The 487587-nt window shown below is 37.3% G+C and overlaps 9 protein-coding genes across 45 annotated transcripts; 4 read left to right on the plus strand and 5 right to left on the minus strand.

Annotated features, from left to right (window-relative positions):
• Window positions 1–8982: 8982 nt before the first annotated feature.
• Window positions 8983–16388, minus strand: LOC127433681 (zona pellucida-like domain-containing protein 1). The gene is made up of 11 exons (XM_051685774.1): window positions 16088–16388; window positions 15841–15963; window positions 15357–15577; window positions 13825–14009; window positions 12934–13006; window positions 12634–12731; window positions 12465–12545; window positions 11909–12077; window positions 10486–10603; window positions 10235–10255; window positions 8983–10115 (listed from the first exon to the last, which is right to left on the minus strand). Exons 1-11 carry the CDS (start codon window positions 16164–16166, stop codon window positions 9955–9957), a joined length of 1329 nt encoding a protein of 442 aa, XP_051541734.1. The 5' UTR covers window positions 16167–16388; the 3' UTR covers window positions 8983–9954.
• A 6779-nt stretch (window positions 16389–23167) lies between these two features.
• LOC127433625 (zona pellucida-like domain-containing protein 1) lies at window positions 23168–35472 on the minus strand. Its single transcript, XM_051685669.1, has 11 exons — window positions 35107–35472; window positions 34604–34931; window positions 33764–33984; window positions 31256–31437; window positions 30553–30625; window positions 30062–30159; window positions 29507–29587; window positions 29075–29246; window positions 26560–26656; window positions 26340–26369; window positions 23168–24572 (listed from the first exon to the last, which is right to left on the minus strand). The coding sequence occupies exons 2-11, from the start codon at window positions 34707–34709 to the stop codon at window positions 24397–24399; spliced, it is 1236 nt and encodes a 411-aa protein (XP_051541629.1). The 5' UTR covers window positions 34710–34931; window positions 35107–35472; the 3' UTR covers window positions 23168–24396.
• Window positions 35473–54745: 19273 nt separating this feature from the next.
• On the plus strand, window positions 54746–113364 carry LOC127433921 (phosphatidylinositol-binding clathrin assembly protein-like). 19 transcript variants are annotated; one of them, XM_051686276.1, is made up of 25 exons: window positions 54746–54972; window positions 55101–55353; window positions 72416–72558; window positions 77842–77917; window positions 80543–80645; window positions 81011–81104; window positions 81232–81343; window positions 82253–82359; window positions 82466–82507; window positions 87817–87902; window positions 88253–88376; window positions 88798–88928; window positions 89845–89942; window positions 91198–91338; window positions 92677–92760; window positions 93603–93683; window positions 96175–96282; window positions 97283–97399; window positions 98392–98422; window positions 98521–98620; window positions 99371–99394; window positions 103372–103431; window positions 107670–107774; window positions 108366–108469; window positions 112007–113364. In XM_051686276.1, exons 2-24 carry the CDS (start codon window positions 55224–55226, stop codon window positions 108456–108458), a joined length of 2190 nt encoding a protein of 729 aa, XP_051542236.1. In that variant the 5' UTR covers window positions 54746–54972; window positions 55101–55223; the 3' UTR covers window positions 108459–108469; window positions 112007–113364. The 19 variants fall into 19 exon arrangements, with proteins under 19 accessions (XP_051542236.1, XP_051542235.1, XP_051542238.1 ...); XM_051686275.1 differs by having other exon boundaries at window positions 54747–54972; window positions 97271–97399; XM_051686278.1 differs by having other exon boundaries at window positions 54747–54972; window positions 97304–97399.
• Window positions 113365–113513: 149 nt separating this feature from the next.
• LOC127433925 (coiled-coil domain-containing protein 83-like) lies at window positions 113514–127947 on the minus strand. 2 transcript variants are annotated; one of them, XM_051686300.1, is made up of 10 exons: window positions 127589–127947; window positions 123400–123484; window positions 123117–123285; window positions 122783–122950; window positions 120270–120361; window positions 119909–119977; window positions 119702–119811; window positions 119489–119589; window positions 117463–117614; window positions 113514–114757 (listed from the first exon to the last, which is right to left on the minus strand). In XM_051686300.1, exons 2-10 carry the CDS (start codon window positions 123406–123408, stop codon window positions 114548–114550), a joined length of 1080 nt encoding a protein of 359 aa, XP_051542260.1. In that variant the 5' UTR covers window positions 123409–123484; window positions 127589–127947; the 3' UTR covers window positions 113514–114547. The 2 variants fall into 2 exon arrangements, with proteins under 2 accessions (XP_051542260.1, XP_051542259.1); XM_051686299.1 differs by lacking the exon at window positions 127589–127947 and adding an exon at window positions 123561–123821.
• Window positions 126098–152828, plus strand: LOC127433916 (synaptotagmin-like protein 2). 9 transcript variants are annotated; one of them, XM_051686266.1, is made up of 18 exons: window positions 126098–126240; window positions 131619–131840; window positions 134909–135060; window positions 135823–135946; window positions 138325–138379; window positions 138492–138585; window positions 142457–142957; window positions 144168–146474; window positions 147662–147766; window positions 149101–149195; window positions 149458–149562; window positions 149710–149879; window positions 150031–150133; window positions 150535–150696; window positions 150807–150903; window positions 151364–151463; window positions 151992–152194; window positions 152347–152828. In XM_051686266.1, exons 2-18 carry the CDS (start codon window positions 131740–131742, stop codon window positions 152490–152492), a joined length of 4620 nt encoding a protein of 1539 aa, XP_051542226.1. In that variant the 5' UTR covers window positions 126098–126240; window positions 131619–131739; the 3' UTR covers window positions 152493–152828. The 9 variants fall into 9 exon arrangements, with proteins under 9 accessions (XP_051542226.1, XP_051542217.1, XP_051542220.1 ...); XM_051686257.1 differs by having other exon boundaries at window positions 144168–145604; XM_051686260.1 differs by having other exon boundaries at window positions 144168–144239.
• Window positions 152829–153416: 588 nt separating this feature from the next.
• LOC127433929 (CREB/ATF bZIP transcription factor-like) lies at window positions 153417–159483 on the plus strand. Of its 5 annotated transcripts, none has more exons than XR_007895955.1 (6): window positions 153417–153579; window positions 154460–155280; window positions 155468–155540; window positions 156048–156121; window positions 156511–156821; window positions 156971–158319. XR_007895955.1 is itself a non-coding variant. In XM_051686306.1 (4 exons), the coding sequence occupies exons 2-3, from the start codon at window positions 154517–154519 to the stop codon at window positions 155523–155525; spliced, it is 822 nt and encodes a 273-aa protein (XP_051542266.1). In that variant the 5' UTR covers window positions 153417–153579; window positions 154460–154516; the 3' UTR covers window positions 155526–155540; window positions 156048–156452. The 5 variants fall into 5 exon arrangements, 1 of the variants encoding a protein (XP_051542266.1); XR_007895957.1 differs by having other exon boundaries at window positions 156511–156574; XR_007895956.1 differs by lacking the exons at window positions 156511–156821; window positions 156971–158319 and adding an exon at window positions 158739–159483.
• Window positions 159484–160911: 1428 nt separating this feature from the next.
• Window positions 160912–464796, plus strand: LOC127433917 (disks large homolog 2-like). Of its 4 annotated transcripts, XM_051686267.1 has the most exons (30): window positions 160912–161072; window positions 162915–163020; window positions 166882–167013; window positions 190940–191097; window positions 196225–196290; window positions 276376–276459; window positions 277962–278123; window positions 280996–281055; window positions 349717–349770; window positions 359630–359680; window positions 362756–362880; window positions 368671–368840; window positions 371648–371784; window positions 375165–375309; window positions 375525–375690; window positions 382639–382698; window positions 385094–385252; window positions 398029–398185; window positions 402931–403033; window positions 404600–404644; window positions 427725–427839; window positions 440880–441056; window positions 444936–445011; window positions 448999–449098; window positions 453876–453926; window positions 454274–454375; window positions 456123–456295; window positions 456730–456839; window positions 456956–457047; window positions 460605–464796. In XM_051686267.1, the coding sequence occupies exons 1-30, from the start codon at window positions 161016–161018 to the stop codon at window positions 460709–460711; spliced, it is 3300 nt and encodes a 1099-aa protein (XP_051542227.1). In that variant the 5' UTR covers window positions 160912–161015; the 3' UTR covers window positions 460712–464796. The 4 variants fall into 4 exon arrangements, with proteins under 4 accessions (XP_051542227.1, XP_051542230.1, XP_051542228.1 ...); XM_051686270.1 differs by lacking the exons at window positions 160912–161072; window positions 162915–163020; window positions 166882–167013; window positions 190940–191097; window positions 196225–196290 and adding an exon at window positions 204073–204224 and having other exon boundaries at window positions 456956–464796; XM_051686268.1 differs by lacking the exons at window positions 160912–161072; window positions 162915–163020; window positions 166882–167013; window positions 190940–191097; window positions 196225–196290 and adding an exon at window positions 236176–236261 and having other exon boundaries at window positions 456956–464796.
• LOC127433927 (uncharacterized) lies at window positions 460607–476027 on the minus strand. Of its 3 annotated transcripts, XM_051686302.1 has the most exons (9): window positions 475802–476027; window positions 475195–475554; window positions 474828–475085; window positions 474459–474605; window positions 474250–474297; window positions 474031–474066; window positions 473912–473943; window positions 465324–465543; window positions 460607–460746 (listed from the first exon to the last, which is right to left on the minus strand). In XM_051686302.1, the coding sequence occupies exons 1-8, from the start codon at window positions 475848–475850 to the stop codon at window positions 465361–465363; spliced, it is 1113 nt and encodes a 370-aa protein (XP_051542262.1). In that variant the 5' UTR covers window positions 475851–476027; the 3' UTR covers window positions 460607–460746; window positions 465324–465360. The 3 variants fall into 3 exon arrangements, with proteins under 3 accessions (XP_051542262.1, XP_051542261.1, XP_051542263.1); XM_051686301.1 differs by lacking the exon at window positions 460607–460746 and having other exon boundaries at window positions 464308–465543; window positions 475802–476026; XM_051686303.1 differs by lacking the exon at window positions 460607–460746 and having other exon boundaries at window positions 464308–465543; window positions 475195–475524; window positions 475802–476024.
• An 887-nt stretch (window positions 476028–476914) lies between these two features.
• Window positions 476915–481527, minus strand: LOC127433928 (intraflagellar transport protein 46 homolog). Its single transcript, XM_051686305.1, has 12 exons — window positions 481456–481527; window positions 480906–480999; window positions 480750–480826; window positions 480523–480674; window positions 480037–480111; window positions 479492–479585; window positions 479282–479410; window positions 478608–478726; window positions 478448–478514; window positions 478289–478349; window positions 478118–478203; window positions 476915–477245 (listed from the first exon to the last, which is right to left on the minus strand). Exons 1-12 carry the CDS (start codon window positions 481477–481479, stop codon window positions 477156–477158), a joined length of 1068 nt encoding a protein of 355 aa, XP_051542265.1. The 5' UTR covers window positions 481480–481527; the 3' UTR covers window positions 476915–477155.
• Between the last annotated feature and the right edge of the window lie 6060 nt (window positions 481528–487587).

Genomic DNA, 487587 nt, shown 5'->3' on the forward strand with positions numbered 1-487587 from the left:
TGCTTATAGTATCTGACAAATAATATATATATATATATATATATATATATATATATATATATATATATATATATATATATTCATCAAACTCCATTGCAGAGAAGGGCTGCCACCGAAAAGTTGCCTGCCCACTACTTCACTGTCCACAGCTGCTGGTCTACAGGTGTGACCGAGACCTGAGGATCTTTCTCTGCAGGTGGTCTTTAGACAGGATGAATATCCTGTTTATGTAAGAGGTTTTTCAGAGAGGCATACAGGATTACTGAGCCGGTTTGAGCTCACAGCTCTGTATAGCCCTTATATGTGTTCAGTCTGCAGGTCTCCTTTAAGGCACAGAGCTTTGAAGCTTTTACAGAGCTCCTGCAGTGATGTTCAAAGCACAGTCCTCTCTCTAACTCTCTCCTGTTCCTTCATCCCTCTATCACCCACTCATTCTATCATTAATAACCAGCTATGACTCTGGTGATGCAGAAAGGGCCTTTGAATAATAAATAAGCTTTCTTCAACAGGAAATTCCATCCTATTGTCTTGAGCACTTGAAAAAAAGGTGCAGAGGTGGAGAGATGAAGGCATGGTGTTTTTGAACGGGGATAAATCTGAACTGGGATAAGGTTGCCAAAAGAGATACACATACTGCTAGAAACATACTGATAGAAATCTGACATTAGCAGAGGCAGATTGGAAGAGCTTAATACTACTAACTAAAGCAAATGGGGGGAAAAAATACAGTATTTAGTATAGTTCTAAAGTATCTCTGAAATTTGAAACACAGTATTGCATTGAAAAAGAAAGTGTGCATCTGTCTCACTCAACCTCACCAGTGTCACAGTATGCATGGCTTCTGTCTTCTTTTAAAGGGTTAGTTCACCCCAAAAATGAAAATGTTCTCATCATTTACTCTCATGCCATCCCAGATGTGAATAACTCTCTTTCTTTTGCAGAACACAAATGAAGATTTTTAGAAGAATATCTCTGTAGCTCTGTAGGTCCATACAATGCAAGTGAATGGTGTCCAAAAATCCAAAAGCTCCAAAAAGGAGATAAAGTCCACATGAAAGTAATCCATAAGACTCCAGTGGTTTAATCAATGTCTTCTGAAACAATCCAGATGGTTTTGGGTGAGAAGAGACCAAAATTTAACTGAACATCTTGTCATTGCAGTCTCTAAGCACGATCGTGATTTTAAGCTCGATTACACTTCCTAGTGCTTGATGCATGCACAGAGCACTAGATGGAACTATAGGAAGTGTAATCAAGTCTCAAATCGTGATCGCCAAGGAGACTGCTGTCAAGATTTACAGTTTGTTTTATGTTTTTCATTGTTTGTGTCTGCTTTTTTCTATGGCTAGGCTGTTGATCACGAGTCTGTATTTGGTAAAGATTAATCTCTTCCGTGTAAGGCCTGATAATAGAGTTGGGGTACTCGAGTTTGGTCTCGTACTCGAGTCCGAGTCACGAGTTAATTTTAATGGACTTGTACTTGTCACAGACTCTGATGCATTTTTGTTCGGACTTGGCTCGGACTCGAGCCTTGTTATAAATATATAACCAAATAGAAATTAATAAACACATTTCTGTCTGCATGCAGCCTGATGTCGTAGACGTAGCCAAAGTTGTTTCACTATGTTTAAGCAAACACATACACACACACACATATGCACGTGCACAGGCACACTCATCAGTCAACCAATACGCTTGAATGTTAGAGACTACTGTATAACATTGACTACCGAAGTGGCTGGCATGACGAAAACATAAAGACGGGTATGTATCCAATATAACAGAAACTAAACAAGGCAGTTTCACACGACACAGGACCTGACAACTGGTAAAATTGCATGTGCCGTTTGTGCAGCCAAGACGGTGCTCCCATTGCGGTTTCATCGTGGTTAAAAACTTAAAATCAAGAACTTCACTGAGTCAAGTCACCCACATCATCAGTTTACTAAAAACAGCATATCGAAATAAAAATACATAAAAATAGAATTAATATTGGATATTAAGTCTTTTTAGGTGTAATGTATCTACACATGTAGGCTTCAGTTGTCTCTTGTGGTCCACGCAATGTTGTCAGCTTGAACTGGTCCATAATAGCTTGATGAAAAGCGTTATTGCGAAAGCAGACAGCAACTCTAAACAGATAAACAGCACCTATTAATTTTTGATTGACTATATTAAAAGCATTGATGAGCTGCTTAAAATACATTCTTTTACAGCATTTGTCCACCATTCACATCATTCAACCATGCACAATAAAATATTAGGATATTTTGGGCAGTGAAATGTTTTGTTTATAATTTAATTATAGACTATAAAATAAATGTAATATTCGATGACAGAGTTTGTGTATGTAGCTAAACTTCATGTTACAAGATTAAGTTAGTTGGTTATGAAGTTTTTATTTTAAATGTTTATTTTATTTTATTTTTACTGTAAACCACTGGGTAACTTATGCGCGTCTTTTTTTAGCATATATCTCTGACACTTTTAAAGGACAGTTTATTGACTAAAATTATTATTCTCCATGTTTTTGCAGTTAAAGAAGAGCTCAATGAAATTTTCTTTGGTTGGTATTTAAAGATTTCAGACTGATTGCAGACCAACGCGGCTGCCACTCAAGCAAATATCAATTATTATTATTTTGTTTTATCTACTGCGGCAGCAGCTGCGAGACACTCCGGTAAAGCCAGCAGCGATTAAAATAGGGTGATTTGCGGGAGGAAAGGAAAGACGTGTTTTCTGACTCCTGTTTACTGGACAGGATAGCGAATCTTACTATAATAATAAAAAAAATAAAAGTTTATTAGGTGTTTGTGAGGTGTTGGTGTTCATTAATATATTTTATTTAGCCTATGTGAAAGGTGTATGCTTTATAACCACAGTTTACTGCATTAACATTAGATAATATTATAAATTAAACATTTTTACCAAGGATCTCTCATTGTAAATGTCATTAATACCTTGTAATAAACTTTTAATTATAGAGTCCTGTAGAAAAATCAAATCATCTTTATATGAAAAATGAAGGCCCATTTCTTGCAAGGGACCTCCCACACTGTCTGAAACCTCAGTATGAAGCATATTTACAGTGTCATTTTGGAGTAAAATGCATGCAAAATCACCAAAACGCACAAATACATTGTGATTTTTCCTGAATTTTCTTGATAAAAAAATATGAATCATGCCTGGGAACATGTGCATGTAAAATGGCTAGAAATAGCATTTTAGCTTAGCGTAAAGCTGACAATTTACACAAGGTTTATTTCTATTTCTTCTGCTCCAAACTTACTTCAAACTTACTTCTCTGTCTGCTCGTATGAATGTAACACATCATAAGAAAGTGTTTCACCGCTGTTCAAATGCACTTTGGATCGCATCATTCATATGTATAAATGTTTTCCATCTGAAAGGACTAAATATTAAATGAAACAAATGACAATAAAATGCAAAGTAATCTCTTCAGTAATCAAAATACTTTTTGAATGTAACTGTATTCTAATTACCAGTGATTTAAATTGTAACTGTAGTGGAATACAGTTACTTATATTTTGTATTTTAAATACGTAATCCCGTTACATGTATTCCGTTACTCCCCAACCTTGTGCGTTACAAACACAATTTCCTCTATGCAATTTAATGAACAATATCAAACAGAGCATAGTGTGTCCTTGCTTTAGAACAGCTTGGTGGTGTTTAGCGTGTTTACCCTTGCACAATCAAGATGAATATTAAGGTAATTCTCACAAACATACAATAAGACACATTCTTACATACAACTAGACATATTCTTAAACAGTCATAAAAATAGACACATTCTGACATATAACCCCCATATAACAGCCATACATGTAGAAAAATTATTTCAGAAAACAATACAACTATGCTCTTATATCCAACTAGATCCATACTTAAATACAAACAAACAACTGAACACATTTTTATATACAATCATCATTACAGCAAGCTCAGACATCTTATGCATTTCAAGCTGCAAGTTTGTAGAACAATGGGCATGCATTTTTTCTACTTACTAAATTAAACTGAATTCAACTTTCTACATGTCACTTAATTTGAGAAACGGCAATGCATTTGTGCCTTCTTTTGGTTTTGGACACATTTTACTTCAAACTGACACAGTACATATGCCTCATGATATAGTCTGGAAGGTCCCCTAAGGAAATGGTCAATATTTTTTTTTTACTGATTAGAATTAGTCTCTACAGGTCTCTAAATATATGTGCACATTTCTACAAATTGAAACAGTAATAAAGCTTCATAGAACGGTACATGTAGTCTGGAAGGTCCACATTAAGAACTGTTCATTTTTTCTGCTTATTTGAACATAACGTTTTTTAGGTCTTTCACTGTACGATAAATGGAAGTGTCTTTGCACAACTTTGGACGCATTATACTACAAACTGATACAATACATATGCTTGCATAAATATGCAAGAAATGGGCACTTATATTTCCTACTTATTTGAATTCACTTTTCTATAGGTCTCTGAGTGAGGAAAAATCACAACGTCTTTGCACGTTTTGCTGACTTTGGACGCATTTTACTCCAAAAAGACAGTAAATATGCTTCATATTAAGGGTTCAGACAGTGTGGGAGGTCTTTCATAAGAAATGGGCCTTAATTTGTTCTACTTATTTGAATTCACCTTTCTATAGGGCTCTGAATTTGAGAAAAATCACAATGTATTTGTGTGTTTTGGTGAATTTGAACGCATTCTACTCCAAAATGATACTGTAAATGTGCTTCATATTGAGGGTTCAGACAGTGTGGGAGGTCCCATGCAAGAAATGGGCCTTAATGTTTTCTACTTATTTGATTTTACCATTCTACATGTCTCTAAATTTGAGAAAAATACAGATTTCTTTGAGCCTTGTATTGAATTTGTATGCATTTTAGCCCAAAATAACACAGTAAATATGCTTCATATTGATGGTTCAGACAGTGTGGGAGGTCTCTTGCAAGAAATGGGCCTTCATTTTTTTCTACTTATTTGAATTCACTTTTCTACAGGCTTTGGAATTTGAGAAAAATCGCAATGTCTGAGCATTTTGGTGATTTTGGACACCTTTTACCCCAAAATACCAGTAAATATGCTTCATATTGAGGTTTTAGACAATTTTTGTTGACTACATCCATCTTAGTCCAAACTAATCAAGTAAATAGGTTTTTATTAAGGCTGTTGATAGTGTGGGAGGTCCTTTGCGAGAAGTGTTCGTCTTATATATCTCTATATCTATCTATCTGTCTGTCTATCTATCTATCTATCTATCTATCTTTCATTTAAAGATGATCTGATTTTTCTACAGGACTCTATAATTCAAAGTTTATTACAAGGTAAATATTAATGACATTTACAATGAGAGATCCTTGGTAAAAAAAAAAATAATTTATAATATTATCTAATGTTAATGCAATAAAATGCGGTTATATAGCATACACCTGCCCTATTCAAAAGTCTTCAAAACCATACACCTTTCACATAGGCTAAATAAAATATATTAATGAACACCAACACCTCACAAACACCTAATAAAGATTATTATTATTATTATTATTATTATTATAGTAAAATTCACTATCCTATCGCGTGAAATTGTGAGACGTAACCTCTCAGCGTGTGCTAACTGCTGCTGTGTTGACTCATTTGTATGTATTTTACCAAATCAGTCAACAGATAGAGAAAAAAGATTCAGAAAGAAATCTCAGTATATACTATGGTTTCTTTAGATAGGGATAATTTTAAATAAAACTAAATTAAATTGAATTGACAAATTGAAAATTAAGTAGAAATAAAAACTAAATTAAAATTCAAAACATAATAACCTTGGTTGTAATGACTATTGCAGCTTTCACTTTCTTTAGTGTATGTTTGAGTGGAGGGGAAAAAGCAATAAATAACTGAAATGTCAACAGAACACAATAAGAATTGTGTTGAAGGACAGTTTCATCTTCATACACCTAAAGCATATGCTTTCATTCTGAAACCACATTGAAGTTTCTTCAGCAGGAAACTAATCATAAAATACAGAGGTGTTTTTGTTTCATTTATATTGACAATAGTTTTTTTCTTAGTTGTGAAGTTAAAAATAAGCTTAAAATATTGATGTTGAGTTTACGGTTACAATTTTAGTTCAGATTCATGAACAGATTCATTCAGACTCAGCCTGTTATGAACTTGGTCTTGAGTCCGACTTGGCCCCTTTTGGACTCGGACCCAACTCGGACTTGATTGTTTAAAGACTCGGACTTACAAGCTATTATAGTTTGATTTACTGTTTCAACAAGTTAATTACTGCACATTGTAATGAGTAAAATAATAATTCCTACACTGTTATATTATATTATATTATATTATATTATATTATATTATATTATATTATATTGTATTATATTAGCCAACATTTTTTAGGTTTGACGAGACATTTTTACAGTGTATGTAGGGCAATGCAGATAATAACCAAATTAATAAGTCTTTTGATTAACAAATATTTTGATGCTACATTTGGAAAACCACTGCATCATTTGCCGGAAGATGGTATCTAGGGCACTTTATAATATTCAGAGCAGTGCTTGCAAAACAAAGTCAAAGAGAAACAAAGAGACTTCAAGGGAGTCACAAAATGATGGCCTAGTTCAAAATCTGACGCTGAATGAATCATTTTGTGGCCTAGATTTGCATTGACACTCAGTGGGTCTGTCTGGGTTTCCATGTCCTTTTTCCTCAGGGCAACTTTTCCTGTACACTAAAGACAAGGTTTCTGTCCCAAACCATGGCCCCATTGTAGTGTATCCACTAATAAAAAACAAAAATGTGTGATTGGACAAAATTCGGAATGAGTTCTTGCATTTAAAAAAAAAAGCTAGATGCTGCACAGCAAATGAAACAGAATGCAGGTGTCTCAAGGCATGCTATTAAGTTTCTTTAAAAGGCCGATAGACAATCTGTGTCGCTTTTTAGTTGTTTTTGACGCACAGCAAAGATGTTCATCTAGCACATTTGTAAACAGAAGAACTATTAAAAAACAGTCTAGATGAACACCAAAACGCATTCTGTGTGAAAGGCTAAGAATATATTGCGCCCGCTGAAAGTGTGCATTTATTTGCAAACTTTGTCTTCTCTGTTTTAGCACCTGATTCACTTAAGGAATTATGCATCAGGCAACGGTGCAAACACGGCCACAAAATCTGTGCTGAATGTAATTTGCACACTGAGCCGCAACTATTTACTAAATTGGAAATGGTGACATTTATGTGTTTGTTCTATTTATAGTTAGTGCAATGGGAGTTAATGTTGTAAGATCACGTTTTTTTTTCCTCTTTGCAACTAGAACAGTCTCATGTATCAATGTATGAAAGCATGTGACCCTATTATACTACTTAAACAATGATAACAATGCAATTAGGTTAATCACGGCTGCAGCTATAATGGTACTTTACAATATAAAGGTCAGGCTTTAGTGGATTTGACAGGTTATTGTAACTGTGATCAAGTTGCATTTCACATTTCAATAGTAACATTGCTGTAGTGCCACCCAGAAATCCCTTTTACTGAATCAGTTTACAAGGCCCACTTTAGTTGGCCTGCTATTTCCAGCATGTAGGGTCAAAAAGGTCATAAATCTTATCGTGTATCTAATATCATATCCTAATGGACCACTTTGATACAGTTAAAAGTTGACCTGTGTGTCCCAGATATGAAATGAAAATGTTTAAGTCTTCAGTTTACACAAAAATGAAAATTCTGTCATTTTATGCACTTTCAGACTTGAGTACGAGTATCATTCTTATGTGTAGGAGATGTTAGGCAGAATGTTAGGGACTGATAGATCAACACACTCTCACAGCATAATCATCAGGATTCCAAATTTGGCTAATTTGTGTGATATCGTGCGACTGCACTTGTTTGAATTCCTACGACTTTCACTACAGCCAATGACGTCGCTGGACACCGTTTCCCTCTAATACGCGACAATTATTTGCTTCTGTCACATACAACAGCTTCCTATCATGTTTACACACCCTACTGACTGGTTAAGTTTAGATAAGGGGTTTGGCCACCCCTGGAGTCGTGAGTTCGAATCCAGGGTGTGCTGAGTGACTCCAGCCAGGTCTCCTATGCAACCAAACTGGTCACATGGGGTAACCTCCTCATGGTCGCGATTAGTGGTACTCACTCTCAGTGGGGCGCGTGGTAAGTTGTGCGTGGATCGTGGAGTTGCATGAGCCTCCACATGCTGAGAGTCTCCGCGGTGTCATGCACAACGAGCCACATGATAAGATGCATGGAGGCAACTGAGACATGTCCTACACCACCCGGATTGAGGTGAGTAACCACACCACCACGAGGACCTAGTAAGTAGTGGAATTGGGCATGCCAAATTGGGGAGAAAAGGGGTAAGGGGTTTGGGTAAGGGCATAATATTAATAAGTCGCGCTTACTTCTGCATTAGACATCCAGGAATTTGCACGTGATGAAGAGTTTATGCGAACAACATCATGCAAGACCATACGAAATAGCCAACTCGTAAATTATGTACGAATTCTTATGGGATTGGGTTGGATAGACTGAGTTGCAATTCCCTTTTATAGTATGGGAAAAAAAAGCTGCATCAACATTAATTAAAATGTATCTTGGGTTCAATGAAAGAAAGATAGTCATACCAATTTAGAATGACATGAGGTTGAGTAAATGATGGCAGAATTTTCATTTTTGGGTGAACTACACCTTTAAAATGTTATTGTAGTTTGCTCTGACACAATAAATAATTAATTAATAATAAATAATTCTTTATTAATAAAGTTTTATTAAAATGCAATGGGCTCTATTTCAAATGCTATTTTCAGGCACAGTGCCAGTAACACAGAATCAAATGTTCTCCACAGTTTCCATTGCAGATATTACAATTTATGCTTTAAGTAAAAAGCCACTCAAGGACACAGTAATTAGTTCTTGTACCTGCAGACTTTATTCATAATGAAGCATGCATTAATGGATGAATCACAAATATACATCTATTGTTAAAAGGTCAGTCTGCCATTGGAATTACAATGATAGAAAGTTCAGAACCAAGAACATAACTTCAGACATAAAAATGTATGAATAACTGCAATCTCCTTCAATCCTCTCCTGTTTAAAATTGCTTTCATTTCCATTTCTTAATTATTTATGATGTTCAGCAAGTAAAAATAATCTTTAATACTCCTCTATGCCTTCAAAGTGTGGACTTTAGTTTATTGGAAAGTTATAAATCTCATTGTAAATGCTGTGACATTTTGGAGTGTGCATGAATATTCTTTGTGGTTTAAGTGTAGATTTGGGGGTGTCAATATTTAATGAGGGTTAAGCAGAAAAATGAGTCCTTATTAAATAACACAAATAACATTTTAAAAAGTATAGTGATTTTTTTTCTTCCGGAGAACTTTCTAACTTCACACACATTCAAATTGACTTCCTTTTTGTCTATTTTTTTTTTTTTTTTTTTTTTTTACATATACCAGCACAACACATTCACTTGGATTATTCTGATGGGCCAGTCAATTCAGTATTTGATGCAAATACAATTGCAAACACAAAGTTGGGAATTCATATTTCCCTATCTATAAACTAAGGATTAAAGCCTTATTTGTTTTTTATGTATAAAATTTCACCCGCTCCTCGCTGTTCATGTCAATCCCTATAAATGAAACTAAATTCAATGCTTTACCCGTTAGATGCATAGAGCTGATGTAGTGCATTTTTGCTCTTCTAAACCTCATTTATAAACCTCGTAATCTTCTGTCTGCTATGATTATTCACCAGAAATCACTATAAAGAAAAGATTTTGTACAACAATGGTTCTACACTAAGCCCTGTTCTGAAGGCGAGAGCGGCCCGGGATGAGGTAGGCTACCGGCTGTCCTCTCTCTCGGAGCGGGAGCAGGGCAGACCGGGCACTTTACCCCCTGTGTGGCATTTTTGAGGGGCCAGTGTGCCAGTATCTCTTGTAGAAAACTGTTCCCATTCCCACGATCATAATGCATGCTAATGCCATGATGCCCACTGCCACGCCAAGACCCACAGAAGTATCTGTAGGTTTACTCGTGGTGATCGACACACCTGAGATGCAATGACAACAATACCACCTCAGTGTCATCAAAACAATCTGATCACACATGTTCTGGATGACAATATGCACAGAATTGTAACGTTTGGCATTTTGAACAGTTATAGCTTACCTTCTTCTTTTGATGCCACCACTGAAATTAAATACAAACACAATAAAGTCAGTATCTCAAATCAACTCAGCTAACTTGAAACTCAGTAGCTTAAATGTTTGCTTTAGAATTTATCAGTGACATAAAGTATGTGGCCTATAGGCTGTTTTGAAATCCCTTTTAAGTTTTAAGGATGTTTATATATAATGGAAAACAAAACAATATATTTTTGCAGTGAAGGGGCACATCCTAAAATAAATTAAGGAACATACCGCCATCTGCGCGTATAATGATGGCCGGTGACGTGATGGTAGTGGTATCTGTGACTCCATTGGGAGCAGGAGTGGTAATCAAGGGCACCACTTCTCTTCTTCTTCTTGTGGAACATTGCTGTGGAAAGAGGCATTGAGCTACATGAGTCTAGAGACTGAGCTGGAATATCTTGGTAAATAGATCTCTGTTTGTGTGTTCTGCTATCTTTGTGGGGACACAAATTCCTAAAATATACCAAAAAACATAGTAAAACCTGACAAAAAAAAAAAAAAAAAAAAAAAAAAAAGCCTTGTGTGGACATCCCCACAAAGAAAAAAGGTTAATGAAGCTTCATGTAGCTTAAATGGGTAGTTCACCAAATTTAATCCAAGTGTATTTTATACATTTTTATGTTGTTCCAACCCCTTACTTTCTTCCTTGGAAGTTGTTAAAGGAATATTCCGGTTTCAATACAAGTTAAGCTCAATCGACAGCATTTGTAGCATAATGTTGATAATCACAGAAAATTATTTAGACTCGTCCCTCCTTTTCTTTAAAAAAGCAAAAATCAAAGTTACACTGAGGCACTTACAATGGAAGTGAATGGGGCCAAGTTTTGGAGAAATGTGAAGCTTATAATTTTATAAAAGCACTTACATTAATTCCTCTGTTAAATCTCATGTATTATTTGAGCTGTAAAGCTGTTTAAAGTGTCAGTTTTTACAGCTGTTTTAGGGTTTGTTGACATTACATCGTCATGGCAATGAAGTTGTAATATTGGCTATAATTTTACACTGAAAAGGTTAGTAAGCGATTTTAGCACACTAAAGTCATGTTAACATGCACATTGTTTATGTCTTGTGGCTATATTTTTGAAACAGTGAGTATTTTAATGTTTATGGACAGGCCCCATTGACTTCCATTTTAAGTGCCTTACTGGAACCCAGATTTGTGCTTTTTTTAAAGAAAAGGAGGCGCAATTCAAAATAAATGTTTGGAGTAATCAATATTATGCCACAAATGTTGTTGATTGAGCTTAACTTGTATTGAACCCAGAACATTCCTTCAAGCAAAATGTTAGGGAATGACAGCCTCAGTCACTATTCACTTTCATTGTATGGAAAAATATACAATGAAAGTGAAAGGTGACTGAGGCTAACATTCTTCCTAACATCTTCTTTTGTGTTCCACAGAAGAAAGAACGTTTGGAACAGCATTTGGAGTCAATGATGAAAGAATTTTAGGCATTAGCAACAACAAAGTTTTTCTGGGTTAATTCATATCTAAAAATGCCAAAAGTTATATTTTAGGGTTGCAGTTTAAAGAAAAAGTCAATAGAAATTACAACTGATTTATTTTAAGAACAATTGGTGTAAATGGGAATTCCCAACCTAAATATACAAGTTTGTGTGTGTGTACATATGTGTGTAGTAGTGTGTTTACCGTAAATGCGCTGCAGGAAGTTTTTTCACACAGTCTGGTGATACAGTGAAGAAAGTATGTTGACATTGTCTGATTCTGCTGCTCTGTAAAACGGAAAGCTGGAAACGAAAACTGGGCATGCTGCATCTCTCCATTCACAAGCATTTTAGTGAAACGATCTCTGGTACATCTGTTAAAAATCAAAACCAGAACGGGTTTAGTCCAAATCATCCTCTCTCAGTCCCTCTTGAACTTGTGAATTTTTCCTAACAGACATGGTTTTTGAACATGGTAACATGATAATACCATGTTTTTTGGATATGTACTGTACCATGGTTGTACCATGGTATAATTTAAGTACCTTGGAACACCATGTAAATACCATGGTAATATGGTAATCATTCAGTACCATGGTACCATGGGCATCTGGTACCATCATTGTGCCATGATACAGCCACAATTCATTTCTGTGAGGGTTAATATCAGGGGCAGAAATTAAATATGGCTTGGGGCAAAAATGCTTCTGAAAGTGACTAAAATACCCCAAATATTAATAATGTGGGCCCAAAAAACTTACGGCAGAAAAAGGTTGAAGAAGCTGGTGGTAGTGGGCGTACGGGAAATGGAAGCGTAGCATCTGTCCAGCAGTACATAGTATCTGTGAAAGACAAAACGATTGTTAGCATCAAATGCAGCACCACCTCATTTACAGGGGCCGCAATGAAACTCAATGGAAGGGGTCTTACTGGGAGGTTAAGTTGATGGCCTCCACCTGCACAAACACATTTGTCCTCAGCTCAATCCCGAGGGAAGGCATGACGAGAGGCTGGGTGTAGTTTATGTCCTGAGAAATTAATTCAGATAAATAAATATCTGATATTAGTGTTTGACTCTAAGCTGATCTATCAATGGATGGCCCTGCTGGGAAAAAACCAACAACTTAAAAGAGCCTAAGATGGTTTGCTGATCAGAGACCAATTAAGACCAACAAACCAGCTTAGACTGGCTGTTATTCAAGAAGGACAAGGTTCAATGGATTGTCTTACGGTGAAGAGTTGGAGATTCAAAGTGCTGATAAAACTACCATTGTTGTCTTTCACTGCAATCGAAGAGCCTGACCTATGGGTAGACACAACACGGTTAAACTTTACTTGACACAATTTGTCTCCAGTGATCCACAAATTTAGATAACAGTTCTAGTAATCTGCACACTAATTTAAAAACTTGTCAATGATTATTCCAACTGTAGCACACAAGGTCATGCTCTTTAGCTTTGCAGTAGTTCTCAATCCTGTTAAGTTTAAGTCATGCCAGGGATATTAAAATCCAGTCCTGGAGGACCATTGTACTGCTGAATTTAGTTCCTACCCTGTTCTTACACATCTGCCTGTAATTTTTAAGTAAAGCACCTTGATAAGCTTGTTCAGGTGAGTTTGACTAGGGTTGGCACTAAACTCTGTAGGATGGGTCCCTCCAGGACCAAAGTTGAATAGCTTTGACCCTACTTTATTCCCTTCACCACCACCTCACTAGCTGCCCAAAGACCCAGTTTCCCCATAATAATAATAAAAAAAAAATTAAAAAAAATAAAAAAAAAACAAGAATCCATGAATCATATAATAATAATAACAACTTTATTTTTATATAACCTTTGAGCAATTTAGCACAAAGTGCTTCACAAACATAAAATCAAAACACACTCATATGAACATCCCTTTTTTGTGTCACTCTTTTGTGAAAGTACAAAACCAAACAATTGATATTGACAAACCATTGATATTGTCTCCTTGTCCCCTTAAGGACAGCAATAAAGGATGGACCAGTTGAATTCAATTTGTTGTTAGTGATTCTACATCAAAACGCTTAGTCCCAAGTCATCTAGTCAATGGATTGCATACTTTGATATTCTGTGAGATAAAGTGGCGTGACAAGCTTACACATCAATCTGGGTGTTGTTGATCAGGTACTCCAGAGGATAGGCACATGAGTAGTAGTACTTCAGCTCAGCATTGTATGTCACTGTGCCTGTTGTGATGTCATTTGATCGTACAACTCCGCTGATATTGACTGTCTCGATGTTGGAGAAGTCTGAGAATGCGCCTGTTCCTATACTTCTGATCGTCTGTGGAAAAGTTATAAAAATAGTCTTCCATAATGTCTTACAGCAATAAAAACTACTAAATAATGACTCTTTAGTATTGATAATGCACAGTGCATACAGCATGTCAGAGCTTTTTTGACATACTTAAAAATAGTGTACAGTATGCCAAATAATTAATGCAAATGGAAGTGGGGGTTGGGGGTAAGGGTTAGGGTGACTCAACCAAAGTTGTGTGAGGTGCTTCAGACAAAAGTTGAGAAAAGTCAAAAATCTCTTGAAAAGCATTCTAACGTGCAGTACATATATGTATGGCATTTTGTTTTCTCCTGTTTCACTTGGCAGTTCTGTTAAGAATGGCGGGCAGTTAAATATGGTTTTAAACTAGTTTAATCACTGGGACATTTGGGGTTTTCATGGGGGTTTCGCAACAGAGAATTCTGTATCAAATACAAACAGGTTCTCTTTGATCAATATTTTAACCAATATTTGCTCATTTCCACTTAATCAGTTATAGGTTTTTTTATTTATTTATTTATTTTATATCGGGTTTACCGATAAAGTTAGACATAGTCTAAAAGATGAACTGTTATAGTGGAAGACAAATTGGGCAAAAGTCTTAGGCCACAGTAATCCGTTTTCAATTTCCTAACATCAAAGTAGGAGTTCCAGTGTAAATTAGAGGTATAAACACAGCAAAATCATTATGTTTTCAATTGTAAAGGAGTTAGTGTGGATGTTGCCTTAGTTTTCAAAAGAATATTCCAAAATGTTAAGTCTATACTAGACATTATAAGATAAACAATTTGCAAAATTGTATCTTTAGTGGCACAACAGCTCTCAGTGGGGCAGTACCCTCAAAAGTGCAACCACTTTACCTTATTTACATCTGAAGGTACTAATATGTACCCTTTTGGGACAGACAAGGTACAAATACATTCTGACTGACATGTTAAGGGTACAGTGGGTATACCTTTGAGGGTACTGTTGCAGTGACAAGCTATTGTACCTCTAAAGGTCCCATTTTTTTCTTTCAGTGTATTGATTGGTGCAGTGCTGATATTATTTCTGTATTCTGTATTTTTTTTAGAGATTGACCGATATTGTTTTGGTGCCCGATAACCAATATGAATAATTGATTTTTTTAATTATTAAATTATTTAATTATTGCTTTATTTCTGCTTTTTAGCACAATAATAACTAAATCAGACATCACTAACCTCCAAAAGCATGCTTTATAATACTAAATTTGTGCACAATCAACAAATAATTAATTTAAACCCATTTTACTGGCGATGTACACTTGTCCTTGACTCATTACTAAAGTAACATAACAACTGTTCAGTGCCATGATTCTAAGCTGTGACTCACTACGAAGTTGCTGCCACAGGCATTGGTCGCGTTGAGCGGGAACCTAAATCGGGCCACAGGAGGTGAGACGGTGGCGTCAAGAGTAGCCTGGCAGGCTGGATTATTCATGATTTTGTTGAGGATGAGCAGTGTTTCGTTGTAGCCACTGTACATGACAGGACAGAATTTAATGGCCAGCCCGATGTATTCCGTTCCACATTCCACAGAGATATCAGTGTATTCTGTAGTGAGAAGAATGATTGGTTTATTTGCTGGAAAAACTGTAGGAAGGTTACTTACTAATACATGAAGCAAAACCAATCAATCAAACCAAAGTTTGCTAATCAAATTGTAAAGAATTACTGCGCATAACACCATCTTTACTGCTGCGTAAATCAAAGTGTCAAACTCTAACTAAACTAAAACTAAATAATTGTCACAGATTAGTATAAAAAACAGACAAACAATTTCTGTGTTTCATTAGAGGAACAAATGACAAGTATACCTGGGTGTCTGTATTCTAATCCACAATCACTCATCGTTAACTGAATGCTGTTTTCGAGTTTTGTTGCAAAGATGATGAGAAAAAGGTTGAGGAGAGTCATTTTCTTGTTCGAAGAATTCGTACCTGTTGATGGAAAAACAACACCAAATCAAAACCAGTTAGTCACCATTGATACATCTGGGAACTCAGCATTGCTTGAAGAGGATTTATTCCATAGTTACGGGTCTTAGGTAAAAATCGTACGCACCTTTTATCAGACACTCCATATTTGCAGTTGGTTTGGATATCCTCTGCCTTTGCAATCTTTTAGTGAAATGAGATGTCATTTTATAGAGCAGTTTCTTTTGTGGAAGAGTCAAGAAACAAGGTCACAGTAGTTTGGTGTGTCCACTGTTTCGAGAACAGCCCTTTTGTGGAGAAAGTCCCGTAGTCCACCGCCGGAGGGCTCTTGCTGAAACTCTACACACCATTGGCCTTTAGAGACATGCAGTTCACAATGGCCTGGTTTCTTTGTTTACTTACTTAAACATAGAATGCCTTATCATATTAATACAAGACCTCATGGAGTAAGTGTCGAACCCTTAGGGTCTGGAGACAATACTATTATGGCTCTTTTCACCTTAGTTTAACACGGTACAAAATGTCAGGGCTCTTTATATTGATCCAAAGGTAATCTTAGGTACACTCTGAATAAGCCTGATATTACAAACACACATGATGAGAGGGTACCGAAGGCAGGCTACGCAGGTAGATGGTTTTGAAGAAAAACAGTTATTCTTTGTATATTTCTGTTTTTCGGTGATTGTCTGTTTCCAAGGCAACAACGTTTTCTTAGGTCGAGGTGTTCCCCAAAAGTAATATGATGGTTTTTAGCTATTGTAAATTGATTTCATTGCAACAGTCAAGGAAACTGTATTCTTGACATATAAGCTGAAACACCCTTGAATGTTATGTTAAGTTTCCTTGAAAACTATTGTGATTCCTATGAGGAAATATGACTAAATATGTCTTATACTTGTCTTAACATCACAAGTATATGCATCATGTTATATAAGAAATGAATGTTTATTAAGAAATATAATGAAAACACTTTCCTTTTTTCCCCTTTAACAGTCTCCCATTATAACAGAAGAACTCATATGTGCTTTTGAAGTTATATTTTAAAGAACTAAAGTTGATGAATTATGTGGCAATTTGTTACATATAGAATTTGGCAGACATGGTTTATCCAAAGCAGCTTATGGTGCATTCAAGGTATACATTTGATCTTATGTGTGTTGAATCAAACCCATGACCCTTGTATTTCTAGCACCATGCTCTACCAGTTGAGCCACAGAAACAGTGTTTTCTACAGCTCAACACTTTCCAAAAGTTTGCTTATTCCAATTTGTTATAGTACATTAATGAAGCGTTACTGGAAAACCAGTTGAATACATCAGAAATAAGACATCTGAACTGACATGATTTTCAAGGTTAAAACATCTATTTACCACAAAACAACACACTCCTGGTCATTCCTAGCCATTGAATTCTCCTTTGGTTTGGTGTTTGGCTTGACATTTAAAACCTGAATAATGATAGGAAATACAAACAGTGTCAGATGTTCCAGATTAGCACTTAAAGGCTAATGGCATCAGACACAAATAGCCTACAATTTATTCACATTCCATCAACAACATGGCCATAAAAATTAGATTCAAATCTCTGATCAAATAACATATGCCTCATCAATTTGTTCCTTGAATACTTTTCCTGAGTAGGCTAACTGAGGTTCCTTTAGAAAACTACAGTGCAACATCATGCTTCCAAGAAGATATAATGACACAGATTGAGCTATAAGACACAATAAAGCCCTATTTGGACAGGGTTTGTTTTTTCTGACATACATGTCTGTAAAGTAATTGTTATTGTGGACATCTGTAATGTTTACAATTAACTGCACATGATAAGCAATAAGATGGTTGTGTCTTTGTCATTTAAGCGTTTTGACACCGTTTTCTTATGGCAAGACAGCATGTCGAAATATATTCTGAAATCTTACAGTTTGAAGGAGGTCCAGTATTTATGATTTATAACTTTACAGAAGTGACAATTACTGTAAAAACTATGGTATTTTGGTAGAAACAATGGTTACCATGATAAAATATTTTATGGGCTAATTGAGGGTTAAACTTCACCATTAAATCTAAACAGATCACAGTATATATTTAAATGATTACTTTTGTTGCAATTAGGTTATTAAATATTACCATTATGGGCCATTTATGTATTGGGAGATGCATATGCTAGCTAGGCTAGCTAATCCATAATTAATTTTACCTAAAATTGCCACAAGCCTTAATCCTCTGATAAATTGTTTGCTCTTTCTTGATATCTTCATATTGCATATTCAGGCTCTGCATCTCCACATGATACTACCATATGATGAACTTCTGAAACAAGGTTAAACATAAAAAAAAATAAATTAAAAAAAAAAAAACAAAAAAAAAAACAGCATCCAGGAGAGCCTCTAAACTTTACATTTTTTTGAAAATACCAGGAAAACTCCTTTCTGACTGGAGATTGGGTAATATTTACACTGATTTCAATTTGCATGGGATTAGTATAACCTGTGGTTATTTTTACTACCCATTTTATAGAAAATGCTGAAATCTTACCACGCAGAAATGCATAATCTATAAAAAGTCTGGAAAAATTACAGATATGACCAATTTGCATAGGATTAAAATTACGCATAAACTATGGTAATTGTTACATTACCCCAAGTCCCCATATAAAACGAGTCCTAACAGAAGAGGGTTTAAAACAGTGGATATAGATATATAATGAGTTATAACATATGAGTTATCATAACATTACATCACCTATTTAATATTCATGAGGAGCCAATATGATAAGATTTATAATGTGTTCCCCCTAAATTTCAGATTGTTCCTACACTCCTGACCTCATGTTTCAAAAGGTCCAATAGAATTTTTTGATTGAAGGTGAACCATTGAGTGTAAATACTGCTAAATGGTGTGAAAAGGTCAGTGGATTATTCTGTAATGAGAGGGCTCTGCTTTAAGCCCCAAACTAATCACTTTGTTTCAACGTTTTCTCTCTCTTTCTGAGCCCTAGATCCAGATAAATCTCAGGTAAATCTGTGGAGAATCACAGATGGGTTTAATAAAGCTTAAGCGTGACCTATGCCTGTGTCTGATCCCTGCAGTGTGATTTTTTATTTTTTTTTTCTCTCTCTCTTCAATCCAGTTCAAACAGATTTCTTGTCGGCCTCTATCGCTAAACATGATGCTATATAGAGACATGACAACTTTCACAGCCAATAGGAGGATCAGATCACAGGCTGATTAACATAAATATCCTCAGATCATAATCCTTATTACTGCCATAAGGGTTTAGGACCTTTAATATTTATGCTATTGCTATTATATTATTGGATTTTGGATAATTACTGTGCTTATAGTGGCACCAAACGAAATTGCAAGAATGTCTGTTTCTTGAACACTCCCATCTGCCATTGGTTGGAAAAAAGACTGTCCCGCCCCAAACTCCCCCATTGGTTGAGCCCCATTGGTTGAGTCAGTGTTGCCGTGTCGGGTTGGTTAGGATGCTCATGCAAACATGTTGTTTTGAAAGCGCCACCAAAGTCTTTCTAGCAAGTCAGTCCACTGGTGGCCATCTTTGGAACATTCTCAGGCTAGTTCCAGTCATGTCAGTGCAGCTCCTATCTACTTGAACGGAGAAAGTTCTCAAAAACGCTGGTTAAGTTTATGATCAAAGAACATATTTCAAATCAGCAATAAAATCTGACAATAATGGTATCATAAACTGTGATTCTTTACATTATATTACACTAAAAAACACAATTGTCCCGGCTTGTATAGCTAATGTGCATGCGCGTTCTAGAGTTGATTGACAGGTGATGTCTGTATCTAAAAGGTGATTGGCTCTTTTAACTGTAAGGCGGGACTTCCTTTCTACATCCGTTGACCGTTGGGCGCTCAGAGCTCCTTGGTTGAGCGTTCCAGTTTCTCCCATTCATTTTAATAGAAGTGGCCCATCTCTGCTAAACAATCTCTGGCACCACAGATCCACAATGATATACTATTCAGTGTAATCAATCAACGAAAGTCTTAATTTTGTCTCTGCATATTAGACTGTGATAGGATACAGTATTTTAGCATTAAATAAATAACACCCTTTACCTTTCATATATATAATTTTTTATTTGAATCCTTTTAGCTTGAGTCTTTGAAGAGATTGTGATTCTGTTATTTGTATTTGTTTTTAATTAGCGTGCTAGATTCATTTTCCATCTAAGTGACACTCATTGTAACACCATCTATCTGTCAGTAGGATTCAGAATGGAACTTTCTGTGCCAACGGCTGGGCTTGTATGATTTGGGGTTTTTGCTCTTAGGTCACTTACAAATCAAAAGCACTTATCCTTAAATTCTATGCAGACTGACACTCAATCCTTCTTTAGGGCAGATGACCAGGAAATGGTCATCTGAAATGGTCAAGAGGCTTTAGACCAGGAAATTCATGTAAGGAACAAAAGTGTTGGATCTCTCTGTAAAAAAGGCACACTTACATATCACCAAGGAAACCAGCTAACATTGATATTAATACTATAATAGCACACTTACAAAGAAGTACAGTGGCAGTACCATGTCACAATGATGATATCAAGATATCACCATTTTATGTGACAATCAACCCATGCTTTAATGTAAACATTAATCGTCACCACCGCAATCGCTTCAATAGCCCTGCCAAAAAGCATTGTATTGCCATGGTAAATGCCCAAATCTCCAAATCTCCAAATCTCCAATAAAACCCATGGTTATATGATGGTCCTTTTTGGTCCTTTTTTAAATTTTTTTTATTGTGTTAAAAACAACATAATCTCATGCAAATTTGACATGTTACTACTGAATGTTCCTTTAACCTGGCATCGACCCCATTCTGCCAATTTGCTGTCAAGTGCCTTCTTCCATCAGACATTTTTGCATCAATTCAAATGTGTTTACCTTTTCCTTTGGCACACTGATGGCATGTTGCGTGAGCAGCCTCAGAGACACGGGTTCTGTATTTCTGTCTAAAATTAAATTTTTACTCCACTGATGTTTTGGTTTAATGTTGGAGTTTGGGTTAGGGCATATGGTTAATGAAGTAGCTGAAGAACTTTCAACCTAATGTCACCGAATTCACAGTAAGATCAGCCTTTAATAATCCTATGCGGTTCCATGGAGTGTGGAATATGGTCTTAAAATAAAGCCTTTATGTCAATCTGATGTCTGATCTTATCAGATTTATGTCAAGAACAAGGAAAAATGTTTGTTGAGAGTTTACATGCACAGCTATTTCTTATCACAACTCCAGCAGCTAATGAGAAGAGTGATTATCCTCAGATAGATTGTTTTTCATATCCAGAGAGGAAAGCACAGGACATGTTGGTTGGACCCCCCTCAGATTAAACTGTGCTATTCTTCCATTATTCCAAGATCCCATTCATTTGCGCCACTGATGTCAGTGACTACAGGCCTGGAAGTCTTCAAAGGTCTCTGTTATGGACACGACCTCAGTTTCGCTAGCATCATGGCGATTATAATCCTTGTGAAGAGTTTTAAAAGCGTGCATTGGTTTGTGGTTGTTTGAAATTACAGGAAATTACAAAATGTTCAGACGCATCTGAATGTACTTTATTGTTAAAAATTAGGAAAGAAAAACTACACAATAATAAAAATGGAACAGTCATACATGTTTGGGGGATAATACACAGGGGGTTAAAGTTTAAGTAATTTGTCTTGCTTTTAGACATAATTTGAATTCAAATGTTTGATCTGAAGAATATAAAAAATCAAAATAAGAGTATGTGATACTAACTGACAGTGGCGGATTTAGGTATGGCCGACATGAGCAGCTGCCACGGACGGGCACGGACCCCCAGGGGTGGGGGGTGCTGAAGGGGGGTTTCGGCTAGTGTGCCATACAAGCAAGAACCGCCACTGCTAACTGCTAATACTCATTATTGTTCAGCGGGTATCACCAAGACATATGAATAATAATGAGTAAAAACAAATACAATTAATTAAGACTAAAAATATCTTAAATAGAGTTCTCATCCAGCACAATCAAATAGCATACTGATCTAGGTTGCTGTTAGACTTAATTAACTTCATTCCCTATGGTCTCTCTCTCTCTCTCTCTCTCTCTCTTTGTAACTCAAACTAATTATTATAGAGAGCAATGCACTCTGAATCACTGGTGTCCTGTGATCCTTTCTACTCTTGATGAGTAGACTGCTCACATTCCATCCTGTAGCCTCTAATATTCTCACTGAACTAGAAATATGTGTTAGGCTGGTCTATTAGATACCTCTGCCTATGTGCTTCATGTACGTAAATTATCTTAAACCCTGCAATAATACAGTGAAGGGCTGAGGTATTCATTTTAAGTTAAACTGCACCCGAAATTCTGGATCAATTGACATTTCAAATTAAATACATGTATTAAACAGCCCACTGGTCTGTTGATCAGTTCATTTACAAGTGCAATTAAATAGTGTGAAAACAAAAATCAGTTTTATTCTCTATTTAAGTATGCATTGCATAGTGTAACTAAGATCACTTTCAATATTAACTGGATAGTTCACTTCCTAGAGTTTGCTTTCTAGATAGAAACAAACTGTGTTGCTGTTGTGTTGTGCTGTGTTAATGTTGTGTAACCAAAAACAGGCAATTTTGTGCTGCTTAAAGGGATAGACCCAAAACTAAAAATTCTTTCATCATTTACTCAGCCTCATGCCATCCCAGATGTGTATGATTTTCTTTCTTCTGCTTAACACAAACGAAGATTGTAGAGAATATCTCAGCTCTGTAGGTCCTCATAATGTAAGTGAATGGTGACCAGACCTTTGAAGCTCTAAAAAGCACATAAAGGCCACAAAAAAGTAATCCATAGCATTCCAGTGGTTAAATCCATATCTTCATAAGTGATATGATAGGTGTGGCTGAGAAACAGATCAATATTAAAGTCATTTTTTACTATAAATCTCCATTTTCTCTTTGAAAATGTGAAAGAATGTGAAAGTGAAAGTGGAGATTTATAGTAAAAAATGACTTAAATATTGATCTGTTTCTCAGCCACATCTATCATTTTGCTTATGAAGATATGGATTTTACCACTGGGGTCGTATGGATTACTTTTATGTGGCCTTTATGTGACTTTTGAAGCTTGAAAGATCTGGTCACCATTCACTTGCATTGTATGGACCTACAAAGCTGAGATATTCTTCTTAAAATCTTAATTTGAGGGATGCCTGGGTAGCTCAGTGGTAAAAGACATTGGCTACCACCCCTGGAGTTCGCTAGTTCGAATCCCAGGGCGTGCTGAGTGACTCCAGCCAGGTCTCCTAAGCAACCAAATTGGCCCGGTTGCTAGGGAGGGTAGAGTCACATGGGGTAACCTCCTTGTGGTCGCCTAATGTGGTTCGTTCTCAGTGGGGTGCATGGTGAGTTGAGCACGGATGCCGCGGTGGATGGCGTGAAGCCTCCACACGCGCTATGTCTGCGTGGCAACGCGCTCAACAAGCCACGTGATAAGATGCGCGGGTTGTTTGTCTCAGACACGGAGGCAACTGGGATTCATCCTCTGCCACCCGGATTGAGGCGAATCACTACGCGACCACAAGGACTTAAAAGCGCACTGGGAATTGGGCATTCCAAATTGGGTGAAAAAGGGGAAAAATCCCCCTCCCCCAAAAAATCTTAATTTGTGTTCAGCAGAAGAAAAAAAGTCCTACACATCTGCGATGGCGTGAGGGTGAGTAAATGATGATAGAATATTCCTTTTGGGTGAACTAATCCCTTTAAGGTAGAAAAGCTCCAAAAAATGAATAAAGCATATATGAAATAGATACTAAAAGGAAATCAATGGAAATTCCTGAAATTGTTCATGAAATATTTATTTAGCTTAAGCTATTTATTCCAAATGATATAAAGAAATAATATCACTGTATTGTCTGCTAAGTTGCCCTTGGGTGCACGACCCCCACTGATGCCCCGCTATAGACCTGTAATTTCCCTGTATTACATTATCGTGTGTAACTGAAGAGCTCTGCACACATTCTGTATAGTTTTATTGTATAGCTGAGTGAACAGCTGTGTGTGTGTGTGTGTGTGTGTGTGTGTGTGTGTGTGTGTGTGTGTGTGGGCATGTTTATGTGGTTTACGAGGACAATTTTTAGGTTACAAACTGGTAATTACAAGGGTATTATGCTATAAATGTGGTTTATGAGGACATTTCTAGTGTCCTCATAATTTAAATCGCATAAAAAACATATTAATCGATGTTTTATTGAAAATGTAAAAATGCAGAAAGTTTTTTGTGAGGTTTAGGGGTAGGGTTAGGGTTAGGGGATAGAATCTATAGTTTGTACAGTATAAAAATGACTATGGAAAGTCCTCATAATGTTAGGTAGACCAACATGTGTGTGTGTGTGTGTGTGTGTGTGTGTGTGTGTGTGTGTGTGTGTGTGTTTGTGTGTGTTTAGCTGAAAGCTGGGTTGGGGGCTCCAGACAGAGATGTTGGTGGTGTCCGTTTCCCCCTCAGCAGTGTAAGACACAGGATGAAGAAACACATGCTCATAATGGCGAGGATTGTGATGGCAGAAATCAGAGCGCTCGTCACTGAATTAATTTTGAATTGAGGGCCATTTAACTGTGCTGAAACACACACAGTCATATCAGAGTTGTTTTTGTTCATAAAAAATTAAACAAAAACTTAAAGGTGCATTCAGTAACTTTAATCTTTGTGTCATCTTGGACTTACATTGACACCTAGTGGCTTGGATGCAGCATCATTTAAAATCAATAGTTTTCAGTTTCAGATGTCATTGTAGAAATGTAATATTCACAGTCAGACATGATTACTTTAATCAATGAGTGAAAGTGTCAAATAACAGGACGGTTACTGAGATTAAGTGAGTAGTATTCGGCTGGTCATGTGATTCTAACATGGCAGCTCCCATGTGTGGAACCTCTCCATGTAGAATAAAACAGCTTTTATAAGATTACTGATATGACTGGAGTCTTCATTTTAATGTGAGTGCTCATGATTTCCTACATATATTGCAAAATTACAATTCATGTCTTTAGGAGTTAAACATCATTAATAAGGAAAAAATACTGAGTGCACCTTTAATACAAACATTTCTGTAAACTGAAATAAAAATACATTTCCGTGCCTCCAAAACTAACTAAAATAATTTTTGGTTTCGTTTTTGATACACAGTATATTACAAAATTTAAAACCTTTGAAATCCGCTTTCATTAAACATCAAAATCGCACTACATAGCAATAATACTAGACGTTGTGATAGAAAATATTCAAACATATTAGTTGTAATCTTGATGTCCGTTGTGTGTTCATGAGCGGTACGAGAGAAGCTCGTACACAGTGGCTCACGTGAACTTTAGTGAACGAGCTTTTCTCAGTGCTAATGAACACGCAACGGAGCTCAGGATTTTCCCTGAAAAATTACTTCAAATTTGGGTTGCTTAGCGCTAAACAACACACATTCTCGTGTGAATACTCAAGCCAATGTGAACGAGCTTCTATTATAGTGCTAGAACGCACAAAGCAGCTCAAGATTTTCACTGAAACATTACTTAAATTTGAGTTGTTTAGCACTTAACAACGCACATTCTCGCATGAATACAAAAGCCAGTGTGAATGCACTTCTCTCATAGCACTCATTTTTAGCTCAAGATTTTACAAAAAAAAAAAATAATTATACATTTTGGGTTTTTTCTCAACAAAACCTATCATATGCCTTCAGGAGATTTGGAATATGGCAAGTCGCATGGACTACTGTTATGATAGTTTTGGCTCTTTTTTTTAAGCTATAAAGTGAGTCCCTATCAACTGCTATTGTACTGAAAATCGACTGAAATATTCTTTCAAATTTTTTCTTTAGTATTTCGCATAAGAAAAAAGTCATATACTGTAAGTTTGGAATGACATGAGTAAATTATGACAGATTTTTCCTGTTTGAATTAAAACTAAACTAAAACTATCTAAATTAAAAGGACAAATTGAAAAGGAAATAAGAATATTTTTTATATATATAATAACCCCTAGTACACACAGAGACAAATAGACACAGTGTTAGGAAGACTTCATATGTAACCCACAGTTCCAGTGCTATTCTCACTCTCTCTCTCTTGCAGTCATGTTCTTCCTTTCTTGATAACACAGCCTTCCTGTACCCTCTATTAACTTCTCACTGTTGGAAACCTACCGACTCATTGGTATTTTGGTCACAGGTTTAAGCCGCTACATCCTCTAGGGGGAAAAAATCATTCATATTTTCCAGGAGAGTAAAGCGTGGTTTTATCCTCTATCAGAAATTGTACAGCTCTGAGATAGAAGGATTTAGCTCCATTTAGAAGGGCTAAGTAGGGAAAGAAGAGGAGAAAAATGGGGCTTACCTAGCTGAGAATTATTGGTGGGAGTTTCGTCTGTAGACAGGGGAGAAAATTTGTTTTTATAAAAATGAGAGTGAAGAGGATTGGACAAAAGCAGATCCAGAACACTTAACCATATCTCATATACATAACTGGCTTACTGAACACTATTTACAATGAAGTAAGAATTAATTTTGATATGCTGGGTTTTTATTACAGAGAACTGCAGGCTAGGCTATCATACCACTTCTGGTGATGATGGGTCCGGCGGTTATGACTGCATTGTCAGAGGCCGTACCGGTTCTTTCCGACACATCCCTTTTCTTCCTCTTACCGCAGATCTGTCAGAATCACAGTATTTCTGAGTAACAAATAAAAACAGCGCCAGCTATTCTATTAATAAAGTTTCCCTGCCTTTCATGTGTAAGTCTGCTACTGTATCATTGTTTTTTCTTAGTAGTCACTGTAAGTTGGTGGGAAGGTCTCACAAAAACATGTCAAAGTCACATATCACCCCAAAATTACAAAATAAATAAATATTAGAATATTTTGTTGCATAAAGAAAATTAATTGTTTTCATGACAATTAAAGAAATGTTCTGTGTTCAGTACAAGTTAAGCTATATAGACAGCATTTGTGACAAATTGTTGATTGCCAAAAAATAATTTAGACTCTTTCCTCATTTAAGTGAATTGGACCAGTCTATAAACATTATTATACACACTGTTTCAAAAGTAGTCACAAGACGTAAACATATACGCAACATGATTTTATTGTGACATAATCAGGGATTTGCCAGTATTACTGGGTTTACCAACATTACATCTTCATGACTCCAAAGTTGTAATAATGGATAAAATATTTCACAGATAAGGCTAGAATGCAAATGTATCACTATCAAATCATGTAAACAAGTATAATGTGTGTGTCTTGTGGCTATACTTTTGAAACACAGTATATTATAATGATGGTATTAATGGATTGGCCCCATACACTTCCACTGTAAGTGCCTTACTGTAACCGCAATTTTTCTGTTAAATAATTTTTTTTAAATAAATGAAGGACAACTCTTAATTATTTTTGTGGTAATCAACATTGTCACAAATGCTGTAGACTGAATTTAACTTGTATGGAACCCAGAAAATTCCTTTAAGTAAATTTCTTCCCCAAAATCTTTATTTATTATTATCCCTTAAGCTCTGAAGGTGTTTTTCAAAATTTCCTGTTTCAGTGGCATACCCAAAATTAAAGGCTAAAAAAAAAAGAAAAAAAAAAAAAGAAAAAGAAAAAACAAGGAGGGTCAGATGTTTGGTGTCATTGTAAAGAACTTTTCAATTTTTTTTAATTAAATCTATTTTGATCAATTCTGGAACTCTCAGCCTAAGAAACTGCTGAAAAAGCACAAAACAAACTTGAGCCAAAAATTTACTTTTTTCTTATTTTTCTGATATGAGATTATATATCTCAGGGTGTAAATATGGCAGCTCCAAAAAACTGCTTTTGTTTTGTTCCCAATCTTGTCACCATTACGTGAATATTTTTAATTTTGTGTTGATACTACATAGCAATCAAAGATATAGCATTACAAACATAATTTATTCTAGTGTCCAAAAATGGCTCCAAACAAATAAAACATAATAATTGTACATGAGAACTAATTACACATGCAAATACAACAATGACAAAAGGTATGCTGTCTCTCCAAAGCATGTAGGCATGAGTAACAAGATCTCATTCAGTTCCATTCCGTGTCATTTGAGCCATCATTGAGTCTGTCTCACGTACTTGGCGCCATCTAGTGGTGGCAATATGTAATTACAGCGAACAATCCTCTCTTCCCATATTTGGATGACTTCCACCTCTGGTTGAGCGATCTGAATTCTTATACGATTGGTTTAGCATTCCATGACACAGGACAACATACTACATAATTTCCGATGAAGTCATCTGATCCAGGAAAGCTAACGTGTTTTTAGCCAGATAGCACATTGTGCTGTGTGCACATTGTGCTTTGTGTAGATTATCTAACCTTCTATGCATCCAACTATGTTGTGTGTGGGCTTGTTTTAAAGATAATCACCTCCTCTAAGTAATGGTATGTGATATTTTATGTTCTTTTTATTTGTTGTGAAGTTATAAGTGAAAACGCGTCAAATAAGCAACACTTGTTTACATGTAACGTATGTCAAAGCCATATACATAGCTATTACTTGCTATATTTTTGTCTGTGTGTAAAAAATAGGCTGGTTGTACTCTTTGAGAGCTTTCCGACGACATTTGAAACATGGCTATTTTATCAGTTTGATGTTTTTACCGATTACAATAATATGTGCAGTGCTAAGTTTTTTTATAAATTATCAAAACGGAAAACTTCTGATTTGTCTGCAAATTTTGAAGCACTTGTTCAGTTTGGGCATAATGTCTATATTTATGTTGGCCAAGACAGTAGTTATTTAGTAGTAGCAGTAGTTAGTATTTAGCAGTAGTTCGATTTTGAAAATTATTTTCATCTTGCGGGCACGCCGGTTGGCCCGTACAGGCTTAAAGGGTTAAATGAACAAATATCGGGCAATACAACAAATAATACCATATAATAATTGTAATAATATATATTTATTTTTTGTGTTACAATAACGATAATTAAATTTTTTGAATTACCGTAATGAAAATTGGGAGGGGGTTCCTAAAATTCCTAAAAGTTCTAAATTCAGGCTTAATTTTCTTTAAGCACATAAAATATGTTTGAGCAGCTCACTTACAGGCAAAAGCATGGGGCAGTCGTCAGCACGACACAGTTTGGTCACACAGTGCAGAAAGACGGTGGACATTTTCTGGTTCTTGTGCTTGACAAAGCGGAACACCTCGAAGGAGAAGCGGCCCATCTGGCTCTTCCCGTTCTCAAACACTGTCGTCTGCGGGTCCTTATCACATCTGCTGAACCAGAGACAAAATACAAGAGGCACTTTAGCATTGCACACATACATACAGTACAGTACACTGCACCCAAGAAGTATTTGAACACCTAAAAAATGTATGAATGTCTTTGTATTATATAACATAATGTCAAACTAAGTGGCATTTATTTTAAAGAAAGAAACCAAAAGCACACTTTTCAAGCAAATACATCCACTGTTCCATTATCATCCCTTGAGAAATGGTAAGCAGAGTAGCTGCAGAAAACATGAAATTACCCAAAGAAAAGGTCATATCGGAGCTCATCATTAGGATTCCCAGAGGGAGTCGTGTAACAGTAGTCCATCAGAACATTCCACCTGTGGAGAGTGACATGCGTGATTCAGAGTCACTAAAACATGGATGCTTGAATAGGAAACGGACCTACAGGACAAAACCACTGTTGTTTCATATAGAACTCATATGTCTTATCTCCATACAGGACTTATAGCAATCTTTTCCATTCATTTATGTGGTGCCCCTTGCCTTCCCTAAACAAGGACAGTATTGAGTCACTCTGTATTCTTCCTTTTATGGAAAACCCAGTCTTGCATGTATCATACGTATATAAGAGAGTAGGTAATTTAGTGAAGTGCTCTAACAACAGGTGACACAGGTAGTCCAGATAACATGTATCTGTCTCAGTTTACACTTCAGCTCCATCAGTTTCAAGGTTATATAGCCATTTAGACTGTTTCAGCATTCAGTATTTTCTATCATAGCTTCAGTATGTTTGCATTTGGGCCTCCTTGCAAGAATTAATTACAAGAACTGTTTGTGTAATCATAGTTTACCTCCTGTCTAGGTTGGTGGCTTTTACTGCTGCAAACACTCGTGTCTTCAAAGTGAGTCCGGCCATTGGGATTGCCAGGTTTTGGACATATGTGGAGTCCTTGAAAATGGAACAACACGAATTTGGATCATTTCACAGGTTTTTAAAATTCTTTAAAATTCACACAAAACTGTTTGAAGTCACACCTAAAAGACCCTCTAATTTGGATATTTTCTACTGATTTTTATCAAAGTTTGAGGGGAAAAATCATTGAGATTTATCTGAATGTATTACACAGCTTTATGGAATACTTGATTCTGTTGGTCAATTTATCATTATTGCAAAATAAACCTTTTGCTTATGACAAACCAACGTATTGTGTTTCTGCACTGAAAACTTGGAAGTCACTGTGCAAAAAGGAACAGAGAACATAATAGATATAATACATAAATTGTTAGATATAGAGAACTAAATGAATAATTAATTAGAATAGAATGATCCACATGTACTCACGTTGTAAAGGAGTAAGCTCAATGTGCTCACAAAAGTACCATTGCTGTCCTTCACTGATATTGCTGCGGCTGACCTGCGAACAAAAGAAGCCATTAAAAACATTATAAATATCTTTTGCACACTAATTCATGTCTAAAAGGAAAACTTGTGCAATAGTTTCCCTGATTTACTGTCTGATGTCCTTGTAATTTTCTGTGCATTTGGTTTTATAACATATTCATTATGCATACTAATTTAATTATGTCTCACAGTTAACCCTGTTAAATATTAACAATAAGTGCTAAATATTTTACAACATGCAATTTGTGACCGTTTTACCTCCCCTAAAAATATTCGGAATAATTTAGCATAACTTAAAAATAGACACAATAATGCGCTATTATCATCATTTACTCACCCTCTTGTTGTTCTAAACTCATATGGTTTTCTCTTTCTTCTGTGGACTTCAAAAGGAGATTTCAGGCAGAATGTGAGCCTCAGTCAGCATTTACTTTCATTGTATGGACAACCGATGCAATGAAAGTGAATAGTGACTGAGGCTAGCATTCTACCTAACATCTTCTTTTATATTATACAGGTTTGTAACAATGTGAGAGTGAGTGAATTATGACAGATTTATTTTAAAGGGATTTATCCCTTTAAGTGAAAGCATTAGCACAATGCATTGACAAAATAACATCGTAAAGTGACAAAGAAGACTTACGAAGCAAGCTGTGAATTGTTGACCAGGTACTCCAGCGGGTAACTACAGCTAAACTTGTAAAGCAGTCCCGGCAGGTAGCTGATAACCGTTGGGGGATCTGGAGTGTCAATGTACCCTGCTATGTTACCAATCTGGACCAGGGAGAGATTCCCATAAGCATTTGGCCCCTGAGCCGTTGACACCTAAAAACACACAAGAGCAAGACATTAAATTGTGAATGCTCTCCTGTTGGCAGCCAGCTTTGTCCATGATAACATCACTTGTGCTGTGAAACTAATGTACTTTCAATTCCCTAATCCTCAATCCAATCCTTTTATCAATGCCAAGTCTCTGCCGTCAACCAACCAAATCCGATAAATCCACTTTACCCCAGATGTTCTTCATGTATTACACCCAAATTCTCATAAAGACAATCTACTTTTCAAACACAAGCTGTATTTTAGTATTTGAGTCAATGACAAATAATGTGAGATGATAAGGATTGTGCCAAGTTCTTATAAATGTTACATATAATATTTGTATTTATGTTTGTATCATACTTTGATAAATGTTTATTCCATTTTATACAAAAATGTGATTTAATTATTCTAAAAATGTAAAGTGCTGTAACTTTCAAGTAAAAGGTACCTATTAAAATATTTAGTTGCACCTTGAACACATTAATGTACGCTTCTTAAAAAGTAACCAAAAAATTGCGTACAAAAAGGTTTCAAACATTATTATAACAAATATACCGTACAGTGCAAAAGTTTTAGACATTTGTGAAAAATGTTGCATAGTGAGGATGTCTTCAAAAATAATGCTATAAATAGTTTTCATTTATCACTTAATGTCATACAAATTCTAAAACATAAAAAAGCTAAATCAATATTTGGTGTGACCACCTTTGCCTTTAAAACAGCCCCAATTCCCCTAGGTATACCTAGACACAGTTTTTCTTGGTTGTTGGCAGATTGGATGTTCCAAGTTTCTTGGAGAATTTGCCACAGTTCTTCTATCTATTTAGGCTGTCTCAGTTGTTTCTGTCTCTTCATGTAATCTCAGAGTGACTTGATGTTCAGTGGGGGTCTCTGTGGGGGTCATGCCATCTGTTGCAGGGCTCCCTGTTCTTCTAATCTTTCTATTTGCAAGAGGAATGTTTGGGAGTCTAAAATGTATATTTCCTATTGACACAAAAGTTGAAGATATAAATAACCACCTTAAGACAAATGTTTTATGTGCCTAAGACTTTTGCACAGTACTGTATATATTTTACATTTTCTGAACAATATGTGCCTTTATTATAAGGTAAATATTTTTGACATTTATTTAAAACAATTCACCATTTATTTTTGTAAATAAATAATAATAAAAGATTATGCCAAACATTACTTGTTTCAAGATTTTCAGCCTTTAAATGAGATTTACTTATTCATTTATTTACTTAAAATGTCTCCGGACCGGTAGCTGGGTTCCCATCAATGTATTTTTATAAAAAACGTATACGCTCACTTGAGATGGATACATTTTTTATTCGATACGAAGAAATGAGCATAAACTGTGATGGAAACACATTTACCGAATCAACTCCTATCATTTAGATAGGAATACAAGATGTGCATAAAAAATTTAAAAAATGTGACTGAATAATTCATTCATAACTGGACTAACCAGTGGACCAAAATCATTGCATCTCAAATGTTGCTCTGGTCTGCATAGGTTTTGCAGAGAATATAAGCTGAATACAAACTTGAACTGTGTGGAAGAACAGGTTAGATGACACTTTGAAAAATAACTTATAGACCCGCACGGCAAAAGAAGGAGGAACTCACACACATAGTGCTCCCAGAACTGTGTGACACGCAGTTATTTCAAGACGTGAGATAAGTTCTTTAGAGTGTTTTGTCTGCTTGTTCTAAACTGCAGGTATTTTATTAAAATAGTCTAAGTGGCTCCAATTTCCCCAGAAGTGACGATTTTGTTCTTTTTAACTCATGGGATGGAAACGCAGCTTTATTCGCAAACTGTTTTTGCAATTTTCAAATTTGTCTGCATAAATTAAATTCGTAACTTGGATGCAAACATAGCTAGACATTTCTGACTCCATTTTTGACTCATGAAAATTACGTTTCATAATAGATGCATTTGATTCTTTTTTATTTATGAATTGCATTTTCAGTGTAGTTTTGAATAACTTCATAGACCTGCACAAATATTTGCATCACGTCATTGACCCAGAGAACCTTCTCTCCAAACACAAGCTGTATTTGAGCATTTCCTATAACAAATGTGTTTTTCTTACTAACGACTAGACCTGAAATTGAAGTTCTGGTCCATTTAAGGTCTAATGTGGACACTAAATTCTGATACTGCATTGAAGAAGTGTCAGAGAATATCTATCTGCTTGTGTGGCAGATATGGGTCAACTCATGCTGCAGGCCTTCCGTACGCTTTATCTTCATAAGTGTTTCATCTCAACAAAGAGCCCATAAAACTGGTGAAAACAGCAACACAAAGTCAGTGTCTTACCACCAGTGAGTTCCCACAGGCCTCTAGCGTGCTGAGACTGATGCTGAACAGCACGACTGTAGGGAAAGTGTTGTTGTTAATGAACCCTCGGCAGTGAGCATCCCCGTGACGGCCATTCAGTGCCAGGTCAATGTCAGTGTAGCCGGAGTAGAGCACTGGGCAAAAATTAATCTTCAGTGTTATGGTCTGCACTCCACAATATACACTGATGTCCCGCTCAGCTACGGAGAGAAAATAAAACATTATTAATTGATATTAATTCAATTAATGACCAGACAATAATCACTAATATTGCTTCTTTGGTTTTCCCATAGGAAAGAAAAATCACAAATAATATCTCTTTAATTTCTCAATTGTTTCTCCTAGACAGCAATGAGAGCAAATGTAGACTTTCCTGCTTCTCAGATTTTTATTCTGCGAAAAAGACCCTAGTAATTTCAAATGTGTCTAGAGTTTCAGAAGAGATCTGTGCTCAGACTTGCCAAGATGCCAAAGGCTGCAATCAAATCTCAAAGATTTCTCAATGTGAACTCAAACATTTCTCATCAAATTCTTCCTAGACCAAATTAAAGTTAAATCGAGCTATGCAAACCACATTACTTTTATAGCTCTATACTCTTACTGCCAATAATTGATTCAATTGTGTCTATTTTGTTCTACTAAAAATCTTAGGTGAAACATATCCCAAGTTGATACTTAAATGAGTTCTCAGTAAAGTCTCCTGTGATATGAAACAGCAAACTTTGAGCAACAACGTTTTCCTTTGGGATGAGTCATTGGTTAAGTTCTTACACCAAAATGTTTGATGACACAACAAAAGCTTTTCCTTGCTTCACTCACCAGGAAAGCGGCTGTGGAAGTTGCCATCACAGTTGAATCCATTGAATTGTGCCTTCACTATTAAAGTTTTACTTATAAGCATAAGAATTACACATAAATGTTCCATTTCAATGCCTGAGCAAGACAATCTGTTAGCGATTTCTTTGGATTCATCAGAAAATGTTATTCTTTTTCTGAAATAAAAAGAATGAATACATAATTAGACACGTATCACATCTTCAAAAGGTCATTTGATTGCAATTTTCTGTAATTATGCTATTAAATTAGCATGAAGGAAAAATGAAAGTAAATGAGAAATGTGATACTTCTGTTGCCGCTTCTGCCAAATCTGTCAAAATAAATAAATAAATAAAATAAATCCAGATCCTTTGTCATGCAAAATTCATAAACTTCTTACACTAAATTAGTAATCAGCTCAACACCCAAATCAATTCTCTCTGGTTAATTAGGTATTGTAAAATATTCTAGTGTTCTAAAAGTGTAATTGAAACAGATTTACTTACAGTATGCATCTAATATGATGTTTCTACCACAGTGTTCTCTGAGTTTCACACTGACCCTCGCCCACTTTCGCCCTCTGCCAGTTCTAGCATCCCTCTCTCTGTTTTGGGAGACTCACCCGTTTCCGTGGCAGCTGTAGAATCAGCGGTACTCCATCTGTTCCCAGCTGCTGCGTGAGACTGAGTAGATTACCCAGCATCCTGGCAAAACCACTAGAAGCATGGGCTCACTCTCAGGGAAAAAAAGTTAACATAAGAGATTCATTATTTGAACACGTCAAGAGAAAAAGAGCTGTCTGGGGGAACATGGGAAAGTCCATCAAAAGTGAATGTGTTATACAAATCCTTTCACGGGCCCAGAAACATGAGCAGGTTTTGAAGTTTCCCACTCATATCCTTTCTGCTTGATCTTGCTCTGTCAGCGCTCACAAGCGGCCCCACGCCGCATGTGGTCTACAAGGGGGGAATTATCTTTTCATCAGCTCCAAGACTGGGATCATCGCTGACTGAGTTGGCCTATCTGTGTGCCAGCACAGTCTGGGTCGGGACTAGGGTCGTCTGGGCACTTTAGATGCTTTGTTTGGCCCGGCTCAGTCAGCACTTCCCCAGCCGCCTCCCATGATGACTGCCGGGGCTGGTATTCCACCTGTCTATTCCTGACCTCTTGCTCTTGTTGTGCCCTTCCGATTGCAGGTCCTGGCCTTGCTATGCCTCCTTGGGATTATCAATCCAGCAAATACACTCTTAAAGCTAATTCACGGTGTCCAAAATAGATCACAAATGATATCTCTAACATACACCAGTTGTTTCTTCTAGAAAGCAATTAGATTAAATGGAGAGCAAATAGAGACTTTCGTTCTGAGAAAAAGACCCCATGTTTTCTCATATGTCTCCTCTCTCAAACTGCTTAGCTCAGCCAAGATGCCAAAGTCAGCAATCAAAAGTCAAAGATTTCAATATGAACTCCAACATCTCTCATTAAATTCTTCCAAGACCAAATTCTGAGCTATATGATCCACATTAATTGTATAGCTCTATACTCTTACTGAATGCCAACAATTGACTGATTTGTGTCAACAAACTCCAATAAATATTCTAATTGTTGGTGTTTGTTGGGAAGAAGCATGGTTGTTGGGTTTTGCTTGCTCATTGTTCACCCTGTCGGTGTTTGTTGGGGCAGTGTGAAAATAAGTTTTGTTTCTCAGAATTATAAATTCAACTGCCAACTTTAGAATGTTTGAAATACAGTACTGGAGTTTGTTTAAGCAGTGTGATCCAGCTTTGAAAATCAAAGTTCCAAACAGAATGAAAATAGGTTTTATAGGACACATCCTCCCTAATGCAAAAACTTAGTTTTCAGTTTCCTAACGTCAACATTTACGAAAGTATGTGGTAATGGAGAGCGTTTTCCAAATGCCTAATTTTCGGTGGAGGAAAACGCCATTCCAGGGTGAATGAGAGGAAAAAATTTAGCAAAAGCAATACATTTTTAAAAGAAAACCAATTAGTGTGGTCAAGGTCTAAAATGTTTTCAGCTGAAACACATTGATTTTGCTACATTTACGTCACTAATTCACACTGGGATAGTGTTTTCCTCCACTAAAAACAGAGACTTTCGAAAACACTCTCTTGTACACTTCCTAATATCTCTGCATACTTTGGAAAAAGATGAAGTTAGGAAATGGATGATGGACCTTTCAACCAAAAAAGTACAGTATTTATCTGGAAGTGGCCACAGGTGATACCACAAGACAACCCTTTAAGTTCCACAAATAACTTTTTATTATATATTTCCTTAGAAAACGTTATGGCTGAAACCAACAGGCTGATATGAAGATCCTATAATGTAACATTAAGAGCTTTTGTAAGCTCCAAAGAACAGTAGCCAATTCAAAAACCTTACGAAAAATGGTTCTTGGTAAGAAGAGAGTTCTTTGCTGACCCTAAGATGTGGCAAAGAACCTTTCTTTTCAATAATGTACTATTAGAATCTCTTAAAATGACTACCACACAAAGGGCAGACTTGGGCTCTTCTATGTATTAACACCAGTTTTTAGTCTCATATTCTCATGATCTACATACTTCCAGTGAAAGACACTTGTTCTAAAACCAAGATTTCCCATTTATACAGTATTATCACTGCTGAAGAATAATATGCCATGCTGGTTAAGGCTGGCTTATGCTGGTTTGGTGCTGGTCTAACTGGTAAACCAGTACAGCCATAGCAAAAAGTGCTGGCAACCAGTAAGATCTTTCTTGTGAAGCTTGTTGACCAATGAGGTATTGCTAGTTAAAGGAATATTCCGGGTTCAATACAAATTAAGCTCAATCGACAGCATTTGTAGCATAATGCTGATAACCACAAATATTTACAATGGAAGTGAATGGGGCCAATCCGTAAACATTAAAATACTCACAGTTTCAAATGTTTAGCCACAAGATGTAAACAATATGCGTGTTAACATGATTTTAGTGTGATAAAACAGTTTACTAACCTTTTCTTTGTAAAGTTATAGCCAATTAAACAACTTTGTTGACACGTAATAACATGACACCATAAACCCCTTAAATGACTGTAAAAATTGTGACATTACAGCTCAAATACAAAAGTTAATAAAAGATTTAATGTAAGTGCTTTTAAAAAATTATAAGCCTCACATTTCTGCCTTTAAACCCTCAAAAAATTGGCCCAATTCACTTCCATTGTAAGTGCCTCACTGTGTGATTTTTGCTATTTTTAAAAAACAAGGGATGATCATAATAAATATTTGTGTTAATCAACATTATGCCACAAATGCTGTCGATTGAGCTTAACTTGTATTGAACACAGAAAATTTCTTTAAGGTAGTTAAGGACCAGAGGTTAAGACAGTTTGGGGTTACCAGCACACCAAATTCCTAAACTGGGATGCAATCAGCATGCAAAACACAACACATGCCAGTGACCAGCAAGTCTTTTCAACAGGGATAGAAAACTAATATGTCATTAAAATAGTTTTCATTTTAAAAAGAACTCATATAATTTTATTGCTGTATATCATCATGTTTAAAACAAATGATTTTCTTCCTGTGAAATGTATCTATGGTCTATCCTTGCTGTGAAAATAGGGGAAAAATGTAAAGAATCAATGTCTGTTCTTACCAGAGTAATCAAAGCCCAATATGTCTGAGCTGCAGGCCAGCTCAAAACTCCAAAGCATCATCCAAAAGTTATTTGTCAATCTGTGCAAAATATAGAAATCCAAAGGATAAAGATTTCCATAAGTGTGCAGTGCCATCCCGAAATCTTCAACTCTTGAAGCCAGCTAGGTTATTACAGAGACACACATCAGATCCGACTTTGAGCTACTTCGTCAGATCTTGGCTTGTCTGACGAAGTTGTCTCACGTTTTATACTTTCTTAAAGGGATTGTGGGTGAAATGGACTTGGGGAAAGGAGCTTTTGGCCTATATAGTGGAGTAATTCAGTATTTGCGATAACTATCTCTATTTATGCAGTTCCAGCAAATGTAATTCTTTCATTCTTCACACTTGAATCGCTCTTTATGGCAAGCCATAGTGCTGTTTATCAGTGTGACAATCTCATTCACCTTGGCAAGATATCAGCGCAAGATAAACTGTTACTGTAAGGATTTCCACACTTATTAATGTATGGTGGAAGTATCTGTTTGAGTTTGAGGAGAAAAAATAGGCTATCATTTAAGAAAATGGAAAATAATTTTGCCATGTTTTGACACCAGCTTCAGGAATGAATTCAATTTATTTTTAAGTTCCCTTTTTCATTATTAAATTCTTCAGTTTTGAGCCATGCAAGCGACCATAGGAATGAGAAATCACAAATGTGATCTCTTTAACATCTCAGTTATTTATCGTAGAAAGCAATGAGTTTAAAAAGGAGAGCAAATGCAGACTTTTGCTAAAACTAACCCAATTATCTCACATGTGTCACCTCTAGAGTTTCAGATGACATCTCAAAAATGTCTCAAAATTACTTTGTCAAGCCAACAAAGTCTGCAATCAGAAGTCAGTATGAATGCAAACATTTCTCATCAAATTCTTCCAAAACCAGATTATCTGAGCTTTGTGATCCACATTAATTGTATATAATTCTATACTCTAACTGTACGTCTACAATTGTCTCATTTGTATCCATTTTATTTCTCCTAAGGAATTTGAAAATTTCTTGAGCAATGAAAGAGCAACCTCTGGAGGACTGGTGGCATATAAAAGATCTTTTTAGGAAAACTATGTCTTTTGATAATTTAGGCCTTTTAAAACCTAGTAAACATTCATTCAACCAGACAATTTAAAGTGTTAATATTTTAAGAGTTTGATTATTAAATCACTTGCAAAAAGAATTGGCTTCAATGAAGGATTAACAGTTTGTGGATTTGGTTTAAACTAATTTTAATCACTGAACAGAATGATAAAATGGTATCGGCTTACATCTGACCTTGACTGAATTCAAAACCACCAGCACCGACAATCATGCTTACAAATACATTAAAGGGGTCATAACAAATGTTTTTTTTTTCAATATTATTTTAATTTGTTGCTGGGGGGGGGGGGGCTGGGTAGCTCAGTGAGTATTGATGCTGACTATTACCCCTGGAGTCGTGATTTCGAATCCAGGGCGTGCTGAGTGACTCCAGCCAGGTCTCCTAAGCAACCAAATTGGCCCGGTTGTTAGGGTGGTAGAGTCACATGGGGTAACCTCCTCGTGGTCACTATAATGTGTGATTCTCGCTCTCGGTGGGGCACATGGTGAGTTGTGCCTGGATGCCGCGGAGAATAGCGTGAAGCCTGCATGTGCGCTATGTCTCCGCGGTAACGTGCTCAACAAGCCACGTGATAAGATGCACGGATTGACGGTCTCAGAGGCGGAGGCAACTGAGATTCGTCCTCCGCCACCCTGATTGAGGCGAATCACTACACCACCACGAGGACTTAGAGCACATTGTGAATTGGGCATTCCAAATTGGGGAGAAAAGGGGAGAAAATCACAAAAAAAGATATTTATATGTTGCTCGAGGTTCATTTGTAATATTAGTAAAGTTTTTACTAATATGATCATTTCCCACCTCATTCTGACCCTCTGTCAGAAACACTTGGTTTTGATGCTGCTTCTCCTTTAAGACTTGACAGTAAAAGTCCGCTGTTATGATTGGCTCTCTGCTCTTTACCGGCTTGCTGCTTTCTACTTCCTATCTCACTGCTCACCACTACTGGGCGGGTTACGGAAGTGATAAGGTAAAGAAGGCATATCTAACCTTTCTTGCTCTTTAGTTTAACCAAAAATAATATTTGATCATCCTCTCTTAGTGGAATAATATCTGAATATCTTGTATCACAGGCCAAAATCAGTCTATAGTTCCAAGAAAATGTGTTTGAATGTTTTTTAACAGGGTACTCATAATTACTGTTTTTCTCCTAGCTGTGTGAAATGCCTTCAGATGGCTGGCAAGCAGGTGTCAGGCCCAGTCCATCAATCACAGCGCTCCCTAAGGAATTTTTAACTATGAGCAAATTTTCTCTGTTTGGTTGTCATGGCTATCCATCTAGCCAAACAAAAAAGATATAAAAGAGAAACTGCAAAACGAATGAACAAGTGAACACACTTTAGATGCCTTTTTGAAGCACCACAAGGCATTTCAAGTCTCCAGTTTGACTAATTGTCTCTGGCTCTCTCAAAGCATCTGCTTGCTTTGTTGCTTAATTGTGCAATGTTTATTCATTAGGGTTTTTAACTGGAGTCATTCAACTTGTTATGATGTAAATTTGATTTGAAATCTAACTGAACTTATTTTAGGGCACAAATTGGCTTTCAATGTTCCAATTCAATGGAGATTAGATAGATGTTTGCTTGGATGGACTCAAAGTCTAGTTCTACAGAAACATTATGAGCAGACATAAAATTCATTATAATAGGAGGAATCTGAAATGCAGAGACAGAGAGACTGGGATAGATAACACAGCTGAAATGTTTCATATTGTGTGAATACTTTGTAAATATACTTCTAATATGGAAATAAGACAACTGTGAGTAGATAGGGAGATGGAGTGTGAAAGGAAGAGAGATAGAGAATGGGAAAGTTGTTTGTCTGTGGGTATCTCTCCAGTGACAGCTTTCTGGCCCCTATGTCAGGTAGCACAGATGAAAATGCCTTTTCTCCTCTTGGTAGATTGTATTGTCTGTCACAGGAGCCAACTTTGTTACTACCAAACTGTTTTCCTGTCAACAAAAGAACATTCAAAATGTCGCCATGCCACATCACTCTTTTCTAATTGTTTTTTTTTTTAAGTAAAACATAACAATGTCAAGCTTCACATTTGACATCTAGTCTTCATCCATTATAAAAATAAAAAAAAACTTGTGAACGGGGTCATATGGCTCATGCTATAGAGAAAAACTGTATCCATGTCAACAAAGCATCTGACATTTATATCACTTTTCTCCACACACCCTTTAAACGACCCATTTTGGAACCCCTATTTGGTAAGTTGGTTAAATATTTTGTTAAATGTTCAGTTTCACAATGCAGACATTTCCAGCAATTTTTTTTTTTTTTTTTTAAAGATATGAGAATAAAGTTTGTGAAATTAAATAATGTGTAAAGGTCAGTTCAAGAGTACTGGAAACACTCCACAATATGTACGTTGTATGTTAAAATGTTAACGCAGTAGCTAACATGGACTAACAATTAATAATACTTTTACAGCATTTATTAATATTTAATGCTCATTAACATATAGATCTTAATACATTTTTAAAATTCAAAGTAATAGTGTGTATGTTAACATTAGTTAATGCATTATTAACTAACAATGAACTAACAAGGTAACACTTTACAATAAGGTTATTGTAAAGTGTTAAATGAATTAACATTGTTAAATGAATTAGGTATAATAAACTAGTAAAGAACAATGTTTTTACAGCATTAATTAATATTGGTTAATATTTGTAACAGAAATTAATCCTATATACTAAGTAATGTGTAATCATAATCATACATTTAGTCTTAAGTGAATATGTTCAAATACTGTGTGTTTTCTGTGTTTCCTCTGTGTGTATGACTGAACTCACACTCCCTGCATTTCTGAAGACAAAAGTGCCTTGCACCCCTTCCTCCTGTTGTGTATCTAACAAGTAACTCAAACAGACAGTGTTGAGGAGGTTAGAGCTGTCACAAAGGTGGGGGCAGCAAACCCCAGAGAGAAACAAATTATACTGTGTGCGTCAGCATGTCAGAGTTGCAGAATGATTGAGCCCAGCTGATTTTGGGGCCCATATAGGCTGAGGAGTATGAGGGCTCATTGCTCATTACCTGAGAGAATTCTCTGTAGGTTTTTGAGTCCACTTGCAAGTGTGTTCATTAAATACTTATTAGAAAGGCACCGCAGACTTTGAGTCATTTATTACAGAATTTCCACCACAATATTAATTTAAGAAAATGCTGTACAATTGTTCATTGTTAGCTCATGTTAGTTCATAGTGCAGTAACTAAGTAAACTAACTAACTTTAGTTTTAAAAATGTATTAGTATAAATTGAAGTGAACATCAACCAATATTAATAAATGCTGTAAAAGTATTGTTTATTGTTAGACAAAAGACAATTTTTATATGTTGTGAGCCAGTTGAGTTGACGACGTTCATTTGAGTCAGTGCTGCCAGTCAGCGACCGGTTTCTTTGAAGTCATCAACACTGTCTCTCGCTCCATGATCGCTCTAATTACTACTACACTACAGCTGGAAAATAGAGTTAAACTAACAGCTTCAGCATTAAGGCTTATCACAGCTGAGAGACACAATACAGAGTAATCACACATACTTAAGGTGCTTACCTAACGAAGTTTCCGCATTGGGAGCAGATGTAAACAGTCAACATGGCGGAGGAGAGAAACGAACTGGCTACTGGGAAATACTCAGGGAGGACCCTGCTGGGATAGCTATTTTTTACATAGAGAAAATAGGATGTCTTTGACCAAAATTCCATTATCCTCAGCAAGCTGATCACTAACACACAAGGCTGAATCCAGCTTCTTATTTGCCAGCTTCTTAATCAAGCTACAGCTATACCTTTACTGTTCATCTCTGCTTGGGAGTCACAACAGACGCAGGTAATCGCACACTCAATTTCTCTCTCTCTCTCTCTCTCTCTCTCTCTCACACACACACACACAAACACACATCCTTGTTTCTCCAATAAATTGTTAGAAACAGCCGAAGCCATCATTACTAGCTCTAAAGTGATGTTTTTTAATTAGTAATGAAGTTTTGGGCACATCTTTTGGACTAGCAACGGCAGATCCTAATCCATGACGTAAGAAAGTAGTTAAATGCACAAGTGCATTTTTTTGTGACACTCCTTAGTTTTTCCTAATTTTTTTATTTACTTTTTTGTTGAACTGTTGTATAAAAGCAATATCACACTCGCAATCATGCTGTATGGCCCGAAATCAGCACTGCTGTGATTCGACTGCAGGTAATGCTGATTTATACAGCACGATTGCGAGTGTGATATTGCTTTATTTACAAATACATCCTTATTGTAAAGTGTTACCACTAACAATGCATTTTTAGAAAATAACTTTTACAAGATAAAGTAGGTAAACAATAAAAGTAAAGTGTTAACAGAATACTTGAAGTAATCATTTTAATTGTACATTTACATTACCAGTCAAAAATTTTGAAACACTGGACTGAAATGTTTCTCATGATCTTAAAAATCTTTTGATCTGAAGGTGTATGCTTAAATGTTTGAAATTAGTTTTGTAGACAAAAATATCATTGTGCCACCATATTAATTTATTTCATTATAAAACTAAAATTTTATAAAAAAAAGTTTTTGAAATTGATGACTTGGACCAAATAATAAAGAAAAGCAGCCAATAAGTGCCCAACATAGATGGGAACTCCTTCAATACTGTTTAAAAAGCATCCCAGGGTGATACCTCAAGAAGTTGGTTGAGAAAATGTCAAGAGTACATTTCTGCAAATTCTATGCAAAGGGTGACTACTTTGAAGATGCTAAAATATAACACAGTTTTGATTTATTTTGGATTTTGTTTAGTCACAACATAATTCCCATAGTTCCATTTATGTTATTGCATAGTTGTGATGACTTTACTATTATTCTAAAATGTGAAAAAAATTATAATAAAGAATGAGTAAGTGTTTCAAAACTTTTGACCGGTAGTGTGTGTGTGTGTATATATATATATATATATATATATATATATACAGGGTTGGGGAGTAACGGAATACATGTAATTGGATTACGTATTTAATATAAGTAACTGTATTCCACTACAGTTACAATTTAAATCATTGGTAATTAGAGTACAGTTACATTCAAAAAGTATTTTGATTACTGAAGAGATTACTTTGCATTTTATTGTCATTTGTTTCATTTAATATTTAGTCCTTTCAGATGAAAAACATTTATACGAATAAATGATGCGATCCAAAGTGCATTTGAACAGCATTGAAACACTTTCTTCTGATGTGTTACATTCATACGAGCAGACAGAGAAGTAAGTTTGAAGTAAGTTTGGAGCAGAATAAATAGAAATAAACCTTGTGTAAATTGTCAGCTTTACGCTAAGCTAAAATGCTATTTTCTATTTTACATGCACGTTACCAGGCACCATCGTATTTTTTTATCAAGAAAATTCACGTTGGATCATAATACATTTTTTTCTAGTAAGACCTTTGTTATTAGGGCAAAAATCATATTCATGTTTTCCTGTAAAAAATATTTTACAAAATCCTTGTTTTAGAAACAACACTGCATTAGATATTTAGGTTTTTCAGAGAATGTATTTTTAACATGTGTATTTTGTCTTACTGTACTGGCAGAGTTTTTATAGTCAGAACAAGAAAAAAAATCCACCAGTGCTGAAGAAGTAATCCAAAGTATTTAGAATATGTTACTGACCTTGAGTAATCTAACGAAATACGTTACAAATTACATTTTACAGCATCTGTAAACTGTAGTGGAATACATTTCAAAAGTAACCCTCCCAACCCTGTATATATATATATATATACACACTCTATATACAGCTCTGGAACAAATTAAGAGACCACTGCAAAATTATCGGTTTCTCTGGATTTACTACTTATAGGTATATGTTTGAGTGAAATGAAAATTTTAGTTTTATTCTATTAAGTACTGACAACATTTCTCCCAAATTCCAAATAAAATATTGTCATTTAGAGCATTAATTTGCACAAAATGACAAACGGTCAAAATAACAAAAAAAGATGCAGTGTTTTCAGGCCTCGAATAATGCAAAGAAAACAAGCTCATATTACACAATACTAATGTTTTAACTTTTCATGCATCTTGGCATGCTCTCGACCAGTCTTTCACATTGCTGTTGGGTGACATTATGCCACCCCTGATGCAAAAATTCAAGCAGCTCAGCTTTGTTTGATGGCTTGTGGCCATCCATCTTTCTCTTGATCACATTCCAGAAGTTTTCAATGGGGTTCAGGTCTTGAGATTGGGCTTGCCATGACAGGGTCTTGATCTGGTGGTCCTCCATCCACACCTTGACTGACCTGGCTGTGTGGCATCGAACATTGTCCTGCTGGATAAACCAATCCTCAGAGTTGAGGAACATCAGAGCAGAAGGAAGCAAGTTTTCTTCCAGGATAACCTTGTGAGTGGCTTAATTCATGCATCCTTCACAAAGAAGAATCTGCCCGATTCCAGCCTTGCTGAAGCAACCCAGATCATCACGATACTCCACTAGGTCGTCTAATGTTAAGACGGATACCTGGAGAGGCCTTCAAGCCAGTGTCTCGGACCAACTGTGAAATTTAGTGGAGGATTTGTGATGATCTGGGGGTGCTTCAAAAAGGCTGGAATAGGGCAGATTTGTCTTTGTGAAGGATGCATAAATCAAGCCATGTACAAGGTTGTCCTGGAAGAATACTTGCTTCCTTCTGCTCTGTCAATGTTCCCCAACTCTGAGGATTGGTTTATCCAGCAGGACAATGCTCCATGTCACACAACCATGCCAATCAAGGTGTGGATGGAGGACCACCAGATCAAGACCCTGTCATGTCCAGCCCAATCTCCAGACCTGAACCCCATTGAGAACCTCTGGAATGTGATCAAGAGGAAGATGGATGGCCACAATCCATCAAACAAAGCCGAGCTGCTTGAAGTTTTGCATCAGTGGTGGCATAATGTCACCCAACAGCAATGTGAAAGACTGGTAAAGAACATGCCAAGATGCATGAAAGCTGTGATTGAAAATCAGGGTTATTCCACCAAATACTGATTTCTGAACTGTTCCTAAGTTAAAACATTAGTATTGTGTTGTTAATAATGAATATGAACTTGTTTTCTTTGCATTATTCGAGGTCTGTAAACACTGCATATTTTTTTTTATTTTGACCAGCTGTCATTTTCTGCAAATAAATGCTCTAAATGACAATATTTTTATTTGGAATTTGGGACAAATGTTGTCAGTACTTTACAGAATAAAACTAAAATGTTCATTTTAATCAAACACATACCTATAAATAGTAAATCTAGAGAAACTGATAATTTTGCAGTGGTATCTTAATTGTTTCTAGAGCTGCATATATACTGTATATATATATATATATATATATATATATATATATATATATATATATATATATATATATATATACGCTACCAGTCAAAAGTTTTGAAACACTTACTCATTCTTTATTTTATTTTATTTATTTATTTAATTTGATTTTTTTTTTTACACATTTTAGGGTAATAGTAAAGTCATCAAAACTATGGAATAACATAAATGGAACTATGAGAATTATGTTGTGACTAAAAAACATCCAAAATAAATCAAAACTGTGTTACATTTTAGCATCTTCAAAGTAGTCACCCTTTGCCTAGAATTTGCAGAAATGTACTCTTGACATTTTCTCAACCAACTTCTTGAGGTATCACCCTGGGATACATTTAAACAGTATTGAAGGAGTTCCCATCTATGTTGGGCACTTATTGGCTGCTTTTCTTTATTATTTGGTCCAAGTCATCAATTTCAAAAACATTTTTTTTTTAATTTTTTTTAAATTTTTTTTTTTTATTAAAGTTTAGTTTTTTAATGAAATACATTAATATGCTGGCACAATTATATTTTTGTCTACAAAACTAATTTCAAACATTTAAGCATACGCCTTCAGATCAAAAGATTTTTAAGATCATGAGAAACATTTCAGTCAAGTGTTTCAAAACTTTTGACCGGTAGTGTGTATATATAATATCAATCATGTAATTTGTCAGTTATTCATTTTTTATATTGAATTGATCATATTAAAGGTGATCAACCATAATAAACATGATATTTACTATTGTTTTATGAGCTAGGGTTTATACTTTAAGGACTATTGTGTAAAAAGCATTCTGAACCATGAGTTTATACAGTTGAAATGATGCAGGACAGTATTTGAGGTAACTTTTGTGCATGTAAGTGAGTTTTCTACGGGACTGAACAGACAGAAAAGCTGTGTCTCTGGTCCCAGGTGGCAGAAATCACAGGATGCCTTATTGTTAGTGTGTGAAACACAAGCCATGTGGTATTCAGACCTGAGGGACACACCCTCTCATTATGAGCCATATCTATAACCAGCTCACTCTTCACAGACAGAAACCTGGACAGAGATATTAAACAGAATACAAAACAGAAAGAATCCCCCCCATCTTTTTCTCCCAATTTGGAATGGCCAATTCCCACTACTTAGTAGGTCCTCGTGGTGGCGCGGTTACTCACCTCAATCCGGGTGGCGGAGGACAAGTCTCAGTTGCTTCTGAGACCATCAATCTGCGCATCTTATCATGTGGCTCGCTGTGCATGACACCGCAGAGACTCACAGCATGTGGAGGCTCATGCTACTCTCCGCGATCCACACACAACTTACCACGCACCCCATTGAGAGCAAGAACCACTAATCACAACCACGAGGAGGATACCCCATGTGATTCTACCCTCCCTAGCAACCGGGCCAGTTTGGTTGCTTAGGAGACCTGGCTGGAGTCACTCAGCACACAAATAGAAAGAATGTCTAAGACAAAAAGTGTTTCAAAACTGCAGTTTTCTTTCTAATAATAATAATAATCCTCATGAGAATTTAATATTATCAGTCAAATTAAAATAATATTTTTTTATCAATATTATTGTTTTTATTATAATATATAACTATTATAGTAATAGTAATCTGTTGTATAACTGTTTGTATTTTTTAATCAAATGTATTTACAACTTTGTGTTATTGTTATTATTGTAAAATCATTTTGTGTTGGTTATATGTGAAAGAATCCTGAAGGTTATGTGTAATAGAAACACTAAATATTGTTATGTTCTTCAGTATTCTGGTGTAGTATTTGCTGTCAATGAGAAAAAACTGACCTGCACCTGCAGCCTCCCAAATGGATGTTTGCAAGATGTTCTTAAACGCTTAGTAAGGACATGCAAACCAGTGTGTGCATATCGCCCCCTGCTGGAAAAGCTGCAACATACTGCGCACTGATGCCACCTGTGTAATACAGACAAACGTTTTCCTGAAATTGATCAGTGCTTTGGCATTGTGCTCTGGTAGCTCATCTCCCAGGCATTCAATCTCTGATACCCGCTTCCTCTCTGAAATCTTCATGATAGTATAAATATATATATATATACACACACAGGTGCATCTCAATAAATTAGAATGTCGTGGAAAAGTTCATTTATTTCAGTAAATCAACTCAAATTGTGAAACTCGTGTATTAAATAAATTCAGTGCATACAGACTGAAGTAGTTTAAGTCTTTGGTTCTTTTAATTGTGATGATTTTGGCTCACATTTAACAAAAACCCACCAATTCACTATCTCAACAAATTAGAATACATCATAAGACCAATAAAAAAAAACATTTTCAGTGAATTGTTGGCCTTCTGGAAAGTATGTTCATTTACTGTATATGTACTCAATACTTGGTAGGGGCTCCTTTTGCTTTAGTTACTGCCTCAATTCGGCGTGGCATGGAGGTGATCAGTTTGTGGCACTGCTGAGGTGGTATGGAAGCCCAGGTTTCTTTGACAGTGGCCTTCAGCTCATCTGCATTTTTTGGTCTCTTGTTTCTCATTTTCCTCTTGACAATACCCCATAGATTCTCTATGGGGTTCAGGTCTGGTGAGTTTGCTGGCCAGTCAAGCACACCAACACCATGGTCATTTAACCAACTTTTGGTGCTTTTGGCAGTGTGGGCAGGTGCCAAATCCTGCTGGGAAATGAAATCAGCATCTTTAAAAAGCTGGTCAGCAGAAGGAAGCATGAAGTGCTCCAAAATGTCTTGGTAAACGGGTGCAGTGACTTTGGTTTTCAAAAAACACAATGGACCAAAACCAGCAGATGACATTGCACCCCAAATCATCACAGACTGTGGAAACTTAACACTGGACTTCAAGCAACTTGGGCTATGAGCTTCTCCACCCTTCCTCCAGACTCTAGGACCTTGGATTCCAAATGAAATACAAAACTTGCTCTCATCTGAAAAAGAGGACTTTGGACCACTGGGCAACAGTCCAGTTCTTCTTCTCCTTAGCCCAGGTAAGACGCCTCTGACGTTGTCTGTGGTTCAGGAGTGGCTTAACAAGAGGAATACGACAACTGTAGCCAAATTCCTTGACATGTCTGTGTGTGGTTGATGCCTTGACCCCAGCCTCAGTCCATTCCTTGTGAAGTTCACCCAAATTCTTGAATCTATTATGCTTGACAATCCTCATAAGGCTGTGGTTCTCTCGGTTGGTTGTGCATCTTTTTCTTCCACACTTTTTCCTTCAACTCAACTTTCTGTTTAAATGCGTGGATACAGCACTCTGTGAACAGCCAGCTTCTTTGGCAATGAATGTTTGTGGCTTACCCTCCTTGTGAAGGGTGTCAATGATTGTCTTCTGGACAACTGTCAGATCAGCAGTCTTCCCCATGATTGTGTAGCCTAGTGAACCAAACTGAGAGACCATTTTGAAGGCTCAGGAAACCTTTGCAGGTGTTTTGAGTTGATTAGCTGATTGGCATGTCACCATATTCTAGTTTTTTGAGATAGTGAATTGGTGGGTTTTTGTTAAATGTGAGCCAAAATCATCACAATTAAAAGAACCAAAGACTTAAACTACTTCAGTCTGTGTGCATTGAATTTATTTAATACACGAGTTTCACAATTTGAGTTGAATTACTGAAATAAATGAACTTTTCCACGACATTCTAATTTATTGAGATGCACCTGTATATATATATATATATATATATATATATATATATATATATATATATATATATATATAGTGCCACCCCTCAGCTTGGGTTCCATCTAATTGAACCACTGAGCTAAATATAGTGATGATTCAGACCATGGACATATCAAATATGCTTCAATTGAATGACTGTGGGTGTCTTAAACATTATAATGACATGAATAGGATTAGTAACAGGAAGATCTCTTTGTAAGAGATGATGATCTCTTACACAAAAGTAAGGGAGACTGGGGTTGGTTGGCACAGTGTTAAAACACTATAGTTTTAAGAGAGAAGCAACACACAGAAAAACAAATAACAGTTTATTTTTAACCAGGAAAACAGAACAACACGTTTGTCTTCTATCATTAATATGATTAATGATTATGTATTAACTATGATTTTATTAATATGATTATTATTAAAATATAGAAATGTACAGTTTATAATTAATATGAAACATTTTTACTTAAATAAAATTATATAAATACTTTACTTAAACTTTTTATATAAATGTAAAACATTTGTAATTGTATCATTGGCTTGGCTTGAACCGTGTGTGTGTGTGTGTGTGTGTGTGTGTGATAGGACTAATAATAATAATAATAATAATAATAATAATAGTAATGCATATTATTTTATGTTATATATGTGTATATTCAGAGGTGTTAAGTTGGTAAATAGTATGAAGGTTATGAATACATTTTTTATACCCAATGTGATAACTAACCCCAAAATCAGTGTGCCAACCCCACTCACACACTTTTGATAAATTATGCTAGCCAGCTAGTATTGCTTATCAGAGGCTTACAAATCTTATATCAAAATATAGCTGATATCCATCACTATTAACAAAAATGTATATATTTAAAAAAAGATTTCTCTGTATTATTTCAATAACATTATTAGCGGTGAGTTTAATTTTTGTTTTGACATAGGTAAAATGAAAAGTGTTTGTGCTTGTGTGTGCGTGCATGAGCGAAAGCGAGTTTGCGGCTCTCGTCAGAAGAAACATCGCTTAAAATTGCCAAGATGTAAAACTAAATATTCATTAAATGTTTGTGGTCATGTATGTAATTGTATACTATCAATATTGGAATGTATCAGTAGCATATCAAGGTTGAACTGGACATTGAACATTTTAAATGCTCAGACTACCTGCAGGCTAGAACTGTCCTTTTGTGCTTTACTAATTACAAGTTACAAATTGAGAACTTGGTCAACATGAATATGATCAACTACTATAATGTGTCAGTTATTTAAGCTTTAATGATACAGCTCAAGATTATCAACTGCTCCACAACTAGAGTGGCAACCTACTTTTCTTATATATTATTTGAATGCTTTCTGTAATTGCATCTTTTTTTCACTAGGTGTCTTCCTTTCCAGTCATTTTGTAAGGAAATATGAAGAAAACAATATCCATTTGAAAAGTTACTGCTCCCCCTTTCCTCCTTTGTTCTTCTCCTTGGAGACACATCTGAGTTAAAAAATAGCAAGCCACCTCAAACAATTAATATCTGTATCTATTACAATTGCAAAGAAGACTTCATGACTTAATTTGAAAGACAGAACTAAATTATCTACTTTCTGACAGAACATTCTAATTATGAACAATTTACAGCAAGCTTAAAGGAATGTTCCGGGTTCAATACAAGTTAAGCTCAATCGACAGCATTTGTGGCATTATGTTTATTACCAGAAGAATTTATTTTGACCTTTTCTTTGAAAAAAAATAAATAAATAAAACAAAGCAAAAATCTGGGTTCCAGTGAGGCACTTACAATAAAAGTGAATGGGGCCAATCCATAAACGTTAAAATACTCACAGTTTCAAAAGTATAGCCACAAGACATAAACAATATTCATTTTAACATGATTTTAGTCTGATAAAATCACTTACAGTACTAGTCTTTTCTGTGTAAAGTTATAGCCAAATTTACAACTTCGTTGCCATGATGATGTAATGTCAACAAACCCTAAAATGGGGGGCCTGGGAAGCTCAGTGGTAAAAGACGCTGGCTACCACCCCTGGAGTTCGCTAGTTTGAATCCCAGGGCGTGCTGAGTGAATCCAGCCAGGTCTCCTAAGCAACCAAATTGGCCTGGTTGCTAGGGAGGGTAGAGTCACATGGGGTAACCTCCTCGTGATCCCCATAATGTGGTTCGTTCTTGGTGGGGCGCGTGGTGAGTTGAGCATGGTTGCCGCAGTGGATGGCATGAAGCCTCCACACACGCTATATCTCCGTGGCAATGCGCTCAACAAGTCACGTGATAAGATGCGCGGGTTGATGATCTCAGATGCGGAGGCAGCTGGGATTCGTCCTCCACCACCCGGACTGAGGCGAATCACTACGAGCTCAAATACTTCACGAGTTTTAACAGAAGAATTCATGTAAGAGCTTTTATAAAATTGTAAGATTCACATTTCTGCCTTTAAACCCTCCAAAATTGGCCCCATTCACTTTCAATGTAAGTGCTTCACTGTAACTTTGATTTTTATTTTTATTTTAAAGAAAAGGACAGAATTTTTTTTTCAGATGTAAAAGTGAAAGTGGAGATTTAGAGTAAAAAATGACTTACATTTTAATCTGTTTCTCACCCACACCTATCATAGCGCTTCTGAAGAGATGGATTTAACAACTGGAGTCATATGGATTACTTTTATGTTTCCTTTATGTGATTTTTAGAGCTACAAAGGTCTGATCACCATTCACTTGCATTGTATGGACACACAGAGCTGAAATATTCTTCTAAAAATCTTCTAAAAAGTTTGTGTTCCGCAGGAGAAAGAAAGTCATACACACCTGAGATGGTATGAGCGTGAATAAACCCTTTAATGTATATGCATATTGAGTGATGTGAGCACCCCAGCATTTCCATACTGGTGAATCTCATGACATGGAAGAGTTGTACAAGAATTTCAAAGAACTTCTTTATTTATCACTTTCGTTATGATATGATTATAGTGCAGTTAAAGGTGCTGTAAGTGATTTTAGCCATTCTGTAACCTCCACGATACTGAGCCGTGGAATTGGACATTCATTCCAAAACCCAGCCCTCCAAAGATAGCGTTGAGACCATGACTGTCAACCAACAATAGAGCACCATTTGCCTTTCTCAATGTTGTGAAACACAAAAGTTGTTTAATAGCACCCTCAGATAACAACTGTTATGAATCTGAATATGGCATTAAACCTGAGTGATCCACTTTATAGGTGCACTCAGTAATTTTTTTAATATGTCATCTTGGACTTAAATGGACACCTAGTGGCTTGGATGCAGCATTGTTCAAATGCAATAGTTTTCAGTTATCGATGACATTGTAGAAATTCGCAATTCACAGTCAACCCAGGCCCGGCTCCACAGGGGGGGCCTGGCCCACCCAATCATGAACTTGGCCCACCTTGAGAACTACACCTACACCCACCCCTCCAACTGTTCGGCCCACCCAGTGGGTCCTATGGCCCACCTTACATTAAAGCTGGAACCAGGCCAGAGTCAACCTGGATTAATTTAATCCCTGAGTGAAAGTCTATAACAGGGTGGTTACTGAAATTACGCGAGTAGTGTTTGATTCTAAAATGGCAGCCCCAATGATGAGACCCTCTCCATGTAGATTAAAACAGCATTTATGAGGTGACTGGGGTCTTCATTTCATGTGAGTGCTTATGATTTTATACGTGTTTCAAAATTACAGTTCATTTATTTTGAAGTAAAACTTTTTAAATGAGGAAAAAATAACTGAGTGCACCTTTAACTACTTCCCTATGAGAACATGGAAAATGACTGACAGGCAGAAAGCACATTAAAGTCTTCTTGTTGGCTGATCAAAGAATGTGTCTGCAGCACGCGGTCAGATTTTTGTTTGTTGTTTACACAGTCTAGTGCTGTAAGAGAGACTTGTGAGATATCTCACGACACTTATTTCAGTAATATCGTTTATGGAGAAGGAACATTTTCTGCATACCATTCTATAAAAAAAAAACTGCTTACAGCACCTTTAAACTTCCTTGTACTTCATTTCATATTGTATGTATAAGTATTATTTGTTGCATCTAAAAACTACAAAAGAACTACAAATTTGATTCCATGTGTCCTGTACTGCTTAACGACGCATATCTGATTACGGTTGTAAAAATAATTTCACACGGTGTGAAACATGTCAAACCATGAATGTTATTGGACCAATTTTGTCACGTGAATTGTCACCCGCCTCAATAGCGGAACTAGTAGCTCTGAAGACGCCATTTTGGATCAGAAGCCAAATCAAACGTTCGCTTTCTGCATAATAGAAAGTTCCGTGCTTGCGGATTTGAGCCAAAATGGCGTCGCTTTATACCGACCGTACAGCATCCATAAAATAAACCTTGGGAGGATCCTCTGAATAGAGGAAACAGACCCGCCATTTTCTTACGAGCCTCCTGTCCTTTTAAACCCAGCAGGGGGAGGCGAGATCCGAGAGGAGAGCCACTAAGAAGGAAAAAGGGGCGAGTTAGAAGAGAGAGAGAGAGAGAGAGAGAGAGAGAGAAAGCGTGTGACAGAGGGGCTGAGCGAGAGAGAGAGGACGTTTTTGAATAGAAGAGGAAACGTTTGGTATGTATATGCATGAATATACACAGCAAACTTCATGTGGAGTCTTTAAAGCGGTGGATGCCACCAATATCTAATCGCGTCTTCCCTGTCATCTCATTTCTTTTCTCTCTGTCCCTTTCTTTCCACAGTCAGCTGGCGAAACTGCACATCTCAGGGACTACCAGCATTGCTGTTGGATTTAACATCCCGATTCGACTTTCCCCCCTTATTTTTTGTTTTCCCCCTTTTTATATTTGTTCAAACCTGCGACGATGTCTGGACAGAGCATAACGGACAGGATAACGGCAGCGCAACACAGTGTTACCGGTTCCGCGGTGTCCAAAACGGTGTGCAAGGCGACCACGCACGAGATCATGGGGCCAAAGAAGAAACATTTGGATTGTAAGTGTCACGGGATTTGTTACAATAATGTCGCGATCAGAAAGTAATGTCAGTCACCCTGGGAACGAGAGGTTCGGGGCTCGAGGCCTGCAAAAGAAGCTTCACTTTAAATTCCTGCTTGTGTTATTTAACCAGCCCAAAGCTTACTTACTGTTTCCTCCAGCGACCTTTACATTTAATGTTGAACCTGTGACTAATGATCATTTGTGTCTTCTTGGCATGAGTTTTGAGATAGCAGCACGTTGGATTACAGTGCAGTTACTCATAATTATCAAATGAGCCCATCTTCTGTCTAATTAGGACACGTGTGGTTAGAGGGTGCACGTTGAGTGTATCCTATCAGAAATCTTATAGAATTCTAGATGAATAAATTGATCAGTTCTGATCAATTCTGTCATCGTTTACTCACAATCATGTTGTTCCAAACCTGTGACTTTCTGTTGTCTGTGTAACACACAAGGGGAAATTTTAAAGAATGTTCATGTTGCTATATTTTCCTTAAAATGAAAGTGAATGGTGACTGAGGCTACGTCCACAATAATCCGGCTAAATTTGAAAGTGGCGTTTATGTTTTCGAAACGCTCTCTGTCGACACTGCCGTTTTAAAACTTTTTATTTCTGACATTGCTTGTCCACATTGAAATGGCTAAAAACGCTTAAACCCCCTTACTGCGCATGCTAAATAAATCTTAACATTATTATTATCATGTCATGAGTTTTTATTTTATTGTATTTTTTTATCCCCAGTTTGGAATGCCCAATTCCCACTACTTAGTAGGTCCTCGTGGTGGCGCGGTTACTCACCTCAATCCAGGTGGTGTGGGACAAGTCTTAGTTGCCTCCGCTTCTGAGACCGTCAATCCACGCATCTTGTCACGTGGCTCATTGTGCATGACACCGCGGAGACTCTCAGCATGTGGAGGCTCATGCTACTCTCCGCGATCCATGCACAACTTACCACGCGCCCCATTGAGAGCAAGAACCACTCATCGCGACCACGAGGAGGTTACCCCATGTGACTCTACCCACCCTAACAATGGGCCAATTTGGTTGCTTAAGAGATGTGGATGGAGTCACTCAGCACACCCTGGATTCTAACTCGTGACTCCAGGGGTGCTAGTCAGCATCAATACTCGCTGAGTTACCCAGGCCCCATGCAAAATAAATCTTAAGAAGCGTGGCCCTGCGTCATTTGCATGTACGGTCTGAAACGCAATTGCACTCGTGTTTTGCCGCTGGACAGCAGTTCCAGTAAACTTCTCGTCACCTTTTCAGGAATGCAATGTGCAGGTGGTACAAAGTAACATTTGTCTTTAACAACTCTACCAAAGTGGATAGCAAGCACAACAATGCTGCTACAACATGGCCATGAGTGTGTCACATGACAACAAATCTGTCAGCGTTTTTTGAATATCTCCATTTTCCCAACCACACTACAGCGCCAAGACAGCATTTTCAAATGTATCCACTTTGGAGAGCGTTTTTGGAAAAGCTTAGTTTTCGCTAGACAAAAACGCTGTCTCAGTGTGGACAGAAGGCCAAAATGTAGCGATATTAATGCATTTTTTTTAAACGAAAACGTGAGTGTGGACATGGCCTGAGGCTGTCAGTCCCAACGTTCTGCCTAATGTCTCCTTTTGTTTAACACGGAAGAAGTCGTACAGGTTTGGAGCAACTGGAGGGTGAGTAAATAATTATATAAATTTCATTTTTGGTTCAACTATCTCTGTAAGGGATGAAACTAAAGATGGCTAGAACTTAGTAATGTAAGTTTCATATATTGTGGCAGGTGTGTATAGAGGAGGACAGTGTTGTGATTGACTCCATCCTAGCATTAACTGAACTTTTGAGACTAAGCTGTCCAGTTAACTTTTAACTTTATGATTTCATCTTAAAAAGACTTGTTATAAATATGGGGAAATCCGGTGGTCAGTTGTCAGGTTGTCTTCTGCAAGTGAGATGTTGTCAGTGTCCCACAGGTATTGGTGCTGACAGTTCTCACAGAACCTGATGCCTTTCTTACACTTCTCAGGAAGAACACTGGCCTCTTTTAGAACCCATCTTGACCTTATTAGGCCTCAAAGAATAACAAGTGTGAATGTTTGTGTCTGTGTTAGCGAGATAATGGAGTCTTTATCTCGATTTGCATGACAACCAGTATCTGGCAATGAATCAACTTAATTTGATATTTGGTTGTCAGGTTTGTAAAATAATTTTTCTAGTAAAATATTTTTTGGTATCTTTATTTCTTTGTAAATGTGTTGCATTCACATTTAGATTAATTTGTGTGTGTGTCAGCACAGTAGATGTGGCACCATCGTTTGAGTCAAATCAAGAAGGCTCTACCACATCAAGACCCTTTCACCCCATTGTGCTTGTTTGCATATAGCCTTTTGCATTAGCTCCCACCCTACTATACTAATAACCTTTGGAGAAGCTATTTTTAGCTGGGTCTTGACAATACAGAATGGCATGTGTGCTGACAGACAGTTTTAAAGGACTGGAGACAAGTTCTGAAGACCTAATTGCCTTCCTCTCTCAAAAGTATCTTCTCGTGAGTTTGTGAGAATAAGAAGTCTAAAAGCAAAAAGAATATGTGTTAACTGTAGTATAGAGTTTTTAGTGCCCATCTGAGCATTCTAGACTTTAATTCAGTTTAGTCTGGGACCCTCAGGTCTTTCTATAAGGTGTTACAAGGTCTTGTAAGTATTTCAGCACAGAGGTGCGTTCTGTGCCTGGAGTTTCCTTCGGGACAGAAATAGCAGCGTGTCTCACTCTCCTTCTGTTCGATTTGAACATTAGATATGCCCCTTTGATTTGGGCCGGGTTTCCAGGGAAGGGAGAACATTCTTCTTGAACTACCCTTATTCTTGAAACAACCAGCTGTGTGAAAAAATGTCCAGCAATTGTTTTCATTTTTCTTTGTTTTAGGTTTGGATAGCATTTTTTAGTAAAAAAAACAAGAACATTGCTGATAATGTCATTTAATCCTTTGTACTTGAACACTGATCTGAAAGTAGCTAAGGAGAGACTATGTTTTGCTATTTATTGATTAAAACGTGTAGTTCACCCAAAATGAGAAGTATGTCATCATTTACCTATCCTCATGTTGTTCAAACCCATCTTCTGGAGAATGTAAGCCTCAGTTACATCTTTTTTTTTTTACAGTATACAATGAAAGTGAAACGGTACCGAGGCTAACATTTTGCTTTACATCTCATTTCGTGTTCAACGGAATAAAAAAAGTCATATGGGTTTGAGACAACATGAGGGGTGAGTAAACGATGAATTTTGTTTTGGGGGGAATGAACCCTTAAACAGAATTTTTTTTTTTAAACAAACTGTTTAAGGGTTCATTCCCCCCAAAACAAGATTCATCGTTTACTCACCCCTCATGTTGTCTCAAACCCATATGACTTTTTTTATTCCGTTGAACACGAAATGAGATGTAAAGAAAAATGTTAGCCTCGGTACCGTTTCACTTTCATTGTATACTGTAAAAAACAAAGATGTATTTCCACCTCATTTTCTTTTTGCTTTGAAGTCTTCAGAAGCAAGAAGCAATCACACCATTCTAAGCCTTGTAATCGACTCTGCAGCTTATTTATGGATACTGACCAAACCGATTTAAGAATATGTTGTAATCTAGAGGGTTAGATCAGAGACTATTTAGCAGAGACGGGACACAGCTATTAAAATGAATGGGAGAAATTGGAACGCCCAACGGTCATCGGATGTAGAAAGGAAGTCCCGCCTTTCAGGTAAATGAGCCAATCACCTTTTAGATACAGACATTGCCTGTCAATCAACTCGAGAACGTGTATTAGATGTACAAACTGGGAAAATAGCATTTCTTTTAGCATAATCTGCTGTAATCAGATTTTACTGCTGATTTGAAATATGTTCTTTGATTGTAATCTCGACCAACCATTTTTGAGATTTCGGTGTTCCCCCATTCATGTAGATTGGAGCTGCATTTTCTTGACTGGAAATAGCTTCCCAAGAGCATTCCAAAGATGGCCGCCAGTGGACTGACTTTGGTTAGATCACCCATTGTGGATCGACAGGTGCCTTATACATCGTTATATTTCCATATATGGGTATCTGATTCTGATCAACTGACACTGACATCTATAATTCTGTCAGGCTTAAGTTTAAATTGCATGTTAAAAAAGTAACAAGGAAGGAAACACCGAGCAATGTACTTCTCAAGTTTACTAAATGAAATAAAGATGATTATGTTATTGTTTACATACAAAAAAATGGACCTAGATATAAAATGGGACCTTCTAGGTTCTGCAGTTGGCGTAATTGGGATTTTCTAGGTGTGTACAATCTGTGAATGTTGTTAGTTTGGATTTAAGATTTTACAGACTCTGTTGTTGTGTCTAAGTCCTAAATCATGGCTCTTGGATATAAATATGGGGAGTACACATCATGTCATTTGAGAATGTTTTTTGTAAGTTATCTTGTTATCTTTGCATAACACCAGTGGATTTAGCATAACAGAGTGGAACTACTGATTAGCTGTCTGGTCTAATGAAAGGTTATCACAGTACAAATATCAACACCAGACCTTCCATTGTTGTATTTCCATGACTTGTTGGCAGGCCTTCCGTTCCCCCTGTGCTATGTAAGCATGTTCTGTGAGATCAAAGCTTATTCTGGACGCTTATTCATATAAGTCAGTTCTGCAATATGGTAGACACTTCCTAGAATCTGCCAAGACCAAATGGCACACACACTTTATCTTTATGGTTATGAGACATACAGCCCCTCCTAGTTACTAAGCAAACTTTGCGGTGGCTTAATTGATTTAAAAGTAATTATGCATCTTGCATTGGGTAGCTGTATATCAAACATCTCAACTCCATGCTTTTGTGCCCTGCTTAGATAATGTGTTCATACATCACTTGGGGTGTCTGAAGTTAATACCCATTAATATTGGAAAAGACTGGAACTAGGAATGGGTCAGGATGGTTAACTAGTTTAGCGGTTTTAGATGGTGAATAGCGCAGTTAGACAATTTGCACAGTATAGCCCTTTCTAAGAAGTTGTGTCTTTAAATTGATCTCTCTAAAAGCTCCACCACAACAGCCAATCACTTGTATAAACACCCCTTAACAAATATGTTCAATAGGGATCAGTTAAACCCAAAACACCTTGTACAGGGCTTTCTTCAGACCGATTAGTCATTTGTTGAAATTGTTGATTAAAATGCTCTCCTCTTCATTGCTGTTCCTGCTGTAGTATATGTACACGCTCAAGTCCCAGTTTGTAGGTTGCAGGCACAAAAATAACAGTCTGAACCAGCCCAGCGCCTCTGTGTTGTGTCTGTGTGCAAATGTAGGTTATTGGGTGGGAAAGCAGGTGGAGCATGTCATCATGTGGAGTGTTGAGCATATTGGGTACCTTCGAGCTTTCTCTTCCCATCAGCCTGTCCAATACTTCTGTGTATTGTGGTTACAACACCCATAAAATGTCATATGCTGCAACAAAGTGACCCCTCTGCACTGTTTTATGGCATCGGATCACTTTGGCAGAGATCTGGTGCAAGTAAAGCGAGTGGCTGTTGAGTTGTGTGTGCATCTGTACCTGGGTAGGAATGCAGTATTTTAGCATGTGACCTGAAAGGCATCAAATGACAGTAACCCAGAAAGTGTGCTGACTGTCTCGCTGCATCAGAATACCCATACATATAGTATGCCAATAGAGTAGTATGTCTGAATCCTCAGTATTCATAAAACAGTTTGCGAGAAATACCCTGATGACCTACTATTTCTGGCACGATTCTGAAGTGCAGCTCGACAGGACAGGTTATGATCCCTTAATCCTTTGGGAGCTGAGGAGATGTCATGTTTAAAATGCTGGATTTTAAAAAACGGTGGAGAACCACAAGACGGACGGCTCTTTTCAACGGTAAGTGATATATACTAACTGAGAACTTTATTAGGAATACCTGTACACCTACTTATTTATGCGATTATCTAATCAGACAATTGTGTGGCAGCAGTGCATAAAATCAGGCAGATATGGGTCAGGAGCTTCAGTTAATGTTCACATCAACCATCAGAATGGGGAAAAATGTGATCTCCATGATTTCAACTATGTCATGATTATTGGTGCCAGATGGGCTGGTTTGAGTATTTCTGTAACTGCTGATCTCCTGGGATTTTCATGCACAACAGTCTATAGAGTTTACTCAGAATGGTGTCAAAAACTAAAAACATTCAGTGAGTGGCAGTTCTGCAGATGGAAACACCTTGTTGATGAGAGCAGTCAAAGGAGAATGGCCAGACTGGTTCGAACTGACAGAAAGGCTACAGTAACTCAGAAGACCACTCTGTACAATTGTGTTGAGCAGAAAAGCATCTCAGAATGCACATGTCGAACCTTGAAGGGGATGGGCTACAACAGCAGAAGACCACGTCGGGCATTTTATTAGGACCATAGTATTCTTAATAAAGTGCTCAGTGAGTGTATATACCAAGAAAGTTGTTCCTTGTGTTTATATAGTACTCGTTTAACAAAACCAGATACGATTATTTTTGCGGTTGTTGTTGTTATTAGGTCTTATATTTGGGTCACAAGTCAATACGCACGTCCCTGGGTGAAGTTTTTCTGGAATCTATGCATACTACTCGCATGCATACCTAAAGAGCGTGTGTCCTTCATCAAATGAGAAGTGCGTCCTTTTTCAAAAAGAGTGCATACTCTGACATTACTTCGGGCATGCTGTGTGTGAATGGAGATCAGTAGAGCTTTTAATTTATGTGGGTCTTATTCACTGTGTTAGGCTTGTGCCATGTGCTCTCTTTTTTCACTAAAGGGTTTTACTTGACTTTCGTCGCTTTCCGTTTCCTAAATTATTGACCGTATACCATTAGTTAAGTGCCTCTTTACCTCACAGATTTTAGGTGATCAAATATTACGCAACCCATCGCACCAACCCAAAAATGCAGGGAGGGGGAGGTTAGGATGGCCTTCTTGCAGCTTTTTGAGTGATGATACAGAAATTTAGGGCATAAACCAGAGGGGTGCATTCAGTAAGGGCCTAAACTCACCAGGCATCTCAAAGCTGTTGTAGGATCTGTTTTGCATTTTGCAGTTTTTTTTTGCACTGTTCTAACTTATCTAACTGCGGAGTTGTCCAGTTCTAAATCAGCATTCCTTCTCCCAGACACCTCCCAAACTTAGCGGGCGAGACTGCAAATTGTCTTTGTGTCCTGGATGAACCCAGTGGACCAGCTGAAGAAGCTTCCTGCATTCTTGTAGATCGCCAACTATTCGTAATGTAAACGGCCAACAGGAAGTTATTCCGTAAATCAGAGAAATGTCGGGAACTGATTAAATGGGAGATTCTTACAGATAGCAGAGCACAGTTGCTCTTCCATCAAGAGCAGTCCAGATCAGGGGAAATTCATGAGTCAAAAGTCCTCAAGTCTAATCAAGTTTGTTCTCACAACAAACATGCTACATAATTTCAAACGTCACTGTGTCTAAATTTGGAAAAGTCCAGTGGAGAATCAGTCCAAGTGATTCAGATTTTCTGTTTATTGTCCTGGTAGCTAGTTGGCTGGTACAGATTGTAATAGTGCATTGAAATAGAGATCATAAAATGATGTCGACATTGCTTGTTATCAGATGTTTTGTGTTCTCTTCTCTATTGTCATTTTACCTATTAAGTCATCTTGTGACCTTAACCATTCACAAAAAAATAAATAATAAAAAATAAAATCTTGTTGCACTTTAATCTGTCTTCAGTACTACTATTCTGATGCTAGTGAAACTTTGTAATACAGCACTTTTCGTACCACTGTCTCCTTAAGATGATTTGCTTATAATGTATTCCTCTTTTGTAAGTCGCTTTGGATAAAAGCATCTGCCAAATGAATAAATGTAAAAGATATGTGTTTGCTTCAGCATAACTCCTTTAAAGTTATTTTCTTACAATGTCCTAATCAGGCTCTACAAAGCAATAGCCTAAGTGATGAAACCCATTTCTTCCATTTCGATTTTTTTGTCCTGACCAAATACACAATGTCCTGAGCTACATTATATTATCATATACATTAATTATCATTGGTCTAAAATCCTGCTGTTATTAACTGTTAACAACTAATTGTCTGTTTCACGTTCATCATTGACAGAAAAAAAACTGCTTGTGGCATCATGTCTGGTTATGACACTGCTAAGGGTCATAGGCATATAGTTTTTTTGTTTTTGTCTGGTTAATGACAACCGTTGAAACTATTGATAAGTGTGTGTCCATCAACAGTATTTAAAATTTGCCATGTTTGGTCTAGCATTTTTTATCAACTGTAGTCAAGGCCCTGTGTGCCTTCAGCAGCTGTTGTACTTTACATTTTTGTGAATATTTTCTGTTTTTTTTATGGTAGTTCACAGCAGAGCATGTGAGCGGAGCATAGTGGGAGTGGAGCGATTGCGTTTCATGAGACTGCGCTCAGCCCCACTCGGGCCACTCACAAGGCGCTCACTTTCCGTTCCAAACAGAATGCGCAACATTTCGTGTGTGGCCACATTAATGTGTATGTGCTTCTACACTGACAAATATTTGGTGTTGGCAGCTGTATTAGGTCCAAGATTTTAAACAGAGTGGATTATCAGAGACGAGGAAGCGTTTAAACTCAGTGTGATTCGCAAGCTGATGGTGAATGGGGCCGATTTCAACAACAGACTACTGTGAGGTGAGAGCACAGAGGCGGTTTAAAACACAGATTAGTTTCCCGGAAATACAGCTGTAAAGTTAAATACATTTTTCATCCTTTCATTCTCAATCACCTTTTTGCCTATGTATTTTTAATCACTTTCTACTCTTAATTAATCTACAAACAAATGGAGAAAAACGAAAAGTTTATCCAGTCAGAATTTATTCCTTTATGCTTACAAGCGAAGCGTAACAACTGTTTCGCAAATCACATACCCGAAGCAGCACGTGAGTCTGAGCTCCACCCCCTCAGGCCTTCAGAATTTCCACAGAATCCCTCAACAGAGCAAATGAATGGGCAACTAAAGTCAGACTGTCAGATTCATCAGCCAATCAGATTGATTTATTTGTTGTTGGTGGGTGTAATCTTTAGGATATGTCCCAGTCGAGGCCTTCTAGCTGGCCTTGAGTGATGCAATCACGCTTTAAGTGATGTCATTTGAAAGCGGAGAGCGTGAGATCTTGCTGACGAGTCGTCTGTCATTACTGCCGCTATCGTGGGTTTAAAAACATGAGATGTTCTGCATGGCCGTGTGACTGCTTAATTTATTAATCAGGAAAGAAGGGCTGATTTTCACTTCAAGTAAATTGGTAAGTGCTTTTTGCATTGTTATAGCAACATCAGGAGTTTTCTAAGTGTAAATTAGGCTGCTTGAGCATTCAGTGTCGGATCAAGTTTTGAAAAGTAGTGCTGCGTCCATTCAACTTGGAAAGTCGGATTTTACAACTTCCTACTAGGAAAAGTGCAATGGAATGCATCTTTAAGTCAGAATTACAACTTGTAGGCTTGTGCAGAAATTCTCAACTCCGATTTCGCCAAGGTGCAGGGGCATGATGCCACACAAGCATGTCGACACTCAGGGAGATTTACAAAGTAAGTGATAAACATTCACTTTATTAAGTAATATTGATAAATGAGTTTGTTTCCATATTACATTATATTAAAGCTTGTTTAACAAATGCCTGCAGAAACAGGTGTATAAAACATTATAATCTCTTTTGATAATCATACACCTGAAGCACAAATGCTAGCGCTGCATCATTGTTTATCAGTCAAACCCCTGCTAAGCAAACAGGAGCATTGCAGTTTTGTTTCCTTAAACGTCATCTTCCGAATATCAGGGAATGGAATGCATTCAGAAATATCAAGTAGGAATATCCCACATCCAACTTAAATGGAACGCAGCATAACCGTGTACCCTGACGCAACAAAATTTATTGCAAGCAACATTTAATTCGCAAATATTATTAGATAGATTTTTCCAGGTATTATAGACCTTCTAGGTAGATTCATATGAGAAATTATGATTTTTGAATGTCTGTTCGGGAGATGTTCATTTCACAAAACAGTCATGCTGCAGTTAAAATTAGGCTTGCTTGAGCATTAAGTGTCGTTTCAAGTTCTGGCTTTCGTGCGTGGATGTGTTTTTAAAATGTCAATTGGTATTATTAGTTAGCTGTGACATAATGTATGACATAATGTCTTATTCATTGTGAAACTGTGTTTTCTTAATGGCATGAATCACACTGAAGGCCTGGACTTTTAATGCACGGCACGTCACTGCTCGGCATGGGAACTCATAGTCAGCAAAAAGTCCCATGATTAGCATGGGATTAAAATAAATGAGAAGCTCTGGTAATTAGGCTGTTACATTACCCCACGTCCCCATATAAAATAACCACGTCCAAATAGGGCAGAGAGAACAAGGCTATTTGTTACGCTAAGTAGCCTACATTTAAGGTATTGTTTGTGTAGTTGTTATTTGCGCCATGAAATATTAGGTCGTATGCCAATATGAAGAGGGATTTTTTTTTTTTTGTACCTGATGCAAAAAAAATAAACAATGTTGACTGATTATGCCTAATTTCTTGTAGGGATGCACCGTTACCACTTTTTCTCTTCCGATTCCGATATCGGAAATCTCAGTATCGGCCAATACCGATCTCGATCCGATATCGGCTCACTTTTCATTCACACAGTTATTTTTTTGGAACCCATTCAACATAAATATTACTATAATTTGTAAACAAATAATAATAATAATAATAATATATTATTATAATAGTAATATATAGTAATATCTCAATCATGCACCTTTAACTTTTAAACCCTCACGCTTTTATTTTGACATTCTGAACTCTCCAGGAAGTCCTGTAGGTGTCTGTTTGTAGGCAAGTTCACAGTAGTTTAATTAGCTTCTTATTCAAATTCTGGTAAAAGAGCACCTCCAGTGCAATTCTAAATGCATATTATAAGTGAACCGAACTATTGAGTATCTATATCTGAGATGTTGTTCGTGAGTAGAGCTCAAATATTGTGCACCGCGTGAAGGCTAAAAATAGCTGCGAGTGTGTGTGTAAACAGAGCAGCGGCATTCACTGACACGCTGGAGCTGCGCATGCATTTTATATATTTACTTATTAAACAGCCTTTTGTGATTCACAGAGCTATTGGACATCTTCAAGTGGCTTTGAATAAAATGTACGAGTCATATGAACTGCTTTAATGGTGGTGTTATGGTTCTTTTATGTCATTTTTTTGAGCTTGACAGTAACAAACATGACTAACACACTGTATCGGATTTGGATTGGGCTCGTCGGACCGATACCCGATCCGTCTAAAAGCTGCAGTATCGGAGCCGATACTGATCCAGGTATCGGATCAGTGCATCCCTAATTTCTTTCTCGTTTCATGCCACTCCACTCCAACATCGCTCTCGGTCATGAGCGCTCCTGACTTTTGAACTTGAGCGTTGGAGTTGAGCGATCACACACGAGCGAATATTTAAGCAGAGCGACAACTCTCTCCACTCCGCTCACATGCTCACAGCAATTGTAATTTTTCTGGCAACTCCAGGTTTCCCTGATTTCTATGCAGCTGTCTCCTTCACTCTCCCTCCTTCTCTCTCTCTCGCTCTCTCTCTCTCTCACTTCCTCTGCATTCTCTGGATTGTAGAATGTTGTGAAGTCAGCCTGCATTCCAGCTCAGATATGTTCTCCTTCCTCTGGCTAGTGATCTTTGTGAATGCACTCTGTTGATGTGGCATTTTTTTGCTATGGTTGTTGCTTTTGGACACATGTTAACCACATGTTTCTGTAGGGGGAGTCTTTCAGGAAGTCATTAAAATTTCTGCCTATAATATTTGAAAGCAAAAAGTGATTATTATTAGTGTTTTTTGCATTGCATTTGAGCCATATCACTGGTCTTTCACTATCCATTCAGATTAGGCTGCAGGTACACTCGACTCTTTGATGAATGTGTTTAAGTGACGCAGAGCAGGCTGCTGTCTTCTATGTTTCGGCGAGTTAAAGCCTCAGAATCAGGGGAGCAATCATTCACTTTATAGTTTCCTGTCCTCAGCCCTTACAAATGGCTCTGCCTGAAGCAGAACGGAGCCATGATGGAGAAAAATGCTCCTGTCTGCCTCACTCTCCTCCGTCAGTGTTTGTTTCTACCTGTTTTTCGATCTGTTTTTCTACCTGTTTCTTGGTCTGTGTCTCTTGCGTACTGCCCCCTAAATTCGGGGGTCAGAGAGTCTAAATATCTCAGTCATCAGCCTGTTTTGTTATTGAGTGTTTTAAGTGATTTGTGTCAATTCAGTTTCCTGTCGTGGAGTCTAGGCAGTTAGTAGCATCCTGTTGCTGAGTTCTCCTGTCCTTCTCCAAGAGAATAGATTTAAAAGGCTAGGGACATGTTATTCCATATTGATTCCTGAAAAATAAATCAGTTTAAAGGAATAGTTCACCCAAAAATGAAAATTCTCTCATTATTTACTCACCCTCATGCCATCCCAGATGTATATGACTTTCTTTCTTCAGCAGAACACAAATGAAGATTTTTAGAAGAACATCTCTGCTCTTTTGTTCCATACAATGCAAGTGAATGGGTGCCAACGTTGTGAAGCTCCAAAAATTACGTAAATCAGCATAAAAGTAATCCATATGACTCCAGTAGTTAGGTCAGTTTCTTCAAAAGTGATATGATAGGTGTGGGTGAGAAACAGATCAATATTTAATTTTTTTACAATAAATTCTCCTCTCTGCTCAGTCAATCTCCACTTTAATTTTCACTTTCACATTCTTCTTCTTGTGTTTTTGGTGATTCACATTCTTCATGCATACGCCCCCTACTGGGCAGGGAGAAGAATTTCTAGCAAAAATGGACTTAAATATTGATGTTTCTCACCCAAAACTGTCATATCACTTCTAAAGATATGGATCTAACCACTGGAGTCATATGGATTACTTTTATGCTGCCTTTATGTGCTTTTTGGAGCATCAAAATGTTGGCACCCATTCACTTGCATTGTATTGACCAAGAAAGCTGAGATATTTTTTTATAAAAATCTTCATTTGTGTTCTGCAGAAGAAAGTCACATATCTGGGATGTCATGAGGGTGAGTAAATAATGAGAGAATTTTCATTTTTGGGTGAACTATCCCTTTAAGGTTGTTGGCAGGGCTCCTAGCCTGGCCAAACTGGTTAGCTTGGTCTGTTGTGATGATTTTAGAGGGATTTCCTATGAATGCTGGGCACTTGTTGGTCGTTTTTGCTTCCTCATTTTTGTAAAGAAATTTGTAGGGAGGCACAGCATATATTTGTTTTGAAAATTAATTCCAAGCATTGAAGCATAAGCATTTAGATCAAAAGCTTTTTAAGATCATGAGAAACATAAATTCAGTCAGGTCTGTCTAAATCTTTGGTAGTGTGTGTATGCCAGTATGCAGCCCCATCCGATCGCTTACATTGAGATCATTGTCCTTCTGAAATCAACAGTTCATTGACAACCAACAGTTTTCCTGGTTAATTATTGATGTTAGTCATGCTCTCCTGGTAATGGCAGTTCATATGGTTTGCAAATACATTATGTAACCACAAGAAAACAGAAATTTTGTGGTGTTGTTTTGCATGTTTCAAAAGCCAACATCAATGGATGGATCAGTATTTAATATAGTCATCAACAATTGTAGGCTTACTTTATATTTGTTGTTCTGTATCGATCTGTTATTCTTATGTTTAGAAGCAAAAACATCAAGTTTTAATTTGAGTTGTTCCCTTCAACATATTTCATGAATGTAAACAAAGTTAGTGTAATATTATTCTAGGAAAACACTGCCAGTGCACATTTTGGCTTGTGACGACTTTATTTACTCTGCAGCCATTTCAGATAATGCACATCAATGTCAGTGCAACAACATGGATATTTTATTGCATAATTAGTTTAAGATTTTAAATGTTTTGCCTCCAAGTTGGCCTAAATGTTTGGCTTATCAGAAATGGGCATCTGTGCAGCTATCTTAAAGTTTAGTCTAGGGCTGTCACAATTACACAAAATTCCTCGATTACAAAATTGGCTAATCGACAAATCAAAAAAATAAGGCAGAAGTGACGTAGTCCATGGACGAGGGTCTGAACACATAATGAAATTAAGGCCTTCGAAAAATGTCCTTTTTTGTGTTAAACCATCAACGTTATTACGAACTTCTTATAGGCTAATTTATTCTAAGAACTTTAAAAAAAAAAAAAAAAAAAAACTTTTTTAGATTTTTGTGGATCCAGCCACAGATTCCCATGTCCCATCTTAAAGAAGAGAAGGTCACACAACTTGAGGATTTTGTTGCTGGTCATCATGTGACCATCACACTTTTGCATATTTTACCATTAAAGCCCCATCACGTCTATCTACACTCCAGAAAGATAGAGGTACAGACAGAATGGGCCGAGACCAACAAGGTGGGTCTTGACTGGGAAAGAGTCTTAAGATCTTTCATTCCTCTTTTTTTTTTTTTTCATTCAAGTGTGCTTGTTAGCTTCAAGTTTGTTAGTTTACAGTAAACCTAACAGTGTCCAGTTACCCTACTTAGGGTGCTAACAGCATCCAACATTGATTCCATACCATCTCCTGTCTGCTTGGTTTGATCTTTGGTTGTGGACATGTGCGTTCGTGGAGCCGTCATGCTCTGCGCAGGCGTTGTGTGTTGGCTCTGAAAAGTCTTTTGTTGTCACGTGGCCAGGCCTTTGTGCAGGTTTAAATGGTGAATGTTATCTGTAAAAGAGAGGGTATTCTGTAGACCACCCGTGCTTGCTGCTTTAATGAACGCAGCATGTTTTCACATCCCCACTTCAAAAGACTGCGTACGCACTAATATTGGGTGGCAATTTGCTGGGGAGTGTGTAATTACTCTTGTTTCTTTTGAAATGGTTTGTAGTGAGGAGTGGAAGTGTTTTTTGTCTTCTTTCATTAAATGAAGTTTACTCTTAATTGAATATTCTCTCATCTTTTACTCATCCTCATGTCATTTCAAACCTTATGACTTGCTTCCTTTTCTATGCAGTTACAAAAAGAACAACGGACATCTCTACTTCTCTCAGTAACTTTTATGAACGTGACAAGGAGAGTTACTAGGGTGGATGTCAAGAATCTCCTTTTAATTCTAGAAATCATAAGCCGACTTTGAAGATAATGCTATATCAGATCTAATTCCTAGGAGACAGGCGGTGGTGTCCTCCCTCGGTGGTGGGCTCCAGTGTGTGGGAGGCTTAATGAATGGCATGATAAGCCGCAACCATGAATGAGTCTCGCAGTGTCTGTGGTGTAGAGAGAGCCTTGAGGGATCCCTCGCTTTCTGTCTCTCAGAGCGCAGATGGCTGTGGAGTTCAGCCAAAAACCTAATAAAGCACAGGATATCATTCAGTGCATTTCTCTCACTCACACCGTGTCAGCATTGATTGAATGCTAACTCACTGACACCTTAGCACCACACACCAATCGCACCGCCAACCAGTGGTTCTCTGGAATTTATGTATAATCTTTCCATAAATGGGTTAGTCAGCTTTTAGTATGTTGCTAAATTGGAAACTGTGGCAATAAGTATGAACGTTAATTCGATTTTATTTTTTTTAATTTTTTTAATTTTTTATTTTTTTAACCAGGCATAACATTAGCGTCAAATAAACTCAATGAATGCAAAAGGCTTCCACAAAGAGACAAAATCCAAGCCAATCAGAACATTTTTATGTTTAGTCTGTACATTGATATATGTTGAACAAATGAGTGGTTAATTCAAAAGCTCAGATAAAGTCAAATGGTGTTCGCAAATTGTTATACTTCCGTAATGTGACACTTTACTGGGGGAACAGGATATTCAATGAGAAAACAAATGTAGGTCTATACTTTATCCATTCTGAATTGATTGATTGTGGAAAGTGGTCTCTATGTGATAGGTGGGAGGTTGGAGAGGACGGGTTGAAAAATAAAAGGGCTTGGTGACATCAGCTGACAAGGAAATTCTTTTCAGAGGCAGAGCAGATTTTTACATTTTTAAGAAATTGTTTAGAATAACATGCACTGATGAAATGTTCACAATAATAATTCAAATAAAGTAGTCCGTTTTAATTTAATGTAAACTTTAACATGGAGGAGTTGTGATTGATCATTTGTCGTGTTTCGCTTTATTGTGTTGTGTCAGGTTAGGACATGGTGTAAGTTGTTTTTTTTTTTTTTTTTTTTTTTTTTTTTGGGTGGGGGGAAACCTGGAAGAGTTAAAGTAGTTGTTCACCAAAAAATATTTCATAATTAACTAACACTTATGCCATTGCGGATGTGTATGACTTTATTTCTTCTGCTGAACACAAATGAAGATTTTCAGATGAATATTTCAGCTCTGTAGGTCCAAACAATGTAAGTGAATGGTGGCCAAAATTTTGAAGCTCCAAAAATCACATAAGTCAGCATAAAAGTAATCCATATGACTCCAGTGGTTAAATCAATATCTTCAGAAGCTATATGATAGGTGTGGGTGAGAAACGGATACATATTTTTTAATATAAATTCTTCTCCTGCTCAGTCAATCTCCACTTTAACTTTAACATTCTTCTTGCATACGCCCCTGCTGGGCAGGGAGAAGAATTTCTAGCAAAAATTGACTTAAATATTGATCTGTTTCTCACCCACACCTACTGTATCATATCACTTCTGAAGATATGGATTTAACCACTGGAGTCATATTGATTACTTATATGCTGCTTTTATGTGCTTTTTGGAGTGGCAAAATTTTGGCACCCATTCACTTGCATTGTGAGGACCTACAGAGCTGAGATATTCTTAAAATCTTAATTTGTGTTCTGCAGAAGAAATAATGTCATACACATCTGGGATGGCATGAGGGTAAGTAAAAGATGAGAGAATTTTCATTTTTGGGTGAAATATCCCTTTAAAACAAATGGTAACAAATGAAACAATTTCTGGTTGTTTAGTGCAAATACAAATGTACTGCCATGCTGACAGTTTGAATCATTAACATGCTGACATTTATAAACTCCCTTTCTCACCAGATCTGATCCAGTGCACCAATGAGATGAATGTGAACATCCCTCAGTTGGCTGACACGCTGTTCGAGCGAGCCACCAGCACTAGCTGGGTGGTCGTTTTCAAATCTCTCATCACCACACACCACGTAATGGTCTACGGCAATGAGGTCAGGCCCCAAACATACACTCACACTCTTGTACGCATTTCATCTTTAGCCTAGGCTATTAACAGAGCTTACCTACAAAAACTTTTTTCTGGTGGCCGAGTAGGTACAGTAATTCAGGTTTGTACTTGCCAACAATTTATATATATATATATATATATATATATAATTAAAAATTATATAATCAAAATTAAGTCATTAACGCATGCGATTAATAATTTTTTTTTACCACATTAATTTTTCATTAAAGTGATTCAGATTGGTAAATGTGATACATTAGACTCTGACATCAGCTTCTTCATGCGAGTTCTGAACACTGGTTGGAGTGGGGCAGAACATTTGCGATGTGTCCGGGGCACTGATCTATAATATAGAACTGGATAGCTGATGACATCATAACATTGAATTCACTTTGCTGCCATATTTGTATGCCCAAACATTCCAGTGTGCCTTTTGACTTAATAGAAAAACATCTCATTTCAAAGAGGAAACATTAGTTATTCAACCACCAGTTGTATATCTTAAATCTGCTTGTAAAGTCTTACAAAGCAAACTTCCTCCGCATGTAATTGTTTATTATTTATTTAGAGTCTGGAAATGTTCCTCCTTCTTAAAAGCCTGAGCGAGTATATCTATATCATAAAGTAGCTCACTAACTACAGTAGCGAACAGATCAACTTGTTGACAGATTTGTCACATCCCTTGGTTAACGTTGTGCTGCACACTGGGGCAGGTGGATGCTCTGACATTGCATTCTATGGATATCTCTTCCCTTGCAGCGAGTATTATCCATAATTATCAAATTAAAAGTCAATCACGATTGTCACTAGGGGTGAAATGTGACTTAAATGTGACTTTTTGTAGTCGGAGGTCGGAGACGGTGAAATGGCGGCGGCATCGGCTATCAGTCATTGAGGCTCTTTGGCAGTTGGGAAATACCAATATGGCTCCTCGAACACTTCTGGTGGCTTCACCTCCTGCTAGCAGTTTACAATTGTGTCACCAATCCAGTTCTAAATACTGTATATATCAGTGGTCCGGGGACATTATTACACTGACACAAACGGCACAAACAAACACGCACACTGACGCTTATGTATGAGAGATGAAATGATGGGAAAATTACCCCTTAACCCAATCCCAATCCTGAGACCCAAACGTGACCGCTGTGTGCGGTTTCTATTCCCCTTTTTTCCAGCTTTTGGATGTATCTGTTGATTCTCCGTGTGAAAGTGCACAGTGAATATAGGATATTTTAAGGAAAATTAGCCTTTAGTCCACATACGTGGCCATTGTGTTTAACAGCGTGCCGTTTCACGATAAATCAATTAATTGTTTAAAATAGCCAAAACGTAATATCCACGCATGTGGTCACGGGGTCTAAGGAGGTTAACACTTTAATGCACATTACAGTTTAACACATTTTATGGTAACTAGTTCTTTTAGTTAGTCACCTTTGACTTTGAAAATGTTTAATGTTACTTGAAGTGGTGCTATTTTAGTGCATTTCTATCTTTATACTGTGGATTGCTTTGTTTTGAACATGTTTATAAAGCATTATTGTTAAATATTGTTTTCTTTCCTATGAAGTAAATGCATTTTGACAGGAAAAGAAGTTTATAGAGTCAGATTTAAGCACTTTCATATATATATATATATATATATATATATATAGTGACAATAGTGTTGAAAAAATATCATTATAAATCATTTAAATTATATTTTTATATAATAAATATTTAATATTTATCATTAAACATTGATTTCTTGAAACAAATACAATTTTAAACAAAAAAATGTATTATGTTTGCATTCATAGCTGAAAACTGTACTGTAACTTGCGGATATAAACTTCAGAAACACCTTTCAGGGCTCAACGCTAAGGATTTTTTCTACTGGCCCGGTTGGGCCAGTGCTTCAGATTTTACTGGCCCTGCCAAAATTTTCACTGGCCCCAACACAAAAATGATAAATAGCTATTTTTACCATCATGGCTTTAAAAATGTGTCCGAAGATAAATAATTTTTACATATATTATGTTTTTAAGACAATGTCCCACAAAATTGAATCACATTTATAATTTGCAAGATATGATTTATGCCTTATGTAATCCCATATAAGCACTTTACAGATATAAATACATCATATTAACCTCAGCCATACTGCCATTCACACATGAGTTTTTAAGTGAAGAGTTCTGTGGAGGAGATGGTGTGTTTTCGGTCACCCGTTTAATCATGCTGTCATGCAACTTTTGGCCATGTGTAGTGTATTCGCGCACAGGATCAAAGATTTAATCACTGAGTTAAAGATGTGATTATTGTCTGAATGTAATAAACATATGAATCCCTGAGAAGAGACTTGCTACTAAATCGGTTGTGGCGTGTAATATACATTAGGGAGATATTAGGCCTAATCTGTGAATTAACAGTGTGTACTGTATATAACATGAAATCAGACAACCTAAAGACCAACACAGACTAATGCACAAAGCACAAATACAAAAATACCTGTACGGTCCAGAAATGAGAAATGTAACTGGTGTTTCATGAGGATGATATGAAGTAGACTGTTTTGAATATTCATCTACATCCTGCAGCTGAACAGCTCTGATAATAGTAGCCTAATAGCCATAGTGATTTTGCTTCTTTTCATATCAAACGCTATTATTATGTCGAATTAATGTTTACGTTTTGAAACAAACCTAATTAAATCTATACTTGCATTTTGGATATTGAGCAGCTTGTGATTTCCAGACACGTGTATAACTGGGGTTTAACAAAGTTTATTACGTCTCATTCGGCGCTTCATCTCTAAAGGCGAATTAATGAGAGAAAATGTGTTTGTTTTTTTACTGTGGGATTAAAACTAGCGCTCTGTCCCTTTACGAGAGCGCATGCATGTTAAACATTCTACGCTGCACGGAGAGAGTTGATGATGATGATGATGATGAGACATATGCACAGAGAGACATGGATTTTCAGTCCTATAGAAAGAAACTGTTGATGTCTTGTGTTGCAATGTGTGAATTACTGCTTTTCACCAACATGTAAAAACAAAAAATGTGGGGATTTCACGCACGGTGAACACGGAATGTGCGGGGATACCTAAAATGTTGCGCAAGACGTGCAATCCCGCTACGAAATTCATTAAGTGGGGTTTTTCCCCATCTATTTTCTACACATTGGTAATAGCTGCTGCTATGACACTTGGAAAAGAGTGAGGACAGTATTAGGAGAGTGCACTCGGTGTCTGCACACGACTGTGCCTTGGCGCATCCAGTATATTATGCGCTTGCGCATCTTTGCGAGCTAAATATAATCATGCTTGCTCATCGGTTAGAATACTTTGTTTGCTTAGTGTAATTTTTGTGCTCTCTCACTTTTTGTTTTCTTGCACTAGTGTTATAAATGCAGCACTGGCCCGATTGGGCAAGTGACCGTTCTAGCAACTGGCCCGAATCTCTCTCTCACTGGCCCCGGGCCATCGGGCAGTCCTTATTGTCAAGCCCTGCCTTTAGTGGAAAATTATGTCCAACCCATTTTAACTGATGCTTCCAAGACTATCACATGTCACTCCAGTAATTTAAACAAAACCTTGTCATTGTCAGCCGGCTAGATAACACTACCTTGGTGACATTTCAAGTGATAGTTCACCCAAAAATAAAAATTCTCTCATCATTTACTTACTCATGCCATCTAAGATGTGTATGACTTTCTATCTTCTGCTGATCACAAACAGATATTGTGGCCCTGTAGATCCAAAACCAACTGGATCACTTCAGAAGACATTGTTTAAACCACTGGAGTCTGATGGATTACCTTTATGCTGCCTTTATTCACCTTTTTCCTGGGGGTCTTACTGGGGAAACTAATGTGAGTGGGACTTCCGCCGGAAGTCGTTCTATAGTATTCCCTAGCTCTGGCTGCAATCATTTTAGACCCTGTTTACAGCTGGTAATATGACGAGTTTCGGATGATCCGATCTCAAATGGTCAGTGCTAAACATAGTTGTAAACGGGTTGCAAAGTGTATTGTGATTGTCTCACAAAAACACATACAGAGGTAGTCAAAAACCACATCGCATTTGAGGTTTAAAACGCTGGCCTGCTGTGTCCCGAACAGCAGCGAAGCACCACCTCTCTCCAGAAAATCACCTGCCGAACAAAGTTTAAACTTATTTGCGGATTTAAAAGGAAATAACCTTCCAATCGGAAAAATTGAAAAAGCGATTACATACCCAAGGATGAGAACTTCACGGCTCTTCCTCAGTGTGTCTGTCTGATTTGAACATGCAGAGTGACGAGATGACAAGCATACACATCTGAAGCTGAACTAACACAGGTGCTCCACTGAAACAATGATAATTTTGCTTGAAATCTTGCGTTTGTGCTTAGATTAAATCTCAAATTTTATCTGGGAGAAACAGCATGCCGGTTTTGTTTGCGCTTTCTTTGTCTTTCTGACTTTTTTGCAGTTTATTATCGTTGAGTAACACACTGATGTAGTGATTGATATATGTCGTCACAAAACCATACACGCTTTCCTCAAAATCCAAACACCACAATGAAAGAATGAATAGACGTACACCACAACAACAGCAGTGTTAACTTAACAATGGAAGTAATGCCCATATTTCTCGCTAGCATCACGGGACGTAGAAAAAAGGTGGATATGCTTTTTGGCGCTTCAAAGGCCTGATTACCATTCACTTGCATTGTATGGAACTACAGAGCTAAGATATTCTTCTAAAAATCTTCGTTTGTGTTGTGCAGAAGAAAAAGTCATACACATCTGGGATAGCATGAGGGTAAATGATGAGAATTTTCATTTTGGGGTGAACTAACCCTTTAAAATCCGCAGAATACCACAGAATTCCCTAAACAACAATGTTCAAAACATTACAGAAAACCAAATATTTAAGTATGCAAGGCATACTAATACAATACAGCAAATCACTGAGACGAAAGAATGTAAGCATTGGCCCAATACGGTAAGTGACTGTTTCGTCAACTGGCCAAAAACAATCACACTGGCCCCATGACATCCTTATTGTTGAGCTCTGTGTAGCCTGACTAAACAAATCCAGGCTCAACTCTGACTTACTGTTGGCATTTTCAGCAGTTTTGTTTTAGGACTCAAGCTTAAGAAGTTAAATCTGCACATCTGCCCAAGTCAATCAGTTAAACCCTTGTGGCTTTGACAGTGCTGTTTATTTATTTGCATGGTGACTAACTTAAGAATAAATTCACTGAAACCCAAACTCTTTGTCCTTTTATGTTTACAGAGATTTGTACAATATCTGGCCTCCAGAAACACATTATTCAACCTCAGTAATTTTTTGGACAAAAGTGGGTTACAAGGTAGGTTCCGACACTTCATTAGTCATTTTGTTCTTTCAAACACATCCCAGCTGTGTCAATCATTTTCATCAGCGTCTAAACGCAAGACAAATACAGACATGATGAATATTTGAGGAGCTTTCAGAGTATACAGAGTACAGATCTTAGAACGCTTTAAATTTTCACACTTTTATCATTTTAATGTTAATCATGGCGAGATGCGGTATTAGAAGGATTGGGCAGTGGACACATTAGGATCTCTCTCTCTCTCTCTCGCTCCCTCCTCTCTCTCCCTCCCTAAACTCCCCTTTGGAACCTGTTCAGCAATATGGCCAACTTTCAGCTTAAAGCACTAGTGGGCTTATTTACCGAAGGCTTTTCCCATGTTAACAAGCTGCCTGGCAGCCAACACTCACAGGAAGAAGCTGGGGAATCAGTACAGAAATATTCCCTTCTTAGGAGAGTGTCTTTCAAGAAGGGCTCTGGAGATATTTTCTGAAAGTGACTTGACTTGATTAATGTTCTGATTCGACTGTTCCCTTATTCTATACTTTAACCTTTACCCAGATGCTGACACTTTTACTTTTATAGGAATTCATCAATAGCTTTTAGTATTTGTAATACAACATAAATGGTTAATTTTATTTTCTATGCAGCAAACATCACTAAGACTATTGTTTATTCAAGGGGTTAGGGTTTCTTTTAAAATCACAACATTAGCACTTTTGACTTGCTAGTAAGCAATAGGGATGGGTAAAAATATAGATTTTCCGATGCATCGCGATCTTCATTTGAACGATCTCGATATCGATTCTTAAATCCCAAGATTGATCTTTTACTCTACGTGCAGCCCTTCACTACAATGAGAGAAAATCACTCACATTTGCAACTATGCGACTAAAAATGTATATAATTGGCAACTGTCTGGTAAATGTTTACATTACACTTACCAGAGAATGAATTGTGTAGTATAGTGGTGGAGTATTCAGCAGCAAGATCCTTTCACTGCGTTAAGAGTAAAAGTTGTTCCGTTTTATGTGTTTCCAAAGACGAGATGCACGTGACCCATTTGTCACTGAATAATGTCTCTTTTAATACCCTTTCTATTCTTTACAGTCAGTTGTTGATCATAAACAACAACAAAAAAGAAACATTTAATTCTAATCATGCATAGCACAGATGAGTTAAAGCCATTCGAGTCTCTCGTTAACATGCGCTTATTTAAAGAGGCTGTTTACAGAAATGCAGGATTCCCTTAAAGAGACAGTACCGACCGGTTTTTAGCACGTGTTCAACAAATCAATGTAAATACCTCTAAATAGTACAAATTATGCAATTAAATGTTTACATTATACATAGATTTATTCATTTTTAAAAAGCTAAAATGTGACCAAAATGATGAAAAACTTATAAAATATCATTAGTAAAATTAATATTTTCATATTGTACTTAGTTAGAAGGTCCCATGTACACTACCGTTCAAAAGTTTAGGGTCACTAACTCATTCTTTATTTATTTATTTTTTTTAATTCACATTTTAGAATAATAGTAAAGTCATCAAAACTATGGAATAACATAAATGGAACTATGGGAATTATGTTGTGACTAAAAAAATCCAAAATAAATCAAAACTGTGTTATATTTTAGCATCTTCAAAGTAGTCACCCTTTGTCTAGAATTTGCAGAAATGTACTCTCGACATTTTCTCAACCAACTTCTTGAGGTATCACCCTGGGATGCTTTTTAAATGGTATTGAAGGAGTTCCCATCTATATGCTGGGCACTTAGTGGCTGCTTTTCTTAATTAATCGGTCCAAGTCATCCATTTCAATAATTTTTTATTTATTTATTTATTTTTTTTTAAATAAAATTGTAGTTTTGTAATTAAATAAATTAATATGTTGGCACAATTATATTTTTGTCTACAAAACTAATTTCAAACATTTAAGCATACGCTTTCAGATCAAAAGATTTTTAAGATCATGAGAAACATTTCAGGCAAGTGACCCCAAACTTTTGAACAGTAGTGTATAATAGTATTTGTTTCATATGTAAGCAAAAGGGACATAACTGAAATATATCCATATTAATGGATATCGAATCGAAATTGGGAAATCTGTATTGATATCCAGCCCTAGTAAGCAACCACCCAAAAACCCCTAGCAACCACCCTGGAAACCACATTGAAATGCCCTAACACCCACTCACAATACCTCAGCAATTGCATAGCCTTGCAACAATTCCGAACACACAAGCTTCGTGCCAGGAATTTTTTCATGGGCAAGATACAGTCATGTTTTTTTCAGAAAATTAAAAAAATCTTGTTTATTATGCATTATGTTTAGCAGGCATATGACTAGCAGCATAGGCTAGTACATGTCCGAGGAATCTGTCATGTTTAGTGCAGTATGATGTAGCTCTGGGGTTCTGGTGCCTCATGTGTTGTACCAAGTACCCTATGTAAAGTTGAATGTTTGTTCCTCTCAGCCATGGAATGAGTCAGGAGGATCATGTTGAACTGTCGTGTTCAAAATTTCACTAAAACATTAGAGACTCACATTTACTAATATTTACAATCAGAACATAAGGTCATGCAAGTATTCAATCCATGACTGCAACAGACAACATGTTCTCTTCTGTTTGTAGGATATGACATGTCCACCTTTATCCGGAGGTACAGCCGCTACCTGAACGAGAAGGCCGTCTCATACAGACAAGTGGCTTTTGACTTCACGAAAGTGAAAAGAGGGTATGTCTTTTTTTAGTGCTTAAAGGTGAAGTGTCATTTTTATTTCTAAATTCTTTCTCTTATCCAAGTTTAATGTGCTATTCGTAGGCTGATTCCCCCAAAAGTGTAAACACTGACTTTGTAGTGCCATTAAAACATTGCTGTTTCTTTGAGCTTCCCAACCAGCCTGACACGGCAACATTGGGTCAACCAATGAAGTGAGTTTAGGGTGGAACTATTCATTTGCCAACCAATGGAAAATGGGGGGAGTTTTTGGGGAAGCCTGTTTGAGTAAAAGGCATTCTTTTTTGCATATTTCGCAATTACACACTTCACCATGTTAGCCAATAGAAAAATGTATTGTGTTTACTTATTTGTCGTCAAAGGGCGGATGGTGTAATGAGAACCATGAACACAGAGAAGCTACTAAAGACCATGCCCATCATCCAAAACCAGATGGATGCACTCCTCGACTTCAATGTGAGTTTATTGTAACAAAATGCTACGCTTATTTTCACAAACAAATGGCTTTTGAGCTTTTGTGCTTTTGTTCTTGAATCATACTCATCTCAGGACAAATTGAATTTTGTGTGTTTTGTTTCTGCAGGTAAATGCCAACGAGCTCACGAATGGGATCATTAACGCTGCGTTCATGCTGCTGTTTAAAGACGCCATCCGCCTGTTTGCGGCCTACAATGAAGGGATCATCAACTTGCTCGGTGAGCTGTTATCCTACATGAGCTTTCTTGGCTGTTCTGTGTATTTGTTTATACCAGTTATCTCTGCTGTTTGTTCCTGTTAATGAAACCTTTGAACCTATCATAGTTCTGCTTTGATAATATCAGTCGACCCATCAATAGATGAACAGGACTCTGACCCGACTCGTCACTTACATTTATGATGTCTCGTTTACTACCTGGGAGTTGTTGCATGTAAAATAAACCCTTCATTGGATTATGTACATTTCAATAGACTTAAAGCTGAAGTGTGTAGTTTTTCAATGTTAATATACTTTCTCCTATCCCAGCTTAATATGCAAGACCACTATAAGTAAGTCATTTGTATATTTATTTCCCTGAATCGTGTAAACACTGTGGCGCTATCAAAACATTGATCCAGTTGTTGTGCATCCCGACCAACCCAAAACAGCAACATGGGCTTAACCAATGGTGTTAGTTTGGGCGGGACTGTCTATTTTTGAAAACAGTGGCGCAGAAATTACGCACGTCAGTTTTTAAGTTTTTGTTTGGCAAAATATCTCCAACTTCACTGTATCTAATAGTAAAAAAATGTACACTTGTATTGATGATAAGCTAGAGAGCAAGATGAAACTAGGTTATTCAGAACATTGTGACATCACCTTATCACAGGTGGTTAATTTGTTGCTCAGTATCAAGAGATGCCTGTGTTTGTATTAGATGACTCTAGAAATGAGGCCGAACTGGATTCATTGACTTTGTTGGGTGTGTGCGTAATGTATGAGAGTTCCTATGAGAGAGTGACATAGTAGCTCAGGTCATGTTGTGATGACAGATGCCAGCCATAATTCACTTGTGTGAAATCACAGAGCAACCTCAGAAAAGCAGGCTATCTAAAAATCTTGACTTCATACCTTGTTACATTTGCAGAGAAGTACTTTGACATGAAGAAAGCCCAGTGTAAAGAGGGCCTGGACATCTACAAAAAATTCCTCACTCGAATGACGAGAATTTCAGAATTTCTCAAAGTGGCAGAGGTAAGATGGGGTAGCCTGTACGGTGGAAGTCATGGCTTATGTAATGAGCTGATACACATGGGACATGCATTAATGATTGCACTCTTTCCGTTCTCGCTCATTACAGCAAGTGGGCATCGACCGAGGGGACATACCAGACCTTTCACAGGTGAGGACACCAATATATTGGCCTTGGTTTAGAGAAACTCACATTGACCTAGCTCTCTGCCACTCTGGACTGACTCTGTTCTAGAACTGCAGCTTATTTGCTTGTGCGGCTGCAGAATGCAGACCTGCTGTGCTAAGCGCATGCGGGCATCTCTGCATGACATGGGGGAGCTGTTCTAACTCTTCTTAATTACTGATTTATACAGCAAATTAAGGTTTGACACTCTAGATGGAGTACAGGGCAGGCTCGACACTTTCAGAATCACCAAAATGTTTAGTTTTCATTTTTATTTATTTGAAGACAGCCTGCTTTGTATGTCTTCAAAGACTAATATCAATAAGGACACGGTTTGTTTAGTAAATGCAGTAAGTGTTGAGGATTAAGGATTCTTGCATTAATTTGCTGTAAATTATAACACAAACTGACTTTGATTATACACAAACTGAATAATTGCTGTAAATTATAACACAAACTGACTTTAATTGTACACAAACTGAATAATTGCTATAAATTATAACAAACTGACTTTAATTGTACACAAACTGAATAATTGCTGTAAATTATAACACAAACTGATTTTAATTGTGCACAAACTGAATAATATCTGTAAATTATAACACAAACTGACTAATTGTACACAAACTGAATAATTGCTGTAAATTATAACACAAACTGACTAATTGTACACAAACTGAATAATTGCTGTAAATTATAACACAAACTGACTTTAATTGTGCACAAACTGATTAATTGCTGTAAATTATAACACAAACTGACTTTAATTGTGCACAAACTGATTAATTGCTGTAAATTATAACACAAACTGACTAATTATACTCAAACTGAATAATTGCTGTAAATTATAACACAAACTGACTTTAATTGTGCACAAACTGAATCATTTCTGTAAATTATAACACAAACTGACTAATTGTACACAAACTGAATAATTGCTGTAAATTATAACACAAACTGACTTTAATTGTGCACAAACTGATTAATTGCTGTAAATTATAACACAAACTGACTAATTGTACACAAACTGACTAATTATACTCAAACTGAATAATTTCTGTAAATTATAACACAAACTGACTAATTGTACACAAACTGACTAATTGTACACAAACTGACTAATTATACTCAAACTGAATAATTGCTGTAAATTATAACACAAACTGACTAATTGTACACAAACTGACTAATTATACTCAAACTGAATAATTTCTGTAAATTATAACACAAACTGACTAATTGTACACAAACTGAATAATTGCTGTAAATTATAACACAAACTGACTTTAATTGTGCACAAACTGAATAATTGCTGTAAATTATAACACAAACTGACTTTAATTGTGCACAAACTGAATAATTGCTGTAAATTATAACACAAACTGACTTTAATTGTACACAAACTGACTAATTATACTCAAACTGAATAATTGCTGTAAATTATAACACAAACTGACTTTAATTGTGCACAAACTGAATCATTTCTGTAAATTATAACACAAACTGACTAATTGTACACAAACTGAATAATTGCTGTAAATTATAACACAAACTGACTTTAATTGTGCACAAACTGATTAATTGCTGTAAATTATAACACAAACTGACTAATTGTACACAAACTGACTAATTATACTCAAACTGAATAATTTCTGTAAATTATAACACAAACTGACTAATTGTACACAAACTGACTAATTATACTCAAACTGAATAATTTATGTAAATTATAACACAAACTGACTAATTGTACACAAACTGAATAATTGCTGTAAATTATAACACAAACTGACTTTAATTGTGCACAAACTGAATAATTGCTGTAAATTATAACACAAACTGACTTTAATTGTGCACAAACTGAATAATTGCTGTAAATTATAACACAAACTGACTTTAATTGTACACAAACTGAATAATTGCTGTAAATTATAACACAAACTGACTAATTGTACACAAACTGACTAATTATACTCAAACTGAATAATTGCTGTAAATTATAACACAAACTGACTTTAATTGTGCACAAACTGAATCATTTCTGTAAATTATAACACAAACTGACTAATTGTACACAAACTGAATAATTGCTGTAAATTATAACACAAACTGACTTTAATTGTGCACAAACTGATTAATTGCTGTAAATTATAACACAAACTGACTAATTGTACACAAACTGACTAATTATACTCAAACTGAATAATTTCTGTAAATTATAACACAAACTGACTAATTGTACACAAACTGACTAATTATACTCAAACTGAATAATTGCTGTAAATTATAACACAAACTGACTAATTGTACACAAACTGAATAATTGCTGTAAATTATAACACAAACTGACTAATTATACTCAAACTGAATAATTTCTGTAAATTATGACACAAACTGACTAATTATACACAAACTGAATAATTGCTGTAAATTATAACACAAACTGACTAATTGTACACAAACTGAATAATTGCTGTAAATTATAACACAAACTGACTTTAATTGTGCACAAACTGAATAATTGCTGTAAATTATAACACAAACTGACTTTAATTGTGCACAAACTGAATAATTGCTGTAAATTATAACACAAACTGACTTTAATTGTACACAAACTGAATAATTGCTGTAAATTATAACACAAACTGACTAATTATACACAAACTGAATAATTGCTGTAAATTATAACACAAACTGACTTTAATTGTAAACAAACTGAATAATTGCTGTAAATTATAACACAAACTGACTTTAATTGTGCACAAACTGAATAATTGCTGTAAATTATAACACAAACTGACTAATTGTACACAAACTGAATAATTGCTGTAAATTATAACACAAACTGACTTTAATTGTACACAAACTGAATAATTGCTGTAAATTATAACACAAACTGACTTTAATTGTACACAAACTGAATAATTGCTGTAAATTATAACACAAACTGACTTTAATTGTACACAAACTGAATAATTGCTGTAAATTATAACACAAACTGACTAATTGTACACAAACTGAATAATTGCTGTAAATTATAACACAAACTGACTTTAATTGTGCACAAACTGAATAATTGCTGTAAATTATAACACAAACTGACTTTAATTGTGCACAAACTGAATAATTGCTGTAAATTATAACACAAACTGACTTTAATTGTACACAAACTGAATAATTGCTGTAAATTATAACACAAACTGACTAATTGTACACAAACTGAATAATTGCTGTAAATTATAACACAAACTGACTAATTGTACACAAACTGAATAATTGCTGTAAATTATAACACAAACTGACTTTAATTGTGACACAAACTGAATAATTGCTGTAAATTATAACACAAACTGACTTTAATTGTACACAAACTGAATAATTGCTGTAAATTATAACACAAACTGACTAATTGTACACAAACTGAATAATTGCTGTAAATTATAACACAAACTGACTTTAATTGTGACACAAACTGAATAATTGCTGTAAATTATAACACAAACTGACTTTAATTGTACACAAACTGAATAATTGCTGTAAATTATAACACAAACTGACTAATTGTACACAAACTGAATAATTGCTGTAAATTATAACACAAACTGACTAATTATACACAAACTGAATAATTGCTGTAAATTATAACACAAACTGACTAATTGTACACAAACTGAATAATTGCTGTAAATTATAACACAAACTGACTAATTGTACACAAACTGAATAATTGCTGTAAATTATAACACAAACTGACTTTAATTGTGAACAAACTGAATAATTGCTGTAAATTATAACACAAACTGACTTTAATTGTGAACAAACTGAATAATTGCTGTAAATTATAACACAAACTGACTTTAATTGTGAACAAACTGAATAATTGCTGTAAATTATAACACAAACTGACTAATTGTATACAAACTGAATAATTGCTGTAAATTATAACACAAACTGACTAATTGTACACAAACTGAATAATATCTGTAAAATATAATGGAAACTGACTTTAATTGTAAACAAACTGAATAAAAGCTGTAAATTATAACACAAACTGACTTTAATTGAGCACAAATTGAATAAAAGCTGTAAATTCTAACACAAACTGACTTTAATTGTGCACAAACTGAATAATTTCTGTAAATTATAACACAAACTGACTAATTATACACAAACTGAATAATTGCTGTAAATTATAACACAAACTGACTTTAATTGTGCACAAACTGATTAATTGCTGTAAATTATAACACAAACTGACTAATTATACACAAACTGAATAATTGCTGTAAATTATAACACAAACTGACTTTAATTGTAAACAAACTGAATAATTGCTGTAAATTATAACACAAACTGACTAATTATACACAAACTGAATAATTGCTGTAAATTATAACACAAACTGACTTTAATTGTAAACAAACTGAATAATTGCTGTAAATTATAACACAAACTGACTAATTGTGCACAAACTGAATAATATCTGTGAATTATAACAAACTGACTTTAATTGTACACAAACTGAATAATATCTGTAAAATATAATGGAAACTGACTTTAATTGAGCACAAATTGAATAAAAGCTGTAAATTCTAACACAAACTGACTTTAATTGTACACAAATTGAAAAGTAGCTATAAAATATAATGCAAATTTACATTTTTCAAAGTGCAAAGTATATGTATAATAAAATAATGCAAAATGCAAAAAGTGTCTAGAACTGTAAAAAAAAATAAAAAAATGATTATATGGCAAATAGCACTGTCCCTATTGGGCTTGTGGCCATTCCAATCCTCTCTCACAATGGCCCCTGTCTTTAATGCCAGTCCTTTAATGCCAGTCCTTTGTTTTGTTTTTTAAACATATTTTACCCAGATTTCCTATGTATTTTTGGCAAATTTTGTTAAGCTTACAAACGTTTCCATTCAGGGTTTGTGTACTCTGCTTTACTACTTTGTACTTTCTATTTCAAAGTACTCTTAAAATACCTCTTGTTAAACTACCACCTTTATATTCTGTATCTTTCCTTATCTTTCCCGTTTTCAGTTTACAGTTTGTGTAAGTACCTGCATTACACTCTTTTCTTTTTTTTTTTTCTTTTTTTATGTGTTCAGAGCCAGCTTGGCCTCGATTATTTTAACGTACCTTTTGCATGTGCGTAGTGTTTGTGTGCATCTGTCTTTGTAAGTGTAAGTATACTGTATTTGTGTGTGTGTGTGTGTCTGTGTGTTTTTGTTTTGTGGTCAGTAGTGTGTGATTGCCTGTAAGCTAATGTTATGTCTCCATTCCTCCAGGCCCCCAGTAGCCTTCTAGATGCCTTGGAGCAGCACTTGGCCTCATTAGAGGGGAAAAAGGTTAAAGACTCCACGGCTGCCAGCAGGTACAGTGATTTCCAAATGGTAATTTTTTTTTTTTTTTTTCCTTGAGCAAGGGGGTTGATTTGCTAACATTCTGCAAGTGTATGTGTCTTTCGGATGTGCCAAGCATGTGTGGGTGTGGGAGAGAGGTGTTTCAGGGAGTTTTGTGCCAGGTTTAAAGTTCCCAAAGCAGTTTTTAAGAATGAAATGCGATGATTTTTATGCAGAAAACAGAATTCACTCTAATTGTCATGCTTATAATTTGGAATGGAAAATGAAAATTGCAAAATAGAACCATTTGGCAGTCAAGCATTTTCACACTGGCATGTTTACCGTATCAGTTCCTCTGTCTGAACAACTCTCCCTCTCACAGAGCCAGTACCCTCTCCAACGCGGTGTCCTCCTTGGCCAACACGGGTATCTCTTTCACCAAAGCTGATGAGAGGGAAAAGCAGGCTGCTCTGGAAGAAGAGCAGGCTCGATTAAGAGCACTTAAAGTATGTGACAGCCCTCTATGAAAGAATCGTTTTCATTTTTGGGATAGTTTCCCCAAAAATTAAATTTCTGTCATCATTTGCTCACCCTTATGTTATTCCAAACCTGTATGATTTTTGTTTCTTATGTGCGACACAAAAGGAGTTTTTAAGCAGAATGTTGGCTGCAGTCACTATTCACTTTCATTACATCTTTTATCAGTACAATTAAAGTGAATAATGACTGAGTCTGTCCGTTCCTAATATTATACCTAGTATGTCCTTTTGTGTTCCATGAAGAAAGTCATACGGGTTTGGAACAACTTGAGGGCAAGTTAATGATGACAGAATTTTCATTTTTGGGTGAACTGCCCCTTTAAGAAGCTAATTACATTTAAGCATATACAATCAACATGGTGCACTCTTTGGTACTCTCATCACCCAGGAGCAGCGTCTGAAGGAACTCTGCAAGAAACCCTCCATGACCGCTGCCTCACCGGTTTCCACAGCGACTGGCACCATCAGCACCGCCCCAGCTATTGACCTGTTCTCCACACCTAGTAGCTTCACTAACAAGTAAGAGACCTCCATGTATGCCACTTAAAGGAATAGTTCACCAAATAATGAAAATTCTGTCATTATTTACTCAACCTCATGTCATTCCGAACCTGGATAGCACTTTATTTTACAGTACTGTTCAACATTTACATACTATATAATTACAACAACTATAGTTATTACTAGGTACTAACCCTAAACCTAACCTTAACCCATATTGAGTACATGTAGTTACCCAAATATTACTCAGTACTTTCTTGGGTAAGTACACTGTAAGTATACTGAAAGTACACGTACTGTAAAATAAAGTGCAACCCAAACCTGTATGACTTTCTTCTGTGGAACCCAAAAGATGAACATTTCAGGATAATCCCAGTCCACTCTATTCCATTTAATAAAAGTGAAATATGACCGAGGCTGTCAAGCTCCAAAATGGTCCGGATGTCTTGTGCGCTATATTCCAAGAATTCTGAAGGCATATGAAAGTAATTGTGTGAGGAACAGACTGAAATTTAGGTCATTATTAAAAACTAAGGTACTCCAAAAATCTATTAAAAATACATTATGGTGTCCAGGTGCACAGTCTAGATTTGAAAAATTACATCAGTCTAAGTTGTCCTTGTACTGTACAATTTAATAGTTTAGCTTAAAAAAAACAAACAAGTTTTTTTAAAATCCGTTTCTGTTCTCTTGTTTGCACTGTGTGTGAATTCCTGCCCAGATAGGATTTGGCTGTGAAGGAGGGTTTTGACTGCATGCGAATTTCCTCCAACTCTTAAGTCTCCTTTCTAAGCACTTCAAATCAACGTGCCAAGTTTGTCTTTGCTATATTACTGTGAAATGGTTGGCTCTTAGTCTGCTGTTTTATGGAAGACATTAATGCTGTGTGTGTGTGTGTGTGTGTGTGTTTGTCTTGGTGCTTGTCTGGCTCCAGTACTCCAAAGGTTCCAAACGATCTGTTGGACTTGCAGCCAGCGTTTCAGTCCTCCCAGCCTCTCTCCACCGGCTTGCCTTTAACCAACACATGGGGAGGTGAGCGGGTCACACCACAGGAACTCACAGATCTGCATTAATATGCATCCGAGTGTAATCAAGCTTATTTCAATATTTTTGTTTTCTCCTCTATAATCAAAGCTGGAATTATGAATGTTCCCTCTGAACTTTAAATGGATAGTTCACTCAAATTTAAATTCTGATTTTATTTACTCACCCTCAAGTTGTTCCAAACCAGTATGACATTCATTCTTCCATGAAACATGAAGGAAACGTTAGGCAAAATGTTTGGAGGTGAATATGGTATATAATGTGATTTTTAACATGGTGGAACTGATATGATATTGACATCCATTATACGCCAGCCAGAACCAGAAAAAAAGCTTGCAGCGTTCACTGTATATTGGATTATAGTGCATAAAACACACTCGGCAACTTTTACAAAATGTATTACTGAGATGTGAATTGAAGCTCTTTTTTTAGCACCGAGTGCTGTCAAGTTTTTTTTTTTTTTTTGCTTAATATTAGGACAACAGAGGTACACAGAGATGTTCAGACTTCTTTTTGAATTTAACATTAACTTGAAATCAAAATGAACCCCCTTTATCTTCATAAATGTCCCTGGTCTTTTTGTGCATGATCCATCAGTGCATTTCTTTCTAAAGAAAGTTTGTTTGCATAATCTTTTATTAAAATGTACTTATTTCCTCCTCCTCTGAAACAACTATTTTGATGATGTCACCAAGGTGGAACGGGCGGGGAAAAGTAATGTTAACCAATTATATCATAGTCTTAACAATCCTGATCCAATCAAATCTTGATGGACAAAATCATACAACAAACATCCATACAGTATTTCCAGCTAAAACATTTTTACCCAGAAATATGTCACATTAGAGAAGTGAAATGCGTTGCAACTGACTTTGGTCTTTGCCTTGTTTTATTACATAATAACAACTTAAAAGTTTTAAATATCAGATTAGTGACAGCCAGTCAAATGAGTTATTTTGGATTCTTTTATTTATAATGTATCAAAGAACCCATCATTCTTTTCCATTTATGTGTTACATGTTAATTACAACCCATGTCAGGTGTCTCATTCAGTTTGCTGCAGCGGTGGTTTATTAAAATGTTAAAGTCTGAAAACATCTATATGTGAATGCATTCTAGACTAAGTCTGGACTAAAAGGACTCCACCCCATGTGTCTCTGTTTGCATGCTTTCTCTCTGTGTCTTTTTGTATCTCTAACCTCTTCCTGTTATTTTCTGTTTTATGTCTTATTTGGCCATGTAGATCCATTCACATCTACAGAAGCTGTTGAGGACTCCATTCCAAACTTAAATCCTTTCCTTACAAAACCTGTTGTCGATGCTGTTGTGTCTTCAGATGCTGTTAGTTTTTCTTCTAGGACACCAAGTCATGAATTGTTTTGTGGTAAACGGCTGTTCTTTTCTTTCATGTGCATATAGTGCTCTGTTTGTTTAGTTGTCACCTGCTGCGCACTGGTCTGTTTTCCCTCCACTCTCTTTTTCGTCCTGAATGCTCAACGGCACCAAGTGTGCAAAGACACACCGGGCAGAACAAAAGCTGTGACCTTAGTTAGCCCTTACAGTATCTGAATCCTGAGTCATAAGCTGACACGGGCTGAGTTTCAACCTAGTGAATTGCCTACCAAGACAGCACCTGAATCAATTGTTTGAATGCACCTGATGCCCAAAACGCTTATGTAGGCAGCTCACTAGGGCTATGTTTGGAACATAACTGGTAGTGTACTGCTTACTGCATACAGTGCAGTATACACTGAATTCTCTATGATTTTTAATAGTATGTCAAAAGGTATGCATTATGCAACATTAAATACTGTATTTGAAAAAGTAATATGGTACGTTATTTTCACTTGACTTAATTACGTCCATGTTTAATTCCATGAGTGCCGTCAAGTTATTAATTTTGAATAAAAATTAATATTTTGTAGTCCTATTTTATGTAAAAATGTCTCTATTCTTAGTAATCCAATCAGTTAATGACTCAAGAAAAAGATTTTACAAATTGTTACTTTCAGGTTAATTTGTCACACTTGAAATTGGAAAAGTCGAGTGCATTGCATTTTTGGAATGAAAATATTCCTTGCAGTGTGCTTGTGCTTTATACTGCACATTTTGGCAAATTTCTATGTATTCAGGTATTCTGTGCAAAGATAATATACACAATGTACTATGTACAGTATACTACATACGGCAGAAATAATAAGGTTTTGAAACACGGCCTGTGTGTGTGTCTATATATTTGTGATTGTGTAAAGCAGTAAAGGATGTTTAGTTTCTGTAAGTTTGTTCTATGCTGGGGGCATTATTTATTATTCTCCCAGAGTGAACAATAATGTTTTAGTGACACAGATGGTTTGTTGCTACTGTAAAGCTTGTTTGTGTTTGTACAGCTGTAATTTAGTGAGCTGGCTTTATTATGGTCTGATATAATATGAATACATAAGTTTCAGTAGGACTTAGAATGGCTGCGATTAGACACAATAAACTGCTTACATTTCATGTACCCTCCTTGAGTTTGGTGATCCTTTTTCCCCTTACAAAATTTTTACATAATAATTGGATTTTAGATGGACCACCTAACTCAAAAGCAAGTACTACTTTTGCTTTTCGCTTGAGTGCTTTGCAGCATTTCTTGTTTTTCTTTTTTAGCATTTTTGTTCCTCCCTCCTTAGTTTTAAGTTTCAAACTTTTTTCCAAATGTCAATTTCATTTCTTGGTTCTCCAGATAATTACAATCCCTTTATTGATTCGAGCTCTTCCCTTGCGTCACCTGTCGAGCCCACTGCTCGGATGGGCTGCTTCCTCACAGGTACAGACGCCCCAGTGTAACGTATGTTTTCTGACCTCAGGAAACATAATGCTGTTGTGCCCTGCAGGGGCCTTTGTTACCCTGCGGTGCCTTTTACCCCAAATTACACAACTTTTTTTTTTTAATAATAAATAATAAAAAATTGCTTAAACCAACCTAAGATAGTTTGCAGATCTTGACTGATTTAAGAATATCTAGCTGGTCTCTCTGAATGGCCTAGCCAGTCTTCAGCAGTCTTTCTGGTCTCCCAGCCTGCCCAAGTTTGTCTAGCTGGTCTTCCAGCCTGGCCAAGCTGGTTTAAGCTGGTCTAGCTGGTCTCCCAGCCTGGCCATGCTGGTCTTCAACTGGTCTAGCTGGTCTCCCATTCTGGCCAAGCTGGTCTAAACTGGTGTAGCTGGTCTCACAGCCTGGCCAATATGGTATTCAGCTGGTCTACCTGGTCTCCTAGTCTGGCCAAGCTGGTCTAAATGGCCAAGCTGGTCTAAACTGGTGTAGCTGTTCTCCAAGCCTGGCCAGGTTGGTGTTCAGCTGGTTTCTAGCTGATTGGACCAGCTAGAAAGTGCCCAAAAACCCCTGTAAAACCAGCAAACAGACCAGTCTGACCAGGCTCTAAGACCAGCAAACCAGCTAAGACTGGTAAAAGCTGGGTTTTTTGACAGTGTTGTCATAGTTCAACCTTCTAAACCTGAATATAGAGTATTCAAGGCTTTATACCTTTTTTTTCTTCGTGCTATTTATTTAATTATTTATTTATTTTGGTTTTTATTACAAATGGTTTTCTGTCTCACTTCACTTATTTCCTCATCTCTGGCTCTGCTTTGCTCTGTTTCTGGACCTGTCAGACTCATTCTGCTCTCCGGCTGCCTACCCTAACACTCCTCTCTTCCACTCTGAGCCCTCCGCTGTAGCTGGACTATTCGGAGGTAGGTGCTGCACCTCCAGCCTTTCTCTCTATGTTGTTTAGCTGTCTGTTGTCATTTCTTTTCTTTTGCAGGGGCCCCTTTTGTCCTTTTTGAGCTAGTAGGAACAGGTTTGCGATTAATTCAGACACTCGGCTTGTAGTTTAACAGGGCCCTACAGTGCAAGCATTTTCGTGTGAAAATTACTGCATGCAAATGTGGAAAATTATTTGAGCGCACTGGTGCGAGTGACGGCTGATCTATCTCTCAAACTTGTGAACTTATGCGTCAGCCTACCATCAGAATAAAAACTCCCTAATGCATCTAACCTCATATGCAAAGTACTTTTAAAAGTGGCACAATAGTTATTTTTGCATTAAGAATTTCTAACTCTCATCACATGGCTGCGAGCACTCTCTCTTTCAAGTGCACGCGGAGACCGGAGAGAGTGAGGCCACATGGGCAGATATGCCACTTAAAGGTGGTTTAAGCTGAGTTTTTGCTTTTTATACTGGTGGCCAAATGTTTGGAATAATGTACAGATTTTGCTCTTATGGAAATAATTGGTACTTTTATTCATCAATGTGGCATTCAACTGATCACAATGTATAGTCAGGACATTAATAACGTGAAAAATTACTATTACAATTTGAAATAAAATTCAGAATTTCTTAAACTACTTCAAAGAATTCTCATCAAAAAAATCCTCCACGTGCAGCAATGACAGCTTTGCAGATCCTTGTCATTCTAGCTGTCAGTTTGAGGTGTCAGGTGACATTTCACCCCACACTTCCTGTAGCACTTGCCATAGATGTGGCTGTCTTGTTAGACACTTCTCACGCACCTTACAGTCTAGCTGATTCCACAAAAGCTCAGTGGGGTTAAGATCCATAACACTCTTTTCCAATTATCTGTTGTCCAATGTCTGTGTTTCTTTGCACTCTCTAATTTTTCTTTTTGTTTTTCTGTTTCAAATGTGGCTTTATCTTTGCAATTCTTCCCATAAGGCCTGAACCCCTGAGTCTTCTCTTTACAGTTGTACATGAAACGTGATTGTATGTGATTTTCTAGTACCAAATTAGCAATTTAGCACAATTACTCAAGGATAAGGTGTTGGAGTGATGGCTGCTGGAAATGGGGCCTGTCTAGATTTGATCAAAAATTACTTTTTTCAAATAGTGATGGTGCTGTTTTTTTACATCAGTAATGTCCTGACTATACTTTGTGATCAGTTGAATGCCACTTTGTTGAATTAAAGTACCAATTTCTTTCCGAAACAGCAAAATATGTACATTATTCCAAACTTTTGACCGCCATTGTATGTCAAAATGATGGACAGCCTTTTGAATTATGACAGATTGTCTTAAAAACATGGCGCTCATTAGATGCTCATAAAGTGATCATACAGGATTGATGTTGTTTGATGCTGCCTGTAAGGTAGCTGTAACTTAAAAATAAAAAAACTTGGAAAAAGGTTTATCAGAGAATGTGTCCTTTATGTATCAAGCATCTTTTTTTTGTCTGAATTCTGTAGTAATTCTTTAACAGTAACATGTAACTGTTTTTATAAAACTGACCTCTGACAGTGCCCCTAAATTTGCTTGAGTGTGCCCCTAAAAATGTTCAGTTAGGGGCACGAGCGCTCCTAACCGAAAATGTTAGCGTAGAGCCCTGGCTTAAATTTGTCACGTGTTTCCAAGCATTTTTTGTCAATCATTAACTAAAGGTGAAGTGTGTACTTTCTGCACCACTATGACTGTTAACTGTTTTCAGAAAGGTTTCCTGGCCACTCTCCCTGTCTAACATTAGTCATCAAACATATAGTCACACCCCAGGCTCATGCCATTGGTTGAGCCAATGAAGAGTAGGTTGGGGTACTGAGAGAGCAATGGAGCAAATGTTTGATAGCGCCACCGTATTTACACTTCAGTGAAATCAACCTACGAGTGGTTTAATTATAGTTGTGTCTGCATGTTAATCTGGGAAATCTTGCATTATCTACCTTGCATTATAGACCCATTATGATAGCTTTTTTTACACACTAGAATTACACACTTTTAATGCGACTTTAAATTAGTTCCTTTACATAAATTGGCCTATACTAGTTTAGAATACTGGTTGAAAAGGGATAGTGAAGTAGGTTTATGAAAACGAGGAGCATTCATTTGACAAGATAAGTTGACATGATGTAGAGATGGTGAACAGAGACAGTTCTCTGTGGTTTCAGTTGCAGGAGTTAAATAGCTGCTTTCTTTTGTGTGTACAAACATGTTTATTATGGTTCCAGGAACTAGGAGTCCGTTGCCCTGGGCTAGCTCTGTCAAAACTAAAACGTAATCGTTCCATTTAAATTAATGATGCCAATGATGCATTGCACATGAACTGAAAGAAAACATTAACCAGTGTTTCAAAGTTACTCTGTTTTCTGGCTTTTCTCCAATACTCAAACGTATTAAGTAGGTAGCTCGTTTTCTTGTTTTTTTTTCTTTTTTCTGACCTTGTTTCTCTAACACAGGGTTCTCTGCACCTCCCGCTGCCCAGCCTCCCAGCTCTACAGGCCTTAACGTTGACTTTGAATCAGTGTTCGGCAATAAGTCGGCCGCCAACAGCACAGACTCGGCTGGTAAGAGATAAGTTAGCCTACTTTTCCTGACTTACTCACAGCTTTTCTCCTCACATGATGCTTCACATACATCTCACCATTAAGTGCCATTGTGTTTGAGTGGCCCGGGGTCTTTGTGGAATCAGTCATTGTTTTCTACCATACTTCGAGCTGACCGGGTGAAGCTAGCATGTGAAAACCGTTAAAGTAAATAAGGCTGTATAATGTTTATACAACTGTTGCCATGCTAAATCATACCCCCCTTGGATCCCAAATCGATTCCATTGGCTGATAGATCTTCTTTCCGGTACTCGATTTAGTACCTGATTAGAAAACTTACAATATTGCTTGTTAATGTGTCGCCTTGACCATCAAAGTATATCAATTGATGTCTTTCATATCACTTGATATAACTTAAGGTACGACTGGTCAAATTAAGCATTTTGGGGGAGGGGGGTTTCAGTTAGCCTGTGGTTAACAGGCTATCCGATTAGCCTGCTAACCTATCATACTCTATGCAATTTTTCATGATATGATACATATGTTACAATTCAGTGCATTGAGATATACATATTGGGTCATGATTGAAACTGCCGCTGAGTTCGAATCCACCTCCTGATCCCGTTCCCCCCTCTCTTTGAAGTAAAATAAAATGCCTTTCTTTAATCTGTCTTTTTGCATTTCTTAAATGTGTGCCCATGTGTCATTTAAGATGAGACCACCATAAGTGCACAGTGATGTTTTGAGATGTTGCTCATTCTGTCCCCTTTCTCTCCTCTCACTGTGTGATATGATCTGTTTGGGCCCACTGGCTTTGCATGGCACTGCATGTCTGGGTGAGTTGACTTCACACAAGATTTTACCCACGTTCTTGCACTTTCAGTTCTGCATCATTTGCTCTGAGGGCAGCTGCCTCTCTCTCGCCACCCAACTTAAACAAGATCTTTGTTTATATGTGTTGTCTGTGTCTTTTATCCCTCTCCCACTCCCTCTCGTCTATTTCTTTAAGACGATATTTTAGGTGGCATCCTGAAACCCACAGTGACCTCTCCCAACCAGAGCCAGATGCCCAGCACCCAACAGCCAGGCAAACTTGTTTCCGATGACTTGGATTCCTCCCTGGCCAACCTTGTGGGCAGTAAGTGTTTTGTTCTTGTTGCATAAAACCCCTGTTTTCTGTTAGTAATTATCAGGAAATGGTAAGTTTCATATTGTGATTCACCGATATATCGGCCAGTCCGATTTATTCAATTTATTTTGAAATTATTAGCCAAGACAGTCATGATTAATTTGTTCAATGAGTGAAAGCGTCTAATTACAGGGGATTATTGAGATAAATCGAATCATATACAGCTGGTCATGTGATCTCAACATAGTAGCACTTATGAATGTGCGCCCCACGTGCAGGTTTCTGAATTATAGGATGGCATGAGAAGAGTCCTCTATATTTACGAGTAAAGCACTACCTGATTTGTTAGAGTTAGGGTTGGCTTATTGTTTCTCCGACCAATCAGGTAGCACTTTCCTCATGAATATTACTAAATCATCCAATCGGGTTCCGCTTTTCTCATTAATATGATAAATTTTAATATGAAAAATCTTTTTTTTTTTTTTTTTTCTGCCATCCTACATTTTGAAAATTCACGCCCAGCACCATATGTAGATTAAAGCTGGTTTTTCTCCAAGACTGATATAACAAGATTTTTCATTTTATTTAAGAGTACGTAATTTTATTGTATTTTTTTTAAAATATAAAAATACAAATTTGTTTAAAATGTTAAATGTATTCAATTTTCTGTTATCAAAATGTTAAATACAATTTTAATGTATGTTGTGGTATGTTAATTTAATTTCAGTGATTTTGTCTTTCATTTGCAATCTCAATTTGCAATTTGGTGTTGATTTATCTATATCGGCATTATATCAGCCATCAGCCACCTTGCTCTTAAGATATCGGTGAAAGATGAAACTACTTTGCATGTGCTTGTGTTTCTGCTCTCCCACGTATGCATGTTTGCAAATGAAAGTAAATGAAGTGCAAAGTCTAGTGTGATCGCAACTTTCTAAAGTAAATTTAGCATTATGCAATGGCTGGCGTAGTCATCAGTTTGTGTGTTCTTTCTCTTACAGATCTCGGTATTGGAAATGGAACAACGAAAAAGTATGAACCTTTACAGCAGGACTGGTCTCAATCATAATTCATAATAATTGTATAAACACTCAGTGATTTTTATCATGATTGCTGCTTCTGTTCCTCAGTGACATCCACTGGAGTCAGCCAGGAGAGAAGAAGTTGACTGGAGGAAACAACTGGCAACCAAAGATGGCTCCGACCACAACATGGAACCCTGCCACCATGGTGAGGACAACAATGTGTGCTTTCTCTAACCCAAATCACTGAAACAGCTGTCTTAAACCAATACATGGACAATAGCTGGAGATCCTCCACTGACTCTGAAACATAAGCTCTGTTTCAAACTCTAGTAAGTTGCCTTGCCGCCTACTGTCTACATAGGCAGATGCCTTCTAAGGCAGAATCCTGATCCTGATTGAAATGGAACCTCATACTGTAAGTGATTGAATTTAAATATAGGCTCTATATAGGAAAAACTCCATTAGTGCTCACTCACATGCCTGACGCTCTGTAAATCACACAAGAGATGCGACTAATGCTGCGATCCATTCAAAGTCAGATGTGGGATACTCCTAATTGATATCTCCAGATTTCGACCAAATAGCATTCTGTTTTCTGAGGCTTAGAATATGAAAGAAACAGTGTTTCTAGTGTTGCCTTATAAGTGAAGGGTATATACAATGCTGCCTCAAATTTTGACTTAAAAATTCTTATAAGGCAGCATAATTTTGCTGCCTAATGTTTGGAACAGCCTTCATGTTGGGATTGCACCTATGATGCTAAATATGTTGGTAGGTAGCTCACAAGGTTTTGGAACAGAGCTGTAGTCCGTTTAGTTCTCAAAAGTGTTTGTCTTATCTGTGTTCAAAATGTGTTTATGTGTGCTTACAATGTGAGTTGTGTCTTGTGTTTTAAATTCCTTTTTAATTGTGTCTGTTGCGTTGTGTAACTGTCCTCATCTGGGGTGATAAACAGAATGGCATGCTTTTCCCACAATACGTAAGTCAAAACGTTGAGTTGAACTATTCTCTAAAACGCATGAGATTATTAACCACACCGCCTGTGCTTTGGTCACAGACTATGACGTGTGTGTTTGTGTGTGTGTGTGTGTGTGTTTGAGTGACAAGAATCGCACTGAAACTCATGAGCTGATCTAACCAGACGTCACTTCAGCATGGCAGACAGTTTTGTTTCTCCTCTGCCCTTTCCTCTGATCAATTTTGTTTGTTTACCAGCATCAGCAAATAACTCAAGTCACTTGGTATGAAGAAATGGGATTGTTTCCAATAGAGGGTTTATGGGACAATATGCACAATCTTGATTTTTAAAAAAAAAAAATTTTATTCCCTTTTTCCTCCCCAATTTGGCATGCCCAATTCCCAATGCGCTCTTAAGTTCTCGTGGTGGCGTAGTGACTCGCCACAATCCAGGTGGCGGAGGACGAATCTCAGTTGCCTCCGCGTCTGAGATCGTCAATCCGCATATCTTATCACGTGGCTTGTTGAGCGCATTACCATGGAGACGTAGCACATGTGGAGACTTCACTCTATTCTCCATGGCATCCACGCACAACTCACCATGAGCGAGAACCACATTATTGCGACCACAAGGAGGTTACCCCATGTGACTCTACCCTCCTTAGCAACCGGGCCAATTTGGTTGCTTAGGAGACATGGCTCGAGTCACTCAGCACGCCCTGGATTTGAACTCACGACTTCAGGGGTGGTAGTCAGCGTCTTTACTCGTTGAGCTACACAGGCCCCCCAAATCTTGATGTTTTTAAGACTAACCAATACATACAGCTTGTAGGTGGTTTGACAGTTTGATTTGGATATATAATGTACCTTGGTAGATGTCCTGATGGAAACACTTCCACCGGAGAGTTATTTTTTACTTCAGACTATCTGATGAGCTGGATTTATCAGTACATACACTGCCCAATTATTAGGCAAATTGTATTCCTCAGGATTAGTTTTATTGTTGAACAAACACAATGCTCTCAGTCAATCCAAAATGTTATTGAACCTCAAACCTGAATGTTTAACAAAGAAAAGGTGAGTTTTGTTTTTCTCAGGGGGATATATAAGTGTGCACAATTATTAGGCAACTATTAGTGTGTACAATTATTAGGCAAATAGATTACAAAAAGAATTTCTCCCAACTCAATTGTTTATTCTCAATTTTTAGAGTAGGTGCAACAAATAAGTAACACAAAATGACAATTAAATAACATTTTTGGCATTTCAAAAATATTCAGTGACCAATATAGCCACCCTTCTTTTCAATAACTGCCATGAGCCTTCCATCCATGGAGAGTGTCAGTTTCTTGATCTGTTCACGATCAACTTTCACTGAAGCAGCAACCACAGCCTCCCAAATGCTGTTCAAAGAGGTGTATTGTCTTCCCTCACTGTAAATCTCACATTTGAGAAGGGCCCATAAGTTCTCAGTAGGATTTAAGTCAGGTGAGGAAGGGGGCCAAGTCATTATATCTGGGCATCTTTGAGGCCGTTGCTGGCTAGCCAAGCAGTGGAGTACTTGGATGCATGTGATGGAGCATTGTCCTGCATAAAGATCATGGCCTTCTTGAATGCTGAGGACTTCTTCCTGTACCACTGCTTGAAGAAAGTACTTTCCAGAAACTGGCAGTAGGTTTGAGAGTTGAGTTTTGGTCCATCTTCAACTCAAAGGTCCAACTACCTCATCCTTAATGATAGCAGCCCATACCAGTACCCAGTAGAAATTGGAGTCTACAAACTCTACCAACATGTAGATCTTTTACAGCAATTTGTTCTGATTTTGCGTGATACACACTAAATGTTTAGCTACATGCTTTGGAAAGATCACTACTGTGCTGTAATTCAAAATGTAATTGTCATTTAATAAAAATGCTTCTGAATATAACTGATTAAATGAGCCATGTTCGAAGATGTTGTAAATTGCTGATAAATGCTGTAAACTAAAGCGAAAACTAAAGTTTTTTTCATAAAAATTAGAAAAATAAATAAATGAACAAAAATGAAAAGAAACTAAAATATATTCTCATTGTTTCAAAACTGAAAATAAAAATAATCATTAGTTATTTTTGGTTTCCATTTTTAATATACAGTATAATATACATTTGATGAAAATGGAGTCTGCAGAGAACATCTCGTTTTGTTTTTAGTGCTGGCACTGCTCATGTAATAATGCTACATCCAAATTGTCCTCTAAGACGGAAGCGCAATGCGGTGCCAGAGAAACGCTAATGCTTCACTCTAGCGTGTCATGTTAATGCACCTTTAGTTTGTTGTGCGAGTCGACAGACCTTCCACAGGAGAACTCCAACAAGCTAGCCTGCCGCTGCGGCCTCTCATCAATGCCTTGTATCGTGTGTTTGAATTTTAGGTTATACAGTAGTTGACTTGAAATGATTCTGTTGTAATTAAATTCCGTCTTACAAAGACCACAAAGTACTTCATACCTGTCACAAGTCTCATCTGAGTTTGTTTTGTACAAGCATTGTTTAAAAGGTCATTTCTCCATCACTTGATCACTGACACGGAATCGCTGTTGTGTGTGTGTGTTTATAGTGAGTACGTCAGTGTAATGGCATCGTACACATTGTAAAGGTACTGCCCTATTAAAAACAGTGTTTAAAACTCACACACAGAGCTGAATAAAATGTCAGAATCTAATGTCAAATTGGTAAAGGCATTAATCATGTTAAAAATGAATGCGTTAAACATTTTAAATTGCATGCGTTAATTTTAACTGCTCTAAAATATACTTTATACACTCATCAAGCACTTTATTAGGAACACCTGTACAACTAATTATTCATGCGATTATCTAATCAGCCAATCATGTGGCAGCAGTGCAATGCATAAAATCATGCAGATATGGGTCAGGACCTTCAGTTAATGTTCAAATCAACTATCAGAATGGGGAAAAAAGTAGGAAAATTCGACCGTTTCGATAGAGTTTACTCAGAATTTTGTCAAAAATAAAAAAACAACCAGGGAGCAGCAGTTCTGCGGATGGAAACTCTTTGTTGATGAGAGAGGTCAACAGAATAACCAGACTGGTTCAAACTGACAGAAAGGCTACGGTAACTCAGATAACCACTCTGTACAATTGTAGTGAGCAGAATAGCATCTCGGAATACACAACACGTTGAACCTTGAGGCGGATGGGCTACAACAGCAGAAGACCACGTCAGCCACACGACCATAGTGTTTCTAATACAGTGCTAAGTGAGTGTATATTATAAATGATACATTTTAGGACTTCATTAGTTGGTGACCAGTACATCTGTTGATTGTGAAGGTAATAAATGGAGTTTACTCGGTACTGCATTTTGATGCATTTCATGTCATCATATTACATAGGGAAATGATCTCGGCCCGTTTGTTTTACTATTTTTCTGTGATTTTCCACCGTCATCTCTTGTCAGTCAACATTAAGATTCCGTGCAATTGGAAATAAAAGTAGGTCTGTGACTACTGAAGACCTTAGAATCTCACAGCTCCTTCACAAAGAGCTTCTCTCTTCCAGCAGCAGAGCCCTGCACCTGCAACTAATCACTCTGCCTTCAAAGAGAACGCACACACACACTGTTTCTCTCCCTTGCTCTCTTCCTCTTTATCTCCTTGCCTATATTCCTGTTTTGATGCTTTGGTTGGAGTGTGTAAAGATATCTGTAATGTTTCCCAGATGTGAGTAGCTCTCCATGATGAGAGAAAGCAAAGCATTTTTTTGCTAAATAATTAAAGTGTTCTGTTAGTCTACTCACACAAAGTTGCTTTTGTTCACCCAGCTGTATTTAAACATGGAAACTGAGATGCCGTGTCTGGGGCAGTTGTGATGTCATGGCTGCACAAGTGGAATTTTCTCACTTCTCACTGTGTTTAGAAGAATCATTCTTTCAATGTAACAGAGTGATGTCATGTTATACCTGTGCTATTTCTGTTCTAACACCAAATCTGTCTTTTTAGGCTCCCTCTGTAATGGCCTTTCCTGCCACAACACCCACAGGCATGATGGGATATGGAATGGTGAGTGGAAAATGGGGATTTGTACATTTACTCTCTCCATCAGTAGCACCCTTCCAAAACCAATAGAGCTGCCTCACTGCCTACTGTCTGCATTCACAGCTGCCTTCTATGCTGCCCTACAGCAAAACACTGTAACTACACCAATACTGAAACTGACAAAAATGTGTTCAGTGTCTTAATAATTTACACTTGGTTGTAGTGTTATGTAGTAACTGCAATTTTCACATTCCGTTTCTTTTCTGAGCATAGTTTAGCCAAACCCGTCTGTCACAGGACAGATCATAGTCTAAGAATCCTGTTTTCAGTCAGTTTTGACCAGATTTTTTTAACTCAGCTTTTCACTAAAAGTTTAGTTACTGCATTTACTGCCTTTGGATGACAGTAAGGCAGCAGCATAACTGGAATAGAATCTCATAAGTGACTGATTTTAGAACATTCTACATAGGCAGGATCTCTGCATCATACAAATAGCGTTCCACACGCAGAGCGCACAAGACATTCAGCTCATTGATTTTAAAACAGAGAACACAAAAGAACAAAACAAAACTTTTACACACAACTCATTTCAAACAATTTTTTTTTTTTTTTTGACAATTTGTAAGCAACTTTTGTTTAAAAAAAAAAAAAAAAAGTTTAAAAGTTCCTGTTTGAGGAATGTCTGCATGTAATTTGTTGTTAAACAAAATGTGAAAGACTCTTCCAGTCATTTTAAACACAGACCTTATTTTACTCATATATCGAAACCCACTGCAAATACCCAAGGGAACCAATGGTGAATTGTGATGCATTACAGACGAAGATGGAGGTTAGGAATACTTCAGAAATTTCCCACTTCCGTCATCAAAGTGTTCCAATCAATCATGCATGTACATACCATGAGATGGCACCATGACTCAATAAGAAAATTGCATGTTCTTATACCAATAATGCCATAAATGTAAAATTCATGAGCAGGAAAGGCTTGTGCTCACTTTAAAAACAGCTGGCATAAAAATAAGGTGTCGTATAATATTATCTTAAACTTGCATTCTCAGAATTACATCAAACAATGCTTCTCACTGAGGTTGGGGTTGATTAATCTGACTCGACAGATGTTCAATTTTCAGCTCCTTTGCAGGGGTTATTTTCAAGTAGGATGAACACAAGTTCAAGTACCAAATTGTCTGGAACAAACCTTTAGCCTTCTTGGTTGGCCTACAAATTGACATCAAGACGGTACAGCTCTAATTATTATCGACATCTTTTGCCATCTTAGATTTTTCACTGAGCTCGTCGAAGTACATTCTGGGATTGGCCAAGAATTTGGCCAAGACAAGAAATCTTAAAAGGCAACATATAAGTTATCTTTTGGAACAGCTTTCATGTTGGGAGCACACATTAAAATGCTGCTTATGAAGACGGCTCACTAGGTTTTGGAACAGAGCGAGTGTTGTAAATTTGAGTTGGTTTTCCAGCTCCTGTATATTCTGAGAGACTGCAGCGATGTTGTCAGTTCCCACCGGTGCAGTGTGGGTGTATAGAGCACTATGAAGTGCTCTCTGGAGATGAAGTACCTCTTCATTGAGCATAGGTCAATGTTACAGAGACTCTGTTTCTCCCTCTGTGACAGTGTGTTTATCACTTTAGAAGGGTTAGTTGCATTGCTTACTCTTCCATGTGGGTCCTTCAAAGATGTGCATCAGCATGTTCTTGATTAACATTTAAGGGAAAGCATGTGGTCTACAATTAAAGTCGAGGCTGAGTATCACTCATCTGACCAGTAAATAGTTGTCTTATGCCCATTATAAAACTTGCTTTAGTCTACTACAGATCTTGAATACTACTCAAACACTTTACTCTAGCTGAGAAGTGAATAGTCTAGGCTGAGGAGACTATCAAGGAACAGCAGGAAAGGTTCTGGTTAATGGTTAAAAGTGAGGAAGCCTTTTAGTAAATGCCGCTTTTTAGTAACCACATCAGCACTTATGTAACTGCTGCTGTGACTCATCCTTTTTGGATCCTCCAACCCTTTTACCTACCTCAAAGTCTCTTTCCCTCTTGAGTTGCAACTAATGTAGAAGTTGTGAGTCTGAATCTCTCCAAATGCTTTTGTGTGTTCTCAGCTAAGAAGAGAAACTCAAAGGGAGGGTTTTGTGTGTATCATAATGTCAGCTGCGTGTCATGAGGCTGAATCCGTGTGAATTCAAATCTTGAGAACACTGAATTCAAATCATGAGAACACTGGGTTAAGACTGGCTCACATTCCTCTTCTATGCTGAGTTTCAGTACTTTCAAACACAATAAAAATGTCAACAGAGGAACTGCGTAAGCCATTGGCATTTAAATTTGCCCAAAACGCCAGATACTAACAGTGTCCTCAACAGCTAGGTCCGCAACAAGACATATTGTCAGTCGCTTGGTTTTTAGTTCAACGAGATAGACCCAACCCACAGTAAAATGTCATTGGTCCAAAATCTCACTCCACATATCTGTATATTTTGGGTTATAAATAAGCTTCCTGGGTTTTGGCACCAATGTAACTGGGTTCAAGGAATGCATGGGAAGGACGAAGCTGGGACCGGCTTGACAAAACACCTAGACATTTATAGTACAACTTAAAAGACAATACAAAATGCACTGCTTCCCCGCAGTCACATTGCACATGCACACACACACACACACACACAGACTCGTGCATCTCTCTCTTCCAGTCTGCCACTGTCTCATCTCCTTAAATACTCCCACCGCCCCTCACTGGAACGCGAGACCGGTGTGGTGCACAGGTGGAACTTGTTCACCACTTATCTTCCCAGCCTCGCTCTGCCCAGACGCCGTTTGGCCCCACCCTGCTCACCACACAGTTAATATGTTTCAGCTGGCAACAATTATTTTTATCTCTAACTGATGCAGTGTGTAGCTTCTCATTTCTTAAACAACCATGTCGGAAGTCGTATCCTGTGGTCATGGAAAGAACGACAGTGTCAAGATTCATCTGGCTCAAATTGTGAAGGAGTGGTTCAGGGAGCATGAGGAATCATTTTCACACATGAATTGGCCACCACAGAGTTCTGACCTTTACCCCATTGAATGCCTTTGGGATGTGCTGGAGAAGACTTTATGGAGTGGTTCAACTCTCTCATCATCAATACAAGATCTCGGCCAAAAATTAAAGAAACTCTGGATGGAAATATATGTTGTGACATTGCATAAGGTTGTCAAACAATGCCACAATGAATGCGCTCCGTAATCAAAGCTTAAGGAGGTCCAACGAAATAGAGTATGTGACTTTTTTTTGGCCATGCAAAACATGCAAAAAACTAAAAAACATGTTTATAGTTAGTTCATGTTAACTAATGCATTAAATAATGTTACCATATGCAACCTTATTGTAAAGTGTTGCAGCTTAAATTCATATTTTTGTAATTTCATTTAGTGATGCTGGTGGCACAGAAATTACTTGCTTCAACTTTAAGTTTCAGATATGGTCTGATATGGTCTGATTCTGTCACTAAAAGCACAATACTGTGTAAATTACTTAAACTTGAAAATTGTACCTCGACTTGTTGAGGTGTAATGACTGCCTATAGTTTGACTAAGTTCAAACTAAGGCTGTTGATTTAACGTTAATTCAGTGTAGCTGGATGGAGAACAACAGAATGGGTCTTGAGATGCATTTTTCGAAGTTTCAAACTACATTTAACTACATAGCACCCTAAAAATGCATGTTTATGATCAGAGACATTGAAAACCAGTGAAACGCAATGCAACCATGTTGAGACTCTTCAAAAGTGTCCATCTGACGCATGTGTAAATAAGCAAAAATAATGCAGGAATGAATTTTGTGAAAACAGCTTTGAACTTGTAAAATGGATTTTGTGGACAGTATGCCAGTTATAGTCTTATAAAAAAAAACAATATATTGACTTCTATATACTTTTTATATTGTCTAATCAAGGCTTTACACATCTGCCACAATAATGTTATGTCTTTGTTATCTTTTACTTTATTATCTGATTTATAATTATTTAGATTATTATGTATTGCATTATCTTTATTTGGGGGCCTATCTTAGCAAATATTTAATGCGATTAATTGCTTTTAATTTGAATAATTAATCGGCATATCATGTAATTAATTCGAGTATACATTTTAATCGATTGATAACCCTAGTTTAAAAACTAGCTATTTCCTTTGTGAACTTTAAGTTTTGTTTCTCTTAAGTATTTATTTGAACTTTGAAATTAAATTTTTCTTACTAGCCTCCTCAAATGGGCTCCATGACGATGATGACCCAGCCCACCATGATGTACACGCAGCCTGTGATGCGGCCAGCCAACCCATTCGGCCCGATCTCAGGGGCACAGGTATGACCTTCTACACAATGGGCTTACAAACACCTCTCTACTATCAATAGACCCTTGACCACAACCCAAATACCTTATCCAATCAGATTTATCAATTTTAGACCACTAGCACAGTCGTATCCATAGACTTCAGTGGAATGCCTTTTCATGCTATCCAGCCCCATGATCCTCCTTGGAATGGCGTCATCAGTCAAACTCTGATTGATCACACTCCATACCAAGTGCTCTAGAAGCAGCTCTAGAACATCAGCTTCTATTCAGAATGCACACTAGTTCACCCGTATGTGCCATTGCAGTGCTGTTCTGAATATGAAAGCTTGCATACACCTGCACCAAATTTGCAGCTTGAAATACATACCGTGCCCCCGTCACCCCTGCTTTATTTCTGTAGGAATGCTAGCACAGGAAATAGGTAACATCCCACAACCCTACAAAGTTAGAACACGGGTCTCAGTGGGGTTTAGTGGTTAGCAAAGATCCCCTCTTTTTCTCTCTTAACCTCTCTTCCATTCTCTAGCCTATCTGGCTGTGAATTTTCCTCTTGTGTGTGTCGCTGGACCCCTTCATTCTCTCTCGTTCTCTCTGAACTAGCTCCCTACTGCCTCTAGTCCTTCCAGTTCAAGTCCTCTCAGAGCTCCAGGACAAGACCCTTTTGCACAGCTCTCTCTGAAGGATTTCCTTTAGAGCGTCTTTAGGTACAGCATGTCTGCTGTGTGTGTGGGTGTGATGGGCAGGCTTCTTGCCTGTTTAAGTGTTTGAGTATGTTTCTTCTGTCAAAACTCTGACCTCTGTTTTACCCTTACCCGTTTTTCTCCATGTGCAAGCAGTAATACTAATCTTTTCAATTAATATCACTATGGCTGCATTTACACTGAAAGGCCTAATGCACAGATCCAATATCTTGACATTTTTTCTTGGCCTCTCTGCGAGCACTTTAGACCAGCGTTTCCCAAAGAGAGGGCTTTATTTTGGAGGGACTTCAAGCTCATTGAAAAATGCAGGGTACACTTATTTTCAATAAGTTTAAACCAATATTTTCAAGTTAATAATTGCAGGGAATTACCCCTATTTTAAGGGTGCTGAGAGGGACTTTAAAAAAAGAAAAGAAATGGTCATTGACAAGTCCAAGATGTCAAAGATGATAAAAATTAAAAATCTTTTAAAAATGGAGTTTAAAATATGTGGAATTCACAGAAATTTAGTCTTTGTGTCCATGTTGGTTTCATAAATGTTTTGAAAAATATTTTGTACAAAAAATGTAATTACTTAAAAAAATGTCAAGTGGTGTAGCCATCATGTAAAAGGTATTAAAATATTTCCTTGCTTCTTAAATAAACGTGAGTGTACACATATTTTTCAAGATTTTTTTTTTTACATTTACAAATACATTTTTGAGGCATGAATATCAATTTTCTTCGTTACTTCATTGTACTTGGATGTCAATCAGACTTTTTACATGTAGGTTATGCCACATGACTTTGATTTGCTAGACAATTTTTTTTTTGTTATTAATCATATTCATAAAATTTCACTGCTTATTTTTTAAGAAATAATAATAAAACATTACTCTCCACTACTCATACCAAAATCTCTTTTTCAAAGAATTTTTGCTTTTAAAGAGACTTTGACTCAGACATACAACTTAAGTCAGAAGTTTAAATACACCATAGCCAAATACATTTAAACTCAGTTTTTTACAATTCCTGTCATTTAATAGTAGAAAATATTCCCTGTCTAAGGTCAGTTAGGATCACTATTTTAAGAATCTAAAATGTCAGAATAATAGTAGAGATTTATTTCGGCTTTTATTTCTTTCATCATTCCCAGTGGGTCAGAATTTACATACACTTTGTTAGTATTTGGTAGCATTGCCTTTAAATTGTTTATCTTGGGTCAAACATTTTGGGTAGCCTTCCACAAGTTTCTCACAATAAGTTGCTGGAATTCTGGCCCATTCCTCCGGACAGAACTGGTGTAACTGAGACAAGTTTGTAGGCCTCCTTGCTCCCATGTGCTTTTTCAGTTCTGACCACAAATTTTTTTTATCAGATTGAGGTCAGGGCTTTGTGATGGCCACTCAGATACCTTGACTTTGTTGTCCTTAAGCCATTTTGCCACAACTTTGGTGGTATGCTTGGGGTCATTGTCCATTTGGAAGACCCATTTGCGACCAAGCTTTAACTTCCTGGCTGATGTCTTGAGATGTTGCTTCAATATATCCACATAATTTTCCTTCCTCATGATGCCATCTATTTTGTGAAGTGCACCAGTCCCTCCAGCAGCAAAGCACTCCCACAACATGATGCTGCCACCCCCATGCTTCACGGGTGGGATGGTGTTCTTTGGCTTGTAAGCCTCACTCTTTTTCCTCCAAACATAACAATGGTCATAATGGCCAAACAGTTCAATTTTGATTTCATCAGACCAGAGGACATTTCTCCAAAAAGTAAGATCTTTGTCCCCATGTGCACTTGCAAACTGTAGTCTGGCTTTTTTATGGTGGTTTTGGAGCAGTGGCTTCTTTGCTGAGAAGCCTTTCAGGTTATGTCAATATAGGACTCGTTTTACTGTGGATATAGATACTTGTCTACCTGTTTCTTCCAGCATCTTCACAAGGTCCTTTGCTGTTGTTCTGGGATTAATCTGCACTTTTCGCATCAAACTACGCTCATCTCTAGGACACAGAATGCGTCTCCTCCCTGAGCGGTATGATGGCTGTGTGATCCCATGGTGTTTATACTTGCGTACTATTGTTTGTACAGATGAACATGGTACCTTCAGGCATTTGGAAATTGCTCCCAAGGATGAACCAGACTTGTGGAGGTCCACAGTTTCTTTTCTGAGGTCTTGGTTAATTTCTTTTGATTTTCCCATGATGTCAAGCAAAGAAGCACTGAGTTTGAAGGTAGGCCTTAAAATACATTCACAGGTAAACCTCCAATTCAGTGCACCTCCTACCAGAAGCTAATTGGCTAAAGGCTTGACATCATTTTCAGGAATTTTCCAAGCTGCTTAAAGGCACAGTTAACTTAGTGTATGTAAACTTCTGACCCACTGGAATTGTGATACAGGCAATTAAAAGTGAAACATTCTGTCTGTAAACAATTGTTGGAAAAATTACTAATGTCATGCACAAAGTAGATGTCCTAAACTACTTGCCAAAACTTCAGTTTGCCAATATGAAATCTGTGGAGTGGTTAAAAAAAATGAGTATTAATGACGTCAACCTAAGTGTATGTAAACTTCTGATTTCAAATATATATATATATATATATATATATATATATATATATATATATATATATATATATAATTTTATAGATATGGACACAAAATGAGCATCATGTCATTTACCCTTAGATTGTTTTGAAGTCCAAGAAAAAAAATATTGAAAAAAGGAGCATCAAGTTGTTTGCCCAAATACATATTAATCGCTTTTGCTCTTATGTGAAAACTACCATGATTTACATGTAGGAATTCTTGTGCATTCAGTAACTTTATCTAAGCCTGTGTCTCCTGGAACAGTGACAAAAAATCCCGAATAAGAGAGAGAATTGGAAACAAGTGTATGGATTGAGGTTAGAGAGGACGACATTTAAAAAGTGGCTCAATTTGGATGCCAAAAATCTGATATCATAATTGTTTTAGTTTATTTACAGGCATGCAGTCTGTTAAAAAATCAGAATTGGTTGACGGTGTAAATGCAGCTTGGTATGATGATTTGTAACAGTTCAGCATCTGTAGAATCTTTCCCCTAAAACGTAGGTGTTTTATTACATTATATAGCTCCAAACCCTTGATGTTTCCTCGTTTTGAAGTCAATTTACAGATCTTGCATGAAAGTTTCTGTTTAGGAAGCTTTTTTCTGTTTTTTCAGTTAAATTATTTTTATAGCCGTTTATCCCGTTTTGAGTTGCAAATTCATGAACTCCCATTATCTCATCAGTCATTGGCGGCTTTACTGAATGCATTTCCATATTTAGTTCATCTTGTGGCATTTTGAAATCAGAAAGTTCAGTCATTCAATTAACATCAAACTTAAAAAACAAAAATAAAAAAAAAAAACACCTCTCCAATATCAACACCACTGTGATGTCACTGTGTACATTCATCATGATATCAAGGATAAATATATGGTCACAAACATCAGTCAAGGCTAATGCTGAAGTAAGCCAGCAACATCCTAAAATGACACTTGACAACATTAGTAATGTGCTTTTCTCTGCTTTCAGATGCAGTTCATGTAGGCGAAGGAGGGTCAACGCTTCCCAATGATGATTACATTGCAAATCTCAAACCTTTAATCTCTCTCCATTTGGATATTGGACTCTTGAGAGAGTTCTGCCTCAGTACAAATCTGTACAGGAATTAGAGGGCAGGGTGGGAGGGGCATTGTGGAATATGACGGGTGGGGTTGGGGGGCTGAGATGTCAGATGGAAGACAGCGCTCATTTTGTAATTTGTCTAATGCAGAAACCGTCTGTTATTTTACTGATTGGCATCTGTAATCAAACACAATGGTGTTGAGAGAGCGTGAGAGAATCAGAATGTCGTGGGTTATCACAAACACATCTTCACTTTATTTTCCAGAAACAAGAGATTTGGGTGGGAATGGGTGGAGTTCTTTCTGTATTTGATGACCCAGTCAAGCATTACATAATTTAACCACCACCAATTAGAAATTCTAACATCAGTTTCTGCTATGATTTCAACTTTATTTTTATTGTTTATGTTATGGCATTTGCAGTAGACATTCCATGTGTATTGTCTGTATTTATTTATGATTTACCCACTGAGGACATTGTTTTTCTTTTGCGCTCTTCCTTATGGGAGGTATTGGAGTATGTGTTCATATGGGTATGATTGGTTGTATAATTCGGATTTTGAGAGTGACCTGAAATATGAAAATATATAATATAAAATGGGGGGAAAATGGACACCTATAATTCTCAAATGCAGTTGTATATCTAATGCAATGTCTTTGTAGCTCAGATGCACTCACCACCATGCATTCGTAAAAGACATATAGGATAAAATATATGAATCATTACGCCACAGTCAGTTCTGTGCCCCAGGGTTTCGGGTTGGGACGGGGTGAGAGCATTTATCGGATTAGCAAAGCACTACATTTGTGATTCTGCGGCATTGCATTGGGGAAGATCTGTATTGCTTTCTGCTTGGCATGTCATTAATTTACATGGACAGTTACATGGCTGCCTTTTCATCCTGAATGTGCAGAGTCGCCTTCATTTTCGGCCCATCTTTCCCCATGCCGAAGAAGGAGAAAGGTTGTGTATGTTTGAGTGTGCGTATGTGTTTGTGAATGTGAGGATCGCAGGTTGTCATCGGATGGGGTTGGTGTGTCTCTGAACATTAGCTGTAGGTCCAGTAGAGGAATAAAGGGGGCGCTGTTGATCAGTGCTCAGTGTACATACCACAGCACATGAAGGATGGTCCGAATATGAGGGCGATTCTATCCATTGATTTAGCATATTTACTGCCATCATCCCTGCAGATTCTATTTTTGTTTATATGACAAAACATAAGCAGAATTTGGGTGATTTTCAAATAAAGTGCAGCTTCCACAGAATTGAGTCTCTTATTCTTCACTTTTAAATGATGATAAACGAATAAAGATCCCCTTAACACCTGAATGGTTATACACAGTCAGAAACTAGAAAAGGGCCTACACAATTTTATAGCTTGGAAAGAATACTTTTGTGACGAGGAGGATGGCGTGGCTGGGCTGTTAGGGTGCACGGCCGGCGCTGAATCAGTTGATCAGCGGGAGAGCGAGATAAAGGGGAGCCGGAGACACCAGTTCGAGAGAGAGAGAGACGCACGCGGCCACGTTGTGTGTGTCTGTGTTTAAGTTGTTTTACATTAAACTTTATGTTGACTGTTCAGCTGGTAGTTCGCTCAAAAATGAAAATTCTGTCGTCATTTACTCATCCTCTGGCGTTTGTTCAAACCCATACGACTGACTTCTGTGGAACACAAATAGGGATGTTTGGGGTCATTCACAACGAATGTGTTTTTGTGCCCATCTGCGCTTTTTCAATAATTTTTCTATACATGTATGCAATAGATGACGTCTTTGACAATTGCACGTGTCTCACATAGAAGCGTCTCATGTTTAAGTAAAAAAAAAGTCAACTAGGACTGTTAATCTTACATTTTTACATGATATGCCGATCGAGTAATCATAAATATTCGTATAATTGTTGCTGGTTTTGTAGCCCATCTGCCTGAAGGTTTGAAGTGTTGTGCATTCTGAGTTGCTATTCTGCACACTACAATTGTAGAGTGGTTATCTGAGTTACTGTAGCCTTTCTGTCAGCTCAAACCAATCTGGCCATTCTCCGTTGACCAGCTGCGTGTTGCCTGCACAGCTGGATTGTGCTGTGACTGGAAGAAGTCATTCGGCCTGAACAGCCCCTTAGGCATAATGTTAGTCTCAGTCTTCATTCATTTTCATTGCATTTATTTTTCTTTACAATAAAATGACTGAGGCAATCAGTCTGCCTAACATCTTTTGTTTTTAATGGAACGAAGAAAGTCATATGGTTGAAACATGATAGTGAGTAAATAATGACAGAATTATTCTTTTCGATTAACTATGCTTTTAAGACCTTTGTTTGGCCTCTCTTTTTAACATTGAGTGTTAATAAGGTTAAAGTATTCTTGATAGGAGGAAAAAAAGACAAGCCTGCTTTAAAATTCCCTGTATTTTAATTGTTTTATCCAAAGTATGATTTTCAAGCTTTGAACAACTAAATCTGTGACAAACAGGTGTCATTTGTGTCTGTTTTTCCACACTGTGTTGATGTTTGTGGCTTTTGAAACTCCTGGATGATCTGTGAGGTAACAGGCCACTTCTCAGTTTGGGACATCTGGAGATCCGATGGTAGTGGGTGTAGGGTAGCAGCCTTACCTACCACACACAGGAACCTCTGCTCCAATGGGCCCAGATGCATCAGCCCCTTCACACAAACACAAATGCAAATGCACACTCAAAGCAGGTTCCTGTTTGGCTTCTTCAACAAGAGCAGCGACTGTTCCCCAGCCCTACTCATGTCATCTATATTCTAGCCCATGATGGCTGGAACTAGCAGTGGGAAAATTACAGACACTGTGTTTCCACAGGCCTTATCTCACTAATGTGCCACTGAAAGGGCCGATTTAAGATTAAGTGTGCCTTTGGCGCAGCCATTCCTGCATATTTTGCCTGATAACATCTCTTATAAACAGAAGCATAAAAGGCCCTTCTGAGATGGTGTGTTATTGCTCATAAATTCATTGCTAATCAAAAATAGGTGTGACAAAAACTATTTACATTACTTTGATTAAAGCACAATTTATTGGTGAAATGTGAACATGGAGGTCATATCGAGCTTTAAAGGGATAGTTGACACAATTTCAAGCACTTTCAGCAGTATCCTGGGGTGTGACATGCTATTATTAATCTAAAACTATTTCAAACTATTTTCCAATTATTATAAATGTAGTTTTTATAACCTCATATTAAAGGAATATTCTAGGTTCAGTACAAGTTAAGCTCAATCGACAGCCAAAATCGATATTATAGTAAGGCACTTACAATGGAATTGAATGGAGACTACATGGAATATTTGTACTTGAAAAATGAATTTGTCCTTTTAAAATTAACTTGTAAAGGAAAAAAGGTGAAAAACTTTCATTAAACAAAAATTAAATAACCAGTCCCTAAAATGCACACTTTCCCTTTCATACTGTACCTATAACTCCAGTAACGAGCTACTTTTACATTTATTCATTTAGCAGACGCTTTTATCCAAAGCAAATACTTTTAACCAGTAACAGTGTAGCGTTTAGTCATTGAATTGTGCATGCAGCAATACAGCCGAGAAAGCAATCATCATGATCCGTCCAAATCATTTATGTGAATCTGTTCGTTCGGGCTGTTCATGTCAATTAACTGGTTAAAATAAATGATTCACTGATATGGAGCATTGGGAAGTCCATTTCATTTCAGTGAATGGGTTCCCTTGGAATAAATGATTCACTTGAACCCCTGTGCAATGGTCACTTCACTTCAGTTTGTGAAATATTTAGTTAATTGCTGTTTATCACCATATTAGACTCTTTGATTTTCTGAATCAGAACAGAATCAGTATTTACTGTAGGTGGTACAAAAGCAGTAAGGATCCTGTATAATATATAACTAAAGGTATAAATATCTGTATTTATATGGACTAAAATATATAGGCTAAATACGTTTATAAAATATATTAAGATGACATTATTTAATATGTTTAATATTTAATTTTAAAGGGGTCATGAAGTGCTCAAATCTTCCCTGAGGTCAAATGATAATTTTATTAAAGTTTTTTTTTTTTTTTTTGCACCAAAACACAGTCACAGTTTAGTAATATATGATCATTTTCCACCCAGTTTGTGTCCCTCTGTCTGAAACGCTCAGTTTTGGCCTAAGTGCCTCCTTAAAACTTCAACGTAAACACCCACTGTTATGATTGGCTAACATCACGTAGCCCCTCAAATTCAGCAAACTCAATCGGAAGAGAATTTACAAGTTCCACAACATTATAAAACAAAATTTGCAGTGTTTACACATAACATACATCCATCACATTGCATCTGAATATATTGAACTGTTCATCTCAAGCACAACTGTTAACACTCAGCACCATATACTATCAAACAGTCATGACATTTGAAATATTCATGAATGAAGAAACGTTTTACAAATGAGTAATGTTTAATGACGTCACGAACAGACAGACTTCAAAATGAGACATTTCAGCAGGGTGGTGACTATAAATACTCTTTTTAGACTGGGGAGGAAGTTTTGAGTTTTGACATCTGATATATCTAAATATCAAGGAAAATGTAATTCTCCATTTCATAACTCTTTTAAAAGATTTTCTTCCTTAAATAGCTTCAATGTAGTTAGCTACTTTTTGTTAGTAGCTTGTAGTGTTGCTGCTAACTACCTTTTTAAAAGAGTAGCTTGACTGTTAGCTACTTAGTCAAGTACCCAACGGCATTTTCCAGAACTGAACCAGCCGACACTGAGTCAAATATTTAGCAGAGGAGGTATTTTTAATGCCATATCAAAAGACAGTAGCATTATAAGACTAATAAAGAGCAAAACAGAGTATCTTGTATAACAGCTCTCAGTACAAATACTGTATGATTTGCATAATTACTCTATAAACAGACAGTTTTCCAGATAGAAAGTTCATGATACATAGTCATCGTATGTAGTATTTATACTGTTTTTGAGTTGTAATGTGTTGCTTGCCAGTAGCCCCTGGCCCAAAGTGATTTACAGTACACAAATTACAATGAGCACCCAGAGGTTAATTGCCTTGCTCAGAAATTTAAAGATTATTCATACATTAAGTCTCCTGTTTGTGGGCTGCTTTTAATTGGGATCTTACTAGATTTGATCCTCAACCATTAGCCTAACTCCATCCCAGCATTGTTGGTTACAAGTATGTAATTTATTGTTAATGTAAATACATTGTTACTTATTTATTCATCTTTTAGCAGTGAATAAATATAATCATCTTTCCATTAATTTATTATCTGACTATACTACAAAGGACAGCCATCCTAAGTCCAAATAAAAAGAGCTGTTTCACTGTCTTACAGTTTCCTACTGTAAAAATCTTTAATGGCTTACCATGAAATCAGTCTCACTGCTGTAGAATATTTTGCTGAGGTCAAGTGCGATGGAAGGGGTTATGCTGCCAGAATCAGTCACATCTCTTTTATGTTGAGCCCCCTCGGCTTCCGCTAGGGGCTGGAGGGTATATGGGGGTCTGCCGACCAACTCTGCAGAAACGCAGGCATTATGAGTGACAAATGTCAGGTAGCTAATATCCAAAATTAAGTTAATGTCAATATAAGTCTAATGTTGGGAGTAGGTGTATACTGTAACTATTGTAAGGCTTGCACTCAAATACCATTTACTTTAAACTGCTGAGAACATGAAGTTTAAAGAGGAAATGAAAACACTGAGCTGCCCAGTAATGCACTGTGGATATAACAACACGACTTCCTAGACTTTGGGAGCCATTAGGCAATTCCGTACAGTGCCAATGGCAGCATTCAGACTTAATGCTACAAAAACCACCCAACTAGACAATAAACCAGGCCTCCATAAGAAAACTGCTAACAGTAGGCTGTGGAACTTTGTTGTGGCGTAATAGCGATCTAAGTTTCAACTTATGCACTACAAAATACTTCTCTAGTTTCATAAACAGAATTTAATGGTCATCATATTTTCCCGAGCAAGTCAAATTTGTGCCATTTTGGAAAAAAATTATCTTAAGGGAGAAAAAACCCTTTGGAAATCACTTGGCACTATTCATAACTGTACAGAAGGTAACAATATAATTAGAAAACTGAGTAATCATGGTAACTTAGTTGACACAGGTAACACAGTTGACCAGACATGTGCAGGTTATAATCATGTCAATGATTATTTTTATTTTAAATCTCATCAACACACTAAAAGTTATTGAACTGAACATGAGTTCAAAATGTTCTAAATGGCTGTTCAGCTAGTGTTTAGTGACACCTTTAAATTTTTATTTTCCAAGTTACATATTTTAAATTGAATTTTTTTCAACAACTCATTATTTGTAGAACATGTCAACTATGTTACCTAAAGTCCACTATTTTAACTTTGCCAGGTAACATGATTGACTTGTATAATTTGAAGCGATAATATTTGAGTAACACTGTTGAGAGTCAATTAATTCACTCTTGACATAGGCTTACATTTGGGGAGAAAAGAGAGAACATAAATGTAAGTCCTTACACCAAATGACACCATTTTGTGCAATTAATGAGATATTGTGGCAAACTATACCTTTTTTAAAATGGGGTTTTCCAATGGGTAACTTAGTTGACAATACTTTTTTGGACAAATATAAAAGTAGGTATATCACAATAAACACTTATTATGTTTATAGTACATAACCAAGTGTCTTGATTTAATCTATCTTAAGTATATTTTTTATGTCATTTTCATACGTATTTGCAAAGTAGAATGACCAACAAAATCAAATCGGACAGCTGAATATCAAGGTTTTATGTGATATACGCCTTCTTTTGGAACAGAAAATATTGATTTTCCCATATATAATGATGTGATTTGTAAAAATATTATGATATACTAAGAAATTAAGCATTGGTACTGTACATTGATGATAATTTATTAAAGAGATTTCCTACAGACATTAAATGTATCCGCAATTATAGAATAGCCCAGCTAAGTCTGAACAAATGGTGCAACCAAATTAGGTACAGAGTTAGTCACAGACTATAAGCCCGAGTTTTACATCCCAGTTTAAGTTTTACCTAATCAATGACTGGTGTTACCCTACCCAATACATATGACAACATAAATGTTCTATGATCACCACTGACCTAAACTTTAGATTTTTTTATCGGAAGGCTATTGGTTTTGCATGTGTTTATTTGCTGAGAAGAGCTAATTAAAGCTAAATAAATAGACTCTCCTTTGCTGTTTCAGTATGTCTACTGATGGGGTGCCATCTATTGGTCATAAAATGCCAATGCTTAAAAATAAACCCAATAATATAAGCACCAGTTGCTCAGTGGAGGACAAAAAACAGTCTTTTCATATTCTTAGACATGCCATTACTGTTATTAGGAACACACAAAACAATTTGAATTACCTGGTGTTTCCTCAGGGCTTATTTTCATTATGGTAACGTCCAGATGGGTGTCGTCATAGGACCCAAGCCTTGCATTATGGGCATGAAATGCATTCCCGAGGCTAGGAGGAACAACAGAACACTTTAAATCTTTAGATTTTTCAGCAGTCTGGTTGAAGCTTAAGACCTGCAATAGTCCAGAGCAGTATCACAGCTTTAGTATCAACCCCATACCTAAGATCATCTAGGTCTTTTAAAAGCTTATTCACAAGTTCCAAGTTCTCCTTTTCTAATTGCTGGACAGTGGATTCAAATACTGAGACCTCCTTAATGTAGACGGCAACCTGGTGTAGGAAAATACATAGCTTATATTGTATTATCTTAAAAACAGCCATTGAAAGTACAAAAAGATGCATGTATACTGGAATATATTGACCACACCTCTTTTTTCAGGCAATCATATAGTTTGATGCTCCGTTTAATGTGATTGTCCAGGTTTTCAAATGCTCTCTGAAACATAAAAACAGCATCAGTAGCACAGAACAGCTTGTGAGCCGTTCACACCAAAAGTGTTCAAAAAGCTAGACACAGCGCAACTAATGAAACAAAATGCAAGTGTCTCTAGACACTTTTTGAAGCTGAAGTTCTTTTATACTGACTTAGCGTTTTAAAACTCATGTGCTCATGGCACAAGATGCTGAAAAAGCAGCGAGACACACCGCAACAGTCAAAGATAAAAACCCATCCTGAGTGAACGACCCTTTAGTCTGCATTCAGCCACCCAGCAGCATGTTTGCTGTACCTCAACAGCCTGTTGCATAGTCTCATCATGAAGCTGTGCTGTCTTTTTGTCAATTTCTTCAACAGCATCTGTCAGAGATCTCTGAAGGTATTCTGAAAAAGGCACATATTATTAACTCAGTCCTAAGTTGAGCCTACTTTACATGGGTAGTTGATGTTTAACATGTCGATGAACTTATTTTTGATCAACCTCAAGATTTTAGGTAAGAAGTTATAACAATGTATAACTGACCTCTAGTACACAATTTGAGCAAGTCTAATTTGTGCCGTTTTGGAAGAAAATTATCTTAGGGTGGAAATCACTTGACACTATTCAGGAGGCAACAAAGTATAAATAGGAAACTGAGTAATCACGGTAACATAGTTGACACAGCTAACACAGTTGGCCGGACATGTGCAGGTTATTATTGAGATCAATAATTTTTTTTAATTTAAAATTTCATCATAACACTGTTTTAAAATTAAACAACTTAACATAATTTCAAAATGTTCTATATGGCTGCTAGTGTTGGGTGACACCTTTACATTTTATTTTACAAATTACACGTTTTTAAATCGAAATATTTTCAACGACTCTCATTATGTGTATATGTGCTTAAATGTCACCTATGTTACCTAAAGTCCACCATTTTACCTTCATTAGGTAACATAGTTGACATTTTTTAACATTTTGGGTCTTTAGTTAACACGGAGGCCTAGAACTTCCAAGCGCATGGAATCTTTGGAAATGCATTTTCATAAATAATGCATAATGTTTAGTCATTCTTTCCTGTATAAGTTTAAAGTGATAATATTTGAGTAACACTGTTGACAGTCAATTTATTCACTCTTGACCCAGACTTGGCTTTTTAACAAACATTTGGGGAAAAAAGAGAGAACATAACTTACATAATGACCAGTAGTTTAAAAAAAAAAGTTCTTAAGCTGTGTCCCAAACGACACACTATACATTATGCACTTATAAAATGTACTATGCACTCAGCCATGTAGTGTATGAATTTTCAAAGTGAAGTATCGTCCGAAATGGAACACTTAACGTTTTTTTACCACATGGAAGTGTTCGCCATTTAACAGCTGATGGAAGTGACGTTTCAAACCCAAGCGTTGTGTTGCCGCTAGCTTTAGCGCGCTATCCACCCTCAGTTCAACACTAATATATCTCAATAATATACATATTCACACAGCATGGTATGATGGTAAAATGTTTAACTCACTTTTGTAAGGTGCTGTCTTCACAGAAGTTTCGCTAGTTGGCATATTCTCCATTATTTACGATTTCCAGATTGCCACCGCTGCCGGTAACTCCACCCCTTCCACTATGTTCAGCAAGCCGCGTGCGCTGAGTGCACGAAGTGACTGTTCAAAAAGTGCATCATCCGGGTACTCGTAGTACACTTCTTTTTGTTGCATTTTCAGTGTAAACATACTACTCGCACTACTTACACTTGAAAATGACGTAAAATAGTGCAGAAGTGTGCGGTTTGGGACACACCTTTTGTCTTTTCATACTGTGATAGATTTAAGTATTTGCCAAATTAAGCATTTTATAGCCTATATATTTTACCAGATGAAGTTTGATAAGGAATAAGGTTTATTATTATTCACAAGATATGAAACTGGGAGATACATTGAATGTGCTGACGGGGCATATTTTGATTTTGTCAATTTAGAAAGCTTGAAAAAAGCTTTTTTTTTTTTTACTAATTAGCAACTATTGGCATAGATTTTTATTTATTTATTATTTTTAATTAAATGTAGATTTTTTGCCAATAACCGATAGTTCCAAAAAGCAAGTATCTGCACCGATTAATTGGTAAAACCAATATATCGGTCTTCCTCTAGTATGTACTATTGAGCTCCTGAATGACTGTACACATTGAATATATTAAAAAAGTTGGGAATATAATTCTCTGCTGAGCTAAAAATGTTTCTGTGATAACTTGTAAAGTAATAACTTCATAATCAGCATTGGCTAAATTACTTTAAAAAAAAATTATCCACAACAAATTACTAATGACTTCTTTCAATTTGTAATCAGATTACTTATTACTTCATGGTAAATGTAATCACATTACTAATCACATTACTTTTTAAAACAATTTTCTGCTCAACAAATTCAAAATAATGTCTATATATCTTCCATATTCATTTACTTGTTAGGGGACACGCCCTTCAGCTGTCACAGAAACACAAACAGATGAACATACATAAATAATATTATTTTAGAAATACGTAACCCTAGTAAAGCAATTAATTGAAAGTCAGTAACTGTAATCTGATTACAATATATAAAATGTAATGTATTACACTGCTTTTCCTCTTCAAAAGTACTTTGATTACCATAATGAATTACTTTATCAGTTATCGTATTACATCTTACACTATTCATAATACAATTATATTACAATTTAAAACATTTAAAGAAATGTAGAGCTATCTCAAATTCTGTGATCTCTCTGTGCAACTCATTTTATGCTTCCTGGAAAAAGACTTAATTTTAAGAATGACACACACCTGACATCTCCTGGAATATCGTTTGTGTTGAAGCAATATCTTTTCCCAGTTTTTGGATCTTTTGCTGGTTTTCCATGCTGCCCTCATTCTTATACTGCAGCCATTCCTGTCTCTCTGCCTGCACTTCCTCCAGCTGCACCTGCAGCCTCTCAAGCTTACAGCACAGTTCTCTCTCACACAAACACACGCATAACAAATATTAATACACATTCCTATCACACAAACAACTAGTTCACAGAATTCTGGTCATAGCACCCAAAAAGTTTCAAATTCAAAATTCTGTTCTATTCTCTATTCATCCATGCTTGAAACTTTATTGATGTCACTCTAGTACCTTCTAGTTCTTTCTCTTGCTTACATTTCAGCTCTAGGTTGCTTTGGACAGCGCTCTCCACCTGGTCTTTATATGCCAGCTCGCTCTGCTCCAGGTTCCTCTCTTGCTCCTTCAACTGATTATGCAGTTCATTCACCTGACCCGCATGCTCCTCTCTCAGATGCTCCTGCTGTTGATACATGTGTTTATTTTACTCAACATCATATAATGTGAACATGTGGACTGTCTCGCAAATTGATAGATGAAGTTTGGCTGACCGATTGTGACTGAGCATCATTCTTACCAGCTTCATCAGTCTTTGCTTCTTGTCTTCTAGTTGGAAAAGTTCTTCCTTAAACTCTTGGATCTCTTTTCTTTTAACCTGAATTCTTTTTGAGTGAAAGTTAAGATGCAGTGAAAAGCAATGCAGATTGAAATTATAATGTGTAATATCTCTGTACCTACTGGAACTGTATAAAAGACTCTGCTAGAGAGGTTTTATCTAATGCCTTGTTCATTTTCCCTTGTGTCAAGAAGTTATTCTGGTATCCTTAATAACAGTACATTGCATTACATTTTCTGGGTTTGTTTACACGTTGCCATGGAAGCAAAATGGCGCTTCGAACTCACATAAACCGGTCAACAGGGGGCGAAAAAGCGAAAAAAAAAAGAAAAAAAAAGGGCTAAATATAAATTATTCAAATCTTGATTTGCATTTCTTAGGGGAATATCAGGGGGGGTTTTTTTAAGTCAGCAATAGAACAGAATTTTAGGTAGTGGACACTTTTAGGTACAATTTAATTCAGAAAGTTTGCAAACTCAAAGTGAGATAGAGATAAATAGTATTATTTTTATTTTTATTTTTTATTTATTTATTTTTACTTGTTGAATGTTCAGTTAATTTTATTCTATTCCATTTTATTGTATTTAATTGTATATTGTATGTCTATATTGTTATTACAGCAAAAAATGTTTTTGTTTCTCACCTTATTTCTTCTGAAATTGTACAAAATTATGTAACAAATTTAATACAGAATATTATATTTTTAAATATAATAAATATTAATATTAATACCGAAACTTTTTCTTTTTTTCTCAACTTATTTTTTTCCGAAATTGAAAAAAATATAAGAATATAATAAAAAAGAATACAGAATATTATATATTTTTAAATTTAATAAATCTAAATATACATACTGAAAATTTTTTCTTTCACAACTTATTTTTTCTGAAATTGAAAAAAGTAATACAAGAAATATAACAAAAAATACAGAATATATTTTTTAAATATAATAAATGTTAATATTAATACTGAAATTTTTTTCTTTCTCTCTCACCTTATTTTTTCTGAAATTGTTAAAAAATAATATAAGTAAAATAATATAATAAAAAATAAAATAGAATGTTATATTTTTAAAAATAATAAATATTAATATTAATAAAACTGATGTACAATCTATAATATATATATATATATATATATATATATATATATATATATATATATATATATATATATATATATTATAGATAGATAGATAGATAGATAGATAGATAGATAGATAGATAGATAGATATAATGCCAATCACAATTCAGTATGCAAATATTGTAATGACATCAGCGCTGTTAGAAAACCTCTTGAAGATAAAAACCCTTTTCACACAATTTAGGGCGTTTACTAGCTAAAGGTTTAAAAATTACAGTAGGCCTAATTAAACTACTTACAAATTCCATTAATTAAAACATTCACTGTGAGTAATAAAACAGAAAATGGTTGTGGTGACTTTCCATTTGATGTTTAATTTTCACACACACGCTTAATGCGTATGATGTATTGCACTGTCATCGCGAGGACATTTAATTAGATAATGATGCATATGGGATATGTGTTTGACATAATTAAAAGTTTACTGTGGTGAAAGTGGGGTCACGCCTATATAAGCGTCCACAGGGGCTGTGTGACTAAACCTAGCGCGTGTCCTACCTAGACAACAGTTGTGTGCATCCAGGTGTTACACATCAGCTGGGGATCGTGTTAACTGGGGATGTGCGCGTGCACGTGCACGTGAATAATTTTACTTGCCTATTCAGCAGATTCGTTTAATGCGAATTGTCAAAGAGCAAAGAAAAGACGTTTTGCACATTATAAAAAATGTTGGTATCATAATTAAACCGAGTTTGTTTCATCGATGTCTGTTCTAATTAACTTTGACACGGTTTTGAAACTAGGTCTGTATGCATGGTTAGCAAACACACTACTCCTAGACCAACAGACCTTCTATGTGATCAGTAATTGTTTTATCAACTTTACCAAGCTATTGTTTTTAAATATAAATAAAAGTAATTTAAGAGGATAGGCATTTATCGACACATATAAGCCTATGCTTTAGTGTTGCAAATAAAAGACTCCCACATGCCATTTACTGCTCTGGCAAGTGCAATCACCAGTTCCCATTCAAACCAATGTCCCATGTTAACATAGGCAACCAAATGTTACCCTGTGAAACCATGTTAAAGGGGTCATGAAATGCATTTTCAAATCTTTCTATTATGTTTTTCAAGGTTAGTTTATGAAGTTAGCAAAGTTTTTTTGCACCAATAAAGTTGAAATATTTGTAAAAATTTATCTTTTTCCATCCTCATTTTCACTCTCTGTCAAAAACGCTCCGTTTCAAGGGGCGTTACCTTTTAAACTGTATCAAATTCAATTTAATAATGACACCAACATTTTTTGTATGGTGTATAACGCCTTTTCTTGGCTCCTTGGCAATTCACATAGAACGAATCTGTTGAAAATGCAAATAAAATTATTCACGTGCACGCACTCACAGCAGCAACATGATCCCAAGCTGATCCATAACAACGGACGCCATAAACAACAGTGAACTGCCTATCTAGACAGTATTTCTATGGTGGAACGCAAGGTTATGAGACACAGCCCGCTTGTCAGTGGAGTGGAGGAGGAGATCACACACACAGACACACACACACACACACACACACACACACACACACACACACACACTTCAAAGCTGGAGTTGCCTATTAAACACGCTTCATATCTTCAAGTGTATGGCCAGTGGAGTATTGCTCTCCTCCGATGTTTCTCATGTAGGCTCTACTCTCTTGTTTTGCAAGTTTCAGGTAAACTTTCTCTTGTCAACTTTTAAAACTACTTTTTGTCAACTTCTTAATGTTACCCATTTATATTTTGACTCGGTTTAATCGTTTCCTTGCAGTGAGTTTAAAGCTTTGCATGCTGTGACAGGAGTTTTGAGTTGTGTTTCAACAGGCAACATTTCACAGCATTTCACAACTCACAGAACATTTTTTTTTTTTTTTTTTTTTCCTGTGTAAATGTTTTTTTTTTTTTTTTTTTTCTCTCTGGCACTATTGTGAATGTTTTCTCGTTTCCTAATCTGTTAATGTAAAGCTATTTAGTAAAGAATGTTGAGTATTTATTTAGAGATCAAACAGTGATTAGTTATTTAAGAACTTCCAAAAGAGCTCTTGTGATTACAGTATGATCATACCTGTGAGAAAAGCATAATTTGTATTAAAATTATTATTATTGGTGAAAAAATTACTGATAACACAAATCTTACATTTTGAAAAATAGCTACATAACTGAATAATTTCCTAAAAAAAAAAAAAAAAAATGTATTCCCCAAACCAACAAGCAATCAGCTTCAGTAAAATTGAAAATGTGCAGTTGTTATATAGAGAAGTGATTTCTACCTGATATGCCCTGAAATCTTTCCTTTACAGTGTGCAATTTATGTAAATTCATACCATGTTCAGAGGCAAATTTTGTCTTATGTGTCATCTATAATTTAATAATCCAATGAAATAAGACCACACCTGGCCTATATCTGTATCTAGTTTTAAAACATACTTTCCTACAATATTGCCTGGATAAAATGGTTACAGTCAAAAAAGCAGATGCTTATTCCTGAGCAGTGTCAAAATAGTGTCTAACATGCTGCAAAACTGCTGACAGCACACCTGTAATAAACCCAAACCTGATGGCAACGCTTTGTTACGGTAATGCCTCAAGACTGACAAGATGACTAGGTTTTTTTACATTAAAAAGTAGTATGATTTAGATATCCCAGACATTTTGGCAAACTCAGATTCTTCTCATCCCAAAGTTGTCATGACATGCCTTTCTCAGAACAAATAAATACAAGTGCTTTGTTTTGCCTTGTTGAGCTCAGATGTGTATTGTGAGTAATCATTTAGGGATGCTTTGTTAGGCACACCTAAAGATTAGTCCTAGATTATTATTATTGTACATATTTCATTAAAACTATGCTTAATCAATATGCATATTGCAGTTTAATCTGACTAATTATTAATTAAACTGATCTAATTATCTATCCAATGAAAGAAAGAAAAGGGAACATGCTTTGAACTAGAAAAAGGAAAGTCTTTTTCTGATATGATACATTTTGTCAAAATCATTTAGAGATGGAAATGTTACAATTAATACCTCAGGGACAAATTTCCAAAATAGGGAAGTATCAAGACTTCCTTCTTGGCTGGAATTGGCTGTATCTAGCAAACTATGAAAAGGAAACATTAGAAACATTAAAGTAAGCCAACTTTACACTCTTAACAATTTCACAGAGATGCCATAGAATAAACTTTTTTGGTTCCCCAAAGAACCTTTCAGTGAAGGTACTTTAAACCCATTTTTTTAAGAACATTTTTATAGTTAAAGGATTAGTTCACCCAAAAATGAAAATTCAGTCATTGTTTACTCACACCTGTGTTTTTGTAACCCTATATGACTTTCTTTCTTTTTCTTAACACCAAGGGAGAAATTGTGAAAAAATGTTGTGCTCAGTGATGTCATACAATGGCAGTTTATGGTGACCACCTCTTCAAGCTTCAAAAGAACACAGAAGTATAATTCAGAAGTCTAATAAATTATTCCACACTGTAAAAAAAAAAAAAAAAAAAAACACACAATCCTGTTGTTTTTACAAAAAAATAAATAAATAAATAAATAATAATAAAAAAAAAACTGGTAGCTGTGGTTGCCAGAATAATTATGTAAAAAAATACAACCTGTAAATTTTTGTTTAAAACTGTTATAATTTACAAAACAAATTACATTTTAAACCATTAAATCCAACAGCCCTTTTCTGCTGAATTAGCATGATTGGCATTGTAAAAAAAAAACAACAAAAAAAAAAACAATCTGTTAAATTTACGTAAAAAAAAAAAAAAAAAAATCCTGTTAAATTTACAGTAAAAAACTGGCAGCTGTGTTTGCCAGAATTTCACTGTAAAAAAAAATGGTTACCATGTTACAGGCTTTACAGGATGTAATTTTGATACCTGTATATTTTACGGTGCAGTACCATTGTTTATATTATTAAATGATAAACTTAATATATTAACTTTCTGAAACTGTAAAAATCTGCTTTTCACTTTATTAGGAATTGTTAATCACCGTAGTAATTACAGAAGGGCACATGATGACATGAAGTTCATCAATAGTGGCCCTCCAGGAGCAGTGATCAATAAACATGTAGAGACAGTGCTTAGTGTCACTCACACAAACACTAAACACCATCAGGGTAACACAGGTGAAATTAAAATAATGCAATAAACATGAACTAAACTATATCAAATATAAAACAGAACACCCTAAAGTACATAACTGATATTAAAAATAAGAAGAAATATAACTATTCCCATTAAATATAATGAAATGTAATTGATCACGCAGGGAATTCTGGGATGAGCAATTATTGTTTTTACCGTAATTTTAACAATAATTTACCGTAAAAAGTACATGTACTCTCTTGTTAAATATCATAAAAATTTTTACCGTTAATTATACAGGAAAATCATACTTTTTATATCTAAAAAAATATATTTTTTTTACAGCATTTTACCGTAAAACTACATTGTTTTTTTAAATATATATAAAATACATACCATATTATTTAAGGTAACTACTTGTTAACCAATTTACGTTTTTTACTGTAGCATTTTTACAGTTTTTTCTGTTAAAATGACGGACATTTTTTACAGTACACGAGACTCATGATTGTTATGAAAGCATACGATAAGGTTCGGTGAGAAACAAATCGAAATCTAATGTATTCAGTGAAGTAAAAATGTTCACTGACCGTTGATCTCCTGTGCGTGTTCATGATAGGGCACGAGAACAACAGTTCACGCAGTCCTTTCTTAACATTGGGGAGTTCTCATTTTGTTTATCTAAAAACAGGACCTCCACAGTGATAGCGACAACAGGACACAACACAGCTGCACACAAAAAAGAGAACAGAACTTGTTAAACATGTCTGAAGAGTTTGTAGTCAAAGAATTGATGCATTTCTATGCCCAGCCTTATTTTATTTTTTTTATACGTTTTTGGACCGCTGCAAGTTCACAGTGGAAGGAGTTACCCGAGCGGTGCTGAAAATAGAAATATTGCTCCTCACTGCTGTTTAGGACAAAGACTTGGAAGACCTTTTATTGTGTGTCATTTGCTGTCAGGTTAGGACATGGTGTGACTGGGGCTTCCTGTAGCCTCCTCTATGTTTCTGTTTGATTTCCAAGTACTCCAAAAAGACAGTATAGAAATGCAGAAATTCTTCAACTACAAACTCTTCAGACATATTTTGTAAGTTCTTTTAACTGTTTTGTGTGCAGCTGTGTTGTGTTATGATGTCGCTATCACTGTGGATGACCTGTTTTTAGATAAACAAAACAAGTTTCGATTGAACGGCCCAATGTCGCGAGAGGGCTGCGTGAACCTTTGCTCTCGTGCCCTATCATGAACATGCACAGGAGGTCAATGGTCTGTGAAAATTCTCACTAATTAATACATTAGATTTCGGCTTGTTTCGTACCAAAACTTATCATATCCTTTCATAACAATCATGAGTCTCATGGAATCATTTATTAGACTTCTGAATTATACTTTTGCGTTCTTTTGAAGCTTGAAGAGGTGGTCACCATAAACTGCATTGTATGACATCACTGAACACAGCATTTTTTCACAATTTCTCCCTTGGTGTTAAGAAAAACGAAGAAAGTCATATAGGGTTATGACAACACAAGGGTGTTAAATTTTTTGGTGTACTAATCTTTTAAGGTTCTACATGAAACCATGGAAAACACTCTTCATAACTGCATAGTTTGGAAAACGATGACGTTGGGAAACTGGAAACAAATGAGTGTGGACGTGGCCTTAAGTGACAGAAATCAGACTGAAATCTAATTATAGACAGTCATGTTAAAACATATTAAGAAATATGTATAAATATATATATATTTATATATTATATTATATAAATATTTCAGAATATTTCAAGCTTATTAATGAGAGAGCTGCCTGCAAGGAGACTGAGAGGTTTGTTTTGTTTCAGCATTTTAAAGAACTTTAAACAAGCCACATTTTTATTTTTACACACAATTATTTGACACTTGAAAAATGCAAGTTTATTTAGTAATAGTAATAATTTTCAATGAATACAACTTGTTGCACTTGCACTGTGTTTTATTAAGATCTTTTGGTGTTTCAAAATAATTTTTAAACATTACATTGTATTTTAGTCACTGCTTTTACCTTAATAAGACATATGGACTTCTGCCAACTGGGCATTCCTTCCAAAAATATCATTATTATCCTAGTTCCTTGAATGGTTTAGATATATTCTTGTTTTTTCCATGGCTCATTTAAACTGTTTTCCAGAAAAGACAGACTGTTGAAATTGATATCATTTGTGGGCCGCCGCCTAATTTGAGTTAAGTGTAATTTGATTTTGGAATAAAAGAGCCTTTCACTCTCGGCTCCCCTGGTTTAGAAGCAGCCAGTACCCATATCCTCTGATAGTCATCTGACAATGCCATGTCACATGTCCAGTATTGAGCACGTACTGTATGGACCATTGCTCGTATGGAGAAACAACATGTTTGTTTCTAATGCATAGATGAAGCATAGATGAAGCATAGATGAAGCATAGATGAAGCATAGATGATATCTTTTAATCCCTTGCTGAAGAATTCATTAGAACAATTAGGATCATGTGATGGTCAGAAGAATTCAAAGGGAGGACAGAGTTCTTTGTAAGCCAAGCTCTGACTGTTCAACTGTGCTAAATGTTTTTGGTTCTTGTTGAATTAAAGGAATGGTTCATGCAAAAAATGAAAATTATGACATCATTTACTCACCCTAATGTTGTTTTTAATCTGTATGACTTAATTTTTCATGTGGAGCACCGAAGATGTTAGGCAGAATGACAGTCTCAGTAACCGTTCACTTTCATTGCATATTTTTGTCCATGCAATCAAAGCAAATGGTGACCGAGGCTCCTTTTGTGTTCCACAGAAGAAAGAAAGTCATACAGGTTTGGAACAACATGAGGGTGAATAAATAATATTATATTTATATAATAAATAATATTATAACATATATATTTATAATATTGTACAATTATATTTTGGGGTGAACTATCCCTTTAACTGAGACTTTAAACTTTGTATATTTGATGCAGGTGACATAATGAGTTTTAGTGTTTGAACAAGCATCAGTCCTCAAGATCACACACAGTGATGCTGCTGACATTTTGATTGATCTGAGATCTGTAAGCATCACTCACCTTGAAGACATTCACCATGATTGACCTGAGCTACCTGACAGAAGAAGAGCAGGAGATGATTTTGGCAGTGCTAAAGAGAGATACAGAGCTAAAGAAGTTAGAAGAACAGAGGACCAGGTGAGTTTGAGAGGTTGTTACCAGGTGGATTAAAGGGATAGTTCACCCAAAAAGTTCACCCATTTTATTGGAACTTGTCCATTCAAAGAAAGTAAATGGTGACTGAGGCTGTCATTCTGTCTAACATCTCCTTTTGTGTTTTACGGAAGATAGAAAGCAATATGGGTTTGAAACAACATGAGAATTAGTAAAGGATGACAAAATTTTGGGGTGAATTTTTCCTTTAAAGGATTAGTTGGACCAAAAATGAAAATTCCCTCATCATTTATTCACCCTCATGCCATCCCAGATGTGTATGACTTTCTTTCTTCTGCTGAACACAAATGAAGATTTTTAGAAGAATATCTCAGCTCTGCAGGTCCTAACAATGCAAGTGAATGGGAACTAAAATTGTGAAGCTCCAAAAAGCACATAAAGGCAGCATAAAAGTAATCCATAAGACTTCAGTGGTTAAATCCATATCTTCAGAAGCAAAAAGATAAGTGTGGGTTGAAAACAGATCAATATTTAAGTCCTTTTTTACAATCAATCTCTACTTTCACTTTCACATTCTTCTTCTTTTATTTTTGCCGATTCGCATTCTTTGAGTGAGGAGGAGAATTTATAGTAAAACAGGATGCTTTTATGTGCTTTTTGGAGTTTCAAAGTTCTGTCCAACATTCATTTTGAATTGTAAGGACCTACAGAGCTGACATATTCTTCTAAAAATCTCTGTTTGTGTTCAGATGAAGAAAAAAAGTAATGTACAACTGGGATGGCGTTAGGACGGAAAAACTATGAAAGAATTTTCATTTTTGGGTGAACTATCCCTATAATGCCTCTGATTTAATCAAGTGCAATCATAATTTACTAGTTATTAAACTAATGCAATTGCCTGTTAATTATTTAAATAATTGTACTTCCATTTTTATCTTCCCATTGTTGATTTTGCTTATTGAAGTGCTGAGGCCATAAATTCTCACTTTATGCCATTGTTGGTTAGTGTTTTTCGATTGTGGTTCTGTTTATGAATTCATTGTTTCCGTGATGTTCTCACACTTAAACTGTCTAGAGTAATTGGTTTACACTTCTGCAAAGAATGTCTGGAATTTGTCCACACTGATGTCACAGCAAAAGCTTACTGTAAAGTTAGACCGTAATCTCAAGGTCTAATACTTAGGTTCTTAAGGGTTGCTGTGAAGTTTTATTCTTTATTTCTACACCTATTTTTATGGGATTAACTCACCCGCTTATATCGCAAAATCATAAAAAAGCATCAGGGTCAGAAATTACCCAGGGCTCAGAGTTAAAATGCTTCAGGTCATATTTTTGTATCGGTTATCTAACATTTGATATATTTCATATTCTGTTATTTTAGGCCTATCTAGTCATGGATTTGGTGCCTCTGCTGTTAGTGGTTTTATATATATATATATATATATATATATATATATATATATATATATATATATATATACACACACACACACACACACACACTGCAGCCAAAAGTTTGGAATAATGTACAGATTTTGCTCTTATGGAAAAAAATTGGTACTTTTATTCACCAAAGTGGCATTCAACTGATCACAATGTAAAATCAGAACATTAATAACGTGAAAAATTACTATTACAATTTGAAAAAAAAATTTCAGAACTTCTTAAACTACTTCAAAGAGTTCTCATCAAAAAAAAAAATCCTCCATGTGCAGCAATGACAGCTTTGCATATCCTTGTCATTCTAGCTGTCAGTTTGTCCAGATACTCAGGTGACATTTCACCCCACGCTTCCTGTAGCACTTGCCATAGATGTGGCTGTCTTGTTAGACACTTCTCACGCACCTTACAGTCTAGCTGATCCCACAAAAGCTCAATGGGGTTAAGATCCATAACACTCTTTTCCAATTATCTGTTGTCCATTGTCTGTGTTTCTTTGCCCACTCTAACCTTTTCTTTTTGTTTTTCTGTTTCAAAAGTGGCTTTTTTCTTTGCAATTCTTCCCATAAGGCCTGCACCCCTGAGTCTTCTCTTTACTGTTGAACATGAAACTGGTGTTGATCGGGTAGAATTCAATGAAGCTGTCAGCTGAGGATATGTGAGGTGTCTATTTCTCAAACTAGAGACTCTGATGTACTTATCCTCTTGTTTAGTTGTACATCTGGCCTTCCACATCTCTCTCTGTCCTTGTTAGAGCCAGTTGTCCTTTGTCTATGAAGACTGTAGTGCACACCTTTGTATGAAATCTTCAGTTTTTTGGCAATTTCAAGCATTGTATATTCCTCAAAACAATGATTGACTGACGAGTTTCTAGAGAAAGCTGTTTCTTTTTTGCCATTTTTGACCTAATATTGACCTTAAGACATGCTAGTCTATTGCATACTGTGGCAACTCAAAAACAAACACAAAGATAATGTTAAGCTTCATTTAACGAACCAACTAGCTTTCAGAAGTGTTTGATATATTGGCAAGTGATTTTCTAGTATCAAATTAGCAATTTAGCATGATTACTCAAGGATAAGGTGTTGGAGTGATGATCGCTGGAAATGGGGCCTGTCTAGATTTAAACAAAAATGACTTTTTTCAAATAGTGACGGTGCTGTTTTTTACATCAGTAATGTCCTGACTATACTTTGTGATCAGTTGAATGCCACTTTGGTCAATTAAAGTACCAATTTCCTTCCAAAACAGCAAAATCTGTACATTATTCCAAACTGTTGGCTGCCAGTGTTTTTGTGTGTGTGTGTGTGTGTGTGTATATACATATATATATTATATATATACTTCAGAAGTGAAAAAAGGGATTACAACAAAATATGCAGTAACAGTATATCTAACATAGGGACTAATTTATGTAAAATGTATTCTAGAAGAATGTTTATTGTGTTATGTTATCTTGTGAATTTTTAAGGTAACTGCTCATACTGAGAATTTATTTGGACATATTTCACATACATGGATGGCATGTTGTGTATTTTATATGTTTAGAAAAAGTTCTTTATAAAGGTAAAATAAAATGCCCCTGAAAATCAAGGTAATTCCTGAGAATGATTTGCAAATAAAAGAATGACTTATTACTCTCTTCCCCTCAGGCAGCTTTATAAGACTGAGAAAGACAGGAGCAGGCTGAAGTATTTGACTGGAGAGTGGTTTTACGAGACAAAGTATCACAGACACAGAGAGAAGATTCATGGCTCTGACATCATCAGAGCATCCATGAGACAAAGGAAACCCGTGACGATATGTAAGTGGTGCCAGCAAACAGAATGACCAGCCTGTAGCCGGATATCAGATAGGACCGTTGCTGTTTACCAAGCAGTCTCTCATTATTTTCATTGCATTTACTTTGTCCCTGATTATCTGCAGTTATTCACCTGTATTCAGTCATGTGCTTGCTTCAAAAAGCAGCAATACTGGGTTACAGTGTTCAGTGGAAGTGAATGGGGCCAATCCGTAAACTTTAAAATACTATAAAAAGTATAGCCACAGGACGTGAACAATATGCATGTTAATATGATTTTAGTGTGATAAAATCGCTTACTAAACTTTTTTTGTGTAAAGTTATATCCAATTTTACACCTTGGCTGCCATGATGGTGAAATGCTGTAAACCCTATGATCCTGCAAAAAAGACAATTTGAACAACTTTAGATCTTAAATAATGTATTTTAAATCCTTAAAAAATTGGCCCCATTCACTTCCATTGTAAGTGCCTCACTGTAACTTTAAAACTGTAAAATTATTTTTTGTGGTAATCAACATTATGCCACAAATACTGTCAGTTGAGCTTAACTTGTATTGAACCCAGAATATTTCTTTAAATATTTCTTATTCTTTTTACGTCATAATGTTTCTGTTTTAAACCCCCACTGTAAATCAAAACATTTATCAAATCGTATAACTCCATTATAGATCCATTAGACTTTTCAAGATGCAGTTGTGTGTGTCCAAGTGTTTGTGTGTATGCATGTTTATGTGTATTGACAAGTCTCTTATTGTTATTCCAGTGGAGCTCTCTCAAAGATGGGATGAGAGACCCAGTTTTCTGAATAGTCAGAAAAAGGATGTGTTTATCCCTCCAGAGCTTTCAGGAATTATTGAGGAGCCATCCACACAGTCACAGAATGAGAGGTGAGTGTTTGCTAATATGGAATAAATTTACAAGTAGAACATTTCATCTAAATTAAACGTGCTGTGCCATGTGCTTTAATATTGTCAGTTTTTTGTTTTGTTTTAGTCATACCCTTGATATTAAAGCTTGGAGAATGTGGCGTTATTTCATTTTTAAATAGTGAATTATATTGATTATAATACCAGTTAAAAATGGGTAATAACAAGTAGTAAGAAATTGCAACATAATACTAGTAACTACAAAACAATTTAGCTCATAAATTATTTTCTGTTATCAGTAACAAGCACATGCTGTTGTTCTACTTGATTAACGGATTTCACAGGGCCTCTGCCTTTTAAAAAACTAACTCTACTTCCGCCCATTAGCCTGGTTAGAGATGCTGTCAACAAGAGCCTCATATCTACATACAACAGCTTTAGGAGCTCTCATAGCAGCTCTCATATCACAGTTCATAATGAACTGAAAAATATTTAGGGTAGGGCTGTGAATTGATTAAAATGTTTTAACTAATTAATCCCGATTAATCATGGTACATTAAAACAACCAGTAAAATATAATAATAAATATATTAACTTTATACTTTGTCTCAAAGAACTTACAATAAATTGGTTAGTCGTCATTTATTTAAATTTTTTAAATATGTACATATTAAAATGTTCTTTTTTGGGGGGGGATAGAGTTTATTAGACACATTTTAACAGGTGTAAATATTTGATACAAGTGTATATATATATATGAATGCAATAAAATCAGTGGAAATTTTGTGTTAAAAGTTGGGCAAATCTTCTGCCCTTTTACAATAGACTTTTTAAAAAATAGGATCAAATGGGCAGATTCAATTTATATAAAGATATATTGGCAAGAGAAACTTAAGTGTACACTGCCAATGCATATATATATATATTTTCTCTGGCTGCCTTTAAGTTTCTATCGCACACACGTTGGGTCTTTCTCGCGTGGTTTTGCATTTGACAATGGCTCAGATGACATTGAGTGAGCATTTTCGGGTGATGCGAAGAGATACGGCAGCTTGCCCATATCTCTCCCACACCTGACTCACCACTTGTGAGTGAAGTCTCCATTCTCCATACAGTAAATCTGTTCCTGTGTTTATTATGCCTGGGATGTGCGTAATGCGTAATGAAGAGTAATAATTAACAGTGCACTGCTCCACACAATCAGTTCCTCTTGTAAATTTATATATGCCAATTTTAGCCACAAGAAGTAAGAAAAAAGCATGAGTGAAGTTTCAGGAAGTGAAAAAAACCGGATACTGCATTAATTGCGTTAAACAGTGCTTGAAACAGTCAAATATTAATCACAGAAATATTAACCTCTTGAGACCCGAGCATGACTGCTGTGTGTATTTTCCATTTACCTTTTTGATTTGTAACTAGTAACACCTAATAAACATGCAAAAAAAAAAAAAAAAAAAATCTAGTGCAAATAGTTTTCCTAAAAATTGATGGCAACATGTGTAGAGCGGAAGTAAATTGTGAAATTTTAAATAATACCAAGCTAAAGAAAGTTTGATAGGAAGTTTGTATTGAATGCACTAAGCTGCATAGAGAGCTATAGGATGCTCCCTTACTCCGTGTTTAGTGAATGTCTTAACCTCCAGTGTGCTGTCATTCTGCACTGGTCTCAGAACAGTTCGAAATGCACCTTAATTTCATCTTAACTCCATATAAAGCCTCTAAAAGCAACAGTAAGCAGCTTCAGGGGTCAGATCTTACATGCTACTGTTTTTCTCTCTGTCTGACACTATGTACTTGCATTATAGTGTCACAATGCAGCATGGAATCAAATATGTTTTTCCCCACTTATTGCTCTCTGAATCTTGTGACTTTCAAGTGGTTCCAGGATGTATACCACAAAGATAGAACTTAAATCTCCATTGAATATTAGAACTATGAATAGCAGAATGGCAAAAATAAAGACCTTTCTAAAAGGTTTCCCGAACACTCCCCCCATCCTGCATTGTTCGGTCATAAATTTAGACCCACCCCAAACTCATGCCATTGGATGAGCCAGTGTTATGTTGGTTAGTTAAAAAAAAAAACAAAAAAAAAAAAAAAACAATGTTGAAAGCCTGTGGCTTAGCAGCAACTAAAACTTAGCAGTTTTACACTTTTTGGTGAAATTAACCTATGAATGGCTTTGTTGTCTGTTTGCATTAAGATGGGACAAGATAAAATATTTTAACATTGAAAAATTTACCCAAAGCAGCTTTTTAATGTAACTTTCATGGTACAGTATAATGTTCTGATTGAAAGCTCACAATGGCCATTTAGATCTTGTTTTTGAATCATGCATCTAATGCATTATTTCATTAAATGCATCAAAACCCTGTTTATATGATATTACCTCCAAACAGGGTTGAACATCAGATGCCAGAAGGCCAACAAGAAAGACAGAGACCTCAAATCAAGGTAAGCTACACACAATTCAGTCTCTAAGTTTTAATATTTTAATGAATTTTCAATTGATGTTCTTCAGATGAATTATTGTATTTTTGGACCCTCTTTTATTTTCCCTATATAGCCCAGGCTGAATCCATTCAATATTGTGTGCTCGCAGAGAGAGACATCCAGAATTAGCAATAGTGTGAATGAGGCCAACCAGACACCTGCTGAGGGTGAGAATATCTTCACTATCAGAACACTGAATTAATTTACTGTTTAATACTATGATCCTCAAATTGTTTTTAAAGTGATAGTTCATCCAAAAATGGAATGTCTGTCATCATTTTATCTCCTCCTGTTTCAAGCCAGTGTGACTTTCTTTCTTCCGTGGAACACAAAAGGAGATGTTAGGCAGAATGTTAACCTCAGTCACCATTCACTTTCACTGGATTTTTTTATTGCTTTCATTGCATTTATTTTTTTTTTTTATATAGTGAAAGTGAATGAGGACTGAGGCTGTCGGTTTCTAGTATTCTACCTTACATCTTTTGTTTTCCATAGAGAAAAGAAAGTCATAGGGGTTTTGAACAACATGAGGATAAGTAAATGATTGCAGTATTTTCATTTTTGGGTGAACCATCCCTTTAATATCCCAAAACATTTCAAAGAGTAAATACCAGCTGTCAGCTTTCAACAGATTGTCTCTTTGAACACTCTTTGTTGTGTTTTTGATGGAGTAAATGTTCTGGAGAGAAAGGGCCAGAACATATTTCTTGCCAGAATAGTAAGTTTGTTGAATTGATCCCCATTGAGAACAGCATGTGTGCCTCTTCTGAGCTATGGTGTTGGCTTAGCATGATTTGTTCTAATGGTCTTGCATGCATAACTGTTAAACATGCAGTATTTGGTTGCAAAAGTTCTATAATGTAAACTGTAATGTGTGGCATTGAGCAATATTAGAATACATGCTAAAAAGTGACATTCCTTGAAGTGGTATGGTCAAAAGATTTCTGCAGAAAGTTGAACTAGAAAGTAGTGGTCTGGGCTATAGCGAGCTGCCAAACTTTAAGGAGATTATACAAAAAGTATGTTGTCCTAAGTAGCTAAGCTGCCATGCATGACCAGTCTGTACTTCAAACATAGATGGTACATTTTTGGTCTGCAGTTATGTTTTTCAAAGGGTCAGACTAGTGTTATTGTCATAATTGCAAAGTGCAATATAAATACACTTAAAAAAAATAAATAATAAAAAAAATAAACTTCTATATGGAGCTATTTCTACCTGACATGGTCCTTAAATTAACTCATTGGTTGTGGTCAAGTTGATTCGGTCATATGAATAAACATTAATAAATGTTACCACATGAAGCACATTTTTAGTTTTTTCTACAGTATAGAAACTACAGATATAATGTGATATTTTTGGCTGTTTAACAGTGTTTCCCCTAGGAAGCAGCGGTGCAGTTGTGCACCACAAGCCTGCAACGTCGAACCCGTATTTACACGTGTCAGTGGAAGAATAGCTTAAGGTTATTCATGTGTGTTTATTGACTGGGAGCTTTTGACACTTGAAGGGCTAACTGTTTAATAATAAAATGTCTCAACGCAGAAAATTACTCGCACTAATTTTATTAAACATAAATACAAATAGTATTATAAAACAGGGGCGATTTCTAGGATTTTAATCTTAATGGGGCTCAGTCCCCAATGACATTATAAAATGTGCGCATTTAATGTATTCCACTCTGTTCCATTGATGGGTGTTTTGTTTTTACATCATTCAAGCTAGACAGCTGATATTCATTCAGAATATTGTTATTTCCTCCAATAAACATTTATTAAGTTATAAAAATAATGGGAATTGCTTGAAGAATATGACAAATCATATATTATTGTAACTCTATTTATTGACAATACATTTCATCTGTCCTAATCATTCCTTTTTGTTCTTCACTTATTAACAAAAATTATAGAACATGAATCAATCATTTCACAACATCACCACAAAAACCTATAACTACAATAAATGTTATTTATTTAGTGGAGTGAATTAACTCTAGATGATGTTTATCTGTCTGTCATTCAGATTTGTTCGCTGATTCGTTCACTGACAATTTTTGTAAATCATACCTTAACCAGTAGGTGGCAATAAATGAACATTGTTTATGTGTTTTGAGTGAGTAATTAAACCATTGATAAAGCAGTCATTCACAAACGAATCAAGTCTAATTACACTTTATTAAAATTTGCGAATCTACAAATTGAGTGTGTTTAAGCATCAATAAGTGTTTTCCCAGCAAATGAAAACAAAGCATAGCTATCATTTTGTGAATTGCTGTGCATGACTATACAAAAAGGCAACATTAGCCTAAAAATAATTATAAGTGATTCATTTACTTCCTGATGTCATTGTAATGTCATCAGTCGCTTTTACTCATGATTCATACAACCAATTTCTCTCCTTGTTGAACGAGATTACTGAAGTAAATGAACGACATACCTCTTCCTCTCCTTCAGTTGGTCAACAGATCCTGATCTTTGCTCGTTCAATGAGGAGCGTATTTGTTCAATGGGTCAAACCAATGATATGCTCTTTCACAACCCACATTCAAATGCTTTGAAACGCACTATAGTCAGTCTTAACAGGCATTAAAAGCTACTAAAGCAGTCTCATGCTTGAAACTAGAGCTCATTGGCTTCAAAAGGAAGAGACGTCAGTAAACAAGAAATAAGAGTCAGTCCCTGCATCTGAAATCACGTTCTGTTAGAGGATGTACTGTATTTGATGAAGGACACACTTCTCTGCCGGTAAAACAGTATGTTCTTTTGGTATGCATGCGAGTAGAATAAATAGATTCCAGACATACTTCATCCAGGGACGTGGGTATTGACCTGTGGCCCGAATATATGATTTAATAACAACAACCGTAAAAATAATCTACTCTGGTTTTGTTAAACAAGCATCATTTAAGCACAAGGAACAACTTTCTTGGTATATATAGCACTTCAAGTTGAAAAAAGACGTCCTACATGGGGTCCACCGCCATTCTTTTAAATCAAGGGTTTTGAACATGAAGTCTCCTCTGCTCCCAAGGGATTATGGGACCGTAAAATGTCCAGTCGATCCGCACTTCAAAATATCGCCGGAAATAGTAGGTCATCCTGGTGTTTCTCGCTTACTGTTTTATGAATACTGTGGAATCGAACATACTACTCTATTGGCATACTGTTTTTTGCATACTATATTGTAGGGAAGAATGGACATTCGGACACAGCGAGTAAATGAAGGTGAACTAGAATTAATTAAAAATGACCGATTCGTTCACGAATGAAACGTCACTACTGTGCAGTGTAGAAAGTGCGCAGCTGACTGGGGCTAGCAAGCGTTACGTTGCCTCAAGAATATGAATAAACCATGTGAAATTTCAGCAGCGGCACTCATAGAATGTATATAGGGGAAGCACTCTCTTTAAGTTTTTGCTATGTTAATAGCTTACCAAACTCTGAAAGACCTCATACTGCTGTCATATTCTTTGGTTGCTTGCAAGCTTTTAACCAATGCATTTCATCTCAATGCTTTACTTTGAAATATCTGTTTAGTTACAATAACAGCAGTGTTAAAGAAATGGGTCACCCAAAATTTCTGAATAATTTACTCAACCTCATGTCGTCCTAAACCCATATGACTTTATTTCTTATCCGGAACACAAAAGGATGAATTTAAATGAATATCTCGGTCTGTCTTTTCAATACAATGGCAGTGGATGGTGCCCACTTTAAAGCTTAAAAAATGACCCACAAAAATCATAAAAGCAGTCCATGCGACTTGTGTTTCATATTCATTTTATTCTTATTTATGATACGTTTGAGTCATTTTTGAAGCTTCATTGTGAGCTACTATCCATTGCCATTGTATTGAAAAGACGAAAATCTCATCTCATTAAAACATCAGCTTTTGCGTTCCACCTAAAAAAGAAAGTAAAACAAATTTTTCATTTTTGGGTGAACTATTTCTTTAATTGAATTGCAAAATGAATTCATCATAAAAATGAATTCAGAATTTGTGTGTGTCTGTTTCTTGTTGTATTGGCTTGTATTTTCCAGAACCTCTCCCTTCAAATGAGAGCTACACACCCCTTCACAGTATCCTAAACACAGACAACACTGACACCCATATAGCCACTCAATGCGCAGACAAACCTGTGCCCAAAAAGAGACTTCTGCTGTTCTCCTGTCAGAACTCCCTCCTGGACTTCGCCAGCAGTGACACTACTGTTAAACAGGCCATGACGCCTAGCCCCAGAGGCATCTTGAAGCACAGCAGCTCCAGTTGTAGCTACATTGAATCTCTGCGACTACACATACCCAACAACAATGACAGCAACAGCAGCCAGTCTTCTGCACCAGTCAGCCCCATCAGCCCTCCTCTGTCCCCATGCTCAGAGCACTCTGCCTCAAGTTGGTTAGACAGAAAACAGGTCCGCTTCTCTTCCATCATTCGTGCCAAAGAAAGAGAGCAAGGAGAGAACAGTGTGTTGGATGAAGACTGCAGTGCTCTGTCTGACCAGGATAGGGAGCTGGATAGAAGCGATATAGTAAAAAATGGTAACGCAGTTGCCTTTGGTTGCAGCAGCGAGCAGTACTTAAAGACCCCATGAAATCAAAATAGGAGTTTTGTGGTTGTTAGTCAATGTCTATTAGCTTTGAAACCCACTATATGCTAGTTTACTCCTAAAAGTTTACAAAACTTTTAGCAGACCCTAACCCTTACCAAAAAGTGTGATGTCTCTGCACCACACAGATTTTGGTGCAATCAAATGCTTTTTGAATGAGAGTGTCCCTAACTATTCAACCACGATTTGCAAGTAGCAAATCATAGCTCATGACTGTGATGTAACTTAAGTCTATTGGCTATTTAAAAAAGAAATGGCACAAGCCCATTTTGTTCCTTCCAAGCTTCCTGTTCAATAAGAAGTATGTCAACACAGGACTGAAAACTGCACTGAAGTGATTCCATGGGGTCTTTAAAGGAGGGAACTAGCATAACGGTCTCAGAGACCCTAAATTTGGCTTATTTACTTCCTATTGTCTGAGGGTACATGTTGTAATCTGAAGTCATCTAATAATCACGAACATCCCAATGTGATGACCAGTGAGCCTATAGAAAAGTGGGAGGACTTACAGGTAGAAGGGTCATCCAGAAAGAGACCTTAAAATTGTCTGAGTGACAGTGACAAAATCATAATCTAAATCCTTCTGGTAAGATAATGTGGACCTGTCAATCTAATCAAACCCAAGAAATGTATAGGAATCAGTTAACAAATCTATAAGGCACAAATTATCAACTAATCATTGCATAAATAGCCATTGCACTTACATTTTAAAATTAAAACTCTTAATTTTAGCTGTGATTTTAAGATTTTTTTTTATTTGTTACTGAAAACACATAGCTTGGCAACATTGTATCATCTCTGTGATTTAACAGTTTGCATGCTAACCATTAATCAACCCTCATACTAACTGCATTTGTGTGCATGCTTCATAGAGTACATGGCTTCTGATGAACGCTCATGTATGTATGTTGTCTGCAATAATCTGCATAATCTGCAAAAGGTGATTAGTAAATAAGCACTGCAAGAAATGTACTACCCTCTGGGTTTTACTGAAATTCTAATGTGCATTGTCAGTATTTGATGACAAAATGATGTCCAGACTCGCACAATTTTATATCTTTTTGAAGCGTTCAAAGTAAAATTCCATGTCTCTTTCATGTAAAAAAATTTGACATTTAAACTTGTTATTGTCTCCACTGCAGATCGCCATGAGCTTTATGCTGAGCCTCAGTCCTCACAGGTGTCCAACTTCCACTGCTCTGCTGCGGTTAAAGGTAAGGTCAATCCATTGTGCACAGAGAGTCAGACTCATACGGTAACAGAGGAAGAGGGTCGCTCAATTTCTAAGGTGCTTGAGTGGTTTGTCCGAGGTTCTCAAGATGCAAAGCAGAGAAAGCTGAAAGAATTGCCAGCACAGAGCAAGAAGAACAAAGAGGAACCAGAGGATCATGGAACTTCAGATGACAAATCAGAAGAATTGGCTTCTCCGGTTATACAGCAAAAGACCAAGCCATCTCCAAAGCCACGGCAGGTTTTTTTTGCATTGTTTACAAGAGCAGAGAAAAAAGACAAGAGTCCTGAAGTTCTAGTATCTGACAAAGAAGTAATAATTGAAGATAAAACTGGAATCTCAACTTCGGAATGCAAAACACTTTGCACAATGAGACCTCAAGCAGATGACAGTATAGCTTTGCAGGACTCTGTTCCTGCATTAAGCAAGACAACAGAAATAATACAGGTTACCTCAAAAACAGAGGATGACAATAAAACAGCTAGACATGTATGTGCAGATATTCTTAAGAGAGAGATGCTTGACCAAGGCGAGATATCACCAGGAAGACTGGCCGACCTGAAGTCATTCTGGGAAAGGGGGAACAGAGGACCAAGAATATTGAGCATCAAAACAGGAGCTGGAATAGAAGAAAACGAAACCTATCTGCTTAATGAAAATGATCATGACACTTTGGACAGAAGGTTACCAGATTCAAACATCAGCCCATCAAAGTTCAAACCCATTTTAAAGACCACTGAATATCCAATTGATGGAGAATCAACAACACATGAGTTTTCTCTGGTATCACGATATGGTGTCGACATGTCTGCCATATCCTTAAATAAAGATGTAAAACCTTCTAATTTGGACAGCAGTAAGGAGTCAGAAGGCTTAAGTAGTGGACTACACACACTCATGGTCAAGAGTGATGTCAGACTGATGTCATCCAGTTTACAACTAAGAGATAATTCTCTTCAAAACAAGGGGCAAGAAGAGCCTCTCCCTGAGTCACTGTTGAGGAATATATCTGACCTGAAGAAGGAAATCTCCACTCTCAAAATGTCCCCCAGTCAACAGGATAATAAAGTCTCAATCAATGATCTCAAGTCATTTTGGGAAAAAGAAAAAAGTGGCCTTCGAGTTATTGTAGGTTCACCAACATGTACACCTGATGTTGAAGACCCATTTACGACGTTGTCTCCTAAACGTTCTTCCATAGGGTCAACTAGTCCAGTTTTAACAAGCTGCCTAGACAAAATGAGTTTGTCTTTAAACAAAGAGGTTAGTTTGATTGTGCAAAAAGAGAAGATGGAAAAAAGTCAGGGTCCAACAAAAGAGCCAATACAAGACCATCAAGGTATCAGAGGTAGGATAACTAACATTGCCCAGAACACTTCTAATTGCAAACCACAGTTGATTTCAGATAAACATTTGAAGCCAAGTCCACCATCATCTTCCCTCAGAAGTCTCCCAGAAAAAGGTCAACATGATACAAAACAGTCCACTAATATTTACCAGCCAAAAGATCAAGATCAGACCAGAACACCCAGCCCCTTACGACAGCCTAAAATACCTCCCAAGGACTCTTATCCAAACAAAGAGTCCAGGAAGGAGGATTCTCCCTTAAGAACCTTTGTTATAGATATTAGTCCTCCCGGCAGGAGTCCATACAATGATAAGGTTAAAACTCATGAAGAAATGCCTTCATATTCGTTAAATATTGTCACTGAGAAAATGGGTAACATTAATTGTTCTGAAGGGTATCACATGCCCCTTTCCCAAGACAGTTCAAAGCAATGTGTCATCCCAAAAGACGGCAGTACATTCTACTCCAAAACTGGTCACTCACAGGTATCAGCCTCAGAACTGAATTATACATCTCCTGAACACCTTGGGAAGACCTTGGATGGAGACATTGATATAAGACCCATCATGCCCAAAGAACGAAAGTTCTCAGCAGAATCTCTGACAAATTCTCGTCTAGCCAGGTCTTATATTCCCCTGAGTTTACACCATTACCTGAGCGTACCCGAGCAGGCCGTCTTAGATGAAAGAGAAAGGCTGGGTCAGGTTGAGGTGCAGATAGGTGAGGTTTTTGAACAGGGGAACCAAGGCAGTGTAAGCAATCAGAGCTCCCCCTCTCGGCGCTCCCAGTCTGAATCAGAGGAGATCACCTTTGACTCCTCGGGGAGCTCCACACTTGAAGCTTGGTCATTCTCACGCACCAGTTCAGCCTGTGAGCTTACCTTTTCTACTTTGGTCTAGTAGAAAGTCTAGTCTAGTCCAGTCCAGTCTAGTATGAGTAGAAAAAAAAGGTGATGATTAATTCTGTGATTTTGGTGGATGCAGGGTTTATGCAGTTTCAAAACTGCTCATTGTGACCCAAGAAATGATTCCTACCTGATAGTTTAAAGAGGCTCAAACTTTGTAGACATGATAAAATTGCATTTTTAGTCCCACTTTTAGTGGAACTTAGTATTGCTTTACTTCATATGCTATATTGTCCCCACACTATTCATGCCCTGTTAAGTTTTCTTGACCACCTCAGTCCATACAAGTTTACAACACTTTTAAACCCTGCCTCTACATATTGAGTGCTTTTTTAATTACTGAGCACGCTAACATGTACACCAATGCGCTGATAACTACCTAAAATCATCTTATTAAAAAAATCAGACAATGCAAGAAAACAGTGTTTACATGTGATTTGAAATCATTGATGTCAAAACATGAACAGTCATGCACACTGCACTAGGGTACATTGGATTAGCTGCTAAAAATGCCCGTAAATGTGTTTACATGCAATGCAAAATCGGTGTAATTTGCAAAAATCTATGTGTGCTGATCAGTTTATGCTTAAGCCATTTATGACCTTATCCCGATAAAGGAAAATTGTTTAATGCGTTAACATGGCAACATGCGTTGTCAGCTTAAGCATAATTGTGTAAGATTGTGCATGTAAATGCGCTCATTTTCACAAATGCAGTAAAATTTAAAATGTATAGATCAAAATGATCACATGTCTGTTTGCGTTTGCATTTATCAGAATGACTGGTAAGTTTTCATCCATAACATGGTGTGTGATGAAGTATACTGTATATTGTTTACAGTTATAAAAGGACCAAGAGCATACAGTATTTTGACACTGATCATAAATCAGCTAGAACATTTTTTTTTATTTATTCATGGTGAAAAATCACAGGAAACTGCAGCAAATCTTTAGTACTTTTGCTAGCTTTTAACTTGCTTTTGATTGCAGCTTGTGGCATGTGGTTTACTTTCTCAGAGTTTTTACCACCTTGAATTTTAGTGTTTCAAATTAGATTTTAGTACTAACAGTCTTCCACAATCATAGCAGTAGAATTATTTTTTTGTATGGTGTAGCCCAAGGTGATAGATCTAATGTGAATTTGGCTATGACAGGTGACAGTGAGGAAGCCAGCCCTGTCAGAACTGCTCTGGAGCATGCCAATGCCAGACCTCTTTCTATTTCAAAGAGTCTAGAGGACCTGGCATCTCCACCTTCACGTAAGTACCACTCTCTTTTCTGCAGTATGTTTTGTTGACTTTAAAGTGGTTTGGTCTGTGGGGGACATGAGGGGAGTTGTTTAATCAATGGTTTGTTGAACATATCTATTTAGGAGGGACAGACTCTTTTGTCCCCTGCTGGATGGGAGAGGACATTTCTTAAGCCCTTTAAATCTCTCTAACCTTAACAAATTATAGTATACGCAAGCTTCGATAGTTAGAATGTTTTGAATGCAACATTTAGCTACATAATATTTCTTGATTTATTTAACAACAATTTGCCATTCAAACCAAGGAGAGAGAAGGAAGACTGACACAAGGAGTGATGTTGGGCTGAGTTTGGAAGATGATAAATGTAACCCTTTTCCTTATTTTTTGTTTCTAATGCAGTTCTTTTCATGTTGTGCCCTTTTAATGCTTTTCAATATCTTTAATGTCTTTCTCCACTCTGCATATGTTACTTTGTTAGATCGTATGACCGTATAATGTACTCTACACTTGAATTATATCATCAAAAGCACAGGCCAAGCCTCTGACATTAAATTAGCATTCAGGACATTAAACATCCTTTTTCTAATTGAACCTCAGTCTTTTATGTATATTTTACTGTTTGAAATGGCTAAGGGAATGCATGAAAGAATTATGAAAATTTAATGAGAGCATGGGTAAATGGCAATGATTAAAGGCAGTTTACATCCAGTACCATCTGAATCATACATACACTCACTGAGCACTTTATTAGGAACACCTGTGCACCTACTTATTCATGCGGTTGTCTAATCATCCAATCTTGTGGCAGCAGTGCAATGCATAAAATCAGGCAGACACAGGTCAGGAGCTGCAGTTAATGTTTACATCAACAATCAGAATGGGGTAAAAATTTGATCTCAGTGATTTAGACTGTGGCATGATTGTTGGTGCAAGACGGTCTGGTTTGAGTATTTCTGTAACTGCTGATATCCTGGGATTTTCATGCACAACGGTCTCTAGAGTTTACTCGGAATGGTGCCAAAAAAAACAAAACAAACGAATGGCCAGACTTGTTCGAGCTGACAGAAAGGCTATGGTAACTCAGATAACCACTGTACAATTGTAGTGAGCAGAATAGTATCTCAGAATGCACAACACGCCGAAACTTGGGGCGGATGTGCTACAACAGTAGAAGGCCACGTCGGGCCTAAAAGTAAACTTGTTAATTTTAACATTTTCAAAGCCTGTGCTCTGAACCAATCTGGACAGAACAATTGATAACTTGATTAAGTCTCCTGAACAAAGAGCAACCTCTGAGCAATAAAATTTTCCTCCAAGTTTCCATGTCTTTTTTTCTGTCTCAGTGTCTGCAGTCACTACCAACACCAAAACATCGTTCTCAGACCCTGAGCAGGTGAAGATTATGAGTATGTCTGTGCCTGCATTTATGCAACAAGAGGTAAAATACCCACTGTCACCCAATATCCACGAGCTTCGGCAATTGGCATTTATTGTTTAGTTTCTAAAACATATTGAACTACAGCTCTCACACTGCTTACACAATGCTCTGGATTAGCACTAAAATGTCATAGTTTATATGTGTGCATTAGCTTTATCACTGGCTGTAGTGACTGAATAAAGCTAACACCAACATTCACACCTGTATGATTCACTTCCATAAATGTTAAACATCTCCTGTTATTTGTGCATGTGACGTATAGATGGATTGGAGAAACGGTGAGAGAAGCTTCCACTATGACACACTGAGAGCATGCAACACTCCGTCTAATTTTAGCATGTGCTCTGAAGTGGCCTCCATGTCCTCTGTATGTGACCCCTGTCTTCAACACCCATAAAATGCTGAATACAACTTATATTATTATTATTAATATTTTTGTCCATTTGATATTGATAACATAAAATTATGAGTTAATCTCCATACAGATCTGTCTCTCTATGTGTGATGTTTATAGGTCACTGGCAGTATATTGAGTATCTGCAGTAGTGAGTTTGGCAGTGTGGAGGTCAAAGGCACCATCCAGTTCACCATTCACTATTCGCAAAAACTGGGAGAGTTCCACATCTTCATTGTGCAGTGCAAAGACCTTGCAGTGGCAGATCCTAAGAGGAAGCGGTCTGACCCGTAAGTGTAGCAGTGGGAAAAATAAATTTAGATAATACTTTTTACCAGGAAAATGTGACTACTGTAAAAATAAGCAATAAAATACAGCTAAGTAAGGAAAATATGGTCTGATAAAAAAGTAATATCAATGCATTGTGTGTTCGAAATTCAGGTATGTTAAATGTTACTTGTTACCAGACAAAGCAAAATACGGAAAGAGAAAAACATGTGTGAGGAAGAAGACTCAGAATCCAACTTACAATGAAATCCTAAGGGTATGAAAATGATAAATGTTCTGAGATACATTTTACAGGGTTCCCACGGTCATGGAAAACCTGGAAATATCAGCAAATTTTAAAATTGTGAAAAGTCATGGAATTTAAAGAGGGTCGTGCCCAGTTCAACAGCTCAGTTTCGTGGAAGTTCCAGAGCAACTAAAATCACTTTCAAAGCACCATTAATAAAATCTTAAAAAGTCATGGAAATTTCTCAGCTGTATTTAATTTGCTAGAAATTTTTTAAATGCTTATCCAGTAATCAAGAACAACAACTTAAAGTCTTGGAGATGTCATGGAAAAGTATTGGAAATTAATTGGTCAAAAGGTGTGGGAACCCTGGTTTTGTAATTATTGTACAAATAAAATTAGATGACCAAAGTTGTCATTTTCCTGTGCAGTTTAAGATTCCAATGGAGTCTTTGAAAACACAGAAGCTGAACCTCTCTGTGTGGCACAATGACACTTTTGGCCGTAACAGCTTTCTTGGAGAGGCAGAGATCGATCTGGTGGAATGGGACTTTAATAACATGCAGATGAATGAATATCAGCTGAAAGGAAGGGTGAGACAACAAGAATGTTATAGTCTTTAGATAAACTATTAGTATGGTGTGCCACATAAAGTATAGTTATATATTGCACTGCCATTTAAGTATGTATGACTTAAACCCAGGTTCAGGTTCCTTCCAGCCCTAAACATTCTGCTGGTGGCGAAGAGATGAGAGCAGAGATGAGAATCGCTCTACGTTTTCTTCCACAGACTTCACACAGTAAGCTAGAGTGAACCTTTATCAGTTTTCAAATGCTGAAACTCTGTATTTGACTGAATATGTCTTTATAGGAATATGAGATATTTTACTCGCCCCCATGTCTTTCCAAACCTGTATGAATTACTCTCTTCTTGGGAACACTAAAGTAAATGTTAGGCAGAATTATAAGGACTGGCAGCTTCAGTAATCATTCACTTTTAGTGCATCTTTTTTCCATACAATGAAAGTGAATGGTGGTGACTCAAGCCCAAAGTATACTTCGGTTTTGATGCAAACGCTTAGCATCTGCATTCAGTCGAAATTTGCATCACACTTTACATCAACTTTTTGAATAACATCTCCTATTGTGTTTCACAGAAGAAAGTCATATGGGTTTAGGATGAACTGTGGGTAAATACAGTTTAAATACAGGTAAAAAATCATTTTTGGGTGAAATTACACTTTATTTCTGGTCTTGCAGGTCACAAGAACAAGGCGAATGGTGAGGTACAAATCTGGGTGAAAGAGTGCAAGAATCTACCCATTTCCAGAGGTGTTTCCATTGACCCTTTTGTCAAATGGTATTTATACATATAATTTGATACGTTTATATTCATGATGTAGGTTTTTATGGTATTTTTTTAAGCAAATAATTTGTGTTAGCACATTCAAGCCTTTACAATATATACTGCTAACCGATAGTCAGTTTTACTCTGGTACAGTAAGTGGCACACCACACCTTTTAGCTGGTCTGCCCGCCAAGAAGAACTACTTGACAAATTTGAAAAACAACCAGAAAACCTCACATAGTTGCATGTGAATGTCTGCTTTCGTTTAGAGAAGCTCTACAGAAATCCATTGTTTTTATTTAAAATCTTAATTGCAACGAGAAATTGTGGTGAAAATTTGTATTTGGTGTGAACAGGTCTTTAGACTTGCAGTATGTTCAAATAACTAATCCGTTTGTCAAAGAAAGCCTATCATCACTGCCCTTGACTAGTGGTCATCTTATGCAAATTATTATAAAGATTGCACATTGTGGATTTTACATTGATGGGGACGTTCCATCAGAGGTGAGATGTTCATGTGTGTGTATCCTACCATTTCAGCGCTGTCCTCCCAGATAATAGCCGAAAAAGCCAACAGAAGACCAGAGTGTTGAAGAGGGCTTCTAACCCAGTGTTTAATCACACCATGGTATATGATGGCTTCAGGCCAGAGGACCTCAAAGAGGCCTGTGTGGAGCTCACTGTGTGGGATCACGACCGATTTAACCACTTCATTGGGGGTGTTAGGCTTGGTCCTGGGACAGGTAAAAAATAAAGTCCACCTGCTGTAACCACTGCATCTTTCAGTTGACAGCAAGAAATATCCAGCCATAATTAAGAAAATGAAAGCACCCAACAGATGCAATGTATTATATAACTGTTGCATGGAATTTAGTATTATCTGATTTTCTTGCAGGTAAAAGTTACGGTGCTGATGTGGACTGGATGGACTCTAACAGTGCTGAAGCAGCTCTGTGGGACAGAATGATGCAATCTCAGAATGAATGGGTGGAAGACATATTACCTTTGAGAATGCTGGTCATGGCAAGAATGTCTAGATAGAAACTGAGGCACTGCAAGACCAAAATGTATATGAACTGAAGAATATGCAAGATGAATGAACTGGATCAATAACTTGTGTTGTGATTATGTAATATTCAATGTATTCAACTAACTGGACGGGCTTTTGACATTTTGGAGAACGAGAACAAAGAGAATGCAAAACATTTTATGCCTTTTAAGTATGTTGGTTTCTTGTCTTCCATAAAACTACATAAAATCTGTTAATATGCTGAAAATATGAATGTAATAATTTGATTATCAGTGAATTATCTTGAAGGATTATCCTAAGACACTGTGTAAAATGCATACTATTAATAAACTTTCAACTGTCCAGTTGCCCTCGTAAAAGTAAAATGACAAATGCTGAAAGAGTAGTGCATTTTGGCGTTCTGAGGGAAAATTCGATGAAACTACCAGGTAATAAACCGACCTCTAAATCATACCAGAGATGTTTAGCAGAGACGGACCACTGGTATTAAAATTAATGTGAGAATTTGGTACGGTCAACGGATGTAACAAAGGAAGTCTCGCCTTACAGGTAAAAGAGCCAATCAACTTTAAGATACAGAAGTCGCCTGTCAATCAACTCGACAACGCGCATGCGCATTAGCTAAACCAGCGTGAAAAAATATTTTTTTTTAGCGTGGTCTGAGTTAAATAATCAAAATGTACAATACTGTTGTTGTTGTTGTTTTATCGTAATCTTGACCAAGCGTGTTGGAAATATAGACCTTTCCCCGTTCAATTGATAGGAGGTTTATTCTTATGCCGCTTGTTTACATAGAAAATATCTTCCCAGCCTGCCCGGTAGCGTTCCAAAGATGGCTGCCGAGTGGACAGACCTGCCTTGAAAGACTTTGATCATACCCAGATTTGCTCCTCCTCCACGTAAAGTTTCGAGATAACACAATGTGCGCCATTTTAGTTCGTCGCAGTGTCGTCGTTGGGCCCGCGCTGGTGCTCTTAAGGAGGCCCTACTTCCAAGCTCAAACCTTTTTTTTTTTTTTTGCCCGTTATCTGAATTTTCCACGTCATTCTTTACCACCTACAAGACTATCCGTCTCACGCACGCAGTCTGCACTTTAAGGTACGTTGCTTTGGTTAGAAACAAAAAAATATTTGTAGTTTTCGTTGTTGAAGAAAACTGCCGTGTCACGCGGATTAGGCGCGATACTGCGGCCTGCTCAACAAAACACATTTGACATTTTAAATATATCGCTGTAATTGAAATTAAGTAGTGATGGATAGCGCTCAATAAGATAAACGCCACTGGGAATTAGTATTGCTAGCCTTGACTTAAAAATGGCAATATATCGATGCTTCGCTTCAATAGTTTAGTATTGTTTGCTTAAATCTGCGTCTGCCTCAATTTAATTGACTCAATTTTACAACTTAAAATTTTAAAACTTTAAACAACTTAATTTTGTTCTGCAGCATTTAAGCTTTATGCTAACATTTAAGTGTCTTTTTTTTTTTTTTTTTTAACTAACAAAGAGTTCAGATTAAAATGTATACAGATGTATAAGGGAAAGAGTATGCTATTCTTGAAGTCCCCTAACTGCTAACCATTTCTTTAAAGTTTATAAGCATTTACAATTTTGTATTGCCTTCTGGTTCATTATGAATGGTCCGAACGTTTTTTTAAGTACACACTTTCCATATAGTCTTTTAATTAACAAAAGGTCATAAAAGGATTAAGAGAATCGGCTAAATGCTGTTTAAAAGAGTTTAAGATGGCGCATAACACGTAATCCCGCAGGACATGTGACGTCAACTTTCCAAAAGTATTTCATGATAACTACCAATGTGTTAAAATTAAGCAATATTCTTAAACAAGGCTTAGTCTAATGCGTAGTATGTAGCAAATTGTGATTGTTACAGCCAGAGTTGCTTAATCTATTGAAATGTTTAGTATTTGTGTAGTTGTGTTTTCAGCTCGCTCATAATCAGTTTTGTTTGTTTTACAGACTCTTTTAAGATATACAGATTTAAGGCGGGTACTAACCAGAACCACGGCGGTGGCCATGATCACCAGAAAAAGAGGAAGAACCAGCCTCAATGCCAATGTCACATGTACAAGTGCCTCCCAGGAGAGTGATGTTGCTTTAAAAACCGGTAATGTGAGTGATGCAAGCACGCACACTTCTCCAGAAAGTGACACCAATGATTGGGGCCTGGATGAGCTGTTTGGCTCTGATTTCAACTGGGACCTGGACAACAATGTGCTTGATTCTTTCAGCAACTTTGAAACCCACACATCGACCAATGACGAGATGGATCAGAATCTGGTGGCAGATGTTTCCTCATCCCGCCACAGAGGTGTGGTCCACAGTTCAAAACTGCAAGGTGTCTCCGATCGAATCATCAACAAGAATGCCATGGCGGCAAGGATGAATCGTTTGAAGAAGAAAGAGTACGTCAGTGGCCTGGAGCAAAGAGTTGGCTCGTTGACGTCAGAGAACCGGATTCTCAAACAGGAAAATGGGAGCCTCAGTGAGAGAGTGGAAGAACTGGAGAATGAAACTAGGTACTTGAGAGCCGTGTTGGCTAATGAGAGCATGCTGGCACAGCTGTTGTCTAGATTGAGCGGTGTGAACGGCATGAAATTTTCTAACTCGCTTTTCCAGGAGTCCAACAAGAACGACCATGATTATGCCATGCCGAGGAAGAGGGTGAAGGTGGAAGACAAAGATACTGCAGGTGGCATCTGCCTGCATGTGGACAAAGACCACGTCTCGGTGGAATTCTGCACCAAGTGTGCAGAGAGTTCAAGCTTGTCGCACAAAATGTAGGGTCAAGTATTTTACCTTTTCAGCGTTTCACGAGACTGAGCTTTGCACGATTAATGACTATTGAGGGGACATGATGACAGTAGTTGTCAAATGTAGAGTTAACTGTTTAAATGTGTGCAGGTCTTGAATGGCATGACTGTTGAAGCTGCTTTCAATACAAGTTACTGCTAAACTTGTTGACAGTTTTCTTCTAGGTGCTTGGTCCGCCATGCTGGATGAGTGCATCACAGAACATCATTGACTGCCGAAAACCATGGTAAGGATCAAGATATTGAAGACTGCACATGGTTAACTCCCTAGAAGACAGTGCTTTTTGCCAGTTCAAGGCACAATATGAACTGAAAATTATTTTTTGTTTTTTGTTTCTTTGGTATAAGTTTAAAAAGAATATGAAAAACAAAGTAAGCATTGTTTCAAATAGTTTTGAGTTGCATACTTTGGATTGTTTACTGGATTATACAATGAATCATGGTATGTCATTTCAGTTAAAAAAGACTTCTAGGGAAGTAGTAAGTGGGGGGGGGGGGGGAGTTTAATAGAAAAATGTAAATGAGTGATGTTTCACAAAGGGCTTGAGATTTTTTTTTTTTTATGTAACCTGTTAATAATTAATGCGCCTGTTATCAAGTCTTTGGAGCATCAGTTTCAACAAGTTTGTTATGCAAGCTTGTATTTTGTTGAAAGAATTAGCCCTTTCTGAAATATCGCTTTTTTTCTGAAGAATGTTTTTCATGTAGAACCCTTATTTTTCTTTATGCTAAAGTGGATTTTGCTGTGGGGGAAAGCAGAAGAGTCGGGACCAGCACCTTGCATCATGGCCCTGGTAAATTTAAAAAGGTAGTACATGAGTGTAAGTTACCGCTTTTCTGGCTCTCTATCACACCCCAAGACATCAGATGTTGTCTGGCTAATTTAGCCTCTAAGTGAGTGTTGGGGTTGCTTACACAACATCTGTGTCGTTGTGATTCTTCGTGATATGGAAAGCACTTGGGCTTTATTTTACAGTAGCCCACATAAAGAGAGAAATGGTATGTTCTCGGTATGGTTATGATTTCTGAAAAGTGGTAATCTATATGTAAAATGGAATGGAAATCCAAAGACTGTGGAGGCACATGGCTACAGCTGTTTTGAAATAAATTGTAATAAATTTTGATTGTTTGAACACTCATTTGAGTAATGTACATTGTGTCCCAAAGGTATTAACTGTGCTTTCCTTCTCTTTTTAGACAGCACTTTCTTCGCTCTCTACAAGAGCCTTATCTTACCTCTCCTCAAAGTGGATAAAGAGTGGTGATGGTTTCTCCCCATTAAATACAATCTATATGGCAGAATTTCTTTAAGAGATGGTTCAGCCATAAATTACTATTGTCATTTACTCATCTTTATGTTGTTCTAAACCCGAATGACTGACTGTCTTCCGTGGAACAAAAAGGAAGGAGATGTTAGGCAGTATTTTAGGAGCTGGCAGCCACCTTTCAAAAAGGTCCCATTCCATTGAGAGTCCTATTCTGTCTTGTGGGTTTGGAACAATATGAAGGTGAGTAAATGAGGGCAGAATTAACATTTTTGGATGAACAATGCATTTAAGGGCTCCATTAGTGACATGACATGATAGCCACTAAACAAATGAACAGCTATTTTGTCTGCTAAAGGTCTTTTATTGGTAACTTTTCTCTGATGTTGCAGATCAACCCAAGCAGTTCTGAAATGTGTATCTAGCTGGGTTTCCATCAAAATGTTGCACATTTCTGAAAATTCAACTAAAGAATATGAGTCGTTGTATGTATCCATCCACTACGTCACTCGCATTGAGGGAGCCCACCTTGTCATAATGTAGCAGTTGAACGACCACTTGCCTCTGGGATAGTTCTATTTGCAGGATTGAAGCAATTGTACCTTGATTTATTAAATGCTGCCAGGAGACGGCACAGAAAAAGTGAAATATCTGATATAATGAGGGCTGAAATGGCTGTGACGCCCACGCCGTCAGTCCGCATACTTGGAGTGCCCCTGCTCCAACTGTTCTGGTGGATTGTGAGGACCCATTGTAACGACCAGCTGTGGGTTAAACACTTCCGATGGCTGTGTTTGAAGAAATGTGTGCCAAGGTCTGACTTTTCATTGAGACTGTCACATCAAGCTATTGCACACTCGTGCACAAATGGTCAAAACACGTCATTGTTTTGCGAATTGCACCTTAATGTGCATTTTAACTAATGTGAAAATCTATAAAATCCACCTTCTCCTAGCGCGTTACATTTTTAAGCTGATTTTGAGAGTTTATTCATGTATCAAGCGGTTCCATTCAGGATTTCTTATGCACAATTTCAAAATGCACAAAAAAATTGTTGGATGAAAACCCAGCTACTGTTGTTGATGCATTGTTTTGTTTCAGGGATTCCATATTGCAGTCCATGTGAATACCACAATTATCTTATTGAATCCTTAGGCCAACAATGGAATTTCAGTTTTTTTATTTTTATCTATTGTTAAATCTTTTCCCCCCTCAGATAAGACACAGGAGTACTCAAAGTAGTCTCCAAACAAAAGTCAGATGTCAAAGTAATTTGCTTATTTCTACCCTTACATTTCAGAATTGTCTTGGTTGATAATTGTTGTTGGGGATTGGAGTGTGCACAAATGCACTTTAGAAAGTCTTTCTGTAGCAATATTGGAAAAGTGCACTTGTAGCCCAGTTGCTAACAGTATCTAATCAATGTAAATGTTCTCCATACGATAATTTGGTAAGTTGTACACTGACAAAAGGGCATTGGCATTTAACACCACTGTTTATCCACTCTCTCTCTCATGGGCATATTGTACCTCTATTTAAGGTTTTGTTTTATCTTGGTAACATCTATAATGTTGCTGCTCTTTACACTACCATTCAAAAGTTTGTAATTGCCGTGGTATTTTTGTCATTGAAAGAAAATGATAATTTTCTACACCAATGATGCTTTTACAATTTTTGAAGGATTGCAGTAAAGACAATTGTTACAAATGACTTTCTATTTAATTAAATGCTGTATTCAGACTTGGTTCATCCGAGAATCTTTCATGTGCACCAATGACAGGCATTGTAGTAGTCAGTGTATTCTATTCTACAGGTGCGGTTTCATCCTATGCTATATGTAGCACTTCCCAAATATGTAATTGGTTTGTAGGATACGTTTCTCAGACCTTATGATCGAACTGTTCTTGCGACCTCAAACTTGGACTCATCCGCCTGTATTACTAATTTCTAAACATTTACCATTCAATCTTTGAATTAAGTGTAGCCCATTCTACCCTTATTTGCTAGTGTCAGACATAGCTTTTTCTTTGAAACTGTCTAAAAGGTCAGCATCCCAGAGTCTTACTGTTGTACATGAAGCTGGTGTTTGGCATGTACTGTTAATTGACGCTGCTAGTTTAAATCTAGTTTGAGAAATGTTTCTTTTTTTTTTTTGGCCAGTTTTCAGACCATAATGTGACTCGGAAGGGTAAAGTGACTTTCAGGAAATCTAAAACCTCAGCAACTGAAAATGGACACTGTATTGTGAGTTCTACACTTCATAAAGCAGCTAAATGTTTTCAACAAAAACAAAAAAGATACTAAATTAGCACATTAAAATAATTTCTGAAGGATTAGGTGACTATTTTCCTAGTAGAATGGAGTACTAACTGCTGAAAATTGGGCTTTGCTATCATTGTCAAAAAAATAAAATAAATGACTGTACCAAACAAAGAATTTTTAACATTGCTAATGTTTGTTGGCGTATCTTTGATCAATCTTTATAATGCATACTTGGTGAACAGAAGCATCAATTTCTTTTAGGAACAAACATTTTTTGGTGATTCAAACACTCTAAAAAGTTATGTCCTAAGAAGAATGTTACATTGTTGCAGGGAACAGCATTAAATATTTGATTCAGGTAGTTATCTTTTAATGTTAGTAAATCTGAGTAAATTTGGCAATGAGTACAAAGGTGAAGTGGACAAGTGCATAATTTATTGATCATCATGACAAATGTTGTTTACCATTCCCAACAATTCTTGGGGGAAAAAACTTAAATGCAAGAACGTGACTATAAAACAGGGTAAGCAGTGGATAGGGATGTTTCACTTAACACAGTTATTACAATGTATAACAGAATAATCTTCTAATCTTGAACTTCCTCACCATCAGAATTGGGTATTTTCAACATTTTCAGGTAGATGTCAAATTATTTATAACTCAAATAGGTTCCAAATAAAGCCTGCAGCAGTAGAACTGCATACATTTTCTGTACAATGTGTTTGCTCAGGTTCATCCAGATTCGCAAAACATTCCCTTTCTTTGGTATTGGTGCGCTGTTGTACCTGTAAGACAAGTGGATGAAAGCCATGTAAGATGAGTGTACATTTGTAATGAAAATAAATAAATAATAATCAAGATCATTGAGGACATACCTGGCTGCAAGACCAACATTCACAGGTAAGGCCAACAAAATAGGATATATGCCACCACCACCACCCATTCCCCTCTAAGAAGGGTACATGTTGGCACTTAAGGTCACCTAAAATTAAAATAAAGACCCTTAATACTTAAATATGATTAACTAATGTTACTCTTCATAAAATCTTGCAACCATACCTGACATTGTGGATTTGTGACAGTCGCAGTGTACAATGCTGCAGTTGTAAGAAACTGAAGAAGAGCCATGGGAAGACTGGAAGTAAATCACCCTTGGGTGACAGTGAGTGCACGTCGGTACAAGCTATTGGCAACCAGACCAGTAAACCCAGCGTTGCCAACCAAATATATGGGGCCATATGAAAATAGCTTTCTGTCGGGATTACAAACAGAAAACGTTAACTCTGCAGAGGGTGGGAAAAGTGAGTTGTAACAGGTTATATATTTACTTTACCCGTCAATATCAGGTAGCTTTTCAAACTTCCTTGTCAACATTTCTATAACCGGGGCCCTCGACACTTTTTGGCCTTGGTCTGGGGCGTCCACAGACATCCCGTGCGACATATTGATCTAAGTGAGATTTAAATGTGAACAACTGGTCTGCATTGAAGTGACAACATTGTTACGTACATGTCTGAAACGCGAAACCGTAGAGGCGATGTACTGATACAGCACGACAGACAAAATAGTACTTCATCTAAATAAATGTAAACATAATGAAAGATGGTTTGTTTTCACCTCGGTTGATGCCTTATAGCTTAATAACAAACCCGGTTGCCTCACTTTCATTTAAAACTGCCATTAAACAGTCAAAACGTTTTATGCAATGTATACGTACGGATGAGCCTTACAATTAAACGCTAAACAACTTCCATCCCCTGTTCGCCAGTCACGGTTCTCTATGCCAACAGGACGCAGCCATGTCTAACCACATGTTCCAGTCAACTCTCACCCCGAGATTCAGAAACAATACGACGATTCCCATTGGTCTGTCCGTGCGCCAACCGCCAGAATGTACGCACGCCATTGGTGGACGTGCCTTGTCAATCCCAGTGGGTCAACCTTCTCGTCGCTAAAGCGAAACTGGTGGTGATGATGATGCTGCTGCTGTTGGTGATACTGCACCCACCGTAGAGAGAGTATGAAAACCAGCTTTGGCAAAAATATGCCGTGAGGCTCCGGGAAAAAGGGGATGGGGAAGGAAGTAGTGTTATTGTTTACTATAAATGTGGATATCTGGAAGAAGACATTTGGGATATATTTTGTCAGTTTGGTAATTGTGGAGCGGAAAGCTGGATGAAAATTGCAGGTGTTTTCCGACAGGTGTCGCGCCGACAGGCTGCTGTTTCATTAGTGGGTAAAATACATCTTGGATAACCGCCTGCCTTGTCAGTCAAAACGATCCTAATTTTAAATACCGAATTGTCTGTTTAATGATAGTTTTGCTTGGGTCTCGAGGCTCAGTTATTAAGTGACGTGAAACTGGATTGCTCTGCTTAAACAGCAACGACAAAAACTCGGTCTATTGTAAAATAATGATCTCATTCAAGAAAAATCTAACGTGTAGATATTGTACAGGCTATTCAGATTAAAAACCATAAAACACACGAACTTTATTCACAGTAAAATCTAATTAGCTGACCTTAGATTTTTCAAGGCAATCAGTTTACATGCTTTTTCTAAGTAAACTTACTTATTTGGCTCAAGTACACTGAAGTAATGTTAACCAGTTACAAATACATAACTAATCTGTAATTAAAGTATTGTTGTTTTGATTTAATTATTTAAATTGGGTTATAACCTGGGAATTATGACTGGACTCTAGGTTACCCATATGGCACATTACTAAGTACTTCTTAGTGCACATAAATCTGCACTTTTGTAAAATACAACTGAGTAAAAAAACAATGACTTAAACTTAACAGGCTCCAAGTTCACCAGAGGTAACACTAATCACCCTCATGGTGACTTCACAAAAATCTCAATTATCAGCCAGCTACAACAAAACAACAACAATAGTCATAAGAATTATATCTATATGCTTTTTTAATTAATAAAAAAAAAAAAGATTATTTTTCTTCATATGTTCCCTTGTTTTGACAAAACATACATCATTTATTCAAGCGCAAAGGCTTATGGGTATTCCACACAGTCACAGTTTTGTACTTGATCATTTTGAGTTTGAAGTACTCGAAGCCAAAGTTTAAAGAACGAATAAATTTGAGTTATGATTCCAAAATGTGATATTTCAAGTTCTGTTTAATTAGGACCACTTAAATGTTTTTATTAATGACAACTTTGGGATTTAGAGAGTAATAGTAACTTAATTAAATCTAGTAAGAATAGTAAAAATTTAAGCTTATGTTGAGTAGACTATTTTTTTCACAATTTGAGATTACTATTAGTATTTTCAGTGTTCGATCACTACTGATACAACACAAGTTGTTGTGCATCTTGAGGAACTGTTTACAAGCATGCACCAACAAACTTACATAAAATCATATGAGTAATTAGAGATGCTTACTCATCAAGCAGTTGCTAGATGTCCATTTTTAGTTGTTACATTGGCTGTCGAATCGGATGTAGCCTACAATAATGCTTGATCAGAACATACTGACTGAATTTGATCCAAGACAAACCATGTATTGGAGACTTGGGGCAAAACTAGTGAATAGATTTAGTTGAGAATAAATGTGTATACATTCTTATAATATCTCTGTCAGGGCCGCTTTTGCTTTTCTATTTAAATTATTCTTATGAATAGGATGTGTTACGGATGGAGTATATTGTAGAGTTCATAAAAACACTAAAGGCCTTTAAGGAGTCGGTGTTTGTGTGAATATTCCAGCAACAATAACTGTTACATACCTCAATACTGAAAATAAAACCAAGCCTGACCATTTTGAAACATTGGAAACCAAGTCTGACATTCTCATAGGCTCATCCACACCAAGGTGCACTTGATAACTATCCACTCTTACTATTGGATTATGGATTTATTTCTCATACCGCTGACCATCGGCGACAGTTATGCACTCAACGCGTGCCGTTATGTTTTCTGCAAGATGTTTCAACGTGTGTGTTTCTCCGTTTCACTTGAGAATTACAAAACATGACCTGAGAGATGCCATTCTGTTTGCTTTTACATCTACATCAATGAACTGAGCTGTAATCTATCGCTTTAACTGTTGACAGTTTCTCTCAGACACAGCGAACGAGGGCGAAAGTTTTGTTCAGGTCTTTTCACGTGTGACAATCCCACAAGGACATGCAGGAGTAATTATGCACTTAAGAAAAAGAGGTGAGAATTATATAATATATTTAACAAAGGTAATGAGTTTTATATATATATATATATATATATATATACAGTGGAAGTCAAAGTTTACATACACTTAGGTTGAAGTCATTAAAACTCATTTTTTAACCACTTCACACATTTCATATTAGCAAAATATAGTTTTGGCAAATCGTTTAGGACATCTACTTTGTGCATGACACAAATAATTTGTCCAACAATTGTTTACAGACAGATTGTTTCACTTTTAATTGACTATGTCCAGTGGGTCAGAAGTTTACATTTACTAAGTTAACTGTGCCTTTAAGCAGCTTGGAAAATTCCATATAATGATGTCAAGCCTTTAGGCAATTAGGCAATTAGCTTCTGATAGGAGATGTACTGAATTGGAGGTGTACCTGTGAATGTTTTTTAAGGCCTACCTTCAAACTCAGTGCCTCTTTGCTTGACATCATGGGAAAATCAAAAGAAATTAGCCAAGACCTCAGAAAAAAAAATGTGGACCTCCACAAGTCTGGTTCATCCTTGGGAGCAATTTCCAAATGCCTGAAGGTACCACATTCATCTGTACAAACAATTGTATGCAAGTATTAACACCATGGGACCACACAGCCATCATACCGCTCAGGAAGGAGACACATTCTGTCTCCTAGAGATGAACGTAGTTTTGTGCGAAAAGTGCAAATCAATCCCAGAACAACAGCAAAGGACCTTGTGAAGATGCTGGAGGAAACAGGTAGACAAGTATCTATATCCACAGTAAAAAGAGTCCTGTATCGACATAACCTGAAAGGCTGCTCAGCAAGGAAGAAGCCACTGCTCCAAAACTGCCAAAAAAAAAAAAAAAAAGCCAGAATACAGTTTGCAAGTGCACATGGGGACAAAGATCTTACTTTTTGGAGAAATTTCCTCTGGTCTGAAAAATTTTCATATTATTGAAGAACTATTCCGAATATGCCTTTTTTGTAGCCTTAATTGTTATCCTTTATTTAATTTTAACTTTTAATTTAAAGTCTGTGCCTTAAATATGCAGTAGGGAGATCAAAATGTGTAATTATATATGACTAATAGTGTAATAACACTCTGCAGTAAGTTTGTAGTCTGCAAAAATAGACTTAAGTATGACCAACTCGCCTTTGACCTTGGATGATCTCAGATGCTGGTTTGTATTTCTATTTCAGGTTGTTATGCTGTCTAGTTTTCAGTATCTTAGGGATATTGAATATTCACTCATCATTTACTCACCCTCATGCTGTCCCAAACTCGTATGACTTCCTTTCTTCAGCGGAAGACAAACAAAGATATTTTGAAGAATGTGTTAGGTCTTTTTGTCCATACAGTGTAAGTCAATGGGGTCCAAAACTTTCAAGATCCATAAAAAGGACATAAAGGCTACATAAAAGTAAACCATATGACTTGAGTGATTTAATCCATTTCTTCTGAAGCTGTATGATCGCTTTTAGTGAGAAACAGACCAAAAGTCTTTAAAAGGTGTGACGAGGAGGAGAGCATTGCTGGGCTGTGATGATGCACGGCCGGCGCTGAATCAGCTGATCAGAGGGAGAGTGAGATAAAGGGGAGCTGGAGGCGCCAGTTCGAAAGAGAGAGAGAGACGCTCGCGGCTGCGCACACTCCTCCATCCTTTTCCCGGCATGATGCATTCCTCTTCCTTACTGGAGGGGGGGGCGTTGCGACCCCTCCGTCCCCAGGCAGATGGCCACGGCTGCTCCTTTGGCGGACGGCAGTGGTGAGGACTCCGCAACAGCGCATCCCTCCTCCCTCCCGGGTTTGGCACCACTGTAACAGTATAAGGACGGGCAAGGAGGAGGCAGGAACCAGCTGAACAGTCAATGTAAAATGTAATGATATAAATGAACTTAAAACAACATAAAACATGAACGAACAGACACACATGCAGCGCAGCCGTGTGCATCTCTCTCTCTCTCTCTCTCTCTCTCTCTCTCTCTCTCTCTCTCTCTCGAACTGGTGCCTCCGGCTCGTCTTTATCCCCCTCCCGGCTGATTAGCCCAATTCAGCCCTCCTCGTGCCCTCCTCCTCGTCACAAAGGGATAGTTCACCCAAAAATGAAAATTCTCTCATAATTTACTCACCCTCATGCAATCCCAGATATGAATGACTTTCTTTCTTCTGCAGAACACAAAGATTTTTAGAAAAAACGTTATGCTCTTTAGGTCCGTACAATGACTCCATCAGACTCCAGTGGTTTAATCAATGTCTTCTGAAGCAATATGATCGCCTTATAGTGAGAAACAGACGAAAATATAACTCCTATTTCACTGTACATCTTGTCATTGCAGTCTCTAGGCACGATCATGATTTCAAGTTCGATTACACTTCTTAGTGCTTGACGCATGCGTAAATCACTAGATGGCGCTATAGGAAGTGTAAACGAGCTTGAAATCATGATCGCCAAGGAGACTGCTGTCAAGATGTACAGTGAAAAAGGAATTATACTTTGGTCTGTTCTCACCCAAAAACAACTGGATTACTTCAGAAGACATTGATTAAACCTCTGGTGTCTTATGGATTACTTTTATGCTGCCTTAATATAATTTATTTCCTTTTTGGAGCTTTTGGAGTTCTGGTCACCAATCTACAGAGCTGAGATATTCTTCTAAAAATCTTAGTGTTAGAAAGAAAGTCATACACATCTGGGATGGCATGAAGGTGAGTTAATGATGAGAGAATTTTCATTTTGAGTGAACTATTCCTTTAAATCCTTACGTTTGACCTTGTCTTGCTACAGGTCTGATTCTGTGATCTATACTTAAACACTTTAATTATTCTAATGGCTTACTTAGATATTTCTTTGAATGCTTTATCCACAATTTTCTGTTCTATAGACTTATTGGTTTGATTTTGTGGTGCACACTCTAATTTCTGCATGCTCAATAATCCTTCTCATGCATATTGATAGTTATAATGCATTTTTGAGTGTGTTAAAGTGGCAACATTTGTCTTCCAGTTTTTGCTGCAGTGTAAATCCCGTTCCTTAAAGGACTCTATCAATGACAGGAATTAACCCCTGTCCGGTCCTTAGTGTCTGTTTTCTGTGGTACTAAGTGACTGAGTCATGCTCACTCATGCTAATGATCTGTTGCAGTAGTAAAGGGCACATCAGAGTCTGTGTGTAATGTTATGTTATGAAAGTGTGAAGTGACTCTGCAAGACCATCTATGACTCAGGAGACCCCCAGGATTTATTCAACATGGATATTTGCATTTATATTCTTAGCAAATGCTTTCCAGCCAAAATTTTCCAGCAGTTTGTAAATATTGAGTTGATATTTTGTTTTGAAGTTATGTTGATGTAGTGTAGTTAAAAGGATAGATAGGTAGTTCACTCAAAAATAAAAATGCTGTCATTCATTACTACCACCATGTTGTGCCAAACCCGTATGACTTTCAGTACTTTCTTCTGTGGAATGAGAAAAGGTTAGGCAGTATTTTAGTCTCAGTCACCATTCACTTACATTGCATCTTTTTTTCCATACAATGAAAGTGAATATTGTTGGATGCAATTAAAGTATTTATATAGTGTCGAAGTATATTTAGTTAACTAGTTTATTTCGATTCAAGGGATGCCTCTTTGAAAGTAAAACTTTATACATTTCAGGCAATCTCAAGTCATTAAGTATTGCATCAAATTATTTATCTGCCAAATAGCTAGATCTTTTTTTTTTTTTCCTTTTAATATAAACAATATGGTGTGACTCCATCCTGCTTATAACACAGTGTGAGACAGCAGCCTAATAAATATTTCATATAGTTCCAAATTGTTACATGTTAAATTTAAAAATGTATGCCAAGAGAATAACTTTATTCTTTCTGTTGTGACTTGCAGACACAGCCAGGGCAATAAGCCTCCTAGAGGACTACTGCTCCATGCTGAAGAAACCAGAGGAACAACAGCTCAGAACTGCCATCTTAAGAGTCATGGGCATCTTCAAAAGCAGCCTGTTCCAAGCTCTCATAGGTAAGCTTGTAGGAACATTAGGTTTCTGTTTGAACTGTATTCAAAAAGAAAATTTTGTATGAAATATGCTTTGTATTTTCTATCTGTAGGAAAATAGGTCAAAGAAAGCACAAGAGATGCAAAATGAAGCTCAAAATGATTTGTTGAGCAGCATACAAATGTTTCTCAAATTTATTGCAGGATATTTAATGTTTAAGGGTTAATGTTTTAATTTTTAGCATTTGTTTCATTTAGATTGCATGTGTTTGGTCTGCTGATGTGACAGTTGCTAATTCCATAGTTCATTCTTAAGCAAGTGGGCACATTCTGCTGCTTTATTTTTAACCTTGCTGATGTGGCAAGAGATGCATTCCTGTGCCTTTGGTATTTTAGATGTGTTCCTCATAAGCTCATCCAAACAAGCCTTTGTCTTTTATAAGAAAATCAGACCGGCTTAATGGATATCCAGAAATCTCTCACTATTTTATTTATACTCAAGGTCAAATAAAGCTTAAGGATATATGCACCCATGTGGTATTATTATGCAACAGTTAGCTTTAGAGAATTCTTGAGATTCTGTAGTTCTTCTGAGCATGCAATTTAAACATTCCCTTAGTTGGAAATATAGGGTGTAGAATGTATGACTGATTATAAAATATAACAGCGTCCCATTGTAAATGCAAGGAATAGGATGTAGGCTAATTGCAGTGATTCGAGAATCCCATCAATTCTTTAATGTGCTGTCAGATTCTGTTTAAGTTTGTGAAAGAATATGGATCTTTATTTTGGTCTAAAGTCAGGATTCATTCAAACAATTAGCAAGGAAGTCCATAAATTAGCAGTACTGAGGTTACAAACAGTCACATCAACTGACCATCTTTTCTAACTAGGTTTGACCTTGTAGCTGCATGACTTTGCTTCAGTCTTTTAGAAGTATGACACTATGAATTATCATCTGATTGCTTTAAACACTTTTAATGCTGTAGATTTGCTTTACGTGAATATTCCATTACTTTTCTCGAAACTGCGCATTGATGCCATTTGTTATTGAAAGCAAGCTTTGAAATTACCAGAACCCTGATTAAAAGCTTAAAAAAATGTGTTTTATAGAAATGAAGGTAGTGGCAAAATTCATCTTGCATTGGGGTGTTTCATGTTGAACAGGCTTGGTTAGAATTTCTGAATTGTTGTAATTATGAATAAGCTTTCTTATATTTTGTTGCTTGCTCTTGGAATCAGCTAACCTGCATTTCCCTGCATTTATATTAAATTAAATCAAGACATCGCTCTAGGCAGAGCAAGGTCCATTCGTGCAACCTGATCTTTGAATTAGGCCCTATGCTTGTAATTTAGTTCTAGGTTTTAATACTCCAAAAAGCCTTTAGTGAGTTGGATGAGAAATGGTCATGCTGGAAAAATGCATAATTAACAAACAATGTTTTTAGATGCAATATTCATAATCTGCTAAATCGTAGTTGCGTGTATAATTGCTTAAGAGGTGGAATTATGATTCAGGGTCAGAGATTTAACCTTTAATAGTGTAATATTTGTGAAAGCAGATTACCCTTTGTCCCCTGTCCATTACCAGTAATATCTGTAATGTCTTTTTTCCCTCTGACTTTCATGGCAGAATGCTTTCTATTAACTGGAAAAGGTGACATAATCCTGACAGGTCTTCATGTACTTTGCTGCCCCCTTAAACGTATTAACAGCTGATAACAGAATTACCAAACACATCAGAAGCCAACTGTATTATTAGCTCATCTTTGAAACTATTAACAAATTTAAACAATCGTGCAGATCTTTCAAGCTTACCCCCCCCCCCCCCCTTTTTTTTTTAATTGATTTTCATAAAACACCATTATAGGTTTGGGTCACTAATGCTTCCTGAAATAGCAGTAATCATCTTACAAGTGAGTGTAATCTGGTCAGTGTGCCATCATGGCAGAGAAGTGTAGCATTTTTAACAGTTTAACCTGTTCTCTCTTTCACCAGGAAACACTATGTGGACTACCACTCATATGTTCTGCTGTGGTGCAGTCATTTACTCCTGACAACATAAATTGAACTCTCCCATGCAACCAAACTGTGTTGTAGTAGTCTTGCATAAGCAGACTTTTGACTTGCAGCATACAGTCTAGTTCTCATTGCACCTTATTCTCACAAGGAATTATCAACTTACACAAAAAAATACTGTTTGTTTTGGTTTTACATGCCATTTAGGGGCATGTATAATGGTGCAGCAGTCTCCATAAACAGTTGCCTATAAAACACAGAATAAATCACTATCAAAGTGTTTCATAAAGAATTGTTTTAATGATTGAGTGATATACCCTGTCCTGCTTGATAAACCTTGGTGCATGTTTTTGTTACATGTAGGTGCTGGACAGAATGACCCATGAGCAGAGGTAACAGTTCCAAAAATATTTTTTAATAAAGTCAGCAATGTGCCACCGCACAGAATAGAGAGTAGTGTGTTCATCAGTGGAGTGTGTGTGTCGTGTAAGTCAGGAGGAGCTTGGCAGAATCCTCTGTAGAAGCTTGACGATGAGAGAGATGTCCAGCGGACAATGCGAACAACAGCATAAGTGTAGATCCCCAGCACGCGGGCATAGTGGAAATCTTTGTGGATTTACAGGCTGAGCTCAGCAAAGACTGGAAGGCAAACCACAACCCAGGCAAACCAACAGAGTGACAAGACAGGACCAGCTAGGCAAGGAGAGCAAGGTTAGTACTCAATTTAGCATAATAATCTGGCAAAGTAACAGAAAAACATGAGGGCATATGTAGGGAGTGCAATCAGGCTGGAACATGTGTTGCTTGACAAGCAATCAGTGGCATGATTGGCGCCACCCTAAGAACAGTGAACATTCCCATGGAAACGCCGATCATGCCAGTCGAGCGCACCTGCAAAACACGAGGGAGAGAAAATTACAAAAAACAAAACAAACCTGCGGGCTTACCAGAACCGTGACAGTTTTAGTAAAATGGAAATGGTAGGTTAGCAGTTTAAGATAATAGTTTGTACAATGCACAAACCAAGCGGCCATAAAAAAAAAGTACTGTGCTATCAATGACAGGGAAGCTCTCATATACCTTTATTATTGCTAAGGTTATTACTACTGTAAGGTGGTATCACACTGGGAACACAGGGATCAGATCATCTGGTACCAAGACTGAAACGTTTGGATCAAAAATTAATTTCTTTAAAACAGCTGTCTTTATTTAGAGTCTGTCCTTACTGATGAGATTTCCTTGGCTAAATATTCTCTATCACAGCTGTTTATCGGAATCCTCTGAATACTGAGCCTAATCGGGAAACCAACCACAGTCTGCCAATTTGTTCCATAGAGGTTTTTAATGGGCCCCATTTGTCAGTGTCAGCCGAACAAGGTTGGACACTGCCCTCTTAATAGAAGAGCCCTGATGGCGCACTCCTGTTTCACAGAGAGACAGTCCCATTAGAAGCGTTTTTATGTATTTTTTGCTCCTGCGGCTAAACTGTAATCAGATCTGTTATTCTTGCGGGAGGGGAGTTCCTTATACCAGGGGACGTGCAGGTAAACTGCCACAACAACTCCATTTGGCTTGAGTTCCACAGTTACAACAATACTAGTCAGCTCCACTTGAGTACTAGAGTTTCTGGAGCTCTAGAACATTGAGATCAGCTAAGGTTCTAGAATAATGAGTTAGCTCCACCAGAATTTGAGTCTCTAGAGTTCTAGAACAACACAAGTCAGCTCCAGTAGAGTTTGAGTTCTGGAAATATATATATATATTTTTATATATTATATACACGAGTCAGCTCTGTGGGAGTTCCACATTGCAAAAAATAATTTTCTTAATTAGCATTTGTGTTTTCTAGTAAAAATATCTAAACATTCTTAAAACAAGATAAATTTACTTGACAAGCAAAATGGCATAAGATAGGTTGTCTTGTTTTCAGAGAAATCTAAAAAAAAAAAAAAAAAAACTGTTTGCCAATGGGGTAAGAAAAATAAACTTAATTCAAAGGGGAAAAAAAGTTCTTACCCCATTGGCAGATTTATTTTTGTTTTTAGCATAAAGTTTAAAAAAAATGTGGTCAGATTTCTCTAAAAACAGCACTTAATATCTTATGCCATTTTGCTTGTCAAGAAAATATATCGTAATATTTAGATTTGTTTTTTTTCTTTCTTCAGTAAAAATAAAAACAAACTCTAAATTACATTTTTTGCAGAGTTTTGAGTTCTACAACAAAAAGTCAGCTCTGCTAGAGTTCTAGAACAATTAGTCAGCTCTGCCAGGGTTCTAGTTTCTAGAGTTTTAGAATAATCCCACTCAGTTTTTCCTAGAGGTATAGGACAATACCAGTCAGCTCCGCTAGAGTTCTCGAATGAGTCAGCACTTCGAGTTTCTAGAGCTTAGAGTTCCAGAACAATACAAGCCAGCTCTGCTTGCGTTCTAGAACTATACGTGTCAGCTCTGTTAGAATTCTAGAATACGTGTGAGCCCAGCTAGTTTCTAGAGTTCTACAACAATACGTGTCAGCTCTGCTAGAGTTCCAGAATAATTCCACTCAGCTTTGCTAGAGTTATAGAACAATGACTCAGCTCCGCTAAAGTTTTAGAGTTCCTGTATTTGTAGAAGTTGAGTCAGCTCCACTACATTTCTAGAATGAAGTCAGCACTGCTAGAGTTCTTGCACAATAGGAGTATGAGGGGGCAGGCGAGGAATGAACTAAAATGCAGATTTTATATGGAAACCAAACATAAACCAAAGTACTAAGAATAAAACACCGGAAACCAGGCACAGAACGTGACAACACATGAAGACTAACAAAGAAACCAGGGCTTAAATACAAATGGGCAAACAAGGAACACCTGGGGAAAACAATCAGGGGAAAACCCAATCATGAAAAGAAACTACAAAATTAACAGGAAACAGGAACGGGGAACTAAACAAGAATTTCAAAATAAGTCCAAGCAAAAACACAGGGAATACGTCACAGAGCCCCCCTTTTAAGGAGCGGAATCCAGACGCTCAAATTGTCCATGGGGTGTGGGGGGGAAAACAGGTAGTTCAGAGGGGCACAAGGGGAGCAGAGGAACAAGGCAAAGTCAGGGAGGCTTGGAGAGCCAGGGTGACGCTGCTGGCTCAGAGGACCGAGTAGACCAGGGAGACCAGAGCAGATCAGGCGGGCAGCCAGGGAAACCAGAGCAGGAGGAATAGTCTCTGGGGGAGCGGGCGGAGCCGCAGGAGGAATAGTCTCTGGGGGAGCGGGCGGAGCCATGGCAGGCTCTGGGGGCAGAGCCGTGGCAGGCTCGAGACAAAGAGTCCTGGATGAATGGGGAAATGACCTCCGTGGTCATGAGCATGGGATGAGACTTGGGAACGATCTCCGTGGTCGAGAGCATGGGCAGAAACTGGGAAACGACCTCTGTGGTCGTGGGCATGAGCGGAGACTCGGCTACGACCTGTAGTCATGGGCGGAGACTCGGGAACGACCTCCGTGGTAGTGTACACGGGAAGAGACTTGGGAACAGAAACTTCTCTTCTCTTCCTCCGGATGGCCGAAGTTGACAACGCTGGCTCTGGGACGGACGAGGCTGGCAATGCAAGCTCTGAGACGGACGAAGCTTCTAGCTCATTGGCCGTGGCAGGCATGGGCGCAGACAATTTTTGAGGTAGGGTCTTCATGGACCTACGCACTGACATCAGTGGCAGATCATACAACTTCGTGACAGGGGCCGTGGAAGGCTTCGAGACAGGGAGCCGTGGAAGGCTTTGAGACAGGGAGCCGAAGACTAAGGTTTTGGCCTGGGTTTCCCGCCATAATCCACTGTATAATGGGAACCGCAAAGTTCCAGAGCCTCCTCCACATATTCGCCGAGCGTCCAGTGAGGATCAGCCGGAGGCATCAGTTCTCTCGGTCCACTATTCAGACCGGCCCAGAAGAAAGCCACCAGAGAGTGGTCTGGATAGTGCACTTCATTTGCCAGCTCTAAAAACTCACAGACATGATCCACAACTGGAAGGTCCCCTTGTTGAAGGAGTAGAATTCTGACAGCCGCTAGATCCATTCCTTGGTCAGTCTTTCTGTGAGGAGGCAGGCGAGGAATGAGGATCCAAATGCAGCTTTTAATGAAAGCCAAAGATAAACAAAGTACTCAGAACAGAACAAAACAAAACAAAACAAAACAAAACAAAACAAAACAAAACAAAACAAAACAAAACAAAACAAAACAAAACAAAACAAAACAAAACAGAACATGACAACACATGTGAAGACTGACAAAGAAACTAGGGGAAACAAGTGCTTAAATACAAATGGGCAAACAAGGAAACGAGGAACACCTGGGGAAAACAATCAGGGGAAAACCAATCATGAAAAGAAACTACAAAGGACTACAAAATTAACAGGAAACAGGAACGAGGAACTAAACAAGAATTTCAAAATAAAAGTCTAAGCAAAAACACAGGGAATACATGACAATGTGTCAGCTCTGTTAGAGTTCTAGAATAATTCCACTCAGCTTTGCTAGAGTTATAGAACAATACGTGTCAACTCATTTATAGTTCTCAAGTTTCTAGAGTTCTAGAACAATATGAGTCAGCACTTCTAGAGTTTCTAGAGTTCTAGAACAATACAAGTGATCTCTGCTAGAGTTCTAGAGTTTATAGAGTTCTACAACAAAACAAGTCAGCTCTGCTAGAGTTCTAGAACAATAACAGCGAGCTCTGTTAGAATTCTAGAGTTTCTAGTGTTCTAGAATGATATGTGTGAGCCCAGCTAGAGTTTGTAGAGTTCTAGAACAATACGAGTCAGCTCTGATGGAGGTCTAGTTTCTAGAGTGCTAGAATAATTCTCAGGTTCCAAAATTAACTTTATAGCCCACCAGCCAAGGTGGCTGGTAGATGAAAACATTTACCAGCCAGTTAGATTTCTTACCGGCCATTTTCATTATTATTTTTTATTTATTATTATTTATTGCATTTTACAAGTGGATTTTACAGACATGAGAGACAAATAAACAATACTGTAAGCATGTTTAAAAGTGAACTGCTTTTTTAAAGAATTGTATTGTAATTTATGAAATATTTAATTGCCAGGTAGTCCATTTAGAATTATTTTTCAGATTGTTCACTTATTGCAACAAGAATAAATTTGTATTTTAAACTCCATGTTGTCATATGAATGACCAGTAAGTAACTCAGTAACACAGTAACAGTTCTTGGTTGATTTGGAGTGAGTCAGTTAATTCAGTCAGATCCAACTGATTCATAAGTCTTTTTGATTCACTAAAAAGAGCTGGCTCATATATTTACTGCTAACTAGGGATGTTCTCATAACATTTTATTGGACAACGAGTACCGATACTTCCTTTTCAGTGCTCGCCGTTACTGATACATGTTTTTTTTTTTTTTTTTTCTGAAATCCATAGCAACAATTTATTTCAATTTTATCATCAAAATTGTGTCTAAATAAATTTATATAATTAAAACTTTAATCAAATGAAAATAGAACAATTCATTTTAAACATAATATTGTATTATTTTTATCAAATGAGTTGGTTTTATTCAGAACCTCATAGCACAATCCAAAATACAGCACTGGAATTATTTTTGTCAAATAAAGTGCTGCATAACAGAGCATCATAAGGGTGAGATATTGCTTAAATATTATACAATTACTATTGATTTATTATTATTATTAGTAGTAGTAGTAGTATTACAGTGAATATTACTTAACTCTACAGTAGTGATATATTTCTTTGGTACTTTTTCCATTTAAATCAAGGTTTTATTTTAAAGGCCTTTCCGTTTTTGTGTGTTTTAAAGGAGGTTTTCACCTCCAGAAAAGCTGGTCGCTACATGACTCAAAGTGATTATTAAACTGCAAATGGCTGCTATTTAATTAAATGAATATGTAGTCTGTATGAAGTGAATTAGTGCTTTGCTCATGGTCATCTGCTACAAACAGAGCGCGCGAGTGTGAGCAAGAAGCTCGTAAGAGCAGCTGGCATCAGCACAACACTTGCTCCACACATACATGAGTGTGGTATCTCTACTGTCAACTGAGAATTTCGATGAGCAGCAGGTCTAAAGAGAGCCGTTCCATGTAAAGACCTGCACCTTACTGATTTAAAACCTACAGAACCTATTGAACATGTTACATTATTTTAAAAGATGACACAAACTGACAAAAAAAGCACCCGCCAAAGTGGTGTATGACACCGCGAAATTCACCAGCCAAATAGAAAATGTACCGGCATTTGGTGCTTGGAGGGTGTTAATTTCGGACCCTGATAATTCTATTCAGCTTTGTTAAAGTTCTAGAACAATATTTGTCCAGTCTGCCAGAGTTTCTGAAGTTTTGAAACAATATGAATCAGCTCTGCTAGAGTTTCAAGAGTTTTAGAACAATACATGTCAGCCAAGCTAGAGTTCTAGAGTTTCTAGCATAGTAAAACACTTTCAAAAGTTGAGTTGACCCTACTGTTATGTAGATTTGTGCCACAGACGACTGGATCCAATCAGGATTACAAAGCCCTGAGTGGATCAATGATTGTGTGTGTATGTGTACTGCTATCTCAACTATCTTAACATGAACCAGTATTCATTGCCTGTTTGACTGTGTGAGGTATTTCCAAGTGAAATAGAATGTTCAATGAGAAAAAAATAAATAAATAATAATTATGATGGGGCTTGATTTTATCCATTGTGAACTGGTTGTGAAAAGTACCATACCAGAATTAAGACAGGTTGTTAGAGGGTAGGGGTTACAGTAATAGCTGGTAAGAGCAATTTGTGACATCAGCAAAAAGGGAAAGTTGTTTCAGAGGCGGAGCAATTTATTAAATTTTGATGAAAGATTATGAACAAAAACTTATTTTTCTTCAGAATAACATGCACCGATGAATCATGCACATTGTGTTATTGAGAACGTAAGTAGGGTCTGTTTTGATTTCATGTTGAATTTAGTGTATTATTATAAGGGTTTAGAAAAGTGGACGTAAAGATTTTAAATAACATTAAAATCACCTGCCTAATATTGTGTAGGTCCCCCTCATGCCGACAAAACAGCACCAACCCGCATCTCAGAATAGCAGTTCTGCTCACTACAATTGTACAGAGTAGTTATCTGAGTTACTGTAGACTTTGTCAGTTCGAACCAGTCTGGCCATTCTCTGTTGACCTCTCTCATCAACAAGGCGTTTCCATCTGCAGAACTGCCGCTCACTGGATGTTTTTTGTTTTTGGCACCATTCAGAGTAAATTCTAGAGACTGTTGTGCATGAAAATCCCAGGAGATCAGCAGTTACAGAAATACTCAAACCAGCCCGTCTGGCACCATCAATCATCCATGCGATTATCTAATCAGCCAATCGTGTGGCAGCAGTGCAGTGCATAAAATCGTTCAGATACGGGTCAGGAGCATCAGTTAATATTCACATCAACCATCAGAATGGGGAAAAATGTGCATGATTGTTTGTGCCAGAAAGGCTGGTTTGAGTATTTCTGTAACTGCTGATTTCCTGGGATTTTCACACACAACAGTCTCTAGAATTTGCTCTGAATGGTGCCAAAAATAAAAAACATCCAGTGAGCGGCAGTTCTGAGGACGGAAAGGTCTTGTTAATGAGAGAGGTCAACAGAGAATGGCCAGACTGGTTTGAACTGACAAAGTTTACAGTAACTCAGATAACCACTCTGTACAATTGTGTTGAGAAGAATAGCATCTCAGAATGCTATTCTGAGATGCGGGTTGTCGCTGTTTTGGCGGCACGAGGGAGACCTACACAATTTTAGGCAGGTGGTTTTAATGTTGTGGCTGATCGGTGTATTTCAGGGCATGTACATTAATATGTGTGATGATATTAAAAGTCTGCAGGTAGATGAGATTAAGCAGTGTTTTTCTTTTCATGCCCCAGAATAATCTGGTCTTTCTGTAGTTGTTCTCTGCTGTTAATCCTGCTGCTTTGTGACAGCAGAACACCAGACCGCTCTCACTCTCTTTCTCTCTCTCGCTCTCTCGCTCTCTCTCGCTCTCCACTCTTTCATCTGTTCCTGTTTTGTCATTCCCCTGAACAAGTTGACATGAGTTGATGTGCCTCACATGATGGTGAAAGCTGTGCCTCAAATTGGAGATGGATTCTGGGTGAAGACTTTTGAGTTTGGCCCTGATTACAGGCCAGTAATGGGTAAAACCCTTCGTCAGTGGTTGTCAGAGATAAATGCATGACCCAAATCTGAGATCAGTGCCTCTTAGTGCACTTTGTGGCCAAATTTTCAAGGAACTGTATTGTGAACTTGTTGCCAAGTTAGTGTTTGGAGTGAGTGTCTAGAGTGAGCATGAATGATGTTATAGCTTGATCTTTGGTCAGTCTGTTCTGATATTACATGTTGTATGATTGGGGGCATGAAATGCACTGCCGCAGTCTTCATGTCAGGTCAGCGGCATGAAAGGTTTTGCTGTAAAGCTCTTCCAGACAGTATCCAGTGAGTCACAGAGACCACTGTCTGCACCTGTTGCTACAAGTTTTGTACACATTGAGGTTGTTAGATTGCAAATTTTAATGTACCCGCATGTTGTTAAACCGTTAATGTTACAGTACTATTTGAAAAGCCTCAAATGAACTCGCTAGATTTTGTGTTCCATTCACAGTTGTTCCACGCAAACACAGTAGAGCAAAAATATATGGATATAATTTTCAGTTTTTGCTATGTAAAGTTCTAGTTTAGTGAACAATGACCTGATCATTTGTATAGCAAATAGACGTGTGACCAACTGGGGATCTAAATGTCACTGATTAACATTTTGGCTGAGAATAATACATGGAAAAGAAAAGAAAAAACTCTCAAACTCTCAGTTTTGTATCACTACAAGTTCAATGGGATAGTTCATCCAAAAATGAAAATCATGTTGTCATTTAATCGCCTTTTAAACCCCTCGCCATTTAAGACTTTTTTCTTCTGTGGAACACAAACATAGATAGGAGAGTTGTTGGAACTGACAGCCTGTCAAAAATAAGGTGCAATGATAGTAAATGGTGACTAACATACTGCCAAACATTTCATTTTGTGTTTTCCACTGAATAAAGTCTTATGGGTGTGGGACGACATGAGGGTGAGTAAATGATGACAGAACATTTTTAACTATTCCTTTTAAAGAATCTAAAGATTTCTAAAGTCAATTGTCTAAAGAAAAAGAAGAGATGCTGCATGATTAGCAGTGTTGCAGGAAACTGAAGTCGTATGGTATATTTTAGAATTTAGAATTTATTACTATTAGTACTTTGTTGTCATTTATTTAAAACAGAAGTCCTGCCACTACATCATATCCTTTTGCCCATATTTGTTTTGTAGTCCAAAATAATTTTGCATGCCTTAACTCTAGTGTGAAAGGCTAGTGTGCTCCGGCAGAATTTGAATGCTGTGTGAAAAATAGTCAACCTAAATGTTTATTTAATCATATAATTTGAGTTTATAATAAGCCAATGTTTACTGAAACATGATGCCACATGCATTTGGGTTGGATAACAGGCTTGGCCCCACCTCTGAAACAGATGTCTGTAAATTATTAAATGCCCTCAAGGACAATGGAGCTTCTAGGAAGATATTAATGCTGGCCTAAAGATGCAAATGCATTGTGAATATTTCCCTTACCAAGCCTTGATCTCCAGAATATGACCACACAGAAACTGCTGAGCCCACCTCTGCTTCTCTCCTTAATTATGACAGTGGGGTTCAAATCTTGCTTTTATTCAGAGAGAATTATGTTGCCATCTTGTGGGATTTTGTGGGAATTTTGTATGAAATCAGGGTGTATTGATTCAAATGTCATGTAACTTATGCTCTGTCAGGTCCCCTATAACTGGTTATGTTGTAAACCTTCCACTTAACAAGTATTTAATATTTTATATGGAAGTTTTAAGTAGTAGTAATAAAATAAAATATACATTTCCTTTTGGACTTTTGTGTATATAACACATTTATTTTAAACACAAATTTAGACACATTGTCTGTTAACTATCTGTTTTACAAACACACATATACTATATATATATATATATATATATATATATATATATATATATATATATATATATATATATACACACTGGCAGCCAAAAGTTTGGAATGGCAAAAGTAGCATTCAACTGATCACAAAGTATAGTCAGGATATTATTTATGTAAAAAACAGCACCATCACTATTTGAAAAAAGTCATCTTTGATCAAATCTAGTCAGGCCCCATTTCCAGCAGTCATCACTCCAACACCTTATCCTTGAGTAATCGTGCTAAATTGCTAATTTGATACTAGAAAATCTCTTGCCTTTATATCAAACACAGCTGAAAGCTATTTGGTTCATTAAATGAAGCTTAACATTGTGTTTGTTTTTGAGTTGTTATGGTTTGCAAAATACTGGCATGTCTTAAGTTCAATATTAGGTCAACAATGGCAAAAAAGAAACAGCTTTCTCTAGAAACTCGTCAGTCAATCATTGTTTTGAGAAATTAAGGTTATACAATGCTTGAAATTGCCAAAAAACTGAAGATTTCATACAAAGGTGTACACTACAGTCTTCAAAGACAAAGGACAACTGGCTCTATCAAGGACAGAAAGAGATGTGGAAGGCCAGATGTACAACTAAACAAGAGGATAAGTACATCAGAGTCTCTAGTTTGAGAAATAGACGCCTCACATGCCCTCAGCTGACAGCTTCATTGAATTCTACCTGCTCAACACCAGTTTCATGTTCAACAGTAAAGAGAAGGCTCAGGGGTGCAGGCCTTATGGGAAGAACTGCAAAGAAAAAGCCACTTTTGAAACAGAAAAACAAAAAGAAAAGGTTAGAGTGGGCAAAGAAACACAGACTTTGGACAACAGATAATTGGAAAAGAGTGTTATGGATCTTAACCCCATTGAGCTTTTGTGGGATCAGCTAAACTGTAAGGTGCATGAGAAGTGCCCGAAAAGACAGCCACATCTATGGCAAGTGCTACAGGAAGCGTGGGGTGAAATGTCACCTGAGTATCTGGACAAACTGACAGCTAGAATGACAAGGATCTGCAAAGCTGTCATTGCTGCACGTGGAGGATTTTTTGATGAGAAATCTTTGAAGTAGGTTAAGAAGTTCTGAAAATTTTTCTGAAATTGTAATAGTAATTTTTCATGTTATTAATGTCCTGACTATACATTGTGATCTGTTGAATGCCACTTTAGTGAATAAAAGTACCAATTTCTTTCCAAAAGAGCAAAATCTGTACATTATTCCAAACGTTTGGCCACCAGTGTGTGTGTGTGTGTATATATATATATATATATATATATATATATATATATATATATATATATATATATATATATATATATAAAAATTAGAGAGAGAGAGAGAGAGAGATGTTTTCTGGCTGTTGTTGTAGCTCTATTTTTCCAGCAGATGGAGCACTTTAGTTCTGTGTGGTCAGAGAATAGCTGGTTTAAAGTGATAGTTCACCCAAAAATAAAAATTCTGTCATCATTTACTCACCCTCATGTTGTTCTAAACTATATGACTTGAAGTTAGGCAGAATTTTAGGTATTGACAGCCTCAGTCCCCATTCACGCAATTGCATCTTTTTGTCATACAGTGACAGTGAATGGTGTCTCTCTGCCTAAGATCTCATTTTGTATTCCACGGAACAGAAAAGGTCATACAGGTTTGGAACTTTCAAAAGCATGAGGATGAGTGAATGACAGAAATTTCATTTGTGTTCATTGTGTTGATGAAAAATTCACTAATGTTTGAAACTTTATTTCCGAGCTCTGTGATGAATAATTTAATCTTACTGAGAGAACTTTCAAAGACAATGCCTTTCTGATATCATCAGTATGTCAATGGGGGACTTTTTCAAAGACCACAGTTTGCATAGAGAATGAAATGATTCTTTTGAAACCATTTTCTCTATGACTTTAAAATCCCCCCTTTTAACTTTGCTTGAGTGTTAGTCTAGGACGTAATTATGAAGGACAGTAATTGTGACTCTGACTGAGGCAGCTCTGTGAGTCAGATGTACACCTGCCATAGTCCTTTAAGTATCATAAGAGATGTGCAGTCACTGCCTGTCTCCATGGTAACGCAGGCCTTCAGCCAAAAGGGTTCCAGTGTCATAGTGAGCAGCCTGCAAGAAAAACTTATTTCTAGAAGACAAAATTAGAAAAGGTAGTGATGTAATTCAGCATTTTACTCTCAGTGCTAAATTTAGCTGAGCACTAGGCAGCACTGTAGCAAATGAGTTCATATCTGCTTATGGCAGAGTATAGAATATATGTTGTTCTATCAGCTGTTATGAAGCTCCATATGTGGCAATCCAGGTAGGGTGAAACTTTTATCAGGGCTTATTTTTATCAGTGTAGAGAGTACATTAAAAGATTTGCATGCACAGTTTTATTAACCCAAATATTCTATTGAGATTAAAGGCCGATACTGATAACTAAGGTGGTGGGAAAGGCTGATAACTGATTAATCGGACGATAGTTTTTAAAATCAATATATCAAATGTAAAAAAATTAAATAAAAATAATTTCTTGACTATGCCGAGTCCAAAATGAAATAACATCCCTGATGCAGTTTTTTGTTCAACCAAAATCCTAATAATTTTGTGCATAACGCGGGACTTTTAAGTATAAACAATCCCGAAACACACTAGGGATTTTAATGATATAAAAACTATTGGCAACTATCGACATAGATTTTTGCAGATAAGTGATAATCCCAAAAAGCAACTATTGGCACAAATTAATCAATAAAACCGATATATCGGTCTACCTCTATTTGTAATTGACTTCAATGTTTTTGTTATTTTACTAATTGGGTCCCAGGGACCCAATTACATTACATCTAAAATAAAATACAATATGGACATTTTTTGGAAATTATTAATTTGGTAATTAATTTGGTCAATTTGACCCTAGCCAAAACACATTGTAGAAAAATACAAAATAAAAAAATTATTTAATTAAAAGTCAACAACTGATAGGGTTTATCACTACATTGTGTACAACAGTCAGAAAATTTTAGCATGTGAAAATTCATAGCATTTATTTGTGTTTTATATCTGTCTTTTATGATCACAAACAGGCTGGAGGATAGTTAAAACATGTTATGAAGTTTTGTTTATGATAATTTTTCATAAGATTAGGAAAAGTCATTAAGGATCAACCTGATACTTGCTGATAAATGTTAAGTATATTCTTCAAGCTTTTAAAATGGCCTTGGGTCTTTCTGAATATGAATGTGAGCAAATCATTCAAACATTCTCTTTGACTATTTTATTAATTTTTTTATTTTTTTCACGACCAAACATGTTATACACATTCCAATAATGTGAAATCAGGCCTTCAGCTGGTCTTAAATGTAATTATTTGTTCCATAATGAACAAATCTCATTTTGTCAGATTATTTTGTGAGTCCGTTGGTGGAGTGGAGAAATGCAGAATTATGAAAGCCTGCCAAGAGCGTGAGGCAAGCTGCTCTTCCTGTCATATCATCAGTATCTGGAGTAAAGAGTGGGAGCAATTTAGTGGTGTGTTTTGGAACAGCAACTTTTTCAGTTTTCTAAATGTGAGATGCTAATGATAATTATGGACCATCTGATGTGTGGCAGTCCTATGATTTTATCTTCCATTCACCAAATGAAATGAGCTATTTCTAGCGGAAATTATGTCATTACAAACCTGTGTGATTTTTCACTTCTGTGGAACACAAAATGAAAAGTTTAGCACTTATCCATAAGTATCCAGGTTTTTTTTTTTTTTTTTTTTCATTCAATGAAAGTGGATGGTGATTCAGAGTGTTTTCACACTTGGTTCAATTGCTTGGTCCGAACCCGAGTTTGTTTTCTCCCCTCTTACCCTGCCCCTGCTGGTCCCTGTTCACATCATACAATTTGGGTTCGAACCGTGGTCATGTACAACATGAATACAAGCAACAGCTGTTTACCACTGGAACTAGGTAACAACTCAAGAATAGTGTTATTGAATTATTAGGATTCTTTGGATTTACCACCAAAACTTTACATGCACAGAACGACACTTATGTTTGCGCTTGGGAGCCTGCAAAGACGCGAATTATACATCATCAATAGCTGTTCACTTCCACAATTTAGGATGATTGCGTTCATCAGCAGCGAACCGTACCAGAGTTCACATGAACCGTACCCCAGACCACCTTTTCAAGCGGACTCGGTTGCGCTTTGTGGGCGCACACCTGAGTTTGGAAAACAGCATTCACATCATTCATACAGCCGAATTTTGACGTCAAACGAACCTGGATGCTCACCAAAAGTGCTAGTGTGAAGGCACCCTCAGACTGTCAAGTTCCAAAAAGGATAAAAAAAGAACCATAAAAGCACCATATACACTCACGGAGCACTTCATTAGGTACACCTGTACACCTACTTATTCATGCGGTTATCTAATCAACCAATAGTGTGGCACCAGTGCAATGCATAAAATCATGCAGATACGGGTCAGGAGCTTCAGTTAATGTTCACATCAACTATCAGAATGGGGAAAAATGTGATCTCAATAATTTCGAGCGTTGCATGATTGTTGATGCCAGACGGGCTGGTTTGAGTATTTCTGTAACTGTTGATCTCCTGGGATTTTCACGCACAACAGTCTCACAACAGTCTCTAGAGTTTGCCAAAAACAAAAACATTCAGTGAGTGGCAGTTCTGCGGATGGAAATGCCTTGTTGATTAGAGAGGTCAACGGAGAATGGCCAGACTGGTTCGAGCTGACAGAAAGGCTACGATAACTCAGATAACAACTCTGTGCAATTGTAGTGAACAGAACAGCATCTCAGAATGCACATCACGTCGAACCTTGAGACGGATGGGCTACAACTGCAGAAGACCAAGTCTTTTGAAGTCATATGATAGCTTTGTTTGAGGAACAGAAATTTGAATTGTTATGCACTGAAAATCGTACCTTCCAACCCATTAAAATCATATGGGAGAACATCAACTTAATGCCAACTTTTAGTTGCTTCTCGTGTGTACCATGATGCGCCAGGTTGTGCCATGTCTAGGTTTATTAATTCAAATGTTTATATTTCTTATTGACAACTAGTTTTTTTTTCTTCTTGTTTTAAGCGTAAACCTAAAAAAATATATCTAATTCTCTGAAAAAAAAAAGCCTTAATAACTTACAGAATTTTATAAATATATATATTTTTTTTAAGGATGTGTAGATATTTTTGCTGGAAAACAAAACAAAAAATACTGAGTAAGAAAAAAAAAAGGTTTCTAATTTTTTGTTAATATTGATTTCTGTGGTCCATAGAAGAAGCAAAATTAAATGAGTTTTGAACAAGGTGAGTAAATGATCACAGAATTCTTTACTTTTGGGTGAACTAATCCTTCAAAATGGTAAATAAATTAAGGTAGTTATAAATGGATAAAATGTGAACGTTTGCCCAGAGTATTCTTGTTTTACAATGACTGAAGTGGTTGTAGCGTATTTAGATGGAAGGCCAAGAGTGATTTTATGAATCATGGAGAATCACAGAGGCGGGAGTCTGCGTCAGGAGATAAGTAGGTGTGTGAGTGTGTGTCTGTTGCAGTGGTGGGTAGTATAAGGAGCTGGAATAATCACTCCCTGGAGAGGAGTGAGATTACAGCCCAGAGCCCACTCCATCCATCCATCCATTACATAAGAGTGAAGCAGCTGCCGATTGGCAGTGTGTGCATACTTCTGTCTGTATGTCTACGGGTTGGTCTGTGAAGAAAAGAGAGAAAAAAAAAGAGTTCATGCATTGACTAATGTGATTATGAATATGAATCTTTCTAGTTCTTCTTTCTGGTTGCCTTGGAAACAAAGTGGATAAGTTATTTCCCCCAGCCCACAAGAGCTGAACCACATATCAGTAATATTCTGTAATTAGAACCAAAGCTAAGTTTCTGCATACAATGATACAAAATTAGAAAAATAAAATAAATCTGTTTTTGAAGAAAATTATATATATCTTTTTATACTTTTAACCACCCTGTACATCTAGATATCATTATTGACAACAGTCATTGAAAAACCCATATCAATCAACCACCACTCATTAACATTATTAGTTATCACATTGATATCAGTGTCACTGAGGGTAAACCTTTTCTGAAACAATTATTTTACAAAAAAAAAATATTATTTTGTACCTCACACAACTGGTCATATTTCAAGACAATGACTAGAAAACAAAAGAAAAAAGCAAAAGAGAACTCTCATATTAATTAGATTTCAATCTTAAAGATTAATCCTAATTAATCCCATTGCTAAATGAGTTATTTAATCAAGTGTTCATTGATTAACAGACTTTCTGAAATCTATGGTAGGCAAAGCTGGCTTGTTGTTGGATGAGTTTGGCTGGGACATGAGCTAAAGTGCACCTGGTGCTTGCTCTTAGTAACATGTTGCCTGTTGCAGCCCCAACATATTACACACTTGGTTGATCCGACAACAGTGCAGGACCGGAAACATAGCTCAGTTAATTGGAACACTTATGACCTATAATGCACCACTCCCTGTGTGTGTACATCTATTGTGGCTATATTAAGTGCCAACATCAAAGATAACCTCAAATGCTGCTGCAGTGTTTAACACTGATGTTCAATAACATAGATCAACCTGGATGTCCTGACTGTTTACTATAAATGCCAGTGACATAATAAAGAGTAATGAGTGATCTCAAATAACCATTCTGGCCAAACTGTTGTCAAAGTCATATTGGTTCTTTTGTTAGGGACCCAAGAAGTGAAACTTCTGTAACTCTAGTCTTGCATAGTCAGAATTTTGGCTATTGTCATAAATAGACTGACAAGAAGTAAGCATCCACAGTTAATTTTTATGTGACTTTTAAGGGCATGGGAATCTGATTTAATAAGAACAGAGTGGAGTATACTTGAATGCTCAAGGATATCTTATTTACAGCTGCGCTTCAGTGCCGCGGCCTCGCGGATGTGAAGTGCAGTCCGATCTACAGTTTGCATAGATTTTATTTAATTTAGTAATTTAGGATTACTTTACGCAGTGTTTCCCCCAGTCCACTCGATTAACTGTCATTTCTTGACATTGCTTCCTGCTTTGATTTAAACCAATGAGGTTCTACGTGGTTTTATTGTTGGCCCGCCTCTGACTTGGGGAAACTACCAATCATATTTTAGAATTTGGGGTGGCACCTGGGGTTGCCACGTATCTGTACACACCCCTGCTGCTCATTGCTGCTTGTGGCTAAATATATAAGTACAGTGTATTGGAAAATATTGTCTGATTGGCCATGTCTAATTATAATGGCTAAGTAACAGCAACTGTTCCACACCTTATTACACCACAATGCAAGAAATGCAGCAGAGCTCTAGCAGAGCATTAGCAAGTATCAATATCATGTTTGAACCATTCTAGATTTAAAAACAGAATTTTTCTGATGACTGTCATTTTCATTTTTGAATTAACTAACCCTTTAAAGTGATCTGAGCAGAAATTCTGTCCTTATGGGTTCAGCTCTGCGGCCTGAGTTCAACTGTTTTAAACTCTCTGCCAGCTGCCCCAGTCCATCCTACAGCCACACACACACACACACACACACACACACAAATGCAGGGACATCATCAGCCGCCACCTGCTCTAATACAAGTATAAGTAGAGACAGCAAGAGCAGTCATATTGTCTCTGTTAGGGGCTCTCAGAGGTAAACAGAGGACATGTTTTAGAGTGCTAAACAGCTTTAAAGGCAACAGAAAACAAAGCTTTTGAAGTAATGATCAGAAATTTCTGTGTGTGTGTGAGGTCATTGTTGGAATTGAAGTGAACAGGAGGCCTTTGCAAGGATTAAGCTGGCTAAGCATGTTGCTAGATCAGGCATCTGGCACTAAACACACACACACACACACAATACTTCCTGCTGTTAAATAATGACACTTTGTGCAACATGTCAGTGGAGAACAGGTGAGTTTTACAGCTCTGTAAGTTTATTTAAACTTAATGCTTTAAAAAAAACTGTTTGATGTTAGTAAGTTGTGCTGGTAGAATGGGTTACATTAACAGTTTGTTTTGTAATGGTACTCAAATTTCTGTCTTTTATCAGTTTGCGTCACTGTTTCTCAAATTGTCACCCACGTCTCGGAGATGCGGATTTGCATACATTTAAGTCTTTGATAGTCTCACTCTCGATTTATTCTTCCACTTCAGAGGCAGAATCACATTTTAAGTACATGCATTAGTGTTTGCTTGAAAAAAACAATATTTGTCATGTTTACTTAGTGTTGCTGATATGTGTTGAACTTGCTGGACCAGCCAGGCATATGTAGGAGGAGTAACAAACAGTCTTGTGATTAGGGTTTTATTTAAATGTAAATGAACGCTCTTTCTTTTTAAGATGGAATGGGCTGCTGGCACCTGCTTGAAAGATGCTTCTATTGTTAGGATGAAAATAGCTGTTTTGTTGTACAGCTTTGGGAACATTGTCTTCAGAACAGCTTTGCATTCATTATCACATGCAAAGTGCTTTTGTGGTTCTGTTGACCAATGCAGACAATCTTCATTGTGAAATATGTTTAGCTGTGTGCATGCTTTTACACACATACATTTTTCTGTTTTGTTTTGTTGACAAATAACATGGGCATGAACTTTTCATTTTAATTCAACATCATGTTCTAAGGTTAAATTTATATGAATTTATAAAGGAAAGTAAAAAATTTAGGTGCTGTAACTGGTCACCAAGTTTTCCCCACTTTTAATCTTTTTTTTTTTTCTCATTTCTGTTCACTTAAATAGTCCTGTGGTGTGACTTTTTAAAAGTACAATTATTCCATATAGTCTCTCAAATAAGGTCATAAAAACCGCCCCTGGCAGACAGTAGTGGTGAGGGCCTCACGACAGCGCATCCCTCCTCCCTCCCCGGTTTCAGCACCAATGTAATGGGTAAAGTGGGCAAGGAGGAGGCAGGAACCGACAGAACAGTCAATGTAACTTTAATGACAGAAATTCAACTTAAAACAACATAAAGCAAAGACCCACACACATACAGCGGCCACGTGTGTCTCTCTCTCTCTTGAACTGGCATCTCTGGCTCCCCTTTATCTTGCTCTCCAGATGATCAGCTGACTCAGCGCCGACCATGCACCCTCACGGCCCGGCCACGCCCTCCTCCTTGTCACAATGGTATTTTGGGTGCTGTAACTGGTCACCAAGTTTTTCCCACATTTAATCTTTTTTTTTTTTCCCCCATTCACTTAAATAGTCCTGTGGTTTGAGTTTTATTCCATATAGTCTCTCAATTAAGGTCGTAAAAACTGCATCTGTAATAATAATGCAGGAATTAGAATTTTTTTTAAAAATAGTTTCAGAAGGAGCATAGCATGTCCCACTGCGATCACTGCTTGACATTTCATGTCAGCTACCTTAGTATAACAGTTCAGGACCTCAAATCTGATTGGCCAAGCGGTGTTCCAAGAGTGCGGCATTGATAGGGATGCTTCACTATTTGTATCACTTTACTTTCACTTTGGCATTCCAAACGGTGGTGCGGATTTGGACTTTTTCTGTGACTCTAGCTATTTGAATTTTGCTAAACAAAGTGATTCGCTCACTGACAATTTCTGCAGATATTTATGCCTGCAAGTGGCGACACTTGACCGTCTTTTATGTTATTAAGGAGTCAATGAATCAACTGATTCGTTCACAACCAAAATAATGGAAGTGAATGAGAATGATTCGCATACTTGAAAGATTCATTCAGAAACACAGATTTGTTCTCGTACGAAACACCACTAGTTTGAAAAAAGAGAATAAGAACAGTGCAGAGAGCAAGTTGTTCTTGATGCTTTGGCTTCTTTTGGAACTATTTTCACTAGTGGAGAAGAAATGTTCAAACTAACTAGCCAGTTTTTGTCTGAACGGAATTTATTCACAGTGCTGTTTGATTCCAGACATTTTAGAATTAACTAATTTTCTCCATTCTTAAGAAAAAATGGGAGGAAAAGTGAAATCTTTTCATTAACAGTGCAATACCAAAATGCAAACAGTGCAATACCAAAATCAAAGACACCATACAGCTGATGTCTTTGCCGTTATCCGAAGGCTGTGGTATCAACATGTACTCGCTCTGGACGTAGGCCGTGTTATCTGGATTGTCCTTTTTCACCAGTGTGAAAACGGCTTGTTCGCATGAATGATGACGTGTTATGACCATTTGTAAAGTGCAATGGCAATGCACGCGTCGGACGGTATAGGTGTGCGAGAGCTTGAACGAAATGCCAAACCATAGCACACAATTCTTCAAACATAGCCCTGGTTAGTTGAAAGTGCTTCACCCGCAGATCGTCATTAAAGTCCTCACAAGTCCTCACAAGTCCTAACAATCCACCAGAACTGTTTTAAGTGCGGGCGCTCTAAAGTTTATGGAGGCTGTCGGCAAATGGGAATAGCCATTTCAGCCCTCATTATGTGAGCTATTGCACTTATTCTGTGATGTCTCCTGGCAGCATTTAATAAGATAATGTACAATTGCTTTATTACAGCAAATAAAACTCTCCCCGAAGCAAAGAGGTAGTTTAGCTGCTCCATGACAAAAATGGCGGGCTCCATCAAGATAATGTTAATTGTTCATGGAAACGCACAATGTTTCGCATTTTCTTTAGTCGAATTTTCAGAAATGGCCATTAAAAATTAGCAACATTTTGATGGAAACCCATATTAATTTATTATGTAGCATGGTATTTTGGCAGAAGCTATGGTGAACATAGCACATTTTTGTATGGGTTCCGTAATATCGTCAGTTTGAGCACCTGATTAAAGGATCTTTATTTTCTATTTCTATTTTTTCCGGTGCTTTCTGTATACTGACAAAATGTCTCGTCAAATACAGTAATTCTCTGAACATTTTATCCCTGCATTCCATATGGGAACTCACAGAATGTTCTTTCCTTTATCTCATCTCTCAAAGCATGCGCTTAGCTCATTTCTAGGCTTGACATGTGCGTTAACCATAGCATATGGTTCACCATTCATTGTGGCTTAATGTAACTGTCGCTTTTAAATCTGTGTTCAGACAGAGAACAGAGCCTTTCAGATGGTCCCTGCAAGTGCATGCAATCTAGTTTCAATATTGGGCCATTTCCACAGTCTCTTTTGTGCATCCCTCGAGGCAGGACAGAAGAAAGTTGACCCACAATATCAACACTGCTCACAGAGCCTCTGACCTCATTTAACACCACTTAACATAATGGCTTTTGTGACTTCTCTTAAAATAACATGTGTACATAGAAATAGGAGTAATATCTCCTTTTGTGTTCCATGGAAGAAACAGTCATACAGAAGTCATACAGGTTTGGAACAGCGGTTCAAGGGTGAACCATCTCAAGCTGACCAAACTGATAGAAAAACTTGAACAATGAAACATTACACATTTCAGCCTTAAACACCTTTCTCATGTTCTTTATTTACAGTAGTTGTTATGGAAATAACTGTAAAGCTCTACATATTTTCTCATGATACTGATTTGACCCAGAATGTGTTCGGCTAAGATAGCTAGAAATGTGTCTCTAATCACACTTTTTGACCCAGAAACACAAATTAATCTGTACCGTGACTGCCACTCAGATTTCTAGCCTTCTGTGTTCACCTGTTTTTTCTGTCTCTCTGTCTCTGTCTGTATCTCTCTTGCACTCTTTTTTTCCTCATACTGTACAGGATTCATTTAGATGCCAATGAATCAATCTAATAAATTGCCTGCATTTAATTTGATCTGCCGCCAGTGAGAGATTATGTTGGTTTTTAATCCAAAAACCCATTTAGACAGTGTGGAAACTACAGCGGCATTCCAGTGGGTATTAAAAGACACTTCCGTGCTTTCAGTGTTTCTCTCTCTCTCTCTCTCTCTCTCTCTCTCTCTCTCTCTCTCTCTCTCTCTCTCACTGTGTGTGTGTGTAGATATCCAGGAGTTTTATGAAGTGACCCTGTTGAACTCTCAAAAGAGCTGTGAACAGAAGATGGCAGAGGTTAATCACATGGCTGAGCACTGGGAACACAAAGCCGCTGGCTCGAAGTCCCCAAACGAGAGTCTGCAGCCGGCCGCAACACCACAAGAGGTAAGACATTAATACAAATTTCTACACATAAGACAAACAATCTACCTTACTGTCTTCTACCTACATAGGCAGCTGCTTTCTAAAACCCCGTTCACACTGCCAGGGAATTTGTCGCTTGATTTCGTTGTTTTTTTATAACCTGCACCAGTGCTTAATGCATTAAATTATTAACATGGTGAACAATCTATCAATGTATTAATCAAACTCAATCAAAATGCTGACAATTTCTGGCATGTCATTCTAATTTTATATGGAATAAATATTTTTGCCTTTAAAAATTAGCATCGGGAGGGGAAAGTGTTTTTATATAAACTGCAGCAGTGCCGAATGCATCATATCATTGACAAGATGAACAATCTATCAATGTATGGATCAAACTCACATGATCTTCCACACATAATGTTTTTATTATATCCATGTATGTGGTTACAGACAAATAATCTAGAACAGTAAAATGACTTCACATTTGCATAAAGTTAAACTTTTTCAACTTTTGGTGTCCCTCGACACGCCCACATCTTGTTGCCAATAATTGGAAAGTGGACATTACTAGCTCTCATCAAAAATATATGAGATCATTGTGACAAGGAGGAGGCGGGGCTGGGCCATGAGTGTGCACGGCCGGCCCCTAATCGGGCTAATCAGCCATGGAGAGGGATAAGGCTGATCCGGATGCGGCAGTTCAAGAGAGAGTGAGCTACACGCAGCTGCCATGTGTGTGTGTGTTTATGTTTGTGTTTTTTGTTTAAGTTTTCATTAAAATATTACTTTGATGCTTTGTCCGGTTCCTGCCTCTTCCTTGCCCATTTTAACTGTGTTACAATCATGTCTACATGTCACTGCGGTTTACTGGCAGTGTGAATGCCCCTTACATATGTACGGCCATTACATAGGCCAGAAACATACTTTACACAAGTATGGGTAAGGAAATGCGAGCACACATACTACACAACAGATCGGTCTGTGACAGCTTAGACCGCATTGCTGAACTGCTCATACTTAATGAGCATCGGCGACCGTAGTGAGTGATTTGGCTACAATTGTGTGCCTAGAAAAGCACTTTATAAATGTGAGGAATTATTATTATTACGATACAGGAGTTTGGTCATAGACCTCAGAAATCTGTCTGCGAAGCAAAATCCAACCAAAAATCGAGTAGTGAGACCTAACCTAACCTAACCTAACCTAACCTAACCCTTAAAGAAACATTTTTGTTGGCTGGTCCACACAATGTAGGTGATTTCAGGTTTAATTATCCTTGTGGGGACATTTTCCCTCTGTTCTGGTGGCTCTATGATAACTTGGTGATTTATTTTGGTTCTATCTTTCTGTACTCTATAACTTGTTGTATAGGCCAGTTGAAGAGAGGACAGTTCCCTTAGGGGAGGTTTTATTTTTCAGCACAGTCAGTGGACAAAAAAAGGTCTGCAGCCTCTGATAACTCCAGCATCTGCTGTTCCCTTTGCCTTATTGCTGTTTTTTAGAGACCGTTAAATCTCCACAGTAATCGTTCTGTTTTACAGCATTTCAGATGCTGATGTTAGTGAGGCAAAGCTATCCCAAAGGAGAATTTTATCGCTCAAAGTCTAATCTTTCATAGCTCCTGGAAATTTAAAGGGATGGTTCACCCAAAAATGAAAATTCTGACTCATGTTGGTTCAAATCCATATGACTTTCTTTCGTCTATGGAACACTAAATGAGATTCAAAAGGTTTCTATATAAATAGCACCGTAAAAGCACCATAAACGTAGTCTCAAGTACTCATTTTTGAGTCTTAGTGGGTGGTTTCAAGATGAATGTTAACTTCTGGAGTCTCTGGTTTAGGAGAAACATCTGTGAAGCAGGAGACTTGCAGAAGTCTCTATTTGCTTTCCATTATCTCACTGGTAAGTGTGTGTGTGTGTGTGTGTGTGTGTGTGTGTGTGTGTGTTTGAGGCTGTGTTCTGGCCTCTGCTGTGATAAGTTGAGTGGAATAGCCGGTGACAGTATAATTAAAGGCAATAAATGAAGTTGTAGATATGTGAAGAATACAAATGACTCTACAGTGCAGTTTTGAGTATGCAGGCAGCTCTCTTTGTCCTCTCAGATGCTGGTGAGTTCCGCAGTGCTGCACAGGACTGCTGACACATCAATGCTCACAAAAGGCATAAAACATGTCAATCAAACACCTACTGATAAAATTGTACAAGTGTACTAGAGATTTTCTGTGATTAATGACTGCAAACCAAGTAAGTACAATTTTCATATAAAAAAATAAACAAAACTCCATGCACTTTCTATATAACAGATTGTCAATGCAAAATATTTGGTGTGCTGTAGTTTTACTGTTATCAAAGTTTAAATATGTTCAGTAAAACAAGACTTACATAATTATATATATATATATATATATATATATATATATATATATATATATATATATATATATATTATATATATATATATATATATATATATATAATACATTTTAGATCAGATCAGAATTGCTTATTCAATTTAGAATTAATAATACTACTTTATTGAGGAATACAGTAGAATTGGTATTGGCAGGCAGCCTAGGAACAACACAACAATGACACAATGCAAATGTACTTCTTCAGCTCTGCATACCTGCCGGCGGGTCCAAAAGGGGGTGCTATGTCATGAAAAAAGTTTATGATTAAAATGTTCAAGTCTCTGGGTATGTCAGGCATATGGGGTATCGTTTGAAAGCTTAGAATCTGATGAATTCATATATAAACATCTCTTCTGCATTCTCATGAATGCGACTCTACAGTTTATTTTGTTGCAGTAATACCACAATTCCAAAAAATTCCTAAAGAATCACAAAGTGAAATATGATTTCTGTAAGACATCAAATACAAACATCTCTGTTATGTGGCAATCACTGCTGCTGTTAGCCCCAAATTGCTAAAAACTGCTCTTACTTTAGGGATTTTTCTACAAAATGATCTATTGTTTACTTGTCTGTAAGCTTGCTTGTGTGAATAATCCAATGTTATATCAGAGATATGTTATTGACGCAAATGGGAGGATCTCAGCTTTCTAATGACACCAAGATTGAGCTTCTAGTCCACTCGGAGGCCAAGATATTAGATGAAACAATGGGGGTGGTACATGAACTGACAATTTGTGAGGGCTAAAATTTATTAGAGTGCCACCTTTGAAAAATGAGTGCAATTTTTGGCAATATGTCCACAGTTTGTGTGAATGATGAGCTTTTAAATTTGAGTGTGAATAACTGCAGGCGGCAGCCCAAAAATGCCCCAGAGTTGAAAACACAATTAAACTGGCTATTTGATGGCAAAGCTAAAAAGCAGAGCTAAAAAGCATGTTTTCAAGATCACACTGTAACCTGATTGTGTTTAATTTGAATACTGTTCTATGAGTGTTTGTGCAAAGTGTGATCCAGGTCAAGCGTGTCCTCATGTGAATAAATATATCTCAGTTGGTGTAGAGGCAGACAGATTACTTCAGTAGTCAGAGATTAGCCATGACTGAGTCACCACCAAAACTAATTGGTGGGCCACAATGAGATCACCTGGTTAGTTCCACTCCATTCATGTTTCTTTATGGAAACATCAACAGGTTTCTCAGATGCAAGTTTTAGATCTTAATAGACCCTTTTTTACAGATTGTGATGACGCATTTCCACCTTAATTTAGCAGTGTAATTCTAGTAAATCTTTTTTTACAATAATTTTAAAACTACGTATTTAATTTAAATCTATAATATATTCTTTGTGTTGTTATGTTATATTACTTTGCCATTAATAAATACATAAATAAATAAAACAGTCAGCACTGTCAACACTGCAATGGTGTCAGTCAACGCTGCAATGGTGTTTCAAATACAGCTGTAAATTTGGCATCTTTCTCTCTTCTGACTGCCGTAGTCCACCACTCTTTATTTTTTATTCGTCTTCAAAAAGTCATGGAAACATAACAGTGAAAAAAATAATAAAGTCAAAAATAATATTTGCTGTGGTCTCCTTTTTAACGCTGCAAAAGTTTACCCTGCTATAGTTTACTAATGGGAAATGTGAAAAGGGTCCATTATTAAAGTGGCCATATTCTACACTTTTGTAGCATGTTATTTTTGCTTGAGGTACACTTTTAATGTTAGTAAGATTTTTTTTTTTGCAGCAAAAATAGTCAGAATTTAGTTTTTCATGACCATTTTCCACCCTCTCTCTAACCCTTAAAATCAAACAGACTGCTTTTGATACTTTACATAAAGCACTTCTATACGTAAATGACCTCTATTTCAATTGGCTGATAACAATCATAACCATGAAGCTTTATAAAGAACTTGAACTTGCAACTTAATTTTATAAATAGTCTAGGAGGACTGGGTAGGGAGTTTTGCCTTTGAGCATTATGCATGTATACATAGAACAGCAAACTCTTATTTCAAAAGAGCAAGGACAGTCCTGTTTTCTATTATACTACTGGATATCCCCATCAAAATAACACAGCAATAAATCTTGAGAGAATAAACACACATTGTTACAAAGACTCTGCATCAATGGAGCCTCTAAAGTGTGTAATCAATTTCTGGGTGTGTGAGTATGTGTAAGTGAGTGTCTGTGCTGGTACGGTTGGCTGTTATTGCGCTCTGTTATATAATTTTTTTTTTATTATTATTTTTTTTTTTTATGAATTTCAGAGAGAAGTGTCTGGCCTTGTGGCCTCATACATTATTTGTGGACTTTCAAAAGCAGAATTTTAACTTAATTCCATGACTTCAAACGTTAAATGCTCTCTACATAAATACCAAGTAATATCAAATGAATATTAGTATGTGCACACTGTAAACAAGCTCTAAAACTGGTACTTACGATTATGGAACATTGTTACTCATTATTAACTTCTTGTTTATAGAACTGTTGTATAAAAGTTTTATCTCACTCACAATCATGCTGTTGTACTGAATATTAGCACGGCTATGATTACCTGCAACCTAGTGCCTATGAATGAATCACAGTCATGCTGATATTCTGTATAACGGCGCTCTGCTTAACTGATAATCAGTTGGAGGTTTTTGTCTGTTTGAAAAACTGGGGTTGTACCAGGCATTTGAGATCTTGACAACTGCTGAATGTGTGTGTCTCATTCTGTCTACAGTTGGGAGAAGAGAGCCACATGGAGCTGACAGTGGAGGAGCCAGCTGAAGAAAACACTAATACAGAGGTGAAAAACACACACTGCTTCTCACCTTCTGTATAGTTTTGAGACTGTGTAAATATTGCCATATGACAATCTGCATCTACACACTCTCATTGGCGGTTTTCCCATCCCTGTTCTGGATGTTTAATATGCATTGTGAGGGATGCATTAGACTGTTGATAAATGCCGCTGAATCATCACAAGTGCAAGAAGTGTGTGCTGCTAAAAGAATAAGAGGTTTTGAGATGGGTTAGCAGCCTCAACACATGCATGGACATCTGACTCTCAGTTCAAGTGCTGATTCATGTTAAATAACATCACACTGTTATAAATAAACTAATTAACTTTGTTAGTATTGCAGGGAAGTCTTAAAGAAAACATGAACTCATGTAGATATGGGTCAGGAGGTGATCTCATTGATTTCGACCATATCATGATTGTTGCTGTCAGATGGTCTGGTTTGAGTATTTCTGTAACTGCTGATTTCCTAGGATTTTCACGAACAACAGTCTCTAGAGTTTACTCAGAATGGTGCCAAAAACAAACAAAAAAACATCAAGTGAGTGGCAGTTCTGCAGATGGAAACACCTTGATGATGAGAGAGGTCAACGGAGAATGGCTAGACTGGTTCGAGCTGACAGAAAGGCAGCAGCAACTCAGATAACCACTCTGTACAATTGTTGTGAGCAGAATAGCATCTCAGAATGCACAACACGTCAAACCTTGAGGCGGATGGGCTACAACAGCAGAAGACCACGTCGGGAACTTTTTTTAAGGACCATAGTGTTCCTAATAAAGTGCCCAGTGAGTGTATGATCCTTGAATAAAGTCTGTCCAGCTTATTTAGATTTAAATTGGTTTATTCAGAGTTTTCTTAGAGAGAGAGAGAGAGAGAGAGAGAGAGAGAGAGAGAGAGAGAGAGAGAGAGAGAGAGAGAGAGAGAGAGAGCTTGCTTGCTACAGTGTTGAACTGCAGTATTGAAGTTATCTGTACAGTAGAGCTCATCGGTGACAGCGGTGTCAGGGAGAGACTCTTGCTCTCCTAGAGAAAGGTTTCTTAATTACCTCACACTAATTGGCACGGGAACGTCAGGCTCTACCAAGACTTTAAATATGACAAACGGAAATAGGACCTCCAAATTAAGATAAGCTGTCACCTCATTTAAACATTTGCTTGGCAAAAAACTGTTCATTTCAGTCATAACACTGAAGGTGGATCATATTTGTTTAGTCTCTAACCTTAAAAACACGTTCTCTCCATTTGCTATAAAGACATGCACACTGTTTGTTTGGATATTTGGAAAGCAATATTCAAGCATCTGTAACTGAATAATGCACCACTCATAAATTAAATTTCACTACTCAAACGAGTTTTGTGCACCTGTGAAGTCTGCTGCATTAGAACAGAGCTTTAAAATGAGACTGTTGTCTTAAGTCTGGATGCTTTTGTCTGTATTTTGTCTACATGTACTATTAGTGGGAGGCTAGGATTGAAGATTGGGCTCTTTTTGTGTACGAGTGTGTGTGTGGAGTTTTATACTGCCTTGTACAGCTCCCTTCTTGGAGGCGTGTTGATCTCCAATAATTGCTGTCTAAGTCAACCAGCTCCAATGCTCTCAGCATTTAGGCCTACACAGCAGTGAATAGCACACATGCATACAAGAACACACACTTATATTCATGAAATAGAGTGCATTGCAAAGTGATACCTGTTTCAGCCAATTGACATGCTTTCATGTACTTGATACGCTTGACTGCAGCATGTTGCATAGTACAATGTACAGTGGGGTCCAAAAGTCTGAGGAATATGCTTCTAGTTTGAATTTTTAATAGTTTAAACATTTTCAAATTCCAATTCCTTTTATTTACAGCTTTAAATTAGATTTTGAATCCCAGGTTGTCAGTGTGGACTTTTGGACCCCACTGTAAAGGCACTGACCTTGGGTCAGTTTGAGTTAAGTCATGTTTTGTAACAATACAAGCCCTTCTTTGGAAAATATGTGTTATGATTGACCCAAATTTATTCAAGGCCAAACCAAGGACTCTGAGTTTGAGACATCTGTGGCTTTTATTTGTTTGAAAAGAGGGCAGAGCCAATTATAGGCAGACACAAAGACAAACCCAAATATAGATGGAATAATAGAGAAAGACTAGATCTGTGAAAAAGTCCTGACTGCGAGAGACGGCCTAACAGAGGATGAAATAAGAACTAATGAATCTGCAACCTCTCTCTCTTCTTTTGTTTCTCGAGTGGGGAACACAGGCGTCTTCATGAGCTCATTTGCAACATCCTGCACAGGTCATCTCACTCTTACATATGCACTTGTTTGCTCAGAGTACCTGTGGCTCTTCCAGATGCTGTCTTTCTGCACCGTTAACATGAGAAAGCAGTACTGCACACACAGGTGTGCCGCCGGCTGACTATGCCTCAGGTGTTTTACACACACACACACACACACACACACACGTTTGAGAGTTGGTATGTCCTACTTAAACAGAGTCAAAATAAAGGCTTAATATTGATTATCTAAGAGGTTTGTCTTTAAGTAAACTGGTGTCCTCATATAAAAAGCATGTAGCATGGATAGCGGGTTAGTCCTCACTACTTGGACAAAGGTGCTCTGAGGCTAAATGGAGCTTACTCCACCTTCAGAAGAAACATTAGGGGTAGACAGTAAGGGGCCATTCAGATCGAACACATTGTTGCTCTTAAAAAGCTAGATGTAGCAAAATGTATATAATTGAATGTAGGTCTCTCTGTGTTTTTTTTTTTTTTTTTTTTTTTTTTTTTTAATTGAGAAGTTCTTTTTAACTTGACATGGTGTTTCAAAAATACGACACTCCTTCATGTGATGCTGTAAAAACAGCAAGATGCAACCCAATGGTCAAAGATGTCCTTTTGGCGTTTACATAGAAAAATAATTGAAAAACAGCGCAGACTTGCAAAAGCATGTTCTTGTGCTAAAAAAAAAAGCTAGCAATGGATAGAACAGAGAATAGTTGTCTCGAGGCGAGGAGTTCTAAAAAACGTGGCGCTTCTGTGTGAGACGCTTGGGGTAAAAAAAAATCATAAAAAAAGATACAGCAAGATGCAGCGTGACAGTCAGAGACGTCCGTATGTTTGCATAGAAAATGTTTTTTTTTTTTTTTTTTTTTTAATGGATGCAAAAAGGCATTCGGTGTGAACGGCCCCTTAAACTGGTGAAATTATGTAATTAAGTGCATATACCATCATTGCAGTCCCAGACTAGTGATAGATCATAGCTTTTTATGGATGTAAGGAGCCTTGTTTTGTGGAAACAGGCTTTACATGGTCAGCATAGTCCATTACAAAACAGAACTTGCCACTAAACAATGGCTCACCAGCCAAGTTCACGTTTGTGTGTAAGAGCCTCTGTCTCAATGTCCTGTCGACCCCGTTCCTTAATTATTCCCCTGCTTCTGTGGAAAAGTGTTGCGGAGAGGAAATTAAAGCACTCAGGCTTCATAATGTGATCACTCAAAGCGGCTTTGAGACCCATCAGCTGAAGAGCTTAGAGACTGTGAGTGTCTGTGACAGAGAGAGAGAGCCATAGTGTGTGCAGTGGCCATTGTGTTGCTGGATGCAGAATGAAAGCTGTGATAAGGGTGCTGTTTTGCAAGGAGTTGGAGCTGGAGGGGAAGGCAGTGTGTAGACAGCAGGTAAGAATGAGAGAACAAGAGAAAAGTTGAGAGAAAGAGCTGGTCTGGGTAGACAAATGCGTTTAAATTTGGAAAGGGAGACGGAGGCATTGGTCAGTTGGTCAGTGAATGTCTGTGGCCACTTAAGAACTGCTGCTCTGTGCTTGACTTTCTGCAGGTCATCACTTGGATATCCATATGTAATTTCAATGTGTGGAAAAAGTTTTTCTGTGTTTGTACAGATAGACAGGGTTCCCACAGTTATGAGAAGCTGTAAATATTATGGAATGTTAAAATTGTGATTTCTAGGCCTGGAAAAGACATAGAAATGAATAAAATCTTAAAAAGCTGCGGAAAGGTCATGGAAATATCTGTAGTGAGTATAACTTTTTCTAGTTGAAAATATTTTATTTGCTTGAAATTGCTCTTTGTGAGTGTAATCTATAAAATTATTTGTATACATCCTTATCCAGTGATGATGAACAACTGAAAAAATTGTCTATAGTGATTATACTTTATTTTCTAATTATGCTCAGCTGTAAAATATTTCATTGGCTAGAAATTGTTCTTTTTGAGTGCAATCTCTATAAAATGTTTTTTAAATTATATATATATATAAAAATCCTTATAAGGTAATCACAAACGACTGGAAGAGTCATGAAAATTAGTTGGTGAAAAAGTTTTGGAAGCCTGGACAGAGTATGAACAACAAAACTTTAATATTTAAAGCATTTGTGGATATTTGGCCAAACTGAAAATAAACCTTTAGTTGCTGGCTCACTATTGAATGGGCTCTCCATTTGTTTAAATCATGTTAGCGGTTTACACCTTGTTTACAATTTAACACTTTTTTTTTTTTATATATACGGCATACTTGCTTCTCATCAAAAATCTTTGTTAAACTCTGTTAGCATCCAAATCTGGGATCGTCTCAGCAACCTTAAAAAATATAGGATTATGTGATCTCTCTTCTTGTTTACTGAAAACAGTGGCTGCAGTAAGTATGTAAGGTTATTTCACTCTGAATCCTCCCCTTACCAGTCATTACAAATCTTTAAAGTCCATTGCATAAGTATTATCTTTCCTTCTAATCAGTGGCAAACACTGGGACACTGGGGCACTGTTATTTAAGGACGCACAGGACCAGAGACAGTATAAGGAGAAGGATACTGGCCACTGGTAGAACAATTCATGTTAGAAAATGCACCACTAAATACTGAGGCTGTAGGAATGGAATTCACATTTTACAGTTAAAGGGATAGGTCACCCAAAAAGGGAAATTTTCTCATAATTTACTTTAATGCTCCAGTGGTTAAATCTATATCTTCAGGAACTATATGATAGGTGTGGTTGAGAAACAGATCTATGTTTAATGTTTAAGCATACTTGGCAATAATGCTCACTATAATTCTGATTCTGATTCTGAAATATCTCACCCACACCTATTATATTGCTATAGATTTAGATTTAACCACTGGAGTCAACAATAAATATATATACTGCAAATATACTGTATACTAGTTAGTAATTGAAAAAAACATTTTCAGTTTTAATTGGTTTGTAAAAATAAATTCAGTTGAGCAATTTTGACCACAACATCTCATTGTCTAATAGGGTGCTGCTGAGCCCCCTAAGGTTAAAATCGCTCCTACTACTTTCTTCTCATGACTGTTTTATTTATTTGACAACAGCACACACATATTTCATGGTAGTTATTATATGACCACAGTAGACAGCCCTCTCCTCCTATCTGTTTATTCATTTAAATGATCAGGGAAAGTATTGATATAAAGAACAGATTTTGTATGATGATGCATTTGGCCTGATGTGCCAATCTCTGCTCCAGCACTGCTGCTATTTTCTCTCTGTGACCTGAGTAGGAGAGAATAAATATTCATATCCCTCCTTATATATTCCTCCTTCTTTTAATCTGTTTTAGGGGCGGACAAAGGTTGAGATGTAATATAAGTCCTTATCAGTTATTGCACATCATTTTCTTTCTTTCTCTTTCTCACAATCCTTTAGTTGGCATAGAGACGTGACTATAGTAAAAAATGCATTATTGACTCTTTCTTTCTAGCCATATTGGATTGTCTGGCACTTTAGCTTCATTTAGCTAAGGTGATTTCCCTTTTCAAAGGCTTTCGATAAGAAAGGACTGATATACATTATTCTGTGATATTAGCAGCAGACATAAACAGAGAGATGGAGTGAGAGTGTGTGTATTTGTCTGGGTGTGTTGCGGGGCTGCTTTAACCAGCAACTGCACTCAGTAAATCAATAGTATACTTTTTTTTTTTTTTTAACGGCCATTAATTTGGCAAGAAGCACTTGTTCCTGGAGCAACATACTTATTCATCATTCTATCAGTCAGATTTTAGGGCTAGATTTAGGGTTAATGTTGGGTAAGGTAAGGGGTAGGGTAATAGGCTTGTACACCATTCTCATCAACCTATTCCTTTCCCTACAGTTTTAGGGGTAGGTTATGGTTAGGGGTTGGATTAGGGTTAGAGCTGTGTTTCTTTGACATAAATGTTGTTCCAGGAACAATAAAAGATGGTGATCCAGGAACAGTTCATACATGGCAAAATTTTGGTAAGCTTACCATCAGTGCTGCATTTATGACTGTACTATAATCTAATTTAACAACGACTTCTTTAAAAATAAAAATTAAGGAGTACGCATTTTTAACGTTAACAAGTTATGGCTTTCAAAACACATTTTACTTCCATAATGTGACACATTTCTGAGTAAAACAGTATATTCAGTGAGAAAAAAAAGTAGGATGGGGCTTGATTTTATCTATTGGTAATTGATTGGATCATGAAAAATGTTACATACCGGAATGTAGCCGGTTAGTTCAAAAGGAGGGGTTGAAAAATAAGAAGTATCCGTTATGTTAGATGAAAAGGAAATTTGTTTCAGAAGCAGAGCAAGTTATTACATTTTGAAGAAAGATTATTAAGCTTGATTTGACAGTTATGTTGCAGGTTTTTTTCTACTTTGCCAACAAAATATCAATGTTCTGTCTTTGCACTGTCAAACAAACAAGTGATAGCCAGTGCTAATGCATTTTACCAATTGGAAATTAGCATAATTAATTCTGATACAAGTATCAGAATTATAAGGCTGGCCAGTATGAGTAAGGAAGCGCGTCATGGTTTACAAGAGAAACTTGTGCCATTCACAAACCAAAACAGTCCAAAACAATTTCAAAACAATATAAAATAAAAAAAACATTTAAATAAAAAAAAACAAAAAACTATGTAAACAATGACGCGCTTCCTGACTCCTCCACGTGACGCGTGATCTTACCAATGAGCTTACGTCATCCCTCTCATGAGCACACGTCACAGAGATGTATGGAACTGAACATTTGTAGTTAAAAAGTATATAAGTATTGTTTTGTTTCTAAAAATAATCAATCGTTTGCGTTCAGAAGAACTTTATTTGTGGATTATTTTGATGCACCCTAAATATGCATTTTGGACCGTCAGAAAATGGAGTACATTCACTTGCATTGTTTAGAGGAGGAGGCCTGAAATGAAATCCTAAAAGTCTTAAATTCTGTCTTGACATGGCCTGAGGATGAGTAAATTATCAGCAAATTTTCATTTTTGGGTGAACTATTCCTTTAAGCTCACTCGAGGTTCATTGGTTTTCCAAGACACCCCAAAATAAACCCTGATTGATGTTTTCAATGTCATGAACTTGCTTACTCCTTTGTAAAACCTTCAAAATGCCCAGAAAAGCCTGAGATTCACTCCTACACTTCATTTCCTTGCATAACTGGCTTAGAATTTGTTTAGCTTTGCCACAGATAGCCAAATGCAAAAACTCAAAAGAAAGCAAAAATCAACAGAGACTGTTTTCTTATGCCTTAGTGTAGACACTCTGTGCTTGAAGGGAATCTTCAGCATTGGCTCCCATCTGCGAAAGGAGTATGTGTGTGTGTGTGCGTGGCGAGCTCCAGAGGAGGAGGGATGCTCTGTGATCTCAGCAGCAACAGAGGCAGCAGTCTGAGCCCCAACCATGCGGCTGAGATGCGGATAGCGCTAACAGGCACCGGGTTGTAGGACTACGGCAAGACCATGCGTGCACACAGAGAGGACTTGCACATCTGTCAACGCTAGCTCCAGCCGTGCCTTTCATCTGCCGTGGCTTAGTCTTTCTCTCTTTTTCAGTCTCTCTCTCTCTTTCTTTTATCTCTCTGTCTTTGTTAATGTGTTGCTGATGAATGGGAAAGTAGCTTGAGCTTTTTGGCTCAATATGGATTGTCTGTGTATTGTCACAACTAAGGTAAGAAGCACGAGAATGCCGATGAGAATTGCAAGAGTATGACAGGGAAGAAGCTTTTTTGTTATTCCGGATTTGTGCGTGTTTGTGTATATGTATTAGCTATAGAGGTTTATTCTTGTATTGTCTTTCTGTTTCTTTCAAACAGTACGTTCAGTGCGGAATGTCCTTGTGTTGCATCGCACACTGAACAGACTCTATCTCGACTCTGTTGAGCCGTCAATGCGTAAACTTGTCTCAAACTTCAATGGAGGCTCACACACAGATAATGAGTCTCTCTGTAGGTAACAAGGCTTTTAGCTCCCTGGAGCTGTATTGGATCAGATACGGCAGTGCTAGTGGAATATATTATTGATGGTCAGTCCATCAACAAATGGTTCATGGTTTTATCAGATTTTCCCGCCTTGGGAACTGTATCCGGATGAGAACCCCTTTGAGGGGCATTAGAGGGTTAGGAGTGCAAGTCTGCCAGTCCTACTTGGGCAAAAGGAGTTTATATGACCGGAACAGAGCTGCTCTGCTTACAAGCTTCTAAATATACAGAATAAGTGATTTGATCTCTGGGTTTCTGTTCAGTTTAATGTTCTCTGTGGGCTTTCTAAGCTCGCTCATTCTAGTCTGAATGAATGAGAGGGAGCGAGAGGGTGGGTTTGTATCTGTTATCTAGACAGCTACTTGTATCTCTCTCTCTGATCAGTATTGCATCTGCGATTCAGCATCCTAAACAGCTGAAATATTAATGTTTGTATTTGCATGCTTTGTTAACCGTATGCTGGAAGTGCCCTTGATGGTAATGTGGGCAGCTTGGCTCTGTGCAGTGAATTCCAAATGTGGAGCTGCTACAGCTGAATGAGATGTGTCTAAATGCTGACATTGAGTTTCATGTGTATTCTGTCTCTATAAAAACCTCAAAAAAGGCTAATTTACAATGTAAAATTCTTTCTTTTATCCCTCAATATGCTCACAAAACAATAAGAAAGCTTGTTTATTTGATCATCGCAAGATCAGCCCAACATACCAGACTGGCTCAACCAATGATGTGAGTTTAGGACAGATCTATCTGATTGTCCAACCAATGGAAGGCAGGGGAGAAACCTGTTGTTATTTTGGCAATTCCATTTAGTGAGCCTTTAAGTATTCCTCTCTATACTTCTTCAAAAAAGTACTCTTGCACTACCAGGGTACAGTGATGGAAGCAGATGGTAAGACCATGGTACTAAATGATTGCCATTTTTATATACTGTACCATGGAACATGTCCAAGAAAACATGGTATTACCATGGTACTTTTTGGTAGATTTTGTGTTAGTGAGCCTTCTGTGTGAATGCGAGCCGGTGCCGGAATGCCCGAAAATTTGATCCTGGTATCAGACAATAGTAACATTGCCAGAGTCAATCTCTGGACGTGTCTGTGTAAACAGATGCAGAGGTGTTACCGTGAAGGGTTTGTGTCGTAGTGTTGTCATATTTATCATGTGAAGGAGAGAGTTTTTGTGCAAAATAGAGATTCAACAATTTCACTGTGTACTGCGGTTTAAAAAACATATGTCATAAACTGCTGCCATTTGTTTTTCATTCACGGCATTGTTCGACTCAGGATTTCTTTCAGAATCTTTTTTTAAATATACAAGAAAATAAATTAACGTTTCTATTGTAAATATTAGTTAAATAAAAAACAAAAACAAAAAAACAATAGGCTCCATTTACAGCTTCACCAACCTGACGTGATCAAATAAATTCATTTTCATTCAGAGTGCAGCACACCGAATGTCGGAACTTTATTTCCCCCTCATATATGGTGCGGTTTAAGTCCGCGATGTAGGAATACTTTTGAGTATTTAAAAATAATAATGATGGTTACCCAATTTGTAAATTGTGATGAAAAAAGGTGCTGTCTCATGCAGGGAATACTCCAAAACTGAAGTAAGGGAGAGCTGTGACTTAGTTGTGTATTCACTGTCAAGCGTCAAATTTACTACAATATTATACATGACAAAGTTAATAAGGGACTTTTATTGACATAATATTTTTGTTTATCTTCTATTTATTTTAATTAGATCAGACACAGTTGTTAGAGGGGGATTTTACACTGTAATATGTTCATGTTACAATGTGCCCCGCACCTGGGGCACGTTGTAACATTTCACTTTCTTTTTTTCCAGGTAGATGGCTGTGACAAGGAGGAGGGTGGGGCCGGGCCGTGAGTCTGCACGGCCGGCCCCCAATCGGGCTAATCAGCCGAGGAGAGGGATAAGGCCGAGCCGGATGTGGCAGTTCAGGAGAGAGAGAGCCACACGCAGCTGCCGCATCCGGCTCGGCCTTATCCCTCTCCTCGGCTGATTAGCCCGATTGGGGGCCGGCCGTGCAGACTCACGGCCCGGCCCCACCCTCCTCCTCGTCACAACAGCGAAAAAAAATCACGCTGTATTCATAAAACAAGAGAAACATATTTGTACCAGACACTTTTACCAGTTTTGAAATGACTCGATAGACAGAAAATATTTTACAAAAATGGCAGCGCTAGTCAAAAAAAAAAAAAAAAAAAACAGCAACAAATAAATAATCATTATTGTAATAAATGCTAATGTCTGATGAACAATTTATAGTTTTACCTTGTCGGTGTAGTTCGTTTTCTTTATTTTTAGGAAGGTAGGTCCGTTGACAATCAAACTAAATTACAAACGCAATTACTGTATGCACAACTTAAATGTTGCAGGGCAGTATCAATTAAAATTATTATTTATTTTTTTAAATATAATTTTTCTATTATATAATATTAATAATATTGCAATGCACCTTAATACCTTGAATATTTTTATGAATTTTTTTTGACAGTTATCACTTTCACTTTCAATCTTTATTGTCCTTAGGAGGCATTTCAGTTGGTAGACTGCAGGCAATAACACAAAAACAATTAACATCGAACAAAGCAGAAATGATCTTATGAGCTATTTATAAAAGTAGGCCTAACTGCCGGAATAAAACCAATAAAATTGCCTATCATGCAAATCGCATACAGTAACCTGGGAGATACTCGCCATCCGCACAGATGATTAAATTAACCGTCAGTTTAGTTTTACTATCCACAATTTATTTGTTTACAAGATGAAGAAAGAGCAGGCTTCTCGAGAGAAAAGATGCGGTCATCAGTAAACTCAAGATGCTTTACATTAGACGTCACATCGTGATGTCACTTTGGTCTTTATGGTTGTGCTGGAATGTGTGTGAATGCGAACACAGATTACAGGAAAGCTCTTGCAGTGTGAATAAACACATTTTTTCAGTCCCAGAACAGTTGCCAGAATGACTTTTCCAAGGATTAATACTGGGATCTCTGTGTGAAAGGGGCTTTATAGTAAAATATTTCATGTTGTTTATAATGCACATAGTCTATTTTCATTATGTTGTTGCTTTCTGTAGATATTTAGTATGAACTCACCTGAATCACAGATAACATGTATAATTTATATATTTTCAGATACAATCAGTGCTTTGATTATGCAGACTAGCTTTTGGTCCCAGCTGTGCCTGTGGTATTTTTGTTCTGAACTGTGGAAATACGGTCACCCACATAGTCATTATTTTAAGTTGGACTTTAAATCATGATTCATGCCTCATGAAAGAAGGTGTTTATTTATTTTATTTTTTTGCTCCAAGTGGCTAGATCAGAGTTTTCTTTAGAAAATGTCCTCCACCTAATTAATTTGAATACTGAGCACTAGTGGTTGACCATTTTTTGCTTGTATATCTAAATATCTAAAGAGCAAGGTCTTTTATAATACAATACAATACAATATAATTATTTAAACAATTGCTATATAAAAAACGCTTTTTTGCTATTCAGCTAATAGATAAAGCATCATTACACAGTTTCATATCATATCTGACCACAGTGTTTTCCAAAAACAAAAGCCCCGAAAGCAAATAAGTCATTTTTACTGTTGATCCAAATTGCACTGAACAAACAAAAAGTATATAGATGAGGTCAGCAGCTCAAGCAAACAGCCAACTCTGTAGGGAAACTCTATGCTTTACGGTAAAAACGAGCACCATCAGGCTTTGTAGCAATTTTGCAGTGTAATGATGCTGTTGACAGAGATCTGGCTGATCTGTGGTACCATGGGAGGTATTGTTCAGTCTCCACAGGGTGAACCCCTCTGTGTAGAGGAAGAAATGGATAGTATTTATCTTGGAGAGAAAGAAAAAGTGAAAGACGAGTGGAAAGATTAGATGCAAAGAACAAATATACCTCTGGACTGCAGAGAGGAGTCTTTCTCTCCAACCCATTGGTGCTGACTTAAAGGGGACATATTATGCCCCTTTTTACACAATGTAATATAAGTCTCAAGTGTCCCCAGAGTGTGTCTGTTATGTTTCAGCTCAAAATACCTCACAGATCATTTATTCTACCATGCCTTTATACCCATGTTTTGTAGCGCTGTTCCAAAAGGGCTGTTTTAGTGTCTGTAGCTTTAAATGCAAAGGAGCTGGAAGTGGGCTGTGCCTTTACTGCTGGTGCCATGGATACCCTGGCGACAACAATGCAGGAGAAATTAAACAGTTAAAAAATTATAAACAACACGGAGAACACACTAAGTCAATCATCTTAATGTATTGTGCATAACATAGGTCGAGTTATGAAATACGAAAAACAGCTATAGTTGTCGAAAATCCCACTATCGTTTCATAATCGTTTTTGAAATAATGACCGGTTTTATTACACAGAAAATCTTCATTGCATGACCAGTCAAGCGGGACTGTGGAGGACGCCAATCAGTTTATATCGTAACCGAAACAGAGCAACAGCTTCATTGTAATGGAATAAGGTAGTTAGGGACTAGTTGCTACATTACACAAAGCACAACGTTTTCACAATAAAAATTTTTGGTGCAAATTCAGAAAGCTAAATTGCAAACATTAAAAAAGTATATAGTGCGAAACTTACGACTTGCAAATCTGAAGTTGGGTCACAGAGAGTTTGTATCATTCCATCCTTGATCCTTAGCTTTGAAGCAAATCCAGCCTTGTGTTGACTATTGTTGATGAAGCAGTCTGAGTTAGCACAAGCGGTTCTAGCGTGAGATAAATATGGCAGACTGTGCGCTGCTCGCTCAGGTTTTAATGAGGGCGGATCTAAGCTACTCAGGCGGATCTCTTCCCCAGCTGTGGGTGGTACCTTTCCCTTTTTGACGCCATAAGGGGCTGCAAACCTGAACGGCTCGTTCGGAGACACTGTTTTTTTTATTGATGGGGAAAGGAAAGAAACGAGGGGATGGTCTTTTACCATATTTTGTGGTTGTCTACACACACTGGGGACACATAATTATGTTAAAAAAAAAATTAAAAAGTGGATTTTGCATAATATATCCCTTTTAAGCCAAGATTCACAGACTACCTGCGGAAAGTTGGTCCAATTTTTGCAAGCCCCCAATTTGTGAGATATAACATAAGATTGGTCTGCAGTGGATTAAACATTCAACAAAGTTCAGGACAGAGGCATACATATTTAAGACACATTGTTCTCAGACATTCATCCTACCGTAAAATGTAATTATGATCTAACGTGTCATTGTAGCCAAGCTGGAATATGGGGAATAAACATTGTACTGTAGTACAAACAATGGTGTATGTCATTTAGGAGTAAGTCAACTGGGGGAATTTCTCTTTTTGTGAAGGGTCTGCATTTTGAAAATATCTTAAAGAAATGGATAAATGCATCATATTTAAACCTAAGGTCAAAAGAGCAAAAAAATAAATTAGATTTCATGCAAAGAATATACAGTATATCTATATCTATATATACTGAATCTATCCATATATCTGTCTGTCTGTCTGTCTGTCTGTCTGTCTGTCTGTCTATCTATCTATCTGGATGGATGGATTACACATCCCAATTTCCACCCGGCCAACAGGATTTATTTATTTTCAGCTTCTTTTCTCCACTTTTATTATAAAACAAGGAGAGAGGACAGTTAATGATGGGGAGGAGATGAATGAACGAGATTGGGAAATGTTGTGAGCCAGATTCGAACTTGTATTGCCCACATGAGTGCCACAACTCAGCATGTCCAACAAGAGACCTCTTTTTTTCACAGATAGCATGGATATTTAGAATTGGATGAAGGCATAATCCAATGCAAATTCAAAAGGCCTTAAATGTGTCATCATATCACCAGGAAAGTGACAGTCACTGAGAGAAAATGATCCTCTGGAGGGAATATCCTCCCTCACAAGATACAATTATATTGTACACGCTGAGAGATATTGTACTCAGTATCATCACAGAAAACATTTCAATTTGTTTTTTTAGTTTTTTTGCACTCTGGCTGTAAAGATTTTGTGTGAGTTCTTTCTATTTTAAGTCACTGTGAAGTATACAAGCACATCCAATGCCCTCCTCCCCCTCCCTCTACTGCAAATGCACGCAACTATTTACAGTATCTGCCCCTCTCTTTCTCTCTCTCTCTCTCTCTCTCTCTCTCTCTCTCTCTCTCTCTGCGTGTGTGTGACTGCCTCCACTCTTTCTGGGTAGTTAATGTTACGTAATAGTTTGCGGGATGCACTCAGTAGGTTACGGCTGAGAGAACAACATCCCACACACATGCTGAAAGCTGACGCTGCCTTGAATGCATGTGTGTGTTTTAAGTCCCCCACCGCTGCTGTTTTTAGTGGTGTTGTCAAAGGTGATATAATGACAATCTCTGCCTCCACTCCAGCAGAGCAAACCCTTCCTCACCCTCCTCTCCTCCACTGGACAGTGTGGGATCCAGGGTTCACCTACGTAGGAAACGCTCATTTATTTTTTTCTGGCCCACAAGGCCACTCGACTTTGTCTTACATTATCTTTAGATGGAGCAGAATAAATCTGCAGTTTTTCTGTTCATTCATTCAGGCGGAGGTGTAACATTTTAAATGTACGTTGCCCACATGTTTTGATGGGTTTTAGCACTTTATCACCAGGTTTCTGTGCAGGATTGTAGCTGACTTTCTGAATGATGAAATATTGAAGAGAAACATCTGTCAAAACTTGGGTGGGGAATCAAGAACCTGTTCTTACTCAGAACCATTTCAATTTTTAAAAAATCTGAGTCAGAATCAGAATGAGATTTATTGCCAAGTATGCTTACACATACAAGGAATTTGTCTTGGTGACAGGAGCTTCCAGTGCACAAAAATACAAAACAGCAACAAGACATAGATAATAATAAAAAATAATAAAAAATTGAATAAAAAAATAAACAAAGTATATAAAAAGAAAATAAAGCATATATAGAATACACAGTAAGACAATATGTGTGTGTGTGTGTGTGTGTGTGTGTGTGTATATATATATATATATATATATATATATATATATATATATATATATATATATATATATGCACATATATACATACACACATACATAGTAAATCTAAATCACATAAATCTAAATACAAATCTGTTATATACAGTGCAAGGGAATGTAAAGAGGTTGGATGTGTTGGATAAATGTAAAAAGAATAGACTGTGAATTGCACATAATTATTGCTCAATGGGGCAGTTTTAAATGTTCATGAGATGGATAGCCTGAGGGACAAAACTGTTCCTGTGCCTGACAGTTCTGGTGCTCAGAGCTCTGAAGTGTCGGCCAGAAGGCAACAGTTCAAAAAGGTAGTGGGCAGGGTGAGTGGGGTCCAGAGTGATTTTTCCAGCCTTTTTCCTCACTCTGGAAGTGTATAGTTCTTGAAGGGAGAGCAGGGGGCAACCAATAATCCTCTCAGCAGTCCGAACTTTCCTTCTGATATCTGATTTCATAGCTGAACCAAACCAGACAGTTATTGAAGTGCAGAGGACAGACTCAATGACTGCTGAATAGAACTGTATCAGCAGCGCCTGTGGCAGGTTGAACTTCCTCAACTGGCAAAGGAAGTACAACCTCTGCTGGGCCTTTTTCACAATGGAGTCAATTTGGGTCTCCCACTTCAGGTTCTGTGAGATGGTAGTGCCCAGGATCCTGATTGACTCCACTGCTGCCACAGTGCTGTTTAGAATGGTGAGGGGGGTCAGTGTTAGGGTGTTCCTCCTAAAGTCCACAATCATCTCCACCTTTTTGAGCGTGTTCAGCTCAAGGTTGTTTTGACTGCACCAGACAGCCAGCTGTTTAACCACCCTTCTGTATGCAGACTCATCGTCATCTCAGATGAGGCCGATGACAGTGGTGTCATCTGCAAACTTCAGGAGCTTGACAGAGGGGTCCTTGGTGATGCAGTCATTGGTGTAGAGGGAGAAGAGTAGTGGGGAGAGCACACATCCCTGGGGACAAATATTGAAACTGAAAGATTTTTATAATGTTTGGTTTGGTTCTTTACTCCCTGCTGAAAAAAAAAAAAAAAACCCAGCTTAGACCCAAATAGATTTCCAGACTGGTTTATGCTGATTACTGCTGGTTGGGGCTGGTTTAACTGGTGGACCAGCAAAATCAAGTCGTTTATCAGCAAAAATGCTGGCCAGGCAGCATGGTCTTTCTGGTGATTCTGGTTGACCAAGGAAGTCTTGCTAGTTGAGTTGGTTCAGAAGCCTTGTTAAGTTAGTTTAGAGCCAGAATTGTCCAGAAATTCCTTTCTCAATCCTAATCCAAACCCAAACCGTGGTTATTCGATAAAGCCGGCTCATGCTAATGTTGCATAGACCTATTATTTACTGACTCTTGTTTGGAGCAAAGGGTTAGCTCTGTTCCTAGAAGGTCATAAAAGGTAATAACATAATGGATTTATTGTAAGTCTTTAGTAAAATATGTCCTCTAGATAGACATTATGACTTTATGTTTTTCCCTCTCAAAATTTTTGCCGTCAACCTTTGTATTGTGCAACATTTGGAGTTACTGCATTAACACATAACGTTAATAGTCCTGGTGTTAATGTGTGATGGCTTCATGGTCTGAGGAGCATTGCAGGACTGTTGAGTTTAGGATTGTAGAAAAGCCTTCCTGATTCTCTGAGCATCCAACATAATCCTGTCCTTGCATTTGACGATGTACCGTTGCTAAAGATGAGCAGTGAGTGCTGGACAGCAGATATTCCCAGGGATATTCCCAGGGAGTAGGTCAGTCCGGATGGCGCCCTGGCCTGAATCAGGCGGGGGAGGAGGGCGTGGCGGGGCCGTGAGGGTGCACGGTCGGCGCTGAGTCAGCTGATCAGCGGGAGAGCAAGATAAAGGGGAGCCAGAGATGCCAGTTAGAGAGAGAGAGACATGTGGCTGCTGTTTGTGTGTGCATCTTTGTTTTATGTTGTTTTAAATTGAATTTCTGTCATTGAAGTTACGCTCCTCCTTGCCCATCATTTACCCATTACACTTGTCTTTTTAATCTTTCATCAAAATTTAAAAACTTGCTCCACCTCTGAGGTGACTTTCCTTTTAGCCTGACATCACCTCCAGACTGACCTCGCTGTGAATTTGGCGACACTAGGTAGAAAGTTCTTCAGCTGACTTCAGTCCGTGCTTACCGTATTTTGAACCACTGCCCCAAGTGGCCAAAGCTGGAAGTGTTGTTAAACGTGTGGGCATGTGTGAGCTCCAGTTTCTGAGTTAAATGTCCACAGAGTGGCGCCAAAAGCGAGTTATAAAGCAAGTTGTAATTTAAGTTGTAAATTATGTATTACAATCAACAGGAATACATATTTTATTACCCATCTGCCCTAACCCAAACCCCAACCCTAAACCTAACCGTCAGTGGAGTAAAAATGTGAAGGCGCAACTTCAGGTTTAGCTGTGCATTCGCTTCATTGTCTGTGCAGATACGCACAACGTAGTACAAGCTTAGTTATGCATTCCCTTCATTGTCTGTGCAGAAGTGGTAATATAATATTTATGTTGTCGATATAGCTGAGTAATGTCATATATATAGGAATGCAAAGAAAAAATTAAGCGCCTCAGTTTACCGGTGTTCAGCTCTTACAGTTCTCGCAGCTCAGATGGGGCAATCCTCAATTCTTTAACTGGATCATTTAACAAGGTTTTATTCAACAAAGTTTTTTTTCTTCTAAAACATTGTTTGTGCATTGGTCATATCTTGGAGTGTTATTTATTTCTCACATTTTTTTTTGTTTTTTTTTTTTTTTTTTTAGAAATGTCTACCTATCCTCATGATGCTTATTTCCATCTCGAATCAAAAAACACCTGGTACATTTTTGTCAGTAATTTAGTTGACAAGATTAACACTGCTTCTAAACGTGTATTCACTGTGGCTGAAAACATCATAACCCCAGTGAGGTCCTCTCTAAAACAGTACAGTGTTTTTTTAATGTAAAAAATCTGATAATTGAAAAGCTTTCAGCCAAGGTAGGACTGAAGCATTTAATTGTGCACTTGTTTAGTGACATTAAGTCGCGTTTAATATTCAAGTTTAGCCATATTAACAGATTTTGACATTCTGAAAAAATTGCAACCGCTACAGCCCTCATTGCCTGCAAACTTGCATTCAGGTCTGACTCCATTCTGGTGTGGAGCGCCTAATTTACATGATTTCATTTTCGATGGATAAAGTCAAGTCATTTGTTTCATGTTGAATATCCTGTTTTGCTTGGAAATCTGTCACATTATGGATGTAAAATAGGTTGCAAGTTTCTTTTTGTGTAGACTTCAATATGGTTACTTAAAAAACAAGGCCCACTCACGGCAGTCCTACAGGACACGTAATCCATGCTATGGCATAGGATATCCAAGAAAGTTGCTTCCCCATAGTTTTATGGGAAATAACTCCTGCAGTCTGGCAGCAGCTCAGTGAAGCGGATGTGCTTTGTTGCATCGTTGTGTGGGTGAAACTGCTCCAGTTCTCCCACTGACACCTCACATAAAGTGCTATGATTACCCAACCCTGAGGAGTTTTTGAAGAGATGTGTTTGCAAGAGGCCTAATGAGGTAATAATGGGGATCTACTGAACATACAGTGGCAGTAGCAGACTTTGGGGCCCCTCGGATGGGGCTCTGCTGTGTATACAGTGATTTTGAGCACTTAGATAGAGTTTTGTGCTCTGAAGTGTGTGATGTATGTTAATGAATGTGTCTGTTCTGCAACTGTGCTCCAGGCGCTTTAGAGTCATGCAACATCGCACACGCTGTGAGTTAATGTCACTGGGTTGCATGTCTAGTCTGGCACATGTCCATCAGGATTAGAACAGCACTGTCAGAATTGCAGCTGTCTGGAAGTATCCTGTGAAGACTTAGAGAAAACCAACAAGCTCTACACAGCTGTTTTTATTTTATTTTATTTTATTTTATTATAAAACGGAAAGTTACGATTGGAGGATCCACTTTGTAACTATGGTAAAAAAAGACACTTTACTCCCCCTCCTGCCTTCCAAACCTGAATGATTTTTTTTTTCTCCATTGAAGTCAAAAGAAAATATTTTGAATGATGTACTGGTTGCTCTTTTCCATGAAAATACAGTGAATTGGGACTGAAGCTTAAAAATATCATAAAAATAGTTCATACAGCTTTAGAAGGCTTGAAATGTTGCTCACAAGTTATATGGACTACTTTAATAACACTTTTATGGTGCTTTTAAGTCCTTCAGAAGCTGGAAAGCTCCTGTCCCCATTTATTGCAATTGTATGGAAAAGGACAACCAGTATATTATTTAAAATTTCTCCTTTCATTATTCTGCAGAAGACAGAAAGTCATATGGGTTTGGAACAACATAAGGGAGAGTAAAAACAGAGAAAGTGAACTTCTCCTTTGATGTACCAAATTGTTACGTAGCTTGGCAACCAAATATACCTTACAGTTAGGCTATTGAAATATATTGCAGTAAGAAGAATTTTTTATTTTTTATATTATTATACTATTGTACTAATTAATACATTTTTTGAACAGTTTTAAACAGTAATTAATACATTTTTTTAACCATTCACTGTCATTGCATCTTTTTTTTTTTTTCATAAAATGAATGACGACTATAAATGATGACAGAGTTTTCTTTTTTAGGTTAACAATCCCTTTAATGCTTAAAAACACATTTGCAACAAAGCCCTGCTTTTATAAATATATATATATATATATATATATATATATATATAAACAGATTCGATGCATTATGGGGTGATGATTCTATAATTTACTGTTGTCTTAGCAGAATCCAGTGTTAAAAGTATAAAGTATCCATTTGTCATACTTGAGTAAAAGTAAAGATACCTTCATGGAAATTGACTCAAGTTAAAGTAGCTCATGAGAAAATGACTCAAGTAAAAGTATTAAAGTAACTGATTTTAAATGTACTTAAGTATCAAAAGTACAATTGCATAAATTATGGAACAGTTCATTAAACCCATGCAACTTATTTGATTGGTTGTGCTCATAATTTACTCACCCTCATGCTATCCCAGATGTGTATGACTTTCTTTCATCTGCAGAACACTAACAAAGATTTTAGAACAACATTTTCACTGTATATCTTGCCATTGCAATCTCTAAGCATGATCATAATTTCAAGCTCGATTTCACTTTCTAGTGCTTGACGCATACGCAGAGCCCTAGATGGCGCTATAGGAAGTGTCGAGCTTGAAATCCTGATCGACAAGGAGACTGCTAATGTCAAGATTTATAGTCGAAAAATGAGTTATATTTTGGTCTATTCTTACCCAAAACCAATTGGATCCATTCAGAAGACATTGATGAAACCACTGGAGTCTTATGGATTACTCTTATGCTGCATTTATGTGCTTTTTGGAGCTTTAAAGGTCTGGCCACTACTCACATACAATGAATCGACGTACATAACAGTGATATTCTTCTGAAAATCTTTTTTTGTTTGTGTTCTGCAGAAAAAATAAATAAAGTCATACACATCTAGGATTGAATGAGGGTGAGAAAATTATGAGAGAATTTTCATTTTTAAACGAACTATCCCTTTAATGGTGCATTCAAGTCACATCAGAATGATCATATTTATGGGATGAGTATAAATGAACACCACAGTCCATTAAAATTGGAACACTGAAGGAGGGAGTTGAGTCATATTAGTGACCAGAACAGAGACTTGTGGGGGTTGGCTCTTTTAATTTGGGCCAATAAGCAACCACCCAGAACACCCTGGCAACTGCAGAGCAATGTGCCAAAAACACAGAAAACAACTTAGCAACAGCATAGTAACAAATTGGCAACTTGGCATACTGTAGCAATACGCTAAAACACACAGCAGATCACCTTGACAACTGCATAGCATGCCCTAGCAACCATCCAGAAAACCGTAGTTACCACATACTGTAGCATAAATGTGCTCCAAAGCAAATATAACACTTTAGCAACCACCAAAAAACGAGTTTTGCTTAGGCAAAGACCATACAGCCATCTTCATAAAATATAAAAATAAATATTGTTGGACATTTTCATGAGCGCTGGTACAGTAATTATTCATACACATCACACCTTGTTTAGATGTAAAATGTGAATGCATGTGATTGACTTTTATATGAACATGTCTTCTGGAAAGGCGGCAGACTGATCGCACATAACTTAATCATTTCACAGCTTTCATAATGTTTAAGCCTAAACTTATCAAATTAATTAGTCAAAAAACACATTTAAATTTACATGAGCAGTTTCTTGTCTTCCCCGGTGGAGACAGATGACGGAACACGTAATCTGGCATGCGCTTCGCTTGTGATTTTGATTCAGATTCACGATTCGCAAAATGAATCATTCAGACCGCTTTTTGAATCTTTTTGTTCAGTTCAAAGGAATCAAATGTAAAAGATTCGCCTCAAATTATTCTTTCAACGAATCACACATCACTATCGCCGATCTGCACGAGGGGTGTAAATCGCAAGTTTCATCACGATACGATCTTGTATCGATTCTCTTTGTCAGCGATCCGATGTTTGCGGATACCTCAAAGTCTGCCACGATACAATTCGATTCAGGGGCCTGCAATCGATATTACGATATTATGTGCCTGTTTTATACAATTACATTGATTATGTCAAAAATGCAACCAAAATGTGAATTGAATATTTTAATGAGTTCTTTGAAAAGTGCAAATCCAGTATTCACATTGGGACATCCACAAAAAAATAAGGTACTTCAGTTAATACAGAAAATAATAATAATAATAATAATAATATAAAAAATAAAGTCATACAATCACATACAAGTGATCATCAATCGTTTAATGACAGCTCTTTGCCTTGTGAAATGAGGTAAACACTACAGTGACAATTTGTCATCGCTACAACAGTCAAGCGAGTCTTTCAATCCAAAATACTTACATACACATGACAGGAGAGTATGTGCTATAATCAGGGTTGGGAGGGTTACTTTTGAATTGTATTCCACTACAGATTACAGAATACATGCTGTAAAATGTAATTTGTAATGTATTCTGTTAGATTACTCAAGGTCAGTAATGTATTCTAAATACTTTGGATTACTTCTTCAGCACTGGTGGATTTTTTTCACTTGTTTTGACTATAAAAACTCTGCCAGTACAGTAAGACAAAATACACATGTTAAAAATATATTCTCTGAAAAACCTAAATATTTTATGCAGTGTTGTTTCTAAAACAAGATAAATCAAACTGATCTTATTTTAAGGATTTTTAGATATTTTTACAGGAAAACAATACAAAAATGATCAAAAATAAGATTTTTGCCCTAATATCAAAGGTCTTACTAGAAAAAAGTAATTATGACCCAACGTGAATTGTTTTGATAAAAAAAAATAAAATCATGCCTGGTAACGTGCATGTAAAATGGCTAGAAATAGCATTTTAGCTTAGCGTAAAGCTGACAATTTACACAAGGTTTATTTCTATTTCTTCTGCTCCAAACTTACTTCAAACTTACTTCTCTGTCTGCTCGTATGAATGTAACACATCATAAGAAAGTGTTTCACCGCTGTTCAAATGCACTTTGGATCGCATCATTTATATGTATAAATGTTTTCCATCTGAAAGGACTAAATATTAAATGAAACAAATGACAATAAAATGCAAAGTAATTTCTTCAGTAATCAAAATACTTTTTGAATGTAACTTTATTCTAATTACCAATGATTTCAATTGTAACTGTAGTGGAATACAGTTACTTATATTTTGTATTTTAAATACATAATCCTGTTACATGTATTTCGTTACTCCCCAAACCTGGCTGTAACTGTATTTTCTTGGCTACATCTTCTATGGATGTATTAAAAAAATCTGTTACAATTTACAGTGATAAAGTTAGTAATGGTGCTGATGTAAAGATGTGAAAAGTCTTGTAATTGATGTCGGTGCAGCAGGACAGGTGTTTTTTTCTTTCCCTTGTCAGCACTGTTCACCATATCGGGGCTCTTTAGCCATTTGTCTTGGTTGAATTGCTCCAACACACATTAAAAGCGAAAATTCTCATGCAGAATTCAAATGTATTGCGTGCACAACCATACTGAGGTAAGTCCGATTTAATTACACGTGAGCCGCTACACGCTCTGCTCAGAGCGCAACTTCAATCACTTAAATCACTCCGCACACATCCGTGTCCCACATCATGAGATGCATATTTAGTGCTTATAAAGCAAGATGAATATCATAAGGTTGCTGCACTGCATGACGGAAATTTGTACGGAAGTGGCTGGCATTAGAGCGTTAAAACAAAGGTGCATCTTAAAATAAAAAGAAACATCGATCTTTACACATTGTATCGATGACATTGCATCATTTTTTTTTTTTTGGTGTTATGTTGCAAAAGTAACGAAAGGGTCTGGAGAAATTTATTGGAGTAAAAGTATCAGTTTTCGCTTCAAAATGTAGTGAAGTGAAAGTAAAAGTCCAAAGAAATATTTATACTCAAGTAAAGTACAAATATGAATGAACTGTACTTAAGTACAGTAACGAAGTATTTGTACTTCGTTACTGTACACCTCTGGCAGAATACCCTCAAGAGGTGTTCAGTGCGGTTGTTGTCAGATGAGATAAGGTGACATGAGAAAAGCCTTTCAGGCCATGTCTGATCTCTTGTACCAGTCAGGACACATGCTTAGATCAGTCACTCTAATGTGCTCTTAGAAAAGTATTGTCACTGTCAGAGCAAGAGACGTGACAGCAATGACAGACCTTTTTTTAAGTGTCTTTGAATTTAACTGTGCTGTTGTATTTAGAACTGAGTGCAAAGTGGTTGTTCAGTGTTATTAAGTCAAGTTCTTCAATGGGGCAAAATTAGATTTTCATATACAGGGAAAATTGAAAAACATATGCGCATAGCGGAGGAAATAGTTTAGTACTATTGCTTTTATAACAGTGTTGGGGAACCTATTTTGAACTGTAGCTTGACAAGTTAAAAGCTGCTCAAATTTTAAAGTAGGGTTAAGCCTGATTTATACAATGGAATTGTCCTGAACAAAGTAAAGCAACCTAGGTAAACAAAACCTGTTTATACTAGTTTAAGGAAAATAAATAAAGAACGTCTCATCCAATCCACACCCACGATTATTTTTAACCAATCATCAACATTCAAAAACAACAACAACAACAACATTCAACAACAAAATTATAAATTATAATTATAAACATTCTTCAACTAGCGGCATTCTCCTAGGTCAAGAATTTCAGGAATTTGCAAACAGGAGAAATATCACCAAATGATTACCTTAGTGAAAAAAAAAAAAAAAAACATCAGTTCATATGTCATAATTCTTAGGTGAACTACAAGAAGCCTGTTCGCCCAGTAAGTATAAATTAGCCATATGAATTAGGGTCAAGCTTTAAAATGAATAAGTTCAGGCATGAAACTCTGAAATGCACAAGCTGATAAGTTCTTTGAACTTACTTTGTCAAGCCAATCGGCCCACATGGTATAAGTTGATAGGTAGTTTGACATGTAATCATGTAATTACCAGTCAGTACTCTCTCTTTGCCTAACATTTAAATTAGCTCAGTTTGCAATTAAGCCGGTTTCTCTGCAGCACGCTATGAGAGTTTTCTCTGAAACCCTCCACCTCCCCAGCTACACTTGTTTAGATCTGCTACATGGTGATTGTATTTATGTTTAATTGTGCAGCAGCTGCACGTCCACAAGCTGTACTCAGTATTTCTGTGTGTGTTTTAGCAGTAGCAAGTCTCTGTACTTGCTCTGCAGCAGCAGCAGCAGCAGCATAGCAGATCTAGTTCACCAAGACCTATAACCTATCAATATGTCATACCCACATTAACATGCTAAATCTTTCAGAGAGTTGACATGACTGAGAGTCAAGCTACCTTTTCAAAAGTGTCAGCTGAATAAAACAATAAAAGTAGGTAACTACATAAATGTACATTTACAAATAAAATAGTAAGACAAAACTGATGTGGCATTTTCCGTGCAACATCGCTAATTGTTGTAAAAAGTCACTCTTTATTGGAAAAGTTAATGTTCTTTTTTTTTCAGTCATGCTAGTTAGCAGTCACGACTTTTATCGACTCTACTAACGCTACTTTTAGCGACTCTACTAACACTGCCTCGCTACACGTTAAAAAAAGTAGCTCTTTACTGAAAAAGCTATTGTTTTTTAAAACATCTGATTTACAGTCATGCTAGTTAGTAGAGTCACAACTTTTAGTGATTCTACTAATGCTACATCACTACTCTGAAAAAGTCGCTTTTTACTGGAAAGGCTACTGTTTTTTAAAACAGCTGAGCTACAGTCATGCTAGCTAGTAGTGTCACTACCTTAAGTAACTCTACAAATGCTACTTTCAGAGACTTTAGTAACACTACATCAATACTTGTTAGAGAAAGTTGCGATTTACTGGAAAAGCTTCTGTTTTTTAAAACAGCTGTTACAGTCATGCTAGCTAGTAATGTTGCTACTTTTATTTGGTTACTCCCCAACACTTGTTTGTAATGTATTATATGACACTGAAGTTCTAGCTATTCTTGGAAAGCGCCTTACAGTTTGTGTGATGCAATGTTAAAATGTACATACAGTATTTTCATAAGTTTTGTTTCTGTAGCTAACTGTAAAAGAGCTGTCAGTCATTTTTTTTTTTTTTTATCAGTTCCAGGCAGTCACAGGAGGGGGGGTGGCTCCTAGGGGTGCGGTGACAGAGAATAAGACACCCTGACATGCTTTAATGTATCAGAGGGATCAGTTTTGACAGGCTGTGAATAGAAACATTTAGTGAAGTAATTTACACAGGCCTCTTAGCTACACAGGGGTTGGACGCATGTCCTTTTAAAGAAACGAAAGACTCCTAACTGAGTAATTGGCAAGTTTCACTAAAGTGAAGAATGTGAAATAGCATTTTACTACAATTACTCTTCATTCACACCTGCATTGGATCCAGTGAGACACTTTGTGCCCACCTGACCATGTAAATGGCCATCAAAAAGCATTTGAACTTCTAGACTGTTTCTATTTTCACTTTTCTGGACTTTTAACAGAGATATGTCACATTCATTTTCACTTGGCATCTCTTATTTTGGTTAAGTCTGACTGAAATTTGGTTTTGCAAAATTCTGTGTTACATTGTCTTTTATTTAGGCCTTTATCCGGAGCTAGGGTTGCCAACTTTCTACCAGCCAAATACGGGACATTCCAGCTCTAAATACGGGACAATTTTTTTCAGCGGGGCTCCTGCATGATCACTGCGTAACGGTTAAATAGGTCCACCTTGAGCTTGTTTACATAGGAAAACAATGGAAAAACAGCAGGGATAGATGCAAAAACCCGTCGGTGTAAATGGCCCCTAATACACTTAAAATTAAAATACAAAGAGCAGGAAGAACCCAACTTCTATCAATCTTCATTTTTAATAAACACTACTTTTTGCCTAAATAACGAAGCTGCAGTCAATAATGTAAGACAATTGTTTTTTTCTGTCAAGCATTTTCTTCCCCATAATTAAGCTAAGCTTAAGCCTTTTATGTTTTTTAAAGCTCAACGAACCAGCTTTCCATTTAAAATATATATATACTGTATATCACATAAAATTGATTTGGCCTTCCAGGGCCAATGTCTTAGTTGTAGTCTTAGTACTGTTTTAGGAACTATGCATTATAATAGATTTGTATGGGAAAGAAAATGCTTAACATGAAAAAAAGTTTATTTCTCCTTGGATTACAATGTTGTTGTTTTGACAGTAAATAGTGTTTATCACTATAAGTGAAATTTAAGAAAATCACATTAAGATTTTAACGAAACCTGTACTGTACTTTTGCTAAAGATTTTTTTCTCACCGTCATTTCTCACAGTCTCTCTTCCAGAATGAGCACTTACATATGCAATGTAATGTCATGTCATGAATGGGTGTGTTTACTGGTGTTTTAAAACTACAATGGTGAAAAACAGTTATCTTGCTCTATGAATGCTATATGTTTGACAGTATTCTCCTGCTTCTGACAGAAAACACAACAGAAAACAGTTTCTGTCAAGTGTGGCATCCGTGTAATGTTTACCAGCCTATATCTTACATAACTCACGTGTCTGTGTTTCAGGTCAGTTTCTCTCAGTTTGTGAAACATTTTCAGATGTTTGGGTGTGTGATGCTAAATACGGAATGGAATTTTGTTCCATTAAATACGGAATGATACCTTATTATACAGAGCTGTTAAACCTTTGGAGAAAAAAAATTCTACAGGGAAATGCTGCGTATGTAATTATCAGAGCATAAAGAAGAGCAATCAGTGTTGTGTTGGCTTTCATGTAGCCCTACTACAAAGTGACTTGTGTTTATATCTTGGACCAGTGTTGGATATAATTGGATCTCATGGTGTTCACCCCAAACAGTTAGTTTTCTTCAGAGACACCTTAGATATTGCTAACAATCTTTTGTTTTCCCAGTTCTTTTATTTGTTCTGTTTTGTTTTGTAAAAATTTTTCTTCTGTCATTGCATTATGTTGATAGGGTTGATAAGTGTGAAGATTTTCCTATGTTATAAAAAAAGTTCCAACTCTAAATTCTAATTGGAAAAGCCATGTTTGAAGCCATTATAAAATAGCTGCTGTTCGCACTCTTTCGAACATCATTTGTCACATTGTTTAGCAAACATAAACAGTCTACAGATACTAACTCTAATGGACTATATAACTTATATACAGGAAACTTGCTTGTATATATAAAAAAGTTGCTGTATGTCCTATTGAAGAACAAAGGGATAGACAGATTATTATTGAGTGCTAATATTATTATATTATACAGTCTCTCTGACACCAACTCAGCTACCAGTTTTATTGCCACAAATAAAGCATTAATAAAACAATGCCCTTTTAAAACAATACTTTGTTGTTGACGTGTCACAGAATATACTTCATTTGCAGAGGAAAGATAATTTTTTATAGCATTTTTCAGTGTGCTAGCTGTGGAAGCGTACATCTGTGAAGGCCAAAATGGAGGGGTTGAGGGTCTGTAAACAGAAAATTCCCTCAACCACATAACGAATTGGAATGGACTTCAAAAATGGCGGCGGGGATTCCCCTGAGGGGAAGTGCTTAGGGAAGTCAGCGAGTGGATGTTTAAGGTGAAGTGGAATGCAGCCAGTGTTGGAGCGTTTCTCTATAAATTAACATTATGTTTTCATACACCGTGATAGTGTAATAAAGTACAACATGAAAACAGGAACAGTTGATCTACTGGTCTCCTTATTTCATCCCAACCAACAATTAAGTCAGTGATAGCTGGGAAAGCACGAAGGCACGTTCAGCTGACAGCTCACTAGCACCAGAGAAACTGTATGTTATGTAGGCTACTTGTTTATGCAGTGTGTTATGATTTGGCTTAATTTAAAATAAAATAAAAATAAATCCAAATGTCAGAAATATCCCACAATCCACAACATGTAGTTTTAATGAACTCAAATACAAGTTATTATTAACAGTAATCCATTAACAGTAATTAAACCATTTACAAATTTGTACTAAACATAGCCTAAATGTATTAAAATACACTGAACTAAGAATATTTTAAGGGGAAATAAAATTTTAATTTCCAGGTACACTATCACTTTTACTATGGTAAAAACACACATCCTCTCATGGCTTCTTGCCATAGCAGCTTCACAAGAACAGGGGGTTAAAACAGTAAGTACCACACAGTATTATTAGATAGAGATGTTAATATGGTGCTTAAATTAGCACTGCTTAAATCCATGAGCTACTTTAATCAACATGAACAATTATGCTGCTAACTTGTTTTCAGCCCCTCACACCCGAAGGTAAGACGACTCACAGAATAAAACAGCGCAGAATAAACCCAATTCTAAATTGACTCGGTCGAGTAGTGAAGCTTGGACTGCTCTTCTTCTTCCCTGCAGGTTCCTCACTGTCAGCATTTTGAAGATGAGTGCGGCTGTCAAGGGTTTAGCGTTATTTGTATATCAGACTTTACTTAAGCCCAAGGATTAATGTTGTCACTTCGCAGGAAGTGGAAGAAGAAAGCATTCTGGATTTAACATGCAACATGCTTATGAAAAGAGTGAATCTCATGCATAATCTGCACCCTCACAGCTAGCTGCAGCGGCTTTGTTGGCTTAGAAAGCATTAGATAATAACGAGGGACATCGTTGTTTAGATATGATGGGACATGTATGCAAAAGCAAAGATAACTTGAAGTTGAATAAATATTGTTGATTTTGGTTGCAATTTTGGTGATAATTGTTCACTGTTATGCCCCATTCATATATGACATTGTTGGTCGGTAGTAGGTGTTAATGCAGCTGGATGCCCTTATGTTAACGTTATTGGTTAGCTGCGTAACTGGACATAGCTTTTGAAAATCCGAACGCAAACGGGAGGTATAGCCAATAAAAATTAAATTTTACAAGGAATTTTTTTATTTTTTTATTTTTTTTGCTTCTGAAAAATTTACATTCTGGAGGGGAAAAATATGAATTGTATTTTCATATAAAGTGCAGCAGTGCATTATTTATACTCACTGAGCACTTTATTAGGAACACCTGAACACCTACTTATTCACGCGATTATCTAATCAGCCAATCATTTGGCAAAAGTGCAATGCATAAAATCAGGCAGATACGGGTCAGGAGCTTCAGTTAATGTTCACATCAACCACCCAAACGGGGAAAAAAATTTGATCTCAGTGATTTTGACCATGGCATGATTGTTGATGCCAGAAGGGCTGGTTTGAGTATTTCTGTTACTGCTGATCTCCTGGGATTTTCATGCACAACAGTCTCTAGAGTTTTCTCAGAATGGTGTCAAAAACAATAAACATCCAGTGAGCGGCAGTTCTGTGGACAGAAACACCTTGATGAGATAGGTCAACGGAGAATGGTCAGACTGGTTCGAGCTGACAGAAAGGCTACAGTAACTCAGATAATCACTCTGTACAATTGTAGTGAGCAGAATAGCATCCCAGAATGCACAACACATCTAACCTTGAGGCAGATGGGCTACAACAGCAGAAGACCATGTCTGGCACTTTATTAGGACCATAATGTTCCTAATAAATTTCTAAGTGAGTGTATAATCATAATTCATCATATCATGAATAAGATAAAACTGATTGTGTTGTTGTATTCCTGCATGTGGGAAGAGACAATTAATATAGAACAGTGAAACTGCTCATAGTAACATGAACTTCTCTTTTGCCTTACCTGCTGATTTGCATGAAGTTAAACTTTTCTCAACTCAGTTGCATGGCTGGAAACGCCCACATTGCATTGTTAGTGCTCGCTGTCACTTGTGTTGCCGGAAATTGTCAATTGTCACTGAAAACAATGACTTTTAGTCACTTTGTTGTTCTAGATCTCTGTATGTGTGAACACCCCTTCACTCTGCGTGCCCCTCACCATGATGTTGATGCTAATGTTTGCCAGGGGCCACTTATCATGTTGTGTTTGTGTATGTGTATATGTATATGTATGCACAGGCAGGAGATCCTTTACCTTTTGGACTTTCACTCTCTGTTCTTCTTTGCAAAAAGCTTCAGGTATGGTATCAGCTCAAGTATGCAGAGACACAAGGCATGACAAATTTCGCCCTCTCACCCTGTAACCGGCTACAATATGGCCATCACATGTCCTTAACACTCTTCTCTGCCCCCAGGCACACACAGCCGTCACTATCAGACCATCTTTGCTAAAGCTTGGTTCAACTAAATGAATTGTGAGCTGTGACTAATTCATGTGTTAGACAGATTGCCTGGAAACATGGCACAACCATGCTGTTTACTGAATTAGCACTACTGCATTGATAATAACCAGAATAGCCACAAAGCCTGTGAGATAGAGAAGATTTTATTTTTACTTTCTGAAGTGTGAACCATCAGACAGCTATTGTGAGTGTATGTACACTGATGCAAGGTGTTTGAAAGCTATAAGAAGATTATTTAGACTATTTCAGGGTGTTTGGGGTCACTTAAAGGGAAAGTTCACCCTAAAATGATTTACTTAAGCCCTTGTAGTTCCAAATCTGCATGACTTACTTTTGTAGAACACAAATGAGAGGTTAGGCAGAATGTTAGGGACTGTCTCAGTTACCATACACTTTCATTGTATAGAAGAAAAAAAAAAAAGATTCAATGAAAGAGAATGTTTGGCAGAATGTTGACCTTAGTCACCATTCACTTTACTGTTACACATAAGAAATAAAGTCAAACAACAAGAGGGTGAGAAGATTATGACAGAAATCCATATTAGTTGCTTGTCCATGGTGCAAACCATCTTCAAACAGCTTGTATGAGTATATGTCAACGATGAAGAGGGACTTGGGTGCCATAAGAAGTTTATTTAGGCTATTTGAGAGTTTATGTGTACCTATGGAATTACTTAAAATGCACAAAAGCTGTTTAGAGCTTAGATATGTGTGTATATATATATATATATATATATATATATATATATATTATATATTATATATATATATATATATATATATATATATATATATATATATATATATATATATATATATATATATATATATATATATACACCGATCAGCCACAACACTAAAACCACCTGCCCCTCGTGCTGCCAAAACAGTGCCCAGAACAGGATTCTGAGATGATATTCTTCTAACCACAATTGTACAGAGTGGTTATCTGAGTTACCATACACTTTGTCAGTTCGGACCAGTCTGGCCATTCTCTGTTGACCTCTCTCATCAACAAGGTGTTTCCATCTGCAGAACTGCCGCTCACTGGATATTTTTTTGTTTTTGGCACCTTTCTGAGTAAATTCTAGAGACTGTTGTGCGTGATAATCCCAGGAAATCAGCAGTTACAGAAATACTCAAACCAGCCCGTCTGGCACCAACAATCATGCCACAGTCCAAATCACTGAGATCATATTTTTTCCACATGGTTGATGGCTGATGGTTGATGTGAACGTCAACTGAAGCTCCTGACTCGTATCTGCATGATTTTATGCACTGCACTGCTGCCACACAATTGGCTGATTAGATAATCGCATGGATGATTGTTGGTGCCAGATGGGCTGGTATGAGTATTTCTGTTACTGCTGATCTCCTGGGATTTTCACGCATAACAGTCTCTAGAATTTACTCAGAATGGTGCCAAAAACAAAAAACATCCAGTGAGTGGCGGTTCAGTGGATGGAAACACCTTTTAATGTTGTGGCTGATCGGTGTGTGTGTGTGTATATATATATATATATATATATATATATATATATATATATATATATATATATATATATATATATATATACAGTATGTGTAAATATGTTTTCCTTTTTTTATATCGTAAAAAAAAAAAAAAAATTAAGAATCCTGATACGTCAGAGCCCTCTATGTGGATAGCACACGTGCTCTAACACCTTGAGCTGAGGTGCTCACATAGGGAAATTGATTTTTTTTTTTTTTTTTTCTCCACATCCTTTCTTATACTATCAATAAAAAAAATAGCTAAAAAAAGAATGGTGGTCCAGAGCCATTTGGACTCACAGCTAGCCTTAAACGTGACCTTTGTGTCACCCAATTATATGGTTGTATCTGTTTTACAGGAGCAGAATGAAAAAGCTTGTGTTTATTCATTTGTGTGTGCATGCATGAGCAAGAGTGTATGACTCATTCTTTCAGCAGGAGCTGCCTCTGGGAGGAGATATATTTGTGCTTGTTAAAGTGTTTTGGCTTCAGTGCAGCTTTGCCTGCTCATCTCTCGTCCTGTTCACGGTTCAAGCTTATCCATATTTTTCCAGTGCGTCTTTCTGTGATTATTTCGGTCCAAGGCTGAACGTTAGTTCACAGCAAGGATGGAGAAGTTTTCATTGGTGAAAAGTCCTCTTCAAAAACTCTATCTGGTATTCTATCTAACACAAAAGCTATTTTGGTTTCTAAAGCTGCATTTCCCAGTGGCTAATTTGTGAGTTCAGTCACCTCCGCTCTCTCTCTCACACCTCCTCTCTTTCTCCGCCCCCTCAGTCTTCTGCCTTGGTACTCCCTTTCTCTTGTCACCCCCTCATTCTCAATCTCTCTCCCTCTCTCTTTCCATCTCCCTCTCATTTTCTTGTAATCTCATCTATACTGTAAATCTGCTAACCACAGAACAACTAGTTTCCCTGGTAACAGGGAGGCTGGCACCAAAAATATATTCTCTAAAGTGTCTCAGATACCTCCTACTATATGCTGGCACTCGCCCGCGCTTCACAATGCCATCCAGCTCTGAACTGGCGCTTTGATTTACACACATATTCACATACACACACCAGTTCCCCTCAGCTGGATATCAGAACATACTTTGCTTTTCAATACAGTATAGGACATTCTGAATGTTTGTAACAACACAATGAATACAGTAACAAAAGTTCCCCCCAATATATACTGTACTCTCTCTCTCTCTCTCTCTCTCTCTCTCTCTCTCTATATATATATATATATATATTAGGGGTGTAAATCGGACATTTCATCTCGATCTTATATCGATTCTCTTGGCCTGCGATCCGATATTTGCCGATACTACAAAGTCTGCCGCGATACGATTATGATTTGATTCGATTCAGGGCCCTGCGATCGATATTCCGATATTATGTGCCTATTTTACACAATCAATTAAATCTGAAAAGTGCGAATTTAGTATCATTATTGGTACATCCACAACAAAATAAGGTACTTCAGATGTTGAAAAAAATTATACAGATAATAATTATACAGATAATAATATAAAAATAATATCACACATAAGTGATCATCAATCGTTTGATAACAGCTTATTTTTCAGTTTAATCCAATTCAAAGTACTTACATACCCATGACTTGTTTCCAACTATCCGTTTTATCCGCGGATATAAAATCCATTTTCTTAGCTACAACTTCCACAGTTGTAATGAAAAATTCTGTTACAGTTAACTGGGATAAATGTTAGTAAAGGTGTTGATGTGTAGATGTGTAAAGTCTTATAACTGGTGCTAGTGCTGAGCAGGTTATTACTCTTTTCCTTGTTAGTGCTGTTCAGAATGTCGGCGTTGTCAAGATGTTTCACATGGTTGAACTTCTCCATGGTACTTTAAAATAGCAAATTCTCATGTAAAATTCAAATGGGTCACATGCGCAATGATATCGATGGAAGCCCGAATTAATCGCGCATGTGAGCCACACTGCGTTTGACACGAGAGCTCACATTATAAGGAGCGCACAGTTGATGTGCTCGCACGGATCCTGTCAACGGAGCTTGCGTTTCGCAGGAAGTCCGGTAGATGCATGCGCACACCACATGGATAGCAGAGCACAATTTGGCTTCAAAGTCCCCACGCACGTCCGTGTCCCACATGAAAAGCGTATTTACCTCTCATCAAGTGAAATTAATGTAATAAGTTTGCTTCATTGCTTGACGGAAATTCGTACGGATGTGGCTGACATGAGAGTATTAAAATAAAGGTACATCGTAAAAAAATGTCTATATCGATATTTATGCATTGTATCGATAACATTGGATCGTTGGTTATTGGACCCCCCCTCATTTTAGTAAAATTCACCCCGTCTTCCACGTATCTAAAATTAAGCCTGTTGTCCGCTCCCCAACAACTCTGTGGACAACTTACCTCATCGCCATTATCATCCTCACTGCCTTTCCTCACCCGGGTGTCTCAGCTCATCACAGCCATCACTGATCTGTGGATTACTCACCTCATTGCTGTTATCATCCTCACCACCGTTCCTCGTCCAGGTGTCCCATTATATATATATATATATATATATATATATATATATATATATATATATATATATATATATATATATATATATATACTGTATATACACTGGCGGCCAAAAGTTTGGAATAATGTATACATTTTCCTATTTCAGAAGGAAACTGGTACTTTAATTCACCAAAGTGGCATTCAACTGATCACAAAGTATAGTCAGGACATTACTGATGTAAAAACAACACCACACCATCTTAAGGTCAATATTAGGTCAAAAATGGCAAAAAAGAAACAGGCTCTCTAGAAACTCATCAGTCAATCATTGTTTGAGTAATTAAAGCTATACAATGCTTGAAATTGCCAAAAAAAACCTGAAGATTTCATTCAAAGGTGTACACTACAGTCTTCAAAGACAAAGGACAACTGGTTCTTAACAAGGACAGAAAGAGATGTGGAAGGCCCAGATACAACTAAACAAGAGGAAAGTACATCAGAGTCTCTAATTTGAGAAATAGACGCCTCACATGTCCTCAGCTGACAGCTTCATTGAATTCTACCTGCTCAACACCAGATTCATGTACAACAGTAAAGAGAAAACTCAGGGGTGCAGGCCTTATGGAAAGAATTGCAAAGAAAAATCCACTTTTGAAACAAAAAACAAAAAAAAAACAAAAAGAAAAGGTTAGAGTAGGCAAAGAAACACAGACAATGGACAACAGGTAATTGGAAAAGAGTGTTATGGATCTTAACCCCATTGAGCTTTTGTGGGATCAGCTAGACTGTAAGGTGCGTGAGAAGTGCCCGACAAGACAGCCACATCTATGGCAAGTGCTACAGGAAGTGTGGGGTGAAATGTCACCTGAGTATCTGGACAAACTGACAGCTGGAATGCCAAGGATCTGCAAAGCTGTCATTGCTGCACGTGGTGGATTTTTTGATAAGAACTCTTTGAAGTAGTTTAAGAAGTTCTAAAATTTATTTTTATTTTTTTCAAATTGTAATAGTAATTTTTCACGTTATTAATGTCCTGACTATACATTGTGATCAGTTGAATGCCACTTTGGTGAATAAAAGTACCAATTTCTTTCCATAAGATCAAAACCTCTACATTATTCCAAACCTTTAGCCACCAGTGTGTGAATCTATCTATCTATCTATCTATCTATCTATCTATCTATCTGTCTGTATACAGTTGAAGTCAGTAGTTTAGGTTGAAGTCATTAAAACACATTAAAACACATTTTTTAACCACTCCACAGATTTTAATATTAGCAAACTCTAGTTTTGGCAAGTCGTTTAGGACATCTACTTTGTGACAAGTCTGGTTCATCCTTGGGAGCAATTTCCAAATACCTGAAGGTACCACGTTCATCTGTACAAACAGTAGTACGCAAGTATAAACACCATGGGACCACACAGCAATCATACCGCTCAGGAAGGAGATGATTCTGTGTCCTAGAGATTAACATAGTTTGGTGCAAAAAGAACAAATCAATCCCAGAACAACAGCAAAGGTCCTTGTGAAGATGCTGGAGGAAACAGGTAGACAAGTATCTATATCCACAGTAAAACGAGTCCTACGTATATCGACATAACCTGAAAGACTGCTCAGCAAGGAAGAAGCCACTGCTCCAAAACTGCCATAAAAAAGACAGACTACAGTTTGCAAGTGCACATGAGGACAAAGATCTTACTTTCTGGAGAAATGTCCTCTGGTCTAATGAAACAAAAATGTAACTGTTTGGCCATAATGACCATCATTATGTTTGGAGGAAAAAGGGTGAGGCTTAAAAAGCATCTGTAGATGAGCTCATGAATTTGGTTGCTAATGCAAGCGATTTTCTCGTTGTAGAAGAGGGTTGCACATAGAGTAAAAGATTGATCTTGGGATTTAAGAATCGATTATTGAGATCGTTCGAACGAAGATTGCAATGCATCTGAAAATCAATATTTGTACCCACCCCTAATTAAAATCGGTGTGATTTAAAGGGATGGCTCTGGTAACAATTGTAGTAACTATGGTACTATGATATAGTTACCATGGTATTTTGTTTATTTTTTATTTTTTATATAGTCACCATGGTATTAAGGGTTTTTAGGGACAGAAGTGAACTAAAGCTTTCAAATGAAATGCACACCGAACAGATGAGCAATCCACTTTTATGATGAAGGATGACCTTCTATTTTTTAACCAGTGTTTTATTCTTGGGGTTTTGAGAAGTGTAATTCAGATTTTGAAGCACACTCACTCTTTTCAAGGACTCTTACTGACTAAGTTATGAGCATGTGTCTGATCATTTCATTTTACTATAGTGGCACTCCTCCTCTGAACTGAACTGAATTAACACATTCACCCTGAAGTGATTTAGACACTTGCATATTTAATGTTTAATTTTAATCCTGGTCTGTGCACTGTCTCACACAATGATAGTTAGTGATAATGTAACAAACTGCCCACATCACTAATGTATTCTTGTAACTTGTGTCCCACCACTAATGCAGAGAGAGAATGAAAAAATGAATTGAATAATAATGAGTTAGACTTCTGCCCTCTTGTGGTAGTTATATGCTGGGACAGTGGTCAGTTGTGATGTCTGGTACAGGGGGAAATGGCTTGCACATACAGTATAAGGAGTAAGTAATTAGAGATTGATATTGTTTTTTATGATACTGACTATTTTTATTTTTGAACCTCAGAGGCACAGCGTAGCAGAATTGCCATGTTTGTTCAAAGCAGTTAAACAATGCAGAAAAGAACATCATTAATATCAGTGCTTTAGTTTCTGCAGGTTAAGTGTCCGATAACCACTATGCATAACCAATTTTTAATCATTTATTTTCTTCTCCTGCTTTTATTCACTGTAATATTGCAGTCAAAAAACAAACACATACAGTACACTTATCCAATACTATTCACTGAATTAATAGTAAATACACTCACTGAGCACTTTATTATAAACACTACGGTCCTAAAAAAGTTCCCGACATGGTCTTCTGCTGTTGTAGCCCATCTGCCTCAAGGTTCGCCATGTTGTGAATTCTGAGATGCTATTCTGCTCACTACAATTGTACAGAGTGGTTATCTGAGTTACCATAGCCTTTCTGTCAGCTCGAACCAGTCTGACCATTCTCTGTTGACCTCTCTCATCAACAAGGCTTTTCTGTCCGCATTACTGCCGCTCACTGGATGTCTTCTGTTTTTGGCACCATTCTGAGTAAACTCTACAGAATGTTGTGCATGAAAATCCCAGGAGATCAGCAGTTACAGAAAAACTCAAACCAGCCCGTCTTGCACCAACAATCATGCCACAGTCGAAATTATTGAGATTTTGACAAATTTTTTCCCCATTCTAATGGTTAATGTAAACATTAACTGAAGCTCCTGACCTGTATATGCATGATTTTATGCATTGCACTGCTGCCACACGATTGGGTGATTAGATAACTGCATGAAATGTAGGTGTGCAGGTGTACCTAATAAAGTGCGCAGTGAGTGTATTCATTAAATATTCATATTAAACACTGAATTAACTTAAAAATATAGCTGAAAGCAGCAATTACGGGACCAAGCACACCAATGTATGGCATGTACTGAAGTGTCACTGGACTTCACTGATTATGACTTTCAGAAAAGCAGAATAAAAAACACAGGTAGAATTGCTAAAATTAAAATACAACAAATTATAAAATGTTGACCAATAGGTGGTGCAATCACCATATTTACATATTGAGGTCAAGGTGTGGTCATTATGACACACACAAAATTTCATGAAAATACGGCAAAGTGTTGCAGTGATACATCCTCAGATGCTTTTTGGCGACTTGCCATCAAATTCGTTGGTGCGCTATTCGAGATCTGTTTTGTCTATTGAAAAGTTTTTGATAACTTTTTGTCATGAATGTCCCTAGATAATACACAGTCCCTAGATAATACACAATACAAATTTCGTGCAAATCGGACTTACAACCTAGGAGGAGTTCGAAAAAGTAGGTTTTCAATGAAATTCAAAATGGCAGACAGGAAGTATTATATCGGTCTCTCTCTAAAATTTATACACATTGACCTTAGTAGTAGTAATCAAGAATAGAAAAAAGTTTTGAAATGACATATTTTATCTTGTTTGATTGTGTTCAACACAACAAAAGTTCAGTTGCAGGTGTGACTTTTCGTGTGAGAAACGTGATGCAGATGTTTTTTAAGGTCCCGCCATTAAAGTTCATTCCTGATTTGCAATACCTGCACATAAATTATGCATTGTTCATCACCCAGTGTTTACCCCCATTGGACACAGTATGTTTTGACATACAGTATTCATATAAAGGATCAAACACTCACATAAAGACCCCCTAAAGCATATTGCTTTTTAAAATCGTGGTTGAAATGACAGGCACGCTGCTTAGAGCTCTGTCTTTTTTTAGCCTAATGAATGCATCTTTTCCACCTTAGAGAAAGATTCTTGGGTTTATAAACCACAAATGTGGAAATTATGTTTTATTTGCATGTCAAGGTTTACGTAGTACCAAGAAACCACCAATATCTTAAAGGGACAGTTCACCTAATTTGGGTGAACTATCCCTTTTACCATTTCATCTGTTTAAAGAGAGAGAGGGAGAGAAAGTGAAAGAGAATGAGATGGAGAGAGAGAGAGAGAATCCACTGTTCGGCAGTATGCACTTCTTTCTGCTGTAAGCTGAAATGCCTTATCCAGCAGCAAACCGTAGTGTATTTCTCCCTGTATGCCTGTCGACCATGTGTCTGTACGAGTCCCAAGTGTAGACTGGTACAGTAACTTATAACCTTAAACGAGCAATGCTGTACTGGGATCGGCCATCGAAGGATGTGATCCTCCTCTCATTGGCATCTCTCTCTTTTCTTCCTCTTCTTGATTTCCTTTTCCTTAAGAAGCTTTGCTGCCACATTGATCCTAATGCCACATAAGACCTGCAATGTTTTTTGCATGTTATTGTGCACTGAGGAGCAATTTGAAGGTAAGAGACTTGCAGCGAGCATGTGTAAGTGTGCGTGTGTGAGTCACATGGGGATGTACGATTATGCCATGTGGCCACACAGGTGGTTGTGACATCTGTGAACTGCCACAGTGGCATATATTTCTATTGCAATTGACTAAGACTGTTTTCACATAAATTTTTTCATGCTGTGATTTTCTGAAAGTAACACAGGAGGTTTATCCAATAGCACTTAAGTGTAGCTAAGGAAAAGTATTTTGACAGCCTAACCAAAAGTGTAAATATGCATGAAATTTTGTCAAATGTGTGAAAAAGAAATAGTTTTATACAATAGTTGTAATGATTAGTAAATTTAATAGTTTGTCTTTGGGTGATTCTCATGCAAACTGTCAAGAAAATGCCCCCCCCCCCCCCCCCCCAATTCTCATTACTGCAATGCAAAACAAATTCTATATCATTGAAATGTTAAGTATTTAAGTATTTACAGAGCACGTTATAATTCCCTTGGTATTGCCTTTCATTTTTGTTGATTTAAATTAATATAATCATTGTTATTGTAATGTACCATAATGCATTAAAAATGACTTTGTTACGGTAATGAGTATCATCATTGAAAACAATAGGAATAGTAAAAGTTAAACATCCAGACACGTTGCGGTAATGAGAATTGGGGAGTAAAATGTGCCTAAGTGGCCTGAAAATAATGTCACAATGCAAAAACCTTAATGGTCCTAAATGTACACTTAATTTTCTTTGTGCAAAATATAATTTTATATTTTAGTTGTATTGATTTGGAGTTAAATATGATAAGGACATTTTCTTCACCGGTTTCGTGCAAATCACCCAGATAGTAATTTTACTCCATTGCCTCAGATTAAAATAATAGTTTTACAAAAATTATTTAATATGAAGAGAAGTTAGACGAGTTTATCAGTGTATTGTGAGTTTGAGGTGAAGTCAGGCTTTCTTACCTCATTGTAACTATCTCTCTAGCTCTCTCTATCTCACTGCCCTCTATAAAAACTTGTAACATTGCAGCTACTGTATATGCCTTAGGGGCCGTTCACACCGAATTAGTTTTTGCATCTGTCCATGCTGTTTTCCATGTAAACATGTGCTAAATGGATGTCTTTGACCGTTGCGCCTCTTCTCGCTGTTTTTTCAGCATCTCGTGCAGGGTGCTGCATTTTTTAGATGCCATGTCAGGTTAAAAATAATGTCAACTTTTAAACAAGCATCTCAAGACACCTCCAATTTGTTCCACTGTATTTTTTGTGCAAGAACGCGTTCAGTCTGAACGATCCCTTACACATGACCAGCTCCAGGAGTATTTATTTCCTGTAATGCTTTGGGAATTTTTCAGTCATTTACCCAGCTGCGTGTCATATTTCATTTTTATTTATTTTTTAGCTCTGGCTTCATTTTGTCTTTTGTACTTGAGGCAAGTAAATTGTGGTTAATATCTCTATACCTTTCTCTCGTCGACATCCATCCTCTCTTTGATGCAGTTTTGTGTTGTCGCTTTGGAGTGAGAGGTGTTTAATATGCAAGAAACTGTTACTGCACCTGTCATTCTCTCTCTCTCTCTTTCTCTCTCTGCTCTAATAATGCAGGGTGGGGAGGTGGAGCCTTTGACCGTAGTCTCCTCTCTACACCCAAACTTTGTTGAAAAGTACAGAGAGCAAGCAGAAACTCTTATAAAACCGCATCTAGAGACACCTGTGCTCTGTTCTTGTTGCGGCACTTCATTTAGCTTTTCAGCGCAATAACACGTTCGGTATGAACAGCCTCTTAGAAGATTTGAAACAATGGTGTGAATTGACATTAATCAAATAAGATTTGGGCTGCATGCAGCTATTCTCAACTGCCATTTATAGAGAAGGCTTTGTGGGGGCTTGTCCGGGTTTTCTGATGTCGTGAAATTGCTGCTTAGTGTGGAGGAGGTGTCGCTCTTCTTCCCTCTGCAGCTTTAAATGGATTTATCTGTGTTCTCATGCATCAGGCTGGCAGTAAACATGATGCTGAGGATGCAGGGGTGGACACTGGCTTGGAATAGAGAGGAAGTGAAATAATATGGATGATTTGGTCCCTGAGCAATCATAGTAATATTTTGCAGTGGGTCTGATGCTGCAAACTGTTTTTTTTTTAAAAAAAAAATGTTTTTTTTTTTTTTTTTTTATGTGTGTGTGAATGCACGTGTGGGAGTGTGAGGGGGTGCGAATGTGTGGTTGTGTGTGTGGGAAGAGATTGATGCCAGTGTGTGTAGAAGCCAGTGTGTGAGAGTGTGTATGTGGGTGGATATGTGTGTAACTAGAAACTGAGCTCTGGCTTGCCTTTCCTCTCTCTTTTTCTATCTTGTATTAGTGGGCTGTGTAAAAACACACTTGATCTGTCTGTACTAGTAGGGATCTAAGAGCTACAGGCCAACAGTCTTCTGTAAAATTACCCAACACTCTCTCCTCCATCAGCATTCCTGCACACAACTGACCTGCTCCTCGTGAAGCATCATGAATCAGTAAAATCTGAATTGGAGTCAGAATAAGAGAGAGATTTATAGACGAAGTGTGCATACAAACACAAGGACTTAAAAAAAAAAAAAATTCTAAAAGTCATGAAAATTTCCGCTACAGTGTCATTTCCACCGCATCAAAAATTATTTTTTTTGTATTTAATATATTTCCATGGTGGAAATGAAGGTAATGGAAATTACATTTTGAAGTTTTTTATTTTTTTTAAAAATTTTTTTTTTAATAGCCAACTCCTTTGTCTAGCTAAGGCTAATTTTATAGCTAACCTTTTATGTATCCTAAATACACAAAATTAAATAATATTTTCACACTTTTTTGCATAATTTGGCAAAATGACAGTTGGATTGGTTGCTTGATGATGCACAATAAAAATACTTCACAAATTATCTTTCAATCTTATCCAAGGATCACTTGTCTCATATTTCACCTCAAGCATGATCTTCATTGACACTTCTGTCAACTTGGTTAATAAGTAAACATACTTTTGAAAAAAAAAAAAAAAAAGTTTTCTACATTAAAGGGGTCATGTCATGAGGAATCAAACTGTCCTTAATATTTTGACATATAAGAGGTTATTCTACTATAAAAATATACTGTATATTTCAGAACTCAAAACTTAATGCCCAATGTAATAAAAGCATTCAGTGAATCCAAGCTGCAAAAACACCTCATTCTCTACTTGTGCGACTTCCCTATGTCACTAGGGGGCTCATTAATTCATGACAGCCTCTACAGCGAAAAATATCAATGCCTACATTATATCATCACACCCTTGCATGCTGGCACTCTGTTCATACTCAGAGGGAGAGAAAGAGCAGGACAAATAGGCCTAATGTGGCCTAACTATTCCTAAACACCAAAGGGGACACATCTGGACTATTTTGAATTATTTTTGTTTATAAAAATGCACTAGACAGACGTCTCTGAATGTTGTAATGTATTTCGCACCATTTTTTAAAGATGCGGTGTCAAGTTAAACTCTGAAGAGGAGGTGCCATTCTCTTTCAGGCAGCTGCTCTGGGTCTTGCTGTTTTTAGCACAAACTGCTCAACAAACTGTTCTTTTGCCCATCTGCACTTTTTGTAATTGTTGGTGTATGTAAACATGCACTAGATGGATGTCTTTGACCATTTTGATGCATTTCCGGTGATGTGCACAATGATACTGTATGTGTGTGCATCTTCATTGTGTTTTGGGACCATGTATGTGTGGTTTTTCGGCTCATATCAGCGTGGATTGCTGGTGAATCATAATACGATTCAAGGTTTGCACAGGAATTGTTATTGAAGGATGGGGCAGTTAAAAACACTATTTGACCAGATTGCAAAACCACGAGTAAACTGTTTCATTCATGAATATTTCAATAATAGTTCATGTGACTGCTGTGCTTACAGTAAAGGAACAGTTCAATATATTTGGATGCAATGTGTTGGATGTGCATTTTGTGTAAGCCCTGAAATGTGGTTTTATAATGTTGTTGAGCTTGCTCATTCTCTTATGATTGAGTTTCAAATATGGCTGTATCATAACAGGGTCCATTTACACTGAAGTTTAAAGATGGCACTTTATAGGCCAAAACTGAGCGTTTCAGACAGAGGCCCAGAGACAGGGTGGAAAATGATCATATATTACTAAATTATGACTGTTTTTGTGCTAAAAAAAACTTTATCATTATCAGTGGACCTCAAGGAATAAAATAAAATTACCCCTTTAAATTGTTTGGTGTGGTTGATATGAAGCCACAACTGTGGGAGAGTCGTCATTTTTGAAAAAAATAATGAATTAATAAAATGATAGAATAGATATCTCAAGATACTGAATTGATATTCTTGTGTAAGTAACACACTAAACAAAGAATCACAATATTATTTTTGTGACCCAGCCATGATTTTCTGATTCCCACTCTTAAGTGGCTACAGAGAAAGTGTGCTATTCACTACAAAATCTACTTTTAGGCAGTAAGACTACAAGTGAAAGTAATGTCAGCTCAATTATTCACAGTATTAGAATTTACTATATGTGGCTTGAAGTGCCAGCTGATGGCAGTTAACATGTTGCATATCCTATCTTGCAAGAATATGATAGTGTGAGCCAGAAATAAAGTTAGATTTACAGTAGTTCTTTACCCTTTCACATAAAGGAAACACTCTAACTGAACAGAAACAGACATTGTGCACAGTCATGCTCTAGATTTTGGTTTTCAACTAATGTGTGTGCAGCCAGGGATCAGAGGCAGGGCATTTTTCCATGTGAATTCAGACTGAGAGAGAGAGAGAGAGAGAGAGAGAGAGAGAGAGAGAGGTACCCAAACAGTCCTGACCCATCAGCTAAAAATGTAGAGCAAGCTTTGAGTCATGTAGCCATGAATTTTTCACACAGAAGTCTCATACAGTTCTAGTTATGAATGCAGCAATGCTTACAGAGAGTTAGCTTCAGCAGGGTGGCACAGTTTGGGTGGTGCACAATGCCATCTTCTCCATCCTGGACCTGCAGTGTGTGCTAGAAGATGACTACTGGCCAACTGTTTAACAAATATTTATCTTTGTTTTGTCTTTAATTTTTCAGTATATTTAGGTTTGGACTGCCAAAATCAACGTGTTAACTGATATCATTTAAATATATTTAACACTATTACATTTCTCATGGCTAGTGTTATCAATAGTGGCATTTTCATGTTCAATAATGGTGACTGCAAAAGTTTTAAAATTGTATAATTTAGTGTGTATCAAAAACTGAAACTACAAATGTAGTTAATTTGTGGTTATATTTTATCTCAATTTGTTTTTGAGTCATGAACATGTATTTTTGTTTAGTTTCTGTTTTATAATTATGTCAGTTTTTTGTTTTATTTCAGTTAATGAATATGTTTTCATTCAGTTTTAATTTAAGCAGAAGTGTGTAATTTCTGCGACACTAGCGTCACCAAGCGGAATAAAAATAAAAATAAAAAAAAAAACATTTTCAAGCAAATTTCTGAATACACCCCGGTCTGCCATTAGTCGAAAAAAGATAGTCCCGCCCCAAACTCTCGCTACTGGTTGAGCCAATGTTGCTGTGTCAAGCTGACTGGGCTACTCAAAAAAACAGAACAATTTTGGAAAGCGCTCCAGAGCCAAAATGTTTACACTTTTCGAGGAAATCAACCTACTAATAGCTTACTTATAGTTATTCCTACATTTTAAGATTGAATAGTAAAGTATTTTAACATCAGCTTTAACTGGTTCCAGCCACTAGTAACTTTGCATTTCTTCATGTTTGGATGGATTTAGTGTTTTGGATTTAGGATTTTGCTCATGGTGTCTTTGCTCAGGGTTTCATCTGCTTTTAACAAGCAGTCAGGAAGTGGTGTTGATATTTGATGTCTTTGTTGTGTACTGTGAAAGTCTTTCCGATTTTCCCTGGAGCTTTCTTAAAAGAATACATGCTTGTGTTTCCTTATGCTTGTGTCTGTTCATTGTGTGTGTGCGTGCGTGCCTGTATGTGTGAGTGGGTTTGTGTGGTTTCCTGTGTGTTCTCATTAGTTAGTGCTAGCAGGTTTAGAGTCACCACCACCCAATACAGCTTTATTAAAACTGCTGCAGTTATCATACACAAACTCACTTGCTGTCTGTCACTTTAATGCATACACATTAATTGCGTAAGCACAGCTTGTTCCTGTCAGGCTCTATTAGCAAACACACACACACACACACACACATACACATCCCATAACAGTTAACCAATTGACCAGTCCCATAGTTTTTCAAATATTGCATGTTAAAATGCACAGTAAGTGGTGGCAGAAAGCTGGCTTTCAACTGTTGTGTTAGATTTAACAGATTAGAAAGCTAGCACTAGCTATCTCCCCTAAATAAATCACTAAAAGATCATTTAGAATAAAATTATCCTTCGGGTTCAGAGCTAGGTTTGGATACACTATTGCTTGTAAAAATGCTACTTATAATCATCGATTAAATGAAAGTATGACAAAGCCATCATAAATACAAAAATATTCTTAGCTATACTATTATAATGATATGAGTAAATAACATGCCTGTAATAAAATGTTGGATTGGTTGCTTGATGATGCACAATAAAAATACTCTGCTCACAAATTCTTTCAGTTTTATCCAAATATCACTCATTTCACCTCAAGCATGCTCTTCATTGACACTTTGTCAGCTTGTTTAACCTGTTGATGTGCATGCCCCCCCCCCCCAGAACTGATGTCACTTTGCTTAAATTAGTTCACATACCATATAGTCTAGTCAAAAAAAAAAAAAAAAAATTTAATAATGTTGACATATTATAAAGATATATAATGTGACAAGGCAGATGAGGAATGAGGATCTAAATGCGGCTTTAATGAAAAACAAAAGATGAACAAAGTAACTCAGAATAAAATGAAACAAAAACACAGGATACCAAGCACAGAACATGACAACACATGTGAAGACTGACAAATAAACCAGGGGAAAACAAGGGCTTAAATACATAGGGGCAAACAAGGGAACGAGGAACACTTGTGAAAACAATCAGGGGAAAACCAATCATAAAATTAAACTACAAAAAGGACTACAAACTAACAGGAAACAGGAACTAAACAAGAAAACATAAGTCAACAAAACCAGGGAATGTGACAGAGCCCCCCTTTTAAGGAGCGGATTCCAGACGCTCCCAAAAAAAAAAATTTGTCCATGGAGTGTGGGGGAAAACAAGTAGTTCAGGGGGGCACAAGGGGTAAACAGGCAGTTCAAGGGGGCACAAGGGGCAAGGGGAGCAGAGGAACAAGGCAAAGTCAGGGAGGCTTGAAACCAAGGTGGAGCTGGAGGGATGGAGAGCCAGGGCGACGCTGCAGGCTCGGAGGACCAAGTAGACCAGAGCAGATCAGGTGGGCGGCCAGGAGGCCAGGGAGCCCAGGGCAGATCAGGCGGACGGCCAGGAGGCCAGGGAGCCCAGGGCAGATCAGGCGGACGGCCAGGAGGCCAGGGAGCCCAGGGCAGATCAGGCGGACGGCCAGGAGGCCAGAGCAGATCAGGCGGACGGCCAGGAGGCCAGAGCAGATCAGGCGGACGGCCAGGAGACCAAGGAGATGACCTCAAGGTGGGGACTGGGTCAGGAGGCCTGGGAGGCAGCTGCAGGGCCGAGACAGGGTCAGGAGGCCTGGGAGGCAGCCCCAGGACAGGGACTGGGTCAGGCGGGAGGAGTCTCTGGGGGAGCAGGCGGAGCCGCTGGGGAAATAGTCTCTGGGGTGGAGCCGCTGGGGAAATAGTCTCTGGGGGCGGAGCCGCTGGAAGACAGAGCTGTGGAAGGCTCAAGACAAAGAGTCCTGGATGAATCGGAAGCAACCACCATGGCTGCAAACATGGGCGGAGACTCGGGAACGACCTCCGTGGGCGGAGACTCGGGAACGACCTCCGTGGGCGGAGACTCGGGAACACAAACTTTTCTTCTCCTCCTCCGGATGGCCGAAGTTCCGACAACGCCGGCTCTCAGATGGACGAGACTGGCAACGCTGGCTCTAGGATGGACGAGACTGGCAACGCTGGCTCTAGGATGGACGAGACTGGCAACGCTGGATCTGGGACGGACGAAGCTTCCAGCTCGTTGGCCGTGGCAGGCGTGGGCATTAGTAATTTGCGAGGTAGTGTCTTCATGACCCTATGCACTGACATCAGTGGCAGATCATACAACTTCGAGACAGGGGCCGTGGAAGGCTTCGAGACAGGGGCCGTGGAAGGCTTCAACAAGGGAGCCGAAGACGCGGGTTTTGGCTCGGGTTCCCGCCATAATCCACTGTATAAAGGGAACCGCAAAGTTCCAGAGCCTTCTCCACATATTCGGCGAGCATCCAGTGAGGGTCAGCCGGAGGTATCAGTTCCCTCAGTGCACTATTCAGACCGGCCCGGAAGAAAACCTCCAGAGAGCGGTCTGGATAGTGCACTAAATTTGCCAGCTCTAGAAACTCACGGACACGATCCTCAACTGGACGGTCCCCTTGCTGAAGGAGCAGAATTCTTACGGCCGCTAGATCCATTTTTAGGTCAGGCTTTCTGTGACGAGGCAGATGAGGAATGAGGATCTAAATGCGGCTTTAATGAAAAACAAAAGATGAACAAGGTAACTCAGAATAAAATGAAACAAAAACACAAGAAACCAAGCACAGAAAATTACAACACATGTAAAGACTGACAAAGAAACCAGGGGAAAACAAGGGCTTAAATACATAGGGGCAAACAAGGGAACGAGGAACACCTGTGGAAACAATCAGGGGAAAACCAATTATAAAATGAAACTACAGAAGGACTACAAACTAACAGGAAACAGGAACTAAACAAGAATTTCAACATAAAAGTCAACACAAAAACAGGGAATATGTGACATATAATTTGTCAACATTATGAACAATTTTGAACAGCACACTATATGGTAAATGTGAACTAATTTAAGCAAAGTAAAGTCAAACACATGGGTGGGGTCAATGAGCATCAACAGGTTAATAAGTAAACATACTTAAAAAAAAAATTACTTTAAAGGGGTCACGTCATGATGAATCAAACTGCCCTTGATATTTTGACATATAAGAGGTTATTCTACTATAAAAATATACTGTAAATTTCAGAACTCAAAACTTAATGCCCAATGCAATAAAAGCATTTAATGAAACCAAGCTGCAAAAACGCCTTGTTTTATACTTCTGTGACTTCCCTATGTCACTAGGGGGCTCATTAATTCATGACCACCTCTACAGCGAAAAACATCAACGCCTACATTTCATCATCACACCCTTGCACACTGGCGCACTGTTCATACTCAGAGGGAGAGAGAGAGCAGGACAAATAGGCCTAGTGTGGCCAAACTATTCCTAAACACAAAAGGGGACACATCTGGACTATTTTGAATTATTTCTGTATATAAATATGCACTAGACAGACATCTCTGAACGTTGTTACGTATTTCGCACCATTTTTTAAAGATGCGGTGTCAAGTTAAACTCTGAAGAGGAGGTGCCATTCTCTTTCAGGCAGCTGCTCTGGGTCTTGCTGTTTTTAGCACAAACTGCTCAACAAACTGTTCTTTTGCCCATCTGCACTATTTTTAATTGTTGGTGTATGTAAACATGCACTAGATGGACATCTTTGACCATTTTGTTGCATTTCCAGCGATGTGCAAAATGACACTGTATGTGTGTGCGTCTTCATTGTGATTTGGACTATCTATATATGTGTGGTTTTTCAGCTCATACCAGAGTGAATTGCTTGTGAACCAATCGAAATACGATTCAAGCTTTGCACAGGAACTGTTATTGAAGGATGTATGATATGAGTAAATAACATACCTGTAATAAAATGTTCGGTGAAAAGCCGTGAATTGGAAATGATCTCCTCAGTCCAGTCAGCTCTGTTAACGGAATCCGATAAAAGTGAAGCCCTCGGTTTTTGCCATTGCGATTTTTACAGCCAACAGCACAGCACAACATTTAATTTATCTTAACCAGACAATTTAAAGGTAACAGCTATCTTTTTGAGGACTGTTTGGTCAGCCAACTACAGGTTTGGTTTACTGTTTGCGCCGGCCTTTTTGCCACCACTTCCAACTGTGACGTAGGTGGTGACGATGCCAAAGTATTGGTCTATGGAGTAATATACAGTAACTAGATATAAACTATTTTTTACATTTTCTGAAGAAAATGTGTGTGATCCTTGCTCGGGGAAAAGTTACCACCACTGTGCTTGGGTGTTGCCAGGATGTTGCTATGTGCTTGCCAAGGTGTTCTGTGTGGTTTTTAGTAGGACTGGGTAAACATTTAGATTTTACGATTAATCGAGACCTTCATTTGAATGATCCCAATATAGATTCTTCACAAATACCCAAAATCAATCTTTTAATCTATGCGCAACCCTCTACAATGCAAGTAAAACACTCGCATATGTGACCACATTTAATTATATATGATTAAAAATGCCTGTGATTAGCCACTGCTGGTAATATTTCAGATTTCACTCACCAGTGATTAAGTAGTACAGAGGCAAAGAAGTTCAGCACCGAGATCCTTTCACTAAAGGTTGAGAGTAAACGTTTGGTTTGACTTGTTCCGTGTAATGTGTGTCCTAAGATGAGATCCATGCAATTCATTTTTCATTGAATTGTGTATTTTTAATACCCTTTCTGTTCTTTACAGTCAGTTGATGATCAAAAACAACAAAAACAGAAACATTTAATTCTAAACACAAATAGCATGGATGGATTAAACAATTTACAGTCTCTAGTCTCATTAATATGTGCTCAACCAAAACACTTCTTTGAAACTGTAATGTTTAATGTGTGTGTTCATGTATTTCATGTCTTTTATTTTGAACGTTTATTTCCTGTTTCATGTCATGTCACAGCCATGCCTAAGCCTGCTCCATGCCATGTCACAGCAACTCCTCAGCCTGCTCCCTGCCATGTCACAGCCACGCCTGAGCCTGCTCCATGCCATGTCACAGCCACGCCTGAGCCTGCTCCATGCCATGTCACAGCAACACCTCAGCCTGCTCCATGCCATGTCACAGCCATGCCTGAGCCTGCTCCATGCCACGTCACAGCCACACCTGAGCCTGGAGATGGTTCCCGCCCTTGTATCCACCCTTAGTTCTCCTGATCAGGCAAAGGGAACTTTCAACCCACCGACCCCGCCTGGACCCTCCGAGCCCTGGACACTGCCTTGGCCTGTCGGTCCCTCGACATTGCCTCGGCTCTGCGTTCCCTCAGCTCCACTGCGGTCCTTCAGCCTATTGGCTTTGCTGGGGTCCCTCGTCCCTCCGGCTCCTTCCTGGTCTGTTGGTCACCTGGCTCCGCCTTGGCTCTCTGATCCTCTGGTTGTGCCTCGTCCCTCCGATCTGTCAGCTCTGCCTTGCTCCTCCGAGCCTCCAGTGCCACCTTGGTCCTCTCCGCCATCGGCTCCACCCTGGCCCTTCGAGTCTTCGGCTACTCTCTGGGTACCAAGATCCTTGGTGTCACCCTTCAAGTCTCTCACGGATCCGCCTTCCATGGCTCCACCCCTCAAGTCTCTCACAACCCCACCTTCCACGGCTCCGCCCCTCGAGCCTCTCAGGGCCCCACATTCCATTGACTCTGCCCTGGTCCCATGCCCCATGCCCTGTCTCGCCAGGCCATGCCCCACGCCTCAAGACCCCCCAGATCCCTACAGAACTTTGGAACTTTGTCATGTTTAATGTGTGTGTTCATGTATTTCATGTCTTTTATTTTGAAAGTTTATTTCCTGTTTCATGTCATGTGTCCCTAGTCATGTGATTCCTGTTTCCCTCCATGTTTATGTGTCTTGTTTTCATTGGTTTATTGGTTATTATCTTGTTATCTGTTCTGTCTATTTATTGGTTATATTTGTCATGTGTTCTCCCATGTCCATGTATTTAAACCCTCATGTTTTCCATTGTCCTTTTTTAGGTATTATATGTTTGGTAATGTTGTTCATGTCAGGTCAAGTTTATGTCAGTTCAAGTTAATGTTAAGTTTATATTCAAGTTCATGTTCATGTTTATGTTTTTTTCACATTTATAGTTAGGGTTATTGGATCTCACTTATGTAAATTAAACTGCACTTGGGTTCATCTTTATCATCATCGTCTCCATTGTCATTGCTAGCACCAGTGCATCGTTACAGAAACACTTACTGAACTGCCTTAAGAGACAGTAATGTTTTAGCACTTGCAATACAAATACTTGTAACAAAACATGTAACGAAATATATATATATATATATATATATATATATATATATATATATATATATATATATATATATATATATATGCAATATAATATATGCAATTTCAAGACATATTTATTGATGAAATACAAATAATTTAAAAAAAGCTAAAATGTCACCAAAATTATGAAAAACGAATGCCAAAAGAAATTTCTTACAATTATTTTTTCGTAATGTACCAAGTTAAAAGATTCCCTGTATAATTAAAAGCATTATCTGAGAGAGAATTTCTTTCATATGTTTGCAGTATGGACATAACTGAAATATATATCCAGATGAATCCAAATCAAATCATATTGAAATGGGAAATCTGAATCAATACCTAGCCGTGGTTTTTAGTGCAATGCTATGCAGTTGCTAGGGTGTTCTGGGTGGTTGTCAGGTAAATTAATGGCCTAAGTCTAAAGAGCCACCCCCCCCCCCCCCCCACACACACACACACACACACACAAACACATTGTGTCCATCCCTCCATCAATTTCTATGGGAAAAGTTTGATTGCTTAGAAATGTAATAGCACATCTCTCCTCAACAAGCCACATGATTTGAGGTATCACATCTGTAGCACAAATAATTCAAGACGGGTTCTGTGACAATGTATTATATTTAGGGTTAGGGGTTCGTTGAAATCCCTAACTCTAAGTAGCCTATGAGCAGTAGTAAAAGTAATGCTTGCCTTGTCACAGCTTACTATGTAAATACAGTTAACACTCAGAGCTTGACACTTCACTTCACTGAGTCATATAAGCCATAAAAGCTTTTGTTCTTATACCTGTCAACTGCCGTTTTCCTGAGTGGAAACCATGTTGCATTGCAATTTGTCCGTGTGTGTTCTGTGGCTCCTCCTCTCTTGGTTCCTGCTTGGCTGCACTCCCTACAGTACACTAGCTGAGTGCCGCAGAGTGCTGGATGCAGCGGTGGGGAAGTGATTCAGGGCCTCCCCACATTATTGGCATGCACACACACACACACACACACACACTCACAAACACACACACACACACACACTCACAAACACACATACATACACACACACACACAAACACACAAACACACACACAGAAAAACGATGAACAAAGTCTCTGAGGCTGCCCAGAGAAAAGGAAGCCACTCCACAGTATGCAAGCCTCTCTTCTGTCTGACTGAACACTCAGTCAAACACACTTTTACACACACATACACACACATTCGCACACACACTCTTAAAGAGAAGCATGCAGAAAAAGAGTGAGAGGAGCACAGAGGTAAGAAAATACTTTATAGATTAAGTGTGTGTGTGTAGGGAGAGGACTATAAGACTAGTGTGATTAAATGTAGTTTCGATAATCAAGTTGCTGAATGTCGTAAACATTTTAAGGCTTGTCATACTAAGTTGGAAATAACTGCAGCAACGTGACTCGCCCTGCAAGCTTGTGTCGTCTCTTTCTTTCCAGTTCTTTCTTTGTTATGTTATTTTTCAACTCTCTTTCTCTCTATTTCGCTCTTTTACTTTGTCTTACTATGTTTCTCTGTGACCTCCCACTTAGTGTTCCATCTTCCTCACATGTGCACTTGATATCATTCCTCTTTTTTACTCTCTTTCTCTTTCTGTCTATCATCGTTCAGATGTTCTCGCTCTGTTTTTCCTGTGTTGTATACTCTCATACTTGTTCTGCATTATACACAAATAGCATCGTCTTAGCATCCTGCTTGATTTAAAGTGACCCACACATGTAAATTATGTCATCATTAACATAATGATTTTCTTTCTTCCATGGAACACAAAAAGTGTTTTTCTCAGAATTGTCATTTTTGGATGCAATATCTTGTGTATGTGCACTTGTGCTGCAGTTCACTACTGAAAGGGCAAACATCCTGGTAAACATGTGGCTTTATCCTAAGCCTGTAAAAGGGCATGTTTATGTGGTTTATGAGGACAATTTGTTAGGTTACAAACTGGTAATTACAAGGGTATTATGCTATAAATGTGGTCTATGATGACATTTCTAGTGTCCCCATAATTCAAATCACTTAAAAAACATACTAAACGATGTTTATTGAAAATGTAAAAATGCAGAATGTTTTTTGTGAGGGTTAGGTTTAGGGGTGTGTGTGTGTTTTTGTGTTTGTTTGAAGCTGATGTGCAAAGACCAGCATTTGTGGTCAGGTCTGATGCCCCGGTGCTTGATGGTTTCTTTCATGTTTGCTTTAGCTGGGGATGACGACACTTCCACTCAAGGTTCTGTATGCTCTCTATAATTTATGCTATGTCAGAGAATGCTAGAAATTGATGGCAAAGGGGATGATGCATCATTACGATGTAGAGAGAAAATGCATTTAGAATTTGGCCACATTGGCTAAGTTCACACAGTCAGTTTTTGGGATTGTCAACCGCATTAACTTACAGGTGTGAGTCTTGAAATGTGCTGTTCATTCAACAGCTTACATAGCAACTTGAATACTGTCTTTATGAATGAACAACTGAAGTCAAGCCTGTATTCTAACATCTGTAACTGTAGTGAGAGTAACTAAAGTAAATATCAAAGATGGCGATATCCATAACACCGACATGTCTTATCACAATTGGCGCTGCGTTATTAAATACATGAGTCGAACTGAGGCACAAGTTCATCCATCAGGTCATAATGAACTGACAACGGTTTTGAGTGCATTTTAACCGAGTGCAGAGCGCAGCATTTGTGTCACGCGGGTCGCACCCGCGAGCAGCTCTGGTGGAAGACAGCGGCTGGATCTTCAGATGACATGCAGCTCATAATGTATCTTCATCTCTGTGAGTTAACAAAACCCCTTATGATTTACACAAACATGCATATGTACAGTGCAGTTTGGCTCTCACATTATATAACTAGTTGTCCAGCACAGTTCCGTTCACACAGCAACGGGTTTGCCGAAAACGTGGTTGTGAGTCCTGAAGATTTGTGGGTTTCAGTTCGGTTGTAGAATGTGGTTGTCACCCTCCTAATAAACCTGTCTGTGAATGTAACCGTATTAAGCCCTCAAATACAGGACTGAAAACAGCGTGAATGTGGCCATCAACCAATGAAAATTTCAGACAGCTGGTTCCAGTTGCTTTTTGGAATCCAATTTAATGTACTCCTACTTGATTTCAAACTGGCACAGCTCCTTCAACGTCTTTGAATAGGGCTCCAGACAAAAAATAAATAAAATGCCTACAGATACATTGAAACATTCAGCCACTTCAAGACTAGGAGCCAAATGGCTGTTTTTAATTGCCAAATGTACAAAATTGCTTGATTTAGATGGTTGTTCAGAACCAAGATAATGTATTAAAAAAAAAATTCTTAGTCTCTCCTTACTCTGACAGAGCAGCCCAGACACAGAGACTACAAGAGTCCAAATTAAATGGAATCCCAGATGCAGTTTATTTTGCTACCAAAATACCAGTACTAAGCAGATTTTTTTTTTTTTTTTTTTTAAACAAGGCCGAAATACTACGAGAACTCTTATTTGAAATGTCTGTGCTCCCAGGTGCTCTAACAAACAGTTAAGAGAAACAAAATATGCACTTTTACAATAATTTACAGTGTATTACAATATAAACACTACAAAGTTAACATTTTCTTATAACAAAGTGAGCAATAATTCATCAACAGTAGATCATCGGCAATTGCATGTTTTAAATGTCTTGTAATCCTGTAGTCAGCTGTGAACTTATTGACGGCTGATTCACTGTATGATTCACTGAGAAAGTGACTCTGATCCAGACAGCTAACCTGAGCTCCTGAGTTTAAACCTTTTCCGGGAATCTTTTTGGCTGATTCATTAAAAAGACCCAGTTAAAAAGAGTAATTTTTCCTCGAATCGGACAGTATGGCTTGGGGTGTGCTTCTGGTTGCGTGAACGCACACAAACTTTTGCCAATGGCAACTAGATTTTTAATTATTGTTGCAATTATTTATTTTTTGTCTTATTTGCAACTATTTTAGTCGCAGTCTGGAGCCCTGTTAAAACACATTCATATACATTGAATGCTCCATTGGAACTTTCTCTAGTGTGTAGGCGCCCTTATAATGTTGTGTATACAGAGAATATGAGCGAGCCCAGCACCGAACCTTGAGGTACAACGTTGCTAAATGAACACCCCCACAGGCTTTCACTGGGATAGAGTGAGCAGTACCTTTTGATGATAATACAAACAAGACAGAAAGGACAGGAAATACAGATAAAAAAAAAAAAAAAGCAGAAGGAGCGAGAACAACATGAAATGGATTGAGATTATGTGAGTTGAACATGTTCCCAGTCTGTGTTCACACGGTCTCTGTTGATCAGCTCCAATCAGGATCTCTGAGTACGTCCTTCATCCGTCTGCCATCTCTGCCTCTTAGAATAACGGCATTGTTCACTTGGGCTCTCGTGTTTCGGCTTGGCTACACTGCTGCTTGGACCCAGACTGTCTCTGTGTGTGAGGTGTGTGAGTGTGTATGTGTCTGAGAGAGAGTGCTCATGTTACCTCCTTACTGTGCCTTGTTAGAGTGGTAAACATGAGCAGCTAACAGATGCAGGGTCTGTTCCTGTCTCTCAGTGTGTATCTCAGACACACACACACACACACACACACACACACACACACACACATGTTGGTGCGGCTATCCTTATGAGGACTCTCCATAGACATAATGATTTTTATACTGTACAAACTATAGATTGTATCCCCTAACCGTACCCCTACATTTTAAAAAAAACATTGTTTAGTGTTTTGTAAGTGATTTGAATTATGGGGACACTAGAAATGTCCTCATAAACCACATTTATAGCATAAAACCCTTGTTACCAGTTTGTAACCAAAAAAAAAAAAAAATTCCTCGTAAACTTCCCAAACCCGCCCACACACACACACACACACACACACACACACTCAAGTGTTATATATTGCACACCTTCAAAAAAAAAATCACTAAGGTCTACTAACTGGATCAAAAAAGATAGCCACAATTACAAATGTATGAATAACACCATGCCTGCCACCAAATATGTATACTTCCCTAATATATAGTATGCTAAAAGCAGTATGTCAGTTGAGTAGTATTTCTGAATCCAAATCCTTCGTAGTAATAAAACAGTAGACAAGAAATATCTAGATGACCTACTACATCTGCCTTAATTCTGAAGTGCGCATCCACTGGACACTTTACTATCCCAAAATCCCACGGGAGCTGAAAATACGTCATATTCAAAATGCTGAATAAAAAAAAGAACAGCGGAGAACCGCAAATCGGGTGAATCTTTTCAACTGTAAGTGCTATATATAACAAGAAAGTTGTTCCTTGTGGTTAAATTGTTCTTGTTTAACAAAACTGAAAAAAACTTTTGTGGTTTTTGTTATTATGCCACATATTCAGGTCATGGGACAATGCACACATTCCCGTATGAAGTATGTCCAGCAATGAATTCACACTGCATATGCTACATAAAGAACAAACTTTATTAATTGCCAAGAAGTAGTAGGTTCTTTATCAAATGCAGTACATAATCTAACAGTATGCAAATTTGAACAGCTAATCTCTTTGAGAATGGTTAATGAGCTTTATTAATAAGCCAGTATCACTTTTAGGGAAAATACAAACACAAATATACATTTAATTTTTTAATATTTAGGAATTGTGACACATTATGTATGGACACACTTAATTTGCAATCACGTTTGAATTTTGACCGCAATTAATGTGAGCTCTTTCAGACAAGATATCATCATCAACCATCATTTGCTGGGTTTCTATCAAACCTTTTTTAATGCAAATTTAAAATTTGCTCCTGAGAAAACCTGAATGGAAACGCTTGAGTCTGCATAAATGCTCAAAATTCACTTAAAAGTTTATGTGCAAGGCAGAGGTGGATTTTCTAAAGTTTCTCATAAGTCAAAATGTGCACTATGTGATTGATTTGCAAAACGATGATGTGTTTTGACCATTTTTGCTCATGTTATGGGTGTGCGATAGCTAGTTGTGACTGGCTGAACGAAAGGTCCAAACTTCGCACACAATTCTCCGAACCTAGTCCTTGACATTTGGAATTGTATAACCCAAAGCTGGTTGTTACAGTGGGTCTTCACAATGTGTCAAAACAGTTTTGAACGCGGGCACTTCCAGGTATACAGGCTGGCGGCGTATGGGCATAGCAGCCGTTTCAGCCCTTTTTTAGGAGATATTACACAATCATGACAAGACAGGCTCCCTAAAGATAATGCGCATGACGTAGTGGATGGAAACTCACAATGATTCACATTTACTTTAGCCAACCCAGTATAAACCCAGTTTGTGTTACATATTGACATATTGACGGCTGATTCACTGACTCGGATTCAAACTGCTAACCTGAGCTCCTGAGTTTAAACCTTTTCCGGGAATCTTTTCGGCTGATTCATTACCGGCTTACTATTCATTCCCTTGTTACAGCTATCCAAAAGTGTTGGATGCTGACTGTAATATTTGTTCAATAGATATGCAGTTAATGAAGTCATTATATTTATCCATTATGGAAACCCAATTAAACCTGAATAATTTGCTTTTTCTCCATGTCAAATTTTCAGTTATTATATCTGCAAAAGTAGTTTTCGATTCATATTTCCAGCCAAGATTTCAGCCTATTTTCTTTTTCAGGCTAAAACCCAAAAATGCAGTTTTCTGCATTTTGGCTGTTTAACCCGAAATTTTCAGTGGCTGAAATTTCAGCCCATCCCTAGAATGCGGTGTGACATCATTAGGGTCAATAAATAATGTAAAATTAAACATTTATTTAATCGACACGCCATGAAACTGTAAGCTGTGAGGTCTGTCATTCCTCAGGAGTCACTGTTCCCTTATTCACAATATCTAATGATTAAATTATTGACATTTCAATGTCAGGACTAATTGATGGAGATGCTGAATATGGGGGTTCATGACCCCCACACTGAAACATGCAGTAAGCACTTTAGTTCGGTTTTTCGCTGATTGTGCTCTACACTCAGCCCTGGAGGCCCTCAAACAGGGTGAAAGGAAATGAGGAGGATGTTTTGGGGCAAAAATGTTCCTTTTCTCACCATGTTCTCACAACTTTGGTCATAGAGCTTACGTGTTGTTTGTTCATTAATTTTTGTGAAATCATGGTTCTATTTTTAAATCGCAGGCACAGAGAGACAGTGGGAGAGATGCTGGGCTCCTGTTGTGTGTCCTTTAGCTACCGTTGGCCTCCATTGCTTATTATGGTTAGTGTGCAACCTGGACTCTGCCACAAGGCAGGACAAAATTACACTCAACTCAACTGGAGTTTTGGAGCTCTCCACCCAGTAACCCAGCTTTTTTTTCTGCTGGCACACAGCATGGCTATGCTGGTTCACCAGCTAAACCAACACTAGAAGTGCAGTGGAAATTTATTCTGGCCTAAGCAAGTATTTTAGCAGTGTAAGACTAACTCCAAATAAACTTCAATCTGTCTCATCCCAGCTCTGACTCCTCTGTCAAAATGAGCTCTCTGCTGCTTCGAGACTAATTTTGTCCAGGTGTGAGGTGTCCCTACACAGTTCTGTTTTTTTGGAGATTTGCTGGGTGTGATTATGAACAGTGTTGCCATGATTAATAGAGTGATTAGCCCAGTGCTACTGGTTGTTTTTTAGAGAGAAAGAGATTTTACGTAGGGATCTTAATTAGGTTTTCCGTGTGAGTAAACCCACGCTGCAGGCTTATATAACCCAAAGCCATGCTTACAGTTTGTAAACCAGCAAGAGTATTTTTAGCATTACTTTTTGGTGAGATCCATATCTGGACTCTAATCCATTACGTGTAAATTTGGTTGCTCCATTTACTGAGTTACTATTCATTCCCTTGTTACAGATATCTAAAATTGCTGGATGCTGACTGTAAGATTTGTTCATTTATACACAATCTGTAATATTTGTTCAATAGATATGCAGATAATGAAGTCATTGTATTTATCCATTACGCAATTAACTGAAAGGCAATGTGGTAAACAGTAATTTTTGTTGCAAAGGAAGAGAACCGAAGAGATTTCTTTGCTCCCTGCTAAAAAAAAAAAAAAAAAAAAGTAGCTTAAACCATTTAAAAGTAGTTTGCTGGTCTTGACTGCTTTAAGCTGATCTAGCTGGTTTCCCAGCCTGGCCAAGCTGGCTGTAAGATGGCCTGTCTGGGGTAACTGGTCAGCCAGATGTTTTCCAAACATGACCAGCTGAAAAGTGCCCAAAAGTCAGGCCAGCCTAGCCTGCTTGGACAGGCTGGTAGACCATCTGAGGTGGATCTAACCACCTTAGCCCTGACAAAAACAGCTGAAACCAGCCGGTCACACTCAGAGTGGAAAGTGGCTTTATTTTCCTTCCATGAAAAAATACCAGAGGATATTCAATTAAATAAAGTCAAACTTAGGACACACAAGTATGAGTATGAGTTTTCGTAGGTGAATCATTATCATTGGGCCCAGCTTAAAGAAGTCATCTTAATTCTTCTTTTATGTTACTCCGAAGGAGATGTCTCAAAGCTCAAATCTAATTGGCCTTTACCAGTGTAATTAAACAGCCTGTAAAAAGCAATTAAACTTTTAATTAATTTCTAGTCTGCTCCGATTCTTAAGTTCACTGGCAGCTCATGCTCAAACTCCACTGAGGCTGTCTGCTGTGACTGTATGCACTGTCAACTGCAACATATGGACCCTGTCCTCAGAGAGCCAGGAATGCCTCTCCAGACCCTTCAAAGTAAAAAAACTACTCATCATCCAAACCTTGCAGCTGCAGTTTGACCATCAGGATTATCTGAACAGTGCAGGAAATGTCTTTGACTGGTGCTCAAGTCATTGCAGCCCATCTTCATACTGTTTGAATGAACGGACAACATTTACAGATTATATATTGCATGTGTACATTCTTTACCATAATGTATTTTTTTACATTAATGCAAAAACCAAAAAAAAATAAAATAAAATAATGTAGACCAGTTTTTTTTAATTATTTTTTTTAATTTTTTTTTTATTGATGTCCACATATGTGGACAGCGGGACTAAGTTGTGAAATTTTAAATAATACCAAGCTTTAGAATTTTTTTTTTTTTTTTTTATATATATATTTTTTAATTATATTTCCAGGAGTGTTGGTTATTCATGTTTTTGAGATGTTACAGACATTACATAAGAAATTAGCATAAATTACTATAATTCAAAGTAATGGCCAGCATCATCCAATCACTGCCTGCACTGCCAAATTCTGAATCTATGTACTGATTACCATTGTCCCATGTCTGTCAAACATGTTGAGTGGTCCAAACATCATCTGCAGCCTGAAACTGAACTTTTGACCAGATGTTAGGAGTGAATGCACTTGGCTGCATAGGAAAGCTATAGGATGCTCCCTTGCTCCCTAATTAGGGAATGACTTAACCTCCAGTGTGCTGTCTGTTTGCACTGGTCTCAGAACAGTTTTAAATGCACCATCCTAAGAAAAGCATATCAGATGAAACTAGAGACTCAAATCTTTTGACTCAAACAGGTTTAAATGTAAAAACTCAATTTAATGAGGTTTCTTACCTGATGTTGTTTTGTTGCCATTTGTCTCAAATACAAACTCAACTGAGATCGGTGGCATGTTGTTTTGTCGCATGACTGGGTGTGTCGAAAGTTTAACCATTTAATGACAGCCTATAGTCTCCTGAACTGAGATGTGGACGTGAGGTCTCATGAGGTTAATCGTTTTTCTTGGCAGAGTAACTGGGAAAATGATATACAGAGGCCCCAAAAAAGTATTTAGACCCTTAAACCACACTTGAAAATGTATGAATATCTTTAAAATATCTTTTTTATTTTTTTTTAAAGATAAAGATATTTAATAAAATTAGGCTGGACATAGAAATGCATAAATTCTTCGACTACAAACTCTTCAGATATGTTTAGTAAGTTCTGTTCTCTGTTTTGTGTGCAGCTGTGTTGTGTTCTTTTGTCACTATCGCTGTGGCAGACCTGTTTTTAGATAAACAAATGAGTTTTCGCTTGAACGCCCCAATGTCACGAGAGGGCTGCGTGAACTGTTGCTCTTGTTGTCATGGAATGCAGAGGCTGGGGCAGAGGGTAACAGGACCGACCGGACCGACAGAATGAGGAAAGGTAATTAACACCGACTGGAACAAGACACAAGACCGACTGGAAAACAAGATGAACTGGCACTGGACAGCACACACGAGGAGACTAAAATAGGGAGAGAAATTAACAGGTTAACAAGACAGGGCAGGTGTGACTAATAAACTAATAATGGGCAAACAAGGAGGCTGGGTATGACGTAAGACAGAGAAACACATGGCGATACAGAAACAAAACAAAGCCACGTGCTCTCACAAGACAACAAAACACCGAATGGCATAAGCGCACATCACCAAGGCAATATACGCTCATGCCAACCGACAAATAAGACGAGAGAATGCGTAGCAACGCCAAACAAAACGATGTCACGCACTCTCACACTAAACGAAATCTGAGCGTACAGATGCACGCAGCAGTCGACAAAAACAAGACAGGACACCTGTGCGAGGTTCGGCCACACACAAACCCGAAATCTCAGACCAAAGTGACCTAACCTCAGCACAACGCAAAGACAGCTCACAACCCGGGCGAGCAGCGCATGAGAGCGCAACGCGCACCCGCGTTCGTGAGAGACAGACATAAACTATTGACGCAAGTGCTTGCTGCCAAGATGACATAAGCGCGTTGCACCCACGTCAATAACAAACAGAACATGGAGCATGAGTGTGTGGATCCAGACTGACCGAAACCGAACCAGACAGGAAGTCAGGATCCAGACACCACGCTCTGGACATGAAACAAGACAGCAGGGAATACAACCAAAACCGTGTGCTCACAAAAAGACAGACAACAAAACACAAGACAGACATGGGACGATGATGCCATGGTCCTGTCAGACAAAAACCCAGACTGACAGAGTGAAAGGACCGTGACACTCGTGCCCTATCATGAACACGCACAGGAGATCAACGGTCAGTGAACAATTTTACTAAATAATACATTGGATTTCGGTTTGTTTCTCACCAAACCTTATCAAATGCTTTCATAACAATCATGAGACTTGTGGAATAATTTATTAGACTTCTGAATTATACTTTTGCATTCTTTCGAAGATTTAAGAGGTTGTCACTATAAACTGCCATTGTATGACATCACTGACATTTTTCACAATTTCTCCCTCTGTGCTGAGAAAAAGAAAGTAAGTCATTTAGGGTTATAACAACACAGGATTAAGTAAATAATGACTGAATTTTCATTTTTGGGTGAACTATCCCTTTAATTATGTATGCCATAATTTTATCCCGGAAGCATCGATATTGTACAGAACATTCCAGTACATTACTTATTAAGTCCCAAGTGCTAAACAGTATTTATAATTACAGTTAATTGAGACCTCACTTCCTGTGCAGTTTGGTGCTTGACATCCATACAGTAATGCATGTTGAGCTGAATCAGGTGCTTGTTATAGAAGAAAAAGAAAAGATCAGCATATGGATGGATTGGTTTTAAACGGTAAGTAATATTTTGCTGACCAAAGCCAGATTTAATTTACTTGTGCTAACCATGTGGATGACAATTCGCTTTCTGGCCATTAACCGAGCCGTCAGTTCACATCAAGGCTGGTCCAATCTAGGAATGTCATGCATAGTTGAGTAAATTCCGAAAATAGAATGAACTTATAATACATCCAGGATATGTTGTGTGTAATGACTGCTCTGTAGAATTTTTATGCAGTCTTTTAATGTTTTGATTTATTTATTTATTTGGTAATGATTATTCAAGCAAGGAAAATCCTGATTTTATGTTGTTTTATTTAATTTTTTTAGATAAGAGAGATAGTAGCTTTAGTACTGGATCAAGGCTCTGTGTGTGCATTTAGGCTCCTTCCTGGGGCGTCATTGCCCATCACATACAGCAATTTGCACATGGCCACACAACACACTCTGTACGCATACACACATAGGCTAGTGTGTACTCTGTACCTCCCAAAGGCCCAGGGCTTTTGTGAGGATCCACTCACTGTGTACTTTGTGTGTCTGGCTATGGATTCATGTTAATTAGATTCAGTCTTCATTTAAACAGAATGAAAAGCACAGAGCTGCTTCCCTCTTATAGTAGCTGTGATCACAGGTTTGAGGTGGATTTTTCACACTGGTATTTGTAGAAGTGTCTCTTCTGTTTCGTTTGTCAGATAGGTGAAGTGGCACATGCCAAGACCTAATGCTTCCCACAAAAACAGCATATTAAAGATATAGTTCACCCAAAAATAAAAATACTGTCATTATTCACCCACCCTCATGTCATTTCAAACCCGATTGACTTTCTTTCTTCTGTGGAACACAAAAGGAGTTGTTTTAAAGGATGTTCAGTCCTTTGATTTCAATATAAACAACAGTAGATAATAACTTATTTGAAAGCTTAAAGGACCCACATGTGTCATAAAATTAGTCTGTGCAACTTGTGCATCACATTCCAAGTCTTCTGAAGACATACAATCACTTTGCGTGGACTACATTTTTGGTGCTATTTTGTCCTTTTTGGAGCTTGATAGCCCAAAAAGAGCAGCAGGAATAACAAGTCATACGGGTTTGTAACAACAAAATTTAGATTTTTGTGTTATTCTTTTTTTTTTTTACCTGGTATTTTGCATGGATCACTGTTTGCTGCATAAGTTCAACTACTGAGAATCTAACATGTAATTGTTCACCTGCAGTGCGATTTCTACCAGCCTAGCACACCTCACTTTAGTTTTCCTGCTGGAGCAAGCACACACACATGGACACAATGCCAGCCTGCACTCAGTCTGGGTTTGGCAGTTTGTTGTGCAGGCTTGTAAACAGTCTTCCTCATCTCCGATTCATCTCTTTCAGTTGTTGTGGTAATTTGTCGGTGAACACAGCTGCTGTCGTTTAAGTTAATATACTGAACACCATCTGCTTGGCTTAGCCAAGATGAGCTGACTAGCTCAGTTTTGCTGGTAAACAGTTTGACTATGCTGGTCAACCAGCTACATTAGCACCATATCAGCAATAACTAGTACGAAAATTGGTCCATTTTAACAGGGAAAAGAATATAAATATTTTAGATATTGATACTGAATGTGTGTTGTAATCTGGGAGGTTAATAGATGTTCGGGCTGAGATTTTTGAAGGGGCAAGTGAAAGAGAATTTTACTTGCCCGACTGGACAAACAGACTGATTAAAACGTCAATAATGAAAAAAACCAGCTATATTTGTGATAGCCTAGGCCTGTGTCACTTATTAGAAAGTTAATATTCTTATTCTCCTGTTGAAAGTAATTTTATAATTCACTAGTGATCTAGTAACAGCCGCACCCTGTTTGATTGACAGGCGGCGTATGTGTGTGTGCTGAACATGCACGTGTGTTCCGAAAATGCTTGTGCTAATGCGCACCTGAACGGTCAAATACATTTAAAAATTCTGCCAAAATGCCCGTCTTGGTGAGGTATTCATGTAAACACAGAGAGTAATGTTTAAAGTGAATGTAAACAGTTGAGAAAAAAGCGGATTTGTATTAAAATGTCAGACTTGTAAGTATAACTAATAGACCTGCTGCTGTCTAGTGTGTCATCATAATAATCAAACAACCATAACAAGAAAACAAGAAAACACTCAGTGCTCTTGACTGGGTAACTTAAGTAGCTTTAAAAAGTATTATGTATTATATGTATTATAATCATACAGTGAAGAGCAGTAGTAGTTTTATGTTGCATTTTATTCTGAATGTTTACTTGAATACTTGATAGTCTACTGCTGTTAAAAACTTTTAAAGCTGTTAAAAAAGCACTGACTTTTCTTAATTTGTATTTTTTGTTCTATTACTTTTAATCTAGTTCTATTAATTGCTGTTTTTATTGTTGTTTTATTACTGACTGTTTACTAGTCTTGATAATAATGAACATATTAGTTAGTGTTATTATTTGTTGTGGTTTTGAAGCTGGTACTGAAAATCGTCAAATTTCACTACGACTACTGAAAATGTGGTATTGTGATAATGTATAGCCTTTATTGTACATGGTAGATCTTGCTGCAATAACATGATGAAAATGTAGATCTCATTCCATAGAACTATGGGCATCCTGCTGTAAATTATGGTGATGGAGGCTTTCCTTTATTTGACTACCATACGTGACATAAAATAATTACCATATGACAATAGCCTCCTCCCCTACCCAATGCAGTTTACATTTCAATTTCAAGGAAATCCACTGTTAAAAATGACAAGTAAAAAAAAAAAAAAAAAAAGTTCAATAAACGCATGATGTTTCCAAAGTCAACAAGTAATCATGATCTCAATATTGACCAAAATAATCGTATTTTTTATATTAAGCATTTTTGTGGAGAAATCACATCATCGCTAATTACAGCTGTCTTCGAATGTAAATTCAAATCAATTTAGTCAATTTGCTCATTTTGAAGAGAAGTGCATCAAGATGCTACAATGATTATGAGCATTCAGACCTATTTTGGTGACTCTACTGTAATCCTAGGTCTCACTGAATATTATACTGCATTTTAAATATGAGTCTGACAAATCACACCTGGCCTTGCAAATAAAGCCAATTGGCATTAATTATGGCATATTGTTATTTTCTCATGACATTGTTCTTGGTTAATCTCACTAAACAGGCTATTTATAGGCTATTTCACACTGAAATCAAAAGAAAATTATAGAAAAATATAGAAATTATATGTATAAACAAGTAAAATATATATATATATATATTAAAACCAGCAGAAATTAAAGGCAGCACAGCAAATATTGCTGCAGTGTATAAATAATTTTATATATACTGTATATAATTTAAATAATGTATCATTAATTTAGTAATAGTGTACAGTTAATAAGATTTTTTCTCATTAATGATAAGAAAGGTCACAAAAATAAGTTTAATTTTCTTTACAGTTTTTTTTACAATCATTTTCACACATTTCTCAGTACTTAGAGCACATTTTCAAAACTCTTCATACAATCAGCACAACATCAGTCTATGTGGACTAAACTGTGGATCAATTTTCCTTGCTTTAATGCAAAATCCATTCAGTGACCAATCATGAATCTTGCTGGCCTAAGATTGCAGCCAAATCTCCCATGCTCAACAGTGGCATCCATTGTGTGAATATTTCAGCAAACAAATAGGTAAGATATGGATTCTGAGAAATGTGCGAAAATGATTTAAAAAAAACTTTAAGCAAAATATATTTTCTTACAGTTTTTCTTAGTCGATTTTATAAATTTCTCCAAACTATAATCAGTGCTCTCAAAACAATTCACACAGCGGATGAAACCGACACTCAGTTTTGCAAAACAATTCAATTTCAACATTTTCTTTCCTGATAATGCATTTATTAAAACTAAATACTAACATCAAAACTATAGATGTGTTCTCTATTGAATTCATAACATTTTCAGCTTGAAATAACACATTTATCATAAAAATCCGCAATAAAGACCTTTTCCATCTGTTTTCATAAAATGCCTCTAAATTTCTAGTTGTTCCTGCTCTTCCTCTGGAAGGATGATGAAGAAGTTTACTGTAAAAAAAAAAAAAATAAAAAAAAATAAAATAGTAGTCTTGCTCAATTGTATGGACCAAAGGCCCATAATTGTGGACATTGATTGACTGTCATGCAGAGGAATAGCATTTCTCCCTCTTCTTTTTTGTCGAGATTGAAGTCACTGTATATCTGCTCACATTAGGGAGGAACTATCAGATCATTTGAGCCTTTTCTGTGTCTTCTTTACTCTTCCACCCTGCTGACTCTTTCTCTCTGCTCACCATCATTACACCATCTCCATTTGGTCTTTCCTCAACTCTTTCAATGCAGTGCTCACCCCTGAAAGAGTTGAGAAAACCTTCCCCTTTTCTTAGCTCTTCTTCCTCCTATTTTCTCTTCCTTTACCCACTCTACCTCTTCTCATTTTGCATCTCTTCTTCGTGTTGTTCTTCCTCTTCTTCTTCTTCCTCATTGTTTGTTTGCTCTGAATTTTCATATTTTACCCCTTTTATAAATAGCAAAGTCATGACAGTTGTGTGAAAAATTAAGTAAATTGCATTTGAAGGCATTTGACAACCTGACATGTGCATTTGAGAGTATGACTTTAATTTAGTTGTTTGTGTTAACTGTTTTAAAAGCAGGAATTTTAGATCAGAGAAATCTGTATGTAGTGTTTCAAGAAAATGAGGAAAATCAAGAAAAATACACAATCTGTTTAGGACAATTACACAGTATTCTGATGGCTGTGTTAATTGTATTGAGAGCAGTGACCTGAGATGAAATGCGTAAAATCGATTGAGAAAAACTAATGGGTTTTTTTGGGGTGGGGGGAATTATATGTTCTTGACAGGTTTTGTGATTTTTTTACATTTTTTTTTTGTTTTTTTGTTTTTTGCGTTATAACAACATTTTTGTTACATTTTGTTTGTCACAATCTTTTCTGTCATTTTTGTTTTCAGTTTTCAGGTCGATTTTTTTAATCTCCAATTAATTTCAAAATAGTCGTGCAATGAACTTATCAATGCAGTTGTAACTTTGGCACCACTTTAATTTAATAAAAAATACCAAGGCAGCAATATAAAGTTTTTGATTTAACTGTGTTAACTTGACATTTTTACAGTGTTCCAGAACAAATAATCCCTGTCAACAACAATCACCAACAATTATTTTGCTGCAGTTTGTATTCAGTATGACCAACAAATCTTCATAAAACAGTGCAGCAACTGCTTCTGGACAGTTTGTTTTTCTGCTGAATTATTGGTGACTGAGTGTTTGCTTAGTTTGAAATCATGATGCAAATGTGAAGTCCTTAAACTCGGAATGGAAATTGTATATTCAGTAAACAGTGATGGCATAGAATAAGAGGTTTAAGCATGCATGGTTGTGAAATACTCTCTGACTCACACCAGAGTAGAAAGAGAGAGAGTTGAGATCTAAACACTGGCTGCATCCTTGTCATGCTTATGTGTGTTTGGTGAGCATGTATAAGTGTGTGTGTGTGTGTTTATACATTAGGCGAACTCTTGCTCAGTCAGGAGTGAAGAGTCTCTTGCAGGCAGCCAGTGCTTTCTCTCTTTCTACGTCAGTGCTCGTGGCACGAGTGCAGCACTCCTGCTGCGAGAGGAATGTCTCCTATAGTGAGGAACCCCGACTGTTTCAACCCAATGCTCTGCCACTGTAAGGCTGCGTGCCATGACAACACCTTGTCGCTGATGTTCGGGTGTAAGGTAGGCTTCAGCGTTAAAGTAATATTTTTTATTATTATTATTATTATTATTATTATTATTAAGCATCAGCACTTTAACGAGCTATAGGAATGCTGTCGCTATGCAGGTAGTTCAGTTCAGGTAGTTAAGTATTTGAGGACAGTGTGAACAGTGTGATAGATAGACAGACAGACAGCAGACAGACAGACAGACAGACAGATAGATAGATAGATAGATAGATAGATAGATAGATAGATAGATAGATAGATAGATTCAACAACTGACTTCACTTTGTAAAAGCAGCTTGTAAGTTTTGAATGTGTATAATGAAACTTCTCAGCATCCCTGTAATGTCAATATGTGTCAAGAGATATTAAAAGGGCACTGTTACTGCATCACTTACACTCAGGCACACAATCCCAGGGAGAAGATTTAGTTGGTGTGCCGTGTTTGTTTGTTTGCTCTCTTCACTCGTGTACGGTCCTTCATTCAGAGCCAATTAGTCCAGCCGGCAGAGGCTGCACAGCATACTAATAAGGTGATTCAGATATGTAAGTGAAAAGAATTGCAGCTGCAGAGGGAATTCTGTCACTTGTGCCTGGCATTATGATGTCACTCGTTTGTGTTTATTTATAAATGGAAACATGCAGACTGGTGCTGTTTATTTGAAGTGCAGTGTTACATTAAAGGAATATTCCATGTTCAGTACAAGTTAAGTTCAATTGGCAGAATTTTGACTTGCTGCTCCTTTTCTTAAAAAAAAAAGAAGCAAAAATCAAGGTTACAGTGAGGCATTTTCAATGGAAGTGAATGGGGCTCTCAGCATTCTGAGTTGTTTGGTGTGTGTTGTTTCCTGCAAATACCATCATGTGATATATGTTCCGTTCATCTCAATATCACATACTTATTTCCCATCATCACCCAGCTGTTCTCCCGCTTGAACATACTCAGGGGCCATTTTGATTGGCTCGCAATCAAACCACCCAACTGTGGTTTCATAATGAAAGGAGATTGGACATAGCTGTAAACATGACCATTTAAATGCATGTTCTTGAGTCTCATATTCATTTTAAAACACTGCAAAACATCTTTTTCTTACTGAGTGTTTTTGTCTTGTTTTCTTGTAAAAATATCGAATCATTTTTAAAAACAAGATAAATATATTTGTAAAGCAAAATGACATAAGATATTTTATCTTGTTTTCAGAGAAATCTAACAAAATTTTGTGGGGTTTATGCTATATATATATATATATATATATATATATATATATATATATATATATATATATATATATATATATATATATATATATATATATGTGTGTGTGTGTGTGTGTGTGTGTGTGTGTGTGTGTGTGTGTGTGTGTGTGTATATATATATACACACACACACTTTTTATTAAAAATTATTATTATTATTTTTATTTATTTTTTTGCAGTGTTTTTTACAATTATTATGCAGAGTCAACTATAAGTAAGCCATTTGTTGGTAGGTTTAACCTAAAAATTAGGGCTGCCAATCATTTAAAATTTTAAATTGAACTACTTACATCATGTGCCAATTAATTAATGTAATCAAATGAATCGTAATTAATCGTATCTAAAATATTTGCTGAGAAAGGCCGCCAAATAAAGTTTATTTAGTATATAATAATTAAAGTATTTATTCATATAAAATAAATATAATTCAGATTCAGTACATCACAAATTGTGGCAGCAGTCAAGTTAAGCATTTAGACAATACAAAATGTGGCTTTAAAGCCAAAATATTGTTTGTTTTATTTCCATATCTTTGAATATAACATTATTATTGACCTACTTCCATCTGCTCTATTTTGAATTGTTGGTCTGTCTACGCTTTTGGAGTGTCACACTTTGGTTGTGTCGCATCTCACTAATTTTCAGCGTCTCTAGTCATAAACATACACTCACTGAGCACATTATGGTCCTAATAAAGTTCCTGATGTGGTCTTCTGCTGTTGTAGCCCATCTGACTCAAGGTTCGACATGTTGTGCATGATGATATGCTATTTTGCTCACTACAATTGTACAGAGTGGTTATCTGAGATGCCTGCTCGTTGGTTTGATGAGCCGTGTTGCCCGTACCCTCTACTGCTACAGCTTTGCAAAAACATCAAGGCTGAACTTTTCAGATGGAAGAAACATTCCTAATTACAGAATTTACATAGAGGTCGGGGGCATGATTAATTAGGTAATATTTTTCACGCCTTATTTTTCATATAATTAATCACACTAGATTAACATTTTAAATCGACATCCCTACTAAAAATATAACACTGTAGCTCTCTGGCACTATCAAAACTTAATTAGAGGCAGGGACAAATGGAAGATGGCGGAGTTTTCTGAAATCTGTTTGAAAGATTTTTTTTAATGCAGGTGACACTAGAGGCACATAAATTACACATTTAAGCTTCAATAATGTTGTAAAAGTCTATTGTGAAGTATCCAGGCCCCTGCCTTCATTTATCTTTGCTGTCAAGTTGATCTTTTGAATATCTAACAATACATTAATTCTAGACTCCTCTGGAACTTTAAAGCAATCAAAAAGCTTTCAAACTTGATTAAAAAAGAAATCTCCAAAACAAGTATGTAAGTATGTAATTAAACGGTTGTGTGAATGTCACAATTAAATACAGTGTGTTACTTTTGATCCAGACCTTGAAGCCTTTTCTCAGTAGCTGAGATGGGAGAAGTGGGAGGGATCTTGCCAACTGTTCTTAACCCTTACTTCCTCTGCAGGCTGAATGAACCCGTGAGCTGACGGTGATGAGCTCTGGGTTTATTAGGCCGCAGAAAAGGGGTCATTGCACACAATTGCGTGGAGATTCCATACAATCCAGCGCAGAGCCTCCAGCAATGCCAGCTCATATTCCTGTCTCCTCTCATCTAAGAGAGAGAGAGAGTGAGAGGGTGAGGGAAGTGGGGATGGAGCCTTCAGCATAATGGCACGTGAAAAACCACTATCGTGTTGGAAAAACCCACTGCCTTTTCATGAAAATTTCTCCTCATTCAAATATATCAGCAAGCTTTTGAAGATTTTGAACTTCCTCTGCTGTAGACCACGCTAGCAGCCTTCTATCACATTGTTACGTGAGCGTATGTCAGATTAAAAGTGATATATTTCGGTAAATCAGGTACTGGAGTGTGGTATGATGTTTGACACTTGCGAGGGGTGTGAGACAGCTTATCACCACATTTTACACATCAAATTTACTACATATCACAGGCTGTAGCAGTTATGCTAGCCTGAAGTGTCTGTATGGTGTAATAGAGGCTAAGACTAACTACATGGTTAAATATTGTGACCGACAGACCAGCAAGTGTGGGATTAATGAGGTCACCTAAGGTGGACTGTCTCTACTGATCATCTAACTGAAGGTTGCTTTGTTTTAAAGCAAATATGAAAACAGTTATTTTAGTTTATTTGGCTGGTGCTTTTGTTATAAAGGTACTGTCTGAAATGATTTCTCTGAAAAAAATTAAAAAAACATTCTCGTCACAGTTTAATGTTCAGAGACAACTATAAGTAAGTCATTTGTAGGTTAATTTTCTGAAACATGTATACAGTTTATGCATTCATTGTTCAGTTTGAGTGGTCTGACTTTTTGGAGTTTGGAGGCGGGACTACCTGTTTGACCAATAAATGGTAGATGGGGGTGGGGTGTAAGGGAAACCTGTTTAAGAAACAATGGCCATTGCCCAAATGGCACACGTTATTTTGGGGTGTCCCATTTATCACATTATGATTCGTATTTGGGGAATAGGGGCACTCCCTTTGCAGGATACAAGGGTACCTTTAAAATATTTCTGCTCTTGATGGACAGTTTGCATTTTTCATGCTCCTGAAATAAAGATCTGCAGATGCAAGCTCTGCATGAGTTCTTTCACAACTAGGTTACAGTTAATAGCCTCAGCAAATCAGCAATGGTCCATTTGTCGAGTTTGAGACCAGTGAGCTGGCTTTTATGTCTTAGTAGAATATAGTACTAAAGCATCATTAATGAACTGTAGTGGCCCTGTCAGAGACATGTACATACACAATGTGGCTCTCTTCACTGCCATTACTATCTGATGTTTCTAGCATAACTACATGGCATGGTCAAGATATCGTGGCTACAATACCATTTCCTTCTCTTACTCTCTCCTTCTTTCCTCTTCTTTTTACTTGAATTTAGTCACTGTCACTGTCTCTGCTACATAAACACTTTAGTGTATCCTCCAACTTGCCTCTTGAGAGCGGATTTGCATCTTTATTTTGAGATTTGTTTATTTCATCCTCCTTGTACAGTTCCCATCGTTACGTCTGCAACAATAAGCAGATTAGCTGTGGCTGACAAATACTCTTCCAGCTTTTAGATACATTGCAGCAGTTTTGTCTGTAATATTCAAACACCATGATGACTGTCCTCAAATGTCTGGGGTGGGGAAGAGGAAGAAGTGCAGGGGAAAGAGGGTTGAAAGCTGGAAAAAAAAAAAAAAAAAAAAAAAAAAAATATATATATATATATATATATATATATATATATATATATATATATATATAGGCAACGTGCAGCTTATACAGAGAACAAACCACAATTACCGTGGGCAGACAACACAACATGAGGGTGCGTTCTTGCATTCAAACACAGCTATATGGAACACAAATCCGAACGCATGAATCTCAAGACGTGTTTTTTAAGTTTCAAATTACGTTTAACTTGACACAGCATCCTAAAAATGGTATGATAATGATGCTACGCAATGTTTTTTGTCTTATCAATGCTTTACCCATCTGCCACAATAATGTAATGCATTTTAATTATCTGAATTATTGTTTTTTTAATAATATATATTTAATTTATAACTTTAAATATAACTATATATAATTGTTTAATCATTATTGAATTGCTGTTATTTGAGATGATTTCTCAGCAAATATTTATATATGCAGTTAATTGCGATTAATTCAATTAATTCATCTGTATACCATATAATTAATTTGATTACAATTTTTAATCAATTGACAGCCCTAGTTAATATATTAAATAACCATATTGCAATGTCTATTTTTGGAAAATCCAGTCAGTGAATTAAATACTTTATAAATTAAACTACTTTATCTTATATAAGAATTATGTAAATTATATAAGAATTATATAAATTCATATATAATTTTCTCTTTTTATTTATTTATTTATTTATTTATTTATTTGGAATTTGACAAACGGTTGAAGTAAAATAAAATAAAAAATAAGAAAACGCATTTGGTTTTAAATCAGCCTCACCATAATGCTCAATTTCACATTATGCCACATTTCAGTCAGATATTTTGTTGGCCATTATCATTATTAGGGGCCAAGCACCGAAGGCTATATAGCGCTCAGAACTGGCCCGCAAGATGGGAATTTCACATGCAAATTGCGTTTGGCAAGGGGTTTGTGGGTGCGTTTGCACCGTTGCCTGATCCGCATAATTCCTTTAGTGAATTGTGCGTTAACCTCCTGAGACCCGATCGTGACTGCTGTGTGCATTTTCCATTTCCCTTTTTGATTTGTAACTAGTAGCACCTAATAAAAAATAAAAAAAATCTAGAGCAAATAGTTTTCCTAAAAAATAATGTCCACATATGTGGACAGCAAGACTACGTTGTGAAATATTAAATAACACTAAGCTATAGAAAGTCAGCTTTTTTTCATCAAATTGTTTATTATGTTTCCAGGAGTGTTGGTTATTCCTGAGACGTTATAGACATTACAGCTGATTTTCTGTAAAGCTGAATAAATAATTCTTATTCAAAGTAATGTCCAGCATCATCCAATCACTGCCAACCATTTTTAAATAAAATGTAGCATTATAACATTCTCAATCTATGTACTGATTACCATTGTCCCATGTCTGCCAAACATGTTGAGTGGTTCAAATATCATCTGCATCCTGAAAATGAACTTTTGGTTGAATTTTAGGATTGAATGCACTTAGCTGCATAGAAAGCCACAGGATGTTCCCTTGCTCACTAGTTAGTGAATGACTTAACCTCCAGTGTGCTATCTGTCTGTACTGGTCTCAGAACAGTTCAAAATACACCTTATTTTCATCCTAACTCCATATAAAGCCTCTGAAAGCAAAATTGTTCAGCTTTTGGATGAACCCATTTTTTCTCAATGTGAAAATGCATAGTAAATACTGTATATAGGAATGCATTTACTAATGTTAATTAATAGAATCATATTGCACAGAGATAACAAAATTAAACATAAAATGTATATTAAAATGAAGCTAAATGACCCACAGATGTGTTAAAGTTGAAAGTTATTCAAAATAACTATCATGTTTTTTCTACTTTTGAGGAAATGCAGTGACAGTTTCCACATATATGGACATCTTGTTTATCAGGGCGCTGACACGCAAAAATTGAACAGATTTTTTAAAGCAGCATATCAATAGAAAATAGAGATGCTACTCTTTACAACAGGTTTCAATGAAAAAACGTTAAAATATTTCTTACCAGAGGAACTTTTGTTGGTGCTGCATCCATACGAGCGCTTCAAGGAAATCAACGGCATGCTGTTGTGTCACGTGACTCGGTGCGGAAGAAGTTAACCCTTTAAATGACCGTCTAGAGTCTTGTGAACAGTATTCAGTTGGTTTTTAATCATTTATATTATGTGTTGCATATAGCGAAGCCAAAATACACCTTCTACGCATGTGGACGCGGGGTCGCATGAGGTTATACCAGTGCAGACAGCACGTGCCAGTCGTTCACGTCTCAAGTGAAGCCCTGTACACTCACGCCACGCATTGGATATTTGCATATCACTATATATACGAAATAGCAAAATCTCTAATGACTTTGACTTTATATCGTCGCCACAGTATATATATCGTCATATCGCCCAGCACTAGCTTGAATGTTGACAGTTGATTCTTATGCAGAGTGGACAGAAAACAAGATGCTCACTGTTTGCCATGACATAGTCTAAAGACGTTCACACCGAACAAAAGCTTGCACTAAAAAAACGCATCCATCTTGGCCCCATCTCATGGTTAACTGGGGAGCTCCATTTATTTGCAGTCTTAGTGTGGCTGATGGTTTGAGAGTGACGCTGTGATTTTGCATTTTATACAGAAGATATTTCCCCACAATTCACAGTCAAGGACAATGAGACCTGCTATTAGTCTGGGCTGGGTAATTACAGGTAATAACAGTGCAGAATGAAAAAGTCAGGGACAGAAGAAATGCTTTCGACATTCAAGAGAGGGAGACAATAGCAGCTTTTAAATCAAGGTGAGCCATTTGCACAACCTGCTGCCGTGTGGAAACCCTGGGGAGAACCTTTTTCTCAACCGCCAGTCATTACTATACATTAACTGCATTTATAGCTGCCTACCCATACAATAACAGAAGCTCAATACACTGTTCATGTGTGCAGATTTTAATTCAGTGGCGATGAAAATAGTAAGTGTCCTTAAAATCAGTGGCGACTAATTGCATTATAAAAGTAATGTACATTTAAACTAATCCAAAACCTTGGGACTTGATCTACTGTTACTCTTAAAAATGGCTTTTATTTGGTTTAACCTTATTAAAGGAACACTTCTCTCAAAAGTGAATTTTCTGTCATAATTTACTCACCCTTATGATGCTCCAAGAAAGGCATATGGGTAAATTATGACAGAATTTTCATTTTTGAATGAACTATCCCTTAAATCAGATTGATTCAGTAATACAAAACTATATCTTCTAACTGAAATGTTAGGATGCTCTCAAGTAATTTGCAAGCATTTTGTTTGAAGACAGACTATGTGTTAAAAGTGCATCTATAAAATTATCGCCTTGATGGGCTGCTCACTAGGTTTTGGAACAGAGGACACCTCTATGTTGTAACGGCCTGAAACTTATTTTCGATTGGAACGGGACGTAAATTGTATTGCCTGAATTCCTTCATTGGAATTATAGCGGATAATGGTGTGTGTGTGTGTGTGAGTGTGTGTGTGTGTGTGTGTGTGTGTGTGTATTCTCAGCTCAACTTTCATTCTGTGGTTCAGGTCTCTTGCAACCTTTTCCCTCAAATAATCTGTCAGACATATGTCAGCAAAAAGACAGCCAGCTGACTATATGCATGGCAGTCCACACCTCAAAACCTAAACTCACATTAGAGTTGGACATCTAACGTCTGTCTCTTGACTGCCCACATCCGACAGAAGATTTTAGAATTCCTCATTGTGGCTCTTTACCTCAGAATCAATAGAACAGTTCAGACAAAAATGAAGATTCTGTCATTATTTATTCACCCTCATTTCGTTCCAAATCTGTATGCTGCAGATATTTCCATGGAACACAATTGGAGATTTTTTGAAAAATCTTCAAGCATCTAGGGACCTTGGCTGTCAAGCTCCACAAAAGGACCAAAAACTAGGAATGCACCGATGTATTGGATGCTGCCGATATTTATCGGCCTATTATAGACCAAATTAAAACAGTCTGCAAATCGGTTTTAAGCATGAAAACACCAATATGAAAAACTGATGGTTCATTCATTATTAATTATCATCACACTTTGTAAAAACTCTTTGAATTCAAATGCACAATCCAGAAATAATGATAGCCACAGAATGAAAAATGGTTGGCACTCCTAAGAACATGTAAGATTTAATTTGTATTATTTCTCATTCTTACATCATGAGAATTTATTTTTTACAGATGTGACAGTTGTGAAAGCGGCACTTACCTATACATGATGAGTTAAAACCATCCAAAAAGCTTTGAAACCAGCAAACTTTGACTTCTGAGACGATGGTATGGTATCCATTAAGGATGATTAATTGAGTTAAGATTGAAATCGCAATATGATCTTTAATATGGTCGCAATTACATAAGCTTGAAAGGCTGCATTTGAAAATAGACTGTAATCAGCGCTTAAGTCAGCACTTCAGTCAGCATTGTGTAAGTAAGCGGCACCCTCTAGTGGTCTGGATGGATTTTCCATTATCCATTACACCACCATAGAACTTAAAAGGCCATTTTTTTTCCTTTGGTAACTTCGTATTTTTCCATGATGTGGTTGACATTTCCGTCGAATTTCCCAGCATCTGCATAATATGAAATTGTGATGTTCTAATATATATAGTACAAACATGTAAATCGTGAGTTCTGTTGTTTTAAACTGCAAATACAGTTGTGCAAAAAAAATTTAAAGTACAAAATAACCTTTTTTCAAGTCAGTCATCATGCTATGATATTTAGTTATTTTTCAATATGTTTTTTTAGCTTTCATTGCGGCTTTCATTGCAGCTGTCTTTCCATCCATGTTCAATGTAAATTGTTTATTGTAAGAAAAAAAGCTTTTGTACCTCTTTGTACATCAGTATCGGCATCAGTATCGGCCAATAGTTTTTTGTTAAAATCAGTATCGGCCAAAAATATTCATATCGGTGCATCCCTACCAAAAACAGAACTGAAAACAACCATAAAATTAATCAAAGAGCAATATTGTATGACTTCAGAAAAATGCTACTATATTAAAGCATATGAGTCATATAGACTAATTTTATGGTGCTTTTATGGTGTTTTTATGTTCTTTTTGGTGCTAAAGCAGCTGTGGTCACTACTGTTGTATATTCAAACAAAACCTGCATAAATATCCTTCATAATTTCTCCTTCTGTGTTCCACTGAAAAAATAATAGTATACTTTGGTATGACATGAGGATGAGTAAATAATGACAGAATTTTCCTATTTGGTTAAACTATTCCTTTAAGATAAGGAGAATTAAATCAAGGTGATATTAGAGAGCGCTTCCACCTCGGCATAATGTTAGTCAGTAAGGTGTAGGATAATTACTCTGTGCTCTGTGTGGAATCATATCATCAGAGAAAGAATTAAAGCCCAGATGTTGTTTGCATGTGGGCTCATGAAGCCTGGGCTTCTGAAATATGATTAAGCTCCACATTGAGGAGTCTTAGCTTCAGGGTTGTGATGATGTATGCTCTGACATGCTGAGACTTAGGCCTTTATTCCTGAAGATATCCTGAATTCAAACTGAACTGGGAGACAGACAGATTCCCTATTTTCACGACTGTACAGTTGCTCAGCAAATTTTCCTGGTTGATCTTTTTTTTATTTTTATTTTTTTATTACTGTTTTTGAGCTATTTTGCAACCACTAGCTTGCTGTTTTACAGAGCTGTTACACTGTAAGGGTTAAGCAACTAAAGAGTTTTTTTTTTTTTTTTTTAACTTTGCAAGGATGAAACTTATTCTGTTTTATTTTTGTGTTCCCTCTGTAGAACATTTAGAAAACAAAAAATGTAATGTTTTACCTTGGAGAGTCTCCCATTTTCCATTTCACACCAGGGTGATGGACACTGATGCCTCCAAATTAAGTTCGAGAACAAGATTGTTCTCTTTCAACCAATCTGTGTATTTATGTGTGTGTATGTTTGTACATGTCTTGTGCCTTTTTTGTTGGTCATATAACGAGGCTTCTTCCCTTGTGATTGTGATGTTGAATCAGTGTGTGGCTGGTGAATGACTTGTGTACAGTTATTTTAATTATTCAGCTTAACTGACTGGGATTGGTCGGTTACATTTGGACTCCTGTATGTGTGTGTTCACAGAACAGGCCTCCGGCTGTACAGGGCCCCCAGCAACAAAGCCACTCTCCAGCATGTATGAACCCAGCCCTGATGAGCTCCCCCTGGGTGAGACAGAAAGACAGGGGCCCTGCCGTACCAAATCATCTCTGTTCATCCACTGTGATGCATTGCACCATGCTGCGTTTTATGCATTTTCACGGTTGTGTACTGACCCATCACATACTCGGCTGAAACAGATGACCATGAAGCATCACCGTTACCTGCTGTCATTAATTAGTTATATTATTATAATTGGCACAATTTATTAGTCATGCCCAGATCACATGCATGCATCGATACCTGAGGTGCCATGCGTTTGTTGCATTTAAAATAAGTTGTCTCTAGACCAGAGCATGTCAGCACCAGCGCTTTGCTTTATGTTGTTTTTGCATATGCATGAGTGTTTTTGGCTGGGGTCACTCTGCTCAGAGATGTCACTAGCTACTAACAGATAAAGTAGAAATTTCTCTAAATATATTCATTATGTGTCATGCATCCTGCTTTCAATCATTCTTAATTCCATTCTCTGCCCTAAATAAGGAATTATGGAAGTTTACTGTCATTTGCTTGTTTACCTCACCGGGCACAATCTCATAGGCTGAAAGTCATATTTGAGTTATTTCCCTGTAGAAAAGACCAGCATTGCTGGTCACCAGCATATTTTGTGTTTTGGATGTTGGTCCCTGTTGGATGCTGGTAAACTGCTCCCCTTACCAATCTTATTAATGGAATGTTCTGGGTTGAATTTAAGTTAAGCTCAATCAACAGCTTTTTTTCATATAATTTTGATTAACACACACAAAAAGAAAATAAAAAAAAAAAAAAATATATATATATATATATATATATATATATATATATATATATATATATATATATATATATATATATATTCCAACTCGACCCTCTTTTATTAAAAATAACAGTAAGTAACAGTTACAGTAAAGCGCTTACAATGGAAGTGAATTGGGCCAGTTAAAATTAAAATACACTATTTCAAAAGTATAGCCATAAGACAAAAAGCATGATTTTAGAACATTGTGTGTGATCAAACTGTGTAAAGTTAAATCCAATACCAGGATTTCAGGGTTTGCCGGCATTACGTTGTCATGACAACCAAGTTTTATTATTGGATATAACTTTACACAGATTAAGTTAGTAAGCTATTTTATCATGCTAAAATCATATTAACACATAACATGTTTAAGTCTTATGGCTATACTTTTGAAACAGTGTGTATTTTAATGTTTATGGACCTGTTCACTTACATTGTAAAAACCTTACTGTGATTTTTGCCCTTTTACATAAACGAGGGAAGGGTTGAAATAACTTTTTGTGGTAATCACCACAGCTTAATAAGTAAAACCATGCTGGTTGGCCAGCATTTTTTGTTGGTAAACAAAATTGCTATGCTGATCCACCAGCTAAACCAGCTTGGATCAGCATGTAAAATTTCACACTGGTCTGAGCTGGTCTTTTCATCATGTTTGTTCTACATTTTGACGTTGTGCTCTCTTTCTCATTTACTTTCCTCTGCTTTCCTCTCTCTTTCCTCTTTCTGGAAATAGTACCGGTATCAGGATGAAGATTCCCCTCCTCCCGAACACAGTTTCCCACGGCTTACCAATGAGGTTCGGGCACCGGAGCTGGTACATGTGTCAGAGAAGAACCTGTCAGAGATCGAGAATGTGCACGGCTATGTTTCCCACTCTCACATTTCACCACTTAAGGTAAGTCGCCCTTTTTCAGATCCTCCAATGAATGCCTGCTGCCACAGTGGCCCATCACAACTCTCTCTCTCTCCTCCTCCTCATCTCTCCTGCCGTCTGTCTGTGTCTTTGTCTGGTTGCCCTATTATGACTGTCTGTTTTTCCATTTCACTTATTTCCTCATTCGCTCTCACTCATTTAAAAAAGATCTAAAGAGAATAATGTTTGGAAAGAGTTTAGAGACAAATAGAGTGCTGTGGTGTACTGGGTTACCCTTATCTGGCCTTTATCTCTCTTTACAGTGAGACAATCACTTACATCTTATGATCAGATGATGTTTATACACCTAATAAGATTTACTTATATCCTTACATTAAAACAGGTCATACTTATGTCTTTGGAGTCAATATTTGGCTTAATTAGATTGACTGTAGAGTTGAAGTACTATTGTATACCATTAAAGTATCATTGTGTAGATGCAAGATTTATCAGAAATATGATGTTGTAAAATTACTTTCCAACACTAGATGGAGCTCATTTGTTAGGTTTGAAGCAGGCTAACTCTTGAGAATGAGGGTTAAATGCTCTGATCAGTTTTGAATTATATTAAAAAAACTGAATTACTTTCTTAGTTTAATAATAAAGTTGACCAAATAAATGAATCCATAATAATAATTGTATATATGTATATATAACATATATACAATGTTGGAAATTAATCTAAGTTATGGAATAAGACTTTAGAGATTTGTTTTATTATAATTCGATCATAGAATGACAAGAAGACATTTTTGAAAGTGTGTGAAGGCTTTTATATGGTAATAATTCAAGCTTTCAAAAATTTTTTTTTTTTTAGAATTGTTGCTGTTTTTCTCTGATCATATATGGTTCTGCTGGAGCCACGCTTCCAGCCGAGACACATTAACAGCCTGCGCCTCATCATTTGATTGTCTGCAGATGATTCAAAAGCTCTGTGCTTTTATTTAATCTTACGGATAAGAGTATATGTTTTATTCCAGAGTGTATAGAACTGTCTAAAGTGTTGGCTAATCAGAATTCTGCATGGTCATCTCTTGGGCAGACAGCTTCTTAAGACCTAAATCTTTTTGTTATGCCAACAGGCATACCTTTTATTTGTATAACTGTTCAGGAACAGCCTTTGTCCTAGAGATGTGAGTTCTGAAAACAAACTCTTTGAGCAAAGTTTTATCTGACTGCACTGTAGGACTAAAGAAATCTTCACATGTAAAATTGTTGCCTACTGGAGCTGTATTGAAAAATTAAATCAGTCAGTCAGAACACTGATCTATTCCTCAGACTTTCTGTTTAGGTGTCTCACTTCCTGTTCTGGTGAGCCCTCCGGTCATTTTAGTGCACTTTGTTTCTTTATCAGTATTTTTTGTCTAGTTTTCCAGTAACAATTTCCGGTAACACTTTCTATGAAGCCTATATTTATAATGCATTGTAAAGACATTATGATGCATTAGTAATGTCTCATAATGCACCTTATAATACAGTATGTTATAACTTCTCATAAATAATTGTATCCACAATTATAATACATTATAATACTTACCTATGCATAATTATACCATAGAGTATAATGCATTGTATCACCAGCAACATCCAATTTTATCTGCAGAAGTTATAATGTATTATATATATTTGTAATATAATATATATATATACTACAAGAGGTATGCTTTAAGTAAAGTGTCAAAACAATTACTTGGTTATTATAAACATCCATAAGATATTTGTAAGTGGTTACATTACAAGTAATGCTGGAAGTTATAAACATTACACATGCACAAAATACAAAATAACACACATTCAATGTACATTTTGAGAAATTATGAAAAACACTTGTAAAGCTACGAGGTTAAAATATATCAGAAACTAGAAAAAAATATGTGTTGATGACACATGTAGCCAATCTTCTTGGGTGTAGACATATGTTTAATGTTTGTTCATCTTATTTGGAGACTTATTTTATAGATAACTTCCATATATGTTTGACGTTTATGGTATGGCTGTTTATAAGAAGATATTGCTTTTGTAACTTTACTTAAAGCAGGCAAAGACCACTTATAATATGATCATGTCATAAAGCCTATTGACTGTTTACACTATGCTGCGGTTTTTGCATGACAGCACTTAATATGATCAAATTTGCTTCTTGTTTTATAATGCATTATACTCTAAAGTATAACTATGAATAGGGTAAGTCGTATAATGTATTATAACTGTAGTTATAATTATTTATGAGAAGTTATAACTTATTATAAGGTGTATTTTGAGAAATTATGAATTCAGATATAATGCATTTATAATGCCTTTACAAAGCATTATAAATATAGGCTTCGTAGAAAGTGTTACCCAACTTCCTTAATACAAAGGAACTTTTACAAAAGGATTTTTACTAAAATCAAGACAAATATACTGATGATTTTTTTAAAAAATACAACAGGTGAAAACACTGTTATGGGGCATTCACATGCGTCACATGCTTGCATTCTGTCTGCACTAACTCTTAAGTCAAAGTTCATATGAGTCAGATGGACACTTTTGGCTGTTATGTCTCCATTTTTTCCAGCATCTTGTGGCATTAGCGTTACAATGTCAAGGAGTGTCAAGTCAAAAGTAATTCAGCTTTTTAAAAACGTGAGTGCCAGTAGTGTCTAGCGAGGTCGGAAGGTCGCCATAGAGAGCTGGAGATAAAATAACCTTAAAATAACAGTCCCATACCTGCATATTTATCAAACCACCTCTCTTTCTTTCCTTCTCTCTTCATTTCATGGCTCTTTATCCTCCTCTCTCACCCTGTCTCTCTCCTCCCTCCCAAGTGTAGCTGACTTGCTGTTGACACTGTTTTGTATTTTCTCACCTGCAGCCTGCGCTGGTTACCCGGTATGATCTAACATACCCGGGTGTGACTGCTGCAAACTACCTGGCAAGTTTGTGACTTTTATTTTGAATGTATCATTTTCCCCCTGTTGTTTTGATGTTGTCGTTGTCATTGTGGTGGTTCATCTGCACTGAGGACCATTACACGCTGTGTTTGTGCTAATGTTCCAACATTGTTGTGACAGAAGAAAGCCATTTGTGAAGTGAAATCACATTTACTTTCAAAATATGTTTGACGCTAATATTATCAATTTGTGTCGCTCTTCCTTTTGATTATTTTAGCTGTGATGTTTGTTTTTGGGTGATTGATTCGGATATTTTAATGATCTGTTTATTGCATTTGACATATAGTGTGTCCAGTGATGTCCTCTGATGAGAAAAATATACAGTATAATATTCAAAGAAAGTACAGTAAAATATGAATAAAATAGGTTTATATTTTAATATATACAGTATAAAATACATTTATATGCAGTACTGTACAAAAGTAACATAAGTAAAATGTTGCATAGTGAACATTTCTTCCGAAATAATGCCATAAATAGATTTAATTTATCAATTAACATTATACAAAGTCCAGTAAACATAAATAATAATAATAATAATAATAATAATAATAATAGGTGTGACCACCTTTGCCTTCAAAACCAATTCTCTTAGGTGCACCTGGAAAGTTTTTCTTGGTTGTTAGCAGATTGGATGTTCTAGAGCCCTCCACTGAATACTGAGTTAGTCTGGGATTACATAAAGTGACAGAAGCAATTGAGACAGCCTAAATAAAAAGAAGAACTGTGGCAAATTCTCCAAGAAGCTTGGTACATCCTATCTGCCAACAACCAAGAAAAACGGTGTCCAGGAGTACCTAGGAGAACTGGTGATGTTTTGAAGGCAAATGCGGTCACACCAAATATTGATTTAGATATATATATATAAAATTGTTAAATATATTTTATATATATCAATTATATATTAAAAATATATTATTTATATATATATATATATACTGTATAATATACATAAATATTGATAAAAAGTAAATAAAAAAGTAAGCAATAAAAGTTTTTGTTATGATTTCATTTAGACTGCTACACTGCAAAAAAAAAAAAAGAAAAAAGAAAATTCAAATCCAGTAAAATATCTAAACATACTTAAGCAAGACTTACTTGATAAGCAAAATGACATAAAATATTAAGTCTTGTTTTCAGAGATATATTACTACGATTTTATGTTTAAAACAAGAAAAACAAATAAAAAATGCCAATGGGGTAAGAATAGTAAACTTAATTCAAAGGAAAAACATGTTTATTTATCTTACTCCACTGGCAATTATTTTTTAAGGCTTAATATCCTATTCCTTAATATAAGTTATTAAGACTTATTGTCTTATTTCATCTTGCTTTTTAAAGTAAACACGTCTTGTTCAAGGATGTTGAGATATATTTTTACTGTATTTTGTTTTTTACTGATTTCGAAAATTATTTTATTTTTTGCAGTGTATGTAAATGTACGTGTGTGTATTTGTGCGTATGTGCAGTGTTCTCGCATTAGCAGTCAGAGGCAGTACACAGTCTGTATGACAGGTACAGTTTATGTAACACTTCTGGTATCACCCTGCCTTATCAGGCCTTCCAGGTCCTCTCAAGTGCACCCACACACAAGTAAACATTCACACACTTAAGCACACTTCACTCATTCTCTCCTCCTCTTCAGTCTGTCAGTTGTGCTAATACATCAGCCTCAGTAGACCGTCATCATGACAGCCTGTCCTCTCCAAGTCTCCACCCTCATGCAAGGGACACCCTACTGAAAATTAGCTAACAGCTTCTACGTGGAGATCTTTTACACCTCAGGATTGACTGAGATATAAGTAAATCCATAGAACAGCAACAAACATGCAGTAAATTAGATAACCTTTAGCACACCTAAATATTAGTTTTCCACTCAGGGTTACATTCGATTTCAGATCTTGTATAGAAGCAAAGTGCGGTTGGTCTTTATACAGAACACCCCTTCCTGTCAAAGTGAGCAGATTTTGGCCAGAATAATCTGTGACGTTGATCAGATTTAATGCCGATCATCAAAAGTCTGGCTATGCAAGATGAGCAGGAGCTCTCAGTCTTGATTCACTCTATTCAACAGCCAAACTTGATTTAATCACTATTGACTTTCCCTGCGTGTAGTTTCCAGCCTTGCCATCCCCTCATGGCTCGGGAGAGTGAGTGTTAGTCTTTATGCCAAGAGGTGAGAGAAAAATGTAACTCCATTATTCTCTTGCTGAGTCACTGCAGGGCTAAACATTGTGAATCAGCTTGTGCAGCTTGTCTGTCTTCAGCCCCAGTTCCTTCTACTGAAAAGCAGCTTTCACGCAATGCACTAATTGTACGGCTGCAGAAGATCATCTCAGAGGTTTGACAGTCGGATGGCATGATATTGATCCTCAGGTTGCATTATTGAGTTTCGTAAAAGCCGAGAAAGGACACGCACCTTTTACTTCAGATATGAGCCATCCACCAGTGGAGTCTGCAAGCAAACATCTGTGCTTTTAATGAGCACAGCTCAGCATGGGGGAGGCATGATATTTATTAGCAGAATCAGTGTGATTTGAGAGCCCTTTTCGTCCAGAGAAAGCACATCTCAAAAAAAGGAGTGAGAGACTCCAAAGGCTGAGGGTTAATTGTGATTGTTTGGTTATCTGTGCTCCCTGGTGAAATGATTACTTCAGAGTCAGGGCTGTTTCTGTGCCCAGGTCGGAGTGAAGGACTGATTGTCTGGGAGACGAGCCTTGGGTGGAATTAGAGATCAGGCAATTACCTTGAAAAAGAAATAAAAGAGGAGGTGAGGAGGTGGAACGGGAAGACAGCTAAAACAAAGGGAAGGAGAGGTGCAGAAAGACCTAAATACATTAATTAATCATTTATTACAGTTACATCCATTTAATTTATACAGTTGTCAACATGAGGAAATATCCAAAATTAATTTGAGTGGTGCTTGTGCAAGCAGCACTATTGCAAATATGCATACATTAGGGTTAGGGATTTTGCCTGATGAGCGAGAGTTTTCTTTCCTGTGTTGCCGTATTTACCATTAAAAAAGGGAGTTTGTGTTTGAAAAGTACATTTCTTTAACAGTCAAAAGAGCGCAACAGTGCCCGTCTACTTTTTCAGCTGTCTTGGTTCCAATACATTTTTTCCTATTCATTTCTACCATAGGGATTTTGTACAATACTTCATAAAAGCATTCTAAGCCATGCACCAAACTACCCAGCTCTGAAGTCAATCACAACATTACAAACTTTAATTTGAAAGTTTGATTTGATTGAAAATCGGAGAAAAAGACAAAGGTGTACTTAAAAAATGGAAATGGAAGATGGAAACAATGTTCTTTGATTTGTATTTTTAAATATTCAGATAGTTGCAAGTATACAAGTAGTTTGAGCGTAGGAATACCGAATTGATTGCATCATTAACAGTGCATCATAGAAGTGGGCAGTCACTGCTGAGCTCTTTTTTTGTTTGCCGCAATTCTCTGATTGGTGGATCTTTCTCTGCTGGGTCATGGATAGTGTAGTTCTTAACCAGGAAGTTTTTTTTTTATATAAAGTTGAATAACGCAGACTGATGGCTTCAGTAGAAGCATATATCATCGATTATTACACGGGTCTCTGGAATACACTATTCTGATTGGTCAATGGTGCTATCTAGCAGTCTGATATTTCTGAGTAACAACCACACATCTGGGGTATGTATCTTATTTTTTGCACTATTACTCACACCCTGCTATGTTATTATATCAAAACACTTACTCTAATGCATCATTTGAAAAACAATACATTTTAACAATTGTATAACAGACTCACCTACATTTACACATGTATTCTAACATGATTAGCTTCCGCACCTGCTCACCTAATAGATTGTGGGACTTTGGACTCAGAGACCGAGGCTCAAGCCCAGCCATGGACGCTCGAAACGAAAGTGAATGTGAAGCGAAACTTGCCATAGAAGCGACAAAATGACGTGGTTGCTTCAGTAAATGTGCTTTTCATGTAAAATTTGCTTTTAAAACACTATCAGTTATGTTTAGTTGTTGGTTAAGGGTAAAAAAAATTTAAGATACTATTGGTTAGGTGTAGGCTACAGTTTTAGGTTAGGGAGGTATGTTTTACTCATTAAAACATCCACCTAATATTCACCCTTAAAACCTCATCTGATTATAACATAATTTCACTCACTTTTGGCACCCCCCGCTGGTCTATTCACTGGGAAACTGCAGCCAAATGTGTAATGAAGCACGTACTTACCACTTAGCAACCACCCATGACACCCTAGCAACTGCATAGCAACTTACTGAAAATGACTCAGAACACCTTAGTAGACAATGAAAATGTATAAATTGTTACTAACCTGCTTCTCACAACTGTCGTGTCTTAGTCCACATTCAGTATGCGTGGTGCTATTTTGCCATGGTTGCACCTCAACAAGGACAGAATATCTACCACAAACAGGCATTATTTTCTCTGAGTGTGTAACGTGAAGTCAGGGAGTTTGAATTTGTTCCATTAGCATACTAATTGTTTTCAGGTCTTCTCATTTTTGTCACATCACTTTAACTAAAGTGCTTATGTCTGGCCTGAGGCATGAGCTTAATGAAATTGGCCCCAGGGTTTATTTAAAAAAAAAAAAAAAAAAAATGGAGATGAACTCATTACTCTGTTCAAAGACTCTGTATTTTGAAGGGGTTTTAGGAGTCACGACTCATGAGGTTTCCAATAGCATACACACCTAGGCAAACACATTCAAGAGATGAACGATTTTGCTTTAGTCACATCAAATGAAGAGTTTTACGGGAGGCAGGTGTGGTGTTTATGTAGTGTGGACAGAAAACAGCAGCTGTTTGGCCAATAAACATGTTTTATTTTTAATTTAATGTTCAATTTTTGCTTATTGTGTGTCATTTTTGCACCACTATGGAATTGCAGAAATAACTTATTTTTCTTTTTTTTGTACATTTTCTGATGAAAAATCGTAGGGTTAGAGGTTTGTTCAAATTCCTAACCGTAAGTATGAGCAATAATCATTGTAGTGCTTGCTTTGAAACAGCCCAAAGTTGGTACCATCCACAGGTAAACAATGACCCCCATTAAGACTTTCTTTGCTATCATCCACATCATATTCAGTGGAAACTGATTCACAGAGTTAGAATGGTGACACGGATCCTTAAAGAGGTCATGACATTAGAAATACACATTTTACTTGATTTTTTGACATATAAGAGGTCTTTCTACTATAAAAACATACTGTAAATTTCAGAACTCAAAACTTAATCCCCAATACAATTAAAGCATTTGTTGAAACCAAGCTGCAAAAAATGACTCGTTTTCTATTTCCATGACTTTCCTACATCATTAGGGGTACATTAAGTCATGACCACATCTACAGCGAAAAAACATCAACACCTACTTTTAAATCAACGCACCCTTGGCCCCACCAACTGGTGCTCAGTTCGTACTCGGAGAGAGAGAGCAGAACATTGTGGCCTCACTTTTTCTGAACACCAAAAGGGACCCATCTGGACTATTTTGGATTATTTTTGTATATATTCATACACTAGACAGACATCTTTGACCGCTTGATGTATATCTTGCACCACTTTTAAAAGATGTGGTGTCAAGTTACAACTCTGAAGAAGAGACTCAATTTGGTTTCATTCAGCTGCTGCCTCTTGTTGTTTTGAGCACAAACGCATCATGGACACGTTCTTTCACCCATTTGTGCTATTTTTATTTTTTGGTGTATGAAAACATGCACTAGATGTATATCTTTGACCATTTTTGATACGTTTTCCGGCGATATGATGCTTTATATGTGTGTGTCTAGTTCACACCGTGCTTTGGACTATGTGTGTGCATCATGTGGATGTATCTTCACCGTATTTCAGCATGGATTGTGTGTTTTTTTTCGGCTGATGTCAGCGTTGATTGCTTGTGAACCAGTCATAATACGATTCAAGCTTTGCAAAGCAACTATTATTGAAGGATGGGGCAATTAAAATCATAACAGTGGGTGTTCACGTTGAAGTTTTAAGGAGGCACTTAGGCCAAAACCGAGCGTTTCAGACAGTGGGCCAGAGACAGAGTGGAAAATGATCATATATTACTAAATTATGACTGTTTTGGTGCAAAAAAAACAAAACAAACAAAAAAAAACATTATCAGTGGATATCAGGTAAGACAATAAAGCTATAAAAAAAGAGCATGTCATGACCCCTTTAAAAGGTCAATTTTACAGATGGATATTTGTTGTGTATTAGTCATCTAAACAGCGTCATCCTTTGAATTGGAAACCCATGAGTTAATAAAGATAGTACTTCCAGAGGTTTAGAGAACAACATGTTAAGAGAGTCACACCTGTTAGCCATCTGTCTCTCTCTTTTTATTTTTTTATTTTTTTTATCATATCCACAAGCCTTCATGAAATATATTACCTGTTGTTGTTTTCAAATACTTTTTGGGTAAATTTGAGGGTTGTGTCAGTAGCTGGACAGTAGCTAACCTAACAAATTATATATATATTATATATATATATATATATATATATATATATATATATATATATATATATATATATATATATACAGTATATTATTTTTTAGGTTGTTGTAGCTACTGTCTCTGTTATCAGTCAAACAAAGTAAAATATGTAAGCAAGCAAAGACCTCGTGTTGTCCTTGTTTAGCTCCCCGTCACTCTCTCTCTCTCTGTATGACTTCCTCACACAGATGCTGGCGAAGGTCATTCTTAAACAAAGCAAACACAGTGATGAATACTAAACTGTCTCCTTAATGGCAGATTAAGGAGACTGGGTATTATAAAAGATAAAATATATACCCGTTCTGATCAGCCCTCACAGTTTGAAATGCACCTTTTTCCCCTGTTATACAAGCAAACCAAAAAAGGATTCCAGAAAAATAGTTTTGAAAGTACGAGTTCTTTGAGTATAAGTGTGTGTAAATGATGATAGAATTTCTGAGGTCAGATATCCATTTTATAGTTGTGAATTATAAGGGTTTTGATAATGTTTTGAAGGTGGCCCTTTGATTATAGATACGTTTGACTGACTTTTCACACTATTTGTTACTTTCGCCATGAAGCCACTCCTATACTCTATTGATTAGGATTTGTCACAGAGGTTGAATCCCAGCATTGATGTTTATAGACAAAGGACACTTGTTATTGTCTCTTCCCATCTTAAAGTCTGTTTTCTTTTTTAGAACCCATGAATGCAGTCAGATACTGACAGTTGCCTGGTAACAGATGTGCCCGACTGAAATGTTTTTAATAATCAGTCCCACGCTTGTCTCCGACCTTGTTATTGTGTGTGTTTGTGTATGTAGGCTATGTGTGACCTTCACCCTGTATCTTTAATGAGTGTTAGTAGCTCTAACAGGGTTGTGCTACTCTGCAAGTGCTAAACGACAGAGAGATTGCGAAGTAGGTTGAACTCACAGGGTTTTGGAGACCTCCAGGACCTGGTGGAGACCGCATGTTTGTGTTGGTTCTGCTCAGCTCATTAAATGACAGTCTGCACAACGTTTTGTCCATATAGAAATAACAATCAGAGAAATCCAGATATCGTAGCTTTTAAAAGTTAAAGGCACTCCGTCAATATTTTGGGCCACTATGCTGATTACATTCAGGGTCGTAGAAAACATTATAATTTTAAGAAATGATTACATTTTCCCCCTCTCTTTGTCATGTTTTTATTTTTATTTTTTTTGGCAGTACAAAAAAAGTTTAAAAAAGAAATTACTATTTTAAAGGAATAGCTCAACCAAAAACAAATAACACCAAATAATACAATAAATAGGATAGATAAAACATAATATTTGCACATTAAAACAGTAAAGATTTCCTAAAATAGCTAAAATTGACACTTCCACACTAGGTGCGCACTTCCCTGATGGTTATGATCACATGCTAAAATCAGCAACTATAAGTCCTTTGAACACAGTTAAGATCTCAGGATAGGAGACTGACCCATAGACTCACCATCACAGACTATATATTCTGGTACCCGAAACTCCACTTCCCCTAAAAAAGTAACATTTTATAATGTAATACAAAAAAGGTCATAATAAATGTAACCTAAATTTTTCAAACTTTCACTCAAATGATGATATTGATAATGTAATTTGTAATTGAAATATTTGTATTAAAAATTCTAATAGTGTCAAATAGAACCATTTTCACTAGTGTATCCCACTGTATATTTGCTAATTAAAAAAAAAAAAAAAAAAATTTCCAAAAAAAAAAAAAAAAAAACTAAAATAAATGCTCAATCAAAAATGGAGTACACACATACACTCTCAGAAAAAAATGCTACTTTTTAAGGTACAAGGACCATCACTGGGCATGGTACCTCAAGTTAAAATGGACATCTCTTTTTGGGTACATAATTGTACCCTAAGGAACTATTATGTACCTTTAAAGACACATTTATTTGTTTTGTTCCTCTTGGAACAAAAGTGTACGAGCACAGTACCTTAATGTCTCTTTAAGAGTTGAACCTTAAAACATACAGTTTAGTACCTTTATGTCTGAGAGTACTCCAAAAATGCCATGGAATGGGTTGGCAAACAAACAGGCCATTTTGTCTTTTCTTGTTTTTTTTTTTTTGTTTTTTTTAATTGAAGGTGCCGGAACACCATTTCCAGACCATTCCGGCCCAATTCAACCCCTATCTATAGCTGTATCATCACATTATACTGGGACAACAAGAAGTATTTTAATATCGTAAAATCATTTACACCAAAGTTTACTTTTTTGGAAAGTAAAAGAAAATAAAGAAAAAAGAAAAAAAAAAGGTATCCATGGTAACTAAGTATTTAATACCGTGTCTTTTCTCATCTGTTCTGGTGGGGAAAAATGGTGGACTTGGTCTGCTAGGGTCCTAATCTCTCCCTGTCTTCAACCTCCTGTATACAGTATATCTAACACCAGAACACTTATCAGCCTCATTCTCTGCTGCTGTGTATGACTCTGCTCTCACGGTCCCTGATTTTTGTCGGAGAGTTCATGTACCGGCCACCTTTAATCTCTAGGAGTGCACCTGGAGACTCAAACCTCGGCTACATCAGTACACACTTCACAGCTTTGTAAACAAGAGAAAATGTATGCCTGCAACCTTAAAATGAGTACAATTTACTCAAAACTATTTTTAAGCGTTTTTTACACCGAGCCAACTATTTTACCACTTTTACCAGTGAGTCATTGGTAGTTTAAATAGAGCATATGAGTCTCTCCTACTGTTCAGCTGATTGCTGGGGAAAGGCTGGTGCATTTATAAAATACAGTATAACTCAGTTTTAGTGCAGTTTAAAGTGGCAAGTCACTGACCAAGAGAGAGAGAGAGAGAGAGAGAGAGAGAGAGAGAGAGAGAGAGCGAGAGAGAGCGCGCTAACGGGTCCCCTTGAGACATATAATTTTTGTGAAGTACAATATAGCGTTTCAGCACCATGGATAGCTCCGTGTGTGTATACATGTTGGCGTCTTGACTTCCCAGTGCTTCCTTTCAAACCTGACAAGGCACAATAATGCACTGCAATTAACATCCCAAATTACCCACCACAGGCACAAAACCAAGGGAGAAAGGCAGTTGGAAGAGAGAGGAAAAACTGAAAGGGGGGTGGCAAAGGAGGTTACGTTTCAAGCAGAATCCATTACACAATAAGGCCCCCAGAGAAATTGATTTGCTTTTAGAGGGTAAATGCAAATGGCATACAGTGGGAGCTTTCCAGGAAAGAGCAGATTGCCGAGGTCTCTTCCCGTGATTCAGTCCTTGATGGAACTGCTATCCACAAAATTGTGTCTGATTTGATGTTGATATTTCAGCGTGCAAAGAAAGTATACCTTTTATACATCCATTTCAGAGGATCAAAGGCAATTTAAGGAGAAGCGTCTCGTTTAAAGGCTTTTAGCTTCACACTTTCCATCTGTTTTCTGTTAACAGTTGGAAAGTGAGGCAGAATAAAGGTCTCTTACATGGTTCGAGTCCACATTCCACAATGCATTGATCTCTATAGAGTGAAGCATGAAGGTACAACTTTACCCCTTTAACTTGATGCCGTGTTGCGCACAGGTCAAGTGTTTTAACGCATCACTCAAAGTTGAAACTGTTTTAAATTTGACCCCATTTTCCATTTACTTTTTGAAGCCAGTGATAATCAGACAATTTGCATGACGCATCATTATGTGGGCAGTGCCAGCATGAAAAGCAAAACAAAATGAACGAGAGACTGAACTTGTGCATACCTAGATTAGGGCTGTCAATCGAGGAAAATTTTGAATCGGTCATTACATGACCTGACTATAAATTAATCGAATTGGTCGCAATTAAACATGTATATATATAAATCTTTGCAGAGAAAAAAATTCTATATATTTAATACATAATAATTCAAATATTTAATATAATCAGATAAATATATTGCATTATTGTGGCAGATGAGTAAAGCATTGATTTGGCAATACAAAAAGTGGCTTTAGAAGTCAATAAACATTAGTTAGGTAGTCAACCAAAATGATCCTCACTGCCACGTGCAGTACTGCTGCATTAACACTGTGAATTCTCACACATCAGTTTGCAACAGTTTAATGTGAGGAAAGTGAGAGTACATTAATCGCTTTTCCACCATTGTCATGAAACCATGCCGTTCTAGACAGTTTCTTTTTCCACTTTGCTTCTTGAATGTACGTAACAAATATGTCAGTTGGCGATGACGTGAGAGGTAAACACTGGAGCGTGTACGCTATGGAGGATGATCGCATATTCCAGTTTTTAGGATTGCTTTTACCCTAAATTTTGCACTGCTAAAGCACTGGAAATACATGTCCCTTGTTGCAAAAAGGAAAGCAAAGTGAAAAAAGCGAGAGGATTAAAAAGGTAAATCAGTAGCAAAACTCAAGAGCATGCATATTTGGATTTGAGAACTTGTACAATGAATATTTGTACTCGTAAGTTGAAATTTACTCTCACAGCACTGATGTGAAAACTTGTCAAATAAAAATTTGAAGTTGAATGTTGCAATCTGCACTCACAGACAATAATTCAAACTTGTGTTCTGAATTCACAATTGCAGATTAGTCACAAATGTGTAAAATGACATTCACATAAATACAACTACAGACACAATCTTGTATTGCATATTAACTTTTGTACTTTAATTCATTTTCACAGTACAACCACAAATCGGCACTTACAACCTCTCAAATCTGGCACTGCAACTTTAAATCTTCATGCCTTGACTTTTGCAACTACTTTTGCGAAAATCCTGTAGCAAAACTCACTTGTGCACGTGTAAATACTGATGCGAGAGAGCAAGACCAGTGTTTGGAGGGGAGGGGAAGGGGGCAATGAATTGGTTGATGCCTAGCCAGTGAAATGGGACATTTTTGTATGCGATGATGTCACACTACAGCACCAACCCATGCCTTTATGTTAAGGCAAAGCTGAGCCGGTCATCGCAATGGAGGGATCTAACAATCTTAAAATAAACCTCATTCAGTGTGATAATAAAAGACCGCTTCACGTTGGGGCCCTGATCACCTTGTCGTGGTTTATTTTAAGATAATGCTGACTGTACATTTTCCTTTAATTATTGATCATCATTAGCGAACTTGCTTCAGCTAAAATAATAATGAATGTTGGTTATTTAGACATCATACTAATGGACAACTAACTGTACAGTACTTGGATACCTGGTAAAACTTTACATTGTTGAGTGGAAAGTGGTCTTCATCTATAATATACATTAATATATCAGTGAAGGAAAATGTATTGATAAGTGTGGGAGTTTTACAAAACTTTTCTAATACTTTTTAATTAATTATTAAAAAACGTACCCTCGGATTGTTAGATCCCTCCATCGCGATGACTGGCTCTGCTTTGCCCTTACAAAAAAAAAAAAAAAATGTTTCTTTCTTTCTTTTTTTTATTGAAGAAAACAAAAATATTACAATGAAAAGTGCAGTTGAGGAGTATCAATGCAGACTTGTATATTTGTACACTTGTATCACTTGTACACAAAAAGTAAAGTAAAAAAGGAAATAAAAAGGAGAAGAAAAGAAAAAAAATTAAATTCACATCACTCAGGAAGCAGGAAAGATCTCATCATAACAAGCAAGAAAAGAAATAAAAAAAATTGTATCACTAATATATCTCACTAATATATCTCTTAACATTTATTAAGCACTTGATTTCCAGCATGAACTCTGCAAATATAGATAATTTTTTTTAAAGAAATTTCTGTTTGTGTATATAAAATTTCGCAACCAGAATAAAAAAATTGACAGTGTTTTCCAGAGATCTGTTTTATTTTTCAAAATAAAATATTATGTCTTTGACACAAAAATCATATTTTAACTTTAACTTGGAAAAACAATGGAGACTCAGATCATGCAAAAAGCAGATACAAGATCACAAAAGAAAAACATATGATCAGGACTTTCACTACTGTTCCCACAAAAGGTACATGAGTTATTCACATCAGAATACTTCGATACAAGTAGGTTACAAGGGTATATTTTGTGCAAGATTTTAAAATACACTTATTTGATCTTATTAGGCATGCAATATTTATAAGGTAACAACCATACTTTCATCCAATGTATGTTATTAATGATAGAGTTCCAAAATAATTTTCCTCTAAATTTCGTGAGTGTAGTAGTTGACAAATACATTTTTATTAAAGGTTTTACTCAGTAAAGAAATTCATTCATTTTGCCATTACAAACAGGTGCGGGCTGGCACTGTGGCATGATGTCATCGCAAACAAAAACGTCCTAGTCATCAACCAACAAATCGACTTCATTGCCCCCTCCCCCGCCAAACACCGGTCTTGCTCTCTCGCATCAGAATTTACAAGTGCACAAATGAGTTTTGCTACAGGTTTTTCGCAAAAGTAGTAAACGTCTAGGCGTGAAGATTTAAAGTTGCAGTGCCAGATTTGAGAGGTTGTAAGTACCAATTTGTGGTTACTGTGAAAATGAATTCAAGTACAAAAGTTGATGTGTAATACAAGTTTGTGTCTGTAGTTGTATTTATGTGAATGTCATTTTACACATTTGTGACTACTTATCTGCAATTGTGAATTCAGAACACAAGTTTGAATTATTGTCTGTAAGTGCAGATTGAAAAATTCAACAAGTTTTCACATTGAGGCTATGAGAGTAAATTTCAGCTTACGAGTACAAATATTTATTATACAAGTTCTCAAATCCAAATATGCAAGCTCTCGAATTTTGCTACTTTTGCGTGAAAAAAAAAACAATGTGCAATACAGTTCTAATTAAACCATCATCATACAATCATGAAGATACACCAAACATACACTATTTTATTATTACATTTTATTAACCTCACCATAGCAAACTTTGCCTGCTACCTAGAAACAAACGAGTTATCTTGGCATTGTCAAATTGACAATCTTGAATCGCCAAGTACTAAAGCTATTTCACCAGCAAACCGTGCAGAGAAATCTGGGCCGAGAATGCTTTGTAATCTTGCCGTGCCAAACCTGCTCGGCCCTATGGTAGAAAGGCTATTGTTAATATTATTATTTGTTACTGTATTCCTTACATTTTAATGTGTAAAAGGAGATCTAACAATGCAAGTTATAGCTTAGTTATCTCATGAATTTACCACTGGCATATAGAAGAAAATTCAAGATTGTCAGCCTTTCTCAATAAATAGAAACCATTGCTTCATAGATACTGATTAATCGCACCATCTTCCTGAAATTAAAATTAAAATACATTGTGAAGTTTCATAATTTGATTTGTTAGCCCTACTGAAAAAAACAACAATGTATTTTATTAATGGTGGCGCTAACCCGTTTTACAATTGGCTAGTCAGCAGTGGTTCAACCAAAACCCTGCTCATAAGTGTTATAAAATGTAAATGTGTATTTTGTTGTTATTATATGTGATGTGTGTTTCATATCTTTTTTTTTTTACCATAAATCTCCACTTTCACTTTCAAAATGTGAAAAAAGGTGAAAGTGAAGGTGAAAGTGGAGATTTACAGTAAATGATTTTTATTTATATTTTATTTTGTACATATAATTAATCACAGTAAATGAACGTGTTATTCGACAGCTCTAATCTGGATATATTGAGTTGTACTGTTTAACGCAATGTCTAAGGTGTATCCTGACATTAAAGGGATATTTACAACAAAGAACATGTCCAATGAGTCTGATATCTGATTTGCTATTAACAAATATTGTTTAATAGCAGGAAATAAGGAAAGACAAATTCTGTGGTGGTTGGGACTAAAGGCAATTCAGGGAGATTATGATGGTGTTGCAGTACCATTAATTATTTTTTATGAATATTTTTTTGTAATAAAAAATTATTATATCAAATAAGTCATTAAAAAATGTATTGTAGAAATTGTAGCAAAATTGTAGTAGTTGTAGTAGTAAATAATACATTTTTTAATAACTAATAAAAAAAAAAAAAAACATAAAATAATTTAAAAGTTTCGACTGTACTCTTCTGTGTGCTAATACATTTTAATTTGTGATAATGCATTTTTAGTGCACTAGCACCAGTGCTAACACCTAAAAAAGTATACGTACAACCCTGTTCCAAACCTATATGTCTTTCTTTCTTCTGCAGAACACAAAAGGAGATATTTGGCAAAAGATTAGCCTCAGTCACCAATCAATTTCAATGCATTTTTTTTTCATAAAATAAAAGTGAATGGTGACTGAGGCTAACATTCTGCCCTAACACCTCCTAAAAGGGACTTTATGGATTAAATTAAGCTCTTACGACAAGCTCTATAAGCTTGTCTTTAACGAATAACACTGTTGTTTTTCTCCTTACTGATAGGTTTTCAGAACATCAATAAGGAAGTATCAGGCCATGAAGGACTCATAAAAGCCTCAGTCCCCCCCTCCTTTTAAATGATGTCCTTGTTGATGCCTTTTTGTGCTATTTGGTCACTTTGTTAAATGTAAATGGAGAGGGTGCTATAGGCAGGACAGTCAGGGGTAAAAGGAACCTGCTGGAGCTCGAGCTACAGATTACTTTCTTGTGGACCCTTGTCAGAGCCTCTGCTCTTTGTACGTGCTCATAATAGTTACACAGCCCGTAGGTCACATGTTCATCCTAGCCTGTGTTTGTTTGTTTGTTTGGTTGGTTTGTTGGGTTTGTGTTTGAAGCTACTCTCTGTGACATAACTGTGCTGGGGGGGGGGGGGGGGCGCATGTAGTCAAGGTCATGATGCGGGTCAGTAATTTAACTGGGATTGTAAGGCTGTGTATGAGAGACTGTGCTCTACTCTGATAATACTGAAGTAATTGTGTGTGTGAGTTCTGCTAACACTGTTGTGCAATGCACATGTAGGCTGTTTTAATCTCACCGTTACAACCTGTCGAATACTCTTTAATATGCCTGATCTGCCAACAGTAATAAATTCAGGATTACCTAATGTTCGGAAATCAGTTCTTTTTTCTTTCATTCTTTCTCTTTCTTTCTTTCTTTCTTTCTTTCTTTCTTTCTTTCTTCTGTAACATCTGCATTTTGCAGCTCCTGGGTTCAACATTGTATCAAAAGCTCTGTCTTATAATGGTGTACAGACACATTTTCTGCCTCCATTTCCTGATGCTCAGCAGCTATCACATTCAGATGATATATGATTGATTTTAGCATTTCACCCATGAGTGACATATCAGAGCGAGAAATGATTTTAGCCTTTCAGATAGGGAAAAACTGTTTTCTGAATGCATGACTTAAATCTTAATGTGTACACATGGACTGTGTTTAGTGAGTGCTTTGCAGAATGTAAATTCAGGAGGAACTGCAATTGATGAGCAAAGATTCTGAAATGAGTTGTGTCTTTGTGTATGCTTGTGTTTCCATTAGGGCTGCCACTTTTTTAACGTCAAGTCCGTTCTTTCATCTGCCAGAGTAATGTCTTCATTTGGGGCTTTTCTCAGCAAATACTAATATTTGCAAAGAATTGTGAATAATTTGATTAATGAATCGGCGTATCACGTAATTAATTTAATTAAAATCTTATAGCGGCTGTAAGAATGGTCCCACCTTACAGTTAAGAGCCAAGCAGCTTTTTGATAGAGACATCGGCTGGTTGTTTACTGTGTATGAGCATTAAGCCAAGTATAAACTACACGACTTTCAGTCAGCGTCCTGCGACTCACAGTCCGGTTTTTTGTTGTACATCAACTACATAACCATTCATCCCCGACTGAAACCATGTGTACACATGATATACCTCCAATCACAAATGTACAAGCGAGACATCACTGTAACATCTGGTCGTCACTTTTGACCAAACTGTGTTCGGATTTCGAGGAGAGAGTCTTTGATTTCATTAGGACATACATAAATCACTACGTTTGTGTTTTACTGAAGGATAATAAAGTGTAAAAAAGTAAAAGACGAGAAAGAAAGTGCTGAAAACTGGAGCACAGTTTCTCTTAATATTTCCAAAAATGACATTTAAAGCAGAATTCTGAGTTATTTTAGTGCAGCCCCTGTAACTGAGCCTGCTGCTCATATATGTGTCCCTACTGTGCATGTTCATGCATTCGCTTTTTTTCAATTTCCGATTGTGCGCTTATTCCCTTGAAATCCGCACGGAACCGGCGAAAAACCATCGTGTCAGCTGCCCTTAGTGCCGTCCCATTTCAAATGGATCACCAAAAATGCATCTTAAAATTAAGATAACGAAATTCATTCACAAAATTTTATACTAGATACATGTAAAAAAAAACATGAAAGAGTGGCTCTCGCCCGTTTTCTTGCTTTATTGGCACCATTTGCAAAGGTAAAAAATTATAATAAACAGCTGATAATAATAAAACCAGCGGGTAGGGTGATGTGGGTGAGGTTTTATTTATTTTTTTAATTTTTTTCTCCTTCTACCCAATACCTTGCTCTCCTCTTTCAATAAACATGAAAGAATGGCTCGTGCCCATTTTGCTATTTGAAAAGGAAACATTTAAGAAAAAACTGATTAAAATAATAAAGACAGAGGGTATAGGGAGATGTGGGTGAAGTTTCATCTTAATACATTTTAATAATGTTTTGTCTTTTGCTTCCTAATACCTTGCCCTCCTCTTGCGCTATCTCTATATTTAATTGGCTGTGGCTCACTGTTCGTCTTTTACTTGTCGGGACAGTGTGCACACATTACGACAAGACGCCTACACCGATCAGCCACAACATTAAAACCACCTGCCTAGTATTGTGGCACCAACCACCATTCTGAGATGCTATTTTTCTCACCACAATTACACAGAGCGGTTATCTGAGTTACTGTAGACTTTGTCAGCTCGAACCAGTCTGGCCATTCTCTGATGACCTCTTTCATCAACAAGGCATTTCCATCCACAGAACTGCTGCTCACTGGATGTTTTTTGTTTTTGGCACCATTCTGGGTAAATTCTAGCGACTGTCAATGCCACAGTCCAAATCACTGAAATTTTTTCTCCATTCTGATGGTTGATGTGAACATTTACTAAAGATCCTGACCCGTATCTGCATGATTTTATACATTGCACTGCCGCCACATGATTGTCTGATTAGATAATCGCATGGATGATTGTTGGTGCCAGACGGGCTGGTTTGAGTATTTCTGTAACTGTTGATCTCCTGGGATTTTCACGCTTTACAGTCTCTAGAATTTACTTAGAATGGCGCCAAAAACAAAAAACATCCAGTGAGCAGCAGTTCTGTGGATGGAAATGTCTTGTTGATGAGAGAGGTCAACAGAGAATGGCCAGATGGTTTGAACTAATAAAGTTTAAGGTAACTCAGATAACCACTCAGTACAATGAGCGGCATGAGGGGGAGCTACACAATAATAGGCAGGTGGTTTTAATGTTGTGGCTGATCGGTGTAGATATCAAGCAGTTTTGAAAACTGTCACAGTGTCTGGGACTCGTCTCGGCCTGTCGCAGGAGTGCGCACACAACAAGACCTATCGTCGTGAGATCTGAGACTTCTCGTCACAGATCAGTCGCTGACTGAAAACATCAAAGGAGACGGGCTTGAGTCATGTAGTGTCCGTAAGCCATTAGCTAGACCAGCCTGAAAAAATAAAATTATATATATATATATATATATATATATATATATATATATATATATATATATATATATATATATATATATATATATATATATATATATATATATATATATTGTGATTTGGGCTACAGAAGCATAATTTATGATACCATTGTTGTCAGATTTTATTACTGATGTTATCTGAACGTAATCTTCACCAACGGTTTTGGAGACATCGGGTTTTTTTTCTAATTCAAGTGCTGTAGACAGAAGCTGTAATGAATATTGCCGTTGAGTGACCTAACTTACCTTAACATGACTTTGTATGAGCTCTGCCTGTTTCCCCTTCTATTAGAGCAGAAGATTTTACTAACCCTTCTTTAACCCTTTCAACTCAGATTGGCCAACTGTACATATTATTGTAATAGGACAACATCAAACTGATCAAATAGCCATGTGTCATATGTTGATGTTAAGCCCTCAAAGAGTAGAATACAACCAGCCTATTTGTTTTAGAGACAAAAATATAGCTAAGAGTAATAGCTAAGTACATGTCTTTGACATACATTTGACATGTAAACAGGTGTTGCTTATAAGCCAAGTTTTCACCTATAAAGTTAAACATTAATGTAAAAACAAGCTCACAACATAATCAGATTTATAGATAATTAGTTAATCTTCACAAAGTACAATGTGGACACAGCAGATAATGTGCTATCTGGCTAAAAACATGTTAGCTTTCCTGGATCAGATGAATACACTGGAAATAATTTAGAATGTTGTCCAGCATCATGGAATGCTAAACCAATCGTATTAGGATTTAGATCGCTGCAAACAGAGGTGGAAGTCATCCAAATATGGGCAGAGAGGATTGTTCACTCTAATTACATATGGCCACCAGGGGATCCTGCATGCTTTGGAAAGAGAGCATACCTTTTGTCATTGCTGTATTTGCATGTGTAATTAGTTCTCAGGACCTGCTAACTTGCTTAGAAAGAGTCAACAATGGTGTACTGCTGCTTTCTTACGCACCTTCCTTTGGGGTAGACCTATTATTTAAAGAATGCTTGCCCTCCTGCCCATTCATTTTCTAGACATAAACAAGCAGTGTAAGAAAATGTTCTTGTGTAAACAGAGCTCCCCAGCATGTAAAAATCAATAGTACTGCATGCAGCTTGAAAAACTTACCACCGTAGCCCATCTATTAAAGATGCACCGCATAATAATCAAAGGCAGACCTGATAATGAAGGATCTTTGCTAAGACAAGCAACTTTTTTCCCAGATAACAGTTCTTAGAAATGAAAACTAATATGCAGCACCAGCTGAAATAATATTAAGATCCTCCAGTGAACTGTAATTTGTGTTTTGAATTTGCTGTCATTCCAAAGGTGTGACTTGCCTACGGCAAGATTGGGGTTAGGACGGGTTTTAATTAAACATGTTCCATGTTCCACACACAGAGTTTGATTTGTATTACAAAAAATTCCATTCTGTGGTCGACACAAATTTACACACTCTCATATTTTTTTCAAAACCATATGACTTTCTTCTGTTGAACACAAAAGTAGAAGTTTAGCAAAATATTCAATCTGGTCTTTTCCATACACTATATATATATATATATATATATATTTTTATTTTTTATTTTTTTGCCTCAAATTAAGTTTATTTTTAGTTATTTTTCCTAGTGAAACATTACAGTGTATTCTCTAGCTATAGAGGCTCACATTTTGATTGAATTCAATATCTGCTTTTTTTGTTTTTTTTTTTTGTTTTGTTTTTTGGTAAATGTCCGTATTTGAGATGGGAATTTTGCAATTTTCAAAGATGGCTTTACTTTGTGTAAATATTTAACTGTATTAAAAATTAATACATTAACTTGGAGCTATACATGTCACTTTGCTAACATTGTCATGTATTTATTATCTTAACACAAGAAAAGAAAATGGAAACTGAAAAATATATATTTTTCCCATGCACTTGTAAAATTGTGTTCCATGGGTTATTAACTCAGCCTAGCCCAGAACATTTATTCTTGGCACGAATCAATGACCTGCTCTATTGTGCACCTTATTATAGTTCATTAGAGCTTTCTACGATATTTTTTAGATGCCTGTGGCTTTTTTGGCATAATGCTGCTTATGTTGGCCATTTACTCTGTGTTTTTGAGTCTATCTCTGTCTCACCTCTCTCAATAAAGCTTTTACTTCAGTGTTTTGAACAATACCATGTGGTACGAGAACATTAGTGAGTAATGTTATGAGTCAAGGCTTCCGTAACTCCATAACGCCTCCACTCTCCCCCACTGGAGCGAGTCATATTGTTTATACCCTTGTGTTAACATTCAGTTAATTCACTAAACCATTGGGCCACTTTTTTGCGCAGTATTTCAGTGCAAAAACGTGCATCAGTTCACACCTGGCTCATTTGGAGTATTTGTTCCGGAACCTGGTGCGTTTTCTCCCTTAGTTTGGTTCATTTAGCCATACTTGAATACAGCTATCGCACTCGAATCCGCACCAAAACAACCAGTCTGAGACCACCTCATCAAAGTAACATTTTCGGTTGAAATTCATCAAAGAAATATTCTGGGTTTAAAACAAGTTAAGCTAAATCGACAGCATATGTGGCATAATGTTGATTACCAAATTATTTTTTATTTCTACTTAATTTCTTGAAAAGAAACAAAAATCTGGGTTACAGTGTGGCACTTAGAATGGACGTAAATGGGGTCCATCTGTAACATTAAAATACTCACTGTTTCAAAATTATAGCCACAAGATGTAAACAATATGTGTTAACATTATTTTTATCTTATTTTTTTGATAAGCTAAGTGGAGTTGCTCTCTATTTGTACTGTCTGGATTTAATACGCAGGCTCTGGATAGCTCTTATCAGTGTGGCCAGGATGAGTAGTGTGAAATGTTCTGGGAACAGTTTAAAGAGGCTAGAAGATTGCAGTGTACTAGTAATGTTCTTTCACTTTGCTGATGAGTGCGTTTCCATGTGACGTGTTGGCGAAGGCCTTTGGTGATGTTCAAATGAAGCTCATTTGCAGTGTGTGAAAATGCTTGTTGGGCTATGATGGCGAGCAGAATGAGAAATAGTGAAATCTCTCCTCCCGCTGTACGTACACACACACATACCCACTTAGCAGATCAGTGTGAAAAATGAGTTTGTGAGAAGTACTCAGAAGTTTGAGGGCTGCCCATTGATCCGGGTGTCAACTGACTGTTAAAAATGATGGCTCTTGAAAATGCAGAGCATTCTTATTATAGCTAAGCAGTATAAAAGCGATACCAAATGACTGTTAATCACTGTAGGCATGTACAAATGTTGATGGCTTCAGGAACCATGGCTTATTTTAAAGGGATAGTTCATCTAAAAAAGAAAATTCTATAACCATGTACTCACCCTCATGTTGTTCAGAACCATGACATGACATTCTTCAGCTGAGCACAAAAGATGTTAGGCAGAATGTTATGGACTGAGGCAACGTATCAATGCAAAACCTATTTTTCCTGTGTAACTGTATCATTCAATGCCATAATAAGCAGTTAAGGTATAAGACAGCATGTTGGAAAGAAAAATAATGAAATAACAGGTTTTAGAAATAAAGTTTATTTTTATCTTTTTGATCACCAACTGACTGTAAATAACAGAAAAAGATTTTAAAAGAGACATGAAATGAAAATGGGGTGCCTGGGTCTCATCTTTGAACACATAATACATGGAACGCAACAAAAGGAAACTTTTACTTGCATAATGTGTATCAACTTATGTGAACAAATATTTATTCTACAAGTTCTCAAATTCAAATCTACAACCTCTCATGTTTTACAACACTTTTACATTCTAACTGACTTCCAACAGGCATGTTACTGGTTAACAGACGTCGTTAAATCCAATGTCAATGCCATGGTTGAACTAAAGCGATGGTGACAGTGTGATCAGTACAGATCTGGATTCACTGCCGCCAAATAAGGTCAATTTCCTTCAGGGCGTGTGCTCAAGAGACACAACACGTTGTAAAAGACGAGGCTGAATCCAGCTTCTTATTCAGTAAAAGGATTGCAGCACTCAAGTTCTTCTTCGCCATTACACAACTCAATCTCTGGTGAGAAAAATCTGATATTTACTCACCAGTGGCTAATAAAATACATATTTTAGTCGCATAGTTCGTAATTTGGTCGCATATGCGAATGATTTACTTATTATGTAGAGGGCTGTTTTTACTGGTACTTTGCTTATTTAAAAAAAAAAACATTTGGATACCGTGAGGCACTTACAATGGAAGTGAATGGGACCAGTCCATTACGTTAAAATAAACACTGTTTCAAAAGTATGGCCACAAGTTGTGGCTATATTTTTTAAACAGTGTGTATTTTAATGTTTATGTACTGGCTCCATTCACTTCCATTGTAGGTGCCTCACTGTAACATTTATATATATGTATATATATATATATATATATATATATATATATATATATATATATGGGGTTACTTTTGAAATGTATTCCACTACAGATTACAGATGCTGAAAAATTTAATTCATAACGTATTCCATTAGATTACTCAAGGTCAGTAACATATTCTAAATAATTTGGATTACTTCTTCAGCACTGGTAGATTTTTTTCACTTGTTTTGACTATAAACACTCTGCCAGTAAAGTAAGACAAAATACACATGTTAAAAATACATTTTCTGAACCTAAATATCTTCTGCAGTGTTGTTTCTAAAACAGGATAAATCAAATTGATCTTGTTTTAAGGAGTTTTAGATATTTTTACAGGAAAACAATACAAAAATAATTATCAAGAATACGATTTTTGCCCTAATATCAAAGATCTTACTAGAAAAAAATTAATTATGATCCAACGTGAATTTTCTTGACAAACAAATATGATGGTGCCTGGTAACGTGCATGTAAAATGGCTAGAAATAGCATTTTAGCTTAGCGTAAAGCTGACAATTTACACAAGGTTTATTTCTATTTCTTCTGCTCCAAACTTACTTCAAACATACTTCTCTGTCTGCTATATATATATATATATATGAGGGACGAGTAGAATTTATTTATTTATTTATTTATTTATTTTTGTGGTAATCAACACAAAAAGTAGTTGTAGTCCCCACATGCTTTAAAACATCCACCATTGTGCCTGTACCAAAACAATCAAAAATAACTTGTTTAAATGACTGGCGTCCTGTTGCTCTGACCCCCATCATCAGCAAATGTTTTGAGAGACTAATCAGAGATTACATCTGCTCTGTATTGCCACTCTCTCTTGACCCGCTGCAGTTTGCTTACCGCAACAACCGCTCCACTGATGATGCCATTGCATCTACAATACACACTGCTCTCTCCCACCTGGAAAAAAAGAACACTTATGTGAGAATGCTGTTTGTAGACTACAGCTCAGCATTCAACACCATAGTGCCCTCCAAGCTAGATGAGAAACTCCGGGCTCTGGGCATAAACAGCTCGCTGTGCAGCTGGATCCTGGACTTCCTGTCAAGCAGACGCCAGGTGGTTAGAATAGGCAGCAACATCTCCTCATCACTAACCCTCAACACTGGAGCCCCACAGGGCTGTGTTCTCAGCCCACTACTGTATTCCTTGTACACACATGACTGTGTGGCAACACATAGCTCCAATGCCATCATTAAGTTTGCTGATGACACGACGGTGGTAGGTCTGATCACTGACAATGATGAAACAGCCTACAGAGAGGAGGTGCACACCCTGACACACTGGTGTCAGGAGCATAACCTCTCCCTCAACGTCAGTAAGACAAAGGAGCTTGTGGTGGACTTCAGAAGAAAAGACATAGAACACAGTCCCATCACCATCAATGGGGCACCAGTGGAGAGAGTCAGCAGCTTCAAGTTCCTGGGTGTCCACATCACTGAGGAACTCACATGGTCCGTCCACACTGAAGTCATTGTGAAGAAGGCTCATCAGCGCCTCTTCTTCCTGAGACGGCTGAGGAAGTTTGGAATGAACCGCCACATCCTCACACGGTTCTACACCTGCACTGTGGAGAGCATCCTGACTGGCTGTATCTCCGCCTGGTACGGCAATAGCACCGCCCACAACCGCAAAGCACTGCAAAGGGTGGTGCGAACTGCCAGACACATCATCGGAGGTGAGCTTCCCTCCCTCCAGGAAATATATACAAGGCGGTGTGTGAAAAAAGCTCGGAGGATCATCAGAGACTCCAGCCACCCGAGCCATGGGCTGCTCTCACTGCTACCATCAGGTAGGCGGTATCGCAGCATCAGGACCCGCACCAGCCGACTCCATGATAGCTTCTTCCCCCAAGCAATCAGACTTCTGAACTCTTGATCTCCCACGATCAAAATACATCAGCACTACCCTTTTTTACCCTTACTCTTATATCTCACACCGGACTGTCATAAATTATATTATTATTATTATATTATGTTCTCTCTTAACAACTGACTATCAACCGACAGCCTGAATGTCAATACAGTACAATACTGTACATTCTATACATATATATATATATATATACTTTTTTATATATTTTTATTTTTAATTTTTATTGAATAATGTGTATCTATATAGTCCGTATTGTATACTGTACAGTGTATGTTATTATTTGTATATTGTTGAGTGTAATTATGTGTATAACAGATGTTTAAATTGTGTTGTGTTAATTTGATGTTATTGTAAATTGGTATATGTCTCATCACTGTCACGACTGCTATGTTGATCAGAACTGCACCCAAGAATTTCACACACCATTGCACTTGTGTATATGGCTGTGTGACAATAAAGTGATTTGATTTGATTTGATTTGATTTATGCAACAAAAGCTGAACGAGCTTAACTTGTATTAAATCCGAAACATTCCTTTAAAGAGATCTCATTTGTGAGTTTTCTTTCTAACATGTTGTTTTACACTTTTACAACTTATTATGACATTTCATAATACAGTTATAAGTAGGTTTTAGCATTGTTATGTTGCCGGCAACAGTAGCAGTCTCACCCTAATGTGAATTTGACAATGATCCAAAGCGTTTCAGAGGTGTGAGGGATACAGCTCTTGTTTACCCTCAGCGATGGCAGACAGATTGTGTGTTTTGTCCCAAAGGAACCACAGGAGTGTTAGATGATTTAGCTCTCTAGCCTAGGGAACTGCATCCATCTCTTACACTGTCAGACAAGCCCTCAAAATGGGTGAGATAGACACAGGCACTGCCCCTTGCAGCCACCCACATGAGTTGAGAGAGGGTCTGAAATGGCCTTGGGTCTCCCACTCTCTTAGCGTGGGAGACAGGAAACAGAATTCAAATACTGGGGACAAACACGCACATGATACTGGCAAGGAAGGAACACATTGCTTAGACACAATCCCTTAAAGGGATGGTTCACCCAAAAATGAACATTCTATCATCATTTGCTCAACCTGATGCACTTCCAAACCAGAATTACTTATTTTATGCAGTGGAACACACACACACCAAAAAAAGATGTTTTAAAGAATGTTCACACTGCTCTGTTCCGTACAATAGAAGTGGATGGGGACCAGGGGCTGTCAAGCTCCTAAAGCACCATAAAAGCATCATAAACGTAGCCCAAACAACTTTTGCACTATATTCCAAGTCTTCTGAAGCCAGATGATAGCTTTGTACGGAAACTGACTGAAAAGCTCGTTTTGTGTTTCGCAGAAGAATGAAAGGCATACAGGTTTTGGTGAGTAAATGATGACAGAGTTTTCACTTTGGGGTAAAATTTTCCTTTAACCTCCTGTCGGCAATATGTAAATAAACCAGTAGATAATAAGGATGGATAAATCAGTGAGATTGAGAAAGAGAGAGAATGTATGTGAGATGAGCACAGTGTGTCTCCTTTCTCTCTCACCTGCTCTAGGCTGAATATGTGTGTGTGTGTGTGTGTGTGTGTGTGTGTAGATTATTACTGAGGAGAGAGTGTGAAGAGTATCTCTCTCTCCCCCACTCTCTCTCTCTCTCTCTGATGCTGAGGCTGGTGACTCCACAGTGTTTACTCATAATTCATACAGAGAGATTCCGCTCAGCCACACTATGTTTGCCTCAATTTGGTACGCCAAGAAGCTGGGACACAGGCTGCTCCAGAATGCTAGGAAAGCAAAAATGCAGAAGGTAGGTATGGAAAATTTATGTTTGCTCTGCGTGGAGTTCCTTGAAAAGAATATGACCTTGTTTGTAGTGATTTTAAATCCAATTAATGTGTTTGAAATCTCGTAAGTCGAGTGTGGAAGGAAAGATACATTGCAGATGGTTTTGTTATGTGTATTTCTGTTAAAGTTATTTTTTGTAGTGTGGTTAAAGTATGTAAATCATACAGGAGTTTCAGGTCTGGGAAATTGAGTTCTTCTCTTTTTCAAATCTAATGTTCAGCGTCTTATAGTGGGAGTCATGATAACATTTTATCCCAATCTTGGGACCTTTACAAAGCTTTAATAAGGATCTGTAGCAATCTCATTAACTGCAGAAGATCCTCGTAATCTGCTGTCATCCTAGTATCATCATGTTTAACACGCCGTACCATCTGTGAAGTTAACCAGTCTGCCTCTCTCTTTCGCTCTCCTTTTTTTCTCTCTTGCTAAGTCTTGAGATGTTCAGCACTGTATCAGATTTAGCTTGAATTTTAACTAGTCCTGCTGCAGACCAGTTCAGTTTGATTCTTATTTGTATTTTTTGTTTCAGCGATCACCATTGTGGGTGTCTCTTGTTGATGATCACTGTTCTGTACTCTTAAAATATGAAATTGGAAATGTTTATGCTCTCTTACTAAGCAAATCCTTGAATGTACCTGCAGTTGTCAGAGCTGTTCTGCTGAATCACTAGTACAGACACACAACCTCTAGAAACATAATACTTGACAAAAAAGATGTACTGGATTCAAAAGCAACAGGTTTTACACTCTTACCAGCATAATGTACTAGTGTTGTTGGAAAGCTATTCTTGGGTGAAGCCTGTTCATCACACATTAAGGTCATATTTCACCCCAAATTCAAGAAAATAATAAGAAACTTTATTTTGCATTAAAATTATGAAGCCAAATTTAAGGTCCGTTAAGACTTTTTTTTTCCTTTGTGACGTTGTTTTTATAACAATATATCATTATTATTAATTTTATAATTTATTCTGATTGTAATTAAAAAAATTAAAAAAAATGCTTTACAGTAATTGAGAATATAGTACGAATCATCACAAGAATAATCAAATCTCAAAGATAAAGTGTTTGGATGCATTACCGTAATGAAAATTCGGGGAGAAAATGTCCTTAATTGCCATTAAAATAATATTGCAATAAAACAAAAAACAATAAATTAAAAAAAACTCTTAATACTCCTAAAAGTAGACTTAATTGTATCTATATAAAATGTGCTATATCTTTCTTTTGATTCTATGGTGAAACATGACCAGACATGTTTTTGTTAAATGCATTCTCTTCAGATAAGTAATTTTAATTATAATGTGTATTTATGTGTTTGTGTGTGTGCTTCGGTTTTAATGAGAACATCCGGCAAGTTGCTGCCTAGCAACCCACAATCTAGTGTTTAGGTGCAGGAATCCACTATCTCTTTTTCACAGTCACACACACACACACACACACACACACACACACACACACACACACACACACACACACACACACACACACACACAAACTTGTTTTTATATAATTGTGGGGACTCTCCATAGACTTCCATGCATTTTATGGATTTTATACAGATCTAATGATAATTTCTATCCCCTACCCCTAAACCTAACCCTCACAGAAACCTTTTTGCATTTTTACATTTAAAAAACAAAAAGGTAGGAGATCTGAGGGGGCCCCACAAGGTAGGAGATCTGAGGTTTTACTATCCTTGTGGGGACATTTGGTCCCCACAATGTGGTATAAACATGTATACACACACACACACACACACACACACACACACACACACATACTCATATACAATACATGCATATGCTGAAGCCTAGAAGCCTGGAGGTGAGGAGGAAGATGACGAAGAGGTAGAGTAAAACAATTAATGCTGACAAACAGGTGGAGTCCCAAGGACACAGAAGAGCAGAACGTGGGCGAGCGCAGGTGGAATTGGGCCACATCAGGACACTGAAGAACTACCTAGAAAATACCCAGAAACCATCTGCATAGTTATGAATGATTAACAGGGCTGATAGACTTTAATGTCATAGTTAATAATACAAATCAGATAAATGATGAAAGTAAACATCAAGCAAGTATATAAGAAAGACAAACTTCAAACAGGGCAGACAGATATGACTACAGGGAAAAATCTGAACTATCTAACAAAAATATGATAGGTCACATTTCACTCTAAAATGTAAAGAAAACAATACAAAAATAAATGTTGCATAAATAAGCTAATTTTAGGACCCTTATGATTTTCGCATTGTTCCCCCAAAATGTACATTACCACAGTGAGTCTGGACATTTTACTTTTGAGTTACCACTATTCTGAAAGGGGATTCTTAATTTCTCATTACTGTAATACAGTTTTTTTGTCTACTTCTTCTTTTTTTCTGTATAACAGTTAAAAAATACTGTAGTAATTTGTTTTAAATTTGTGATGTTTTTAATATTTTTTAATATAGATTTGTTTTAAATTTTTGTTTAATGCAGCATAAATTAAGGTTGTAACACTTATAAAGTTCTATTTGTTAACGTTAGTAAATGCATTATTTATCATGAACTAACCATTTATTTTTTACAGCATTTTAATATATTTTTACAGCATTAATTAACCATTGTTAATGTTAATTAATATAATACATTTGTTCATTGTTAGTTCATGTTACTTCATAATGCCTTAACTAATGTTAAAATATACAACTTTGTAGTTAAAAATGTATTTGTATATGTTGATATTAGCATTAACCAAGATTAATAAGTGATGTAAGAGTATTGTTCATTCATGTTAACTAATACAACTTTATTGTATTAAGGTAGTATGACAAAGACCATTTAAATAGTATATCATTGTTTTTTTGTTTTGCATTACAGTAACAAATATGAGATTTTGCATTAAGATAATTAGAGAGGGATATACTGTATGCTTAATTGTCATGAAAATAATGTTGCAATGAAAAAAACAAACCATAATGGTTCTAAAAAAGCTTGAATTTCTTTCAGCAAAATATTACTTATTTATTTATTTATTTTTGGTGTGAAATATGACCTAGATAAGTTCTCGACACATTCTGAGATCCTCTCACTTATGTCTTTTGTGTGCGTGTGTGTGTGTGTGTGTGTGTGTGTGTTGTTCTGGGATCTCATAGGACTGTTTTTGCTTACTCCACCAAAGGCTTGGTGACTGAATGATTTTTGTCTTTTGGCAAGAGGGTTTACATCCTGCACAGCCTGTGTGCCAAGAGTTAAGATCAGACTCTCACTCTTTCCGGAAACTTCTGGAACATCACTGAAGTTACTTTGAAGTTTCTCATTTGTCCACAGTTCTTGAGAGGAACCGTGCTGTGAATTTCTTGCAAACATCTGGCCTGTTCTGTGTGAGATTTAATGCCATCTGATCTGTGTCTCCGTGGGCAGTTCTATCAATGAGAGCAAACAGATTGGTAGTAATTGAATTCCTTTGATTTGGCAAACTGTTGGCTTGCTTGGGAGAGTGTCTTTGTGTTGTTTAAAGCTGAGGGTAAGCCAGAAGAAGCAAAAGTTTGAATTTTGGAGATCGGTTTGGTTAAACAACACTGGATGACCAAAAGTTTTATAGATACTCCCCCTTCTAATAAACAGGTTTGTCTATTTCAGCTACACCTATTACTAACAGGTACATAAAATCAAGCATACAGCCATACTAACAGTTACTTTCATACACAGGTTAACATCTCTGCATATTTCAGCATACTCTTGTCTCCCATCTTTGGAAGTTCAATCAGTTCATAATGCTCAACCTGGATTAGGAGAGTGTTTCACGCTTATTCGTAGCCCCTTAGCTAACCCGCTATTACGGAGGAACCACTGGAGCGATACAATCAAATTGAAATAGACTCTTTTCATTATTTGATCAACAGAAAATGCCTCCTCAGCAAATTTTTCCAAATGTGAATAACCTCAGAGCAAAAGTAATTTATTTAAATGATTTGAAGATGTGCACTCCACTGTGTAAGTGGTCTTTATTGTACCTTTACCTTCTTTACAGCTTCTTAAAGGGGTATTTCACCCAAAAATGAACATTCTGTGTTCATTTACTCACCCTCATTTTGTTCCAAACCAGAATCGCATATTTCATACAATGAAACACAAAAAACGAAGTTCTGAAGAATGTTCACGGTGCTCTGTTCCATACAATGGAAGTGGATGGGGACCAGGGGCTGTCAAGCTCCGGAATGCACCATAAAAAGCATAATAAAATTAGCCCATATTACTCTTGCACTATATTCTATGTCTTCTGAAGCCATAATATAGTGTTGTATGGATATGTAAGGCAGAATGTTAGGGACTGAAAGCCTCAGTCACCATTCACCTTTTATCGTATGGGTAACTTCCCCTTTAACATGATATAGTGGAATTTTATTTCCATTCTAGTGACGGTTGTTTCAAGCAGAATGCATTGTTTGTTAAGCAGAGAGGGTCTTTGTCCTTGGCTCCATGGTTTCAATTGCCCTTCATATAAAAGATGTGTCTGTGTCAAACGCAGACAGCATGCGCTCTCATGTCATGTTGCCCGCTTGCGTTCAGACCCATTACACTTGAGGAACAGGTGAAGGTAGACAGTCTTTCTCCTCTCTTTGACCTGCCCACCCAGCAGCTGCTCTGCAAATGTACCCACTCTTCCAAGAAGTCCTTAAGTTATTCCTTGAATGTCTACCTTTTGTTTTTTTCATGTTTGTGGGCAAATAAGTGAAAGTACATGGTTACAAATCTTTTTGGGGCAGTCCAAGGGCAGTCTTTGTTTGAAAAAAACTGCTTGTGGATAAATGGACAAACAGCACAAAAATATTGCGCACTTGAACCTTGATGTACCTAATAGCAAGTAGACAGAATGTCAGAATGTATTAAACAGATAGGTTGGACTTTACAAAAGTATGTTGCAAAATGAGAGCTATTTTTAGTGTGGTGTTTTAGTGCGGCTTTATGTACCTATGGAATCAAGGACTCTCTATCACCATGGTATCAGTTCTCATAGAAAAGCCACCTTTTAAGAGCACTCAATTAACATACTGTAGATGTTTGTTCTGCATCAATCCTAAAACATGATGTCAACAATTTATGCAAACCATACTGAAAGACTGCACAACCTGTGCTATTTGTGGTTTAGAAGCTCTTTATGTTTCTGTGCTATATACTGTAAATACCAATATCAGTCATCCAAACCATATTATATTCTTTCTTGTGTGACCAACAAAATGAGATGTTTTAATAAGAATCGCAGCTTTTAATACAATGGCTGTGAATAGTGCCACCCATTAAAGTTTAAAAAATTATCCAAAAGTATCATCAGAGTGGTCCGTGCAATTTTTGCACCCTATTCCAAGTCTTTTGAAGTAATGTGATTCTTCAAAACATCTCTTTTTTTGTTCTGATTAAGAAAGAAAGTCATAAGAATTTGGAAAGACATGAGGGTGAGTAAATCGTGACCTGTTCTTAATAATTTATTCCTTTAAAGCACGATTAAATTCCTTGTATTGTGATAAGTACTGAACGAATTAACTTGACTTTACTTTGCTGGTAACCAACATTTTGTGCTAGACTAACACCAAACCAGCATGGAACAGCATATAAATTCATGCTGGTCTTTTCAGCAGAAAAATGCAGTTCCACCAATGACGAGCAAAGAATTGTTAACAAACCCTGCACTCTATCCTTTTCCTAATAGTTTAGATGGCAATGAAGTACCGCTGAAATTCTCTCTGTAAGAACAGTGTGGTCACACATACTGGTCACTGAGCCCCTTATAAAAAAGAACTGCAAGGTTCAACACATTGTGTCTCGTGTGTGGCCCAAAATGTTATTAGAGTCTATTCTGGCTGGAGCCTCCCCCATTTGTCTCCCTCATTTGCCTCTGTAAGGTTTTATCATGCGGCGATGACTTTTTAAAATTGGTTTTCGTGCAGAAGGATTCTGTCGGCCTGATTTATTTAACACAACTTTGCCATGTGTATTGTTCTCTGTATTCATATTGCAATGCATCTTTCCCCTTTTATGCCTGTAAAATGAGCCCCTGCATTAGAAAAATGATGAGAATTTTTTTGATTAATGTCACTGTTTAGCGATTCAGCAGCATGTATAGCGTTATGGGATGTGTGCGGGCTGGCGCCGGCCCAGCACGTTTTACAGACATTACAGCAGGGGAAAAATGCATAGGGTTCTTTTTAGATATGCAAAGTAATACATTGATTTTCTTAACAGAATAGGAGCAGTGAGGTGGTGTCAGGTTTTATCACTATTGAGACATATGCTGACATTTGTGTTATATGAATAATGTATAGGCTGTTGTGAGAGACAGGTGGTTGTGTATAGGGTAAACAGTAATTAAAAGGTGTTGTGTGAAGGTGATTTGCTCAAGCTGATATTTTTTTGTACCACGCTTATGCAATGTTACCCGGATTTATAGCAAAATCGTTTGGAGTTTGGCATTCTCAAATGTGGTCTGTTTGTTCCAAAATATCGTTTCCATTGCATATGTCACAAGAACTGTAGAGACTGAGGCAGTACATGGTGTAACTGGCTTGTGCTATTGTTAGACACTGTCACCCTTTCTCTACCTGTTCTTGTCTCCAACAAATTGAGGTGTCTCTCTGCCTCACTCTTGGAACTGCAAATCCAAGAATAATTTCAAGTGTTGCTGATTCAGACTCCAGCATTTACATTATTGATCAGCCTGCCAGAATAGAGTTGAAAGTCTTTTGCTCTCCAGGTAGTTTGAACAAACTCTGAATTTACTTCCCTGCTGGAAATTCCAGCTGATTTGGTCCAATCTGATCCAAGCTAGTAGACCATCTGGGACTAGCAACAAACCAGCTACCAGCTGGTTATGCCAGCTTAGGGTTGTCAAGCTGGTTTACCATAATAAGCAGTTTGGACCAGCTTGGACAAGCTAATAACCAGCTTGGACCATCTAATAACCAATTTGGACTAGCTAATGACCAGCTTGGACCAGCTAATAACAAATTTAGACAAGCAAATGACCAGCATGGACCAGCTAATAACCAATTTGGACAAGCTGATGACCAACTTGGGTTAGCTAATAACCAGCTTGGACCATCTAATAACCAGTTTGGACCATCTAATTACCAACTTGGACTAGCTAATGACCAGTTTGGACCATCAAATAACAAACTTATACCAGCTAATGACTAGCTTGGACCAGCAAATGACCAGACTGGACCAGCTAATAACCTGCTTGGACCATCTAATATTTGTAATAGCTAATGACCAGCCTGGACCAGCTAATGACCAGCCTGGACCAGCTAATGACCAGCCTGGACCAGCTAATAACCAGCTTGGACCAGCTTGGACCATCTAATAACCAGCTTGGACCATCTAATAACCAACTTGGACTAGCTAATGACCAGCTTGAACCAGCTAATGCCCAACTTGGACCATCTAAAAACAAATAAGACCAGTTTATGACCAGCTTGGACTAGCTAATGACAAGATTGGACCATCTAACAACCAACTTGGACAATCTGATAACCAATGTGGACTAGAAAATGGCCAGCTTGGACTGGTAAGTGATCATCTTGGTCCAGCTAATGACAAGATTGGACCATCTAACAACCAAGTTGGACAATCTGATAACCAATGTGGACTAAAAAATGAACAGCTTGGACTGGTAAGTGATCAGCTTGGACCGGCTAATGACCAGCTTGGACCAGTTAATAACTAGCTTGGACCAGCTAATGAACAGCTTGAAGCAGCTAATAACTAACTTGGACGAGCTAATGACCAGCTTGAACCCGTTAATGACCAGATTGCAGCTAGGAACAGGCTGCCATGTTCCACAACACATCTACCAGGTTTAACTAGTTTTCCAGCATGGTTACCTCAGTCTTGTTTGACTAGTATGATTGTAGACTACATTTGTATTTGTCAGCATTTTAGAGCCTGCTTAAAGCAATCCTTGAGCTGGACTGCATCCCAAATAGGGGATTTTTGCAGTTCCACTGTGACTGGTGTTTTCCTAGCCGGTGCTGGTGGAGGGATGTATGATAGATGTGGCTTAGTGCTACCACTAAGTGATAAGTTTAATCACAGGAAGTTAGAGATGTCACTTGGTTGAAAAGAAGCATAACTATGCTGCCTATCTTTTGGAACAACTTTTGTGTCAGGAGCATGCCTATGATGCCTCAAAGGATGTTTTGGGGTAATATTTGTTGGGTAATTTTTAAGGTTTATTTATTTATTTATTTATTTATTGGACAGTTGCCCACTCTTTCTCTCCATCCCTCTCTCAACCAGTTTTTAAATTGATATTTAAAAAAAAGAGTCTTCTTTAAGAGGAGTGTGTTCTCCAGAGCTGCAGAGTTATAAGAATTTAATTAGCACTGCCTTAATGAACACCACAAGAACCTCACAATGGCATTAATCAGAAAGAATAGCCAAATCACTAATAACAACCCCTCCTTCTCTCTCTTAAAGCTGATAAGATTCTACACACATTCAGAAATTCTGAATTTCTGAATGTGTAATAACATTCAGAAATTCTGAATGTGGGATTATTATGGGGTATATCTCAGCTTTGCTAGTCCACAAATATTCAGCTATTGTTTTAACATCAGCAGCCTCAAAATATAGGCAAAGAGTTTTTCTTTATCTTAAAGATAGCATAAAAAGACATTTGCAACACAATTAATGTTTAGCAGGAACTAATGTAGGGCGGGGCTTGATTTAGTCCATGGGGATTTGATTGGATTGTGAAAAGCAGGCTATGGTATTATTGGTCAATATAATTTTTTTCCCCACCACTCAGCCTTTATTACAGTACATCAGCAGAATGTTAATTCATTTTGTTATTAAATATTTAATATTTGTAATAAAATTACTTAGGACAAATTTTGATTTCACATTTTAACCGTTTATTTTTTATTTACTATATAAATTATATTCTAGACAGCTAAGATTCATTACTCCACATCGGGCTGAATGTTCCAATTTAACTCTAAATCAGAGAAACAAATTGTCTGACATTTTCTGATTCAGGACAGGGAATTGCTGACCGTGGCATGAGACATATTTGACAGGTGAATTCAGCTGCTCTTCACTCTGAAATAAGAATGATGGCTTTAACTAATACAGACCATTTCCCCTGGGCTCAGGGCCAGATCATGTCCCTGTCGGCCAGCAGACAAGCTGTCATAGACTTGGTCTTTTCCCACAGTAAGAATGCTTGAAGAGACCAACTGGCAGAAGATGTAACACAGCCTAAAAGATCCGACACAAGTACCAACAATGTTTGCTCAAAGCTGAGCTTAAAGGAAAGTAATGACCTTAAAAATCTATGTAGTTATATCATGATACAGTGATGGTATGAGATGGTAATTCCATCACCATGTACCATGCTAATACCATGGTACTTTGTATATACCTTGATACAGATTAATTACAGATGCTTATGATATTAATATACCATTGTATTAACATGGTGTTTAAAGTTATTTCAATGTATTTACAAATACTTTAACTGCTCCCAGTAAATTGCAGACTTGTGCAGTAGCTGTTTAGTTCATTTTCAGGGTCGAACAATGACTTTGACCTGTTGTCTACCAGCTTAAGTAACTGTCAAAAACACAATATGTGCCAGGAAGAATTAGCAAATACTTGTAAATACAAACACTTTTGCATTATTGACATTTAATAATTTACCCAAAAATTAAAATCAGCATTAACACCCTCATGTCAATCCGAATTTCTTGTGTGCAACAGAAGTGAGTTATTTTTCTGAATGTCCTTGCTGCTTTTTTCCATGTAATGAAATTGAATGGGCATAGGGGCTGTAAAGCTCCAAAAATGCAATAACGCAGCATAAAAGTAGTCCATACGACTTGTGTACTAAATTCCAAGTCTTCTAAAATCTTCTTCAATATCTTTGTGAGACGAATAGTGTTAAAAATTTGACCAAGTGTGACCGAAAAGTAATTCTTTTGCTGAAAATGTTCCCCTTCACCATATAGTTCTCAAATGGCAAGTCATATGTCATGCATCACACCAGGTTTAACTTCTTTAAGAGCTTGATTCACTTTAATTGAATGGAAAAGAGCAACCAGAACATTCAGAAAAATAATTATTTTTGTGTTCCACAAACAAAGAAAGTCATATGGGTCTGGAGTGACATGAGGGTCAGTAAATGATAAAATAATTTTACATTTTGGGTGAACTATCCCTTTATAGAAAATGATACATCATTTTGCATTGGATTTTGAAATTAGCACTGTGTTTCTTCAGTTGTGTTTATAAAGTATCAGTTTGTCCACTCAAATGATTGTCCAAAATAGTTTTAATCAAACGACTAGCACCTCTTGTGATGTTCAAAGATTTTTGATTGCCTTAGATGTATTCCGAGTAGGTACCTTGATCATTGCGCAGCTCTCTGAGTTCTCTATTTTGATTAATTACCCTGGAAAATGTGTAATGCACATGGATCATTAGTTTCACCAGGCAACAATAACATCATATTTTATATGAGCTGATGTACATCTGTGCTTAGACAGCATGCTTTAGTAGTATCTCATACACAATATTTTTATTGTTTATTATCTTTTCCTCCACCAAGTCATGCCCTTTCTACCTTCTCTCTCTTTGGTAAGCCTTAAAAGATATGCTGGTTAAACCCCATGTATATAATTGATGTAGCTCTGAGTTATGGATTTCTATATGTCATAGAGCTGTGCTGGGTAGATATAAACATGAGTGGAGAGAAAGATGGGTAAGGATGGGTTCTTGAGATAAGCTTAGACACAGTAGAGTGCCTTATTAGAGAGGTCTTTTTTTCTTTCTTTGCCTTTGTATGGTAGTCACGAGGCAACTCGACTCATGTCCCTCATCTTTGTCTCAACTATTTCCACCCACCCCATGGGAGAGAGAAAGAGCAACAGAGAGAAAAAGAAGAGAGAGAGAGAGAAGGTTGTTTAATCTGTTGCTGACCAGGGGTTGGATAATCCCATGTCACACAATGAAAGTGAGCAGGATTTATTTGACCGAATAAAACCCTGGTTATGTCTCCAAGCTAAATATTTTCTCGTTCATACAACAACTTACAGAGCAATCAGCAATTTTAACACTGCAATACTGGCAACACAACATGCACGCAGCTACAAAGGCTACACAGACATCAAAACATTACCACAGCTGCACGGCAAATAAAACATTTATATAATGAAACAGACATATTACTAGATTTATACATTTTGCAAAGGCAATGTGAGTGGAGCTAGCCCATGCAAAATTCACATCTTGATTTTTAACAGATTGCAATGCAGATGCTAGGATGCTCTGGATGGTTGCTAGGGTGTTCTGAGTGGTTGTTGTGGTTGTTTACTAGCCAAGTCAAAAGAGCCCAACAACAAGGGGGTATTCATTAATGGTTGTGCCACTTGTGCGTGGTATTTCAAAACCTGCGTCTTCTTCATTAACCAACCGCAATCTAGATTTAGAAGGCATAATTAGTGCTGAAATAGTGTTATGTCTTAAGTATTTCAGTTAAGTCATTGTTATTCTTTTCTACTCAAACACGCCCCTTTCTATATAAGTCAGGCTTATTATGGATTGCATTTTATTCACAAAACTCTGTGCTGTTTGTCCAGCGTTTAATACTTGAATCAAACCGTTTACCCTTAGAATGAGCAAGAATAATAGTGATACTTGCCTTAGCAAGCACCACTTATAATTATACACATTTGTATCTTAATTTTCTATATGTATAGTATTTAGACACATTCATTTCTTTACTGCAAATTGAGCAAGATCAGGCTGCAACTCCTATAATGATCTAGCAGCCATCAGAACATTTCCTCTGTGAACCTGATTAGCCGCTTGTTGTCATTTAGCGATGTTTAGTGCTGTAATCAGAGAGATAACACATTTAGCCTGTCTATTTTGGGCTTTGCCATCATGCCTCTTTGTCTGATTCTGCACAGTGGAGCCCAGGACATGGTAAATTGCTGTTTTTGTGGTCACACACTTAATTTTCTTTTCACACTTCCTGTACGTACATCCTGTAACTGCATTTACGCCTGCTGTGGCAAATTTAGGCATGAGACAAATTTAGGTTTGGCTCACATCTGATAACTATTGCTGTATTTGGATGTGTGCGCAAGTGTGCCCTAGTGTGTTTATGTGTTTGTCGGCTCCAGTATTGATTGGCTGTAATCTGGCGGTGGCCACTAACTGGAGTAACGTTCCCTTAGGCTTTAATTACATCCCCATTTGATTTGCATCTCGCTGCTGCCACTCCCTAATCTCATTTCATCTACCTCCCCTCTGTCGTCCCTTCACCCCCCTGATTTATTGAGTTTGTGTCACTCTTGGTGTACTTTTTCTCCCTACCACACCCTGTAAATTCCAGCCGAGCCAAGCGAAGCCTAGCCTAGTGTAGCATACAAGCACAGGCTAGTAGAAAGTAGCACTTTGAACAGGACAGAAAGATGCAGCTCAGTTATTCTGCTCACAAACACCGTTCCCTGATGGAAGAAGACACTTATGCAAGGATGAAGCGATTGAGAACCACTGCTCACATCCTGTGCGACTCAATGATTGGTTCTGGAGTTACCGCCCATCAGAGCTTGGAGTTTTAACCATCCTTTATACATCCAAAAGCCCCTAGATTTTTGATTTGGCTTCTAATATTTGACCAAGTTTGGATTTTCTAAATAATCCATGGATTTGTTTATATATTTACATCTTTAGTTGAATCCATTTTAGTCATCAAAGTTGAAAGTCAGTTGTTTTGTGGTTTTGCCCCACTGGGTGGTGGATTTGTACATTGTATCTGTGTTGGGGTGACCTTGTTGTAAAGTCATCCATTGATTGGGTGCTTTCGAAGGGCTTCGACCAAGGCTTTTGTGAAAGTTTGAGCATTGTCCAGCTTTACTGGGCGAACTGCCATCAACCATGAGCTACATGCTGGTTAATAATGGACCTTATGGAGAGAAATTCCACCGAGGAAGCATGCCCACCCTTCTCGTGCCTCCTCTGGTTGAATCTTTACGACCGCTGCGCAAAAGGCTAAGCATGGAGGCCCTGAAGAGCAAAGTTCCTGACCTGGGACATCTTAACTGGCCATCACTGGTCACCATCTGTAAATGGAAGCAAAGCTTGACGGAAAGGCTTCTCAAGAGACACCGAAGGAGTTGCATTCAGGTTAGCAAAAATATGCCTGAGTTTATCTGTGTTTATCCAGTTAAAGGAATGGCTCACCCAAAAATTTATATTCTGTCAACATGTATTCCCCATCATGTTGTTCCAAACCAGTTTGATTTTCTTTGTTCTGTAGAACACAAATGGAGATGTTAGACTCATTGTTAGCCTCAGTCACCATAAAGGCTGCCAAATTTTCAGCACGCAAAAGTATTTTTCTTCTTCAATACGGGACATTTCACCTCCCACTGAAATAGGTGTCCCATATAGGACGACTTCTTTTTTTTTCTTTTTTTTTTTGTACAATGAAAGTGAATGATATCTGAGAATTTGGCGGGTTTGGAATGACATGAGGGCAAGTAAATTATGACAGAATTTTAATTTCTGGATGAACTTATCCTGTAAGTTTAGCTGCATTTACTTGAGAGATGACTAGATTGTTAATTGGACCAGCATGCTATCCCAAAACTGTGTCTTGCAGACAGACTTTCACAGAAAATAAAAGACAATGCTTTTTGCTTCAAAATCAGACCACTTAAGAGGAATAATTGTTTGCAATTACCTGTAGGACCTTTTAACTGCCTCTGTATCTTTTGTTAGATAATACAATTTTAAGTTCTCTCTGTCCAGTGGATTTTGCAACGCTCTCAGTTTTTTATTGAACCTTTGAACTGGTTTCGTAATTTCTGAAGTTGATTACACAGGCCTGGCTCTCAACCAGTATCATTTGGTGCATTAGCCTTTGAAACATCACTCACTGAGGCGGCGAACACTCAGAGTCATATTCCAGTGGAAAAAGACTAATGAAACTAATCAATGTAAGAGCTGTCTTCTGACTTAATAAGCACACCAGGGGTGTTAAAACAATTTAAGGTGGATGTGCACTTGGAGCCATAATTTAGATGTAAGATACTGAATAAAAATTTTAATAAATGCTATGCAGAGTAGATGTTGAGAGTGGTATACAGGATATTAGGCTGGATGTATGACACTGAGGTAATTAATTAAGGTAAAAGTTGACATGGGAAAGAATGAGAGGACATTAAAGGGTTAATTCATCCAAAAATGAAATTTTTTTAATGCCATATGATAGCTTTGTATAGGAACAGACCAAAATTTAAAGGAACAGTTCACACAAAAATGATTGTTTAGTCATTAGCCGTGTTTCCACTATCGGATCAAATGAGGTAGTGTGTGCCAGGGCCAGGGTCACTTCTAGGACTTCATCGTGCCTCCTCGGGGCTTTCGCGTGGTCAATGGCCAATGGCTTTTGGCCCGTCGATTACCCTTGGGCCAAACAAGGCCAACTGGGGAATAAGGCAGGGTCAGTGTCAAAGGTGGAGTTTCGCCAAACTTGCCAGTTTGTGTATCCAGTGCACCATTGTACAGGTTCGGGAAAAATAAAACATTGTGGGTACAGTAGAAATCAGTTACAATGCAAAATGGGAAAAGCTGTGCCCAAAGAAAGAACTTTCCATGGTTCGAGATCAAGGATGGTGTGCTGAGACACCATGGCAGTTACGGTCAGTGAGTTGTCATCGTTAACTTATCTTGCTAGCTAGCTAATGTTTACATATGATAGAAACTCGATATTTTAGATAACTATATAACATGATACCTCATCTTGAGCTTCCCTATTGCTTATGAAATGGGTGGAGTGTGTGACGTTTGCACCACTGCATCGTGTTAAGGGTGGGTTTTAGAGCAACACTGCTGGGGCTATTGCCCCGATGGTGGGAACGCAGATCAATTTTGGTCTCGCAGGATGAGGTCCAAGGCTATTAGCCCCGGCTGGCCAGATGATAGCCCTGGCTCGTACTGGCCCGATAGTGGAAAAGTGGCTATTGTTTACTTATCTGCATTTGTTCCAAACCTGTATTATTTATTTTAAGGAAAAGAGCAGTATTAACATTCCTCCTTTTTTGTGAGGAGAAAATTACATGAGGGTGAGTAAATGATGACAGAAATGAGGACTATTCCTTTAAGAACCTGTGGCAAAGGAACAAGCAATGGAGGGATGACAGTCCCCAAAGAGTTGAAACTGTCTCTTAGTGATCATTAACGAAGATGATAATCTTGTTGGTGGTGCTTTAATGCAATGGCCATGAGCTGTGTTTAGGGATTCTCATCTTGATTTCAGCATTACACTATTCCTTCAATGGAAGTCTTTGCACATCTGCTGTATCTGCAGAGCTCACCTCTGCCCCTTGCATTAAATAATAATCTCTCCCCTGTTTGACTTTCTGCTCTTTAATATCTTCCTTGGATGCTGAGTTCCATGCACTCCTGCATAATCCAGTTAACAAAACCCAGGAGGAAGTCTTCATAATTTTCAGCACTCCTTAATCCATAATTTGGAGTACTGGTGCGGTTGTTAAATCTAGGGCCAGGTCACAACTCTAATGGGCACATCCAGTCACTTATTTTTCCACACTTTATCCAACATGATCACACTAGTTGGCATGTTGTTTCCGAGAGTTCCAGTACCCTAGGATCGGCCACGTTTTACTGACTTACTGACAAGCGGCATCTCCCATCAGAGATTTTTCATCAGCTCCAGCATGTTTACCTTACCTTGTGGCACGACTGGAAGCGTGTTTGTTCCGATCCTGTGTTAAAACCAAGAATTAATGACGTTCGCATAATAATTGATGAGCACAATTCCGAGGTTGCATTTTTCCCCCTAAGATTACTTTTTTTTTTTTTTTTTACATTTTATTTAGGATGCTTCCATGTCCACACTAATCAGTTTTACGTTTGAAATCTCCATGTTCAGTTGATGGAGGAAAACACCATTCTAGTGTGAATGAGAGGTGTAGACGTAGTGCAATCAATGCACTTTAAAACAGAATCGTGGTTCAATTATTGTTGATATAGCATTAAATGGTGTTCAGATCAAATGCATTTTTGCGCTAAAAAAGCTAGATTCAATGCAACGAATACAGCGGAACGTAGGGCAGTGTTGTGCTCCAAATGAACATAACAGGTTAACAACATGAAGACTGATATAAAATACACTGTTAATATTTCCAGTATGACTGGACAATATGATTGTAGCTCAGCTTCGTAAATCATGCATGTATACACTGGTTTAAGCTCGTAACTGGCCTTTGCGTTGTGAGCATGTGGATGAATGGTCTCCTTTCTTTCCTTTAAATACCCATAATAAAACGTTAGCTGTGTGAAAGTTACGGACACTTCATATCAAATCATATGGAAAGGCTGTAAATGGGAGAGTCAAACATCCACTGCTCCTTCTTTTACCATGATGATTTTGATAGATAGCTAATTATTGCCTTGTTCTGTGACATTTCAAGTGTTCTGCATCTATAGCCAACATCTGGCAACATTCGAATTGCGAATTGCGAATTGAATTGTAATGACAAATCATGTCATATTGCTGTGCTGCTCAGCTTGTACCACTAGAGGGTGCCACATGCCCTGGACTCTATCGCCAGCGGTTGATGATTTTACATACAAATTGTTTGATATACAATGAGTACTTTTTAGATAAACTTGATCATTTCTAGATCTTTGATTTCTCTAACCAGGTTGCCTTTCATGTTCATTTGAATCATGTTGGAGTTACTTTTTAGTTGAGTACATTTAAAAGTTGAAAAATGGAATCGTGAATCGTTAAGTTGAAAAAAATCAAGATTGAGCTCTAGCGGAATGCAGGTGTTTTAAAAAGTTAAAAGTTTAACCTAACTCTGCATCTAAAAAATACAGCTCTATTGCACAAGATGCTGAAAACACAGCAAAGCGCGGTGCCGTGTACAAATGCTTCCATCTAGAAAAAGTAACTTTGAAAAACATTTGAAAAAAAGCGCAGACGTACACAAAAATGCATTTGCTGTTGACGGCCCCATAGAGGGTAGGCAATATGCAGCTCACTTGCTTTTGGAACAGTGAGAAAGCATCTAGAATTACTTATATGTAAAGTTCTTTAACTTTGAATGGGAGTACTGTATGATTTTTAGTGATATTTTTAGAATGTGTTAAACACAGAATAGAGTTTGTTACTTCAGTTGAGGACTCTGTCCCAGATATTAAACTTTACAATGACTGCTGAGCTAAGGTAAAGCCCATACTATAAACACCCACTCGCTGCAGCTCTTTCCTCATTTCCTTTAATGGGCACAGTTGGAGTATGTGCTCAGTTGACAAATGACTGTAGGGTACAGTGGGGCTACAGGCACACCTTAAGGAAAATGTGATTTTTTCTCATCGCAAAGTATATAAAGTAAATTTTAATTGAATATTGATGGAGCAACGTAATTAGTGTTAAAAGAAATAATAATGAGAGGTTGTTTTAAGAAAAGGTGGCGAGGGGGCCTTCTACCCCATAACATGGGGTAAATGGTCCCCAGGGGGGTTATAGTGATATCGTTTAGATATCGGGGTTATAGGTTATAGGGCAAAATGTGTAAACTTATGCAAATACTTTTGAGACAGCAAGATGTTTTTTTTGGGCAACAAATTAATATCATGCTTATTCAAACATTTTGTCATTTAGCAGATGCTTTTATCCAAAGCAACTTGGAATAAGGAACATAGCAAGAAATTTGTCACACAAAGTTCAATAACATCAACGTGTTGTAATGCCAAGCTCTCGAGTTGGCTGGAGTAGTATAGTTGCTAGCACAGAAGAAAGAGTCAGAGAGGTTTTTGTGTGTGTGTGTGTGTGTGTGTGTGTGTGTGTGTGTGTGTGTATACAGTAACTGCAAGTTATGTTCAATAGTAAGTGCAATTAGTGTGGATTGGTTAAGTGCTCATGGAACAGATGCGTTTTTAGCTGGTTCTTGAATGTTGAGATGGTATCAGCAGATCGTGTGATGGTTGGAAGCTTATTCCAACACAGAGGAACAGAGAAAGTGAACAATCATGAAATAGACTTTGAGCCTTTTTGTGATGGGACCCAGGCACCGCTCATTCATAGACCGCAGAGAGCGAGTTGGAGCATAGACCTGGAGAAGTGAATTGAAGTACAGTGCATCTGGAAAGTATTCACAGCGCTTCAATTTTTCCACATTATGTTATGTTACAGCCTTATTCCAAAATGGATTAAATTCATTATTTTCTTCAAAATTCTACAAACAATAACCCATAATGACAACATGAAAGAAGTTTGTTTGAAATCTTTGCAAATTTATTAAAAATAAAAAACAGGAAAAAAATCACATGTACATAAGTATTCACAGCCTTTGCCATGACACTCAAAATTGAGCTCAGGTGCATCCTGTTTCCACTGATCATCCTTGAGATGTTTCTACAACTTGATTGGAGTCCATCCTGTGGTAAATTCAGTTGATTGGACATGATTTGGAAAGGCACACACCTGTCTATATAAGGTCCCACAGTTAACAGTGCATGTCAGAGCACAAACCAAGCCATGAAGTCCAAGGAATTGTCTGTAGACCTCCGAGACAGGATTGTATCGAGGCACAGATCTGGGGAAGGGTACAGAAAAATTTCTGCAGCATTGAAGGTCCCAGTGAGCACAGAAGCCTCCATCATCCTTAAATGGAAGAAGTTTGGAACCACCAGGACTCTTCCTAGAGCTGGCCACCTGGCCAAACTGAGCGATCGGGGGAGAAGGGCCTTAGTCGGGGAGGTGACCAAGAACCCGATGGTCACTCTGACAGAGCTCCAGCGTTTCTCTGTGGAGAGAGGAGAACCTTCCAGAAGAACAACCATCTCTGCAGCACTCCACCAATCAGGCCTGTATGGTAGAGTGGCCAGACGGAAACCACTCCTCAGTAAAAGGCACATGACAGCCTGCCTGGAGTTTGCCAAAAGGCACCTGAAGGACTCTCAGACCATGAGAAACAAAATTCTCTGGTCTGATGAAACAAAGATTGAACTCTTTGGCCTGAATGGCAAGTGTCATGTCTGGAGAAAACCAGGCACCGCTCATCACCTGGCCAATACCATCCCTACAGTGAAGCATGGTGGTGGCAGCATCATGCTGTGGGGATGTTTTTCAGTGGCAGGAACTGGGAGACTAGTCAGGATGGAAGGAATGATGAATGCAGCAATGTACAGAGATATCCTTGATGAAAAACTGCTCCAGAGCGCTCTGGACCTCAGACTGGGGTGAAGGTTCATCTTACAACAGGACAACGACCCTAAGCACACAGCCAAGATAACAAAGGAGTGGCTATGGGACAACTCTGTGAATGTTTTTATATATATATATATATATATATATATATATATATATATATATATATATATATATATATATATATATATATATATATATATATTTGCAAAGATTTCAAACAAACTTCTTTCATGTTGTCATTATGGGGTATTGTTTGTAGAATTTTGAGGAAAATAATGAATTTAATCCATTTTGGAATAAGGCTGTAACATAACAAAATGTGGAAAAAGTGAAGCGCTGTGAATACTTTCCAGATGCACTGTAAGAGGGTACGGTCCCATTGGCTGTCCTGAAGGTCAGAGTCAAAGCCTTGAATTTGATGTGGGCAGCTACAGGTAGCCAGTGAAGTGAAATCAAGAGTGGGGTGACATGTGTCCTTTTTGGCTGATTGACACGCTGCTGCATTCTGGACAATCTGCAGTGACTTAATTGTGTTAGCTGGGAGGCCAGCCAACAAAGCACTACAGTAGTCCAGTCTTGAAATGACCAAAGCTTGGACCAGGAGCTGTGCAGCATATTCAGAAGAAAAGGTCTGATCTCCCTGATGTTGTAGAGTGCGACTCTGCTAGACCGGGTGGTAAAATTAAGCTGGTCATCTACCACCACTCCCAGGTTCCAAGCTGTTCTTGTTGGTGTTAGTGTAGTTGAACCAAGATGAATAACGAGGCTGTGGTCAACAGATGTGTTAGCTGGGATCACGGGGAGTTCTGTCTTGGCAAGGTTGAGCTGAAGGTGACGTTCCTTCATCCAGGCCGAAATGTCAGAGAGGAAGGCAGAGATACAAACTGAGACAGTAGGCTGGTAGAGCTGCGTGTCATCTGCATAGCTGTGGTAGGAAAAGACATGTGCCTCAATGATCGGTCCGAGTGATGTTGTGTATATCAAAAAGAGGAGGGGTCCAAGCACTGATCCTTGAGGAACACCAGTGGTCAGCTGGTGTGAATTGGACACCTCTCCAGGAGTCCTTGAAAGATCTGGCAATGAGGTTTGACTCGCACAGTTCCTGTGATGCCCAGGTCAGAGAAGGTGGACAGGAGAATCTTGTGGTTCACTGTGTCAAAAGCAAAATAACCACTTTAGAAAAGGGTGCACCATTTTGTGTAGGTTTCAAACACATTTGGCATTTCCTAACATTTCAAGTATTCCATACACAAATGAATCTCAATTGTGATTATATCAGTCACTGTGAGCCCAATTTGAACATTCTTCATATCACATTTATTCTCCCCTCTTAAGAAAAACAGTGTATTTTATGGGGGCTTTTTACCCCAAATACTATCCTTTCACTTACTGGACATGTATTTAAAAAAAAATATATTGAATCACCTTGAACAAAACTAAAGTATTTTGTCTTAAAATAAATGTGTGGTTGTCAGGAATTCTCTTTAGCTTCATATATTTGCAACATTTTAAAAATGATTAAATATGAGATATTTGGGGCCTGGGTAGCTCAGTGGTAAAGACGCTGGCTACCACCCCTGGAGTTCGCTAGTTCGAATCCCAGGGCGTGCTGAATGACTCCAGCCAGGTCTCCTAAGCAACCAAATTGACCTGGTTGCTAGGGAGGGTAGAGTCACATGGGGTAACCTCCTCGTGGTTGCTATAATGTGGTTCATTTTCGGTGGGGCACGTGGTGAGTTGAGCATGGTTGCCGCGGTGAATGGCGTGAAGCCTCCACACGCGCTGTGTCCGTGGCAACGCGCTCAACGAGCCACGTGATAAGATGTGCGGGTTGACGGTCTCAGACGTGGAGGCAACTGGGATTCATCCTCCGTGAATCACTACGCAACCACAAGGACTTAAAAAAAAAAAAACAAACAAAAAAAAAACACATTGGGAATTGGGCATTCCAAATTGGGAGAAAAAGGGGAAAAATCCCCCAAAAAAAAAAAAAACATATTAGATATTTTACCTCATAACATTGCACTCATGGATACATAATTTTCCAGGTCATATAGTGACAAACAGGCATTTAGGAAAGTGTTATGGTAGTTTTTGTTGCCATTTAGTGTTTTAGGAGAAGATAAAATCAAAAGTGCCTTTTTTCCAGGTGCCTTTAGCCCCGTTGTACCCTAACATCAGTCCTTAGAGTTCTTAGAGACTGCAGAAATCTTTTGCACAGAAGTTTCAGTTGCCTCTTCTACCATATTATTTTGCCAGTGTGTAAAGTCATTCACTTTCTGTCTGAAGTAGACACTCAGAGAAAAAGCTGTCAGTACAGCTACTTGCTTGATCCATCACATAGCGGCTGGAGAGAGAATAGGATTTTTTTTTTTTCTTTTTTCTTTTTTTTTTTTTTTTGCAAGAGAAAATCACTGTCTTCATTTCTTTTAAAGTGTCAGTATCAGTCTGAGGGCTGAGAGACTGGCTTTGCAGCCACTTGTCCACTCTCAATTTGTAACTGCAAACACCATCTAGTGGTAAATAATGTGAAGTACAGCAACAGCATACCATCTGGCACACTTTTCTTAGATGTTGCCTCAAGTAAAGTTCATTATAAAACAGTAAAATCCATAGATCATAAAAGTACCTCATTTGTTCATCATTTGCTCACCATTATGTTGTTGCAAAATAGTATGACATTCTTTCTTTCATGGAATAAAAAGAGAGATGTTAGGCAGAATGGAAGTTACTGACAGCCTTGGTCACCATTCACTTTCCTTGTATGGACTGAGACTAACATTCTGCTTAATATCTCCTTTTGTGTTCCATGGAACAAAGCATGTTATACTGGTATGAAACAACACGAGGGTGAGTGAATTATTACAGAATAATTTTCTGGTAAACTATGCCTTTAAATATGAATGAAAGTTCTCATGTGGTGTATGAAGGTCTTTGCTCTTTTAAAAAATGGATTTGTGACTCTTTCAGTGGTCATTTCAAATAATACCTCAAATTTTTTTTTTTTTTTTTTGTTTTTGACAAAGCCTATTTATAATGGCTACTTCCTTTCTTTATAAGATCCAGCACGTGTCTGTCAGATCTTTTGCTTTCTCGGCATATGGTCGCTCTCTCTTTCTGAGGTAAAGGAGAAAAGGGCTCTGGACTATTGAATATAAAAATAATTATATAAAATAAATGTTAAAAATATAAATTATTTTTTATATTTATAAATAAATATTTATTATTAATTATTCATATATGTATAAATACCTATTTATATATACCTATATACAGTATATATGTGTATATTTATTTATTTATATATTGATAACTAATAATACTTATATTATAAGTAAATTATTAATAATAAGCAAATTATTAATAATAATTAATCATTTTATATAAAATGTATATTTTATTTTTAAACAAATTTCTTTATTTAATGATTATTTATTATTAATGTATTTTATCCCATTTAAAAATATATATTATTTAGCTTTTTCTGCTTGCATATTTGTGACAAATAGCACAGGTCATTGTCTTGCAACATATATGAGATGAGCCAATCTCTGTCTCTCAGTGAACCTGTCACAAAAACGTAATTATGCATCAGGATTTTGTTTTTCATATTTTTATTTTTTTGGCTTAATTCAGTGAATACAATATTTCACTCTGTTCTGGAGAATTTCACTCAGTTCTGGAGAAAAAAATAAAAACCTTTAGGCATCCTAGATAACATGATTCATTTTCCATGCTCAATTCGTGACAGATGTTTGAATCGTTCACTTACATCAGGAAAGGTCAGACTTTTACTCTCCAAATGTTCAGTGTTCATTTTGGACCCTGAACAACAGCACCAGCCCTTTAACTCAAGCACAAAAAGCCAGCCTTTTAGAAATCACCCATTCAGAGTCTAATTGTAGACATTGAAATTTCATTTGCACTTTGTCTGATCGTGTAGATTGTGGAAAGAAATGTATAGGTTAAGATGGCTTGTCATGTGCTGTAGGTTGTGTTATGTGTGTATGACACATTATCTGCAATGTGTGCAATAAAATTAATTCACATAGGCAGCATGTTCCCTCGCTCATGTGAGTGTAGCTGCCCGAGTGGGCGCTGCAATGTGTGTGAATGTCAGGCCTGACCACCTGTCACTCGATAGTCTCTCTATTGAAAGGTGGGAAAATGTAATTTGTCAGTATCTTATGACATTTCAGAAGTATTATACAAGGGTTTATCTTGGTGACATGGTATCACAGCTTGCTGGTATCCTTGACTAGCATTTGGCATTGACACATGGCGTGCTACAAACTCACATACAGCCCGAGGCTGTCTTCCATCTTCAGGCATTGCCAGTGATAAGTGTTGTTTGTCATCATGTTAAAAGTGTGATAGAGGACATTTTTTTCCCAGAACACTTTCATTTGGGGAATTAGAAATGGCTGACACTTTCTCACTGGTCTTTCTGGAGATTTCAGCATAATGCTAATGTTTTAGTTCATTTTTATCTTGCTCAGCTAGTGCATATATAATCTTTTTATGTTGCGATAATAAGAAAATATCATAATGAACATCTTTTTGACTAGGACATTTTCTTGACAGTTTTTGTAAAAGTCACCCACATTCACCACTCTGTTTAGTACAGCTTGGTGGCATGTGTTTGCCTTGCAGGTGAGATACTAGCATGAAATGTCACAAAAATGTAATATGAATGTGGGCAGAGAGAAAAAGATTCATCATAGGCTCAGATGAATTCAAAACACTCCATAGGGATTGCTAATTGTCTGAAACACAGTACGATTATCTGGCACCTAAACACTTAGAATGCCTGCTCAACAATCAACACACACAAACAAGGTATGCTATCACACATGAAAAAATCACAAAAGCCTCATCTCACAGCCTACAGTGTGTTTTATTAATTTTCAACCAAGCTCTTCCCGAGATATATGAGGCAAGATTACGAAATGACAATGAAGAACCAAGCAAATAAAAAATAAATGAATCCAAAACCAACATTAAACAATGTGGTAATGTTTTTGTCAGCATCACTGACACTAGTAGAGTAAACTTCTATTTAACACATCATTCAAAAAACACCATTTAAGACAGGAAAAGCCTCTGCATTTTGGCAGGGCTGTATTGTGGGCTGGTTTCCAGTAGGTGGGGCTACTGTACCCTGGTTGAGAGAACCGTCAGTACGGCTCTCTGGGGTTGATTCTGATGTAGCTGGATGGTTTAACTTAAGCAGTTAAGCATCATTTGCTGAAAGTAAAGCCTCTTGTTTTGATTAAATGTAACTAGGTTGGTTGTAATAGACATCTTATTGAATTAATGAGCGTTAGTGATCCACAAGCTAGAAGCTATTACTCTGCATTTTCTGTTTATGTAGTAATATATTGGTCTTCCTTCTTTCAAATGGCCAATTATTGCATGTAAGATTGTTATGAATTAAATGAATAAGTCACAAAAGGTTGTGCTTTATAGTGATTTTACTACGGGGTAATTTTGGCCCAACATGAAGCTCTAACGGTATGATGAACACTGTGAAAAAAGGTAAAAGACACCAATGTTCAAATAACAGTTACACTGATTTTTAATAATTATCGGAATGAATAATTCTTCCAACAAGCAATGTAGTTCATTATCCTAACTAAATAGTAAAACAGACCATCAGATAGATCTGTAGGGTAACTGAGAGCATTTTGTGTACTTGTTTGAGCTTGCTGACAGAGACCATTTGAATGATTCTATCATGTTGATAAAAGTGCTGTTGTCAGTTAGACATCCGTCCCTCTGATTGGGGGGTTTGGGGTGGAGCAGCTAACTCAGTCCCCAGCTGTTCAGGGTTTGATTGCTTCTGCCTTGAGCAGAGGATGCTGTCATGTCCCACTGCTGGGTTAAATACACACACACACACACACACACACACACACACACACACACACACATGTTGGTGCAGCTATCATTATGAGGACTCTCCATAGACATAATGATTTTTATACTGTACAAACTATAGATTCTATCCCCTAACCCTAACCCTACCCCTAAACCTAACCCTCACAGAAAACTTTCTGCATTTTTACATTTTCAATAAAACATTGTTTAGTATGTTTATTAAGCGATTTGAATTATGGGGACACTAGAAAAGTCCTCATAAACCACATTTATAGCATAATACCCTTGCAATTACCAGTTTGTAACCTAAAAAAAAAGTCCCCATAAACCACTTAAACCTGCCCACACACACACACACACACTCTCTCTCTCTCTCTCTCTCTCTCTCTCTCTCTATTTAGACACACTCTCCTCTCCATGGATTTTAAATTACTTAATTGGCATGATTGACAACAATATACAATTTACAAAACAATATAATGCAATAGATTATAATTAAATAAAATACTAAGACTACTAAAATATTAAGACTCTGTCTCTTCCCTGCTGCTGCTCCTGTTGCCTAACTAAACATAAATCATGCCAATGTCTACAAGTAGCCATCTCTCTCTCTCTCTCTCTCTCTCTCTCTCTCTCTCTCTCTCTCTCTCTCTCTCTCTCTCTCTCTCTCTCTCTCTTTCTGACGCATACATACACACACAACCCTCTCACTGGCTCTCTCACTGTCAAGAGCACACTGCTCACACACCCCCCAGAGGAACGCTGCTCACCACAGCTACATCTTCTGCTTCTGCTGCCCACATTGAACACAAACAGAGAGACAGGGAGGCGATAGAAACCGGACGAGAGAGGGTGAGGAGTGCACATTCATGATGACAGCTTACCTGAGCAAGCAGCAGAGCTGCTGCGCGGAGATGCACGGCCGTGTCGGGGATCGCGGAGGGGGGGAGGCACCCTGCTCCTGCAGTTGGCTGCACGGATCTCACCACGAATACAGCTACCACCCGTCACCTTCGCCCTCGCCGTCCATGTCCACCTTGTCCCGTCAGCGGGCCAAACTCACAGCCTCGCGCTCTGAGAGCTCCTGGAGGAGTCCCAGCCATGGTATGCTCCGTGCCAAAGGGGGAAGCTGCGATCTGTGGGCGGAGTGCGGCTGTCATCCGCACAGCTGGCACGAGCCATACCAGGTAACCGGTGTTGTCCGGGGGATGCAGTAGGGATGTAATAGGGACAGGAGCATTACGGGTAGTTGGGATTTGAGGACCTGTGAAGTGGTAGAGGGAAGAGGGGAAAGAGGGAAGGATAAATAAAGAGAAGAGAAAGGGTTTTTGAAGACCCAGCATAGCTGCATGTCTATTAAAATCTGAATGGTGATGCTCTTGAGCCAACAAGAGTGTTTTATGATAAAAAAAAAAGCTATGGAAACTGTTTGAAATGGGAGCTGGACTGAGCACTGTCTGCATTTTGTAGGCATATTCAATATTCGGTTTCATTCTGTTATGGTACTGCATATTAATGATCTACATTGCAAAAAATCAGTTGATTAATCAGTATTTTGTCTTGTTTTCCAGTTAAAATACATAAACATTGCTAAAATAAGCTTAAAACTTGGTTTCAAGACATTGCAAATACAGTTTCTTGTCAAATTTAATGAGGTATATGCTTAATACAAGACAAAACAAAATGTTTTAATGGGATGAGAAAAATAAACTTTTCAAATAAAATATTATTTGAAAACAATTCTTACACAATTGTATTTTATTTTAATTTTATTTCATTTTATTTGTAATTTATTTTTGGCAAAACTGCCAATGGCCAGGTCAGTTGGGAAAATTTACCAATTACCAACTATAAATATTTCTTACCAGCCATGAATTGAATGGCTATATATTGCATTATTTTTATGAACAATAATAATAATAGTAATAATAATAATAATAATAATAATAATTTACAACATATATATACACTGGCGGCCAAAAGTTTGGAATAATGTACAGATTTTGCTCTTATGGAAAGAAATTGGTACTTTTATTCACCAAAGTGGCATTCAACTGATCACAATGTATAGTCAGGACATTAATAACATGAAAAATTACTATTACAATTTGAAAAAAAAGAATTGTGCAGCAATGACAGCTTTGCAGATCCTTGCCATTCTAGCTGTCAGTTTGTCCAGATACTCAGGTGACATTTCACCCCACACTTCCTGTAGCACTTGCCATAAATAGGGCTGTCTTGTCGGGCACTTCTCACGCACCTTACAGTCTAGCTGATCCCACAAATGCTCAATGGGGTTAAGATCCATAACACTCTTTTCTAATTATCTGTTGTCCAATGTCTGTGTTTCTTTGCCCACTCTAACCTTTTCTTTTTGTTTTTCTGTTTAAAAGTGGCTTTTTTCTTTGCAATTCTTCCCATAAAGCCTGCACCCCTGAGTCTTCTCTTAACTGTTGTACATGAAACTGGTGTTGAGCAGGTAGAATTCAATGAAGCTGTCAGCTGAGGACATGTGAGGTGTCTATTTCTCAAACTAGAGACTTTGATGTACTTATCCTCTTGTTTAGTTGTACATCTGGCCTTCCACATCTCTTTCTGTCCTTGTTAGAGCCAGTTGTCCTTTGTCTTTGAAGACTGTAGTGTACACCTTTGTATGAAATCATCAGTTTTTTGGCCAATTCAAGCAAAGTATAGCTTTCATTCCTCAAAACAATGATTGACTGACGAGTTTCTAGAGAAAGCTGTTTCTTTTTTGCCATTTTTGACCTAATATTGACCTTAAGACATGCCAGTCTATTACATAGTGTGGCAATTCAAAAACAAACACAAAGATAATGTTAAGCTTCATTTAACGAGCCAAGTAGCTTTCAACTGTGTTTGATATAATGGCAAGTGATTTTCTAGTACCAAATTAGCAATTTAGCATGATTACTCAAGGATAAGGTGTTGGAGTGATGATCGCTGGAAATGGGGCCTGTCTAGATTTGATCAAAGATGACTTTTTTCAAATAGTGATGGTGCTGTTTTTTACATCAGTAATGTCCTGACTATACTTTGTGATCAGTGATCAGTGATCATTAAAATACCAATTACCTTCCGAAACAGCAAAATCTGTACATTATTCCAAACTATTGGCCACCAGTATATATATATATATATATATATATATATATATATATATATATATATATATATATATATACACTTTATATATAATGTATTTGTAAATACTTTTTTTATTATTATTATTATTATTAAGGGTTTTTTAGTGGAAAACCAGACAAAATACTGATTAGGAAAACATTTTTTGCAGTGTATATGTTGTTGTAGCTGGATGGGGAAAGCAGGGTGTGTGTGTAATCAAAGGTGCCTTTAGCTCTGACATTAGCTAAAGTTACTTTGTTATGTTATTTCTGTGTGGGTTGATATCACTTGCATGAGCAGATATGCACAAATTCTAGAGCATTAATGAGTGTGAATGAGAAAAAACAGGGGTGGTTCTCAGGTCAGTGGATATTCGGAGCTTAGCCTATAGACCTCTGTGGATATGTATGAAATGTTCTTTGATTAAATATAAAAATATAATACACTTATAAAAAAAAGTTTAAATGTTATATCTGTGTGGTGTCATGTATAAAGGGAATCTTTAAATATTACTTTTTTAAAGTGCTCTTCTTGCATGTATGCACATATGCAGGAGTGCACTCAACAAGACAGCACATGGGTAGTAAACTGAGCCGGTATTTGGTATTATCAAACTTGTGTACAAAGACTATATATATATGTACAGTATATTACTTAATATTAAAACTGTATTTATATGTAGCATCAACTTGATACTCAAGCACTGGTACTTTTGACTCTACCAAAAGGTAATAAAAAACATTCAGAGCTTTATTGAAAACATTTGGGGCTTAAGCCCCGGTAGCCTACCCCTAGCGCCACCACCCATGCAGCTAAAAACCCTATATTAGGCCATTGCATCACACCCCATCAATGCACTAACACAGCTGGAGACTGCACACTGCAGATCTGCTGTTTATATGTATAAGTGTGTGCATCCTCTTCCATTGTAGTGATCTGTGTAGTGGTCTGTATTTAAACTCCGGGATTATCCATTTAATCAGAAGTAGAAATGGAACACTTTTTTGGCAGTTCCTGTGTTAAATCTTGCATTAAGTCAATCAATGCATGTGACACCTATTTTGTGTTTCTTTCGCAACCCTTAAAGGTGCACTCAGTAACTTTTTGCTTGTGTCATCTAGGACTTGCAGTGACACCTAGTGGTGTGGATGCAGCATAATTCAGAATCAATAGTTTTCAGTCACAAATGCCAATGTAGAAATTCACTATTCACAATCAGCCATGATTCATTTAATCCAAGAGTGAAAGTGTCCAATAACAGGCTGGTTACTGAGATTAAGCAAGTAGTATTTGACTGGTCATGTGATCTCAACATGGCAGCCCCCATGAGGGGACCCTCTCCATGTAGAATAAAAAATATTTTATAAGGTTAATGAAAAGACTGGATTCTTCATTTCATGAGAGTGCTCATGATTTTATATATATATATGTTTCAAAATTACAAATAATTTATTTAGAAGTAAAACTTTTTTAATGATGAACAAATTACTGAGTACATCTTTAAGTTAGGGAGAATGTAATAAAAATAACCCTGAAGTGGTTTATTTTGTGATAATGACCAGCTGACTGTACATTACCCTACTTATTACATGGCCACTTGCCAAATAAGTGAATATACTATATATATATATATATACACACACACACACTGTATATATATATTAGGGATTTTATACAATATAGGTATCTTGATTATTGATCAACACGGAATTTTATCGATATTCTTTTTGAGGTATCGATATATTAAAATTAGCCGACATTTAAATTAGAAGCCCAATTTGCGTGCTTTCCAATACACTCTGTTGGCCTGTTTAGTAGTCTGCCGTAATAGCATTGAGAGACCACAAGAGGGTGATGTTCCATTTACAGAATCACACACACACACACACACACACACACATGTTGGTTTAGCTATCCTTATGAGGACTCTCCATAGACATAATAATTTTTATACTGTACGAACTATAGATTCTATCCCATAACCCTACCCCTAAACCTAACCCTCACAAAAAACTTTCTGCATTTTTACATTTTCAATAAAACATCATTTAGTATGTTTTTTAAGCGATTTGAATTATGGGGACACTAGAAATGTCCTCATAAACCACATTTATAGCATAATACCCTTGTAATTACCAGTTTGTAACCTAAAATAAAGTCCTCATAAACCACTTAAACCTGCCCACACACACACACACACAAACACACACATACACACACACATGGACAAGCTGAAGAGGGACAGGAGATGTTAGTCCAAAGTTGATGATGATAAGTTTGTAGGTTAGTAAAACTGTTGTAACAAACTGAACGATTAGAAATGGCGACGTTTATTATGCAGTTTCTCTGTATGTAGCCATAGGTCTTTCATTCAAGCGGTCTAACCACAAAACAACATAATTGTATAAGCTATATGAAAGATACAGTGCATCTGGAAAGTATTCACAGCGCTTCACTTTTTCCACATTTTGTTATGTTACAGCCTTATTCCAAAATGGATTAAATTCATTATTTTCCTCAAAATTCTACAAACAATACCCCATAATGACAATGTGAAAGAAGTTTGTTTGAAATCTTTGCAAATTTATTAAAAATAAAAAAACAGGAAAAAAAATCACATGCACATAAGTATTCACAGCCTTTGCCATTACACTCAAAATTGAGCTCAGGTGCATCCTGTTTCCACTGATCATCCTTGAGATGTTTCTACAACTTGATTGGAGTCCACCTGTGGTAAATTCAGTTGATCGGACATGATTTGGAAAGGCACACACTTGTCTATATAAGGTCCCACAGTTAACAGTGCATGTCAGAGCACAAACCAAGCCATGAAGTCCAAGGAATTGTCTGTAGACCTCCGAGACAGGATTGTATCGAGGCACAGATCTGGGGAAGGGTACAGAACAATTTCTGCAGCATTGAAGGTCCCAATGAGCACAGTGACCTCCATCATCCGTAAATGGAAGAAGTTTGGAACCACCAGGACTCTTCCTAGAGCTGGCCACATGGCCAAACTGAGCGATCGGGGGAGAAGGGCCTTAGTCAGGGAGGTGACCAAGAACCTGATGGTCACTCTGACAGAGCTCCAGCATTTCTCTGTGGAGAGAGGAGAACCTTCCAGAAGAACAACCATCTCTGCAGCACTCCACCAATCAGGCCTGTATGGTAGAGTGGCCAGACGGAAGCCACTCCTCAGTAAAAGGCACATAACAGCCCTCCTGGAGTTTGCCAAAAGGCACCTGAAGGACTCTCAGACCATGAGAAACAAAGATTGAACTCTTTGGCCTGAATGGCAAGCGTCATGTCTGGAGGAAACCAGGCACCGCTCATCACCTGGCCAATACCGTCCCTACAGTGAAGCATGGTGGTGGCAGCATCATGCTGTGGGGATGTTTTTCAGCGGCAGGAACTGGGAGAATAGTCCGGATGGAGGGAAAGATGAATGCAGCAATGTACAGAGACATCCTTAATGAAAATCTACTCCAGAGCGCTCTGGACCTCAGACTGGGGCGAAGGTTCATCTTACAAAAGGACAATGACCCTAAGCACACAGCCAAGATAACAAAGGAGTGGCTACGGGACAACTCTGTGAATGTCCTTGAGTGGCCCAGCCAGAGCCCAGACTTGAACCCGATTGAACATCTCTGGAGAGACCTGAAAATGGCTGTGCACCGACGCTCCCCATCCAACCTGATGGAGCTTGAGAGATCCTGCAAAGAAGAATGGGAGAAACTGACCAAAAATAGGTGTGCCAAGCTTGTAGCATCATACTCAAAAAGACTTGAGGCTGTAATTGGTGTCAAAGGTGCTTCAACAAAGTATTGAGCAAAGGCTGTGAATATTTATGTACATGTGATTTTTTTATTTTTAATAAATTTGCAAAGATTTCAAACAAACTTCTTTCACATTGTCATTATGGGTATTGTTTGTAGGATTTTGAGGAAAATAATGAATGTAATCCATTTTGGAATAAGGCTGTAACATAACAAAATGTGGAAAAAGTGAAGCGCTGTGAATACTTTCCGGATGCACTGTATATATAAAATATATATATATATATACTGGCGGCCAAAAGTTTGGAATAATGTACTGATTTTGCTGTTTCGGAAGGAAATTGGTACTTTAATTCACCAAAGTGGATTCATTTCACCATTTTGGAATAACTTGTTGGCAATTCTGCTTGCCCTGCGGAGGTTCTGGCCATTGATTCCGGCCGAAGCACATGTTAGCTGCGAGCCACTCACATCCCGGGCAATCTCAACACCACAGCGGACGCGCTGTCATGGCAGGTTACCCTCAGGGGAGAGTGGAGACTCCACCCTCAGGTGGTCCAGCTGATTTGGAGTCGATTCGGACGGGCACAGGTGGACCTGTTCGCCTCCCAAGAATCCTCACACTGCCCGCTCTGGTACGCCCTCACCGAGGCTCCCCTCAGCATAGACGCACTGGCACACAGCTGGCCCCCTGGCCTATGCAAATATGCGTTTCCCCCAGTGAGCCTGCTGGCACAGACCCTGTGCAAGGTCAGGGAGGACGAGGAGCAGGTCATCCTGGTAGCACCCTACTGGCCCACCCAGACGTGGTTCTCAGACCCCACGCTCCTCGCGACAGCTCCCACCTGGCGAATTCCCCTGAGGAAGGACCTTCTTTCTCAGGGATGGGGCACCCTCTGGCACCCGCTACCAGACCTCTGGAATCTCCATGTCTGGTCCCTGGACAGGACGTGGAAGACCTAAGCGGTCTGGTAGACACGATCACTCAGGCTAGGGCCCTCTCTACGAGGCTCCTGTATGCCTTTAAGTGGCATCTGTTCACTAAGTGGTGTTCTTCCCGACGCGAAGACCCCCAGAGATGCGCAGTCGGATCAGTGCTTTCCTTCCTGCAGGAGAGGTTGGAAGGGAGGCTGTCCCCTTCCACCTTGAAGGTGTACGTTTCCGCCATAGCAGCACACCACAACGCAGTCGACGGTAAGTCCTTAGGGAAGCACGACCTGATCATCAGGTGCTCAAGAGGCTCCAGGAGGCTGAATCCCACCAGACCGCGCCTCGTTCCCTCATGGGACCTCTCTGTAGTTCTTCAGGGTCTACAGAGAGCCCCCTTTGAGCCTTTGCAGTCAGCCGAGCTTAAGGCACTCTCCTTGAAGACTGCCTTCCTGACTGCACTCACTTCCATCAAGAGGGTAGGTGACCTGCAAGCGTTCTCTGTCAACGAAACGTGCCTTTAAATTCGTTTAACACACACCAAGCTGTGGATTATCCCTTACATGTATATACTGTATGTATACATGTGTTCAGCTGTTTTAAGGCCGTTGTTGTTGACTTTTTGTTCTTGTGCATTATTGACGGGGGTATGGTGGCTCTATGTATAGCTTCTGTGGCCTGAATTATTGAAAGTAGTAAAGTGGGACAAGAGCAGAGGCTCTGAAAGCCATTGCAGGACCTCTCTGAACAGCTCATAACACATCTGCACACCAATCAATATTTATTGCTGTCTTTAACTGATAATTGTCGTCTGGTTTTTACTTAACCAAACATTAGATTTGCTGTCATTTTCACTATTGCAATTTGTAACTCATTAATGCTACAGTGTTTTCCAAGGAGAATCATGTACAATGTTAGTATAGTAATTTCTGTTCACACAAATTTATTTTTAAATGTTCTTGACTAGCTTCTTTAATTTGGTGAAGAGATATATTAATCCAGCAATTTGATATAAAGCTAATAATTAATTACATACTTTTACTATACACTCACTGAGCACTTTATTAGGAACATCTGTACACCTACATATTCATGCGATTATCTAATCAGCCAATCCTGTGGCAGCAGTGCAATGCATAAAATCATTCAGATACGGGTCAGGAGCTTCAATTAATGTTCACATCAACCATCAGAATGGGGAAAAAATATGATCTCAGTGATTTCGACCATGGCATGATTGTTGGTGCCAGACGGGCTGGTTTGAGTATTTCTGTAACTGCTTATAACAGTGCTATCTTCTCCTCCGGAATAGAGGCCTCCTCCTAAGACTTGCTGGAATGTCAGGCCTCATCATCTGTGGAACATTAGGACAGAGAGCAGGAGAAAACACAGAAAGAATACACAAGGCCAAATGAAACATAGTATAATATCACATTAAAGAAACGAAAATCTCTCTCTCTCTCTCTCTCTCTCTCTCTCTCTCTCTCTCTATCTCTCTCTCTCTCTCTCTCTCTCTCTCTCTCTCTCTCTGTCTCATACAATTAACAATGATTGAATAAAATAGAAACAAATGGTTATAGAATAGTTAATTAATTCTATAATAATTATAACAGATACACATGTATGTGAATAAATACAAGATCCAGTAAATGCATATTCTATTTACCCCTCAGATTACATACATGTTACTTGCACCTTATAGTAAAAGAAAAACAGAAAATGTATTAATATAATAACAATAAATGAGGACGATAAAAGATAAGGTATAACTTGTAAAAATAAAAGGATTTCTAAAATCTACCCCTTCAATACTATGCTATACAACAGTAGTCTATATTCTATTCTATTCTGTTCTGTTCTATTCTATTGAATTTACGTCCATCCCCTTTTGTATTGCTTCACTGATGTGCAGTTATCACAGCTAAGGTGAATTGCTATCACTCATATGTACAACCATCATTATTTAATTGTGCTTATTAACACACAATTAACCTTTGTGTTGATGGGGTCCCTAGCTAAGCCACACTGTATTAATCATGTTTTGGTTGAGCTGCAATACACTTCACATGGTTTGTGGACAGTAAGTAGGTAATAACGGTTTCAGATTTTTTGTCTGTATCTCATTAACATCTGCAGTGTTCCATGTCTAAATGTTAAACCTGTCTCAATAGACCTGCACTAACTGGAAAACTGTTAGAGAAGTCTGACGTGATTTTGTTGTTTACATAAAGTGGCATAAATTTAAACCAACTGGGTTTAAGCCTGAGCAGCACAGGTGGACTGAGCTATGTCAATGTTCGGCAAATAAAGTTTAGCAGTATTGGAGGTGATTCTTGATCTTGTGTCGAGCTGTTTCTACTACGAGCCGATGCCTTAATTGCTCAAGAATGCTGATGTTGAAAATGGCCACTTCTGTGTTCCAAGTCATTTCCCAACCCTGCAGAGGCTTGAAAATGCTTAAAGCAGAAAGTCTGCCCCAGTTTGGCTCCTCAATAAGCCCTTAAAATGTTTATGTTCTCACTCTCTTTACCAAACACTGTAGTGCTGCCCTACACCACACACGCACACACTCACACACACTTTATGCTAAATTTGGATTCAGGGAAAGCATCTTTTCTCTTTCTCTTTCTTTTTAGGCTCAAAAACACTCCTAAACTATGCTGTAGTATACAGTACTATGTTATGCTATACCCTTATATATTATTCCATATTACTATAATATACTGTGCTATACCATGCTATTTTTTACTATACTATATTGTGTTCTACTACACTCACTGAGAACTTTGTTAGGAACACCTGTACACCTACTTATTCATGCGATTATCTAATCAGCCAATCTTGTGGCAGCAGTACAATGCATAAAATCATGAAAACAATCTCAGTGATTTCGAGCGTGGTATGATTGTTGGTGCCAGATGGGCTGGTTTGAGTATTTCTTTAACTGTTGATCTCCTGGGATCTTCACACACATCAGTCTCTAGAGTTTACTCAGAATGGTTCCAAAAACAAAAAACATCCAGTGAGCGACAGTTCTGCGGACGTAAACCCCTTGTTGATGTGAGAGGTCAACAGAGAATGACCAGACTGGTTCGAACTGACAGAAAGGCTACGGTAACTCAGATAACCTCTCTGTACAATTGTAGTGAGCAGAATAGCATCTCAGAATGCACAACATGTAAAACCTTGAGACGGATGGGCTGCAACAGCAGAAGACCACGTCGGGCATTTTATTAGGACCATAGTGTTCCTAATAAAGTGCTCAGTGAGTATATATTACACTGCTCTATGCAACAATATTCCACACTTTACTGTGATGTACAGTACTATGCTGTGCTGTACTTTACTATACTATTTTTTTACTAAACTGTACTAAAGCATTTCTTACGTTACTGAGTTATACTATTTACTATACAAAACTATATTTAAATTATTCTACATTTGTGGTGTGCATACATTTTATTATGTTTACTGAGAGCTGTTTCTGCGGTTGATTATGTAATGCCATCACCTGCGCTTGGCCATGCCACGTGAATTTAGGCTGGCTGAAAGAGGCCGGTCGTGCTCTGCATCAGTGCGTTCAGGAGCACTTAGACACTGATAAAGCTCGAGACGAGCAGCAGCCACTTCAACCGATTGTGTCTGGAGAGTGAAATAATGAACACAACACACAGTCCTTGGGTGCCAATCTAAAAGCTTCTCCTATGCAGTTTTATCAATATATGATCGTCCTGCCCAGCCAGGGGTTTATGTTTCTCATAGCTATTAGTCTGAGTTAAGATCCAGAGATGATGTCAATGTAGATTTGCAAGCATGTTGCTCTTATATTTTTTATCAGTTAAAGGGTTAGTTCACATACAGATTTAATTCTGCCATCTTTTACTCACCCACATGTCATTCTAAATCCGTATGACTTTCTTTCCTCCATGGAACATAAAAGGAGATGTAAGGCAGAATGTTAGTTACTGACAGCTTCAATCACTTTTCATTTTCATGGTATGGAAATAAAATCATGCACTGAAAGTGAATTGTGACCGAGGCTGTCATTCTGCCTAACATATCCTTTTAGTGTTTCACAGATAAAAGAAAGTCCCACAGGTTTAGAACAACATTAGAGTGAGTAAATGTTGACAGAATTTTCATTTTTGGGTGAACTATCGTTCTTATGTTTCTATTGAAGCTCTGGTCCTCTTGTCTGATCTCATCTATCCACTTCCTATTGTCTTGTCCTCTAATTAGCACTAGAATTGACATGAAGAGACGTGTTACTCCAAGAGCCGAGTTCCCCCTGCTGCCAATAATCTCATTAGCAATCTGTACTGTGCATAAAAAAACATGCCCTTGTTTTAAATGTACCATGTCCGTCTCCAGCATAAAGAAACAAACTTCCATACAGAATATTCTGTATCACAATTAGCTCTTTTGACCACATTTCCTTTTCCTTACAGTGGATATGCATGCACGTTTTCTGGGGCATTTACAGTACGATTGGTATGTAGTAAGCATTATACAGTAAGGCTACAAATGAAAGGAGAACCAAAAATGCATAATTTTGTGTTTTGTTATTGGGGTAGTTATTGGGCTAGTCATTGGACTTTTGTCACAAAGACTTGGCAACTGGGATCTGTACAGTTAGATAGAGTGCTGATGAACTTGAGAGTTCTGTGGGTGTAAATCTGCATATTATCTGCAAATGAATGAAAGCAATAGCTGTATTGATTTATTTTACCCTATATTGAGAGCTTTTGACAGTTAAACAAATATTGGGTTCAGAATTCAGCATTGGTTTTATAGAATTCATGCCCTGGGCAATGTAATATATTCACAGCCACTAAATAGGAGCTAAAATCTGAGCTTGTACTGCAGTATGCAAGGCTGTTTTAAAATGTATGACTTGTATTTCAGCAGTGTCATCCTTGTTGGAAATTGGAGTCAACTTTCTGAGTGTATATGTCTCAGGGGATGATATCTTTATGATTAACTTTTTGAAATGGACAATATTGGACAATATTGCGCTTCATCGGCCAGGGAGACATTAAACTTGGCTTTTGCTCATTTACGTTCTGTTTGCTTTTTATTTCCAACCGTTAAGCTGTCAGATTTTGAGAGAACACTGCAATTATCTCTCTTAATCTCCTTAGTGTTTGTCTGCCACAATGTGATGGATGGCACAAGTAGATAATTGTATTGCTTCAGCTAGATGACACAATTTTGTTGTTGGTCTTGCCTATGTGTTGCCTTATGAATCTTTGTTCTGTTCCAGAGCTGCCTACGGAGGGAGCATTTAAGGGCACCATACAGTATGTACACATTTAAGGCAGCTTCATGGAGAAGGCAATGTGAGAGCATTGTGATGACATCAGAGTATTGCTAAAGATAGTTCTTCTGTGTAATTAAAAATGTGATATTTTACACAACATGTGTTATTGGAGCATAGGCAGCCAAAGATCAGGCCAAGTTTGAATGACACCTTAGAAGACAGATGCCTAACTAAGCAGTAGACTACGAGGCAGCTTACCAGGCTTTACAACAGAGCTCCTGTGGTGGTAATGCTTGCAGTATGTACTTGAAAACAAAATGCATTCATTAGTATGAACTCAGGCTGCCTGTGTAACTTAAAGTTCAATTACAGAGCTGGAGCTTTTAATTAGTTTTTTTTCTCTCTCTCTCTTTTTTTCGCACCACTGTGCCGTGTGCTTTTCAGTGTTCCCTCTGTGACTGAGGCTGTAGCTCTCGAGGTGGGAGATGTATTCATGTAATTAGAGGCAGTGCGCAGTAAGCAGGGGCAGCCTCAGTCTCTGCTGTCGATCGATCGTTTGGTCGCAGCAACAGGCTGACTGCATCTCCCTGGGGATTTGTGTAGCAGGCCATCTCTGAATGCTAATGCATGTGTGATAAGCCTCATGGTCTCCAGCTGAAAGAATTTGTGTGTTGGTGTGTATACATGCTAGCCCACCTTTCATTAATTGTTACGTTTTTAAGGATTTTTTGCCGTTTCGCCCTCAAGCTGATGAGTTGATAGGAAATGTGTTCCCAAATGACAAATGTTGACAAAAGTGTAAGCAAGAATAGCCACCCTGATGCTAAAATGTATTATTATTATTATTATTAAAGAGGATAGTTCACCCGAAAATGAAAATTCTCTCATTATTTGAGATGTGTATGACTTTCTTTCTTCTGCTGAACACAAATTAAATGATGAGAGAATTTTCATTTTTAGGTGAATTTACCCTTTAAGAAAGACATATCATACCGTAAGTAATCCATTTGTAGGTTAATAAAAACATTGCTCTATTTGTTTGATTATCTGACCAGCCAGACACAGCAATATTGGCTCAACCAGTGGCATTAATTTGGGGTGGGGCTATCTTTGCTGCCCAGTGGAAGGTGGGGGGAAACAATAAAGATGTTTATATTTCCATTTGGTGTGATGATAGTGGCACAGAAATTATACTCTTCACCATTAAACTCAGCAAGTACTCTATTGAAAGTGTTCATTTATAAGACAGTTGACACTGATTTTCAGCACCTTAGCGAGAGAGAGAAAGAGAAAGTGTGTATGTATCAGTATCTCAGTCTCTCAGATGTGGCTTCTTTTATTCTTTCTGACATTTAATAGTGATATATTCAACACACACCCACACATGGACACAGAAACACAATTTCTCACTTTACACATGTAAAATATTCATATTGAGAGTAATAGTTGACATTATTCTGTCATATTCAGTGTAATAGTGTGGATTATATCTCAAAGACATAACACTACACAAGGACATGTATCCACTCAACTGAAACTTGTCCTGCTGTGTACATAGCAGTATCAGGGATTAAGCTATGCATGTGTGTGTCGTAGGTTTGTGTGTTTGGTTCGTATCTAATTTGGGATATTAACATCAGTATGTGTGTATGAGAAAGATTAAATGACAGTTCCATAGACTTCAGTTCTGTTACAAAATCTAGTGAGCTGTCTCACTGCCTACATAGGCAGCTGCCTTCAAAGCATCATTCTAATGGTCATGGGACCTCATACACAACTGTTACATCCTCGCCAGTCTAGGGTTGAGAAGGAGTAACAATTAAATAAAGAATCAGAAATAGTCCATCTTCCATCCCAGCACTCCAGACAAAAAGTAAAGCAAACTGACATTGTAACAGACAAAAAGACTTCAGGAGGGGGCTAGGCCAAAAGAACAAGCAAAGGAGTTGTCTCTGGAAGGGGAAGTAAATTACCTGAAAAAGCAAAGAAAAATAAACACGCACTACACAAATACGGCACAGGAGACTTGACTCAATTGAATTTGATGTTAGCATGTTGCTAAGCTAAGGACTTCATGCTCTAATACGCATAAAAAATACACAGCAAAGACAAATATTGGTTCATTTTTAATTACACTGAACTATTACACTGAACTATCAATGCTGAAAAGTCAATGCTAAAAGTGATTAGGGTTGCACAGTTTACCGGTACTAATGAAGTATCGCAATACCAAACAAATTTAAACGGTATGATATCATCTTGTTGCTAATTTCGGTACCATATTACAGTATTTTGTCAATAATAATTTGAGATGAAATCAATGAAAATAAATTTGAAAATAAAATAAAAGACCTCTGGATATAGCCAAGTGTGATCTTTAAACAGCAGAGGGATGTAATTTAATAAAATAATTTACAGTGACATGCGCTGCATGCTACAGAATGAACAAGAGGTTCCGCTCTGCTCTGTCATATGATTCCCACACACACATGCGCACGCACACACAAACGCAACACACCCTGCTTGTGCTTAATTTTCATGCATTGTGTTTAGAGTATAAACGGCTGTTAACACTTAAAGGTGCACTCGGTAACTTTTGTCTCTGTGTTATCTTGGACTTACACTGACACCTAGTGGCTTGGATGCAGCATCATTTAAAATCAATAGTTTTCAGTTTCAGATGCCATTGTAGAAATGTAGTATTCACAGTCAGACATGATTACTTTAATCAATGAGTGAAAGTGTCAAATAACAGGACGGTTACTGAGATTAAGAGAGTAGTATTCGGCTGGTCATGTGATTCTAACATGGCAGCCCCCATGTGCGGACCCTCTCCATGTAGAATAAAACAGCTTTTATAAGGTTACTGATATGACTGGAGTCTTCATTTTAATGTGAGAGCTCATGATTTCCTACATATTGCAAAATTACAATTCATGTCTTTAGGAGTTAAACTTTTTTAATGAGGGAAAAAAATTATTGAATGCACCTTTAAATGAACTCCTCGGGTGCAGTTTGGAGATTTTAGCTCGAGAGTCACGACGGGAGTATCCCAGCATAAATGGGATTCTTGATATAACTAACCCATAAAAACAGGAAGAACTCAAAGGTCTGTCAAAATAAAAGTCCGCTAACATGAAAGCTCTATTCAAATGGATGCATGAAATTGAAGACAGAAAAATATAACTATTCTATAAAAATGTAATGTTCAAAAAGTAGCAATAACATTCATAATAACAATTATGTAATATTAAATGGTTGTATTATTATTATTATTATGTGCAAGCAATATCACAAACGCAAGCAGCTTTTTTTTTGTTTTGTTTTTTTTCATTAATGTTTTCATTAATACTGTGAAGCTATGTTTTGCAGCATTTTATTTTACCAAAAATTAAATGTAAATGTTTTGGTAAAAAAAAATAAAAAATAATAATTGATATTTTTATTTTATTAAAACTGTATGTATCAATTTGATTAAACACCATTTGATCATAACATTTGATTAAAACATTTAACATGGAATAAAAATAAAATAAAATGGAAAACGCATAATTTGAATCTATAAGTCTTTATGCAGTTATTTTAATCAAGTCATTTTCTGTGTAATTCATAAAAAATCTGAGGCTTTTAATTTTTTGAATATATTATCGATTTAGTATCGATACCGAGGTACCAGGGCTAGCATCATACACGAAGCCAAAATGTTGGTATTGGAGCAACCGTAAAAGTGATGCTAATCAAAAGTGATGCTAACTTAGACGAACTTAGGCCAAAACGAGCTATCAAAGGAGGCAGCATGATTAAGATGCCTACCTTTTGGAACTGTTTTTGTGTCCGGAGTGTTAATGATACCTTAAAATGCTGCCTTTCATCTCATCAATGGGTCTGTGTATTGTGTACAGTATGTGTGTTAATGCAGTTGTATTCCATTGCATTGTGTGTTTTTGTTGACTGTGTTATATTGGAGTTGTGTTCATCATCATGGCATCAGTGAGCTCAGTGGTGCCCATCATGCTCTGCTGTATCCTGTAATAAAAACTAGGCCAGTTCATGCATCTCCAATCCACTCTGATCTTTATCTCTCTCTCTCACACACACACTCTCTCTCTCTCTCTCTCTCTCTATCTATCGCTCTCTTTTCCTCTTTTCCTCTCCCTCCATCTCTTTCTTTCACCCTCCCTTTATCTCTTTTCACAGGCAAGCCCTGCCCCAATTATTGTCAACGCAGACACTTTGGAATCTGTACCTTACGTGAGTTTTCATTTTTCATTTATTTATTGTCATTTGTGCCCTTGATCTTGTTGTGTGTGCGTGTGGGCGGGTTTGGGTGGTTTATGAGGACTTTTTTTTTAGTTAACAAACTAGTAATTACAAGGGTATTATGCTATAAATGTGGTTTATGAGGACATTTCTAGTGTCCCCATAATTCAAATCACTTAAAAAGCATACTAAATCATATTTTTTTGAAAATTTAAAAATGCAGAAAGTGTTTTATGAAGGTTAGGGTTAGGGTTAGGGGATAGAATCTATAGTTCGTACAGTATAAAAATCATTATGTCTATGGCGAGTCCTCATAAGGATAGCCGCACCAACATGTGTGTGTGTGTGTGTGTGTCCCAATTGTGAGTTTGCAAATCACCCACTTCAAAAAATCAGTGCCCATGCAGCATAATCTGTGTGTGTGCAGCAGAGTGATCATTGAGTGGTGAATGAATTTAACATCACTTTTTTGCATTTTTTTAATTTAGTGTCATTTATCAATCTCCATGCTGCACAAATAAGGTTGCCCTATTCAATGATTGATGACTTTTCATAACTAAACCAGATAAAGAGGCCAGTGATTAACAGCGGGTTAAGGACAAAATCTTTTCTTTAAATATTAATGTTGGTCTCTGCAATGTTTTAGATGGAATGCTTGACAGAGATTTGATGCTTTTAAATGAATGGTTTGTCTTGACAGGCAGGTCTTGGACCAAATAGACAGGTGGCTTTGGAAAAGAGAAATCTATGCTCTTTTCCAAAACATAGTGAACTTCCTGCCTAGACACCATTTTAAGGCATCATTGGCACACGAAATGAAGCCTGTTCCAAAAAGTTTTGCATTCCCTCTTAATTATTTTGGGTTCCCTCACAATAACTTTATTCATCCCTCATGAAAATTAACCATGTTTTTACTACAGTAACCATAGTTGTACTATGGTATCACTTGTTCTGAAATCATAACCACTAAATTTACCATGGTTTTACTATAAACATGGTTACAGTTTTACTATAGTAACACTATGGTTAATTTGTGGTACAAGTAACATGGTTTTCTGAAACTATCATTCCTACCAAAAAATAAATAAATAATTGTTTTAATTAGCAAAAAATAAATAAATAAAAAAAACATTAATTAGCCATGTTTTCACTGCATTAACCATGTCTGCAGTAACAATTTGATGTTATTTATTATTATTTTATTTGTTAAAAATTTTTTTTGGTAGAATGATTATGATTTTGATTACCATTGTTTGTTTTTTCTTTGTCATTGGTTTTACAACAAATATTGTGGTTAAAATATGGTTATTGAAGTAAAACCATGGTAAATTTTGTGTTAACGCTGGTTTTACTACAAATACCATAGTTGAACTGTAGTAAAACCATGGTCAATCTTTGTAATAAAGCTATTGCGAGGGAACGCTAAACTTGTTGCAAGGAAGCGCAAAATGTATAAATATATTCCCTCCCTGTCCTCTAAGGGGCTCCGTGGTGATATAAAATGGTGATTATAAATAGTATTTCATTAAATACCTGTATTACATGTGATACTAAAAAATATTGCAAAAAATAGTTCAATTTAATTAAAAATGAATTCTTTTACCTAATGTCTGTATGCGCTATATGTATTTTTGCTTATTAGAGGTTGACGTTGTTAGCTTAGCAACATGCTAATGTCAAACACTAACCAAGTGTGTGTCAAGTAACCTATGCACTTCGCATAAGGATTACCTATGTAGAGCGTTCCATATCAGTCAATTTTGTGGTTTTATTTTGTTTAAGGTGCTGCCTTAGAAATCAGCTGCCTGTTCGGGAAGTACATTACTAGTTTTTGCAACAGAGCTACAGTATACAGATAGATGTGGGAGAGAAAGTGATGAATTTAGCTTGTGAAAGAACAGGTGATTGGTGTACTGAATGAATGAAAGAGCAGAGTGGGGGGAGCTGTATTGAATCAGACACTAAAACAGAATGATAAGCAGGCTGCATAAAATACAAAGAGTGTATCGCACACTAACAATATAAAAAAAATCCTTCCATTCCTGCTCTGTTTCATTAGGGATCTTTCCTCCAGTGAACAGACCTCTCACGCATGCACTTCACGATCACAGAGGATAATTTCATTTGTTTCTCGATTCTCTGCCTGCATCTCAGTAATGAAATATTAATATCAAGGCATATCCAGATGACTGGGGACACGGCATATTTTTGTCAGAGTGCTTCCATCAATAACGACAGATCAGCCTTGACATCCAGAAACCAGTCGAGCATTTAATACCATTAAGACAGTTTAATTGCCTTTTTTTTTTCTTGCCATTCTCAGTTTAAAGCCCACTGTGGAGTGATTATGATGATTATGAGCTGCTTTGAGCATCAGCTTGTCACTAATTGAACTTTGATAGTTACTTTAATATCATAATTTAATACACTAATAAGAGAGAACAATAGAGAGAAGACAGGGTGTTCAGGAAAAGGAAAAGAGTAATAATGGATTGCTCCAGTAAAGCAGGTGTTCACTCTGTATTTAGCCTATAAACACATTCTAGCTGTTTCAAACCTAGTGAGCTGCCACGCTGCCAACTGCCTACATAGGCAGCTGCCTTCTAAGGCAGGATTCAAACCCTCCTAGAAACAAAAAACAGCGTAAACCAGCCTCAGCTGGTTTTCTGGTTTTTGCTGGTTTCCCAGCATGGTTAGGTTAATCTTTTTGGCTGGTTTTAAAGGGGGGTTGGACTCTTTTTAATAGGCCTATTTATTAGCTGAGCACCAGACTGGTCATGTTGGGAGACCAGCAAGACCTGTTGAAGACCAGTGTAGCCAGACTGGGAGACCAGCTTAATTCAACTAACACCATCTTAAACCAACTTAGGTTGGTTCTATCTTGACTCATCGCATTGCATTCTGCCATTTTACATGCGATGCTGCCTTGCCTGTGCTTTGCTCTCAAAAGCTCGGTAGTGAAAAAGATTCATCTACCTCCTTTCACTGAGAACTGAACTGAAGAAAAGGCATTTCTATGATGTTAAAAGTGTTTTATATGTCGCCACTGGGTTTTACCATACGCTGAGTTTTAGAATTACGTACCTAATTTGTCGATGCTGTGGGAGCTAGAATTGTGTAACAAATCTAGCAGTAAAATTGTTCAGTGTGATTAGGGGTTTTGGAGGCATGCTGTTTCCATGCTTGGAACAGGTGTGTTCCTGCACATCCCATTGAGTCGTTGCTGTGGAGGTATAAAGACCTGACGCTACCCTTGAGAGAAAAGGGAGAGGATGCTGCAACAAAGCCAGCAGGGAGGACCGATGCAAAACATGCTTATTAAAGAGGCATTCATCTGACACATTAATCTGACACATGCACACCTATCATGTACACACACTCACTCACCCAGCACAGTGTCATCTGTTCACTTTATTAAAAGAAGCTTCAGTTGCTTTAGTGAGCAGATTTGCCTCAGGTTAAATACTATGTGTGCTTTGTGCTGTTTATCAAGGAATTGTCAAGGCTAGGTGAAAATCAAGCTGAAAAACAGTCATGAAAGAAATGAGAAACTTCTCCTTCCTAAATATCCTAAAGCTTCTGAAAGATGTTGAAGAGATGCTAGAACTTGTGAAGCTACCATTAAAGCGGCATAAAGCCATATTTCATTTGACCCAAATGATAATGAGAATGAGAATGTGAGGGATGGAAGTACTGTCTGTTCAATAGGCTGTGTTGTAATGTTTTACAAAAGCCGATGAAACAAATAGTTTTTCCAAACAATTTCCAGTCTGACAGCTTTTCTTTATGGTATAATAAGCAGAGTGGAAATGTATTTATAATGATATAAGTAACATTGGTTCCTCTATTTTAAGTGGCCTGCTATCAGGGCAGCAGAGTTTATGTTGTCACTTATTCAACAGTACTCTTGACTTCACCAGTGTCAAGACCTGTCAAGAGCTCTGTTAAACCGTGAGCCAGCTCGTGTAGTGACTCCGAGGAGACCACTTAGTGCAGAGGAACATCAGTCTCAGGTCCAACTGCCCTGGACTCCATAGAACTATTCCATGTTCTTTGTAGCTCTGTTCCAAACCTAGTGAGATGCCTGCAAAGACAGTATTTTAAAGTGTCAGGTGTGCTTCAGATTTAAAAGTTTTTCCTTACATTTCCATACAGTGATGTTAAAAGTACCGGTACTTCAGTACCAATCCGACACTAAAATAAAAAAGATGTAACGAAACCAGTGTTTCTACAGTACCGGAAGTACCAAGCATCAACTCAATTCGGTCCCTGTGCGCTGTCTGACTGACAGATGGCTGCTTACAAATGCACAAATACTGTGACTCTTTTACACTGAAATGGACAATTAATCAAATAAAAATTGCGATATGTCCTAATGTGATTATTAAACCACAAATGGGTGTGATTCAATAAATAAATGTAATCTACATGTACAGCATGCTGCAAAGTTAATGTGTGAATCTGCTCGTATGCTGAAAAAAACACATTTTATGAGCATTGCACACTGCTTATTGTAGTAACAAAGCGCTCATTCTGCAACACCTGCAGACTGTATATTTATATAATTAAATCGCAGCATTTTGCTCTTCGATAATTACACTAGGTCATATAACCAACGTTATATCTGGAAGTGTAAATCTTCCGTCAAGATCACAGAACCAGAAAAGCCTTCACGTCAAAATAAAAGTTCGATTAAAAATGAATGTGTGAAATTTAAGAAATTGCGACAGATATATATTACTATTAGTATTTAGTTTTTAGTCTGTTTTGCAATTCAGTGTGCGATTAGCAACTTTTGATTTTTTTATCTACTAGTGTTTAGTAAAATTTATTTTTAGTATTATTATTATTATTATTATGTTGAACCTGTAACTCACAAGCAAGAGTGCTGTTGTACTGAATAGAAGTTTTCATCAATGTGTTCATTAATAATGTGATGTTCTGTTGTGCAGCACTTTATTTGAGAAAAATAAGACCAGTGTTGTATTTTAGATTAAGTTGTAAGGAAATTTACTGAAGCATTTGACAAAAAATTCATACAAATAAAAATATACGTTTTTGTTTGAAAAGTAATTGTTCTATTTTTATTTTATCAAAGTTTGGATTAATTTGATTAGACACAGTTTTGATGATGAAATTGAATTAAACTTTAAAACATTTAATTCGGAAATAAATGAAAAAGTGGAATTTGGGAAGAAAATAAAACTGAGCTCATAGGGTCCTACTTAAAAAAAAAATTAAGCAAAGTTTACTTAACTGAGAAACACTCGAATTAAACATGCTGTTGTTTTAATTAATTATTTATATTTAAATTTTAAATTTTATTAGGCTAAAGGAGTGTGTTCAATTGCATATTACCTATTTTTTCTGTGGCATCAAAATTGGTATTGAGAATCGTGAAATTTTACTGGTAACAGTACCGACTACTGAAATTTTGGTAATGTGACAACACTAATACCTTATTTGGGTTTACTTCTAAGGCAGCACTGTATACTGAGCTGTCCCAGAATACATTTTAGCAGGCTATTTAACACTATTACATTTTAAAAAGTTTCCAAATGAGCAAAAAAAAAGACACTTGACAGTGGCCCTGTCCCAAATGATGCACCAACGTGTGGACTCAGATGAGCTAATATATTGCAGTTGGAATATTCATAAACAATGAATATCCAATAGACACATACATTACAGTTTAAATACAATCTAATTAGCAATTAGACATTTTTCACATTTCCGGGTTTTGGAACAGGGAAGTAAACTATTGTAGGGTAAACTTCTATAGTGGTGAATGGGAGACCACAGCAAATATTATTTTTGTTTTCCCATTTGATCCAACAGAAAAAGAAAAAAAAAATCAACTACTGTGTTTCCACGACTCAGTGGAAAAATAAATAGAGAGTGATGGATTAAGACTGTTAGAAGAGAGATGCCAAATTTCTAAACTAATTCCAGGTTAATATAACAAATATCATAATGTTATAAATGTACACTAAATAATTATAAAAAATGGAATATATAAAAATGAAACATGTCATAGCATTCTTGAGAGTGCTCACAGAGTCTGTGTAGCTGTTAAATAACACATCCTTCTGGCTTCAGCAAAGTGACCCCTTCTGCCTACTTTTAACTGCACGTTTGATTCCATTAGCTGTCAGGAATAACAGTGATTAGCTCGTAGTGCTAATTGGTCCACGTGGGTGTGTATTGTGGAAACTGACTCTTATTATGTTGAAGCCTGAGGGATACTTCGTGTTTAATCACAGAGATGGGCGTAAAAAGTTGCCAGCCCAATTGCCAGAATTCTGGAGGGAACGGAGAACTTGTTTTGTGTGAAAATGCCCAGTGTGTGCATTGTAGTCAAACAGTCATCATGGAAACATGACCCACTCTGTGTGGTTTTTGTTCAAGCTGTGTGGTTGAGTGCATTTGTGCACATCGTATGTTTGTGAGTTTGAGTGTTGCCACATTAGCAATGACTCACCAGTTTAATGTGAGCCTTTACACCCCGGATACTGCATCGTGAGCGCCGTCCCCTCCCCTTTCCACCGACCACTCTGCAGCTGCACTTTCCTCCGGTCTCCAGCGTCTCACATTTGCAACGCTATGCGACTCAGAATGCTAATGCCACTCAAACCCCAATAATTGGGTCACTTCTTCAGGGAGAAGATGAAAAGGCCATGTTTTTCCTGACCTTATGAAAAGTTCTTGCAACAGTGATATTTGAGTGATTATCAGTGTCTTTAAGGGATAGTAGAACCTAAAATGTAAATTATGTCATCATTTACTCACCCTCATTTGTTCCAAACTCATATGACTTACTTTCTTTGGTGCAAAGAAAAAAAAAAAGAGACGTTATAAGAGATGTTATTCTGCCTGACATCTCCTTTTGTGTTCCATGGAAGAAAGAACGGAATAACAGGGTGAGTAAATGAAGACACAATTAAAAAATGTTGGGTAAACTGTCCCTTTAAGTTTGCCGATATGGGCTTTTGTCATCTTCAGAAGATGATGAGAGCTGCCATTGTTAATGATCTCATTTACTCAGTGTTATTGACTTCTCTTGCTCATCCATCAATTATCACAATCTCCCTAATTGTGTTTGTAGCGATATTTAGCCTCGGAGGGCAGTGGTGGATGCAGGATGTTCTGAAGAGCTTTCGCACGCATGCTGAGGAAACTGCGGAGATCCGTCTCGGCTTCTGCTGCTCTGATTAGTTAGCCTCAAACAGAAGCAGTTGTGCACACACTGAGAATAAATAACATTCTTGCTCTGAAAATAAACAAAATGGCCGCATCAGACGCCTGGGGAAGAGAGGATTAGGTGTGAAGGAGAATAGATAAAGGTTTTATCTTAGCACATATGACCAGCTGACTAAAATGATGTCGAAATCTACCTGCATGACTAAAAAATACCAGCCAGAATCTTAAAAGAATCAAAGGAATGATTTGGGTTCTAAACACAATCAACTGTAATAATCGATCCCTCTGTAATAAGCGATTCTGTCAAATTTTTGTGTATAATCACCTCTAAACTATATAACTGACCTGTATCCCAGGCAATCGATTTCCTACTTTTGCTTCTCTTCTCCCATATCACTCTGTTGTCTCTTTCTTCTCACATAAAAAATATTTTTTTAACTCAAATCAGTATTTCATGTCCATTTATTTATTTATTTGGTAAGTAGTCATGTGAAAAGATAATGGGCCCTATTTAAAGAGTACTAGCTCTAAGAGCAGCGCTGTGCCATAAGTCATACACGCAAAGTCTGTGGGCATGGCGTTTTACGAAATTAAGTTTGGTGAAATTAAGTTTGGCGAAATTACGTGTGTACAGCGCTAATGGGCTGGGTCAAGTGCAATTTAATTCTGGCACAATCTGTGTCCTATTATACAGTCCATTCCCTCTCTAGCACCAGCGATATGAACAAAGACAGTACATTCATAAGAAGATGGTAGTGTAAATGGACTGCATGCAATGAATCAGAAGAATAGAAATATGGACTTGCTATGTTAGGCATATTTCTATGACAGTGACAGGCTCCTTTTATACACATGGAAAATGTGGTTCTCGTCAGAATTTGGATTTATGCTCTGTTAAATTATAGAGAATGTAAGTATTATTAATCATTTTCATCTACTGACACACATTTAATGTCTTGTAATAACAGTGATTGTATCGGAACACGCTTCACTTCTACTGGTCGATTTCGAAAAACTGATTATTGAAACGAAGTGAAAATATAATCAAAATAACTACGTGGTAAAAAAAATCATACCAAATCCAAACATTTTACTCTCTCCAACTTCTTTCACCAGCCCCTTTTGCAGTGACTTAAAAATCACTCTAAGACAACAGGTGGAAAATTACCAATATAAATTTGATCATAAATACAATTGTAAATAGAAATATAATAAAAAATGAAAAATAAACCATGACCTATAGATACTTTAACAGAAATCTCATAAATATTTGTTTCATTAAAATGGCTACAAGAGTGATCATCATGGACATAATTTGACATAATTATTTTCAGAGTTCAGACATGGACTTTATTACCACCTGCTAGTGGAATCTCTAAACTGCAAATGCAGGAACTGAGTTTAGACTTTATGCTACAAACAGATGTCTCTTTGAAACGTCTTAGTGCAATGACCTATTTCTCAAGAAAATAACAAATTGCAATTTGCATCACTTCATTAACATACATGACACCCATAGTTTGTGCACATACACCCACAGATAGTGCAAACACTCCCACCCATGGCCTTTTGCGCTGGCACAAAAATTGTGCTTAGATGTTGCATGGTCGTAGCGGTGCGCTTAGTGCATTCATGAAAATAGAGCCCAATGTGTTCTACAGTTGGTCATTATTGCAAATTAAACCCCTTCAGGGTGATACAAGACCTTATTTTTCAATAATGACTGACTGAGTGTACATGATCACTTACTTGCTTTATGCATCATGTTTTAAAACCTGAAATTAAAATTTGATGCTTTAAAATGGTATCTTTCTGATCTGAAAGCAAACAGTCCTACCGGCCCATCTGAAGCTGTTAAAGTCGAACATGTTTTTATATTCTCAAATGATGAATGTCTGAGAGTAGCTGTGCAGGTTTTTAAAAGCACTTTAGTATTTTATTAGAGCGCAGTGTGTTCATTGCTTATTAAAGTATAATTAAGAGGAAAGTCTGCCATCACAAAGATGACCCTCATTTGAAGTTCAACTTGAAATTGGATTAGTCCTCATTTAATGCCATTTCTAGATGTACACTCGGTATAAATTCACCTCTGAAGGGCTGCTCGAGCCTATGTGTCTGATCTAGAGACTGGGTCTTTTGAACAAGCAGGTAAATGAATATGGATTTTAGTGTCCAGACTCTGATTTATCCTATTACAGTTGACGAGGTGAGCTGAATATATATGAGACTCAATATCTGCTTGAGATGTATGAAAGAGCAGTTCCTCTTTTACTCAAGGAATGAGTTGAATGCTGAAAACTCTTGAATGCTGATAAGGCTTATCCTTTCCAGATGATAATGTCCATTTATTTATTTTTTTATTTCATAAATAGCCGTGTAATAAGTGGTATAATGTACATTCTGTCATTACTCTTAATGACAAATCCATTGATTTCAAATGGGGATGGTGTGTCACAAGGGTTTGCGAAAGTGACGCTCCATCATGCATCCAAAATATCCACATCATTTGCATGCTGAAGATTTAGGATGTCAATCTGGTATCATGATTACATATTAAATGTGACACTTAAATGACAGTTAATGCATTTTTTGATGTGCATCTGCAGTGCATAAAATACAACTAATGAGATTTTTCTCTTAACCCCAATAGGTAAATGGGACAGAAATTGAATATGAATTTGAAGAGATTACATTAGAGCGGGTGAGTAACTCTTTTTCTTCACTCCATCTCTCTCTCTCACACTACACATGCATACATACATGCTGTAGGCATTGGCTCAGAATGTTAGTCACTATGTCATGTTTAATGCCTGGTAATTCAATCACTCGCTGTATAGCCTGTTTGCATGATCATTATGAACTAGAAACACATTTATCATGACCAGTCATGAAACAAGCTAAATTGTAATGACTTGACTTTGAAATTGATGGAATGTTGATTAGGATTAAGGTTTGCCAGTCTTTGTGTGGAATAGCTCTTGCGAAGGTAATATTACTGTTTCAAAAACATGGCCCATATATAATGCATTGTGCAAATGCGTTATAAAGGTATTTATAATTCTTTATAGTACACTGAAAGTTAATAGTGACAGCAGCATCATGCTGTGTGAAATACATCTAATTTTGTCTAATTTCAAACTTTAACTATTTTACACGAACTTTTTTTAAATAATTTTATAATTCAGTTTTTCTCATGGCCGACCAAGTGAAATTTTGGGCTGCCAAGGCAAATGTAATGATATTCATCTCGTGTTTGGTGCTTTATACTCGCAAAAAATGCTATTCATCTGAAATACGCATTTGCACGATGCGATTGAAGACTGGTTTTCATGCAAATGGCTCGCAGCAATGATCTGCTCTGCTCTAGCCTACTGTATCTCTAAAGCACTCAAGCATCAATCAGGCTTCCCTCGATATTGTGGCACGGACCACAAAACTGATGCGACCCATTTGAATTCTAGTGAGAATTCGTTTATATACTGTATTTTGAATATAGTTTAAGGTGCTATGGAGGAAGTCAAACCGGTCAAACAGTATACAGTCCTGATAACCTAATATATTGTGTACATGTTATCTGGCAACTACCAACACATTTTAATCTGTTTTATTGGTAACATTTTAAAATAAGCTTGTATTCTTTCAAATTAGTTAACAACTTTAGTTAACACAAATTAACAATGAACAATACTTTGACAGCATTTATTAATCTTGGGTAAGATTACTATATACAAATTTATTAATAACAATGTTTTATTAATTAGCATATACTAATACATTTTTAAGATGAATGTTTGTATGTGTTACAATTAGTTAATTCATTTTGAACTAGCATGAACCAACAATGAACAATTTTCTAATTATAAATGAGCATTACCCAGATTAATATATGCTTTAAAAAATATTGTGCAGTGATAGTATATGATACTCATGTTAATGTATAAGACCTTATTGTAAAGTTTTACTTTTATACATTTTCGTAAATAATTGTAACCATAGTTGTAATACTTTTAAGTACTTAACAATTCATGATTACAACTTTAAACAATAAAGCATTAAAACAATGATAAAACATTATATAACTGAATGTTATCAGTTGCTGATCTTGTGATTTATAATATTATACTCTTTAAATGTGCGATCATGAATAAGTAATTAGTATAATGTTACAAAAGCATAGAAATAATTATTTATGAATGCATTTATTCATACATCCTTACATTTATATATTACATCTTCATATAGTACATTAATTTATTTATGAATTCATTGTAGTGCATTAAGAATACCTATGTAATGCATTGTATACTATACACATGCTTCATAGAAAGTGTTATGGAAGTTTTAATTTAACAAATATCACAGAAACCTCTAAATTGGGCCACTGTATCACATTTATTTGCAAGTGAAAGCCAGTGATGCACAGTAGAGGCAGTGTGTGTATGAGAGAGAGAGAGAGTTAGACTGCGGCAGATAACATTCTGGCAGCTACAATCGGATCCACATGACTAGACACAGATCACGGAAAATGGCAAAGGTCAACTAGACCAGAGGGAGCGCAGATTTTCCCAACCCTGGAGCCCAGAGGCTGAGAGTGTTTGTTTGGGGCTCTCTGCAGACTGAACTGAGATTACAAGCTATAAAATTGGATACAAGCCAAGGTGATAACTGTGCTGCTGGGGGCTGATCTGTTATTGTCACCCTCCTCTTTCGCTCTCTCTTTCTCTCCCTTTTTCCTCTTTCTTCATCATCTGGGCCCTTTGAGACCATCTCTCTATCCTGATATGGCAAGATGATGTTTTCTTTTTGCCTTTTCATACTTTGACTTTAGGCTCATTTTTTTCTCTCCTTATAGTTCCACAGAAATAATTATGTTATAAAGCAGCTTTTGTGCAGCCAGGGTGGAGATTTAATCAACAATGAACAACAATTTGGTGGTGCCTTGGAGAGTTCCATCATAAACATGTCACAGTAAATTACAATAAAATTTAATTTTGGCTAGAATAAAATTAGCCATGATGACAAAGTTTTTTGTCTATTTATGTCTGAGAGATGTTAAATATGGTTTTAGCCCTGGTTGTGTCAGGTTTTGAGTTTGCATTGCTTAGAGGCGTGTGGCTCACCAAACTGTAAACACTGATTAATCATGGGGAAAAAGTGCCGCGCACCTCTATAAAAAATAATGTTACGCCTCTCAATGCTATTTTTTTGTTCATTATGTTTTGGTTCCATTTTTTCCGTTTTTTAAGCAAGTTATCACTTTTCAAACAGTTCTATGCATTTTTATGATGGAAACAACATGAGCGTTAATAACTTGTTAACCCTATTGAATACCAGGTTATGAAATACACAGTAATGGAAAACAAAAAAAATGTTAGGGAATATGAAAATTGTAATGTCCAACCCTGAAAAAGTCATGGAAGTTTGTAGAATCTTAAAAATCAAGGAAATGTCATGTTTTATTTCTAAAATGAATGTACATTTTTCTAATTATGCTCAGCTTTGAACAATATCTTCGGCTAAAATTGCTCTTTATGAATGAAATCTCTTTAAAATGACTATTAAAAATCTATATCCAGTAATCATAAGTGGAAGAAAAAAAACATGGAAATGTATTGTTCAAAGGTGTGGGAACTCTGTAATAGAGTAAGGGAAGGGAAACAGACAAATTACACTGATGTTACCCAAGTTCTTGTGTGATAGCACATCCTTCTCTTGATTCTCATGATGACCTATACATTTTCCATATGCTTACTGTATATCATATGTTTCTTTTCAGGGTAACTCAGGGTTGGGGTTCAGTATAGCAGGCGGTACAGATAACCCCCACATCGGGGACGATCCGGGGATCTTCATCACCAAGATCATCCCTGGTGGAGCGGCAGCTGAAGACGGCAGACTCAGGTGGGCTAGTGTTTTGTGGTGTACATTTACCTTTGTGCTTGCATTGGTGTGTTAGTGTGTATGTGTCTTTTATTTTACCATTCAAGTCCTAATGTCAGCATATAATCAAAATGTACCCTATTTACTTTCTTAATACACATTCCTAATCTAATCCACCTGGCTATTGCTCATGGTTCATTGCACATGTTATTACAAAGAAATGCTTTTTTTTCTTAATAGTCTGTCATTAAAATGTAGCTTGCCCCGCCTTTGAAACTTATTTTCCTTTTCGGATGAAATCAACCATTCCTTTTATTTTTCAACCCCTCCCCTCCAACCAAAGATCAATTCTGGAATGGAATGGCCACTTTTCAATCAATCATTCCCTCCAATCAATTCCAATCAAAAGTCCTGTCGTGCATTTTTTTCATTGAACATCCTGTTTCATTCTGAAATAGGTCACATTACAGAAGCAAAATGAGTTGCAGACTGTTTCATCTTGACCTTAATTATTTTGATGTATTTGTTTGATAGTTTGAGGAAATTATATTGTATTCCTTGCTAAGATGGAGATAAAGTCAGTAGATAACACAGCAAATGTCTTTTTCGAGACATAACGATCTAGCTTATTGCTCTTGCTTCTTAGAGCAATTCTTCTCTCTCTCTCTGTCTGTTTTTCTCCCTCTCTCCTCCCCCTCTCTATCCCTCTATGTGCTGTAAATGATTGAAACTGGGCTGTTCATCACAGTCCTAATGTCTCTCTAGAGAGCTGAACTACCTAAAGTTTTCTGCTGACTGCCACACACTCTGACCGTGAGGTACTTTAAAAAATTTACCATCTGCGACGTCTGAGGTGAAGTGTGTGGATAAAATGAACAGACCTGACCAAACCGGTTTTAGATCATGTCAATCTTCTATGGAAAAAAAACATTTCGAGTATGCATTATATATTTTATATAAAAGAAGATTCAACAGTTCCTTGTTGTGATTTTGTAAACATTTATTTTTAAAGGATGTGAAACCATACTGGTAAAAAAAAAACATACATGAGATCTCAAATCAGATCTCAGTAGTTTTTCCTAAACAGCAATTAGATTAAATGGAGAGCAAATGGAGAGAATTCCTGCTTCTCATATTTGTATTTTTTCAGAAAAGATTAAGTATTTTCTACACTGAATAATTTAATTTAAGCATGAACTTGAAAATATTAAGTAAATTTTGCATTTGTACTCAATTCAAGCATGTAAAAATTAATGCTCTCGTTTATAAGTAAATATTATTTATGATTGTTTGTTATCTTTACACTGCGTCATCATGCATCAATCCTAAAGTAGAAAAACTTGTCATATTTATTCGCTAATTTGAGTAAATTTCACTGGTAAATAAAATAAGTAAATGCTACTTAACTTTTTAAAGCTGGTTTTCCCAGCATGCTCCAGAATTGCTTGCATGGTTTCACTGTTTGTAAGTTTACTTACACTGTTCTATTTGTTAATTTTTCTGTTACGTTTGGTAACTTCTTGTTTTGTGAAGTCTCAAGTCTTTCTTCTTTTTTCTTCTTAAAATTAACCGTTCATGATCAAAAAAATGATCTGTTGATTATAACTGTCATCGTGTTTTGTGCAGCAAGTGTAAAGGTCTGCGTGCACCTCTGTATCTTTTTTCTAATGCCAGTAATGCAAGGTGATGTTGTAGACTACATAGCATGCATATCAGGAGTTATGCGGTCCAGAATAATTTGACAGCTTTGTACTTTTACTGTGGACTTCATTAAGTCTCTTTAGCTATCAAAGAACAATCTTATAATAAAAACTTTACAGTTAGATGGCTGTTTAATTGATAAGCAGTGAGCTGTGGAGTTTCTGTTTCTGGTTGTAATGTATTTGAGATTCATGTCAGGCCGATCAGGAGTTGATTAGGAGGGTTGTTTTATTAGAGGGAGGCATAATTAGATTGAGCAGCGGATCTTCCTATGTTTTGTATGCCTGTGTGTGTGTGTGTGTGTGTGTGTGTGTGTCTGTGTGTGTCATTTTAAAGCAGCAGCTGCATATGACAAACCTATCTGAGCCTTTCGCCCCACTCTGCTCCATGACTTGGCTCTTTTCTTTATTTTCTCTTTCTATCAGTACTGTCAGAGCCAAAGCTTTGAGCACCACAAATCCTTCCCTCACTATTTCTCACTCTCATTATTTTTCACTCTCCCTTTCACTTCCTCCATTGTTTCAGTCTTTTGTGTTTTCTCGTCACAATCTACATCTCTAACTTTCTCTACATTCCCCTTTCCTGTCCACCCCATATTCTGTTTTCTCTCTTAAAAGAGTAAGACACTTTGAACATTCAGCAAGAGGCTGTGATAGATTTATAGTGAGTTGGAGGTGAACACCATTTAAAGAAGCAATTACATTGCGTAAAGAGTTTTTTTTTTTTTTCTTTTTTTTTTCTGTTCTACCCTTATTTGACTTTGGGAGTGTTGGAAGCAGAATAGGCATTGGATAAAATCATGCAGGCATTGGAATTAATTTTTGAAGGATTGGAAGATGCATTAGAGTTTTCGATGTAGATGTATGATCAGCCTTTATGAAGCTGGACAGTGGAAAGCCACACATGGGGATTGTAAGAGGAAAGAAATCTGTAGAAAACTACATACCCATAAGGGGTGGATGACATACTGATAGACATTTTTAAACCAAATTTTTAAGTAACATTTGTATTGCGATTATGGAAAATGTCACTGCAAGGTAAGGAATGGGCACTCCCATCACTTTACATTTAGAGAGAAAATGAGGATGAGTTTGTTAGAAAACAGGTGTGTCCTCCTAGGTGTTGAACTGACATTCTTCTAAGCCCCCCATAGTTACTGTTGCTATCTCTGTCAAACTTTCCTACTAGCACTTGTTCTGCCACTGTCAAACATAGTAGTAATTGGATTGAAGGAAATATGTCAAGATACCTCAGTTTACCTCAATTTGTAATAATATTTCCATTGGCTATGCATTTATATATAGTAATTTTATGCAGTTGCCAATAATGTTTTTCAGTATTTCATGTAAGGCTACATCCAAATTGCAAAACTGGGCAAAGAAATGCATAGAAATACAGATAACTAAATTTAGTTATGTTTTTAAGAGTTCTGTTTGGTTTTGTTTTTAAACTATGCTGATCAGATTTAATATATATATATATATATATATATATATATATATATATATATATATATATATATATTAAAATGATTTATTTTTAATACATTTTGAAATGTACATAAATTCAGAGATGCCATGAAAATGTGTGATAGGCCATTTGAATAGACATTTCGTTATTTTGAATCACTATTCCAAAAAAAAAAAAACAAAAAAAAAAATTATAGATATAGTGACATATACAGTATACTGTTTTTAAAATATTGATAAATAATGTTTTATCTATAATTCCCACCCCTGCTTGTTGCCATAGCTATTGCATTCTTGTTTTCTTTTGGGGTTGTTGTATTTAAAGTTAGATCTTACCTCATTGCTGGAGTTCAGTGGTGCCACAGCATTTTTCAGCTTTATATAGTACATTAGTGAGCCACATTCTGTTGTTTTGCGTATTTGTGTATATTTACAGTGGGGTACTAAGACCACATTTAACATCTGGGTTTCAAAAACTAATTTAAAACTTGGATTTGAAACAGTAACAACCAATCAAATGTTATGACGTAAAATTAATAAAAAATATTTAAGATTATTCACTACTCAGTGGCGGCCCGTGCATTTTAAGTCTAGGCCTTCAATGCGATTCATGTAATTTAGAAAACTACGTTTCACAATGAATAAGACACCGTATGGACATCATACATTACATCACAGCCAACTAATAATACCAATTGACATTTTAAAAACATGTCCACGCACGAAAGCAAAAACTTGAAATGACAGTGAATGCTCAAGCAAGCCTAATTTTAACTGCAGCATGATTGTTTTGTGAATTTAACGTCTCCTGAACCGACATTTAAAAATCATAATTTTTAATACGAATCTACCAAGGAGGTCTATAATAACTGGAAAAAGCTTTCTATTAATATTTTCAAATTTAAATGTTGCTTGCAATAAATTTAGTTTCATCAGGGTACATGGTTACTTTTCAAAACTTGAACTGACACTGAATGCTTAAGCCAGACTAATTTACGCTTAGAAAATTTCTGATGTTGCTATAACAATGCAAAAAGCACTTACTAATTTACTTGAAGTGAAAAACAGCCCTCTTTTTTCTGTTTATTAAATTAAGCAATCACACATTAATGCAGAACATCTCAGGTTTTTAAATCCATAAGGATCTCTCTCTCAATGGCGATAGTGGCAGTGATGACAGCCGACTCATCAGCAAGATCTTGCGCTCTTCACTTTCGAATTACATACATCACTTAAAGAGTGATTGCATCACTCAAGGCCAGCTAGAAAGACCACACCCACAAGAACAAATAAATCAATTTGATTGTCTGATGAATTTGACAATCTGACTTTAGATGCCCATTCATTTGCACTTTTGAGGGATTCAAAGAATTCTGAAGGCTTAAAGGAATAGTTCACCCAAAAATGAAAATTCTCTCATTATTCACTTACCCTGATGCAATCCCAGATGTGAATGACTTTCTTTCTTCAGCAGAACACAAATGAAGATTTTTAGAAGAAGATAGAGCTCTGTCAGGTCCTTATAATGGAAGTACATGGGTGCCAGCACTTTGACGATCCAAAAGGCATATTTAGGCAGCAATAAAGTAATCCACACAACTCCAGTTGATCAATGAATGTCTGAAAAATAAATCGCTCATTAAAATGTTATTAACTTTTAAAAAGGGCTTCCTGCCAGCAGCTGACGTAAAGCGTGACGTAAGCGCGTCGGCGAGTTCACGTGAGAATTCGGATGCGGCGCTTATTTACAAACTGCTTTAGAGCCCTGGATGGAAGCACTGATTTAAAGTTAAAAACATTTTAATTATTCTAAAAATCTTCATTTTTGTTCTGCGGAAGAAAGAAGTTAATTTTAGGGTGAACTATTCCTTTAACGAGGTGGAGCTCAGACTCACGCACTGCTTTGGCATGATAATTGTGAAACAGCAGTCATGCTTTTTAACATCAAGGAATACATTTTGACTGGATAAACTTTTTGTTTTTCCCAATTTGTTTGTAGATGAATTAGAAGTGGAAAGCGATTGAAAATACATAGTCAAAAAGTTGAATGAGAATGAAAGATTGATTTATTAGGCATGTTAGGCCAGCAGAGAAGGCTTTGCTGGCCCTGAGAATTCGCCACTGACACTACTTTGAGGTCAATAATTAAATAAGCAAATATGTGATATTGACCATGAAAGGTAAGATTTCCGTGCTTTCATTGAAGCGCACAAGATGCTCTTTGAAACATTCTCAAATCATGCCGGAATAAAATTAATCATCAAATTTGTGGAGTTCATGCCAGCTCAAGTGCATTTTTAAATAAAACATTTCAATGTGTAAACTCAAATTGTTGCACTGATAATATAAGTTGTAATGGAAATGTTTTTATTAATTTAGAAAAATGCTAAATAGAAGCATTTCCAGAAGTGTATTCAGACATTTAAACCCCACAATATACACATGCTGTATACACATGCATCGTTTGGTTTGAGTTTGTGTGTACTCGAGGTTGCTTGGTCTCAGCTGCTGTATGTGAGCATGCCCTGGAGATGACTGTCCTTGGTCCACAGGCTGCCATGATCTAGAGCTCTCCACAGGGGTCTTGCCACGCACTGAGGACTTTAGAAAACTAACTCCTTGCTATTCTTTCTCTCCACAGAGTGAATGACTGTATATTGCGTGTGAACGATGCAGATGTGTCAGAGGTGTCACACAGTAAAGCAGTGGAGGCTCTGAAAGCGGCTGGATCGATTGTGCGGCTCTATGTGCGCAGGAGGAGACCAATACTGGAGACCGTCACCGAAATCAAACTCATAAAAGGACCAAAAGGTTTCAAATTTTAAATTACCACAGAATGTTGAGCTGTTACTTGAGCTGTTTTTGTGCATTAGTTTGTATTATGGATGGGTCATGATGGTCAACTAATCGCCCAACAACCGATTTGTCAATTAGTAAGGTTGACTAGATTGTTTTTCTTTTTTCTTTTTTATACTTTTATATATTTTTTTGAAGCTGTGCATAAGCATTCTGGCAGTGTGCTGTACTTTAGCTGTCATAATGTCTCCTAACCAGACACAGCAAAAACATCATTTGAAACTCCATGGAGCCAGAGAGTTATCACGTTTTTGTGTTGTTTTTGGTTATTTTTCTGCTTTCCATTCTCCTGTGTTAGTAGTTGTCCAGGACAATAAACATAGCCATATTTTGAGACAGACTCCTGGCTTTTATTCAGAGTGAAGAGAGAACGGCACAAATACACATGCACACAACGGCACTTGCGAAACTTTAGAGGAAGAGCTTCGGGCAACATGCACACTCTAAATCCAAAACACCAATAACACTCTACAACATTTATTTTCTCCTCTAGGAGGCCTTGGAACTAGATTAAATTTCAGGAAAGTGCCTACTTTCTGGTCTGAAAGACTTCTGAGTGCTGTATATTACTAGTACTCAATGACTATCAACTGCAGGAAGATTCTGTACATTAACAGCATTTAGGGGTATTACAGACTATACGTTTTTGTCATATATGTTTTTAATCATACATTTTTTAATGTTAATGTTTTAACCTCTTAATGACAGGTGGGTCAAAAATGACCCACTTGCATATTTATTTACATGTAATTTATGTTTAATGCATGTTTAAACTGTGAAATTGTAAACTAATATTGACATCCAATATATCATTTGAAAGATCTGGGTCTCAAGATTTGATATTTTAAAGAGATTTTGACGATTGCAAAGTACTAAATGTGTCAAGAGTGAAAATCAAAACACGGAAAATGAAACCGGAAGTTCTGACATTTATTGTCTTCCAGCCAAACACAGATGAGCACAATCATCCACACTTCGGTATTATTTTCATTGCAAATGAATTAAGAGTCCAATAAATAATGTACAAAATGTACAAATATTAAAAAATATTGATCATTCTGTCTTTGTTCAGGTTTTATATATTCAACACAAGCTATCATTCATGTCCATTCTCTGCAAAATCTTGCACTCTGTGTAGTGTTTCAGTAGCAAAACACCCAAACATGATATTTGGGAGGGTCTTACGAACAAAATGAGCCCTGCTTCAAAATTTTCTGTGCAGTTTTTATTGGGTAGTCATTCACAATAACCAAACAGGACAGTCGACACAACATGTCATCCATGTTTGTCTCTGGATAAACCCGGCCAATGAAAAGCTAGATCATTTTTGACTGATGGTTCGTGCAGCTAATGAAATGATGAAAACAACGATATAATGGTTGTATATAACCTTGATGCTGATTCGCAAAGGTTCAGAGTGGAAAACAGTGGACTGTGTTTGTGTGGATTTTGTGCTTTTATGCACGGTGTGCAGTTATAGCGTGTTACTGCCGTACTGTCGATAAAGAACTCGGCTTTTGGACCCGCGATTTGATCCAGCCTCCTCAGTTTCAGTCACCGTCACTGAGAGTTTGGAGAACACATGCTCCTGTCTGTATTTTTTCATCAAACCCCCTGTTCAACTGCACATACAGGGGGCTCGGACATGTCACTCAAGCCGAGATTAGCCACCCTCCCCAGCTTCGCTCACAGTGAGTTAGACCCTGGAGCACACATGTTCCCAATGCATTGACTTAGTAATTTTTTTCCCACTGCTTTTCATTCAGTTTGCATTGGGAACAGGTGTGCTCCAGGCTTCACTGAAGGTGATCGAAGTCGGGGAGAGTGAGGCTCCCGGCTTGAGGCAGTGGCTAAAGACCCTGGGTGAACGGCAGAGCAAAAGCTCTGAAAAATATCAATTTGCATTTGTATGGGGAAAAAAATTAACAGAAGCATCTTTATTGTATGTAAAAGATAATTTCCACTGCAACATTTCAAATTGCAATGTTCTTTTTACATTGTTTATAAAATGCATAAATATATATGGAAAGCATTATAATATATTCCCAAATAATAATAAAAAACTATATCTTCATGTATATTTTGGCATGTGTGGTATTTTTTACATTGAAATATAAACAAATTGTGTGTTTTGAACCACTTTGATAATTGGTTTACGGAGTTACTACAAGTGGTCTATTGGCGCCTCCAAGTACACTTACATAAATCATTATAGAACAAAGAGTTTTTGGTCATATCGACTTCAAAATTGTGTCAGACCTTCAGCAGACATGCGGCTTTGTATCAGATGTGTTTTTGGGGCACTGTGCATTGTCTTGCATATAAATATATATTTGCGGTCACTATTCAAAATATTTGAATAGCTCTAACTAATTTTTTATACTGCAATGATACATTTTTACTCTTGAGTAACAAATGTCTAAATGTCTACTTTCAAACGAGCCCAAGTTTGTGTTTGTATACCAAAGAGTTCAAGAACTGGAAGAGTTTTACTTTGGGTATGTCATTTTCAAGCTCATGCACAAAAAGAGACTGGATGTTAAGAGGTGTAAAATGTGCTTGTGTACATTAGTTTGAGGGCGGTTTGCAAGAATTTTGGATTATATGTGAACTTAACTAAACTTAGCATAGAAACCTAGAACTGAACTGAACTGGTGTGGGAATGAGATATGGATGATAAATGAGAGGTTATGTTTTGCTGTCATTGTGACCACGGGCACATAGCTAACAGTTTTGATTTGTCCTTTTTTAAAATTCCATAGGGCTCGGCTTCAGTATTGCAGGTGGTGTGGGCAACCAACACATCCCTGGAGATAACAGCATTTATGTCACAAAGATCATCGATGGGGGTGCTGCGCAGAAGGACTGCAGGTTGCAGGTTGGAGACAGACTGCTTATGGTAGGTCACATTGACCTTTGGCCATTTTAAACATATACAATGGTTGAAAGTTTTCAAACATGACCTAAACATCCTTTCACAACACACTTGAAATGAAATGAAGAATTGTTGGGCTAAATGAAAAAGAAAAATTCACACCGGTCCAATAGTTGATATGATCAACAGCCAAATTTACTCCATCCTACTTTGCTAAATTTGGTTAATCTATCTGTTGACTTACTGATTAGTGCACGTACTCCTAAAACACAGTAACTAGAAAACTAGACACAGTAACTAGACTCCAATCCTGATTCCAGGTTTTCAGAATCAAATCCAAGATTTGATTCAATACCATTTTTTTCAGATTCTTAAGAAAGAACAGAAGGCCATGTAAAATCTTAAACAGTGCAATAACAAGTGCAATAAAAAGCATACTTAACACTATTTATGTTTAATAGTGTGATTGACAGAAGATCATGTTGCGCCCTTAGTGTAATTGATTCCCCTGAGCAGAGTCAACTTTTGATTCCCAAAGCCTCAGAATCGAAGAACTCCCAGCCCTAGTAAACTGTTGACGCTGATATTGAATTATTTACCAAGGTTTTAGTTTTTATACTTACTTAAACCCTTGTATGACATTTATTATCTGTTAAATGACTAAATGTTAATGTGTGATGGTATCAGACGGTGCTTTAATATAAACCATGGTACTGAATGATTACAGTATTCCAATACAATATTTAAAGAATACAATGGTACTACCAGTAGTGTGGTACAGTACATGGTACATGTTCAAAAAACAAGGTACCATTGTACATGTCCAAAAAAACAATGGTACATGTTTAGAAAACTTAGTTGTACCATGTTTTTTTTTTTTTTTTTTTTTTTGCTTTTGGCAATACAACAATACATTGTACATGTCCAAAACAAACATGATACTTGTCAGAAAAACATGAGGCCCTATCCCACCTACAGTAATGGTACATTTCCTTATGTAACTTTCTAGATGAGAACTCATACGAGGAACAGAACACCTGAGGATACTTTTCCCCTGTTGCATTCGCATTCACATAGTCACCACCATAGTGACGTCATCTAGTATCGACCATTTTTCTTGTGACGTGGTTGGAACGCACGAGTCAATACCAACAACACCAAAATCAACAACACTGACGGAGGACACCGGGATCAGAGTTACACTTTTGTTAGGGCTTTTTTACACGAGTTTTGGCTGCATCCGAAAATGTAGTCAGCTGCCTAATCAGTTAATGGTTTAAGCGAAAGCGTTTTTGGGTGAATGGAACTCTTACTGGTCTCTGAACAGTTTAAAAATCGTATTTCATCCTACCTCCTCATGCATTTAAACTGGGCACGAGAGCTGTGCTTGTGGAGCTATAAACCTATAAACCTATTGATCAACACAATCTTTTACAATAAAGGCTTTTATGTTTTAATATTATATATATCCATCATCCCAGGAAAAATTTGATGTAGTAATCCACAAATCACTTTATCTCCTGTATAGTCACTCAGTACAAACAGTACAGATGCGATGAAAACTCAAAGTGTGTATTTCGATGAAGTCTCACACACACATGTGAAACAGGTGATCCTTTTTGTATACTTTGTTGGTTTTATTTTATTTCTATGTAGGGAATTGTAAAATCCTCTGAGTAGCAGGCTAGCGGCTAGTTGTTTTCTAATGGCGGATGTGGACTCCTCTCCTTTCTCAATGCTTTGTGTGTCAAGGTTTTTTTTTTTTTTTTTTTTCTCCTCAATTTGGAATGCCCAATTCCCAATGCACTCTAAGTCCTCGTGGTGGCGTAGTGACTTGCCTCAATCCGGGTGGCGGAGGACGAATCTCAGTTGCCTCCATGTCTGAGACCATCAACCTGCACATCTTATCACGTGGCTTGTTGAGCACATTACCGCGGAGATGTAGCGCGTGTGGAGGCCCATGCTATTCTCCGCGGCATCCACGCACAACTCACCATGTGCCCCACGGAGAGCGAGAACCACACATTATATCGACAACGAGGAGGTTACCCCATGTGACTCTACCCTCCCTAGCAATCGGGCCAATTTGGTTGCTTAGGAGACCTGGCAGGAGTCACTCAGCATGCCCTGGATTCGAACTCACGACTCCAGGGGTGGTACTCAGCGTCAATATTCGCTGAGCTACCCAGGCCCCTGTGTGTCACCCACAGTCTCCCACAGTCCCTATATGCCCCCAAAGTACCTACTCCGGAGTAGGAGCTAAAAATCCCCCGAAAACGGTTCCGAAGAACTATAGTTCCTTAAGTTAGAATGCGATGAAAAGTACTAGTCCCGGGGAAAAGTACATAAAACGGGCTTTAGTACCTGCAATGTGAAAGGGCCTAATGTAGGACAATGGTTCTAACAATGGTAATAATATTGTACATATCCAAAACATGGTAGTAACATTGTGCATATTCAAAAAACATAGTATTAACATTATACATGTCAAAAACATAGCAGTAACATGGTTCATGTCCAAAAACATTGTAGGAAAACATGTCCAAAAACCTGGTTGTACCATGGTACATGTCCAAAAAACAAAACATGGTATTACTATGGTATATGTCCAAAAAAACTTGGTATTACCATAAACAAAACACAGTAGCCTTGTTCAAAAAGCATGATAGTACAATGGTACTGAACATTTCCAAAAGCATTTTAATAACATTGTACATATCAAAATAAACATGGTAGTAATATGGTGCATATCCAAAAAACATGGTAGTAATATAGTACATGTCCAAAAACCCAGTAGTACCATAGTGCATGTTCAAAAAACATGGTAGTATCATGGTGCATGTCCAAAAAAACATGGTAGTAATATTGTACATTTCTAAAAACCCACTAGTACCATGGTACATGTTCAAAAATTATGGCAGGATCATGGTACTTTTTTTGTTAACTACCATGGTAAATGATACATGGTAGTTCCATGGTACTTTTAGTAATATTTTGTTAGTAAAATAGTCTCCAGTTTTATGGAATCATGAGCCTTTTCATTGAATTGTTTATGGGAATTTTTTCACGTTTCACCATCCAAGCGTATGGAAGCAGCCCTCATGTATTCCTTTAGAGATCTTCTGGAATAAGCTGCCTCCAAAGTTAAAAAGGTTGATTACATTCTGGATGTTTCGCTCGAGTGACAGTGTCAAACTCTGTCGCTTTTAATCCACGAGGGTTGTTTAAGTCTTTAAGACCAAGTTTGATTTAATTAGCAAGATCAGTGCTGTGTGTAATCCACTGGGCAGGACACATTTGGCAGCGCTGATTAGCCATTGACCACTAGAGCGTAGCTGTCTATGTAATGCTGGATTCCCCACTTTACATCCCTCCTTCTGTTTCTCTGTTTCTCTCTTGCTCAGGTGAATAACTACACTCTAGAAGAGGTGACCCATGAAGAAGCAGTGGCCATACTAAAGAACACATCAGATGTGGTGTACCTGAAGGTTGGGAAACCCACAAGTGTCTATCTCTCAGACCCCTATGGGCCTCCTGATATCACACACTGTGAGTGATTCTTACCAAGTTCACCCTTCATTATGCAATACATAATTATGCTTTATGCAATCTGGAGTAATGTTTTAGAAGTTTGCTACTGTTGATGTGGTATTGTTTTATTGGTTAATATATTGATTGGAATTATGATTAGCCAATGCCAGAGCATCCTGTTAGCTTTGTCTATAACATAAACTCTCTCACTCTCTCACTTTCTTTCTCGACAGCATTCTCACCTGCTATGGAAAATCATATCTCTTCCCCCGGTAATAACGGCACTCTGGAATATAAATCCAGTCTTCCACCCATCTCCCCCGGCCGATATTCCCCCCTGCCAAAGCACTTGCAGGGGGAAGAGGACATTAACAGGTTGGATGGTTTTTCCTTCCTACGGTAATTCCCTCCCTCTCTACTAGACGTCACTGCCCACAGGTAGACTGTGTGTCACCCCCTTCCCTTCGTGTGTACTGTGGAAAATCCGAAAGACAATCAAGGAATGTCATCACGCCTGGTGATGGGATTGTTTTGGGATTTGCTGCACCAGCCTTATTCTCTCTCGTTCTTGTTTGTCCCTTACTGTTCTTTGATCTTGGATGTTTAGTAGTCCTGTATGTGTTGTTGTAATAATAGTGTATTTATATAAGATGGGTGGACTAGGGCTGTTAATTTAATGCGTTAATTTAGTGTGATTAATTCTATTAAAAATAATGTGTTAAAAAATGTGCGCAATTAATCATGCCTCCTGACCCGTACATCAATTCTGTAATAAAATACATATTTTTATACCATTGGAGCAATTCAACTTCAATTTCACACAGGACGTGTTCTTGACAACTGGACGAAGCACAACAGAATGCAGGGGTCTCGAGAGTTTTAACTACTTTAAACTTGACACAGCATCCTAAAAATGCGGAGTTATAATTATGAAAACCAGTGAGATGCTCCAGAAGCATTTGCCTGACACATATGTACATAGACAATTAAAAATAGCACAGATGCGAGAACATATCCTGTGAGAACAGAACAGATTGATGAACTCAACTGCAAAATGGATTGCTGTCGACAATAGGCTTGTTTAATGATATGGGAATCAAACAAACAATAATTTGACTTCTAAAGCCACTTTTTGAATTGTCTAATTAATGCTTTATTCGTCTGCCTCGATATTGCAATATATTTCGATCTGAATATCTGAATTATTATATTTAGTATATATATATATATATATATATATATATATATATATATATAAGTGTGTGTGTGTGTGTGTGTGTGTGTGTGTGTGTGTGTTTCCCATTTAAAACTCAGTTTTCCATTTCCTAACATCATCATTTTCTAAAGTATGGGGTACTAAAGAGCTTTTCGGTAGGGTCAACAGGTTGAACGTTGATTGTTTTGCGATTGTTCCATTGGGCATCAGGCAATCACCCATAACACCCTAGCAACTGCAAGGCAATGCCCTAAAACCTCTAAGAACACTGTAGCAACTGCTTAGTAACAAACACCCTGGCAACCAATTCTCACATTTTCTTCTGAAAAATCTAATTGTTGTTATATTTACTCTTTTGAGGCATAAAGGGATTACAGTCTAGCTAACGATCCTTGTCTGTTGCTTTACCACAAAATTATTAGAATGATCCAGTGGCCACATCTCCCCAAACTGTCTAATCTTCGATGATATCAGTGTGAGCAGAAAGTGTGAGGTTGTTTGTGCATGCTGAGTTGGTTTCAGGAGGGTTTTTGGGAGACATATGTTCAGGACTGCAGGGCTGGGGATGTTTTTGGTTCAGTGCAACTCAACCTGAACCTCAGAGAGGTTTTGTGAATACTGAGCATCTTCCCTGGAGTTTTCTGTAAGAGAGTCGTTGTTCAAACTAAAGCACACAGCCAGGACTGAATCAGAGGAGTTTTGAAACTCTTGAGAACTGTGAAAGAGAAAGTCTTGACTTCAGTTTTGCTTGTCTCTTTCTACTGACTGATTTGTTGATGTGTTGATGTGCCTTGCGCTTGTAATGGAGCTCTAAGGCTCGCAGTGGAATGGTTTTTATCCAGACATAATGCCGGAGTGGTGGTTGCTTGACAGTTTGGGGCTGTTGCCTCAGGCACGTGTAGGACATGTTGGATGTGTTGTACGTGTGTAGCTGAGAGGACCATTCACATAATCCCAGAATTCCACTAGCCTTATTGGCTTGTGGCTACATCACATGCTCACCAGAAAATCCTTATCTGTCAACAGGGGAAGTCTTTTTATTTAAGTGTTGCAGATCGCACCATGTAAAATGCATTCTACTGCACTACATTTGTGTCATATTTGTGACATTACTTGGTTTACATAATTTCTTCAGTGAATCGGGTTCTAAAACATCATAGAGAGTGCATGCTAATAAACGCTTTCAGTGTTTTCCCGCATTAGTTTCATTCCAATCTTTGGAAATTGTAAAACAAATAACAAATCACCAAACACCCAAGTTCATCCTCCTTCCAAACTACCACTGTTTTCTCCCAACCTTTATGTGTTTGCCGCTTATGAAGGACAGCCTTTTATAGTCTCCCACTGTGAAACATTTACAACCCCCTGTTGTGAAAAACTTTCACAGAGATTTTACTGAGTTGATCATGAATTCTGAACATGCATGCAAACATGCATGCTAAACAGAGAGCATGACTTTTCCCTGAGGTGAGAGAGATGGATTAAACCCCCTCCTCTCGGCCAGGGTAAGAGGTTTACTTGTTCCATGTGTTAGAAGACAAATAAGCCCATCTGGATCTTCAGCCCCCTTCATCTGTACTGTGTTTTTCACAGTATACTTCTGTAGAATTGAGTACTCAGAAAATTTCTTTGTTTCTTGCTGAAGATTATTATATTGGATGGTGGAATCTTGTGACTCTGAATATAATATACTTTTACGTTTAAAGGCTCAGAAATTGACTGTAGCTGAAATATGAAATGGGCCATTTCATGTGGATTTGCATAATAAATGTGAACTTATGTTATAACTCTCAAGTTGAATAATGAATTAGGTGTGACAGTAGTCAGAAGTCCAAGTTGGGAGGATGAGCCCGTTTTTGTGCATACATGTGTGTTTGTGTGAATATGTGTCATTAGGGGTTGATGGAGTGTGCATATGTGCATATTAGTGAAGCTCAGCGTAAGAGCCCAATTTCACTATGGGACAATACACAAGCACACAAACACACACATACAGCATGATAATATAGATAAATGTAAAGCACAGTTGCACATGACCCGTTATTCATACTTCTCTGGAGCTATAGGGCAACACACATTCCTGCCCAGCCCACTCCCCAACCATACAATCACCATGAATAATACAGCTGCTAAAGTAGGACACTCCCTACTCACATACATAATGCTGGATACATGAAAATGTTCTTAAGAAAAAAATTAAGAAAGTTCCTAGGATAAATTATAAGAAGTTTGTAAGAACGTGCAATTCTTAAAAATCTTTCTAAAGAAGTTCTCAGATATTTTCTTAAGAACATCTTAATTTTTTTCTTAAGTAGCCTACAAAAAGACAGGCTTTGACATTGTCTGATCAGCCTGCTAATGGAGTTGCCTTGTCTAATAGCCTACAACAAATTCAGTACTTCAACACTAGTAAATTGTAACGATAAATTTAACTATTAACCTTTGGTTTTTTTTAAGTAGCAAGCACCTCGCAATAGTTGTTTTTTTTTTTAATGTAAAGTGCGTGAGATGTGTTAGTTTAACGACATTAACCGTCATAGGAGAATTTACTTGCTGTTAACCATTTGATAACTTTTAATTTAACATGGAGGAAAAGAAAAGAAAAAAAACTTCAGTAGACAATGGATGTTCTTGTTGGATGTTCTTGTTGAGGAAATTACTGCAAGGAAAATGTTCTCCTTAGGAAGCTTGATAATAATATCACGTCGGAAAGTACGAGGCGGGTAAATGGGAAAGGCTGTCTCTACTGTGCCCAACTCCGACAGGGATGTAGATGGGGGGTGAAAAAGAAAGTCTCAGCTTTCTAATGTTATAATTATTATGTTTCTATGAACTCTAAATACCATGGAGAGAGAGAGCACTATATGCAGCGTATCCATTAGCATGATTGGTCACCACATTAAGAAGCTTCAAAACAACATTTATTGTTTGAACTTGGTGATAACATTTACATGGTTTACAAGCTGAAAATAAAAATATAATTAAACACAAAACAGTAAAAAAAAAAAGTTTGGGAATAGACCCTTAATGTAAGTCTGTGACACTAGCCTATTCCTAATTTTACATCTCTGCCTCACAGTCAGTGTTTAAGGGCTAGAGGGTGTTAGCTGTGGCTCATAATAAGGGTTTTGTAATGGTTTTAATAAGCTGTGACCCTGTATTAAGGACAAGAAGGAAAAGAGAACTGCAGATTAAAAGAAATGCTTTGAAACCAGACATGCAAAGAATGAGAGCGAGAGAGAGAGAGAGAGAGAGAGAGAGAGAGAGAGAGAAGATTATTGTAATAAATGTTAACACTCTGGGGTCTGAGGGTGTTTTGGGCCCTGGAGAAGTTTTGACATGCCTTGACATTTGTGTTTTTTTCAGTTGCTTACAAACATATTAATGTCTGATAACACTGTATTCAGCACAAACTGGGCTACAATAATATGTGAGGAACATGTATGTGCATGTTTGTATTTTTGATAAAATAATGTTTATGCATGGTTTTTGAAAAAACACAAATTTTAATTCACTGAAATAAGGCAATATAACACATACTAAACATTTGTTCATAAGACTTTTGAGAACTGGATCTTGTAGCCTAGAGTTTTTGCTATAAAATGATATGAAAACCATCCTGATCACTCATTCATACAAAACAATATAGTCATTTAACTTTTCTAAGACACTTTTAGTGTTAGAAAGGCCATATGCGAGGAGGCGTAGATGATCATGAATATTGATGTGATCCACACCTGAGGAGACAAAGACCCCTCACCTGAGAGAGAATGAATGTGAGGAGACTTAATGATTGAATGTATTGTTTGTAGCTTATTCACAAAATCAAGTTTAAGTTAAAAGAAGTAATCTGACTATACATTTTCTTTACATAAAGACTTCACTTAAAAACTTTAGACCTACACTACCGTTTAAAAGTTTTAGATCGGTAAGATCTTTAATCTTTTTAAAAGAAGTCTCTTCTGCTCACCAAGGCTGCATTTATTTGATCCAAAATACAGCAAAAACAGTGATATTGTGAAATATTTTTACAATTTAAAATAACTGTTTTCTATTTGAATATATTGTAAAATGCAATTTATTCCTGTGATCAAAGCTGAATTTTCAACATCATTACTGCAGTCTTCAGTGTCACATGATCCTTCAGAAATCATTCTAATATGCTGCTTTTCTAATATGGGCATATTTACAGCACATTTTACACATTTACACACGAACAGATATTTGCAAGCACAAGCTTCGTTGATGATAATGAGGCAGCATAAACACTAGTTAAAATATAATCTAAACATTCATATTATTTTTATATCATATTACATATCATATTTATATCATACAGCATACAGTTTAAATACCTGCTTTAGCCGAAACATTTAAATGTAACTAAAACTTGCCTATTAGGACATATTTCAAATTCCAATACATTGAATACTGGCTGGCAAGTCTGGAAATAGTCCAACTAGTAAAATATGTACATGTTTATATAAAATAGCATGTCAACTAATGTAAGTAAAGACTTACTCATCCGAAATTGTATCCTCGGCTGGATCAAGTCGCTCCTCAAAATGCAAACATTCATCGTCAGAGTCCCGCTCTTCTTCTGAGGAAAATGTGAACTCTTCGTCACTATCCAGGACCATCTGTAGAGCTTCCTCACCTGTGTAGTGTGCCATCCTCCAAACGTGCAGAAAAGTGAATGAACTTGATGTTTTTTTAAGGTACTGTTGGGGGCGTTTACCATTTGCACTGATCGCCTCAGCACATTACCGTATGAATAGCGCACTCTGCTGGTGGGTGTGATCTCATTAGCTATAATTAGCTGAGCCAGGAGAAACTGTACATCGCTTTGTTTCATACAGATTACATTGCAAGAGATTTATTTAAAAGTAGACATTTTAAGCTTTCTTTAAGCGTATGTTTCATGTTTGTCTGATAAGTATTCGCGGAGTTTCAGTTCATTTTTGTGACGTGTTTCAGAAAGATGCTCGCGGAGACAGAGACGGCTGAAAGCGCACCCTGTTTATTTTCTTTATTTTACAAAAGCACAAGGTTTTGTTTTTATTGTGAATGTACACAAATAAAAGTAGACCCTTTATATTTTCTAATGATGTCTTAAACTTATCTGTGTGCCCAAAAATGATGGAGTATTTTAAGTTGTTTCCGCTGTTATGAGGAAAAAATCCAGCAGGACACGCCAGCGCGTCCGTCGACCCCTGAGGGTTAAAGACAGAACGATATAGAGACAAGGGGGTTAAATGAGGGGAAGGTAAAGAAGTGATCTCTGCAGTTCATTCAGAACGAGTCACGAGCCAGAGCCACGTAAGGAGACAGGGAGCAGTCCAGTGAGGAGCCCATCACAAATGCATTTCCCTTGCATTATCTGCAAGAACAGCTGCATGTCTAATGCAGCCAGATGCTAAAAATCAGCTGTCGTCTCACTGCAGTTTTCAGCAAACTCAAAGAATGCAGGGAATAAAGGAGCCATGGACTAGTGGTTAGCATATGTACTCTGTACATATTGAACCTTGGCGCTCATATGGGAGGTGCAGGTTCAAATCTGGCCTGCATCGGTTTCCATTCCCATTCTCATTCTCTCACCCCAAATAATTTCATATTTCCTTTGTACGGTCTGTCAATAAAATTTGCAAAAGCTAAAAACTTGCAAGGAAATGTGGAATATGGAGCACATTTGAAAGTCTTAACAAAATTTACCTGTTGAGTCTGAATTAAACTTTTTCATCAGTATTTGCTGAGTTTTCTATCCTGGATGGTGTCTCTACTTCATAAAGATTTTTCTAAGCAGACAGTTTAATTCGCACTCATTATGCAATATACCTGGATTTACGTTTTAGAATTATATTATATTAGAGTGGTTGGTTTAGTCTTAATTGTATGTGAAGATGTTTGTCAAACCCAGTTGCGTTGTATAAGGGGGCTTGTTGTATTGTCTTCTTTTGTTTTGTCTTAAATTCTGTTTAGTCTACTTTTTGTGTCCATTTTTTTTCTGCATGCAACATGTAACAATTACAGAATACATTTCAGCTGTTTTGAATACACATTTTAACATATTTCTTATTTCATATGAATTGAAGTTTTGTCTTCATGCTAACCTATTGTCTGTTTTTGGTCAGAAATCCCTCGTTAGATGAAATGGAAGGTCACAGGTTTGATTCCCAGCACTTCCAGTTGAGGTGAGCGACATGAGTTAGCCCATGTTTTGGGTTCTGAATGTTCAATTGTGTCCTCCTGCATGACGCACATCCTTTCACTCCTGACAGCCAATTTTGTAAGAGAGGGTTTTCAGTGAGCAACAGACTGAACTGTAAGATTCTGAGAGAGTGAAATTGAAAGGAATTAATAAATAACAAACCAAGATGTCCCTAGATGTCATTCCCTGTGGAGTCTTTTCACGTTGATCTGCGAGGATTAACACAGAATGTTAATTATTCAAATTATCATTTGAGATCTGAGGGCTGATTGAAGATATGTGAGAAGAGTGAAACTGAAATGGTCAATTTTAAGTGGAACAGAGACACACTGATTTATATACTTACAAATGTTTAACTAATAACCTGTAGCACTTCGTCCCTTAGGCCATGCGGCCATGTTATACTTAGTGTGAGTTCTTGTGTTTTGTGTGGTGGTAACAAACCTCAGTACTCAAGGGGGTGATAAAGTTACCTTCAAGCCTCTGTGGTAAACTCGATATATTATTATACAGGTAGCCAGCTATAAACGTGTTTATCAAATCTAAATTGTTCACCAAGATCCTTTTTAAACTGTTGCTCTGACATGACAGTATTTGTCCCTGAAAGAAAATACTTACCGTAGAAAAAGACAGTTTGTTATATGGCAATGCTGAGAATAAAACACATACCTGCACATTTCAGAATGCAATGATATGTGAAGTCAAGCTATCGTACATTGTTAATCTTGCTAACGAACTTACTGATGAAAATGTTAATGACTGTTATTTTTATTTCGACAACAATAACGAAGATGAAAAATTTGCATCATGATGATATTAAAATTATTTGAATTAAAACATACTGTACTGTTACTTGTTCCCTGAATTATTAACTTTTTAATTTTAATTATTGTTTTTAACTCATTCATTAGGTATTTAATGATTTATTTAAATTAAATTAAATTTATTTAATGATATTCATTTTGAGTGATTTGGCCCTCCATACATTAGAAGAAGAAAAATTTTGAAAGAATTGATTCAGTTAAATTCATTCAAAACAATTTAATTTAATTGATTCTATTCAATGTTGGGGATTGCCCAACCTTGAAACATTTCAGAATGCAACTGTGAAGTCAAGCTACTATACAGTGTTAATCTTGCCAACGAACTTACTGACGAAAATTTTGATGACGGGGTTTTTTTTTATTTCGACAACAATCACGAAGATGAAAAATATGCATCGTGACGATAATTAAATGATTTGAATTATTTAGTTATTTCTAACCCTAACCCATACTGTACTGTTACTTACACCCTAAATATGACAAGAAAAAAGAAAACTGCAAGAAATTAACAATGCATTGACAATGTTTTTAATATGGAGAGCCAAATTACTCTAAATTAAATAAATATTTTTAAAAAAAATCATTAAATACATAATGAAATCATTAAAAACAATAAAATTAATAAATGCATCATTATTCACAAAATAGAATAAAATAAAATTTCCCATGTATTTATTTTTAGCGTTTTTGTTGAGTGACGTACCGATAACTGTAAGCCTGAAAATGAAAAGAAATGAAGCTTAAATGTTGAAATGAAAAATCAACCCAAAGATAATGCTAAAATGAAAATGGACACAAATTTATCCTAAAATGAAATTCAAGGAACATTTATTGATTTATTTAGTGATTTCATTATTAATATTTTAATCTAAATTGTTGTTTATAATGCTTTCATTAGGTATTTATTGATTGATTTAAATTAAATTACATTAATGATATTCATTTTGAGTAATTTGGCCCTCCATATTTTAGAAGAAGAAACATTTTTGAAAGAACTGATTCAGTTCAATTGTTTCAAAACAATTCAATTCAATTGATTCAATTCAATGTTAGGGATTACCCAACCTTCCAAAAAGTTTGAAAATTTGGTCTGTTACAGTTTGACACACATTTTCATCATTTGCACATTATCATCAACTAAAATGTTATTTTCGTTGACTAAAATTATATGCCATATCAGACAGAAAATGGACTAAAAATAATGAATGATGTGTCAGTATGTCATGACAAAATATTGACTGAATTTAAAGGACATTTTCAGACAAAAAAAGACAAAAACTATGCATTAAACAAAAAATGTATAAAAGTTAACTGCTTGTGTAGCTAGAAGCTTCCGTGTTCCTGTACTTGCATATTGTATGTTTTAGGCCTTATTCCTCTAACATGCTTCCACTGCTATGTTTTTCCATCTTTCTCTTTCTGCCTTTTTCTGTCTGTCTTTCTCTCTCTCTCTCTCTCTCTCTCTCTCTCTCTCTCTCTCTCTCTCTATCAATTCACATTACCACACTAACCCCCACTGCGCTACTCTGTCTATCTCTTTCTCTCCCACACCAGGCCTCCAGAGCCAGTTTACAGCACTGTGAACAAACTGAGTGACCGTGCCCCCTCTCCCCGCCTCTACTCCCCTGTGGAGTTTGATAAAAGCCCCATGCACTCAATCCCCCACTTCCCTCACTATCACATAGGCCTGCTCCCTGACTCAGAGATCAGCAGGTACAGATCACAGTACTCTGCATGAGGCATGCAAAAACAAACTCTGTGGCCACACATCACCTGCATGGCCACATCCTAATTAAACTCACCTGCATGCCACACCCTAATTAAACTCACATGCATGCCCCGCCCATCATGTACTAGTCATTTTTGTGTGCCCCACCACTTCCCTTACTCTTTTTAAAGAGTCTCTGCAGAGGTTTGATACAGTAGAGGAACATTTTATGCACTTTGAGAAAACAAAGTTTCTTGGAATGATGAAATTAAAATCAAAATTTACCCTATTTACTTTTTTAATATATGTTTCTGAACATATCATGCTGATTCATAGTTGAATGTTTCTACAAAGAAATTTTTTTTTCTTCATAATCAACTAAATGTAATCAATTGCTCCGCATCTGAAATGACTTTCCTTTTCAAGTGACATTACTAATCCCTCTTATTTTTCAAACACTCCTCTCCAGCTACATTCTGGTATGTAATGCCCATATAATAAAATCAAGTCCCACCTTATTATTTTTTTCATTGACTATCCTGTTTGACTTGGAAATATGTTATATTATGGAATTAAAATGGGTTGCGAACTCTATTTCATGTTAACTTTAATGAGAAAAATATGGTGTTGAGGACTGTAAATGAGCAGTTATAGCAGTGTTGTTACATCATTTCTATTCGTCATACTTTAAAAACCAAATAATTATGCAAAGTGCACTTAGAGGACACAAGCATGGAGATTGCTAGTTACCCGTGACAACAGTATAACCGAATCACATCTCTGCTGCAGCTGTTCACTCATTTCCTTCCCTTCCGCAGTCACCATCAATGTATCTGTGACTGTACTGCTTATTGACAGCTTCCTCATGAAGGTCAAAGCTTGGCCGCTGTCATATGTGGTTTGTGTGCCTGTGGCATCAGTGAGACATTAGTGCATCATAAATCAGAGTGAATTGATTTTATCTTCTTTATTTCTGAACTGATTTCACTCTTGGTCTGGGCAGCAGCTTGAATCGTTAATTGGATATAAAACTTTATTAGATAATGCAACATCTCTCATCTTGCTGATTAAATGACTGGGGATATAAATGTAATAGTCCAGAGATTAACAGTGTAAATAGGGGTGTTGGCTACCACGGAAATGCTCTGCATGGAAGGCAATTTTCCTTTTTTTTTTCAACTTACGTCATTGGAAAGCTCTCAATTAGTTGTTGTTTTACTCACAGACAAAAATATAGAGTAATAGCTAAGTATACAGTATGTCTTTGACATACGTTACATGTAAACAGGTTTTGCTTAGAAAAATAAACGGAACATAAAATATATCATGCCATTATTTGGAGAAGCGATTTTCTTTAAAATGAGCCCACACACCGTAATCAGATGCATAGATTATTAGATAATTGACATGAAGCACAATGTGCACACAGCATATACTGTAATGTGCTATCTGGCTAAAAACACGTTAGCTTTCTTGGATCAGATGACTTAATCGGAAATGATGTAGTACATTGTCCAGCATCATGGAGCGCTAAACCAGTCGTATTAGGATTAAGATCGCAGCAACCAGAGGTGGAAGTCATCCAAATATGGGCAGAGAGGATCGTTCACTCTAATTACATATGGCCACCAGAAGATGGTGCCAAGTACATGACAGATTCAATGATGGCTCAAATGACACAGAATGGATAGAATGAGATCTCATTACCCATACCTGCATGCTTTAGAGAGAGAGCATACCTTTAGTCATTGTTTTGTAATTAGTTCTTATGTACAATTATTAGGGTTGGGTTTCCCAATTTGATTTGATTGATTTGATTTGATTCCGATTTCAATTAGATTCATATAGGTATATTTCAGTCATAATGTTCCTTTTGCTTACATATGAAATAAGTTCTCTCCCAGCTAATTCTGTGAATTATACAGGGGACCTTCTAACTTGGTACAGTATGAAAATATAAATTTTACTAATTACATATTTTTTAATTTTTCATCATTTTGGTCACATTTTAGCTTTTTAAAAATGAACAAATCAATGTATTTAATCAATAAATATAATATTATATTGCATATATTATATTTTGTTACATATTTATTGTTTAATTGCATAATTTGTACTATTTACAGGTATTAACATTGATTTGTTGAACACGTGCTAAAAACCGGTACTGTTTAAGGGAATCCTGCATTTCTGTAAACAGAACTTTAAGAACTTTAAATAAGCGCATGTTAACGAGAGAGACTTGAATGGCTTTAACTCATCTGTGCTATGCTTGATTAGAATTAAATGTTTATTTTTTTGTTGTTTATGATCAACAACTGACTGTAAAGAACTGAAAGGGTATTAAAAGAGACATTATTCAGTGACAAATGGGCCGCGTGTAAAGATCTTTGGACACACATTAAACTGGAACAACGTTTACTCTCAACACGCAGCTAAATTTACTCTCAACTAGCTGCCGAACACTCCGCCACTATACTACACAATTTATTCACTATTATTATGTTTTATTTGTTTGGAGAGGCTTTTGGACAATTGGAGACATTTTTGGACACTATAATGAATTTTTTTTTTTAAAGCTATAACTTTTGATTGCTTTGTTGTATCAACACAAAATTTTACTCCATTACAGGCTACCTTATTTACACCTTGAGATATATAATGTCAAATCAGAAAAATAGGAAAAAAAAGTTAATTTTGGTTTGTTTGTTTTTTGTTTGTTTTTTAACCGATTTCTTAGGCTGAGAGTCTCAGAATTTATCACAGTATATCATTAACACATTTGAAAAGTCTTTTTCAAACTGATACCAAACACTTGACCCTCCTTGTTTTTTGTTTTTTTTTTTAGTTAAAAGGCTTTAATTTTGAGTATGCCACTGAAACAGGAAATCTTAAAGAACACCCTCAGAGCTTAAAGGGTTAAGTATTTTAGAGATGCCAAGATCAAGTTAATGTGTTAACCAATATCATTTACATAAATATGTTTAATGCCATTTCATTTCTTAGAGCCATCTAGTTTTATTGAAATCTAATGGCATTTTCATGTTTAATGAAGGTGGGTTTACGATAATAACACTGTGCGGGACTAAGAGACTCTCTGTCTTTCTGCCATAAATAGCTGAGTAATGTTTCACTGTCATTTGAGTCCTGATAAGGCCCTCAGAGTGGGTATGCTTTGTTAACGGTTTGTTTAGATTTACATTTCTAAGTTCATTACCATATGAATTATAAAGTGCTATCTAATTGGCTTCTCTAGGATTTGAATTGATTTGCATTTCAGAACGCCACCACTGCAAGGCCGCTCACACCTAATGCATCGCTTAAATCCTCAGGGCTTGCCATCCTGCGAAAAAGCATCCATGAAAATGCCAGTGCTAACATCTGTGATTAATGGTTTGCTGTCTCTCTTGCTCAGGGTCTGGCACTTTTTGATGATGCTCTTGAAGGGTTTATTTTGATGCATGTTATTTGTTAGCAGGTAGGCAGCAGTTTTGTGAAATCAAGCAGTTCTGTGTGACCAAGCATGGGAGAATTTTTTAAGTATCTAACCAAGAGGGAACAGTTCTCCTTTTATGACCCCATAAACAACCAAAATACTTGTTCTTAGAGTGCTGTTACTTCAGATAAGCATTGTTTGAGGAGCATATGATGGTATGGATTTCTAGGAATATAAGGTGCATAAGGGACGACAGTAGTTCACCAAAAATGACATTTCTGTTATCATTTTCTCACCCTAAGTTCATTCCAAATCAGTTTGAATTTCTTTCTTGTGTGGAATGTCCGAGCTGCTCTTTTACACACAATGAAAGTGGATGGGGACCAGTGACAGCCATGGTCACCATTTACTTTCATTGTATGTAAAATAACCACCTGGACATTCTACTAGATAATTCCTTTGATTTTCCATGCAAGAAAGTCATATGATTTGGAATGACATGATGATGACAATTTTTTTGCTGCTTGTTCTGTGCAGTCGTTCCATTTGGTTCGATTCAAATTCGGATGTCTTTGATGTGTATAAACTTGGCTATGGACTGACATTTACATAAGGAATAATTGATGACGGGCCACTGAATTATTGAAAAATAATGCACACCTGAGGTGGTAATGCGGTCACGGCACGCACACCTTGGATGTGCATTATTTTTCTATAATGCAATGTTCCAGAGTCAATTATTCCACTTATATCATGGTAACCACACATTAAGACATCGTTCAGACATCTCAAGACATTTTCTGGTTTTTGTCCCTAAAACGCTCTAGTGGGTGGAACTACTTTCTTCCGACATGGATTCAGCATCTTGCTTTGATACAGTCCGAGCCTTCATTGCTAGTTCAAAAATGTAATTTTAGAACTAGCAACAGAGGATTGCGAGGCTTGCGCTGCTTTACTGGAGCACTTACTGGAGTAAAAAGGTAGTGTGTGTGTATGTGTGTGTGTGTGTGTGTGTGTGTGTGTGTGTGTGTGTGTGTGTGTGTGTGTGTGTGTGTGTGTGAATTTGTTTTTGAATTTGTGTGTGAAAGAGAGTGTGATATTGTCGGAAGTTCTTTATCAAGAAGGAAGTGGTCGGGAAGCAACGAAGCAGTTCAGGCAAGTGTTTATTTTTTGCCCTCTCACACAGTTCACGCAATCATCCTTGGTGGCTTTTTAACTCAAGGTGCTCAAACAGGTTTCTTAACAGTTCCACAGGCATTTGTTAGTGGTGTTTGCCAAGACAAGCACCACCATTGCTATCGCTCATACTTAAAGCTTGTGCCATGGACATAAATGCTATCTTAAAATGTGTGGCTTTTTTAGGAAAGGTGTGCTATTACTTTTCTAAGCAGTTTGAATTACCTGGATGACAATAAAATGTGAAAATATCCCATAGACTTACACTGAAGAAGGCACCCAGGCCATATCTAGGGACCAGAATATCAGAGACTTATGGGTGGGCTCCTTTGACTTCAGACTATAAGTAACCACCCAGAAAAAGATTAAAAATGTATGGGAATCATCCTTAATGGCTTTGCATTTATGTTTAATGTATGCCTTGCTGTTTACTCAGAAGGGAAGCTTGCACAGTAGATATTAGATTCTTCAGAAATGCTGTTTACATTGAAGTGAAACTTCGTCCATGGTTTGGGTTTGTTCTGTATTCCCTAGATGTCCTTTGCAGTGCATTGTGGGACATTTGCTCTAATGAAGCAGCAAATAATGAAACACCTGTCTTCCTATCTCTCTTTGTGTTCTTTTCTTATCTCTTTCACTGATAATTTGTTATACTGAGCCTGTTTACATGCACACCAATATGCTGATTACTCTCTAAAATCAGCTTATTTAATAAAAAAATCTGACAAGGCATGAAATCCGCATTTACATGACATTTGAAATAATCTCGTTATTCTCTACATTTGACGTCAAACTGTGAAGAGGCATGCGCTCAACACGTGTGCACATTGGATGAGCTGGTAAGAATATTCGTGTAAGGTGTTTACATGGCACGCTAAATCCACGTAATGGGCAAAAATCGACCCGTGTCGACTGGGTTATTCATAAGCCATTTATGGCCTTTGCACCGATGAAGGAACGTGGTTTATTGCGTTTACATGACCGCACGTGTTGTCTGCTTATTAAGCGTAATCATGTAAGAACGTGCATGTAAACATGCTCATTGATAAGCAGTGCAATTCCTGTTAAAACCCCAGCCTTTTGTAACTCTTTTAACTCTCATGGAATACCAAACATTTGCCTGTTTTTCTCAGGAGAAAACATTGTTTTTAAAGGAAAAAGTTCCCAAAAATACAAATTATTTTATAATTTACTCACCCTCAAGTTGTTTCAAACCAATATGATTTTTTTTCTTCAGTGGAAAAAGTGCATTTTTTAAGGAATATCCTGGGATTTTCCATCTTTTCCTCCATCTTTTCCATATAATAAAAGTGAATGAGGACTGGGGCTGACAAACTGCACCATAATAGGATCTAAATTAATAATGCTCTGTATTCCAAGTCTTTTGAAGCCATAAGATAGCTTTGTATGAGAAACAGACCAAAAATGAAATCATTATTCACTGAAAATCTTAACATTTGCCCTAGCTGTCCTTGTAGTGTTCATGGGAGTTCATGAGAGAAGTAGCAATAGCCGATTCATGAGTGAATCATTCTTTTGAATCTTTTCAATGAATCAGTTGATTCACTCTATGAAACTGGTCTAAATGATTCATTTCCAATTTGCACTGATCTGGTTTTCAAGTTCAACTCACTGATCAATGATCTGGTCGCAATGGTTAGCAGGCCACTAGAGGAAAGATTTTCAGTGAATAACAACTAAAATTTCAGTCTGTTGCTCACACAATGCTATCATTTGACTATAAAAGATTTGGAATATAGCACAAAAGTCGGAGGGACCACTTTCATGATACTTTCATTGTGTTTGACTGCACCAGTCCATGTTCATTTCCATTATTTGAAAAATGTATTCTTCATAAAATCACTTTTTGTGTATTATGTAAATGAGAAAGTCATACAGATTTGGAACATCATGAGGGTAAGAACAGGCAAATGATAACAGAACTTTAAATTTGGGGTGAACTATTTATTTAAATATGGCAGTTCAATGTTTAAAATTGTGTTCTCTTTAAAACCAAGATGCAGAGGCGAGGCTGCCCTTTAAGACAGACAGAAAATGAGTCAGAAATGAGTCGATTACATCTTCTGCGTGTATTGGAGTGTACTGCTGTGATTTTGCTAGTCGAAGGTGCAGAAGTGGCTGCTATCTGGAGACACTATTGAGCTTAAAATAAAAAGGCCATCCAGTTCCCTCACTGAGAGAGCGTTCTTGAGGCGGGTAGAGGGTGTACGTATCAGTACACGTCTTAAAAAGCTAAATTGCTCTGTTTGTGTTCTCTGAATCTAATTAAAGTCTATTGATTGTGTTGAGGGCTATCGGAAATGTTTTAGGGTGCTTATAGATTGGCGGCAGATATAGATTGGCATCACAGAGTGCCAAAGCCTGAGAGAAGTCCATTCAAGATTAATAACGTATTTATGGTACTGCCTCAGAGGTCATAGACTCATAGCTGTTGGGCATCATGATTTGTGTCAGCTGTAGTAAGCAAGGAGTGAACATTAAGGGATGCTTCAGCACAGCCATATTCTTAGGATGTATGGTGTGAACAGCTCTCTTGAGGTCATTCCACAGCATCTCTATTGAGTTAAGGTCTGGGCTCTTAACGGGCCACTCCAAAAGGTGGATTTTCTTTTTTTGAAGCCATTCTGTAGTGGATTTACTTCAGTGTTTAGGGTTATTGTCCTGCTGCATCAACCAACTTCTACTGATCTTCAGCTGGCACACAGCCACCCTGATATTATCCTTTAGGATATCTTGATAAACTTGGGAATTAATTTTTCCCTCGATGATGGCAAGCAATCCAGTCCTGGAAGCAGTAAAGCAGCCCCAAATCATGATGCTCCCTCCACTGTATTTCACCGTTGGGATGATGTTTTCATGTTGGTATGAGGTGCCCTTTTTACACCATATGTAGTGCTGCGTGTTCTTCCCAAACAATTCAACCTTAGTTTCATCAGTCTACAAAACATTTTTCCATTAGCGTTGTGAAGTGTCAAGGTGGTCTTTGGCAAACTTCAGGTGCGCAGCAATGTTTTTTGGAAAGCAGCAGCTTTCTTTGTGGTGTCCTGCCATGGACACCATGCCTGTTTAATGTTTTCTGTATAGTAGACTCATGAACAGAGATGTTAAACCAGTTCCAATGATTCCTTCAAGTCTTTAACTGTCACTCTAGGGTTCTTTATTACCTCACTGAGCATTCTGCAGTGTGCCCTTTGAGTCATCTTGGCTGGATGGCCACTTCTAGGGAGAATAGCCACAGTACTATATTGTCTCTACTATAATTTATAGACAATTTTGTAAACTGTGGACAGATGAATATCTAAGCTCTTTGAGATAACTTTTTAACCCTTTCCAGCTTTATGCAAAGTTACAATTATTGATCGAAGGTGTTCTGAGATCTCTTTTTTGCGAGTTATGGTCCAGGTCAGCAGATGCTTTTTGTGAATAGCAAACTAAGCAAAATGTTTGTGAGTTTTTTATAAGTCAAAGTAGCTCTAAACCACACCTCCAATCTCATTAAATTAACTGGATTCCAGGTTTGCCAATTCTTGACTCTAATTAGCTTTTAGATAGATAGATAGATAGATAGTGTGCTGAAATATGCTGCTTTTAGCTTGTTTACTTAAGGTAGAGGGTCATTACATAGATTCTCTGCAATTCTCTTCCTCTATTGAGCTTGCATTTGAAAGGTAATAGGTATTTTGCTATTTGACAGGACCCTAGTGAGCAAACCATTACAAATGACAGCTTACATTTCACGTCGGAGACATTTTCATATTCAAAACACTTTTACAGTGGAAGAATGGTGTGATAGAGAGAGAAACAGAAAGAGAGGGTTTGAGAGAAAAGGGGAGGGAGACTAACAGAGGTTGACAGTGAATAAATGGTGGCGAGAAGAGAGCTGTGAGGGGCTGCATATGAAATGCAAGCACTGCTCAGCAAACCACTCCCTCGTCCGCATGTATTTCAGAATACGAGAGGCTTTGTGACCCGAAAACGAGTGTAATCTATTTTGTTTGTTTTCCCATTTGGTTCTGAATTTGAAATGATAAACAGTGGCTGTTTGTAATCTGGGACTGAAGCAGCATGCAGGGGAATGCAGACAGGAGCTCTATCAGGGTTCTGCAGCTGGCAAAGGGAGAGAAAGAAAGGGATGAATGAAAGAAAGAGAAGTTTGGAGGATAGAAATGTGAGTGAAGGGAAAGCAGATTTGGGAGAGTTTAATGAGGTGGTTATACTGTAGCTAGCAAGGTGCTACAAGCACTCAACCCACCTCAGAGCCAGACATTACTTAGAATAAATATATATGCAGTGTCAAATAACTAATGATCAGCATATAATTTCATACCATTAATATCAGAATGTGTTCTAGAACTCCAGGTCAGCTGTCACAGATACTTCCTTAACCCTTTAAGCTCGGACTGGACCACTGAAAAAAAATTATTGTCAAAATAATAACTAGAGTCTTGACCAACAAAAAATATGTATTGTTTTAAAGCTTAGAAGCTGTACTGTACAATGCATGTAGGCATTATGACCGAAGCTGAACAAGTGCTTTGTGCTTTTGTCTGGAAAGTGATACATGCTCCTTGTAAATGTATTACTGACTTTAGACTTGAATATAGAGAGTATTAAGCTAAAATAAAAAACTATTTTGAGAGCAAATTTGACCCACAGCCCATGTCCATGCAGTGGTCCTCTGGTGCAGTATAAAGATGCAATTTTATGATGTAGTACATCCCAATCTAGCCATACTCATTTAATTTTTAAATACTTAAAAATGTGTACTTTACCATCACTAGCTTAATGCTGTATGTACTTTTTGTATTTAATGGAAGTATGCAGTTTGTCATTCATTGCCATTTTAAGTCAATTCTGTGAATGGAAAATATATGGAATAGGGTGTCATCTAGTGGTGAAAATGGACTGCTGTTCTTTTTTTCAGTTCTGCAACCTTTTGGGTTTATTATTACAAAAGCAAAGAGAATAAGAACTGTTCTATATATAACTTTGCGGTTATATATTTCAGTTCATAGTTGCACTAATGGGCAACATTATTTTTACTAGGCATTGCTAAACATGTGAGCTGTTCATTTATGTAGCAGACATCATAAGATGAGAGTACGTGATGAACTTCACAAGATGAGCTTTGTCTTAAAATATCTACTTTTTAGAGATTAAAAGTGAATTCGTGAATTTAACATTTTATGAACTTGTATTCATAGCTAGAGACACAGCTGTACTTATTTGAGTGTAAGCAGTTACTGTGTTCTCTGATAGCTTGCAGTGTAAAGATACCACATTGGATATTAAGCAACATTACAGATATGCATTTTTAATGCAGAGCTCTGTTGAAGCCGTGATGTAGTGGTTAGTGCTCATGCAACAGACATGTTGAGCCTTGGTGGTAATATGGCAAATGCAGGTTTGAGTTGTGTCAATCCTATTTCCCCTTTCTCTCACCAAATAATTTCCTGTATGTTCTCTACTTTCATAATTAAAAGTGTCAAAAAGCCTTTTAAAAACAAATTACAGAATTCTGTGAGTGGTGGTAGCAAAAATGCCTGTGAATCAGTTGCTGCTTTGCTTGGTTTTTGTTTATGGCCTGAAGAGCATCATGACTCTAAGCCAAACAGACACGCTGGAAGAGAAAAGAAATGAAGGACTTAAGAGTGATAGAGAGAGAGAGAGAGAGAGAGAGAGAGTGAGGAAAAGCCTGGCTTCGACTTACAACTAGGTCACTGAGAAGGCAGCGACAACAGATTAGCCTTCTGTTCTAAAATAGCTCCATCTCAGGTCTCGTCTCTTTGCATTATCATCTGTAAACTTCAGAGATTGTGCATCTCCACATTTCAAGTGGATCTGACAGAAAGTGTCACAGCTCAAGATGTCTCTTCATTTGATTGGTTACACTTGACAGCAAGATGCCACGGAACGGTCAGGATCTTATGACTAACTGAAAGGGCGCAGGCTAAGTGGATCAGACTTTTGGGATCATTTTAGCACACCCTGTAACTCAAGCACACAGGCTGACCACTGGCTTTCTTAGTTTATCAGTTTCTTAGTTTATTAAGATATATATTTACTGTATATATAATTCTGTAGTACTATGGTTCTTAACTGGTGGGCCTCAACCCAAAATTGGGTCCAATCCTGTTCTGACAGGGTTATGGACAGCAGCAGATAAAATAATGCTAATTACCTATAATAAAATGCAACTAACCATATCCATATTTAGCACAGTAAAAAACGTATCAACTTTTAAAAGGGAGGAGAAAATGTCCCATATCTTTTGTTGTTGATGTTAAAATCTTCTACATTTTTATTTTATATTAAATATATACAGTATTAGTATTATTATGCATATGTAAAATGTAATATGTTTGATTTTATGTTAAATAACTTTTTTTTTTACTTAAACTTTTGATTTAACCTCCTGACACTCCCGCGTGACTGCTGTGTGCATTTTCCATTTCCCTTTTTGATTTGTAACTAGTAGCACCTAATAAAAAAACTAAAAATCTAGAGCAAATCGTTTTCCTAAAAATGAATGTCCACATATGTGGACAGCAAGATTTCAAGTTGTGAAATTTTAAATAACACTAAGCTATAGAAAGTCAGCTTTTTTTCATCAAATTGTTTATTATGTTTCCAGGAGTGTTGGTTATTCTTGTTTTTGAGACGTTATAGACATTACAGCTGATTTTCGGTAAAGCTGAATAAATAATTCTTATTCAAAGTAATGTCCAGCATCATCCAATCACTGCCAACCATTTTTAAATAAAATGTAGCATTATAACATTCTCAATCTATGTACTGATTACCATTGTCCCATGTCTGCCAAACATGTTGAGTGGTCCAAACATCATTTGCAGACTGAAACTGAACTTTTTGGTCAGATATTTGGAGTGAATGCACTTAGCTGCATAGAAAGCTATAGGATGCTCCCTTGCTCCCTGTTTAGTAAATGACTTAACCTCCAGTGTGCTGTCTGTCTTCAGTGATCTCAGAACAGTTTGAAATGAACTTTATTTTCATCCTAACTCCATATAAAGCCTCTGAAAGCAAAATGTTTTAGCTTTTGGATGAACCCATTTTTTCTCAATGTGAAAATGCATAGTAAATACTGTATATAGGAATGCATTTACTAATGTTAATTAATAGAATTATATTGCACAGTGATAACAAAATAAAATATAATAAAATGTATATTAAAATTAAGTGAAATTTTCTACTTTTGAGAAAAAGCGGTGCCAGTGTCCACATATGTGGACATCTTGTTTATCAGGGCGCTGACGTGCGAAAATGAATGGGCTTTTTAAAGTGGCATATCAAACGAAACCAGAGACTCTACTCTTTTCAACCAAACAGGTTTCAATGAAAAAACGTAAAAATATTTCTTACCAGAGGAACTTTTGTTGGCTCTGCGTCCGTACGAGCGCTTCAAGGAAATCAACGGCATGCTGTTGTGTCACGTGACTCGGTGCGGAAGAGTTTAACCATTTAAATGACCGTCTATAGTCTTGTGACCAGTATTCAGTCGGATTTTATTCATTTAAATTATGCATTGTGTATTGCAAAGCCAAAATACAATGTCCAAGTATGTGGACGTAGGGTCGCACCAGATTAAAGGACGTTTTTCGTACATTTTTCGTTTTGGTACTGTGCTGGCTTGCAACTGTAAAATCTGAGTCTTGAAGCAAAACCAGTTGAAAATCACTGCTATTGTGTCTAAACATATTTAATAACTATGTAATTAAACAGCATGCCATAAAAGTATCCAACTTCGTGTTTTATTAATTTGGCCACAAGGTACGAAAAAACATATATGAAGTGATACTTTTAACAGTATATGTAGTGAGTGAGAGTGAATGTGTGTAATAGAGAGAGTCGGTGTGTGTGTGGGGGGGGAGTGTGCTTTTTCCGTTTCTAGGAAACCGGTCATAAATGGGACAAATACCACTTAAGTGGAGCAGTCCCCAATAGATGTCAGCCATTGTGCTCAGCTACATCGTAGACATTTTGGACCAACCCAGTCGTGTGGATGTGTGTGTGCATGCACTCGTAGTTTTGCATTTGTATGTTTACAAAGTAGTTGGTGTGCATCTGAGTGGAGATGCAGAGCCCTACGGACTCTGAGCTGATGTATTACCTGAACTGTGTGTACAGGGAGCCCAGGAAGATTGTTCTTCACAAGGGCTCGACCGGGCTGGGCTTTAACATCGTTGGAGGAGAGGATGGAGAAGGCATTTTTGTCTCCTTCATACTGGCAGGAGGGCCTGCAGACCTCAGCGGAGAGCTGCGGAGAGGAGACCAGATCATATCCGTAAGTGGACCACACAAAAAACACAAATATACATACATTTGCTGTTTATATGTGCAAGAAACGGCTAAAGGATACAGTGGTTGTCACAAACCAAAGTTGTTGGTATTTATTTTTCAAAATTAGCATTTTATTAGGTTGGAATATCAGCCCAAAGGTCATGGATTATAGACATCATATTTTTCTTTCTAGGTCAAAGATAGGGCCGTAACAACCATAAACATGAGGCGCCCATGTCACCCCCAATAATCATATTAGTGGTCGATCATTAGGTTTTTCTCTTAAACTTTTACATTTGATCCCTGCCAATCTTGAATATTTGGTTGCTGCTACATTTATTGGGATTACCATTTAATAAGGCTGAAATTTCAACACCAAGGTCACGAATTATAGACATCATATTTTGTTTTCTTAAGTTAAGGACACATCCCCCTAATAATTAGATTACTGGTTGACTAATATGAGTCTTAAACTTTAAAATTTGTACATTGGGTCCCATTTAAAATTCTTGTTAGTGAGGCACTTACAATGGAAGTGAATGGGGCCAATCTGTAAATGTTAAAATACTTTCAAAAGACAGGGCCAGGGTAGCTCAGCGAGTATTGATGCTGACAACCACCCCTGGTGTCGCGAGTTTGAATCCAGTGTGTGCTGAGTGACCAAATTGGCCCGGTTGCTAGGGAGGGTAGAGTCACATGGGGTTACCTTCTCATGGTCACGATTAGTGGTTCTCGCTCTCAATGGGGTGCGTGGTAATTTGTGCATGGATCGCGGAGTAGCATGAGCCTCCACATGCTGGAAGTCTTCGTGGTGTCATGCACAACGAGCCACGTGATAAGATGTGCGGATTGACTGTCTCAGAAGTGGAGGCAACTGAGACTTGTCCTCCGCCACCCGGATTGAGGTGAGTAGCCGCGCCACCACGAGGACTTACTAAGTAGTGGGAATTGGGCATTCCAAATTGGGAGAAAATGGGATTTAAAAAAAAAATAATTAAAAAATACTTTCAAAAGTATAGCCACAAGACGTAAACAGTATGGTATTAGCATGATTTTAGTGTGATAACATCCAGGGTCCAAAATGTACTTTTTAGCCCACCAGCCAAGGTGGCTGGTAGATTAAAAAAATTGGATTTTATTGGATTTTACAGACATGAGGGGCAAATAAACAATACTGTGAGCAAGCTTAAAATTAAACTACTTTTTTAAAGAATTGTGTTGTTTTATTTAATTATTTATGAAATATTTAATTGCCAGATAGTCCATATAGAATTCTTTTTCAGATTATTTCCTTGTTACAACAAAACTAAATTTGTATTTTAAACTACATGTTGTCATATGAACAACCATTAAGTAACTCTCATGAGTCTCCTGAGCCTTAAGTACACACATAACACATTAACAGTTTTTGGTTTATTTGGAGTGAGTCAATTAATTCAGTAAACTCCAACTGATTCTTTTATTCACTAAAACGAGCCAGCTCATATAGTTGTTCATTTGGGAATTGGACAACACTAATAGCGCTGTAGTTATCGATTCACTAAAAAGAACCGGCTCAAATGAATCATTTGGTTGGGAATCGGTCTCTGGTAGAGCTTATGTCTCATGCTGAAGATACACAGAAGCAGTGAGGGTTTCTGCGGCGCTTAATGATAGTGCAGGATGGGCGATACCACTTATTTTCTTTTCGATCCGATATCAAGTACTTTTAGGCCAATATCGCCGATATCGATACCGATACCTCTATTAAATTGAATTTTTACAAATTCTTTGGATAGAATTACTTACATTTTGTATATATTTATAGGCCTAAACAGAAAATTATTAGGCTGCTTTGTTTACCCTTTAAAATTGTGTAAGTATAAGCCACATTTAAAACCTTAAAATTAACCATAGCTATTATATGGTTAGTATTACTAAAACCAAGTTACCATATGGATACTACAGTAATGCTATAGTAAACCCATGGTTAATTGTAACAAAACCTTGGTTACTGCCAAAAAACATGTTAAATTATTTTACAAACACCGGCCAGAATGGCGTGACACTGTGACATTCACTGGCCAAATAGAAAATGTACCCGCATTTGGCACTTGTCGGGTGTTCATTTCGAACCCTGATAACATCGCTTACTAACCTGTTATGTGTAAAGTTGTATTCAGTTTTACAACTTTGTTGCCATGACGACGTAGCATCGTAAACCCTAAAACGTCCGTAAAGACCACGATTTAAGGGGGACAATTCCCCCTTAAACTTTTACATTTGGTCTCCCCACTCTTGAATATTTGTTTACATCCTTGGTTGAAGAGTGATATATGTAGTAATATTATTATTATTATTATTATTTTTCTAATACTGACAATGTTTGGACATTAACCTAAATTATATATTACTATTTATAATGTGTTAGGTAGTCATTGGAATTGGTCTAAAATTCTCATTTCTGTTGCTCATCTGGTAGATTATGGTGCTAGCAACGGCAAGGTCATAGGTTCGATTTCCAGAAAACTGACAAAGTGATCAAATGTATACCTTGAATGCACTGTTAGTCATTTTGGATAAATGTGTCTGCTAAATGCAAATTGTAACCACAGAGAAGTGCAGAACCTGTTCTGAACAGGAGGTGGCGCCATCGCACCAATCATTTCTAAAAACACTTTTTGTGTTCCAAATACTGTATATTTGTCCTTTAGTACCTGCACAAAGCTCAGTCAATACCATTATTCCTATTTCTCATCATCATTTCATGACTGAGTTTTTGGCATAGATTCAGAGCCATAACTTTTTGGTGGAGTGTTAATTAACAGCGCAATTACGACTCCCATTGTAACAATCCAGATCAGCGATCCACTCGAGAAGCTCTCGGCACTGATTTCCTGATGCTGATCTCATCACTTCTGTTTATTAAAGCTTCATCGGGACTCTCTCATCGTAATCAAACCCCTCCGTCCAAAGCCCTGGCACAATTACTGTCTCCGTCACTTGAGCCGAGAGCAATCATGGGCTGCCTCCCTTGGACACTGATTAGAAAGAGAGAAAGAACAAAAGGAGAGAAACAGGGAGGGAAGAGAAAGGGAGAGAAAATGGTGTGATGGCCTGATTTGGAGTCTAAGAATAGCTGTGGTGTACCTCCTGAGTTCACACTGTTAAATGAGCATGAGGACACGCTACAGGCACACTGAAACACCACACAAACCACATAAACATGCCTAGTCATTTACTCCCAATAGTTGCATAAAGTCATCCCATCAGATTTAATCTTATCTGATTGAGAAAGTGTAAAATGCATCAGATGGTCAGTGAAATTACTGTGGATGGTCTGTGTGCATTAGACCCAGTTGTTGCAGACTAGCCTTCAGGCACTGCCACCCACCGATCCCCTACTGCAGCCTTCTGTTGAGCTGAAGATCTGCACGCTTCTGGAGATGGATCACAGCAGGGGTTTCTAGAGCCAGATCACTCCAGGCTGCTCTGCAGCAAGATATCACACTTTTTGAGAGCCACACCAATGTATATCTGACATAGCACTTTAATAACACTGACAGTAATGCTGCTTTTTTAATACTGAGAATTTAAGACATTAATAAAGGTCAGGTCAGTGTAGTGTTTAACACACCACTATTAAGCCGTGGCGCTCCACCACAGCTGAATGTACATTATAACAGTGAGAACATTAGATTTTACCCTAAGTTTTGTGAGCTTTTGTTAGTCTGAATTAAATGTGATGAGATAAAACGACTGCATACTTCACAACAACATAAGACAACAAGTGGTAAAATACTGTACAGTGTAATTAGTGTAGTTAGATTCACAAAAAATTACTCTTATGACCCGGTTCATTCAATGAATAGCTCAAAAAGACTCAAACTCACAAGGTATCAGTCTGAATCATTCATGGAATGAACTCACTGAATTCATGAGAGCGGTTGTTGAATTATTATCTGACTGAACTGCTAGTCATTATTCTCAGTCTCAACTGCAAAAACAGAATTCTGCAGGAAAGTCTGCACAGTATTTATTTAGTGTTTGTTGACATATCTGTAAAATGTCTTATGCAAGTACAGTATATTATGCATGTTTGCTTCCAGATCCCAAAGAGTTAGATATATACAGTTGTCACTCGTGTTTGAACATATAGTGTTCTAGCAAACCCTTGTGCCATAAGTTTGCTCCAATACATATGGGCTTTGTGTCAAACTGTTAAAGGAATAGTTCACCCAAAAATTCTTATTTACTCACCCTTATGGCATCTCAAAGTCGGATCATTTTCTTTCTTCTGCAGAACGTAAACAAAGATATTTTGATGGAGATATGGTGTGAATACGTATATCCATACAATGCAAGTCAATGGGGACCAATACTTCAAAGCTCCAAGAGGACATAAAAGCAGCATAAAGGAAATTTATATGACTCCAGTTGTTTAATCCATGTCTTCTGAAGCAATATGATTGATTTTGGGTGAGAACAGACCAAAATGTTTATCCTTTTTCACTATTAATCTTGACGTCTGCAGTCTCCATGACGAGATCATTCATTTGTGTTCCACAGAAAAAAAATAGTCACAAGTTTGAGATGGCATAAGGGTGAGTTAATGATCAGAACTATTGGGTGAACTATTCCTTTAAATGGCAAATTTACAGCAATACTTGCATTGTTCTTGATGGCCATTTAGTTTGTATTTCAGGTAAATGGTACTGATGACATGCTTGATGCTGTTGATGTAACTTCCATTATTGTGATCGGTTACAGGTTAATGGAATCGATCTGCGAGGTGCCACTCACGAACAGGCAGCAGCTGCACTGAAAGGGGCGGGACAGACGGTAACCATCATCGCCCAATACCGACCCGAGGGTAAGTATCCGTCAGTTCCCCCCTGACCAAACACTGTTGCCACTGAGAGTCACATGATCCTTAATCACGGAGCCATTGAGAGTGCAGAGGTCACCTTTAGCTGCAGGCAGGGCAGAAACACAACTCATCCAGATATTTCTGAGCTAAACCCAGCCCGGTGTGCTCTTTATTTCTACTTACTCTTACAGAATAGCCCATGTGCCCTTGGAGTGTTGAGTTGCCATGTTTGATAAGTGTCAGTTAGAGGGTCTGGCTGCTCTGGACTCTCATACAGATAAGGTGTGATGCATCACTGTAGTCCTGGGTTCACCAAGAATTTTATTTTTATTAAAGGTGAAGTGTGCAATTTTTCCATTAGAATACTTATATATACCAGTTTAATATGCATACAGTATATAATTATAAGTAAGCCATTTGTAGTTTTACTTCCCCTAAGTGTAAACACAGTGTCTCAACTAATGGTGTGAGGTTGAGGCAGGGCTATCTGTTTGGCCAAACAGGTAGGTGTGTTTGCACAATTTGTTTGGAACCAAAAATTTTTTTTTGCAATTCTGATTGGTGCTGCTATTATTAATATTATATTTGATAATAAAATATATATAGTATAATATATATTTCGTATATTGTGTCTTATTTTATATATTGTTTTATTACTTAATGTTTCCCCCATGTCAGCTTAATTTGCAAAGACAACTATAAATAAACCATTCGTAAGTTTTGTAGATTTGGTTGTAGTGTTGTTATCCAAAAATTTCCCGAAAAGTGAAAACAGTTTGGCTCAATAAAATTAACATAGACGAGGCGAAAAAGACACGTCATGATGATATTTAAATGATTTTAATTAAAACATACTGTATGATGAGAAAAAAATAATAATGTAAGATATTAACATTGCACTAGTCTATAGACTGTAACCGTTTTTGTCATTTTGCACATTATTGTCAACTAAAATGTTATTTTTGTTGACAAAAATTATATGGCAAAACTGAGTAAAACTGACTAAAAGAAATTAATATAAAACAAAAATTTTGTGATCAAATTTAAAGGACATTTTCATCAAAGACTAAAACTATGACTAAAACAAAAAACGGTTAAAATTAACACTGGTAGCACGTTGAACTCAGCAGAAAACATGCTGAAAATGTGGCATTATGAAAACATTGCTCTGTTTGTTTGAGCATCCTGACTAGCCCGACATGGCAAGATTGGCTTAACAAATGGGGTGAATTTGGGGCAGGACTAACTGTGTGATTAGAATGGGGGATACTGGGAAGAGTGTCCAGGAAATGTATTGAAAACTGTCATTACTTTTTTAGTTACTTTTGGTGCCGTTTGTGGTGCGCAAATTGAATACTTCACCTTTAAATAGTGGCTACACAGAAAACAAGCTTAGGATATTTCTGGCACTCATATTTCCCATGATAGAGTAAACCATTTATGAGTTGTGCATAACATGAGCTGCAGGTGTGTGCTCATGTGTATACAGTCTTTGATAACGTGAGAGAGACAAATGTGACCGTGTGCTCAGGTGTGTACTGATATGTCCTCTCTTTTCTCACCCGTCAGAACTTGCCCTGTGCTCTCCACACCGAGCCCCACCTCCAACTACAGGTTTGTGCCATGTGATCAGCGCCTGAGTCAAGAGCAGTACCACATAGACAGACTGCACAGAACTAGACCACGAGCAAAGTTCTATAGACTCCATTACTATACATTAGTTACATAAGGTTTAGCTCTTTGTTATACATTCTCATGAGGATTTGAGAACTCCAGGAGAGTTGAAATGCTTTGATCTGAAGGCGCTGGGTTAAGGACCAGACCTCTAGAGCTCAAGTTCTGTCTAAGACCTGTTTTGCACCGCACGCGAAAGTAGCATGTTGTTTTGTTTTTTTTGTGTGTGTTTTTTTATTTTTTTTTGGTGCCGATGTTAAAGGTTAAAGAATTCTCTTTGCCCTTCTAAGCAGAACGGTGCAGGAGCATAGCAGAAGCATACATGAACGTATCACTTAGATGGTCTTTTACAAAAAGGTTGTTTGTCAACAGTAACAAAGACAAGATGAAAATAACACATCATGACAATAATTAAACGGTTTTAATTAAAACATACTTTCGACAAAAATATGAGAAAAAAATAATACTGCAAGATATTAACAATGCACAGTCTAGTCTGTAACAAGTTTTTGTAATTTTTCACATTCGTGTTAGAATATATTAAAATAAATATATTATAGATATATAAAATAAACATAAATATATTAAAATATGTTAATATAATATTAATATAGCTAAAATAATGTTTTTTGAATATAATTATATGCCTTTTTTTTTCCAGAGTAAGACAGACTAAAATGAATAAATATGACATTACAAAATATTGACTAAATTTAAAGGACATTTTGGTCAAAAGACTAAAACAAAGAAAAGTGTTAAATTTGACACTGGTAGCACACTGAACTATATTTGCAATATAGGCTTTAATGAAGCAATACTGACGTCATCTACTCACCCATTGTTTGACAAAGACTTCTGTTGGGCTTGATGCAAATTATGTTATGTTCATTAATTTTAGTAAGTTTTACATATTTTAATAATGTGCAAAATGACAAAAGTTTGTCTCAAACTGAACAGTCATAGGCACAGACACAGCACTTTCTATTCAATAAATATGACTTAATATCAGTGGCGGGCCGTGCATTTAAAGTCTAGGCTTTCAGTGTGATTCATGCCATTAAGAAAACACAGTTTCACAACGAATAAGACACCCTATGCCTTTGGGCATCATACATTATGTCGCAGCTAACTAATAATACCAATTGACATTTTAAAAACCCATCCACGCACGAAAGCCAGAACTTGAAACGACACTTAATGCTCAAGCAAGCCTAATTTTAACTGCAGCATGACTGTTTTGTGAAATGAACGTATCCCGAACAGACATTCAAAAATCATAATTTTTCATTTGAATCAACCAAGGAGGTCTATAATACCTGGAAAATCTATCTAATAATATTTGCGATTTAAATGTTGCTTGCAATAAATTTTGTTTCGTCAGGGTACACGGTTATGCTGCGTTCCATTCAAGTTGGATGTGGGATATTTCTACTTGATATTTCTGAATGCATTCCATTCCCCGATATTCGGAAGATGACGTTTAAGGAAACAAAACTGCAACACTCCCGTTTGCTTTGCAGGGGTTTGACTCTCATTAGAGATGTCTCCTAGTAACCCAACTGATAAACAATGATGCAGAGCTAGCATTTGTGCTTCAGGTGTTTGATTATCAAAAGAGATTATAATGTTTTATACACCTGTTTCTGCAGGCATTTTTTAAACAAGCTTTAATATCATGTAATGTGGAAACGAACTTATTTATCGATATTACTTAATAAAGTGAATGTTTATCACTTACTTTGATGTAATTGTTTGAAAGACATGTTTGTGTGACATCATACGCCCATGTCTTGGCGAAATCGGAGCTGAGAATTTCTGCACGAGCCTACAAGTTGTAATTCTGACTTCAAGATGCATTCCATTGCACTTTTCCTAGTAGGAAGTTGTAAAATCTGACTTTCCGAGTTGAATGGAATGCAGCACTACTTTTCAAAACTGACACTGAATGCTCAAGCAGCCTAATTTACACTTAGAAAACTCTTGATGTTGTTATAACAATGCAAAAAGCACTTACCAATTTACTTGAAGTGAAAATCAGCCCATCTTTCCTGATTAATAAATTAATCAATCACACGATCATGCAGAACATCTTGTGTTTTTAAATCCATAAGGATCTCTTTCTCAATGGCGATAGCGGCAGTAATGACAGACGACTCGTGCGCTCTTCACTTTCAAATTACACATCACTTAAAGCGTGATTGCGTCACTCAAGGCCAGCTAGAAGGCCTCAAACGGGACATATGATTGGCTGATGAATCTGACAATCTGACTTTAGTTGCTCATTCATTTGCACTGTTGAGGTATTCTGAAGAAATTCTGAAATTCTGGGTGTAGCTCAAACTCACGCGCTGCTTCAGGCATGCGATTTGTGAAACAGTTGTCATACTTTGCTTGTAAGCATCAAGGAATAAATTCTGACTGGATAAACTTTTCGTTTTTCTCCATTTGTTTGTAGATTAATTAAGAGTGGAAAGCGATTAAAAATACATAGGCAAAAAGGTGATTGAGAATGAAAGGATGAAAAATATTTATTTATTTGGCATTTTAGGCCAGCAGAGAAGGCTTTGCTGGCCCTGAGAACTGCTTAATATGAATTCAGATGATTTAAGCCACTTATAGCTACAGTTTGGGTTTTGGGTGCCATTCCATGCAGATTAATTACTATTTAGATGCAATTGTAGTCCCCGTCACAACAATGGCTGTAATTAAAAGGAATATTCAATGTATTTACCCAGAAATCACTTTATTTTTCTGCATAGAAATACAGCTCTCTTACACATCAGAAACGCTGCCAGTGTGAAAGCACAATAGCCTTCTGTTGTAGTTGCTCTGCAGTTTGAAACAGGTCTAACTCTTTGCAGTCTGGCTGTGGAATGTGGTCTCATTCTTGCCTCAGTGGCAGCTCTGACCATGGGCTTCTCATTCAGGAGATGGGACAGAAAGAGTCCTTGCTCTCCTGATAATCCTGTGTGCACCTTTTTGTTTTCCCTTGCCTGCTGCCTCAGTTGATAAAATTCCTCGGCTCCTATTCTTGAGTGTGTCTTTGGCTTTAACCCACCTGTTAAACACATGATGGCTGCTATTCAGTACTGTACATACACACAGACAGAGACAGACGTTACAAATGAATCCTGGGGGATTGAGCAGTTTTGCCAAGATTCTGATATATATTTATAAATTGAACGTGTTTTTATGCAAAGGGACTTACAAATGAGGAACAATACAAACACAAGCAATTAATCAGAAATATTAGATGTACATTTAATATTTATAACTTAGCACGGAGGGACTGAATCAGATTAATTACTCATTTAAATGTAGAACAGTGGGGTTTATTATGTTACAGAATTACTTGAAAAAATATTATAGTTAGCTTAATAGACTTTATAAAGCATTAATATCCCCCATAAAATCACTTGATAAGTACAGTTCTCTTTCTAGTGTAGACAAATTTCCTACTGATACAGAAAGTTGAGAATTTTACATTTCAAAGAGCTTGTCTCTTTTTGAAAAACATAACCAATAGGATTTTGTGTACATCTAGGCTTTGATCCATGATTTGCCACTATTGTTAGTCAAAGGCAGGTGGTATTAGAAGGAGGGGACATACTCATTCTAAAGGGCATTTTATTGTACCAAAATTTGTATATGCCCGTGCGTGCAGGATGAGCCATCAATAGGGGTTGGTAAAAATATTGATTTTCCGATGCATTGCGATCTTCGTTTGAACGTTCTCGAGACTGATCTTTAAATCCCATGATCAATCTTTTACTCAGTGCACAACCCTCCACTATAATGAGAGGAAATCACGCGCAATTGCAACCAAATTTCGCGCTATGCGACTAAAATGTATATTGGCAACCGCCTGGTAAATGTTTAGATTTCACTCACCAGTGACTGTGTAGTATAGTGGTGGAGTATTCAGCAGCGAGATCCTTTCACTGCGTGTTAAGAGTAAAAGTTGTTCCATGTAATGTGTGTGTGTCCAAAGACGAGATCCATGCCACCCATTTGTCATTGAATAATGTCTGTTTTAATACCATTTCTGTTCTCTACAGTCAGTTGTTGATCAAAAACAAAAAATAAACATTTAATTCTAATCACGTGTAGGACAGAAGAGATTTGAGTCCTCTCTCGTTAACATGCGCTCATTTACAGACGTTGTTTACAAAAATGCCGGGTTTCCTTAAAGAGACAGTACCAGTTTTAACACGTGCTCAGCAAATCAATGTAATTATTTTATTAAACAGTAAACATGTTACAAAAAATAATATGCAATATATTATCATGTTTATTGATTGAATACATGGATTTGTTCATTTTTAAAAGCTAAAATGTGTGATGAATCGATATTTAATCGAAATCAGAATTGAATTGAATTGAGAGCTTGTGAATCGGAATCGAATCGGGAAATCTGTATCAATACCCAGCCCTAATCATCAATGTTCTGTTTACCTGTAAGAGAAAGACTATAAATTGTAAATGCACATACACTATATTGCCAAAAGTATTCGCTCACCCATCCAAATAATTGAATTCAGGTGTTCCAATCACTTCCATGGCCACAGGTGTATAAAATGAAGCACCTAGGCATGCAGACTGCTTCTACAAACATTTGTGAAAGAATGGGCCGCTCTCAGGAGCTCAGTGAATTCCAGCGTGGTATTGTGATAGGATGCCACCTGTGCAACAAGTCCAGTCGTGAAATTTCCTCGCTTCTAAATATTCCACAGTCAACTGTCAGAGGTATTATAACAAAGTGGAAGCGATTGGGAATGACAGCAACTCAGCCACGAAGTGGTAGGCCACGTAAAATGACAGAGCGGGGTCAGCGGATGCTGAGGCGCATAGTGCGCAGAGGTCACCAACTTTCTGCAGAGTCAATCACTACAGACCTCCAAAGTTCATGTGGCCTTCAGATTAGCTCAAGAACAGTGCGTAGAGAGCTTCATGGAATGGGTTTCCATGGCCGAGCAGCTGCATCCAAGCCATACATCAGCAAGTGCAATGCAAAGCGTCGGATGCAGTGGTGTAAAGCATGCCACCACTGGACTCTAGAGCAGTGGAGACGCGTTCTCCGGAGTGACGAATCACGCTTCTCCATCTGGCAATCTGATGGACGAGTCTGGGTTTGGCGATTGCCAGGAGAACGGTACTTGTCTGACTGCATTGTGCAAACTGTGAAGTTTGGTGGAGGGGGGATTATGGTGTGGGGTTGTTTTTCAGGAGCTGGGCTTGGCCCCTTAGTTCCAGTGAAAGGAACTCTGAATGCTTCAGCATACCAAGAGATTTTGGACAATTCCATGCTCCCAACTTTGTGGGAACAGTTTAGGGATGGCCCCTTCCTGTTCCAACATGACTGCGCACCAGTGCACAAAGCAAGGTCCATAAAGACATGGATGAGCAAGTTTGGTGTGGAAGAACTTGACTGGCCTGCACAGAGTCCTGACCTCAACCCGATAGAGCACCTTTGGGATGAATTAGAGCGAAGACTGCGAGCCAGGCCTTCTCATCCAACATCAGTGTCTGACCTCACAAATGCGCTTCTGGAAGAATGGTCAAAATTCCCATAAACACACTCCTAAACCTTGTGGAAAGCCTTCCCAGAAGAGTTGAAACTGTTATAGCTGCAAAGGGTGGGCCGACGTCATATTAAACCCTATGTATTAAGAATGGGATGTCACTTAATTTCATATGCGTCTAAAGGCAGATGAGCGAATACTTTTGGCAATATAGTATATCTGCTAAAAGTTAAAATTGTCAGCATTTAGTACACTAGCTTATAGATGGCTTTAAAACTAAAAGAGATGAACTAAAAGCTACAAAACTCATAAAAGATGGGATTTTTCCTTTTTTTATTTAATAAATTTACTCTACAGGGTCAGGGTCAGCAGCCATGCCTGTTTTTCTGCACCCACGGTCTCCGCCCCTCACCTCCTCTTCCTCCTTTGCCTTTTCTTCTTGCTGCCCCCTGCTAAAAACCAACAGCCCCCTCCCAAAACACACATAACAAACTTGCAGTACGGTTGCATGTTCACCAACTTACACAAACATACAGTACGTCTGGTCCTCTGCAGTTTTTCTAAACTATACACTTAATGGGCACTCAAGAAATGCTATATAAATGTCTTTAATGCTTCCTCTTTAGAGAGTTCATTGAGCGTTGCATTCATTGATATTAAGATTTTATTTTTACACAACAACAACAACAACAACAACGTGATTAAATCTTTAAATTAGAAAAGCAGACATAACATAACAAATGACTGAGTGCCCTGTGATATTACAATTATTATTTTATTTTTATTTTTTTGGCATACTGTATAATTGATACATAACGGTTTATGTATAGTAGCCAAATGTCTTTCTAATACTAGGTGATCCTCTTTTATTCCTCATCAGTCTGGGGTTCATATTTCTGTTTAAGATAACATAGGTCAGCTAACTGGGCTTGTTAAGACTGTACATTATTCATGTTAAGCTCATGCTTTATCATTGTTGCGAAGGATGATCCCATTTTAGCCTATGCATCTAGATTTTATCAGTAGATGAGATACAATTTAGAAGAATTACCAATATTGAGGAGAGACATAGTTAAAGACCCAATGAAATTGCTTGACAAGCTCAGTTTTCTTTCAAACTTCCAGGAAGATTGGGCAGGACATGTTAAAAGGGTTGCCCCCTCTTTTTAAAATATTCAATAGGCTGTAGTTACATCACAGACATGAACCATTTTCTACTTGCTAGTCGGTATTAGGGGGAGGGACGTTCTCCCAATAAAGAGTGTTTGATCGGTCAAAAATCTTTCTAGTGCAGGATAAGTCCTCAACATTTTTTATCCATTTTCCTGGTAAAGGGAAACTGTACATTTTAAATGTTGTATGTCTGCTAAAGGTTACTTTTGTCAGCATTTAGGAGTACACTAGCATTTAAATGACTTTAAATCTAATAAATATGGACTAAAAGTCACAATACTCGAATTTTGATTTCATGGGGTCTTAAAGGTGCCGATCTCCTTCAGGCAAGAGCTTAGAGGGGCTGAAGTGTTGTGTGTGACACTAGGATGCAGAAGAATAATTTTGGCACGTGGGCAGCTAAGTAATCTCCTTCAGTAAATAAAGACTTGAAGGTTACTATAGCAGATGGAGGAGGAGAGGATGCTTTTTATTCAGGTGGCTGCTGGAGAAACAGCAGCCAGAGGTTTCTAGAGCAGGGTGATGTCACTTCCTGTAGCTTCAGGAGAATTTTAACATTCTGTTCTCTTCCAGAACCAGAAACTCTAACATTCTCTCAGCCATTATTTCCTGAGTATTCCTCAGCATTATGGCTAAGTAGATATATTGAACCTTTGATAGGGGTATTGTTACTCCACAGTAATCGATTCTCTTGCCATTAATGTTTTATTGTAACTGCACTTTCCTCATTGTGTGATATAGCTGTGAATCCACAATGCAAAAACTGTTTAGTATAGACGAAGCAGAAGTGCTTTCACAATGCATTCTCGATAGTCAGCGTTATGAGTATTTAGTCATAGAACCATGGTTCCAGCTTGGCTGCTCTTTTCTCTATGGCTCCATCCAGTTCCCCTGAGGTTTTGGGATTCATTCTGTGGAGGTAGAGCTCATTAATGTGTGGAGGTAAATGCAAGCTTGCACCTTCTGCAGGGGTGTTGTGGGACTGCTGAGATTGGCTTTTCAAAGGGTCCATTTCTTTAGAAACTCCCTGAGCCATTGCAATACAAGGAGAAACAATTCCCAGAATACTTAAAACTGCACTACAGAACTTTAGGCTCTCTGGAGACATCTGTAGTTGAAACCTAAAATTGCAATCAATTTATGAAAGAACATTTTACGCGAGTTGTGTTTCTGCACTGATTTTCTTCGTGGATGAATCTCATGGTTTGAGGTTACCTGCTTTGCCGATGATCACTCGGAGATCGCTCCACTCAGTTTAATCACACTATCTGCTAAAAGGGCAATGGAAAGTGACATAACAACTTGTGCATTTCTGCGACTGGGGTAAAAGAAATAAGAAAACAGCTGCACACACACTCTAAGGGACACACAAATGGGTATCTTGAAACTGCTGCAATGTTATAAAATACTCAGAAGTCATGAATATATAGGTGCATCTCAATAAATTAGAATGTCGTGGAAAAGTTCATTTATTTCAGTAATTCAACTCAAATTGTGAAACTCGTGTATTAAATAAATTCAATGCACACAGACTGAAGTAGTTTAAGTCTTTGGTTCTTTTAATTGTGATGATTTTGGCTCACATTTAACAAAAACCCACCAATTCACTATCTCAAAAAATTAGAATACATCATAAGACCAATAAAAAAAACATTTTTAGTGAATTGTTGGCCTTCTGGAAAGTATGTTCATTTACTGTATATGTACTCAATACTTTGTAGGGGCTCCTTTTGCTTTAATTACTGCCTCAATTCGGCATGGCATGGAGGTGATCAGTTTGTGGCACTGCTGAGGTGGTATGAAGCCCAGGTTTCTTTGACAGTGGCCTTCAGTTCATCTGCATTTTTTGGTCTCTTGTTTCTCATTTTCCTCTTGACAATACCCCATAAATTCTCTATGGGGTTCAGGTCTGGTGAGTTTGCTGGCCAGTCAAGCACACCAACACCATGGTCATTTAACCAACTTTTGGTGCTTTTGGCAGTGTGGGCAGGTGCCAAATCCTGCTGGAAAATGAAATCAGCATCTTTAAAAAGCTGGTCAGCAGAAGGAAGCATGAAGTGCTCCAAAATGTCTTGGTAAACGGGTGCAGTGACTTTGGTTTTCAAAAAACACAATGGACCAACAACAGCAGATGACATTGCACCCCAAATCATCACAGACTGTGGAAACTTAACACTGGACTTCAAGCAACTTGGGCTATGAGCTTCTCCACCCTTCCTCCAGACTCTAGGACCTTGGTTTCCAAATGAAATACAAAACTTGCTCTCATCTGAAAAGAGGACTTTGGACCACTGGGCAACAGTCCAGTTCTTCTTCTCCTTAGCCCAGGTAAGACGCCTCTGACCTTGTCTGTGGTTCAGGAGTGGCTTAACAAGAGGAATACGACAACTATAGCCAAATTCCTTGACATGTCTGTGTGTGGTGGCTCTTGATGCCTTGACCCCAGCCTCAGTCCATTCCTTGTGAAGTTCACCCAAATTCTTGAATCGATTTTGTTTGACAATCATAAGGCTGCAGTTCTCTCGGTTGGTTGTGCATCTTTTTCTTCCACACTTTTTGCCAGCTTCTTTGGCAATGAATGTTTGTGGCTTACCCTCCTTGTGAAGGGTGTCAATGATTGTCTTCTGGACAACTGTCAGATCAGCAGTCTTCCCCATGATCGTGTAGCCTAGTGAACCAAACTGAGAGACAATTTTGAAGGCTCAGGAAACCTTTGCAGGTGTTTTGAGTTGATTAGCTGATTGGCATGTCACCATATTCTAATTTTTTGAGATAGTGAATTGGTGGGTTTTTGTTAAATGTGAGCCAAAATCATCACAATTAAAAAAACCAAAGACTTAAACTACTTCAGTCTGTGTGCATTGAATTTATTTAATACACGAGTTTCACAATTTGAGTTGAATTACTGAAATAAATGAACTTTTCCACGACATTCTAATTTATTGAGATGCACCTGTAAGTAAATATGTTACAGTAACTTCCGGGAAAACATAGCCTATTGAATACATCGCAATCAGTAAAGAAATTAGTAATGTTCGATTCATTAAAGCATTACAACTATAAGCTTCATCAACCCTACCAGAAAACATATCCAAGCATTATAGCAACAAACAGTTGAAAGTTAAACATCCATCCGGAGACTGATGTCCCGTCACTGCTGTCCTGTACTGCGACGCACTGAACAGCCATATCTTCCCCAACATGACACAGCCAGACCTTCTTTTCTGAGCTTAGGGACATGATGTAAACACGTATGGACGAATGACATAAGCCTGCAATTTCACACCAAATCTGATCCGACTGCTCTATATAAAAATCATTATTGAAGGCTTACCATAGTGAATCGGGATAAGACAAGGACAGGGTTTTGAACACAGATTTTTATATACTCACTCAATAATTAACTTTTGTTAATTGTAACCAAAAGAATCTTACGTAGTGCAGCTTTAAAACAGCAGAAGTGACATACCCATTCAAACTTCCACCTCAAATTTGTAAAAGATTTTTGTATCTTTGCACGATTATTGCTGGTGAAAAAAAAAGGTTGTTTGTCTTAAACTCTGTGGCAGAAATCAAGCATATGGCTAAATTCTGTCAGTGCAAGTGAGTAGCACCTTCCTGTAGCTGTACTACTAGATTATCCTTGCTTATACTTGTATACAGATTTACTAAGTAGTTAAAAAGTTTGGTCAAGTCCTACAGTATCTCGCCTTGTGCGCCAAGTGATCACCAGCCACTGGTGCCCCCTCAAAAATAAAATGATTGCGTGTCGCCCCTGTAAGACAGATTGATAATCAAGAAAAATCATAATCAAGCTGAAATTGAAGTTCTTCAGTCTTCCATATAAAAAAAAATATATAAACATAAGTAGGAAAATGTATTCATTTTTAACAACCGTATTCTAGAAATTCCTTCTTAGCAGAAAGAGAAATGAGTGGTCCTTTTTCTAAAATTGTATAATTGTTTTTATAATTTATGTCCTGAGGGTACCTGAGCAGTTTTGAGACAGACCCACCTAAAGTTCAAAAGATTTCAATACTTTTGTGTGCTGACTCTAAACTTGCAATGTCTCGTTTTTATCAGTCAAACATGTCAACTATGTGGCACAGTGTGTAAATTTCTGGGCTACAGTTCCAAAGTTCAGGGGTTTGATCACCACCTAAGCATGTTACAGTGCAAAGTTACAGTTTGTTAACATAGTAAATTAAACACTTTCATTTCTGTAATTAAAGGAACATTTGTGTTTTTTTATAATGTGAAGCTACCGCATGTGATGCAAATTGTCTGGATAGATATAAAGGTCACTATACGTATATCCACCATATCATTAGACATAAGGGGAAGAGCAAAGGCAGGGAAATGAGTAGAGAGACCATCTCTGAAATACACAATTACACCTGATTTTATCAGAATACCCTCAGGTACAGCAAATACTTCCTGAACCCTGGTAATGACAGGACATAGCTCATAGTAAAAGGTTGTACAAAATACAAAATCTGTGCTCTCAAAACAGACAGCAGTTTTTAGCTGACATTTTGAAACAGAACACAACAGGCCTTGAAAAGGCTGACATTTTAATCTTTGTTTGAGTGTGGTGTGTGTGTGTGTGTGTGTGTGTGTGTGTGTGTGTGTGTGTGTGTGTGTGTGTGTATGAATCTGTTAGTGTGGCATTCTGGTAGGCCAGATTGAGGCCACTAGTGGGGACATTATGACATCACCAGCATGTATACACTAAACTCAACAGACAGCCAGTCAGCCGATGATGGATCCTAGAACACCTGAGGGAACCCTGTACACACACATGTTTACTTAGCTAAAAGAGGACATGCCCTAGACTTCTATTGTTTTACCTACCTCTAAAAGAAGCCATTTTGGATTTTTTTTATTTATTTATTTATTTTTTATTAAAAAAAAATAAAAATAAAAACAGTATTTTCTTTATTTATTAATAATTTTTCCAATTTAGGACATCCCTGAATGTACCCTAAAGGATGTTTTGTCAGATTTAGCTCACTTTTGGAGGCAATTTTTTTCCCCAAACTATAGCTAAGTACGCACACAAATATGTTAACTTCTAATTAAGGACTTCTATTGGAATCATAGACTTCTGTTGTTTTGTATAGAGCCAAGAGCTCATTTAATTACTGTAAACTAACTCTAACCCTGCCCCTAAAAGAAAATATTAGCATTTTTATCATATTAATAAACAGTATTTGCTTTATGTATTAATACATTTTCTAATTTAGGACATCCATGAATGTCCCCAAAGGGAGGTTTTGACAGATTTAGTTCACTTTTGGGGACAATTTTGTTCTTAAACTATAGCTTAGTGCAGGAACAGAGACTGTTCCCCAATGATAGAATTTTTAATAAACCTGCCTGTTTTGACACATTAACCACCTACTAATCTGCAGTCCCCATAAATATTTGGTGCCAAATATAACCTGGCTGTCATCACAAAGCATAATGCCTAATGTTTGTGTATATGTGTGTGTGAGCATGCAGTTTGCAGTTGGGGACACAAATGGTCATCAATCATTTTTCTGGATACCCAAAGCTCTATGAATGAGTCATATTTTACTGTAATATTTCCCGTCTGATTTATGACTAACCTCCGCGCTACTCTCTTCTTATTCTTTTTAATGAACCCCAAACATCTGAAGAGGTTCCACAGAGAATGAATCTTTGTAGAGAGGCTCCACAGTTTTCTGACAGATCGGACCACATTCATGCAATAGTTTGGTGGTGCTGCTAATTTAAAGGGCAACATTCAGAGAGTGGGATTTTAGTGCCTAATTTATAATCGTGTTCTGGCTGTTTTGTCATGGACTGTGAAAACCTGGAGTGGTTTAATTAGTTTAACCTTCTGATAAGCGTTTGTAAGGTCACACAAGGTTGTCTCTCCTCCTGTGGGAAATATAATGGTGCTGTCATTCATTTTAGAGCAATGTCCGTTATGGATGGTTTTGTAAGTAGTGGTGCTTGCTAAGGCAAGAATCATTATAACTTTTTCTCAGTCTTAAGGCTGGTGGTTTTTTGAAACTCCTAACCTGAAGTATTAAACTTTGGCATGCAACGTGTCATTGGTGCTATGTAGATAAATGATACCTCAAATTGTGCAGCTTGTTTAGGAGAGGTGTGCTATTACTTAAATGATCTGACTTATGCCAGCTAGACGATCAAACCAATGAGAAAATCCTATAGACTTACATTGCAGGTGGAACCTGAGCCATATCTAGGGACCAGAATGTGATAGAGACTTACAGGTGCATCTCAATAAATTAGAATGTCGTGGAAAAGTTCATTTATTTCAGTAATTCAACTCAAATTGTGAAACTCGTGTATTAAATAAATTCAATACACACAGACTGAGGTAGTTTAAGTCTTTGGTTCTTTTAATTGTGATGATTTTGGCTCACATTAAACAAAAACCCACCAATTCACTATCTCAAAAAATTAGAATACATCATAAGACCAATAAAAAAAAACATTTTTAGTGAATTGTTGGCCTTCTGGAAAGTATGTTCATTTACTGTATATGTACTCAATACTTGGTAGGGGCTCCTTTTGCTTTAATTACTGCCTCAATTTGGCGTGGCATGGAGGTGATCAGTTTGTGGCACTGCTGAGGTGGTATGGAAGCCCAGGTTTCTTTGACAGTGGCCTTCAGCTCATCTGCATTTTTTGGTCTCTTGTTTCTCATTTTCCTCTTGACAATACAATAGATTCTCTATGGGGTTCAGGTCTGGTGAGTTTGCTGGCCAGTCAAGCACACCAACACCATGGTCATTTAACCAACTTTTGGTGCTTTTGGCAGTGTGGGCAGGTGCCAAATCCTGCTGGAAAATGAAATCAGCATCTTTAAAAAGCTGGTCAGCAGAAGGAAGCATGAAGTGCTCCAAAATGTCTTGGTAAACGGGTGCAGTGACTTTGGTTTTCAAAAAACACAATGGACCAACACCAGCAGATGACATTACACACCAAATCATCACAGACTGTGGAAACTTAACACTGGACTTCAAGCAACTTGGGCTATGAGCTTCTCCACCCTTCCTCCAGACTCTAGGACCTTGGTTTCTAAATGAAATACAAAACTTGCTCTCATCTGAAAAGAGGACTTTGGAACACTGGGCAACAGTCCAGTTCTTCTTCTCCTTAGCCCAGGTAAGACGCCTTTGACATTGTCTGTGGTTCAGGAGTGGCTTAACAAGAGGAATATGACAACTGTAGCCAAATTCCTTGACATGTCTGTGTGTGGTGGCTCTTGATGCCTTGACCCCAGCCTCAGTCCATTCCTTGTGAAGTTCACCCAAATTCTTTGAATCGATTTTGCTTGACAATCATAAGGCTGCAGTTCTCTTGGTTGGTTGTGCATCTTTTTCTTCCACACTTTTTCCTTCCACTCAACTTTCTGTTAACATGCTTGGATACAGCACTCTGTGAACAGCCAGCTTCTTTGGCAATGAATGTTTGTGGCTTACCCTCCTTGTGAAGGGTGTCAGTGATTGTCTTCTGGACAACTGTCAGATCAGCAGTCTTCCCCATGATTGTGTAGCCTAGTGAACCAAACTGAGAGACCATTTTGAAGGCTCAGGAAACCTTTGCAGGTGTTTTGAGTTGATTAGCTGATTGGCATGTCACCATATTCTAATTTTTTGAGATAGTGAATTGGTGGGTTTTTGTTAAATGTGAGCCAAAATCATCACTTTTAGAAGAACCAAAGACTTAAACTACTTCAGTCTGTGTGCATTGAATTTATTTAATACACGAGTTTCACAATTTGAGTTGAATTACTGAAATAAATGAACTTTTCCACGACATTCTAATTTATTGAGATGCACCTGTATACTAACAATCCCTCAGACAACTGAGAAACTACATAGGAACACCCTGGCAAGGACCCAGAACATGCTAGCATTGTGGTGGCGAGTTCTGCACCTGCAAGTACCACTCACATTTTCTTAGGAAGTAAATTTGATAACTTTTGGAAAAACAGCCTTTGGGTTGTTTTTGAGTTTATATTTCTTTAAAGGGCTGTGAGGTAGACATGTAGGCTGTTTGCCAGAGTTTAGCCACTGATTTGTGATGATCCCAGATATCCTGTGGCAAGGTCTCTGTAGCTGATGTTTCGTTTCAGTGTTTTGTCAGGTAATCTAAAAAACGTGGTAACATCTAAATTAACTGGTTATATTTAAGTCAAAATATTATTTAATATGACTCAATCAACCTGATTGCATTAGGTTGCAGTACTTTTTTAGGGTTAGATCACGTTGCAATAAAATGGAACAAAGCACTATTCCATTTTATTGCAACGTGATCTAACCCTAAAAAAGTACTGCAACCTAAGCAATCAGGTTGATTGAGTCATATTAAATAATATTTTGACCCACTTTTTCTTGATACCATAAGTATTTATTTGAAGCAAAAAAGTGAAAATCAAAGGTACAAGACTGTATACTTAGTCTTTATGAGGGCATGAGCTACAATCCCATGCGAATCTGCGAATGATACAATTGAATCATCCCAGGGTGTACTGAGTGACTCCAGCCAGGTCTCCTAAGCAACCAAATTGGCCCAGTTGCTAAGGAGGGTAGAGTCACATGGGGTAAGCTCCTTGTGGTCACTATAATGTGGTTTGCTCTCAGTGGGGCGTGTGGTGAGTTGTACGTGGATGCCGCGGTGGATGGCATGAAGCCTCCACGCGCACTATGTCTCCGCGGTAATGTGCTCAACAAGCCACGTGATAAGATGCACAGGTTGACGTCTCAGACTCGGAGGCAACTTAGATTCGTCCTCTGCCACCCGGACTGAGGCGAGTCACTACGCCATCACAAGGACTTAAAGTGCATTGGGAATTGGGCATTCCAAATTGGGGAGAAAAAGGGGAGAAAATCAAATATATATATATATATATATATATATATATATATATATATATATATATATATATATATATATATTATTATTATTATTATTATTATTACGTTGAAATAACGTAGACTAATGGCTTCAACAAAAGCATATTCCATCGATTAACAACATCGGCGCTTGCTGTAGGTCTGTCATTAATGGTTTTAAAAGTTACCATTAATAATCAGGTCCCCTATGGAAAACATTTATGGGATTTTTACTTCCAGAAACAGTCTGTTGTGCTCTATTTATCCTTAAAGTAAAAATTCCAGGATACCACTTTTTATAGTGTAGGTGATTTCAGGTTGGTCCCCACAATGTAGGAAAAACCTAACACACACACACACACACACACACACACATGAATTAGATAAAACATCCATGCAACTTTTTCACTTTTAGGCTGGCAATCCATACAAACCATTGTTATTTTTCTTCACCTATCTTGTTGCTGCATTGTGTAGTAAGGGTTAGTTTAGCTAATGGGCTGTAACAGGCATGCCCACTAAAACATTACAGATGATGTTGGCTTTATTTACACCCCCCGTTTCCCTGGAAATGTTACACTACCTTGTCACTAGGCCACACATGGTTATTTTACCTGCAAGCGCAGTGTTGCTCTTTTCCTCTGCTGCAGATGGTGCACAGCAAGCTAATGAAACAACACAAGCTGTCCTTTATTAACACAGAAACCAAGTCACTGCAGACCGACACAAATGAGTGTGGTGAGTGATGCACAGGGACGGCTGTCAGCCTGGATGCAGCCCACTGCCGCAGAAATACGAAACCCAACATCTATAAACAGTAAACGCAACCAAATGTGGCGAATCAAGACAGATGTTTTGAAATGCACATGTTTGGGAGACCATTTTAGCATGTCGGTGTGATCATAGCCCTGCATTGCTCAAAATCTCTGAATGTAAGTCTGCTGTACACTGAACATTTTCTTAATCTCTCTTTCCCTCCGGATGTGCGATAATCCATCATCGCAAACAGCCTGTAATCTTCCTCAAATGTCTCCGCTTGAAATGAAGCGCTGAGACAGAGGTGGGAAGCTTTTCATCTATCTGGAAGGTTCCATCTGCAGTAGATTTTTTGCTGCTTTGAGTGTCAGAGGTAGAGTTCTTGGCATTTAAATACAAACAGGGACTTAAGGGACATTTGGAGCTTAGACATTTAGACTGGAACAGACTAGCAGCTAGGAAATAAAAACAATACAAAAAGATCTCAATTGTTTCTCCTAGACAGCAATGAAAATAATTGTAGATCAAATAAAGACTTTTGCTTAAGCGTCCTGCTTCTCTGACAAAAAAAAAAAAAAAAACTCACTGAAAACCTTAACCTAAAAAATGTGCTTCATGTTGTAACATCTAAATCATTATTTTTTAAATATACATGTAAAGTATATTATTTAACATGTCTGAATCAACCGGAATACATTTGGTTACACCAACAAAATTAAATGTTTAAATCAGGTAGAAATAGCTCCTTAAGGTATAAATTACAGGTTACCACTTTTTACAGTGCATGTACTCCCAAATGTGTATCGCTAAAGTTTTAGAAATCTCAACAATATCTCAAACTATGCTCACATTTTCCAAGATAACAAAGCCTGCAATTGAAAATCAGAGATTTCAATATGAACTCAGCAGAAACCCAATTATCTGAGCAATGCTATCCACATTTATTCCAAAGCTTTGCATTCATACTGTCAACACCTTTCCCATTTGTGTCTATTTTTATTTCTCATAAGGAATTTTAGGAAACACATGTCAGACAAAGTTGCTTCTTAAATGAAACAGAACTGGGAAAAAAAAACAACAACCAAAGAACATAACAAAGAACATTATTCTCTGGAAGACACATTCTTCACATCTGTAACTTTGTCTTTAGCCCTCCGTATTTCCCTTTCCATATGACCCCAGGTCAGCAGTTAATAATTGATCGATCACATCTCATATCACCTGCATTCTTACTTCAAAAGCTTGCAATTTGTGTGTACAAATGCCCTTCATATACTTGTGAAATCCACATGTTTTGAAGGAGTGCAAATGCTAAAATATTTGCAGAATTTGTGGTATGTTTACCTTTAAGCAAGCTAATATGCTGCAGATTGAAAATACAAATCCGACGTCAAGAGAGAAAATCCAGCATGGCTTTTGATCTGGACGACTTTATGGGGAGGAGGGGCTGTAAGACACTCAAACCCCACCCACTCTAGAGTTCCAGCCAATAGGAATGGGTCTGGAGGACAGCATGTGTGAGAGAGAGAATAGAGGAGATGGTAGATTGGCAGTCTTTGCTTGTGTGTAGGGAGCGGTCAATATCTCACGCTGCTGCAGTCTGCGAGCATCTTCAAGAGTGAGACTCTCGTTTTTAATTCTCTTTCTTTCATTCATGCTTTCATTCATCCTCTAGTCCTTCTTTTCATCACACCCATCATCGTTTCAGTTTCTATGCTGTATTACTGATTTCTTTTTGTTCAAGGGAGAGTGTGTTTGTAAGCATGTGTGTGTGTGTGTGTGTGTGTGTGGTGTGTGTGTGTGTGTGTGTGGGCGGGTTTGGGTGGTTTATGAGGACATTTTTTGTAGGTTACAAACTGGTAATTACAAGGGTATTATGCTAGAAATGTGGTTTATGAGGACATTTCTAGTGTCCCCATAATTCAAATCACTTAAAAAACATACTAAACAATGTTTTATTGAAAATGTAAAAATGCAGAAAGTTTTTGTGAGGGTTAGGTTTAGGGTAGGGTTAGGGGATTGAATCTATTGTTTTTACAGTACAAAAATCATTATGTCTATGGAGAGTCCTCATAAAGATAGCCACACCAACATGTGTGTGTGTGTGTGTGTGTGTGTGTGTGTGTGTGTGTGTGTGTGTGTGGAAAGCATTGTGTTTTTAGAAGGTTTGGGGTTAGATCTGGTTAGGATTCCATGTATGTTATACTTCAAAAACGGGAATTTATATTCAAACTGCTTTGTAAAAAGTGGATATGTGCAGTTGTTACCTTAAGGAGTTATTTCTACTTGATCTAACAATTAATTTGGACATTTGTTGGTTTGGCCAAATGTAATCAGATTGATTAAATCATATTTATATATATGTATTTTATTTATTTTTCTTTTTTTTTTCTTTTTTTTTTACTTGAACATAAGCAGTTAATTTAGATGTTACTACATAAATTTTTTAAGTGACCTGACAAAACATTATTTTACTCTATGCATTTATTAACCTTTTTTCTGTACACCTTGAGACAACTTTTTCCAATCTTTATACAGAAAAGAAAATCAAATATTTATTTGATATTCCTGATTATCCCCCCAAAATCCTGAAGTCATGGGTTGTGGGCATTGCAGTCTCTTTTCATTTGAGTGGATTTGTTCGGGCTGAGTGCTCATTGCTGGATTGTTTCGGGTTTTCGAGTTTATCCTCTGTCTGAGCAATGCACCACTCTGAGGCTTTTTAATCTGTGCCTCTCTCTTTCTATATTTTTCTCTTTCTCTGGAGAAACAGTATTTGTTTGTTTAGCGAGATGTTTAATTTTTTATTGTTTTGAGGTTTCTTTGTCTTGGAATAACTTTGAGCTCTTCAGAGAGAGAGAGAGAGAGAGAGAGAGAGGTAGAGTTTAGTTTCAAGAGGTGGGAGTGATTTGAATAATGCCTGGAATACTTTATATGGAGGGATGCTGATATATTTGTGGGTTCATGTCTCTATAAAACATCTTGTTTTTTTTTTAATGCACACAGCTGATTGTATCTTCACTGTAATTGTCTTTGTTCTACCTCTCCAGCCTGCAGCCTAATGACAAAATGTACTTGTCATTTGACCTTTGAGTTTCCTGTAAGGACATACGGGCTCTCAAATCAGCCTTTTTCCTCAAATGAACCTTTGATGATCCTCATGCCCAGCTATAACATCATAACCAACTCAGTCATATGTTAATTATTAGTTTATTTGATTATTTCTAGGAATGCACAATAAATTGGGACCATTTCTGTTATCGGCTGATATTTTAATTTATCGGTTAATATTGGCCAATATTAAATATTTCATTGTGAAAGCTCTTTTCCACATATTTTTAGATTTATATTTCTTTTGCTGTCATCTCTGCCTGATTATTTACGGTATATATCGGGACCATGTCAGTTATTGGCTGATATTTGTGATTTTTAACATTTATTGCTGTATATTGGCCAATATTGGATATTTAGTTGTGAACGCTCTTTTCCATCTATTTTTAGTAGGTTGTCAATCGATTAAAATGTTTACATTTAATTAATTAAGTGACTTGCCGATTAATTAATTGAATTAATCGCATATATTAAAATATAATATTATATGTAATATTTCATATAATATTTGCTGAGAAAGGCCTCCAAATAAATGTAACATACACTGACTGAGCACTTTATTAGGAACACCTGTACACCTGTACTTATTTATGCATAAAATCATGCATATGTGGGTCAGGAACTTCAGTTAATGTTCACATTAACCATCAGAATGAGGCAAAAACGTGATCTCAGTGATTTTGACCATGGCATGATTGTTGGTGCCAGACGGGCTGATTTGAGTGTTTCTGTAACTGCTGATCTCCTGGGATTTTCATGCCCAACAGTCTGTAGAGTGTACTCAGAATGGTGCAAAAAACTAAAAACATCCAGTGAGTGGCAGTTCTGTGGACGGAAATGCCTTGTTGATGGGAGAGGTCCACAGAGAATGGCCAGGGCCGCATTTCCCAAAGGCATCATAATCCTAAGTAGATCGTAGAAACCATTGGCGCCAATGGCATCTACGTTCTACTTAAGCTTACAATGGTTGTTTTGGGAAACGCAGCCCAGATTGGTTCGAGTTGACAGAAAGGCTACGGTAACTCAGATAACCACTCTGTACAATTGTAGTGAGCAGAATAGCATCTCAAAATGAACAACACGTCGAACCTTGAGGAGGTTGGGCTGCAACAGCAGAAGACCATGTTGGGCACTTTATTAGGGCCATCGTGTTCCTAATAAAGTGCTCAGTGAGAGTAAATAAAACGTAATTAATTCAAATAATTATGTATAGTATTATATATTGCATTATTGTGGCATACGGGTAAAGCAATAATTAGACAATACAAAAAGTGGCTTTAGAAGTCAATAAACTACTGTTTGTTTTATTCAAATTTAATTGAACAAGGCTACAGTCCACAGCAATACATTTTGTTTTTGAGTTTGTCAATCTGTCCTGTTCTTCTGAGCTATTTATAATTGTCAACCTATGTACAGATGTGTCATATGGATGCTTTTGGAGTGTCGCACTTGTTTTTAGCATCATAAATGCCACTTTTTAAGGATGCGGAGTCAAGTTAAAAGTATCTAAAAATTCCGTTGTGCTTCGTCCAGTTGACAAGAACACGTCCTGTTCGAGTGGCTCTCATTCTGTGGCTGCACTGCTTGTGAGGTTTGTCAGGGAGCACTAACTACTAACTGCCCTCTGCTGATGTGGCTTGTAAAAACACAGTTACATGTACGTCAAGCTGAGAGGAAAACATGCACTTTTATTACGGAATTTAGTTATGGGTCAGGGACATGATTAATTGTGTTTAATGCGTTATTTTTTATAAAAAGAATTGCACTAAATAAGCGCATTAAAACAACAGCCCCAATTTTTTTAATTATATTACTTTTGCTGTCATCTAGCTCTAACCTAATTTTTTTAAATAACACTAATAACTTAATAACACTATTAAATGTAATCTTGTTTTCACAAAATGTATCTCTATATTACATACTGCACATTATGATGTTGTGATGCCTAAATTCACCCGTAGCATTTTAAACTTAATTTTAGTTTGAAGTGTGTTTTATTGTTATTTTTAGCACAGATTTTTAATATCGGCCATTTTCCAGTAATCTGCTATAACATAAAAATAATTATCGGCGTATCTATATTGGCCAGAATTTTTATATCGGTGTATCCCTAATTATTCTATTTGCATACTATATGCAGTAGGCACAGACAAGTTTTATTTTAAATTGATGAAACAAAAACAAAGAGAGGACTAATTAAAAAGGAGAAAGCAGCTACATCATGCCCAAGTGGAGTACCGTAGATGTCCTGTTGGGGTGTGTGCTGGTTTGGTTGATCTGACGTTGTTCAGGCTGGGCTTTCGGGCTGAGCGCTCAGGTTCAGCACACTGTGTGTGTGTGTGTGTGTGTGTGTGTGTGTGTGTGTGTGTGTGTGTGTGTGTGTGTGTGTGTGTGCGCTAATCTCAGCAGCAGCCTGAGCAGATGTAGTTCTCTGCTGAAACAGGGCTGTTTAGAGGATCCAAAAGTCAGCTGTACTCAAAAGATTTTAGATGTTCTAGAATTTTAGATTTTAATTATTCTCTGTAAAATACTTTTTTTTTTACCTGGGTTTCTGCATTAATTATTCATAGAATTCGACTTGATCAATTACAGGAAATGTTTGGTTATTACTGCCAAACAAGGTTTAACCAGTAATTAAATTAGTTATAAAAGGGTTCACATACTTTTTCCATTGCCTCACTGTGTATGTTTACATGGTGTTTTCAATAAAGACAGTGTTTGTCTATTGTTGTGACTTAGTTGAAGATAAGATCACATGATATGATCAGTTTATGCAGAAATCCAGGTAAATCCCAAGTGTTTACATATTTTTTACTGCAACTTCTAACATCCAGTATTTTGGAGGGTTTTATGATGGATGGAAATCTGATGAAGTTAAAGCTAACACAACGTGTCTGGTAATGTCATGTTCATTGGTCTGCTCATCTGAGCTCTCAAATAGGATATCAATAGGGTTGTACCACTACAGTAAATTAAAGGTCAACCATGAAAAGCTTGAGATGGCCTTTGTAAGACTATAGAAGCCTGTAAACAAAACATTTAACAGCTATAGAATTGTCCCCTAGTTTAACATATAAAATAAGTCTGTGGTCCTTTGTCTGGTATATGGGTTCCATGACATTTTATCAGAATTGTAGAACTGTGCAGATTTTAATATTGATTTCAAAAGATATTGTGATAATAACAGGAGTGCAATGTTATCGGATGTTGCATATGTGCACTGCAGAAGAAAAAAATACTGTATCTCTTTATCTCTCTCTCTCTCGCTCTCTCTCTCTCTCTCTCTGTCTCACCTTTCCTGTATTGACCGTGTGACCTTGCACATCCATCAGCTGGGTTGCTTGTATTGATGTTAGATGTCATTTCAGACACCAAGTTTCTACAATAGCACATCCTTAATGGACGGACAGTATTTCCTAGGGAGAGATCTTTATTAAATTTTTTGGTTTGAAATTGTTTGTTTGTATGCATTGTCTTCTATTCTAATGATTTTAGGGAGTTTGATTTCAGGGTTATTGCACTGTAATTACATTTTCTTGTATTGTTTGTTTGTGTTCACAGAATACGGGCGTTTCGAGGCAAAAATTCATGACTTGAGAGAGCAGATGATGAACCACAGCATAAGTTCTGGATCCGGATCCCTCAGAACCAATCAGAAACGCTCACTCTATGTCAGGTAATGTTCATCTCTCTAACCTAGTGATAGATCAGTATATCGGTTAGGCTGATAAATTGGATGATATTTTGGCATTTTAAGATTTTCATATGGTCAATTAAAAGAAGCATTAGCATTTTCTTGTGTCAGTTACAAAGTCTACCAGCAGTGTAGTCAATGGAAAATGCATATTGTTTTGTTTTCAAATATTTTTAGTGAATTTCAAGTTAAAAATTCTGCATGATAAATGTTCAAAATGCATTTAGTGCAATATAATGGTATTTGCCAACCACTACTTCAAACAAACAAACACATTTTCATACACTAACTCGTGCACTTTCTGCCAACACAGATGGGAATCTAATATGCCAGCAGTGCTCTGAACATGAAAATATTCAAACTAAGTGCAATTCTCAAGACACGCTTTTTAACAGCCTTGTAGTGTGGCACTGATGTTAGATTGATGTGAACATGAGTCTAGTCTCTCTGGGCTATAAGACATGTTTCTAGCCTGCGGCAAGATGTTTGTTATCACACACACACACTTCAGGGCTTTGCTTGTGAACCAGCAGGGATCTGAGTGAGTTCAGTCAGGATTCATCAGTGTCCACTTTGCCTCTTTTGCTCACACATATACACACACTTGCATTCACTTAAAAAGGCACCTGTTGTGTGTGCTTTGATCTTACTGTAGATCAGACAGGATTGGAGGATCATATATTAGCTACACTTGCAGCTATACTGTGTACATGATATTTAGAAGCACTACTGAGTCACAACGCATTCTAACAAATCCTTCTTTGCTTTTTAAAGCAAACATGAAACTTTTTTTTAAGCTTAGTTCATTAAAAAAAAGTAGCCAACATGATAATATTCAAAAGCTGTGCCCATCAGAACTACAAACATCCTCTTTCCTGAAGCTACTAAATATTTTACCTCCCCCACACTACTGAACTCAGCAGCTCAAGGAATCATTAAGAAGATACAGTAAATAGTATGATCATACGACCTGCATGATGCATCCCAGTTCCCAGGTTTACTCCAAACATCCAATAAATCTGCACTGTTTGGCTGGACTTCTTGAACAGCTGCTATAATTCTCCCAGTTCTATTTCACAGTTCAATCAACAGCCCTAAATATTAGTTCTTCGTCAAGCAGCTGTAGATTTCTGCTTTGGCTTCATTATCATATGTTAGATTTTCATGGAACTAGCACACCTGTAAAGATCCATTGTGATAAATAGCTCTCCATTCACCGATTACACACACACACACACACACACACACACCTCCACTCATGATGTACAGCATGCAATGCTCCCACAGCGTTAAAAGATGCCAATATCTGCTTCCCAGCAGCAGTCACAGGACCCCTCTGTGGGTGCTGGATAATTGTACTGTGACAGTACAAGAGAGTCATTTGGGCCATAGAGCCGATTGTTTAATGGGTTTGCAGAATGGAAGCTGCAAAGAGCTGAGACACAGGAAATAAGACCTTATATGGACTAATTCACTTACTGCAGAGCACAGATACTAAAAAAACAACTCAAGCATGGACGCAGCACCATAGATTGATTTACCAAGTTCACAGCCACTTGCAAGCATGTGGTTTTACTGATGCTGGATTTGAACATGGAAAACAGATTTTTTTGGCTCTTTTGAGTCTATGTACTATATAGACATTTTCTAACATTCCAGTTGAACCAACTTATTTATTAAAAGTACACTGAAAAAAATGTTAACATAAAAATGTGCTTCATCTGGTAACATCTAGTTTAACTGGTTTGATTCAAGTCAAAAATATTAATTAACATGTCTAAATCAACCTGAATACATTAGGTTACACTAAAAAAAATACAGTAATAATAATAATAATTTTAAGGGTTAGATCAGGTTGAAAAAAAAAACTCCTTAAGGTAACATTCACAGGTTACCACTTTTACAGTGTAAACTTTCTTAGAAATCTCCATAATATCCCTCATTTTACCATTCTTAGCTGGTTTTCCAGCCTGATCATGCACTGTTTTAAAAGAGGATTGGGCACTTAGATCAGCTAGACCAGCTTAAACCAGCTAACACCAGCAAACCAACTTTGGCTTTAAGGTTTAAGTTTGTGGGGGGGTTTCAGGGAATGATGTCACAACCATGACCATGATTAACGTATAAGCCTCTATATTTACATATAAATGTCTAAGGAAAAGAGGTATGCCAATCAAAACAGGGGTCCTTTACATATTTAATCGTAAAGGTGCAGTAGCAAAAACTGCCTGTTTAGGGTCAGAGAGAGGGCGCAAAATGGTCATGTAAAATTAAATTAAGGTAAAAGTGTTTTTAGTACAAGAATTCTAAAATAAATTGAATAATATGCAGACTAGTAAAATTGAATATATACAGTATATATGGCCTTTAATATACTGTATTCTATCAATGAGAATCCAACATAGGAATGTAAAATTCTACAGTTGAGGAAAGAAATACAAGTGTAGCTGAAAAAGCAGCATGGGCAAGTGGCTTTTGCCTTCAGTCTGTAGAAGGCAAAAGATAATTTTGAGGGAACTTATATTTTTAACAGGAAGACTCGCAGAATTGAGTAAAGTTTAAGATGACATTTATTTGATGAATATAAAACAGAAATGTAATGTCTCTTTTTGGCGTATGCCCCTTCTGGCGGTTCGAAAATATTGTACTTGGAACCGTCAGATCCTGCCGGAGATAGGAGGCAGGGTGAGGAGCCTACCCCCGTGCAGGACGGGACTCAACTGGTGGCGGTGGGGTGGTGGAGGTTGCCATGTTGGCACACTGAAACAGCAATGTGATAGATTGTAAGCAGGCTTATAAAGCAATGGCTGACCCATGATTGGCTAGGAGTTATCTAGCTAATAGTGGGATGATGTACAGCTGCGAGTCTTCCCGCTAGAACTACGTTGCGCTTACATTTTCAAGTTGCCTCTGTTGAGCATAGAGATGCATTAGAGTTGTTATGAATGCAGAGGTGTTATCGCTGTTGGCTGCATTCTCATCAATATAAAAGCACCAATATAAAAGCAATGCATGCACAACTCCATTCACTCACACTAACTCACACTAAGTTAGTATTGGATGAGTCAGCTATTGAGTGATTTCCCTCAATCAGCATCTTTCAGTTTTTCTGTCACAACAAATGAACATCACAATTTCTCTAAAGCGGAAGTGTTTGTTTGTTTTTGTGTGTGCACTTTACCATCCTCAATGGCTCTCTCTCTCTCTTTCTCTGCGGTAGCATTTACATGTAACCATAACAACCCCCCTTACTCACTCTTTGTGATTGTAAATCATACAAGACTCTGACAATGTCTGTGTTATTTGTCCAGTGCAAATTGAAAATTCAGAATATAAACTGCAAAATTTTCTGGTTTGATTCATTTATCTTTGCATGTTTTTGATTTGATGGCTTGACTTATACAGCTTAAAAACTGTATGCTGTTTTTTTGTTTTTTTCCTGTGGGACACAAAGGTATACATTTTTTAAGAATTGTTACACAGCTTTTACCATAAACAGATAGGTTATAATGTCCATGGGCTGTCACGCTTAAAAACCCCCACAAAAAATAACCATAAAAGTATCATGAAAGTAGTCCATACAACTTTGCACTATTTAATATTAAAACAGTAATACAGACTATAAAATGGTGAAAAAATCCCTGAGAATTACATTGAGGACCCAGTTCATATCGAGGGACCAGAATATCATAGAGACTTGGAGGTGGGCTATTTTGACTTTGGCAAACCTCGTAGCAACCACCCACAACACCCTAGAAACTCCATAGTAATGTGCTAAAAAACACTTAGAACACTTTAGCATCCTCATAGCAACACATATTTTCTTCAGAAAATGTAAAAATGTAGTTATCCCATAAAATCGCCAATTTGAAATTTGTCTGTGTGAAGTTTATTAAATCTCAGCTATGGTTCTGTTATTTCACAAGCCTGGCTCTTACACTTATGAGGCCACTGATCTGCACATACACATGGCACTCAGCTCTACTCTCAGGGGGCTTTTAAACGCTACCTTTCTCTACAACAAGCAAAAGCGCCACATTATCTGCACCTGTGGTAGCACTCTGACACTGTCTTGTGGTTTGTGTGTTGTAGATGTAATGCTTTGTCCCTGTGATATGCTGGTAGCTTCAGCTTATCACATGCACATCTCTCTGCTTAGCAAATGCTACACTCAGGTTTTCTGAGGACTGAGGCAGCACTCATTTTTTACAAATTATGTTACAGACATCTGCTGTAGTGGGGAAATGCTGTCCATAAGGTTCACCACCCATGGATGTATCCTTTTCATGCTGAGCACTGTATATTACACACTCAAACACACTCACACACAGAGATTCAGCCCCGCTGCTTCTACTGCAAGACCCATACAATCAATCTCAAGCTAAAACACTCAGTCCTTCAGTTTTACTGATGTATATTTCAACCATGTAAACCCTGTATTGAACCGCATAGATGTGTATAAACCAACCTGGTCTCATTGAATCACATTACTATACTATCATTTTTGCAAAATTATTTTTGCATGGCCGTTGTACATACAGTTGTGCTCAAAAGTTTGCATACCCTTGGAGAATTGATAATATATGTACCATTTTTAAAGAAAACATGAGTGAGCAGGCAAAGCACATTTCTTTTATTTCTTATGGGATTCATATTCAACTGTAGGTTATAACAGAATGGCACAATCATAAAACAAAACATGGTAACAATGAAAAAAATGAAATGACCCCTGTTCAAAAGTCTGCATACCCTTAGATCTTAATACTGTGTATTGCCCCCTTTAGCATCAATGACAGCATGCAGTCTTTTGTAATAGTTGTCTATGAGGTCCCAAATTCTTGCAGGTGGTATAGCTGCCCATTCGTCTTGGCAAAATGCCTCCAGGTCATGCAAAGTCTTTGGTCATCTTGCATGAACCGCATGTTTGAGATCTCCCCAGGGTGGCTCGATAATATTAAGGTCAGGAGACTGTGATGGACACCACTAGAGGGTCAACTTGGCCTTGTTCTTAGGGTCATTGTCGTGCTGGAAAGTCCAAGAGCGTCCCATGTGCAGCTTTCGTGCAGAAGAATGCAAATTGTCTGCCAGTATTTTCTGATAACATGCTGCATTCAACTTGCCATCAATTTTCACAAGATTCCCCATGCCTTTAGAGCTCACACACCCCCAAAACATCAGTGAGCCACCATCATGCTTCACAGTGGGGATGGTATTCTTTTCACTATAGGGCTTGTTGACCCCACTCCAAACATAGCGCTTATGGCTGTGACCATAAAGCTCTATTTTGGTCTCGTCACTCCAAATTACAGTGTACCAGAAGCTGTGAGGCGTGTCAAGGTGTTGTTGAGCATATTGTAACCAGGCTTTTTTGTGGCATTGGCGCAGTAAAGGCTTCTTTCTGGCAACTTGACCATGCAGCTCATTTTTGTTCAAGTATCGTCTTATTGTGCTCCTTGAAACAACCACACCGTCTTTTTACAGAGCAGCCTGTATTTCTCCTGAGGTTACCTGTGGGTTTTTCTTTGTATCCCGAACAATTCTTCTGGCAGCTGTGGCTGAAATCTTTCTTGGTCTACCTGACCTTGGCTTGGTATCAAGAGATCCCTGAATTTTCCACTTCTTAATAAGAGATTGAACAGTACTGGCTGGCATTTTCAAGGCTTTGGATATCTTTTTATATCCTTTTCCATCTTTATAAAGTTCCATTACCTTGTTACACAGGTCTTTTGACAGTTCTTTTCTGCTCCCCATGGCTCAGTATCTAGCCTGCTCAGTGCATCCCTGTGAGAGCTAACAAACTCATTGACTGTTTATACACAGGCACTAATTGCAATTTAAAAAGCCACAGGTGTGGGGAAATTAACGTTTAATTGCCATTTAAACCTGTGTGTGTCACCTTGTGTGTCTGTAACAAGGCCAAACATTCAGGGGTATGTAAACTTTTGATCAGGGCCATTTGGGTGATTTCTGTTATCATTATGATTAAAAAGGAGCCAAACAACTATGTGATGGTAAATGGCTTCATATGATCACTATCCTTAAATAAAATACTATCCTTAAATTTTTTGCATGATCAGTCATATTTTCAAATCAATGCCAAAATTTCACAATTTCTTCCAGGGTATGCAAACTTTTGAGCACAACTGTATGAAATGAATACTAGAGGTGCTACGACATCAGTGACTTTTATTCCCTTTCACACAAATCACAAGTTAAATGGCAGATTTGTAAAATCGTACTTTTCGCCCTGTTTCTTACACAATGCAATCTAAACACTTTTACTAAAGCACATGATTTGTAAGGCAATTCATTTTAACGTTTGCATTACATAACCAACTACATTTATAAGCTTGTTCAAGTGTGATCAAGTTGTAAAGGACTAGGGCACACATCCTGAAGAGCACACGTGCGTTAAAAAAATTATGTGGTTGCTTCAGCAATTTTTTTTATTTTTTATTTTATTTTTTATCTGACATATGCTTTTTATGAAACTATTGGTTAGGTTAAGGTAGGAAGGTCGGTTTTGTTGATTTAAAACTCAATACAGCATCCACCGTACAAACCTCGTCTGTTTGGGAAAACATTTAACTCACTTTTAGTGCTACTTTATATTTCACCTCAAAACTGCCTTGATATGTGCAATGAACCACATAATGTCATTTTGCAAAAATTTTCACTAAGGTCATGCAATTTTATGAGATCAGACTGGATTAAACGTATAAATTTATGGGCATTATGTGCATGAACACTGTCATTTATTTTAACAGCATAATGGAGACTTAATATGCTTGGGATCAATGCCTTTTTCATACATCGATAAACAGAACGTTTTCCTAATGATTATGGATATATATCAGCATTTTTTCAGATATATGTAGGGCTCCTCGTTGCACAATAGTCTTTGTCACTTCAAACATATTTCTCAACACAACTTTGTTAAAGTGTGAGTGGCAGGGTAAATTAAAGGGGGTCGCACACCTACTGCAAAATAATCCAAATCATTATTTTCTTCAAAGATACGCACAAATACAACACACCTACTACTCCCAGAGGTCTCCGGAGGCTGCTCCAAATTCTGTGGTGTAACTCGTATAGTTTTCCATTAAATTCAATCCAAATCATTATCAAAGGACAAAGATTATTTACTCTAGCCATCACTGGATGATATATTGTGTATGTGTATCTTTCATATAGCCTACACAATGTATTTTCAGTTACAAGTATATCTTTTAGGTGGTTTGACATCTTGTAAGAAACCTCTTCAAAGCAACATACAGAGAAATTGCATAATAATTTCTAATCTTTCGGTTTGCGCAGTTACACCAGTTTCATACACTAACCTGCAAACTCATCACTTTGTCCATTCTTGAAGTCACCTTTGTAACGTTTGTGTGTATGGTGACTAGATCCACAATTTGGACTTGTTTGCCTTGTCCTACCCATGACTGGCTACAGTAAATTTTATATCACCCTTTTGTGGTCTCCCAACGCATTTACGCCAGACTACAAGCCAAATGGCAGTGAATTGGAAAGCACGCAAATTAGGCTTCTAAATTAAAAAATAGGCTAATGTTAATATATTGATGCCTCAAAAATGTACCGATAAAACAATATGTCGATCATGTCTAACACTTACAGTAAATTATATTTATTTGCTTTTTGCAACTTTTTTGCTAGTTTAGTAGAGAGGGACACTCAATGAGTCAAGATTTGTCTGCTTAGCCATATGCTCTTACTATCCATATGGTTCCAAAAAGCATCTTTCTCCATTGGCAGCCATTCTAATGTTTCCATGTACCCTGATGGAATAATTTTTTTTGCCAGCAATATATACAGTATATCACAAACAGTTAATTATAGTATATAGTAGATGTTTTACCACTGGCAAAAGATCGGGAAATGATGAAGCACGAGCACCACATGCGACAGCTCCAACATGGAGAAAGTTGTTATGCAAAGTTTATTTTAGTTCTTTCTGTGTTTTTTCCTTAGACATGTGTGCCAATATGTGTGTGTGAGAGAGAATGTATGATTTGTGTTTCACATTTTAAAAAGGTTAACAAAAACATTTAAGGTCATAAGAACAATGCAGATCATTTCATTGTATTCAGCAAGGTTTGTAATTTAATTTAATGGACTTGTAATGGCAAATTACCACCATTATGCCACTGTTATGTATGTTTTACCACTGACTTCAGTGACCCCAGCAGCGGTAAATATATTAACTTAATAAAAAAAAAAGATTTGTTTATCATCTAATGTCATTATGTACAATGATATTAATTAAGCAGAATGCATTTTAAAATATATTACATTCCTATGTTAGTACTGTTATTTGTGTTGCTGTGTCAGCTAATAAGCATGCGCTCTAACAAACTAGCATGGCATAGAGGACACGTATGGAGGTGATGGCAGATGAGTGAGTGGTGTTAATATGGATGCATAGGAGTGTAGTTGTTTATCCAAATTGAAAACAAAAGCGAAGTGTTTAAAGTTTTCATGCGCTCACAGTCAATCTCAGCGAGCGCTGTGTCAGCGTGCTCCCAGCCCTGGCTGGAGGAGAGAGGCATGCAAGGCTGGGCCGGTGACAAATCCTCTTCAAATCTCCTCGCACGCCTCCCTCGTGTGTCCCTTTGCAGCTGCCACGGGAGGATAGGGGATCGGCTTCGGGCTTATATGGAAAACAGCGCTTGTTCCCATCTGACAGAGACATATATCGCTCACAAGGTGGAAACATTTGCGGAACGGCGTCTTGAAAAAGACGTCGCTAAGCAAACAGCTTTTTTATGTTCTTTATGTACTGTACACAATAAAACACAAACACAATGCAATAGCGTTACAGATGCGCAAGTGATAAAGGATACTCAATTCGTCCGAGCACAAGCAGGGAGGTAGAAATAATTTACTCGCTGTAAAGTTTTGTAACACACACATACTGTACATGCACACATACACATTCATGATGCAACACACAAGCAAACCTGTATATGCACACCGAACAGAAACAAGAAGCATTCAAATACACAATAGTTTTACTATCAAAGCTGATTGCAAATATGTTTTCAGAATGTTTTCAGTTAATCAGTTAATTGGTCTTTCACACCAACACTAAAACAGGTAAACAAACATACTGTACACATACACCGATCAGCCACAACATTAAAATCACCTGCCTAATATTGTGTAGGTCCCCCTCGTGCCGCCAAAACAGCGCCAGCACGCATCTCAGAATAGGATTCTGAGATGATATTCTTCTCACTACAATTATACAGAGTGGTTGTCTGAGTTACTGTAGACTTTGTCGGTTTGAACCATTCTGGCCAATCTCTTATCAAAGAGAGTTTCCATCCGCAGAACTGCCACTCACTGGATGTTTATTGTTTTTTCGCACCATTCTGAGTCAATTCTAGAGACTGTTGTGCGTGGAAATCCCAGAAGATCAGCAGTTACAGAAATACACAAACCAGCCCTTCTGGCACCAACAATCATGCCACGGTCCAAATCACTGAGATCAAATTTTTTCACCATTCTGATGGTTGATATGAACATTAACTGAAGCTCCTGACACATATCTGCATGATTTTATACATTGCACTGCTGCCACACGATTGGCTGATTAGATAATCGTGTGGATGATTGTTGATGCCAGATGGGCTGGTTTGAGTGTTATATATATATATACTGCATATATATTATTTGTAATTATTTTAATATAACTATGTATAATTACTTCATCATTGTACTTTATATTGAATTATAGTTATTTAAGGGTCTTTCTAAAAAAAAAATATATATATATATATATATATATATATATGCGATTAATTTGATTAATTAATCGGCACACCATGTAATTAAATTGATTAAAAAAAATTATCGATTGACTGCCCTAATTATAATATGAGAACATGGTAATATGTATTATTAGGCACTATACTGTGGTGTATTGTATAATACATGACATTTGGTGTTGATTATGTGCCTTAATGCAGTTTAACCATGAATAGGTAAATATTATAATATGAAAACATTGTCAAATGTATTATAAGGCAATATGCAAAATCCATTAAGAATACTTTTATAATGCAAAACATATTTGGATGCTGGATGGGTCATTTTGTGATGGCTTGAAAGGATTGGTTGCTTGTATGTTACCAATCCTTTCGTTTCAAAGTTTAAACTTTAGGTAAAAATTTAAATGGACAAATATCTCGGGTAAAACACAGCGCAGCATTATATTTGGCTGTCTAACCCTTGGAGAACGTAGTGGGGAAATGTGTCACCCACCAGAAGTGATATCATTATCCCCTCCACTGGCCTCAGCCCCATTTTGTGTTTTGTGTCTAAATCTCATTTATTGTGTCTGCATCATAGACTTCTTTCCACAACAAATGTGTTGTCATGGCTACAAAGAGCAGTAGAAAGAAGAGTTTATGTGAGCAGTGAGCAGATAAATGGGCTGCTGAACTAGTTTTACCCCTTTCTGTCTTTCTCCCACTCCCAAACTCGCACACATTTATTCAGGAGAGCCTCTTCTTATTTGAGAGCTTTTATTAGCAGTGAATATGCATAAGTGCTGTTTAGTCTGTGGTCTCATTGTGGCATATCATTTAAGAACCACATATTCTGAAAGGGGAAATGGCTTGAATAAATGCCTTTTTTATCAACTGCTTGGTGTTTAGAGATTTGAACAGAACTTCCAAAAAATTCATTTGACATTATTGCTCTTTCATTCTGCTTTCTAAAGACTGGACAGAAATCTTTGGTCTAAATTCTACGGTCAAATTGTGATTTGATGTTTATACATGACATATAATATTAATAGGTAGAAAAAGGATGCACTGTCAACTAATGCAAAAAACAATGACAATATAAAAGCCACTTATTTAATTTTATAAACAACATTTTGTCTATAATATCATGCATACTATTTTTCTCACACACCATGGACAAACCAGCACAAACCCCTGGACAACATAGAAACTCTTATTTTATAGGTCAGAGGCTTGCAGTTAGTAAAAGCACCTGGAGGAACATGTTTAATTATTGCGGTTATCTCTGGTATTGTGCACTCAGTGGGTCAGGCCTATGGGACACTGTGACAGCCTGTCTGTTCTTTTGTGTGCTGTGCAAATGCGTTTATGCCATAGCACGTCCTTTTACTGTGTTTCATCACTTGATCATCCATCCATGTATATAAGTTAAACAGCGAGACTGTAAAACGTATCTGGTTGACTTCAATCCACACACTTCCCTTAGATGTTTCAGTTTTAAACTTGGTTTCACACATAAGTGCATTGATTTTCTATTCACTTTGCCTTTGTTCTGGTCTTTGTGACTGAATTCTCAGTTTAAAACGTGCTCTTTAAATAGAGTGGACTGTGTTTTGTGTCTCTTTCTAAGAACGAAGGTATGAATCACAGTTATTCTTGTAGCAGTACTCTGTTTCTCTGGATAGCGCTCCACCATATGAGGTTGAATGAGAGGTTTCTCTGGTTGCCGCAGAGTGATTCACCCACTCCAGACGGCAGGAGCGCGTGCGTAGTAAATTGTAAACGTTTTGGAAAGATGGAAATTGTAGCCCAGTGAAAGAGCTTCACATTTCTTATATGTGCTTTGCTCTTAGTGAATGTTTTTATATTGGGTGAAAAAGCATATTTTACCCTATTTTTTATTTATTTTTTTTTTTAAATGTGTAATTTCTTGGCCTCTAATGACACCAAAACAGGATTACAAAATTCCTAAGTCGGCATAGGATGAAGTATTTTAAACTTAAAAAAATTACTTTATTGTATTTTATTGAATGTTCTGTGTTCAATATAAGTTAAGCTCAATCAACAGCATTTGTGGCTCTTTAAAAAAATAAGAAAAAAGAAAAGAAAAGAAAAGAAGGGACAAGTCAAACAAATTTTGTGGTAATCAACATTATGCAACAAATGCTGTCAGTTGAGCTTAACTTGAGTTAAACCCGGAATATTCCATGAAAAACGAATTCTGCATTAACTATATTTTTATTTTATAATTTTTTATTTTATCTTTGGAATTGTATCTTTTATTAATAATATTGTAGAGAGAGCACAGTAAATAATGGGGAGAAGAATGGGTAGTGAGAGCACAGGAAATGTTGCCAACTACTATAGATTCAAACTTAAAATTAGTATTAATAATGTAAGTATTAATTATATTAATATTAATAAATAATAAAAATTAATTAATGAAACTTACTTTCAGCATTAATTCTGCATTGACTATATGTTTTTTTAATTATTATTATATTACTTAATATATTATTTTATTATTTTTATGTATTATCTTTGCCATTTTATCTTTTATTAATAATATAGTAGAGAGAGAACAACAAATGATAGTGAGAATTATTAATACAATTATTATTAATAATTATTAAAAAAACTAATTCAGCATTAACTATATAATTGTATTTATTTATCTTTAGCATATTTTATTTTATTAATGGGATCAGGAAATGTTGTGAACCAGATTAAAACCTTAAGGCCTTTGCTCTGACCTGTTTATGATTTTCATTTAATTTAAATGTTAAATCAGACAATGGTGCACTAGTCATCCACAGAAATATTAATAAAGTATAGTAGTAATCATATATGATGTAAACCCCTTCAGACTTGGCTGAAAGACTGATGGCAACCGCCTGTGGGTTTCTGTGGTGATGGAACTAAATGTTCTGTTTTCATTTTACTCCATTCATCACATTTACATCATTTACTGAACATCATAGCATCAGTCTACACACACATACACACAGTTGTGTGCTTTTCTATAATATTTGTTGGTTATCTGTCAAAAGCTAGTGGCACTTATTCTGTCTTTCTCACAGCCATATGTCCCTCTTACTCTTTGGCACATTTCACACATTCTGCTTTGAGACAGTCAGTCATTACTGCCAATTCAGGACTGCCTTAGTGACAGATGGAGGCAAATATTTGCTAGAATCTGTCAGGTCTATAAAACTGACATTACGTGACATGGTGTGTGTGTGTCCACAGGGCTCTGTTTGACTACGAAAGAGCGAAGGACAGCGGTCTCCCCAGTCAGGGCCTGAGTTTCCGATATGGAGACATCCTCCATGTCATCAATGCTTCGGACGATGAGTGGTGGCAGGCCAGGAGAGTAACGCCTGAAGGGGACAGTGAAGAGATGGGCGTCATCCCCAGCAAGAGGAGGTGGGTTCGACACTGAGTCACTTACAGTAATAAAGAATAAACCTGTGGTCAAGAGATTTATGATCACTGTGACAGACTTTTGTGCTCTCAAAAGTGGCTTAATTAAATTTTAAAATTTATCTTTATACTTGAATCTTTACTTGACTGCCCTATATTTGATTTGTCTCTTCAAAAGTTCTGACACTTTTAGCTTATAAATGAACTTGGTGAGTTTAAATCATCGCTAGATATAAATGAGCCTCAAAAGAGAGCATTTAAAGAGGACATTATATGGAAAACAGGATTTTAAAATAAAAGAGCTTTGTATACCATGTAATAAATGCTATACATACTGTATATAATACACATATAATCTAGTAATATACAGTGGCAAGAAATTGTATGTGAACCCTTTGGAATTAGATGGTTTTCTGCATTAATTGGTCATAAAATGTGATCTCATCTTCATCAAAGTCACAAGTATAGATAAACACAATGTGCTTAAGCTAACAACATACAAATAATTATAATATTTCATGTCTTTATTGAACACATCCCATTATGGCAAGCGGTCCAGACCCCAAAGCATCAAAGCAGCCCCAAATCATGATGCTCCCACCACCGTACTTCACCGTCGGGATGATCTTTTAATGTTGGTATGCGGTGCCCTTTTTATGGCATACGTAGTGCTGTGTGTTCTTCTCAAATAATTCAACCTTAGTTTCATCAGTCCATAAAACATTTTCCCAGTAACGTTGTGAAGTGTCAAGGTGGTCTTTGGTAAACTTCGGGCACGCAGCAATTTTTTTGTTGGAAAGCAGCAGCTTCCTTCGTGGTGTCCTGCCATGGACACCATGCCTGTTTTATGTTTTCCATATAGTAGACTCATGAACAGAGATGTTAATCAGTTCCAATGGTTCCTTCAAGTCTTTAGCTGTCACTCTAGAGTTATTTTTCTACCTCATTGAGCATTATGCGGTGTGCCCTTTGAGTACTCTTGGCTGGACGGCCCCTTTTAGGGAGAGTAGCCACGGTACAAAATCATCTACATTTATAGACAATTTGCCTAACTGTGGACAGATGAATATCTAAACTCGTCAAGATAACTTTGTAACCCTTTCCAACTTTATGCAAATCAACAATCCTTGTCCGTAAGTCCTCTGAGATCTCTTTTTTTGCAAAACATGGTCCACGTCAGCAGATGCTTCTTGTGAATAGCAAACTCAAAATGTTTAAGTGCTTTTTATAAGTTAAAGTAGCTCTAACCCACACCTTCAAACTCGTTTCATTAATTGGATGCCAGGTTTGCCAACTCCTGACTCTAATTAGCTTTTGTTGATGTCATTAGCCTAGGGGTTCACATAATTTTACCAACCTACACTGTGAATATTTGAATGATGTATTTAATATGTACAAGAACAATACAATAATTTGTGCGTTATTAGTTAAAACAGATTGTGTTTGTTCATTATTGTAACTTAGATGAAGATCTAACCAGATTTTAAGACAAATTTATACATAAATGCAGGTCATTCCATTAAGGGGGGCCTGGGGCAAAAATGCCACCAAAGGTGACAAAAATCCCCTTGAAGTTTAAAATGTGGAGGCAAAAAATACCCCTGTATTGAATTCTTATGGGGTTTTTTTATTTATTTGTAACATCTGATATAGTTCTTAAGGGTAAGAGGTAATAAATTCTCAGTATTTTATAAATTTATAAAATGTTTATGTTTGAAATAAACAAATGAGAGACAGTTTGTTTTATAAGTCCAGAAAAAAAATTGCCCTTTTAAAGGTAAAACATGCCCCTGAAAATCAAATCGCGGGGGAAGATTTTGCCCCCTAATGTAAAAGTGAATTTCTGACACTGCCATGTTGACATACTTTAACGTTCATAATGTACAGTGGGTGATTCAGATCATCACAATATTGACGTCACAACCATGATCACATTAGAAAATAGTATCTGACATTTATAGTACATAATTTGATACCCTCCATGATGTACAACTGTGTGAGCTACACTGTTGTTTTCAAATGCACAAGGTTAGCCAATCATAACAGTAGTCATTTACATATTTAAGTCTTAAAGGTATAGTAACAACAGTCTGTTTAATTCTAAATTCCAAAGATTGGGTAGAAAATGGTCCTGTTAAACTAAATCAAGGTGTTTGATGCATCATAACGGGACTTCAGGAAAAAAAAAGTATTTGCTATAAAGGAGAATATGGCCCTGTACAGTTGAAGTGAAAAGTTTACATACACTTAGTTTGAAGGCATTAAAACTCATTTTTGAACTACTCCACATATTTCATATTAGCAAACTATAGTTTAGGCATCTACTTTGTGCATCACAGGAGTAATTTTTCCAACAATTGTTTACAGATAGATTGTTTCACTTTTAACTGACTATATCACAATTCCAGTGGGTCAGAAGTTTACATACACTAAGTTAACTGTGCCTTTAAGCAGCTTGGAAAATTCCAGAAAATCATGTCCAGCCTTTAGCCAATTAGCCAATTAGCTTCTGATAGGAGGTGTATTGAACTGGAGGTGTACCTGTGGATGTATTTTAAGGCCTACCTTCAAACTCAGTGCCTCTTTGCTTGACATCATGGGAAAATCAAAAGAAATCAGCCAAGACCTCAGAAGAAAAATTGTGGATCTCCACAAGTCTGGTTCATCCTTGGGAGCAATTTCCAAACACCCGAAGGTACCACGTTCATCTGTACAAATAAAAGTATGCAAGTATAAACTCCATTGGACCACTCATCCATCATACCACTCAGGAAGGAGACACATTCTGTCTCCTAGAGATGAACGTAGTTTGGTGCGAAAATTGCAAATGAATCCCAGAACAACAGCAAAGGACCTTGTTAAGATGCTGGTGGAAACAGGTAGACAAGTATCTATATCCACAGTAAAACGAGTCCTATATCGACATAACCTGAAAGGCTGCTGAGCAAGGAAGAAGCCACTGCTCCAAAAATGCCATGAAAAGCCAGACTACAGTTTGCAAGTGCACATGAGGACAAAGATCTTACATTTTGGAGAAATATTCTCTGGTCTAATGAAACTGGTCTGAAATTTAACTGTTGGGCCATAATGACCATTGTTATGTTTAGAGGAAAAAGGTGAGGCTTGCGACCCAAAGAACACCATCCCAACCGTGAAGCATGGGGGTGGCAGCATCATGTTGTGGGGGTGCTTTGCTGCAGGAGGGACTGGTGCACTTCACAAAATAGATGGCATCATGAGGAAGGAAAATTATGTGGATATATTGAAGCAACATCTCAAAACATCAGCCAGGAAGTTAAAGCTCGGTAACAAATGGATCTTCCAAATGGACAATGACCCCAAGCATACCACCAAAGTTGTGGAAAAATGGCTTAAGGACAACAAAGTCAAGTTATTGGAGAGGCCATCACAAAGCCCTGACCTCAGTCCAATAGAAAATATGTGGGCAGAACTGAAAATGCGTGTGCGAGCATGGAGGCCTACAAACCTGACTCGGTTACACCAGTTCTGTCTGGAGGAATGGGCCAAAATTCCAGCAACTTATCGTTTGACCCAACAACAATTTAAAGGCAATGCTACCAAATATTAACAATGTGTATGTAAACTACTGACCCACTGGAAATATGATAAAAGAAACAAGAGCTGAAATAAATCATTCTCTCTACTATTATTTTGACATTTCACATTCTTAAAATAAAGTAGTGATCCTAACTGACCTAAGGCAGGGAATGTTTTCTACGATTAAATGTCAGGACTTGTGAAAAACTGAGTTTAAATGTATTTGGCAAAGGTGTATGTAAACTTCTGATTTCAGCTGTATATTTTCCAGTATTATTCCATGTGAATTGCATTTCAGCAATATGGTCTCTTTCGTTATGGCAGGGTGGAGAGAAAAGAGAGAGCTCGTCTAAAGACAGTTAAATTCAACGCAAAGCCTGGTAGCCTTGACTCTAAAGGGGTAAGCGCTTTTTTTTTTAGTGATGGTCTTTAAAATGTTAGATCAGTGCCAACACCCTAAATTCTGTTCATCCCACTTTTCTATGTTGATTTTTAGAAGAATGAACAGGAAGGACCCAACAAGATAATGACAGTTTAGATAGAGTTTACCACTAGTGCCTGTCCACTCGCTTCAGTATATCTAGTTTAATATCAGCCTGTCTCCTCTTATCCTCAGTTTACTTTGTTGTGCCCTGTCATCTTGAATTTATTTTCACATTTCAAGTTCTGCCAGTGGGTCAGTCAGTCATTCAGTCAAATTCTTGTGTGTGTGTTTGTGTGTGTGTGACTCTCTCCTTCTGCCGCAGTGTGACAGCTCACTCTGAGCTTTCAGCATGAGTACTGCAGTAAGACAAACCCCAACAGGCAGCTTACAGAACCAGCCACAGTAATATGTGTGTACCGGGGATGTGCAAAACATGTATGCAAACAATCAGATGGGTTACTAGTTTATTAATCAGTCTTAAGGAAGCCCTGTATAATTAGACTGGTTTCAGGTTCACCTGACCTTGATTGGGCACATTTCTTAGACGCTGTTTCGATAAGAGGTGTTCTTGCATTCAAAAAAGTTAAAAGTTGGGCTACTTTTTTATGTTTACACAGCATCATAAAACACACACAACAGCCCAAAACTACCATTTGAATATGTATGGATGTAAAGGCAGTGCTTTAAAGGGATGAATTAAAAGACACAACTTTTACTGAGATTATAGTGTTTTAATGTTAAAAATATCAAAAGTATCGCCATTAGAATGATCAAAATTTTATATATATATATATATATATATATATATATATATATATATATATATATATATATATATATAAGAAAAAAACAGATAAACTAATGGTCAGACTTACTAATCGACTAGTCGGTTTTTGGACGCCTAATCAATTTGTCGACCATCGTGACCCATCTCTATTTCCCTTATATTTATGAGATCTGGTGTAGTAAGTGCATGTGTTGTAAATATTTATCATGCATATTTACAGTAAGCGTAGAAGTGAAGTGATTCAAACTAAAGAATGGAGGATGTATTTTTAGTTCAGACAACCAGCACCGTTGAGATTTTTAGCCTTAGAGTCCCTCTAGTATCCATAGCAACATCACAGCCAGGCCTGCAAATTTCCATTTCATTTTTAGTCCCCTTTTTTCTTTCTGTCTCTCCCTCTGTCTTTTGAAGATGGTGGGAAAGGAGGAGGGAGTGTTGGCACTGATGGATTACATGAGGATTTTGTTGTGTGGTTTTGTCTTTATGTTAAGAAGCACCAGAATTACTTGTATGGATTTAATTTCAGTTTTGTTACTCTTAGGATTTCAGTGTTGATTAAAAATGCATTGATTATTAGCATATGTGTTTATATGCCTCATATTAGAGATCATGGAATCATGGAAGTTATGAATAACATGGGTATATATTTAAAAATAAACAAGGTTATTTCATTTATACACATGTTGGTGTATTTATACAGGCAGAAAATACATGCAAACAGCATTCAAATTAACACGATATGTTTATTTGTTGCTAAAAATGTGTGGCTGAATCTGACAAAGAAATATCCAGGTCTTATTTTACCCCAAAACATTTAGAAATTATGTAGAAATTATATTTTATGACAATTAAGTTGTATTCCTTCCATTTTTCATTAAGATAATGCAAAAAAATATCATCATTACTGTAATACAGTAATGACAATCATTCTGTCTGCACATAATTATTTGTGCATTAATTACATCCTGTACAATAAATACTAATATGTTGTATAAATACTTCACAATTTAAATTATATATTCTTTTAATAATATAGCTAATAATATGTAATATTATAATAATTTAATAGTATATAAGATATAAACCGATCAGCCACAACATCAAAACCACCTGCCTAATATTGTGTAGGTCCCCCTCGTGCCGCCAAAACAGCGACAACCCGCATCTCAGAATAGCATTCTGAGATGATATACTTCTCACCACAATTGTACAGAGCAGTTATCTGAGTTACCGTAGACTTTGTCAGTTCAAACCATTCTGGCCATTCTCTGTTGACCTCTCTCATCAACAAGGCATTTCCATCTGCAGAACTGCCACTCATTGGATGTTTTTTGTTTTTGGCACTATTCTGAGCAAATTCTAGAGACTGTTGTGTGTGAAAATCCCAGGAGAGCAGCAGTTACAGAAGTACTCAAACCAGCCCATCTGGCACCAACAATCATCCATGCGATTATCTAATCAGCCAATCGTGTGGCAGCAGGGCATAAAATCATGCAGATTCGGGTCAGGAGCTTTAGTTAATGTTCACATCAACCATCAGAATGGGTAAAAAAATGTATCTCAGTGATTTGGACCATGGCATGATTGTTGGTGCCAGATGGGCTGGTTTGAGTATTTCTGTCTCTAGAATTTACTCCGAATGGTGCCAAAAACAAAAAAAAAACTTCCAGTGAGTGGCAGTTCTGTGGACGGAAATGCCTTGTTGATGAGAGAGGTCAACAGAGAATGGCCAGACTGGTTCGATCGGACAAAGTCTTTGGTAACTCAGATAACTGCTCTGTATAATTGTGGTGAGAAGAATATAATCTCAAAATTATATTCTGAGATGTGGGTTGCGCTGTTTTGGTGGCACAAGGGGGACATACACAATTTTAGGCAGGTGGTTTTAATGTTGTGGTTGATCGGTGTATATATTATACATAATAATAAATAGCATTATGGCATTACAGTAATAAAAATCTTTGGTTTTAGTATGAAATATGACTTGGACATGTTCTTGACAGGTTTCATGAAATTCAGCATTTGAGATTGTAATGTATCAGAAAAATGTCATATATATCAGGCAGCACACTGAGCTCAGGTTAAACTTACAGATTACTAAATCAGATAGAAAAACACACTTTAGTTTGTTTTTTACTGATCCATTTTATAAACACTTCACAGCACATGCAAGCAGCACAGATTTTGTCCCCTTTGATCAGCATGTCACCCTTCTCAGGGCTGTCCTGCATGCTTTGTGTTTTAATATTTGTTTGAAATGTCCCGTTTGCCTATGCATGGCACTAAAACAGCTTAAATTTGTTTTTGTTTATCATTGTTTACCTCTCTTTTATGTTCACTTCTATTGATCATGATTTATTTAAATACATTTAAGCTATCTGAGAATAGCTCAGGTGCCATGGCGTTATGAACAGCAAGTTTGGATCAGTCTTTGATTTAAACAAAGGACCCTATTTAGTATCATCCTAGTGTTGTCATTGCCAGACAACAAAAATGAATCAGTTTGAACACAGTATGATGAAACGTCACCCAAAAATGAAAATGTTGTTATCATTTACTCACCTTCAAGTAATTAAACCCACAACCCATCTATTTTCTATTGAACACAAAAGGAGAAGTTGCTCTCTTCCAGTCAGAGCTGCTCTCTTCCATACAATGAAAGTGGATGGGGACTGGGGGCTGTTAAGCTTCAAAAGTAGTAAACACATCTTAAAAGTAGTCCATACAACTTATGCACTATATTCCAAGTTTTTGAAGCCATCTGTTAGCTTTATGTGAGGAACAACTTGAAATTTAACTCATCACGCACATGTGAGTATAGAAATGTGAGTATAGAAATGAGCAGCTTGTACATTTTGTTATGAATTACTCCTTTTGTGTTCCACGGAAGAAAGAAAGTTATCCGGACTTGAATTGACATTATGGTGAGAAAATGTTGGCAGAATTTTCATTTTTGGGTGAACAATTCATTTAAAACAACTGAATCGCAAAACTGATTTAGATCCCAGATGAACAATTCTGCCGATGAAAACTAAATGAGACAAACAGATTGGATGCTGGCTGTTTTCTGGCTGCTGTCCCTAACGCCCGGCCCCAGTTGCCATCTTGTTTTTGTCAGCATGACTGTGACAGCGTTTAGAGCCCCCTGTTTGCTCCATGCTCTCTCTCTCGCACAGTCATTCAGTGAAAAGCGTAGAAAGATTTTCATCTTTACACGCAAGTTCCCTTTCTACAAGAACAAGGACGGCGATGAGCAAGACGGCAGCGACTCGGAACGTAAGTAGCTACAAATGCACACACACGCTCACACACGTAGGTACATAAACACACACAAACATCTCTGTGGTGGGGTGAAAGTTCTAGGTGTGTGTCGGTAGCTCCTGGAAGCCCATGTTTTTCGTCTCTGTTCTACGTCCTCCATCTTCTGCTATCGTTACCACCCGTCCCACCAACAACCTTACTGTCTCTCTTCCTCTCTCACTCTCTTTCTCCCATCCTCTTTCATCCTCTCTCTCTCTCTGCCCCTCTCTGATCGGCCGTGTGGTGTAGGACATCTCTGGAATAGGGGAGGACGGGTACGGAGCAAAGACACTGAGTAAGTGTGTTAAGGAATGGACCCAATAACCTTCTCCCAAGCACACATTTTACATTTCAGTTCAAGTTCGTACTTTCTGTTGCGTCTCAAGTTCCTGACTGTCTTCAAGAACTGTCTGCATGCAAGAATAAACATTTATATTTGTTTTCAGGTGTTAAAGGCATAGTTTGCCCAACAATAAATATTCTGACACCATTTACTCATCCTCCAGTTGCCTGACAAAACCCTATGACTTTCTTCAGTGGAAGACAAAAGGAGAAATTTTTAAGAATGCACAGGTCGCTCTTTTCCATGAATGGGGACTGGAGATATTAAGCTTCAAAAAGGACACAAAAGCACTACAATAGTATCCTAAAAGTGCTCCATATGACTCATGCTCTATATTTCAAGTCTTCTGAAGTCATACAACACCTTTTTGTGAAGAACAGACTGAAATACAAGTCTTATTTCTGGTGTTTATGCATCCTTTCTGAAGCTTGAAAACCCCACTCCTCTTTCACTGTAATTGCATTGAATAACATTCATTAAAATTTCTCATTTTGTGTTTGACAGGTTTTAATTGACACAAGGGTGAGTAAATGATGGCAGAATTTTCATTTTTGGGTAAACTATCTCTTTAACATTTTAGGAACTCTGCGTTATCATCCTTACGTTTATGTCCCAGCTAAAATGTTGCATGAACTCAACCTGTTTGAAGATAATTTGTCACAGAACCTTGTAAAATTCATGTTTGTTCAGTCTTTGGTGTTGTCATCTAGCGTTTTAACTTTTTAAAGGAATGTACCGGGTTCAATACAAGTTAAGCTGTATTGACATGCTATTGATTACCACAGAAAATATTATAGACTGTACAGAAATAAACGTACAAAAAAACAAACTGAAGAACAATTCATAATTATTTTCTGTGGTAAACTGCAGCTTACCGTAGATGCTGTTGCATTTAATTCAAAATATTCCTTTCATGTGAAATTCACAGTCCTCACTGTTAATGTATGCAATAATGTAATAGGTCTTGTTTCTGTTTTGATTTTTTGTGGTCTGTCTGTAGTAGTTATGTCATTCTATTAGCTTAAAATCAATACGGTCAAGGAGGAAACACGTTATCTTGCCTATATCTTTTAAGTCATTTCTACAGTGCTTTGACAAAAGTGTCATGTGTTTTTGACAAATTACAGAGGTTTTTTATGAACACATCAGGAGCAGTTAACCAAGACATTTAATATGTTATGGTTTTGTGTGTGCGAGAGTAGTAAAGGGAATTCAAGTCATATAATCCATAGACAGGAAGAAAAAGTAAATATAGCCCAAACAGAAGAGATGATTTTATTTTGTGTTGAAAATGTAAACCTTTGATGTCATCAGTATTATGTCCTTAATTTAATCTCCTGTGTCTAATTTTATTTTATGCTTGAAACTCAGTCCAATTTTGTCCAAAATACCAACTTAGACTCACAAATAAGCCTCTGATAATAGTCTTTAACACAAAAACTAGGATGGATTGCTTTGAGAAAAAGTAACTTTGTTCCACAGTGGCGTGACCAGAATGCGATGCATTTTTATCTTTGGGTTGGGGGGGGTGGTAGTGTTGGGGGAATTCACTTAAAAGTTACTTTTGCACGTGGTATTTCAGCACATATACCTTTGTCTTATTCACAGTAATTTATCAAATAATGATCAAATGATGGAGAAGAGCGTTATATAACCTGTCATATATCCAGATGCGCGGTGTAGTCGAGCGCACTTTCGGCATGTTTAAATAGATGAATCAGGTATCTGAATCACAGTAGATAGTGATGCTGTTCAGTCTTGTCAAAGTGAATCAAATAACAGTGATCTTCTGCTGCATCCTCCGAGCACACTGAATCAGCCCGCAAGATAAGAATTGCACATGCAAATTTTGTTCAGCAGCAAATTTGTTGGCACGTTTGCGCGATTGCCTTATCTGCATAATTCCTTTATTGAATCGGGTGCTAAACCAGCACAGACAGCGTGTGAAAATAATAATAGCAGTTCATTCTTAGTGAATTCTCCCCTAATTCTTTGATTTGTAATAAATGTTTTTATTTAACATATTCACTGTAATGGTTCATAAACAGACCACTAGAAAACCCTTATCGGTCAACCACTAATATGAATAGTATATTACAGGAACGTATCCCACTGTGTTGTTCTGAATCTCTGAAAAATGCTAAATCTGAGTCAAATGCTCACCCTTAAAAACTGGCTCTCGAAGTCAACCATCTCGAAGTCAGCCATCCAGATATTCAAAAAACTACACAAGAATAATATCTCACGTTTTAAGTGATCGCATCTCAGTTTCTTCAGTTCTCTTTTTTGTGTGCAGTAGGCTACAACAAATTGTGGTTCGCGGATCTTAAGCGTGGCCGTGCAACAGCAGCACACAGCACAGAGTGAACGCTACCTCGTCCATGGCCAGGTGCTAAAGTTTGAGCTCTCGAGATCTCGCAACAGCAAAGTAAATAAGACTCTGCAATGCTCTTAATATGCAACTTTTGTGGGTTTTCCAAGCACCAGAGATAAATCGAAACTACCAAAACTATCGCACTGCACAGCTTTAGTTTTGCAGTCCGTCCGATCATCTAGGGTGGGCAGATGAATCGTCAGGGTGGATAATGCCCACCCTAGCCCACACATAGACATGGCCCTGCCGTCAGAACGTTAGCTGTCAGGTCCTGTAGTCATCTTAACAGTGGCAGGTTTACAGAGAATGTGTGAATTTAGAGTTCGCTTTAAGTTTGTCACTAGTCTCTCTGTGTTTAGACAGATTAGATTTTGTCACATAATTGTCAGATTGTATAATGCTCTTCTGGACAACCATAGAGTGCCATCGTCACATAATGAAAGCTGACTTGTTTGTTTTCCACTGGCCGATAAACAGGATTTGCTGCATTTATTTAATTTATTTTGGAAATGGACTCACAATGCACTGATGAAAAGTGAAATGTGCTGTCATAGAAATATTTTTCAGTACAGAAACATCCATTTATTTTATTTTACAAAGATAAAAAGACATTAAAAAAAAAACATTTTCAGGTTCAGTACAACTCTTTTGATAGCATCTACTACAAAACATTATTTCGACTTGTCCCTCAGTTTGTAAAAATAAGCACAAATTAGTTAAGCACTTAAAATGGAAGTCAATGGGTCAAGGCATTGCTTGAGACGACTGTACAGTTTCAAAATTAAGCAACAAGATTTAACGTTATACATGTTGTTAATAATAAAACGTTATACATGTAATAAAATCACTTACTAACCTTGTCTGTGCAATGTTATATCCAATCTTTCAACTCCTTTCAATTTTCACATGATATACACAAGAAAGGGACTGTTTATCTCCCTCAGGAATTACATAATTAAAGGAATATTCCAGGATCAATACAAGTTAAGCTCAATCGACAGCATTTGTGGCACAATGTTGATTACCACAAAAATTAATTTCAACTCATCTCTCCTGTAAAAAAAGTAAAAATCTGGGTTACAGTGAGGCACTTAGAGTGGAAGTGACTGGGGGCAATCTGTAAACGTTAAAGTACTTAGTATAAAAGTATAACCACAGGACGTAAATACAGTGTGTTTTTATGATTTTAGTGTGAAAAAAAATCACTTACTAACCTTTTCTGTGTAAAGTTATTTCCAATTTTACAACTTCATTCCCATGAAGATGTAATGACATGAACTATAAAAGCCTAAAACGTCTGTAAATGATTTACATAACTTTACAGCACAAATAATACAAGAGTTTTAATAGAAGAATTAATGTAAATGCGTTTATAAAATAATATGCTTCGCATTTCTGCCTTTAAACCCTTCCATTGTAAGTGCCTCACTGTAACCTCGATTTTTGCCTTTTTTTTTAAAGAATGCATGATTCATTCTGTAGTTTAATGTTACCACTGCCAAGCAGAGAAATGAAGCTCTGCCTCTGAATAACACTATCGTGTTCCTGCGCCAGCCTGCCTCTGTTTGTTCCAGGGCTAAAAATAACCTCCTCTGGCTCTCCGCGTCCCTGAGCACGCAGACCACCCCAGAACTAGCATCACTTTGGACCAGCACTCCCATAATTGGATGTTTAAATCCAATTAGTATTGTCACTGTCTGTAACTTCAGTCTCATTTGTGGTTATATTGCTTTTCTGTTGTCCATCATCGTCCCATGGCAGCCTATCTCTTTAATCTTCCAAATGAGCTCTAACTTAATATAGCTGGTTTTTCTGTTTTGTTCTTTTTTTTAAACAAATGTCCTTTCAACAAGCACATAATGACATTACATGCTCAGTAACTCATTTACACATCCGCTCGAGCTGTACTCTGAGAACAGAGACCTTGGTGAAGGGTACGCCAAATGTGGCTGTGTCGCCGATGTTCTGCAAAAAGCAAGCTGAGCTCCATAACAACTCATCACCCTATTGAGTGTGTTTCTCTGTTCTGTTGCCAGGGAGTCAAGAGGAGTTCATACTCTCCTACGAACCCGTCATTAGACTAGAGAGTAAGTGCCTCTTCGCTATGTCTCATGTTTCGACTCTTTGAGGTTCGCAATACTTGTAAATTGATAAGTGATTGTTGTTTGCCACAACCCTGTTGAAAAGCAAATGTTGTATTTTGGATGCTGGTGCGCTGGTGGGTTCTTAAAGGGATAGCTCACATCAAAGCAAGACTTCTTTGTTCACCCAGCTTCACCAGAAAGACTCTGCTGGTCCACCAGTTAGACCAGCTCCAAACCAGCACTGACCAGCATAAACTAGTCCGGAACTTTTTGTTGGTCTAAGCTGGTCTTTTCAGCAGGGACATCAGAGATCACAGGCATTTCTGATTCTTTATCATCTGTTTGAACAGTTCATTATGCCAGGCCGGTTATAATCCTGGGACCCATGAAGGACAGAATCAACGATGACCTTATCTCCGAGTTCCCTGACAAGTTTGGGTCGTGTGTGCCACGTAAGTACATAGCAAAGATCCACTTGTACCCTTGTGGTCAGATTATCATATTAACTAGTCTTCCAGTGGATCCTTTGTTAATTAGTCATTTTTCATCTTTAGAACGCACAAATTAACCTTCAGTAGAGGCTGACTCAACCGTTATCCCAAAAGAGGCCAACTGAGCAATAGTAAACACTAGTGCCATTAAGGGTTTCAACCAGAATGTTAGAAAGACCTCTGGCCATGGTAGATTGTAATTATATGCAGTAGTCTTGGGGGTTTTTAAGCCTTTATGCTAATGGAAGTGCTGGTAAAAGTCCATCAAGGAAAGGTATTGAGGTGAGTGGTTTGACCATAAGAGTCCATGGTCTACCCTACTGTCCCACAGTGCTCATAACCCTTGCTCTGCAGTTCCTGCCACTCATTTCATTGTGCTGTGACTATCAAATCACTAACCTCAAGGTACAGTATGCTTATTAACAAACCTCAACTAGGTCACATTTTCAATTATGTTTTAGCAGTATATTTCCAAAGAGTAATGGGCCATTCAGATCGAACTCATTCTTGCACTTAAAAGACTAGATGCAGTGCAAGGAATATAACAGAACGCAAGTGTCTCAAGATGCGTTTTTAAAAGTTGAAGGTCTTTTTAACATGGCTAAGCATCTAAAAAAACACGGCACTCCTGTGCAGGATGCTGATTAAAAAAAAGCACAGACAGACGTGTTCGGTGTGAATAGCCCCTAACACCCAATAAAAGTTTTTGGAGCAAACCTTGGATGTAAACCTTGGAATTTACCCTTACATAATCCATTCATAAGTTTTTCTTTGTTTTGTTTGGTAATTAGATTTTTATGCCTTATTTAGCGCTTTTTCACCATCTGGCCGAACGGTACTGAGCACGGTGAATAATTGTTTTTGAAGCATTTCCACTTGAGTACAGTTCGGGACGGTACAATTTTAAACCATTTGCGGTTAGCTAACCGTGCTCACTGAGAACCAATCTAGTGAAACGACTGCAGTGCCGTGCTGACTCACGATTGGTCACTTGCTCAGTCGGTCTATTCTAATCCTGATTTAGAATTAGAATCCTGCAACAAGAACCATCCGGCCCAATGGTGGAAAAACGGCTAATGTTTTTGGAAAGAGCTTTGTTGGGTTGAGCAATAACTGTCAGCCAAAATATTGACATATGAGTTGAAGTCTTTGTTCCCACCCATAGGGACTAAATGTAAATCATTCCGAAACTAAAATGACTTGAGTTGAATACCAAAGAGCTCTTTCATGCCTTCCATCTTGGATATATCCTTTGTTTGCTTTTCAGTTTTTCTATTTTAATTTAACCATTTTTTGTTTATTTTCATAATTTTATTTTTTTTAAAAGCTGCTAACAGTTCAGATAAAGAAGGTAAGTGAGAGTATTAGTCTGCAGTGAGCAAGTTATAATGTAGAATAGTAATAGCGTCATTCAATCCCTCCCTATTAGATACCATTGTCAGTTCTATAATAGATCAATGGTTATTTTAGATCACAGCTGCTGTTCATTCTCTTACTACATCACCCCAAAAGTTAGAAGTAGAAGGGGTTATTTTTGGAGAATGAATGTAGATAACATCACAGCAATCTGACAGCTGACTGTAGGTTCACATGATTGCAAACATATGTAGATAATAATGGCAAAGATGAATGAATTTAATTTCTGTAGATGCTACCTTTTTTTGTGTTGTGTAATGGAGCACACAAGCCTGTTTTTTATCAATCTCAGATACTACAAGACCAAAGCGGGATTATGAAGTGGACGGGAGAGATTATCACTTCATGAGTTCACGAGAGCAGATGGAGAAAGACATCCAAGAGCACAAGTTCATCGAGGCCGGACAGTACAATGACAATCTGTACGGAACCAGCGTCCAGTCTGTGAAATATGTGGCTGAGCGGGTGAGTAGTCACTACAATTGTTCACCAACTATATTTCCTTCAAGTACGCTCATTAGTAACAATCGTAAACTTTCATGTTTTGGAATGCCTAGCTAGTCTTCCAGATGTATAGTAGCTTGGTTAAGAGTAAGACATGATACATTCACACAGGGCAGTGTTCTTGCATTCAAAAAGGGACTGGAGCAGCTCTTCGGAATGCAGGGGTCTCAAGATGTTTTTAAAAGCTGAACTTCTTTAACTTGACACGACATCTGACAAAGTGGTGCTCATGGTGCGAGACACGTCGCAACGATCAAAAACTTTCATCTGCCGCACATTTACAGAGACCAACAATTAAAAAATAACTCCTGCGAAATGCATATGGAGTGAACTGCCCCTTATTCTACTGTTCAGCTTCCCCGTGTTTACCAAGCTGTCCTTTATCGCTTTTCTAGGGCAAGCACTGCATACTTGACGTGTCTGGGAATGCCATAAAACGACTACAAGTAGCACAACTCTACCCTATTGCCATCTTTATAAAGCCTAGATCCATTGAGTCCTTAATGTAAGTTTTCCACACACCCTTGTGATGGCTTACATTTTCAATATATAATACAAATGCTGCTGCTATCGGACTTGGGGTCCTGATTGCTAAATATATAAAACATCTGCACTTTTCAGGGAGATGAATAAGAGGTTGACGGAGGAACAGGCCAAAAAGACATACGACCGTGCCATGAAACTAGAACAGGAGTTTGGCGAGTACTTCACAGGTAACTGCAGAGTTCCCAATCCATCTCAAGGACCTAAGCTTGCCTATATGCTCAGAGGCTGGCTGATATCACCTCATTTGCATATTCTGATAGTCTGTTGCATATGCATTACCTCTGGGGCCAACCAGTGCAGCTTGTTACATCCATCATGTTTGACAGCAGAGCCACTGAAATGACGCCCTCCCCTGAGTGAACCACACTAACTTCCTCTTGAAATACGCATTAGTATGACCCCCATGAGTCTGTATGGGATGCATTTGAAACTGCTCGATTACATAATGATTCATTTGTGGACATTTCGAACACGTGTGGCTGTGCTATTTTTTTATTGTTTATTCTGTTGCTTTGCATCAGCGTGAGAGCTCCCTGTAGGGATTAAAAAAGTGTGTTGCTTTACAGATAACACTGTGTACTTTAACAGTAGAAAGAACTAACTTCCATAATAAGGGCGCTTTAAGAGATTGCTGGGCTCAACAATAATAATGGTCAAGTGGTTCGCCAGTGTGAGAGAGTTTGGAGCCAGTTGACAGAACTGTCACTTGCCCTATTGGGCCAGTGTTCTGTTATCACTACATTTTAGGTGAATGATGTATTGAACATTGTTGCAAATTCTGCTTGTTTAAATATGTCACCAAAATAAAGTTATGTAGTTGGCTAACATAGATGAGGTGATATAAAAATTGAGAGAATGACACCCTGTCTACACTGGACACAAGCAGCACGTTACGTCTCACCAATTTCAAATCACTTCCATTATAATCAATGACAGCAACATTGATTGTAATGGGATTGAATTGCTTTTGACAAACGTTCTAAAAAGATGATGTTCACGGACAGTTGGCTGTGAGCTATAGTGCAAAGCATGTGCCACCTGTCAGAAATAGAATGGGGTGTCCTTCAACTGTCTGCATGGCACGATGCAATAGTCACATCCAGTGTAGACAGCATCATTGATTGTAATGGGATCTGTTTGCTTTTTATGAACATTCTAAAAAGATGACGTTCACGGACAATCAGCTGTGAGCTGTAGTGCAAAGCACTTGCAATGCATCAGAAATAGAACGTGGTGTCCATAAACTGACTGTATCCAGTGGATATGACCATTGCTGTGCCACACAGACAGTTCCTCTTCTGATGCGTTGCACGTGCTTTGCGCTATAGCTGATGGCCCGTGAACGCCATCTTTTTAGAACGTTCGTCAAAAGCAAATCAAGACCGTTATAATCAATGATGCTATCTACTTTGGATTTGACTGTCGAGCCAAGCTGAGAGATTAGGGACACCCTGTTCTATTTCTGATGCGTTGCAGGCACTGCATATTTTTAGAACGGACGCTTCTGTGTGTTCTGTGTAGACTGCCCCAAACTGTTGCGGTGCGACACAAATGCAATATTGGTCACGTGCAGTGTAGAGAGTGTGTGACTTATATTAAAAAATAATATAAAGATTTACATATAAATCATATTAAATTAGAGCTGTCAGAATTAACGTGTTAATGCATTAATTAAAAATGTGATTAATTAAAAAAAAGTTTTCTTAATCGTGATTAACACATTAACCGTTAATTCAGCATAAACCTCCATAAACACTTGTTGGGAGGGCGGAATGTTTATAATATATCCGCCCGGAGTCATTACACTGACGCATACACCACAGACATAAACACAACAGCGCTTCTGTGTCAGTGATAAAATGATGGAGAGAGGACTTCTTAGCGCTGTTTGATGTACAAAACATGCCCAGATGGGACTTCTAATAGAAATCAAGTATTTTAATTACCACAGAAGCATGTCAAGCGCATCTTAACTATCACCAAAACACAGAATGAGACGTTTTTGTCCACAAGCGCTTGAGTTCAAAGTGACACTCAATGCTGGCGTTGACACACTGATGCTCATGAATGCAGCTTCATGATTGCTGTAGGAAAGTGGATAGCCACAGTCTACTGGCAGATTAATATTGCGGAGGATGAGAGTTTAAGAGATTTAATGCCTATTGCAATGAATATGCAACCTATGGGGAGACTGCTTCTTACAATTAGTCAAACTCCCACTTAGACTTTAGGAAACGTTTAATGTGGGCCTGGGTAGCTCAGCGAGTATTGACACTGACTACCACCCCTGGAGTCGTGAGTTCAAATCCAGGGTGTGCTGAGTGACTCCAGCCAGGTCTCCTAAGCAACCAAATTGGCCCGGTTGCTAGGGAGGGAAGAGTCACATGGGGATACCTCCTCGTGGTCGCAATTAGTGGTCCTCGCTCTCAATGGGGCACGTGGAAGTTGTGCGTGGATCGCGGAGAGTAGCATGAGCCTCCACATGCTGAGAGTCTCCGCGGTGTCATGCACAATGAGCCACAAGATAAGATACGCGGATTGACTGTCTCAGAAGTGGAGGTAACTGAGACTTGTCCTCCGCCACCCGGATTGAGGTGACTAACTGCGCCACCATGACGACCTAGTAAGCAGTGGGAATTGGGCATTCCAAATTGGGGAGAAAAGGGGGATACAAAAAAAAAAAAAGGGGGAAACATTTAATGTTAGTTGAACTGGTGATATCTTAGTGCATTTCTATCTTTATACTGTGGAAGGCTTTGTTTGGAAAATGTTAATATAGTATTATATTTTTACATATTATTATTTTTTTTATTTTTTTTTTTTGTCTTTCCTAAAATGGGGATAAATGCATTTTGACAGGAAAATAAGTATATATGTTGTCAAATTTCAGCATTTTCAAAATCTGCGATTAATTGCAATTAACTACAAAAATTTTGCAATTAAATGTGCCGTTAGCCGTTCTACTTCCACGAGACTGAGCCGTTGGATTAGACACGCCCCCTCTTTCCAAAAACCGCCCTCAAAAGATACCAAAATAAGCTTTATTGAGAGCAGAAACTGTTGATAAAAAACTACAGCAGTAAAATAGTGCCCTCAACTGACAAGTGTTAAGAACAACTTAACCTAAAAATGCATTATGCCTCAATAATTCACTGCAACTACAACACTATGAGAATGTGCAAAATGATTGACAGGCAGAAAGCGTCATTGTCTGCGGTCCGCAGACACATTTTTGTTTGCTGTTTACATAGTCTAAACTGTCACAGAGACCGGTGAGAGATCTCAGGGCACTTGTTTCATTAACATCTTTCAGGGAGTAGGAACATTTTTTGCATACCTTTCCATGAAAAAAATAACTTACAGCACCTTTAATCATGATTAAAATATTTAATCGACTGACAGCACTATATTAAATTTTCTATAAAAAATCTGTGTTGAATGTTGGGTTGCCTATTTTAAATAGAAAAAGGCTACATACAGTTGTTAAGTCTGTTGCTGGGTAAAAAGGCTATTCTTACAGTTTATTCAGAGGAATCCATGAGAAATAAAACCACATGTCTCCCGTTTTATTAACAAAGTGGCTAATGACCCATTAAGCTAAAAAATGATCATTATGGAACTATCATCATGGTTACTTACCTCTTATGGAGCAAAATGATAAAAAGGTTGCTGTATAATGTGCATGCAAATGTATTAACGTCAGCTTGTTCTCTCCCTCTCTCAGCGCTGGTTCAAGGGGACACACTAGAGGACATTTATAACCAGTGTAAGATGGTGATAGAGGAACAGTCTGGCCCTTACATCTGGATTCCCTCGAAAGAAAAACTATAAAAAAAAAATCACCTTACCCTGGCAGGGATATTGGACTGCAAAAAAAAAAAAAAGAAACATAGGAATAATTTGTAACATAATATAAATTATTATTATGCCAATGTTTATTGTTAACTCTTACAGTGATTTTTTTTTTCCATTTTTTTGTTTTGTTTATTTTACGTTGCATTATTCACTTTCAATATGAATGTTCCTGAATGTACACCACAAAGTGTTAGAAACATTTTTTGGTCTCAACAAAAAAGTGGACTCTTTGTTTATTTGTATATTTATGGGTTAGCATTTTAATTTAAGGAAAAAATTAAACACAAATTAGCACTGAGTATTTTTCTTCACACAAACTATGGGTTGGGATTTCTAAACAGAAGGACAAAGAAGTAGGCCAGATTATCACGGTTCAGTTTTCCATCACCATCATCACCACCACCAAGAAGAAAATAAAACTTTCCACCCAATCGGATGGTTCCACCCATTTCACTTACTCAGCATCTATGCACTCCTGTGGTTAACAAAACATATTGATTGTGTTATTATTTTGTATTTGTATTATTTTGTAATTTTTTGTACAGACATCCATTTTATTTGTGTGTTACTTTGAAGATCTAGATCCAATTGTACATGCTTCTAAGGGATCCATTGAGAAAAAGATTCTTGTTATTATAAGATGCTTTACTTAGAGTAAATGGCTAAGGGGATTCAACTAGCTATAGGAAATATGACACTTTATTTTGATATATTGATAAAGGACACCGTACCACAGAAAATGTTTACAAAGATGATATATAACTTTGTCTAAAAATAATTTTGGAAGAAATTTTACTGGTGTATCATATTGTGTTGTCGACACTGTTTTGTTGATGGGAATGATCGTGTGGACCCTGGACATCAAAGCGGATGAGGGGTAGTGAGTGCATGTTTTCCCTGAACAAAAATGCCCCCCTTCTTCCCTCCAATTATGGAATCAGCTCATTATAAACTTATCGAGATTTTTATAATTCTTGGAACTTAGACTTTAATAATTGGCTGAGAATTTGACAGTTTGAGTGTTTCAAGTCTGGATAACAGGAAAGAACTTGTACGCCCTCCAGCCTTCCTCAAGCACCCTCTTAAGTGTTTACAGTAAAGTTCCCTTTACCTCAACTGCAGTTACGAGAGAAAAGAAGGGACTTGGGGATAAGGTCTGCAAAACTGTCGTCCGGTCTTAAAGGGATAGTCCACCCAAAAATGTAAATTCTTTCATTATTTACTCACTCTCATGTTGTTCCAAACTCAAATGACTTACTTGCTTCCGTAGAACACAAAAACAAATGTTAGGCAGAATTGTAGCCTCAGTCACCATTCACTTTCATTGCATTTTTTTTTCAATACAATGACAGAATGGTGTCTGACAATAAAAATTCTGCCAAACATCTACAGTACATTTGTTTTCCACCGTTGAAAGAAAGTCATACAGGTTTGGAGTAAATAATACCAGAATTTTCATTTTGGGCAGAATTATCGCCTTTAAAGGCTAGTAGCTTATATGTAGGATACAAATCTCAGATTCATTTTTTGTTCTGTTTAGAATTTTAGAATGTTTTACTCATGTCAAAATGATCTTGGCTTCCCGTCCACACATTCACAGTGCATACTTCTGTAATCCATGTTCCTTCCATATATAGTTGAGAGATACGTGTCCTCTTTCATAAATAGTAAAGATCTTGCCATGTGTGGAAACTTCAAATGCCAAAAGCCATTAACTCTGCTCACTCGTTTAAAATGCGGGGAAAATTATTTGTTGCAATATTTATTGGGAGATGTTACAGAGCGGTTTTGTGGCAAGAGTCTTTTGACCTACTGGTCACCACTTGCCTTAAAAAAAGGTGAGAGGCTTTTATGGCCAGATAGACATTTTTTACGCTTTCTTAAAGAACAGCACTTTTGTATATTTGAGAAATTATTCACACATCGTGTTCAACCAGATGGTTGACACAGAGAGGGATTTTCAGACTAGAAAGACTGAATATCACATTGAGCTCATCATGGTGTAATATGGAACTTCTTTGAATAACAATAGATAATGTATATGTAATGACAATGTAAACCATGGATGACATCAGTGACTATCAGAATATATTCATAAATTTTAAATGCTGTGAAACTATTTTTTGTCTACACATGTAGAATTTTTGTTTTTCTTATTCAATGTGATTGTTCTATCATCTGTAGCATATCATTTTGTTTTATAATTTCATTACACACAATTTTTGAGATCGTGAAAGGCTCTCAAAAGGTTTTGGTACTCTTTCTGTCCAAATATTTGCATTTAAATCTATTAGTATTATTATTTGGTAATCCATATATTTCACTGATTACAAAGAGCATCCAAAATGATGCAGTAGATTTAAAAAAAAAAACCTGCAGATTGTGTGCTCTTAAAGGAGGCTCTCTGCAGCCTTATGGTGCTCATAGCCTAATTTGGTCCATTAATTCCAAGTGAATGTTCAGCTTAGTCAAACCTGGCTGAAATGGGTTGTTTTTGTCTCAGGTTGCCAGATAGGACTTAATCACAGATATTAAACCTTCGGATCAGAGCGCACCTGTTTATCACACAGATCTCAGATGTTTTTCCCCCCTAGTAATTGCATTACAGTTGTTCCTTTGTTCTGGAGTGTCTGACAAGTTTCGTTTGTGATTTATTTATCCCCCAAAGGGCAATGCAAATTATTTGCCACTCATTATTTATTTATTTTTCCCTGAACCCCCAATGACAATGTGCAGTTTTGTATATAAATGTCTGTTTGCACTTGTTGTACAGGTTTATAGGAGGAGATCTTTGATTTGAACACTGTCCCCAAACTTCTCTTTTTTTTTTTTTTTTTTTTTTGTTTTGTTTTTTATTTCTATTTACATTACAGGAGATTAAAATTTAATTATTAAACACTTCCATCCCAATCTGTTTGCAGATATTATTTCCTAGCATTTAATCGGTGTAAAGTTAAAGCACACTTAAAGGAATATTCCAGGTTTAATACAAGTTAAGCTCAATCGACAGCATTTGTGGCATAATGTTGATTACCACAAATATTAATATAGACTCGTCCCTCCTTTTCTTTAAAAAAAAAAAAAAAGGCACAAATCTGGGGTACAGTGAAGCACTTACAATGGAAGAGAATGGGGACAATTTTTGGAGGGTTTAAGGGCAAAAATGTGAAGCTCATAATTTTCTAAATGTTTTTACAGTGTTTTTACAGTCATCTTAGGGTTTGTTGACATTACATCGTCATGGCAATGAAGTTGTAAAATGGCTAAAATTTTACGCAGAAAAGGTAAATAAGTGGTTAACACACTAAAATCATGTTAACATGCATATTGTTTATGTCTTGTGGCTATAATTTTGTAAACAGTGAATATTTGAACGTTTATGGATTAGCCCCCATTGACTTCCATTGTAAGTGCCTCACTTTCACCTCAATTTTTGCGTTTTTTAAAGAAAAGCGCAAGTCAAAATAAATTTTTTTGGTACTGAATATTATGCCACAAATGCCGTCGATTGAGCTAAACTTGTATTGAACCCGGAATGTTCTTTAAGAAAGCGAGAATGTACAGTTATCTCCACACATGATTGTTAAACTGAAATGGTTTTATTTTTATTTTACTTTTATGATGAAGGAAAAACAAAGAAAGTAACCTATTGCATCATTTTTCAAAATGTATTCCTGGTTGCTTTGAGGAATCCCAATAAAACATTGCTTTAGGTATACATGTAGGTACTCTAGTCGGCATCCATCTATAAAATAAATTTAAATTAAAGATTTGGTGAGACTTTTGCACATGTATGTCTCTATGTCCTCTTCAGATGTTAATACTCAGCTGTCCCTCAATGTTATTACCTGTCTTTGCCTTTTACAGTCCATTGTGAGAGTTTGCATGGAAAAGGCCAAACAACTCCAAGATCAAAAGACAAAGTCATTTGGCTCCCTCTTCACTGACATCTAGACTCGCCTTTTATTAATTTAAACTGCCACTCAATTGCATGCCATTTAATTGATATTCAGAGTTTGCCATGGAAGACAAAACACTTTTGCTCTCCCATTTGCCCTAAATGGCATAATTCATTTATCTAATAACTATGTTTGACATTCACTAATGGGCAGGGTGGATACTTCCGACCTCTCACAGTGTGCATACTTATTAAATTTGACTTGAACACTAAGTGCTTTTTTGCTTGACGTTTTGATACAGTGCAGTGGACAAATCCTATAATCTGGTAAATGCATAGGCCATGTCGAAAACAGTCAATAGAATGATGTTTCTAAAACGCTTGTTGAACGTAATTGTAGCATGCAATAATAAGTATTATAATGAAGATGTATGATGCCTATGACTCCACCCGAAATTTTCTTCAGATGTGTTTCAGTGCCTTTGTAATGATCAGAGACCATTATAAATGCAAAGAGTTGAGCTGCTTTGATTTCAGGTGTTTTTGTTGCCATCTAGTGGTTAATTTGGATGTGACTTGCTCCTTTAATTTAAGATTACTGATGTTGCTGTAGACTGCTCAGATTCATGAATATAAAACTGTGTTACTTTTAAGTAACTGATTATCCAATGGGTTAACGCAAACATGTACCATAGACTTTCTTATCAGCTGTCACTCCTTCAAAGCATCATTCGTCGTAGATGGCACAATCCGAAAGTACTGTGTCCTCCCTGCCTACTGGTCCAATCTCTGAATAACCAAACTCCTCAAAGTGTTCTGCTGTGGCTGAGGCCTGATTGGGCTCTCTTGGCTTAATGAAGTCTGTGTAGACATATGGCAAAGGGGTCACCTCTTCAATAACAGGTATTTCCTGAAAGATACGAATGGTAAGAGAAAAAAAAGTTTTATTAATTTTATTAGTGTTATTGCCATATAAATATAGAACCAAGGGTGTAGCAGCTGCGGGGGACGTGGGGGACGTGTCCCCCACACTCTTTAAAAGGGTAATTTTTGTCCCCCGCACTTTTCCAAGGTAAACCCATACTGAGTCCAAATGGTGGATTTGTATACAGTATTATTTGCGTTTTGTTACTTTAGGCTGATTGAGCGACCATCCAGCCAATCACAGGCTGTCAGTCAGACAATCTAATCAACACGGCTCCGTTCATTCTACAAAGTTGCTTTCAACAATGCTCATTTATCCATGTTTTTTTATCAGCATTGATGTTGATCTAAATGAAAAATATAGAGATGAGGAACATACAAATGAGAGATATTTATCGTCATATCATTCTTGATTGGCAGCATTACGTGAAATGCACTGTAGAAAAATTAAGGACAATCTTTATTTTAAGTGAAGTTTATATCAGCGCCTGAGTCTTCATTAAGTTATGTTTTTTACATTATGTTTGTGAGGTAATAGTTTGATTGTATGTTTTTGCCAGTTTAGCAGATTACTAGATCTGTGTTAAATATGTAAAGCTATTTTTAATATCAGCTCCTGATTTTTACCTCTATGTTGGTGTGCAGTCGACAAACTGTAGGAAAAAATATATATCTGCTGTGTCCTTAGAACACTTAGGCATTTTACTGAAGTGAATAGATATGTAGACATGCTTTTTTATACATTAAAACGTACAGACTTTATTGAAACTCATCATAATTATTATAAAACTATTATTGTTGTCTTTTGATAAAAGTCATGCTCAGCAGCTCACAAACTGTAGGGAAATTATAGATTTTCTTTGTTCTTATAATGCTTAAAACCTTTACTAAAGTCTCTTTCTAGGTCTGCAGGCATTCACATTTTAAAGGATTAAAATTTTATTTTCATCGTTGATTCAGTTACTAACTCATTTCACACAAGACACTCATTTGTCACCACCTTCTGGCATTACCAGAAATGGTCACTGAATCATTAAATGGATCTGAACGAATTTTGGTGAACATAGTCAAAACACTCAAGCCACTTAGATACATATAAATCCCTCAATGCACAAGCACAGAGTAAAAAAATAAAATTGTGCACATGCACAATTGTCATTATTGTAATTGATTAAATCATTTATTCAGGACTAGCTTGTGCTCAGTCTTTTATTGTCATGTGTGAAACAGAAGCAAGTGCTCCACAAGATGCCCTTTATTTTTGCAGCTAATTTTGCAATTATTTTGCAATACTTTAATCTTTAAAATACTACAAATATTAAAAGTAAATAAAATGTATATATTAATATAATACTTGTATATTAATATATACTGTAATATATTAACACTGCACAGTGAGTGTTGGGTCTGTCACTTACTGACAACTGTGCTGTCGTCTCTGTATAGAACAATACATTAATAATTCAGCCTTCTGCTACATATGCAGCCTACAATGGCTGAACTATTATAACTATTATAAACACAACCAGTTAATAATTTTTTTAAAGGTGCACCTAGTAATTTTTCTTCATTATTATTTTTTTAATTAATAAAGAAATGAAAAGTACTTTTGAAAAGGCTGCATAAAATCATGTACAACCACACGAGATAAAGACTCCAGTCATATCAGTAACCTAATAAATCTGTTTTTACAGATTTGTCATTACCATTTTTCATGGAGCAGGTTGCCACAGGGGGCCGACATGTAAAACCAGCCAAAATACTGCTCATTTTATCTCGGTAAACCAACTATTTTCAGATACTTTCGTTCACTGAATAAATTAATCTAATGACAAATAGCACATGTCTGCAATGCCATTGCTAACCGACAACTATTCACAGTAGTGCCATCTTTGATTTTTGGCGGGAATGACAACGTGGTTGAGAGAGATAGACTTACAGTCTCTTCAATGGGTTGCACTGTTGTTTAAAGTGTTTTGGATCGTTCTGCTGATGTAACATAATTTTTTTTTTTTTTTAAATAGATAAAAACTCCAGAAAACATGAGTGTAATATTAGATGTGGTCTTGAAGTGTATACAACTTTATACAGATGCCATTGAAATGTCTATCCATCACAGCCTCGCTCCCTATCTGTCACTCACTTGACGCTGTGTCGAAGTAGTGACACTAGTACTCTTGGGAGCCCGGGACACCTCTGGTCATTGATAAAAGGCCAATGAAAATTGGTGAGGGGTATTTGCATGCCACTCCCCCAGACATACAGGTATAAAAGGAGCTGGTATGCAACCACTCATTCAGATTTTCTCTTCGGAGCCGAATGGTCATGCTCATTGAGCTGAATTCCCACGACTGTTCATTCACCTCTGCTGGATCTGACAGCGCATTTCAGTGGCTTCTCCCCCCTCTGCACTGGTGCACTGCAGAGAATGCCCCTGGGCGCTTCGGCAGAAATGAAAGAGTATATTTCTCTAAAAGAGCACATTTCTCTAAAAGAGCGGCACACACGGAAAGTCTTTTTAAAGACGCGTCTTTTTAAAGATGCCTTTCCAATTGTGTGTTATACCTGGTTGCGCTCGTTATCTCTCACCTTCTGATGGTCATGATCACTGTCTTTCATGTCTGGGCACTGCTGACATGGAGACAGCGTTCGTGGATGGTCATGTTCTCATTGCGAGGACCTTCGTAAGAAAGCAAGCCACCCCAGAGGCTCCCCGCCTAGATCATTTTACCCACGGGTATGAGGCCAGCGCGGCTAGCACTGGGGATGATTTGGGGACCCCAATGGGACCACCTCCGCCGGGTATCCCCCCGTAGACCTCCCATTCCCCAGCATGCTGGTCTGCCTCTATCGAGCTTCCGGATGAGTCCACCGGCTCGTCTCACGGCGAGTTCGACCTCTTATTCGGAGCCCGCAAAAGCAATGAGCTCTCGAGCGCAGCATCGGAGAGCTGGCTCATCCAGTCGGATGCGGAAGCCTCAGCTGGGCTCCTCCCTTTGGGGACGATTGTCCAGTCACAGGCAGACGCGGAGATGATGACATGCTTTCCCGGGCAGCCGCGAGCATCGGCTAGAGTGGAACCCTCCGCTCTTCCCTGAACCCTCATGGCTCGATGATTGGTTCCTGGGCTTGCGGCGCCGCTCAAAGCCACGCCCCGCCCCGTTCCTTTCTTCCCGGAAGTGCATGAAGAGCTGACAAGGTCATGGGAGACACTTTTTTCTGCCCGGTCCCGATCTTTTCAGCTTCCCCGCCCTCACTACCCTCGATGGTGGGGTGGCCAAAGGCTATTCGGCAATCCCCCGGTGGATATAGGCGCTCGCGGTGCACCTATGCCCGCAGAGCGCCGCCACCTGGCACAGGTGCCCAAAGCCCCCATCCAAGGCCTGTAGGTTTACGTCGTCTCTGACGGCCAAAGCTTATGGTGCCGCTGGACAAGCCGCCTCTGCCCTGCATGCCATGGCTCTCCTGCAAGTCCGCCAATGCGCTAAAGGAACTGCACGAGGGTAGTTCCACCCCGGGATTGATGCAGGAGCTGCGCTCGGCAACCGACCTCGCTCTCCAAGCAACGGAGGTCTCGGCGCGGTCTCTCGGGCGGACGATGACCACAGTAGTGGTCCAGGAGCGGCAACTTTGGCTCAACCTGGTCGAGATGGGTGAGGCCGACACCTACGCCTATTCGGCAACACCATCAAGGACTTTGCCCAGCAGTTCTCGACAGTGGAACAGTAGACGGAGGCTATCCGGCATATCCTGCCCCGGCGCGGCTCAAGATCCCGCACCCCGTCTGCTCGTCGCCAAGGGCGTCCCCCTGTGGTGACTGCACTGGTTCTGCCGCAGCCTGCCCCTTCGGCCTGGCCCCAGCGTGAAGCCCACCGCAGGAAGCAGACGCCACCCGTCTCGCGGCCACCCAGAACTCGTGAAAGTCTTCAAAGCGCCCTTGAGACTGGTGACCCAGGGACGACGAAACCCACTGCTCTGGAGCTGGTAAGCAGACCTCTCCATCTTTTTGTTACCTTTGCATTTAATTGCGCTGCATGCCCAAGTGGCTGCAGTACTCAAGAGTTCAGCAAGAGCGGTTTCCTTGTTCCCTGGGTCACGTATCCGGTGTACACGGCCGTCATCACGACCGCCGTCCACCACTCTATTTGGCAGGTTTGGCACTCCAGCGGCGGTCTCCCTCCCCTGAGCGCCCAGCTGTGGCACAAATCCGCCCCTGATGTGACAGTCTCCACGGGTCACGAGGACAGGCCTCTTCCTCCCCCGTCCCAGGCTGTTCCAGGGGTAGTCACAAGGAGCCAGGTAAGTGCTTCGATGTCCCTAGACTCAGCATGGCCACGACATGGTGTGGCACCTCAAGCTCCGCCCCGCCACGAGGCCCCACCTGCCGGTACGTCCAACGATGTTGTCCCTTTGGTCCCCCTTGGACACACTTGGACGCGTGGCTTGCGCTTTCCAATCCGTCGCGTTGGCTGGTCCGGACCGTCCGACTCGGCTATGCTATTCGGTTCGCCAGGCGTCCGCCCAGGTTCAGCGGTGTCCACTTCACCTTGGTGAAGGACGAAAATGCTGTTACCTTGCGCGGAGATCGCTACCCTCCTACGGAAGGGCGCGATAGAACCTGTCCCTCCAGCTGAGATGAAGAAGGGGTTTTACAGCCCCTACTTCATCATACCGAAAAAAGGTGGTGGGTTGCGGCCAATCTTGAACCTGCAAGTACTGAACCGGGCTTTACACAGACTCCCGTTCAAGATGCGGATGCAAAAACTCATTCTGGCAAGTGTCCGGCATCAAGATTGGTTCACGGCGGTAGACCTGAAGGACGCGTACTTCCACGTCTCGATCCTTCTTTGACACAGACCCTTCCTGCGGTTTGCATTCGAGGGTCAGGCATATCAGTACAAGGTCCTCCCTTTTGGCCAATCCCTCTCTCCTCGCATCTTCACGAAGGTCGCAGAGGCAGCCCTTTCCCCGCTAAGGGAGGTGGGCATTCGCATTCTCAACTATCTCAACAGAAAACAGCGGTTCCACTGAAACTTTTCAGAGGCTCCTGGGGCATATGGCATCCTCAGCGGTGGCCACCCCGCTCGGGTTGATGCATATGAGACCGCTTCAGCACTGGCTTCAGACTCGAGTCCCGAAATGGGCAGGGTGCCGCAGGACACATCGCGTGGTCATCACGCCAGTCTGTTACCATCTTTTCAGACCTTGGACCGACCTCTTGGTCATGACAGACGCCTCCAAAACGGGCTGGGGCGCTGTTTGCAATGGGCATGCAGCCGCCGGCTTGTGAACGGGCCCACGACTGCATTGGCACATCAACTGCCTCGAGTTGTTGGCAATTATGCTCGCCCTGCAGAGGTTTCGGCCGTTGATCCAGGGCAAACACGTGTTAGTTCAGACAGACATCATGGCAACGGTAGCCTCTGTCAACTGCCAAGGTGGTCTGCGCTCTCGTTGTATGTCACAACTCACCCGCCGTCTCCTCCTCTGGAGTCAGCAGCACTTCAAGTCGCTGCGAGCCACTCACATCCCGGGCAACCTCAACACTGCAGCGGATGCGCTGTCACGACAGGTTACCCTCAGGGGAGAGTGGAGACTCCACCCTCAGGTGGTCCAGCTGATTTGGAGTTGATTCGGACAGGCAGAGGTGCACCTGTTCGCCTCCCAAGAATCCTCCCCACTGCCCGCTCTGGTACGCCCTGACCGAGGCCCCCTTGGCATAAACGCACTGGCACACAGTTGGCCCCCTGGCTTGCGCAAATATGCGTTTCCCCCAGTGAGCCTACTTGCACAGACCCTGTGCAAGGTCAGGGAGGACGAGGAGCAGGTCATCCTGGTAGCACCCTACTGGCCCACCCTGATGTGGTTCTCGGACCTCACGCTCCTCGCGACAGCCCCCCAGGTGAATTCCCCTGAGGAAGGACCTTCTTTCTCAGGGACAGGGCACCATCTGGCACCCGCGACCAGACCTCTGGAATCTCCATGTCTGGCCCCTGGACGGGACGCGGAAGACCTAAGCTGTCTACCACCTGCGGTGATAGACACGATCACTCAGGCTAGGGCCCCCTCTATAAGGCGCCTGTATGCCTTTAAGTGGCATCTGTTTGCTAAGTGGTGTTCTTCCCGACGCGAAGACCCCCAGAGATGCGCAGTCAGATCAGTGCTTTCCTTCCTGCAGGAGAGGTTGGAAGGGAGGCTGTTCCCTTCCACCTTGAAGGTGTACGTTGCCTCCATAGCAGCACACCATGACGCAGTCGCCGGTAAGTCCTTAGGGAAGCACAACCTGATCATTAGGTTCCTAAGAGGCACCAGGAGGCTGAATCCCTCCAGACCGCACCTCATTCCCTCATCGGACCTCTCTGTAGTTTTTCAGGGTCTACAGAGAGCCCCCTTTGAGCCTTTGCAGTCAGCTGAGCTTAAGGCACTCTCCTTGAAGACTGCCCTCCTGACTGCGCTCACTTCCATCAAGAGGGTAGGTGACCTGCAAGTGTTCTCTGTCAGCAAAACGTGCCTGGAGTTCGGTCCAGGTTACTCTCACGTGATTCTGAGACCCCGACCAGGCTATGTGCCCAAGGTTCCCACCACCCCTTTTAGGGACCAGGTGGTGAACCTACAAGTGCTGCCCCAGGAGGAGACAGACCTAGCCCTGTCGTTGCTGTGTCCGATGCGCACCTATTTGGATCGCACGCAGCTCTTTGTCTGCTTTGGTGCACAGTGGAAAGGAAGCGCTGTCTCCAAGCAGAGGATCGCCTACTGGCTCATTGACACCATAACTATGGCATATCACACCCAGGACATGCCGCCCCCAGTAGGGCTACGAGCCCTGTCTACCAGGGGTGTAGCGGCCTCCTGGGCCCTGGCCAGGGGTGCCTCCCTAACAGACATTTGCAGAGTAGCAGGCTGGGCAACACCCAACACCCTTGCAAGGTTCTACAACCTCCGGGTGGAACCGGTTTCATCCCAGGTAGTGGCACTTAATATAAGCGGATAAGCCTGGGATAGCAGGCCGGGTGTATCGCTTGCACATAGTGCCTTCCACCTCTTTTTGAGCTGAAGATGTGTGCCATTAATTCCCTGTAGTGTTCACAAGTTTTGTTCCCTGGTTGACTTCCTCCGAGCCCTGTGGCAGTCGAGTTTTCGGAGAGACTCGCTGCTGACCCAGTACACATGCTAACTAAGAGCCCTGTTCTGGGGTAGGTGCTCTGCATGTGGCAGTTCCCTGTAAGGCTAACCCCATGCGATATATATCTTCCGCTAATTCGTTTCCCTGTTGGCAAACTGCGTCTTCCTTGGGCAGAGCCCCTCTTCCCCAGTCTCCATGTTTGTAGTAACTCCTCCCCCATTGGGTAGGATCTACCTTGAAGACTCTCCACATGGTCGGAAAGACCATGTGACGTATTCTTCCACTTAAATATCCCCCCCCTCTTTGGGCGAGGTGTGGTCTCCGCGGTGTCTTCCCCTTGGGAGGGACACCCCCCGACTAGACCTGGCGGTCCAGTTGGATAATCCCCCTTCTTTTTTAGGGAGTAGAAAAAGAGAAAGGGAAAAGAGGCCATAACTGGGTTAAGCCTGTCTCTATCACTTGAGTAGTCGACTTGTCCCCAAAGGGCCGTTCGACACTCATAACTATGTTGGGGGAGGTTACGTGTGGACCTGGTGTGCTGGCTATGAGGCACACAGTAGTCTGCCAACCACACACCGCCAGTTCACATAACACAGTTCAGCCAATTGTGGCGTTTCGTATAGGGACCCCTAGAGTCACTACATCGACACAACATTGAGTGAGTGACAGATAGGGAACGTCATGGTTACTTGTGTAACCTCCGTTCCCTGATGGAGGGAACGAGACGTTGTGTCCCTCCTGCCACAACACTGAACTACCCGCTGAAATGGCAGGACCTTATATCGGCTCCTCAGCATAAAACCTGAATTAGTGGTTGCATACCAGCTCCTTTTATACCCGTATGTCCGGGGGAGTGGCATGCAAATACCACTCGCCAATTTTCATTGGCCTTTTATCAAAGACCAGAGGTGTCTCGGGCTCCCAAGAGTGACCCCTAGTGTCACTACATCGACACAACTTCTCATTCCCTCCATCAGGGAACGAAGGTTACACAAGTAACCATGACATTTTCATTCACGTCAAAGATGGCACTGCTGTGAATAAAGTCAGTTCAGTAAAATAAGTTTTCCATTAGCGATGAAAAAGGTCTGTTGCTTTTGCACCCAAGCCGCTAGGTGGCAGTATAAGTCCAATACGAATATCATATTGGCCAGTGCAAAATAAACAAAAAATACTTAGTGCACCTTTTTATTATTTATCTAGTTATATATGCTATTTTATTGTCCATTACCTGATAAATTCCAAGGTCAATGTCTTCATCCCCTGTGAAGTATATTATAGAGTGAGATTTTTATCATATGGTAACATTACTGATAATGCACGTTTGATTATTTGCTTTATTGTTAATACCTTCTTCTGCAGTTCTGCCATTTTCCCCTCTGTGGCCTAAAAATATAGTTAAAGACAAGAAATTATACCTTACAAATTAGCAATTCCCACATTACATTTTACAATATTGTGCATGAAAGATTTAGTCTGCAATAACTGTATCACAGGTTTTAACTGTAGGTTAGCTTGGGTGTTTTTTGGGGGAAATTTGTATGTTATATCTGTGATAGTTCCTGTTACCTCTTGTCTTACTGTCTGGTGTTTTTCTGTGACAGTGACCTGAGACATCTGGATAAGAGATGACATACTGAGATTCCTGATTTGACTCATAGAATTAATCACATATCAAGACTGTCAAAGGTTTCACCCACATAAATTATTATTGCTTGGACAGCATTTATGAAAACTCTTGTAACTCTTGAAACCTTGTAATTGGAAGAAAGTCTTACCGTGATGGTATTTGTAAATGACGCTAAAGATGACGCACAGTCCTAAAACTCCTATAAGTGTAAGTCCAATTGAAAGCACAATCTGATTTTTCAGTCTCACAGATGTAGCATTAGTACCATTTTCTTGGGAAAGAGCTGGGTTTTCACCTTAAAAGAAAACCAAAGAGTACAATATTGTTAATGCTTCTTTTTTCAGTCTTGCTTGCTGATGAAAAATCTGTCTGAAACCAACTTTTTTGGAAGGAAGTGTCTTACGAAATATATTTAAAGTAGATGTACTAGGTTTAATTCCTGGTTCCTGTATTGAATATGGTACTCTGAAACCATTTTAAAGATACTAAAAATCCCAATTGATAGAACATTTCTTACCAGTAATATATGTTTGCTTTTCTGATTCTCCATTTGAATTTGTAACCAGACAGCTGTATGTCCCATAATCTGAGCTGGTTATATTGGTGATGTGTAGAGTCTGGTTCCTCTCGCTGGTTGAGTGTCTGTAGTCCTCTAAAATGGAGACACCTTCTTTCATCCATTTTAAATGCAGGAACAAGCCAGTAACTTCACATCTGAGAGTCACGGATGTGTTGGAGGTCCAGGAGACCATAATTTCAGATACACTTATGGGGTCTTAAAATAAATTGTGTCAATGAGCAAACAGCAATATTAGAATAGTGTTAATTGTACAAGTGAATTGCATATGAATGTCATAAGCATGGGAGTGAGATTTATGACTTACTTAGAATATGTAATGTAAAGTTTAGGCTTTTTGTAATTCTGTTTCCAGTAACTATAGTTTCCATGTAGACTCCTTCATCCTGTGCGGTCACATTCTCCAAAATGAGACTGTTATTGATTAAATAGAAATTAGCCTGTCTACAGCATCGACTATAGATTTTGGTACCATTGTATTTTTGAAATATAAGACATAGACACTGAGATGATCTGTTTAGTTTGGTCCATTCCACTGACTGCAGGGAATCAGCAGTTTGTTGATCAAGTTTCTCTCCAGTGAGCTCAACTCGACTGTATAAGCCCGTCTTCACTGTGACTCCAAGCATTTCGCTTGCTGTCAAATCAATATGTATGCTCATCATTACTAAAAATAAATAAATATTTCTAAGTGAAAATAAACTGTACATGTGTCTTACTAATCAACAAAAACAACATAGCAATTTACACATGCTACCCAAATTAAATAGGTCTCCAGCTAAAATAAACATCTACAACATATCCAGCTTCTTCAAAATACTAATTTTCTTATCTTTATTATTAACCACAACTGCATTAACATCACAAAGAAAACAGAACAGAAAAGCAAAATAGATATTAACAGCCATACTTACCAAAAACAGCAAACAGAGACAGCCAACCATTAATGTAATGTCCAGGCATTGTAACTTAGGAGTTAGACCTAGTCTTCTGGTCCAGCTAAACTAGCATTTTTTTCATTTGTAATCATAAATGAAACCATTATATCATTACATGATGCACAACAGATGCACTCAGAGTTGAAACCTGGAGGAGAAACTTTCAAATGAAAAATAGCCACTGAAAACCCCAACAGGAAAAAAATAAAAATTGAGGGTAGAACAAGGAAGAAGGTGGGGCTTTCTTTTTGTGAATTTTTGTTTTTGCACCATCTCAGATGTTTTTTTTTATTTTATTTTTATATATATATATATATATATATATATATATATAATCTAAAAGGACAACTTTCTTTGAATTGGCATAACATTCAAATGTTAAGTGTCTGTAAATGTCTTGCAGACAAAAGAACATGATCCTAACCTTACACTTGCAATTCATTATGCCTTCAAAATATTACAAACTAATAAATATCATGTTTCCATATTGAATTCCATCTGTCCTCTGCATTAGTAAATAGGACTAACTGGCCAACTGTCTTGCTAAATTGAACTCTATGGAAATGACTGTCTACAAATGTGCTAAAGAATTTTGGTTGTTTTGATGTTAATCTCATCACTGTTAACCCACATGAGCATCAGAATGTTAATGTACAGCTAGACACTAAAGCAAATGCTTAAAAAGAGAGATTTCTAAATTGTCTTACAAAAATTTAACTAAACTAAACTAAATAATGTCTTCCTGCTCTGTCAAATCTCTGCCAGAATGCTTTTCAATGTTGATTCGATTCAATTCAATACTATTTTTATGGGATATTTACAACAGTGGTGTCATGATGTAGTAGTTAAACAGAATTTAAGTGTCTTTTTAAGTGTGTGACACTGTGGAACTAGGGTTTTGTGCCTTGTTTAAGGGAACAATTGTTCTATAAGAACTCTGCAACTCTTTAGTTTATAGACAAGTAGTCAACATAACTACTGCAGATTTTGAGCTTGTAACCTTTGAGTTACCCATCATCTCCCCAAAAGCTGCCCACCTGTGACTGAGCACAGTTGTTGAGGTTGGATGATTCTGACATCAATATTTAAACATTATATTTGACAACACGTTTAAAGTCTACAGTTTGAGGAAATAGCTTTTTATTAAAATCCATTTGTAGTGATTAAAACATCACAATGTGGCTAATGCTAGTTTTCATCAGTCTTACAATGTCTTGACAAATGTCTTGTCTTAATATAACAACACAACTTGTGACATAACAACTTACAACATAAAAGGATGTAAGAAAAAAGGCCATGCACAACAGGCCATGACAAAGAAAGAGCGACCTCAGTCCAAAGTGAGTTTTTCTAAATCAGCAGTGGCTGTACGTGAAGCAGATTGTGTTTCAGATTTCTGGCTCTCAGCAGCTTTAAAGTGCTAATCACACGAGACAGAAAAACAAAAGGAGGTAATCAATAATACAACCAAAAAATGACTATACAATCATTATTTACAGAATCAGAGAAGTGATATTCAAGTTAAATGTTTTAGAGTGACTACGTTTACATGGACACCAGAAAGCATCTTATTGCGATAAAGCATTTTATTGCGAGAAAGTGGCGTCCCTTTTCCATGCCCTGTATAAGCGGTGCACTCGTTACTCCCATATACATAGGGCTTGATCAGTAAGCAGCTTTCTCCACAGCAACATAATTTCTCCATGACGCTTGTTTAAATATGGTATCTGAGGAAGACCTCACTATTTTATTCTCCGTTGCTTCGCTTTATTTCCAGATATTCCACAATTGTTGATGTTTTTGTTCCAACCTGGAGTGGAATTGCGCTGCAATAGTGGGGTTTCCCTCTTACTTAAAACTCTGGGATTCCCCTAGTGTACGAGCACATACACACGAATGTGAGGGACAGTCGATATTTTACATTCGTGTGTATATATAGTTACAGTTTATAATGTATGTGCTTTTTCCACTGTACTTCCGGAAATGTTGAATTCTTTCCGCTGTTATGACTTGTTTTTGGGCTGCATCCTATGACGTTTGTTATTAGGTCTGTTCAGACACATTCGCACATTTAAAAAAACCTGTAACAATGCCGCTTATACGTTTACATGGCCACATAATTTGCATTCTCCAGGAGAAACCCACGTGTGTAAAACCGTTTTCTCTTAATCCCTTAAACGGCGTAAGGAAATCTGCAATCTTGTTTACATGACGTTTCAGAACACCACATTCTGCAAAAATCCTGGAATAAACCATTTTCTTAAATAAACGTGATTACTGTCTGAAACTAACCTGTGAGTTTTTAAATTCAGAGTAGAGTGTGAACAGGACGTGAAGTGATTGAATTCGGTTCTTGTACACAGGAATGTCCAGGATTCCTAAGAGAGGTTACACTAGCAGTCATTTCAATAAACAGGAAAGGCATCAGTTTTAATGTAACAAATATGTGTTAGACCAACTTACCACAAATAATGTCAACATACTCTGCCAAATCACAGTCAATGTCTGCTGTGGGCAGGTTCACCTAGTAAAAAGACAGGAAAGTGAAGATAAACGCATGAATATGATGATTAATTTTAGATCATTAAAAAAAATGTTTTTAGTCACTGTTTAAGAGCTAACCTTCCCCAAAAGTTCCTCAAATTCAGGCGGCCACTCTTGCATCAGGTTGTCGATGTCTGGCATGGGTCTAAGAAAACATATTAGACTCTTGTTACAAAATGAAAGATATTCTCATGTACTTTCAGTAGATTCATTGTATGTAGCTCAATTAGGTTTTTACCTTGTGTAGTGTACAGTAGCAGGAGGTTTGGACTTATGCAGCTCAGTAATGCTCTCGATCCAGTTGTCTATGGCTTTGGGGTTCTTTTCTGGGTTTTCGATGCTCTTAACTTTTACTTCCTGTGCAAGAGATGTGCATGGCATACTCAATTCTTTTACTAGATCAAAACAATTGAGGCATCTTAAAAATTGGGAGTTTTTTGGCTTTTAGTACAAGTCTATTAGCTTTGAAGACATCTATATGCTAGTGTACTCCTAAAAATAAAAAAAATAAAAAAACGTAGCAGTTAAACATTACAATAAACAGCCTTTTATCTTCCGTGAAAAAGGGCCCAAAATACTGATGACTCATCTTGCACTACACAGATTTTAGTCCAATCAGATGCTCTTTAGAATGAGAATGTCCCTCCCCCTAATACCACCTGCAACTGACTTCCAAGTAGCAAACAGCAGTTTATGGCTGTTATGTGACCAAAGCTTAATAGCAATTTTTTTTAAAAGGGATGAGCACTTCGATATGTCCCCAAACTTCCTGGTTTGACCAGTGCTCATCAAGCCATTTCATGTGGTCTTTAATCAGTTTTCTACATATCTATATGATTTTTGTTTTTGTTTTGCTGTATACAAGCATATGAGTTTGTATTTAGATGTAGTACTGTATGTGTGTGGACTTACAGTAACATTGTGTTGTTTGCTGTTTTCTGAAAGCCACAGGGAGAGCACCGTGGGGTCTGACTGTTTAATGCATGGCTCATCCAGAACCAGGAGACCAAGATTGTCAGCTTTTCCATCTGGCCGTGGTACCTTGGGATTGCAGAAAAAGCTCAGAACACAACTTCAGACATATGGATATTGAAAGTGGGAGATTCAGTAGCTGTCACTTACTTTAAGGAAAGCATCAATGTCCCCTACAGCTGGGATGAAGTCTGGGATAAAGGGCTTCAGTTTGTGGTCGAGCTCTATTGTCTGTGGGGTGTATCTGAAGGAAACAGTCAGATCATTAGTAACTGTAAGAACTCACCAAAATGTGATATACAACAGGTGAAATTAGTGTATTTTTTATTTTAAGTGTCAGAGCCTTATTGGGAAGACCCGGACGGCATCTGCTGCCTTGTTCTACATTTTCTCCATTGATTTTAGTAGAAAATATGTGGAATGGATTTAACCACATTAAAATGTGTTTAAATGGAGTTGAGAGTACTTGTATTGGTAGCTGAAAACATTATCAAATTAGCCAACATCTTTAATAAACGAACACGTGAGGGATCTGTAGAACTTAGTGAATGATGGGGATTTCAATTGAAGAGCTTTCTGCAGATTTCTGCAGGCTCAGTTTCTGTGTTGGCCTGCTTATGTGTCATTTTAAAACCCTTTCAATTTTCCTTTCTCGTGTTACAAAGGTGTGAAGTTGAGGTCTGACATCTGCTCACCGTGTGATGTACTGAAACAGCTCTTTGATCTCTGCACTCACAGGAAGGTGATCATAATCGGCCGGATCATAAGCACTGTGAGGAGTCAATCATACATATCCACATTATTTTATAAGATAATATAATAGCTTGTTTTGTTCTGTTCACAAGTTTTGTTTTACAATGAGTTGATATTGCAACTATAATACTCTGTGTAATGTATTAGAGGACTGGAACTAACTCTTATATAAAATACATTAATGAAACTTACATAGAATGTTTTTTGTTTTGTTTTATGCAAAGTTACTTATCAAGCCCACTTCCTACTGTACTTCTCCAATCTCAAAAAGGATCTTCTAACCTATTAGAACTTTAACAAAAGTTTCTTAGCATCCCTTAAGGCTAGTCCAACCATACTAAAAACATTTACTCCAGCAGATACATTAGTGTCATCATTCAATCAATCTCTCTTTAGCTGCTGGTTGTATCTCAAATGAGTTGTCCCACCCTTCCAGAGCAGATCCGGGCTCCCCATCCTCTTCATCAGACTCTGTGTCATCAGAATCATCGTCATCGTCGTCATCATCATCATCTTCTTCTTCTTCATCATCATTTTCATTAGTACCACGGGGACCAGAAGGCGGCTCTTTCTTTTTTTGCTGTCAAATGTGAACAGGTCATTCAAACTTCAATCGTTCTATTCATAAAACACTTGTGAACTTCTATATTCTTACTTTAGTGTCTTCTTCTATTTTATCACCGGTGTAACTGGCCATGGTGCTCTGCTTCTGTCTGCCAGCCCTCCTGGAAACTGAAATAAAGAGAGATGGGTATTAAAAACAATTGCAAATGTTATATTAAAATATAAAAGAGAGGTAAGAGAGTCTCACTTATCTGTCTTGGGGTTGGTGTGTGCACACTGGCCGCCTCCTCTGCGTTCACCTCAAAACTTTCGTCGTATGGCTGGTTGGATGTCAGTTGAATCTGATACAATGCAGAGTAATTTGTTTAAAGGACTGATTATTACAACAGCATATTGGCTGTATCCAAACCTAGTGAGCTGCCTACCCAGATAGCATTTACAGGCATCACAGTGACACCAAAAGATGCTGACTCCGAACGCATTAATGGACAAACACAGGTTTGAGATCTGGTTTACTGTTTATCTTTGCGTTTTAGCAAGTCGCTAACATATAACGTATGGCTAGAGGTTAAATATTTAGCTAGTCTTTAAAGACAAAATGTGACTCATAAACACTGATTTAGTTACCGCAATGTGTCATTAGCTAGCCAGAAAATACATCACAAAAACAGTTGCTGTAAACATTTAAACGATATTCATGACAAACGTTCACGTATTATATGAGTTTTTACATATATGTCACGGTATAAAAGCTTGAATTTGTGAGTTGTGAGAGATTTGTTTTATAAGTAACAAACCTTTTGTCGCTCAGACCTCTCCATGAAAACACGGTGTACCGTTACCTAGGAAACTGATCTCGCGAGATTTCTTGCGGAAATGCGTGAAGAACGTCAGATGCTTGGCCAGAGACGCCTACAAGCTATGACAACAGTGAAGCTTATTTGATTAATCTGTTTATTTTATTAGTCAAATTTCACATTCATACATGTACGTTTTCTAACAAAAAGCCCCCTTTTTCAGTAGTTTTTAAAGAAATTGAGAATTATATTTCTACTATTCAAAATAGTACTAATAGAAAAGCTTTAAAAACTGTTCACCTTCAAAATCTTTGTATAAATCAAAGTGTCTTAATGAATGTATGTACCTTTTTTTTTTTTTTACCTTGCTCCCCTGGCACAAAAATGTATGTTGTATTGTGGTAGTGTTTTGTTGTTCAACGCATAATAAAAAAAAAAAAAAAAATGTTTTTAAAAAAAGCCTACAAGCTACAAGCAAACGACTAGCTCTCTACCCGAATGTTAATTTTCAGAAGGTATGGACAGTGCCCAACATATTTCTATTTTCTAATAAAGTAAAAGCAGTCCGTTTAAAAATTATTCATCATTACTACCCTTGTAATAAATATTTAAGTACATTTATCCGAAACATTTCTCCACTGTGCCAAGAGGAGGAAGAATCTATCTCTCGCCTATTTTATTTCTGTTATTACACTAACATTTTTTTGGCTACAGTTATCAGCATCTTTATTTTTTATGTTTTACCAGATTATTAACATTTCTATCAATAGGGTTCTTTTCCATTGTGACGAATCTGGCAATAGGTAGTTAGATGATGTCTTAAACTTTGTTTGTATGATGGGTAAATGCCACATTCACAAAGCAAGTTTCCTTCAATTTAAAACTAACTGTAAAGTACTTTAGATATACGTCTACAATCTTTATCACTTCAAAAAATCTCCTCCAATAAAAAAGCTTTAAAAACAGGGGCCTGGGTAGCTCAGCGAGTATTGACGCTGACTTCCACCCCTGCAGTCGCAAGTTCGAATCCAGGGCGTACTGAGTGACTCCAGCCAGGTCTGCTAAGCAACCAAATTGGCCCGGTTGCTAGGGAGGGTAGAGTCACATGGGGTAACCTCCTCGCGGTCGCTATAACATGTGGTTCTCGCTCTCGGTGAAGCCTCCACACGTGCTATGTTTCAGCGGTAACAAGATGCATGGATTGACGGTCTCAGACGCGGAGGCAACTGAGATTCGTCCTCCGCCACCCGGATTGAGCCACTACGCCACCACGAGGACTTAGAGCGCATTGGGAATTGGGCTTTCCAAATTGGGGAGAAAAAATAAATAAAGAAGCTTTAAAAACATCCCCCATTATTGAACATTTTTTAAACAAATTGTAAGGTTTCTCTCTCTCTCTCTCTCTCTCTCTCTCGTGTGTGTGTGTGTGTGTGTGTGTGTGTATTCCTCACTTGTTCTCTGTAATGTTGTATTGTTGTTGGAATTTAAGTCTTGCAAAATAAAAAATAAAAAAATACTTTAATGTATTAAAGGCTTAAAGATTTCCAGTGCATTGGGGGTAAAAAAAAAAAAAAATACAAGCTTAGCCTAAAATAGCACAACGCAGCGGTTCCATAGACATTCTATGGCGGTACACTAGCGAGGAGACATGAGGCCGTTCTGTTTGAATAGATGTCAATGGAGGAGATGCTTCATTACGCTGAATAAACTGATTTTTGAGTAAACAGCTCACCATTTAATGAACTGACCCCCTGTCCACTAATCTTCAACGTGTTTTACACTAAACAATCCTTTTGGAATGAGTGTAAAATATCAAACCTCCACGACTTTACCATACAGGAGAACGCATATCGGTCAATTTGAATTACATGAGACCTTTAAGCCAATAATAATAAAAATAAATAAATAAATAAATAAAAACGCGTTCATAGTGTCACTAATGTTAATCACCGTTTGCGGATACCATACATATGATAATGGCTTGTGCCGTAAATTGATAACAACCTGTCGCAAAATCGCATATGACTTCCCTTATACAACAGCAAATTTATCGTCGTAAACTCCACACATAGTTCCATCCATAAGGTTTGTTTAGTGTAAAACATGTTGTAGATTATCTGACAGTCGGTCAATTCATTGAGTGATAAGCTGTTCCCTCACAAAAGCAGTTTATTCAGCGCACTCAAGAATCGCCTCCATAGATAACCATTCAAAAAGAACGGTCTCTGGTCTCCTCGCCAGTGTACCGCTGTTTTATACTTTGTTTTGCTAACCTTGTAGGCACAACCTTGGTAAGAGGGGTTCTGGCTTGGCTGTCTCTTAGGGGCCGTTCACAGCGAATATGTTTTCACAGCGATGTTCCCACTCTCACACTTTACTGACATTATTTATTGGCTAATATAAAACCTTTTTTTTTTTCTTTTTCTTCAGAAATCAAGTAAATAACTTAAAGGATAAAATAACAAATGGAAAATAAAGTCATTATACTGGATGTAAATGTACATGTGTAAATAAACACTGAATATTAAAAATGTGACACAGTCAGTACACTGGTCCAGAAAAGGATGTTTATCACAACGTGTTTCAAATACTCGTACACAAACACGTAGTCAGAGAATATCTTCTATACTGCATAAGGGTAGTTGGTATAAAAATAATTGAGGGAGGTTGACCTATCATGTAATATGCTATATACCATCTAGAACCTTTTAAATAGTATTTTGCTAATTATTATATATTGTAATTATTATGCTTGCAACTTTTATGATCCCATAATAAATGAGAGATTACATGGAATATTTGTACTTTTCTTGTAGAGGTGTAGTTGTAAAAATGAATGTCCACTGAAAATTTAAACAAAACAAAAAAATGAGTGACTGGTCAAGTTACTTTCCCTTATACACTGATACATATCTTGATGTTGATATAAATAAAAATAAAAAATAAATTAAAAAAAAAAAAAAAAACATGGACATGTTATATGTCAACTAGGCCTGCCACATACCAGATGACCTGATTTACATTCTCTGGCAAATAACGTATTAACATATACAATACAAGAACAAAGTCAACAGAAAATTTCAATAATTAATATATGGAATTATTAGAAGTGCAAGCCAAGAATCATACAATTCTCCACTAGTTTGCAGTGATCACTAACTGCACCATCCAACCCATTCAGTTAACATCAAAAGCAACACATTTTAACATGACGAGCGTCTATCAATGCTTTCAATAATCCTGCTGATGATGCAGTAGATAAGTTTGCATACTCTCCCACTATTTCCATCCCCTCACTGCACCAATCGCAGGATCTTTTTAGGGGCTTCACCCAAACTGCAAAGGTGTGGAAAAGGAAAAGTATAGACATACATAATAGCAGTAGCACTGCAGAATATACAGTATAAACATATCAATAACGTAGCTATGTGGTTGTAACCATTTAATTTAATTGCTTGTATTACCTCTCCTTTCCATGCCTGGTGTTTATCTGTGACAGTTAAATGAGAACACTTGGGTGAGAAGTACAGATTATGTGACACAGAGATTCATGATTTAAATCATAATTAATCAAAACTCAAAAAGACTGTCAAACACAAAGATTATAATTTGCTAAAGTAGTATTTATGAATACTACTCTTGTATTTGATTGAAAAAGAAAGTCAAAGTCTTACTGTGACGGTATTTGTAGAAGCCATAGGGCACTATGTTGCACAGCCTTAAAATGACTGCAAATGTCCACGGATAAGTAGACCATTATTCATCCAAACTACAGTACCATTTTCTTGGTGCAGAGTTGAGTTTTCACCTTAAAGGAAAACAAAAAAAGTAGAAATCTATTTTTAAGTATTTTTCCAGTTTCATTAACCGATTCCTGTACTATTCCTGTAAGCAGTGTCTCACAAAATGTCTGTATATTAAAAGTAGATATTGAATTATAACGGTAACACTTTACAATAAGGTTGCATTTGTTAACATTAGTTAATGCATTCGTTTACATGAACTAGCAATGAACAACACCCTTTTACAGCATTTATTAATCTTGGTTATGTTAATTTATAGATATAGTTAATCTGAACTAACAAGGAACAGTGCCTCTTTACAGTGTTTATTAATGTTAATTTATACAAAAGCCTATAATTCTAAATTTCTTAAAATTAAAAAGGTGTTTAAGTTAACATTATTCAATGCATTAGTTAACATCAACTGTTTAAAATATCTAAAACATATATTATTAACATTAAAAAAGACACAAATACTGTAAAGATGTGTTATTTTTTATGTGTATATATAATGTATATTATTCAAAACTCCATAATAAATATATATATATAATTTTATTTAAAAAAAAAAAAATCTTTACTATTAAGTAAAATAACACCCAGGACCATAAGTGAGAGACAATTCTTTCGAAAATCCTCCAACTTTTCTCCTCTGAATGTTATTATATACACCTTTCAATGCTGAGAAATGTGTTAGTATATTATTATAGGCCTTCGTATAAATTAACATTAACAAACACGGTTAATCTATAAATGAACATACGGTTGAAGTCAGACGTTTACATACACTTCGATTGAAGTCATTAAAACTAATTTTTTAACCACTCCACAGATTTAATATTAGCAAACTGTAGTTTTGGCAAGTCGTTTAGGGCATCTACTTTGTGCATGACAGGAGTCATTTTTCCAACAACTGTTTACAGACAGATTGTTTCACTTTTAATATCACAATTCCAGTGGGTCAGAAGTTTACATACACTAAGTAAACTGTGCCCTTAAGCAGCTTGGAAAATTCCAGAAAATGAGGTCAAGCCTTTAGACAATTAGCCACTTAGCTTCTGATATGAGGTGCACTGAATTGGAGGTGTACCTGTGGATGTATTTTAAGGCCTACCTTTAAATTCAGTGCCTCTTTTCTTGACATCATTTATGCATTTGGCAGACGCTTTTATTCAAACATCATGGGAAAATCAAAAGAAATCAGCCAAGACCTCAGAAAACAAATTGTGGAACTCCACAAGTCTGGTTCATCCTTGGAAGCAATTTCCAAATGCTTGAAGGTACCAATTTCATCTGTACAAACAATAGTATGCAAGTATAAACACCATGGGACCACGTAGTCAACATACCACTCATCAAGGAGACGCATTCTGTCTCCTAGAGATGAACGTAGTTTGGTGCGAAAAGTGCAAATCAATCCCAGAACAACACCTGTGAAGATGCTGGAGGAAACAGGTAGACAAGTATCTATATCCACAGTAAAACGAGTCCTTTATCGACATTACTTGAAAGGCTGCTTGGCAAGGAAGAAGCCACTGCTCCAAAACTACCATTAAAAAGCCAGACTACAGTTTGCAAGCGCACATGGGGACAAAGATCTTACTTTTCTGAGAAATGTCTTCTGGTCTGATGAAACAAAAACGGAACATTTTGGCCATAATGACCACCGTTATGTTTGGAGGAAAAAGGGTGAGGCTTGCAAGCCGAAGAACACCATCCCAACCGTGAAACATGGGGGTGGCAGCATCATGTTGTGGGAGTGCTTTGCTGCTGGAGGGACTGGTGCACTTCACAAAATAGATGGCATCATGAGGAAGGAAAATGATGTGGATATATTGAAGCAACATCTCAAGACATCAGCCAGGAAGTTAAAGCTCGGTCTTCCAAATGGACAATGACCCCAAGCATACCTCCAAAGTTGTGGCAAAATGGCTTAAGGACAACAAAGTCAAGGTATTGGAGTGGCCATCACAAAGCCCTGACCTCAATCTGATTGAAAATTTGTGGGCAGAACTGAAAAAGCGTGTGTGAGCAAGGAGGCCTACAAAGGTTTGACCCAAGTTAAACAATTTAAAGGCAATGCTACCAAATACTAACAAAGTGTATGTAAACTTCTGTCCCACTGGGAATGTGATGAAAGTAATAAAAGCTGAAAAAAATAATTCTCTCTACTATTATTCTGATATTTCACATTCTTAAAATAAAGTAGTGATCCTAACTGACCTAAGACAGGGAATGTTTTCTACGATTAAATATCAGGAATTGTGAAAAACTGAGTTAGGATAGGTGGGCAACCTATGGTACGCGTGCCAGCACACGGAGGGTAATCCCTGGCACGCCAGCAACAGCG

This window comes from Myxocyprinus asiaticus, chromosome 43 (genome assembly GCF_019703515.2).
Source record: "Myxocyprinus asiaticus isolate MX2 ecotype Aquarium Trade chromosome 43, UBuf_Myxa_2, whole genome shotgun sequence".
NCBI lineage: Eukaryota > Metazoa > Chordata > Actinopteri > Cypriniformes > Catostomidae > Myxocyprinus > Myxocyprinus asiaticus.

Coding starts and splice junctions, on each gene's coding strand:
- LOC127433681 (XM_051685774.1), bottom strand. CDS start 16,166: ATGACATCTCATTTCACTAAAAGATTGCAAAGGCAGAGGATATCCAAA. Junction 12,078..12,464: donor TTCTTCAACCTTTTTCTGCC/GTAAGTTTTTTG, acceptor GATTTTTAACAG/ATGTACCAGAGATCGTTTCA. Junction 10,256..10,485: donor CATTATACGCGCAGATGGCG/GTATGTTCCTTA, acceptor ATTTAATTTCAG/TGGTGGCATCAAAAGAAGAA.
- LOC127433625 (XM_051685669.1), bottom strand. CDS start 34,709: ATGGAACATTTATGTGTAATTCTTATGCTTATAAGTAAAACTTTAATA. Junction 30,160..30,552: donor TGAGCTTACTCCTTTACAAC/GTGAGTACATGT, acceptor TCCATTTTCAAG/GACTCCACATATGTCCAAAA. Junction 29,588..30,061: donor GCCACCAACCTAGACAGGAG/GTAAACTATGAT, acceptor CACTCTCCACAG/GTGGAATGTTCTGATGGACT.
- LOC127433921 (XM_051686275.1), top strand. CDS start 55,224: ATGTCTGGACAGAGCATAACGGACAGGATAACGGCAGCGCAACACAGT. Junction 87,903..88,252: donor GACTCCACGGCTGCCAGCAG/GTACAGTGATTT, acceptor TCCCTCTCACAG/AGCCAGTACCCTCTCCAACG. Junction 91,339..92,676: donor AAGTCATGAATTGTTTTGTG/GTAAACGGCTGT, acceptor TTGGTTCTCCAG/ATAATTACAATCCCTTTATT.
- LOC127433925 (XM_051686299.1), bottom strand. CDS start 123,613: ATGAACAAGGCATTAGATAAAACCTCTCTAGCAGAGTCTTTTATACAG. Junction 119,590..119,701: donor AAAGACCTAGATGATCTTAG/GTATGGGGTTGA, acceptor TGTTCCTCCTAG/CCTCGGGAATGCATTTCATG. Junction 114,758..117,462: donor GCAGTGAGACTGATTTCATG/GTAAGCCATTAA, acceptor GTTTGTGTGAAG/GGGCTGATGCATCTGGGCCC.
- LOC127433916 (XM_051686266.1), top strand. CDS start 131,740: ATGATTGACCTGAGCTACCTGACAGAAGAAGAGCAGGAGATGATTTTG. Junction 135,947..138,324: donor ACACAGTCACAGAATGAGAG/GTGAGTGTTTGC, acceptor ACCTCCAAACAG/GGTTGAACATCAGATGCCAG. Junction 151,464..151,991: donor ATTGACCCTTTTGTCAAATG/GTATTTATACAT, acceptor CTACCATTTCAG/CGCTGTCCTCCCAGATAATA.
- LOC127433929 (XM_051686306.1), top strand. CDS start 154,517: ATGATCACCAGAAAAAGAGGAAGAACCAGCCTCAATGCCAATGTCACA. Junction 155,281..155,467: donor TCAAGCTTGTCGCACAAAAT/GTAGGGTCAAGT, acceptor ACTTGTTGACAG/TTTTCTTCTAGGTGCTTGGT.
- LOC127433917 (XM_051686267.1), top strand. CDS start 161,016: ATGAAAATTGCAGGTGTTTTCCGACAGGTGTCGCGCCGACAGGCTGCT. Junction 196,291..276,375: donor AAGAAAACACTAATACAGAG/GTGAAAAACACA, acceptor GTGTGTTCACAG/AACAGGCCTCCGGCTGTACA. Junction 457,048..460,604: donor GTTTGGCGAGTACTTCACAG/GTAACTGCAGAG, acceptor TCCCTCTCTCAG/CGCTGGTTCAAGGGGACACA.
- LOC127433927 (XM_051686302.1), bottom strand. CDS start 475,850: ATGCCTGGACATTACATTAATGGTTGGCTGTCTCTGTTTGCTGTTTTT. Junction 473,944..474,030: donor TGGCAGAACTGCAGAAGAAG/GTATTAACAATA, acceptor TATACTTCACAG/GGGATGAAGACATTGACCTT. Junction 465,544..473,911: donor TTGACCTTGGAATTTATCAG/GTAATGGACAAT, acceptor CGTATCTTTCAG/GAAATACCTGTTATTGAAGA.
- LOC127433928 (XM_051686305.1), bottom strand. CDS start 481,479: ATGGAGAGGTCTGAGCGACAAAAG. Junction 480,827..480,905: donor ACCAACCCCAAGACAGATAA/GTGAGACTCTCT, acceptor TCTTTATTTCAG/TTTCCAGGAGGGCTGGCAGA. Junction 480,675..480,749: donor AAATAGAAGAAGACACTAAA/GTAAGAATATAG, acceptor CACATTTGACAG/CAAAAAAAGAAAGAGCCGCC.